Source organism: Lutra lutra, chromosome 2, assembly GCF_902655055.1.
Source record: "Lutra lutra chromosome 2, mLutLut1.2, whole genome shotgun sequence".
NCBI classification, from domain to species: Eukaryota; Metazoa; Chordata; class Mammalia; order Carnivora; family Mustelidae; genus Lutra; species Lutra lutra.
This window is the reverse complement of record NC_062279.1, coordinates 175,619,248-176,178,154: the sequence shown is the minus strand read 5'-3', so window position 1 is coordinate 176,178,154 and position 558,907 is coordinate 175,619,248. Positions and strand designations below refer to the sequence as shown.

General features: G+C 43.0%; 3 protein-coding genes and 1 long non-coding RNA gene across 18 annotated transcripts; 1 reads left to right on the top strand and 3 right to left on the bottom strand.

Moving 5' to 3' along the window:
* Window positions 1-52,952: 52,952 nt before the first annotated feature.
* UCHL1 (ubiquitin C-terminal hydrolase L1) lies at window positions 52,953-67,865 on the bottom strand. Its single transcript, XM_047719179.1, has 9 exons — window positions 67,731-67,865; window positions 67,601-67,612; window positions 66,998-67,126; window positions 63,364-63,514; window positions 60,886-60,971; window positions 60,754-60,801; window positions 59,805-59,871; window positions 58,888-58,946; window positions 52,953-53,399 (listed from the first exon to the last, which is right to left on the bottom strand). Exons 1-9 carry the CDS (start codon window positions 67,761-67,763, stop codon window positions 53,313-53,315), a joined length of 672 nt encoding a protein of 223 aa, XP_047575135.1. The 5' UTR covers window positions 67,764-67,865; the 3' UTR covers window positions 52,953-53,312.
* A 43,088-nt stretch (window positions 67,866-110,953) lies between these two features.
* On the top strand, window positions 110,954-481,804 carry APBB2 (amyloid beta precursor protein binding family B member 2). 13 transcript variants are annotated; one of them, XM_047719163.1, is made up of 20 exons: window positions 110,955-111,167; window positions 182,987-183,144; window positions 203,420-203,543; window positions 221,358-221,463; window positions 257,437-257,552; window positions 292,199-292,267; window positions 305,139-305,954; window positions 366,234-366,442; window positions 375,588-375,650; window positions 376,077-376,162; window positions 376,258-376,318; window positions 411,617-411,763; window positions 414,920-415,047; window positions 459,631-459,636; window positions 467,695-467,809; window positions 469,896-469,983; window positions 470,852-470,935; window positions 472,514-472,629; window positions 474,321-474,500; window positions 479,613-481,804. In XM_047719163.1, exons 6-20 carry the CDS (start codon window positions 292,249-292,251, stop codon window positions 479,778-479,780), a joined length of 2,286 nt encoding a protein of 761 aa, XP_047575119.1. In that variant the 5' UTR covers window positions 110,955-111,167; window positions 182,987-183,144; window positions 203,420-203,543; window positions 221,358-221,463; window positions 257,437-257,552; window positions 292,199-292,248; the 3' UTR covers window positions 479,781-481,804. The 13 variants fall into 13 exon arrangements, with proteins under 13 accessions (XP_047575125.1, XP_047575131.1, XP_047575119.1 ...); XM_047719169.1 differs by lacking the exon at window positions 203,420-203,543 and having other exon boundaries at window positions 110,954-111,167; window positions 366,237-366,442; XM_047719175.1 differs by lacking the exons at window positions 203,420-203,543; window positions 459,631-459,636 and adding an exon at window positions 463,839-463,937 and having other exon boundaries at window positions 110,954-111,167.
* LOC125093666 (uncharacterized) lies at window positions 171,329-208,312 on the bottom strand. The gene is made up of 4 exons (XR_007125311.1): window positions 208,259-208,312; window positions 203,120-203,223; window positions 195,600-195,817; window positions 171,329-171,469 (listed from the first exon to the last, which is right to left on the bottom strand). It is a non-coding gene; the product is annotated as an uncharacterized LOC125093666 (long non-coding RNA).
* Window positions 481,805-485,146: 3,342 nt separating the features above from the next.
* On the bottom strand, window positions 485,147-539,612 carry NSUN7 (NOP2/Sun RNA methyltransferase family member 7). 3 transcript variants are annotated; one of them, XM_047719176.1, is made up of 12 exons: window positions 539,471-539,612; window positions 538,786-539,189; window positions 531,534-531,592; window positions 530,791-530,921; window positions 519,970-520,122; window positions 519,442-519,625; window positions 517,877-518,087; window positions 512,688-512,831; window positions 508,826-508,927; window positions 503,389-503,506; window positions 488,462-488,585; window positions 485,147-487,304 (listed from the first exon to the last, which is right to left on the bottom strand). In XM_047719176.1, exons 2-12 carry the CDS (start codon window positions 539,096-539,098, stop codon window positions 486,675-486,677), a joined length of 2,169 nt encoding a protein of 722 aa, XP_047575132.1. In that variant the 5' UTR covers window positions 539,099-539,189; window positions 539,471-539,612; the 3' UTR covers window positions 485,147-486,674. The 3 variants fall into 3 exon arrangements, with proteins under 3 accessions (XP_047575132.1, XP_047575133.1, XP_047575134.1); XM_047719177.1 differs by lacking the exon at window positions 512,688-512,831; XM_047719178.1 differs by lacking the exons at window positions 508,826-508,927; window positions 512,688-512,831.
* Window positions 539,613-558,907: the final 19,295 nt, after the last annotated feature.

Genomic DNA, 558,907 nt, shown 5'->3' with positions numbered 1-558,907 from the left:
TGTAGTACCGGAAGTTGAGGCCTATCCCTGTGTGTATGAAGAATGCAACTGAGAAACCATACTTACATATACACATGCACACACACACACACGGACACACACACACATGCACACACACATGGACATATACACACTAATCCCACAGAGAGAGACTGGACCAGAAAATATTCCACCACCACAGAGGGACGCGATAAGGACCTTTCTTTGTCTTGACCTCAACTCTGGGTTGGGGGATATGGGTGAACCTCCCCGGAGAATGTGTAAACAAAAGCCTAATCCTCTTTATAGATAACATACATATGATCCAAGTCCCCTCAAGCTAAGAAAGTAACTTAAACAATTTCGTATAGGGCCTCTTGGGCACCTAAAAGAAACAAATATAAAATCCATTGGAAGAATGCCTTCCATCTAAGGCTCATGGGACTCTCACAAATAAACCCTAATGAGGATCAGCTTTCCATTTAAAAGTACAAAATGCATGCAGAAACCATGTAATGTAAGCAAAATTCAAAGGACATGACAAAGAACACCATTAGGTTTCCCAGAAATTCATTTAATAGGGCTATCAGTAAAGGTTATAAAGTAAATTTTTAAGTGATTAAAGACATAATATAATGAATCCAAACGGAAGAAAATAACAAGACACAGTAAAAAGGGCACACGGAGTTGCACAAGTATGAGAAGAACAACTAGAAAGTTGTAGTCATAAATTTAAAACATAAAGGATGGGTTAACGTATAGGTTAGACACAAGTGAAGAGAAAATTTGTGAATTGGAATATAGATCTTCAGAAATTATATGGAATGAAGCAAAGGAAAATAAGAAAAAGTGCTAAAGAATGGTTAAGAAAATACAAATTTCTTATAAAAGAATTACCAGGAATTCTAGAAGACGAGAATGGAGAAAATGAGGAAAGGTAATATTTCAAAAGCTAATGACTAGAATTTTTTTAGAATTAATGAAATGCTTGGGGCGCCTGGGTGGCTCAGTGGGTTAAAGCCTCTGCCTTCGGCTCAGGTCATGATCCCAGGGTCCTGGGATGGAGCCCCGCATCAGGCTCTCTGCTCCGCAGGGAGTCTGCTTCCTCCTCTCTCTCTGCCTGCCTCTCTGTCTACTTGTGATCTCTGTCAAATAAATGAATAAAATATTTTAAAAAAGAATTAATGAAATGCTTGAATCATTAGATTCAGAAAGCATAATGAGTCTAGAAAAAATATTACATATATTTAAAAGAGATATTATTTGATGACAGTGAGAAATACTGGGATAGCTGCTTCTTTATACCTCCGCCCTAGCACATATAATACAGTACTGTGCTTGGATGTATAGTTGGAATCAGTCCTTTCCTTTGAGACTAGCATTGCCATGGCTAAGCACCAAGTAAGTGCTGGATGGATGGATGGATGGATGGATGAGCGAATGAATAACAATGGCCAAATGTGACCTGGAAAAAATAGGTTGAGTCAATCTATTGTGAAAGTCAAATACTCTTCTAACATGTTTATTTTTAGTCTTTTAAATATTTCCACTTCATTTGTTTCACAAAATTTTAAGAAGATTTTGTAAGGAAATCAAATAAAAACACTTTTCAACTATTGATCTTCTGGGTAGTGAGAAACTCATTAAAATCTGAAAAGTCATGTCATTCTTCAAGTCTACAAACATTTATTTCTTTCAAAGTTTCCTTGCATTTTCTTTCTTCTGGGACTCCTATTTGTTGGAGTTGTTCCTCTCGCTGGCTCCCTAGATCTTATTTTTTTCTCTCAGATTTTCCATCTCTTTGTCTTTCTGCTTAATGTTCTGGCCAACTTCCTCAACCTTAGTTTCTGGTCTTTCTGTTGAATTTTTAATTTTAGTAACTCTAAGTTTATCACTAGGCGTTTGTTTGTGTTGAGTATGATATTTCTTAGCAAAATATTCTTTTTTGCGTGTGTGTACTTCTTTTATTTATCTTTATTTTTTATTAACATATAATGTATTATTAGTCCCAGGGGTACAGGTCTGTGAATCACCAGGTTTACACACTTCACAGCACTCACCATAGCACATACCCTCCCCAATGTCCATAACCCAACCACCCTCTCCCAACCCCCTGACCCCTGGCAACCTTCAGTTCGTTTTGTGAGATTGAGTCTCTTATGATTTGTCTTAGCAAAATATTCTTATTGTATGGCTTTATTAACTTCTTAAACCTGAGTATATTAGAAATTTTAATTGTTTTTTGAGGTGATGGAAATGTTTTATATCTTCATGAATGCTGGTGATACAGTTATATAAATAGGCAAAAATTTAATAATCTGTACATTTAAGATCTGTGCATTTTACTCTGTAAATTTTCTCTAAAAACACTGATTTTGCCGTTATGGGGGCAATGAGAACAAGGACAGATCTAGTTTTTACTGGGTCTGAAGCGTCTACAAATTACAAATACAAAATTAGGTTTGAAGATGAATATTTATTTAGAATGATAAAAGAAATAAAATAAATTGTAAATTTTAAGAGGCTACCAAATACTGTAACCATTACAAAATCCAGAAAAATAAAATTATTTTTGTTAATAGACTGCCTGACATATCTCCATAAGGCTTTTTTCCCCTACCTTTTTGGGGTTGTGTCCTCTTTGATTACCTCTTTTTTTTTTTTTTAAAGATTTTATTTATTTATTTGACAGAGAGAAATCACAAGTAAGCAGAGAGGCAGGCAGAGAGAGAGGAGGAAGCAGGCTCCCTGCTGAGCAGAAAGCCCGATGTGGGGCTCGAACCCAGGACCTGGGATCATGACCTGAGCCGAAGGCAGCGGCTTAACCCACTGAGCCACCCAGGCGCCCCTGATTACCTCTTTATATGATGTTTTGTATTATCATTTTCTGTGGAGAAAAGAGAGAGAGAGAGACTATACCATCTTGCATCCGGCAGGGTAAATTCGCATTTGGTTTGGTTTTTTTCACTGAAATTTTCCTTTATTAGACTTGATATATTCATGATAGGAATAAATAAAATAATAAAAATCACAAAATACATTACAGAAAAGATAGAAAGTACAAAAGTAATAGATTAATACTTTTAGTTTACATTACTATATTCTTTAAAATGGGGGGAGGGTGAAAACACATGAAAAATTGGTTCCAAAAAGTCAGCTCTGCAAAGTTCACAGTTTGATTTTCACTATGAATAATAAATAGCATGGAAGTAACTGGGGTTCTGTGTCTTCATTTACAACCAGCCTGCTATCATTGTTTATATAAAAGCTATTGTTTTACATGCAGAGTGTATTATCATGAGGAGACACACCTCGTAAAGTCTGAAGCAAATTAGAGTAATTCTGAAGCATTACGAACTTGCTCTTAAAATAGCATGTAGTGGACGCCTGGGTGGTTCAGTAAGTTAAACGTCTGCCTTTGGCTCAGGTCATGATCCCGGGGTCCTAGGACTGAGTCCTGCATCAGGCCTCTCCCCCCTGCTCATGCTTGCTCTCTCTCTCTCTTACTCTCTCAATTAAAGAAATAAAATCTTTAAAAAAGAAAATAACATGTAACTGCATCACTGTGTGTGTGGGGTTGACGCAGAAAGGGGAGTTCATCAAACACAGCTCTAATGGTGTATCTAATGCTTATTAAAGAACAAGTAACATGAGATGGACTGATTTAAACTAACATGTTACACATATTATGTTGTGAAAACTCAAGAGTAACAGTAACAGTGATTGTTTTGAACTTAGACCAGCAGGTGATTTTTGTGGGAGAAGAATGTTTTATCACTGACCATGTTAGGAGTTGGTGGCCTGTGGCAATCTTAAAATCTATTATTGATAGGTCAGAAAGTTTCTTTCAGCTGTACAGGTCATCGTGGACAACATGAGTCAAACTTTCAAGACTGTTATCAAATTTAGGAAAACCTCCATCAAGTTTTTTATATAAGCTATGAGATTCCAGGCTGAACTTTCAAGTTTCTTGTAAGTCAGTTACTCTAGTCATGAGCCATCTTAAATGATCTTTTTTTTAAAGAATTTATTTATTTATTTGACAAGAGAGAGAGGTCACAAGTAGGCAGAATAGCAGGCAGAGAGAGAGGGGGAAGCAGGATCCCTGCTGAGCAGAGAGCCCAATTCGGGGCTTGATCCCAGGACCCTGAGATCATGACCTGAGCTGAAGGCAGAGGCTTAACCCACTGAGCCACCCAGGCACCCGTTAAATGATCTTTGAATCAACAGTTCTCATTACCCATTTTGTCATCAATGGTCCTGGGGTAATTACATATTCAGTTTTACATTCCCTTTGTCAACAGTGTTTTGTGGTCATTCAGTTGGGAATTTAATCGTAGGAATTCTGATAAATTCCATATCCCACAATGCCCATAAGAAATATTCAGCATGTGTATAATTGTATACCCTTGCCTTAAGACTATTTCTCATAGGCTAGAGCTTCCAGTTGGTCTAGAACCCAAGGAGAGCCAGATCTCCCATTTATGACTTGACCTGTCTGGGGATGGAAAGCGTCTTCCACAGGCTAGATCCTGGCTCCGCTCAGTTTTATTTCTCCCCCACCCCCATCTCCCAAGTTCCAAGCACTAGGGGACACATACCATGTCTCCATCCAACGTCTGCACTGCACCTTGGTGTCATGGTACTGACACATCGTGGACCAACAGAGTGGGCAATAGGCTTATTACTCGAAGTTACTCTTACTGCAGGACAAATGGCAGTAACATACCCACAAACAAAACTCGCCCCACATACACATATCCCACTGATTCCATAATTAATGTATCCCTAACTCACCTTCCCCTTACTCACACCCCAAAAATACTTGTGGCCATTCGTCATCACTCAACAGGAGGAGAATTGTAATGGAGGGAAGTTTGAGTGGAAATGGATCACAGCCTTAACCATTGCAATTAAAATCTTTTACAAATGTTACAAAATTGTTTCAAAAACACAGGGCGATAAAAATGTTACAAAACTATAAGGCAATGTGAACAGCTTGGAGGCTCACCCTAAGGTCTTGGGAGAGGTCAACACAAGTGAGGGGACACGAAGCTTAAATGTCCTTAGCTTCCAGATTAATCTGCCTTTGGGCAAGAGACACACAACGAAATGAACCCTCTTCAGTCATTAATTCAGAAAAGCATCGCGGTCACCAAGGTCACTCACTCCTCACATGCTGAATGCCCCGAAGTTCAGACAAAATACGTATTAATGACAAATGTTATTCCTAAAAAACAAAACAAAACAAAAAAAAGCACATTGACATAAAAATTAAGTTTATTTGAATTTTGAATTCCTTATAGTAAAATAAGATTAAAGTGATTTCTGCATGTCATGGGCTCATTCAGTAAAGAGTACAGTTTTTGTGATGGAGACTGCTAAAGCTTATTAATGATTTTCGGATTTCAGCAGTTACTTACACTTTCTTTCTCGTATCTGAGACTCATAGACACTCTAACCTATTTAGGCATGTACCTGAGTATCATTTATTACCTGGTTATTACCTAAAGTTAAAGCACTTGGGGAGAGTGGCCAAAAGATGCCATCTTTTCTAAAACTATGCTGACGGGAAGCCTGTTTCTATTCAGTTCAAATGCCAGGCAGTATGGCTGCTTCCTCTGTTCCCATAGAAACCTTGGCCTTGCTGAAGTTCAAGTTAATTTCTTACTGCCATCTGCCTGTTGAGCTACAGGACTTTCTCCAGCTGATATCATGCAGAGGCCTGTTAGGAGAATGAAGTTTACTTAGAAACTCCCTGGTCTATTTCCACAGGAGGTCAAGATTGAAAACAGAGCCAGCCGAACCTCAATGCAGAATTAACTGAAGGATGAAAGGCGTTAAAAACTCCTGTGTGCAGTTTTTTACTGTTCTTTTTTTTTTTTCCTAAATGAACCTATGTTTTAATGCAAATTGACTAGACAGCATATTAGAAATAGTTCACATCGCATGGAACAAAGTTTGTGTAATGTTTTATCAGCCCTTTAAACTTTAAAGTTGCCGCATTTCTCCATGCTTCTTGAAAATGCTAATGATATCTCAAATCAAAGGTCACGGGCTGGTGACCGGTGAATCAGCTCTGGCCAGCAGGCATGATGTTTTGGCCTGCACAGTGTTTTAAAACAATGCTTGAATGAGTTAACAACTTCTAGAAATTCAGAAACTTCATGGGAAAGGAAAAAAAAAACCCTCTAGATTTCCAACTTCTCTTGAAAACTTGGAAGATGTGGCTGGCTCCAAATTCCTGCCTTGTCAAAGCCAGAGTTCCGGGACAGCTGTCCCTGGGAGAGGCGTGGCATTCCCATTTGCCACAATCCCTGTCACTCCTGATCCTTTCACATTTGCCTGCTTCATTCACGAGCCCTCGTTGGTTGGTCTCTCTGGCATTTGCCTTTACAATTTCTGCTTCAAATCCATGTAACGCTCACTTCCTAAAAAGTAGTACAGAAAACTCCAAAACTCAATTGTGTTCTGGCTCACAGAATACAATGTTTCTACCAGCCCAACGGAAAAGTAGCAGAATGGCCAGTCATATCCACTGATCATCAGAAATAAATCACTTCTTTTGATTCTCTAGTACTAATTCCCTAGCATAAATTACGGATTTAAGTAATGTGCAGTTCTGACCATCAGGTAGCAGCAACGTAGAAGACTGTAAACATGTCAGCCTTTCTGCTCTCCACCTAAGAGTAGTTATTAATAATAATCACCTGTATTTGTTGTTTGCTTACTAAGCGGCAGGCAGTGTGCTTTAAAGCAATTCCATGGGACGCCTGGGTGGCTCAGTTGGTTAAGCAGCTGCCTTCGGCTCAGGTCATGATCCCAGCGTCCTGGGATCGAGTCCCACATCGGGCTCCTTGCTCATCCGGGAGCCTGCTTCTCCCTCTGCCTCTGCCTGCCATTCTGTCTGCCTGTGCTCGCTCTCTCTCCATCTCTCTCTCTCTCTCTAACAGATAAAGAAATAAAATCTAAAAAAAATAAAAATAAAAAAAAATAAAGCAATTCCATATCAAGTCACTATAATGCTTCCCATTGTATAGATGAGAACACTGAGGTTAAGGAGGACCAATAACTTGCCATTCGTCATACAGCTAGTAAATAACAAGTTCCAGCTTAACTAAATTCTTTCTGATTCTAGAGGTTGTACTTTAAACCACTCCTGGTTATTTATCTCCATTTTAGTTAAGTGTAAACATCAAGAGCTTAAACTATTTATTTCCAAACCGGTTTTAGAATATGTTCAGAAAATGGGGTGCCTGGGTGGCTCTGTCCGTTAAGTGTCTGCCTTTGGCTCAGGTCATGATCTCAAGGTCCTGGGATTGGGCCCTGCATCCGGCTCCCTGCTCAGCGTGGAGTCTGCTTCTCCCTCTGCCTCTGCCACTCCCCCTGCTTGTGCTCTCTCTCTCTCTCTCTCTCTGTATCAAATAAATTAACTTTAAAAGATCTTTAAAGAATATGTTCATAAAGGAAAAAAAGAATTCTATGACACAGTCTTTTCATTCAAGGAATTTCAATGAGAAGGATAATTGTTTCAGCAGGTTTTATGGTCTACACTGCCCACGAACAAATAAATATACAATTACATAGAGCATGATAAGTGTTCATTTAGAGGGAGATTAGACGATGATTATATATAGAATTGAAGCAGGGTTTAACCAGAAGAAAAAGCAGGCGCAAAGACATTTGCAAGTGCAAGGCGGTCTGGTACTCTGAGAAAATTGAAAATAGTTGGCATAAGCACAGGATCCGAACAGGCATCTCATAAAAGGATCAGTACGATTGGCTAATAATAGTGTAAGATAATACTCTGAAATATTAGCAGTTGTTTTTAAAGGGTATCTACTTTCTCCCTCTGCCCTTCCTTTCCTGCACTGCCACAGCTCGCTGTTCCATACTGCCTGCTTTAGGGAAGTTATGGCAGATGGTAACTCAAATACCCTCACAGTCCCTCCCAAGTGCCGGCCTGTCACAGAGCAGCAGAGTGACGCCTGTGCCCAAAGGTGGCCTCAGAAATGGCAAGGTAAGCTCTCAGAATGGAGAGCCCCTCCTGGACATCTTGACATCTTGTTGTCCCTTATTCTTCAGGGACAGATAGAGGACCAAGAATCAAATGGATAGATGGCCATCTCATTCCAGTAGGTCCTAGGGCAGAGAAAAGGGACATTGCCAGTCACCCGGATCCGCCAAAACACACTCCAATATTCACACCCAATAACTTCACGCTTAGCCCCCCGGAATGTGGCTGCAATCCCCCGGAAAACTGTGTGGAATTGGGATCCTTCCAGTGGAATGAGGACTCGAAGACTAAGAAAAGAGGCAGAGTACAGAAAAATAGAGAAATAGTGACCTTAGCGCTCCTGAATTGAGGAATGAGTGTTATACCTTCTTTTAGAAATCATTAATAAGCAGAGGTACACAAATTATAACAAAATTCCATTTATTTTGCCTAGCAGATTGATAAACATGAACTAAGTTGGAAATTACCAGTTTGTAAGATTGTAGGGGAACAGGACTTCACAAATACCATTGGAGGGACATTAAGCCAATAAAAACAATCTTGAGGACATTCTGGAACCATGTACCAATTCTAAGGAAATCGCTGGACATGCAATTTAATATATATAAAAGAATGTTCATTTTAGTGTTCCTTAGAACAGTAATCACAGCAACATATCCCTCAATAAAGAGTACATTATTAAAATGGAACAACATAAAGCCATTAAAAATCATTGAGGTGGTTCTATGCTTACTAACATATTCAATGCTTATAATATATAATGAAAGGGGGGAAAAAGCAAGTTTCCAACTAGTGTGTATATCATAATCGAATTCTCGTAACCACATGCGTGCACAGAAATATTTTGTAAGGATATTCACCAGTGTGTGAACAGTGGCAATATTTGACTGACATGATTACGAAGAATTTGAATGTTGTCTCCATCTGACATCTCTGTATTTTCTTTATAAAAAGATTTATTTATTTATTTTTAGAGAGCGTGCTCATGCCTGTGTGTAAGGGGGATAGGGAGTGGGGGATAGGAGGGAGGAGACAGAAGGAAAAGGATCTCAAGCAGAGCTCCTGATGAGCACAGAGCCCCACCCGGTGCTGATCTCAGGACCCTGAGATCATGACCCTGAGAGTATGACCTGAACCGAAATCAAGAGTTGGGCACTTAACAAATCCAGCCACCCAGGCCCCCTCTCCTCCATCTGACTTCTCTGCATTTTCTAATTATTTTACAGTGGACATGGATTGTTTGTGTTATTGTTTTCTTAATCTTATTTTCTAAAGAGGAAGGTAGTTGAGGACAGCTGAAATATACCATGGCCACATTTGAATGATAAGAGTGAGAAATGGGTGGGCACTTGAGATTCAGACCATAAGCTCAAAGATCTCTGTTATGCCTTATACATCACAGAGGCATTTTGTTTTTCAACATTCCAGTAAACAATATAACTACAAAAATGACTGCACTATTTCTCTTAGCAGGCACCAAGAGCCTTGAGTATTAATATCTTAACATTTATTTAACACAAAGTCAATATCTTAACATTTTAAATCTCACATAAATGGCTTAAATATAATTTATTTCTCTTTGCCTATGTTGCCGAGGCAACCAAATATAGAGAGTCATGTCTTTCAGGTGATAATCACCTGCTCTCCATCTGACATACCACAATTATTATCTCGACTACTGGTTCTCCTACTTTAATTCAGATCCAGCCCAGTTGAGGGCCCCATGTACTCCCAATAACAAGGTAGTGATTTTTTTTTTAAAGATTTTATTTATTTAACAGAGACACAGCGAGAGAGGGAACACAGGCAGGGGGAGAGGGAGAAGGAGAAGCAGGCCTCCCACTGAGCAGGGGGCCTGATGTGGGGCTCCATCCCAGGACTCCAGGATCATGACCTGAGCTGAAGGCAGATGCTTAATGACTGAGCCACCAAGGCACCCCAAGGTAGTGATTTTTAAAGGAGAAACTGCCCTCCAGGTGATTCTAATACATTCCGCCCCCCAACACTCCCACCCCAATCTATACTATTCAGTTGTAACAAACCATGTAATATCTTGTCACATCCTTTTTCTTGGTTTAACATTTGAATAACAAATCACCACAAATGTAGGGTTTTAAAACAGCAGAAACTTTTTCTTTCACCATTCTGGAAGCGAAAATCAAGGTATCAGGAGGGCCACGCTCCCGTTGATGGTTTACGGGAGAATCCTTCCTTGTGGCTTCCTTACCAGGGCCTCCTGGATTTCCTTGCCTTGTGGTAGCAATAACCCCATCTCTGTCTCCATCTTCAAATGCCCTCCTTTTCTTTTTTTTTTTTTTAATTTTTTTTTTTTAAGATTTATTTATTTGACAGACAGAAATCACAAGGAGGCAGAGAGGCAGGCAGAGAGAGAGGAGGAAGCAGGCTCCCCGCGGAGCAGAGAGCCCGATGTGGGGCTCGATCCCAGAACCCTGTGATCATGACCTGAGCCGAAGGCAGACGCTTAACCCACTGAGCCACCCAGGCGCCCCCAAATGCCCTCCTTTTCTATGTCTTTCTCTCCTTTCTCTTCCATGGACATCTGTCATTGGATTTAGGACCTACCTTAATCCAGCAAGCTCTCACTCCAACTTAATTACATCGGCAAAGAATCCATTTCCAGATAAGATTACATTCAAAGTCCCTGCGGGGGGGAGGGAGGGTGAGGATTTGCACATACCTTTTTGGAGGACACAATTCAACCCACGAAAATGTTATATCTAATATACGATTTTCTTTTTAAATAAGCTAATTATAATCACAGCTAACGTTTATTGAGAATTTATTCAGCCAACATAGTAAGCATTTTATAAGCATTATCTCAATTAAGTTATGAAATGTCTTTCCTCGAACCTACCCTTCCACATCCCATCAAGTATTGACATATCCAGTTTCCATTCCTTTTGCTTTCTGGGAAGGAGAGTAGCATTTCAAAATTCCGGCCAGTGAATAGAGCAAAAGCTTTCACCTGTGAGGAAGAATTGCTTCTCCTAGGCAATTACAAGTATGACCTGTTTGGCCACTTTCTGAAGCTCTACAGCTAAACTTACATTTGCTTGTAATATCTATGTGATCTGCAAAACTCAACACCTGATTCCAGGCTCTTTTTAAGGAATATAATCTCTGTTTCCCAGCTTATATCAAATGCCTGTGTCAGGTTAGACCATCATAATGCAGACTAGTATTTTTCCAGCATTTTATTATGAAAAACTTCAAACATACAGCGGACTTGAAAGAATCGGAAAATTAACACCCCTTACTTATAGCACTACCTGAATTCTATGTAACATTTTACAATTCTTGCTTTATTCTATAATTATGCATCTATCCATGAATTCATCTTCTTTCTCCCCTCAAGTACTTCAGGGATGCATGTCATGAAACTAGAACAGGACACAGGCTCTTGGGTGGCTGGCGGGGCTCTAAAGAGAGGAAAGAGGGAGGAGATTAGCTGAACAAGCCCAAGTCCTTCTCCCATACTACCAATTAAACCATGGCACTCCTCTTGCCATGGGAAGGAGTAGGAATTGGCAAGAGAGGCCAAGAGTAGAACATGAAAGCTCTCTCTGCACAAGGAAATAGAGTGGGGAATGTTGGGGTACCTGGGTGGCTCAGTGGGTTAAAGCCTCTACCTTCAGCTCAGATCATGATCCCAGAATCCTGGGATGGAGCCCCACATCAGGCTTTCTGCTCGGCAGGGAGCCTGCTTCCCTTCTTCTCTCTCTGCCTGCCTCTCTGCCTACTTGTGGTCTCTGTCTGTCTGTCTGTCAAATAAATAAATAAATAAATATTTTTTTAAAAAGAGAGAGAGAGAGTGGGGAATGTATTCCTTTACAAAGAATACACTGAGTTACTTCATGGATAAGATTTTTAATGGCTCTATGTTGTTCCATTTACTTCTCAATACACTGAGATACTTCATGGCATCCAAATAATAAACACAAGTGTTTTCTGCCATTCCTAACACTACTACCATGACACAACTTGAAAGTGAGTAATTCTTGTGTCTTCCATTTCTCACAGTTCTCCTATGACTCTACCCATCTCTGTTTCTCTTTGCTTTTACTTGCCTGTTCTTCATTTTTCTCTGATACCCCAAAAGTTCATTGTCCATGCAAAGAGGAATATGGAATATGGTAGCCTATGGCGATGGACTCACATCCCAATAGCTCCCTGATCAAGAAGGAAAAAGAACTACTAACTTCCTACTCGAGGCTAAAATATTCCAAGGAAGGGGCGCCTGGGTGGCTCAGTGGGTTAAGCCGCTGCCTTCGGCTCAGGTCATGATCCCAGGTCCTGGGTTCGAGCCCCACATCGGGCTTTCTGCTCAGCAGGGAGCCTGCTTCCTCCTCTCTCTCTGCCTGCCTCTCTGCTTACTTGTGATTTCTCTCTGTCAAATAAATAAATAAAATCTTTTTAAAAAATAAATAAATAATAAAATAAAATAAAATATTCCAAGGAAGAACAAAAACTTGCCCAGCTTGGATCACATGTCTATCCTGCATCAATCTCAGAGGCCAAGAGACAGGGTCCAACTTGGGTCACGTGTCAACCCCTGTGTTCAAAGGGAGAGTCTATTAGAGAAAGAACTTTGGGTTTTGGGGCCTTGCTAGAAACACAAAGGAATTCCAACATTCTAGCTTATTTATATCCATTTTACCCCAATGCTGGCTCTGCCCAGAAGCTTTGTTAAAAGTTGAAACTCCAGTTGATGTTCTGGTGAGAAAATCTCGTTAGCAAACATTTTGTATATTGTCACATTGGGAAGTGGTGATTTTTTTTTTTTTAAGGATCTGTTTAGATTACATGAGTGATCAGTAAAAGATTTGCAGGCTTTCATATTAAGGAATGTTAATATTTTTTACCGAGATTGATCATGAAATTTTTGTTGCGTAAAATAGAAACTTTAAGATTGAAATGCCTAAGGATCTTGGTATGAAGGGGCGCGTAAACTGTTTAACCTTCTCTAGAATGTTTATTTAAACGTTCTGCCAATGTTGACATGACTCACCCAAGAATGTAACCCAGGTTATGTACAGTGAGATATTATTTATTTACAGATCTGCAGAACTTTGGTTGCTTCTATAACAAACTTTAAGAAAATAAACTGAATGTGTGAAGGCTTTAATCAAACAGTGTCAAGATGTAAAAGTAAAACCAAAATTCAGACAGTTCCAGTCTTTAACAATTTTGTGTTTTCCAGTTCAAATACTTGACCGATAGCCGAATAAGGAGCTATTAGAACAGACAATACCAGTCCGTTATCCCTTCTGTCAAAACCTCACACATTTCTCCAAAATACCAATAATCAATTCATTCTATCAAAATCACAATAAAACCAACCAAAAACCCATTTTATTTTGCAAAAACTACCATCGCCTTCTGTGACAGCATTAACAGATCTGAAATTCGAGGACCTCTTATCTTTCCCAGCACATGGGTTTTCAAATCTCAAATACTCGACTTTTTCAAAGTTCCAGGGCTATAAATTCTATAAGCAATTGGAACTTGGGTAAAAACATACTTTAAAATGTAATCAAAGAAGGAAATGAACAACCTCTTCCATCCCCATTACCCCCCACCCCAACTTAAGACCTCTTCACCCAATCAGTAGCCAGTTTAAGACTATTAGGTTTTTTCAGAGTTGTGGAGAAAATCCTGGCTTGATCCTAAACCAAATACCCTTCAGGCTGCCGAACTGAATTCTAGGGTCCTCCATGGCACTGATATGATCTTCTGTCAGACCCTTCCTATCCATGTTCTGCCCCTGCTTTGCAGACAGCCTCTCTGCCCTGGGAAATTCTGCCTATCAGTCCTAAAAGCCTGGGTGGGGTTTCCCTACAAATGAGCTAGCCTGCTTCTATGGATACTCTGGAAGAGAAGATAGTCAAATTGGACAGTTGAAACATAACAGGAAGGCAATTCCTCTAGGTTCCTGTACCAGGAAATAGCTCCTAGTGCCAAGACTATAACTCCAGTGCCAAGACCCCAATCATATGGAGTTTGACATTCTGTGTTTAATTCCACGTCCACTAATGGGATACTGCTTTGCAAAAAACCATGATGTCCAAAGTGCATCCTGTTCGGCATGGAGCCTTGAGAAAACACAGAATCCTCTGTCCCTGTTTGTATCATATGGTGGACAAAGACTTCCAGTCACAATTCTCTTTTCATTCTGGACAGATCAATCCTTAAAAAAAAAAAAAAAGGAAACTAAATGTTAGACATTAGGACATTGGAACCACTGAGCCAGAACAGAGGGCAATCTGTTCAACCCAATATTTTGTTTTCAAGAGTGGAGACGAATGAATGTTTTAAGGAATAGTATAATTGCCCTTCGTGATGTAAAGCCCCAAAGATATCGAACAAAGGACCCCCAATATCTCTAGTTTCCCTTAATTACAACTTGCAAGGCCTCAGAAGCCTAATGCAGTCCTAATGCTTCCCCCTTGAACCCAGGCAAATAGACTGACTCATGTTATAAAGTCATCACTCAGCATTCAAGGAGTTAACTCCTGAACTTCCCACTTCTCTTACTTCCTCCCCTTCAATCCCCTTTGGACATCTTTCAACACTTTTTTTTTTTGCTTGACCTCTCCAGTTTGATGAATCGATGACCACCTCCGGGTTCTAACCCAAGGTTCCTCCCATTTCTTGGTTTGGAAACTCCTCCTGTGTCCCTCTGGCTGGTTTTGATCACAAACATGATGTTAGGAGTCACCTTCTAAATTTATACAGCCCCCTCACCCAGACAAATCACACTGGGTATGGCCCAACCTTCCATACAGAGTCTTTGGGAGGTAATGTCTCCCCTAGGTTAACCACTGCTCCCCTTTATGAAGTAACACTTGCCCTTATTCACAACAAACTACTTAGTTCAAGCATCCAAGCTGGGGGTTTCCAACTTGCACATGGAATCAAGGAAAACATTTCAAAGACAAACCCATGCCTGCATCTCACCCCCAGATCCTGACTTAATAAGCACAGGGTGCAACTTTAAAGGTTCAAAAGTTGAGGGTTCCTAGATTTCGAGCATACATTTCAGCTCAAGCCAGCTTAGCCCTTCTCCGCATGTGTCTTTACCGGCTGCAAAGTTGAACTCTTTTTAGTATGACTTCTTACCACATCCTTCTATCCTCTTGATTCTTTAACTGCTGCTCTCAACTCACTAAAGTTGGAGATATTAATTTGGGCAGGTGAAAAGAATAATCGATTCCACCTGCGGATCACAGTCGCTAGAAGTCAAGCGGATGGAAACAATCATACTGTAAGCTTCTCAAAGGAAGGGACATGCCTTATCCATCTTTATATTTCCCCGGTATCGACCATGGTACTTTGATCAAAGTAGGCGCCTAATACATATTTAGGAGGGAAAGTAGGATAACCTGCCTCTAAGATCTGCTTCCAATTTTTAAAATATCTGTAATATATATGATGTGCATATGGTTGAAAAGTAGCTTGGTGGGGAATAACCAGTATTTTTTCAATTGGCTCACTTTTTTTCTTCTTTAGCAGCTTTATTGGGTTATAAATCACATACCATACAATCCACCCTTTTAAAGTGTACAATTCAATGGTTTTTAGTATATTCACAGAGTTGTGCAATCATTACCACAATCAATTTTAGAACATTCATCACCCTAAAAAGAAACCTCATACCCACTAGCCGTCACTCCCCATTTCTCCCCAAGCCCTTCCCCCCTGGACCTAGGTCACCACTCATTTACTTTATGTCTTTATAGATTTGCCTATTCTGGATTTCTTATAAATAGAATCACACAATATATGGTTTTATGTGTCAAGCTTCTTTCACTTCACGTAGAATGCTTTCAAGATTTATCCACATCGTAACACGTACCAGCAAGCCATTCGTTTTTATTGCCAAATAATATTCCATTGTACAGATATGAGTATGTTATTTATCCGTTCATCAGTTGATGGACATTGGGGTTGTTCTGACTTTGGGCTAGTATGAATAGGGCTGCTATGAACATTTGATTTTGCGTGGACATATGTATTTTCAGTTCTCGTGGGCATATGTACAGAAGTAGAATTGCTGGCTTGTGTGGTAACTCTCTGTTTAACCTTGGAAAACCTGCCAGCTTGGAAGCTCCAAGTTGGCTGCGACATTTCCCGTTGCCAAAATCTCCCCTTCCTTCCAGGACCCTCCATTCAAGCAGCTAAGCCTTTCTTCTCCCTCTGCCGCCAGGAGAGGATGTCAAGGGCTGAAAGAAGAAACAAAGGAGTGTTCCTGACTTTCATCCACCCTCAGGGGAACAGTGAAGCCTGGCAGGAGAGACAAACCGGATTAGAGAGAGGACTTCCCCTCAGTGCACTCCGCCTCATCCCAGGCTCAGTCCCTTCAGGGCTGGGCAGAAAACGGGCATCAGGAGGGAAAAGACAAGAACACAGTTACTGGGTCCCAGAAGGCGGTTTGTTGGGTGGGCGGCAGGCTTTCCTGAGTGAGTAGAATTCACAAAGCTCAGGGAGAAAATTGATGGTTCCTTTCTCGGGCATTATCCTGGACCCTAAACTGTGTGAGCGAGGTGGGAGTTTGGAGTGAGCAGTTAGAAAGCAATAATTCTGGCAATTAGTGTGATGCTTTATGTGAAAACATGCTTAGTTCATCCACACCCAAATTCAATTATTATTTTAGAAGAGATTTTTAGATCCTATAAACAATCTGTGGTCATTATAAAAAAATTTTTTTAAATACAAAAATATTCAGAAGAAAATAGAAATCACCCATCTGGACATAAATACTGTTTTCAAAAAATGTCTTGTTCAAATGGAAATTTAAGCATGTGTGATAATGTGATTTGTAATAAGAGATATGTATTTGGCTTTCATTCCTCTTTCTGGCCAGAGCTCCTAAACGTTTGGAATTTCCTAAGTGATGAAAGTAATAAAGGTGTCTTAACATTCATACCAACCCTTTTCAACCACCCCTGAGTGTACAGTAATGAGGTTACTTTTGGAAAGCACCTCAAGATGGCTGTCATGTGACTGGAGGCTTAGAACTGAGTTCAGGGGGATGGGAGAAGCTGGAGGTTGAATCAGTTGTCAAGGGCCAATGATTTAATTAATCATGTCTAGGTACTGACACCTCCATAAAACCCTAAAGGACAGGTTTTGGAGAGCTTCTGGATTGGTGAACATGTGGAGCCTCTGGGAAAGTGACGTGTTAGGAGAGAGCTTGGAAGCCCCGCCCCCATCCCTCAGATCTGCCTCGTGTGTCTCTTCCATCTAGCTATCTCTGAGTTATAATTTGGGAAGTAAAACATTTTTCTGTGTTCTGTGAGCCTCTCTAGCAAATTAATTTAATCAGAGGAGGGGCTTGTGGGAACCTCTGATTTAGAGCTGCTCAGTCGGAAGCCCAGGTGACAACTTGGACTTGCAGCTGGCATCTGAAGTAGACAGCAGTCTTGTGGGACTGAGCCTTTAATTGGTGGGATCTGATGCTTTCTCAGGGTAGATAGTGTCAGAATTGAGTTGAATTGTAGGACTCTGAGCAGGTGTCAGTGAATTGCTTGGCGGTGAGAACATCCACCACTGGCCCCCACGACCCCTGCTCCCTGGTCCATAATCAAAAAGAGAAAAGAAATGGGCCTAAAATGGAGTCACTTGTGCTAAGCCCCAGGTCAGCAAACCAAGGCTAAATACCCAACCTTAGAGTAGCTTCACCCTCGCTCGGGAATGTGATCTTCAGCAGGTCAATCTGGAATCACTGTGTGTGTGTGTGTGTGTGTGCGTGTGTGTGTGACATCTTCTTCATCCTTTCATTCATCAGTGGACACATAAGTTGTTTCCATGTCTTGGCTATTGTAAGTACCACCACAATGAACATGAGGGAGCAGATATCTTTTTAAGTTAGTGTTTTCATTTCCTTCAGATGAACACCTAGAAGTAGAATTTCTGGATCATATGATAGTTCTATTTTTAATATATTTTTGAAGATTTTATTTGTTTATTTGAGAGACAGAGAGCACAATAGGGGGAGCTGCAGAGGGAGAGGGAGAAGCAGGCTCCCCACTGAGCAGGGAGCCCGATGCCAGACTCGATCCCAGGACTCCAAGATCATGACCTGAGCAGAAGGCAGATGCTTTCTGACTGACCCACCCAGGCACCCCTCTATTTTTAACATTTTGAGGAACCTCTATACCGTTTCCACAGTGGCTGTACTGATTAATGTTCCTGCCAACAGTGCGCTAGTGTTCTTTTTTTCTTCACATCCTGGCCAACAAGTGAATATTTAAGTTCTGTTAGTGCTTAAGAGTTTTCTAATCTTTTTCACAGTATTGACCACTTGCTCATTATTCCATACCTATGGGTTTTCTTACAAATGTGTTTGTTCTTCTAAGAAATGGAAAGAAAAACTGCCTAATGCAGTCAGGTGATCTCTAACAGGTAATTAACAGTTATAACTTTGACCTTCAAATCCCCACAGACATATTCTTGCGTTGCCTTTTGCAAAGTACCTTATTTCAAATTCTTGGAAGAATACCTAGAGAATTACTCATCTCATCAACTAAGGCTTTCATCTCAGTGTAAGGCACTTTCACCTCAACCTTTTTTTTTTTTTTTTTTGGTTTTGTTTCTGAGACAACATCTCTAAGACTCTTGATTCATTGCCAAGTATATTTAAACTTTACTTATTCAGTGGTTCATGAGGTTTGAAAACTTATTAATTGTGTTTCCATCTGATTAAGAAGCCCAAAAGATAGAGAATATCATCAAAGACTATCCCCATAGAAGGAGAAATTTTTTGATTGATATTGATACTCACAAGAAATGGGGCAAGTGGTATACAGATTTTTAGAAACTTAATTTGAATAGATACTTTGAGAGAAAGAAAGTCACCCCAGATGATTTTGTAGGCATACTAATTGTTATAAGTGGGCTGGACTACTGTAAACTACTCAAAGTGTAGATTATTTCTTCTGCCTTCCTTCTTTCCAACTGGGTTACTCCACCCAACTTCCCAACCTCAAGGTAAATGTTGCACCCTCAGCAAACCCTCCTTAACACCCCGACAAGTAAGGTTCCTCATACACTCTCCCACAGAATTCCATATATGTCCATCCTAGCAATCACAATGATCACTAATATGCATTTTTTAAAGATTTTATTTATTTATTTGACAGAGGGAGAGAGATCACAAGTAGGCAGAGAGACAGGCAGAGAGAGGGGGGGAAGCAGGCTCCCCACTGAGCAGAGAGCCTGATGTGGGGCTCAATCCCAGGACCCTGAGATCATGCCCTGAGCTGAAGGCAGAGGGTCAACCCACTGAGCCACGCAGGCACCCACTAATACGCATGTGTTAATGATCTCCTCCAGTTAATCAGAATCTCTGTGACAATAATGATCATACTTGTCTTGCTTGCCACTATTCCAATCCCAATTAATCAATTCAATGAATGAGGGCAGACTTCATTTTATTGCACTTCACAGATACCACATTTTTTTAGGAACTGAAACTTTCTGGCAACCCCGTCTCGAGTCTACCAGTGCCATTTTTCCAACATTTGCTCACTTTGTGTCTCTGTGCCACATTTTGGTACCTCTTGCAATATTTCCATTTTTTTCAGTATTATTATTATTTGATCAGGGATTACAACTCACTGGAAGTTCACATGATGGTTAGCATTATTGAGTAATAACGTATTTTTTAATTAAGGTACGTATACTGGTTTTTTTAGGCATAATGCTAAAGCACACTTCATAGACTATAGTGTAAATATAACTTTTATATGCATTGGGGAACCAAAAATTTACTTGACTCACTTATTGTGATATTTGCTTTATTGCAGTGGTCTGGGACCAAACGCACAATATCTCTGAGGCATGCCTGTATTCCCAAATGTCTACCATGTGCCAGGCCCTGCCTTAAGTACTTGCGATGCCTGGTGAGCAAAAATAAGATTCCTGCCCCAAGCAAGAACTCAAAAAACAAATCATCAACCTACTAGAGTATATGGCATGTTAAAAGTCAAAAAATGCCATGGAAAAAGCAGAAAGGTAGAGCCAGGTTAGAAAGGGAAGCTGGAAGTGAAATAAATCAAGCAGAGAAAGTCAATTACCATATGGTTTCACTTCTTGTGGGACATAGGGAATAGCATGGAGGACATGAGAAGAAGGAAGGGAAAAATGAGGGGGAAATCGGAAGGGGAGAAGAACCATGAGTGACTATGGACTCCAGGAAACAAATTGAGGGTTTTAGAAGGGAGAGAGGGTGGGTAAGAGTGAGCCCAGTGATGGGCATTAAGGAGGGCACAGATTGCATGGAGCACTGGGTGTTATACGCTAACAAGGAATCATGGAACACCACATCAAAAACTAATGATGTACTGTATGGTGACCAACATAACATAATTTTTTTTAAAAAGAAGGAAAGAAAGAAAGGGAAGCTGGTTTCAGTGTTAAATAGGGTAGTCAGGTTCGGCTTCAGTGAAAAGGTAGGATTTGAACAAAGACTTGGAGGAGGTAAGGAAATTAGCCAAACAGATATTCAGGGAAGAGTGTTCTGGGCTAAGGCAACAACAGTTCTGGCAGATTCTCTGAGTCGGGAGAGGGCGTGGCTTGTTGGAAGAACCGCAGTTGGGTCAGTGTGGTTGGGGTAGGGTAAGCAAGAGAGCAGAATATTGGTCAGAAACGCTCAGTCAGTATTTGTCAAGGGAATGAATGCAAAAACAAATGCTTATTTTTACAATTCACTTTTTTTTTTAAAGATTTTATTTATTTACTTACTTGTCAGAGAGAGAGCGCACAAGCAGGAGGAGTGGCAGGCAGGCTCCCCTCTGAGCAAGGAGCCCGATGTGGGGTTGGATTCCAGGACACTGGGATCATTACCTGAGCCGAAAGCAGATGCTTAACCACAACTGAGCCACCCAGGCGCCCCTAAAATTTTAGGGGGGCGACTGCCTTCGGCTTGGGTCATGTTCCCACAATCATGGGATCAAGCCCCACATTGGGCTCTTTGCACAGCAGGGAGTCTGCTTCTCTCTCTACCTGCTACTCTGCCTGCTTTTGCTCGCTCTCTCTCTGTCAAATAAATAGATAAAATTCTTAAAAGAAAAAAAGAATTTTCCCAGGATTTGTATATTTTCCCATAAGTGAGAAGAGTCTATAGTTTTCCCAGTCCACATACTATAATCTCATCTATGTTAAGTGGCAACTTTAGAAGGCATTGCGTCCTTCTATTGCCAAAAAGGAAACATCTCCCATCTGTGTCAAGAGATGGCCATGTGTTCTCTTAAACGTAAGTCCCTGGCCCCCTCCTGGCATGGGTTCACACAGAGTCTGCAGCTAAGAAGAGAAAGTTGATTCTGCGTCTCGGGTCAGAAGCCAGCGGTGCTGACAGGCCACTCCACCTCAAGGCTGACGTGATGGGAACCAAAGTGCAACCGGGGAACAAGAGGGCGTTCAAAGAGGCCAAGAAGCATTATCTCACTCAGCACATTGGACAGATAGAGGTGGAAAGGAAAATGAGCTCTTTGTGAACAAATGATTTGCCTTCATTGAAACTCACTCTCCAGGAAGGTTCTGAAATCCTCATCCATTAATGGTATATAACATACCACTGCAGGATCGGCTGGGAGATGTTTGACCAACTCTCTCAGAGCTGGCTGGGAGGTTTCTCAAAGTAGGGAATCTGGGAGGCCACCTCAGAAGGTTTTGGACCAAAGGATCTAGGTGGACTTGGGAATTGGTATTTTTAATGGCTCCCAAAAGATTCCAATGAGTGGCTGAGTGAGAAAACCATGCTGTCGTGTTCTGATTAATGTGCTTGCATGTGACCAGGAAAAAAAATAGCTTTTGCTAATGATATGGGTCTCAACTGGTGGTATTTGAGGCATCAGAGATCAAAGGAAGAAGTCAGGTTGAGGTAATAGGACTGAGAAGCCTGCTAGAATTTCTGTAACAGCCGTCTTCATAGAACAGGTGTGCTGTGAGAGAGCAATGGGAGAATTTGTCCCTCTTCCCAAGTTTCTCCTCCTTCCTACCAGCAAGTTCTTCCAACAGAGTCACCAGTTTAAAAGCATCTGGAAATCTTCATGCATATTAATGAAATCGTAGCAAAAAAAAAAAAAAGAAAGAAAGAAAGAAAGAAAAAAGAAATTAATTCTGGGAATCTTAGAATTTCTACAAATATTCTAGGAAGGACTGGTGAAGAAGATGGGTCTGGAAGCCAGCCAGCAAGATGGCTCCCAATGCTGACCTCCGGGTATGCATGCCCTTGGGTAGTCTCCATTCACTACACTAGGATGGGTCTGTGTGTCCAACGTCATACAGCAGCAGTGATGGCATGTCATTTCCATAATTAGGTTGTAAAAAACACTGTGGTCTTCATCTTGGAATCTCTTCTCCCTCAGCTCTCTCACTCCATGAGAAGCTAGCTGTCATGTTGATAGGACACTCACCCAGACCATGAAAAGGGCCATGGAATGAGAACCTGGGGACCCAGCAGCAGCTAGCAAGAAACTAACACCAACCAACAAGGTGAGTGGGCTGGGAAGTGGATCCTTCAGCACATCAAGCTTTCAGACTTGCAACCTCATGAAAAACAGAGCCTAAATGACTCAGCTAATCCACTCCCAGATTCTTGACCCTCAGAAACTGTCGGCAATAATATTTGTTGTGTCAAGCTACTAACTTTGCAACCAGCACGGTCATAGGATAGTTTGCTTTTGAACTTGATATAAATGGACTTGCACAGGAGTCCGTTTGTATCTGGCTTTTTGAACTCACCATGTTGGTGAGATTCATCCGTATTGCTTTGTGTGTTGGAAGTATTTGTCAAATTATGTCACAGATTTGTAGGACTTAGTTACATCTTCTAGATACCAGTCCTTTGTCAGATACATAAACTATGAATATCTTCTCTTCCATTATGGGTTTTTTAATTTCTTAATGAGCTCTTTTAATGAAGAAAGTTCTTAGTTTTAGGTAGTCCAATTTATTATTTTCTTTGTTGTTTATGTTTTTTGTGTTTTGAGAAATAATTGCTTCCACTGAGGTCATGAAAATATTCTCCTTGTTTTCTTTTAGAAGTTTTATTTTCCTATAATACATAAGAAATTGATTTTTGTGTATTGTGTGAGATGGAGGTCATAATTCATTTCTTCCTATGTGGATATCCAATTGATTCAGTGCTACTTATTAAAAACCATTCCTTTCCTAGAACTTTCATGTTCCTTTGTCATAAATCTAGTTACTATATATGGTCTGTTTCTGGACTGTCCATTCTGTTCCAGTTTCTTTGCATCATCATTGTCTTAATTATGATAATTCTTGATATCGAGAATGTTCTTCTTCAAGACTGTCTTGGCTATCTTGGTCCTTTGCACTCTCATATAAACGAAAATCAATAATTTACCCACATACACAAAACCTACTGTGGTTTTAGGGGGGATGTCACCAAATCTATAGATAATTTTGAGGAAAACTGACAATATGAAGTCTATCAATTCATGAACATGGCATATTTCTGCATTTATTTTGGTCTTGTTTAATTTGTTTTAGTAATAGTTTATAGTTTTCAGTATTTTCTTACGTTTTGTTATTTTTTTTTACTTTTTGTTGTAAAATCATTTTATATTTACGAAAGAGTAATAAAGTTAGTACAGGGATCCCACATATCCATCACTCACTCTTGCCTGATGTTAACATCATGGTACACTTATCAAAATTGAGAAAATTAACATTGGGAAATATTTGTAATTTAAACTATGGACCGTATTCAGATTCCTAGCAGGTGTCCCTCTGATGTTCTTTCTCTACTCCAGGATCCAGTTCAGGCTACCGCACGGCTAGCCTGTTTTAGGAAGTGAGTTCCTGTCAGCATCTGTTTGTTGGGGTGGCTTTACTTCCGGTCACTCCCAGCTCCAGTGGCGTTTCTGCTCTTCCGTGGGGCTTCCGCACATTCAGGGAGTTTATCTAGTGAAGGGATGGTGGTCAGAGAAGAAGGGACAGCTGATGATATCCTATGATGGTGAAAAGGTGTCTGCACAAAACACTCCTCTTCCAGAAAACTGCATACCTCACTTTGTCACTCCATGGGGGTGTCTGTTCAAACATCCTTCCTCCAAGATGTCTTCCTCGACCATTCCATCTCAAATAGCACCTCATCACTCTCTAACACCCTTATCCTGCTTCATTATTTCTTCAGGGGACTTATTATCACTTGACATGATACCTATCATCTGTTTGAATGCTTGCTATCTGTCCTTTTTACTGGCTGTAAGTGCTCTCTGAGGACCAGGGACATTTTCTCTCTTGTTCACTGTTGTATTCTCAGCATTTGGAACGTGCTCAGCACCTGATAGGCACTCAGTAATTTTCTCCTAAATTACTGAGGGAATGACTATGCAGCTTTAATCTCACAGACGGCCTTCAAAGGGATTCGGGGTCAGGGAAGGGTGTGCAAAAGTTTCTGTCTTCCCCGGCAAAGCTATAGAAATCCTTGTATTCTCTTGCAGGAGAGTAGACAGAACATGGAGTATGGAGTCAGAACTTTTTCTTTCTTTCCTTTTTTTTTTTTTTTTAAGATTTTATTTATTTATTTGACAGGGAGAGAGATCACAAGTAGACAGAGAGGCAGGCAGAAAGAGAGGTGGAAGCAGGCTCCCCGCTGAGCAGAGAGCCCAATAAAAGGCTCGATCCCAGGACCCTGAGATATGACCTGAGCTGAAGGCAGAGGCTTAACCCACTGAGCCACCCAGGTGCCCCAGAGTCAGAACTCCTTCAATCCTGACTCTCACCTACAAGCTTTTAGGGGGTTTTTTGTTTGTTTGTTTTTCTGGGCAAATTTCTTACTCTGAACTTAAATATTCTCACCTATAAGATGAATACAGGAATTCCTACCCGGCAAGGTTCCTCTGAGAACTGAAGGCATTAACATATACAGATTGACAGTCACTTCTGTGAGCCCTCAGAAACTAGTCACGAGGCGGTCTGTGTGCCTGGCTGTGTTTTGGTAAAATTAGGGAGCCCTGAGGTTAAAGAGCTAAAACAAGTTCAGGGACATAGGAGCCAAGGATTTTATACTTGCAAAGGGCTCCAATCATTTGCCGGGATGCCTCAACTTTGTAGCTCCATGCCCTTAATAGAGATAAAAAGGAAAAGAGGGAAAGAAAAATATCCAAAGACCAGAGAGAATAGGAGAAAATGTGGAGCAGAAACAGGTGCTTTGGAGCTGAGTGGCCATGTGACAAAATGGATGCCAGACCAGGAGTCCTAGGGTGATTTGTGGCAGGATCCGGATGGGAATCCAGGTTTTCCTCCCCTACCAGCCAATCTTCCTTTGTTTTAGACACTGGTCTCCTTTTTATTTAAGTTCTTTCTAATTAAGCTGCAGCGCAGCTTGAATGTCCTTATAAACTCTTCATATCCACTGCCGATGTTTGACAAACAGAGAGGGCATGTCTGAGGGTAATCGACCGAGTGCTTCATTAAAGAAAAAATTCCTTGTGTTCTAGTTGGGTCTTTTCCGGTTGCAAGTGTCAGGACCCAAATCAAACCAGCTTAAGAGAAAACAAACCAAAGAAATTGTGTAGTGGCTCATGTTAACTGCAGAGTCCAAGAATAACAGGCACAGCTAGAGACAGAAGCTCCCATGATTAAATCAGGACCAGCTTGTCTACTTCTAAGTTCTGTTTCCTCTGTGTGGACTCCCTCCGGCTTCAAGTCTCCCCTCACCAACCAACAATGGCTGCCATAGCTCCTGGAGTGACGTACTTCCTGATTCACAACGACAGGAAAAAAAGCAGGAAACTCCTTCTCTGAGAGCTCAAGGAAGAGTCCCAGCTCCTATCTGATCGCCCCTAACTGGCCCAGCTTGAGGTATAGATCTGTGAACTCCAAGGTATTATGTTCTAATTGCTTTAAATCTCGGTTACATGCTCTCCCCTGAATCAGAAATGCAGCCCCACCTGAGGAACATGGGCTCAGGGTTGAGGAGAGGGCTAGGAGAGGCATCGGGCTCTATGCCAGAGGGTGAAAAAAATGCCCAAGAACAAACACACTAGATGTCTACTGTGCCAGGACTTCAAACCCATAGACCACGTTCTTTGTCCATAGGACCCTGCTTAATTTTTAAGATTAAGGCCCTTATTTTTTTAGTTAACTCTACCGTTCTGGCTTTACTTCTGTGAAGGCTGTATCTTTGACAGATAGATCTATCTATCCAGGCCCACAGAAAGAATTCTTTAAGCATTTTTAAATAAACCTGCCCAGTGGCACAGAAAAATCTTTGAGAAGAAGGGAGACTAAGCTATCGGGAAGAAGACGAAAAGTAGAGAACTGTGAAGTGAAAATAGATGGATGGGGCACCTGGGTGCCCTGGCTGGTGGGTTAAGCCTCTGCCTTCCGCTCAGGTCATGATCCCAGGGTCCTGGGAGCAAGCCCTGCCTTGGGTTTTCTGCTCAGCAGGGAGTCTGCTTCCCACCACCCCCCACCTTGCCTGCCTCTCTGCCTACTTGTGATCTCTGTCTGTCAAATAAAGAAATAAAATCCTTAAAAAAAAAAAGAAAGAAAAGAAAATAGATGGAAAGATGGTACTAGTCCGAAAGCACGGAGGAGCAAGGCCATCGGAAATTCCAGCACCTCTTCAATATTTACTCTCCTCCATTCTCAGGTTGGGGTCCCTCGAAGCAGAGCTGAGGAAGGCTCCCAGGGAGTGAAGGAAGCTGCACAGGGCAGAGCAGCTGAGCAAGAGGCCATCCTACCTGAAGGCTTGATCCCACGGGAAATCCCGGCCAGAAGCAAGGGGCCAGCCTCTTGCACACAGAGCCAGCCAGTCACTGGGGTGGGGGACATCAGAACGCTGTCACGACGATGTGAGAAAATGGGGTCTAGATAGACACTGATGAGCAACCACGAAGAGAGACCACAGGGAGAAAGAGTCCTGGTCAGGCCTCGGCTGACCCAGCACCTGACTGCGGCCCTGGGAATGGGCCCAGGTGAGAACAGTAGGGCCACCCAACTAATTCATAAAATTAGGAGAAATAATACCTTGTCATTGCTTTAAGTCATGAAGTGTGGGGTCATTTGTACACAGCAATGGATAACACTGATTTCTTGCTTTTATCCCCCAAAATTCATCCTCTAAGCTCCTTCCTAGTTCTCTCCAAAGCCTGAAACTGGGCCATAGCTCCTCCCTGCTTAAGAAAACCCTGATGAGGGGCACCTGGGTGGCTCAATGGGTTAAGCATCTGCCTTCAGCTCAGGTCATGATCCCGGGGTCCTGGGTTCAAGCCCCGAGCAGGGCTCCCCACTCAGCATGGAGTCTGCCTTCTCCCTCTGCCCTTCCCCTTGCTTATGCTTGCTCTCTCTGTCTCTTTCACACAAATAAATAAAAGTCTTAAAAGAAAAGAAAGCCCCGATGGACTTCTACTCATTACAGAATCAGTTCTCAACTCCTTCCCCGGGCATATGGCATCCTTCACAGTCCAGTATTCAACCACGAAACCGGAACTCTAGCCGCCATGAACTTCTCTTTCTCTGGACACACCATGCTGTCACATGCCATCCCCTGGTCACCACTCTTTACGTGGCCAACCCAGCTGCAGGGGCCAATTCTCCTTCCAGCATTCCTCAGCCCCATGAGGCAGAGTCCATCGCTCTGGTCTCTGGACGCCTCCTCACCTCCATGACGGCCCTCGTGGTACATAGCTTGTGCCAATCTCCTCTGACAGACAACAGATTCCTTGAGTACAAGGGGCCACACTGCGTTCATTGTCTGACACCCAGAACCCAGCTCGACGCCTGGCCTGTAACTCGGCCATCAAATGATGGCTGGCTGGGGTATTGCAAACCACATGCTTCTTGAGGCCAAGCCCTAAATCTTATCCATCCTGTTGTGCTTGTGTTGGAGGCTGGCCCCTGAGAGGTATTCAATGAATATGTAATTGACTTCGGTAATGGAAAATAGAAAGTTAAGAAATAAGGAAGCAGAAGGACAGAAAAGAACAAATTAGGAAGTTCTGTGAGAGAAGGCAACCAGGAGGCAAGAGTCTTCAGAAAGACAATGCCAGTCGGAACTCCTCAGGGTGCAAGAAAGCCTCGTTCTCCAAACCCTTTGATTTGACTCAGTTCTCACTGTATCCCTCAACCTCTTTTTTCACACCAAGTGCTGAGTTTTAATAGAGGAAGGTGGGGGCTCTGATGTGGTTTGAGGGCTGAAATGACTGGCTTTCGTCAAACACCTTCCCACAGAAGCCCTGGCACGGGCTCCCTGCTCAGAGATTGGGTTCGAGTGAGGCGGTGCCAAGATGGAGTCCAGGCCCGCAGGGCCTAGCCCTTCTCCATCATTTCCACACCCTGTCTTATCTGCAGAGATAAACTGGAGCCTCTTCAGACAGGCCTGGAGCACACACCTTCCTTTCTTGTTGGCCCTGGGGCAAAGAGCTGAGAGATTTTCCCAGGATTCTTACCCTTGGTTTTGTTCTTCAGAAAGCTCCAAAGAGCTTCCATTTTAAATCATTAAAATGAGAGGGCGGGATGGGGCACAGTTTGGCGTTCCAGCTGAGGTGAGTCACAGATGGTGCCATTAGTGAGTAAAAAGGAAGACTGGGTGAGCAGGTATCTGTAATAAATTCCTAGACCCGGGCTGCCTGGGTGGCTCAGTGGGTTAAGCCTCTGCCTTTAGGTCAGGTCATGATCTCAGGGTCCTGGGATTGAGTCCCGCATCAGGCTCTCTGCCAGGCAGGAAACCTGCTTCTTCCTCTCTCTCTCTCTCTACTTGTGATCTCTCTGTCAAATAAATAAAATCTTTAAAAAAAAAAAAAAAATTCCTAGACCCGTTGTTCTCAAACTTCAGCTATATCAGAATCACCTGGGGGTGATTCTTAAACAAGATGACTGTGCCCACCTCCAGAATTTCTGATTCATTTGCATTTCTTCTTTCTTTCTCTCTTTATTTGTTTTTAAGATTTTATTTATTTATTTGACAGACAGAGATCACAAGTAGGTGGAGAGACAGGCAGAGAGAGAGGAGGAAGCAGGCTCCCCGCTGAGCAGAGAGCCCAATGCGGGGCTCGATCCCAGAACCCCGGAATCATGACCTGAGCCGAAGGCAGAGGCTTTAACCCACTGAGCCACCCAGGTGCTCCAACTTTCTCTCTTTCTTTAAAGATTTATGTATTTGACAGACATCACAAGAAGGCAGAGAGGCAGGCAGAGAGAGGGGGCGAGGCAGGCTCCCTGCCAAGCGGGGAGCCCGATGCGGGGCTCGATCCCAGGACCCTGAGATCATGACCTGAGCCGAAGGCAGAGGCTTTAACCCACTGAGCCACCCAGGCACCCCTCTTTCTTTCTTTTTTTTTTTTTTAAGATTTTAATTATTTATTTGACCAAGAGAGGGAACACAAGCAGGGGGAGTGGGAGAGGGAAAAGCAGGCTTCCTACTGAGCAGGGAGAGGAATGTAGGGCTACCCAAGACCCTGGGATCATGACCTGAGCCTAAGGCAAAACGTTTATCACGTGGGCCACCCAGGCACCCCTGATTCATTTGCATTTTTTTTTTTTTAAGATTTCATTTGTTTATTTGACAGAGATCACAAGTGGCAGAGAGGCAGGCAGAGAGAGAGGAGGAAGCAGGCTCCCTGCTGAGCAGAGAGCCCAATGTGGGGCTCGATCCCAGGACCCTGGGATCATGACCTGAGCAGAAGGCAGAGGCTTTAACCCACTGAGCCACCAGGCACCCCTCATTTGCATTTCTAACAAGGTTCCCAGGTGACGCTGTGGCTGCTGTGGAAACACCACTTTAAGCACCATGCCCAAGACCATAAACTTCTTACACATTAGGGACTGGCTTTTTATCTCTGTATGCTCAAAGCCTCTATATAGTGGGCATTCAGTGTATGCTTTTTTAAAAAAATTGAATTGCATTAATGTTAATCATCACTGTTAGAAAAGTTATGCAAAAGGCATTCTATCATACCCACAATAACATGTTTTTGTATTAAGGAAAAAAAAACCACCTTTACGGAGCTTAGTTCTTCCATGTTTATGTCCTCCAGCAAATTCAAATGAAGATAGCAACTCAGATAACACTGTACCTAGCAACGAACAGAACCTAGAAATAGAAATCATTCAAATAAATTCTCCTAAAAAAAGCCTGGAGGTGACCATTTACTGCTCTTACTATTGTGTGTGTTTGGTTTCCAGTGACAGAAACACTTCTTGGAGCAGCTAGTCAGAAAGCAGAATTTTTGGTTTGCAGAACCCAGCAGGGGTGTTGCTGGGAATGATGGGAACCAAGGTCCAAAAGCCAGCCAGTATTCCACTTTATTTATTTATTTGAAAGATTTTTATTTATTTATTTGACAGACAGAGATCACTAGTAGGCAGAGAGGCAGGCAGAGAGAGGGGGAAGCAGGCTTCCCGCTGAGCAGAGAGCCAGATATGGGGCTCGATCCCAGGACCCTGAGATCAGGACCTGAGGTGAAGGCAGAGGCTTTAACCCACTGAGCCATCCAGGCGCCCCAGTGCTCTGCTTTAGATCTCTCTTCTCAACCTCTCCCTCCGTTTTGGCGCCATCATCCATCTCTGTACTCTGGCTGTTTCCATACTACAATAAATTCGAGGACAGACTCAGCCGGCGAGGATGAGGGGGTGAGGTCACATAAGAAAACGGCGTCTCTCCCACAGTGGACACATGGGTGAGGAGGGGCACGGTCTCACAGGAGTAGGGATTACAGATGTCAGCCGCTGATGCCTTGCACCCATGAAAACCTACCTGAGGAGGAGAATGCTACATCTCCCTTAGTAAATATCCTTCTTCATCTTCTGTACTAAACAATGTAACAATAGTGGGGCCAGCAGGCCACTGGAAAGAAGCCAAAGCCTCCAACCCAGAGGAAAGACCAGCCTGGAGTTTGGGGTGTACTTGAGAAATACTTCAAACTACCAATAGGTTGCTACAGTTTGGGTGCTTCTTTAACTGTCCCCTCAAATGATAGGGGTGTGAAACGCAAGGCCACCGTTCTCTATCAGACCCTCTTTATCACCAGCAAATGGTGTTCTCATGGTCATCATTACAGCTCTTCTAGATCTTTGCAAGAGAAGGTTTTTCTGTTCCATCTTCACATGGACCCAAAGTTAGGAACCAAATATTTCCTCTACCTTTGGCTAACTTAAACTTGAGTTGGCTTTTTTTTAGGACTTACTTGCAGAGTACAGATATGTACATATCAAAGTGCATGAATTATTATCTATGCAACTGTTTATATTCCTCTTCTAAATTTAGACTTAGCCATCATTGTGTTATTTCCAAAGAGACAGAGTCTATCTCGTTCATTAACTTTACCAACAATTATAACTCTTCATTCTGTGCCAGCCGCTGAAATAACAGCTGGAGATACACAATAAATAAAGACGGGCTCCTCTTCTCAAGAAGTTCTCCAACCAGCCAGGAGACAGACATGTAAATAAGTAATTTAGAATGAGTATACATTATACTTATAATTTGTCTCCTTCACGTCTGGAAGAAGCAATGGATTGTTGAACTCTACCTGACCATGACTGTCAAGATTCTCAACGCCAGAAGAGGCAAAGCTACATAAGCACCATCCTGATGGGTCATGGCTTTGGCTGGACTTCTCTCTGGATTTGTAATGCATCTGATCTAACAAACGACCATTCAAGGTGCTGTGAGACAATAGGCCATGCCTGTGCCTATTTCCCTCCATACTCTCAACCTAAGGAACGAGTAGAAGGATGGTGGCAAGACAGAAGATTTATGATGACTGAAGAAGACTATTTAAAATTCTTAACCTGGACAGGCAGAGTAAAATAGGTGATTTCCTCTTGTAGATACAAAGATTACTGAAATAGGGGGCGCCTGGCTGACTCAAGCAGTAAAGATGTGAGTCTTCATCTGAGGGTCGTGGGTTCAAGCTCCACATTGGACGTAGAGCTTACAAAAAAACAAAATGAAAAAAAAAAAAGATTACTGAGATAAAAGAATTTCAATTCATTCATTCTAATTGACAATCAGTGCCATGTTATTCTTGACAAGCCTAAAAAGATGCTAGAAAAGAATCATCTTCCTGTGGGTTTTCTGCCCAAGGTAGAACTATATCCTTGTCAGCAGTAATCACTGAACTACCTTCTTTTTTTTTTTAAGATTTTATTTATTTATTTGACAGAGATCGCAAGTAGGCAGAGAGGCAGGCAGAGAGAGAGGAGGGGAAGCAGGCTCTCTGCTGAGCAGAGAGCCCGATGTGGGGCTCAATCCCGGGACCCTGGGATCATGATCCGAGCCGAAGGCAGAGGCTTTAACCCACTGAGCCACCCAGGCGCCCCTGAACTACCTAACTTCTTAATTAGGGAGCAGGCGAGAGGATGGACACAGCCTGTAGAACCATTTCCCAAGATCCACCTTGGACACTCTGACAACCATGCCCCTTGGAGATGTCAAAGCTTGCCCAGGTTCTCTACTTCCCCCCACACGACACCAAGTTGCCATGGGGGATTCAATTTCTTTAGTTTGGGTACATCTTAATCCCTCTCCTTCTTCTTCTGTGACTGTCTTAGTGCCTTAAGCAGGCAGGTCCTGGTTCCTCACCTCATAATTCTCAGCATCTGGATACAGTGTTGTGTAGAACTGTGTGTGCTCAGTGACTTTGTGTGTAACCTTGGAGATGAGGACAGTTTGTTTTCATAACGAATGACTACAATATCCAGTAAGGGGTTAATATCCAAAACATTCAAGGTGCTCATGCAACTCAATAGCAACAAAACAGATAACCCAATTTTCAAATGGGCAAAAGAGACATCTAAATAGCAGTGAAAAAAAAAATTTTAAATGGGCAAAGGACATTTTTCCGAAGAAGACATACGTACAAATGACCAACAGGGTCATGGAGACGGGCTCACCATCACTAATCAAAAAAACGAAAATCAAAACCACAATGAGGTAGCATCTTACACCTATTAGGATGTCTCTTATTAGAAAAACAAGAGCTAACAAACGCTGGTGAGGTTATGGAGAGAAGGAAAACGTGTGTGCTATTGTGAGAAAGCAGTATGGAGGTTTCTCAAGAAATGAAACACAGAACACCCTATGATCCAGCAATTCCACTTCTGGCTATAGATCCAAAGGAAATAAAATCGGTATCTCGAAGAGTTATCTGTATTCCCTTGTTTATACCATTATTATTGTTGTTATTAGCATTATTAGTTTTATTAGCATTATTAGTTATGTTAACTGAAATAAGCCAGACAAAGACAAACCACATGGTATCCCTTATGCGTGGAATAAAATAAAAAAGTTGAACTCATAGAAACAGAGGCTGTTGTTTAAGGAAAATAGGGAAAGGTCAGAAAAAAATGGTACAAATTTTCAGTTGCAAGATGAATAAGGTCTAAGGATGTAATGTACAATATGGAGACTGTATGTGATAACACTACTGTACAACTGAGATTTGATAAGAAAGTAGAACTCAAATGTTTTCATACACTATAAATTAAAATGACCACCTGGGGTGATGGATGTGTTTAACCCAATGGGGAACTCCTTTCATAATGTGTATGTAAATCAAATCACTACACCGGACACTTTAAAATAGCTTACACTTTTATTTGTCAATTATACCTCAACAAAGCTGGTGGTGAGAATCGGGGAAGTAGAAAGCAAAAAAAGAAAGCCTACCATAGCATAATTCCTCAAACTCAGAGGTGGCGCCTTAAAATACAAATACAAAAATAACAACAACAATAAAACTGTGGATACGTCAGCCTTTCCCCAGAATCAGCATCTCTAGAAGAAGGGATTTTGACTCTTTTTTTTTTTTTTTAAGATTTTATTTATTTGAGAGAGAGAGCGAGCATGAAAGGGGTGAGAGGCAGAGGGAGAAGCCAGCTCCCTGATGAGCAGAGGGCCCGATGTGGGACTTGATCCCGGGACTCCAGGATCATGACCTGAGCCGAAGGCAGTTGCTTAACCAACTGAGCCACCCAGGTGCCCGATTTTGACTCTTTTTAAGCTTACAGTTTTTGTAGAAGAGCCAACATTGAGGACTGGACTAGATGGTGTTTCTCAGATTTGCTTCATCCAAAGAATGAGTTAGATAGCTTGTTAAACCCACCAAGTCTCCCTTCTCTTCTGCAGATCCTTAAGTAATGGGTCTGGGGTGGGGCCCCAGAATCTGAAAGTTGGAGAGAGTCCCCAGTGATTTTTAAGATTGAGCAAGCTTGGGAAGACTTGAACTAAGCCGGATTTCCCAAACTTCTCTTGTGATAAGAATCACCTCTAGCTGGAAAGCAAATTCCTTTGCCCTCATCCAGAACAACAGAATCAGAATGTCTGGCTCAGATATCTGGCAGTCTCTTGATTTAATAAAGACCTCCACTTGATTTTATTATCTGGGAAATGGTAATAAAGGCTCATTTATTCTCAACTTTGGCTTCTCATTAGAATCATCTGGGAACTCGTGTGTGTGTGTGTGTGTGTGTGTGTGTGTGTGTGTGTGTGTGTTACAATACTTAAATATAAAGTTTATACATAAGTGTCATATTAGTGACATTCAGTACCTTCACAGTGTTGTGCAATCATCACTACTATCTAGTTCCAGAATATTTCCATCATTTATCTGGGGATTTTTAAAATGTCCAGATGCCTAGTCTCTGCCCCAGCCAAATAAATGTGAATCCCTGGGGTGGGACCAATGCATCAGGACTCTTTAAAGCACCCCAGGTGATTCCCATTTGCAGTTAAGTTCAGAAGACTTGGAATGCTTACGCTCTAGAAAGCTTTTGTTAATGAATCCCACCAGGGTTTCTCATGCTGCTACTCTACTTTCCCTAAGTACACCAGCATTTTGCTCTTCACCATTCTCTTTTTGAGGTGCTGCTCAATTTGATTCTTATGCTCCATCAAGGACCCTTAAATTCTTATGTCCTTCTCGGAAATGATGAGCAAGTTTCCTATTGCTTTTGTGTGTCTTTTGTGAGCCAAGTCATAGTTATGCTCTCAAAAGTTCTCATTTAGTTGAATGAGTTTCCTTAGAGGAACCTCATAATGGTATTTTAGGAAGCAACGCATTGTGTTAACATGGGCCATTCTCTGACGGTGGGAATCAAGAAGACAGATAAATGACAAGATACTGCGACGTATTCTATCTCAGCCGGTTGAGAGTGGGAATACATAAAGAGAGGCATCCAAACCAGGGTCCACAAACTTTTCATGAAGGACTACAAAGTAAGTCTTTAATTTTGTGAAATACATGCAACTGTTACACTTAGCAACTCTGCCTTAGCCACTGTAATATCAGAGCAGCCATTGACAATCTGTATGCAAATGGACATGAAAATGTTCCAATAAAACTTTATCTATAAAAAAAATTTTCACTGCATTTGTCTTGAGAGCCAATGTAGGCCATCTCCTGATCTAAAATGTATTGGAAAGGAAGAAAGTTTCTCAGGAAAATCATATCAAAAGAGTCAAAACACTCTTGGAAATTTACCAGAAAAATGGAGGAGAAAGATTCCAGGCAGAGAGAGAATATCTTGCCAAATTTTCAATTCATTGTGGCTAGAGCCTGGGAGTCTTGTAAAGAAGTGGGAAGGGATGAACCTAGAAAAGGCAGAAGCCAGGTCATTAGGGCTATGTGTACATTGTATACAGAAGCAATAAATGAGGTTTCAACATTTATGAAAAGTCTCCCTGGCCAGTGAATGAGGATGGACTGGGTGGGCTAAGGTAAGGCAAGCCTATTAGTTAAAATGTTGTGTTGCCAGGAAAACTGGATATCCACATGCAAAAGAATAAAGTTGGACCTTTATTTAACACCAGATACAAAAATTAACTCAAAGTGGATCAAAGCCCTAAAAGCTCTTCTAAGAGCTAAAACTCTTAGAAGAAAACATAGGGCAGGGTTGCCCAGATGGCTCAGTTGGTTAAGCGTCTAACTCTTGATTTTGGCTCAGGTCATGATCTCAGCTTCATAGGATCAAGGCTCCATATTGAGTCTGCTTGAGATTCTCTCTCTCCCTTTGCCCCTCCTTGCTCGTGCACATTCTTTCTCTCAACTAAATAAATAAATAAAATCTTAAAAAGGAAGAAGAAGAAGAAGAAGAAGAAGAAGAAGAAGAAGAGGAGGAGGAGAAGGAAGAAGAAGAAGAAGAAGAAGAAGAAGAAGAAGAAGAAGAAGAAGAAGAAGAAAACAACACAGGGGAAAAGTTTCATGACATTGAATTGGCAATGATTTCTTGGATATGACACGAAAGTCACAGATAACAAAAGAAAAATAGATAAATTGGGCAACATCAAAAAATTTTAATTTTGTGTATAAAAAGACACAATCAACCAAACAATAAGGCAACTGATGCAAAGGAAGGAAGTATTTTCAAACCAAATATTTGAGGAAGGGTTAATATCCAGACTATATAAAAACCTCCTACAACTCAACAACAAAAACAAACAACCTAATTTTAAAAATAGGCAAAGGACTTGAATAGATATTTCTCCAAACAAATGACAAGTAAGTACATGAAAGATGTTCAACATCACTAGTCATTAGGAAAATGAGATCAAAACCACCCTGAGATATACCGCCTCACACTAACCAGCCAACCAAACAGAAAATAACAAGGTTGTTGAGAAGGGGGAGAAATTGAACCCTTGTATATTGCTGGTGGGAATATGAAATGGTGCAGCTACATGGAAAACAGTATGGCAGTTCCTTGAAAAAAAAAATAAAACCTAAAAATAAAATTACAATATGCTACAGAAATTCTGCTCCTGGGTCTATACCCAAAAGAATTTAGGGCAGGGTCTCAAAGAGATATTTGTACCACCATGTTCATAGCAGCATTATTTACAGTCAAACATGGAAGCAATTCAAGTATCCATCAATGAATGAGAAGATAAACATACATACAATGGAACAGTATTCAACCTTAAAAAGGAAGGGACTTCTGACAATGTGCTACAATACAGATAAACCTTGAGGACATTATGTTAAGTAAAATAAGTCAGTCACAAAAAGACAAATGCTGTGATGCCACTTATAGAACATACCTAGAATTCAAATCCATAGAGACAGAAAGTAGAGTGGTTTCAGGGACTGGGGGAAGAGCAAATGGAAAGATATTATTTAATGGGTACAGAGTTTCAGTTTTGCAAGATGAAGAGCTCTGAAGATGGGTGGTAGCGATGATTGTCCCACAATGTACATGTACTTAACACCACTGAGCTGTACACTTCAAAATGGTTCAGGTAGTAGATTTTATAGTACGTATATTTTACCACAATTAAATCTTTTTAAAAGGTTGTTGATGTAATCCACATAAGAAATGCTGAGTTTGAATGGAGATGGTGGCAGTGGAGATGGAGGGGAAGAGCCAGATTCTGAATACGTCTGGGAGGAGAGTAATAGAAGAGTGAGTATGGTGATGAGGGAGGGACTCCGGGTCTCAGTCATGGGAGGTAAGTGAGCTAGAAAGAACACATGGTTTTAGCCACACCTCACAGTAAGGTGACAAAATGGAGGCCCATAAAGACCCACCAAAAATCTTCCAACTTGTGGCCAGGAACTCTTTATTCTAAAATTGGCTGATTCCTTAGAAGCTGTGATGTGAGATCCTCCAAGAAAACTGATTAGGATTTTTGGTTTCCGTGAATTCTGAAATGACTAGAAGGTGGTAGAGTCCACAGAGTCGAATAAAAGAAAAATGATGGAATACCTCCCAGAAGGAAACTTATGAAAGGAAATTCTGAACTAAACAAATGTCTGTTGAGTCCTCCAATGTTTCCATCACTGTCTGAGGCACTGAGGTAAGTGGAGGAGAGATGGGCAAAGTCCCTGGCCTCAAGAAAATTTTAATTGGGCGGGGTGGGGGGGGGTTGGACAGGCAACTTCCAAGAGAGGATCAGCGAGCTAGAGGTAAGAGCCAAGTCAAAGAGGGCAACATGCCAGTGATGGCGACACCTCTGCCAAGGTGATAACTGAGTTGTTCCCAAACTAATGACATGGAGCCTGTCTTTCAAAGATAGGGAGAAAGAGTATTTCAGATAGAGGCAAGCTCCCCCACAAAGGGCACGAGGCAAGGGTGGTCTCAGTAGGTTTTAGGAACAGGAAAACAATTAAAAAGGCCAATGTGGCTGTACTCTTGGAGTTGGTATGTTTGAGACATGGATTAGCCATTTGTGTTAGAATTCATTCTCAGATGATGTCAGTGGGCCATTGCAAGCACTATATTAAAAAATGCATCACAAGAGTGCGGGGATGAGTAAGTGAAGCACAGATGATTTTTAGGGCAATGATGGGTATACGCCATTCTCCATTTGTCCAACCCCACAGAGTGTACAACACGGAGGGAATCCCAGTGTAAACTTTGGTCTCCGGGTGGTGACAACGTCACATGGTAGGTTTATGCAGTGCAACCAATGTTCCTCTCTGGTGGCGGGTGTTGGAGATGCATGAGTGGGAGCAGGGATACATGGGAAATCTCTGTACTTCCCCTCCCCTGCCCCTCAATTTTACCGTGGACCTAGAACTGCTCTAAAAAATAAAGCCAATTTTTTAAGAAGCAGTTTTTCTAAAAGCCCTGTAATAATAAGGGATTTAAGAGAGAGATTTTGTGAAGAAGAGAAAATCACAGCATCTAGGGAGACACTGTTGAAGGATGACAAGCAAGAAAGTGACTATGTTAAGTCAGGGGGAAGGTTACTTTTGGGGGAGGCAGGGAGTTGTGACAGAGATGGGGTGCACAGAGGACTCGGACACCTAGCGAAGTTCTGTTTCTTCGTCTGGGTGGTGGCTCCAAGGGTGTGTGCCTTATAATAATTCACTAAGTTGGGGTGTCTGGGTGGCTCAGTCATTAGGCGTCTGCCTTCCTTCAGGTCATGATCCCAGGGTTCTGGGATTGAGCCCCACATCGGGTTCCCTGCTCAGTGGGAGGCCTGCTTCTCCCTCTCCCACTCCCTCTGCTTGTTCCCTCTCTCGCTGTCTCTCTGTCAAATAAAAAAAAAAAAATTTTAAGTCATTCACTAAGTTGAATGACTGTCCCATATGGTCGTTCTGTATGTGCAGAACGTTTCTTCTATTATAAGAAACACAGTTCAAACAGTAAAGTATATTCATTCCAGTTTTTAAAAGTGCATTACAAGCACTCTTTCAGTCCTCATGACAGCCCTGCGAAGTAGATATTCTCTTCCTGCTTTAACAATGATTAGGAGAGGGTGCCTGGGTGGCTCAGTGGGTTAAAGCCTCTGCCTTTGGCTCAGGTTATGATCCTGGGATCCTGGGATCGAACCCCACATTGGGCTTTTGGCTCAGCAGGAAGCCTGCTTCCTCCTCTCTCTCTCTCTGCCTGCATCTCTGCCTACTTGTGATCTCTGTCTGTCAAATAAATAAATAAAATCTTAAAAAAAAAAAAAACAATGATTAGGAAGCATTTAAGTTGCTGGCCCAAGGAGATGTATACAGTTCATAAGAGAAGCAAGATTCTAATCCAGGTGTTCTGAACCCAAAGTTCTTACTGAGTTATGCTGCCTCTCACTGTGCATTCAGAATAGTAATAGAGCACATTTTACAAGGAGGTCTTGAAATATGCTCCTTGAAAACCCGTGGGGGACATCAGGGAATTCAACTTTAGGGACTCTGGAGCCTCAAGGAGGCCACTGTCACACATGGCAACTCAGCCAAAAAGCAGTTATAAGACACTCACTTATCCCTTACACTCCCTTCTCTGTAGACACTCAACAAGACGGCGGTGGAGAAGGAGACCCATCCTCTCCCCAGGCTGCCTTCCTAAGTGGACACCATTACACCAACACCAGGCTTTTACCCATCCAAAGGCCCTCCACAAACAGTCAGGTCGGCGGGCCCCAGAACGTCAGTCAAGACTGAGAGGACAAACGTTGGAATTCTAACTCTGTCCTTTCCTTCTACTGTCTCTTCCCCTAGGACAAGTCTCTGTGGAATACTTTCTCCTTTCCTAAAGCTGCTTCCTACTCCCTGAGCCACATCTCAAATCCCTTCCCCTGGCTGCCCCAATCAGGAAACCCAATCCTTCCACTCAGGAAAAAGAGAGTTTCGGGCTCTTGGTCTCTACGTGCATTTTGCAAACCCGAGCAACGCTTTGACTTCAATGGGATGTTCATTAGGAGCCTCCTCCGCCCAGTCAGCAAATAAATATTTCCTGAGCACCTACTACAGGCTGAGGACCCTGAGGGTCTTATGCTCAGGGTCCGCGCTGGGCTGGGCTTGGGGCTGGGGGTGCTTCCAGTCCCATGAGGGTGGACACAAATGTTCTATCCAGCCTTCCCACCGGAGAGGGGGAGAAATGGCTCTTCACAGGCTGAGAAGTGAGCACACCTCAGCGTGACACAGCTGTGAGACACCCTCGTCTAGGGGAAAGGGTGTTCCTCCCGGTAACATGGCTTTGGCCCTTCTACCCCCACTTAACATTAAAAAACAACAGCAACAACAACAAAAACCCCACATGACTCGACTGTCTACGAAGCTCCAGGGAAGACCAGCATAAATGCAGGCTACACCCCCTGTGTCATGGCAGGGAATCTGGCAGACAAATGGTGGAAGATCTTAGCCCTGCCTGTTCGAGAACAATATAGCCTCTGCTGTTACTGCTCAAAGATTTACCTCCTTCCTGCCGGGCAGAGCCTGGCTTGCATCACTAGAATCACCACCCGGCTGTAAATGCTTGCGGTCACGGTCACGGGCAATGGTGCGGGCTCCCATTAAATGACTCTGATTCCAAGTTCCCCAGATGGGGAGGGGCCGGGGCTGCCACCTCTGCCAGGATTCCGGAGGTTACATGGAAAGTCCTTGGAGCGCCTTCCGTGCTTGAACCCCACCCACAACCGTTCCCCTCTGCCTGAGAGAGAACATCCAAATTCCTGAGCTGGGGCTCCCAGACCCTTCTAATCTGGTTCCTGCCTGTATTCCGAGCACACCCCCTCCGCCCCCCAAAAGCCCTTACTCTCCTTATGTCAACCCCATCCTCAGTCGTCTGCAGGTTTCGAACCAGAAAGGCACGTTTTCCCTTGTGCCTTGGACTTCACTCTGCCTGGCAGGCCACCCCACTTTCCCGCTAACCATGTTCGCCTGATAATCTGCTTCTCCTCCAGGCTTAACTCAGCCCCCGGCCACCTGTGAAGCTCCAGCTGCCCCCTCAGTTCCCCAACCCCACAGAGTTAGAGATCTCACTTCTCCCCTCCCCCAAACCCCTGATCCTGCCAGAGACCAGATGAGCAACTGGGTCCTGTTATCTTTTGCTTGTCTCTCTCCACACACCCTTCCCTCCCTTGACCCCGCCATGTGTCTGTATGTCTGTTTCTGTCTCTCTCTCTCTCTCGGGGGACCTGATTATGCTCTCCTATTTCTTTCTTTTTTTTTTTTTTTAAAGATTTTATTTATTTATTTGACAGACAGAGATCACAGGTAGGCAGAGAGGCAGGCAGAGAGAGGAAGGGAAGCAGGCTCCCTGCCGAGCAGAGAACCCGATGTGGGGCTCGATCCCAGGACCCTGGGATCATGACCTGAGCCGAAGGCAGAGGCTTTAACCCGCTGAGCCACCCAGGCGCCCCTGCTCTCCTATTTCTGTGCCTCCAGAACCTGCACCATGTCCACACATGGTTTTGCCGGAGATGAGAAAGAGCTAGAAAGATCACATCCCCATCACAACTCCAGCTACATTACCAATCACATCTGATGGTTTGCATATTGGTGTGTGTGTATGTGTGTATATGTGTGTGTGTGTTTGGAAGAAGAGGAAACAGAGCAGATGTTGAGAGGGAAGGCGGGCAAGTCCAATACTGTGAAGTTACAGGTTCTGTCCATCATTCGGACCTGGTCATTATGAACCTCCTCTACCTGTTCTCTCTGCTCCTCGCTCATTTCCCTGCAGTCTATTTCCTGCCCAGCAGTTAGAGAGATCATTTTTTTAAAAAGATCGTATCATTTTCCTTGAAACTCTGTGATGGCTTGCCATCCATCGTCTCACACAGAATACATCCAAAGTCCTTATGGCGGCCACCAGGGTCCCCTCTGACTTGCTCCCTGCTTGTGGCCTTTTTTGCTCCTGCCCCACTGGCCTCCCGGCCCCAACTCTTCCCTCTGCAGGAAATCTGATTTCCCAGATGCATCCGTTTGATCTGATGTCATTTTCTCAGTGAGATCGATCCTGATTGCCCCATTCAACACTCCCACATGCCCTTGCCCCACCTCCTTGCCTTGGTCTGCTGTCTTTTTTCCCATAGCTTTCTTTACTTTCTGTCACACTAGACACCTTACTTGCATGTTTATTATTTATTGTCTCCTGCCCATTCCCCTACCTCGATCAAGAGCAGAGGGTTTTATCTGTTCTGTGGTTACACAGCTATTTGTGAATCCTGTCCCCTTATTATAATTATTCCCCTTATTGTTTCTTTAACTCAGTAGAAAAATCTTCACATAGATCTTTGATTACTTCTAAGAATTGGAGTTACCTGATCAGATGGAGTATAAGATTTTTTTATAGATATCACAAAATTGGGGTGTCTGGGTGGCTCAGTGGGTTAAAGACTCTGCCTTCGGCTCAGGTCATGATCTCAGGGTCCTGGGATCGAGCCCCTCATCGGGCTCTCTGCTCAGCAGGAAGCCTGCTTCCCCCCTGCCTGCCTCTCTGCCTACTTGTGATCTCTGTCTGTCAAATAAATAAATAAAATCTTAAAAAAAAAGATATCACAAAATTGATTGCCTATCACACTTTTTGAATAGCATGCACTTGTTGAGAAGGAATGTTACTCTGTTTGGGGGCCATTTATAAATTTATATTTATTGGGGCGCCTGGATGGCTCAGTGGGTTAAGCCGCTGCCTTCGGCTCAGGTCATGATCTCAGAGTCCTGGGATCGAGCCCCGCATTGGGCTCTCTGCTCAGCAGGGAGCCTGCTTCCTCCTCTCTCTGCCTGCCTCTCTGCCTGCTTGTGATCTCTCTGTCAAATAAATAAATAAAATCTTTAAAAAAAAATTTATATTTATTATGTGCCCCAGCAATTCCGCTCCTAAAAGTCTACCCGTGAGAAATGAAAACCCATCCACACAAGCACATGTGTAGGAATGGTCAAAGCAGCACTCTTCATAATGGCCCCCAGCTGGAAACAGCCTAGTTGTCCATCAGCTGAGGTATTTTCATACAGTAGGATGCTATTCAGGAATAAAAAACCACTATTGGGACATGCTACAATGTGAAAGAACTTATGGTAAGTGAAGAAGCAAAGTACAGAAGACTGTGTTTGTAACATTCCATTTATGTGAAATATCCAGGAAAGGCGAATTTATAGAGATAGAAGTCAAATCAGTGGTTACCTGAGGCTGAGAGTGGAGCAGGGATTAGCTGTAAACAGGAGAAATTGTTAGGGACGATGGAAATGTTCTAAAACTGGATTTCTGGAGATGGTTTTGCAACTCTATTTACGAAAATAATTAAATTGCATACTTACAATGGGTGAATTTCATGGTATGTAAATTTACTTTAATAAAGCTATTAAGGAAATGCAGAAGAAATGTAATCAGGAGGAAAGATTAGAAAGAAAATTAATATAAAATGCATGCTATGATTTTAGAAGTTTGAGAAATGGGGCACCTAGATGGCTCAGTTGGTTAAGTGGCTGCCTTTGGCTCAGGTCATGATCCCTGGGTCCTGGGATCAAGCCCTGCATTGGGCTCCCTGCTCAAAGGGGAACCTGCTTCTCCCTCTCCCTCTGGCCCTCCCCACCCTCCCGACTCATTCTCTTTCTCTCTCTCCTCAAATAAATAAAATAAAACTCTTTCTAAGTTAAAGAAATGTTGAGATAAAGCAAGAAAGATGGAAGGAAGGAAGGAAGGAAGGATGGAAGGAAGGAAGGAAATAATATATATATATTTGAGCACACCTTTTGTGATGGCTTGAGACTATCAGAAGACACCTCAATGGGGTTCATGAAATTCATGAAATGAGTCACCTTTGCACGAATGATAATGAATTATGGCCTCTATACTGCCACCATGTGTCTGTAAAGGAGGAACATGGGACCGTAGCATCCCGCAGAAGCAAGCAAAGGTAGAAAAAAACCAGGCTTGGTCCCTGGGCCAATTGTTATTCCTTATTTCAAAGATTTTTGTGGGTTTTAAAATGTTAAAATAATTATTATTATAAGGCCTTCAACTGTGGTTTCTATGTTTCCAAAAGGAATGGAAAGGGGAAACTTCTAGAGTGAAGTGGCTCTGTTGGTGGCATTTCTGAGCATGATGGGGTGGCGACATGGGGTGAGGGTGAGGGGTGCAGCTGCAGAAAAAAAAAAAAAAAAAGTCCCAGAAAGAAGAGAGAAGGAGGCAACAGGACATCCCAGGAGGCTGGAATGCTTTACTGCACACACAATGAGACTGTTCTGTACCACACATTTTAAGAACATTCTCTTTTAAATTATATTCAAGCAGATTGGATTTATGTGACTTTCTGCAGCAATGAGTAAAACGTGTAGATCAGATTTCAATCCATGATTAAGGTTACGCATCATTTTTCCTGTTTATATTTCCGCAACCTGGTGCCTCATGATGAAAACCATAAGCAGGGTTAAGAACATGTTTCTAAGGCAACGCTGGGCTGTGGGCTGGACCGGGGAACCGAGTGACCTTAAACATCCCCAGGGAGGATACAGAATAAGGTTCCCGAAATTTCCATGTATTCTTCACACCCCGTACTCAGAGATGGCGGGGAGGGCAAGGAGCTGAGAAGAATCAAGGTGATTGCTTCCCAGTGCAGCCACGGGGGGTCTGTGGTGGCACTGCGCATGGGTGGTTTTTTAGAGGACAAACACAGAAATCCGGTGACTCCGTGAGTGGGTTGTATTGCCTTATTAAATTATGTGTGAAACTTTTATTGCTGCATAACAATTTACCACAAACATAGAGACTTAAATTGAGTCCCATTTCATAGCACAGAGATCTGTGGGTCAGAAGCCAAGCATGGCGTACCTGAGCTGTCATCTTAACAAGGTATTGTCTTAATGCCGAAGTTAAGATGTGGGCTGTGCTTCTTCCTGGAGGCTCTGGGGAAGATTCTGCTCCCAAGTGTCTTCGGGCTGTTGTCCACACACAGCTCCTTACAGTTGTAGAACTCAGAAGTTCATTTCCTTGCTGACTGTCAGTTGGGGGTCACTCTGGACTCCTAAATGCTACCATAATTCTTTGCCAGGAAGCGCCAAATCCTTTTTAAAGACTAGGTCAGGCCAAACAGGAATAATCTCTCTATCTTAATGCCAGTTATTTGGAACCTTAATTACAGTTGCAAAATCCCTTCAAAGCCACATCTAGAGTAGTGTTTGATTGAATACCTGGGAGATGGGGCCGGGAATCTTGAAGGCCATCTTGGAATTCTGCCTGTGGTGAGTTACTTGGGAAAGACTCTCCACTCATCCTCAGGGGTGTTAGGGGTGTTAATTGTGGAACGATGCAGGGTAGTTTCCGCCAGCATTTAGTATCCAGGGCTGGGTTGCAAGAAGACAGCCTCCCAGAAGAAGGCAGTAGGCGGCATCTACCCAGTTTTGGGCGTCCCTCCAGGCATTCATGTTAAGGACAAATCTGTATCATATTTGCTCAGTTTTTTTTCTTTTCTCAGTTTTTGCATTGAAGTTTCCAGAAATGCACTTAGTGGGTAAATCAAGAGAAATAACATAGTTATTTTGCTGGGGACTTTACCAAGTTTGTCAGCCATTTTGGAAAAATCACATGACCAGTACCAAGGCGGCTCCTGGAATCAGAATTGTCAATGTGCAACGCCCCACTTTCTGTCTGCAGTGGCAGCTGTCCTTGTCCTGGAGACATTACGATAAATACAAGCCTCACCCTCCTTTCTGTCTTCGAATATAGTAGTAACACCTAAGTGCTTACCCTTAAACGCCTATTTTCTTTCCTTTTTCTTTATTACAGTCTAGTTGATGCACAATGTTACATGAGTTTCAGGTGCACACATAGTGATTCAACAAGTGTATGTGTTAAGCTGTGCTCACAACAATGGTAGTGACCATCGGTCACCATACAATGCTATTATAGTGTCATTGACTATATTCCCTATGTGGTAGCTTTTACCATATCTTCGTTCTTTAAGTGGTCTTTTTACAATGCCATGTGTGGATCAGTTATATTAGCTAAGAACTCTCAGAATAGTGAAGGGGGCGTTACAACATAGAGACTATAATAAGGGGCCATAGCGGAGCTTATGATACATAAACTCGTAGGGATTAGATTAAAGGGACTTTTGTGAGTTTTGGGTCTAATTCTTTTATTTTTTTTTTTTTTATGAAAAAACTAAAACCAAAAAGGGAAAAGGGAGTTGATTAATGTCACCTAACTAGCTAATGTCAATGTCAGGACCAGACCCCGTACTCGTAATGGAAGGGTCAAATGAGTCTATATGAAACTACTTGAAAATTAAAGTAACATTGTTTAACTAGAGGGCTAAGGAAAATGTTTTTCTAAAGATCTAACAGTTTAATATTATACAATCAGCTCCATTATTTTCTAATGTTAAGATGGATTTGGAGGCAAGGTTTTACTAGATGTAGAATCGATTGTAGAATTGGTCATATTGGGGTACCTGGGTGGCTCAGTGGGTTAAGTGTCTGGCTTTGGCTCAGGTCATGATCTTGGGGTCCTGGGATCAAGCCCCATGCTGGGCTCCCCACTCAGCAGGGGATCTACTTCTCCCTCTGGCCCTGCCCCACCCACACTCATGCTCATGTTCTCTCTCTCCTTCTCTCTCTCACTCTCAAATAAATCATCTTAAAAAAAAGGAATTAGTTATATCATATCGATTGTACTTCATATAATATCGAACTCAGCATTGGCAGACAAAGTATTTGTTTAATGAACTTGTTGTTTGAACTTACTACTGCTTATTTCTATTTCTATTTATGATAAAATAAATAGAACCTGGGTAAAATTATGAATAACCCCATGAGCAAATCAGAAGACTGGCTTTGGCCAATCTATACCAGGACTGCTTAGTCCTGTCCAAAACACTGGGCCGAAATGAAGGTCCAAGTATTATCACACTTCTCCATTTGCCCAGAAGAGCCACAGTCACCAATAACGATTCGTTTTTCCTTCCTGACTCAATTCTGTTCAAACTTACTTAGCTACAAAATTGCCATAAGCTTTGCTATGCTGCCACCTACTGGACATAGTAAGTATAGTTTTGAAGATTTTATTTATTTGAAACCATCAGAGCAGGAACACAAGCAGGGGGAGTGGGAGGGGGAGAATCCCGATGAGCAGGGAGCCCAGTACCCTGGACCTCAATCCCAGAACCCTGGAATCATGACCGGAGGCGAAGGCAGATGCTTAATGACTGAGCCACCCAGGCTCCCCAAATACAGTTTAGAGTACACTTTGTCTTCTATTACTCAATGTGCTTGGATGTGAAATAGAGAACTTATTTAGTCTTAATTTAGTCTTATTTAATTTATTCTAATTTGGTCTTATTTAGTCTTAATTATCAAACCCTGAATATCTAAAGGTTGTTTCTCCTAGCCACTAGAGAGACCTTAATGTCATCCAAAGCCAACAAACCTATGAATCTCCCTTTTCAAAACACCTCTTCTGTCCTAAGTATAAATCACTATTCCCTTCTTCAAAATCCCTACCCGACAAGAGGGTAAATACATTGCTGTGGTTCACATCCTGATGTAAAAGAGAACGTACCCCCCTCACTGCAAAAACTTTTGCCAAAGTTGTTCTGGAAATGGGCCTTATCCCAGAAAATGAGGCGTGGCTTAGCCGTAAGCAGGAAAGGGCCCGTGCTACCTTGGGGTGTAGCTTGGAGAAAAAAAAGAGAAGACTAGAAAGAAACTAGCTGGTGATAAAAATAAAAATATCATCCACTATATTCCAGGCACATCCCCAAGAATGGTACAAGTACTGTCATGGGATTCTCACATCACAGAGGAGGCAGAGGTTGAATCCACCTTGCGGGGGGAAGTCAGGCTTTGGAGGCCGTCGGCCAGCAATGGCCAGGATGCACAAAGCTCCGCGGTCTGGAGACAAAGCCAAAGCAGCCCCCTTGGTCAATGTCATTGATTTTAGTGGAAAAAAAAAAAAAAGTCACAGCCAAAAGGAGCCTGAGGAGATATGACAACTGTATGATCCGCAGTATCCTGGATGGGATTCTGGAACCTAAAAAGCGCATTAAGTGAAAATGAAACAAATATGAGTCAAGGACGGGCTTTAGTTAATAATTCATCAATATGGGTTCATTCACTGGGGCAAATGTATCATACTGAGGTTAAGATGTTTTTTAAGCCTGGTTTTTAGAGAATGATTAACACTATAGAAAACATCTGATTCCTAAGAATTTGGAGACACGTTAGTATAAAATCTGATTTTGAACGGTTTATGAATACTGATGGCAGAGAACAGTGGCCACTGTCACGGTCACCGTCTCTGACTGCGCTTGGCCGAGTCTCATTGCCCCCTCCATCCCTGGTGTTGGGGGAGCGGCGCATACGCAGCCTCAGCGCTGCGCCCTCTGTTCACCCACCGGTGTCCACGCCGCCCTTTGGCGCTGCACCTGCCCCCGCTGCGTCCTGCCAGCCCGACCCCACGGCACAGATGGGGCCGACCCCTACAGATGGAGCCCTGCGCCCATAAGATTCAGCAGTTCCCGGCCTGCTCCACCAAGCAGAGTGACCTGTCCCCGTGGGAGGGCTTGAGGGAGGCTCTGAAGCAGGGCAAGGACAACCATGGTCTGAGCTCCCTGTCCGGAAGAGACAGGTGCAGACTCGTGCAGATCCATGGGCCAGCCCCACACCCACCTTCACCCCCGCACCGACAGCTGGACCGTGACATCGGAATGTGCCCGTGGAGCTGGGATTGGGAGCGAGGGTGTTTTGCACCCCACACATGAACCAGAGACGCAAATGTGCGGTTCAAAGAGTTTGTTTTAGACCAAAAATAAAATAAAATAAAATATTTAAAAATTGTGAACGTAAGAAGAGAAAGGAAACCACCAAATGATTTAAATCGCTCAAATCCAGATTATTTTGCACTAGAAGAGATCATCTGTACTATTTTTGCTGAGATTTCTCTACTTCTCTCCTTTGTTCATGAAGATTCACACACACTCAACTCTGTATTAACATTTATGTTAATTAGTACAATTACTCAAGGCAAGATCTGCATGTACTGAGCTCTTTGTGGCCTATATCAGCTTGATCCTCTAAATCCTGCGGGAGAGGTCCTGTCGTTCCCATCCTACAGGACTGCACAGGACAGCCCCGATCATAGGCAGTTTATAGCGGCACACTCTGCAGGGCTGTGCCAAACCATGCCTTGTTCCTCAGCCAATGCCAAGGCAACATATCAAACAGGTGAACAACTTAATGCTATTGCACCAATGAGCTAAGATCACATCATTCAAGGGACAAAGAAGTAAATGCCAAAGTAGCATGTCAAGTCGTTATTGAACATGACGGGGTGTGAGGAAACTGAACATGGTCCAAGTAATTTGAGGTTTAGGAAAGCATAAAGATGATGATTCTAAGTTCTAAAATAGCCTTGTAATGGGGGTTCCTGTTTGGCTCAGTGCATTGAACATGTGAGTCTCGATCTCAGGGTGATGACTTCAAGCCCCACACTGGGCATAGAGCTTACTTAAAAACACAGAAATAAAATAAAATAGCCTTATAATAGAGCCGGCAGAAGACAAAAGACCAAGTTGAGGGCACCTGTGTGGCTCAGTGGGTTAAGCCGCTGCCTTTGGCTCAGGTCATGATCTCGGGGTCCTGGGATCGAGTCCCGCATCGGGCTCTCTGCTCGGCAGGGAGCCTGCTTCCCTCTCTCTCTCTCTCTGCCTGCATCTCCGTCTACTTGTGATCTCTGTCAAATAAATAAATAAAATCTTTTAAGAAAAAAGACCAAGTTGATGAGTTCCACCGACTTCAATGATAAATGAAAGAAACTGGAAAGTAAGCTGGAATTAACCAGAAGCACACTGCAGAGTTCCAAGTCCTGGGGGGGAAAATCACACTTTTTTATTATGAATAATATCGTAATTTTGGAAAGCTTGGAAAATGAGAAAATAAGTTAAAATCACTCATAATCTCAATACCTAGAGAGAGGGGCAGACCTATGTCTTTGAGAAATTGCAGATTTCACAAGGACACACAGCCAGGGTATTGGAAAGGGTCATGGAAGTGTGGGACCCTAATGCTTAAACTTCATTTGCTTAATCTTGGGTCCATCTATGCCCAGCGACCATCAGTGTGTGGGCTGTGTTTTGTTTTTTTTTTTTTAAGATTTTATTTATTTATTTGACAGAGAGAGATCACAAGTAGACGGAGAGGCAGGCAGAGAGAGAGAGAGAGGGAAGCAGGCTTCTTGCTGAGCAGAGAGCCCGATGTGGGACTCGATCCCAGGACCCTGAGATCATGACCTGAGCCGAAGGCAGCGGCTTAACCCACTGAGCCACCCAGGCGCCCCAGTGTGTGGGCTCTTAAAGCCAGTCTGCTCAGGTCTGATCTGGGCAACATCATTTCCTACCAAATAACCTTCAGCAAGCCTACTTAAGTTTTGCTGTGCTTTAGTTTTTTATTTGCAATATGGGGATAATACCAATCTCAGATGTGACAAAGTTTAATTTAGAATATAACTTAAAAAAATTTTTAATTAAAAAAATTTTTAAATATAGTAAAAAATTTAGCTATAATGGTCTTTTCTAAGCACATACATATACACATTTATAAAACTATCTCGTTCATTTCATGCGTAAATATTTTTCCATGTTTTGGGGTCTTTCAGACAGACCAAGTATTATACTTAATAAATGTGTAAAGACTCCTCAATTGGACATTTTGGGTGTTAGTTTAAAAAGGGAGATGCTGGGCGCCTGGGTGGCTCAGTAGTTAAGTGTCTGCCTTCGGCTCAGGTCATGATCCCAGGGTCCTGGGATCGAGCCCTACATCGGGCTTCCTGCTCTGCAGGAAGCCTGCTTCTCCCTCTCCCACTCTGCGTGCTTGTGTTCCCTCTCTAGCTGTGCCTCTCTCTGTCAAATAAATGGATGGAATCTTTTAAAAAATAATAAAAATAAAAATAAGAAGGGAGATGCTTAGGGGCACCTGGGTGGCTCAGTCCATTAAGCATCTGACTCTTGATTTCAGCTCAGGTCTTGATTTCAGGGTTGTGAGTTCAAGCGCTGCTTTTGGACTTCGTTCCAGGTATGGAGCCTACTTAAAAAAAAAAAAAAAAAAAAAAGCAGGGGAGATGCTTAACATCAGACGGCTTTGCCTGTTGGAAGCACTAGAGTCCTTTTCAAGGCCAAAGACTGATAACATTTTAAGGAAAAAGCCAACTGGAAGTAGATCTTTGACAAATCCAGGACATCCATTAAGAGGGCTTGTTGGGGAAACAGGTACATATGGCCTTCACATAGAATATAAAGTCAGTGGTACCCCTAGGAGTTGTACATGGCTGAGGCCTCAGAGAGAGCAGTGGGGAAGATGCTGATACCAGATGGAACCTTCTAGAGGCCCTTTCCTGACACCTTCACTCTTGTGTCTAGTTTAACATGAAACAGAATGAAGATGTGGAAGAGGGTAATTCCTTTGCCTAAAATTATTGAGAGGCAAAAGTGGAGGTCAAAGACAAGTGTGATGACCCTGAAGCCTGTTCATATGGACTCCCAACCTAGTCTAGCTACCTTCAGGTCGTGAGTCTTATAAACCGCTTCCCTCATGAATAGCAGTGAGGCCTTGGGCACGCCACCTAACCTCCATGCTGGCATAAAACTGAAATATCTCTGTATCTCCAGGGGTGCGCGATCACCCACAAATATTAGCTACTGCATAACCTTTCATGGTGTGGCATGCTAAGCCATGTTTTTTGGGAGCATTTTAATATATAAGTTCTCATACATGAAGTATAAAGGCTCAGAGCTATATTGAGTGGTAGAATTTGTATTTCTGAGGCCAAATACACACACGCACACATATATATTTTTTACCAGCTCCTATGAAGTAGGAAAGAGCCTGGCTTGGTTTCCTTTCCCCTAAGTCCTTCTTCAAAGTGTCATATAGAAGTCACACACCAAGTTAGAAGAGAAAACACATCCCTCTGGCTTCAACTCTGAGCCATTAGAATCATCTGAATCACTGGACATTTTGTTTCTTTACATTAAAAGAATGTCCATAGTAGTGATCATTTTCCTCCCAGGAACCAAAACATCCTTCACTTGGAAGCTGGATTCACAGCCTTAGTCTAATTATGAGAAGAACACTGGACACAGCCCAGCAGAGGGCCATCATGTACAACACTTGTCCCCCTCAAAACTGTCAAGTCCTCAAAAACAAAAATCTGAGAACTGATCACACCTAAGAGGAACCCAATGAGACATGACAACTAAATGTAAAACAGTGTCCTGGATGGGCTCCTGGAACAGAAAAAGGGCACTGGGTCAAGACTTGAGGGAAATCTGAAGAAGCTGTGAACTGGAGTTCACAGAAAGACAAAGATGGGTTCATTTTAACAAAACAAAACAAAAAACTAAAGTGAGATGTTATGTTAAGAGACAAAATGGAGGAGGAATAAATGGGAACTCTGTAAGAGCTTCTCAATCTTCTGCAAATCCAAAATTCATCTAAAATGAAGTCTAAAGTTTTTTTAGTCCACAGGTAGACATAGCAATATAAATGTATATATGGCTGCCTTAGTCGGTAGAGCATGTGACTCTTGATCCCCAGGTTGTGAGTTCAAGCCCCAGCCTGGGTGTGAAGATTACCGAAAATCTTTAAAATAAATGGGATGAATGACTGAATAGAAGAAGTCTGGAGACACTGAACCAATACTATTTTTATGGTAATTCTCCTACTTGTGCCCTAGGAGTTGGTTCCATGGAAGACAATCATATAGCCTTGGAAGGGAAGGTCAAAGAGAAAGTAGAAACCAGCTGAAGCTCATGTCTTACTCAGCAGAAAAGTTTTATTTCTTTTAAGGACAAACAATTAAACCACATCCAAGGCCTTAATTTACAGACGCAAACCAAAGTGGCCATTTAAAGCATTAGCTATTGAGGTACAATACATACATGGGGGCAGGGAATGCTTCGCCATCTGAGGCTTATACCAAACCTTGCTCGCTCGACAGCTGGGCTCTGCTAGAGTTCGGGTGTGGTGGGGGTGGGGGGAGGAGCTTATCTGCAGAACCAAAGGAGAACAGCTGTGTTCCACAAGTACGGAAGCATTTTGGACTGCGTTGGTGGGGGTAGGTTTCACACAGAAGGGGAAGAGCGGGGAAAAGGCTACGTCCCCCGCCCAGGGCATTAGGCCGCCTTGCAGAGTGCCACCGCAGAAAAGCGGACCTCCCCTTGCTCACGCTCCGTGAATTCTCTGCAGACCTTGGCGGCATCCTGAAAGGAGAAAGGTCATTCATATCCAAACAGCAGAGGCTCAAAAGGAAGTTTCATCAGAAAAGTGAAACGGTACGGCTCAGAGGTCACTCTGATCAACTTCAAACCCCCCATTAAACTTGTAAACCAGGACTGGCTTCAGACCAAATAATAACAATAATAATAACAAAAAATTAAAAAACTAAAAAATCAGGTGATGGGCAAGACAAGAACCCATGACACAGACTTGACTTTGGAAGCTCTGACTTTTTAATGACTTCCACCAAGAGCCCTGGGCCTCCTTCACCTCGTGCCTGGTTTTGACAACAAAACTACATACTCTAGGAGTGTACTTTTCCTCAAATTGCAACAAGGTGAAAAAAATAGATCCTCTCTCCCATAAGGCCTAAGAGTTCTCTTAGGCCTCAAGAAATTTCAAGTAAACACGAATTTCTTTCAAGTAAACATTTCATAGAACAGCTTTAAATACCTGGTGTTCCAGGTGTTAATGGGTCACTAATGGTGGAAAGACGTGTGTTACTAGTTCCAAGACCCAGATTACAAAGATTGGTAATAGAAAAAAAATGATCCCAAATTCTAGGGTTTAAATGCCTTGGCATAGTGAATATCAATGTTTCATTTGTAAAAAGTCCAGTGGAAAGACCGCTCTACAAACCATATGAAATTAAAGACCTTTAAGAGGACAGAACAGGGGCTCCTGGGTGGCTCAGTGGGTTAAAGCCTCTGCCTTCGGCTCAGGTCATGATCCCAGGGTCCTGGGATCAAGCCCCACATCAGGCTCTCTGCTCAGCAGGGAGCCTGCTTCCCTTCCTCTCTCTGCCTGCCTCTCTGCCTACCTGTGATCTCTGTCAAATAAATAAATAAAATCTTAAAAAAAAATGTTAAAAAAAAAAAAAAGAGGACAGAACAGTCATGACACATCAGTTCCAAGCTCTAAAAACCATCAAATCCATGAGTTTGGCCCTTAAAAGGCATCAGCCACACCCAGAATTTTGCTCCTACTTTAGAATCACCTGTAAAAACTAGAGGGAAATTCTAGATTGACATCTACATATCTCATTCTCGATCAGAATTTTTAATATATTGGCATTCCAGACCTTTCCTGTAGTACCCACAGGGATGACAGCCATTAAAGTTGTGTCTATAAAGCAGTGACGTGACCTCTGAATTCATGGGTTAAGTTTATGTAGTTTTTTTTTTTTTTAAGGTTTTATTAATTTATTTGACAGGAGCAGGGGAAAGAAGGAATACAAACGAGTGGGAAAGGGAGAAGCAGGTTTCCTGCTGAGCAGGGAGCCAGATGCTGGGCTCAATCCCAGGACCCTGGGATCACAAACTGAGCAGAAGCAGACGCTTAACGACTGAGCCACCCAGGTGCCCCAGTTTATGTAATTTCTTACCAGTTTAGCAATAATAAACCATAGAGTTCAGACAACCTAGAACAGCTTTAACCACATACAACCAGCCTTACTCAGGACAAGAATTTTCACTAAGATGCTGGTTTATATTCCATTTAATTTTAAATGAGATTCTAACTAATTTTTATTATTTTTTAAACTGTTTTACTTTCCCCACACCTCGTAAATTCTACTCAAGTAACAGTTTCAGCACCCTGTATATGGGGTACATTTTTATGGTATTAGCAATGTTTACTATAGTATTTTAGAGCTTTATTTGAAGGACCAGTATTTCCCCCAAATGGGTTATCTCCAGAAGTTCTGCCTCTTCCTCTCTCCCCTAAGTAAATTCTGCCTCCCAAACCCCCCTCAATCCTGCTTTTCCAGATCTGTTTCTCATTCCATATTCCTACTCCCAAATGCCCCTCATATACCCGAGAATTGGCTCTAACTGATCTCAGGTGTAACTGACAGCAGGCTAGAGAAAGTGACCCTCCCTCCTTCTGTGGCATAACTTGGTCCACACTAGTGGTCCACCTTGAGGTCACGAGGTTTAGACATTCCCAGACCAGGTCTATTACCCAAAAAGGCAGTACCGAACAGTGGCGCGAGGACTGCCCAGATTTGAACCACGGTTTTGCCATTTAAGCCACTGACCCTGAACATCACTTAACCCAGTACCTCAGTTTCCTCACCTGTAAAATGTGGATATAATCACTACCTCAGAGCCTCATCAAATGCATGCTCTAGAGGAGAGAAGTCACTGAGAACCGCCTCTAGCACCAGGGTCAAAATGCAGCCAGCTGCCTGTTGTTACGGATAGAGTTTAACAAGCTACACATTCACTCAGACACGGTCCACAGGCTGTGCCATGGCTCTGACAGCCGAACACGACACAAGCAGACCTCATTTTATCGCACTTCGTCTTCCCGCCCTTCTCAGAGGTTGAGTTTTTACAAACGTAAAGTCTGCAGCAGCCCTCCATCAAGCAAGTCTATCGGTGCCTTTTCTCAATGGCATTTTCTTGCTTTGGGTTTCCGTGTCACATTGTGGTGATTCTTGCTGTATTTTAAACTTTCTTATTTTATTTGTTATGATCTATAATTAGTGACATTTGATGTCACTGTCTTCGTTTGAGGGTGCTACAAATCACATCCGCACAAGACAGCAACCTTCATCAATACACGTGTGCATTCCCATGGCTCCGGACACCAGCTTTCCCCCCATGTCTCTCTCCCCTCAGGCCTCCCTGTTCTGAGACAATATTGAAATTATGCCGGTTAATAACCCTACGGTGGCCTCTAATGTGTTCATACGAAAGGAAAAGGCCCCCATCTCTCACTTTAAATCCAGAGCTAGGAAGGGTTATGCTCGGGAAGGAAGGCATGTTGAAAGTGGAGACAGGCCAAGAGCGAGGACTCGTGTGCCCAACAGTTAGCCAAGTTGTGAATGCAAAGGAAAAGTTCTTAAAGGAAATTAAAAGGGCTATTCCAGAGACCACATGAATGATAAGAAAGCAGAACAGCCTTACTGCTCATATGGAGAAAGTGTGAGTGGTCCAGATAGAAGATGAAACCAGCCACAACATTCCCCTCAGCCACAGCCTAATCCAGAGCGAGGCCCTAACTCTCAGTTCTGTGGAGGCTGAGAGAGGTGACGAAGCTGCAGAGAAGTCTGAGGCTGGCCGAGGTCGGTCCAAGTTTAAGGCAAGAAGCCATCTCCATAACATCAAAGAACGAGGGGGAAGCAGCAAGGGCAGATGGAGAAGCTACAGCACATTATCCACAAGATTAACCAAGGTCATTAACACAGGCGACTCCACTTGGCAACAGACTTCCCACATGAATGACCTACACTTCTACGGGAAGAGGATACCACTGAGGACTTTTTAAGCTAGAGCAGAGAAGTCAATGGCTGGGTTCAAAGCTTCTAAGGACAGGCTCCCCTGCTAGTGGCTAATGCAGCTGGGGATTTTAACGCAGCTGGGGATTTAATGCTCACTGACCATTCTGAAAACCCGAGAGCCCTTAGAAGTAGGCTACGTCTACTCTGCCTGGACTCGATCAGTGGAAAAACAAAGCCTGGATGGCAGCCTATCTGTTTACAACATGGTTTACTGAATATTTTGAGCCCACTCTTGAGACCTACAGTTCAGAAAAAAAGGATTTCTTTCAAAATATGATCAGTCATGGACAGTGCCCCCCGTCACCCCAGTTCTGATGGAGCTGGACAAGATTAGTGCTGTTTTCATGCCTACTAAGTAACATCCATTCCACAGCCCCAGGAATCAAGTCATTTCAACTTGCAAGTCTTATTATTTAAAAAATAAATTTCGTTAAGGCTATCGCTGCCATAGAGAGAGATTCCTCTAATGGAGCTGGGTAAATAAAAAACCTTCTGGAAACGATTCACCATTCTAGATGCCATTGAGAACATTCTGGATTCATGGAAAGAGATCAAATATTAACAGGAGTCTGGGAGAAGTGGATTCCACCCCTCGTGGAGGACTTTGCAGTGTTCAAGACTCAGAGAAAGAAGTGCCAGCAGATGTGGTGGAAAGAGCCAGAAGAGCAAGAGAACTGGAGTGAGAAGCAGAGCCAGAGGGCGGGACAGACTGCTGCAGCCTCAGGAGAAAATCTGAAAACATGCTTCTCATGGTGAACAAAGAAAGTGGTTTCTTGAGACGGGATCTACTGGCAAAGAAGCTGTGAAGACTGTTGAAATGACAACGGCAGAGGCTTTAGGGGCTAGAAGACGACATAAACTAAGTTGTTAGAGCAGCAGTGGGGGTCTCAGAGGATGGGCTCCAATTTTAAAAGCTGTTCTACTGCAAGTAAAATTCTCTATCAAAAGCACTGCCCACTACAGAAAGCACCGCCCACTACAGAGAAAACATTCATGAAAGGAAAACCAACAGAGGCAGCCAGCTTCACTGCTGTTTTATTTAAAGAACTTGCCACAGCCTCCCCTGCCTTGAGCAGCCGTCCACAGCAAGGCAGGAGGCAAGACCTCCACCAGCAAAAACTTCGCAACTCGGAAAGCTCAGATGATGGCAGGCGTTTTTTTCCGAAATGAGGTGTTTTTCATTAAAATATGTATGCTGTTCCTTTGGACAATACGCCAGTGTACACTTAACAGGCTACAGTATCATTTGAACAGAACATCTGTCTGCACCAGGAATGAAACAGCTCATTTATAACTCACTTCACTGCAACATTCGCTTTACTGCAATGGTCTGGACCTGAACCCACAATATCCCTGAGGTATGCCTGCCTTAGCAACAGAGCCCAGTACCACACAAAGCCTATTTTTAAAATACTTTCTACCTGGCTCTTTATGGAGAGTCTTCCAGCCCTGCATCTGTATACAGCAAGCACTCAAAAAGGATGAGTTCTGACTACAGATGAAGTACTTAAGACCTCAACAGCATTTTTTTAAAAATCACAATTAAACAACTTCCCTTCAGAACAGTAAATTGATTCAATTCCAGGAGACTTGTTTTTAGGGGGGGAGGGGCCTCAGGCAGTCTATCAGCCCTTGTCCAGAATTAAGAGGTTTCTGGAGTCACTGACAGTAAGGACAGGGATCCTGGATCTTATATCGGAGACAGGTTTTGAATCTGCTCCTCTCACCCCCTAACAGTGGCCCAAGGGAGAAGAAACTGAAGCTGACGGCCTAACCGGAACCCACAGTATACCACCTGCGAGACCGACCCGAATCCAGCAGCCTGAGAGGGATTAGGAGAGGCTTGGGTTTCTGTCCCTGAAGTCCTTAGCTGGGATGTGATCTGACAAGAGGACAATGGTCACCTTAATCCCACAAGGAAGTAAAGCCATCCATAGCTTTCTGGCTAATTCCAACCCTGGACTGAAGTCAGCACACGATGCAGATTAGTCACGGCTGCTCTGGGGGATCCTGTTTAAGACCATTTGCTAGAAAATATGGTAAACAGAATTACCAAAATACACTTTAAGACCTGAAGACTATTCACCCAGACGATGGGTGCCTACTGCCCAGAAAAAGTATTAGCCCCTGAGACAGTATGGCCAAAGAAAGGTGGGCCTCAGGGGAAGAGGGCTTCCAAAGATTACCTGCAGCAAGGAGTCCTCTGAACTGGTGCCGTGGTTTACCGGGAAAGGCATTCGTCCATCTGGAACAGAGAAGCCAGGCAGCTCAACTTTCTCTGCAGATGCTCTGACTGCTGTGCTTACCCGGCCTCAAGAGAAGTTTTCCATCTCCCACTGCCACTCCCACAGAGATGGGCTGGTCAGAAGCAGTCGCTGGAAAGGAGCTTCAAGTGTTCCTAGGGTCCACCCAGGGCAATTCTAATCCTCAAGCAACAGGACCATACAAGCCCAAAGTGGCCACCCTAACAGAAAGGCTTGGGCCACATCTCCTGGGAAGGAGCCCAGAGTAAAAGGCAGATGCAGCCTCTGAGGTGTCAGGAAGATGGAGCCAAGAAGGGATCCTTCAGACTTCACTGCCCCTCAATGACTGCTGACTGGCCCCAAGTATCCTTTGCTCTGGTCTGCTTATAGGTAATGCTCTTCCTCTGTTAATACAAAGGGGAGGACTTGTACCAGGAGGCCCATCTTTCCTGTTAGCAAATACCAGCTAAGAGAAAGCAGCCCCCAGCATGTCCAAATTCTTTTACATTGAGGCATTTATCTTTTTCCAAAAGTATTCCTTGTCAAGACACTGCTGGAGAGCGTGCACTGATTGTGTGTACTGGAAGGTGGGAAGAGGAAAGCTGAACACGGATGCCTTCAAATGGCACAGATCTCTTTACCGGTCTGTGACTAAAACCACTCCTTCCACAGGTCATTGCCTGATGGGTGGCAGAAGTGTGAGATAAAGGGTTAAGGGCCCCAATGAGAATACAGTGTGCTGCTTTTGTGGTCAAAGATACACTAAGTACCACAAAGTTACGCACCAAAACTGTAAGAATAATTTCATCAGAAGGAATGCCTAAAACTGTAGGGGGCTCCAAAATTGGAGTGAAACCTACCAAGTTCATAGAGATGGCCATCCACGTTGTTAAACAGAATAAAATGAAAATTCACTTTGTCGTCTACCTAAAGAGAGTCAAGAAATATTTTTGATGATGAGTTTTGATTGTACTATAAATTGTATTAAAAATTTCTGTCTTTAGCTTTACTGAGATAATGGACATAATATTGTATTAAGTTCAAAATGTATAATGTATTGATGTAATACACATATTTTGCAATATGATTTTAAGAGAACTTAATTTGTTAATAAATTCTGTCCCTCTTTAAGTATAATATGCTCAAACAGACTTATGTATTATTTTAAATTAGTATAGCTAACATGTACCTGTTTTTTTATATATTAGACAATGTTATAAGACTGTCATAAAACCCTAATCGATCAAGATAAATATAATAACTACCAGAAAGCTAGGACTTTTTACTGAGGAGGAAATTCAGGCTTAGGGAGGATTGAGTATCTCACCCAAGGTCAAGATTAGAAAGTGGCAGGGCCAACAGCAGTTATAAAGGCACTGATACAAACTTTAATCTAAATTAACAGCTGACTGTGGGATTGTGTTCAGATTCACGATATACTGAAGCCTTCTAGAGACCGTCAGTCCCTGCTGGTAATCTTACCTGCTCCAACAGTCTACGGGAGGAGTATGTGAAATGCTCAGTTGCCAGGAGGGGGGCTTCCTCTCTTAGAATCATTTGGATCTGAACAAAGTACTGTTTGAATTTACTCAAGACCATGTTTACTGCCAATCAGATTCCCAAAGAGCCATTTTAATGAACAGGTCTGGTCAAAGCATGATTCTGGTAGAATTTTCTGGGCTTTCTTGGGCTTAATTAGCCTTGGGTGGAGAGGTCTGCTGTGTTCAGGTGAGAGGTTCATTGTATGTGGTTCAGGGGCGACACAGATGGCACCCGGGTAGCCCGGCCCCGATCTGTAATTGCATTTACCCGACATTGGCCTTCCTGTGCCACAGCGTCATGGGCTGCCTGAATGGCCTGCAGACGAGAGGGAATAATTAGCACAAGATCCTCTGTAGTCCCTTAAAGCTGATGCTGATGCTCCACAAGTTCTCTTCCTACCTCGTTCTTTTCAAAGCATTTTGCTCGGTCTTCAGGGGACAGCTTCTCTGTTTCCGAAAGAAACTGTTTTAGGACGGACCCATCCTCTTTAAAAAAAAAAACAAAAACAAAAAAACCAAGAGTATTATTAGTATATTATTAGTATAGTATATTATTAGTATATTATTAGTATAGATAGTATATTATTAGTATATTATATATAATAAGTATATTATATATATTATATTATATATTATATATATATATTATATATAATATATATTATATTATATATAATATATATTATATATATACTTATTATATATAATATACTTATTATATTATATTATATTATATATAATAAGTATATATATAATATTATATATATTATATTATATATAATAAGTATATTATTAGTATAGATAGAATAGTGTAAATGGGTGCACACTTACAACACACTTAGGCTGTTACGCAGCCATGTTTGGCGACTTAAGTCTTTCCTGTGGCCACGGACGAGGTGGATGAGCTGTCCCTTTCTGCCTCAACCTCTTTCAAAGCAGTCCCTTCTCCCTGAATTCAAGCTGACGAACTCTGCTCTTCCAGGGCCAAGCTCTCTCCTGCCTCTCTCCCCTGCCATCCCGGCCCTTGTTCCCCTCCCGCCTCACGCTCCCCTTTCAAACCCCTCATTACCCTCGTTATGGTGCTGATGTACTTGGAACATGTATTTGTGAGATCTGTCTTAACATAAAGGCAGAAACTATCTTGTCTAACACTGGTTGTTTTTTGTTTTTGTTTATTTTAAAGATTTACAATCTCTATGCTTGACAGGGGACTCGAACTCACGAGCCAGAGATTAGGAGTTGGACGCTCTATGCACTGAGCCAGCCCAGCACGGCATTCTTCTAATTGCTGTTATCTACACGATCCCATGTGGCACAATGACATTCTAGTCTAATAATGGTTCTCAAACCAAGATTTTTTTTAGTTAGAAAATGCAGTCTCAGTAGTATGGTTATCCAGACAGACACTAACCCAAGGGTCGTAACAAATGTAAAGCGCCTACTAGTGGGGCCCAGGGACAAAGGACCGGCTAACAGTTTGGCCTAAGCATTTTGTCACTGCTCAATGCAGCTGAGTCTAGGAGACAACGTGGCTAGAGCAAGAACGATTTGTATTTCAAAGACCACATTCAAACTTTCAGCTCTAAACTCAAAAAATTAGTTAAGTAAAGACCACTTAAAATTTGGAAGGAATCCTCTTCACTTTATGGGGAAGGCTGGGACTCCAGTAACTTTTCTGTGGGACGATCATGACCACAGCTACGAGAGTTCCACAAGCTCTGCTGACCTTCCGAACACAGGACAGGACTCTAATGTGAGACTTACTGCAGAAGAAGTAAAGGCTCAAGCTCTACCTCCTTAATATGGCAAGTTAATATGAAAAACTGAAATATGAAATACTGTTTAATATGAAAAATTGAGTTCTAGAAAAATTGGATCTTTATGGCCAAAAAATTTTTTTTTTTTTTAAATTTGGGAAGTATACCGGCAGTAGTTTTGGCCACACTTACCTTGCTTTAAAAAAAAAAAAAAAAATTAAAAAAGTATCCGACCTGCTCCAAGTAACACCATGGACTATTCGCTGAAATTATTCCATTCTTAGCTACCGCCATCCACTGCCTAAGTCGGGAGTTGGCAAAATACCATGCCTATTTTTGTATTATTGGAACACAGCCACATCCACTGGTTTAGATCTTGCCTGGGGCTGCCTTTGAGCTACAAAGATGAGACCAAATGGCCCTCAAAGCCCTAGAAGATTTACTCTCACCTTTTAAGAAAGTTCACTGACCCTTGGCCACTAAGCACACATTATACCGTGTCTTCTCATATATTTTAGGGCGGCTCATTGTGCTTCTGACAATCCTTTCTTCCCTTTCCTCCAAAACATTCATGGGAAGTGAGCTAAAGACCCCAGACTGGACTAGGCTCCCGGCTGAATCCTTTCACGGTGGCAAGCTGCCACCACGTTTTCCTGCAGCAATTTTCACGGTATCCTTGTCCAGCTGCCCTATACTACTTCGGTTCTCCTGTTGCTTAAGAGACCCAGAACCATTAGAGACAGGTCCTGAGGGTTCATGTTTTATGGTTTAACCTCATCTCCACTTCTTTCGAATCATGGAGAATGGAACAGAAGCACTAAGAATCACCCCAACTTGCAGCATGCCAGTGGTAGAGCCTATGCAGAGAAGGAGCACAGAACTGCCCCTCGCTCCCTCTTCCCCTCCGGGTGGAAGAAGCTAGACCGTATTTCTTGGAAAAGGCGTTTCCTTCCCTCAGAAGAGAATCAATCATTAATCTGCCTACTGGTTCCATCCAGATTAGGAGGTTTCAGAAAAATGTAAGGCAGTGACTTTGCTCAACAGACCCCTGGGGGTTGGGGGGATGACAAGATATAGTTAACTAGAGATCAACAAGAAGACTGCCCTCAAAACCCACTCACCAAACTCCAGTTTGTCTTGGTTATTGGCCACGGCATGGATGAGCCCGATGGTCCCACAGGAGTTGCCAATGGTCTGCTTCATGAAGTATACCTTGGGACTGACCGCTTGTCCCTTCAGCTCTTCGATCTGTTTTTTCCTGAAGTTCTCATGCTGGGAATATAAAACATTTTTCTATCTCAAATGAAAATGCAAAGCACTAACAGACGGAGGCACAGCGAGTTCTACCACCTAAATGGAAACGCAAGTGGGATGTGTGACCAGGAGCCCTGGTTCTAGGTGTTGGCCAGCGCCCGGAGACTTGCCCGTCTGCCTCCCACACCCACGCCAGCCCGTAGGGTTCTGAGAGGTTCTGAGACTCCACCCTGATGCTGCAGTGCGGTCATGGCCTTGGAGGTCGCCCAAGGATTGGTCTAGACGCCACTGCAACCTTTTAGCTTGAAAATGCAGGTCTTCTGAAGTCAGAAAAACAGGCAGGTTCATTTTCTTGTTGTCCTTAAACACCACCAACTGTACTTCACACAGGACCCCAATCAAGCTTTGTCTCTATCCCAGCATTCTTTGAAGACCTACTTCTACTGCGTCCACGTACACTTCTTTTCAATAACAAATACAAAACAAGACTTAACTGCTGAAAGGAGCAATTTAAAGAAATTGTTCCCTCACTTTTTTTTGGGGGGGGAGGGGAGGAAAGACAACTGACCTAGGGTCCTGGGCTGTGGTTTCATAAAATCTTCTCATCCTACAAGAGGTAGACCTTACGCTTGTCCTTGTCAACAATACATTTTGAGAACAGATTAACAATGGGGGGGGGAGGGAGGGGGAGTCAGAAGAGATCAGTAAATTGAGACTAGGGAATAGTTTTCCTCAAAGAATCCATCTGCTCTTTGTACAGTAATTTAGTGGGCTTGTTTGGACCTTTCATTAATAAATTTTAGACCTTAGGGACGCCTGAGTGGCTCAGTTGGTTGGACGACTGCCTTCGGCTCAGGTCATGATCCTGGGAGTCCCGGGATCGAATCCCGCATCGGGCTCCCAGCTCCATGGGGAGTCTGCTTCTCTCTCTGACCTTCTCCTCGCTCATGCTCTCTCTCACTGTCTCTCTCTCAAATAAATAAAATCTTAAAAAAAAAAATAAAATAAATAAATAAATTTTAGACCTTAAAGGTAGGACTTCTCAATTAAAAGCATGGTGCCAGGGCACCTGGGTGGCTCAGTGGGTTAAGCCTCTGCCTTCAGCTGAGGTCATGATCCCAGTGTCCTGGGATCGAGCTCCACACTGGGCTCTCCGCTCGGTGGGGAGCCTGCTTCCCCCTCTCTCTGCCTGCCTCTCTGCTTACTCATGATCTGTCAAATAAATAAATAAAATCTTAAAAAAAAAAAAAAAAAGCCTGGTGCCAATGCCATAGAAACACTAATGTCTCATAACCAGTATAATTGGACAGAACATCAAAAGCATGCTTCCTTTTTTTTTTTTAAGATTTTAAGTAATCTCTACACCCAATGTGAGGCTCAGACTTACAACCCCTGAGATCAAGAGTTGCACACTCCACCCACTGAGCCAGCCAGGTGCCCCTGAAGTATATTTGTAATTCCAGTCGCTCTGCGTCTCAATACACATAACTGAAATTTAAGCCTTGTCTGTGACACCATCAGACGAAAAAGAAGATCTCCCGTTCCGCAAGGCAACTCATAGGAAATTCTATCAAAGATCTATCACATCTCTGAAATGAGTTACTACTCATGGGCTGTTAAGAATTTTCACTTTTCTGTTTTTGCTTTTTAACGGGATAGCACCATTCTCTATATGTTTGAGCTCTTACATAGAGATACTTTTGCAAATATTTCATTATCACTTAAAACTACTATTTTAGAACTGGTCCAGTTAGTTGGTAGCTGGGTGGCTCAGTCCGTTAGACACCTGCCTTCTGCTGGGATCCCAGGGTTCTGGGATCAAGTCCTGCGTTGGGCTCCTTGCTCAGCAGAGAGTCTGCTTCTCCCTCTGCCCCTCCCCCGCTTGTGCCCGGTCTGCCTCTCTCAAATAAAATCTTTAAAAAAAAGAACTGGTCCAGTTAGGATTTCATAACACTCTCAGACAAAATCAGATGCTTTCTAAATTAACATCAGCTTATTCAGAAGTCAACATACAAACCTCAACTTTTGAGTTTGCTTCAGTGTTTAGCCTAATTGGTGTTCTGTGTCACAGACTGGGTGCTCAATAAATCTGACTTCCCCAATTAGAGCTAAAGGACTAAGTATCCAGATGATTCAAACCAAAACAAGTGCAGCCTCATCCTGTAAAAAGCAGTGGGCCTTTGAAAGACAAACACGATGCACCACTGCCTCCCAGAGGCCCTGCCGGTGAGTGCCGCTCAAAAGCTCCGAGTCATCATGGAGCCTCTAAAGAGCTCCGAGCTCCGGGGAGATGGTGTTTGATTGGGTCAAAAGGGAAGCTAATTTGACTTGCAATTATTTGGCCACTCCAGTTTACCCAACTAAAGGCTTTGCAATAAAAAACAGGACAGGGAGATTATCCTAGTAGCTTTAATAAGGGTTTTTAAATTCACAATAGCCCATTTACCAGGAGGAATGCAACTTCCCATAGGGCTTAATAATTTATGCGGAGGATGCTTCTAGAACGCCCAGCCCTAGCATGGTGGTGCTTCAGTTAAAGCTTACAATGTTTGGAATGTAGCCCCAAAAGCTACTGCCCGGGGCGGGGGGGGGGGGGGGGGGGGGGGTTGTTAATGCAGATTTCACCACTCCCAAATCAGGGACAGCAACAGGAGATAGACAATCCCAGGCCAGTTAGTGGGATTTCATACATTGCAAGACAACAATCATCCCAGCTACCTTTTTATATCTGACGCTCAGTCTTTGAGGTACATACATCCATGCACACTTGTAGGAGGAAGACCATCTAAAGGGAAATGAAAAGGTGTTTCTAAAACTGCTTTAATGCCCACCTATTTCACTTAGCTACAGGGTCAGAGAGGAAAGACAGGAGGTGGAAGGAGATCCCCCCACACAAATGATTACGCTTGAAAAACAAACAAAAAAAACACACACACATCGAAGAGGCTAAAAACCGAGTGTGCATGTTGTAGGGAAGAAACCCAAGGCCACCAAAGACCTGAGTGGAGAGGGAGCAATAAAAAACCTATTGTTTCCCTGTGGCTTAGGCAAGTCCACTGGCCACCCCCCCCCCATTTTAATGCAAGGTGGGAGTCTGAAAACCAAACAAGAAACTGACAGTTCTCAGCCCTTAAAGGGAAACAACCAGCCAGCCATTCCTTGAAGTGGAAGGCTCTGAAAAGCGTAGGTTCCAGTGAACTTATGAAGATGAATTCTTTCTTTGTAACTGAGATGATGGAACAGAGATGCTGCTTCTTCTCTTTGAAATTCAAGGCAACGCTGGATGGACGAGCGAGGAGCCAGTAAATTCTCTAACCACCAATGAGTAGGTACCACGATATCTCCCCCCATATCCCGCAGAAAGGGGGCAGTTCTGCAGGTGTGGGCGCCCAGTCCCGGAGGGGAGGGAGCCGGGAGTCTACACGGTCTTCCACGCCTCACTCGGGTCTGGAAGCTGCGCGCACCATCCCGAGCCCGCGCAACCCGGGCCCCACGCCCTACCTGGGCCGTGAGGGGAAACAGCAGCAGCAGCGCGCAGGCTGGCGCTGGCACCGAGCCCAGAGCCTCCTCCTCCAGCCCCAGCACGTCCGCGAAGCGCCACTGGCCGGCGACCCCCAGCCGGGCCAGCACCTGCGGAGAGGAAAGAGCGCGGCCAGGGGCTCCGAGACCCGCGAGGGGCGGGCACCTGCCGGAGGGTGGGGCCGAGCCGGCGCCCTCGGTGCCCCCACCCCAGCCTGGGAGGAGTTGCGGCCTGCCCCATCCCCCAGCCTCGTTCCCCACCCACGCCCGCGCAGTGACACAGCACAAAGCGCGGCCCACACGTGGCTCCCGCGAAGCCCGGGCACGCGAGTCCGCGCGGCCCGCGCCACGCCCTCGGGAGCCGGGCCCTCCCTAGCATCTGGGCCCAGCCCCCTCCTCCCTCCGACCTCGGACGGTTCCGCAGAGTCACCCCCACCCCGCAACCCCTATGCTGGGGCAAACGGAGGGCATCTGGGAGCGCGCGGGACGCCGCTGGGTCCCTGCGAGACAGCCGGAGCTGATGCGCGCCTCCGCCTCGGCGCTCCCGGGGGGAAGGGGACAGAGACAGTGCGAGACGCCACTCACTTTGTTCAGCATCTGAAAGGCAAATGCACAGAAAAAAATACAAAAATAAAGCCGGTCATCGAGGCAGCTACCTGGCCAGGGCTGACCCTCAGCTCCGCGGTCCCCGAGCAGCGATGCACCTGACGCTCACCTCGGGGTTAATCTCCATCGGTTTGAGCTGCATCTTCGCGAGCCGGGGGATGACGCACGACCAGAGAAGAGGAAAAACAGCGAGCGGAGCCGCCCAGGCGGCCGCTATAAAGCTCCGGCCTGACGCACTGTAGGTGCCTGCGCAGGGGGAGCAGGGGCAAAACCAAGCGACGGGGAAACGGTCAGTCGCAGCCAAATGGGCACGAAACCCCCCCCATGCGCCGCGCCGAGTGGTACGGCCGGGCCCCCAAACCTTGCAGTCTCAGTTGCGGGTGAGATAATCTGGTGGTTGTGGAGATGGGTTTTGTGGGTGGGTGTTCCTTGAGCCTGTGGAGCAGTCCTTTAGATGGAGTCTAATTTCTTGCGAACTTTCTGGAAACCTACCGTTCTCACCATCCCAATTCCCGGAGGGCTCAGGGTTTCTGAAGCTTCGAGAAAAAGCCCCAATTCAACAGGTATATATTTAATATGAATGTAAATATCCGTCTCCCAAATCTTGCAGCAGTTTGCCTTTGACCTCAGACAATTCACCCTCCATGTTAGATCAGATCGGTACCGACGTGCGTTTTTAATTGACTGCCTAGAATAAAACAATGTGGAGGATAAACGGTATTGCATTAGTAATGCTGATGTAATGTGGCTCCCGGGGAAGAATTGGTTGGTCATGGGGAAGCTATAGAAACCTGGCGTGTGTGACCCTAATGTAAGACAGAGAGGAGGCAGGCGGTCGGAGACTTTAGGACGCAGATCCAGGGAAAAGAAAGGTATGATTTCGAGAGGAGAGGGTGTAAAAGAAAACGTATTTTTAAAAGAGTGGGAGGCTTTGAAAAATAAGATTCTGAGCTCACAATGGAATATTCACAGCGAAGGAGAAAGAGAATGGCAGCTGAAGGAAAGGCTGTTCTCTAATGAGCGCAGGTGGGGCTTGTTTTTCCTACAGCATGTGCAAAAGATGGAGAGAAAAAGCATATGCAGAAGAATGGATAAGAAGAGGGACAAAGATCTGAAAGAATAGTGTCAGGAGAGCTAAAACTCAGAATGAAATGGGGCTTGCAGAAATGCTAAGGAAGCAAGAAGGTTGTTTTAAAATGCTCATAACAAAACGATGATATGGAGGAAGAACAGACCTACTGTTTAGTGAAGTCCCGGTTAATAGATGGCAGGGATAAGAGAGGGAGTCTACTTTTTTTTTTTTTTTTTTTTTTTTTTTTTTAGTTATTACCTCTACAGTGTCTCAGTGGACAGATCTATTGCATGTTCTCTCACATAATGCTTAGAGGATCCAGTGAAAAAACTCTTCCTAGTCCAACTTTACAAATTAGAATTCTGGCTTAGAGAAGTCAATTTGTTTCTGATCACAAAGAAAAATGAAACAAAAGTAAAGCCTAGTAAGTTGGGCACTAAGAGTCCATTCTCTCTCCAAGTTAACATTCCATTCCACTTCTATCTTCTCCCATTTTTACCATCAGAAATATGACCTTCACCCAGAAAAATGAGAGAGAAACATTAGGAAGAAGAATCTAATGGGTGAATTTTATGATTTGTAAATGACGCCTCAACAAGTTTTTTTTTGTTATTGTTGTTGTTTTGTTTTGTTTTTTTTAAGAGGAGACTACTTGAAAGCCAAGACAGGTGAATAGTTCACGTGGCTATGCTGAATGAGTTCTTGCCTTTAGACAGAGATGAATTACATCTCAGTTAACTTTAGTTATTCAGCAAATGCTGATTAAGTATCTACTATGTGATGAGCACTGAGCTTAGAATTGGGGATATAAAGGTGAACACGGTAAATAAACTCAAAACTTCCAATATGGAGATTTTATACGAGTGATGTGAAAGCAATCAGAACTCAGGAGCCCCTCACCTCTTGTGGAGAATCAGGAAGGCTTCCCAAAGGAAGTGATGTTTAAGATAAGGGCTGATGGACTCAGACAATTTAGCATGTGACAGTTATTACCAAAGTAAATAGTAAAAATGGTCATGAAAACAGTAGAGAAATCTCTGTGAAAGGCACTTATTCAATCACACCATATATATATATAATATATATAATATATATAATATATATTAGTTTTTATTTACATATATATGAGAAATGTATTATACTTATTTATATATTATATATAAAATATATATTTGTTTATATATTATATTTATTTGTATAGAGATGTATATAGATATCAAGGGCCTACTCTGTGCCAGAAAGCATCAGAGTGATAAATACAACAAACAAGGAGATGCCAGAGAGAAGACAAAAACAAACCTTATCCTGATCTTTAATAAAAGGGGGGAGTGTATTGCTGAAACTGCAGGCCGGGAGATTTGATGTCAGTCTTCAGTAAAATTCTAGGGGTCTTAGGAGAAATAGAATGATTGCATTTAGAACAAGTTAGGCCAACCAGCACTTCTCTCCTTTTGGAGTCACTGACTAGAACAGGCAAAACATTCCCCATTGTATTCTTCATGCTGCCTGGGTTTGCAACAATTGATATCATAGTTGGAGGGGTTTTGTAACTTAGTTATTCTACCTGGGAAAAAAGTGCTGCTGAACGGAGTCATTTCTACCTGCAACCACCTGGCAACATTTTAACCCTTTTGCAGCAGAGACAAAGTGTGTGCATGCAAGTAAACATAAACAATCTAAAAGGCAGAATTATGAGATTTAGAAAAACGAGTTAAAAATAAACAATGACATTTAATAGAGATTTTGGTGATGATGGTACGCTCCTATGAATATACCAAAAAACTTTGAATGGGTGACTGTGTCTCAATGAAGACTCAGTAGAGATATGTGTGCAGCTCTGCATGCCAGTTATCATGGTACAATTGATCTTTATATTAATTTTTTCCTTTTTTTATTTACCAGAGTCTATGGTTACAAAAGTATGTAATAATATGGAAAAATATCAATTGAAAAGTCAGCATTTTAATTAAACTCAAAAATGAATGTACAAAGGTAGAAAAACTTTTCTTTTCGGTGACAGAAAAGCATTTAAAAAAATCAGTTAAACACATAGGGTAAACATGGAGTAGACCTGTTATAGATGGAGAAACAGAATCAGTGAATGAATAAGTCAGCTTTCATAAATAAAGATGCCATTTCTGGTTCACCAGCAGCAGGCTTTTTTTTTTTTTAATCATAAGTATTATTTTTCTGGCAATAATGAAGATTTGGGATGGACCCTTTAAAAACTACCTTCTAATAATTCTGATGACTAATAAAACAGAAACTCAAATATCCTTGGCAGGTCAGTTCTGCAGTGTTGTGGGAGTCAGTCCTGAAGGCTCAGCCCAAGTTTAGTCCTCCAGCACTTCCAGTGGTTTTGTAAGTACCAAATTCCCTGTATTAAATCCCTTTCTATTTAAAATACCTAGAGGGGCGCCTGGGTGGCTCAGTGGGTTAAAGCCGCTGCCTTCGGCTCAGGTCATGATCTCAGGGTCCTGGGATCGAGCCCCGCGTCGGGCTCTCTGCTCAGCAGGGAGCCTGCTTCCCTTCCTCTCTCTCTGCCTGCCTCTCTGCCTACTTGTGATCTCTGTCTGTCAAATAAATAAATAAAATCTTTAAAAAAAAAATAAAAAAAATAAAATACCTAGAGAAGTGTTGCCTGGGTGGCTCAGTCATTAAGCATCTGCCTTCAGCTCAGGTCATGATCCCTGGGTCCTGGGTCCTGGTCCATGTCGGGCTCCCTGCTCAGTGGGGAGTCTGCTTCTCCCTCTCCCTCTGACCCTGTTCCCTGCTTGTCCACTCTCTCTCTCTCTCTCAAATGAATAAATAAAAAATCTTCAAAAAATAAAATATCTAGAGTAGTTTGGGGCTCCTATATTAGCATACTTCTATATTTTAGGTGAATCAAAAATGTAATAGTTATTTGTTTTAATACCCATCAGAGAAGCTATGTGTTTTTGTATGTGTATATAATTAGAATATCAAGTTTGTGGTTTTATCCATGTGAAATCTATGGGCAAGTCTAACGTATAACATAAGCAAGTCGTATCATTGGTCTATAAGGATCTGGCAAAAATCACAGGAGTCATTCACAAATCTCAACAATAGAAAAACCTCTGCTCTAAGGACAAGAGTCTTGCTAGTTGAAGGGGTAGAGTACACCATGTGTTTATGAAGGCAGGATACTCAAACACGGAAGCAGTACTTCCCAAATATTTTGAGAATATTCTACATATTCTGCAGAAGTTACTCAAGGAGGGAGGTGAGAAAGGAAGGAAAACTAGCCTTGTTTGTTATACAGAGGACATTGTGTTGGTCATCCTCATCGACTCCTCATACCAATTCTCTGCTGTCCTTGTTGATTTTACAGAGAAGTAAACTGAGGCCTCAGAGAAGCTGTTACCTGCTAAAGTTCACACAGCTACTGAGTGTCTGAGTCTGGGTTTCAACCCAACTTCATTTGATTTCAAAATTTGCGCATGTTCAACTCTTCTGACTGATCCCATCTACGGACCACCCCTAGGACCTTGGCCATGACCGCCAAAAATAAGGATGAAGCTCAGGCATTGAGAAGAGCTGAAATGATTTCTGCAATGTCCAGGGCCAGAGCAGGTCACCTGATAAGGTCATTCCTATAAGCTTTGCTTACTTTCAGGTCTACGGATCTAGCTTGAATTTATAATTAGCATGACATTAATAATTGACAGAGTACTTCCTCAACATTTTTAAACTTACTTGACAGTTCCCCTGCCAATAATATGTCCCCAGAAGTAAGATTCTGACATCCAGAGATTTTTTTTTTTTAAGATTTTTTTTTTTTTTTTGACAGAGAGAAATCACAAGTAGGCAGAGAGGCAGGCAGAGAGAGAGGAGGAAGCAGGCTCTCTGCTGAGCGGAAAGCCCGATGTGGGGCTTGAACCCAGGACCTGGGATCATGACCTGAGCCGAAGGCAGCGGCTTAACCCACTGAGCCACCCAGGCGCCCCATCCAGAGATTTTTAAGTTAAGAATAACACCAAAAGGGGCGCCTGGGTGGCTCAGTGGGTTAAGCCTCTGCCTTCTGGTTCAGCTTATGATCTCAGGGTCCTGGGATCCAGCCCCACATCGGGCTCTCTGCTCAGCAGGGAGCCTGCTTCCCCCTCATTCTCCCCCTACGTGTGATCTCTCTGTCAAATAAATAAATAAAATCTTAAAAAAAAAAAAAAGAATAACACCAAAAAAGGTGATGTATAATGCAAAAAAACTACCCCACTTATTTTCCATGGCAAAGTCAATTTCCCTCCTGTTTTCCTAAAAACAGTTCATTCATTGGGTTATCACAAGTATATCGGAAGGAAGAAAGACAAATGTGAAGGAGGAGAGTTCATGTTCTCATTGACTTACACCTTCCAGGTATACATGCATTCACTCAACAAATTTTTTTGAGTATATACTATGTGCCGACACTACACTAGGGTTACCTGGGTTGGGAGCAGTTTTAGCAGGTAATAGACACAGGGCGTGAGCCATGTTTCCTAGCTATTTAAGATAAATCATCAATGTAAAGCTGCTTCTCAAGAGAGTAGGAGGGGGACCCAGTACACCAAATATATTGATCAATTATAAGGCATTTTCCTTTTAAAAATGTTTAAACATGAAAAACATGTGCATCTTAGAAGCAGGGACATGGTCTTGTATTAAGCTCTTCACATCCAATGTGTGGTCAGTTTGCACTCAGTCTCCTCGACAGTGAAGTGAAGATTTCATGAACTCTGAGATTTCTCTTAGCCCAGCATACTAAGGACCTTGAGCAGCAGAAAATAAAAGATACATAGAGCAAATTATATAAAAGTTTGGGTTAAGTCTCCCTTCATCTCTAGTTCTTTAGCTGTTAGACATTTTTAATGTCACTAGAATACAATAAATAAGATTGTTCAGTTAAAATCAGCTTCTGAAGTGTCCTTCAGACCCATTTGTTATCTATTTCCTCTTACCAGGAGATTATTATACGAAGAATATGATAAGCAGAAAAATTTAAGTCTATAAATATACCAGGAAGAGATGTTTTCTTGAGAACACTGCTGAGTCTTAACCTACCAAGCATTTTTTTCCCCCAGAATCCTTAGCATGAACCAATCAATATATAGATGCTTAGTGTCTTGGTCTTACTTGGACACTGAGCTTCCATGGCCTAAGCATATGAAGCAATAAAAAAGGAACATCTGAACAAGTCAAATTGGAAAAATAACCAAAAACCCTCAACCCCAAACCATAAGACACTCTTCATCATAGGAACCAAACTGAGGGTTGCCAGAGGGGAAAGGGGTGGGGCAACGGGGTAACTGGGTGATGGACATTGAGGAGAGCACATGATGTAATGAACACTGGGTGTTATATAAGACTGAAGGGGGGGGGCGCCTGCGTGGCTCAGTGGGTTAAAGCCTCTGCCTTCAGCTCAGGTCGTGGTCCCAGGGTTCTGGGATCCAGCCCCACATCGGGCTCTCTGCTCAGCGGGGAGCCTGCTTCATCCTCTCTCTGCCTGCCTCTCTGCCTACTTGTGATCTCTGTCTGTCAAATAAATAAATAAAATCTTTGAAAAAAAAAAGATACAGAACATTTAAAAAAAAAAAGACTGATGAATCACAGACCTGTACCTCTGAAACCAATAATACATTATATGTTAATTAATTTTTAAAAGTTTAAAAAAAAACCCTCAAGCCATAAATCCACCATCCTAAGAAATTTTTAAAGTTTCATTTCTCCACATATTCCTCCCAGTACTTAGTCATTTATGTAACCAACTCCACTGGGTTCCCAGCCGGAATTTATTCTCTTCCTCCTTCCTAACTAACTGGCTGCCCACTATTCTAACCCCAGCTCCACTCTGCTTTCTCAGACCCCAGCTCAAATCTATTTTCCTTTGCGGGAGATTGATAGGAGAGGAGGAGAAGGGAGGACTGTCCTTGAGGATCTTTGTTGCCTCTTGGCAGACCAGCAGTATTTCAAAAACTGTATTCTATGCAGTGTATCAGTAGACCTTCAGTGCAAGAGCGCCTCAGAGCACTAGGTCAGCCATAATGCCAGAAGCAGATATCCTGTTTGTTTCTTTTTCTCAGCTGTGAAACTTTCCCCAGAAGCCCCTACTCCTTGAAAACTGCTCTTATGAAAACTGACCAGAACTGAGCCTTAGGCCTACCTCAGTAAGGGGACTCTGATCGCCTAGAGAGTGGGAAGCACATTGTATGTCAAGAAGGAGAAAAGAAATCCACGTTGTGGGATGCCTGGGTGGCTCAGCTGGTTAGGCATCTGCCTTTGGCTCAGGTCATGATCCCAGGGTTCTGGGATCAAGTCCCACATCAGGCTCCCTGCTCAGTGAGGAGTCTGCTTCTCCCTCTCCCACTTCCCCTGCTTGTGTTCCTGCTCTCACTGTCTCTGTCAAATAAATAAAATCTTAAAAAAAAAAAAAGAGAAAAGAAATCCACATTGTATCTCAAAAAGGACAAATTGTGAGGCACCTGGGTGGCTCCGTTTGTTAAGTAGCTGATTTTGATTTCAGCTCAGGTCATGATCTCAGGGTCGTGGGATCCAGTCCTGCATCTGACTCCAGCTGGGTGTGGAGCCTGCTTAGGATTCTCGATTCAGCAAAACTATTTTTTCAAAACAAAGGTGAAAAAATTACATACAAACAGAAGCTGAGTTGACTACCTAGAGAACTGTATAAAAGGAACTTCTAAGGGATATAATTTTTAAAAAATGATCCAGTAGGGATGCCTGGGTGGCTCAGTCGGTTGGGTGGCTGCCTTTGGCTCAGGTCATGGTCCCAGGGTCCTGGGATCGAGTCCCGCATTGGGCTCCTTGCTTGGCAGGGACCTGCTTCTCTCTCCCCCTCTGCCTGCTGCTCTGCCTGCTTGTGCTCGATCTCTCTCTCCCTCTGTCAAATAAATAAAATCTTTAAAAAAAAAAAGATCCAGTAGATGGTCTGAGAAAAAATAGCTAAATAAATAGTTAAAATAATATTAAATTAATTAAAATAATATTAAAATAATATTCAGGGGAGGCATGTATGGAAACCCAAATAGATTTATGTATAATAATATCTAATGTATAGTATTACTGAAAAGAATAGCAGTAAAATACTCTTCTTCATAATAATATACATGATGGGAGAAAGTGAAACGAGAGTAAAAGCATTCCGATGTCCTTTTATTATCCTGACTGAAGTTAAAAATTGACTTTAGACTTTGTTGAGTGAAATATCGTGATAACATCCCAAGGGAAATCAATAAAGAAAAGAAAGATATATAAATCCAAATGACTAGAGAGAAATAGAATAAAGAAAAAAATACATAAATTCCCAAAAAGGCAAGATAAGAGAAAACCCAGAAAATCCAGGACAAATAGGATTAACAAGGTAAGATAGGAAAAAGTCCAAATAAATCATACTAAATATAAATGACTAAACTTAGATGTTTTATCAAATTAGATTTAAAAAATCTAGATAATGTGCTATTTTTTAAAAAGTGATTTTATTTCTTTACTAGAGAGAGAAGAGGGCATGGATTGGGCGGGGCGGGAAGGGTAGACGGGAAAAGCAGACTCCCCACTAAGCAGGGAACCTGACATGCGGCTCAATCCCAGGACCCTGGGACCTTGACCTGAGCTGAAGGCAGACACTTAACTGACTGAGCCATCCAGGCGCCCCTAGATACGTCCTATTTTTGAGAGACATGCCGAAAGTATAAGGATATGCCAAGATTGAAATTAAAAGAAGGGAAAAAGTTTCCCAGGAGAAACATTAAACAAAGAAACCTAGTACGACCATATTAACATCAACATTAGCAAACACATTGTTAAGCAAAGGCATTATTAAAGATGGAGGCCATTGTTATGATTACTTAATTCACCAGGATGATATAATGATATACTGAGCCATGGACACAGGTCTTCCGGGTACCCCTTCACAGACCCCCTCTAGGGAGCAGAGGGGGCAACTCTGAAGGCACTTCTACCCAGGCTGACCCAGAATTTTTCCCTTAGTAGCCCTTCCCCCTTGTCCTCACTGGGACCACAGAATCAATCAAACTGCTCAAGTCTCGTTCCGGGGCTCCCTCAATAGTGGGCTGACCCCCACATCTGCACTGATCTAGCAACTTTGATCAGGGTGCTGTCCCATGCAGGGAAAATGGAAGGGAGGAGTCTGCACTCTTTCCACTTTAGCCTCTTGCTTGTACCTTGGCATTAAGTGAAGAAGGGCTTAGTTCTTTCATTTTTGGCACATTGCTTTAATCAGTTCTTCCGAAACCTAGCAGCTTGCTCTCTTGCCCTCTCTCTCCCCAGTCTCAGCTGGCAGAGCTTCTGACATGTAAAAGAATAAATAAATTCTTTTTGAACCCTACAGCTAACAGTCTTAATCTAATGGATATATACAAAACTCTGTTCCCGACCATTTTAAAATGGGCATTGTTCTCAAGTGTTCATGGAGCTTTTAAAAACGTTGGTTAAATGCCTCGTCATAAAGCATGACTCAACAAATTTTTGTAGAATCAGTACTATGCAGATAATGTTTTCTAATGGCAATGCAATGAATTCAGATACCAGCAATAAAATGACAAAGGAGACCTATGAAACTAATTTTGGATATTAAAATATGCTTTTTGGTAAATCATTGCTCAAAGTAAGTAATTAATTGAAATCTGAAAATATTTAAAACTGAACAATATTAAAAGTGGAAATATAAAAATTTATGAGATGCAATGAGAGTGTTATTTGAGGGACATTCATAACATTAAATGCTTATATTAGAAAAGAAGAAATGTGGAAAATTGTGAGCTCAGGATCCAACTGAAGAAATTAGAAAAATAAACTTGAGGTGAGTAGAAAAAAGTAGATAATAATGAGCAGAAATAGATAATATAGTAAAACACAGTAGAGATGACTAAAAAATGTTTTTAAAAGATTAATAAAGGAGGGAAATAGAGATGATTAAAAAATTTTTAAAGAAGATTAATAAGGGAGGGAAACAAACAAAAAAAAACAAAGATTAATAAACTAGATGATCACCAGGCAGGATTTATTGGGAAAAAGATATTGTTACACAAATAATATAAATATAAGAATATAAAGTGAGAACATAGTCCCATACACATTACAGATTTAAAAGACAATAAGAGAATGTTATGAACAATTTTATGTCAATCAATTTGAAAACTCAGAGAAAAAATGCAAATACCTAGAAAAAATAGAAAGCCTGCTTTGTGTAATAAAGTAATTAAAACTCTTTCAAAGAAAAAACACTTGGCCTTATATGCTTTTGCCAGACATCCAAGAAACAGATCATTCCATTCCTGTATCCAATATTCCTGAGAAGGTGAAGAAGGGAATGTTGGCTGACATCAGGGAAAATGGCATTATGAGGGCTTTTAAAAATGTTCCCCTGTGTGAAAGCATTTCTCCACATCCTCTAACAACACTTGTTATTTTTCTTTGGTTGTAGCCATCCTTGTGAGTGTGAGATGGTATCTCATGGTCATTTTTTTTAATGCAAATTTTTTAAAGGTTTTATTTATTTATTTGACAGAAAGAGACACAACAGGAGAGGGAGCACAAGTAAGGGGAGTGGGAGGGGAAAAGCAGGCTTCCCCGCTGAACAGGGAGCCCAGTGCCAGGCTCAATCCCCGGACTCTGGGACCACGACCCGAGGTGGACGCTTAAGGACTGAGCCACCCAGGCGCCCCTCTCATGGTCACTTTGATGTGTCTTTCCGTGATGGCTAATAATGTTGAGCTTCTTTTCATCTGTTTATCGGCCATGTGTATATCTTCTTTGGAGAAATTTCTATTTACTCTAACCTTTTGAATCCACTCCAGTAATAGTTTTGCTCACAGCACTCCAACCAAATCTTCTTCGATGTAGTCACGTTTTACTTCAAGAATACCTTTTTGTCCTCTTCTTCCTGGGATGACAGGCAGCATTCTGTCCATAAATGCTTTCTCCTCTCAGCATCCAGGACAGACAACTCTTCTGGGATTTCCTCTCTCCTCACTGGCACTCCTTTTCTGTCACTCTTGTTATCTCTAGACATTAGATGGTCCCCATCACTCAGTGGTTGAATCAAGTTATGGTCTTAAATCCTTTCTTTATGCTGGGGACTCCCAAATTTATATCTCCAGCCAGACCTCCCCTCTGATCTCCTGTCCAGTGCCTGCTCCACAACTGAATTCCTCATCCTTTCTCCAGACCTGCCCTTCCACCCTCTTCCCCATCCAGACAAAGTACACGTCACTGAACTTCTAATTGCTCGGGCAAAAAATTTCAGCATCACCCTCTGGGTCCTCTCTTTCATACCCCAAATTCTGTCAGCAAATCCTGGCAGCTCTATCTTCAAAGCATATCCCAGATTTTTACCACTGAGAAAATTATAGGGCAGTCATTAAAAATAACATGCAGACATTTTATGATTAAAACTTAGAGTGAAAAGATAGCATGCAAATCCCATGTGCAATATGATTCCAGCAATGTAAAATATACTTCGAATAAAGACGTGAAAGTCACAGAACTAATATCTTAAAAAAGAGGTATTTTCATATTGTCCCATATTTTTCTTTGAAAATATTTATCCAGCTATAAAACTGGTGGGAAGATTTCAGTGTTTATGGTATCGACAGAGTATATCTATCAATATATCTGGGTGGTTCAGTCGGTTTAGGAACTGCTGTAAGCTCAGATCATGATCCCAGGGTCCTGGGATTGAGTCTCACATCAGGCTCCCTGCTCAGTGGGGAGTCTGCTTCTCTTTCTCTCTCTCTCTGCCCCTCCCCCTGCTTATGTTCTCTCTCTCTCTTTCTCAAAAAAAAATAAATACAATCTTTTAAAAAAATAAAAAGAACATTCACCCAAGGGGAATCAAAAGGCAGTTCCTAAAGAGGTAGATTTCTCTTTTCCAACAAGTTGAAAGAAACTGTGTTGAAGGAAGCTTTTTCAGAGCATACCACCTTGGATCTTTCTGTCCAATGCCACCATCAAAGTCAAGTTCATGGCTGGGACTTTGTGGTTTTATTGAAATCTATGGGTGCCTGGGTGGCTCAAACAATTAAGCATCACTTTCAGCTCAGGTCATGATCTCAGGGTGGTGGGATCAAGTCCCACATTGGCTTTCTTGCTCAGCAGAGAGTCTGCTTCTCCCCTTCCCTTACCCTTCCCCCTGCTTATTTTCTGTCTCATTCTCTCTCTCAAATAAATAAATAAATAAATAAAATATTTAAAAATGTATAATACTGACAGATGTTTGTAGAGTACAGTAGCATTTTAAATAGTTCTACAACATAAGTAGGAAAGTCATTTTTGGAGACCTACTTGTACCATATATTTTGCAAATTGTTTGGCAGTATACTGTCTCATTTAATTCCCTGACCCTTCCACTTAAAAAAAAAAAATTATTTAGTTTGAGAGAGAGGGGAGAAGGGCAGAGGGAGAGGCAGAGAGAGGATCCCAAGCACAGAGCCTAGTATGGGGCTCAATCCCACAAAACTGAGATCATGACCTGAGCCGAAGCCAAGAGTCAGATGCCCAACCGACTGAGCCACCGGGGTGCCCTCTGACCCTTTTAAAAACACAGCTTTATTATGGCATAATTGACATACAATAAGTGTTTAAAATGTCTAATATGTAATTTGATAAGTTTTGACATATGTATATATCTGTGAAATCATCACCAGATCAAGGTTGTGGGCATATCCACCACCTCACCAGTTTCCTCGCACACCTTTGTAGTTCTTTCCTCCTGCCTCTCCCCCATTCTTGACTCTCCCAGCAACCACTGACCTATTTTCTGTCACTATAGGTTAGTTTGCATTTTTTAGAGTTTTATGTAGATTTATAATATTATGTACCCTTGTCTGGCTTCTTCCAAACAATCTTTTTAGGTCTTATTCACATCTTATGGTTGAAGAAATCGATTCACAGAAGTTATGAAACTTTCCTAAAATCATGCGGTAATAAGAGATGGCCATGGGCTTCCCATCCATTTCTGCCTGTTGCCTCAATGTGCTGAAAGTTAAGCCCCACATCATTCAATTAATACCAGTAAGTGGCCAAGGTGGGACAAAAACCCACTATGCCACATGTGTCTCAGTTATTTATGTGGCTATTGGGATGAGCATCATGACAACTTTTAGATTTTTTTTTTTTAAGATTTTACTTATTTATTTGGTAGTGAGAACGAGCAGAAGTAGGCAGAGTGGCAGGCAGGGGGAGGGAGAAGCAGGATTCTTGCTGAGCAGGGAGCCTGATATAGGGCTCGATCCCAGGACCCTGGGATCATGGCCTGAGCCGAAGGCAGACACCCAACCACCTGAGCCACCCAGGTGTCTCGAGATTTCGTTTTTTAAAAAATATTATTTATTTATTTGTCAGAGAGAGAGAGAGAGAGCGAGAATCAGCAGGGGGAGCGGCCGGCAGTAGGAGAAGTAGGCTCCCCGCTGAGCAAGGAGCCTGATATGGGACTCGATCCCAGGAACCCATGATCCTGACCTGAATAGAAGGCAGGTGCTTAACTGTCTGAGCCACCCAGGCATCTCTAGATTTCAATTAGACCACAAAGTCCCAGCCATGAACTTGACTTTGATGGTGGCCTTGTTATATTGTGGTATATTCTGACAAAACTCCTTCAACACAGTTTCTTTCAACTTATCAGAAAAGAGAAATCTACCTCTTTAGGAACCACCTTTTGATTCCCCTTGGGTGGCTGGACCTCTTTATTTTTTTAAGATTTTATTTATTTATTTGAGAAAGAAAGAGAGAGACAGCAAGAGAGAGAGCACAAGATGGGGGAGAGGCAGAAGGAGAAACAGACCCCCCACTGAGCAGGGAGCGGGTTTCAGGGCCCAATCCTGAGACTCCTGGGACCCAGGATCATGACCTGAGCCAAAGGCCGACAATTAACCAACTGAGCCACCCAGGTGACTCTGATCGTCTTCTTCAGAAAAACACCTGTACTGTGGTTAAGGAGAAATGCTGGTAGGTAGAGCTCCTCTGTTCTTCCGTTCTCTGCTTCTTCTCCCCTCGGAGCTTCCTTCCTTCCTTCCTTTTCTTTCCCCCCTTCAGTTTTCTCTTTTAAAGACTCATTTGCAATTTATCCTCATTGTCGCTTTTGTTACTACTGCTTTACCATCCAGGCAACCTAGACTTCCAGAATAAGGCATGGGCATTGGAGCAAGAAGCTTGGCTTGAGATTTCCAAAACTGCCACATTGTTACAGATTGATTTCTGATTAATACACTTACTAGGCTTATCTGATGCCTTTCTATCTCAGAGATCATGTGTTTTACCTTGAGCACCTTTTCAGGATCTGCCAAGATTAATTAGTGCCTATGGAATTGTTTCCATATTGAAAAAACAAGTTTAAAAAGATAGAAACAGTTTATAAGCAGTAAACGATACCCTGAAAAAAGTACTAAAATTATTGAATGCTTGTCAGAAAGGCGGAGGAAAAAACCTTTATAGTCTTTTAAATCATCTATTTAAAAATGGTTTTAATTGTGTGCAACTATTGTATTTTATGTGCGTGAAGTTCAATGTCAGAAACCATATGTTTCGACAAAATTTCTGAAGTGAGTTCTCAGCTAGCAAACCTAGGAAAAATAATGTTCTCTGTCCACTGGGGCAAAATTTTTAAGAAAATACCAGGAACTGTGGCAGCAGCTCCCATATCACAGATGCAAGCTGAAATCCTCTGGGGACCGCATGTCAATATGAACATTATCTGATACATGAGACTGACTTATAAAACAGCACACTGGAAAGGAATCGAAATCATCTTTAGAGCCTGGCCATACAAGCCTCTTAACTTTGGACGTATGCCCAGCAACTCAGCGGAACAGGAAGACAGTACGAAACAATTCTTTAAACGATGCTATTGGTAAAGGAGGGACAAGTTAACATCCATTCCTTTCTCCTAAAACATTCCAGGTTGGGGACGCCTGGGTGGCTCAGTCGGTAAGCGTCTGCCTTTGGTTCAGATCATGATCCCAGAGTCCTGGGATCGAGTCCTACACTTGGCTCCCTGCTCCATGGAGAGTCTGCTTTACCCTCTCCCCACTCGTTCTCTCTCTCTCTCTCTCAAAACAGAGAAATAAAATCTTTTTAAAAAATTCCACTTATAGATTTGAGTTTCTCTTTATGAAACCCTGAAATAGCATTTAAGTCTATTTCTTTAGAGGCAGACCGACTGTATACATGAAACCTGGCAAATTTTGAATAAAGAAATAAACAAAACGTAACCTCTATGAAAAAATTCTTCATGACTTCTGTGCTTGTGAAACTTGATTGTTCTCACCTCTGATATTCTCAAACTTACCTTGTATTCATTTTTTTTAAAAGATTTTATTTATTTATTTGACAGAGATCACAAGTAGGCAGAGAGGCAGAGAGAGAGAGAGGAAGGGAAGCAGGCTCCCTGCTGAGCAGAGAGCCCGACGCAGGGCTCGATCCCAGGACCCTGGGATCACGACCTGAGCTGAAGGCAGAGGCTTTAACCCACTGAGCCACCCAGGCACCCCCTTTGTATTCGTTTTTACAGGCCAGACCTAAGAGGTTGTACATCGGGCAAAATGGATGTAGTTGATGAGAGAGAACTAAACATAGCATGGTAAAAAGGTCAAGGTTTCCCATTCAAAAAATCCAACTGAAAACATGAAATCAAGAGGACAAAAGCATAAAATGAACATTAGGATAAAAAGTGGGAAATGGAACATTCTAATTCGGGCCAGATTCCAACTCTTTTGACTTCAGCGGCATTTTATTCTGAGATACCTGGATCTCTCTATTTTTATATGCCCTACATTCTAGGAGCACAGAGAGTGGAGAAGACACAGAATGTGCCAAGATGAGGATACCCACATATTTTCCAACTACCTCGGCAGAGTTACCTCACCTCTCTGAACTTCTCCCATATGTAAATGAGGCTGCTCACAGGACGACATTGCGTTCATCTATTAAGTGCTTAGCAAATAGAAAGCCCTTAGACACGCTAGTTATTACCAGGGGAAGGACTAAAAACAAAATGGTTTCATGGAATTTGGAGTCCTTTTCTCATTAGTCTATGGGATGGAGCTTGTTTTTGTCTCTTGTTCAAAGTAACCATCACTAACTGCCACTGCACATCAAACTTGACTTAAATACCCCTTCCAGCAGAAGAATCTGGAACTCTGGGGGCCCTTAGTTGCCTGCCTCAGGAGAAATGTGCCTTTTGAGATGATACGTTTCACCTAAAAAGTGGTTTTTGTTCATTTTGTACTTTACTTCATAACAGAGGTGTGTTTGTTCTAATATGAAATATTTCCCTGGGGCTCCTGGGTGACACAGTGCGTTAAGTTTCCGACTCTTGGCTTCGGCTCTGGTCATAATCTCAAGGCTGTGAGATCGAGCCCCATGTCGGGTTCCATGGTCAGCGCTGAGTCTGCTTAAGATTCATTCCCCCTCCCTCTCCCTCCTCCTCTGCTTCTCTACCTTCCTGTGCTCTCACTCCCCACACCCTCTCAAATAACATAAAATAATAAAATAAGATATTTCCCCCATGTTTTCTAGCACACTTGTCATTCCAGGAGGATTTCTAAGTACTCCTGAAATGTGGTCGCATATTCCCACAGTATGAAAAACCCAGTTCAAGAAACAGACTGGTTTCCAGCCCTTAGGATCTGTTAAGTTTGGAAGAATCAGGGAAAGCAGATCCTTTGTCCCAAGCAGCTATTTGTCCTCTCTGAGGACCTGTAACTTGAGTGGTTTTCACTTTTCTGGAGCTGCCCCCTCTCTCACAGGCATTTCCTTGTTGCTGGTTGTCTCCTGTCTGGTTTTAAAGAAGCAGAACCAGAGAGAGGGATTCGTGCACTTTGATTTATTGATGGTAAAGCCTTACATCCAGGAAAACCCTTAAAGGGAGGGAAAGAAGCAAAATAAAGGAAGGGAAAGAGCCAAGTGAGGGTGTGGTCTTAGGTCAAGTCTGACCTTGGCCTGATCCACAGGGGGAAAGCTCTGGAGCATGAACCTCCCTGCAAAATCGTCCTTCCTTTGAAACAAGGAAGCAGCCTCTGTACCCAGAGTCCGTTGCTTGGCTGTGCTGTCTTGGTGGCCTGTTTGAACGCTCCGTCAGGCCAGCACCTTCCAGGTGGGGTGGCTGGAGACCCAATCAGTGGATCCCTAACTCTTGAGCTCAACCCACATCTGGTGCCATATCAAGGCTCCCCAAGGCCTTCAAGGTGCTAGCTACCTCGTGGTCATCTGGCCTGATCAACACAATATTGTCACTGCAAGGGATCTGTGTGATGCTCTGTAGGATGTCCAGAAAACGAAGGTCTCTTAACCCTATGTTAGGACGGAACGTGAGAACGGAAGCACAGCCCTGAGGCAGGACCATAATTGTATACTGTTGTCAATTCCATGGGAGAACAAAGTGTTTCTGTCCTTCCTTTTGGATTGGAATGGAAAAGGGGCAAAAGTGTCAAATCAGTGGCTGCATGCCATGTAACTGAGGCCATATTAATCGGTTCTAACAAGGACTGCACTCCTGACAGGCTGATACGGTAAGGCTACCCTTGTGGTCTGTTGTCACCTTCCAGGATCCATCTGGCCTCCCTTGAGAGCAACCCCTGGGGTCACTACCATGCTTCCCCACATGCTCTTGCAGGACCTTATTCCCGGGACTCGGTCAATGAGTCTGGGTCTGAAAATTGAATCACGTCTGGAACCAGGCAAGGAATGATAACTTCTCACTGGGGTACCCTCTCTTAGTCTCGTGGTCTTCCATCCTTGATTTCTTCTCCTCGTAAGTGGTATCCTCCTCCACTGTCCACCTATTTTGTCCCTGGGGACCTCATGTTCTGTCTCAATAAAACTCAGGTCCCCTCTAGATTGCCACCTGACCTTGTTGATTTTTTTAAAAAAGATTTTATTTATTTATTTGGCAGACAGAGATCACAAGTAGGCAGAGAGGCAGGCAGAGAGAGAGGAGGAAGCAGGCTCCCCAATGAGCAGAGAGCCCGATGTGGGGCTCGATCCCAGGACCCTGAGATCATGACCTGAGCTGAAGGCAGAGGCTTTAACCCACTGAGCCACCCATGCACCCCTGACCTTGTTGATTATTATAATTACAACCCCTGGCTATCTATGTAGGAGGAAAATTGCTGAACTAAATGGTAATTCTATGTTTAACTTTCCTAGAGTCTGCCAGACTGTTTTCCAAAGTGGCTGCATCATTTTACATTCCCACCAGCAGGGGATGAAGATTCCAATTTCTCCCCATCCTCGCCAGCACGGGTTTTTCTCCTTTTGATTCTAGCCATCCTAGTAGGTATCTGTGATTTGCATTTCCGTAAAGGCTAATGGCGTTACTCATCTTTCAAGTGTGATTTGGCCATTTGTAGATCTTCTGTGAAGATGTATCTCTTTGGATCTTTTGCCCATTTAAAATTTGAGTTGCTCGTCTTTTTATTATTGAGTTGTAAGTGTTCTTTGTATATTCTAGACAGAAATCTGTCATCAGATGTATGATTTCTCCCAGAATGGGAGAAAGTGTTTTTCCATGAGGTCATCTAGCAGGACCCTCATTTCAACATCTGCTTACTGAGTTCCTGATAGATGACTGATAACAGGAGCTTACAGATCAATTAAGACATGTTTTCCACCTGCAGGAAAGGTGGAGAAGCACAGAATTGAGACACCGGGATCAGTTCCTGCTTTTCTTCAGTCCTCTGGCCACTCCTCATCTCTCCAACCTTTCCAGCCACCCCAAAGCTCAATCTTGAACCCTTCCTTTTCTAACTACGTTCCTTCTCCTAACAATCTTATCCATCTGTAAACAGATGATCCCAAAATGTGTATCTCTATCTCAGGATCCCACCCTCCCCCACATGCCAGACTTGTCTATACATTTGCCCAGTTGATGTATTCCCTTGTATATCTAATAGACATCCCAAAGCTAAGGGATTAACTTCCGGTATTACTCTCAAAATTTATTCTACCCCTAGCCATCTGTGCCATTAAATGGCAATCCTGTTCTTCTTCATTCAAGTCAAGAACCTTATAGTCATCTTTGACTCCTCTTTTTCTCTCACATCCAACATTCTGCTTGATAGCAAATCCTAAAATCTCTATGCTCAAAATATATCCAGATTCTTTTTCTCCCCCCGCCCCTTTTTAAAAAAGATCCTACCTATTTATTAGAGAGACAGGGAGAACCCAAGCTGGGGGAGCAGGAGAGGGAGAAGCAGGCTCCTCACCGAACAGGGAGCCCAATGTGGGTCTCTATCCCAGGATCCCGGGACCATGACCCAAGCCAAAGACAGACACCCAACCAATTGAGTCACCCAGGTGCCCCAAAATATATCCAGATTCTAACAGCTTGTCACCACCTGACTCAGTGCTAACAGCTGGGGTTGAGTCAATCGCATCTCTCATCTGGATTATTGCATTGGCCTTTTAATTCATCATCCTACTTCTGCCCTTATCTGCCTCCTACAGTCTATTCTTAACATAGCAGCAAGAGTGGATTCACTTAAAATGTCAGATCATGTCACTCTGCTTATAACCCTCCCATGGTTTTCTATCTTAAGCAGAGGAAAAATTGAAACTCCTGTAGTATTCTGTGAGGCCATACACGACCTTGTCTCTCTCCCCTTACCTCTGTATCTCATCTCCTCCCAGTCTCTCCTTCACTAACTCCACTCAGTCATACTACTCCCTCATTCAGGTTCATGCCCAGGGCCTTTGCACTTGCTGTTTCCTCTGCCTGTGTAGTTACAGCCTCGGTGAGTTAGGAGCCAAGTATCTGCTGGTGGGCCGGGGCCACTCTTAGCTGCTCTTCTAAACATATTTAATTTTCAAATAAAGTCAAGAACAAAGACATGCTTCTTCTACTTAACATATGCAACTATTTCTCAAGCAGCTGATCATGCAAAATTCCACCTTGTCAATATTAGTTATGGATATATATTCATTTTCTAGCTGAGTTGAGCCCCCTCTTTGATATTTCATACTATAAATCCTAAAATTTAAGATTGACTGCTATTAACACATTATGTTAGATCGTGGGAAAATGGGACAGAGAAAAAGAAAATGTATGCACAAATATATTCCTATCAACGTGAGAAAGAAATGTTCATAACCACGATAGCCCTTGTTTTCACGACTGGTCATTTGATCATCATTCATATTTATGACTTCCTTCTTCTATTCCCATAGGCCTTCTTCGCTGTCAGCACGGATTAAGATGCACGAAGTCACTATAGCAAGAATGGAAGCCATGGAGGTGAGTCACTTGCTCACATGACTTACGTATGCCTTTAGGATCTGCCCAAGGCCAGTCTTGACCACTTCCATTTAAAGATGGAATGCCGCTGGACACATCTGGCTCTATGGCTAGCCAACACTCAGAGCATTATGGGCGCTTTAGTTTGAATAGTCTAATCTTTGCTAGAGCCCAACAACAAGGTAAAAGCTGTTTCTCCAAAAGGAGGATAGTTCTGTGCAGAGAGTGGCATAGCTTTGCTCAAAACTCTAACAGTCTGAACTGAGGAGCTGGCCAATGGCTCCATACAGCATCCCTACCAGTCACAGATACTTTGATCACCATGGGATATACTGGGCCAGACAGCCCAGATGGCCATGCAGCTTTCATGGTAGCCTGGACCCAGTGGAGAGTCACTTATTTCTCTGTATTCCAACCAAAATGGGGAATCCTTTGGGTTGTTGGATAAATGGGTCAAAGGAGCAGTCCTAAATGTGTATATTACCTCCCAAACACCCTAACAACCCAAGGTGTTCTACTTTTTCCTATTGATGAGGGGGCCATAGGCAGCAAGTTGTCCTTACCCTTTGAAGGGATATCTTGATGTGGCCCATGCATCTGGACTCCTAGGAATTTCATTGAAGTGGTAGGTTCCCAAAGTTTTGTGTTTTGTGTCCTACCATCTGGCCCTTTGTGTCTACCCAAGGTGTCTAGGGTGGTGGCTGTTTCTCTGCTTACCCACACATTCAGTCTATGTGAAGTCATACTCATACCCTTCCGGTGCAGATCGGTCGAGTCCAAACCTCCTCCTCCACTTTCTGCTCTCTCCCCGACAAAACCCTAAGTTCCAGAAACACTGAACTTCTTATCATTCTCTAAAGATGCAATGCCCTTGCAGGTCTCCGGATATTGGTTGTGCTCTCCATACTGGATGGCTCTTTCCTGTCTCCTCTAGTAAATTTCTGCTCTTCCTTAAGATAGAACTAAATATCTCCTCTGTGAAGCCTATTCCTCCTTCCTCTCCACCATGCTCCTATAAACCACTTCCCCCCCCCGCTTGATTTGTACTGATCGTGTCATATGAGAATTACTTGCTGCCAGGTAGAGGCTCCACAGCAGGGTCTGCCCGACTTCTCTTCCCATCCTCTGATCTCGGTGTGCTTCTGTACATTGGTTGGAGCTCTGTAAACATGCCCTGAATTAATTAAACTTCCTTCCTAGTTGACTGTCTTCAAAGTGGCTATGCTCAGTACAGGGCTGAGCTATCTTTACGAGTCATTTTTTTGAGTAATTAATACGCTAATTTTTCTCCTTCTCCAGTGCTAATTTTATAATTGCGTTTATTACATGATTTATAGGTGATACATGGGAATGAGACCCCCATATTCCTATTGCCATCAAAATTTGGAAATAAAAATTTACCTGAAAGTTAAATAAGAAAAAAAAAGCCATGTATAGTAGATATAATTCATCTTATGTAGGAGGAAGGCCAAGATATTGTCTGTAAATGTGGACTGAGGAATGGGTTTGTCCAAAAGTTCATTTTGGCCTCCAGAAGGTCAAATGAAGGAGACAGGATTGGAATTTGATTATGATCAAAATGATCCTAGTATCCTCAATAATGGGTGCAAGAAACCACAACCTAGCATTGACAAAGAAGCTCCAAGAGCCAGAGGCTGGGAGGATCTTTCCCAGCCCCGCCCAGGACCCCTCAGTGGGCGTCCTCGGGTGGAACCCTGCCACCATCACATGGGTGTGGCAGGCTGTCAGAAACTCAGATCATTCTGCTCAGGTCGTGATCTCAGGGTCATGAGATAGAGCCCTGAGTGTCGGGCTCAGTGGGGAATCTGCCTGAGATTCTCTCCCTTTCTCTCTGCCCTTCCCCCTGCTCTTGCATTCATGTGTGTGCTCTCTCTCTCAGATAAATAAATAAATCTTAAAAAATAAAAATAAAAATACCCATCTTGTCTCTCCTTTGGATGAGTGTTCTTCAAACATTTTTGGCTAGCATGGACCGTTAACAATGTACCCCCCTCATACATCTTTTTTTAAAGATTTTATTTATTTATTTGACAGAGAGAGAGAGATCACAAGTAGGCAGAGAAGCAGGCGGGAGTGGGGGTGTTAAGAAGGCTCCCTGCTGAGCAGAGCTGGGGCTCAATCCCAGGACCTTGATATCATGACCTGAGCCAAAGGCAGAGGCTTAACCCACTGAGCCACTCAGGCGCCCCCCCATACATTTTTTAATTGACATACAACATTTTTTATCATCAGCTTAAATCAGTGCAAAGAATATAATTTTTGGTGCATTAGACATATTGATAAAGTTTTACTCTTTTAAATGTATCCAGTGGAAATAAGTACTATCACTATTTGATACTATCATGTATTTTTTAAATACTTAAGCCAACTGTTCATTAACATTTTACATTGTTCCTTTTTGCTCTTTATCTCATACTTTAATTCCATTTCTCTCAGAAAATTTCATCCTAATATAATGTATTTTAATGCCTTAAAGTCTTTTATTTATCATCCTAAACAGAATTATCTGCAATGTAGAAATTCAATTTTATTTCTTGAGACCTAAGTCTTTAAATTTAAAAATACCTTCCAGTTTGAGTTACTGTTATTACTAGCATGTTATTCACCAAAATATCATAAATATGTTGTAAATCTTATGGAGAATTATTAAAGATCAAAAGCAAATTTTTTGGAAATGCATATTTTTGTTTTTTAAGATTTTATTTATTTATTTGACAGAGAGATAGATCACAAGTAGGCAGAGCAGCAGGCAGAGGGAGAGGGAGAAGCAGGCTCTCTGCGGAACAGGGAGGCCGATGTAGAGGTCGATCCCAGGACCCTGGGTCATGACCCTAGCCAAAGGCAGCCACTTAACCGACTGAGCCACCGGGGTGCCCCTAGAAGTGCATATCTTAAGATAAATAAGTCTGCATTTAAAAAATGAGTTTATGTATTTGTGGACGAATGAAGGCACTATTACTGCTAGAAGATATATAACGGTAATAATAATAATAACAGTTAACTTCCTTCTCCCACTGTTGAGACAGGCCTTAACATCAGTTCCATTTCTATTTCCCAGTATTACAACTTTAGCTCTGAGAAACTTTGTTTATATCAAAACAAAACAAAAAATGGGAATGGAAAGAATTTCATTATAGCAACATCACTATATTTTTTTTGCACTCCGTATATGACAAAAACACAAAAATTAGGTTCCGCCATCTATTAGCTGACAACTTTGTTCCTTCCACTCCAGTTTTGTTAATTGCAAAGAACTGGAATGAGAGGACTTGTAAGACCAGCCAGTCTCCAAAGTCTTCAGCTGCCTCAAGGCCTCAGGCAGTAGATTGAATTGTACTTTTCCTTGGTTTTACCCCAGAGGCAATGCACCAGTTAGAATCTGTTTGCCCAGATGTGCCTTCCCTCTGTAAAGAGGACGATGGAGCAAATGTGAAAGGGAAGATGGGGATGGAATTCCAGCCTGAGGCACACATGTTTGGGGCAGTCTTTTAGGGAAGAGTTGCCCCCTTACAGAAAGATGGTGAGGACCCCAGAGTCTGCTCATCGTAGAGCTCCTGCTTTGAGGTCCGGAACCTGGTTAAAAGAATTTACCCACTGTAGTTCTTTTCTTTCTTTTTTGTTTTTGAGTTGATTTCTTCTAATTTCTGTCCGTGTTTTCTCTGGTCTAAGAGAATTAAACAGATCTGTAGGGAAGTGCCACCAAATAGTGAGACGTTTAGTAGCTGGAGGGCATAGAGGCTGTTTTCTACATTTTAACAAGAGCAATGATTTCATATTAATTGTAGAGGACATCAGATTGGCTCACAGAGTGGGTATCTGTGGTTTCTGCCTACTCAGCATTCATTCCCCTTTTAATAACGACACATCATTTTGTTTACTGAAATGAAATGGAGGTAAATTAACTCTGAATCTAGGGAGGGTTGTTTTAGTGTGTCATCAACGTGTCACCACAGAAAAGGACAATAACATTTTGCAAGTTCTTTTCTGACTTTGTCTTTGATACCTTTGACCATCTTGAAACTTTTGAGATACTAGTTTATAGTACGAACATTTTTACTGTACAGTGTTTATCTAGACATAAAGCTGTTTGTTTGGAGTGGATGGGTGTGTTGGTTTCCTCGGGCTGAGGTAATAAAATACTGCAAACTGGTAGAAACGTCAGAAATTTATTCCCTCAAAGTTCCGGGGGCTGAAAATCCAAATTCAAGATGTCAGTAGAGTTGATTCCTTCTGAGGACTTCGTGGGAGACTCTGTTCTGTCTCTTTCCTAGCTTCTGCTGACAGACAGCAATTCTTGGAGTTTTTGTCTTGTAAATGCATCTGTTCCATCTTCGCCTCATCTGCCTGTGGCATGTCTCTGTGTTTTTACACAGCTGTCTTCCTTTTTTTTTTTTTTTAAGATTTTTAAAATTTATTTGTCAGAGAGAGAGAGAGAGAGCACAAGCAGGCAGAGTCAGAGAGAAACACAGGCTCCACACTGAGCCAGGAGCCCAACATGGGACTTGATCTCAGAACCCTAAGATCATGACCTAGCCGAAGGCAGCGGCTTAACCAACTGAGCCACCCAGGAGTCCCTACACAGCTGTCTTTTTAAGGATATCAACCATCATGGTTTAGGGCCTACCTATACCGTAGCTAATACAATAGGGAATACATATGCCAGCTAGGAGAATGGGGGCCATTGGGCAAAAATTATGTCCATTTTACCAAAAAGTTTCAAAAAGAAAATGTTTATCCTTCAAGTTTCATTTCAGGTGAAGTCATGTTTTATACTTATGTTTGGTTTTTAGGACAAGCAATTGAGAGGAAAGCAACTTTGTGAGGAAAGCAACACAGATTTCAAAATGATGATGATACACATTATCAGGTTTTAGTATGTTCCCAAATTAACAAATTCCCTGTAATAATTGATAGTTGTATTACATTCACTTCATATGTGTTTGCTTTTGAAAGAGTATCCTCGGACTCACCTTCTGCTTAAACCTACTTTTGTTTTGTTTTGTTTTGTTTTAATTATTATTATATATTCTTACTTTTCCTGTTTCTTTACTGCCTACTTCCTAGGCCACCTCTTTAACTTACATGTATATTATGCTATAAACATATGTGAAATGTGTGATATTCCTACCTGCTCTACTTTAAATTTCTGTAATGAGAAACCCAGGTAACACTGTATTAACTAACTGGAATTAAAATAAATTTTTTTTAAAAGATTTTATTTATTTATTTGACAGAGAGAGATCACAAGTAGGCTGAGAGGCAAGCAGAGAGAGAGAGGAGGAAGCAGGCTCTCCACTGAGCAGAGAGCCCAATGCGGGGCTCGATCCCAGGACCCCAGGATCATGACCCAAGCCGAAGGCAGAGGCTTAACCCACTGAGCCACCCAGGTGCCCCAAAATAAAATTTTTTTTTTAATTGTCTATAATGAACACTAAAAAGCCACGGACAAAATAATCGTTGCTCAGTATGAGGTGGTTCCTATTAAAGGTGATTTTTATGAACTTCTCAGCTTTGTATCTCATTGCCTATGCCTTTGACATCCACTTGGTTTTCTGTGCGTATTTGTTTTCTATTTTGTTGTTTTTTAAATGGTGAAAACAGGACCCAACGTGTTTGTTTTCTGATGATCCTAATCCAGCAGGAACTTCACCACTCTAACATATTTAATGTTTAGTGTTGGTTTTCTTTACTTTGAGCTCTGCCAACTTCTGCTGGTTTCTGTTTCAGGTCAACTGATACACTAGGGAAGAAACTTAAAAGCTAATAACCTCCCCTTTATGAATTTGGAAGGCTTCAGTTCTAAGGATGCTAAAGCCAGTTTATAAACTGTTAGCTTTTGGAAATACATTATGAGCTAGTTATAGGGTTCAACAAAATGTTTTCTGCACTAAGGTGTCGTCGAGGTCCCAGTTCTTAAAAAGAAAAATTTTAAGACCATGCATAATCATCCCAGAGTAGATGGGTTTCCACAGAATAGCAAACAACCAACCCCCCAATGTCAGTGGCTTAAAACAGCAGTGGTTTACTAGCTGCTCACACTACGTGTCCAAAGGTGGTCAAGAGGAAGACTTTGCTTGTGGCGGTCCCCCACGGGATCCAGACTGATATGACCTGGACATGAGCAAAGGGTGTACTGGCTCTTAAAGTTTCCACTTGGCAATGACACACATCATTTCTACTCATAATTCATTGGACAATGCAAGCCATATAGTCATGCTTGAATTAAAAGGGAATGAGAAATGCAATTCTACCACATTTCCAGGAAGAGGAGAACAGGAATATTTTTGGACAGGCCTAATCTCTACCATGCCCTGAATGACAGATAGGTATCTAAAAGCAGAAGCAATTCTGGTTATTGGAAATGTTCCAACAGTACCACAGAAAGGGACCTCAATGTTTGGTCAGACTTTGGAGATGTGTGGTAGCTTCTCAAATGTCTTTCTTCTGCTTCACTATATTCTGGCCAGATTTTCCATTATCTGATATCGTATATTCACTTTTTCTGTGAGAACTGTGTGCTGATTTCTATAGCCAGGCACTCTAAAACATCTTCTATTTCCATATTCTTTTAATATTACTTCTGAAAAATCACAGTAGCTAATGAGTTCTCTAATCTAGTTTCTACATCTACAATTTTTTTTTTCCAGAAAACTGCATAGAACTCCGTTGTGTACATTTAGGTAAATTGCTTAACCAACATCTCCAAGCTCAACTGTCCTGCGTATGAAGTAAAATAATAATCACTCTTACCTTTTAGGGTATTTTGAGTATTTAAAGAGGTGATGTTTGTAAACACTACCTAATATAGATATTAGCTAAATATTGCCCAATGCTTATTAGATGGCAACACTTTCTAAGTGATCTATATCATAAGACCCATTTAATTCTCCCAAAAACTCTATATGGTAACTAGCATTGTTACCCTCATTTTATAGATAAGGACACAGGAGCACATAGAGGTTTAATAACTTGCCCAGAGGCGCATAACCAATAAATGGTAGAACAGAAAGCCAACAACAGGCAGTCTGTGCCAAAGACCATGCTCTTAATTTCTGTGTTCAGTGGAGTGTGTGGAACATAGTAAATGCTCAAAATAGTTTGCTTATTTTTATTATGGATATTGTTATTATCACTTGTTTAAAATGAAGCTCTATAGTTTTCTCATGGAGAAAGTTAAACCCTCTTCTTTCATTAACAACGTGGTATTTTATAAAAATGCCTGAGTTCTGGGGCGCCTGGGTGGCTCAGTCAGTTAAGCAACTAACTCTTGATTTCGCCTCATGTCGTGATCTCAGGGTCGTGAGAGCAGCCCCATGTCAGGCTCGGTGCTCAGTGGGGAGTCTGCTTGAGATTCTCTCCCTCTGTCCCCACTAATGCTTGCTCGCTCCCTCTCTCTCACTCTCTCTCCAAATAAAGAAATAAAATATTTTTTAAAAAGTAAAAACCGCATCAATTCTTTTAACATTATTTACAAAGAAATGAAAAATAAACTCCAAGAGACACCGTGGCTTCTGTCTTGGTCTGTTCTGGTCTGCCTTATTTCCTCTCTCTCTCTCCTTTCCAGCTTTCTCTTGGATCACTTGCTGTACGGGAATGCAGCTGCCATATTGTCAAGATTCTCAGGTTATTCACTTGGGGAGAAACTGAGGTCTCTGACTAATAGTCAGTTAGAAACTGAGAACTACCAAAAATCATGTGAGCAAGTGTGGAAGCAGATCCTCCCCGCAGTCCAGCCCTCAGGGGATTGTGGTCCCAACTAACAGCTCGACTTATCACATGAAAGACCCTGGGTGACTCAGCTGCGATGTTCCCAGATGCCTGTCCCTCCCCCACCTCCCAGAAAAAGTTGGGATAATAAATGTGCTTTTCAGCTGCAAGGGGTAATTTGTTACATGGTAACACATAGCTCAAACAGGTATCAGCACCTTGAAGTAGGATGCTGCTATAACAAAAAACTAAAATGTGGAAAAGGCTTTTTTTTTTTTAAATAAACAAAGTTCTTGGCCATTCTATATAAATCTAAAAAGTAACCTGCCAATTTCTGTACACAAATATCCTAGGATTTTGGTCAAAATGCCACTGAATCTATAGAACAACATGGGGACCATTGCCACTTCACAGTATTGCTTCTTCCAATCCACAAACATGGGATAGTTCTTCATTTAATTAGGTTTTCTTTAACTTTGCTTAGCAGTATTTTGTATTTTTAGGTATATATATGTCTCACATGTCTTTCATTATTTTTATTTCTGATATTTTGATGCTGTCATGAATGTTTTAAAATTTTTCTAGTAACTGGAACTACAATTTTTTTGATGCTACCATAATCTTATAATACTTTTCAATTATTCATTTCTTGTAAATAGAAATTCAGTGAATTTTAAGGTTTGTTTTGGTTTGGTCTTTTAAAGCCTTATATCTTGTGGCTATTTAAAGTTTACTCTTTGGATCTAGCAACCTTATTTTATTTTATTCTCTTCTCTTCTATTCTGTTTTTTTAAAGATTGAATTTATTTGAGAGAGAGTGTGCACAAACTGGGGGAAAAGGCAGAGGGAGAGGGGGAAGCAGACTCCCTGACCAGCAGGGAGCCTGAGGAGGGGCTCTATTCCAGGACCCTGAGATGATGACCTAAGCTGAAGGCAGATGCTTAACTGACTGAGCCACCCAGGCGCCCCCTAGCAGTCTTATTTTAGATTGCACTGGATTGTGCATATACATACACACGGTCCTGTCATTTACAAATAAAGACAGTTTTATATCTTCTTTTCTAATCTGATTTCCTTTAATATGTCTGATAAACACATGCACACACATATACACACATAGACAATATACAACTTGTGTATATATAGTTGGAGCTAATTTGCTAAAATTTTGTTAAAAGATTTTATACATATATTCTCTGTACTTCTGTTTTCTTGTCTATGCTTATTTGGCTTGGTATCAAGTGATTCTGGCCTCCTAAAATAAGTTAGGGAGTTTTTCCTCCTTTTCTATTTTAATGAGTTTATGTAGAAGTTTTATTATTTCTTCCTTTAAAATTTTATAAAATTAAAAAAAAATTCATAAAATTTACCACTAGCTTGAAGTTTTCAATTTCTTTAAGGTATGTAGGGCTTTTCAAGTTTTCTTTTCCCTCTTGGGTATGTTTTGACAATTTTTGTCTTTTAAGAAATTTGTCCATTTTCCCAAGGACATCAAATTTCTTAGCATAAAGTTGCTAACAATATTTTTCTATTAATCTGATATTGTTAATTTATAAACTTTATTTTTCCTTGACCAGTCTAACTAGAGACTTGTCAATTTTACTGATTTGTTTCAAGGAAACAGCATTTACTTTCTTGACTTTCTCTATTTTTTTAAAAATTTTTATTTCATTAATACTCTTATTTCCTTTCTCTATTTACTTTGGATTTAAATTCCTTTTTTGTTTTTTTTTTTTAAGCATGAAAGTTTATTGATTTAAGTCTTTTCCTTTTAAAAAAACTTTTATTATTATTTTTAAATACAGGTTTTATTTATTTATTTGTAAGAAAGAGAGAGATAGCACAAGCAGGGGGCAGCGGCAGACAGAGGGAGAAGCAGGTTCCCCACCGAACAAGGAACCTGTTGTGGGACTTGATCCCAGAAATCTGGGGTCATGATCTCAGCCGAAGGCAGACACTCAACTGACTGAGCCATGCAGGCATCCCTTCCTTTTTTTTTTTTTTTTAAGTAAATATTGTAAATATTCCTTTAAACTCTTGGGGCATCCCACAAGTTTTGATATTTTGTATTTTCATTTTCATTTCATTCAAACTATTTCCTAATTTTCCCTGAGATTTCCCCTTTGGCCCATAGATTATTTAAGGGTGCATTGTTTAATTTTCAAATATTTGGGGATTTTTCCCATATTCTTCTTTTTTTTTTCTTTTAAGATTTATTTATTTATTTGAGAGAGAGAGAGAGAGAGAGAGAGCACAAGTGGGAGAGTCAGTGGAAGAGAGACTCTGAAGCAGACACTGTGCTGAGCACACAGTCTGTGATGCAGGGCCCAATCTCTGAACCCTGAGATCACCACCTGAGCTGAAACCAGGTGTCGGCTGCTTTAACCAACTGTACCACCCAGGCACCCTCAGATATCATTCTTTATCAACTTCTTGTTTAACTCTATTATGATCAGATTGTGTATTTTGCCCTTGTCGGCCAGAATGTCCTATAACTGTCAATCAGGTCGAATTGGTTGATAGAGTAGTCAGATCTATATCCATGCTGACTTTTTGTTCTATGATTACTGAGAGAGAAGTGTTGAAATCTCCACGTGTAATTGTGGATTTGTCGAAATCTCCATGTGTAATTGTGGATTTGTATATTTCTCTTTTCACTTCCATCAGTTTTTGCTTGTGTATTCTTGATCTCTAAGTTATAGGTGCATACACATTAAGATTGTTGTATATTACTGATGAATCAACCCGTTTCTCAATATGTGATATCTGTCTTTAATCCTGGTAATTTCTCTTGTTCTGAAGTCTATTTCACCTAATATGAATATAGCTAGTCCAGCTTTCTTTTGATGTTATGAACAAAATTGTGTCCCTGCTCCAAAATTCATATGTTAAAGCCCTAATCCCAGCACCCAAAATGTGACTATATTTGGAGATAGGGCCTTTAATGAGGTAACTTAGGTTAAATGAGGTTCCTATGATTTGGCTCTAATCTAATATCTGGTGTCCTTATAAGTAGAGGAAGAGACACCAGGGAGGGAGGTACTTTCCAGAGCACAGAGGAAAGGCCATATGAAGACACAGAGAGAAGGAAATAATCTGCAAGCTAGGAAGAGAAGCCTCAGAAGAAACCAACCCTGTTGAGACCTTGATCTTGGATTTCTAGTTTTCAGAACTGTGAAAAAATTAATTTCTGTTGTTCAAGCCATGTAGTCTGTGGTATTTTGTTATGGCAGCCCTAGTAAAATAACATTTGATTAGTGTTTTCATTATATATCTTTTTTCATTCTTTTATTTTATCTATATAATTATATTTAGACTAGCTTTCTTATAGATTGCACATCATTCGATCTTCTATTTTTAAAGCCAATCTGAGAATCTCTGTTTTTTAATTAGAGGGTATAGACCACTTACATTTAATGTAATTATTAATATGATTGGATTTAGGTCCACAATTTTATTATCTTACTGATTGTTTCCCCTGATTTTGTTCTTTTCTTTTCCCTTTCCCATAGTCATTTCAATTATTTAAATACTTCCAGTATTCTATTTAACTTTATGTATTTTTTAAGCTATTTTTCTTTTAGTGGTTACTGTAAGGATTATTATATGCCACTGGTCTGTGCACCAGTTAAAAGAAGGAAATTTGCTTATTTTTTCTTTGTCAATTTTCTTGCAAACTTGAGGAGATTAATTTAAATGAGGCACTGTCATCTTAACCTCATTAAAATTGAGGCTGATATTCCAAACCACACTGGATTTATATAATCACCATTCACTTGGACAAAGGCAATGTGCTTGACTGACTTCCATCATCTCACTGACTTTTTCCAAGATCAAATCCAGTAAAAGTAAAGTGAGAACAATAGAATTAAATCCAAGAGTTTGTCTCAGCTAAAGTAACAGCAGATTTTAGGATAATAAAAATTCAAATCTTCTTATTACTATCACTCTCAAACTTGAAAAGTTATATGGGCTTTTATGGGCCTCAAGTTTAGTAGATGTAGAGACTCTTTGTTAAAGTCTTAAATAAATGAAAAATATAATGCATTTATGTATGAGATTATTCAGTAGAACAAAAGTGTCAGTTCTCCTTAACTTAATTTATATTAAATGTGATACCAGGGGCGCCTGGGTGGCTCAGTGGGTTAAAGCCTCTGCCTTCGGCTCGGGTCATGATCCCAGGGTCCTGGGATCGAGCCCCACATCGGACTCTTTGCTCAGTGGGGAGTCTGCTTCCTCTTCTCTTTCTGCCTGCCTGTCTGCCTACTTGTGATCTCTCTGTCTGTCAAATAAATAAATAAATAAATAAAAATCTTTAAATGTGATACCAATAAAATTCTAAACATCTTTCATCAAAAATGATGTATCTATTATAAATTATAAGGAAAATTATTGTGAAAGAAGGGTTAAGGCTGTCTTGATAAAGCAGGAGAAAGAAGAAACAGCTCCTTGACCAGATATCAAAATATATTACAAAGGCATAGAAATTAAAGTAGTGCAGTATTAGCATAACATTAAAAATATTAATCAGTGAAAGGAAGTAGTGAGCCTGGGAACAGATCAATGAGAACTTGGTATGTCACAGAAGTGGCATTATGAATGAGAAGGATTGTTTGATACCTTATATTAGAATAGCAGCTTTCTACTTATAAAATTATATCTGTATCTCACAGCATAATAGAAAATGAATTAACGATTGTTATGCAAAAAACAGAATTAAGAAGGCGCCTGGGTGGATCAGCGGGTTAAGTGGCAGACTCTTGGTTCCCAGCTCAGGTCATGTTCTTAGGGTCTTGAGATCAACCTCTGTGTCTGGCTCTGTGCTCAGTGGGGAGTCTGCCTATCTCTCTCTCTTTCCCTTTGCCCCGACCCCTGCTTACAGATGTTCTCTCTCTCTCTCTCTCAAATAAAATAAATAAACTCTTAAAAAAATTAAGGACACAAAAGTTGAAACTTACCAGAATATAATAGGGAAGAATATCTTTATGACCTAGGAATAAATAATTCCTAATCAAGAATATTTTTTCCGGGGCACCTGGGTGGCTCCTTTGGTTAAACATCTGCCTTCTGCTCAGGTCATGATCCTGGGGTCCTGGGATCAAGCCCTGTGTAGGACTTTCTGCTCAAAGGGGAGTCTGCTTCTCTCTCTCCCTCTGCCCCTGCTTCCTGCTTGTGCTCTCAATCTTTCTCTTTCAAATAAATGAATAAAAATCTTTTAGAAGAAGAATATTTTTTCCATCCTTATTGCCATTCATCCATAGTTTATCAAAGAATGTAGAACTGCTTTAAAAATCAATATATTTAAGGAGAGGTATGCCTGGGTGGCTCAGTCAGTTAAGTGTCTGCTTTCTACTCAGGTCATAATCCCAGGGCCCTGGGATTGAGTCCCACATCGGGCTCCTTGCTCAGCAAGGAACCTGCTTCTCCCTCTGCCTGCTGCTCCCCCTGCTTGTGCTCTCTCTCTCTCTCTGACAAATAAATAAATAAAATTAAAGAATATACATATATATATATACATATACACACACATATATGTATATATGGAGAAATGGAGAAACAGATATACTTCCTGTTTCATGTAGTGTTTCCACTTCTTTTCCTAAGCCAAGTGATCTCTAAGAAAGTTCAAAGACATCAGGCAAAGTTTTTTCCTAGTACATTTCTAATTTAGTTCTTTTCTTATAATAAACAACAAGTATATACTGATATTGTCCCTTATCTCCTCAAAACTGTTATCTGATTCAGTAATACAAAATTTGACATAATTTCAATGGAACTATTTTTTCTTTTTCTCTTTCTTTCTTTCCTTCCTTCCTTTCTTCCTTCTTTCTTTTTTTAAGTGATAACTTTCTAGATAGGATATGAACCTAGAACAAAAAGGCAAAAACTGTCAGAATATATGCCCACTCCATTTTCCTGTTTTTTTTTTTTTTTTTTAAGACTTTATTTATTTATTTATTTGACTGAGAAAGACACAGCAAGAGAGGGAACACAAGCAGGGAGAGTGGGAGAGAGAGAGGCAGGCTTCCCGCTGAGCAGGGAGCCCCATGTGGGGCTGAAGCCCAGGACCCTGGGACCATGACCTGAGATAAAGGCAGATGCTCAATGACTGAGCCACCCAGGAGCCCCCATTTTCCTGTTTTTGAACTGCATCGTATTCCTTCATTTTTGGGGAATTTTATTTCAAGACAATTACTAGTGCACAATGAAAATATATTGTAATTTATCATGTTTACTGATGATGTAACTTTGTTAACTTTTATAATCTAAATAGCAGTAGAGTTATTACTTGCAAAGTCATTGGCTTGGAAACTATTTCCATAAGAAATTTCATTATTTCATTAAAATAAAGACAAAATTCATTCTCACAGAAAACTCATTTGTCTTCTAAGAATAGCATTTCAGAGATTTAAAGAAATTAGAGGTGGAAAAATCAATTAAAACTAATCTACCAGCTTGTCAGAAAGGATTGCTCTTTACAAAATATATTCTAGTTCTTTGTCCAGGTTAATTTTAAATGTCTCAAGGGATGGAGCACTTGCTATATTCCTTTGAAGTCTTTCCTTTATCTAATTGAACTTCCCAATAATCTTTTTTTCCCCTAATATCTAAACTCTATGTTGGGGATTAATTTGGTGCTATTACTTTTTATTACATTTTTCCCCCTATACTATTGCCCCTTCACTCCCAAATTCACTTTTTGTACTCTCAGATATTTATAAGGAGTTAGGGTTCATTTAACCTAATGACAGGTGTTTACTTATGCTAATAATCTCTTGAAGAGATCTTTAGGTCTTCTTTTACATTTTCCCTGTCCGCCTCTCTTTCTTTCCTCCCTCTTTCCTTCCCTCCATCCCCCTTCCCCTCCCTTCTTATTTTATTTTTGCAGATTTTGTAATGAAGTGCTTAAAAGTGAAAGATACTTGGCAGGAACAAATAGAGAAAGGAGATCATAAATTTTTTGTTTGATCAAGGAGAATCAATTCTTCTGCAAATTAGCAATATATTTCCTGTCCACCTCTAGGTATGAGTGAAGCATTTTTCTCTTGTAGATGATTTTTCGTTCTTTTATAACATCTCCTGTCTTACAGTATTCTTCATTTCAGATTTTCTCCTTTCTATTTCATTACGTTTATTTGAATTTAAAATTGAGTATTTCTCTAAGTTGCATGGTATTATTTATTTTGTACCCTTTGAACATAAAGGTGCTGGTTTTCCTCCATTTACAAGATTTAAATTCTTGCCTTTATCTATGCAGACGATTAATTGTGAGACACCATGCATACTGGCATGGTCTGAATTTCTATTGTCTGAAAATAAGCAAAACAAGGATTTTCTGGAGGGATGAGAGGATATCATATAGCCAGGGAAAGAGTTTGCCCTAAGCATAAGAACATAAATTCTTTGTAGGCAGAACCAGTTCAATAAAATGCCAGTGTCTGCAATAACAATTCTTGGTCGCCTGGGGGGAGGGCAAAGACAAAGAGTGTGATGAATTTTATTGTGTGCTTTTGTGCTCATAAATTAAATTTCTATGGTTTCCTGTATAGAGCCCATCTATCATCATCTTTCAAGAACAGTGGAATAAGGGGCGCCTGGGTGGCTCAGTGGGTTAAAGCCTCTGTCTTTGGCTCAGGTCATGATCCCAGGATCCTGGGATTGAGCCCCCGCATCAGGCTCTCTGCTCAGCGGGGAGCCTGCTTCCCCCTCTCTCTCTGCCTGCCTCTTTGCCTACTTGTGATCTCTGTCTGTCAAATAAATAAATAAAAATCTTTAAAAAAAAAAGAAAGTGGAATAAGAGCTTATAAAATTTAATAAATATATTTTCAATACTTAGGGAAATTTTACAGATTAATTTAATTAGCTTTCTCCTCTCTGCTCACATTCTGCCTCTGTACTTTAATAGCTGTGTGATCTTGGGAAAGTAACTTAGCTCCTCCATGCCTCAGTTATAAAATGGTGACACAGCCTATTGGAGTTAAAAAAAAAAAAGAGTTCTCGGGGCGCCTGGGTGGCTCAGTGGGTTAAAGCCTCTGCCTTCAGCTCAGGTCATGGTCTCAGGGTCCTGGGATCGAGCCCTGCATCGGGCTCTCTGCTCAGTGGAGAGCCTGCTTCCTCCTCTCTCTCTCTCTCTGCCTGCCTCTCTGCCTACATGTGATCTCTGTCTGTCAAATAAATAAATAAAATCTTTAAAAAAAATTTAAAAAAATTTAAAAAAGAGTTCTAAATTGAGAATAAATAGAGTTTAATATTGTAAAGTGCTTGGCACAGTGTCTTAATAAAAGCTAATTTCCCTTTTTTCTTTCATTCATTAAACAGGTTTTTATCGAGTGTCTTCTATGGGATAAAGCCAGATATAGGAGCTCACGGTATAACCACAAAGACTGACAAATATCTAACTGTACATATGATGTGATGCAAAACCATACAATGTTGTCTGGAACCAAGGAGTGAGCATTAACCTGTGTGCTCGATTAGGGAAAAGCTTGACCTTTGTAGAATGAGCACGATATTGAAAAGTGGACAAGGTGAAGGAAGCAGGAATGAGTGGATCATTGTGTGAAGCAAAGTATATTCCAGGCAAAGGGAATGACATAAGCAAAAGCTTGAAAGCACAGAGGTACCTCATGCTTGCAAATGAGTGATAAGTTGACCCATACTTTATCCCCATGAGATAGGGGAGTGAGGGCAGGGAGACACTTTTTCTATTTTTAGTGAATCCTCTACTGTATGAGTTTGGGTTGTGGGAAGGCCCCACCTCCCAACAGAGAATGTGAAGGGAAGCAAACTTTTCCTCTCTCTGCCTTCTGGCTGCTAAGGTATAGGTTGTCAGCGTGAATAGGGAGAAAGTGTTGCTACATTGCCAAAGTTCAGGAACAGTGGCCATAGTAAGAGGCCAGTGAGATGGTACCATCTTGCCAGCCTGCTCCATAGTTTGCTCTGTATTGTCTGCTGCCAGTCCTCCATAGAGCCTGACCTTTTGCGAAAACAGTTCTCCATCTTTGCGTTGATGCAGTGGGCAACCTGACAGTGCCTTCTCTCATTTTGTATCCTGGGGAAGTTAACTAGAATTCCTTCTGTTTGCAACTAAAATGGATCTCAAATAATAGAAGATTTAATCTTTTTGGTTTGTTACTAGTGTTTCCTAAACACCAAGTATTTCTGTAATAAATACCAAGTATTTCTGTGATAAAACTTTTTATATAATGTAAAATCAATGTAAATGTGAAATAAAAAATTTTTTTGAAAGTAAAAGATGTATTTAAAGTGTTAAAAAAAGGGGTCCTGGGGTGGCTCAGTTGGTTAAGTGTCTGCCTTTGGCTCAGGTCGTGATCTCAAGGATCTGGGATTCAGCCCCACATAGGGCTTCTGGCTCAGCAGTGAGTCTGCTTTTCCCTCTTCCTCCATGATCTCTCTTGCTTTTACTCTCTCTCAAACAAACAAATAAATAGATAAATAAAAATCTTTTAAAACAAATAAAAAAGTAAAATGTAAAAAAGGAGGCCCACATAGAGGCAAAATAATAAAATGGGTAGTAATAATAGTAATAATTTAAAGGTAATGTATATTGAATGCTTACCTATAAGCTGGGCATGTTGTTATGAATTTTGTGTGCATTATCTTATATACTTTCAACAACACTAAATTGTACATAATGTGATTATCAACATTTTCAGACAAGGAAATTGAGATTAGGAGAGGGTAAGTCACTTTCTCAAAACTACCAGTGGGACTGTGGTGTAGGCGGGATTTAAACCAGGGTAGCCTGAATATAGCATCTATACTCTTAAACCTATGACATCAAGATGAGCTGGTCACCACTTTTCCCTCAGAAAAGGTGACTAAGCTTTTTATAGAATTGATAATCTCTGAGCTGGACCTTGAAGAATAAGTGGAGTTTGGCTGGTAAAGGAGATGTAAAAAGGTCATTTCAGCTTGAGAAGGGTGTGTGCAAGGACAGAGACAGGAAAGGCCATTATGTGTTGTAGAAATGCCTCTTAGGGCAGTTGGTGGTGCAGAGGGTGTTGGGAGGGTGGGAAGGGGTGATATAGGGAGAGTAATGAGCTGAGGGAGGGGTGGCTTAAAAGGGTGGTTGGCAGTAGAGGAGCCAAATGTAGGTTTGAAATGGAATGGGGGGGTTGGTCTCATGAATCCTTGGATTTAATAGTTAAATTTTTATCCTTAAGCAACCAGAAGTCACCACTGGTTTTTAACTAGGGAAGTGAAATCATCAGCATCTCTTTTTGGAAAGATCACTCTGGCAGCAGCATGGAGGAAGGGCTTGGATGGAAGTGATGGGTGCCACCAAGGACAGTTGGCGGGATACTGAAATAGCCCATGAAACGCCAATGAGGACAGTGGGAGTGGGGGCAGAGAGGAGCACCCAGATTTGAGAAGCATCCCTGAGAGGGGAGCAACAGGCTTGATGACTAATTAAAAGCGGGCTGTTGAGGAGGAAGGAAGGAATGAAGATGACTGAGATTTCTAGTTTGAAAATCTGAGTAATCGGGGATGTCATTTACTGAAACTGGAGTGGAAGGAAGGAATCTATGTGAGGCCCACCAGAAACTTTGCATGTGTTATCTTCATTCAATTAAACAAACCCATGAGGAAAAGATTAAAATGCCCATTTTACAGATAAGAAGATCAAGGTTCACTGAAGTAAAATAATTTGTCCAAGGTTACGCAGATGGTAAATAAAAGAGTTGGGATGGGAAATAAAGTCTTGCTCTAAAGCCTGTATCTTTCAATGATGGTATTCTATACTGACAGTAATATTAATTTGGACTAACAGCACTGAAACTCATGGGAAGGCTAAAGCTAGAAACATGACCCTTTCAGAGGAGGGCTGATACAGAATGGAGAAAGATTAAAGCCTCATAGTATTGGGATGGACTAGAGCAACACTGTCCAATAAAATTTTCTGCAGAGATGGAAATGTTTTATACTTGCACCATCCAATATAGTAGCCATTAGCTTAGCTATAGAACATTTGAAATGTGGCTAATATGACCAAGGAACTGAAAATTTAATTATAATGTTAATTAGTTAATTTAAAACTAAGTAACTATAAGTGGCTAGTGAGCAACTACTGAATTGGATAGTTTAGGACTAGAGGAATCAACTGGAGATGGAAAGCCCATCAGAGGGCAGGCCTTGCTGGTACCCCCGAAAAGTCACTAGGTATTCGATCATCTGCTTCATATATGTGGGTAAGATTGGTCCTAAGTTTGGGGACTAAGATTCACCAATTACCAATGTGTGGAAAACACTAATTTTACCAAGTGTTATCTTTGGGAGGAGAGTAAGTATAGTACTCTACTTCCTTTCTTATATAAAACAAAAATCACAATCATTTTCTCTGTATTTACATTAGTTACTTTACATTCTCAAACTTTACTTTCACTACCTGTAATGTAAAGATAACAATAGTACATTACTCATGGGACGGTTGTGAAGTTTAATAACCGATGGCCAGAATCCGCACAAGCTAAGCACTCGGTGAAGTTTTGTTATTCTGTAACTAGTACCTTCTTGTGATGAGTTTGTACTTTGCTCCTCTGTATTTTGACATTTACTTGACTCTATGCATAAGTAAAAGTATTCTCTCAGATCTCTAAGTGTCAGAACATTCTGAAAAGAAATATACTTTAATCAAGATAAAAAGGTAGTTAGGGTTTTGAAAAGTTTTATTGTAGGTAGGAGTTTTGCAGTAACTTTTATATTTCACTTTGATTTCCATTTTTTAAAAAGTATTTTAAATCACGACAGTGGCAAATCATAGCCCTGATAGTTTGGTGTGATCATTAAAATTCCCTTGGTTTAACCTCAAACAGTTCATATACCACTGTCAAGCAAAAGTACTAGAGGCTCTAAATTTTTTTTTTAAAGATTTTATTTATTTATTTGACAGACAGAGATCACAAGTAGGCAGAGAGGCAGGCAGAGAGAGAGGAAGGGAAGCAGGCTCCCTGCTGAGCAGAGAGCCCGATGCGGGACTCGATCCCAGGACCCTGAGATCATGACCTGAGCCGAAGGCAGCGGCTTAACCCACTGAGCCACCCAGGCGCCCGAGACTCTAAATTTTGATTCAAAAGATTCCTTGATGTCTTGAAGCTCTGAAGAATTTCATACCATATTGGAAATATTTAAAGCCTAGTCTCTGGTTATCTCAGCAATGTCTGGCTAAGTTGTATAGTGTCAGGGAGATCAAGGACAATTTAAAGACTAAGGACTTCAGGCTACTGACAAGTAATAGGATCCCTTTTGTGGCCAATTTTGTACTTTGTAATCTTTAGATTGAAAAAACAGCATTGTATATAGTCTTGCACTTTGTATAGTGTTTGTGCAAAATACAAATACATTTTTTCATTAGGTTAGGGTGTTAAGAAATCTGTTTTCAAGTGCAGTTTTGCTGCTGTTTTGCTTAAGGAAGGAAAAGTCATTGACCTCTTTAGGCCACAGAGAGGTAAACATCTGTAAAACCCGTGTTGATCCAGGCTTCATTCTAGAATGATCTCCTAAGTATCCTTACAAATGAAATTCCTTGAATTTGTCTTTTCTTTTCCGTTTTAGCATGAAAGGACTTAGGTAATTTTTAACTTCCATTCTTTTATAAACATGCTCTTGAAATGTTCTTAGAATATCTCATTTCCTTAGAAAACAATTCATGGGTGAGTCAGCATGAAGGACAAAACCCACTCACAATAGATATCAAAATTGCATGAGGCGGTGAAAGGAGAAGTGATTTTCTTTGTAAACTAAAATGATGAGGTACAGAGGAACCAATTACTTATTTATAAAATGAGTATGCGGTGGAAGGCTTCATGTAGCAGAGACAACGCGCTGTTACATATTCAGCAAGACCGAGAGGGTAGCAGGGAGTCCTGTCCATTCTGCCTTAAAGCTGTTACTAGAAACGCTCCTTCAAGGGAGGAAGGAAGATGTGTGTCGGGCGGCGGACGAAGGGAAGGATCGCAGCAAAGCAGGTTAAAAGCCTTCCCCGCCTCCGCCGGTCTTCTCTGCAAATACATAATTAAGGGAATTTCCACGGAACCTTCGGTGGCCGTTTCCACGTCACTATTAGGGAAGCCAGAAATTTTGCTTTCGCAGGCGGTGACTTGCCGACTCCTGCGGGTCCTCCGGGGGACGCCGAACGTCGCCCTCCGTGCCGGGGAGAAGTCGGGCGGCGAGGTGGCTCGGAACCCGGGCGGGGGGCCGGTTGGCCAGGGGAGGGCGCAGAAGCGTTTCCTGGGTGAGCGCGGCGGCCGGGCCCGTTTCCGGAAGGCTGATTGCATCAGGTGTGGAGCTGGGCGCCTCCTCGGCCCAACCTGGCGGCCACTGCGCCTGCGCATGTCGCCCCGCCCCGCCCCGCCCCGCCGCCGAGGACTCCACCGCGGGTTTTCCTCCCGGTCTGGAGGAGACCGAACCGGGAGGGGCGGGCCGGGTGGGTCGCCCTGGGACCCCCGGGAGAGGGGCAGCAGGGTGGGACTCCTGGAGGGCCGCGGGGAGCTGCGGGGTCCGTGGGAATGGAGTGCCACGGAAAGAGGACCTACCAGGAAGGGTGGAGACTGGTCCCGCTACTGAAGGTCCGGGTGGTCTTGGGTTGGCTAATTTCTTCGCTTCTCTGAACCTGAAGGACATAGACCAGAACTAGAAGGCTTTCCAGTTCAGAGTCTGCATTTTCCCAGATTGGGTTAAAAGTATGGCCTCCGTCTGTCCAGGGTCTCAGACTCAATAGGCGGGTCTTGAGGTGTGGGGACTCAGCCCTAAGGGTGAGCACTTTCATGGATTTACAGGGATTTCTCAGTGGCAATATTGCTTTTCTGTTACAGTAAGGAGCAACGTGGCTGTTGGCCTTCAGGTGGGTCCGAGGAAAATTGTTCGTGGGAGAGGTTTTAGGGGAGCAAACGTCGGAAACCGGTCTTCCACAAGGTAGCTTCCCTCCACCACTCATTCCTTGCAACCCTACTGTGAGTCAGCATCAGGGTCCCATTATACACTCTTTTATCCACGTGTAGTAGATCTCCCTCCTAACACTTCCACGTTTTATATGACATTTGTGAGTGATTATTTGGTGGGTGTCTGTCCACCTCGTTGGACTGCAAGCTCTATGAAGGCAAGGGTCTGGGGTTTTTTATTTACCGGTATTCCTAGGCTTACTGTGAACCTTGAGGATCCTCAATAAATACATGGTATTTGAAGCAATAGAGTACTGCCCACCGCAACCACACAGAATCCTCACATGAATAAGGACCAGCTAGGTGGTGAGTCTGTTATTTGAGGAAGCAGTGTTTTCCGGAAGTTTGGGGAGGAGAATGAGCGAGAAGCCGTAACTTAAGTTACTATTAATTTACTTTTAGCTCAATCCCCTTGACACAGATCATACGTAAGGCTGTGTGTATATGAATGTATAATAATGGTTCTCAAAGTGTGGTCCTCAGAGTGGCGGCACGAGCATTACCTGGGAACTTACCAGATATACGGAGGCTTGGGCCCCACCGCACGCCCACTACTCATGCAGAGACTCTGGCGGTGGGACCCAGCATTTTATTCCTGTAAAGCCTCGGGGTGATCCTGACCTTTGACAACCACTGCACTGGAGAAGAACAACGCTAAGCGCGCTTTGGGGATGTCATTCACAGTGTCCAGGGCAGAGCACTGATTACTGCTTAGTGAGTGTCCATTCTTAGCAGAACTCTGCTTGTCTGCGTACAATTCCAGTTCTAGGTAATATTCCAGGTGAAAAGGAAATTGTGCTTTTCCCCGCCTGCAGGTATGTTTCTCCCTTGAGGTCATCTCGCTGTGACTTTCACATCAAGGAATGGGGTGTGTGTGTGGGCGGGCGGGGGGGCATATGCCTGGGGTTCCGGATAAGGAGGCAGAAGGAGTTCTCGCCTACAAGTTGCAGCTGGGTGGGTGTGGGCAGTTCTCATCTGGGTACATTTTCCCATTATAAAGGACTGCAGACACGTGGGAGAAAAGACAAGCCAGGGATGAGGTTACCCAACTGCCTTTTGGTGCAGACAGACGCCAGGCCACATGGAGGGGATACCGGGCAGCATCTCAACACCCAGGCCCCCTCAGCCTCCCTGCCATCTTCCCTAGGCGATAGGGGAACTGTGGGTCCCACAGGGCTCGCAGGCTCTGCCTGCAGGGGTCGCACTCGGAGCGCGTCCCGCCCCCTCCTCCTCGGCCCCCGCCCCCGGCCCCGCCTTTCTCGCGTTCGGCCCCCGCCTGGCCGGGCCCCTCCAGCCTCTCCTCGCGCAGCCACCGCCAAAGCCTGGAGAAGTGGAATCTCGCCGGCGCCGCTGCCTGCGCGGGACTCGCGGAGCGGCACTGGGCATGCTCAGTCGCCGGAGCCCGTCCTGGTCTCAAGTAGGAAGCTCGTGCGCTGCACCCGCAGCCGATCCGGGCGCTCCCGGGAAGGCGAGACAGAGCAGAGCCGCCGGGCGCCGGTGCCGGGGCGAGCGCGGCGCGCACCGCCGGTGAGCCTCGCTTTCTTCCTTGCTTTTGCCCTGGACCCCGGGGCGGCCCGGGAGTGCTGGCGAGAGACCGGGGCAGCGGCAGCGGCAGCGGCGTGCGACGAGTAGCTGCGCGCAGCCCCGGCGGCTGCTCCTCTCCTGCCGGCCCCTGGGGCTGCGCGGCCCCGGCCGCCCGCCCAGCCGCAGCCACAGCTGCAGCAGCTGCCACCGCATCTGCAGTGGGCGCCGGTTCCCGAGTCCGGTGCGCCCTGCGCTCGCGCCGCAGGGCCGGCCGGGTGGCACGGCGACTGCGGGCTCACTCCTTGACTTCCATCCCTCTTGCTTCCCGGCGCCCTCTTTCCCTCGGCAGCCCGGGTTTGGCAGGGCCTGGGGCAGGGGTGACGGGGTTGGAGGGGGTGCGCCCGGGTGGGGGCTGCGGAGGGGAAAAGTGAGGGAGGGCGCCGGCGGGGAAGAGCGCACACCCCCTTCCCTGGCACCGGCCTCGGCTGTGCGGTTGGGCTCTCCCTCCTGGGGCGGCAGCGCGCTCCTGCCGGGGAGTTTGAGACGATGTTGGCTTCTTGGGGGTTCAGATGCTAGCAGCCGGGAGATCAAAGGGGGAAAAGTTCATTTCCCCCTCGGAGGCAGAGAGCGTTTTAACTAGAAAATGGCTGTGCGAAGGGGACCGAATGGGGGAAGCCGGCCCTTGGTCCCGAAGGCTCCTCGGCTACCCGCCGGGCGGAATGGAGGGGGTGACGATGGAAATGACATTTGTGCGGTGAAAACAGTGCTGGTGGGAGGCAGGGATGCGGAGTCCCCAAGAAACAATGCGAGGTGGTCTAGAACGCGCTGAAGCTCTCTAGAACTGAGGGGGCAGGGGGCGAAGGGCCGAGGGAGTGTGGGACTTGAACTAAACGCAAATAAATGGGGGAAATCAGATTGAGAGTTGTAGCCGTTTTGTAGTCAAGTTCTGCGCAGCTGAGAGCCACGACTGTCACAAACCTTTTTGGATGGATGGAGTGGTTGGGAGAACCCAGATTGAGAAGAGAGTAAGACACAGTGTCGGCAGCTCCGGCGAGGCTGAGCTCTTTAGGAAGTCCTCAGTCACGGGCTTTCCATCGCGCCTGATGACTTAGGTGAAATACCTGAAGGATTATCATTAAATGATGCCAGCGGTGCTGTTTCAGTTCCAAGAAATGCGGAAACTTTGCGAGGTTGGCATTGGTTTGTCATTTGTTGTAATATTTAAGTGATTTAAACCAGCACACAGTGGCATCCTGATCTGTTGTTCAGTCTTTGGGTCTCTTAAGCTTCTGATTTTTTTTTTTTTCTTTCTTCCTAGTCATGGACTTGTATTTCAAATCTTGCCCTCAAATGGCCAGGATAATTAAGGATATCTGATAATTAAGGATATCTGATAATTAAGGATAGCTGGCCTTTCAGGAACATAATCTTTGAAGGGGGATTTCTTTATGAACTTAGGTGGCAGTTTAGTTGTGTTTTCTGTCTGTAGCTTGAAAACAGTGATTGTTGATCAGTTGTTTATCGTATCTTGCAGAATCAGGAATGCACTGATTTGAAGGGTTGGCATTGATGAAATGGCTGAGGAACCTCGTGGTTGGGGGAGATGCTGGGAGAACACAGGTGGCAATAGAGTACAATGGGCTAGTAGTCAGAACTCCAGGGGAGAAGTAGATTCAAGACTTCTGTTGCTGTCCTTTTGTCATCATCACTGTGTGCCCCCCCCACTCCCAAATGACTTGGGGTCTTCCTAATCTAGGAATGTTCCTAGATATTTGCTCAGAGCCTTAGAAAAAGGACTCCAGAGTTGAGATCCTTTTTTAGGGAAGGAGTTTCTTGAACTTTTATTCTCTTTTCCAAAGGATACTTCTAACTAGATAATTCACTCCCAAGTAGGCAGCACACTATTCAACACTTTCTGAAACTTGTATAAAGTGGTAGTGGAAAACTCAATGAACTGATGTGTAAAAGACTGGTGCTTTACATTTGACTGGAGTAATACGAATAAGAGACTACAAAATTATTTAAGAAAAGAGTACTAAGGGGCGCCTGGGTGGCTCAGTGGTTAAATCCTCTGCCTTTGGCTTAGGTGGTGATCTCAGGGTCCTGGGATCAAGCCCCGAATCGGGCTCTCTGCTTAGCAGGGAGCCTGCTTCCTCCTCTCTCTCTGCCTACTTGCAATCTCTATCAAATAAATAAAATCTTAAAAAAAAAAAAAAAGTACTAAGTATTGCAAGAATCCCTGTGTGCAATGATAACATATTTTAAAACTGTTACTCTTTTTATGTCACATTTCAGCTTTTTTTTTTTTTTAAGATTTTATTTATTTATTTGACAGAGAGAGATCACAAGCAGGCAGAGAGGCAGGCAGAGAGACAGGAGGAAGCAGGCTCCCTGCTGAGCAGAGAGCCCGATGCGGAACTCGATCCCAGGACTCCGAGATCATGACCTGAGCCGAAGGCAGCGGCTTAACCCACTGAGCCACCCAGGCGCCCCACATTTCAGCTTTTTCATGACTGTTTCTTTTCCTGCCACAAGGAAAACAAACATTGAATTCTTTTTTTTTTTTTTTTTTCCTGTTACAACAGAAATAAATACTGAAAGGCTTGCCATAATATTAGTACAGGGTTATGCTGATTACTCTGATTCCAGGATATCTAAATTTGTCTTTTAAGAAAAATGGAAGGGTCTCCTGGGTGGCTCAGTGGGTTAAAACCTCTGCCTTCAGCTCAGGTCATGATCCCAGGGTCCTGGGATTGAGCCCCACATCGGGCTCTCTGCTCAGCAGGGAGCCTGCTTCCTCTTCTCTCTCTCTCTGCCTGCTTCTCTGCCTACTTGTGATCTCTGTCAAATAAATAAAAAAATTTAAAAATCTTAAAAAAAAAAAAAAAAGAAAAACGGAATGTTGTTTCTCTATCTCCTTTTTAGTTACACCTTAAAAAAAAACTTTTTTAAGTAGCCTTCACACCCAATGTGGGGTTTGAACTTACAACCTTTGTGATCACGACCTGAGCTGAGCTCAAGAGTTGGCGCTTAACTGACTGAATCACCCACCCCAGTTAAACTTTTAAAATAGACAATACTCTGATGTCATAATGTTGTTCATGGCTGTAGGACTTTTAGGAAAGTATTGTATGAAGGTATTACTAGTTACGTGGGCAATACTTATTTTCCTTCCCCGGTTTAAGGAAACTAGTGTTTGTTTAATGTTTGGTCTCTGTGTCAATCCGATATTAAACTTCTTACATATATTATGTGTCAGCATCTTTCACATGAATGTCAGCTTCCCCAGAAAATCCCTCTGGGGTGGTGGACAGTCCTTTGATTGCGTAGCAATAGAACTTGAAAATTTTATCTGATAGAATATTTTCAGCAGGCTTCATTGTTACTAAATAAGCATTCTCTTGTGGAACATTTTTGATTTGTTATTTGGAATTAGATTTGATTGGAACAGCATGTTTTCAAAATGATTTGAATGTTTTAAAGAATCTTCTGTTTGGATTTAAAAACTGTTTTCGTGCTCATTTATTTTCAACAGTGTTGTGCTACCAACAAATACGCTTAAGTGTAAGGAAGATAAACCCAGATTACCCATTTTTTTTAAATTTTTTTAAAGATTTTATTTATTTATTTGACAGATAGAGATCACAAGTAGGCAGAGAGGCAGGCAGAGAGAGAGAGGAGGAAGCAGGCTCCCTGCTGAGCAGAGAGCCCGATGTGGGGCTCGATCCCAGGACCCCGGGACCATGACCTGAGCCGAAGGCAGAGGCTTTACCCACTGAGCCACCCAGGCGCCCCAGATTACCCATTTTATGTTGAATGTGTTATTAATGCATATTCTGCAGGCTGATGGCATTTCTCTCAGTTGAAATGGTTTTTCAGAGTCAGAGTGACAGATTCTCCATTATAAATAATCTGGTGGGATTTGGTGGAAAGACCACCAACCACTGACTCCCAAGACTTGCCTTCTGGGCCAGGTTCTCCTGCTACTTTAACCTACTATGTAATCTTGGGAAAGTCAGTGTACTTTTCTGGGCCTCAGTTTTTCCATCTGTACAATGAGAGAGTTGCAGTAGAATGGGCTTCTCTTGTCCCGTTCCAGGGGTCTGTGATGCAGCCATTGGAGGAGGGGGGCCCTTCATTCAGAATAGTAGAGGAAGCTGATTTGATTTTGTGTTTCACTGAGTCTGGCTTGTCCCGATTTGAGGAATGTCTTGGTTTCGTTTTTTGTTTTTGTTTTGTTTTGTTTTGTTTTGGCCAAATCTGTACTCCCTTTTAGTTTCTGTTAAAGAATGGTTGTCTGTGTAGGAGACAAGGTGAGGATTAGATCTGAATGAAGCACAGTGGATATTTGAAACTGTCATGTAGCATATTCTGAGGGGAGTGTCTGTGCTTGGGCAAGCAGATAATTTGAGAAAGAAGTCACCACAGAAGCCGCAGAGAAAGGTGTCTTGGGTGCTGGGCCCACTGCCGTGAAATTTGGCAAGCCTTTTCCATGTCCCCGCCCTCTCTCCTCAGCCCTTGATTAAAAATGAAGCCCTTGGTCTCTGGAATAAAATTCTCATCATCGTATCATGTTAGCGTCCTCCTGTGCTGCACAGGTGTCCAGGGTGAGCTCCCGCAGTAGCCGGAGTGGTGGCTGGTGGAACACACCCACTCATCTTCCAACAGATCGTGACCCCCCCCCCACCTTTGGCAAGTGACAGTGATGGGGCAGAGAGCAAAGGAAACCCATCCACTTGGGGTTTGGAGTGCACTTTGCTTTCACGATGCTCACAAAACTCGGCCATCATGAACCTTTAAGTGAGGCAGGTGAGCAGACGCCAGAGTCGTTACCCACATTTTAATAATTGATGATAAACAGGCAGTGAATCTAGCGCTGCTGATATTAACCAGGCTGCAGGGTTGCTGGGTGTCTGCTGGGGGGTGGGGGCAGTAACTCCCAACATGAGGGGAGAGCGAAAGAGAGGCAGGATACAGAAGGAAGAAGACAGTCAAGTCACCCCAAGTTGGCAATAAGTAAGAAGCCTGTATCAGTTTAAAAGTATTAGAGGCCTTAAAGTGTAGACTCGCTGGAGACACTTCCTTTCTGCATAATCTTATTTCCATAACGGTTGAGTCTTAACCTGGTCTTCTCAGTGTTGAGTAGATGCCAGGATAGGCATGACTTTTGTTGTCAGGAGGAGAGTCTCAGTGTGTAATTTATTGGTACGTAAAATGTACAGACTTACACGGACAAAGATGGAAAGAGACTGTGGAAAAGATAAGTGGTGCGGGACTGTGGATTAAGGTGTGTCCTCATTTCTTAATGATTTGTCAGTGCTTATAGATAAGGGGAACCATTCTTTCCTCTGCCCCCTGTGGAAATCTTGCAAAATTTTGTCTGCTAGGTTATAGCTGAGGTGTTTAAAGTGTAACTCTACTGGAAAGTATGCTTTAGGAATGTGGAGAGTGGGAGGACGAGTGGTTTTGTTTGTGTTTTTCTTTTAAAGTTGACTAAAAAGAATGCAGTTCTGTAGCTGAGCTAGGAGAAGTGTGTGCTTTGGAGGATGAGGTTGGAGAGAACTTGTAGACAGCTCTAGAGAGTGAAGGGAAATGCTGTATATTTTTTTCTTTTTAAAAAATTTACGTATTTTTAATTAATGTTGTTTTTGAAGAAGGGAGTCTTGATATAGGATGTAACCTTTCCCAAATTGCCACCCTATACATCAGATTTTAGTTTCCACACAATTTAAAAGTGCAAAGCACAGTATTAGGCCCATGGGCCATTGTCCGTTGGTGGTGTGTTTGCTGTTCTTATCAAAATAATAGTGATGGTGATGTAGTGAATATTTTGTAAGTGTGTCCTGAAGTAGATGTGTCCTTTTTCCTCTGAGACTATACCCTTCCGATCTGGGGGTAAAATTTCTTTTATGAATTGGTGGGAATATTTTTATTTGGCAGCTTAATGGTCCATGAAATTGATAAGTCTGGGAAGCCGGGCCTGAGATGTTGAGAGCCGTGCCCTTGGGATAGAGTGAGTGGTGGAGACCAGGCCAAACCGGAGATTACGGGTGGGCTGATGGGGCCTCTGGGCCTTCCAGGAATGTAGGGTCACTGGTATAGACTCAGGGTCTGAGGAGCTTAGGAGAAGCTAATTTTGAAAGCGCTCTGGGAACCGGCCGATATTTTTGAATTATAGCCCAAGAATGTCCGTGCAAGTGCCAAAATGAAAGATGAGGGTCGGAGAGAGCAGAAAGGACAGCTGATTGAAATGTGAATTTTAGCAGGCAAGGCCGCAGATTGATAGATCTTGGTGTTGGTTTCTTTGCACGCAGGCCTCTTTCTGCCAAGGCAGCATGCTTTAGCAATTTGGGGTTGGTGATTCTAGGAGATACTGATGGAGTCAAGGCCATAGAACCACAGCTTGGTTTGGACCCTTGCAGTATCATGTCTTCCAGAGGACGCCTTGATAAATCACTGGAGGAAACTTAAGAATAATTTGCTCATGCAATTGCAAACCCAAAGTATTTCTGTGTTCTAAATAGTAGGGTAAGAGAATAATATATTTTCAGGTAATATTTTAAAAATCTATGCTTAATGATATCTGGATATTGGGGATCATGATGATAATATATTATTAACGTAATTATGGGGCTCTTACTTTGTGCTAAGAGCTTTTATATTGCTATTGCCCTATTTAATTGTTACAGAACACTCTGATGCGGTTCCCATTTTAGAGACAAGGAAACTGAGGTCCCTTTCACTAAAGCCTTTACAGTAAACTGTGATGCTTGCTTGGTAACTGTACTCAGTATGGAGGTGCCCATGGGTTGCTGAAGGACCAACAGGAGGCAGAAATAACACTTAGTAATTAAGGGTCAACTGTGTGCCTCGTATACAAGAAACATTTCACTTCCTATCTCCTCTCTTATGAGTTAGGAACCTTCCTAAATTCACCATTTGGGGAAAAGGTGAAAATTTCACCCTTCATCCATTTTCAAAATGGATGTTAACGTAAATCCACACACTTAGTGATTGAATTACTTCCTTCATATTATGGCTCCAATGTGCATTTCTTTGCATGCGAACACACATCGAGTAGCAGAAAGTCCAAATATCATTTCTAAATATGTCTGGAACTAGGCGTTGCTGTGTAACCTCTCTGGACAGATTGCAGTCTAGAATGTTCCTGTTGTAAATAAAACACCCCGGGATCTCATTCGTTGTCATGTGCCAACCATGAGGCAATGCAAGGATGACAGAGGCTTCCGATGACTGGAAAAAGGTGAAGTGAGGGTTCCCAGGCTTCTTGGGCTGCCTGTGGCTGACTGGAGGCTTCTGACTGTCAGAGTGATGGGTCTGGAGAGACAGCCTCAGCACTCTGGCTGATGGTGCCTCTCCTTGGGAGCATCTGGCTGGCTCCTGGGTGCTGGTTCTGTTCTTTCCTTCTGATCTGCATTTGATTTCCCAAGTGGACTTCTGTCCTGGCCAGAGAGTCAGTGGCTCTGCTGATTTGCTCAAGGCAGTACTGTTTGTCAGTGGGAAGGAATAAAATAGAATTTCTTTAGCGTGAGTTCGATTTCTTGAGTTGGTTTTTTCCCAAGTGAACTTTCTGAAATTTCTGAACCTAACTGAAGCATGGTCTGGACTCACAGGAGTATAGACACTTTTTATTTATTTATTCATTTATTTGAGAAGAAGGGAGAGAGACAGAGCATGAGCACAATGTGGGGGGAGGCAGAGGGAGAAGCAGACTTCCCACTGAGCAGGGAGTCCACCATGGGGCTTGATCCCAGGACCCTGGGATCATGACCTGAGCCGAAGGTGGATTCTTAACTGACTGAGCCACTCAGGTGCCCCAGGGGTATAGATACTTTGAGAAGCAATGGTTCAACCTCAGATTCTTCTAATATCTCACCAGAATCTCTTCTCTTCTCCAATACCCAAGCTTTATTTATTTATGCATTTTGCAGATCGCGAATGAAGACAGATAGATGTTTTGGTGACAACAAGAAACCTTAGCTTCATTTGTTCCTGCCTTTGTCTAGCAAATGTTTGTTGAGCACATACTTTGCTCTGTGTGAAGTTCAGGCAGACAGAGAGGAATGTACCAGAGCACTGATGAAAAGTATGGCGGTAGATGCGTGTGAGGTCTGAGCGAGTGGAGAGAAGGAAGGCTGTCCTTGCTCCGTGGGAGTTGAGAGGCCTCACGAAACAGGAGACGTGGCAAGGGAGTCCTGTAAAACCCCACTACAATATACCCTTCAGCTGACTCCTTTTCCATTTTTCCTTCCCTCCATAGAGCTGCTATATAGCCTGTTTCTTCTATCCAACCCCAGGGATTTGCCACTCCTTCCAAAGGGGACCTAGAGATTTGGCCTTTCAGATCTCTCTAGCTGTGGTTTTCGAAGAGGAAGGGGGGGGGGCAGTTTTTCTCCCCAGGGACTTTCGTCAGTATTCGGAAACATTTCTGATTTCATGACTGTGGAAGGAGTCCCACTGGCATCTAGTGGGTAGAGGCCAAGAATGCTTGTAAATATCCTACAGTAAATGTAGGCACAAGACAGTCCTGTGGGGAAGGAGTAGGATTTGGTGGTTAAGAGCCAGACTCTCAGGGTTCCAATATTGCTCTGCAATTTAATAGCCACATGACTGGGGACAACAGAAGTACAGAATTACAGGTGGGGAACAGAATTGACAGTGCTTTAGTTTCCTTATCCATAAGTAGGGATACTATATATGAAATGGTTGTTAAGAGGATTTCATGTATTAATTTCTGAACATAATAATGAGTAATACTTGGCATAAAGTTAGATCTTAACTGTTACTATTTTTTTTTAAAGATTTTATTTATTTATGTGACAGACAGAGATCACAAGTAGGCAGAGAAGCAGGCAGAGGAAGAGAAGGGGGAGGAAGCAGGCTCCCCACCAAGCAGAGAGCCCAATGCGTGGCTCGATCCCAGGACCCTGAGATCATGACCTGAGCCGAAGGCAGAGGCTTAAACCACTGAGCCACCCAGGCGCCCACTACTATTTTTTATTTTAAGCAAAAACTTTAACTTTTGACTCCAGAGAGCGTGAGTTCAGAGAATCCAGGGGACCCGAGTTTGTGGCCGTGGCTCTCAGGAGGCTTTGGTGTAAGCACTGTCCACTGTTTTTGTTTCTCTAGTTCCTTTTCGTCCATGGGTTTTATTTTCCACTGTTTCCATCTCTTGATTCTAGGGCCTTCGATAGCTTTGTCTTTCATCCCTTTTTCCCAGGGACCCAAATTCATGCCCTTAATGAACCTTTCCCTGGAGGGCTGAGAAATATATTTATGATTTTCCTTAGCTCTGTCTATTTTGGGAATGGTGAGAAAACAGGAAGCAGGTCAGGGGAGAGCTGCCTTACTTCCTGATTGTCACAGCTCCCTTCTCTATAAAATTCCTTGCAAGATTGAGAGGCAGGTGGTACTGCCTGCTTAGTAACTGACTCTTCCCTCTACGCCCACCAGCTCCAGCCCCAAGTTAGGTGCCTACTCCTTCCAAAATACCCTGTAATTGGGTCACAACATCTACCTACTTGAAATCATTTCTAAAAACCAAAGCAGAGAGGCAGGCTGTGTCAGTGGGATTTAAAATGTCCTGGTCCTCTCCTCTCCTTCAAGGTTCTAGAGCTGTTCTGACAACAAAAAAGAGAGCAAACTTGTTATCTTAGTTAGGTGGCACTGTCTTTGTGGCCTAGAACTGGGTCTTCCTTTTCGCTTGCAGAAGTGCTCAAACCGTGTTCCTGGCCATCTTTCCCTGGGAAGGTGGGCTGGTGGCCTCCACTCAGCAGATCACATTTACTGTCCCATTTTCACAACAGAATTGACTCGTGAAGATTTTCCTTCTGTGTTTTGAATGGTATCAACAGACTAGAGAAAAATGAAGACATTCAGTCTGTCCTAAGCTCTCTGATTCCTTCCCCATGACACGGTCATCTCGTCCCTGAATGAGAGCGGTGGCCTCTCAGTGGCCTCCTGGCCTGGCCGGCTCCATTCATTCAGTCTGGCTTCCGAAGCACTGGGCGCCGTTCCAGCTGCTGCCTGTGGAAATGGACCAGGATGGAAACTGACCATGATGGCCCCGGTCTCTGCCTGCCTGAAGCTCTCTATCTGTCTGTAGGGAAGCACTGGCCGCTGAGATAAAAGGTGCCGTGTGCTACCAGGCAGGGAGGCGGGAAGTACTCAGCCCTCCTTGACCGGCATCTGCCTTGGCTGGGGGAGTGTGGGGGGCAGTGTCAGGCAAGGCGTCCAGGGAGAAGGGATGCTCAGTGTGTCCCACAGCGTGCCTGGCACCTCCATCTGTGCAGGGGGTAGGTAAGCTCCTTCTTGGAGCCCCGCTGTTGCTGATAGCCAGCCTCCTCACCTTCCCCCGACTATCACCTCTCATCAGGTTACCTTCTCTGTGGCTTCTCTGTTTATTCTCTGCACTGCCTCTGAGGTGATCTTTTGGAATCCTCTGCAGGCCCGGGCATGCCCATCCCAGCCTCCAGGGGCTCCTCGCTGCCCTCGAGATGAAGCGCCCGCCTCTTGGCTTCGCCCCGGTACCCTTCATGATCTATGTTGCTCTCTCCATCTCGTGCTCTGAGCTCAGCCATGCCGTTCTGACAACAGGCCTGGCTTTCTCTAGCCTTCGGGCTTTTATCCTCCGTACCCATTGCCTGCAGCCATCCTTACTATCTGTGTATTCGTCACTTGCTTGACTTTTTTCATCCTTCAGGAAGTAGCTTCATTGTCATGCTCCTCAGTGTGTGTCTGAATGACCTGAGGGCTTGCTACAACATGTGCATTGCTGGCCTCACCCCCAGAATTTCTGATTCGCAGGACTGTGTGGCACGATCAGAGTTGGCACGTCTAACAATGTCCTGTGGGATGCCGATGCTGCGGGTCTAAGGAGCACACTTGGAAGACCACGGGTACCTGGTTACCCAGAGCAGGGTGACTCTCTAGCCTCCAAGGGGAGCAGCTCACATCCCTCTTCCATCGTACCCCTGCTTTCACACTGCATTACAACCACTCACTTCTCGGGCTTCTCTTCTAGTCTGTAAGCCCCTTGAGGAATGACACTTTTACTTCTTCATCTTTATGCTCCCAGTGCTTAGAAATCCTGGATGTTCAATAAACGTTTATCAAAGAGTGAATATATGAATGAAAAATAACTATTGTTGGAGGCTTTAAAAATTTTTTTTTTAAAGATTTTATTTATTTATTTGACAGAGAGAAATCACAAGTAAGCAGAGAGGCAGGCAGAGAGAGAGGAGGAAGCAGGCTCCCTGCTGAGCAGAAAGCCCGACGCGGGGCTCGAACCCACGACCTGGGATCATGACCTGAGCCAAAGACAGCAGCTTAACCCACTGAGCCACCCAGGCGCCCCTAAAAATTTTTTTTTATTTGTTTGAGAGAGAGAGAAAGTGCACGAGTGGGAGGGAAGGGCAGAGGGAGAGGGAGAAGCAGACTCCCTGCTGGGCAGGGAGCCCAACGCACTTCGATCCCAGGACCTGGAGATCTTGACCTGAGCCCAAGGCAGATGCTTAACTGACTGAGCTACCCAGGCGCCCCCATCGGAGGCCTTAGTAAATGTGCACGAGAACGTTTTTTGCGGCTAATTTTTCTGATAATTTATCCCCAGTTGTGATGGTATAGGCTTATGACATGATGTTGGTGAGATCAGCATGAGTTTGATTAATGTAAGAGCCAGTTAGCTGTGTGGTTTTGTGTCCAAATTCTAGAAAGGCAGGGGAGGAGCTCATATTAAACCCATTACTGTTTCTGGAATGACTCAAAAATACATAGGTTTTTTAAATAGTGTCTTGCTATGAAAATATGTGTCCAAGAGAAATGCGGTTGTAATATAATTTAGCAGCGTAGCATAACCATGGCCTTTTTATTTGAAATAATAAATCTTATTGAACTGATAGGAAATGTAACCAGATGTTTAAGTCATCGTTTCTCCAAGTCAGAGGGAGGGATAGCTAGACCACTTGCATGTACTTACTCGGTCTGTTTATTGAGCATCTAGCACGTGCTGCTGGCCCTAGGGTATGGCAATGAGTCAAACACTTCAGCTTTCTGGGTGGGAGGTGCCACGAAGAAGTCAGAGATGTGCGATGTCCTGCAAAGCACCCACTGGGCTCCTTCAGATCATGTGAGTAGGTGATTCTAAAGCTGAGTCCCGAGTCGCAGGAAGTGACGGCTGTGTCCAGACCATGACATGGAGAGGAGCAATTTAAGGCCACAAGAATGGTACCAAGGACCTAACTTTAAAACACCTCTTGGAGGAGCCCTAATGCCCCTCTCGTTTTGAAGACGGGAGAGACGATGCCTTATCATTGCGCCTGCTTACCCAGATCTGGGCTCTAAGCTGGCCTCCCTAGCATCCGAAGCAGAACTTCCCAAAGGGGGTTCACTGAATCCCAAGTGACTGGAAATATGTTGGGAATAAAGGCTTCTTCTGACAAGTTCAGAAAACTGCACGTACTTTCTCTTTACATCAACATATCCAGGAAGTCCGACTGGAAAGAAACTTCATTTAATGCAGCATTTGCCTGGGGTGGGGTGGGGGAGGGAGTATAATTTTCACAGTCTCCCATGAGCTGGTGTTTCCATTTGCACACCCTGGATGACCAGATCTAAAGGTGCTGAAAAGAATGTTTCACGTGATGCAGACTTTTTTCTCCTCTTCATGTCCCATTCTTAACCTCCGGGGACTTTGGTTGTTGAAGAGAAGGCAGAGGCAGGATTTCTTGTATTGGTTTTCCACATGCCTTGTGCTCCGTTGTCAGTCCCGTTGATTTGGGTGCAAAGATAGGTGGCATTTAGAGCCTGAGAGACCATTGCTCATTTGCTGTCTTCAAGGAGGAGCTGGCTAGAGGGTCACACGGGATGCAAACTGTTTCTGCACAGGCCTTAAGCCTCAGTTCCTCTAACAGAGAATGGTTTCTGTTTGAAGTGTTCATATTCTGACTTTGTTCTATCTTCTTTTGGTGTATAAACATTGCTTTGGGTGTCAGCTGACCCTAAGTTAAGGAAGGGGAGAGGACTGACCTGTTTGGGGTTCCTAAGGGCGAGCCTTATGTAGGAATGATGAACTTGGGTCGGACACTATATACTGAGTTTTTGCTGATGTTGTGCAGTCTTAATCTCAACCTAAAAAATACTGGCATTTAGATTTCCTTTCAGTTGACCTGTGTTAAGTTTTGGCCCTTCCTGAAGTCAGAGCGGATGTTTTAGTGTCTGTTAATTTTGAAATTGTATTCTTTGTTAGTCTTTATGGGTCTAGTTTGACACAGCAAGCCAGGAAAGGTTCAAGGTAGGGCAAGCTCCCTGAGAGTTTCATTTAAGGGAGATCCCGGGATGAGTCTTCATAAAATAATTCAGAGTAAAAGCATTTGGGTCAGTTACCAGGGTTGGAAGGAGGCCCCATCATGCTACTGAATTTTTTTTTTTTTTGTGCTTGGGGCAATTTCTAGAAAGATGCATCAGGGCCTGACTGAGAATAGGGTTAAAAAAGCTGGATCTAAGAATTTGGAATGACTAGTCCTTTTGGGTCCTCCGTATTGGGGTTCTCTGTTTTCATGGGTTCCGTTCTCCCTACATGAAACAGGAAATTCAGTATGAGTGGTGGGTATGCTGAATACCATTACTGTGGATTGGCTCTGTTTCTGCAGTGATGTAGTATCCCAAAAGCCCCCATTCAAGTTGAATATATTCCAGTGATTTGAGCAGAAAACATGTGAGGAGTGGTGGAACGAAGGTAACACTCCCTGCTCTTATTCATGGAATCTAGCAATTGGGTCAGTGTCATTTTCTAAAAATGTCTTTTTTCTAGGACTTGAGGTTATTTCTACTAAAACAAATAAAGGAAGTCTGGCATCCCATCAACTTAGGTATAATTGTCTCCTGATCAAAGTCATCTCCTCCTGACTTGAGTTTTATTTCATCTGAAATCATTTTCCTCTACTGTTATTAGATCCTGCTGTTTTATATATTATATATATATATATTTTACAAGCCACAAGTAGAAACAAGAAACAAAAATAAGATGTGGAGTTTTATTAAATTTTATATGTTTCCCCCCTTAGTTCTGAGACCATGTGTATTGTAAGAAAAATCAATATAAAAAAAAACTGGGGAGGATGTTGATTTGTGGCATTATTATTTTTATTTCCTGGGAAGAAAACAGTTTCATTAGATGTCGTTATGCTGTTTTCCATTGAGAGAGATAACAGTGGGATGGATGGCCATGTTCAGACTCTATATACATTTTTCTTAACATGTACATGGTGTTTGTATTTGTGTCGTCTTTCTACCATGGTAGAGCTTGGTAGATCCAGGTTTTCATGAAAGCACATTTATTTTTCCTTGGTGTTGACCTTGGGAGTTAATTTTTGAAAAGCTTGAAGGTGTATCATTTTGACTGATGGTTAAGTTAAAGGATACTCAATACTATGTAATTATGCAGATTTCATTTACATAAAGCAAACGATGATGAGAGAATGAGTAAAAGGGAAAACCGGAGTGCCTCTGCTGTGGGATTGTGGATGATTTTGTTGGCTTTCTCATTCTTCTTCCTAACCGTCACTAGTGTTTTTATATTCTTTTAGCAAGTAGTAAAAGGGAAAGAAAAATTTCTCACACGTTCATTTTTATGTCCTCTAGAGGTTGTGTGTTTCAGGGTGTTTCTTCAAGGAGACTAACTGGGAACAAAAAAGAACTGGCATTATGCTTAGTAAAATCAGCCAATCACAAAGGGACAGGTGTCATATGAGCATGTTTATGGTACCCAGAATGGTGTAATTTGTAGAGATGGAAAGTAGAAAGGTGGTTTCCAGGGACTGGGGGGAAGGGGAAGAGGGGATTTATTTTATTTTATTATTTATTAATTTATTTTTTAAAGACTTTATTTTTATTTGAGAGAGAAAGACAGAGATAGAGGAGAGCATGAGCGGGGAAGGAACAGAGGGAGAGGGACCAACAGACTCCACACTGAGCACAGAGCACTACACGGGGCTGGATCCCACAACCCTGAGACCATGACCTGAGCTGAAACCAGGAGTCAGATGCCCAACCGACTGAGCCACCCAGGTGCCCAACGGACTGAGCCATCCAGGCACCTGGGAACGGGGATTTAGTGTTTCATGGATCCAGAGTATGATTTGGGGAAGATAGAAAAGTTAACATGGGGGGTGGTGAGGGCCGTACAACAGTGTGAATGTACTTAATGCCACCAAACTATCAAGCTAAACATGGTTAAAATGGCGAATTTTATGTGTATTTTACCACAGTAAAAGAAAAGAAAAAACGTTTAACCAAAAAGAAAAAAAAAAAAAAGAGAGAGAGAGAGAGAGCGAGAACTGCTATGAGAGAAAACCATGTCCTCTTATGAGACTGAAGCTGCTCTGGGTGTGCTCTAACCTTGGTGCCACCTGCCACAGGGGCTGAAGCTCTGAGGGGTGCTGAGGGCACAGACCCCAAGAGCTGGGGGGGGGTGAGTATAGGTGTCACTCAACCTGAACTTGATACCAAGCTCTTGCCTTTCCAAAAGGTTTCATTTATGAGAGATGAACACTGATGCCAGACAAGTTTGAAATTGTGAATTGGGTATGCTCTATGTAGGGCAAATTTTTGGCCATATTTGTTACTGACTTCTATTTTGGAAATGAAACAGTTTGGTAAAAATTAAGGTTCATTTGAATGTCCTCCAAAATGGTGGCACTTTCCCCATTGATTTTGTTGAGTGTTTCCTCAAATCCAAGTGCCTGCGTAGCCTAACTTTTCTTTTGCTGCATCCATGTTGTTCTAAAGAGAGCATAAACTTTAGGTCTGGACAGGACCAAGTTTCAGTTTGGGCCCTGCCCTGGTCAGGTGGTGTAGGTGGGTGCTCTACCTGGGCCACAGTTTCTCCATCTATAAAATGTCTAGAACGATACCTCCCTGGCTAAGAGGATTTACTGGGATAACATGTGAAAATACCTGCCACTCTCTTGATTACTGGTGGTTGAAACGGTCAGTAGGTTGACCAGATGTCCTAGATCAACCCCACACTTGTTATTGTTTTATAGAAGATGGTCCTTGATGATCAAATTGATAGACTTTTCAGAATTAAAATATTTATTTTTAATTTAAAAAAATTTACTTCTTAGAGAGTGTGTGCACAAGCAGGGCGGGGGGCAGAAGGAAAGGAATGAGCAGACCCTCTGCTGAGTGGGCCTTGATCCTAAGACCTTGAGATCATGAGGAAGTCAGACACTTGACCAACTGAGCCACCCAGGCACCCCTAAAATATTTGAAAGGATAGTTCTTTTAGAAAAGGCAAATGGAAAGATGATTATAATTAGTAGCAGGTTTTTAATGCTTTATATTCAACTACATATTCTTGGTTTTTATTGGTACCTCATGCCGTGTTTGTATTCTCCTCAGAGAATGTGAATGATAGTCCCTCCGTGTGTTTGAGACCTCTTACAGTTTGATAGTCTTGGAAAGCCCTTGGATTGGGCTTTGATACTGGCTCTGTCTCTGTCAGCACAGTGACCCTGAACAAGTTACCTCTTTTTCCTCACCTGTGGGAGGAGCCCATAGAAATTATGAGGGTTGATGTTCGTTGAGCACTTACTGGGAGACAGTGGTCACTGTGGTAGATGGGTTATGTGGAGGGCATCATTTGGTCCCACACCTCTAGGAGGAAGCTGCTGTAATTATTCTCCAGTGTAAGTGGGGAAGCTGAGGCACACCAATGTCCAAGGGCACACAGCTAGAGCAGGTGATAGGACTGAGCTGAATGTAGATTCTGAGGTGAGAACTTAGCACTGGGGAAGGCACTTGGTATATGTGAATGCTATGTGCACGTGCGTGCACACACTCACAGACACTGTGCACCCTTAAATTAGTATTTCCCTAAGATGCAAGAGCTACTAGATTATGAAATCTGGAATTCCCTAGGAGGGTAGAGAGGACCAGTTGGTGTGAGAAAGCCCATGTCAGAAGCACAAATTGTGTTTGGTTGTGATTGTAGCTGCTTTGCATTTATTTTTTCTTGTTGCCTTTTTAAAAATTTTTTATTTTTATTTGTCAGAGAGAGAGAGAGCGAGAGCGCACAAGCAGGCAGAGTGGCAGGCAGAGGGAGAGGGAGAAGCAGGCTCCCCGCTGAGCAAGGAGCCCTGGGATCATGATCTGAGACAAAGGCAGCAGCTGAACCGACTGAGCCACCCAGGAATCCCTCATTGCCTTTTTACACCAAGAAAATTTCTATATTCCCTGTAAGGTTGACATATACTTTTAAAGGATGTAATTGGGATTTTACTGTTTTTCTTTCGGGAAAAATCAGTTATTTCTCTAATCATTAAGCATCCTGTCCTGAGAATAATTACAGAGGATAAGCTCCAGCCACCAGGGGTAAGCAACTGGCGGTCTTGAAATGTTCTGTAAATATATTAGTCTGAAAATTGCATTTTAATGTGTTATACTAGTAAAATAGAATTTTACTTGCTGAATTATTCCATGTTAATAATGATCTTTTTCTAAGGATGGCTGTTAGTTTTTTTGTTTTAAATGGGTCGTTGATATCTTCCAAAATAAGTGAACTGTCCTTTGGGATAACCTGTTAGTACTTCCACTTCTGTTTGAGTCTGGAAAACTGATGGAATACAAGAAAGCAGATGGGATTTCAGGTCAAGACTTTGATTTTAGGAAATGTCATTTTCTCAACAGTGTGCTTTGACTAGCTTTGGCCCACAGTACATCCTGACTTAGATGCTATATGTTAATATGGAAATGAGTTATGGCAGCTTACATGGTCTTTATCATAATCTAGGTGATGCTAGCAAAAGGTATTCATTAGTTAACAATGACGCCTTCCAATAAAACCATTTCAAAAATAATTTCTGAGTAGTGGGTTGGTTGACAGTTATGCATGCCAGAGATTTTTTTATCATGTTTATTTCAAGAGCCGAATTCTGAACAGAAAAAATCAGGCTGCCAGTGTGTGGTGGACATATTTCTCATGATTAATAGAGGAGCAAAATACAGTTGATACAGAGTGAATGTGCAAGTTTGACACTAGGCTTTGGAAGAAGAGAGGCTATCAATGGGAGAAACTGGAAACTCCCATTTACTTGAAGAATTGTACACTTTGTTTACGTTTTCCTTGAAGGCTAATTTTGATTAATCAAAATGTGAAGGTTGCATGTAATCTTAAACTGTTAATTATAGACCCCAGGGAATCATTAGCTTTCAAAAGAAGTGGGCACGTCTGTTAGAGTATTAAAAAGAAAATAAATATCAAGTAGGTCACTGTTGTAGAGTATTGTTTAATTATTTTTCATTGGTCAAAACTCCAGGGTATTGCCTTAAATGGATAAAATGGAGGTATGTAATAAATTACTTGAGTGGTAGGGAAGCAGATTATGTAAGTACTTGAAGTTTTTCTCGCCTATTAACTGGCTTCCACTCTAGGGAAATACTTGCTTTTTCATGATAAAATTTCTCATGTACTTAAAGTGTGCTTACATTTTGGTTGTGCCCCCTTTACTTCGTATGGAAAGAAACCCCTGAATCTCAAACCTACCACAGCTCCTTGTTCAGAGGAGTGATTTGGGAACTAGCCAATCTTGCATCAGCGAAGAGGGTAACTGTTTAGAGAAACGGAGTCATTTCCATGAATCTTTGGAATCAGTCCTATACAGGCCATTACGGGTTGAATTGTGTCATTCTCCCCCCGGCCCCTGCCTTCGCTCCCACCCCAGGGTTTATTGAAGTCCTAACCCCTGGTACCTGTGAGTTTGACCTCACATGGAAAAGGGACTTTGAAGACCTCATCCTGTTAAGATGAGGTCATACAGGAGTATGTCAGGCCCATAATCCATTATGACTGGTGACCTTGAGAAGAGGGAAATTTGGACACAGACCAAAGGGAGAAAGCCCTGTGATGATGGAGGTACAGAGAGGTGGAAGGAAGGGGCCATGTGAAGGTGAGGGCAGCCTGGAGTGATGTTGCTACAGACCAAGGAATGCCCAGGGCCTCCAGCAGCTGGAAGACGCAGGGAAGGACCTTCTCCTTTGGAGGGAGCAGGGGCCAGCCAACACCATGATAGCGGAATTCTAGCCTCTAGAACTGTTGAGACAATTAATTCCTGTTGTTTTCAGCCTCCCAGTTTGTGGTTGTTCCATCCACAAGAAGCTGCAGGAGGATCAGACCTCCCGAGTTTGAATCCGGGCTTCACATTCTAATGCTCTGATTGATCTTAGGCAAGTTATTGATGCTTTCGGTGCCTCGGTTTCCTCATCTGTGCAACAGGACTAAAAAGAGTACCCTCCTCATGTAGTTGTTTTGAAGATAACACCTGTATGATGCTTTGAATAATGCTATTATATGTAAAGGATTTGTAAAGAATACAGCCATTTCAAAGCCATAAATGGTTTTGGACCATTCAGCAAATATCCGCTGACCTTCCTTTTTCACAGCAGGCCCCGAGCTAGACAGTGAGGCTGAACCAAACAGATGGGGTCTCCGCCCTCCCAGATCCTTCAGGTGATCCTTCCCTCTCTTAACGTGAAGAAGAAAGGAAAGCGGGTTCCATGTGGCATCTTTATGGGCAAGAACTGGGACCTCAGAGAGTCTAGCGCAGAACCTTCCTACTGGGCCGGCAGTGAACATGGGAGCCGTACTGCCTGGCGTCAAATTCCGGTGCTTGCTAGCACTCACCTTGGGCCGTGAATAGAATTTTTAACTTTCCCTGCTTCCACATCTGCAAAATGGGGACATACTGGAATCCTCCCTAATGGGGTTATGGTGAGGATTAAATGAGTTAAAATGCATAAAGTACCTAGACGAGAGGGCACCCGATAAATGTTATTATATTATAAAATGATCCCTGAGAGATCTTAAATTTGTAAATCAATTTTTGTGATAATAAGTGTGGCAATCAGACGTATTAAGTATGGATCAGACGTAGCTCCTTTCCACATAGACTCATGGTCAAGTTGTGGCGGGGGTGGGGGCGTCATTTTTTACATGGTAGTGAAATAGCATATGAACAAAAAATGATGGTAGAAAGTAGAAGGAGCATGACTAATTTTCCTTGGGGTACCAGGGAAGGTTTCTCAAAGATGAGTTTTGGAGGTTGAATAGGAGTTTGCCAGGCAGCAAAGGAAAGAAAGAACATTAGGGGAAATAAGAGTAGTAGATCCAAATGCATGGGGTCTTAACCATGACAGGTGCAGGAGACACCCAGGGGTCACTCACATGGTATGAGAGTGTAGATAGATCCTGGGACCAGGGTTCAGATTCTGCCATTTACTGCTGTGTAACCTTAAGCTACTTTCTTGACGTCTCTCTGCCTCTGTATTTTCATCTTTTAGTGATAACAGGCTCTGGGGCGAATAAATGAACATATTAATTTAAAGTGCCAAAGTAAGTGCTCAAAAGTATTGGCTTTAATTAACATTATTACCCTTGTATTTGCTATTGAAAGACAAGGGTTAGGAGGCTTACTTACTATTCTCGGTCTAGTTCATGGATTCCCGTGGGCCTGTGTAATGCTGCATAGACATTGAGTCCATAGACATTCCTGAAAACAACTTTTTTACCATTTGACATTAGGATTAGGAGGTGAAGAAAACACAATGTACTTTGTTTATAGAGGGAAAATGATTCAGGTAGGCTAGACATTGGCACAGAACCCCGTGCAGATTGCTGATTAGGCAAAATAAGAAAAATAAACCAGCGTGTTGAGCCAGCATCATTTTAAGTCTGGTGAACCACCTGTATCTAAGCGATTAATTTCAAGATGGCTTTGGTTTGTCTCCGGATTACTCGGTGACATCAGTCAATGTTCTGAACCACTGTACTTTGAAAAAAGCCACCACCGGAAGGAAAGCAGTCAGTCCCTGGTGCCGCCCAGAGAGGCGTGTGTGCAGAGGTGAAAGGCTGCATGTGGCCTTGGATTTCTTCGGCTGCCTTCTCAGATCGGTGATGGCCATTGTGTGATTTCAGCCATAGTCCCACCTGCTTTTATTTTTAGTTTTTGGAGTGGGGGAGTCATTTCTAATTGTGATTTTTCTTTGATTTTGAAAGTAAAGCGTGCTTGTTAGGACAAGGCTCAGACCAAAAGAAAATTAAAAGTAAACATCACTAGAAATTTTAACGTTTGGAGATTATTATTAACACTTAGGACGGAGACCTTCAAGACTCTTCTCTGAGTCTTGAAATGAAATGAAAATAAAAATGAGGCCTTTCTCAACCATAAGGGCAGTTAAGGCCAATGTTGGGCCAGGGGCAGGCTGATAAGTGAGGCTTTTGGAGAGTTGCTTAGTTAGAAATCGTTCTGGAAAATTCAGGACAGAAACCGCCTAGTAGTAGTAACGGAATTGTTTTACACTAAATTAGTTTAGGGTGTTGGCAGTAATAAGTGGCTGGGCAAAGTTTATTCATCCAACATGTATGTATTGGGCACCTGGTAGGTGCTTAGGATACAGCATGAACAGCAGACAAAACTGAGCTTCTGGGATGCCTGGGTGGCTCAGGCCTTACGTGTCTGCCTTCGGCTCAGGTCATGATCTCAGAGTCCTGGGATTGAGCCCCGCATCGGGCTTCCTGCTTAGCAAGAAGCCTGCTTCTCTCTCTCTCCCACTCCTCCTGCTTGTGTTCCCTCTCTCCCTATGTTTCTTTCTGTCAAATAAATAAAATCTTTTAAAAATCCCCAAAGACACCCCCCCCCCGCCAAAAAAAAGCCTCGGAGCTTTTGTGGGACTTCCACCATTGTCAGGATTGCAGACAGTAACTAAATAAAATAAATAATTGACGTTTTAAGGTGTAAGTGCTATGGAGACAAGCGAACCAGGCTAGGAGGCTAGAGAAAAGGGGGGCTTAGGAGGAGGGGATGTAATTTTTAAAGATTTTATTTATTTGTCAGAGAGAGAGGGAGAGCGAGCAAGCACAGGCAGACAGAATGGCAGGCAGAGGCAGAGGGAGAAGCAGGCTCCCCGCCAAGCAAGGAGCCCGACGTGGGACTCGATCCCAGGACGCTGGGATCATGACCTGAGCCGAAGGCAGCTGCTTAACCAACTGAGCCACCCAGGCGTCCCTGGGATGTAATTTTTATATGCTATCAGGGGGTGGTCAGGGAAGACTTTCCAGAGGAGAGACTTGAAGGAGGTGTGCTGTGCATTTTGGGGGAGGAGGCGTTCCAGGCAGCGGTGTTTGAGGAGTGGGAGGATAGCTGCAGGGCTGGACTCAGGTGAGTGTGGGGAGGAGTAGTTGGGCTCTGATAAAAAGATGGGGGTGAAGGCAGTCAAACTCCCTGCAGGGCTGGCTAGGCCATTGGTGTGAGACTGTTCTGAATGGAGATGGAGAAGGCTGGTCCCGGGGAGCAAGTTCTGGTAGGAGAGTGTCGTGGAGCGAATGTTTGTGTCCCCTGCAGATTGCTGTGCTGAATCCCTCCCCGCAATGTGCTGATTTTTAGGCAATGGGCCCTGTGGGAGGTCATTAGGGTAGAGGCCTCACAGTGGGGATTAGTGCCCTTTCAGGGGTCACGAGAGAGCACTGTCAGGCTCGATAGTGCTCTCTGTTCTCTTCTGCGTGAACATACAAGATGCTGGCAGTCTGCGACCTGGAAGATGGTGCTTACTAGGCACCCGATCTGCCAGCGTCTTGGTCTTAGACTTCCCAGCCTCCAGAACCGTGAGAAATTTGTGTTGTTTTTAAGCTGCCCACTCTGTGTTATTTTGTTATAACAGCTCAAGTGGACAAAGGCAGGACAGATTAGGAGTTCAGCTGCACATATATTTTAAGGTGTGTGATAGATGTCCAGTTGGACCTATAGACCTGGCAGGTGGACCTAGGAGTCCGGAGCTTAGGGGAGGGGTCGGAGGTGGAGCTGTAGGTGACCATCTCTTTGTTCTCTGTAATTGAGTCCGTTTCTTGAGGTACCTGCATGGTTCAGTCCGTTAAACCACTGACTCTTTTTTTTTTTTAAAGATTTTATTTATTTATTTGACAGACAGAGATCACAAGTAGGCAGAGAGGCAGACAGAGAGAGAGGAGGAAGCAGGCTCCCTGCCGAGCAGAGAGCCCGATGTGGGGCTCGATCCCAGGACCCCGGGACCATGACCTGAGCCGAAGGCAGAGGCTCTAACCCACTGAGCTACCCAGGCGCCCCAAACCACCGACTCTTGATTTCAGCTCAGGTCATGATCTTGGGGGTTGGAGTCTGCTTCAGAATTCTTTCTCTCCCTCTCCATCTGCACCTCCCTCCAGCCCCCACTTACTCTCTTGCCCTCTCTTAAATAAATAAATTTTATTAAAAAATAAAAATAATAAATTTTATTAAAAAATAAACAAGAGTCTTTCTTGGTTTCTGTCTCTCTCTCTTTTATTTTATTTTTTTGCCTTTCTTGGATTGTTTTGTTTCTTAAATTGCACATATGCCTACTACCCATATTAAAGGAACATGATCATTGTTCCTGATGTCTTAAAATTTGTCTTTACTTCCTTATTATTGCAGTAAGTTCTACTATTTTTTATTTGGGTTCTACTCTTTCTATTTTTATACACACATAAACGTCTTCCCGCTTGTGTGCCTGCATGTGTGTGTTCTCTGTCTCCCCCCCCAACCCCCCCAGGCTCTTTCGCTGAGCCCGAGCTGTGCTGGATTTTTCAGGCAGCTGCTCTAACAGCCTCCACAGCGGTCGTACCCAGCTGGGTCCTGGGAGAGCCAGAGAAGTAATGATGCACAAAACGGCAGCCTCCACAAGGAACCTGTTAAGCTTGCTGCTGAGAGTAGCCTTGGGGCGTCCCAGGGTTCCGTTTGAGAGCTCAGGAATGCCAGGGCAGGGATCAGGCTCTGGGGGAAGGTCTGAGGCTTTGGGTTCCTTCAGTCCTTGCTTGGAATCTTAGCTCTGTCGCTGACCGTGAGCATGGACAGGTCGTGTCTCCCTTTTCTTCATCCACAGACAGTAGACACCAATTCCCACCTTAAAAATGTCTTGAGGCTTGTGGGAGGTAACTTACATAAGCAAAGTGCCTCTGAGAGCTTATCATGTACTCGGGACCAGTGACTTACGTTCCTTCTCATCTTATTTTTTTCCTGTCTTGCTGTTAAACTGACTGGTGGATGAGAAAGGCTTGGAGGTATATTATTTAAGTAAGTACACTTCGGTTATCTAGAAAGGAATGTTGAGATAAAAGAACCTTAGTGCAAAAAGTAGCCAACCCCAGACCCGTGCTCTGTCGCTTTTTGTTTTTTAGTTTTCAAGTCCAATTCCTTAGCCTGTACGCCTTTGTTTCACTGTGAACAGGTTCGTTGTCAAGTTCACCACCAGAGGTTTGGTGGTCTTCCGGAAAAGAGTAGGTAACAATCTGTTCTCTCTAACTACTGCTGTTCCCTACCTGTGCCATTTTTCTGCCTCAGGAGAGAATAATGCTTCAGAAGATCTGTCCTAGCATCAGTTGGTGCGTCTCTGTTGGACAAACGTCATCTGGTTAGATGTCATCAGCTGTGGTTTGTGAAAACAGGTCCTTCCTCGCAGTGGTGAAATGAAGGGGCTGGAAAATAATCAAGAAAAACGACTTCAAATAGTTTTTCATTGCTAATAAATAATGAGTCCTGCAAATGTTTAGTGTTGGCCCAAAATTTGCTATGGTTCCTTGGTCACCGCACTGGGGAACGTGACTGGATCAGGACAGCCCAGCACATCAGAGGCATAATCAAATGGCGTTCCCACCCATGGCTCTCAGACTGGCCACCCCACTTGGTGAGTGACTTGCAGTAGGAAAAACCATCTTCTTTGACACTTGGGTTTTCTGGGGAGGGTCGGGGGGGGGAATAAAAATAAATGAAGGCATAGCATAAACTTTAAAGGGAATTTAATGGCTATTGACTATTGTCTTGGGGAATCCAGTAGGTTAGTAATCAAATAGGTCATTGTTGATTGTTCCTGCCCATGATTTGATCATGTTAAGCACACAGGCATTAATAAGGAGGAGAGAAAGCTGTGTATTGGCTAGTGTGGACGGAAAATATACCTGGTGCAGGTTTTCTGTCCTCTAGTCCTTGATTCCCATGAGGGGCATATTTCATGGTTTCAGCATTTTCTTTCTTGGGATGGCTAAGGCTGCCATCGGGGTGATGTTGGTGACCTCTAGGACATGACATTATTCCATTGGGTCCCTGCTGAGCTCCTCCCTAAGGAGAGTTGAATCGATCCAGTTGGATCTCAAAGTGTCATCTGTATGAGAAAAGGTGGGCCAGCTACACCTGTCTCCCAGTGGCCTGAGTCCCCCTTCCCCCAGCCTTTTGCTGCTCTTGGCCATCAGGAGACCACCAGCTTCTCACTGGTCTGTTTCCCCAAAGCTCCTTTATCACGAGTAGGGGATTAGCTTTCCTTGGCCTTTTTCTTCTCAGATCTTCATAGAAGAGAGTCTTACTTTTTTTGCTTCAACTGCTTTCTCTTACTTAGGAGGTAAAGTTTACTGAATGCCAGGAATCAAACTGTATTTTGTGGCCAGGTGTATGAGATTGGTATGAAGTGGTCTCTGATGCAGAACGTGTACAGCAAAACATGGGACACTGAAACGCATTCAGTAGCCAGACCTGATTATATGGAGAAGGACTTGTAGCCCCTTTTTTTCATGACTCATAGCGGTTCTTCTTTTCTCACTTCTGATGAGATCATCACAGACAGAACTTTAAGAAATAGCCTAGGTAGCGAATTCTTTTGATATGGTAAATTTTAGGAAGCAAATGTACTGCCGTGAAATCAGACTAAGCAGAATGCGAAGCTGAGGATCATTTTTATTTCTTCAGCGGTGGTAATACTACGGAATTAAGTCAACTATTTTTTTTTAAGATTTTATTTATTTATTTGACAGGCAGAGATCACAAGTACATAGAGAGGCAGGCGGGGCGGGGGAGCAGACTCCCTGCTCAGCAGAGAGCCTGGTATGGGGCTTGATCCCAGGACCCTAAGATCATGACCTGAGCCAAAGGCAGAGGCTTAACCCTCTGAGCCACCCAGGTGCCCCACAAGTCAACTTTTTAATGGAAAAAAACCCACAAAACCCAGCATATGTGGGATTTGAGTTTTTCCATATGTATGCTCCTGTGAAGCCATTACCCAGATCAAGATCCAGGATATCTCCATCTGTCCTCCAGCTCCCCTCCTGTCCTTTTCCAGGGGATACCTCTTTCACTGGGTGAGTTTCCCCTGTTTCGGTCTTCATGTAAATGGAGTCATACAATATGTGGTCTCTTCCGTGGTCTTTCTTTTGCTCAGCCATCTGTGTCGTTGTAACATGGGTTCATTCTTGGCCATTGTGTGTGGTATTCCGTTGTATGAATATGCGTCAGCTTATCCACATGACTGTTGGCCAACATGGGGTTTCCCAGTTTTCACCGATTGAGAATAATGGTGCCACAGACATTTCTGTATATGCCTTTTGGTGGACATTTACCATTTCTGTTAGGTATATTTGAAGGTGCGGGATTGCTGGGTTGTAAGGCAGACATACGTTGTTCAGCTTTAATGAAGTCTTTCAAAATCGTTGTTCAGGTTTATATCCCTGCCCGACATGTTATCCTACCACTGCCTTTTAACCCGGTTAAAATCCAGTTCTGTGTCTCCTACTGTAGTTAACAGGACCACCGTCCCTACAGATACCAAAGCTGGAAACTTCCTGCCTCTTTGAGATTCATCTCTTTTGCCTCATCCAAGTAGGCCACCAACAGAAATGGCCAGTCTTCCAAAATGTCCCTGGAATGTGCTTGATCTTTTTCAGTTCCCAAATGTTTTCTTTTTGCTTTTCTTTTTCTTCTTTTTTCACCTTGAAGACGGTAAAGCTGCTCATTGGTTGTTCTGTCTCTAGATTTACCTTTCTACAAGTCAATTTCCAAATGTCCCCGTAGAATATAAAGATACATAAGCAGAAACATTTATCATAATTCATAGGCTCTTTAATGTGAATTGAATGGGACTCTGATTTAAAACTGGCTAAAATGTAAAGTCCCAACTCCTTTGCATAAACATATATTGGAAAGAGCTAAAGACTGATGAATTTTCAACCTACTGGGTATGTCATTTGGGAAGCACACATACACAGAGAAAAGAAAGAAAAAGACTTTTGCCCTTTGCCTCTGCAGTAAGATTTGTCTATAAAAGAAGCTAAAATAGGCATGGATAAATTCATCTCACGGAAATGAGAGTACTGTCTGTTTAAGGATCTCTCCGGTTAGATGATTTAAATCTCGATGGCACTCTGCCCTGTACGAATGTGTATGTGTGTACTTAAATGGCATGTGTCTCTCATTTAATTCTTACAACCATATTAAATTGGTATTATTACAGTGTCCTCTTTTTGCAAGAGATGGAAGGGGATCTTTTTTTTTTTTTAAAGATTTTATTTATTTATTTGACAGAGAGAGATCACAAGTAGGCAGAGAGGCAGGCAGAGAGAGAGAGGGAAGCAGACTCCCTGCTGAGCAGAGAGCCCGATGAGGGGCTCGATCCCAGGACCCTGAGATCATGACCTGAGCTGAAGGCAGCGGCTTAACCCACTGAGCCACCCAGGCGCCCCGGAAGGGGATCTTTGAGGAGCCGAATGACTCGCCTAGGGGAAAATGGACGGTACTTGATGGTTTGGTCCATATAGTCAAGGTTTCCTGACTTTATAGCATATGGTCATAAATAAAAATTCGGCTTCATCTTTTCTGTGTGAGGCTTCTGTAGACAAGATAGGAACTTAAGACTCATGTGTTTTATATTAAATATTAGCCCATTGGCACCAATGTGTGTTATTATTTTTCTCAAATCAAAATATGCTTATTATCTTTTCTTATGTTATCAAAGTAGTAAAAGTTTAGTAGAAAACACAGTAGATAACAGAGTACAAAAGACATTTAAAAAACCATCTGACATTCCACCAGTTACATAGGTTTTCCTTTTTAAAAAAATTAATTATTTTTATTATTATAGTCCATTAGCCCACATATAGTACATCATAAGTTTTTGATGTAGTGTTGAACGATTCCTTTTTTAAAAATATATTTTTAAAAATATTTTATTTGTTCATTTGGCAGAGACACAGCGAGAGAGGGAACACAAGTAGGAGGAGTGGGAGAGGGAGAAGCAGGCTTTTTGCCAAGCAGGGAGCCTGACACAGGGCTCCGATCCCAGGTCCCTGGGACCATGACCCGAGCCAAAGGCAGGCTCTTAACGACTGAGCCACCCAGGTGCCCCAGTGTTGAGTGATTCTTTACTAATAACATGGAAAGCAAAGGACCCTTGTCCTCAATTATCTGAGAGCCTAGTTTGTGTCCTCGTGTCTTCATATCACCAGGAAACCAAATTCTCCCTGAAGCTCATCCCTGACCTGACCTTCTGTGTTGCGGTAATTTGGATGTTAATACTTGAAATGATCTTAAATGAAAAGGCATGATACAAAATAGCACTGTCACTGATGGTTCCCTTGCATGTGCAGAAGCCATGAATTTTAGTGATAAAATTAGGTTCTTTGTTTCTGTGCGCCTAAAATACTTGTTCATAGTTGTAGTAATTTCCGAAGGCACGTATAGTGTAGCGGTCCTGCCAGGCCAGGGTTCTGGTGCTGTCTTCTCCACTTCCTAGTTGTATGTCCTTAAGTAAGCTTCTCTATCACGTTGAGCCTCAGTGTTCTCATCTGGATAATTGGAATAATAGCCTCTGGTAGCGTTGCTCTGAAGACCCAGTGGGATCATGTCAGCACTAAGGCAGTTGTGGTTCTTTTAATAATAGGATGCTGGTTTTGGTCAGCACTAATTTGTTTCCAAGCAAAGCGGAGAGCTGAACTTCAGCAATGATAGGAATGTCTCATTAGGGTTGCACAGAATCTTCCTTCTTTTGTGTGGTACAGTAGTTGGCGTCATGGTAGGGGATGGTGCATGGCGCTTTGGAACCTTTCGGATCCTGCCTAGGGACAAACAGGGCACAGAGAACCGAAGGTCGCAGTTGCAGAGTGAGTGTGCGTACACAGCCCTGCAAAATTAGGGTGCATACCAGACGAGTGCATAACATACTAATTATTATCCTACCTTGGAGAAAGTCGGCTAGGATTGTAGCTTCAGGCACTTTGTAAGACCCAGCCTTTTAAGCTTGCAAAATAGTGATTACTATTTTTAGTTCAGTCTCCACCCTTTCAAGAAGTATAGGATACTCCTTGCTCCTCCTGGATGGTTTTATGTATTTTAATTAATGTTATCTTATTGCATTTGTGCCCCAAGGCTGCCTTCGTGAAAGATGTAATTTCAGAGGCTTGATGAAATTAGATAGGTCTGACTGGGAAGGTTCTGTTATTCATATTTATGGTTATAGAATATTTCAGGTCCATCTATGTGTGACATTCCTGCGCTGTAAACACACAGTGTTCCGAGTCCATCTGTCTTAGAGTGGTTCAGACCCGTCAAGCAATGGTAGTGCCAGTGTGGGCGTGGTTTTTGTTGGTTTTGGTGTTAAACATGGCTTTTCATTTTTCCCTTAAAATCTCATCATGCAATTATACGTAAAAAAGATGAAAGCGATTGTACAAACCCAACACAAACACCTCTCCCCTCCAGCTTTATTATTTTACAGGCAGACCTCGCATATTCCTGATTGAATTGGCATGAGGGTTTGTGACCAGGTAGAAATCAGCTTTATTTGGATCTGAATGAGTAGCCAACTCTAGAGCATGGAAAATATATTTTAAAACAATTTGCCAGAGCCGAATGCAATTAGTCTTGCAATAAAGTGGAAGACGAGTCTCTGAAAAAGCAATATTTTGAGTAAGGCTGGAAATAAGACACAGTCAATAAAGAGAAAAAGCTATAATAAACTACTTATTTTGGTAAAATGCAGGGGAGAGTCTTTTAGTGGGAGTTAATTACCATGTAAGATGTCACAAACTGTCACAACAGTAATTACACATTATACAATATCTTCCCACCTTAAAGAGTAGGGTCCTGAAACCCTCTTGGTGGTAGAACTTGAGGTTGCAAAATTTTGAATCCTGGGAGGAGGGGAAGAGTCAGGGGTATCAAGATAATAAGTGAATCTTAGGAACTTTGTACACATTTTTTTAAAAAAGATTTTATTTATTTATTTCACAGAGAGAGACACAGCGAGAGAGGGAATGCAGGCAGGTGGAGTGGGAGAGGGAGAAAGAAGTAGGCTTCCCGCTGAACAGGGAAGCCCAGTGCGGGGCTCTATCCCAGGACCCTGGGACCGTGACCTGAGCTGAAGGCAGATGCTTAACCGACGGAGCCACCCAGGCGCTCCATTATTTTAGGATTTGAGAACACATCGGAACAAAGTCCCTGCCCTCAGTAAGATTCTATTGTAGTTGGAGAAGGCAGGTAAGTGTATCAGGGTTGGTTGGGTTCTCTAGAAGCAGATGCTGAGATGCAGTTTGGGAAACAAGATGTTTTATTGGGGATCAGTACGGTGAACAAGAAGGGGCGAGAGCAGGATTGGGCCCAGGAAGAAGCTGCTCGATGCTGCACGTTTAACAAAGCCTCCACCAGTCCTCCAGAAAACCCCTGAGTGAGTGTTACCTGTCAGAGTGTCCCTTGCTGAGCGGTAAGCGCAGTCCTTCACTGGGCGTGTTACATCAGCTATGGCGTGTCCCTAGAGCGGCGTGCCCTAGGGCATATGAGGCCGCTCTCTATGGCTAAGGCCGCTTTGCCCATGAGTCTTGGCAGAGCCTCTCCCCATCTACCACCATAAGTGTTTTAAGTATCTGATGGTGACTTGTGGTGAAAAAAAGAAAGCTGGATGAGGAGGATAGAAAGGGAGGAGAAGGCCTCATGGGGGTATTTGAATGGAGATCTATAGGAATTGAGGGTGTTGGGGGCAGGGCTGTCCAGAGCCAAGGCCCTGCCGAGGAGTGTGCCTGGTAACGTCAGGAGAACAACAAGGATTCCAGTGTGCGAGCCAGGGTACACTTGGGGGAGGCCTTTTGGCTCCTACGATGGGTTCACTTTTTATTTTCTTTGAGGTGGTGTATAAATTTGTAGGACTGTCTTAACAGAGTGCCACCAACTTGGCTTAAATAGTAGAAATGTATTATTTCAGCGTTCTGGATGTTAGAAGTCCATGGTCAAGGTATTCGTAGGGTTGGTTCTTGTGCCTGTGAGAGAGAATCTGGTCTGCTCCTTCATCTAGCTTTTGGTGGTTTGCTAGCAATATTTGACATTCCTGGGCTTGTGGATCTCAGACTTCATCTTCACATGGTGTTTTCCCAAAGTGCATCTCCATATCCAAGTTCCCCTTTTTATGAGGACATTGGTCGTATTGGATCAGAGCCCACCCTAATCTAACGATTTCATCTTAACTAATTACATCTGCAATGACCCTCTTTCCAAATACAGTAACATTCTGAGGTACTGGGGGACTAGGACTTCAATATATGAATTCTTAGGGGACACAATTCAGTCCAAACTGGTGGAAAGCCATTAGAAGGTTTTGAACAGTTTAATAATATAAGCTGATTTATGTTCTAGAAAGGATCAGTCTATTTTGTGGAGACTTGAATAGAGGGAGGAAGCAGCCATTACAGTAATCTGGGCAGGAGATGGTGGCAGTGAGTGGTCAGATTCTAGTACAAGGTAGAACTGATTTCCTGTTGGATTTGATGTAGAGCAGAGGAAAGGAGCAGCTGTAAGAATAGAGGTACTGTTAACTGAGATGGCCAAGGATTTGGGTTGGATTTGATGTGGAGCAGAGGCAAGGAGCAGCTGGAAGAATAGAGGTACTGTTAACTGTTAACTGAGATGGCCAAGGATTTGGGAGGAGTTTGGGGGTACCATTATTCATTTGACTTAGTCCTTAAGTTTGTGATGCCTGTTAGACGTTCATATAGAGATCTTGAGTAGGCAGCTGGGCATATGAGAGATTCTGGTATCTGGAGTTCAGAGATGAGAAGGGACTGGCAAAGAAGATCTTTGCAAAGGAGAGTTAGTGAGACAGCAAGAGAACCCAAGATGAAGGAAGGGTTTCAGAAGGCATGAAATGAATGTGTTTCTTTCTTTCTTTTTTCTTTTAAAGATTTTATTTATTACTTGAGAGAGAGAGAGAGCACAAGCAGGAGGAGCCATAGGCAGGGGGAGAAGCGGGCTTCTTGGAAGCAGGCTCCCTGCTGAGCAAGGAGCCCGATGTGGGACTCTATTCCAGGACCCAGGGATCACGACCCGAGCTGAAGACAGACACTTAACCAACTGAGCCACCCAGGCATCCCAGTGAATGTGTTTCAAGATCGTGTAATTATCCAGTAGGATGAGTATTGGACCCACCATTGACATGGGCAGCATGGTGGTCATTGGTGACATTGATAAGAGTTTTGCTAGAAAGATAGGGATGAAAGCCTGGTTGGAGTCAACTCAATAAGAGTAAAGAGAAAGTGAGGGCTGTAAATACAGAGAGCTGTTGATTTTTTTTTTTTAAGCTTTTATTTATTTATTTGACAGAGATCACAAGTAGGCAGACAGGCAGGCAGAGAGAGAGGAGGAAGCAGGCTCCCTGCTGAGCAGAGAGCCCGATGCAGGGCTCGATCCCAGAACCCTGAGATCATGATCTGAGCCGAAGGCAGAGGCCTAACCCACGCCACCCAGGCCCCCCCAGACAGCTGTTGACTTTATGGCTAGTGATGACTAGCTTGCTGAGGACTCCTGTTCACTCCAGAGATGCAGAGTAACTAGGATCCTAGAGATAGACAAACCTTTGGGAAACCTCTCTGACTGGCTTGGAATGGAAGTCATTTTTCTTCCCCTACTCTCTCCCCTCTTCTTTTGCAGGGGTATTTAACTTTAACTCTGCCCACTAATGATAACTTCTTGCCCAAGTATGTCAAGTTAGCCCCTCTCCGACAAGTTTTATCTCCTTCCTCCCAACAGGGTGTATGGTAATAGTGAGTTCTTGAGGGGTGAGTAAGGCAGTGTTAGGATTATAGAGGATTAGTCGTGAAGTCCTAAGGGAAGAAATATTTGACCTAAAAGGAAGTGTATCTGGGCTTCACTTGCTTGAATAAAGAAAATGAAGGAATTATACATAATTAACTCTCAAGGTAATTTACATCCCAAAACAATTTTAGCCACATTCAATTTCCCCCTTCCCATATCTTAAAATCAAGAGTTATGAGCGAAGTGTAATTAAGAGACTTGAATTTCATCTCCTCGCATTTTCCTTCTGCCAGGGTGAGGGAGCAGAAGACCCAAAAGAGCTTCTTTTTACTCCACCCAAAGAGTGGAGTGAAACACAAGGGCTTCGAGTTATATCCTCTCCTTCCCACCCCCCCGCCCCGGGTGCTCAGAAACCATTTAGACAAGGTTGTCTGTGCCTGGAATTGAATGTGGGTGAAGGTGTGAGGTTCAACTTTCAAGGAGGCGTATACAATTTCAGAATCAAAGGATTTATTAAATTTAGTTTTTACAAGGCTGTATTAGGTCTGGAATTTTTTTTTTTTTTTAACATAAATGATAGAATGACATTTGATCCTAGATGCTCTTCCTGCTTTGAGGAGGGCACCTAGTTCAGAGTGCACCTGTTTTTTTGACTCACAGAATTCGTCTGATCCAATGTGATTATTTCTGTGAGAGGAAGGGGACTTTTTCTTTCAAGGGTGTATTGCCTTCCACCAAGTTCACGTAGGAAAAAAAAAGAAAAGGAAGTAGAATTAAACTGTACAACGAGAAGAGCTTTAGATTTAATAAAAGGGAAGCTTTTCCTAGTGAGGCTCCTTGAGGCCGATCCTGGCTTCCCTGTGGGATTTGTAAATCACTCCCTCCTAGATGATTCAGGTGTGGGAAAGGCGGAGTGATCAGGAGACCTTTAAGGGGGACCGGGGAGACCCATTTATGTTGCAAGAAAACATCTGGGCAAATTTAATGCTACTTTTAAAGACCATGAGCAAGGAAACGAACACAACCCCACCATCCTGTAGGTTTTCTTAGGCTTATGCAAGCATCACGGGACCACAAAGTTTGCAAGCCATGTGTCGTCACTTGCCAGCAGGGTGAGGTGGGAGACAGACGTGTTGCCTTATCCTGATGGAGGTTCTTCAGGGACCCAAACCTCTGCCCCTGGAGACAAATGACTTCTCAGATTTCCATCCCTTCCAAGTGTTGTTTTGTTCCTGCAGTTTCCTTCTTGTCTTATCTGAGGTTGGCCTCTTAAATTCAACATTGAAATTTAGATAGGAAAGAAAGGAGGATTAGTTGGGCATTGTTTCTATTAAATCTGGTAATGAGTTAGCATGTTACTGAATATTGTCTTGTATACTTCCCCTTCCCCCCACCCCCAGGTTGTAAAATATTGTCATTTCCAATATAAGGAAGAGTCCCAGGCTGCAGTTGTCATTCCTTCTGAATCTGTATGTAATCTAGCATTATTAACCCTTTGTAGCTCCTTTTCATGCCCGTATATGTCTGTTGGGGGGAGTTTTAAATAAAGCCAGCTGTGTTAAATATTCATAGAATCGATTTTCACTTGTTTAAAGCCTTTGGTGATTTATCTTCAGGGAGTATTAATACGGCAGTAATTCTGCATTACATTTCTTGCACCAGCATTTAATGGATACTATATTTCACAAGGATTATTGCAGGTTTATTGCCGTTGTATTTAGAGTTGTGGTTCTGTGCTAGTAATTCAGAGAAATAGGATCCTTGAATCTGTTGTTTCCATTTTAATTGTGTGTACTTTGGAGCTGACAAGCTTAAGAAGGGCTGTTAACTCTTTAACTGACCTGATGGATAGAGACCATTTCGGTGGAATAGACCCCAGGCTACTTTGCTTGAGGATGTCATTGTATTAGTCTGTTTTTTTTTTTTTTTTTTTTATGATAGTAGTAAACTTATATTTCGTTTTTCACTGATATGCTTTATATTATGTAATGGGTATTAGTGTTTGCTTTACTTCTCTATTAAGGTACCTGGGACATTTCAGCCAGTGTCAATGGTAGCAGTTGTATTGCTTCTTAAAGCAGCTACCTTTATGTTGTAATTTTCTTCTAGAAACTTTGGTAGTTTTTCAGAGCACTCGGACAACAGTGTTCTAATCGGGACTTGCGTGAGGCTGCATGGTTCTCTTCATATCCTAGCATCGTATGACACTTACAAGGTGCTTGTTGTACGATGGAAAACTTTTTTTTAGGGAATACATGGTGGTCGATGCCATAAAAATGGCGCAGTATGGCAGAGTGGTGCGCCCCGAAGGAAAGAGGCTTTGCCTCTCCATCAAAGTCTTTCATAAATATTAGCTTAATGGATGAAAAGCAGGAGAAGGGTAGGAGGCAGTTCTTGGTGGGTAGAAAGGGAGAGTGAAAACTGCAAAAGCTGGAAGTGTGAGGCAAGGCCAAGGCTTGAGGGTGTTGTATCGGATTTAACACAGGCAGTTGAGTGTTCTGGAAGGAGCTCCAGAGTAGGAGTTAACACACACTGGTTCTTTGACACTTACTAAGAATGAGACCTTGGGTGACTCTGAACTTCTGGGCCTTGGTTTTATCAGTCCTGCCTTCCCCGAAGCCTTAGTCTGAGTCTTAGGTGAGAAAATTCAGAGGAGACTGTTTTATCATTCATCTTAGTCATGTCATGTCATTCATGTTAGTCATTCACTGTGGTAGATCTGACATCTTACATTGCCTCTAAAAGTCCAGTTCAGGGTCAGGTGTATATTGTAGGTGTTGTAGGTGGTTTTGGAGCCTTATGGATGATGAGGTTCCTTTATCCCTCAAATATTTCCTGAGCGCCTGCAGCAGGCCATGGTCTGTGATGGGCAGTGGTGGGTAAAGCACAGGCCGTAATCCCTTCCCCCCCTGGGCTCTCGTTACCGACTGTTAAAGGTACTGTGGGGTGCCTGGGTGGCTCAGTGGGTTGAGCTTCTGCCTTCAGCTCAGGTCATGATCCTGGAGTCTTGGGATCGAGACCTTCATCGGGCTCTCTGCTCGGCAGGGAGCCTGCTTTCCCCTCTCTCTCTGTCTATCTCTCTGCCTGCTTGTGATCTCTCTCTCTGTCAAATAAATAAATAAAATCTTTCAAAAAAAAAGAAAAAAAGTACTGTGAAGTACAGCATGCTAGAAGCTCACTCTGGCCTGGGCTGGGCATAGAGCATCGTCTGGGCTTTGAGTTTATCCTGTACTGTGTGGTGTCTTTAAAAGTTCTTACGAGGGACGCCTGGGTGGCTCAGTTGGTTAAGCGGCTGCCTTCGGCTCAGGTCATGATCCCAGCGTCCTGGGATCAAGTCCCACATCGGGCTCCTTGCTGGGCGGGGAGCCTGCTTCTCCCTCTGCCTCTGCCTGTCTCTCTGTCTGCCTGTGCTCGCTCGCTCTCACTCCCTCTGTCCCTGACAAATAAATAAATAAAATCTTTAAAAAAAAAATTTAAAAAAAAAATAAAAAAAAAAATAAAAAATAAAAATAAAATAAAAAAAAAAAATAAAAAAATAAAAGTTCTTACGAGAGTCAATTATCATATGGCTTCACTTATTTGTGGAGCATGAAAAATAACACGGAGGACATGGGGAGATGGAGAGGAGAAGGGAGTTGAGGGAAATTGGGAGGGGAGACGAACCATGAGAGACTATGGACTCTGAAAAATACAATCTGAGGGTTTTGAAGGGGCGGGGGGAGGGGTGGGAAGTTGGGTGAGCCTGGTGGTGGGTATTATGGAGGGCACGTGTTGCATGGAGCACTGGGTGTGGTGCATAAACAATGAATTCTGGTACACTGAAAAGAAATTAAAAAATTTAAAAAAAAGAAAATATTGAAAAGAAATGTAAAATTAGAAGGGATTAACTATTATAAGTTGTAATAGTTAAAAGAGTGCAGGTCTGCCCTAGAATATGAAAATTCAAAATGTTGAAATAGAGCTGACAGGTCAGAAGATCTTTTGGTTTGTAAATAGTTAATAGCTGATAAGGAGGCAAAGCACATTGGTGGGAAACTTGAATTATGTTGGAAGACCTGATTTAAAACATGATTTAAAAAATGTTCACTTTGGGGGAGCCTGGGTGGCTCAGTGGGTTAAAGCTTCTGCCTTCGGCTCAGGTCATGGTCCCAGGGTCCTGGGATTGGGCCCCGCATCGGGCTCTCTGCTCAGTGGGGAGCCTGTTTCCCCTTCTCTCTCTCTGCTTGCCTCTCTGCCTACTTGTGATCTCTGTCTGTCAAATAAATAATTTAAATCTTTAATAAAGAAATAAATAGGTTTCCTTAAAAAAAAAAAAGTTCTTACAAGGAGTGACCTACACCCAACATTGCTTTCAGAAGTTCAATCTAGTGGCTACATGTAGAAAGACTGATAGACTGAGGAGGGATTGGGGTCTTAATTTAACAGTTAAATGAAGTTAAATGAAGCTACTGTCCTACGTATCCCATATCTGTCCTATGACATGTATATGTCATATATATTCTTAGAATTGTTTTAGTGTTTTAAGTGTTTAATGTTGGTATTTTTATGTGGGGTTTTCTGGGGACTTGATGTTTGTATGGTTTTCATTTGGTACATTAGTGAACTTCTATTTTTAGTTAGACCTGAAGTTGACATAAAATATTAGCAAACACTTTTATGGGTTCTTCTGTGGGTCAGAGGCACTGTGCTTAGTCTTGATGTATATTATCCCATTTACGCTCAACAACCAGGTATCCATGCGTATTATCCTCATTTTACAGGTGAGGAAACTGAAACTTGTCCAAGGCTCTACAGCTGGGTAGTGGGACTTGGACCCAGGCCATCTAGTTTCAAGTGTATGTTCTTAATCCCTTCATTATCATCTTTTCACTTAAAAAAGAATTAATTTAATGTTCTGTGAGAGAAGATAAAGATGCTAGTAAAGCAATCTTTAAATAACTGTTGTGAATCCCTTCCTCTCAATAATTTCCTTCCTGTTTTTTAAGGGATTTTTAAAAAAATTTTTACTTATTTATTTGACAGACAGAGATCACAAGTAGGCAGACAGGCAGGCAGAGAGGGGGGGGGGAGCAGTCTCCCTGCCGAGCAGAGCGCCCGATGTGGGGATCGATCTTCCTGAGATCATGACCTGGGCTGAAGGCAGAGGCTTAATCCACTGAGCCACCCGGGTGCCCCTCCTTCCTGTTTTTTAAAAATAAATTTTTGTTAATTATAAAATTAGGAAAAAAATCTATTAAAAGGCAAACATTTTTAAAAGTTTTTTTTTTGTGGTTTTATGTCTCTTTGTCATGAAGTATTATAAAAGTGTAATAGTCTTTTTTTTTCTTAGAAGATTTTATTTATTTGACAGAGAGAGAGACAGCGAGACAGGGAACACAAGCAGTAGGCATGGGAGAGGGAGAAGCAGGCTTCCTGCTGAGCAAGGAACCTGATGCAGGGCTCGATCCCAGGACTCTGGGATCATGACCTGAACTGAAGACAGATGTTTAATGACTGAGTCACCCAGGCGACCCCAAAGTGTAATAGCCTTTGATGTTGCTTTGTATACTACATATATCCCCATTTTTACTTTGTTCATAGCCAGGGTAACTATTAGCCAGGTCGCTGAGTGTCCAGATCTGCCAGTGATCTGATGTTTGCTTCCCATCTTACATTGCCTGGAAAAGCCCAGTTCAGTGTCAGGTGTGTATTTAGCAATAGGGCAGTAGAATCATAACATAGATAACACCCCTGGGGTGTACATAGCAGACTGAGTTCACAGAGAGGGACTCCAAAGTCAAGGTAAATCACTCCCACTGGGCCTTGAAGCTGATTATGGACAGAGCCAGACCAGAGAGCAGGACCCAGAACATCAGCCCAGTGTTCTCGCAATAATCCTTGCATGTGAAGGGTAACAGAATATGCCACCCTAGTATATGACTGCAGGAGCTCAGCATATGTCACCCCAAAGTATGCTGCTTTGGTATGTTGATTACTTCAAGCTGTAGGCAATTGAAAAACAGCAAATGCTAGGAGCAGCTTTCTCTAAACTCCCATTCTTTTTCTTTAGGCAGATGGGGACTTATTTGTCAGAGATACCCTCCCTGGAGTTTAAGCAACCAGGAGAGAGTGACTCTTAGCACAGGAAAGGAGACTGGAAGTGACACCACACTCAGACTTTGTTACAAAGTGACATACCTGCCATCTGTTCTTTTTCAGTACCCACTCTCCCTTTCCTAAAAATCATTTACTGTCCCCTGAGAGGTTCACATCCCCTCCCCCTTTCCCTAGTGTGATGGTAATTAAGCCTGAATTCTAAGCCACCTCTTTGAGTAACTCATTTTGCCCTGGGTATTTTCCATGTTAAATTAGGTTACAGGTTAATAAACTTTTGTTTGTTTTTCTTTTGTTAGTTTGTTTTTTATTACAGAGGTCTCAAACAAGAACTTAGAAGGCTAGAGGGAAAATTATTTTCCTCCCCTACATGTGTTTCTATGCTTTTTTTTTTTTTTTGGCATTTGTTTCTATTCTGTTTCATTTGTATACTATAATTGACAGTGAAATTTTGTATTAATTAAACTAAGTCCTAAACTAATGCTGTGAAGTCAGAGTAGGACACACTCTGGCTGTTAGTTCAGAATGAGTTCGTGTTCAGATAATTTCATTTTGAATAATAATATTCATTTGAATATTAATAAAATATTAAAATATTTAAAAATTGTCCTGGAATGTTATTTCTTGTGAACCTAGAATGCTTTATTAAACGAGATTTCCAATGTTAATTTCTCTCATCACACTATTCTACCTTTCATTTGTGTTGTTTTTCCTCATACTATATTAAAACTTTAATCCTGAGCTATGGGTCAATGTGGATAAGCTACAAAAATTCTGAATTCAGAATCAAACTAAACCTTTGGATTTAGTTTGGTTTATGGCTCAGAATCACTGATAATTTTTTGCAGTGATAGTGAGAGAAAATCTTTTGCAATATCTCCTAAAGGAGTTCTTATATATTGTTTTTGATTCTGCTTTGTTTCTTGACTTTTGGGCTCTGCCAGGGAAAAATGACTCTTTCTGCCTTGCATAATCCTGTTTGTCCTCTAAAAGCTCTGGTTTAATTTTGTTAATGCTGTTAACTGCTAAAAAATACATGCTTTGCAGGAATTGGGTGTGGATATAATCTTACTAAGTAAGACACATATGCTTTGCAGTTTCACAAATTGATTCATTTTATTTGGTTGGAATCTCTTTTTGTATTCCTTATGCATTTTTGTGATTGGTGTTATCACCCAGCAGGTATGTCTCAGTAATAGAGCCTGAGACTGGAATCTCTTGAATATTTTGTACAGAATTTTGTGTTTACAATATAAGCTCTCTTATCTGGGATTATGACCAGCAGCTAGTCAGTTAAAGTGGAGAAATGTGAAAAAATGTTAAATACCTATCTTAAACATCTTATTTTAAACTCAGACACATAAATGTACATCCATTTGCTGATTTCTGATGGAAACCTGATAGGCGGTTTCCATGTTTTTTTGCACATAGAACTCTACCCGTGATATATGGTCTATTTGGTTTTCTGTTTGGGTTGCTTTAAATCGTTACAAAAACTTTAAGATACTTGTGAACCTTCTGAGTGCAAAATCCCTCCAGATTTTTGCCTCCCAGTCCTTTGCCTCTCACCTAAATAATGGCCATTTTAGTATTTCACTTTTATTGAATTATTCCACATTATTCAGATGTCCAACTGCATTTTCATAGAAACAATCATTTTTCTGAACTCACACTTTATATGTTTACATAAAATTTACTATGATTTATATATAATTAAGTGATAAGAACTACTGGTATAAATAGGTTAAAAATGAACACATCTGATCCTAGGGAAGGATATAGCATGATTGATAGGTGTAGATCACTGCTTCTCAACTCATGTGTACTCAAGGTGTAGAACTTTAGTCTGCTTTAGAACTTTTTAGTCTGCTGTAGACCTGTACTTTTATTAATGAAAAAAATAAATATTTACGAAAGACATAGAAAATACAAGCCTTATTTTTTTAATGTTTTAGAAACAACAGAACTAAAATTGCCTGTCAGTAAATATAATCAGAACAACATAATGTAGGGAAAAATTATAAAATCTGTATGTTCTTCAGAAGTGTGCATATAGACAGTTCACATAGAGTCACTATTACTCTTGTTAATTTGTTATTCTAGACATAACTAAAGTTATGAGTGAATGGTTCTTCCCCATATTAAATACTTCTGTCTATACTTTGAAAAAATTCCATATATCTATATCTATATATATATCTCAATTTTTTATTAAGTTTAATTATAGTATAGTTAACATATTAGTTTCAGGTGTACAGTATAATGATTCAGTAATTCTATACATTTCTTAGTGTTCATCAAGATAATGCCCATCACCTTTTTCACCCATCCTCTCATTCACCTCCCCTCTGGAAACCATCAGTTTGTTCTCTATAGTTAAGAGTCGGCTTCTTGGTTTGTCTTACTTTCTCTTTTTTTTCTCTTTGCTTGTTTGTTTTGTTTCTTTAATTCCACATGTGAGTGGAATCATAGAGTATATGTCTTTCTCCAGCTGACTTATTTCACAGAGCATTTTATTCTCTGGCTTTCTCCATGTTGTTGCAAATAGCAAGCTTTCATTCTTTTTTTTAATGGATGAGTCATATTCCACTGTGTGTGTGTGTGTGTGTGTGTGTGTATGTATCACATCTTCTTTATCCATTCATCTATTGATGGACACTTGGTCTGCTTCTGTAATTTGGCTATTATAAATAATGCTGCTATAAACATAGGAATGCACGTATCCTTTCAAACTAGTTGAGGAGCTGTTTTCCACAGTGGCTGGACCAGTTGCATTCCTACTAACAGTGCAGGAGGGTTCTTTTTTCCCTCCACATTCTTGCCAAAACTTGTTCTTTCTTGTGTTTTTGATTTTAGCCATTCTGAGTGGTGTGAAGTGATATTATAGTTTTGATTTGCATTTTCCTGACGATGAACGATGTTGAACATCTTTTTTATGTCTGCTGGCCACCTGTGTATCTTTAGAGAAATGTCTGTTAATATCTAATGCCCATTTAAAAAAATTGGATTACTTATTTTTTTGGGTATTGAGTTGTATCCATTCTTTATATATTTTGGATACTCATCCCTTATCAGATATGTCATTTGCAAGTATCTTCTCCCATTCAGTAGGTTGCCTTTTAGTTTTGTTGATTGTTTCCCTCACTGTGCAGAAGCTTTTTATTTTGACGAAGTCCCAGTAGTGTGTTTTTGCTTTTATTTACCTTGCCTCAGGAGACATATCTAGGAAAATGTTGCTATGGCAGTATTTAAGGTTTTTTTTTTTTATGTCACAAGTACTTTTTGCTTATTAATCTATTTAGGTTAGGTTATCTCAGAGCTAATATGTAAATATATATCTAAGTTATTTACGGTTTTGTAATAACACTCATGGTGGAGGAACTTGTCTTACAAAGAGATGTTGATGAAAATGGAAAAAAGACATTTTAAAACAATTCAGCAAGCTCAAGATCTTCATTTTCTACTTTTCTTCAAAATGCAGTGTGTTGCTGCTGTGTCAAAATTCATCTTCAATCCCGCCTTGGTAGCCAATTCCAGCACTTTTTCCTTTAAACTTATGGTTAATTTGAATGATCTTTTGGCTGAAAGAAATGATTTCTGGATTTCTGGATTTTAATACTCATACTTGTTAAAAAAATTACAAAATTAAGGTTACAAGGTAACCTTAAACTATAATCTGTGGTTCTCCTGTGTTAATTAGTAGACAGTTGATACCAACTCACCTTGTAAGGTCAACAACATGGGAACCTGTCAATGAGACAGGTTACCTATTCATGTATTTGGATGTTCCAGTCATGCCTAATGGCTATGCCTATTTCTAACTGCTCATTCTCCATTTCCTGAGCGGCTGGTAACTAACAGCTTGTAGACTGGCATCCCTCTCTGGACCACCCTTTGAGAAGTCCTGTGGTCAAGTAGCGCCCCCAACTAGTCTTGTGCTCAAACATGAGTCATTTATTCTCTACAGAGGGAGTGCGGTGTGCTGGTTAATTTGGCAGCATGTTTAAGCAGATCAGTTGAGAGATCCTCTTTTGCATAAACACGTTTTTCCTCCCTAGGGAGAAGGTTCATTGCTTTCATGAGATTCAAAGTATCAGAGACATGTGACCATATTTGTATGTATTATGTTATCTGTTTATTCCATGATTGTGAGGGTAGGGATCATGCTTTCATCTGAAGGAGTTCAGGAGATGCTCCCCCAAACTATGCTGCTTTATTATATTGATTATAATGTAATTGATTCTATGATATTGATTTTTATTAATTATTTTAAACTGTAGACCCTTGAAGAAACAGCAAATGCAATGAGGTGCTTTGTCTGAACTCCTCTTATCTCCCTAAAAACAGATCCTCTGAAAGGAACCCTGTTGTCATAAATGCCCTCCCTGGGAATTTCATCAACCAGGAAAAATGGACTCTTATCAAACACCATACCCAGACAGACTTTATAACAAACTATCATATCTCCCATCTGTTCTTCCGAGGGCCCATTTGTCTTTCCTAAAAACCATTTACTCTCCCCTGAGAGGTTACATGCCCCCCTCCATTTCCTGTATTAAGATGGTTTATAAGCTCTCAAATCTCACTCCTTTTTTGGATATTCATTTTTCCCCCTGTGATGTCCCTCTGCATGTAATACTAAAAATTAATAAGTTTGTATATTTCTCCCCCTGTTCATCTGCCTATTGCTAGTTTATTTCATAGACTCAGCTCTCTGATCTAGGAGGTAGAAGGAAAGTCTTTCCTCCCCTACATGTTCAACTTTGAATTACTCATAGGGCTTTGCATGTAACTGCTAGGTATTGCTTTATATAACACGTATTTCTGGAATGTAGCCATTTTAGTGGTCTAGAGCCAACTTCTCTAAAGTGCTTTCTTCTAAGGAGACAACACACTCTTAAATTCTCATTTCTTCTCTGTTCCGTAGGAATCCGCCTAGTTAACCCTTAAGAAATCTCAGTATTTTGTTCCTGTTTCTTTTCCCTGAATATATTGCCTGGGCACAGTAGGCATTAGTTTCTGTTACAGTGAAACATAACCTGAAAAAAGAATTAATGTGGGGTTTTTTTAATCCTTCATTTTTACATTTTTTTTTTAAAGATTTTATTTATTTATTTGACAGAGAGAGATCACAAGTAGGCAGAGAGGCAGGCAGAGAGAGAGAGAGGGAAGCAGGCTCCCTGCTGAGCAGAGAGCCCGATGCGGGACTCGATCCCAGGACCCCGAGACCATGACCTGAGCCGAAGGCAGCGGCTTAACCCACTGAGCCACCCAGGCGCCCTCATTTTTACATTTTAAGTAAATTTTATTTTTTAAAGATTTTATTTATTTATTTGACAGAGAGAGATCACAAGTAGGCAGAGCAGCAGGCAGAGAGAGGGGGAAGGAGGCTGCCCGCTGAGCAGAGAGCCCGACAGGGGCTCGATCCCAGGACCCTGAGATCATGACCTGAGTCGAAGGCAGAGGTTTAACCCACTGAGCCACCCAGGCTCCCCAGTAAATTGCAATTTAAATGGCTTCAAATCCCCTTATGAACAAGGACTACATGGGATAGCTGTGATTTATCCTGCCTTTATTAGCTCATTGTTGAGATGGACGCATTTTTTTTGATTTTTGGAGCAAATGAAATTTTAGCCATAGCTGAAACTCATTTTCAAGAAAGTTACTACTAGAGTCTTTGGTATTTGAAAAGGGAGCAGTTGTCCTTGGGGTGGTAACAACCAGGATTTTGAAAGAGCAGGTGCCAGTGAAGGCTGTAGGGGGAAGTGAACATGTACTGATGAGTATAGATTTATCTCAGAGTTTAAAAAAAAAAGAAGTAGTGTGTTAATTTTAGAAACGTTTACTTTCTTGATGGTATACCTTGTAATTAGAAGTTTTCAGTATCCTGAAATGAGCTGATGTGGCAAAGTATCATTGAAAAAAATGACAACTTGGCATCTTTTGCTAAATTCCACTCCCCCAGTGAGGCAAAAGAAAAGCAGTGGTAATTTCAAGCATATTTAGAGTGATCTCATTTTGATTATGACGTTAGCGGCTAGCGCAGATTGAGTGCTTACGGTATCCATTCATTGGACATGTCTTATTTCATTTAATCCTCCATATAAGCTGAGGGCTTGAGTGGGATCATCCCTCCACTTTAGACCCCCAGTGTCTAAAGTGCAAAATACTGTGTCAGGCATTGGGATGTTTTGCAAACCAGCCTTCATGCCTGTGCTCTTGGATGTTTCCAATCTAATGGTGGAGACGAAGAGCTTTACAAATACAAAGAAATGGTGGTGGGTTCTAGGAAGAGAAATTATGGAGTGCTATGGGAATGTAAAACAGGGTGCTCATCTAGTCCCCAGGCAGGGAAGGTGTTCCTGAATAAGTGATATTTAAGCAGAAACCTGAACAAATATTGATGGGTGTACATTTGCTAAGCTGAAGTGTGTATGTGTTGTTTGGGGGGGCGAGGGAAGGTGGGAAGGCAGTCCAGACAAAGAGTACAGTTTGCACTAAGTCTTTGAAGTGATGATCAAGGCCCACCCAGGGACTGTAGTGTGTCAGGGAGAGAGGGACACTGGTGAGAGGCTGGACCAGTAGGCAGAGCCTCGAACACCAGGCCACCATGAGGATTTGAGTCTTTATTTTATATGCAGTAGCAAACTATTTAAGGGCTTTAGGTTGGGGAAAGACATGGATAGATACATGTTTTATAAGAATCATTCCGGGTCACTTGTGATCGCTGCTCCTCATGGAGCCTTATTACAAGGTTGCTCAACTCCTTCCGTTAAACCTTTGCAGAGCTGTGCATGAGTTTGGCTCTTGACCTTTGGCTATATTGTCCTCCATGATCCTGTTTGCTTTGCAAGGTTCAAAGTTTGCTGTTGACACCTTCCCCTGCTTTACAAGGTGACTGTACCTAGAGAACATTCCTTTTGATGGAGCTGCCTGTTATGTTTGCAAGAACCTGTGGAACACGAACAGTCTGGGTGTTACAGGCTTGCAGGACTGTTCTTGGGCAAGGCCTGTTGGGCAAATAGCTCTTTACCACCATAGTCCTGGGTCTGACTCTCAACTTTGATAATTGGAGAAATCAGTTCTCTTCTCTATGAACCCGTGATTGGGTGATTGGGCATGGGGGGGGGTGGGTGGGTCGGGTTCTTGCCAGGGTCTTGTAGCCCAAATCACAAGAGGTTCAGGTAATGTAAAATACATGATGGTTAATGTCAGAGTGAAGGCTGGAGCTGGAGCTAGACGTGAGTGCTGGAGGGAAACCTGCATGAGAGGCCAGACGAGAAGGTCAAGTAAAAGTTGGTTAGATCTCCGGGAGAGCCGGGTCAGTAGAGGGGGACTAGACACTAGTCTGCCGACATCAATAGACGTTGTACAGGATTCTTGCTGTTTGGGTTTCCTTTTTATCTGTCTATATTAAAATTTTTACTGGTTTTAACCTTTTATTTTGAAATAATTTCAGGTTTTCAATAAAGCAGCAAAAGGAGTGCAAAGAACTCCCTTACATTCTTCTCCCAGATTTTCTAAATGCTATTATGTTATGTAATCACTGTATAGTGACCAAAACCAGGAAGCAAATACTGATTTAATACTATTATCTGGAGACCTTGTTCAAATTCTGCCAGTGAACATCCCATTAATGTTCTTTTTCTGGTCTAGGATTCAATCCAGGATTACATGTTATGTTGAGGTGTCATAGTGCCTTAACCTGTTAACCTTCATGATAAAACTAACGGTTATTTTGTCAGCAAAAATGGGTTTATTTGGGAATACCAGAGACTTGCACTCAGGGACAAGGGAGCCCTGGCAAAACCAGAGGCAAACCCAGAGAACAAAGAAGAGAAATGCTTTTTTATAGAGGAAAGGAGGGGGTTGGGAAGGACTGTTAAAAACAGAAAGTCCATTGGAGTAAACTGGGAGCTGGATGTATGATGGCTTCTCATTGGCTGGGTTGTTGCCAGGGGAGAAGAATCTTTCTTCCTCCTGTTGGGATAGTAAAGTACTAGGTAAGGTGTATTGAATGGTAAGGTGTGTCTCCTCCTGATGGGTCCGCCATTGACAACCAATGTGGGGGCTGAAAGAGCTCCCCCCTGTTGGTCTCCCCCCAACTCCCTTTTATTTATTTATTTTTTATTATTTATTTTTAAAAGATTTATTTATTCGTTTTGGTGGGGTTGGGGAGAGTGAGCCAGTGGGGAGAGGATGAGAGGGAGAGAATCTTCAATACTCCCCACTGCCCATGGAGCCCTATGTGGGGCTCGATCCCACGACTCATGAGATCATGACTTGAGCTGAAACCAAGAGTCCTGTGCTTAACTGACTGAGCCGCCCAGGCTCCCCACCCAACTCCATTTTAAATGAAACTTCCTTTTATTAATTTTCACACTCACTAATATGAAACAGTCTTAACCTTTATTTGCCTTTTATAACTTTGTCACTGCTGAAGAGTATTCGCTGGTTATTTTGTAAAATGTCCCTTGATTATTTTGTAAAATGTCCCTGGGTTTGGGGAGGTGGTTTTCTCAGGGCTGAATAACAATTATGCATTTTTGTTCGGAGTATCATGGAAGTGGTGTTGTGTGCTTCTGGGCAGTCTTCTCTGTTTTTAATCATAAGGCGATTTACTTGTTCTTCCTTCCAAATGGATATGGTGCGTTTAACTAGGCTCAGGTTTCTTAAACTTGAGATGACGTTGACCTCTGAGACCATGTAGTGGGGCACCACAGCTTGAGAAACACTGGAGTTAAATGCTATCCTTTTAAGTGATCAGTGTGCTTTGTAAATGCAAGTGTAGGAATGAGATTACTTGGCTGTGAGAAGGTTGGCATCTGGAAGGCCTACGATATGCTTATATTATGGTGTATTAATTTAAAAATTCATCATAAAAATAGAAAAAGAAAATAGTTTCTGAATCTCAGACTCCTGGGAAAATGTCCCTGGACCTCACAGTTAGGGAAATTTGGCTATGGCTTTACCCTTCCTAACTGCTTCACACAGTACAGATTGTACCATCTTGTTAAGGGGTTTGGGCATTCCCTGGCCTTGAACTGGTATCTCGCCCACCCCCACCCCCCAACACACACACCACTACCTATTTATACACCTGTTATACATGGTCTTAAGCTCAGAGTAACTTTACCTTATTTCAGATTAACAAAACAGTCATAAAACTAACCCAACATTTTTCTTAAAGTTCATTCTTTATTCTTTCTTGAGTTCTCCAATTTATGGTTTTTCATCTTTCCTTTAAAAAAAAATCAAACTTACAGTACTATTTCCCGTTTCCCCCCCCTCCCTATTCATTTTTGGCTTTTCATCCTGGTAAAATACTATAAAAATAAATCAGCTAAATTTCAGCAGAAATACAGCGAAAGCCGGCAGTTGAAATGATTGCAGTTTGCAAAATGTTAGATAGAGGCACGCTAAAAGAAAGATTCCAGCATATCGCCGGCTGTGGCTTTGAAGTAACTCTTGTTTCTTTTCCACCTCTAAGTTGTCATTTTTCCAATTCTCCTTTTTGGAAGCTTCAGTATGCAAAGCTTTGACAACAGTTCAGGAAAATGAAATCACTACCCACTGTGTGTGACATTTGCTTGAAAATAATTCATGTGGCTCAAAATTGGCAGTCGGTGAAATGAGTCAAACAGTGACATGTTTGCGCGGGTTCATTGTTTGAAGGAAGGAAATCCATCAAGGTGGCTGTTTACTTGCAGGGATGAGAAGAGCCTTCATCTGATTATATATCTTTGAATGGATATTTTCTTCTTCGGTTTCATGTAGGGTTTTACGTAATGATTGGAATTCTCAATACCTTTGTCTGCCCTGTATCTTACTTCCATCTTTGTTCTTTTTCTCACTTTACTTTGGGCTGATAGTTAGTTTCCGGTATCAGGTAGAACGGTTTTGATTGTAAATGGTAGAAAATTCAACCCAAACAGGTTTAAGCAACAAAGGATCTCTATTGACTCACGTTACTGGAAAGTGGAGGTTAAACATCAGTTTTAGGTATGGTCTGATCAGGGCTGTGGTCCACTTCTCCTCAGACCACACAGTGCTTCTCAAGCTATTTGGAAAAAGGAACTTAAAGTTTCTAAACCAATATAGACCAATACTTTAATAAAACACAAATGAATTACTAGAAAAATAAAATCATAAAAGACATGTAAAAACCCTAGATTTTAATTATTAAATTCAAAATATATAAATTTATTCTTATTTCTGGAAGTGTTTCTAAACAGGCATATTCTCAGTTTCTGTCCTGACCTTCTTATAGACCATTTCAGGCTATGGAGAAGCTCTGATTTGGTACTGGCCTCTTCTGCCCGCTTTTTTTGTGGTTCGCCTCAGGGTGACAAAATGGCTGCCAGTAGCTTCCAGAATGATGTGTATCTTTGTTCACATCTAGGGAAAGAGTTTTCTCAACTGTTGCTCAGAAGTCTTGTGCCTCATACTATTTGAACCAACTCCAAACACTTTGCTGTGATCAGGGGAATGCCATAAAACAAAATATTGTTTATATTTTTTGTTTGTTCTTGAGTCACTAAACATTAGAAGGAATGTAGGAACATAGGGATGGAGGGGGGCGGTCTCATTTAACCAAATGTCTGCCCCTACATTCCTGGGGAGGTACTGCAATATTGGCTGTTTTATGTTAATAAAAACATCAGTAAACACCAATTGTATTGTGCTTTACATTTTTCATCTAATCTGTGGCAGAGAAAAAAATAGATATTTGGTCTTTGCCTTGGGTTCCTGGCATAGAGCTCCTAAAAACCCTCGGAATCTCCTGAGTGATGAATGTCTTTTGTATGTTTATGAGCTGACTTCCGGATAGAGGGTGACAGCTCTGTTAGATAGTTTCAGGCTGGGGGTCACCAGAATGACCCAGCCATGGTTAGGTGGTTGGGATATTCAGCCCCACCCTGGATTCCAGGACAGAGGTGAGGGCCTGGAGACTGAGTTCAGTCCCCGTTGGCCAATGATCTAATTAGTCTTGCTCCCTAAAAACCCCTAAACTCCTTTGTCTAGAGAGCTTCTGGGTTGGCAAATGCATCAAGGTGTTGGACAGGTGACGTGTCCGGAGATAGCATGGGAGCTCTGCCTGGCCCTGGGCAGCTCTTCCGTTTGGCTGGCCCTGAATTTTATACTTTATGATAAACCATGAGACATAAATAAAGTGTTTTCCGGACTTCTGTGAGCTCTTCTGGCAAACCTGAGGGGCGGAAGTTGCGGGAACCCCCATATGTGTAGTCAAGTCGGACAAGGAGGTAACCTGGGGACCTGGTGCTTGTGAGCTGGCATCTCAAATGAGTACGGTCTTATAGGACTGAGCTCTTAAACTGATGGAGTCTGATGCTCCCTCCGGGTTGTTCATGTCAAATGCAGATAGAAGGAAGAATATCCAGCTAGTGTTGGAGGATTGGAGGAGAGATGGTTCTCATGGCATTCCTGAGGGACGGGTACCAATATGACCCTAATGTACAAGTGAGAAAACAGATAAGCGACTTAGACATTGAACAGCTAATAGTCGCACAGTTAGAGTTCCTTGGATTTGAAATCTCAGACTGCCTTCCTCTGCATGGGTATGTTGCAAACTTATCAAACGATCAAATACAATATTAAACAATTGATATTTTTGTGAGGGAAGTGTTAGGTTCAAGGGAGACAGCTTATGGCTCGGATGGTGAAACTTTCTGCAGATGGAGCTAAAGGGAAAATACACCCACTTAAAATCCTTTGTAAAATAAGACTTAAGAATGAAAATGAAGTCTGTTAACCCTGGTATGTACTTAAACACCCAGATGTCAGCTAGTCCTCTAAAAAAAATTGTCATGTTTTTAGGGATCACTTAGGAATATTCCTAAGTGAAAAGAATCAACTTCTAAGTCATAGCTTCCTGCTGGTTCTAAAAACATCTAGGATTTATTCTTTGTAAGGCTTTGTAAGGCTAGTGTGATACAGGATTTGGAATCCAGAGGATAAAATAGTTGTTTCAGTTCTTTAGAGGTTAAATTTAAGGAGAGGTTGATATTGTTCCCAGGTTTTTGGTTTTTATTGTCTTTTTAAAGGGATTTATCATCAAAGAAAGTATCTATTAAGAACTTAATTGGGTTTGTGCTGTCTGGTACAAACAGAAACTATTGTATCCTCTTAATTAGATAAAAGGAAATTATGCGTCTTGAGATCTGTCAAACACAGGAGGCTTCCCTTGTGCCCTGTGTCACTGTGTTAGCAATTTGTAGCTCTAGACTACTGATTATAATTTGTGTGCAAGTCCAATATGGGTTGTGAATCAGAGATTGGATTTGCGACTTAAATGCTTGCTTACATTTTATCCCTAAATAAATATAAAACCCTTTAGGACTTATCTTTTCTTTACCATGAATTTTCTTCCTCCTGCAAGCCTTGTTGCTGAAACATTACAGAATGTTCTATATTTGATGTGGCTTTTAGTCCCTGGCTATGAAAGTATGTTACTTGACGTACTGGAGAAATAGTATTTTTTTTTTTTTTCAAGAAAATCCTTTCCTTTCTCTCAAAGCTGCAGATCAGCTTTTCGTATCTTCTGCTCTTTCTGCCTTCAGTCCCCCAGTGTTCAGTTGACAGACCATGCTACTTCCTTTTCTCTTAGGTCATCCCTATTAGCCCTGTTCAGGGCCCCGCTAACTGGATTATTGAAATCCAGACTGAATTCCCCACCTCTAATACATTCTCAGTGCTGTTGCTAGTGTTCTATAATCCAGGTGGAATGCTCCTCTGCTATTCAAATATGCTTGATGGTTCTCGGACCCCCACCATATATCCAGGATCTTTCATTACCAAACTCTTTTCCCATGAGATGTTTTCCCCGCCAGCATTGCTGTTGATTTAAAGTACATCAGAGACATTCCCACCTTGCTAATGTTGCCCGAGCTACCTCCATGTCCTGTTGCCCTTTGCTTCATATGGGCCCAAACCAGAATTTTTTAAAGTCTAGGTTAGGTCCCACCTCATCCTTGAAATTCTTCTAGAACCTTCTCAGATAGTTCTCAGCTGACGTTTATCACTCTCGTTGGATTGTGTGTCTTCCCCGAGATAAGGATCATGTCTTACTCTCCTTGGTATGCCATCAGCCTTGCCCTTATTGACATTCCAAAGGTAGGTGTTGGATTGAATCAACAATTAAATGGAATTTATTCTTTTAAAACAGAAGGAAGGAGGGAGGAAAAGAGAGGGACAGAGAGGGAACACACATGGGTGAGTCCAAGCATATTTTCCTTTATGTCAGGTACAGGACAGAGCACTGTGGGGAGATCAAAAGAAAACTCTGCAAAATCCAGACTGTGGGAGACCCTAGAGGGCAATTGGCCTGGTTTCTTCAGTGACTACATTGTTAGGAAACCGACAGAGATGGGTAGAGGACCTAGAGATTAAGAAATGCATCACTCAGTTGCTATGTGTAGAGTATATGGATTCTGATTTGAACAAACTGTAAAGGATACAGGATAACTCAGGAAATGTGAGCACTGATTGATTGGATAACTGATGTTAAGAAATTATGATTCATTTTGATAGGTGTGATAAAGCTAATGTGTTTATGCTTTAAAGTATCCTTATTTTTAAGAGGTCCGTACTGAAATATCTGCGGGTGAAAGGCTGTGAGGTCTGGGATTTACCTCCAAACAGCCTGGTGTTGAGTTTGGTGGTGGAGGGGATGGGACGGAGGTGGGTATGGAGATAAAACAAGACTGGCTGTGAGTTGGTAATTGTTGAAGCTGGTGGTTGGCTGTATGGGGATTCATTCATTCTTTCCACTTTTAAGTTAAAAAAAATGTTTTTAAATTGATGTGTAGTTGATATTTTAAGCTTTTTCTTTTTTTTTTTTTAAATTGAAGTATAGTTGACAATTTCTACTTTTTTATGTGTTTGAAAGTTTCTTTGATAAATGGTATAGAATTAAATAAGGGCTAAGACATGGGTCTTGGTTTCAAAGAATTGAAAGAACATGAAACCAGGGTCTGGGACGCTCAGATTCTAGCCCTGATCCTCCAGCGACCTGAATGACCTGGAGTTGCCCATTTAACATTTCTGGGTTCCACAGACTCTCCCAAGTAAATGAGTTTATTGGATGGGATCATCCTTGTCAGTGGCTACCTGGAATGCTACACTTTTGAAAGAGATTTGTGGATGTGCTCTCTGGGAGAAAGGTTCTAGAATGAAGGAGCAATGTCCATGAAGGGCTTGGTTTTACTCAAGCTGTGTGTTTGTCAGGTCCTGGTTCCAAACCAGTCACCTGCTTTCCCCTCAGGAAACTGGCAGCATTCTGTAATACAGGTTGTAATTCTGTAATACAGCATTCTGTAATACAGTTGAGAGGAATTCAGCCACAGAGCAAAGAGATGTTGTATAATTAGCTGGGTTTTCTTACTCCTGAGTTATTTCTGTGTGCCTAGTGATGAGGACCTCAGGCTCTGGAGGCCGGGTTCAAATCCCAGCTTAACTACAGGCTTTGTCACCTGGACTGGTTACTTCACCTGCCTGCCTTAGAGGGTTGTGATGAGGATTAAATCAGCCAGTACATACCTGGCACATAGTAATGGCTCAATAAATGGTAGATATCATTTTTACCAGGTCCTTTAATTTTGTTTGTATTTTGGATTTCCAGTTCTTACAGGCTTTTTGAAGCTCAAACGCATTTGTCATTTTCAGTTTCTTCCTTCCTCCCTCCCTCTCTTCAGGTTAGAAGCACATTGGAGAGCCCACCGTAGTCCGTGGCAGGCGAGAGGGATACCAAGGACATCTGGGAAGGGAGTTAGTGACCGGAATTTGCCTCTTGGAGATCACCTGGTCTACTCTTCACTTGCATGCTGATGTCATGGTTGCCGAGGGGTTTGCCTGAGGTAGCTTAGTCCAGGGTACTGGTGGGACCACATCTGGAATCCCATCTCCCGACCGCTGGTTCTTTCTGTGGCCATGTGCAGCTTCCCGAAGTCTCCTTTGGCCTCCTAATTGCTGACTGGGATGCAACGTGGAGAGAAAAATTCTCTGTGTGCTCTATCTGGTATTAAAAAAATTATTCCTTCTGTTGAGAAGGAATGGCTGGTAATTCTCTAGCATTTGCAGGGAGGGGAAATGGAAGGAAATGTGGTGTTCCTCATACTCTGACTAATCACTTAGGCAGCAGGGCTCCCGTCATTTCCTTTCTGTGGCTTGGTGACTTCAGCCCTTGTCCTTCCTGTCCAGGAAGGCAGCACCTGTGAGCCTTGTCTCCTGCCTGTCCTGCCTCCTCCCACCCCCCTTCCTTACAACCAGCTTGCCTTGGGCCCTGAATCTTAGTCTTATAGTTGTCTGAATCACTTTCCTGTTTCTCATCCTTAATGTTTCCCAGTAAAGAACATTGTTTCTCCTTAGGCCTATTGTTTTTCTCAGTGTTATTTCTTGATTGCCTTCATTTTCTGTGGATGCTTCTATTTATTTTCTATTCATTAAGCTGAAAATAGGTTTATAAACTTCTCTTGTTTACTCCAGGGATGAGATTCCAATTTATAGATTATCTGCTCCCTCTGCTTTTTCTGTAGCTTCGAGGCACTTGGTGGCTCATGCAAATTCCCTAATAAGGCGGAAAGTAATATCTTTATAAGACTTGACAGATTACATAGTGATCTTATAGACAAAAGAATGTACTAGACTCAAGAGTTGAAAAGGCTTGATTTTAGCCTGGGTTTTAATTTCCATTTACAAACCAACTTTTTGTATAATTTTTTTTTTAATCTTCTCCTACTTCAGTTTTCTCATCTGAAAAATGGGAATCTCTAGGGATTGTTGGAAGGTGATGTATTCTCAGCATTGGTTAAGTTCAGTAAGTTCTAGTTCATGTTATGTGGATATTGTGATCTTATTTGAGCTTCCTGGTAGCTTTTTTGAGGTATATGGGATGATGTCCCCCATTTTTATCTATTTCCTGTGATTCCTCTATTTCTTTCCTTTTGCCTATGAAGGAAAAAGAGATTTAAAGCAAACACCTTTCAGTTGTACCTACGTAGCTTTAAGACTTGGTGAATTTGAGATTTGCCTTAAAATCTTCTCCTGGAAGAAGAGGCCAGGGGTGAGTGGGGGACTCCTTCCTTGCATCTTTAAGTTCATCTTATTCCTGGTTCAGTATGACCTGATAAGAGTGGGGGTGGGGTGGGGTGTGTGTGTGTTGGGATGTACCTGAAGCTCCTTCTCCAGTGCCATTTCAATGTCCTTGATTTAGAACCGTGTCTGGGCTTCCAGAGTGCAGCTGATAGGCCGGCTGGCGGGGTGGTGTAGCGGTCCCACCCACCCGGGCTTGAATCTCGGCTCTGCTATAGAACCACCCCGCTCCTTGATTTCTTTCTTTGTACAGTGAGGGCCACAAGGTGATCTTGAGGAAGGGACCATACATTAAGGCCGGCCTTGCTATAGATGCTTAACCCACGGTCCCTTTTCTAGCTGAAAATATATTTCTGATCATGCAATGGGAAACTCTGGCTAAAGAAATTTCGAGCGGCAGCCAGTGGGTTCCAGGGACATTTTTGTAGGCAGTACCACCCTTGGAACCCCCCTAAAACCACTCCCCCACCCCTCTGCCAAGAAAGGCTGGGTTTGGAGAGTTGGAACTTGCTTTCAGCCAATGTTTCTCACCTCCAGGTGGGCATTCGAGTGACATTGCTTTGTCAGAATACACGTTCTGGGCTCCAAACCAGACCCACTGCCCAGACACACACCTTCTGGACGAGCTTTCCAGGTGCTCCAGTTGCCACCCTGGCTTAGAGCCACCGCTCTAGGCAAACCAGAATGACTTTCGAATGTATCTAAAATACAGTTCAATTTAGAGAACTTGAGTTGGGTGTAGCTTTCTGAAGAAATACAGCCATCCTTTTCTGAGAAGAGAGTGTACTCTTGGCCTTGGTAATGGAGGGGGCAGTGCTTTCATAGTAATGACAATAGCTAAGGTAGGTTCTTTACATGCGTTAAACCATTCCGTTCTTGCCGCAGCCCTGTGAGTTAGGCGCTGTCCTTATGCCCCTTTGGCCTGACTTGGCCAAAGTGACACAGCTAGGCTGGGACAGAGCCCGGTATTGAACCCAGGCAGCCTGGCTCTGGAGTCAGTGGCCTTGTCCCTCATGTTCTTCCTCTCCCTCAATTACAGATAGGACTGCCGTGGAAGAGGGCCTTGGAACATGCAGCTGTTACCCAAGGGCTGGTGAAGTTTGGTAAGAACCCATAGCCTCTTCACCGACTTGTTCCTTGGCATGTCCTGGCGGGGTCACGATTTCCGGAGGAATCCTGCATCAGAGCTGCTGTGGGCACGGTGGGCCCACCGACAGCCCCGCCTCTCCTGTCTACACCCTCCACCATCCCCCTTCTTAGTCAAGTGTTTGGGATCAGCTTGCTCTACGAGTGACAATCTGGGAGTCACTTCTTTGGCTTCTTTTATGGTAGCAAAAACATTAGAATAATTGCTTATTGAAGATCCCTTTGCAAGAGCCTGTGGACAATGACTTTCCTTTCCTCTGTCCTTGCGAGACAATAGAACCCAGTTCCCCAGGGTCTGGTGTTGGACGGTTGTTTGAGGAGCAGGTTCATGTGGGAGCATCTTCGCAGCCGGGAACAGGGTACAAATCGCCTGCAGAAGACTTGCTTTAGACTCACCTGCCTGGACAGAAAACCGTGGGGCCCTTGGGCAAAGGATGCCAGTGCGAAGTAACAGTCAGCCAGTCACTTGCTGTGTGCCGGGCACTGGGCTAGATCCCTTAGGACACCTTGTCCCCGATTCTCACTCCACCCAGAAGGTACAGGGTACGGTTCCCATTTTATGGAGGAGGAAATGAACTCCGAAAGTTAGATGATGAGTCTCAGGGTCACACAGCTAAGTGATGCAGTCAGGATTTGAACCCGTTTCTCGCAGGGTCCCAAGCCTGTGAACTTTCTGCCATGCTTTACCCCCACGTCTGTGAAAGAAGACCGTGCACTCAGCCTCACAGCAGACATTAATTTGTAAACAAAAGTTTTCTTTCTTGCTTTAACACCAGGATTTTCTTTTGACTGTAAGAAATAAGATAAACACGGCTAAATGTTGTCCCGAAGTGAAGGAAGTAAAAAGGACTGGATGAATGATTGAATGAATGAATGAATGAGTGAGTGAGTGAGTGAGTGAGCGAGCTGGGCTGGTGGTGGGTGTGTAGAGCTCGGGGGACCCTGCCCCCTGGATACTCAGGAGCTCGGATCATCTTCTTTTAAACAAGTCTGTTGGACTTCCCCCAGTTAAAAAATGATATAAAATCGGGGCGCCTGGGTGGCTCAGTGGGTTAAAGCCTCTGCCTTCGGCTCATGTCATGATCCCAGGGTCCTGGGATCGAGCCCCACGTCGGGCTGTCTGCTCAGCGGGGAGTCTGCTTCCTCCTCTCTCTCTGCCTGCCTCTCTGCCTGCTTGTGGTCTCTGTCTGTCAAATAAATAAATAAAATCTTTAAAAAAAATGATATAAAATCAGTTAAAAATGAATTGGGGAGGGTATGTGCTATGGTGAGCACTGTGAATTGTGTAAGACTGATGAATCACAGACCTGTACCCCTGAAACAAATAGTGTACTATATGTTAATTAAAAAAACAAAAAATTAAATTAAATTAAAAAATATATAATATCTGCACCTTGAAGTAGCAACTTGCATTTTTAGCCACATTTAAATCCTGACTTCTTTACTCTTGATTTCTTTCCCTTCAATTAATTGAAGGGAAAATTAACTGTTAATTAACTGTTAATTAGTTAACTGATAGTTAATTAACTGTTCCCCCCACCTTCTTTTTTCCCAACTATCCTTTCCAGCAGAAGGTTTTGCTTGCCAGGATTATTTGGTTATAAGTGGATAACACATGTAATTTTAGAAGTTCAGATTTCGAGGCGCCTGGGTGGCTCAGTGGGTTGAGCCTCTGCCTTGGGCTTAGGTCATGATCCCAGGGTCCTGGGATCAGGCCCCACATTGGGCTCTCTGCTCAGCAGGGAGCCTGCTTCCCCATCTCTCTCTGCCTGCTTCTCTGCCTGCTTGTGTTCTCTCTCTCTCTGTTCAATAAATAAATAAAATCTTTAAAAAAAAAGTTCAGATTTCTTTGGAAAAAATCTGAAAAGAATAAAGGCCTATCCATCCACTTATGAACTACAAATATTAGGATGAGCTTTCCAACAAATGTTGTTATTATAATACTTACCATTCCATTTTCCATTCAGACATTATAGATGCCCTGAGGAAACAGACACAGGGGGAAAATAAGATGTGATCCTATTAATTATGATTTCACTTCTGTGGTTAAAGAGATTTCCAGCTAGAGCCAGCATTGCTTCTTAATTAAACAAATGTTTCGCGAGGGCCTTGCAATCTGCCAAACGCCGTACTGGCCTTTGATTTCACCTGTTTGTTTGGTGAGAACACCATTTCTGCTCTGAGTTGGTTTTAAAAATTCTTTACAGCAGCTCTCAGCATAATTTATTAGGTCAGAGTTTAGGAATGTTATTCCATGAAAGCCACTTTTCCACGTGCTTGAAAGGTAACACCACGTCTCTGTGTGTGTGTGTGTGCACGTTTACAGTGTCTTTCCGGTTTTCTCTTACTCTACCACTCTCTCCTCCTTCGTTTCCTTGCCTTCCTTTCCTGATAAGGTAGCAATACCGAAATGAACTTAAATTGTATAGATCCGTGTTTCCCGTCAAGTGGCCTGCAGACCACCAGCATTATCATCACTTGTGCTTGTTAAAAATGTATAGTCTTGCAGTCGGTGAGCTACTGACTCTTGATTTTGGCTCAGGGTGTGATCTCAGTGTTGTGAAACAGCCTTGAGTAGGGCTCTGCGTTCAGTGTGGAGTCTGCTTAAGACTCTCTCTCTCTCCCCCCTCTCTCTGCCCCTCACCCCCAAATAAATAAATAAATTCTTCAAAGAAAATGTATATTCTAGCAACAACGTGGATGAACCTAGAAGGTGTTATGCTAAGTGGATTAAGTCAGAGAAAGATAAATACCATATGATTTCACTTGTATGTGGAATCTAAAAATCAAAACAAATGAATAAACAAACAAAAAGCAGAAGCAGACCCAAAAATACAAAGAACAAACAGAAGATTCCCAGAGGGGAGGGGGTGGTGGGAGAATGGGCAAAATGGTGAAGGGGGTGGGAAATATAGGCATCCAGTTATGGAATGAATAAGACAGGGATAAAAGGCACAGCATAGGGAATACAGTCAGTGTTGTTGTAAGAATGTTGTGTGGTGACAGGTGGTAGCCACATTCGTGGTGAGCGGAGCATGGAGTACAGAGCTGTCCAATCTCTGCATTGTACACGTGAAACTAAGGTAACATTGTGTGTTAACTATAATTCAATTAAAAAATGCATATTCTTGTGCTCCGACCTAGATCTGAATGTGAGAGCTACTGAATTAGAGTTACATGTAGTCACAGTGTTGTTTTTAAATTCTCACTAAAATGTTCTATTTCTCTCTTTGAATAATCAGGCAATCTCATTTTCTCCTAGAGTAAATGTGCTCTGATTAAAAAACAAAGATGAAAACAATGAAAAAAAAAAACAAAAAACACTTCCAAAAAGACTTCTGGAATGAGGTTTCAGAATTTGAGAAACTTTCTTTTACTGAAACTCAACTTGTTTCTTCATATACCGTGGATATCTTCAAGTTACTATTATTAGCAAACGACCCAATTCTTTGGATTGTTAAAAACAACAAAAGTTTAATGATGACCAAAGTCATAAAATTGAAGTCCTAGTTCAAGCTACTTGTGGTTTCAAATGAGTCAGAGGAGTTACAGAGTCGGACTGGGTGGACGAGACTGGGTCGAACCAGATTCTGGGCTGTGCCCATCAGAGCCTTTTCAAAATCCTGGGCCCCAGTGTTCTCTTTCTGGTAACAGATGGCCCGGGTATGCCGTGACTTCCCTTCTGGTTCTGATGGAGTCGGACCCTGTAGGAGGAGAAATAGAAGATGTCGACACATAGGCCAGTCTGTTGAAGAGAAAGTTTTATCTTGGTGGGAGGGACTTTTGAAAATGCAATACATGAAGGTTGAAGGAACTAGAGCCCATCAGCCCATACAGAATAAGAATACTGAATTTAAAAAGAAATGATTGGGAATTTCTTGTACTCATTCAGAACAACAATGCTGTACTCACGCAAATTCCCGGTCATTGAAACGTAATCAGGAAATGGACTTCCTTAAGGCAAGGACCGTCGTTTATTTGACACATTTCATTTGCTGTTGCCAGGTACATTTGTGCCATTTTATGGGTTTGAGTAGAAGCGGGTGATTGTAGGACCTGGGGAGAGCATATGTCTTAAATCCTAAAAACTGCCACTATTGGAGGAAAGAAACAAAGCCTCCTGCCTTAAAAGATTCATCTGTTTGAAGCTAATTCCAACAGCTGGAGAATTGGGGAGAAATTGGAGTTTAGTAAATGATGTCTTGATTGTGCTGTTGTATTCCATTTTTCTGAATTCATTTATGGAGAGAATGATGACTATCAAAGGTGTCAAGAATATAAAGACCAGCAGTCCTTAAATTTCAATAATTTATGGACCTCTTTATTTACAGGAAAAAATTTCTCACAAATCCCCAGTACTGACATAAATATTCTTATTGTGAAGTAGTTGATATATACTCGAACATAAAAGTAGGTATAAACTCCTTACGCTTCAGCTCTTATAACTATAAAACAATGACAAATTTATAGAGTAAATTTAAGCACAACTACAAAGCCAGTAAAATGCAAATTAACATTAATTTATCGTGACAGATAATTTTGTTTGGCTAAAATTAAACCTCCCCTTGAAAATATGACTATGGTTCTGATGCCAAAGTTCTAGTTCTTTTGGGATTTGTATGAAACTCAGTTCTCCTTCTGCTTCCCTGTGTTCGAAGCTTCCATCACATAAAGCACCATCTTTTGGCAGGAATGCATGATTTGGGTTTTAATTTAGTTTCATTTATTTTTTTACTTGTCGTTTGATGATTAAAATTATACTACTAGGTGCCATGCCAATCAGAAAGATAAATGCAAGCTCATTTTTGATCATGTGAGATTTGGAACTTGGTAACTATTTGTGCATGGGACAGTGGAGGCAAGAGAGGGGTCATTGGTACCTGCCATACTGGGTTTCAGATTTGGATGAGCGTGAATGGTGCCATTGAGCAAAATGTAGAACAAAGGACAAAAAGTAGGTTTGGGGGGAAGATCAGTAGTAGGGGACTTAGGTTTCCAGCAGTATAGTGGTTTTGGATACTCCAGCACACTTCCCCATTGTTATCTGGATTAAAATATTTTTTTAATATACTTATGGGCTCCCAGAAGTTAAGACATTTCCAAAATCTCCTACCTCAATTAGATCAACCACCAAAGGGAAAATTCAACCCAAGTTGAGAGCTTTGTGTATAAACAACCACAAAAGATAGGTGGCCACAGAGGCAAATGCTGTTATCACAACTATGGTTGGAGACGAAGCCTTTGGTGCGTGGCAAGGTGAAACAGCCTGCATTCCACCAGGACCTAGGAAAAAACCTAAGGTGACCCTGGTAGGTCGTGCAGATTGGCTTTTGGCAGAAGCAAATGCACTTCCTTTCTGGAGGAAGGCATCCCTTCTTTGGACCTTAGGGTTCTCCTCAGATCAACCGAACATGAGTTCAGAATAAAACATCTCTAGTTCTTCTAGAAAACAAACCACCAAGAGTGAGAGTCGTCAGAAATGAACAAAAATACCAATACATTTAGAACCCTGAGAACTTTAGATATTAAAATTATGATATAGAATATAAAATAACAATGTTTGAAATGTTTTAAGAAATAGAATAGTTAATCACAAATCATGAGATAAAAATTAACCAGGGATATTATGTAGCCATAAAAAGAAGGAAATGTTGTCATTTGTGACCTCTTGGATGGGCCATGAGGGCTTTATGTTAAGTGAAAGAAATCAGAGAAAGACAAATATTGTATGTTCTCCCTTATATGTGGAACTAAAAAAACCCAAATTCATAGAAACAGAGAACAGATTGGTGATTGCTAGAGGAGAGGGGTGGGGGAAATGGGGAAGGTGGTCAAGGTATAGACTTCTAGTTATAAATAAGTTCTGGGATATAATACATAGCATGGTGACTAGAGTTCACAATATTTTTTTTTTTTATATTTGAAAGTTGCTAAGAGAATAGATCTTAGAAGTTCTCATTGAGGAGTTACCTAGGTGGCTCAATCGGTTAAGTGTCTGCCTTCTGCCTTAGGTTTAGGTCATGATCCCAGAGTCCTGGAATCAAGCCCCACATCTGGCTCCCTGCTCAGCGGGGAGTCTGCTTCTTCCTCTGTCCCTCCCCTTCCCTTCCATGTGTGCCCCCCCCCAAAGAAATGAAATATTAAAAAAAATACTTATCAGAAGAAAAAAATTGGTAACTCTGTGTGGTGATTGACTTTAATGAAACTTACTTTAGTAATCATTTTGCAATATATATAAATATCAAATCATTATGTTGTACCTTAAACACCTTAAACTGATACAGTGTTATATGTCAATTATATCTCAATAAAATGGGGGGGTGGAGGGGGAAGAGTGTATACAAGAGCAGTATAAATCTAGGTGTTTTTGTTGTTGCTGAAAAGAAAATTGACCAGGCATATTTGGAAAAATATAAACAAAGAAAAACAACACTTAAGGAAAAAATTGTAACTGTTGAAATAATAATTTGGTAATTAGAAATAATTTGGTAATTTGAACATCTGGTTTATAACATCCAGAGAAGGTTTATGAAGGACATAAATGACCAGTGTTCCTTAAATTCAAGTAATTAATGGACAGATAAGGGAAGTGCAACATAACCTAATAAGGATAAATAAAAAGAAATCCATGTCTATGTATAGGAAAACTTCAATACACCAAAATAATAAAGATGATCTTAAGAATACCCAAAAAGAGGGGCGCCTGGGTGGCTCAGTGGGTTAAGCCGCTGCCTTCGACTCAGGTCATGATCTCAGGGTCCTGGGATCGAGTCCCACATCGGGCTCTCTGCTCAGCAAGAAGCCTGCTTCCCTCTCTCTCTCTCTCTTTGCCTGCCTCTCCGTCTACTTGTGATCTCTCTCTGTCAAATAAATAAATAAAATCTTAAAAAAAAAAAAAAAAAGAATACCCAAAAAGAAAAGGCTGATTGTTCATCAAGGGAATAATACACTGACTTCTCAACATAAAAGTAAATACTCCTGATTGTATATCAGCAAAACTGCCATTCAAGAAAGAGGCAATATAGACTTTCCAAAAACCTAAAACTTGCCACAGCAGACCTTTATTAAGAAACTTCTAAAAAGGGCGCCTGGGTGGCTCAGTGGGTTAAGCCGCTGCCTTCGGCTCAGGTCATGATCTCAGGGTCCTGGGATCGAGTCCCACATCGGGCTCTCTGCTCAGCAAGAAGCCTGCTTCCCTCTCTCTCTCTCTCTCTCTCTGCCTGCCTCTCCGTCTACTTGTGATCTCTCTCTGTCAAATAAATAAATAAAATCTAAAAAAAAAACAAAAAAAAAACTTCTAAAAGGATATACTTCAGGAAGAAGAAAGTGGTTCTAGGAGAAAGAGCTGAGATGCAAAAAGGAGTGATAAATTGATAAACATGTAGATTAAAATTAAATAAAATTAAAGCTTTTTGAAGTTTTTTTAATTTAAAAATGAAAAATGAAAATTGTCCTCAGTCATACTAGCCGCATTTCAATGCACATGTGGCTAGAGGCTACTATTGTATTGAGTAATAGTTCCATCATTGAAGAAAGTTCTGGTGAACAGCACTGTTGTAGAACAATGGAAGGGAAATACATTAAAATAATCTTTGCTGTTCATTTTAAGATGCCATTGTTTGTAAGAGCCACCATTATACTATGTGTAAAAAATTTTAAGGAAAACATTGCCCGACTTTTTTTTTTAAGAGTTTATTTTTAAGCAATCTCTAACACCCAGGGTGTGGCTTAAACTTAACCACCCTGAGATCAAGAGTTGCATGCTCCACGGCTGAGCTAGCCAGGCACCTACCCCTATTGCCAGAATTTTTCAAGATGCCCTTTTTAGAAGACACATCTCAATATTACCTGTGTGAACATGTGAAGAAATGTGCCTCTTAGGCTGGTGGCCATTTGGGGTTAGAATATTAATGGCCTGGGCGTCCAGGCATGGTGATCTATGTAGGTTGGGCATAGAGCGGTCAAGGGAAAGGTCTGGCCTGGAGACAAAGCATGGTGTGTACTTGGCCTACTGTATGTCTCAATGAATGTTTGATGAATGACTGGGGGATGTACTGCATGGGTATATGAATATACCCATGAATATAGAGTACCCTGTAGCTGGGCCTGACAATGTGGTTTAAGTCACCAAAAGATTTGTATGAGGTATGAGGAGAATCAGAATGAAGCCTTCGTGAACACCGTTGGTATTCTAGTGGTCATGCAGAAGGGAGCCTCAGGAGGAGACTGAAGAAGAGCCTTGAGAGAGGTGAAGAAGAACCGGGAAGACTTGGGGCCACCTGAGAATAAGGGTGAGGAGGTGAGATGTTGTTGTCGTGTTGATGAAGGAGCATCCGTTTCCTAAGATCAGAAGTGTACACTTTACTAATCTCCAGTTGGAAGGTCATTAAGATAACTCTGCAGACCCGACCAGATACCTCCCAATGCTCTAAACAGATCATACTTCGTACCTGATTTCCAGAACAGTATCTTAAATGCAGAATTTGACTGAATTTTGGGTTTTAAGCTCTGTGTGAAAAACTGTAATGCCTACGTTACGTTACAGATGTGGTAGCCATAGGCTGTCCTGAGACTACAGAGCGGTAAAGAGACTTGGCTTGCTGGTGTTCACCAGATGCTAAGAAAATATGGGGCCGACCTGAGTGAACAATCCCAGGCCTTTGATTTTAAAGCCAGGTAACATTAGTCAAGTTCCTTGAACTTCTTTATGCCTCAAATTTCCCTGTTTAAAAATAGGCATATAATAATAGTTCCCACTTCAGGATGAATGTGAGGATTCATGGAAAGCTCTTCGCAAGACAGTTACCCATTATTATGATAAAAGTATTTCAGGGATGCCTGGTAGTGCAGTAGGTTAAGCACCAGACTCTTGATTTCAGCTCAGGTCATGATCTCGGCATCCTGGGATCGAGCCCTGCATTGGTCTCTGTGCTCACCGTGGCATCTGCTTAAGATTCTCTTCTCCTTCTGCCCCTCCCACCACATGCACGTTCTCTTTCTCTCTCTCTGTACAATAAATAAAATCTTTAAAAAAAAAGTAATCCCATACTTTTTTCTATAAGGCAATAGAGTAAAACCAATGGTTCCCAATCATGGCTCTGCATCTACCATCATGTAGGGACAGATTTAAAAAAAAAAACAAAGATTTCCCAGACACTACCCCAGACCTGGTATGTATGTCAGGGTACTTGGGCTTTGGGGTTTGTTTTTTTGTAAGAACTCCAGGTTTCAGAAGCCTTCCCCTGAAGTTGTGTATCATTTTGGTCATTTTTATTTGGATATTTGCTTTTTTCTTTGCTAAACCTTATTTTGAACATTGGCTCTTGTTGTTTGTTGATTACGTGAGCTTTCAGGTTATAAATCCAGGTCCATGTGTGGATCTTGATGGCCTCCCTTCTTACCTGTCTTCCCTCTCTCATCGTCCCCTTCTGCTCTGTCCCTTACTGAATTTTTAGACAGTTGGGTTGACAGTGTCCTGGACAGCCTAGTTCTCAGGCCCTTTTTATTTATTTTTGTAATGAAACAGATTTTAAAAAGAAACTTTGCTAAGGCAGACATTTGGCATGTTAAATTTGAACTTCAGTTTCGTTTCTAAAATAAATAATTCCACTTCTTTTATTCTTTAAAAAAATGACTGCTCCAGGAAATGCTTCTAAAATAACTGATATTCCCCTTGTTAAAACCAGGGTTGTTACTGGATGGATTCCAGCGAGTGTTCTTTTTCCTGGGGTGGGGGGGTGTGCAGGAGGAGGACGGGGACAGTGTGGAGAGAGTGCATTACTCCAGGCCAACACACACAGGTTGTAGTCTCTCACACCAAATAGAGCAGTTCATATAATGGCAGTAGATTATTTGGTATATTGTAAAATGTGGTCTGGAAATTAAGAAGGAAAACGTTTACTGTATCTAGATCAGCTAGAATATTCCTTTTAACTTTGGTGTGGAGGTCTTTTGGTGGAAGGAATCAAGGGGTTGCTGCAGAAACAGCCTGGCTGCTTTCTCTATTTAGTTCGTAGATTTTACATTTCATACGAATGAGGAATGACTGAAATGTCAGCTTTATCAGGGTGGAAATTTTGGTCGGTGCTTTAATTCCCAGCACTTAGATAGTGCCTGGCACATAGCAAGTGCTCAAGAAAACTATATAAAGGAATGGGCTAACAACGATTAGACAGCCCAGGGCTCCTGGGCGACTCAGTGGGTTAAGCGGCTGCTTTCGGTTCAGGTCATGCTCCCAGGGTCCTGGGATCAAGCTCCGCATCTGGCTCTCTGCTCAACGGGGAGCCTGCTTCTCCCTCTCCTACTCCCCATGCTTGCACTCCCTCTCTCGCTGTGTCTCTCTCTGTCAAATAAATAAATAAAAAATCTTAAAAAAACAAAACCAATTAGACAACCCAGACTAAAAATGACATCTACCACTTTGTGCTGCGAAACTTCCTCAAGAACCATGTAAGGTGGGGCGCTGGTCGGGTGGCTCAGTCGGTTAAGCTCTGCCTTCGACTCGGGCCACGATCTCCGTGTCCTTAGGATCGAGCCCCCAGTTGGGCTCCAAGCTCGGCTCGGAGTCTGCTTGTCCTTCTCCCTCTACTTCTACCCCCTGCTTTCTTTCTCTCTCAAGTAAGTAAAATCTTCGTTTAAAATCCTTGCAGGAAGGGACTGGGTCTCCTGTCCATGGTTGGGTCCTCAGTGCCTTATCTGTCAGCATTGCAGTTTCTTAGTAAATATTTGTTGAATGAACATATAGTGTTAAATTTCTATAATGTTTTCTTATTTGGTTTTATCAGTTGGCAATCCCAGGGACTTGGCTGATAGTACCACCCCAGTTTCACAAATGAGGAAACAAAGGTTAAAGAGAATAAATTAGTTATTCCAAAAAGCCACAGGTCCCAAGTAGCAGAGCTAGGACTACAAGCTCTTTTTTTTTTTTTTTTTAAAGATTTTATTTATTTATTTGACAGAGAGTAGGCAGAGGCAGACAGAGGGAGAGGGGGAAGCAGGCTCCGCGCTGAGTAGAGAGCCCGATGTGGGGCTCGATCCCAGGACCCTGAGATCATGACCTGAGCCGAAGGCAGAGGCTTTAACCCACTGAGCCACCCTGGCGCCCCAAGCTCTTAAGCTGCTCATTTCTTCATCCCCTGTTCTTTCCAGAACAGCCTTTAAAACTTTAATAAGCATAACTTCTCGCTCTTTGCTCCCAGAGTAGAAACCCTATGTCCTTGAGAGCATGACAGGGGACCTTACCATATGAAACCTTTCCAAATTACCTAATGGCCTCCCCATGAGCGATGATCTTTGTTGGGTGCCTGTTGGATTATTCATAATAGATCCTTCTAAGTTGCCTGTGATGGGTGCCTGTGATACATTCTTTTTGGGGGAAAAAACAAAAAATTTTAATGCAATCTTCTTTTCTCCCAAACATTTTAAGGTGTAAATTTATTAATACTGTGAATCTACATTTTTAAAGTCAAATTTCCAGGGGAGCCTGGGTGGCTTAGTCACTTAAGCACCCAACTCTTGGTTTTGGCTTGGGTCGTGATCTCGGGGTCGTGGGATCGAGCCTCACATCGGGCTCTGAGTTCAGTGCGGGTTCTGCTTGTCTCTCTCCCTCTGTTCCTCTCTCTCTCTCTCTCTCTCTCTCTCAAATCAATCAGTCTTTAAAGTAAAATTTCCAAGGTGGTGAGAGGAATGTTCTCCAGTCTATTTTTGCCCAGTCCTGCGGGTCATTTTGAGATAGAAATTTCTGAAATGTTGAATTGGCTTGGCTGGTATTTCTGGACTCGAGCTCAAGAAGGAGAAACCTTCCCGGTGATATTAGAATAGAAAAAATACAATGCTGGCCAAACTCCGAAGAGTCTCAAATTGTGGCAAACGTCTGGATGCACATTTTGCCAGTGGCATTCTACTGAAGCTGAAGACAGAGCAACACGCAGCCGAGGTTCCAAGAAAGAATTTCAAAATCTATGAATCTGATCTAATTCTAATTTATGTTTCTTCTCTGTTGGGAAAGATCATTTGGTAGCTCCAGCAAGATTCTATCTGATTGGATTAGTGGGTGAGAGTTGGTCCTCCCAGACCACTGCATCTGAACGTAACCGTCATTACCTTACAAATAACTTTGGAGAGTTACTCAAACAATACCCCAAAGCTTTGATTTCACTGTGAAACGGCAACACGAATCTAATTCCCTTTGCCCGCTGTGGGCATTGACCTTGAATATTAGAACAGAGACATCGAGGGGAATAAATAAATTGCCAGTATTGTGTTTCCTCCAGGATCCAGCCATGGGAATGGACGGTAGGGACTCGAGGAGCAGTTTTGCGTGGATGAAAAACCAGAAAACCAAACCAAAACAAAAACCTGTATTTTCTTTTTTCTCCAGGTGCCTGGCTTCTCAAATGAGGCGAGACGAGCTGTCGTGTTTGTTCTGGCTCTTACAAAGCGAGATCCCATTCTCCCTCGACGGGGCTTTTTTTATTAGCAGCCTCACAGCCCATGCCTTTGTTGTCGGGCTGCACGGTAGTTCAGGCTATCGAGCAGGGCGCTCCGTGCAGGCTTTCCAGGGAGCGTTTGCCATCCGTCCTCTTCTCTCCCCTGGTTTTTCAGACTATCCACATCGTGTGCGACTCTTGGGTTTCTGATTGGGGCGGCGGGGATACCGCAGGTGGCTGTTAAGAAAGACGTAGGTAGGGGTGAGCAGCGTTTCAAATAACTTCAGAGAAAAGAGGGAAATCTTGCTCCCTCTCTGAGGTTTGTATCAGACAGAAGACAGGAAGTGTTAGGATTATGTTACATTATTTCTCAGCGACTCTTATTTACTTAATTTTTGAAACCACTCATGTCTCCCCACTATGATTTGGGTCATTTGGTTGAGAAGAGGCTGCGACCCAGTGCCATCTGTCACTTGTTTCCAGCAGGTGGGGTAAGCACCCATCGTTCTTACCTCTAGCAGGTGGGCTCAGGGCAAGGATTGCGTTATCTTGTTGAAAACCTTTTGTCCTGCTTTGAGCTGTGGGCATGTGCTGTTATCCACAGGGCAAGTAGTAGGACCAGCAAGCTTTCAGTGTGACCGGCAGTTTCTGGTCAGGACACCTGCTGCCTGAGCACAGTGCGACCATTGTTTCTCTAATTGAGCGTGCTCCGGGCACAGCCACCACATCTTTTTTAGCCTGCACTTGAGTCTTTGTTTTTTTTATTTTTTATTTTTTTCCCCTGCATGCATTTCATTTTTGGGGGAACAAATGTCTGTCTTGTTCTTCTGGTTTTGCTGGTGTGAATTTAACGTGTGCGTGTTTCCTACCAACTTGTATTTCGAAGCGTGCCTTCTGAGCCTCGTTGCCGTGGGAAGAGGACTGGGTCAGAGTGGAGGCAGGTGATCTGAGCTTTGATCCCTGATCCTCTCGTCCCTGCTGCGTGGCCTCAGGAAAGCCATTGAGACTCTTAGGGCATCCAGGGTCTTCATTTGTAATCTGAGGGAGTTTTGGGGTTCTAGGAATGATGGCTTGCCACGTCCTCTAGTGTTATGATTCCACCACTGTGTTTTGTGTTTTCTGGGATGCTGAGAGTGTCAAAAATGGAGTGGTCAAGTGTTCACGAGGGCTGGGCTCCTGTGAGACAGTAAGTAACACCAGGAGACGCTCTTTTTAATTAAGCAAAAATTAATAGGGTATGGCCAGTGATAGAGAGGTTTGGATGCAGTCAGTTAAAGGAGGAAAATAACTATGGTCTTCTTGTCTCTTTGTGGCAAGTTTGCAGTAAACAAACACGTTTCTTACTTCTAGGAAACTAGTGTTCTTTGGCCCTGGAAATGTTATTTGGACACTTGGGTTTTGAATTTCTTTCTTTTTTTTTTTTTTTTAAAGATTTTATTTATTTATTTGACAGACAGAGATCACAAGTAGGCAGAGAGGCAGGCAGAGAGAGAGAGGAAGGGAAGCAGGCTCCCTGCTGAGCAGAGAGCCCGATGCGGGGCTCGATCCCAGGACCCTGGGATCATGACCCGAGCCGAAGGCAGCGGCTTTAACCCACTGAGCCACCCAGGCGCCCCGGGTTTTGAATTTCTAAATTAGGAATTATTGAGCTCAGATAGATGAAGACTTCTTAATTTATTAGCTCTCATTGTTCAGATGAGAAGAAACCCACAGATCAGGCTAATATAAGATGGGCACCAGTTGCTGATTTGTGTCCCCATCATGTTTAATAAAAGTCTTATTGAAAAATATTCTGGTTCTGTAAGTGATACATAGGAGTTGTGGAAAATTTGGAAAACACCAAGAAGGACAGACAAATAAGCTTCTAATTCCATGACCCAGAAATAGTTCTTTCGTCGTACTTTTGTGTCTTTAATTATATACTTAGTTTGTAGAACAAAATTGGGATCATACCATACATATATAACTTTCCTGTGCTCCTTTCGAGATGATTTTTGGGCCCGAGCTTTCAAGAGAAGGTGGAGATTAATGTAATATTATGCTTGGCACTCTTGTGACAGGGTCTGTTTTGCCTTACAGAAATAGAATTGTAGTCCTAGTATCTGAAAATAACATTTGTCCTGTTCCCTCTTGAACAGGCTTTCAATAGTTATAGCATATATAGATGTTGTCATAATGAATAGTATAATGAACAAATGAGGACTTCTTAATTTATTTAATAGTTCACTGATTGCTTTTCTAAGGTTTCCTCACTTTGGTTTTCTGTACCAGAATTGCTAGCTGTAATATCAGTGAGCAGAAGTTATTTTAACACTGTTTTTCTAGACGCCTTCATTCCTCAAGCTGAAGCATGGTTGCTGGCGTGGGCTAGGCCACAGCTTTGGCACGAAGGAGGATGGTTAAGAAATTCCTTTTGCCCAAATATATGATGCATTTGATAATATTTATAATTTACTTCTTGAATATTGGTTTAATATGTCATTTTTCTCCATTGGGAAATGAAGGATGATTAGTTTCCCCTTTTGGATTATTAAGCCTATAAAATTTTCTGTTATACCATTTGCTTTGCATCGAAAATGCATTCTAAATCCCGAACCGTGTTGGAATTCTTTATGACCTTCCCTTATGTGTCTTTTGGTGGTGTCCTTTGAAGTCCTGAAATGTTTTTATATTTGATTGAGATTAAATCTGGGTTTCATTTTACTTTTTAAAACATATTGAGCAAGTTAATTTTCTGTTCGAGTTCCTAAGGGGAATGATTCTAGCCCTCTGTGTCCCAAGAATTCAGACTGAGCCTTGCCAGAACATTCCTGTGGTTTTCCACAGGGCAGATCACTGTGTTCATGAAATTTTAGTTGTAGCTTGTGTTTTCTGTGGTTAATTAAAACATCTGGCTTTTGCATTTTCCACAAACAGAGTCTAATCGTTTGGCCGAACCTTTTCAATAATGATTAAATGTCTCAGTCCTTTAGGATAGCCCAGACTTGTCCTTTGGACACCTTACACGCTGTTGTCTCTGTTCATTAATGACTTTAAACAGTTGGAAAACGTTTGGGGTTATCCTGCCAAACACAGACAAAGAGAGAGAAAGAGAGAGAGTTGGTGAAGATGAATCCGTCCAATGGCTCTGGCTTTTCCCCTGCAGGTCGGAGCTGCTGTGGGTGAGCTGCTGTGGTCCGTGGCCAAGCATGCTGCTGTGGCCGGATCTGGCCAGCCGTGGAACAGAAACATTTGCTGGATGGAAAATCCATAAAAGAAAGCTCCTGTGAAAGCCGGAGACAGACGCTAACTAAGTCAAATCAGGTTAGTATCAGAGAGGCTGGATGAAGTGGATCGGGTCAGCTAGGGAAAGGCTGTTTGGTTTATTCCAGAACGTGTTTCTGGAACAGCCCCAGATAGTCCTTTCCAGTTATTGGAGAGTCCTAGCATTGCAGACATGGCGGGTAGATCCTGACGTATCTCCGTGCGTGGTGAACCGTCGTCTTTCTTCTTCGTCCTCTGCCCCGTCCTCTTGCCCGTCTTCCTCTCCTCTTTCAGAGAAGAGCAAATCTTCAGCACTGCGTATGAAAGAGGCCCCAGCCAGAGGCGCCCCATAACAACCGCGGTGATCTTGGCTTGACTTTGGAGAGAAAGCCTCTTCTTGAGAAAGCATGGGCTCGCGCTGGTGCCTTCAGACTTGCCCTCCTTTGTGTCTTCACACTGGGAAGCGGGGAGTCACGGAGACCTGCCATTTCTAGTGGGGGTGCTTCCGGCCCTGGTTTGCTTGGCAAAATTTTTACTTACTCTTATCTCCCCTTAGACAAAAGCTAGCAACATGTTCATTTTTGTCAGTGCGTGCATTTGGCTTGAAGATACTCCCGTAGCACAGGAGAAAAGAAATGTCCTGAAAATAATAGGAATATAGAGTAATGCAGAATGTCCTGACGGTAGGCCAGCCGAATGAACTGATGCAGTAAGGTGGGGATAATTCCTTCTGAGAACATGTGCTGTCCCCCACAATAGAGGCACAGAACACAAGCTGTTGGGTATTCAGGGGGTAACTCAGCATTAGGCATCATGAACAGTCCATGAAACTCACCAGACGGGAGCGCGTCAGCAGTCTTGAGACCCCATCAAATAGTGACCGTCTATTGACTTCACCCGCCCACCATCCCTTTACCCCTTTCAGATTTTCCCTGGGCAGTTAGTCACCCTTCCTTTGTTGTCAGCCTGTATGGTCAGAGGAGGTGACCTCACTGGCTCTGTCAGGGGCATGTGACATAAGTGTGGCTAGTCAGGGTCACAAGGATGGGTTTATGGAGGACTCTGTATTATCACTGACCCTGTTGAAAAGACCATTTTCCTTTTCGTAGGTTTGTTAAGCTGGAGTGGCTAGTTTCCCCGCTTTGCCATCCTTTAAGGAAAGCCTTTCTGAGAATAAAGTTAACACAGAGAAGATTAGAGCAGGGAGATGCAGGAAGTGAGATGAAGGAGTGGGGAGACACACACACACACACACACCCACCCACCCCATGACCCCAGAGGCAACACACACACACCCATGACCCCAGACGCAGCACCACCTAAAGCCAGCAACCCTGGCTTCACTTTCCTGGCAGGTTAGGGAGTTCATTTGAAATAGATCCCCATCACTTAGATCTAAACAGGTCCTGTTGGGAAGGCCTCCTTCTAGGTGTGAGGTCTGAGGGGGGAGATGATTGGCGCTCCCTGTCTCCAGGGGCTCCCAGCGGAGGGGATGGGCCAGATCCGTACTCTGACACACAGTGTGAAAAATGTTTCACTAGCGGTGAGAGCTAAGTTCTCTGGGAGTAGAGGTACAATTATGAATTCTGCTGGGTTTTGGAGAGACTGGCAGAGCGCTGTTATTTAGCAAAGGGAGAAGTAGAATTTAGTCCTTGGGAACATTTAACGAAATACATTTAATTCAATTACTTGCTTTTTGAGTCTGTAAGAGAGAGAGGTTTTCTAGAGCTTGCAGTTAAAGTGAATAGCAGATAAGGAAGATAATTTCAGAGCTCCACTAGTAGTAGAATCCTGGTGTTTACTGTATACACAATTGTGTTGGGAGCAGCCAAATGAGAGGTTATCAGAAAGCTGTCCAGAGTTTATTTAAACAGAGTACACTAACGGCTGCTCTTCTCACTAAAATCTCAGTTGGCTTTCTGCTCAAGAAGAATTCCAAGCACATCGTGAATTTTAAAATTTATTTCTTCTTCTTAATGTTAGGCTTTATTATGTCATTTTTTAAAATAATTGACCGTGCTTTTTTACTTTTAATTTTTATTATTTATTTAATTAAAAATACATTTTATATTTATTATATATATATATATTTGTTATTTGTTTATTTGTTTGTTTTTGAGAGAGAGACAGAGAGGGAGATTGTGCACAGGGTTAAGGGGGTGGGCTGGGAGGAGTAAAATAGAGGGAGAGAGAGAGAATCTTAGGCAGACTCCACGCCCTGCGTGGAGTCCAGCATAGGCCTCTATCTTACGACCCTGAGATCATGACCTGAGCCGAAATCAAGAGTGGGATGCTTAACCAGCTGAGCTGCCTAGGTGCCCCTGTTTGCTTTTTCAAATTAACAGATTTTATTTTGGGAGAGGAGTTTTAGGTTACAGAAAAATTGAGCAGAGAGTATAGAATGTTCCCACATACCCCAACTACCACTCAAGAGTTTTCCCTATTAATATCTTGCATCAGTTTCATACACTTGTTACCGTGGATGAGCCAATATTGATACATGATTATTAATTAAAGTCCATGGTTTACACTAGGGTTCACTCTTTGTGTTGTACATTATGTGGGCTTTGACAAATAAATGATATGTATGTATCATCATAGAGTCACACAGGATGGTTTCAGTGTCCTAAAAATTCCACATTCTGACTGTCCTTCCATCTTCCCTTCTCTCTGAATTCCTGGCAACTATTGATCGTTTTCGTGTCTCCGTAGTTTTGCCTTTTCCAGAATGTCATGTTTGCAGTCACACATCATGTAGCCTTTTCAGATTGGCTTCTTTCACTTAGAGATAAGCTTTTAAGATTCCTCCATGTTTTTTTGTGGCTTGATAGCTCATTCCTCTTCAGTGCTGAATAATATTCAATTGTCTGGACGTGCCACAGTTCATTTATCCATTCACGGATTGAAGGATATCTTGGGTACTCCCCAAAGTTCGGCAGTTGTGAATAAAGCTGCTGTGAACATTCATGTGGCTTTTATGTGGACATAAATTTTTAGTTTCTTTGAGAAAATACCAAGGAGCATGATTTCTGGATTGTATGGTAGAAGTATGTTTAATTTTGTAAGAAACTGCCAAACTGTCTTCTAAAGTGACTGTACTATTTTGCATTCCCACCAGCAATGAATGAGACTTTGTTTCACCACATCTTTGCCAGCATTTAATGTTGTCAGTGTTTTAGATTTTAACCATTTTAATAGGTGTATGTGGCAATATTGCAGTTCCCTAATGATGTATGACATTGAGCCTCTTTACATGTGCTTGTTTGCCACCCATATATCTTCTTCGGTGAGGTACCTGTTCAGATCTTTGCCCATTTTTAAGTCAGATTGTTCATTTTCTTATTGTTGAGCTCTAAGTGTTCTTTGTATGTTTTGGATACCAGTCCTTTATCAGATAAGTCTTTTGTGGAAATATTCTCCCTGTTCTGTGGCTTATTTTTTTTTCACTCTCTCTCTCTCTCTCTTTTTTTTTTTTTTTTTAAAGATTTTTATTTATTTATTTGACAGACAGACCACAAGTAGGCAGAGAGGCAGGCAGAGAGAGAGGAGGAAGCAGGCTCCCCACTCAGTAGAGAGCCCGACATGGGGCTCGATCCCAGGACCCTGGGATCATGACTTGAGCTGAAGGCAGAGGCTTTAACCCAATGAGCCACCCAGGTGCCCCTTTTTTTCACTCTCTTGACAATGTCTTTCTCATAACTGACGTTTTTAATTTTAATGAAGTCCAGCTTATCAATTATTAGTTCTTTCATGGATTGTTGTGATTGTATCTAAAAGTCACTGCCATCCCAAGTTCATCCAGGTTTTCTCCTTATCTTCTAGAGTTTTATAATTTTATGTTTTACATTTAGCCCTATGGTCCCCAGGTATTTTGAATTAATTTTTTTTTTTTTAAGATTTTATTTATTTGTCAGAGAGAGAGGAGAGCGAGCGAGCACAGGCAGACAGAATGGCAGGCAGAGGCAGAGGGAGAAGCAGGCTCCCCGCCAAACAAGGAGCCCGACGCGGGACTCGATCCCGGGACGCTGGGATCATGACCTGAGCCGAAGGCAGCTGCTTAACCAACTGAGCCACCCAGGCATCCCTTGAATTAATTTTTTGAAAGCTTTTGAGGTCTTTGTCTAGATTCATAGTTTGTATGTGAAATTATAGTTATTCTAGCACCATTTGTTGAAAAGAACCCTTTCTTTATTGAAAGGCGTTGGCTCCTTTGTCAAAGATCAGTTGACTGTGGTTGCGTGGGCCTATTTCTGGGCTCTCTGTTCTGTTCCATTGATCTATTTGTTTATGCTTTGAACAGTACCATGCTGTCTTAATTATTACAGCTTACAGTAAATCTTCAATTCAGATAGTGTTAGTCCTCTGACTTTGTTCTTCTCCTTCTGTATCGTATTGGCTATTCTGGACTTGCTTCTCCTTGTAAACTTTAGATCAGTTTATCAATATCCACAAAGCAATTTGCCAAGATTTTGATTGAGATTGTGTTGACTCTCTAGGTCAGGTTGAGAAGAACTGATATCTTAATAGTATTGAGGCTTCCAATCCATTAATGTGGCATCATTCCCTTTATTTAGAACTTCTTGATTTCATTAATCAATTTTATGGTTTTTGTTATATAGATCTTGTATTTATATCTAAGTATTAGATATGTATCTAAGTATTTCATTTATTTTGATGCTGGAATAAACAGTATTATATTTCAAATACCGGTTGTTTATTGATGGTTATGTAGGAAAGCAAATGACTTTTTCATATTAACTTTGAATTCTGCAGACTTGCTCTGATTGCTTATTTGATCCAGGAGTATTTTTACTGATTCTTTGGGATTTTCTGCATAGACATTCGTGTCATCTGTGAACACAAAGACTGTTTTATTTCTTCCTTCTCAATCTATTCCTTTTCTTTTCTTTTTTAGGGATTTTATTTGTTTGACAGAGAGAGACACAACAAGAGAGGGAACAAAAGCAGTGGGAGAGGGAGAAGCAGGCTTCCTGCCGAGCAGGGAGCCCGATGTGGGCCTCGATCCCAGGACCCCAGGATTATGAACTGAGTGGATGGCAGATGCTTAACAACTGAGCCACCCAGGCATCCCTGTTCCTTTTTTTTTTTCTTGTCTTACCTCACTAGCTAGGACTTCTAGTGTGATGTTGAATGGGAGTGGTGAGAAGTATCTTGCTTTGTTCTTGATCTTCATGAGAAAATATCTAGTTTCTCACCATTTAAGTATAATATTAGCTATAAGTTTTTTGGCAGATGTTCTTTATCAAGTTGAAGAAGTTTCCCCTTCTAATCCTGGTTTGCTGAGAGTTTTTTTCGTGAATGGGTATTGGATTTTTATCAGATACTTTTTCTCTATCTATTAATAGGATCAGATGATTTTTTTTCTTTTTTAGCTTATTGATATGATGCGTTATATTAATTGATTTTTTTAAAACGATTTTATTTATTTATTTCTTTGACAGACTGAGATCACAAGTAGGCAGAGAGGCAGGCAGAGAGAGAGGAGGAAGCAGGCTCCCTACCTGAGCAGAGCCCAATTCAGGGCTCGATCCCAGGACCCTGGGATCATGACCTGAGCTGAAGGCAGAGGCTTTAACCCACTAAGCCACCCAGGCGCCCCTACTAATTGATTTTTGAATGTTGAACCAGCATTTTGATGGGGATTGTGTTGAAACTCTAGATCAATTTGAGGAGTATTGCCATTTTGCCAATATTAAGAGTTCTGATCCAGGGTGCCTGGGTGGCTCAGTGGGTTAAGCATCACCTCTTGATTCTGCCTCAGATTGTGATTTCAAGGTTGTGAGATTGAGGCCTTCATGTAGCCTGTTTAAGATTCTCTCTCCTCCCCTCCCCCCACTTCATGCCTGTGTGTGTGTCTGTGCGCGTGTGCACACGCACTCTCTCAAAAAAAACTGGAAAAAACAAAAGAGCTCTGATTCATTAACATGGAATATGTTTCCATTGATTTGGATCCTTTTCTTTTTAAAGATTTATTTATTTAGAGAAAGAGACAAGGGGTGGGGCCCAGGGAGAGGGAGCAAGATAATCCTAAACAGAGTCCCCACTGAGCAGGGAGCCTGATGTGGGGGCTTGATCCCATGACCCCAAGATCATGACCTGAGCTAAAACCAAGAGTCAGACACTCATCCTACTGAGGCATGTGGTGCCCCTAGATCTTTTAAAATTTCAACAGTGTTTTGTTGTTTTTAGGCAACAAATCTTGCACTTTGCTATTAAATTTATTCCTAAGTATTTTTTTCTTTTTGTTGCTTTCATAAATGGAATCATTTTTAAAATTTCATTTTCAGAGTGTTCATTGCCAGAATATAGAAATAGTTGATTTTTATAAATCGATCTTTTTTCCTTAAGCCTTGAACTTGTTTATCAGTACTGACAGTTTTTTATTGTGTTGCGACTTCCTTAGGATTTTCTATATACCAGATTATGTCATCTGGAAATAGACATAGTTTCATTTCTTGTTCAGTCTGGATGTTATTACCATTATATTTTACAGGGATTTGAAAACTTGGCTCTGATACGAGGAGTACAAAGTAACGAGCTTTGGAGTTACTAATGAAATCATCCTATTATGTAGCTTTTGAAAAGAACAAAAGATGATAATTATGAAACTTATCTCCTTATTATCAAGTTAGTTACACAGTCGGTGAGCTTCTTAGCCACCCCTGTATCTTCTTTAGGGAAATGCCTGTTCAAATTCTTCGCTTATTTTCATATTGAGTTATTTGTCTCTAAGTCCCTTATCAGATACATCATTTGCACATATTTTCTCCCAGTCTGTGGCTTCTCTTCTCATTTTCCTAGTACTGTCCTTGAAGCTCAAAAGAATATATTCAAATTCCAGTTAACATACAGTGTGATACTAGTTTCAGGCGTACCATAAAGTAATTCGGCGCTTGCGTACAACCCCCAGGGCTCATCACCTGCTTGACCCATCCCCCCACCCACCTCCCCTTTGATGACCATCAGTTTGTTCTCTGTAGTTAAGAGTCTGTTTCGTGGCTTGCCTCTCTCTCTCTTTTTTTCTTTTGCTCATTTGTTTCTTAAATTCCACACGAGTGAATCCATATGGTATTGGTCTTTCTCTGACTGACTTAACTTCAGTTAGCATTATACTCTCCAGCTCCGTCCATGTCATCGCAAATGGCACGATCTCAGTCTTTTTTTTAATGGCTGAGGAATATTCCATTGTCTCTACATATCACATCTTCCTTATCCATTCATCAGTTGATGGACATGGGCTATTTTCACAATTTGGCTACTGTAGATATTGCTGCAGTAAATATCAGGGTACATGTATTTCTTTTGAGTTAGTATTTTTGTGTTCTTTGGGTGAGTATCTGATAGTGCAATCGCAGGGTCGTAGGGTAGCTCTATTTTTAACTTTTTGAGGAACCTCCATTCTGTTTTCCAGAGTAGATGCATCAGTTTGCTTTCCTACCAAGTGTAAGAGGGTTCCTCTTTCTCCACGTCCTTGCCAACCCCTGTGGTTTCTTGTGTTGTTGATTTTAGCCATTCTGACCGGTGTAAGGTGATATCTTACTGTAGTTTTGACTTGTATTTGCCTGATGATCAGTGATGTTGAGTGTCTTTTATGTGTCTTTTGGCCATTTCCAGGTCTTCTGCCCACTTTTTAATTAGATTATTAATTTTTTGAATGTTGAGTTTTAAAAGTTTTTAATTGTAATGAAGTTCAGTTATTCAGTCCTTTCTTTTAAAGTTCACGATTTTGATGTTTCTAAGTATTCTCTACCTAACTAAAGGTAACTGAAACTTTTCCCCTTGTGTTTCTCTCTAGAACATTTGTCATCTTAGTCCTTATACTTAGGGCTTTGGTCCGTTTGGGGTTAAGTTTTGGGTATTGTGTGAGGTTCAAGTATATGTTCATTTTTTTTCCTCCCGCAGCTATCCAATTGTCTCAAAACTATTTGCTGAGAAGACTGTCTTTTACCTTTTGATACATTTTAGCACCTTTGTAGGAAATCATTTGACCATAAATGTAAGAATTTCTCTTAGAACACTCAGTTCTGTTTCGTTGATTATTTGTGCCTGTCCTTACGCTTGTTCCATATTATACTTTACTTAGGTTTGCAATGCAGGTTTTTTTTGTGAAAAAGTTTTGCCTAAGAAATGGGGTTAAGTTGCAATATGTCTCTCTTTATTTTTACTATCATATCTTTGCTTCTTTTCCTCTCCATTCCTATTTGAGTCACTCTCTTAGAAGTACTAGTCTTTGGTTATTTTTCTTTCGGATAAATGTGGAAATCTGAAATAGGAGAAGAGAATGGAAACCAATTTAGATGGATTTTCTAGAATACTGTATGCATTACTTTAAATTTAAAAATGCTCTGTTTTTCATAAAGATGGTAAGCATTCTAATGCCCATTATCCATTTGAATAAAACATTAAAATTTTCCATTAATTCTGTCTTGATCATTACCAATAACTATTGACTGAAGGATTTGCAAGTTTGGTATATTATCTCAAGAATTTCAAGAATTTTCATTAATGATTATATGAATTGTGTCTATTTTTACATAAAATGATACATTTCACAAAACATTTTATTAAATGGAAAATCTATGAAATAAAATGTTTTGGGTTTTGGTAACAGAGTACGATTTTATGTTAAATAGAAACTGAACATTTTTCATAGTTCAATTAAAATGCCACCTGCATTTTTAAAAATATTTACCCGTGCTCTTTTTGTCTTTGAGTTAGTATAGTTCTCAATAAGCAACTGTGCAGACATTAAAATAATTGGATTGGAAGTATGAAGACTGCAAATTTTTATTTCTTCCTTAATTACAACTCTGTAAAAATCGTGAAGAGGTGTGATTTAGAAGGAAAAAAAAATCAGTGCTTTCTTTGGTGACATTTGGATTCTAGTTGGCCATTTTGTTTTGTCATTAAGTTATAATTTTGTTTGGGGGATAACTTATTTTTAATTTGAAAAATCATAAAATTTTGGTCTCGGTGAAATTCAGAGACAGTTCTTTTCTCTCATGTACCGCTGGAAGCTGACTTCTGCTGCTCGGCTTTAATTGAGTATTAAAATCAAAATTAGATCTAGAATGTTTTCTTGCAGTTCCATTAGGAACAGTTCTGTGGTCAAGCCATGCTTCCCCGTTTCCGGAGGGCTCAGTTCAGGATGGCTTCTCTGCCTCTTGCTCTTTCTTGGCAAGCTTCTTATTTCCGCCTGGGTAGACTACCATGATGGGAGCAGACGTGCGTGTCACCTGCCCCTTTGCTTTCTTTGGCTGTCCTTTGGCTGATAATGTCACCGCATAAAAATGCATCCATAGAGCAACGTGGGATTATTCTTTTCATTGTTCATTTAAAAGAAAAAGCCAGGGGCAGTTGGGTGGCTCAGTTGGTTAAGCATCCGACTCTTGATTTTGGCTCAAGTCATGATCTCAGGGTTGTGGGATGGAGTCTCTGCCTCAGGCTCTGTGCTTAGCATGGAGTCTGCTTGTCCCTCTCCCTCTGCTTCTACACTTCCCCCTCACCCCCGCACCGCTCTCTTTCTCTCAAATAAATGAATAAATAAAATCTTTATAAAAACATAAAAGGGAAAACCATAGGTAAGCTTCCACTTAAACTCTAGGACTCAGGAGGTGGGCATCATGGCTCTTTTATCCTGCCATTCCTTTAAAACTTTTCTTTCTCTTTGATGCCTTTTCAAAGTCTTTGTGACCTATTTGCAGAATGATGAATGGACCCTGTGAGGCCAGTAGTATTTAAAATGTTCTAGGAAAATATGTTTTCGGTCTTGTTTTTCTTAGGGAGCTAAAACGAAATATGGCTGGGTGATAGTAACTTCTTAACTTTATGGAGAGCCTTGTGCTGGATGATGTTCGGGGTTCACAATGATTGAATCCCCGAAATTTGAGTCATGGTACAGTGACATCTGCGAAGGCTCTGGCCTTTTATTATCGTTTGGTTGCCGATGAAGCAAAATCAGATCAACTTCATCACATTCAGTGAGCCAGTAATGAAAAGAGTGTCCAGAGCTTGCTTTCGTTAGGAGAAACCACATGTTTTGTCAATGTGTAGTGGAAATGTTTATGACAAATATATTAATGGAGTTTGGCATCTCACATCTTTTTTGATTTTTTGCTCGTCTTTCTAGTTTTTATGTGAAATGATCTGAATTATCAAATTTCCTTGAAAAGCCTTCAAAGATACCATACTTGAGTGACCTATAATCAGTTGTTATTTACTTTAATGTAATTACTACTATAAGAACAAGCAGTGGTTTCTCAGTCCTATATTGACCTGTAACGAATAAAACATTTTATTTGATGACATGGTCTGAATAAGATCTATATTCATGACACGGTAACTGTTCATAACTTTGGATTGATTATTATCTGCTATTATCTGCCAGATTGATTATTATCTGCTCCAATAAGAATTGATCTTCCACTTCATTCATTAACAGAAATAGTCTGCTGGGTGTTTTTATATATAGACAGTATCCAAGCCAGTAATTTATTTGAAACATGAATATCAACATGAGTCTAGCTAGCATTAGGAAATTGCTCTGTGTAATTTGCTAGTGTATCCGTTTTAAGAATTGAAGAAAATGGTTTTTCCTGCAATCGTCATGCAGCTGAGGCCCTTTGAGGACAGATTTTAGAATCTTAGTAACTATTCTGTGTTTGGTTTCATAAGGGTGATTCTCTTGAAGATGTAAGTTTGCAGATGGTTTGTTAATGCCGTGGTTCACTTCTGGTGTCTGGTCAAAGAATGACAGTAACGAAGAAAGTAAAAGGATATTAATGATTTTTACAAAAGGCTCACCTCAGAAGTAAAAAGTGGAGCGTCGAACCATGACGCTGGGCCCTCAGTGTTTCTAAAATTGGATCCAAAATGACTGGTGCTCTTGAGCGGGCATGAATTTATGAGTAATAAGAAATGCTGAATAGTCTACTTAGGTCAGAACGATTCAGTTAAATTCCAGTGAAAGTGTCCTATGTGGAATGTCACTTTGGTAGTTGCTGGAGGGAATAAAATGAAATATCCTGGGGGAAAGACAGCCAGAATGGAAGCCCTTTTGGGAGAGCTAACTTTTTTTTTTTTTTTTTTTAGTGTGTCCAGTATGCTAAGTACTTAAGCACTTTCAGAGCTTTTGATGGGGTGGGGTGGAAGGCTTCATTTGAGCCTCACAGCAGTCCGATGGCGGAGAGGCATTCTTTATCTATCTTATAGATAAAGAAACTTAGGATCAATGAGATCAAATGGTTTTATTGAAGTCTCAAATCTCCTCATTTAAATTTGAATATGAATTTTTTTTCTTAGGCACCATTGTGTACATGTATAAATGAAAGCATTGCCTACAAAAAGTGATTGACCTATGGAAACTCTCTTTATAAATGTATCTTTCTTCATGTATCTTTCATTATTTTTATAATTAATGAGATAATAAAGGCCCAGAGAACCAGATGAGTAGAATGCTTTGGAATTTCCAAGGAGCAAGGGATGGATATGGATGCAGATTAATTTAGAGAAATATCATTTTGTTATTTTTGATAAATTAGGAGGTAGGAAGTTGTCCGTGGATGGGTGTTTTCAAGCCATTTTACCTGAGGAAAATATCTAATCAGACTCTCGGAGGCAGAAATAAAAATTCAGGGCATGTTTTGGGTTCTATTTCATTGATTTCTGCTCTGATCTTTATTATTTCTCTTCTCCTGATGGGTTTAGGCTTGCTTTGTTGTTCGTTCTCTAGCTCCTTTAGGTGTAGGGTTAGGTTGTGTATTTGAGACCTTCCTTGTTTCTTCAGGGCATGTTTTGGGAAATCCTAGGTTTTATAGCAAGGAATGTAGCCCACCAACATACTCTGAACTTGCTGTGAGTTATCCAGAGGGATCTGGTTGTGAGGGGGATCAGACACTCGCAGCCAGTTTCTTAAAGAAGGAGGTAATTAGGGAAAACTGTGGACGTTCCTAACTATCCTGCATCCCCACTCTGCATTCATTATTTGAGAACTTCCAGTTGCTTTGAGCTATCATGGGAGCTCCCTAGAGTTGGACAGTGGTGAGGGACCAACAAAAATGTTCAACTCTCTGATGGTTTAAGACTCCAGTCTCTCTGTTGCTTATGGTATTTTCAACTGCTAGTATTCATAGTTAAGTACTGCTATGGTCTAAATGACCCCCCACAATTCATATGTTGAAATCCTGACTTCCAAAGATGATGGTGTGAAGAGGTGTTGACTTTGGGATGTACACGTCATAAGGGTCGAGCCTTCGTGAATGGAATTAGTGCCTTACAAAAAAGGTTCCAGAGAAATCCCTCTCTGCCACATGAAGATGCAGTGAGAAGGCCAGCTGTGAACCAGGAAGAGGGCCCTAACTAAAAGGCAACTGTGCTGACACCGTATTCTGGGACTTCCCAGCCTCCAGAACTGTGAGAAAGAAATTTCTGTTACTTATAAGCCATCCAGTCTGTGGTATTTTGTTTTGGCAGCCCAAAGGGACTAAGACAAATACCTATGAGACATTAATCCCCACCCGTAGCCCCTTTCTTTTCCTGAGGTTGTGTCTTAGACAAAGAATGTAGAAAGAAGTAAAAGGTCAGGCACGTAAAACCTTTACAAAGCTGTGATCCCCAACCTTCATCTGTGCTATAAGATGTTTCCAGCTTGGTTCTTGTAATCTCTGTCGTCTGGAAGAGCTTGGCTTAGTCTGCAATGGGTTGGTTATCTGACCTGTGATACAGTTTGAGACAAAGCAGGTCAGTTTTGGTACCTGTAACCATGCAGAAAGGGGTCTACTGTTTGAGATTAAATTATCTTCTAAAATAGCTACCAGTGAAGAGCAATTTGGCAATATATTTCAAAATTTAAAATCACCAGCAATTTCATAAATAGGCTCACTTAAAACTATGCCAAGATATTTGTACAAGTTACAATATAACATGTTTATAGAATGGAGTCTGTGTGCTGATTTGAAATTATCTTGTATCTAAAATACAATATGTAATGTAATAATGGTATATACTTACACATACTTATATATACATGTGTTCGTGTATCTATTTACAATGAAAAAACATTTTGCAGAATCATATGAATACCATTCTCTTTTGTCTAAATCTTTTTAAAAAGATATATATGCTGGTATATATACTTTTTCTCTAAAAAGATATGAATGTTAATATGCTAGAAGATTTTTCCTTTTTCTTTTCCGTATTTGAGTTTTCTAATCAGGTTCATTTATTCTTCTTCTTTCCTTTTAAAAAAGAATCAGGAGCTAACCAGGTAGTATGGTCATGGACCATTTTCCTTCATTGTGTTTGAATGTAATTTATAAAACCCTACTAAGCGTTTTTAAAAACACAGCACAGTTTTCTCTAATACTTGTTTGTCAGACTTTCTTGTCCTCTTTGTATGCCGAGGAAGGGGATGATCTTTGTGGGGAAAGCGGTTAAGTATGTGCTAAGCCAGCAGACATTCCCTTGAAAGTTTATTAGTTAAAACATTGAACTGAGCAAGAGAAAGAAAGATATTTACCAAATGTGATTCGAAGGACAAAGAATCCCATCTTGCTGGAGTGTGTCTGAAAGTGTACCTTTATGCTCAGTTTGTTTGCTTTAAATATGGGCTTTGGACTGAACTGAACTGAACTGTGTTTGCTTTTCAGACCACAAGGCTAGAGGTGGTCATGAAAGTCTCTCAAATCTGATTGCTAATCAGGAAAGCTGTTTGCTAAGAAAGGCAGGCCTGGTTGGAGTAGAAGTAATGACTGATGCACAGATAAAGCCAGGGTGCCTTTTAAGTATCTTTGGACTTGTGTCTCGATTTGCTTTTCTCTTAATTAAAACCCCTAGACACAGGCCATAGGTCAAAGGAGATAAGTCCTTTAAACTCTCCCAATAATAATTACTCCTTAAGTTTTTTTTTTTTTAAGATTTTTATTTTTTTTATTTTTTTATTTGACAGAGAGAGATCACAAGTAGACGGAGAGGAAGGCAGAGAGAGAGAGAGAGAGAGGGAAGCAGGCTTCTTGCTGAGCAGAGAGCCCGATGTGGGACTCGATCCCAGGACCCTGAGATCATGACCTGAGCCGAAGGCAGCGGCTTAACCTACTGAGCCACCCAGGCGCCCCTAAGTTTTTTTTTTTTTTTAATGAAGATTTTTATTTATTTATTTGAGAGAAAGCAAGAGCACACCAGCAGGGAGGAGGAGCAGAGGAAGAGGGAGAAGCAGACTCTCTGCTGAGCAGAGAGCTCGATGTGGGGCCCATCCCAGGACCCTGAGACCATTACCTGAGCCGAAGGCAGAGGCTTAACCCATCGAGCCACCCAGGTGCCCCTTTTTTTTAAGGAATGTAGACAGTGGTGCTCTGGAGAATAGACCCATGGTAATACCACTTATCTATATGTATTTCAGTCTCTAATACCTGATGTTTCATTTTTAAAAAACTGGCAAAGCCTTGTATTTTTGCTAGATTCAGAAGAATTTTACTAACTTCTTCTTTTTCTTAAAATGGTTTGATGAGGGGCGCCTGGGTGGCTCAGTGGGTTGGGCCGTTGCCTTCGGCTCGGGTCATGATCCCAGGTCCTGGGTTCGAGCCCCACATCGGGCTCTCTGCTCAGCGGGAAGCCTGCTTCCTCCTCTCTCTCTCTCTGCCTGCCTCTCTGCCTACTTGTGATTTCTCTCTGTCAAATAAATAAATAAATAAAATCTTTAAAAAAAAAATGGTTTGATGAGTAGCTCATCAGGATCAGTAATATTTATTTTTGTCTTGTCTTCCTTTTTGTGTAGTTTGTGTACTGATATCTGTCCCTCTTATACTGAGTCATGTCAGGAAATATAATTCCCATGTTTTAAGGTACTTGAACCATAGTGTAGGAATTGTAATCTTTAGAGAAATTAAGGAGATAGTTTCCGAAATAGTGTGTTTATCTGTATGCAATTGATTATGTTTATAATATAGAAAAGTCTGAAACAGTACGAATGACACTGGATATCATGAGAGAAACTGATATTACCTTCAATAAATACTTAGTTCCCACAAGCACCTGATACTTTAAGAACTCATGGTAACTAGTGTCTAATATGGCGATTACAAACTCAGATACCTACCAGGACCTGACAGAAAAGTAAACAAGTGAACTGGAGTGTAAAGTGGGGGGGGGAGGGTGTAGTTACCACGTGGCTATTCAAGAATGAGGGTCCAATCTTGCCTGATGTTTCACTATTTCAAGAGAAGGCAGAAATGTGGATTTTTATGTGACTGCTTCAATTTTTAAGTATGTCGGCAATACATTTATGATAATTAAAAGCTATTCTTTCATTCTTTGCTATGATGTTTTTTTCAGTTAGTATTACAGCTGCTTTTTATATAGTAGGTGGCGTGGGGCTAAAAAGTGTGTGGCATGGCTCCTGTTTTCTAGGGACGCACTATCTAGCTGGGCCAGTATGATGGGGAACAGTTGGCACCGGTGGTCGATGCCTCAGGAACCCCAAGGCGGGTAGAAGTCTGTATGAGCTTGACTGTCTCAGGAAGACTTCTTAAAGGAGCTAGCATCTGCAGTGAACCTTGAAGGGCCTGCATCTTGAGATTAAGAACAGTGGAGAGCTGAGGTGGAGCTATGGGAGGGTGTGAGGTCTTGGGCAGGCATAGGCACACAAGGAGGAGGGCTTTGGAGCAGGTCTGTGTTCTGGAAAGAGACCCACGGGGCAAGTGATGCAGTGATGGGAGAGTGTTCTGAACTCCAGTCCTGCTGCAGTTTGTAGGAAAAAGAGAGAGAGAGGAGGGGGAGCATTGAAGACAGGGGGAGCCAATTCTAAACTTTCCCAGCCATCTAGGAATGAGGAGCGGGTCTGGGCTGGGCTTAGTTATTATCAATGAAAAGGAAGAAATGGAGACATGTTTTCCAGTCCATTGGAAAATCGTCTTGACTTGGCCTTCAGAACGTATCCATTGTTGCCATCTTGACCCAGGCCATCATTCTGTCTTGTCTGGATTATTCCAGGGACCTCCTAGCTGCTTTCCTTCATTCTTTCCTTTCTTGCCTCTCTGTACTCACAATTTTCATCTTATTTTACTTTTCCTTCCCTGTCCCTATGTTCATCTGTTTCGTTTCTTAAATTCCACATACAAGTGAAATATATGGTATTTGTCTTTATCTGACTGATGTATTTCGCTTGGTAAAATACCCTCTAGTTCCATCCATGTCATTGCAAATGGTAAGCTCTCATTCTTTTTGATGGCTGAGTAGTATTTTGTTGTCTGTATACACCACATCTTCTTTATCCATTCATCTGTCTGTGGACATCTGGACTCTTGACATATTTTGACTACTGTGGACATTGCTGCTATAAACATTGAGGTGCACGTGCCCCTTCAAATCACTATATTTGTATCTTTGGAGTAAATACCTAGTAGTACGATTGCTGGGTCATAGGGTAGCTCTATTTTTAACTTTTTGAGGAACCTCCACACTGTTTTCCAGAGTGGCTGCACCAGCTTGCATTCCCACCAACAGTGTAGGAGGGCTCCCCTTTCTCCACATCCTTGCCAACATGAATTTTGTTTATTTAATGATCTGTCTCCAGCACCTAGAATGCTTCCTGCTACATAATACTATCTCAGTAAACCTTTATGGATTTAAGGAGTAACATAGTCAAACTTGAACAATAAAAATAGGTTATAAGGTCATAAATTGTTAGAAGGCTTAAATTGAGGGCCCTTGGGTGGCTCAGTTGGTTGAGCCACTGCCTTTGGCTCAGGTCATGGTCCTGGACTTCCAGATCGAGTCCCGCATGGGGCTCCCAGCTCCTTGGGGAGTCTGCTTCTCCCTCTGACCTTCTCCTCTCTCATGTTCTCTCTCACTCATTCTCTCTCAAATAAATAAATAAAATCTTTAAAAAAAATTTTTCAAAAAAAAGTCTTGAGATTAAAATCATATAAATGATATTGTTTTGGTATTTCTTTTAAAAAGGGCTTTGGCGATCCTTTAGATATAGGACTTTACAGTATTACATGTAGCTAATGATATTCCTGACTATGCACCTGGTTTGAAAAGAAGTCTTGATCTCAGTGTTATTTTTTAAACCCGTTTTGATATCAGGAGCAGGCTGTACAGATGAGCACAGCAATAGGTAATCCTTCATGCAAAGATGAGAATGCCTATGTGAAAAGGCACATGTGAAATGAGTGAAAATGTGTATTTTTTTTTTTTTACACTTGCCTTTCATTATGATGAATGTCAAGTGAATGTCCTGATTTTTTCCATGTTTGGATCTTTGTTGCAGTACAAATTGCTTATTAAACGTGGACTGGCAGCTGGTGCTTAGAAATCTTTTGGATATGCCCCTACCCCTACTTTATGACTGGATTTGGTAGGTAATTAAGTATTTCATAAAGGGATTAAAAATTATGTGTTGCTCTTTTTGATCATCAAAATCAGAATGGTGTTGGGACATTGTTGAATGCAATATTTTTCATGAGGAAAGGTAGTTAATTTTGAAAAAAAGGTGAGAATTTCCTGTCTATTAAGTCTAGCCTCTGGCACTAGTAAGAACAAACAGAAATAGGGGCGCCTGGGTGGCTCAGTTGTGACACGTCTGCCTTCGGCTCAGGTCATGATCCCAGGATCCTGGGATGGAGCCCTGCATCAGGCTCTCTGCTCAGTGGGGAGCCTGCTTCGTCCTCTCCCTCTGCTTGTGTTCCCTCTCTCACTGTCTCTTTCTCTCTGGCAAATAAATAAATAAATAAAGTCTTTAACAAAACTGTTTTTAAAAAAAGAACAAACAAATAGAGCTTTGCCATGGCCGTTGTTCTGACAGAGTCAAGGGCTCGATTGTGTCCTCTCCTAAATCTTAGGTTCAATTCCTAACCCGCAGGACCTTAGGATGTGGCTCTGTATTTGAAGATAGGATCTTGAAAGAGGCAGTGAAGTTAAAATGAGGTCACTTAGATGGACCTTAGCCAGTTGGACTAATAGGACCAGGAAATTTGGATTCATCCAGACAGAGGAAAGACCATGTGAAGACACAGTGAGAAGGCAACATCTATAAGCCAAGGAGAGAGATAAAAACAACTTTGCCAAATGTTGGTATTGACAGCATCTCGGACTTCGAAGTCTCCATGTGTAAGCCACACAGCCTGTGGGCGTTGGTCACGGCAGCCTTAGCAAACAAACAGAAGCAGAAGCCAAGACTGTTCCAGGAGATCTCGTCTCTCACCCAGCGTCTGCATTCCCATCTTCCTGGACGTTTGGGAGAGGGTGATCTTGTGGCATTCCCAAAAGAATGTCTGTCTGAATGCTCGCCGGCTTGCCAGGCAATGACAGTGGTGATTCCTTGGCACAGTCATCATTGCTGGGGCCATTTTTGTTGGAAGCTGAGTGCCTTGTCAGCATTTTCATCTCCCTCAGAAACTGAGTGAAGAGTGAGATGAAGGAGAGGCGCTTCTCTTACCTCTTCCTGCGACGTGATGCATCAGCTTTCATTGAGGAGGCCAGGCCCCAGCTCAGTGGAATGTCCTTTGGAGATGGGATGGCTCTGTGGAGGGCCATCTCTGGTGGGAACTGGACCATGGACGTGAGATTACCGGGTCTCCAGACACGTCCGCTTCCTGGGGAGACTGTCCCTGGCAGCTTGGAATTTAACTGAAGCCCAGTTTCATCCCTGGTTTTCACAGTCAGTCTGAAGTCTGCTGTTACTTATAGAAGGAGCTAGAAAACAAATTCTTGAAGAAGCAGAGCCGAGAGGTCTTTCAAAGAACTTTAGAATTTTTCACTTCACGTTTTGGTAGATCTGTTTTCCAAAGGGGCAGGGCAAGCGGAGTCTGCAATTAATTAGGTGATAATGAGTTTTGTTTGGTTTTGTTCCACATCTCCTAGGCTTGGAGAAGATGAGGGGCATAAATGTGGAGAACTTTCCTTTTGAATTCTGTCTTTTTTTTTTTTTTTTTAAAGATTTTATTTTTATTTATTTGACAGAGAGATCACAAGCAGGCAGAGAGGCAGGCAGAGAGAGGAGGAAGCAGGCTCCCTGCTGAGCAGAGAGCCCGATGCGGGGCTCGATCCCAGGACTCTGAGATCATGACCTGAGCCGAAGGCCGCGGCTTAACCCACTGAGCCACCCAGGCGCCCCTTGAATTCTGTCTTGATCAGATTTCTGGGACACCTGATATCAGGATATTTAAAACATCCAGACACCTGAAGTGAAGTGTTCCTGTTCTCTCCTGTGTATCTAGGGTCAAAGAGACATGTTTGATGTTAAAATTACACCTCTTCCCTATGTTAGGTCGACTCTTGTAAGTGATAGTATGAAGAGTGCTTCTTCAAATTCCTTGTTTTCATATATTGCTATTATGTGAGAGAGATGAGATTGTTCTGATAATTGAGTGAAATTTAAAATTTCTGCTTCCAGTCATGACATAGCATGTTTTTACCTACTTTATCTCTTTAAAAATTTTTATTTTTAAAAATTTTTTCTCTTAAAAAAATTTCAATTGACTATATTTGTGTGTGTGTTTCCTTTTTTTCCTTTTAAGTTTTTATTTTAATTCCAGTGAGCTAACATACAGTGTTATTATTAGTTTAGATGTTGAAATCACGTGTTTTTGTCATGCCATCTTCTGGCCTGGCCTTTTCAGCAAATTTGTGGCTCATGGGGACAGATGACCCTAGATCCTAGCAGCACCTGCAACCCAAATAGTTCTCATTCCAGGGCCCATACAATGGGGTGTGTTTGAAAGTATTTGAAAGCAAAGTATAAGCAACACATTGTACACTTAATCATAAAACATTATGTGGACTCTAGATGCCTTGCCCCACAGCCTGGGAAACTACCCTCTTCTTTATATCCTAACGTTTTGTGACAGTTCCCCTTCTTGTAAAGGAAGAAGAAGCTGGATGAGATTTCTTCATGAGGATGGAAAACGAAGATACTTAGTTGAGGAAAAAAATGCTTACCACAGCTTGTGCTTCAAGATGACCCAAATCTGGGTAGGAAAACAGTCAAGTAGAAGAGGGTTTAGTAATGTTTACTCACCCAAAAAACTCGATCTGGCTTATTGTTCTTTAACAAATGTGATTATTCCATGCTTAATTAATTGTCGAATATCCAACAGATTCATGGAGCAGAATGTATTTTATCTGTAGAAAAAAGCCACCCTTAGGAATGATTTCAATCAGGGGTCAGCAAACCACAGCTCAGAGGCCAGATCTGCCCTCCTGCCTGTTTTTATGTGGCTCGTGAGCCTAGAATATTTTTCACATGTTTCAATGAAAAAAAAAAAGAAAAGAAGCATATTCTTTGAAACCTGAAAAGGATATAAAATTCATCTTTCAGTGCCATAAGTAAAGGATTATTAGACCACAGCTCTGCTGATTCATGTATGTATTGTATCTGGCTGCCACCATGCTGTGACAGCAGGGCTGAGGACATGTGACTGAGATTCTGTGGCCTGCAAAGTGTAAGTTATTTACTGTCTGCTCCTTTATTGAAAATCTGTGCTGCCCTGGTGTAAACAGTCATTTAAATTTATTCCTATTTTTTTGTTTGTTTACTGTGTATCTGGTGGGTTTCGATGTACAGTATGGAAACCTCAAACAGGATGGCAGGTTTTCCCATCAACTCACCTTTAATTTATACAGAATTCCTTCTGTGGCATCCCCGAAATATACAACCGGTATTCAGTGAGCGCTGACTGTATGTCACCCGCTGCTGGAGGCAGTCAGCATGAGCAGTAATCCTTACTGACAGGGCCTCTCTCTGGGACCAGGCATCCTCATGGGAGGAGATGGACCATAGACAAATAAATATGCAATCTATCAGGGTAATAAGCCCAGTGAAGAAGAATCAAGGGGGGAGAGAGAGAGAGAGAGAGAGAGAGAGAGAGAGAGAGAGCTGGAGGCAAGAGAAGGCTGCTTGAGCGGTGGTGATGAGCACAGCCCTCTTGGGCGGTGACAGGTGAGCAGGAATCCGTGACATGCAGCGACATGGAGACCCAGGAGGTGGCATTCTAGGTGCAGGCAACTGCAAGGGCAAAGGCGAGAACCGACTTGGCGCGTTCCAGAAACAGTAAGGCTGCCCTCCGGGCAGGAGCAGAGCGAACAAAGGAAAGAGTGATACCAAGACGCAGCAAAACAAATATGGGGGTGGAGTGAGGGGGAGGTCAGGAAGGGTGCTGTGGGGCGGAAGGAGGACTTAAAAATAGTCAGTTCCAAGAGAGATGGCAGGGTTTTGAGCAGAGACCTGACTTGATCCGACTTACGTTTTTAAAATGCTCACTTAAACAAGCGGGACCACAGTGAACGAAAAAGCTTCTGCGCAGCAAAGGAAGCAGTCCACAAAATGAAAAGGCAGCCTACTGAATGGGAGAAAATCTTTGCAAATCACGTCTCAGATAAAAATGTTCCTATCCAAAACATACAAAGAACTCCTATGACTCAATAGCTCCAAACCAAACAATCCAATTAAAAAATGGGCAGAGGAACCGCATAGATGTTTTCCCAAAGAGGACACACAGATGGCCAATAAGTACATGAAAAGACGCTCCACATCACTGGGAATCAGGGAAATGCAAAGCAAAAGCAAAATGAGATATCGCACCTGTTAGGATGACTTTTATCAAAAAGACTAGGGGTAATAAAGGCCAACAAGATAGTAAAGAGAACTTTGGAGCACTGTTGGTGGGAACGTAATTGGTGTAGCCATTATGGACAGCAGCATGGAGGTTCCTCAAAAAACTAAAAATAGAAATAAAAATACCATCCAGCCCCACCTCTGGATTCATATCTAAAGGACAGCAGGATCTTGAAGGGATCCAGCAGCCCAGACCCGGAAGCAGCCCAATGGCCCTCGATGGGTGGAAGGATAAAGAAGATGTGGTGTCAGTATCCATAATGGGGTATTAGTCAGCGGCGAGAAAGAAGGAAATCCTGTCATTTGCAACAACGTGGATGGCCCTTGAGGGCACTGAGACAGAGAAAGACATGGACTATAGAGTATCACTCATGTGGAATCTGTTTTTTTTTTTTGGTTTTTTTTTTTTAAGTCAAACTCAGAGCGGGGAAGGGGTTTGGGGTGGGCAGGGAGTGAGGAGGCGAGGGAGAAGTTGGTGAAAAGGTCCCACCTGTAGCCATAAGGTGTGTAAAGTCTGATGATCTGGGTAAAACACAGGGACTATAGTTGATAATACTGTACTGTATATTTGACATTCATGGAGAGAGTAGAACTGAAATGTTCTCACCAAAGAAAGGGGGAGGGGTTAAAAAAATAAATATGAGGTGACAGAATGGGGTGATTAACTAGATGGGGGAATTCCTTCACCGTGAATGCATACATCATATCAGCACGATGTACACTTTAAATATCTTACAGTTCTGTGTGTCAGTTATACCTCGATAAGGCTGACTAAAGGGATCACTTAAGTTCAAGGATATTTCCTCTACTGTGTAATTTATGGCTTATGATGCAATTTAGGGATTAAAACAAACAAACATGTCAGTATAGCAGCCAAAACGATTAGCTATAAAAGATCCCAAAATACTGTGGAGTGACTCTTCTTTGACATCATGGTGTAAGGCTGTTTTAAAAGTGGGATCAGAGCAGTAGTAGTGATGGACACTGTCTTCTTAGATGAGCATTCAGATGTTTTAGGTCTCCGTATCAGTCTGGGTCCCATCAGGAAACAGGTGGCACATTCAGATTGGGAACTTGGGCAGGGTCTAGGGGAAACACTAGGATAGTGTGGGGCTCTGGGGGTAGAAGCAGCCAAACTCCTTCCACTTGGGACCTGAGGGCTTAATGGAGGGAGCAATTATAGGAAAACTGAGAGCTCTGTGCAGGGGTTCACCCGACAGGACCTGTGACCTGACGGGACCCTGCGGGGAGAGAATCATTCTTCTTCCTTCTGCTCTCCTGTGGGTGCCCACCCACCCGTGGGAACCTCTCCACTGGGCAGAGCCAACCAGGAGCCAGGGAACAGGGGAGCCTATTACTAAGTGGGTCAGTGTCCTCAGCAAAGAACAGAGTGGAAAACAAAAGAAGGAGTGGAACGTTGGGTTTTAGGAGATACCCCAAGATACTTTTTATGAGTTCTGGTTCTCTCTTGCTTGCCCTTCCCCACCCTAACTCCACCCAGACACACCACAGAGGAGCACATGCAAATGTACACACACACACACACACACACACACACACACACACCCTAAATCCCCTCTGGTATTTTGTGATCACTTTTCTGGGAGGGCAGAGAAGCAATTTATTAACTGAAATCTGAGGACATTCTATTTCTGTGCTGTTTGGGTGTATAGCATATGCCTTAGGATGTACAGGGAAGGGTTTGGATAACTCTGTATGTCCCATCTTTCATTCCTGATTAAAAACAAAACAAAACAAAACTCAAAAGCACATGTGTTACTGATGGTAGAATTAAACATTTTATTTTATATATATATATTTTTTAATATTTTATTTATTTATTTGACAGAGATCACAAGTAGGCAGAGAGGCAGGCAGAGAGAGAGGGGGAAGCAGGCTCCCCACTGAGCAGAGAGCCCAATGCGGGGCCTGATCCCAAGACCCTGGGATCATGACCTGAGCCGAAGGCAGAGGCTTTAACCCACTGAGCCACCCAGGCGCCCCATTTTATATATTTTTTTAAAAGTCTCTTTATTATAGCTGGACACGGAAGGAAAAATACCGAGGCAGAAATTTAAAACCTTGGTGAGCTGTATTTCAATTTTGGTTATTCGGGTTAAAAACAACGCAAGCATTGAATTTTAGCTTCTTTAATCCAGATGGTTTTAGTTTCCCACCGTTGGACATAGTGAAACTTAGGAGACACAGAAGTACCATTCAGTAAACTGCTTCTTTTAGCAACTTCTGTGATGTCCGGGTGCTCTAGAAGCCTGGGTTTCCTTTGAGGCAGGAACAGTTAACTCTGAATCAATCACTCTCTGTGCAAGGTCAGGGGCTTTTTATTTCATACAGGGGGCAGGGAAGAATTCTTTTTTCATGATTTGACCTTTTATAAATATTTGACTTTTCATTTGATTTAGGTTCTGAGAGTCTTACGCTCTAATAAAAATGGTCAACGTGGGGCGCCTGGGTGGCTCAGTGGGTTAAGCCGCTGCCTTCGGCTCAGGTCATGATCTCGGGGTCCTGGGATCGAGTCCCGCATCGGGCTCTCTGCTCAGCGGGGAGCCTGCTTCCCTCTCTGTCTCTGTCTCTCTCTCTGCCTGCCTCTCTGTCTACTTGTGATCTCTCTGTGTCAAATAAATAAATAAAATCTTTAAAAAAAAAAAAAATGGTCAACGTGGCCAAGAAGTCTGTGGGGGAAAAAAATATGCACTAGCCAGTTTTAGGTGTTATTTTCTTGAGTGTAGTTCCTGTAAGAGGAATTCAAGCTATATGGATGGTAAAATGAATTTTTCTTCTCCCCCTTTTCTGGAATCTTGATGAAAACTGAGACCTGTGGCGCATTCCTGAATGTTCTTGGCCCCACGTTGGAGGCCTAGATGAGGACTCGTGGGGGAAACAAAACTCTATTTTCTGTTTATGGTTATCAGCCATGTTGTAAAACATCAATGTAATTTCTTGTGCTTTAAGGTCAAGGGAAAAAAAGTCATCTTGAACTTGCCCATTAGTTTTCAAGAACCAGAACAGCATATGTTTTTGTTTCATGGCTTTTGCCCACGGGTAAGCTGTGCGGTGGAGGATCACTCATGTGGTCATGGGCCACTGGATTTGGGGAGCCCCCACTGTGTGAGGCATTGTGTTAACACTCGGGAGGGAGAGGCATGAGGGAGGCAGTGCCCTCATCCTGAGTTGGTTTATATAATTCTGCTGGAAGGTTGGATGCATGAGTAGATAATGGCCTGCAGAGAAAGACAGACTGCCTACAGGATGCGGAGACTACTGTGGAAAATTACAAGGCAGGAGAGGTCCTGTCTTTCTGGCTGCAGAGAGTAAAAACACAGCTGGCACTGAGCCAGGCCTGGAAGGATCCCGAGTGGAACAGATCAGTGGTAGATTTGAAGGAGTTCTGACTTCAATTATAAGCTTCGATTTTCCTCATCTATAAAACGGTGCTGTCTTTCCCAGCCATAGCACAGTACTTTTACAAGGCTAAATTATAAAATGCACCACAAATAGTAAAATACTCTTAATGCTGTTACTTACCATTGTGCTTAGTAGTGTCAGACAGTGTCTGTTAAATATTTGCATGTCTGAGACGCTCTTCTGTAGTTTTCCAGGAGGGTGATCTCACAGAGAGTTACTGTTACTCATGGTGACTGATTAGGCTGGCTCTACTCAGGAAGGTCTTTTTGTGTGCGAATCCAGCAGATCTCATAAATGCAGTGGAGAGAGTCAGCTCTCAGAGTGGGGAGAGGTGCCTGGACGGAGAAAGGCAGACTTCCTGTCATTAGGAAAGAACCATGTGTGGGATGGTTAAGTGTGTTAATGTGCAGATAGATGCTTGAAGTCCTGGGTTTGAACTTGGGAATTAGGACTCTGTGATTTTTTTTTTTTTTTAAGAAAATAAGTATCAATGCTTTATCTTTATTTTTATTTTATTTTTTAAAATTTTTTATTTATTCATTTGACGGACAGAGATCACAAGCAGGCTGAGAGACAGGCAGAGAGAGAGAGAGGAGGAAGCAGGCTCCCAGCTGAGCAGAGAGCCCGATGCAGGGCTCGATCCCAGGACCCTGGGATCATGACCCAAGCTAAAGGCAGAGGCTCCAACCCACTGAGCCACCCAGGCGCCCCAGTATCAATGCTTTAAAAAAAAATTTTTTTTTAACTTCTTAGAGTCTTTCTGAGACTTGAAGAACTGAATTGGTTTAGAGAAGGAGGAGATGTGGTAAATCTCTTCCTGGGAATGAATAAAATGTTGTGGATTAAGCTGGAGAGCTTGGAGCCTGAAACGTGTTGGGGTCGTGTGAGGAGAGGCATATAAATGCATGAGATTCACGCCACACACTTAGTCAGACATTCTAGTTCCACGTCACTCCCCAGATAGACCCCTTGCATGCCTTCCCTTTGCCGAAGAGGGCTGGACCACTCTTTGGCAATTTATTTGCCAATCCAGAAAACCAACCATGGTCATCCTCTTTTTTCCATTTTTAAAATAGACCTTCTTACTATTATTATTTTTAAAGGTGTTATTTATTTATTTGACAGAGAGAGAGAGATCACAAGCAGGCAGAGAGGCAGGCAGAGGGAGAGGGGGAAGCAGGCTCCCTGCTGAGCAGAGAGCCTGATGGAGGGCTCGATCCCAAGACCATGAGATCATGACCTGAGCCGAAGGCAGAGGCTTAACCCACTGAGCCACCCAGGTGCCCCTGAAATAGACCTTGAATTTTAGAATATTTTTAGTTTTACAGAAAAATAAAGAAGATAGTACCCAGTTCAGTACCCTCTCACCCCATTTCTTCATTGTTAACATCTTATATTACTACGGGACATTTGTTACAATGAATCAGCAGGTAGCAACGAGATCAAAGTCTATAGTGTGTTCAGATTTTCCTAGTTTGTACCTGGATCAAAAACTGCCCCTTTTTGCTCCCTGCTGTGTCCCATCACTGTTGCAGATGGTGGTGGCTTTCCACTAGTTTTGTCTGTTGAGTGAATAAACAAATCAGATGCTCTTCCTGCTATTAAGCTGTTAGAGTGTGGCTGGGAAGGATCCAGTCACTGGGCAAATGACACACGCCATAGTGTTTGAGAGTTTGGAAGCAGAGAGGCATACGTCTGAATGAAGCCCGCCACTGCCCGTTACTACCCTTGTGACTTGTACAAGTCATGCAGCCTCTCAGACCCCCGTTTTGGCACCTGTGAGAAAAGGGTAGTAGCAATTCCTGTCTCGCTAGGGTAGGAATAAAGTGAGTAGATGAAAGAATGTATATGGGTGTGTGGAGAGCAGGGCTTCCCACATGGGGAGCTGTTGGTCAGTGTCAGCTTCAAGTTCGACCATGCGGGATAGACTGTGCCAAATGTGGTGAGGAGTCAGGAATCAGTGATGTGTAAAGGTGCAGGGCGTGGGGGTGGTGGTGGTGGTGGTTAGGAACCTTTTCCTGGGAAAGGCAGCATTTCAGATTGACGTAAAAGGATTAAATCTGCTCTGACCAGAGGCACAGTGACCTGCGAAAGAAAATGCCAGGTGGAGAGACTATAATACACAAAGGTACAGAGAGTGGGAAGGCTTGAGAAAATGTCTTCTCAAGAAAATTATTTACTGTAGATGGACCATAGCATAAGGTGGTAGGACAATAATTGGACAAGGGAGATAAAACTGTAAGGTCATAAATATTTTTGACTGATATATAAATCTATTAATTTTTATTTTTCATTTTTAAAATTTAAATTCAATTGATTAGCATATAATATATTATTGGTTTTAGAGGTAGAGGTCAGCAATTCATCAGCCTTATATAGTATCCAGTGCTCATTATGGACTGACATAAATTTAAACTTTTAAAAGTTTTCAAATATAGAAAAAATTAGAACGGACACCACAAAGAACATCCATGGAAACTCCATCTAATTTTATTAATAATAATAATAATAATAATTTTTAAAAGATTTTATTTATTTGAGAGAGACAGTGGGGGGAGACCCCAGACAGGTGGGGAGGAGAGGGAGAAGCAGGCGTCCTGGTGAGCGGGGAGCCCAACGTGGGGCTCAGTCCCAGGATCCTGAGCTGAAGGCAGATGCTTAACCCAGCTGAGCCACCGAGGCGTCCCTAACTTTAATAATTACTAACATTCTTCCCTATGTACTTCATCTGTATGAATTTTCATAGGTTATCTTCCATTGAACCATTTAAAAATAAGGTCTAGATATCATGACATTTTACCCTGGAATACTTCAGCATGCATCTCTAAGAAATAAGGAAGTTGCCTTACTGAATATCAATAAATAAATTTAAGTTTAAATAAATTCAGATTTCCCCTATCAAGATGATGACTCTGATGTCAGTTTTGGAATCTCAAGTGATTGCAGTTTTAAATCACTCTGCTTCTGCCTACTCGCCTTGGGTAGACCAGCACTGGACTCACAGAATTCAGTAGAGATACAGTGACACGCTATTTTAGGCTGAGCCCAGGGTCGAAACTTCCCCGGTGTGAAAAGGCCTCCTGAATGGTTCTGTGTAGACATGCAGAAGTGATTTTTGGTTCCACTGTCCCGATGAGCCTTTTGGACACTCCGTTCCCATCCCTATGGGTAATGTCACAGTGAATTTCACGGTATTTCTGGAAGGCACAAAGTCTGTCGGGGCCGTGGGTGGAATTGTGGTACTAATACCTGATGCTTGCGATGGGATAGTCCTCCCTGAAAGTTGGAAGAAATTGGAAAGCAGAGGAGGCAGAACCTTGTGGGTGCTGGGCGCTGGGTCTTCTCCTTCAGTTTTGGCCTCACCCGGAGTCACAGACACCTATGACTGGGCAAGTGTCTGAATTATTTTAAGTCTTGGGGTAGGTGTGTGAAATGTACCTCCCACCCCTGGCTGCACTTTTACGACTCACAGAATATACCCTGGCCAGCACTGAGACTCTTAGACAAGAGAAGGAGACGGGTATTGGGGAAAGTTTTCCTCCAAAGGGGCACCCTCTCATTGCCTTTTCCTAATGACACCACCTTGTTACACTGTGGAAGTGGGGCTCCTCTGGGGACCATTTCTTTCCACCTCACTGGCAGGTGCACAGTGAGTGCTACTTTAAATGATTCCTCTGAGCCTCGTAGTGGAACCCAGCCCGCCATGCCTCTTCTGGGGGAACCCTATTTCCACCTCTGTTTGGACTTTGATGCTGTTCCATTGACCCACTTGGAAAGATTGAGTATGTCGCGCCTGCTAGTTTTTCCTTCTGTCCTTAATTTGGCTTGCCTTTTATTGTCTTCCAGCTGAATGGATTCTTTCTCTTTCTTTTAAGGGGAAAGGGACCTGAGAAAAACAGTGCTCCCGGTGGTGACTGTTTTTTTAAGGATCATTGCTGTTTTATGTAAATCTAAGTGTTAAAATGAGGAGATAGGGAATTGCTAATTCACCAACCTGTTCTCTCCCCAGTCTAGCTAGACCTTTTAAGTATATTTGTGGCTTAAATAAAGATATAGCCATGCAGAGTGGAAATGTCCAAATGTACAGTTTTTAAGTGCAATCGTATATATGGGATTTAAAATTTTATTTCCATCAGCAAGAATCATGATAAAATTCTGGGAAATTATAGAAAAGTGGAAAGGAGAAACCCAGAGATAACTAGCGTTGACACTCTCTGAATTTATGTCTCACTATTTTAATCTATGTGTTACATCTTTCTAAATGGGCAGACTTTCACCGTAACTGTCTAGAACTTTTTGCTACTCAGATGTGTGGTCTGGAGACTTAGCGTCCTTGACATCTCTTGGGAGCTTGCTAATGCAGAATCTTGGGCTCTACCCCAGAATCATAATTTGTATTGAATGATTTGGAAGCTCTAGAACACTATACCCAGGGCAGCAAGTGAAGTGGATACGGCTCAGAGAGCTGAGACCTGCGCTCTCCGTTCTTCTCCATTTCCCCTGTCACGCTTCCTTAAAATAATTTGCCTCAGTATGTGCTGCTAAAGCTGAAAACGAGGTCCCGTTCTTTTCTTTTCTTTTTTCTTTTCTTTTCTTTTCTCTTCTTTTCTTTTCTTTTCTTTTCTTTTCTTTTTTCTTTCTTTTTTTTTTTTTCTTTTTCTTTCTTTCTAAGGCCTAGCAACCCTGTCAAGAAACTGCACTGTCTTACACATAAACATTTCATTCAGTGAACATTTGTGAAGGGCCTCCTGTGTTCTGGGATTGCACATGGCAGTCGCAGCCCCCGCGGGTAGGGCTTGTGTATCCTGCAGGAGAAGCATACGGAGGGCAAGGAGGAGTGAGTGGTTGCTTCCACAGGGGTAGACGCTGTCAAGAAAAATGGTCTCTGATCTGAGGCTTGAATCCATGAACATGAGTTATGAGTACTGCTAGGCTCTCATGAGAGCACAGAGTTGGATGAAATGGGTCCTTTCCTTTGAGGATCATCCGCTTGATTTATGGCGAGGGAATGAATGGTGTTGTAACTAACAATACAAAGCCCCTTGGTGTTAAGGTAAAACCAGAAGGCCAGGTCTGAATGTCAGCCTTACCACTGTGACCTTGGACTGATTGTCTCACCTGAACATCCGTCTCTTCTGTAATGTCGGGATAAAAGAATATTTCACAGACTCACAATGATTTTTCTTTTTTTTTAAGATTTTATTTATTTATTTGACAGACAGAGGTCACAAGTAGGCAGAGACACAGGCAGGGAGAGAGGAGGAAGCAGGCTCCCTGCTATGCAGAGAGCCTGATTTAGGGCTCGATTCCAGGACCCTGGGATCATGACCCGAGGCGAAGGCAGAGGCTTTAACCCACGGAGCCACCCAGGCACCCCTCACAATGATTTTTAAATGAGAGAGCGTAGCAAAGCGCTTGCCTACAGTGGGTGTGGAATTGATACTGTGTGAGAAAGATATTAAGAAAGTGCCAGGTGAGTACCATAGACAGAAATTGTGAGGAAGAACAGAGGACAGAGAGGCCATTTGCCTGGAACATGAGAGACTGTGGCCAACATTGCCTCGAGGGTGTGAATGAGTGAGAGTGGGTGTGGGGATGGGCCACAGGAACCCAAGTGAAAGACAAAGCTGCTGTTTTGAGACTGGATAGATGAAGAAAAGGGGTTACAGAAATGAGAGATCAAGTTTGGTGGGGAGAATTCTGTTTCAAACCCATTAAACTTGGGGCAGCTGCGGAGAGCTGTGATTCTGGAATGCACGTTTGTTTGCTTCCCTGGCTTGTTGCTCAGATACGCCCTGTTCTAGGCTTGTCCAGGGCTGGAGATGACCTGAAGTGCTCAGCCTTCCCTTTTCAGGGTCTGGTCAGTGCAGAGGGACTCTTTCTGGCTCAGTGGAAATGGCCGCACCCACACGGGTTTTCTCACCAGGATGGGAAGCAAGGCAGAATTTGGAAACCTTGACCTACCTCTTCTTCCCAATGAGTAGAGGAGAATGGATCTTCCCTGTTGCTCATGTTTACCCACTGTCATCCTCTTCCTTGGGTTTCTTTTTCATTTTCAATCTTTTTCCTCCCAACTAGTGATCATCAGTTAATTGCTACAGAAGAGAAATGAATTGGAAGGTAGGCTAACAGCTCTGACACCAGAGGACTAGATAGATACCTGTCTGTGTCTGTTTCCTTTCAACTCATTTATGATCTCTCTCATTATACAGAGAAGATGCAGCCCACAAGTAATCGTGGTTACTGGTTCTTACAGGTCACGGCTAGCCTGCCATATAAAATGCTAGCATTTTGCCAGATTTTCTCTATCTCTGTCTCTGTGTCTGTCTGGCTTTCTACACATCCACATACTTTAAATAATTTTTACTGAACCATTTGAGTTAGTTGTAGACATCATAGCCTTCTTGTTCTAAGTACTTTAACACATATCTACCAAGGACCAGAATACTCTTCCACATAACCAATTTTATCCTTATCACCACAAAATAGTATCTAATGCATAGATAATATTTGAATACTTCCTTAATTTTCCCCCGTTATTCCAATAACGTCTTTTATAACTATTCCTTTCCTTGTCTGAGAATCAACAATCATTCATTGAATTTTGTCTCTTTAGGTTCCTTTAATCTAGAGCAGTGTCCCCGTTTTTGTTGTTTTTTTTTTTTTAAGATTTTATTTATTTATTTATTTGGCAGACAGATCACAAGTAGGCAGAGAGACAGGCAGAGAGAGAGGAGGAAGCAGGCTCCCCGCTGAGCAGAGAGCCCGATGTGGGGCTCCATCCCAGGACCCTGGGATTGTGACCTGAGCGGAAGGCAGAGGCTTAACCCACTGAGCCACCCAGGCGCTGCGTTGTTTTTTTTAATCATTCATGGCATTAGTATCTTGGAAGATTTCAAGGCAGTTGTCTAGCGGAAAGTACCACAATCTGAATTTGTTTGATTGTTATTTATGATGAGATACAGATTAAGCATTTTGACAGACATATGACACAGTGATTGTGGAGACACATGACATTCAATTGTCCCATAATTGATTAATTGATATGCTATCGCTTGGGCAGAGTGATCTTCCAGAATTTTCCATTATAAAGACACCCTTTCCCCTAGGCAAGTGATAAGTCATCTGTGGGGTAATACTCTGAGACTGTGTGAGTATCCTGATCCACAAAACCCTTTCCCTAATGGGTTTGAGCATCCATTAATGATCCTTGACTGAATCAATTATTGCCCTGGTGGTTGCAAAGTGGGATTTTCTCTTCCTGCTATTCCTTAGGTGTTTTATTAGCTGGCATTCTTTGTAAAGAAGAGCTTCCTGCTATCCCCTATTTCATGAATGTCTGTGGATTTCTGGTTCCTTTTTTTTAAATCAGTATGTTCTAATTCATTCACATCATTCTTGTGTTTTTGTTTTGTTTTGTTTTGTTTTGCTTTTGTTCCAGCTGTCCCGTTTGGCCAATGGGAGCCCCTTTGAGGCGGCTCCCATGTCCCTTTGTCATGTCTGCATTAATATGTGAGCATTTCCTTAGTTTCTGGCATAGTAGGATATTCTCGGCAATTTTGTGCTGTCCTTGCTCCAGGCCTGGGCCCAATTGTTTCTGGAATGAATGAAGGTATTTAGAAGCCAAAAGCTAGGTGCTCAGGCTTTTCTTGGAAAATGCTCATGATCTAGAGGAAGTTAAACATCAACAGTCATTTGTTTAAGCTCTCCCATCCTCCAGTGTCTGCTAAAATATTCTCATGGAACCATTGGGGTGTTTAGAAGTTGGAAGGAAAGAACCAGTTGAAAGGAAGAGGCCATCGAAAGTTAAGTGAAGGTCTTCTGGCTTTGGACCGGAGGTGGCACAGTGAGGCGAAAGGGGAAGTGAGATGGTGCCAAAGACCGATTTAAATTCTGTTGGAATTCTGCCCAGGGAGTGGCTGGAGAGCCCCAGGAAATAATTCCTGCTTGTGTTCTAGGTAGACTCTGAAAATTGGTTGCCCCTTTTTCTCTATCCTGTAATGCTAAGAGAGTATATTCCCCCGAGCTATACATATGCTAATTCTTTTTTTTTAAAGATTTTATTTATTTATTTGACAGAGAGAGAGAGATCACAAGTAGGCAGAGAGGCAGACAGAGAGAGAGGAGGAAGCAGACTCCCCACTGAGCAGAGAGCCCGATGCGGGACTCGATCCCTGGACCCTGGGATCATGACCTGAGCCGAAGGCAGAGGCTTTAACCCACTGAGCCACCCAGGCACCCCCCCACATATGCTAATTCTTAGAGCAATTAAAAAATTATAGTTTCCATCCTGCGATTCCTAAGTGCTCTGTATTTTCAGGATCAGCATATGTTATACAGAGATGGATGTATATTTCAGCATGGCCTTTAACAATTAAAATTCATACTTTGTATTTTGAGTACTCGCAATTAAATATAATACCTGACTTGACAGGTGATCATAATATTTGGTTGCAGATTATTGGGGTGCACATGTGCAGCATTTTAGGTAGCAACTTGTGAGATTCAGAAGTCAAGAATTTCCATTATTTTCCCAAGTAATCAGCATGCATTTGATAAGATGATGAAGCTTCCGAGAGGTATCTTGAATCGACTGATTTTGGGGGGAGCTCAGTATGTCCTCTGTGCTCTCTTTTTATACCTAATAGCATAATCTAAATGTTCATGTTGCCTTTTCTAGTCTTCAAAGCAAAACTCGAAGCCAGTAGCTTTCGTTTCCATCCAATAGGGAACCTATTGAATATGCTTGAAAATGCGGAAGCAAATTTGAAACATAAGGGTTTTGTTTTTGTCTGGTTTCCATCAAAGTCAACATTGGTGGAAGTGGGAAAAAAACACAAATCAAAAATATAAAGACTACTATGTGTATACTTTGTGCAGCAGGAATATATATATATTTTTAAAGATTTTATTTATTTGAAAGAGATCACAAGTAGGCAGAGAGACAGGCAGAGACAAGAGAGAGAGGAGGAAGAAGGCTCCCCGCTGAGCAGAGAGCCCGATGCGGGGCTCGATCCCAGGACCCTGGGATTATATCTCCGAGCCGAAGACAGAGGCTTTAGCCCACTGAGCCACCCAGATGCCCCAGGAATATGGTTTTTATTCCAATGTGTATATGCTGAACGTTACAGATGCTTTGTGGTTTTATGATACCGAAGCGCACACACTCCCACAAACACTGACTTTTAATTCTCAGTCCATTCCTGAGAATGGAGAGTCATATAAAGGCAACTGTTCTCACTAGTTCCTGGGTGTGCGTTCTGCCAGGAAGGTTAAACTGAAAACGGAAAGGAACACGTTATTTAAATGTGTGGCGAACTGAGCATAGGTGAGTGAACCCAGGTGTGTTGTGGCCTCATTGTCCCAAATTGTCCTTTGACTCCTGAGTACCCTCACCATTCATTTCTTTTGTGACACGTCTATGTGTGTGATCAAACAAAGTGACCTCACAACGAAGGAGTCAACCATTTTTGGCCAACGGACAATTTTCAAAGTCAAGTTTTGTGGTTATTGGGAAGATTTTGATATAACTCAGATCTTTTGGAAGCCATCAAGATCAGCCTCTGTCTCTTCGTACTTTCTATTTAAAACTCACCAAGTGGAGTGTTTATTCCTATGCCCAAATCCATTGCCCCTTGATTTTCTTTAATCTTGATCTTGTTTGAAAGGCGCTTTATACAGAACACAATTTCTTCATTCAGAATGAAATTTCTTTCAGACATTAAGACAGCTTGTATACAATTATATAATTTTTAAAAAATCCTCTTTTATCTGGATTTTACTAAATCCATGACAGTTTTAGCCAGTAAAAGCAAATTGTATTTTGGCTGATGTAATGGATTTATATACTTTGAATGTCCCTTTTGGGACTGTATTTGCCTTGAGTTGTCAGATAGAAAATACTTGGAAGGGTTCAGTCATGACGCTGGATCTGTTAATGCTTGTGAAAGAAGCTTCTGGTGTCCTTGTTCTTGTGCTAGACTTTATTGGCTGGATTCATGCGTGAACTTAAAGTGGGAATAAAAAGAGGCTTTTCCCATCAAATTCTTTAGTTCTGTTTTTGTGTAGCATATTGTTATTTGTGTGTGTGTGTGTATTTAAAGATTTTGTTTATTTTATTTTTTCTGGGTGTGGTGCATAAACAATGAATTTTGGAACACTGAAGGAAAATAAAATGGAAAAAAAAGACTAAAAAAAAAGATTTTATTTATTTGCGAGAGAGACAGCACGAGCAGGGGGAGAGGCAGAAGGAGAGGGAGAGGGACAAGCAGACTCCCCGCTGGGCTGGATCCCAGGACCCGAGATCATGACCTGAGCCGAAGGCAGAGGCTTAATGACTGAGCCACCCAGACGTTCCTTAATCTATTGTTATTTGTAATTGTAAAAGTAGATGTGGTTATTGTGAGAAATCTGGGTACCACAAGAAAATGCAAAGAAACTAAAGAGTATTCTACTCTAATTTCATTTTCTCTAATTAGTAACTATACAAATGTTGACTCCCCCACCTTTTTTTCTAGCTATAGATACTTTTAAACAAAGTTGGGACTATACTGAACATATTGGTTTATAGTCTGCATTGCAAATGAACACTGCTTAGAAATATTTTCCCATTTTTAAAAAAAAGATTTTATTTATTTATTTGACAGAGAGAGAAATCACAACTAGGCAGAGAGGCAGGCAGGGGTGGGGGGAAAGCAGGCTCCCTGCTGAGCAGAGAGCCCAATGCGGGGCTCCATCCCAGGACCCTGAGACCATGACTCAAGCTGAAGGCAGAGGCTTAACCCACTGAGCCACCCAGGCGCCCACATTTTCCCATTTTATTAAATGATTTACGGATTTAGAAAAAAATGTTACCCATTGTTGGGCATTTATATTTTTAAAATTGTTTAAAATCATTATTACTTATCATAGGAAAACTTCTTTGTACATATACATCCATACTTTTTATGCGTATCTTGTACTTTTTAAATTCAAATTCAAAGTCTGATTTACAATCAAATACTGATTATACTATTTATTTCTTAACCACCTAATATGTGTAAAACTGTGTTACAATTTTTGTTCAGTTCCTACCTTACTTTTTTAATGTATCACTGATAAAGCTTTCTGAGCTTTATTTTTCCCATAAGTGCTGTGGGTTTTCCTGCATGATTTTGCGTAGTATGGTGGGTCTTTGATAAATTCAAAGTCTTTTGTAATTCACTGGTTTCAAGGAGTGAAAACTAATTCAGTTCAGTTTGTCATTTCCAGTAATTATAGTTAAGCCTTCTTGCCTGCCAGGATCTGTCTTTATACTGCTATCATCTTGATCTGTACAGAATGGGGTGGTGAAACCTTATTTATTGAACACCATTAGGGAACTTCTCATAAAGAAAGTTTCATGTCATTCGAACTGTCCCTTAAGTGTCTACCCTTGAGCATTATAAGCATGTGAAGGAGAATCTTTCTCAAATGTTGCTGTCCTCTTTGACATAATGAAAAGCAATTAAAATCACAATTTACACCCTTCTGGTTCAAATCACAGCATCTTTATAAACGATAGTTGTCATATAGTCAGTTCTGCTAAAATGTGAGACAGGTGTTTCTAAGATCTACCATGCTATGCAAAATCATGTAGGAAAAGCCACAGCACTTATGGGAAAAATAAAGCTCAGAAAGCTTTATCAGTGACACATTAAAAAAGTAAGGTAGGAGCTGAATAAAAATTGTAACACAGTTTTACAAAAGGAACTGAATAAAAATTGTAACACAGTTTTACACATATTAGGTGGTTAAGAAATAAATAGTACAATCAGTATGACACTTTACCTTGACAAAATCCTCATGTTTTCTTGCAGACTGAGGCCTTCCAAAAGTTGCAGGCTGTGAGTTATTTGCAATGGTGAAATTAGGGTTCCCTGAAATCAGAAGGGAAGTTGGGGCACCCTATGTGGATGGGTTAGCTCTTAGCACTGGTGGACACTGGGGTCGCCCGTAGATGTTGGAGGCGTGGGCTTTGAGCATCCCGCGTGTCTTAATGCAGCTGCGTTCTGTCTGGGTGCAATCTTCTGCTATTACCTTGGGTTTCCTGCAATGAAATCGTGCATCAGCAAATGTGAAATTCGAGTGACTCTCGGATTGTTCACTCATATAGCAATCTTGGAACAAACACAAACCTTAGAGCAGAACTGAGTGTACCGAGTGGTAAGACGGTGATGTCGAGGGGATGTTCTTCTGGTCTCCATCCCTAACAGATTGAATATGTGTAGAACACTTCCAAGAAGAATCTGGCGTGCAAGTGAGCATCGTGTAAAGGTTGGCAATCACAATGACAGTAATAATAATGAGTGATGCCTCTCGATGTTTGTGGGATTCTGTTTGTCAGTTATGACCATCTCCTCTAACAGTGCTTCTTGGCTCCCTCTGATTGACCTATTTCTCAAGCTCTTCTGGCATTTAAATGAGTTTATCAGGCTTAGAATTACATCTAGTGTAAGGCCCAGCATGGGAGAGCCTGGGGGTGGAGGGGGCGTGTCAACTTTCCTTTATGGTTTACCTTCAGCACCTGTTTTACCTACTCAAACTTTGTTATCTCATACCTATGTATTCATTTGTGAGATTGTTGGGAAGAAACTTTGGTTTCAAGTAAGGATATTATCATACAGAATTTTTGGATTTTCTCTTTGATTAGAGAAAACAGCTCACTTCTCATTCCCACCTGCAAAACTGAAGTGTGCTTAAATGAATCCATGAGAAGGGTGCTTACAAGTTGTGGGTGATTTTCTTTAGGTTGTTACTGGTTCATTTCTATTTACAACCATTTCTTTGCTTGTGAGATGAGCTCATCTTTGGAAGGTGGAGCAGGCAAGTGTGACTTTAGGAGACCTTCCTTCCCAAGTCGCAATATAATTAGAAGCCCAGATCCTCCCTCAGTTATTTTTTTATGGCTCCCCGAGAAGGACATTTTTACTGTGAATGGTTGCCAAGAAGCCTTTGCTGGATCCTCCTTTAGTGATTTTAATAAGACGATGGATCAAAATACCTTCTTGATTTAGCAGGCCTTGTTAGTATTGTTCTGAAAGAAAAGTAGCTAACATGGGGTCATCATTTAGATATTCCAATGAAATCTGTATCTTAATTATGCAGAGAGACCCTAAATAGCAAGGAGGGGGGGGTGTCTTGATTTTTAATTTCAGATCTGACTTTGGATTTTAACTTTTTGTCTCTGCACAATTTTTAGATATTTGTGCTGCTTGACCTCACTGAGTGATTGCTATTAATTAACAAGACTTTGTGGGAAAAGGGGATTTGCCTTCTGAGCTCTGTACCAAAGACCTGGGAAAAAAGTAAGTAATTTTCTAACTTGCTTTAAAAAAGAAAAAAATTCTTGTTATTTATACTTCTCTCAGAAAGTTAACAGTGTAGGGGTATGGCTTTTCTTTCATTCTTCCCTGGCTTTGTAAGTTTTATATGCTCTTACAGATTTGAAACATGGAGAGGAACTTGAGAGACCTTTTTTTTTTTTTTTTAAAGATTTTATTTATTTGACACAGAGAGGGAGAGATCACAAGTAGGCAGAGAGGCAGGCAGAGGGGGAGGGGGAAGCAGGTTCCCCGCTGAGCAGAGAGCCCAATGTGGGGCTCCATCCCAGGACCCTGAGACCATGACAGCTGAGCTGAAGGTAGAGGCTCAACCCACTGAGCCACCCAGGCACCCCTTGAGAGACCGTTAAAAAAAAAAAGCCTTCTAAGAGATTAGGATGACAGTCTGTATTGTGGCACATCTTTGGGTTTCATAAACTGAGTCTTCAAGATTGTGATAAACCTTTTATCAGGTGTGAAGTAAACAAATTAAATTATAAAGGTGAAGTATTATACTAGGGCTGCCAGGAAAGTGAATCCAGTTTTCTGAGCCTCAAGTGTTTTAGACTTTTAGATAGGTTCTTTGGTTCTGAAGTTTTAGAATAAGAATGAAATCCATTTGGCTCTTTTCTTGTCTGGAAAAGAAAACAAAATATGTAATCGTCTGTTCAATAAGTCTCTCATGTAGCTTGGTCTTGGAAGAATTGATGTTCCTTTCAGTTTTACTGTTTTATAGCTTTTTGTTGGTACTCTGAGGTATTCTAATTAAGACATTGTGTGAATGGTTTTGCTGTCTTTTTGAGAAACTTGCGTGGGTCTGTAAAGTTGTTTTATTCCCTGATCTTTTTGAAAAGGTAAAATGGGCCTTGAAGATAATAAAGTCAGTCCGCTTTGTTGTAGAATTTACGTGGAAGTATGAATGGCCCATAAGAATGTAAGCAGAACAAAACATACACACGTACACGTACACACACACAGAGAGATACACACACACTCTTTTTTCTGGCATGTTCTGGAAACAGTATCATTGAGCATAGGAACCGTGAGTCCTTAAAATTCCTAGGTAGTTTCCTAAACTTTGTATGCCTTGTGGCTTAGGCTTCATCTACATTTCTGACCATACAAATAAGTTAAAATGTGTCTAAAACAAAACAAGGCAGGAGAGAACTCTGCTATAGAAGTTCCATAGAAGTATAAATAGTAAGATCAGATTTCATTGTCATATTGTACACACTCTAAATTTGCTTTTAATCAAGTTATGTATTATTAGATAATAATTATAATAAGGTGAGGGTCATGAATTATGAAGCCTTTTTAGGTTAAAAAAGATGATCGTACTGAAAGAATATTACATGCACACATGCACATACACAGACTATATACACACCACGAATTTCTGAGGGCTGTCGATATAAATTCATTGAAGGCAAGGACTTCGAAAATTTTCCCTGAAGAGTTTTTTAATGTTACAGTGAAATATCTGCAGCTGTGAAATACTTCCGCCAGTGGCATTTTGAAAAATGATAGCGATTTATTTAGTTGAATTTTATATTCACATATTAACCTTAATGTAAAGGAAATCCTATGTGGTACAGTTATTATTCCTCCTTGGAAAGGTGTTTGAAAGAGTTGGAAGTCATCATTCTGTCCGCAGAAGTGGAATGAAAAGGGCGAAAGATTAATTCTGTGGGCTTCAGAATCTAGATATTTGATGTGTAGATTGGAAATATAACTTAGCCCCCCAGAAGGTAAGCTACTTAAACTGCCTTTCAAATAATGTGCCATCTCTTTAAAACTTAATACAGTCTCTGGTGAGGTATTTTCCTTCCATTGTACCAAAATACTCCCCTTTGTGCCACTGTTGTCCAAGTTGTATTTCCATTTTGTAGATGCAAGGTATCTGTAGGAATTCTGGTCACAATAATAAGCTAAAGACAGCTCTTGTGTTACCAGAGGGACCAGGGCAAAAAGATCCTGGCTTCCTAAAACTGATAGTATATTAAGTGAATATTTATACGCACAGAAAACCATGAGTAATTTACCTTTAGGTTAAAAAAAAAAAAACACAAAAAAGACAAGAGGAAGGTTATAACGCATAAGTACTGTCAGGTTTGATTCAGGGGCGAGAAAACGAAAATAAGGAGGCAGGCTAATAGGTTCAAGACAAGCTTTACTGGAAGCGTCCTCGGGCGAGGTTCCGCTGCTCGTGAGGAAGTGAGCTGGGGAAGTCGCACCCGGGTAGACACGAGCAGGTTTTTATGGGGTGAGGGTGGGGTGGCAGGACGTGACCTTATATGGTGTGGGGCTAGGTATGGTTCGGTTTCTGTTTCCTGCGGAAGTTCTGTTTTCCTCCCCGAGATGACGTGCCCTTGGGCGGTCCCTGGACCCGGGAACCGCTTGTGACAGAATGTCTCCCGGGGAGGTCCCGGGGTGAAGGTGGCAAGATGGAGGATTGGCTGCCATTTTGTTGTCCCCTGGGTCCCCTGACCCCACCGGTCCAACATTCCGATTCTTTTGTCGTTATAGGGCGATGACTCAAATCTGGCTACTTTCTGCTGAATAAGGGGCGTTGTAGGGGTTTTCGGAAGTGGGCAAGCAGGAGCAGGGGTGTAGGAGTTGATTAACTGTCACTCCAGACATTTCGTGGACCCTTTCCTGAATGACCCGGAGAATGCAAAGGGGCCACCATTAGTAGTATGCAGAGCATGGTAAATGGGCTTAGGATTGGGAGAAGCCAGGTAGTTAAGGGGGATTGCCACCATTGGGATGGGGCGGAGCTGCCAGGGGGATACCAGTTTTGAAGAGACTCCTAGACTTTGGCCAAGGTGTGGGTGTTGGTTTCAACTACACCTGTCTCATTGATGTAGTAACAGCATTCTTCATTGAGGAACATGCAGGTGCTGCCTTTTTCCGTGGTGAGGAGGTCCAGAGTACGCCGATTTTGTAGGGCCACCTAGGCTACTGAAGTGATCTGACTTCAGTAGGGATGCCAGGGATTCCGCTGAGGCCTCGATACCCATCTGGAGTCTTTCAGATAGGCCTCTGGTGGGATCTATGGAATGGATTAAGGCCCCCCTACCTAACCCTGTGGCCACCAGGGATGAGGCCAAGGAGACTCCGATAATGAGAGAGAGGAAGACTGCACGTTTTTGTTTTATCGAGGGATTGGCGAGAAGGGATACCTCTGTAGGTATCTGACTGTAGATTGTCAGCTGGGGGACTAGGAGATGAGGCCTAGTCCCATCGGAAGACAGGAATTCATAGGAGAATCTGGGTTGAGTTGAGAGTTTTGGAAAGGCTGCCATTACACCAAAAGAACGCGCTGGTAGAAGCATATTGGGGGTAGGGTTGGTGAGAGTGGTGTTGCAGAGGACTGGGTTGGGGGTTGAGTAGCACACAGGAAACTGTGGGTTTAGGGGGTCCTGAAGTAAGGGGATGTTCTGGAGGTTCGTCTGAGGTGGTATAGAGGCAGGTATTGATAGGGTGTAATTGAAGGGCAGGGGTAGAGGGACCACTACTAAGGGGGGTGGCGATTTAAAGCCACACACAGGAAGCAGCTGGAGAGGTTTGTTATACCAGTAATATCGGCTAAGTGAGTTCCCCAGCGAATTAAGGCAAGCCAGGAAAAAGGGTTTATTCATGTATGAGAGGGGTATTATAGGTGGTTTTGGAGGGCCTGTTCCTGGTATTGTATTATTTTAGATTGGTCTTGGAGACGTGTAGTTATACGAGTATAGTTTCGGAAAATTTTGAGGGTAGCTGTGGGATAGGAATTAGTAGCATATTGGTATAGTTTTGCTTCTACCCCCCTAGCCCATCTGTTATCCCAGGGATCAGGGATGTTTAGGTAATATGATCGGCGATTATCGGTAAGGCGCCATCTGTTACGGTAATAATCTTGTTTGGAGTTCTCCCATTCAGTTACTGTGTGGTGTGTAACACACCAGTGATAGGGGCACCCCCCACTAGTCTGAACCCATGTAGTGCGGCATGTGGGATGAACCTGATCATAAATAAAACAGATGGTTGGATCTGACCACCCCCGAGATAATGAGTTAAAGTTAGAAAATGGCATGGAAATTCTGGCCTGACAGCCTTGGGGTTGTCAATCCACCTGAGAAAGGAGTTGGGTAATTGTAGCACCTTGCTGGGACCAGGTTTCTTGTAAGTAAAAGTGCCATCGGAAGGGGTTAAGAGATTGAGGGGTTGTTAGGGGTAGGGTCAAGAGAAGGAGGAAGGCGTGATAGGCGTACTTTGGTGGGTTCCAGGGCACGTGCTGTCCAGACATCCTGGGAGGGAGTTCGCTTTAATCTGGAAGTATGTGAGGTGTTTTTTGAGAAGGCCGTTGGCCCGCTCAACCTTACCCAATGATTGGGGATGGTAGGGGATATGAAGTTTTCAGGTGACATTCAGACTCCCGGAGACCTGTTGGGTGATGCTGGAAGTGGAAGCCGGCCTGTTGCCTGACTGAAAGGTCTGTGGAAGGCCAAATTTGGGGATGATGTGTTTAATGAGTGTAGTGGCCACCACGTCTGCTGTGCTTTTTTTCGGAGCTGTAGGGAAGGCCTCAAATTCATCCTGTAAAGGTATTTACTAGGGTTAGTAGGTAATGAAAAGATTTGTAGTGTGGCATGTCGGGGAAATCAAGTTGCCAGTCCTCTCCAGGCTGGTGTCCTCGAAGTAGGAGGCGAGCCTGGGAGGAGTCTAGAGCCATAGTCCTGGCTACAGAGTCAGCCTTGTTGTTACCTCGGGATATAGGATTTTTAGATATCTGGTGTCTGTGGCAATGAACGATGGCCATCTTGGTTGGGAGGCTGAGAGCCTTAAGTAATTTTGAGATGAGGCATCCATTGACTGGGGTTCCCTTGGTTGTAAGGAATCCTCGCTCTTGCCATAGGACAGAATGATGTGAGCAGAAGCGGTAGGTGAGGGGGAGAGGGGTGTATGGTGGTCTGGAGCTTATGAAGGATGTCCTGGCTAAGGGGATTATCAGAAAGGAGTGTGAAAAGGGAAACCCATCCAGGCTGCACAAGAGGCGTGGGATGGCTCGTGGATTGGAGGAGGTACCGTCAATTCCCATTACCGCCACTGGAGAGGGGAAGCTAGTACCCGAGTAGGAAGGCAGAACAGAGTAGGAGGCCCCCGCGTCCAACAGGAAGGAGATGGACTTACCTACTACCTAGAGCATGACCCTGGGCTCAGCATGGGTGAGAGGGGTATCTGAATCTGGGCCCCATCAATTGTCGTCCAATCCAAGTAGTTGGAAAGCAGGACTTACCGGTTCAGGGTTTCCCCTGCGTGGAGGTGTTGGGCATCCTCTGAGGCCGGGGCAGTCAGATTTCCAGTGGCCCATCATTCGGCAATTGAGGGCATGGTCGGGTTGGTTCCTTTGGACTAGGGCATTGACGGGGCCCAGTGTCCCTCAGCTCAGCATTTGAAGCAGGCCCTCGGAGGGGTGCGATTAGTTCCCCCTTTTTGTTGGCTCCCAGAGCCAGCTGGCTGCAGGACTGCGACCAAGCCTTGGGTTTGAAGCTGGACCTTCTGTTGAAGCCTGGCTTGCCGTTGAAGTTCGGCTGCCTCCTCTCGGGTATTGAAGACTTTTTGAGGGCCCTCCTCAGCCTTTTAAAATTTTTTTGCAGATATCTGGTGCAGACTGAGAGATGAAATGAATGGTCAAGGCGGTGGCCCCCGCCGGAGAGGTAGGGTCAAGGCAAGGAGGGTATATTGAGTTAAGGCTTCAGTAAGTCTGTTAAGGGAAATCGTAGGGTTTTCGTCTGGGCCTTGAGTAATCTTAGTTTATTGTAATTAACTGCCGTGTTGGAAGCCGCCCCCATGCTCCCAATAAGGCATTGGATCATTCGGTCTCGGAGTCAGCGGCCACCTTGGCCGTTCCGATAGTCCCACCCTGGGTTTGCTGTAGGAACAGCCTTGCACCGACTGGCATGGTGGCATCGGTCAGACAAACCTGGTCTGCGTGTTCTGGGGCAGCGGCCTGGATACATTCCCTTTCCTCGGCTGTGAGGGTAGAGGTTTGGACAACATGTAGATCGTGCCAGGTTAGGTCATATGCTTGGGCTAAATATTGGAATTCTTTGATATAGTTTCCTGGGTTGGCAGAGTAAGAGCCTAATGGTTTTTCAATTTGGGGAAGGTCCTGGAGCGAGAAGGGTGCATGGATTCGAATGACCCCCATGGCCCCTGCGACCTCTCTTAGAGGGCGAACCAGATCAGGAGAGGGAGAGATCCTTCGGGATCCTGTACGAGTGGAGACAGGAGGGGAGGGGTTGGAGGGGTTGGTGGAAGGAGGTGACGGATGGGGGTCAGGAGTTGGTAACGGAGGAGCAGAGGGTGGAGAAGAGGCTGTAGGAGGCCCAGAGTGGGGGGGGCAGCGGCCCCCAAGCCGGTGGACAAGACAAACTCTCAGGGGTTTCTGAGAGAGGGGAAGGGGGAAAGGATTCAGGGGTTTTCGGAGCCATAGGAGCAGGTGGAAGGGAGGGGGGGAGGGGTGTACCTGCCAGGAGGACTTGAGAGGTGGAGCATTGGGAGCAGAGGGAGGGAGGAGGGCGCAGACTCTAGAAAGCCTGCATCTATGGAACCTTGGACCATTTATTTGCCTTTATGCCGGTAGAGATTGTTCCAGATCAGTTAAGATCAGGAAATTAAAGGTGCCCTCGGGAGGCCATTGACACTGATTATCCAGTCGGTATTTAGGCCATGTGTAATAATGGATGAGGCGTCCCCTCAGTAAGTCCTGGGAGATGCCCAGAGTGTTAAGGTCAGTTAGTAAACAGCCCAAGGGGATTTAGGATTGCGCAGTTCCCAGGATTCCTGCCGGGTGGTCTGAAGGTTGGAGGCAGGCGTCCCCGCTTTCAACCTTGGACTAGGGACTGACAGAGAAGGCTGCTGTGGAGATGGGACGTCGTCTCCCGATCCCCAGGCGCCACTTGGGAGTCACCTCTCGGTGGAGTTGCCCTGACGCAGCTGCGATTTCAGGCAGGACCACCTGGATCGCGGGCGCGGAATGGGGGGAACTTACCCACAGTGTCAAGGCGCTGGGCTTGGGAGAGGTCCTGGTGGCGAGAGGAGGGAGGCCTCCCTCTGGAGTGGGGTTGGAGTGGAGTGGAGTGGAGTGCTCCCGGGTTTCTGCCCCAAATGTCAGGTTTGATTCGGCGGCGAGAAGACGAAAGCAAGGAGCCAGGCAAATAGGTTCGAGACAAGCTTTACTGGAAGCGTCCTCGGGCGAGGTTCCCTACTCATGAGGAAGTGAGCTGGGGAAGTCGCACCCGGGTAGACACGAGCAGGTTTTTATGGGGTGAGGGTGGGGTGGCAGGACATGACCTTATATGGTGTGGGGTTAGGGATGGTTCGGTTTCTGTTTCCTGCGGAAGTTGTTTTCCTCGAGATGACATGTCCTTGGGCGGTCCCTGGATCGGGGAACCGCTTGTGGCGCACAGTCCTCGGGGGAGGTCCTGGGGTGAAGGTGGCAAGATGGAGGGTGGGCTGCCATTTTGTTGTCCCCTGGGTCCCCTGACCCCACCGGCCCAACAAGTACACTCTGTATAAATCCAGTCCTGAAGGAACCCGTTAGGGGGAAGGCAAATAAGGAAGGAAGAGGCACGGCAGGGGAGAAGGAAGGAGGTCCTTTCTGACAGTGACAAAAGCCATAGCGGAGTGTGTCTGAGTACTTTGAAAACTGGAAGGGGGACTTAAATGCATTAGTGATTTCTTTTGGGGCAACGCAAGCACAGTTGTAGGAAAAATCCAGAACCCGGAACAACCTCCACACTTCTTTTCAGCGTCTTGGCGTCCTCTAATTTTATTTTCGCTCTATTGCATTTGCATTTTATTTAATTATTTTATTTAATTATTTAAGGTAGATTTCTGGACGCTTGAATCTGTAATGTTTATATAGATGCACTTTTTGAGAAATTGGCCATGGATTATTTTAAAAGTAGTAAAAAATAGCTTCTATTTCACTCCTCTACTTAACATGTGCATACGTTTCTTTTTATGTCAGTACTGAAAGAGGATTCTATTCTTCAAACTGTTTGGTGTCCTGTCTTTTTCCACTTAACTATAAATAGTGAATCCCCATGCTAATAAATATTTATCTACAATCTCGTTTTTAGTGAAAGTAAAACAATTGGATCTTCACTCTTTGTTTCCTGTGAGGCCATCTTGGCTTTGCGTTACAAAGGAGAATCTGTACCTGAAATATAGAGTGTGGGTTTTCCATCTGCAAACAGAGAATAGACTAGGATTCCCCTTCTATTATTTCTATAGTGTTTACTGTAACCAGACATGCTCTGAATAGGAGACTTGTGGGACTAAATGGGTATTCAAAACTCTTAAGTGTCACTGTCTGACAGGTACGGTGTAGAAAGCACTGTGTCTTCTTTGGTCCCTTTGTTCCATTACGAGAGGGCAGGTGACACGTTGCTCCCGCTTTGCTCTCTTCATCAATATTTCTGTGCTGAAGGAAGGATTCTACCTACGTATTTCTCCCTCCCGAGAAATTCTCAGTTTCTCAGATGAGGGGATGGCTACAAAGGGAAGAACATTTCACAGACTCTGGACTAGAATTTATTGGAGTAAATTATAATCCAAATTAATTGGAGATGCAGAATGTTTCCTAGATCTTTGCATAATTTCTCAATTTTAAGTTCAGTTATTAAATCAACATTTGGCGTGCAACTACCAAGTGCCAGCTCCTGTGCCGGGAACTCCTTATTCAGAGAGGACTGAGCTATGCCTTTGCTTTCAAGGAACTTAATTTGAGTTTCAAATTCAGATTCAAATAACATTTATTCAGCCTATACCAGGTGACAAGCAGTCAGTGGGTGGGGGATACTCTTAGGCAAGATCTTGGATTATGAAAATTCAGTAATGATACTGACCGATTCCCTCCAAAATAAATTATAGATAGAATTTTCTAATCTTTCTTCCATTATATTTTCTTAAACTTTTGGTACCTGCGACTACTTGTTAAGTTAAATTAACAGGTCAGGGGAAAAAGAGGTTGGAAGCATTAGTTGATAAACATTGAGCAATAATTGTAAAAACATAGATATTTTATATATTTGAAAAACTGTGTACCTAGAATGTCATAGTTTCTCCTCCTGGAGTAGTTCTTAGTTTACATGATAAAATTAAATGTACTGAGATTTCATGCTTTCTGCCCTCAGAGTGGCTTTGGTGCCTGAGCAAGTGTGAAAGACATAGTGTGGAGCCATTTTGATTTTCCCAGTGATTTTTGGGGTACGGGTTATTGAAATTTAGGTAGCAAAGTAACTAGCCCACACTCACTCAGCTGGAAAATGTTTGAGTTAGGATTCTGTGACCCATCTAACTTCAAAGCCCATGCAGTATCCTCCTGACTCATTCAAGGTGGTGGGGAGTTTGGACTCCCAGGGGTTGCTGAGGAAGGAGCTGTCATTTCAGGGGAGGGATCAGGAAATGTCTTTATTGCATGGAAGAGCTGTCTCTGAGGTAAGTCTTGTGGGCAGAATTAAATATAGGGGGGAAGTGGAGGAATTATTGGAACTTGTAGTAGGAAAAGCATGTGCCATGGTACAGAGGAATGGAAGCTCATGGCATGTTCCAGAAGTTGCTAGAACTCTACTGTGGCTGGGGCGTGGGACATGGTGGGGAGCACAGTTGGCTCTGAGATTTGAAGAACCTCGGTGCCAGAGTGAGGAGGGCCATGTGTATGACATGCTTGAGGCTTGGGGTTTCTAAAAAATATATAGACATAAAATTTTAAGGTAGAAGAAAGTTCATAATTAGGTAGGAGTCTTACAAAAATATCACCTGGGTGGCAGTGTGGAATATAGATTGAAAAAGGGAAAACAAGACTGGGGCCCTAGGGCCGCCATGTGAGGTTGTGCAGATTGTTTACTGCACAAGGGAATGTGTGAACAGTGAGTGGTGGGGACCAATAACCATCTGCCACATTACTCACCAGACTCTGTGCTCTTGGGTCTGGGCCTGCCTAGGGAGAGTACCTTTTAAAATTTGCATAATAAAATGTTCTACTTACCTTTTAATTGCTTATAAAATAGTAGGAGAAATTAGACAAAGAAAATACCATGTGCCCTATGACCCAGGAATGTGGAGGTGGACATGGTGGTCTTTTTATTAACTATATGACATTGAGTATGTTCCCCATTCTCAAAATCTATTTCCTCATCTTTAAAAGAGAGTTGATAGAGGTTCCTGGTGGCCCAGGCAGCTAAGAGTCTGGCTCTTGATTTTGGCTCAGGTCATGATCTCGAGCCCCACGTCAGACTCCGTGCCGGGCATGGAGTCTGCTTGGGATTCTCTTTCTCTCTTCTCTCTCTCTCTCTCAATAAATAAATAAATAAATAAGATCTGATAAATAAATAAATAAATAGGATCTGGCAGGGTGTTGGAAAGACCGAGGGGCATTGGTTAAGAGAAGGAACTAGACATGGAATGGAGAACTAGAAGGTCTGGGACTGGATGCCCTGCCAGGAGGTAACCTCAGAGTATCCTAGGAGCTGTTGTAAGAGTTTTAAGGTTTTGTTTTCCTTAATTCTGTATCAGTTCTGAGAGGTAGATGTTATTGTCCCATTTTAAAGCTTTTGTAAGTGAGGCTCAGGGAAGTTAAATAACTTGTCGGATGTCACGCAGCTAGGGAGTGGTATGTGTAAGACTTGAACCTAGGTCTGTGTGACTCTTATGTTTATGCTCATAATGACCGTCCTATGCTTAGAAGTAATCTCTTCTGTATGTTCAACTCCCTTAATACCCTACTTGAATCTCTCTGATAACATTTTCTGATTTTGTCTTTTATTGTTTTTAACTTAAGTTGGGTCATAGTGATATACAAAGTGTTTTGTTTAATTGACCAGATAGGGAGATTCTAAGGACTGGGATCTAGTCTTATTCATTTTATTTTGTTTTGTTTTGTTTTCCATAACTCTTTGCTCAATAAAATATGCATTGATAAGATGAATAATCTCTTGGGAAGCCTGGGTGACTCGGTTGGGTGTCCAACTCTTGATCTCAGCTCAAGTCTTGATCTCAGGGTCCTCAGTTCAAGCCCTGTATAGGGCTCTGCACTGAGCTTCAAGCCTACTTAAAACAAAACAAAACAAAACAAAACAAAAAACTCTCAAGATTTTTCTGTCTCCTAAAATTCAATAATTTTTATTATATATGTAAAGCTTCAGTTGCAATTATAACTAAGTAGAACTTAAAAAGGAGTCCTTGGATTTTAATTTGATATCTAAATTGATTGCTAAAGTTTCAGGAAATTCCTAATTGCCATTTTTATCTGAAAAATAATTTGTGACTTGCTGTCAAAGGCTGAAGCCAAGGGGCACCTGGGTGGCTCAGTGGGTTAAAGCCTCTGCCTTCGGCTCAGGTCATGATCTCAGGGTCCTAGGATCGAGCCCCGCATCGGGCGCTCTGCTCAGTGGAGAGCCTGCTTCCTCCTCTCTCTCTCTCTCTGCCTGCCTCTCTGCCTACATGTGATCTCTGTCTGTCAAATAAATAAATAAAATCTTTAAAAAAAAAAAAAAAAAGACTGAAGCCAAGACTAAAATTGCACTTCTCGCGAGTCCTGTTTGGAAGCTTAAAGCTGTGCTCTCCGCTTCACAGCTGTGGCTACTCTAACACTCAAATGTCTTAAATGGTATTTATGAGCTCATAAAAAATGTTATGCTGCCATTCATGCAGGTAAGGACCTCCTTTTGCAAAAACACATGAAACCGTGGTGCTGATGGTCATTCTTATTTGGTCCCAGCTGGATGCAGACAACCAAAAGAAGGGCTTTCCTAGTTCAGGGCCGATGATTGGAGGCCCTGGGGTCACACTACCTAGGTTCGCATCCTGCTTTTCTGGTTTATGAACTCCATGGCCCTTGGCAAGAAAGCATCTATAAATGAAGATGGCTAAGTGATAGGTCCATGGGCCTGGTTCATGCGAATCTAGTGGGAAAAAATCTGCATTCAGATGAGAGCCGCTTTTGCTTAGATATTCTTTAAAGAAGGGCAAAATTGTGAGCTTATGGAATGGAACTGGACATTTCAGTATTATCGGCCATGTTTGCTCCAGGATGACCCTTTGCTGTAAGGACTCCGTCTGCTTTTTTGAATTCTAAGGAGGTGAGTTTAAGTGCTGCTTGTCCTGTATGCCTGAGGAGAGTAGGAAATGATGGCTTTTTTAAAAGAAGGAAAATGGTGCCTGGGTGGCTCAGTCGGTTGGGCATCTGCCTTCCGCTCAGGTCATGATCCCAGGGTCCTGGAATCGAGCCCCATGTCCTGGGAGCCTCCTTTTCCTTCTCCCTCTGCCTCCTGCTCCCCCTGCTCATGTTCTCTCTCTCTCTCTCTCTCTCTCTGTCAAATAAATAAATAAAATCTTAAAAACAAAACAAAACAAGACAGGAAAATGTTATTTGAGATCAGCATTGCCTCTGGGCTTTGAAAAGCTCTGGAGTTTCTCTCATCTTCCAGGAGAGTAGCATACGTGAGCTGGGAGAAAGGAAACCAAACCCCAGGGACGTTTCCTAGCTTGCCCCTGCCCATTAAAGGAAAAGAGAAAGTCAGGGTCTGTAAAGGGCTCTCTTGGCCTCCGTGGGCTGTGAGTTCAGGTGTGCTGGAAATCGAGCCCTGGGTAGCTTCTTATCTTCTTATTCCCAGTGGCCACTGCTTCGCCTGAGGGGAAGAGAAATGGCAGCATGGGTCTCAAACATTGCTGGCCGGGAATGCAGGCAGGCGCCGGTCTCTGTCCCAGAGTTTATGTTCTTTCATCCACGTGAAGCGGCACCAAGACTTGTGACATTATTCTCCTTTGAGGTTTTCTATTTGAGATAGCTGGAAGAGCAAGCAAGCTGGATAAAAATACCCTTCAGACCCCGTCTTGCCCTTGCGGTTTTCGCCTGCTTAGCTTTGCACTTTAAAGTGAAGTTAACTTGGCCTGTCCATTCTTGCCAGGGAGAAGCTTGGGTTATCAGTAAATGCCGGATTGAAAATCCCTTTCCGGGGTTACCTGCCCCCAACTCTAGGGCTCCTGCAAAAAAACAACAACAACAACAACAAACAAAAAAACCCAAAAAAAAAACAAAAAAAGCTTCAGCCTGCTGTAAGCTGGTAAGCCCTTAAGACTTGGATGTCTTGGTAGGGAAAATAAAATTGGATTGCACACCCTTCCCTTTTCCTGGTGAACTAATTGTTGTTTTCCTGCATTTTAAAAGCAGATGTTAAACTCCTCCTTTGATGTTCACCAGCAGACGGACTCTGGTTGTGTATGAGAGCTCTTGATGCATGTCTGTTGTTTGAATGAAGATCAGCTTTGGCAAATTAGATTTTGATGGTTACATTTTGATCTGGAGCCACGGAACGGAAGGGCAATTTATTCTTGCGTTCAGTACACATTTCTCAGGTTCCGGCTGGGCCCCCTGACGCAAATTGTTTTCCAGATTTCACAAATGCCACAGAAACCTTGCCAACTCGATGGTGCTCTCTCTCTGTTGAATAGATAAGAAAAATAAGGCCTATAGAATGATTAGGACTATTGTCTGCGTAAGAAAAATAAAGCCCAGGGAATGATTAGAAATCTCTCCCAGGGTCGTACTGCTGTTAAGTGGCTAGGAGTTTGACCTGGGGATTTGGGCAGAGCTCAAAGCTGTTACCCCAGAGACGCTGTTTCTTAAGAGGAGATCATCTGTGGAGCAAAAATGTTGAGCCGAAATCAGGAAAAATCTAGTTAACCACGAGCCCCTCCTCATTTGCTCAGGAGACATTTATCGAGTGCTTGTTTTGTGCTAGACACACTGCAGGTGCTGGAAATTCACTGGGAGGCAAGACAGAATCTGATTGTCACCAGCCTGATGGAGGAAATAGGGATGCAGTAGTGTTCGCTCCCCCTCAAAAGCAGTGTCTTGGCTGGGAGAGGTTTGGTGAGGTTTTTTAAGATGTAGAAATTTTGGCACCTAATAAAAATAGTTTATTATTCTTTTCTATCAGTTTGTATACTAAATTACCTACAAATAAACAGGGGGCGTCATGAGACTACTCTGCAATTGTACTCCTTGCTTGAGCTGCTTAAGATGTGCAGAAGTGGAGGTTGGAGAAATAGTTACTGAGTTTTCAACGAAGTGTTGCAAACAAAAATGGGAACGGTTACCTGGCAACGACTCTGTCTAATCCGGCTTTGGAGTCCCCATTTTAGGCAGGAGGTACTTAGTGCAGTACCTGGGATATAGGGAGTACCTGGTAACTCTGGTTGATGGGCTCAGTGATGGAAAGTAAAATAAGGAGGGGAGGGGATGGGAGTCTCACAGGAAGGGGGATAAGTTAAGGTGATATCAAGGGTGACAATAAAATAAACCAATAAGTAGGTCAAGAGAGCACATGACTTATGCTGGACTTAAGCCACATGTATAAACTGTTTGAAGAGTCAAGGTGGGAGGAGCTATGTTTAGGGCATCTGGAAACGCCATTGTGTTTAGATGCTTGAGAAAGTGCATCCCTCTCCTCTATGCCCCTTTCCCACCATGATGTAGATTTCAGTTTTTAAGACTTTAGGGTTTTGGGATGCCTGGGTGGCTCAGTCGGTTAAGTGGCTGCCTTCGGCTCAGGTCATGATCCCAGGGTCCTGGGATTGAGTCCCACATCGGGCTCTCTGCTCAGAGGGAAGCCTGCTTCTCCCTCTGCCTGCTGTTCCCCCTGCTTGTGCTCTCTCTGACAAATAAATCTAAAAAAAAAAAGACTTTAGGGTTTTGTTGTTGTTGTTGTTTAAGATTTTATTTATTTATTTGAGAGAGAGAGTGAGCACAAGTGCAAGGGCAAGAGCAGGGAGAGGGCCAGAAGGAGAGGGAAAAGCAGACTCCCCACTGAGCAGGGGGCCCAATGCAGGACTCAATCCCAGGACCCTGGGATCATCACCTGAGCCAAAGGCAGATGCTTGACTGACTGAACCACCCAGGAGCTCTAAGACTTTAAGTCTAGTATTTGGTTCTTTAATAAATTGGGTGACCATATGTGTCCATTTGCTGGGCAGCCCTGACTCTGCCTGTTTCCTGTTTACCATTTTCGAGAATGCCCCCTTTCCCTGTCAAGTGTCCTGGTGTGGATGAGTAGTTAAGTGGACACTGTACTAAGGGAATTTGGTGACATTCTCTGTCTTTAAACAGAAATCTTATAGCATCCAGACTACCTTGATGAATTCACCTAATGTGGATGTAGTACCAGTAAAATGACTGTTGGACTAGTGTCTGATCTCCAAATAGAAAGGAGATCCAGTGAGTGGTAACTGAAAAGAATCAGATGTTGAGCAAAAATAAGCTAATTTTGACAAAATGAACTTTAATTACAACTAATGGCTGGTGTAGCCATAAGAGAAAGGGCATTTAAAGGTTATCACGATGATGGGTAGTGTTTGGGGAATCTGGCATCATTGGAGAGAATCATGTCATCATCACTGGCTTTGATTTAGTGTCTCACTGTTTCCACGGCACTGCAATTTAATTCTGATGCATTTTCATTTGTTCTCTGAGTAGAAAGCAAAAGAAATAATTTCTGAGAACAGAGGTTTTTGTCGGACATTTAAAGAAATGTCTGGAGGGGAAATTGTTAAATTCAGATTTTTTTGCCCCTTAAATCTACTGTTAAATTGTGTCATTTGTTGAAAATGGTAGTAATATTTTAGTCCAATGAGACATTTACCTAGGGACTCCCAAAGCTTTAATAGAACATATGTTGGGGGGGTTTTCTCTTGATAAATAGGGCTACATTGGTTTTATAGTTCACGTACATGGCTTTGAAGAAACAGACTAACACCTTGTCACATGGATATATGTAAAAGTTTTAGGGGTTCAGGTAGCTCTGGACAGTGATTGCAAGATGAGAATTGGGTGGGGGATTGAAATCATACTGTGACCATTCTTTTCCATATTAATATTTTATGGGGCAGCGATGTATTTGCCTTCAAGGGCCATAGTTTTTTGTTCCCTGTAGTGTTATCTTTTTTTTTTTTTAAACATTATTATTTATTTATTTGACAGAGAAATCACAAATAGGCAGAAGTAGGCAGAGAGGCAGGCAAAGAGAGAGGGAGAAGCAGGCTCCCCGGGGAGCAGAGAACCCGATGTGGGGCTCGATCCCAGGATCCTGGGAACATGACCAGAGCCGAAGGCAGAGGCTCAACCCACTGAGCCACCCAGGCGCCCCCCTGTATTATTACCTTTTGTAGGGGGTAGATTCCCCAAGTAGAGGATTATTCCTCTGTGATTCTAAAACTCCGTTGTTTCCAAATAAAATTCAGACTCTGCCACTGACTATCTGTGGGTACGTTCTTTCTCTGAGCCTCAATTTTCTAGCCCTGTAAAATGGGAATAATGATATTTATTGCTTAAAATTTTTTAACAGGATGTTTATTCATTCCTGAATCTGAGATAAGCTTTAAGCATGTAACACAAAGGTAATTTTCTCCCAGGCTGAGGAAGCAATAGCAGATACTGAGGACGGGGAGACAGGTGTTAACTGTCGGAAGGGTGAGACTCAAACTAGTTAGCATCCAGCTTCTGGCCAATCAGAATGGATGCTGACTGTAGGCATTCTGGATGGTTGTCATAGTGCTCAGCCATTGAATGAGTATTAGCCTTTATTGTTGGTATTGAGAAATCTGTGTTTAACTGTGATGATTTGCAAGCAAACCCAATTGTGTCTTCTAGTTATAAATTAACACCCCCTTCTCTGAGCTCCTGTGATCAAGAAAGGATACCATCTTCACCGGATGGGTGAGCCTAGCATTCATGCCTGGATTCCTGTCTCAAAAGTTTCTGGTTTACATTGAGGACCTTGCTAATCATGGCTGCCAGCACCGTGGTAACTTTTGGAGACTCTGTTTTCCCATCTTCCACTCCATTCCTTGTCTACTCTAATTATCCATAGCAGATGAAAGTTGCATTTATGACACAAAACCTGGAGTGTCCCATAAAATTGGCAACCGGATAGAGCAGGCCTAGACGCAGCCTTCCCAGCTTCCTGCCAGGCCACCTTTCTTTGGAGACCACCACTTCTCACTCCCTGAAATGACTGTCAGCACATCTGAATGCATGTCTGGGTGTCTGAGAGAATGAGGCTCTGGAAGAGGGAGCGCTGCCATTTTCTTTCTCCCAAGTCTTTCTTGCTCATTCCCATTTCTCATCTCAGGCTCTGCCCCTGAATAATCGACATTGGGAAGTCTCCCTTGTACAGCGCAGACATAACCCCTTTCCCGAGGGATGGGATGGTAATAGCCAGCTATCCAGAACTCCAGCATCATTTAGAAGCTTCCATGTATCCTGGGAGGCTCCCTTCCCAGGGTAGGGATGAGTTGGTTTCCACATACTGATCTAGTTAAGAGCTGTCAAGAAATTGTTTTGTGCTTCCCTAATAGGTGTTAGAATGGCTCTTCTGAAAAGAGATAACAAGTATTGGTGAGGTTGTGGAGAAAAGGGGTCCTTTTGCATTGTCGGTGGGAATGTCAATTGCTGTAAATGTAGGGGTGCAGCCATTGTGGAGAACAGTATGGAGGTCCCTCCAAAAATTAAAAATGGAAATACCACATGATCAAGGAATTCCATTTGTGGGTCTATATTCGAGGGAAATGAAATCACTATCTAGAAGAGATATCTGCACCCCCATGTTCAGTTTATTATTTACAGTAGCCAAGACAGAGAAGCAACCCAGGTGCCTGTCAGATAGATAGATAGATAGAGAAACCATGGCATATATACCCGATGGGATATTATTAAGCCGTAAGAAAGAAGGAAAATCTGCCATTTACAGCAATGGCCCTTGAGGGCATTATGGGTGGCCCTTGAGGGCATTATGCTAAGTGAAGTAAGTCAGGCAGAGAAAGGCAAATACTATATGATGTTACTTCTATTTGGAATCTAACCCCTCCCCAAACTTACAGAAGCAGAGATCAGATATGATGATTGCCTGAGGTGAGGGTGGGGGAAATGGGGAAAGGTGGTCAAAGTTGGTACTTCCAGCTATGAGACAAGTAAGTTCCGGGGATGTAATGTACAGTTTGATGACTGTACCCAACAGTACTGTATTGTATGTCTGACAGTTGTTAAGATAATAGATCTTACAAGTTCCCATTGCAAGAAAAAAATGTGTAACTGTGTGGTGGATGGATGGATGGATGGATAACTAAACTTACTGTGGTGATCATTTTGGAATATCAAAGTGTGATATCAAAATGTAATATCAAAATTTGATACATTTTGGATGTATCAAATCATTACATTGTTCATCTTAGACTAATACCAAGTTATATGTCAATTATATCTCAATGAAATGATGGAGGGATTGTTTTGCATAGAAACCTTTCCTGCCAGCAGACTAAGGTGTACTTCCACTCAAACACAGGAGTTTCATTGGGGAAAATGGAGAAACACTGGAAACGCGCATTCCAGTCCTGGTTTTGGCACCTGCTAGTTATGTGACCTTGAGGTACATTGCCATCTCTTCCTGGGGTACTCCTTTTCTTATCCATACAATGATTTTCAGATGGTTTTTAAGGTCCTTGTCATCCAGAAATTCTCTGAATCTGTAATAACTCCTAAAAGTATGGAGTATGGTTTTTGAGTAGATTCAAACTGTCAGTGTCTGATGATGGTAGTTCCATTCTCACCACTGCTCTGGTTTGTAACTATAGCTGTTTCCTGGACGCCCAGGCATGTGTTTGCTGGAGAAGGCCATTCCTCCCATCATTTTGACATGATACTATCTGCTTGATGTGCTTTTTTTGTTTGTTTGTTTTTAAAAATTTATTTATTTGAGAGAGATTATTTGGGGGAGAGAGAAAGAGAGGGGGTACCTGTGGGGGAAGAGCAACAGGAGGGGAAGAGAGAGAGTCCTTTAAGCAGACTCCCTGCTGAGCATGAAGGCAGACTTGGAACTGGATTCCAGGACCCTGAGATCATGACCTGAGCCCAGGTCAAGAGCTAGCTGCTCAACCACCTGAGCTACCCAGGCGCCTCTCTTGGTGTGCTTTTAAGTGCAGTGAGTGACAGGCTTGTTTTCTGATAGGACAGACTTCCCAAGTCTCCCCCGTAATTGCCTCATTCAAACGGTCATGACTTTGGTCCATTGTCAGCCTGTATATTGGTGATGATGCCATTCTGTTTTATTTTTTTCATTTTAAAACATGTACTTCCCCCTCCCCCAAGTTTTTATTTTTTATTTTTTTAAAGTTTTTATTTATTTATTTGACAGAGAGCGAAATCACAAGTAGGCAGAGAGAGGCAGGCAGACAGAGGGGGGAAGCAGGCTCCCCGCTAAGTGGAGAGCCTGATGCGGGGCTCGATCTCAGGACTCTGAGATCATGACCTGAGCCGAAGGCAGAGGCTTAACCCACTGAGCCACCCAAGCGCCCCACCCCCAAGTTTTTATTTAAGTACCATTTAGTTAACATACAGTGTAATATTAGTTTCAGGTGTAGAATTTAGTGATTCATCACTTACCTACAACACCCAGTGCTAATCACAAGTGCCCTCCTTAATATCCACCACCTATATAAACCCACCCTCCTGACCCCCCTCCCTGTCCAGTAACCCAATGCCACTCTGTTTTAAATGTTGGATCCTCTCTGGGTCTAGACAGTAGATTTCAGTTTGCAGTCTTCAATATATTACTTCATAGTTTAATTATAAGTGTTTGTTGGTAACTTGGAGTGATTCACCCTTAAAGTTTATTAAAAGAGAGAAGATGTGCAGATTTTCTATTGCTGCAAAAATGTTGCTGAGGTTTTGATAAGGATTGCTTTGAATTTGTGTATCACTCTGGGTCGTATTGACATCTTGACAATTTCAGGTCTTCTAGTCCATGATCACAGGATGTCTTTCAATTTGACTGTTCTTTAATTTCTTTTAACTACATTTCGTAGTTCTCAATGGGTAGAGCTTTTGCCTTGGTTAAGTTTATTCCTAAGTATTTTTTTCTTTTTGACTCTATTTTAAATAGAAATGTTTTTTTGTTGTTGCTGTTTGTTGTTTGTTTTTTTATTTATTTGACAGACAGAGATCACAAGTAGGCAGAGAGGCAGGTAGAGAGAGAGAGAGGAGGAAGCAGGCTCCCTGCTGAGCAGAGAGCCCAATGTAGGGCCCGATCCCAGGACCCTGAGATCATAACCTGAGCCGAAGGCAGAGGCTTTAACCCACTGAGCCACCCAGGCACCCCCTCTAAATAGAATTGTTGTCTTAATTTCCATTTTGGTTGTTTATTGTTAGTGTATAGAAACACAAATGGTTTTTGCATGTTGATTTTATACCTTTGCTGAATTTGTTTATTAGTTTGAATTATTTCTTGTAGAATCTGTAGGGTCTTCTACAACTGTGATGGATTTTCAGGTCATCTGTGAATGGAGATATTTTTATTAATTCCTTTTCAATTTGGATGCTTTTTATTTCTTTTTCTTGCCTAATTGCTCTGGTTAGGACTGCCAGTACCCTGTTGAACAGAAGTGGCAAGAGCAGGCATCCTTGTGATCTTAAGGGAAAATCTTTCAGCCTTCTATGATTAAAATGATTTATTTTATTAGCATTGGATTTTAATTTTCCTCTGTTGTAGGCCTTCATATTTGTCTTTTTTTTTCTTCATATTTGTCATTTTTAATAGTTCCATAATCTGTCAAGTGGCTGGCTATGCTAGAACAGCACATTACCCAATATTTTGAAAATTCAGAATGTCATTTTCCCTATTATGAGTAATGCTTCAATGAATACCTCTTTTGCATATTTTTAAATATTAATTTCTATGATTTTCTTAATGAGACGTAACTTTTTGGAAGCCTCCTCAACCATTTTGTTGACAAGAATCAATCTTGGTATTCAGATAAATCACCAAATAACTCCTCCTGTAGCACTGTTCATTTATCATTATTCATCCTCAACAATACAGTGGATTGTTACGTGTTCAGTAGGTGCCAAGAGCAAAGCGTGAGAAGTTCAGTAGGTCTACCCCTCTAACCTCTAATATTTCAGAGTCCAGTAGGAGACTCAGACTAGTCAAAAGTAAATATTGCCAAGTAATCTTGGCAAGATATGGCAAAATCCCTTAACTGCATGAAATTGACTTTGATGGCATTGTTGACTGGTATCCTTTATGATAGAAGAGGTGTGGACATATCCATGTCACATAAGATTTTTAAAAAAATAATGTGTCTAATAGGCTTAATGATCTGGCAGAATATGGCCCCATATTATCCAGCCTCTTTTCCTTGAAGTCTAAATCTTTCTGGGAGGACTCTGATTCAGTGTATGTTCACAGCTCCATGTGCTGTGTTGCTCGAATATGCAAAGCCCCTGGTGGCTCACGTGTCTCACGTGTTTCCACACCTGCTGCACATTGCTGTGTTTGCAGTAAGTGTCGAAGGGTCAGTGGTTCATTTGACATGCTTTCAGTTACTTTTTTCCACCACTGGATCCTTGCCTTAGAACTTCATTAGTTATCAGTGTCCATTCTATGATATTGGTGAAATCAGTGCTATTTTAATTACATCTTGTTGTATTTGCTTATTAAAAAAAAATCCAGAGTAAGAAGATATTTGTGAGATTATATAATCCAATAGAGAATCTTTGTGTCAACGTATAATACTTGCTACTTACAATGGTTGGAACTAGAACCTACACAAATCAGAATAAAACCCTTCTGTGTGAATTTCTGGATGATCTCTTAAGCCATTGCAGAGGGAGGAAAAACAAAGAGATCTTTCTGTCTACCTAAGCGGTAGATCAGGCTTTGGATACAATGAATCTGTCTTGGAAATAGCCTTTTATGGTTCCACCATTTTGAGGTTCATTAGCTAGCTATGAATTTGCCTCCTTTACACTTGTGCATAAAATAACTGGCCCTTATTTTTAAATTTCTTAAAAAGGTAGTCTTGGAAACAGCTCTTGAGACTGATTTCTTGGGATTTTTTTTTTCTCCTCCCTTTTTCTCTTTTCATTTCTGAAATCTAAACAGCCGAATTGTGCCTCGTTCTCTACAGAGCCGTGGTGATTAGATTGCATATTTACTCTGATACACACATACTGCTGTGTGGAATCACTGTCCATTGTGATCCCCAGATGAAACAAGGCGGGGTGGCTGTGGATCTGGGACTGACAGAGATAAATTTATCTCAGCTTTTCAAAACACTGTGTGAGCACGGTATAATTCACTTGGACAACTGTGGAATGAAACTCTTGTTTTAGAGGCCATTAGATATTTCATGGAAACTGACTGCACAGAGGTATATGGTAAAGATGGTTTGGCACAAGATAGAGTTGGAGGTAGCATTTATCTCACCACTGAAATACAATTAATTTCTCCCAAGGCGATTTATAGCCTGACTTGTGTGACTGAAGGATGGATCCCTTGGCAAGTCTTTATGAAATAAGGCCCCAGGCAGGAAAATTATATGCACACGTCAGGCTTTGTGTTTATTTCATAAGCCTTCTTCTCAGGGTATGTATAACCTTGTTCTGTACGACTAACAAAAACCGTAGTTGTGCTGTATCTTGACTTCAACTGTCGCTCTACTTGGTCATGAAAGACTTCCTCAGTTTCCAGAAACAATAGCTACCACGGACTGAAGCTTGCTTTCTTTGCCATCCCTGTTTCTATTAATGTCATGACTGCATATGACTCTTTTATGAGGCCCTTTTGGTCACATCACCAGTTTGTTCTAAGCTATCTATCTTAACTTCTAGCTTCGTCTGCAAAATTTGTGTGGTTAGCCTGAGACATATGCAGATAAATTGCTTAGGGTTCAGCTCTCTGCGACTTGGAACTAAAAATGCTACTGTACGCTCAGCTGATGGATGTGGCTTTTCCCCAATATTGATGGTTCCACAGTTGAACATAAACCTTCGGGTGCTTTGGTTTGCGTTTTCATATTTACGTGCAGTTCTTGACCACTGCTTTTCAAACAGCCTCATCTCTCGGAGAACTCTGTTCTAAGCAGAAAGACACAGAAAATTGTTCTTCCTTCACCCATTGCTCTTCTGCCGACTCACAACAATAAGAATGGTGAGTGTGAGTCTTTCACCGGATGTAAATAGTGGCAAATCCCAGTGCACAAACGGATTACATTCTCATGGCTGGTTGTAAAGTTGGTTCATGGTTTTGAACTAGGAATGTGTTTTCTAAAGTGAGAAAACAATTCGAAGAATTGATGAGCCTGGTCACCTGGGTGGCTCAATTGGTTGGGCATCTGCCTGCGGCTCAGGTCATTATCTCAGGGTCCTGGAATCGAGTCCTGTGTTGGACTCCTTGCTCATTGGGAAGCTGCTTCTACCTCTGTCTGCCGTTCCCTCTGTTTGTGTTCTCTCTCTGACAAGTAAATAAATAAAATCTTAAAAAAAAAAAAAAAAGAATGGATGAGCCTGTTGAAACTTCTCTAACTCACAACATTCCAGCAGCATTGTTCTTTTTGTACCTTACAACCTAACCTTCCCCCATGTTTCCCCATGGAAAAATGTCCTTGGTTCTGCTTTCGTATCTTGTGGAGGGAGCATAAGCATTTCATTCTTACCTTCAGTAAACAACTATCTCTTCCTGGTTCTCCTAGGTCAGGAGATCAGGCAGGATTTCTTAGAAGTGATGGAGACTGGCTGAATGATTTCAGCGGAGAAGGAATTTATTGAGAGGATATTGGGTAATTTCTGGAACTGCCAGAAGTTGGGAAAAAAAGTCAGGAGCAAATAGAGACTATACATCCAGATTCATCGCCAAGGTCATATGATATGATTAGTTCTATGCAGGGTTGGATGGACCCTATCACTGGACACAAGACCATTCTGGTTCACACTGACCACAAAGAATGGGACCAGACGCTTGCTACCAATGCTGTTATCTCAGCCTTTGATACTTGGGGTACTGGATATTGTTGCGGTTTTACCTACCTACGGTGATTTCCTTCTGCTTCTGCCTCTTTGGGTCTCCAGCTCTAGATCCAGGGTTGGCCAAGGCTAAGTCGTGTATCCATGCCTTAGGTGCAAGGGAGTCTGGGAAGGTGAGTATCCAGCCATTTTTGCCTTTATGTTGAAAAGTATGGCTCTCATAAGTGCTCACATGATGAGGAAATGCCCAGATATAGGGAGGGGGTACAGATGCTGGATATTCTCCATCTTGAACCCCTCAATAAAGACAAATCTTCACTGTAAGAAGCCATAGTAGGAGCTCTGGAAGAAGGGGAGTGGTCAACACATCTGCAGCTGCAGTTAATGAACTAGGTGATGACGAAGATGGCTGATTCTTCCTTGTGCACTGGTGTCCTGGGACACTTTCATTATGTGCTAATTAAAGCTTAATGAGTTAGGCATATTTGACCTTTCTTGGTGCATTTCTTTTTCTTTTTTTTTTTTTTTTAAGATTTTATTTATTTATTTGACAGAGATCACATATAGGCAGAGAGGCAGGCAGAGAGAGAGAGGAGGAAGGAGGCTCCCTGCTGAGCAGAGAGCTGGATGCGGGGCTTGATCCCAGGACTCTGAGATCATGACCTGAGCTCAAGGCAGAGGCTTTTAACTCACTGAGCCACCCAGGCACCCCTCTCAGTGCATTTCTTGCTACTTAAAGATAAAATGCATTAAATTGTGAATTTTAACAATTTGATTAACTAGGAGAAATAGATTTAGATTTATCTGTTAACATATATAGAATGAAATTTCCCATTATCATTTTGGCTTATGTGGTTGGGTGGTTTACATATTTATTGATTAATTTCTACCATTTTAAAAATGTACTTTTTATTTGCAGTAATATGTATATAGCTTATAAATTCCTGCCTGCTTATTTTGAGTGTCATTTTCTACCTCTGAGAGGCAATTACTTTACATTCAACTAGCTCTTTTTCTTTTATTTACTTCCATATGGCTAATTAAAATGTTTATATTAGTATTTCTTAAATTTTTTCCCCCAATTTTACACATTAAACATTGAATTCCTATGAAGGAAGTTAAGGAGTTAGCTCTGTTTTATTTTCTCTCCCTGAAGTACCTGTCCTTGCACGCTCCAAGACAGCTGTATTTCAATTTGTTTTCACTGTAAATATTTTCACAGCTAAGTTATGCAGTGTACTATGATTTTATTTTCTTCCTTGTGCAGCATACTAAAATTTCTCTTTTTTTTATTTACTTATTCATCACCAAATTCTCTTTTTCTTTCAAGATTTTACTTATTTATTAGAGAGAGAGAGAGCGCGTGCGCGCGTGCATGAGTGGGGATAGGGGCAGGCAGGAGGGGAGGCAGGCTTCCCCACTGAGCAAGGAGCCTAATGTGGGGCTCAATCCCAGGACCCTGATATCATGACCTGAGCTGGAGTCAGATACTTAACTGACTGAGAGACCCAGGTGCCCCATCCCCAAATTCTCAAATAAGGTCAAACACAATGGCTCGTCTCTTGGATCTGGTGAGTGTGGGTGTGTGTGTGTTTGCATGTGTGACATTTTTTCAGAGCCTTCTGCTTGCCTGCTCCATTCTGAACTATTTACTCTTGAGGCCATATGCACAGCTGTTGACCTGGAATTTTCCTTCACTATCATGTTGGCAATTCTTGATTGACCTGGATAGGTGGCATCTCTCTTGGTTTTATCTCTCTTCTGAGGAGACACATCGCCCAGTTGCTTCTTGAGAAAGAGTGTGTATAATGTATTTTTTCTTTTTTTTGAGATCTGGCATGTGTGAAAATATCACTTAGTCTCTCCTCACATATGATTGATATAGAACTTAAAGTTGGAAATTATTTTCCCTGAGAGTTTTGGAGGCCTCGTTCCATTTTCTTCCACTTCCAATTTTATTATTGAATTGTTGGATACTTTTTTGATTCTGGTTACTTTATATGTGACTTTTTTGAGGGGCTGGGGGGAGTTTCTAGAGTCTTTTTTTTTTTTTTTTAAATCTTTGAATGTTCTGCAATTCCATGATAATGTTCCTTGCCCTATAACTTTTTTCATTCACTGTGAAGATTTTTGTGTATTGAGGGGGTGGAGGATAATTTTCTTCTCTTTGGTTTTTGTATTCTTTCTTTTCTGGAACTCTTATTTGTCAAATGCTGGAACTTTTGTATTTTTCCTTCAGTTTATTGTTAAAAAAACTTTCTGACCTCTGTTCTTACATCTTTTTCTTTTACTCTTGGGAAACATTTACGTTTATTATCTTTTAACTATTCTATGGATTTTTTATGCCTGTGATCATAATATTAATTTTTAAGAATTCCTTCTTGCTCTTGCAATATTTTCTGTTTTTATAGCATCCTATTCTTTTTTGCTTTATGGATATAATATCTTTTACCCCTTGCAGTTCATAATGTATAAATGAAGTTTTTTCTCCTGCTTCCAGCATTGACTCTGTTTCCTTTTAAAGTTGCTCTTGTCACATTAGGCTCTTCATCACGTGTCTGGTGATGGTTTGCTGTCCATGTGATGTATGTGGAGACCCTGAAAACTGATTGGAAACTCTGCGTGAGCAGGTTGACAAGCTCTCTCTCTTGTCAGGTGAAGGCCTTACTACGGTGTGACTCTTTCAGAAACTCCCTCTCTCCATACTTTTAGTAACTGTAGATCTCTTTTATTGGGCTGGTTAGTTTCTTCAGAAAATTCTTCCCATCGCCTATGTGGCCACTGCTCTAGGAGCCCAGCAAAAGAATGGGCTCTGAGTCTCTCCGTTCAGAGTGTACTCTTTCCACTCAGTCCTTTCTTTCCAGGTGATGCCTCCACCTGTGTCGCTGTTCCTCGTGTCCCCGGGGCCAGACCTTCTCAAGTGTAACCTTTGTAGGCCGCAAGCCTCAGGGGGAAGGAGAGACAGTTGACACATTTCATGGCTGAGGAAGGACCTGGAAGTTTACTCCTTTAAACATCTTGCAAGCAGTCCTCTGGTTTTCAGTGGCACCCCCACACTGCCCTCTCCTTCCAGCCTGGACTGTTGAGGTCACTGTGCTTGAATTTATACTTTCCTGACATTCTGTGCCCCACATTGGTTTGTTTGCTTCTGATAGTTCAGTCTGTAGGCATTTAAGTTTTGTCTGTCCCTGCATTGAAAATTTCCTTCTCATTGGCCAGATTTCTATTTTCCAAATATTTTTCCATTAATTTTCTCCTCTGCCATTCTCTTGTCCCTTTGTGAGTTTATCTCTGCACCTGGCCTAGTGTCATTTGTGGGTTTCGGAGGAAATGGAGGTAAGCATGTGATTGTAATCTACCACATACAACTGAAAATCCTTATTAAAGGACTTTTGAGATTTGGCCTTTCAATTTGGATTCAGGGTTGTCTGGTCCGTTAAAGAAACGTTTATTTGGTTACTCTAGGATGGATTCCATTTACTGTGCTTTCCAGTGTCATTCAAAAATTATTACTGACGTTGTCAAAATGAACTGGGTGTCACCATTTCCTGATTTGAGTACATAATAGGAAAAAGGGTTGATTATCTCTAAGGTATAGATTCCAAGTGTGACCTTAAACCCAGTCACAAGAAGAACATACTGTTTCCAACATTACAAAGAAATGACCTCCATCTCCTAGGATTTTTCATGGCTTTAATCCCCCTTGGGTCAGTCTTTCTTAGATTTCCTACTAGTTTGACTTGAGTTGTATCCAAGGTGGAAAAACTTTCTTTTCTGTGTGGACCCAGTTGCATTGTATGGGATACTGAGTTTCTATGAGTTATCTCTATAAATTCTATAGAACAACATTAGACCGTGACATCTTCTCCACTTCTAGGATAAAATCACTCAGAGTATCTCATGTAAAATGTGGAAAGGTCTATAACGTGCCAAAGCTTACATTATTGAACATGTAACTGCCCATAGCACGATCAGGACCGTATATGATTTCTCTTTCAACCTTTCCCTTAAATATTTTTTAGTACTCTGATTTTAACAGTAAGCTGATTTTTTTTTATAGTATTTAACATATTATTAAGGTATAGCAAGGATTACTATAAAATTATTATGGGCTATAATAATTATATGGGTTAACCATTATAAAGCAAAGAGAAAGCCAATTCCCATTTTAAAGGTTTTGTGTCGTGCAGGATTTGAATGACTATAGAGGAAATCTGATCAGATTCCTAATCTAGAATCTTTTTTTAGAAAAATAATGTTTACCTTCCCATGGTAGAATTAATATTTTTCTGTTTCAGACATCTCATGTTCTTTGTTGGTAAATCAAGATTGTGAGTATGTAGAGGTTCAGAGAGGAAATGTTTCTGTTGGAATGTTCTTGTTTTCATCATGATAGGTAAAGAGCGCCAGGCATCTGATTTGTGCTAAAGCTTACTAGAAGTGTCACTGCTTGTGAGTAACAAACAGGAAATGCTTCTGCCCTTAAAACCAAAAATAGATGCTCTTTCTCATTATCATAGCTCGAAAGATCATCTTTTTTTTTTTTTTTAAAGATTTGTTTATTTATTTGAGAGAGAGAGAGAGAGCGGGTGCACGAATACACGCACAAGAAGGGAGAGGGTCAGAGTGAGAAGCAGACTCCCTGCTGAGCAGGGAAGCCGGCTGTGGGACTCGATCCAGGGACTCCAGGATCATGACCTGAGCCACCCAGGCGCCAGGATCATCTTTTTTTTTTTTTTTTAAGATTTTATTTATTTATTTGACAGACAGAGATCACATGTAGGCAGAGAGGCAGGCAGAGAGAGAGAGAGAGAGAGAGAGGAGGAAGCAGGCTCCCCACTGAGCAGAGAGCCCGATGCGGGGCTCGATCCCAGGACCCTGAGATCATGACCTGAGCCGAAGGCAGAGGCTTTAACCCACTGAGCCACCCAGGTGCCCCAGGATCATCTTTTTTAATGAGATGGGCGCATCCCTTGTGGTTTGCACAGATTTAAGGATCAGGTTACTTCATGTGGAGCTTGGAGAACAAATAAGCTCTGATGGAAATTTTGCTGAAAGCTGAAACAAGAACTTTGTTCTATTTCTGTAGTTTTTTTCACCTCTTCCTTTTATTTTTCATTTATTATTTTCGATGACTCCTAAACGGATTCACCTGTCTTATTTTAAGATGTTGGTACATTTATGCATTTCTCACTGTATTGTAACTTCAAAAGATCTTCACCAGGGGAGGAAAAAAAAAATTATTTGCAAGGAGAATTGGAGGTGTTAGGATTTATGTATACTGTAGATAGTCTACGTTGCGTTAGACAACTTGGCAAAGTATTGTGTATTAATGTGTTGGCAGTTGGGAGGATGAAAATTGCTTCTTTGCTGATTTTAGAAAGTTCTGCCTGTGTTTTGGAAAGTGGGGCAAGGAAAACAAAGGAGAGGCAAGTAGAAGTAATTGAAGGGAAATAAGGTAATGTAAATGAAACTGCTTTGTAAACTTCTACATAACATGTTCCCATTGTTGCACACCTCAACTTAAAGTGCGAAAAAAGATCCACAAAGATTGAAAAAAGAAAAATGGGGAAAAGAGAAGAACTAACTTGGATAAGAAAAAGTTAAGGAAGAAACAAATTGAGGTCATAATGGGGAAGTTTTACTTTTTAGTTGTTTTTTTTTTTAATCTAAAAATTCAGTACTACTTGTGCTTCTTATTTAAGCCATTAAGTTAAAAACATTTTATAAAGCAAAGGGAAAGTTCTGTTGAAAATAATTTGGGGAAGGAATCTAATCATGTGAGTTGGCAAGATTTGGGTGAAAAGCACGAGGTGGATGGCTTTCTCAGCTCTAAGTAAAGATCCTTGTGTCATAGGGGCTTATGTGCGGTGTTCCTACTTAATTAAGGTTTAATTGACATTTGTTGATATCATCTGAGCCATACACTTGTTCTCATTCACGCCTTCACATGGTGTAGGTATCATTAACCCATTTTACAGATGAAGCATGGAAGTCTAATTGACTTACCCCCAACCACCCACTTCTCCAATGGCAAAGCATTCACTCATCCAAGTTTTGAGTTTATTCCCACATCTTCACATACTTCCCATCACAGCAATTGAACTCCATGCTGTTTCTGGACATTCGGCTTATTGGATTTCTCTAAAGGAAATCCTTGTTAAATAACAGTAGTCAGCTTACAGATTATCACCCCCAAGGCACGTTTTACGCCTGGCTGTATTTGTACCAGATGACTTCAAATGAGCCCTCCTATTTGAATTCTGGAAAAACCAAGGCTTAAACAAAAAAGACATCTCAGCTGCCCACATATGGGTTCAGAGTCTGTGCACTGTGCCCTTCAGACCTTATCTTGGACTTTGGCATCTTTAACTTTAGTTCTCTTATACTTTTATATTTTATTTGGTTTCCAAAACTATAGCGGACTTGGGAAAGGGAAAGGTTTGTACTCTGACCGCAGTGAGACTTGACTCTTGAGGCAAAGGCAAGGAGATAATCAAACTGTGAAAGGTAGAGAAAATATCTCCTTGAGTAGTCAGCGGCCTCTGAGTGGAAGAGCAAACAGCCCTCTGCACCTTGAAAGCTTATCTTGCCATTGGCCCTTATAGGCAGGTCTAGTCCCGTTCCCAGCCCTGTGCACTTAAAGCCTATCTTCCATCAGGTCCCTCCGCTCCATTGATTTCTCTTCTACTAGGATCCTGACTTGGCTTGGCTCTAGACCCAGATCTGTAACTTGGAGTTAATCTAAGCTCTTCAGAGTGTTTTTATACCCGTGCTTTCCTGCTGTTTGAACCTCAGCAATCTCGGAGTGTTCTGTTGCTTTGGTAGGAACTCCACCTCTGGTCACGGGGGTAGAAACTCAACTTCTGCCTACTTTCTGCCGGACCAGCTCCTTTACCTCAGTGGTCCCCCTTCCAACACAGCAAGATAACTGGTAGTCATATTGATGATCCCATGTCACTCAAGATTAACTATATTCCAAATGCTGTGAGAAGGCATTACATTTTAGAAAGAAAAAGAAAATTTAATCCAGTATGGTTGAAATTAAACCCGTTTTATTACTTAGATGGGGATTCCTTGAACTGTTAGAAAACCTTGATCACTCTTAGTATCTTCTTACTCCTTGAGGTTTCCAAAAAGCAGAAATTACATAGTATTAAGTTATAATGGCAGAGTGAGGCAAATAATTATAATTGAATGAGTTATAGATTAAATTATTTTTGAAGAGCATAACCAATTTTTTAGTAGCTTGTACAGCTTTCATATCAAAAAATGGTTCATAAAGCAAAGTCTTTCTTTCTTTTCTTTTTTTTTGGTGTTTTGTTTACAGATTTGTCTTTTAGGTCGAAAGCAGCAAATACCTACATAGAGATATTGAGATATCGTAAAATAGTTCAAAAGGGAGCTAGTAGAGTGAGAGGGTGTTGCTATGAAATGTTTATCTTGGAGAGAATTCTTGGCATTTTTGCCTCACATCAGCATAATAAGAATTTGTTGGAGAGGAGGGAAGCATTAGTGTATTTGTTGAGGATTAATGTCCTTATAGAGTGTGTTGGTGAATATGTTATGGAGGTTACCATAAATATAGTCATTAAAAAGTTGCACACTAAACATTTTGTGGACTGGCATAAATATCCCTTTCGTCTCCCTTGATGGCGTGCCTTCAAGGGACTGCAGCATTGTTCATCTTGGTATCTTAGTATTCTTAATCAAACATAGGAAAAAGTATGGTAGTCTTGAAGATTTCTTTCTCTCTTAGGGTATTGCTGATCAGATGGGCAGAAACAGATCTGATGTTTTCAGGACAGTTTTTATTTTTTAACTGTACAGAAAAGTGTCACCTAATACCTACTAAAAAAAACAAAAAGAACCCAACAAAACCAAAACAGAAAACGGCAACAACCCACTCGTCTTCACTTTGGGGAAATTTTATCATTAAAGTTATTTCCAGACAGTACCGCAGTGTGCTGCTGGGTAATGTGTAAAAATGTGTTCAGTAGGATCGGTGATACCTCGCAGCTTATGTGCCGGAAAAGAAGTTAAATGACGAATAATATAAATATATATTAGGATGAAAACAGAAACCCTTAACGAGTGAATTTTCTGAATTTCCGAGGAAGCCAGACCTGATTATCTCCTCACTCTCTGTGGCCCCGGTGGGTTGAAGCTGAGCAGGTTGCTGTGTAAATGAGCATCTGGGAGGAGAGGCGCCATGCTGTGAGGGTAATGACGTCCTGTCCTTCACAAAGAAGGAGAACAAAGAAGGCAGACAGATGTAAAGTGGGCAATTTCTATTCTGTTGTATGCCCAGAATGTTCGCACTCACCTATTTTCCCCTGTAGGAGGAATCCTGGTTTTCATAATTCCATTATTTTTGAATCCTCTTACTTAACACACAGTATATACTTATGAATTCATATTTTCCTTTGTGAGGCGGAAAGTAAATGCAGTTGAGTGTGATTTGCAGCTTGGCTTTGAGTCAGTTAGGTTTGGAAAGGAAGGAATAGATTATTTGTATTCTCGCCATTTAATTGGCCTCCTTACCTTGTGGTTGTGAGGACTCTTCCCTTTGGTATTGGTTTATTGATTGATTCTGTATTTATTGACTGCTTGCTGTGCCCCTGTGTGCTGCAGATACAAGGAGGGATGGCCCAGTGGGTAGGTGGTTCTCCCATGGCTTTGGAAACATCTCCCTCTTGGCCGCCATCAACGACGGTGACATGTCTATCTAGAGTTCTGAAATTCTGCCGTGTACCAAAGATGGCCCGGGAATGTTCATGGTAACAGGACAGACAGACTGTGGAGTAACCTCACAACTTTTGAGATCACCAAATCTGCCTGGAGAACAGAAAATCTCCTTTCCAAGGTGTTTTCCTTTGCAGTAGACTTTCTAATCATTCTTGCTGTTTTGTCCTTATTGGAATGCTTTCCAAGAACTAAGTCACTTCACCCACTTGAGGATTTGCCAGAACCCAAGGTGGAAGAGGGAGCAGGATCCCAAGGGGGATGAAAGTGCTGCTGTCTGAAGAGGCACGCTGCTGGGTCATCCCCAGGCGGGGGTTCCTGCTGGCTCCACTCCCCTCTCCTGGCCTTTACTTTCAGCTTTTGGACTCTTCCTTTTCATTCATTTGTCATGCTGCAAGGGGTCTTTGAGTTGAAACATCTTAAGAAGCCCTGTGAGATGGTGGGGAGTGGTTTCACTTAATAAAATAGAACTTACATAAACTTTTGGAATGGTTGGCACCACAAACCAAAGATCACTTTAAGAAGAGCGTTCTTCTGAATGTTTTACTTACAAGATGTTTTCTGATACTACAAAGTTCTGCTATGGGGGAGATCACTTCCCAAGCCCCCCTCACCCCTTGATAGGCACTGGTGTCTGTGTTTACTTACTTTAAAACAGAGTTGGTCTGTTTCAGTTTCGGAGGGAAGCAGATGTGAGAAACCAAGGTTTTCAAGATCTAGGTTGTCAAACCACCTACCGGTCAGCCCCTGCTCTGTGAAGAGCCTTGCCTGCTCTTTTATCTACAATATCTTTGTTGTTTGCGCTCGTGACCGCCCCGTCCCAATGCTCTTACCTACAGACTGGCTCTGGCTAGATTTGTCTCTATTCCGCTAATTCTGGTGTTCCTCTAATACCAGAGGGTTGTGGATTTCCCTTCTGGCTCCAGTTCAGCGCCTTCATCTGTCCTCCCGACCCTCTCCCCCACCCCCATAGGGATCTTACTCTGTCTTTCCCCCCCTCCCTCTGTACTCTCAGCCTTTCTCTCTCTACCGACTCCTTCAGCTCATGGATACAGACTTCCCTCAGCACCTAACCCTTTCCAGCAACCGTCCGTTCTCCCTCCTCTTCTCTTCTGCTCGCTCTCGTCTCAGCCGCCACCATGTCACTGAAACTACGCTCAGCCAGGGTGACTGTTGACTGCTTATGTGGCAAATCCAAAGGTATGTTTTTCATTTCTTGTCTTTATTCATCTCATTGTATCCCATGGTACCTCTCTGCCTGTCTTCTTTGGTCTTCTTCCTTTGCCCATTCTATCCTTGTTCCCATTCTCGAGGGGCCTGCTTCTCAGCCCTCATCCTGCTTGATCTACCCACTTTCCTTTGGGGCTGTCACCCACTAACCTAATTTCTGCTTTCTCTGCGTAACGATCACATAGATGCCTTTACATTTTGCTCAGGTTTCTTCTCCAAGCTTCACACTCAAGAATATGTGGGTGTCCCCACCCGAATGTTCTACACCTCAGTTGGTAATGCCCCAAACGGAACCCCTTGTCTTCCTTATGAAACTTGTTCATCCTTCTGTATTCTATGCTCAGTCCTCACTCCCACTGCCTATGTTTAGTTAATTACCAAGTTATTCTGCTCTTAGTGTCTGGATGTTTTCCAAGTAGTAATTCTCTCCTCCCCCTCTTCCCTGGTTTGCTAATGTCCACCCTTCTTATACCAAACAAGCAAACTGGCTTAGCTGGCCTCCTGGCCTCCACTCTGCCCTCTTTGAATCCATCGAAAAAGAGAAATGCATCTGAAACCCAGTTTGCCCCATTAGTGGCTGTCTGCCGCCAGAATAAAGTCAGAGTCCTTGAGCATGTGGACAGGGGAGGATCTGGCTCCAGGCTTCTTTCCTGGCCTTACCCTAGAGAGGTCAGCACCACTGACTTACACTGTGCAGTTTCTTACCTCTGCCTTTTCCATTGTCTTGTCTCCCATTCCCAGCCTGGCTAAGTCCCACCCCGTCTGAGGACACATTAGGCAATCCGTTTACTTGGAAGCTTTCCCTACCTTCTCCATTTCTGGGCTGGGTGCCCCACCCATGTCATTGCATCCATCCCACTGTCCTTGGGGATGGGTTATGTGTATTTCTTGGCCCCACTGGACTTCACTTTGCTTAACGATGAAGCCAGCATCTCATTCCTGTCTGTGGCTCCTGTGCCTGGCACAGGGCTTGGCGTCTAGGAGGTGTTCAGTGTATGTTTTTTATTTTTTATTTATTTAAAAAGATTTTTATTTATTTATTTGAGAGAGAGAGAGAATGAGAGAGAGTGAGCATGAGAGGGGGAAGGTCAGAGGGAAAAGCAGACCCCCCGCCAAGCAGAGAGCCCCGTGCGGACTCTATCGGAACTCCAGAATCATGACCTGAGCTGAAGGCAGTCTGTCAACCAACTGAGCCACCCAGGCGCCCCCAGTGTATGTTTCTTAAATGAGAAACTAATAATGACAGCAAATGGATGTGATGTCTGCAAAAATGATCAGAAGTAAGCTACGCGTAATTGTAGGGGGTACTTCTGGGGTGCTGATAATGTTCCAGTTTTGATCAGTTTAGGAAAATTCATTGAGCTCTTCCCTTAGGGTATGTATACTTCTCTATATTTATGTGATACTTTAATGGAAAGTTGTTTTATTTATTTATTTTTTAAAAGATTTTATTTATTTATTTGCCAGAGATCACAAGTAGGCAGAGAGGCAGGCAGAGAGAGAGAGGAGGAAGCAGGTTCCCTGCTGAGCAGAGAGCCAGACTCGGGGCTGGATCCCAGGACCCTGAGATCATGACCTGAGCTGAAGGCAGAGGCTTTAACCCACTGAGCCACCCAGGCACCACTTACTTATTTTTTAATAATCTGATGTCTTATCTACCCAATACAGAAATTTTCTTTTTCTTTTTTTTCTTTCAAGCTTTTACAGTTTTTACAGGCTATTAGTTCAGACGTCACAGCACAGAGCCAAGCTGGAGCTGCTCCTAGACTTTAGGGAGGAGTGAGATCAGCACCAACAAAAACGTGGGTGGGATTGCTGGGTTTTCTGAAGAGGGCCAGTGTGGGCCGACCCCCACGGATGGGCTTGCAGGGACCTGTGTTTCCCTCACACTTGCTACAGGGGCCACATGCTAATCATCAGCAAGCTCTGTGCCTGCCCACGGTGACACGGCGACTTCGCCTCGATGGGACTATGAATAATTCATAAATGTGGTTATCTGGAAATTTGTGGTCAGCATTAGCATTTTAATGAAAAAAAAAAAAAAACCGTAGTCATTATCCTAAATCTCTGCTTTGTTTCTACCTTTTTTTTTTTTTCCTTTTTTGGTCTCTCCCCCCCCCACCCCCCCACCCCCCCAGCAAACCATCTCCATCTTTCCTGAGTGCTTGGAAACCGCCAAGGGCCCTGCTAATGTCTTGACCGGTCACTATGGGCAGACGGTACCCGGAGGCTCCCTGTCACCCAGGCAGCTCATGTACGTATGGGATTGGATCTCCCTTTTTCCCCCCTTTTAACTTTCATTGTAGAATATTGCAGAACGCTCAACTGGTGAAGGTCTGTAAGATTGAAACGAGAGTGTTTAGAAATGAGGGAGGATGGATTGCTCTAGGGGACATGTTTAATATCGAATGATGAGAAATGTTCCTGAAGTTTGGGTTTTTCTAATCCAGTGGGTGGAGAAGGCCAGAAGCATATATGAGCGATCTCCGTTTTCTCTTTTGATGCATCTGTTCATAATCAGGTTTTTTTTTTTTTTAAGCTTTCCTCTTTTGCATCACAGTCTATAACACTTGGAACAATAGCGATGCCATAAAGGAAGATCATTTCCTACTGATTTTTACAATTCTTTTAAATAAAAGAATTCCTGGACTCAGAAGAGATGTCCTCCTAGATATGTCATTGTCGAATATGTGTTAGGGAAAGAGTCCCGTCCTCTTGTCAGCATTCTCCAAAGGAGGAAATACCTCATTCCCTCAGCGATGTCTTTCAGTGTCTCACAAAACTTAAGTTTTTCTTTTCTTTTTTTTTTTTTTTAAGATTTTATTTATTTGACAGAGATCACAAGTAGGCAGAGAGGGGGGAAGCAGGCTCCCTGCTGCGCAGAGAACCCGATGTGGGGCTCGATCCCAAGATCCTGAGACTATGACCTGAGCCGAAGTTAGTGGCTTAACCCACTGAGCCACCCAGGCACCCCAAAACTTAAATTTTTCTGATGATAGTCTTCTGGGAATGGCTACAGTATAGCCTACCCCCAACTGACTTAGGAGGATGACTTTAATCATCTCCTGTTTCTATAAAGGAGGGTTTGTCATCAACTTATCTTTTTGTTCATGTTAGTCTTTTAGCTTTGGGCCCTCTGCTGAGCTATTTATTCGCTTTTGTTGCTTCCTCTGGACCCTTGGAATTTTGGCTCCAGATCAGGGACTTGCTCGGGGCAATTCCCCAGTCCCTTTGCTCCCATATTCCTTTCATCATCATGTTTATTCACACTCACCTTTAAGTCTCATTTCCTTGTACATCTCCATTTTTACTTCATAGAAAAGTTAGAACTGGCCTCAAACCCTCCCCCGGACGATTGCTTCTAAAATAAACCCGGTGGTTAGAAGCAGCCGGGGAAGGGAGAGCTGACAAGAGAGCGGAGATTCAGAGCAACCTCCAGTGATACCGCCCGCACGGGTGGGATAAACAGCTTCTATCCGGATCCTTTAGCATCCTCCAGCGGCATGACTTTAGCCTAAAATTAGCAGTTTTCACAGTGAACAACAGAAAAAATTTACCCTTATAGACTGTAAAACAGAGGTCAGCAAACTGCTCCCCCGTGCCCTTCCCCTCCCCGGCCGGGCCAAATCCAGCCCACGCCCGTTTTTGTAGGAGCTAACAATGGTTTTCATATTTTTAAATGGTTATGTAAGTACCTACAGAATCTACTTTGCCTCTTGGCCCTCAGAGCCGAAAATACCTACGGTCTGTCCTGTTAAGAAACAATTTGCCTCTTCCGGCTGTGGAGAAGTTGGAAGCCACTTACTGTGATTGAAACATGGGATGTTGTTATTTTTTGACCAGTTTCGACCTGCAAAAATGCTAATCATGTGTGGTTCATTCTACTGCGTTTGGAAGAACATTCTTCTTTCCAAAGGGTTGACATGTGAAAGTTTGGGTTCTTAGGATGGAGGAAGGGCAGTGACTTGGAAAATTCACGTCTATGGACCTGGTCATCATTCACCGTCTTCGGGAGTGATTCATCGAACCTCTTTGTACTTTTCCAAGGGGGTCCTGAGCTTCAGAGTCCGGGCTTGAAAGGCGCCTTTCTTCTTCACTCAACTTCTTGTTAAGAGCTCTCGAGGAGTAAACTGTCCTGCTTTTACCCTTCTTGGGTGCCAGGAACACACTAGCCATTCCCAGAGGCCTCTGCTGTGCATGTTACTGGTGCATTTTTCCTGGTGGGAAGGAGGGGGTGCGGCTGCGTTCTGCAGTGGGCACACACGATGGTCCCTTGGCCTTCAGCGTGTTTGCAGAACACCTTGCTTGAAACATCCTTCCCAGGACATTAGAACGTGCTTCTCACCCTTTTGTGCTTTTCATCTCCTTTTTACAGTGTTGATCCCTTGCTGCAGTAAGTTCAGACCATCATTTATTTTATGGGGGTGTGTTTTCTGTTCTCCCCTTCCTCCCCCTTGTACCTCCCTCCTCCTCATTATTCGATAAGATTTGCTGGTTGAAACCTCCAGCCGACGTTCTGATGTTCTTTAGTGGCCGCTCGTAGCCGTAGGAAGCATTCACCTCATCTCCTGTCACCTGAGGCAAGGAAGTCAAGATGACCTGGGGCCTCTCGGCCAGGACTAGGTCTGAACAGGACCACACTGTTCCTGAAGAAGAGGAAACATTTCAGGGGGAAAAAAAATTCTCCAGAGTTTCTAATTTTGTCCTCAAGTGTGGTCAGAAGCATCGGTCGAGGGTTGTTGGTATACCGTGCCGCTCTCTGAACCATTTTTGAGGCTCATGGGGCAAATGGGAACCTTGAGCTTTTTTCTTTTTTCTATCTTGGGATCCTTATTTTCCCGTTCAGGGCAATTCTCTTTCAGGACAGGAGGCTGTTCCTTGGTGGAATATGGAATGACAGCCGCTGAACACCGAAGGAAGAAGTCAGTAGCTAGAGTGGATGACATTTTAGGCTGGCATTTGTGCTTGTGTTAAGACTGGTGTTTGGAAATTACCCCGGGAGGGGCGCCTGGGTGGCTCAGTGGGTTAAGCCGCTGCCTTCGGCTCAGGTCATGATCTCAGGGTCCTGGGATCGAGTCCCACATCGGGCTCTCTGCTCAGCAAGAAGCCTGCTTCCCTCCCTCTCTCTCTCTGCCTTCCTCTCCGTCTACTTGTGATCTCTCTCTGTCAAATAAATAAATAAAATCTTAAAAAAAAAAAAGGAAATTACCCCGGGAGTTGCTAAGAAGATTGCATCCTTGTTTGTTTGTGTTTGCACTGAACTGCTCTAACTCCAGCGGTCGGGGTCTGGACTGTGGCACTAGTCTCCTGACCTCTGCAGTCAGGAGTCTCTCGCCCTGAAAATTTGACTTGTGCGTTTAGTCAGATTCATCTGACGGAGGCATCGCTTCCATCCCTGCCGAGAATGTGTGGTGCGGTCCCCTCTAGTGCAGAAGGTCAGCTTGACATTTGAGTCTTCCGCATTGTCTTTTGCTCCCCCTTATTTTAGTACCCGTTACTCATGGTTAATAATAGTTGGTGGTGGTGGTATTACTTTTCGGTGGTTTTCTTTTTCTTTTCTTTTTTTTTTTAAGATTTTATTTATTTATTTGACAGACAGAAATTACAAGTAGGCAGAGAGGCAGGCAGAGAGAGAGAGGAAGGGAAGCAGGCTCCCTGACAAGCAGAGAACCCGATGTGGGGCTTGATCCCAGGACCCTGGGATCATAACCTGAGCCGAAGGCAGAGGCTTTAACCCACTGAGCCACCCAGGTGCCTCTTTCGGTGGTTTTCTTACACGAGCCTAAGTGGGCTGCTCCTGCCAGGACCCACTGTGGCCTTTGGGTCACTGTGTCATTGCTCCTGCCGATCCCTCTCTGCGATGCAGACCCGTCTTCTGAGCGCCTGCTAGAACTCTACTCTGCTCAAGGGCACAGCAGCATTGCCCTCTTTCGCAGGAAGCTGCCCCGGGTTCCCAGATAGAAGCAGGTACCACTGGAGCTCTCAGATCTCCCTCCTGCAGCTTGTGTCCCAAATTGCTCTCCGAATTTTGGAGTATGTGGATACTTTGGACTTTGACACTAAACTCTGTTTCACTTCCCTTTTCCTCTCCGCCTGTGAGGACAGGGCTTTATCTGTGGTAGATCCTCTAATATTTGTGGCGTTCCCTTGGGCTTGAGGTGGGATCTGGTCATTTCTTCAGGAGGCCCCTGGAAGGCATGTTCCAGAGCTCTTGGCAGAACTGGCTCAGGCCAGGGCCACATGGCTGTAATCAGGGCCTCGAGGGCAGCCCAGGTGCTGTGCCCTGTGCTGCTCCCCCACCCCTGGCCTTCCTTCACCTGCCTTTCCCTCTCTCAGAGGTGGGAGTTTCCTACTTTTCTGTACTTAAGAAATTGCCCTTCAAAAAGTTTAAGCAGGGGGTGCACCTGGGTGGCTCAGTGGGTTAAAGCCTTTGTCTTTGGCTCGGGTCGTGATTCCAGGGTCCTGGGATCGAGCCCCGCATCAGGCTCTCTGCTCAGCAGGGAGCTGCTTCCTCCTCTCTCTCTCTCTCTCTGCCTGCCTCTCTGCCTACCTGTGATCTCTGTCTGTCAGATAAATAAAATCTTAAAAAAAAAAAAAAGAAAAAAGTTTAAGCAGGGGCACCCAGGTGGCTCAGTTGGCTAAGACTCTTGATCTCAGCTCAGGTCTTAATCTCGGGGTCATGAGTTCAAGTCTCATGTTGGGCCTTCTTAAAGGCCCTTCTTTACTTTTTAAAAGTAAATAAAATATTAAAAGTTTAAATAGTAATAGGCACATAGGGTTGTTTCTTTTGGCCTCTTCCCTCCCTGCCCCCTGCCCCCTGCCCCCCGCTTGACTTCCTTGCTGTCACTAATGTCACACATTGGTTTTGTTTCAGGCACTATTACCTGCCACGCACTGTGTCCTAAAGTTACTAGAAGTATCTCAGTTTGAACTGGATCAAATTTTAAAGGTTCATTTTATTATCCCCATTTCACAGATAAGGAAAATGAGGCTCAAAACAGCAAAGTGACTTGTCAGAGCAGAGCTGCAATTTGAGCCTAGGTTTCTCTGCTCCCCAGCTCCCATCTATTTTCTTTCCTGCACTTGGGTTGTTGAGTGATCTGGTGACCGCTTATTCAGGTGGTGTCCCCTCACCTGTTCTCCCCACTGGAGCTTTTGGTGGTATGGGTCTTAAAGACTTAAAGGCTTCTGCCCACATCCAAGGATGCTGACTTCTGTCTCTAGCTCCTCTCTTATCCAATTCAATTCAGTAAAAAAATAAATAACATAGAGGCCCTAGGAAGGAGTACTTCATATACAAAGAGTAAGAGTAATAAATACAGTAAGGGTGATAACGCTTTTAAAATCATATGGATATGCATGCGTAATAAAATTTTTAAAATAAAGAAAAAAGAAAACCAGCTCTCACAGCCCTATATACCGCGAGATGGCCGCTTTATGTGTTTTGTGGAAGACCCTTCTGAATGTCAAGTATTCCCTCTCAGTGTATTTCTTTTCTGTTACTCACAGAAATGGGGTAACGTTGCACGTGGTGCTTACTAAATAGGGTATCATAAGTATCTTTCTAGACTAGTACATTTACTTTCCTGGCAACTCGAAAGTCGCCAGGCCCCGTGGTAGGCTTATCTGTGTGGTGCTCCAGAGGGAAGCAGTAAAAACATTGAATGTGGCGAGGCTCCTTCACCTGGATACGAAGAACTTCTGCCGTGGTCAAGCAGACCTGGTCAGGACTCCTTAAATTGATTTTCAGGGGCACCTGGGTGGCTCAGTCGGTTAAGCGCCCGCCTTAGGCTCAGGTCATGATCCCAGGGTCCCAGGATCACGCCCCACACTAGGCTCCCCGCTTAGCCAGGAGCCTGCTTCTCCTTCTCCGCCTGCCACTCCCTCTGCTTGTGTGCTCTGTCAGATAAATAAATCTTTTTAAAAAAATTGATTTTCAGTGATCATTCATGATTCTCCACTCCCAGTTTGAGAGGCAGTAGCCTGTAGATCACATAATACTAGAAAACATACTTGGACAGACTCCGTTTTGGGGGGGTGGGGAGGAGCAGGATTTCTCAGCTCAGCTGGGATGTGCAGAAACACTTGGAATTTGAGTTCCAACCAGGAGCCTGAGAGCAGTGCTCAAGGTCATTAACAGCCAAGTGGGTCTCTCTGCCCAGGACAGGCAGGATATGATGCAGGATCCCAAGAGAGGGGCTTTCTGCTCTGGTTTTAATTGGTTTTCCTGGTGTGGGAGGAAGTCCTGCAGGATTGTCCAGGCGCTGGTGATCACAGCTGAGGAGTCCTTTGGGAGTCTCACAGCTTTAGTAATAAGATTCTCTGAATGAGGAGTGCATGTTGGAGTTGGGGTAGATGAAAGGAACAAGATTTTTAAAATACTGCTGATGAGATTTTTCCTTGGTCCACATGGAAAATAAACAATCCATTTATTTTAGAAAATGGTAAACACTGAAAGGCACATACACACACAAAAAAACCCAACTTTAACATTTTGCATGCATTTAGTCATTGTATGTGTACGTGTGTGTGTCTGCCCCTTTATATGAAACATTATTGGGATCATACTGTATGTCTTATTTTATGACATGCTTTTTGTCACTTAATTCATCATGGAAACTTCTGATATTATTAAATCTTCTTCTAGGGTGTGATTTGTAACAATCTAACATATTGTTGCATTGCACGGATATATCGTGATTAACCATCACCCACTGTTGGGCGCCTGGGTGGCTCAGTCGGTTAAGCAGCTGCCTTCGGCTCAGGTCATGATCTCAGGGTCCTGGGATCGGGCCCCGTTCTCTGTTTTCTCTCAAATAAAATCTTTAAAAATCCCCCAAAAACCAAAAAACAGTCACCCGCTGTTGAGCACTCAGGGTGTTACCAGTCTTTTGATGTCCTCTGGATTAATCATCCCTCATTACTCTTTTTTCTATTCTTAAGAAATGTCCTGAAGTGAAACTGCTGAGGTGAAGTGTTGCTTGCAGTTTATACAGACATTGCTATGTGCGCCCAAACTGCCCTCTGGAGAAGTTTTATCTCTTTCCATTCCATCACCCTTGTACGAGGACTGCACATTTCTTCCTACTCTGGAAACAGAAGGAGACAAAAAAGCACTTTCTGGTACCATAGGTGTAATATGCTATCCTCATTGTTATAAATGGCATTTCCTTATGTTTTCCTAATATCGAGGCTTAACTTTTTTTTTTTTTAATCTGTTCAGTGGCCAAAAATCAGCTCCATGAAATATGTGGGATGCAAATGTGCAAAAACTCAGTTTGTTTTTGTGCAGATAATGTGGCTTGTTTTCATCCTATGTGGTTTGTCTTGGTTTTAAGCTTTTCAGATGGCAGTGGCCAGACAATTTTAAGTAAGATCTGAAACCGAGTCCCCGCGCCTAGAAGTCTGGGTTAAAGAGCAGGCAGCCTACGGTTGCTGCAGAGCTGTGATGGGGAGACAGGAGGCCTGAGCTCCGGTCCTGGCCCTCCCCACGAGGGCTAAAGGCGTGGACAAGTTATTAGAACCAGTTGCATCTCGCTTCTGATAGCTGCAAATTGAGGAATTGGACTGGGTGATAGTTAGGCAATCTCTAGATTAAAAATTCTATGGTATTTGTTTTCCAAAGAGAGAACTGCAAATGAGCCTTGGCTGTAAGGAGAACCAAGTCCGAGTCAGAGCAAATATATTCAAAGCCTAGAACTCGGAAAATCTATGGGTAGTGAAGTATTATTTAAGCTTGGATTTTAACTGCTGAAAATACCTACAGATGGGCCATGCCACAGCTTTTGAAGAAGAGTGATCACATCCAAATAAGTAAAGGTAATTTCACTTTATAATAGCAGTATTAGAAATAAAAGTGCTTTTACAGGATAATGTTTCGGTTTATCTAGTTAGCTTAAACCGTGTGCTAGCAACCACTTTCTCGAGTAATTGTATGAGTGCTTTGCATAGGAAAAATGTTGAGGAAGCGTTATGAATGTAATGAAGTACAGGGCCCAACACACAGTAAGCGCTCAATAATTGTATATTGAATGAATGAACAAATAACTTACTTGAAAACTTACTTAGCATTGATGGGGGTTGGGGAATTGCTTGCACATTACAAGTCTTTCCAAATCCTGTTTTTGAACACACTTGGCTCTCTAGCTTTGTTTGTGTTTGGGTAGCTTCTTTCTGCACACGTGTCCCCTATTGTTTGCACCCTCCTGACTCATCCTTCTTACCCATATCTCCTTTGTTTCCTCTTCTGCCGGCAGGGAAGCTGCTCTGAATGCCCTGGTATGTTTCAGGGTCAGTTTCCTTTATTTCCTGTCAAGGCTGAATTACATCTTCCTGGCCTTCCACTTAACCTCCTGTATTAATTTTCTTTTCCTGCTGTAACAAACTACTGCAAAAGTAGTGACTTAAAACAACTGATATATTGTATTACCATTTTGGAGACCCGGAGTCTGAAAGGGGACTTCCTGGGCCACACACTTGTCTGCCAGGCTGGTTCGGCATGGAGGCTCTGGGGGAGAATCACTATCTTGGACTTTCTCAGCTTCTGGAATTTCCTGTATTCCTTGGTCTTGGGCCCCTTTCTCCGTCTCCAGAGTGGAGCGCACCAGGCTCTGCTCACAGCACCTTCATTTCTTCTGTAGTAAAACCTGGTACTCCTTCCTCTTAGAAAGACCACTGTACTTACAGTTACGTGCCCAGAATATCCAGATCTCTCCCCGGTGAAGACTTTAGTCTTTCTCCCAATCTGCAGAGTCCATTCTGCCCACATAAGGTAATTTCCAAGGTTCTAGGGATCAGGATATGAGTATCTTTGGAGGGGAGGGGAGGGATCAACATTATTCATTTTATCACACCTTCCTTCTCTCTTCCCATCCCGGACTTTTCCCTTTCCTAGTTATTGTCAACTATTTGCTCTTAAATGAACTTTCTCACACACACACACACGTGTGTGTGTGTGTGTGTGAAGTTACTTCATCTGCTTCGAGAATTCTTAGTTTCCTCTCAAAAACAACTAATCTCTGAATTGCTATGCCAAGTACTTTAGCCAAAGGGTAAGACTCCTGTTAACCTGATAAGAGTAAGAGGCAAGGTTTAGTATGAAGGAGGATGTAACGAGATGCCAAATTCCAGGACACTGTACTGTTGACAAATCTCTTAATTCTGTTGGAGTAAAGCCTGCTTGTTAGCTACCCAGACTACCTTCCAATTCATGAATTCGCTCTTGGGCTGTTTCTAACCTTATTATTGAATTTTCCCATTGAGTTTTTCCCCCTAAATGAGGTAAAATTCACACTTTATAAAATTCACTCCTTTAAATTATAAAATTCAGTAGCGTTTTATATATTCACAAAGATACATAAGTCGCCACTGCCTGATTCCAGGACATTTTCACCACACATGTACATCCCTGTCTCGGAAACTGTGAATCTACATGTGTCTCTCGTGTAACATTTTCAAAGTTCATTCATGTTGTGGTGCTTATCGCTACTTTGTTCTTTTTGTTGTTGAATCATATTCCATTTTCCATTGTACAGATAAACTACATCTGGTTTTTCTGTTCATTCATGTATGGACATTTAAGTTGTTTTTACTTTTTGGTATCATATATAATGTTGCTATGAGCATTCATGTACAAGGTTTTTTTTTGTTTGTTTGTTTTTTTTTTTAAGATATTTATTTGAGAGTGAGAGAAAGAGAGAGCACAAAAGGGGGGAGGGTCAGAGGGAGAAGCAGACTCCCTACTGAGCAGGGAGCCCAATGCTGGAGTTGATCCTGGGACTCCAGGATCACGTCCTGAGCCAAAGGCAGTTGCTCAGCTGACTAAGTCACCCAGGTGCCTGATATAAATTTTTGAGTGGACAAATGTTTTCCTTCTTTTGGGATAACATATGGGAGCAGAATTGCTGGGTCATATGGTAACTCTATTTTAACTTTGTGAGGAACTGCCAAACCAAACTATTTTACAAAGTAGCTGGACCCTTTTACAGACCCACTAATAATGGTTGGGGGTTCCACTTTTTTGACACCCTTACCACACTTTTTATCTGTCTTTTTGATTCTAGCTGTCCTAGTGGGTGTGAGGTGGTATCTCAATCTGGGTTTGATTTGCCTTTTCCTAGTGATTTATGATGGCGAGCATCTTTGAAATCTTTGTTCATTTTTAACTTGGGTTATTTATTCTTCACCCTTAAACAATTTATAAAAATTTTCTCCTGTTCCGTGGGCTATATTATTACGTTCTTGATAGTGTCCTTTGAAGCATGAAAGTTTTGCATTTTGATGCAGTTCAGTTTATCTGTTTTTTTGTTTGTTTGTTTGTTTGTACTTTTGACGTCCTATCTAAGGAACCAACACCTAATCAATTTATAATTTCAGTGCTTGCCTTTAAGTGTTTGAGTCACGGAGTCGATATGTTCTGAAGCAGTGGTTTGCTTAGTTCTTTTGCGTCTGTGTATCTAGTTGTCCCAGCACTGTTTGTTGAAAGACTCTTCTTCCCCTTCCTAGAATACGTTTTTCAATTTCTGCAGAGAAGCCAGATGGGTTTTGATAGGGATTATGTTTAATTTTGGGAGGTATTGCCATCTTAATAGTATTGCCTTCCAAATCCATATACATGGATATCTTTTCATTTCCTTAGCTCTCCTTTAATTTCTTTCAGTGATGTGTTGTAGCTTTCAGTGTACAAGTCTTAACACTTCCTAAATTTTATTTTTAAGTATTTTTTTTATTTTTAAGTATTCTTTTTGATGTTATTATAAACAGTTGTTTCCTTAATTTCATTTTCAGATTATTCTTTGCTAGTATGTGGAAATAGAATTGATTTGTGTGCATGTAGGTATGTGTGCGTGTATGCTCTGTATATAATATACTGTGTGTGTGTGTGTGTGTGTGTGTGTGTGTGTGTTTTCTTTCCTTCCTGTACTCTTGGAATTTCTAGTAGATTTCTTTAAATTCACCTGCTGTCCTTTTTTGCTCTCCCGTTTTTGCTTTCTTCAATTGCTTAAATATAAAGCCTCTTTCAGATTGTCTACTATTTTTAGCTCTTGGACGTAGATTTTGCCATTTACATTGCCATCTCTCTCTTTTTTTCTTTCCTTGTTTCGTCCTAAACTTTGACACTGAGGGCATCATTAGTGGGGGTTGTTTGCCGTGGGAATCCAGTGTGAATAAGAATGTGGAAAGTCAGAGCATTTTTTCATTTCCTCAGTTAGTGCTCCGTGTGTATCATTGCTTCCAGACCAGTTTTCATATTATTTTCTGGGCCAGGAAATCTGATACTACATGGATGTTACTAATTTAGATACCATACCTCCATGTGAGAGTCATCTTGAGATTTTTGATTTTATATTGGTGAGACTTTTAAAATTTTGTTTATTCCCTCTCTCCCTCCCTCCCCTCTCCCTTTCTTCCCCTCCCCTTCCCTCCTCCTTTCCCTTCCCTCTCCTTCCTTCCTTCTGTCCTTCCTTCCTTCCTTCCTTCCTCATCCCTAAGCAAAAGCTTCCTTGCAAAGCCTAGGGGATGGAGAATGGATATTTTCTGGAATTGGTTTGACTGAGGGCAGCCCCTGGTGACAGACAGCAGAGACAGACAGCGCAGCTCCGGCCAGCCAGTTTCATGGGCCCTCTGGACTGTGTGTCCCTTTCTTCTCCATAGGTCATCAGAATCTTTGACATTAAGGCCCTACCGTGCTCTGATATCCTTCTATGTGTTCAAGCTTTAACTGTCTTTACTGACTTTGAATTCTGTCTTCAGTTTTAGCCCAGGGATTTCCTTCTCATGATTTTGACTTTTCTTCGTGTAAAAAAAAAAAAAAAAGCTGTTCTATCTTATTCAGGTGTTCTGTATGTTTGAAACAGGCAGCGTCCATCTTTGTCATCTTTGTCATCTTTTTTTTTTTTTTTAAAGATTTTATTTATTTATTTGACAGAGAGAAATCACAAGTAAGCAGAGAGGCAGGCAGAGAGAGAGGAGGAAGCAGGCTCCCTGCTGAGCAGAAAGCCCGATGTGGGGCTCGAATCCAGGACCTGGGATCATGACCTGAGCCGAAGGCAGTGGCTTAACCCACTGAGCCACCCAGGCGCCCCATCTTTGTCATCTTTGATCTTTGTCATCTTGACTCACCATATGGACTAGCACAGACCGATTACAGGATTTTAAGACCTTGGAATCACCAGGTTGCAATCTCTGATTTTCAGAGAACCTTAAGCGTAACTGAGTGTTAAGTAAATATAAATTCAGTGAACCAGTGTTCTGCAAAGACCCTTGTACCTGAATGACCCCGGCTTTGGAGTGTGGTGAAGTACAGTGTCATCCACAAGCACCAGACCCCTCGCAGAGCACCACTTCCTGGACATGTCTCGGCATCGGTGAGCTAGGTTCGAGATTTTACACACCATGTGAACCAAAGCTCTGAAATTGCTAATCGGAGGCCTATCGACTGTCTCTGTTTTTAGATCCTCATCAAATGGAGCTTGTTTTCATGTCTGGTAAATAGGGTTTGATCTTGATGGTGACAGTCATAAAGAAAGGTGATGTCTCTGTCTCTCTGGAGAGAGAAATGAAGGTTCAGCTATCCAAATTAAAATCCCTTCTCTGTAAATTTTTACTTTTTTTTTTTTTTTTTTTAAAAATTCCCTCTGTAGTCTGCTCCTTCTCCAGTGGAGAGTTGAAGTGTTACAGCAAAATGTATTTCATCATGGTCATGAAAAAATTTCCTCTTCACATGGATGCTCTGGGTCCAGCTTCTCCCTTCAAGAACCAAAGAAAAAGCAGGGGCGCCTGAGTGGCCCAGTGGGTTAAGCCTCTGCCTTCAGCTCAGGTCATGATCTCAGGGTCCTGGGATCGAGACCCACATTGGGCTCTCTGCTCAGCGGGAAGCCTGCTTCCCCCTCTCTCTCTCTGCCTACCTCTCTGCCTACTTGTGATCTCTCTCTCTCTGTCAAATAAATAAATAAAATCTTTAAAAGAAAAAGAAAAAGCAGAACCCAGAGTCCCTGAGTCAAGTCTTCAGTCACAGGAATGGACATCCGGGAATGAAGCCTGTTTGGTGTCTGCTTTTGCTGTGGAATGAGCCTCAAAGATGTGGCAGAACAGTCCTTGGAGGGAACAAAGTGTGGCTTCCCTTTTTATTTTCCATAGACCAGCTTTCTTGTACCCGGGGAACCTGTTTGCAAAGCGGCAGGTATCTGCAGACCTCATGTCTGGCTTTTTTGGGACGACAGCTCTAGGGGCTTCCAAACCACATTTTTCCTACGTCTCATAAGAAGGTTCAGGTGGTGGGATGGATTAGCCTTCTGTGTGTGTGGGTAGGTGTTGACTCGGAGAGAAATGAGAAAAGTGTGTTGTCCTCTGGGGAAGTGGCCACAGGACTTCCTGCCAAGGGAGTAATTGAGAAGAAATGTTCTAGCCAAATTTCAGGGGCCGGAGACCATCTTCTGGGAGCAGCCTCTGGAAAGGGAAAAAGAGAAATATGCAACTTTAGGGGGCAGTTTTGAAAACAAAGCAGACAAAGTTATTTTTCCAGGTTTCCTGGATACTTGTTCCTTTATGCAAACCTAATACTGTTCTTGGGGGACGTGACCTCTGATGACCTGAATGAGGGCCACAAAAATCCTTGCAAGATGGAACCCATAGACTTCTGAAAGGAATGACTTGGCATATTTCAGAATCACCAGGTAGGTCAGTTCACTGTTAACTTTCGTACCTTCTAAACTTTTCTTGAATGTGCACATGCACGTGTGTGTGTGTTTATGGAGAGAGGGATAGAAACAGAAAAAAGCAAGCATGCGTATTCTATAGAGAATGCTTCGTTGAACCATATCTAGACTTTTAAGTCATTTTCTTCCTTTCAGTTTTATGGAAAATACATAAGCCTGTGGAATTACATTTGTCTTTTCCTTAGAATTCTCTCTTAGGAGTATCCAGTCATGGGAAGTGTTGATCCCCATCTCCAAGGGTACAAAAAAATTCCCCAAATAGCCTAAGTTGCATATTGCTTACTTGGAACTCAATACCAATAAATCCAACATGACTTGGCTAAGTCGTGCATACCTGCTACCATTCTAGCCTTGCGACTGGGGCTCACCTAGGGGTAAAGAGGATTTCCTGGTGTTTTTGAATGTCAGGAGATAGAAACCTTTGGTTTTTGAAACCCATGTCTCTTCCACTGAGGGTCCAGTTTAATCAAGGCTTACAATACTTCCCCTTTCTCTGGTTGAGGGACAAGGTGGAGTTAAGACTGGAGGGATGATCAGAGCCAATCAGTAGACAGATTGATACCATATCTGCTGTACTTTTAATGTTGTGCTCGCTCCTCTAGAGGACCAAAAAGAGTTACATCTTGTCCTCAAAGAGCTGATGTTTTCATATGTAGACAGGACCAAAGGTGGCAACAATGATCAGAATCAAATCATGTTGGTGTAGCAGGTCAGAGGAGGGGAAGGCCAGTAAAGATCTGTGTCATCAGTGAAGTTCAAGGGCTTAAACCCAAATGTTGAGAGCTCCATCCTCCAGTAGGACAAGGGTCTGGGAGTAGATGGGATTCATTCAGATTGCAGAGCTAAAAGAGCCACTGTGGGGTTGCAGGTGCCGTGGGTAGTACTCGAGGCGCACCTGAGAGGGGATGTTGTGGAGGGACCTGTGGAAATGGGGCTGCATGGGAAGAATATATCTGAGCGAAAACAAAGAGCCTGTTCGTGCTGATAAGCTATTGACATTACTAACTACGGTGTTGTTAATAATGGAACTCTTTCAAGCCGGACGTTGTTCTGAGCCCTTAGCGTGTATTTTCCCAATCCTCCTGGCAGCTGTCTGTGACATGGGAGCTTCTGGTATCACTCTGTTACAGATGAGGACACTGAGGCACAGAGGAGACGAGGAACTTTTTTCAGGCTACCCTGTAAGCAGTGTAGTTGGGATTCGAGCCCAGGCTATCTGGCTAGAGGCTCTGTGCTCCAGACCACTTGGCCGCCTGCGTCAGCAGCCCTGAGAGGAGTAGGAAGGGGTTACAAGCAAGAGAAGCTGCTGGGAGAGAGAGGAGAGTCCCAGGTCAGGGATTGTGGGGGCACAGGTTCCGGAGGGTGCAGTGTCTATATGGTGGCTACTTCGAGGAGTTAGTGAATACAGGGTCCCAGAAGCAGATGGCAGAATGGTCTAGAGCCTTTCTTTGTGCTGGGCTGTGGGGACAGATCACCGGGCTAAGGTAGGTACGGGGCCTGCTTCCTGAAGCTTTGCTTCGTTTGAGTGATGGAGGGAGACAAGAAGAAAGCCACTGAGACAGAGGAGATAATCACAGATTGTGGGCCGGGCTGTGGAGGACTCAGCAAGATTATGGAGAGTTACTGGGCAGGGCCCCCATGACGTTGGTGGCACAGGGAGAATGTCCTTGAGGAAGTGCTGTGTTCTTTTTTTTTTTAAGATTTTATTTATTTATTTGACAGAGAGAGATCACAAGTAGACAGAGAGGCAGGCAGAGAGAGAGAGAGGGAAGCTGGCTCCCCGCCGAGCAGAGAGCCTGATGCGGGACCCGATCCCAGGACCCCGGGATCATGACCCGAGCCGAAGGCAGCGGCCCAACCCACTGAGCCACCCAGGCGCCCCGAGGAAGTGCTATTTGATCTGTGATCGGAAGCCTGGGAAAAGCTCAGCCCTGTAGAACTGAGGAAAGCTCATTCATTGCAGTCTGTGGTATTAGGGACAGTTCAAGGAATGGAAAGGACACCAGAATGTCCAGAGCATACCAGGCATGGTAAGGCTTGGTGAGAGATGGGGTTGGGGTTGGGGAAGGAGGCTGGGCTGCACAGACTTGGAGTCTTGGTAGGGGGTTTTGATAGTTTCTGAATAGCAGTGGGAAACCATTGAATGTTAAGTAGGGAGGGTGATCCCATGGGAGATCCAGGGTCCTGAAGAGATGCACCTGTTTGGTGCAGGGGAGGTGGATGAGGGAGGAGGGAGAACGTTGTGGGGAAAATACAGGCCGGATGCTTCGCCCCCATCTTTAACATGTGTATCACAGCCGACGCGGCCTGCCTTCCTAGCGAAAGCTGAGACTCACCTCAGGTAGAGCTTTGTAGAATCCATTCAGGTTGTGACGGGGATTCACAGCACCAAGACTTCGCACCACCTTTTCCCCACCTGATTGTCAATTTTTTTAAAAATATTTTATTTATTTATTTGACAGAGAGAGATCACAAGTAGGCAGAGAGGTAGGCAGAGAGAGAGAGAGGAGAAAGCAGGCTCCCTGCCAAGCAGAGAGCCCGATGCGGGACTCGATCCCAGGACCCTGAGATCATGACCTGAGCCGAAGGCAGAGGCTTATTAACCCACTGAGCCACCCAGGCGCCCCCTGATTGTCAATATTTATCTGTTCAGATGCAGAGAGAAAAGACCAGAGTGTACAAACCTGAAGATTAACCAGTTTTTGTTTCGTTTTGTAGGTATTGGAATTTGTAACACATTACTTTCTATGTAGTAGATGCTTTTGAGTTGGGGGAGCAAAAAACACTTTGGAAATACTTATTTATAAATAAGTATAAATACAAGATAAATACAAGTAATTATCTTGTCTACTTATTGGATGACTTTCTTATTCTCAAGACAGCGACTCAAAAGAGAGACAAATAATTGCCCACCCAGGGCCTCTGTCCTGCTCCATTTTTGCTAACAGACTCAGCATTTACTTCAGAGTGGCGTGGTGATCAGCCTCAGACAGTAGTTGTGATGCTCCCAGCCAACCTGTTGGTCCTGACCGCTGACTTCCCAGGATTCTTCGCAGCTAGTGCAGTCATATTGACCTGGTTCTGGTTGGTGGGGGGGACACACCTGAGACTAAGTCCACTGGGGTGTGGGGGTGGAGTTTCCAGGAAAGCATTTAAGGTCCTGATAAAACCTGACCCATGAGCCTGTCCGTGCCCTCACTTGCTTTCCTCCACATTCTGCCGTGAATACCGATACTCTCTGAACGCACAGCAGCCCTTATGTCACCATGAGGTTACAAGTGTGAAGGAAAAGCCGAGAGCATCACCAGGATACCTGCTCTGACATTGTTCCTGTTGCACTGACACCAGCAGCCTTGAACCTTCCAATGACTTCCTGTTTATTGACTCTCCTGTTAGTTAGGTTTTGTGATGCTTGCAGCTGAATGCAATGATAGCTGAAGCAAACATGAAGATACAGATGTTATGAGCTTTTCCCCGTATGCCGTGATTGCCTCCTAACTGTTCCTTGATATTCAGTATGACCTTTAGCTCATGTGAAAACCGGCTCTGAGAAGGACATTCTAACTTTTATTAAAAGTTGTTCACAGTTGAAAGCAATGAGTTGTGGACTTAGAAATGTAATTTTCAAAATAAATGAACTCGCCTGCACAAACCTGCTGTAGCAAGTACCGTGGAGCCATGCTTCATGGCTGGTATCTTCCTTATGGCCTTTTTTATGATCGTCTCAGTCCGTGTTCTGGGGAACTACATTGTATATATTTATGGCTTCGTAGGAAGCTATAGCAGTACTTGGGGTAATAGCACAAATAGTCTGATTTCTTAAAAATGTGAAGCTCCAACAGGCTTTATTGGATTTCAGGGTAATGGGATATTAAATTTTCTACTTCTTTTCAAACTTTTTACAGCTAAGTTCCACCCTGGGGATTTCAGGAAATCTGGGGGCTAGTTCTGTACTTTTATAGAAAATAATTTATCATGGGATTCTGCATTGCTGAAAATAGGGAGGGGGTGGAAATAATAACCCAAGTTAGGGTTTTCTTTTTCACTGTCTGGGACTTTGTGCAAATACTCAGTGCATCATTTTCCATGTGGAAGGTAGAAGTAGTGTTATGGGGGCACCTGGGTGGCTCAGTGGGTTGAGCATCCGACTCGGTTTCTGCTCAGGTCACGATCTTGGGGTTGTGGGATCGAGCCCTACATCAGGCTCCACACTCAGGAGTCTGCTTGAGATTCTCTCTCCCCCCTCTTCTTCCCCCACTCTCTCAAGTAATAAATAAATCTTAAAACACAAAACAAAACAGGTGGTGCTATCATGTGTATTATGAGATACTTTAAGGTATAAAATCAAAATTGTCTTCTAAGCTGTTAGGAAGAAAGGAATTATAAGTCCCAGTGCCATCAAAATAATAAAGAGAGATTGTAGACATCAGCTAGTAAAATGACTCTTTCTTTGTATCCTTGGAGCTTAGACCTAAAACAATTTCAGTCATCTGTGTATAAAATAAAAATATATATGGTTGACCTGTGCATCCTCTTCTTCGTTAATGAAAGATTATTATTCCAAAGGAACCAGGAAGCAATGTGTGTCCCCAAGCACCCTTCAGAAGAAGGCTGCAAAAGCCTTTTGTTCTGACTGCTGGAGTCGTAAGAGGATAAAGGTTAGTTCTTGGAGGTAGATCAGAAAGATGGCTATTGGGCAGGTAGGGGCAGGACCACAAAACCTGCTAGCTGTATTAACACCTTTAGTGTTGTCCACTGGAAGTCTTGATCATGGTGACTTGGGTAGGATCAGTGGGCTCATCTAGGAGAGATAGTAAGGGTTCAACAGGCCCTGATGGGACATCCCAGGCAGAGTGAGTAACCGAGGCGTATGAATGGAAAGCTTTCAGTAGGTTCAGTAAAGAGTGTGGAGCCCAAAAAAAAAAAAAAAAAAAAGTGTGGAGCCCAGTCTGGTGTGCCCTTGGGGGTCAGGTGGTACAGAAAGGGCTTATGTCCATAGAGACTAGAGGCAAGTTGGGCCTAGTTTGGACTTGCACATGGAGTATCTTGAGAGCACATTGATGGAATGGGGGTTTTTATTTGTTAGCCAGTGGGGAGCTCTTAAAAGATTCACTTTGATGATGATGACAGTTTAGACTTATATCGCACCAAATGTACCATATTCACCTAATCCCTGCAGCAAGCCTTTGGTGTGGGTACCCTCATTGTGCCCGTTTTACAGTTGACAAAACTGAGACACAGAGGTTAGGTGACTTACCCAGAGACACTCAAAGGAGATGATGGAGGTAGAATTCAAACCCAGGTACTCTGGCCCTAGGGTCCCACTTTTAATGGTCTGGGACATGGCATGGTGGCAAGAAAGGTGGTGAATTCTCTTGGAAGGACATATCTGTAGAAGTGTGCAGGAGGCTGGAGTGAGGGCAGATGGGTGATCAGGGGGAGGTAGGCTGCAGGCCTCCACGAGAATTTGTAGAACCGTGGCTTAGGCACTGCCGTTGGCAATGAAGGGAGGAGAATTCAGATGCCCGTAGCTCCTGAGCCATGGGTCGCTGGTGCCAGAACCCAGATGGACACAAGGGCTGGGGCAGGACAATGTCAGAGGTGGCTGGGATCTTGCTTGATGTCTGCCTCACTGAACCAGGGTGCCTGAGAAGGAGACTTTGTGGGAGGGTGAGGATTTCTTTTTCCATAGCCCAGTTTTCTCACTGTGACCAACTAGGGTAGCAGTTCTTAACCTAGAAAAACTGTCTTCAAGAAAGAGCCATCCATGCAAGTGTGTCGAAAATATTTCTGAGTTTATGGACCCTCGCAAGCTCATCTGTCAGCGTGATACTGGACCCATGGTAGGTCTAAACAGATTTTTAAGACAGTTCTGAGGCGGCGTGTCCTTTTCCCAGCTTGAGAATAGCAGGTGGGAGCACAGGCGAGGTGAGGGGTGTGGTTCTGGCTTCCGGGCCGCCATTGTTCCAGCTTCCCTGGCAGCCATGTGGCCTTCCGCTTTCCTGGCAGTCCCTGCGTTCTGGCTGAGAGAGCCGATGGTGGCCAGAGATAGAGGAGGACCTTGGTGTGTGTGTGTGAATGGGCATCCTGTGTGGAGAGGAACGCCCTGTTCCTCCCCCGGCCTCGGCCTGCGGGTCAGGGCTGAGCCCTTTTCTTCCCTCCTGCTGCCTTTCTGAGGAGAGCGTTTCTGGGCAGCCCGTATTCCCTGAGGCCTCTCACCGGAGGCCCTGGGCCAAAGGGCCGAGAAGGAAGGTTGTCCCAATAAGATCAGTCACTGACCCTCTTGTGGGAAAAAAAAGTCCTAAAGCAGATGAGAGAACACAGAGATTGTACTTCGGGATTATGTTCATTATCATCTGTGGCCTGGGACGGTTTTCTGTTTTTCTCCCTCCTTCCTCTGGCCCTCCTTCCTATTATCGTTGCTTTGCCCACCCGCCCTCCTTCCTTTTTTTCTTATCAGAGGAGTTGGGAATCATGCAGGGTCAGTAAAAGTGACTACACCTATTTTTATCTTTTTTCCCCCCTACTTTTATCATTGATGATGCTTTTCTATCTTGATTTCTCTGGGGAAGATAACACTGGCAATCTCGGAAACACTGGTTGCTTGTGGCATTTATACAGCCGTCCTCTTGGGGGTATGGCTACGTGAGGAAGATGGGGAACTAGCGGGCTTGGCTGTCCCCTCAAGCCCCTTAAAACACAGTGGAGAGAAAATATGCAGATGTGGATTCTGGTTCTGGTTCAAGTCACTAGCAGGACATCCAAGCACGAGTTCTCGAATTGCTCCTTTGTAAAAACAGGGATGGTAGGATTTGCCTCAGAAGGGTGTTAACTCACACATGAGACAGCATGTCCGGGAGACACCGAGCACTTGCTTCCCTTATCTCCCTGTTCTCACCTAATTGAAAGTTTCTGGATTGTACCTCAGGATGATCCCAGAAATCCTAGAGGAAGAAGGGGGAATCTAAGAATTATCTGGAACCACTCTAGCTATGTTTATTCCATTTCTGCCTCGGGACCACGTGAAATAAATAAATATTTTTATTTCATAGAGGAGAGAACTGAAGTTCAGAGAAACCGAAAACAGAATAGCTTCACCACCACCTGCCTGGTGTGTAGCTGTGGGCACTTACTCAGTACCTCGCTGCCTGTTAGTTCTGTGCCATGAGGACAGTAATAGTTCTGTAACTCACCGTGTGGTTATAAGGATTGGAATGGTTAATATGCATGAAGTCTTTCTTTCTTTCTTTCTTTTTTAATATGTATGAAGTCTTAAGACAATGTCTGGTAAGTAGTCAATGTGATGTAAATGTTAGAGACTATTATCATTGAGAAAATTGCCCAGTAACTCCAAGCCACTACATGGCCAAATCAGGATTGATTCATATGCATTATGTGTTGAAATGAGATTTCACTGTAATTTTTGAAGACTAGAGTGGATTTGGTTTTCATGAAGAAGGATTAGGGAAGTGGTATGAGAAGCATCAGGAAAAGTCCCAATGAGAGAAGAGAAAGGATTTCAAGAATGCAGGGAGAAGAGGAGAGATCCCGAGGTAATGAGGCAGGCCAGAAGGGAAGTTCAGTGTTGGCTTTTGTGATGTGACTGAAGAGAAGCTATTCCCTAATTGCTGGGTTGTGACACTCACCTCCTGGAACCAGTAGGTGAGGGACTGGTCATCTCTGCAAATGGGATCTTTGGAGGCTCTGTTTCGCCAGTCCCATCCCTCTTTCTGCTTTCTGGGAGAGGCAGTAGAGTAGAATACGAAAGTGAAGATTCTGGAATCATAGACGGGGTGTGGAGCTTGGGCCCTGCTGCTTATTAGCTGTCTGATGTTCTGTAAGTTTCTTAACTTAGTTGTAAAATGAGAATAATAGTGTCTGTCTCTTAGGGCTTGTCAAACCCTAGCGACGTTGTGCATACTATTTATGTTTATTTAGCTCAGAGGAAACCCTCAACAATAGTTACTTAATGCTTTCCAGAGCTAAATATTACCCCTGGCTTTTGGTTGAAAATTCAGGTGCGGTAGGCATTATGGCTGACGAGGTGACATTTGGGGGCAATGTCTTTTCTTGGCTGAATCCCAGTCAAGACCATAAAAGATTCCTGGCTCCTATCGTTGTCTCAATCAAAAATCTGGCGTGGAATTTTGAGTTGCTTTTGTGGTATACTTTTATCTGTTTCTCCTTTTTCTCAAAAAAGTGTTTTAGAGCTTAGAGAACAGACATGGACATAGTCTTCTTCTCTTAGGTTTGGAACACCTGGACCCTCCTTTTCCTTCCCTCCGACTTTTGATTCACATCAGTACTGCACAGTGGGACTTTTATATGTGGCAATGAAACAAAATTCCATTCTAAACTAACAATTTTGTACTTGCAGTCTTTGCTATAGAGCTTTTTCTCATTATCACATTTGTTGTTATTACCAAGATAGGATACGGGAATGAATAATGGCTTTCTCTAGGAAAATTAAAAGGTGACAAGTGAAATAGGTTTGTTAGACTCACTAATCAAGAAGTCCAATATCCTCTGTCCTGACTCCCTGTCCAGTGCTCTTTCAACAAGGCCATGTTACCCCACAGCCTTCCTTTCTGCCTCTGTTAAAAGGGTCTGACAGGATGTTCTTTACTATCTAGAAGGCTCTTGCCCTAGGGATGGCTTCCCTTTCTGGTATAGGCTTTGCCAAATGACCTGCATCAGCTTTGAGGGGAAACTTGAAATCCTTTCTCCAGAAACTCAGGCATTCTACTTCAAATGAAATCATTTTCCTTAGCCAATTTAACAAGATCCTTACTCTTTCGTTTCCCTTAATTATCTTGTTTTTTTTAAAAAAAAAGGGAACTGGAGAAGACCATCTGTTTTATGAGGCAGTTCATCTCGTATGTTTTCTCTAATAGATCTATGAAGGCCCAGTGAAGCAAATTAAGGCTTCCTCTCGTTCTTGTTTGGGATTGTTCTGTTTGGTGCGTTTGCGTCACTGCCGTCGGCATTTCCCGGTTGTATATTTGGGACGTCTTGGAGTGCAGATTTTATGAAAAGATGTTATCTTTGTTCCATGAATTGCAGGCCCTGTGAGCCATTTTCGATTTAGTGCCAAACTATCGCAACAAGGTTCTTTGCTTTTTTAATCCCTTCCTCTCACCGCGAGAAGTCCTATTAACATGTTTTCGGAGCTACAGAGTAAAATCTGTCAAATATAGCATGGGAGGCAGATGGGTGGTTGCTGTCTTCCTTTTCACAAACTCTAAAACCTAGTCTTCCTTAGGAAAACTCAGCCTTATCACCTATTACCCCAGAGGCTTCCTTTATGAAGAGAAAAGGCGTACATGGTGAGGGTGGGGGGACAGGGAGATGGGGCATGCTTCTTTCTTTCTTTCTTTCTTTCTTTCTTTCTTTCTTTCTTTCTTTCTTTCTTCTAGAAACATAGTATGTATGTAGATTGTTTCATGTACAAACTTTCTTCCACGTTGAAAATAACTCTTTGCTCTGAATATGAAAATACTTCGTACTCATATAAAAGAATTTACACGAATCAGCAGCATATAAAGCATTGGAAGACATTTTTCAAAATCCTGCCACCCAGAGATTACTGCTGTGAACATTTTAGTGAAGATTTCTATACATTCCTTTATGGGCTATTTCTTGAATGTCTGCCACACACCAGACACTGGGAATATACTGATGAATGAGATCGATGGGGTCCCGGCTCTCACAGAGCTTTCCAAATAAGGGAGAGAAAGGTAGCAAAGAGACTATGTAAATTACATGTAAATTTTCTAATTGAGATGCGTACTGTTCTTACATGTCTTCTATAATTTTGAAAATAATCTTTTACCCTCTTTTGAAATAGTAGATCATATTTTAACTTTTTTTTAACCATGTGTTTTGGGCATGTTTTCATTGTAAGGATATCGCTCTGTTCCATATTTTCTCTTTTCATAGTAAGCTTATGGGATATGATATAGTTAGTATTCTGTACTTTTATAAGATTTCATATAAGTACAGAACACTAGCAAGATTACATCCCATACAAACATAATATTTTTAAAAAAAGGAACAGAGTAATCTCTAGATAATAGAGATGAGTCTGGAACATCTCTAGATAATAGGTGTCAAAGATGAGGGCCATGTGAGAAGGACTTAGGAGCCACCCTGGATGCCCCCAGATGGGACAGTTTGAGATTAAAAAATAAGAGTTGCAAGTATGTTTAAATCCATGATGTCTGATGATACCAAAAAAAAAATTGGTTACTGCCTAGGGTTAATGGGACACTAGTTCGTTATCTTGAAAGTAGTCAGGAAAGAATCACATATTTATCCTGCCTTTCTTATATGAACTGACCACTAGGGAACCATGTAGTAGATGATGGGAGACATCGTCTAAGATTTTTCCGCTCAATAAATGGAAATGAAATGGGAGAATCAGGGTACTGTCACTTTGCAATCCCCATTGATTTAATGGAACCAGACTGTGAGTGACAATGGCTGCAAACATTAGAAACCAGTGAAAAACAGATATTATGTGCTTCCTGGTGAAATTATAAAAAAAAATAGATAAGAATTAACTATATTGACCAAGGTTGTACAGTGAGGTAATGAAATCATAAAGAAAATCAAGGAAGTAGATTACCATAAATTCAGGGTTCTGGCGGGGGGTGGGGGGTAGAAAAGTCTGTTTCTTGATCTGGGCAGTAGTTATCAGAGTGTTTTCTTTATAACAACTAGTAAGTTGCTTGTTTGTATAATTTTCTAAATCTGTGTTTTATGTTACCACAGATTTTTTTCTTAAATTAATGAAAGAGTGACACTCTACATGCCACCTTTTTTTTTTTTTTTAAAGATTTTATTTATTTATTTGTCAGAGAGAGAGAGAGTACACACAAGCAGGCAGAGTGGCAGGCAGAGGCAGTAAGAGAAGCAGGCTCCCTCTTGAGCAAGAAGCCCGATGTGGGACTCGATACCCAGGACCCTGGGATCATGACCTGAGCCGAAGGCAGGGGCTTAACCCACTGAGCCACCCAGGTTTCTCTCTACATGCTACCTTTATTTTAACTTTTCTTTTCTTTTTCTTTCTTCCTTTTTTTTTTTTTTTAAAGATTTTATTTATTTATTTGATAGGCAGAGATCACAAGTCGGCAGAGTGGCAGGCAGAGAGAGAGGGAGAAGCAGGCTCCCCACTGAGCAGAGAGCCCGATGAGGGGCTTGATCCCAGGACCCCAGGATCAGGACCTGAGCTGAAGGCAGATGCTTTAACTCACTGAGCCATCCAGGCGTCCCTATTTTAACTTTTCATTATAACTTTCAGACATACAGAAAAGTTGAACGTCCTGTGTATGTAACACTGTTTATAGTTCATTTTTTTGTTCAATAATATTTAGTAGAGATCTGCCTATGTGACTGTGGAACATTGTCACTTTTAAATAATGCATAATGTTCCATTGTAAAGATGGGATGCTTTATTTAATCAGTTTCCTACTGATGAGGATTCAACTTGTTTCTGATTTTGTTCCTATTAGAAATAACGCTGCCAGTATGTCCTTATGACACATTCCTAAGATTTGCCATCATGGTCTGTTCTAACATGCAGAGTGTCAGTGGTTTTATACTGTGAATGAACAATGGCAGAAATGAAGGATGCAGCCCATATTGGTCACAACATCCCTGTGTAACCTCAGGAGAGCATTAGTGTCCAAGGAACAACTAGATTTCCCACGGTGGTACCGTCACATGGCATCCTACCTCCCCTGCCTCGAGATTCAGGCTAAATCCCGGTGGTTCTCCTGTTACCTCATTTTGGTTATTGTGGCTATAGTTAGTGTATCGTTTACCTGTTGCCACAATTATGTTGCATAATAACTGTATTGTTATTTTGAATTGCATAATAACTGCACCAGAGTTCAGGAACTTCAGCAAGAGCCGTTCCTATCTACAGGACGGCCGAGGAGTGCTTGGGTGCTTACGGACTCTGCTGGGTTCTCTTATGAGCCCTGGGTCAGCTGCGGGTACAGTGTGTAGCCCTTTGCAGTAGTCTCCCACGTGTTTGATGGCCAGCTGGCTGAGGCCCGTCAAAGAGGGCCTTGGCCAAGAGGATTCAGCTACCCAAGTCTCCAGCATCCTTCCAAGAGGCCAGCCTGCATGTGTCTTTGTGTGTCCAGATCATAATCTTTTTCAGGGGCTGGAAATGGGCTACGCTTTTCCAGCTTCTGTGTCATCCCTTTGGCTAACCTCTAAATGACCAAAGCAAGCCCCACAGTGACATGTCAAAGGCAGTGAGAAGGGACGACAACTTTATGGAGCAGAGGGCGAAGACACAGAGAGGGGTTGATTGAAGCCATTAATGCAGCCCACCCTCCAAAGCCACCCGAGAGCATATTTTAAACTGACATTTCTTAGAAGCATTAAACATTGCCATTATTTCTAAACGGCAGGCATTGTGCCTTTGACGTATGAAAAATGGGGATCAAATACATTTGTGGGAGAATCATCAAGCTTTTGCTTCACTTAAAGAAATTCTGGTTAAGAGTTATAAAGGTAATTCGTAAATGGAAAAGTCTACCTTTATTCTGTCTTAAAAATATTTCTTTTCCAATTTTGGTATTTCCCCCTTGGGATACATTTCAGGAAATAGAATTTTCCCTGTCTGTGCATATTTGCCTTTGTTTGATAGTGTTCTTGGAATTGGTTTTAAAATCTGGCTCTGAGAACACTGAATCAAGTAAGATAAAGAGCTAGAATCACAAATCAACATCCTTAAGTGTTTTTGCATAATATATGGACATTAGAGATAGGATTAGTCCCTGCGCTTTTGTTGCTGGAACTTTCTTCTATTTTAAGTTATATAAGTGACAGTTTAGGCTTTTCCAGAACAGTGATTCTCAACAGCATACATGTAGCCACCCAGGTTTGTGGATGGTAAGAAATTATTACTAGTAATTATATCTCAAAAAACTTAAAAAAAATAGGTTTATTTCCTTAGAGTGGGATATTATATGCCACACCTCTACTTTCTTCTCTGTGGAAGAACAAAATGCTGAAATAAAATTTGCATATGCATATACTTATTAAATACTTTTCATTACCTATGCATCATAAAATTTTAAGCATTTCAGGTGTTTAATGGAAACTTTTCAAAGTAAGTTTGACTGTTGTGGAGTCATCTCATGTCACTGCTCCAAATGATAGATCTGAAAATACAGATTAAATTCTTTAGGGGAAAATAGTTAAAACCTTAAAGGATGAACAGATCAGTATGAATTGGAAGCTAGGTCTCATCCTGGAGTGCGATGTCTACTTTAAAAGTACTTATCCACTAATAACAACCCTGTAGATTTTCAAGAGGGTAAGGCGACAGCTTTTTGACAGCCCTTCCTGTGCATGGCAGGTTATAATAATGATTTCAGGAATGGCAGGAAGAAAGATCCCATTGTAATTTAGTTCTTTGTTCCATTCTTGGACTTCGTTTATTACTTGTGAACATTTTCGGGACGCAGAACGGGGCAGGAAAAAAAGAAGGAAGGTGTGCGCCACCAGAGTTTATCGAGTACTTCTGATGGGTATGTGGCGATCTCCAGGACACCTCACTTTCCTTCAGAAAGCTTACAACCTCGTTGAGAAAACAGGTCATAGGTGTTGGAGAAAATAGTATGTGCCAGGCAGTAAGCAAAGCAAGCCAGCCTGTTGTATCTCATTTGATCCTCCTAAGTGTCAGATGGATGGTAATCATGATTTGCAGTTGAATAAAATGTGTCTCAGACATTAAGTATTGGTTCAAGATCCTACAGGACCTCAGTGTCCTATGAATTAGGAAGTGGAGAGAGCACTCGGGGCTGATGTTACAACTTTTAAAGCAGGGGGCTTGGAAGCCTCTAGAACACCCCTTAGGGAGTGTGGAAGGGGGCCCACTACTGGCCTACTTGGGCTTTCTGAGTGGAGACCAGGGATGATAAATGTCTTGCAATACCCAGGACAACCCTATAAAACGACAAATGTCTTCTTCTGCGAAGCTTGTAAACACCCTACCAGATATTCATGTAGGCAAACAGCATGTTTGGAATCATCCGAGCCCACAAGCCCTAAACATAAAGTATTTTTTATGGCTTTAATATACACTATTTCTTTCAGAAGTGGAAAACTTCTCTAATTTTAAGATAACGTGTGTTTAACATTTTTGGGGAATTTTCTTAACGTTGTTCAGCATTTTGAAATTGCCGTTCTCGACAGCAGTGCAAATCACGATTTCTGGTTTGACAACACAACACATGCCTCAGTGACTTTGCATTTATGGTTGTTGCCTTCTCAGTGAATCTCCCCGTAGATGTAGGTGTCTGTGGACTGTTTGTTGTGACAAACAGTGTAGATCTGTCCGAAGATTTGCTTATTGAAATGTATCTCTCCTTTTATTTCTCCTTTTCTGAAATTTACATGTATAGATAAGTTGTTTATCTCTGAATTTCACTCAAAATAGTAAGGAGATGTTATAAAATACTTGTTATAGCAAGGGAGTGTTGTTTTTGATAGGATTACGCTGGGTTTGATTTTTCGGGAAAGTAACACAGCAGCATTTATCTGCTGTTATGAAACTAGGATACCTCTGGGAGGAGGTGTCAGGAGGAATTAGACCAAGGCAGAGCCAGGAGTTGTGGAACTGCGAGAAGGTTGTATAACTAAAGATGTAAAGAGGGAGTGGACAGAACAGAGAGTGAGGCAAACTGAGAAGAATTGGTTAGACTTTTGGGGGACTATTCAAGAAAGACAGGTAAAGTAAAATTCCTTGATTTTTAATTATTTCCCTTATCCCTCTTTGGCATCACTTAAAAGTGCACAGAAAGTTCTCATCACAGGAACAAAAATTGTGTGACTGTGTCTGTTGATAGATGTTAACTGGACTTATTGTGGTGATCATTTTGCAATAAGACATTTTGATTCATGACATTGTACAACTGAAACTAATAAAATTTTATGTGAATTATTACCTCAATGAAAAGCAGTAAAGTAAAAATAATTGAATCAGCTCTTTCTTCAAGGAATTTGCCCTCTGTTAGGAAAAAAGATAAAAATAAAAACTTAATGTCATGTGCTAAGTATAATAATAGCAATACGTTCAAAGTTTAGTGTGGGATAATGTGATTGAAATAATTAGGTAGAAGTGGCTGGGTGGCTCAGTCGGTTAAACCTTCAGCTCAGGTCTTGATCCCAGAGTCCTAGGATGGAGTCCCGCCTCGTTGGGCTCCCTGCTCAGCGGGGAGTCTGCTTCTCTCTCTCCCTCTGCCCCCCCAACACATGTGCTCACACGCTCTCTCTCTGTCTCTTTTTCTTGCGCGCTCTCTCTCTCCAATAAGTAAATAAAATCTTTTTTTTTTAAATTTTATTTATTTATTTGACAGAGATCACAAGTAGGCAGAGAGGCAGGCAGAGAGAGAGAGGGGGAAGCAGGCTCCCCGCTGAGCAGAGAGCACAATGTAGGGCTCAAACCCAGGACCCCGGGATCATGACCTGAGCCGAAGGCAGAGGCTTTAACCCACTGAGCCACCCAGGCGCCCCTAAATAAAATCTTTAAAAAAAAAGATAATTAGGTAATTCAAAGAAAATCTTATCAAGGGCACAGTACTTGAGCTATATCTAAATGGGTGAATGCATGTGAGTTTTCATCTATTTCTTGGAAAAAGAAGAATTACACACAACTGTAGCTTACTCGGGAATAGTTTCTCAACCTTACAGTCAAAAGATCAGGCAGTGAGAGCGGGAGAAGATTCCAGTTTCGGGCAGGGTTGCTGAAAGCCTGCTATGCCCTCCATTGCAGATGGTGACCAAGTAGGGCAGTGTCCTCTCTGCGTACAACTTTCTTGTCCCTCAGACCAGGGATGGTAGCTTGCTCCTGCCACTCCTGGAGTCTGCATTATCCCTTGTGGGTTTCCTATTGCCAACCTTTTTTTTTTTTTTGATAGTCCCTAATTAAACCCACTTTACTTTGATTGTGTCATCTGTTTCCAACTTGAAACCTTAGGGGTACAGTGTGTAATTGCATACTGAGAAAATGGCAAAACACACAATAACAATAAGAGGAAAGTGTCTTTATTCTAAATTACAAATATAATATCACAAATAAAAAGAATAATCAGTACACATCAGGCCTTATTATAGTGAGAGGTAGCATTCTTGGTCAGGGACATATCATATTGAGAGAAATAAAGCCATTGAGGTTTTGATGGTTAAAATAGAAAAAATTGAATTGCTAATATGTAAAATTTTGTATTTACATATTTATATCCAATGGGGAAAAAAAACACAAAGGTACTTATACTGAACCAGATACAAGTGGGAATTTAATTTATTTATGCTCTTATTCATTTGTTTAGGAGTGAACACGTGATTTCTGCTTGGAGATGCTCTTCTGTGGTCCTGCTTGACGTTTAATGAGCTTTAATGGCATTACCACAAGGCATAGAAGCATTAATTTTCATTAATGGGGCACAGGAAAATGCTGCTGGAAGGAAACTATTGTTACTAGATTATTTCATTGATACAGTTTTTATGCTTTGTTTTAAAATCAGCTGTTAGGTCATGATCTCAGGGTTCTGAGATCGAACCCTGTGTGGGCTCCGTGCTCAGTGCAGGGTCTGCTTGAGATTCTCTCCCTCCCCCGTATGCTCTCTCTGTCTCTCAAATAAATAAATAAATAAATAAATAATTAAATAAAATCTTTATTAAAAAAATAAAACAAAATCACAACTATAGTCTCAGGGCATCTGGTTGGCTCAGTTGGTTAGGCATCTGACTCTTGATTTCAGCTCAGGTTATGACCTCAGGGTCATGGGATCGAGCCCCAGTTGGGCTCTGCACTCAGTGGGGAGTTTGCTGGAGATGCTTTCTCCCCTCCCCCTGCTTTCCCCCCACTTACATTCTCTCTCTCTCTCAAAAATAAGTAAAATCTTAAAGAAAATAAAATCACAGCTGTATTCTTTTTTTTTTTTAAGATTTTATTCATTTATTTATCAGAGAGAAAGATCACAAGTAGGCAGAGATTCAGGAAGAGAGAGAGGGGGAAACAGGCTCCCTGCTGAGCAGAGATCCTGATGTGGGACTTGATCCCAGGACCCTGAGATCATGACCTGAGCCGAAGGCAGAGGCTTTAACCCACTGAGCCACCCAGGCGCCCCTAAAATCACAGCTCTATTCTTAATGTGGAGCTTGTAGTGGCCTGTGTGAGTCTCTGGTGTCTTTGAACTCAGTATGTGGTTTCATGGAAACATGTACTTGTTCTGATACTGACCGACGTTTTCCAGCTTTACAGCTGGGGGAGCGTCTCTGCCTATCTTTGCTTTTATGGGAAAGGTAGATAGTATTTTGATGAGGGTAAAGTTTCAGAGTCTGTCTGCATTCCCTTGATCAGCAGTTCTCCAACAGAAAAGTAATGAGCCACCGATGTTATCTGAAATTTTTTAGTAACCACATTATCAAAAAAAAAGTGAAATTAATTTAACAGTATGTTTTATCTAACTCCGTATATCCAAAAGAGCATCATTTCAACATGTAATCAATGTTTTAAAATTATTAATGAGAGATTTTACTTTTTTTCATGTAAAGTATTTAAAATCCATGTGAGTTACACTTCTAGCACTCAATGTGGATGCAGAATTTTCAATAGAAATACTGGATCTCTATTTAGATTTCATAAAATGTGTTATTGAAAAAGTAACTTCACCTACCCAAGAAGTTCCCTTCAACAGTCAAGTATCAGTTTATAAATTTAGATTTACTTTTTATATAAATTTAGGTTTCAATTAATTATAATGAAATAAAATGAGAAATTCTGTTCCTTAGTTGTACTAGTCACTCAGGTGTTCGTTAGCTCCAGTTGCTCCTCATGGCTGCCATATTGGACCACATGGCTACAGATTATTTTATTATTATTATTTTATTTTATTATTTTTTTAAGCTTTAGTGATTTATTTGAGAGAAAGTAAAGGAGCATGGGTGTGTGGCGGGGAGGGCCAGAGGGAGAGGGAGAGAGGGAATCTCTAGTAGATTCTCCACAGAGTGGAGAGCCCAACTTAGGGCTCGATATCACAACCTTGAGATCATGACCTGAGCCAAAATCAAGAGTCCCATGCTTACCTGACCGAGCCACCCAGGTGCCTCAGCCGCAGATTATTCTTAAACCATAGATTGCTTTTTTATTTCTCAGGTTACTTTTTTTTTTTTTAAAGCATCTTATTTATTTATTTGACAGAGAGAGAGAAAGCAAGTGAGAGAGAAAACACAAGCAGGAGGAGTAGGAGAGGAAAAAGCAGGCTTCCCATTGAGCAGAGAGCCCAGTGTGGGGGCTCGATCCCAGGACGCTGGGATCATGACCTGAGCCAAAAGCAGAGGCTAAATGCCTCGGCCACCCAGGCACCCTCCAGGTTACTTTTTATGTAGAAGTAGTCCATGCCTCAAAGTCCTTAGAAACTTTTTATCAGATTAGGTTTATTCATCAAGGGAGATAAATGCCTAGGGAAAAATAGCTCTGCATGTTTGTGCTTTATTCCTGGGGCCACCTTGCACAGAGTAGGTGTTTAATAAATGTTTACCTAGCTAAATCCTGTTTAGTCCTCAAATTGCAACTTAAATTGCACTTTCTCCAGGAAATAAGTGTCTCCTGACTCTCGCGTCTATCCCGTGTTGCTTCATTCCATTTTCTCAGAAAACTGAGTTCTTTTCCTCCAGGTCATAGACCCGTATAGACGGAGATGAATAATTTTGTGATTAATGTCCATCTTCCTGATAGCTTGTCTGTAAGTTCCATGAGAAGGGGGAATGTGTTTTGTTCACTAAAGTGTCCCCTGCTCCTAGCATCACACATGGTGTGTGTGGAATAAATATTGGTCAGATAATAATAGCACAGGGCCGTTTAGAATAGGAAGCAATTAGCCAGAATGTCAATTCATAACTTCATAGAACTTGGAGATTCTTTCATGCTGGGGAGAAGGAATTTTTTTTTTCTTAAGTTTAGATGCTCTGAGGGGCGCCTGGGTGGCTCAGTGGGTTAAGCCGCTGCCTTCGGCTCAGGTCATGATCCCAGGTCCTGGGTTCGAGCCCCACATCGGGCTTTCTGCTCAGCAGGGAGCCTGCTTCCTCCTGTCTCTCTGCCTGCCTCTCTGCCTACTTGTGATTTCTCTCTGTCAAATAAATAAATAAAATCTTTAAAAAAAAAAAAGATTAGATGCTCTGAAAAATTAGATTCTTAGGGTTTGTTCAAGTCTTTTTACTCCTATAAGTATGCCTCTTAGCTTTCTCTCGGTTTATTAATATTCATTGCCTCGAAATAGCTATTACATCACATCTAGCTCTGCTTATAACTTAAGGTATGCTGAAGACAAAAACTTAAAAAAAAAAACAACAACTGAATTTTAAAATACTTTTCAGGAGCTGAGAAGGGAATAGGAAAAAGACAAAAGTGAATAGAGGAAGCATCTTTTGCTGTTTCAGGGCAATTTCAAATAAACCCACCCTTTGAATTATAGCAGAGTAATGAGCCTTACCCACAATACGTGGAAATATAATTAAAAATGTATTGTGGGTCAGTAGACCAAGTTGTCGGGTCATTATCGGAATCATAAAGTTGGGAGTAATGCCCATTAAAGGTACTAGTTTGGAAAGGTTAGAAAAGAATTTAGTCTCCACAAATATAAAGCTAAGCAATTTAAATAATGATTTAGAAAACTGCCAACATTTGACTTTAAAAAAAAAAAACTTCTCCTATGACTATAATAAGCACATAGAATTGTACGCGTGAGGGTACCGCTTGATGAATAAATAAAATCTTTAAAAAAAATAAATTCTCTGTGTAGATGTATGCATTTGTGTGTGTGTATGCAGTCACGTGCATGCTTTTAAAAATTGTACTCAAATTTGATTTTGCCCTGCTGTCCATGTTACTCAACACTTAGTGATATGTCGTCAAGCCCTTTTCATATCAGCTCGTGTAGATCCACTATGTTTTTCCTAATAGTGCACAATACTCCATTGTATGGAGGTATCATAATTTAATGAACCAGCTGTCCACTGAAGAACAGTTAGTTACTGATCTTTTGCTTTTAGATCAAGAGTCCATGTAGGTTTATCTCTAAAATAAATTCTCAGAAATGGAATTGCTGGGATGCCTGGTGGCTCAGTCCATTAAGCATCTGTCTGCCTTTGGTTTAGGTCATGATCCCAGGACCGTGGGATCGAGTCCCGTATCAGGCTCCGTGCTCAGTGGGGAGCCTGCTTCTCCCTCTACCTGCCGCTCTCTCTGTATGTGTGTGCTCTCTGTCAAATAAATAAATAAGATCTTAAAAAAAAAAAAGGGAATTGCTGAGTAGTGGGGGGTCTATGCATTCTAAATTTGCTCAGATATTTCTAAATGGCTCTTGAAAAAGTTTTGCCAGCTTTTACTCCCATTAGCAAGTTTTGAAAATTCCTATTTCCAGTGTTGTTGCTTTCAGTTATGTGCTATTAAGCTTGTTAATCTCTGCAGTCTGATAGAGGAAAACAGCGAGTTGTTGTTATTTAAATTTGCGTTTTCTTTAGTTTTGACTAAGGTTAGTTATTTATATGTTTGTTGGACATTTGCGTTTCTCTTGGGACTTGTCCTGCCCTTTGCTCATTTTCCTACAGGCTTGTTCATATTTTTCTTAATAATTTCAAGGAAATTCTTCATAACTTCAAGGAGCTCTTTCTATATAAATGAAATTAGCCTCTTTGTGTCCTTGTAATGTTAATTTTTTTTCAGTTTGTTTTTTTGTCTTTACTGTGTTTGTAGTCATTTTGTATTCCCAAACAGAATGTTTGCTTTTTTATGTGGTGAAATGTACCAGTTTTTTCCTCACTGCCTTCTGAATTGTGCTTTTAATGAGAAAAAGCATTGGAAAGTTGAGACACATAGATAAATAACAAGACAAAGACAGACAGATAACTGCAGCCTGGCATGGGGAAAAAAAAATCTCAGGAAATGTTTGTGGGAAATGTGGTTAAGCAGAAATTCAAATTTCAGTCAAATGTGTTTTTACCAACTATAAATAAACAAAAATTTGGATATTATCTGCCAAAAATTGTTTCACGTTTTTGACAGCTTTTGGAAGAATTGTCAATGCTATGCTTTTTTTTTTTTTTTCTTGTATGCTTTGTTATTTGGGATTTTAATTTCTCCAATGATTCCTCTTTTCAGATTTCAAATTGTAACCTAGTTCCTGCACCACAGCTGGAGTCCCGTGACCCATGTCAGAAGTACTTCCAGGTCAGACCCACTTCCGCATATTTCAATGCAGAGAAGCAGTTGAATATTAAAACTTGAACAAATGGATATGATGGATGATTGTTCGGATGTTAAACATGGTTTGCTAAAATGACGTGTTTTTGCTTGTTCTTGTTCATTAATGTATTAGAAAAGGAGATTGTTAAAATAAGATCGAAAAATCCATTGGACTTACGTGTATTTGTGTAATAATTGCATGACTCTAGTAATAGCATAATGTAAAAATATTTTAGTTGATTATAACAGGAAACTAAAGCTATGTCAGATTTTGCCATCGGGTATTGCGTATGGTAGCCTGTAAATACTTACGTACGGACAATGAGGTGGTGTTGGTGGTGAGTCTCCATAAACAGCATCTTCGCCATTGTTGGGTTTGTCTAGAGTTGAACTCCTCAGGTCAGTATTCTCCCGGATCTAGTGCTGATTAAGTTTAGGCCTTAAGGAAACCACCTTAATTTTATTTTACATCCCTCTCTTTGTGTCAGGATGGATGCTAGACCATACACGATGTGGTGTGGGATTTACTTCTTTGCCTCACAGTAATATAACGAGGAAGAAGTAATTGCAGTAACATTTTGAATTAAACACAGGATAGGACTGCAAATCAAAGAGGAGTCTGGGGGAATCCATATTTTGTTAGCGTATAAACCACAAAGCAAATTCTGAGTTTTTACGTAAGTAGATTTAAGCCATGGACAAATAGGTATTAAAATCTCTTAGTTCTGTCTTTAAACTCCGGAAGTACGTCCAGGCTGTTTTCTCCTTTATGTAATACTTCATGTTCTGTTTCAACAGAAAACTAAATAAAACATAATAGAATAAACACTAAGCTCAGTAGAGATATATGAACCACAGGTAATACCTTTTTTATTCAAAACAGCCAATAACAATGTGACAAACCTAAACTCACACAGGAAAATTAGGAACTTAGAGCTGATTCTCAGAGGCCTCTCATCACCCTGTGATAATTTAGGGGCAGGCAATAGATTTTCTTCGCAAATACATATTTGAACAGGCCTATTAATTTTGGTAAATCAAGGCAAAGATGTGTGTCCTTTTAAAAAACGCAGTTTAAATTGTTGCGAATGATTCCTTTTAGGAACTCTTTAGCATTTAAAATTTTTTAATACATGGCAAGATCAGCTCTGTATAGAAACTGTAAGAACAAAGCTGGCAAGTATGTAAAATGTGTTTTCCTCTCCATGGAAGTGAACTGATCAAATAGCTTCTAGGAGTTTCTTGCTGTCACTTATATTGTATTATGCTAATGTATTCCTTCTTCCTAATGGTACTCAAGTTGCTTTTATTTGCTGGTAGGTATATGAGAGATAATGACACTGTTATCCAGCAGGGTTTTCCAATGACAGTTACTACTATCATATATTAGTCTAGGATGTGACACATTTAACAAGGAAAGCAGTATTCTTAATTCAGTAGAGTGTATATTCCAATCATTTTTTACTTGAAAATTCAGGTGACAGCTAGTGCAGCAGAGTGGGGACCAATAACTAAGGTCAGGTAGCCTCTGTCCCCCTTCTCGACTCCTGGGAGCTGTGACTAGAGGGAGCCTTTTAAAAAGCAAACATACCCCAGAACATATACCATTATCCGCCTGGAAGATGCCTCTTGAACCTTTCAGGTTCAACTCAGGAGTCCCTTCCAAGCAGGTCTCTCAGCCCGTGGCATAGTCTGGCAGTTACTCTGTTTCAAGGATTCTGTCATTCTTTTAGATTCCCTGTTGGAATTGATGTGAGGCCCACTTCTCAGTTACTCAAGACAACCTGTGTCATTACTTGATTGCTCACCCGCTTTTTCTCACTAAACCGGTATCTCAAGCTTGATCATTTGACTGTATTCATCAGACTTGTTCATAAAAGTCTAAAGCTGTCTTTAAAACATACATTAATCTTCCAAAGACATTAAGGCTCTTCCAAACAATGAAAATGGCTTAGAAATTGAGCACAGAAAACATCCTTGGAATAAGCATATACTGTCCCAAGCTTTGAAGGTCTTTATTCTTATTTGGATATACAAATTCCGACTTGGGTTTCCAAAACAGCTTATCTTCCCATTTGCCACAGGGGATTTGGGGATGCCAGGCTTCCTCACCTGGCATGCCTTTCTCATCCTGGCCCACCGGTGGACTCTAGCCTACCCTTCAAGACCCAGCTCAGCTGTGCTTTTTCAGGGTCCCTCTTTCCTCATCCCAAATGCCTTTTTCTCTTAAGATTCTGCCTACTTGAACCATGGCGAGTTTCTTTAATAACTGTTCCTTTCTTCTTCTTCTTCTTCTTTTTTTTTAAAGATTTTATTTATTTATTTGACAGAGAGAGAGAGACAGAGAGCAAGTGAGCACAAGCAGGGGGAGTCGCAGAGGGAGAGGGGGAAGCAGACTTCTGACTGAGCAAGGAGCCTCATGCGGGGCTCGATCCAGCACCCTGGGATCACGACCTGAGCCGAAGGCAGACGCTTTTCTGACTGAGCCACCCAGCTGCCCCTCTGACTGAGTATCTTGAAGAAAAGTATCTGGTACATCTCTGTCGTGTCTCCTCACCTCCCCTTGGGATGATTAAAAAGCCAGTCCTCAGGCACTTAAGTTCAGTGGGCATGGGGAAACCCTTAGGTGGGTGACACCTAGCTGTTGAAATCACCCTTGTCCCCTAAAGCCTGGAGAAGTTGCCCTGTGACTCAGCTGTGTGAAGCTGCTCCTTTGGCTTTAGAAACTAACCAAGGTTAGGGGCACCAGGGTGGCTCAGTTGGATGAGTGTCTAGTTCTTGGTTTCGGCTCAGGTCATGATCTCAGGGTCCTGGGATCAAGCCCCATGGCGAGCTCTGTGCTCAGTAGCGAGTGTGTTTGAGGATTCTTCCCTGTCTCTCCCTCTGCCTCTACACCCCACGCCACCCCTGTCACAAGCACACTCTCTCTTTATCTCTTTCTCTCTCTCCAAAATAAATAAATAAATCTTTAAAAAAAAAAAAAAGAAACTTCCAAGGTTCTAATGCTGTGATCTCTCCGCCTCAGTGACCCATAACCTTTGCCTCTTTTGTTCAGAGGGAAGTTCTTATCATTTTTGTCACATTGAGAGTTTACTTTCATGAGTAATTTCAGGAAACCAGCCTTCTTTTGCCTCTCCTTCCTAAAAGAAAAAAAAATCTGAGTTATTTCATTTCCTTCATACTTTGAGGTCTAGTTCAAAAGGCAACATTCCTCAGGGTAGAAGTTGGGCTGTTAACTCCTCAGTGGAAATAAAACTGTGTAGCAGAGAACTGAAAATGAAGAAACTGTCAAGTTTCACCAACGAGCAGGGCAAACCTGGAGTTTCCCTGGGCCATTTGTCAATTTCCGATTTTGTCAACGTGTCACTGGAGCACATGGAGAGCAGCAGGGTATAGAGAGAAGAGTTTTCTGTCATTCATGACAAAAATTTTCCTTTGACAGATGCCTAGAGGTCTCAGAAAAGAGAAACCGAGGGGGCAGGTTTAACTACGGGTTCCAGCGTGGGTTTCTATTAGGATGTCATCCGAATTACGGGATTCTGTCTCCGTGCTGGGATCTTTGCAACTCTGGGTGTCTGGAAAGCCTGGTTAGTCATGGACTTTAAGTAACCCTGGCTTACTTCATCTTGTTTAGGCCTCACAAAAAATACTCCAGTTATTAACAAAGACTTTTTTTTTTTCAATTGCTGGAAGGAGAAGACTCAGTTTAAAGTGGTTTAAGCCCACACAAAAAATCAGTTGACTTTAACAGCCAAGAAGCCTAGGGGTATCCTGTTTCAGGTGTGGCTTGTTTTAGGGATTCCAACAACATCATTAGAGTTTTTCTTCCTCCCTCTCTGTCTCATAGATCTACTTGCTCATTGGTCCTTGCTAATGTTAGTTGCCTCTTCATGGTGACCCTTCCAAGTTCTAGGATCTTCTAGTTCAAGAACAAGAGAAAAGAGAGCACCCCTTTTCTGATCGTTCCGCCAACAGTCTTAGGACTGGCTTTGTGTGGGTCACCTGCTTTTCCTTGAGCCGGTCACCACAGCCATGGGGATTTGCTATTCTGACTGGCTGGGCCTGGGCCCTGTCCTCCACAAAGCAAGGGGCAGTGTCATCTCTGCCTGAAACACATGGGCTGAACCCCGAGAACGTAAGCTGCACACGAGTAGGTGTTTTTCTTTTGTCAGTTTTGCCCACTGCTATAACCTCAGCAGTTAGAAGGCTTTTGCATGGCCATGCACCAGAGAATCTGTTGAATGGAGGAATGAAAGTGTAGAAAGGTTGATTCCCCAAGAAAAATTGTGGGGCTGTTACTGGTTAAAGAGGAAACGCATGCCGGGCTATAACAGATGTTTCCCTATGGGCATGCAGGAGAGCGATGGTTGTAGTAATACTAGCTCTTGTGACACTCTCAACTTATATCCATCTCTGCAATAGAAATCGATCTTCCTGCATTGATGTTGGGGCTTGATAACAGCATGACGAGCAGCTGTAGAGGTAATGGCCAAGTCTTGGGGGCCCATCTCACCACCAGAAATCCAAGAGCAGAACCCCCTCTGTACTAAAGACTCTCGGGGTCACCAGCATTTGGTTACCCATTCCTCATTCATTTCGCTTATTTTGTGTACTGTCATATTCTTGGCCTTGAGAAGAGCAGCTAGCACATAGCAGATGCTTGATGGTTATTTAGTTAATGAATGAGTGGATGGATTAATGAATCAAACATTTATTGAGTACTCTTCTATGCCAGGCTGTGTTGAAAGACCCTGGAAACTCTGGGAATATAAAAATGAAAGGGAAAGGCAAATCGAAATGACAACAAGATGTCACTTCATACCTCCTTGGATGGCTAGCATAAAAAAGACACAACAAGTGTTGGGGAGGATGTGGAGAAATTAGAACCTTCATCCATTGCTGGTGGGAATGTAAAATGGTGCCCCTGCCTTGTAAAACCACTTGCAGGTCCTCGAAAGGTCATATGTATTTAATTATATAACTTTATGTATAATATTATGTAACTATATAAATACATATAACTGTATGTATTTCATTATATAACCAAATATATATTATATACATATGATATATATTATTATATATTAATTATGTATATAATTAGCAATTCCGCTCCTGGGTTACACCCACGAGAATTGAAAACATACGTTCATACAAAGCCTTGTATGTGAATATTCATAGCAGCATGGTTTATAATAGCTAAAACATGGAAACATTCCAAATGTTCATGAACTGATGAACACTTAAATAAAATGTGATCTGTCGATACCATGGGATATGATTTGGCCACAAAAAGGAATGAAGTACTGATATATACGACAAGAAGGATGAACCCTGATGATCCACTAAGTGAGGAAAGCCAGTCACAAAAGATCACATGTCCTGTGGTGGTTGTATTTACGTGAAATGTCTAGAATGGGCACTCCGTAAGGACGGAAGGTAGGTTAGTGGTTGCCAGGAGCTTGGGCATGGGAGGAACAGAGGGTGACTGCTGATGAGCGGAGGGTTTCTTCTTGGGGTGATAATTGCACTCTGCCATTAGACCCTAGTAATGGATGGACAATTCTGAGAATATGCTAAACACCCCCAAACCGTACACTTTTAAAAGTGAGCTGTATGATATGTAAATTATATCTTGATAAAACTGTCCTAAAAAATGAATAGAACAGTCACTGCCCTCAAGGAACTTACAATTTAGAAGGGGAGATAGATGTCTCCGTGCCTGGAAGTGCTGATGGGAACAGCCTGCTACATACCTAGCCTGCTACATACCTAGCAGCATCGTTGTGTATAGGAGTCAGAGGAAGGCTAAAGGGATGGGGTTTTAAAGGATTCATAGGCGTTTTCAGGTGGGGTATATAGGGTTGGGGGGTAGGGGAGATGAGGGCAAAGGACATTCCTAGGCAGAGGAAACAAACTCCTTGTGCAAGGGGAAAGAGTTGAGAAGGGGCTTGGCATTGTCAGGTAGGTTGATTGTGGCCGCCTTGTAGAGAACAGGGTCGGGGTTGCGGGGTGGAGCAGGGTGCAATGATGGGGGATGTGACTAGAAGGGTCCACTGAGACCAGCGTAGGGGAATTTGAAGTGGTTGTAGAGTGAGCTTTTGAACAAATAGATGGTTTTAAGCAGGAGAGCTCCATGATCAGTTTGTTTTCAGAATGATACAGGGCAACACGCGATAGGCTAGGCCACAGAGCTGTTATGCTTGCGGATTTAGAAAGAAACTGATAAGTGACGCAGGCCTGAAAGCAGGCGGGGAGGAGGTAGAAGGGGGAAATGCGATTTGCTAGAGGAACACTTCAAAGAAAACTGAGAGTATTCAGTAGGATAAGAAACTGATGAAGGGCTATCCCTATGCTTCTGGTCCGGGAAATGTAGGGAGGCAATGCCATGAGTTCTCGCTTCGGGTCTAGCCCACGTGTCAGTGGATTTAACTCCATCCCCCTAATTTATAGGGAGTATTAGACCAAGTGGTCTTTGATCTCAAATCTATAGTAAGATCATGGGAGGCAAAGATAAGTGGAAGTGGCTTGAATGCCCCAACGTCTGGGCCTCCATATAGTACTAGTATTGGGGAAAGCAGGCTAAACTGTCTTCCATGGAGAAGAGTGAAAGCAAAAGTTGGGTGAGGGGGACTGGTCCTTGGGCAGAAGAGAAAGATAGTCGTCCTTTCATTTTTGTAGCGACAGAGAATTAGTTTTTCTCCAGAATTGTTAGTTTTTATATTATTGTTGTATTGCTCTTTCTCATCATATATGATTCTCTTCTGTTTATTGTTACTAATGATGCTGGTGGTAAATATGAGGAAGGAAGGGAACAGAGGAAGGCCTGGAATTGGGTGCTGGGGAGCACGGCAGTGACCGGAGCATTGTGCCGTGTGCACCAGAGCTGTTCATTGCAGAGCTTGGAAAACTTGGAGCTGGTAGGATGACAGCTGATGAGAAATCAGGTCTGATAGAGAAGTATACCAGTCTGTTCTGGGTCACAGCACGTGTACTTTTGACTCGAAATAGCCTTTTCTTCTTCAGGGAGTTATGGCAGAATTGAACAAGAATGTTCTTGAGCCAAGACCAAGGAGCAAAAGAAATCAGTCTGGATAGTATCTTGAAAGATTTTATTTTAAATCTTGCTCGGATGCTACATGGGATAAAAGCTTGAGAAAAGCTAGACTTTTAATATAAACATTTCTTGAGATGTTAACGAAACACTTTTTTTGTGTGTGTGTCCCATTGTAGTCAATGATTTATTCTACAGACATGCATGGAGTACCTACTGTATGCTGTGCTCCTGTTCTGGTCACTGGAGGTCAGAGTCTAATGGGAAACTCCAACAGGGCAAAAATAACACAATGGGGATGTTGCTGTCATAGAGATGAGTGTAGGAAGGTTTGGGAGTATAGAAGGAGCCCTGGAATCTGCCTGGAGGGACAAGAAGACAGTTCACAACTAGGTGATACTTACCTTGAATCTTAAGGGTAAAATAGAAACTTGCTAGATAGGAGGGAAGGATGCGGAGAAGGTGTGCAAAGACAAGGAAGGGGGACACGCATGATCAGAGCGTTCCAAGTGCTTCTGAAATCATTATCTGGTTCTAGTGGTTTTCGACCTTGGCCACACATTGCAATCACCCTGACGGGCCCTGGCCCCAGGCTGATTGAATCAGACTCTTTAGGGTGTCTTTAGGAGTGGGCCTTAGCCTTCTGTGCTTTTTTAAAAAAGCTCCCCAAGGGATGCATGCTGCTGGGGTTGAAAACCTATCCTTGTTCCTATGACACCTGTTTCTTGACCTTGTGGAGTCCTCAGATCCCTTGGCCTTTTCTTCCCAGCTCTCCGTCCCCTTCCTGGCTCCATTCCCTGTCCTCTCCAGGCCATACCCAGAATGCATTCCTTGTCTGTCCCCCCACCCGCCACCGTAATCCTGTCCGCCTCTGTGACTATGTGTTTCCCCCTCCCATTCAGTGGGTTGCCTTTTCATTGTGTGGATGGTTTCCTTTGTTGTGCAGATTTTTTGGGTAGATGCAGTCCTGCTTGTTTATTTTTGCTTTTGTTGCCTTTACTTTTGGTGTCAAATCCAAAAAACTATTGCCAAAACCCATGTCAGGGGGTTTACTGCCTGTGTTTTCTTCTAGAAACTTAACGGTTTCAAGTCTTATGTTCAAGTCTTTAATCCATTTTGAGTTAATGTTTGTGTGGGGGTTAAGGGCCGGGCCCACTTTCATTCTTTTGCGTGTGGCTGTCCCTTTTTCCCAGCACCCTTTAGTGAAGAGACTGTCCTTTCTCAGTTGTATACTCTTGGCTCCTTTGTCATAAGTTAATTGGACATACATGCATGAGTTTATTTCTGGGCTCTCTGGTCCGTTCCATTCATCTGTGTGTCTGTTCTTACGCCATCAAACTTCACATTTCTTTTAGAAGAAGTTTCCAACTCTATGTTTCTCCCATGTGACTATTTCTGGACTTTTGTTCCTCTCCTCCTGTTCCCCTAGCCTGCTTCCCTTGGGGCAAGACTTTCCTTTCACAGAGAAAATGAAGGCTGTCAGTTCTGCTTTTCCTAGACTTGGTGTCACTCTCTCCACCCTTCCTCCCTCTCCTCCCTTCCCTCCTGAAGAAGTGTCCCTTGTCTTGGACAAGGCTGGCTCTCTCGTATCTGCTGTGGTCCCTCATCTCATCACCTGGATTCTCCCTTCTTCGTCTGTCCCTCTTTCATGTTTCCGTTTATCCCTTCTCTGTCGCCCTCTGTGTTTCTGCTTTATAAGCAATAACACATCACAAAGACTCTTAATCTTTAAAAAAAGAAAAATGCCTTCCTATAACCCCAAATCATGGGCTGCTCTCAGCTGCCCTTTTGTTCTTTAGTGAAGTTCTTGAAGGTCACTCTGCCCACCTCTGCCCTTCTCCCGAAGCTGTGAGGGGCGGAAGCCGCCCATGTTCTTATCATCAGCCATTGCTGCTTCATGGAGGCCTGGTCTTCTTGCCCTGGTCAAGAGGTGAATGCCTAGACTCAGTATGATGGCAGTTGAGAGGGAAGGACTCCCCCCTCCGCCCCCCGCCCTGTTCCCCGTACTTAAGTCTCCCATACCCACCTTGTTCTTTCCCTACTGTCTTGATAGGACTATTGACCGTAGCTTTCCAGATGGTCTCCTTGCGTGTGTTTGGCTTCCCTTTGATAAATGTCAGAGTCAGACCCTAGTGCCAAATGGGAGACCATGAAGATGGGACTAGCCTGCCTGTTTGGTTAGGGAGGCACCCTCTGTCTACGTCATTCTCCTCTCTCCCTGATGACTTCTGGTGTTTTAATTGCCTCATTTCCATTGCTTCTTTAATACCTTTTCACCAGAGTCATCTTGGAGAACATGCTGGAGGAAAGTTGCCCTTTCCCTCTGCTACATAAAGGAAGACAGCACACACACACACACACACACACACATCCACACATCCTCTCCCTCTCCCTCGCTCTCTTTCTCTTTCTCCCTCACCTTCTCTCTCTGTTTCTTTCTCTTCAGCCTCCTTCATTCTTCATTCTGTTGAAGTACTTGATCTTCTCTGCCTCAGGGTCAAGTCCAGTCCCTTGGAGCATGTCTTGTAGGACTCTGCCTGACTCTTCTCCCCTTTACCGCATCTCCTTTTGCGTTTTGATTTGCGAAGACTCCTCAAATGTGGATCCGGCCTCTCTTACCTTCAGATCCTCTCCAGATTGAGGTGGGAAGACCACTCACTCCCTTCTACCTCCCCAGCTCCCATCCTGGTTGATTTTTATCACATTATTGTGTGTTTGTCTTTAGCAAGGCTGAAAGCACTTAGCAGGTGGGATCTTGTGTGTCTCGGTTTCCCTACTCCCACCACGGTGCCTGGGAAGAAGAAAGTGCTCAGTACATATGGTGGCCTGCGGTATGGCGAGCAGAGACAGAAGCGCGTGAGGAAAGAGGGAACCGTAAAATAATATGAATCCCTAACGGTATGCCAGGCCCTGGGTTAAATGCTGACAGCCATCTCTCTTAGTTCTCAACAAAACTCAGTGAGGTGAAGATACTGTTACTATCCTGATTTTACAGGAAAGAAATGGACAGTTTAACTAACTTTTCTGTTATAAATTTGGACTTTGGACTTTGGACTTATTCTTAAGCTTTTGGGCTCCAAAGAAAACAGCTCAATGGAAGATTTAAAGAGACATTGTAAGATTTTCTTTGCATTAAAAAAGAAACAAAAAACCACCTACATCTACACTGAGGAATTTTTTTTCCTATTATTAAACTCTTCTGGACCCAACGTCTTTATCCCATCCCGTTGGTCTGTTTGCTTTCTCTGTCGGTACAACAGGACTGTTTCTATCACTTGGAGCTAATCAGGTGGTAAATTTGGGGCTCCTGGTAGGCAGCCCTGTGCTCTGTCCCTTGGATTAAAGGGGTGCGGTTTGTTGACACATTATGGTTATTACTATACTAAATCCTCGGGCCTGCATTTCTCATTTTAATCCTCAGAACAATCCTGGCAACAAAAATGCCCCATTTTTCAGACAAGAACACTGAAGGTCAGGTGTCCTAGATCACTCAGCTAGTAACTAGCCTGTCTCCCTGGCCCTGAGTTCTTTGTTCTTACCCTCCTGGGCACTGCCTCCCACTTTCAGGGGCCTCCTCCTTTGAAGCCTTCATCTTTCTAAGAATTTGCTAACTTTTGCCTACTTCTTTTGACCCCAGATGACCGCTTAGCTGATAGTTAACTCCCAGAGACAACTGTATACTTCATAGCATTAACTTGGCTGCCTTAGTTCTAGATGTGAACCTTTGATTTTGCTCCCAGGTGATATCATCGTTTAATATCGAAAACACACTCAAACTGTGCTCAGGCTTTGATCTACAAAAGCAGCACAGACAGAGCTGTTTTGTACAGGATGGTCCTGTTGTTCTAATGTAACCTGCCCAAACCTCCCCTTTGTGATTTCTAGCTCACAGGAGAGTGACAAAGGGCATAGGGAGGACGGTGGGATCTAGAAGAACATGGCTAAAAGTTTTTTTAATCTGTCACACCCAGGATATAAAAGCTATTTAATCACCTAGAAATTTTGATGGTATTCTTTCTGAAAATGTTTATGGTTATGAGCAAAGTAAATAAAACTTTTTCTCTAATAACATTGCTAGAATATAGTACCTAACATCCTAAAATAGCCTGATAGAAGATTTTTTTTGCCAGGTCTTTAAAAAAGCCAAAGATTTCCTACTTTCTTATAGTAATATCATTCTGAATACCTAAGAGTTTTCTCTTGTGTGCCCATGTTACAGATACGTGTCTCGGGGAAAATTCTGTGGCTTCAAAGTGAGCCCTTTCCTATCAAGTGCTGCTCTTGATTGAGGGTGAATTCTAATCTGTAATACACAGAAGTGGTAGTAATAGTTAAAACAGTGTAATTTGTAAAATATGTAGTCATCAGAGCATTGTTTAAAAGGGAGCAACAAACTAGATTCTCTCTTCCTATAAAATGAACCCCAGGTGGTTAGTTACATTGCTGGGTAAGCAGGAATCCTGATAAATAAATGGAGTCTGAAGTTTAACCACTTGGTTTACAGCCCTTAACTGTCTCTGTGGGCCACACCGTCATTGCATTTATGAATGTGGGCCCTGCTTACAGCATTATGTTGCCTACCTTTCCAGAAGCACATGGACTCCCAGATGAGTGGGTGACTCTTTCCTAAAGTAGGCGATCCTGAGTATTTGATGATAGAAAGGAGTACCTCTAAGCTCCCAAATGGAGGAATATTCTTACCTTTCTCTTCTGGAGAGGTCCCTGTTTTGCCTGGGGAGTGGAAGAGGGAGTTGTCACAATACAATTTTAGGAATGTTGGGAGCTGTGCTTTGGTTCATTTGCCGGTGTAAACTCACTGAGGCCTCTGTGGAGGGCAGAGGATCAGATAAGAAAGGGGTCATTCTTCACAGACTGAGAAATGTGAAACCTTAGGAATTCTTGTTGATGAATTTTATTCCCTTCTAGTCTGAGAAACCTTTCTTTCTTCCTAGCAAGAGACATATGGAATAAATCACTGATGGTATGAGCAATATTTGAGATAAATGCAATTGTCAGGTGGTTTCCTTGGAGTCCTGCAAGGGCACATGGGGACTGCGAACAGCTGAGTCTGTATTGTAATTCAATGGAACATGTTCAGACTCCTTTGGGGGCTCTAACCTGGCAGTAGCCTAGGGCTCAAGGCTGCATTATTAGAAATAGTTTTGTATGCGTGTACGTTCTCCAGTAACTGAGCTATTTCTCCAGAATGTCTCTTTCGTACAAATACTAAGCCCAGGTCAGAAATATTCACAAAGATATTAGCAAACTCCAGTGGAGATTTGACTTTTCCAGGCATTCGGAACACAATTTCTAAACGTGGTTGAGAAAAATTACCTTGGCTGTATGGTGCATCAGTGAACAGTGACCTTTCAGGTTAACTAAGAAAGCTGGAGCCCCAGATGATTTTTGAGCAACTTTTTTGTTGCCCAAAGGAACTACAGAATAGAAATGTGGTGTGAATGTTTAGAAAGGGGGTGATTTTCAAGGCTGTGAACAATGACCAGAAGAAAATGCTTTTATATGACTACAAAAGGGAGAGTCTAAATAAACTTTGGACCCTTAGAAGACCTTTTAGCTTTTCTAAAAATTGGCTTTTGTGTACCCACATTAAGCCTTTTATTTGTTCCTATTTAATTTTTGAGTGAGCAGGGGAAACAAAGAGGAAAATGGGTCAATTCTATAAGAATGTATACAACGGAAGCATTAACTCTTTCAGTTTTTTGTATAAAAATGTTGGCTCACCGTAGGCTAAGCAGTTCACTCATGTCAGGCAGCTACTGACGAGTTTCTTTTTCTTTCCAGCTGACTCAGGTGTAGACACTGTGGCTGTGTTTATGGCCAGCAGCGGAGCCACGGACATCACGAATCGCAACAGCCCGGCCACACCACCAAATACCCTTCATCTCCGTTCCTCCCACAATGAACTGTTGAATGCCGAGATAAAACACACCGAAACCAAGAACAGCACGCCCCCCAAATGCAGGAAAAAATATGCACTAACTAATATCCAGGTGGCGATGGGCCTCTCCGATCCAGCCGCACAGCCCCTGCTGGGAAATGGCTCCGCCAACATCAAGCTGGTGAAAAATGGGGAGAACCAGCTCCGAAAGGCTGCAGAACAAGGACAGCAGGACCCCAACAAAAACGTCAGCCCCACTGCAGTCATCAACATAACTTCTGAGAAGTTAGAGGGCAAAGAGCCCCACCCGCGTGATTCCTCAGGCTGTGAAATTTTACCCTCGCAATCCAGGAGAACCAAGAGCTTCCTAAATTACTATGCAGACCTGGAAACGTCAACCAGAGACCTAGAGCAGAGCGTGGGCAATCAGCACGGGGCTGTGGAAGAGAAGTCGCAGCCGGGCGAGGGCCCGGCCTCCACCATCATTGGGAACGGCGAGGCACTGCCGCAGAAACCAAACAAGGCCCAGTTCAGCCCTGAAGATGGTCCGGCGGCCACAGTGTCCTCCAGCCCAGAGACCAAGAAGGATCATCCGAAAACGGGGGCCAAGACCGATTGTGCCCTACACCGGATCCAGAACCTGGCACCGAGTGATGAGGAGTCCAGCTGGACAACACTGTCCCAGGACAGCGCCTCCCCCAGTTCCCCGGATGAAACAGGTACCCACCCCCTGCCCCCCGCCCCGGGAAGGGGAGTAGACTCACAGTGGCACTTCCTTTTGGTGTGTTCTGTTATGGATGGGGTTAATCTCTAGTCCGACCAAAAAAAAAAAAAAAAAAAGTCCATTTGGGGACAGAGAACTCAAGCCTATTGGGGTAAAATTAGGCAGCTTGTGTGGAAAATACTGTTAGATTTCTCAGTCGTTTCTTTTTGGTTCCTACATCGGTTGCTTGTCCTGGTAAGCATTTTTGTGAAAGAAATGTTGCCGTGGTGTTAAGTATAGTAGAATGTCACCTGTTTGGAAATGACACCACCAGTGTTTAGGTGAACTACTTCAGTATACTATCTAGAAATCCTGGGTTTTGTGAAGCAAAGTAATAGAAGAGATACAGTTGCAGGGGACAGCATATATCTTGATTAAAAGAACCAACTATTTTAAAAGTTCTAGGAACGTATTTATGCTCACACTAATGAAAAGTTAGAAGTTTACAAAATTTAAATTTCTGCTCATTATAGATATTTCCCTTTGACCTTTATGGGGGAACATTTCATTAGCCTTGTTCAAGTGATTTTTGAAAGTAAGAAAGTGGAGTTTCTTCTCTAATATATTCAGAAGCTCAGGATTTTAACAAGTCTAATTGAGACCAGACTTTCTTGACCTTTGTCTGTATCGATAGCATCTTCGGGTTTGTCGGAGGAGTCACAGCTGGGACAGAAACGAACAGATTCTAACAGCCAGCTCCTTTCAATTGCCTCTTTTCACTGCTCCCCCAGTATACTGCTGATAGATTAAAACACGTAGTGCACTTTGTCGTATCTAAATTCAGCGTAAACAAGCACTCACCAAGGCTTATTTCTCTAACGTAACCCAGTAACCTGGCACCTACCCTCTAGGTTCCAAGGCTCTCTTCATGGGCTGTCAATGTAACAGATCATACCACCACGGAAGGAAAGAACATTTCTGCAACCTACAAGGCAGAGAAATGACAGGGACTCCAGATAAGGAAAAGAGAAGGAGAAAGTGAAGACATTGACTTGTTTGTTTGTTTTTTTTTAAGTGTTTTTGAAGTCCCCTTTAAAATTGCGGTTCTTCAGATGATGGATTTCATCATCAGCCCACCATAGCCGGATATGGTAGTAGGGAGGTTGAGATGAGTCCATTTCGTCTCCTGAATGTCTAGAGCTGCACGCTGCTGGGAGCATAATTATGTTTAGTAATATTCCTGAGTTCATAGCTATTACACTTTACGCACTGGGAAGTATCATCCTATCGCTGATGGATGCTGTCACCTGCCAGTGTTGGAATTCACATCAAGGACTTCTTGAGTATCTCCCAGCCAAACTTCTCTGCTGTTTTCAGCAGCACCACCAAGACCTCCTTGTCTCCTTCCTGTCCTGACAGCCTTCCCGTTGCTCTCCCAGGCATGGTGCTGGCCGTTGTAGGCAAATTTCAAATTTCACTGCGTGCTATTAAATGTACAGTAAAGTCTCCTCTGTTCCTCCCGCTAGCCCCTTTCCCCAGTGATGACCACTGTCGTCGTCTTCTTTTTTTTTTTAATTTCCTTTCAGAGAACATTTTAGGCCTATACCCACATTTATAATAAATTTTAAGATTTACCCACATTTTATGATGATGCTATTTTTTAAAGAGTCCCTATCTTTTAGAGCTATGTACTCATATATAATAATAGATATAATGTAATATAATATATACTAATATAAATAATATCATGTATGGGATTTTCTCCAAAATAACTGAGGTGGAGATGATAAAAAAAAGAAACCAAACTGCCCCAAAGCTGATAATTATTAAAGATGGGTCCATAGGGTTAATTATTCTGTTCTAATTTTGTATCTTTAAAATGCTCCACAATTAAAAGTTAAAACAAGAAAATATTACATCAGATGGTTTTACAACTGGTTGGCTTTTTCCTCTTAAGGATGTGTTTTGTAGAGCAGCGTGTATGAAGACATGCTGTTTCTCTACCTCAACAATAGCCATGCTAGTCCACACTTTTCGAGCCCTGTGGTTTATTTACTGATTCCCTCACTGCTGAGTGTTTGCATTATTTCTGTCCCAGGCCCTTTTCTTGTTGAGTGTGGGCGTCCGTAAGGGCCTGTGGAGAGCCCGGAATTCAGGCTGAACGTGTGCACTCTGCTCGGTCCACTCTGAGTCTCTCCAGGACTCCTTCCTGGGGTCTCCTCTGCTCACCACTCCTTCGCTCAGTGTCCTGGCCTCACTTTCCGTTGGTTTCTCTGGTGCTTGGCCCATGATCTGAACTGAGCTAGAGCTTTCTCGAAGCAAGGAGACAATATGTTCATTTTCCTCTCTTAAAGTCAGTTATAAAGGCCTTCACATTTTAAAGGAAGATTGACAATATGGTGCTATCCCTTCATGGGTGGCTAAGGATAGACATTTTGAATCAAATATGCCCAAAAGAATGTGTTAAATGTGACTCTAAAGCAGCGAGACTGAGTTTTTTAAAAACATGCTCAAGAACCAAACCTGTGCGATTTTTTTTTTATTTTTTTTTTTTAAAGATTTATTTATTTTAGAGAGAGTGAGAGAGAAAGCACGTGGGTGAGGGGAAAGGAAGATGGAAAAGGAGAATCCCAAGCAGACTCCTCGCCAAATGTGGAGCCGGACATGGGGCTCGATCCCACAACCTTGAGACCATGACCTGAGCTGAAATCAAGAGTCAGATGCTGGGGCACCTGGGTGGCTCAGTGGGTTAAGCCGCTGCCTTCGGCTCAGGTCGTGATCTCAGGGTCCTGGGATCGGGCCCCGCATGGGGCTCTCTGCTCAGTGGGGAGCCTGCTTCTTCCTCTCTCTCTCTCTGCCTGCCTCTCTGCCTACTTGTGATCTCTCTCTGTCAAATAAATAAATAAATAAAATCTTTAAAAAAAAAAAAAAAAAAGAAAGAGTCAGATGCTTAACCAGCTGAGCCGCCCGAGTATCCCCAAACTTCTGCTGCTGTTCACCATATGGTCACTTTGGGATCTCTGCACTTACTTCAGCATGCTCAAGGTCTCAAAATATTAGCATCAATAGTTCTGGGGAATTCTCTGGGAATTTCCTCATAGCCAATTGTGAACTCCTACTGAAACGAAACCACTTTACTTCATGATCACACTTCCAAGTTTCGGTATACCCACTCCATAAATTAGTGAGTAAAATAAAATCAACGAATTTCCTAAAATATAAAAAAAAAACAAAAAACAAAAAAGGGGCACCTGGGTGGCTCAGTGGGTTAAACCTCTGCTTTCAGCTCAGGTCATGATCCCAGGGTCCTGGGATCGAGCCCTGCATCTGGCTCTCTGCTCTGCGGGGAGCCTGCTTCCTCCTCTCTCTCTGCCTGCCTCTCTGCCTAGTTTCTCTCTGTCAAATACAAACAAACAAACAAACAAACAAAAAGCAAAAAAACAACAAAAAAAAACAAAATCAATGAATTTCCAGCATTTGTGTTTCTTTTGATTTTGTCTGTCCAGTGAAATCTACCGTTAATGTTTACATCACAAGCAGTTCAAATGAATTGTGTATGTTTCACTTAACAATGGTAAAGTCAGTGTTTATTATACATTTCATGTAATACACACATGTTTATATCTATAAAAAACACAAGCACTAACTGTTGAAAGAAAAGAAGAAATAAGGCAAATTTTTGTAAGATCCTGGTATGTATCGCCAGAACACATAATACATGCATACCAGTCTGTATTGCTGAGTGTGTATATTTGCTTATCTGCTTTGTCTTAAGTAAATACTCATCACACACAGTGGCATGTGTTTTATGACCAAATCATGGCTCAGTTATCTTTGGATTGCAGACTGTGCTTTGGGGAGCCGAGAAAAATAGAACAGACTCATTCTACCTTAGGGGCATCCTTTCCAAGTTAGACTGCTATCTATAAAATAAAATGCCCAGCCTAACCCAGAGATTGACTACTTTCTATTTCTCTTTCTTTCTGAATTGCCCCCTCCAGCATTTTGGTAACTCCCCCCAACCCCCGCCCCAATCAATCATCTGTACAATATGTTGCCCCTCTTTTCCTCCTGTGTCATCTGCCCTCTGAGAAAACAAGAGCCTGTTAGGAAAAAGAAAAACATCTGTGAAATCACTGAGTTCCATAGGAGTTTACCAAAGTTAAAAAAAGAAGAGGGGGGGGCTCCTGGGTGGCTCAGTGGGTTAATGCCTCTGCCTTCGGCTCAGGTCGTGGTCCCGGGGTCCTGGGATTGAGCCCCGCGTCGGGCTCTCTGCTCAGCGGGGAACCTGCTTCCTCCACTCTCTCTACCTGCCTCTCTGCCTACTTGTGATCTCTGTCAAATAATAAATAAAATCTTTAAAAAAAAGAAAAAAGCCTTGACTCCGATTCTAAAAGTAAGGGTCTCATCCCGTTTTGGTGCTTGAAGGTGAGAACTTGTGATCTGTTAGCATTTTGCTTGAAATATGGTTCCCTCCTTGGCCCCAGGTGAGCACGGTGACTCAGAGAAGTAGGAGTTGGTCAGATTGTGTGTCTTCTCTCCGGTAGTCTCCTGCTGGTTTATGCTGGTTGCGTGAAAACTTTTGAAAGATACAACATGTTGATGCTACCGGGCTACAGGTTTCAGTGCCTCATTGGTACCAACCGGTAATTCAGGTTTAACTGGGGGCTTCATAGAATCAAAGATACAGAGTGTGAAAGCGGGTGGATCTTGGGGACTAGCCACGCCAACATTAGGTTCAACATTAGATTCACAAAGGCAGGATATACAGAGAGAAAACAAAATCTAGGTGGTGTGGCTTTGGGCCCTAATGCTTCATGAACTTACCGTTGAGAGCGTGGGTTCTAGAGTCAACTTCCTGAGTTCGAATCTCAGCTCGGTTAGAGGCAGGCAGTTCACAGAGCCTCTCATGTGTAACATGGGCGTAATAATAGGGTCTGGCATAGGTCAGCTGTGAGGAGTAAGTGAGAGCATTTTCAGAGGGCTCTTAGAATGGTGGCTGGCATATAGCATGAGTTTAATAAGTATTAGTGCTTCTTATTATTAGTGATCACCATTATCGCTGCAGCAGTGGGATGGAAAAGCTTGCTTCTTCCTTAATGATGAGTTGCCTCTATTTTGGACTTTGATTTTAGTTAGGACCTTCTGCATCCTAAGAGCACACACTCATTCTGCGTGTGATGAGTATTTCAGTCGGTCTTTACCTTTGTATTTGTGTTGTCAATGCCTGAAATACAGCAGGTGAACTTAGTCAATAAATAATGATTGACTGAATAAAACTGGAGGCCATCTACAAACGGCGGCCCTGATGTATTCAGTCAATCCTTTGATGTTCCAGCACATTCAACATCTGATTTTGATGTTGGGTATGTATTTTATAACTTAATTGACACAATTGCCTCGTAATAGGTGAGGCTGAAAAAAATGGTTACTAGGAAAGGTACAGTAAAATTCTGTGGACCTATTGTGTGTCCATGGAATCTCGTTCGTGCTACTTTCTCCTACTCAGGTGGCCACAGTGGGACTTGAACCAGTGTATTCAAAAACAGCATCCAGTGTTTTCCTGCCACACCATTGCCTTGAGACATATATCTGTGACCTCCAGAGCCTATGTGAGAATTAATCTTCAACTCGGTGTGTGTGGTAGTTACCTTGAGAGTTTGGAAAATGGAAAACTTTTTGTGTGCTTATAAACAATTGATCTTTCTGTGCTTATAAACAATTGAGCTCCAGCTCAAATGGCATCTCCTCTGTGAAACCTTTCAAGACCCTTGGAGTTATTGGAAGTCCTCTCTCTGTATCCTAAAGAAATGTTTTCAGATTTCTTTTATCATGTTCACCTCAGCCTTACTTGAAACTTTCCATTGAGGTGTAGAGCTCCATGAAAGCAGGAACCAAGTCTTCATTATGTGTGGATACGAACCTCTTTGGAGGGTATGTAGTGCATAGTAAAAGGCCGTGTAAATGTTACCTCATTGCTAGTTGGGTGGCTGGAGCTGGATGAGAAACATGCATAGTCTCTGAGGGTTGCTTCGTCAAGTCACTCTCGACTTCTTTCTGTAGAAACAGAAAAAGTAAGCACGGGTTGTAAACCATAATTGTGAAGAGCACTAGATAAGACTATTTCTATTCCAGGCTCCTAGGAGCGATGGAGAATAGGGGCTGGTTGTTCAGTCCGCCACAAACATTCCTCGTATTTGAGTTTATAGGTCTGCAAGTCAGAAAGGCCAGTGCCAAGAAAAAGGACCGTTTGGATTACATTGGCCTTTACACTTCACCTTGGCGTTGCAAATTGATCCGTGTTGCTTGAGAGTTGACTCCTTTGATGTTATGTGTTGATTGGTTTCCAGTACCAAGGCCAGCAAAGTGGACCTCTTCAGCAAGATGGATAGTTGGTGAGGGAAAAAGCCAAGGCACAAACCTAATTATGCTGACATAATTGGCAGCTCTTCCTGTTTCTGGCTTTGGCTAACTAAAGAGTGCTAGAACGTTGCATAAGTTTATACTATTAACTCTTCCAAAAACTTCATTTAAATGTTCATTCTTTGTCAGTTGTTTTCTGGTAATTTCAACTACAAATGGTTTTTAAATTGCTTTTTAGAAGCTCTGATCCCTTAGAAAAATAATTCCAGTATATAAGAAAGGCCTCATTTTCAGCTGGTTTGCCCTGCTGAATTAATTTTAATCTCTTAAATACCCTTTGGTGATTCACTAGCCTTCCTGTCTTGTCTTCTCAGCTGAGTTCCATGATGTGACAGGAGGAATTCAGGAAGACAGATGTGAGATGTTTCTAGAATAGCTCGGACACACTGTGTTCTGGGGTAGAGGATATGATTTCCAAATTATATTTTCATACCTTGGGGGTAAGAGATGTAAAAATAATTCTTATCTCACTTCATGAACTTAGGGAAGAAAATGATTTTGCTCAATTAAGTGTTTTGGAAAGTTCTAGACAAAAAAAAAAAAAAAAAAAGTATTCCCTTAAATGTTCACAATGGTTTTTGGTTGCTCTATAAAGTATTATACTTTAGGGGTGCCTGGGTGGCTGGCTCAGTGGGTTAAAGCCTCTGCCTTCGGCTCAGGTCATGATCCCAGGGTTCTGGGATTGAGCCCCGCATCGGGCTCTCTGCTCAGTGGGGAGCCTGCTTCCTCCTCTTTCTCTCTCTGCCTGTCTCTCTGCCTGCTTGTGATCTCTCTCTGTCAAATAAATAAATAAAATCTTTAAAAAAAAAGTAAAGTATTATACTTTAGGAAACAAAAAGGTAAATACAATGAAATGAATGGTAGCAAAAGTCTAACAGTGTGGTAGTGAGCACAAGGTAACAGATCAATTCTCATGGACCCAAGAGGGACTCTGAGGGGCCAGAAGGCTGTGGGACAGAGGATGCTCAGAGGAGGGAACTTCAGTTGATAGGGATGTGGACAGTCAGGTACTTGGTTACTTGTGCTGGGGACTAAATAGGCATCAGATGGAGAGCCGAGGAAGCCATTGCCCCTAGAGGTGTCAAAAAGTAAAGAATCTCTTTTTTTCTTCTTTGCTTTTCAATTAATTACCAATGAAGTTTAATTTGTATTCCCCCTCCCCCACACTCTCTTCTCTGCTTTACTGGCATTTTGAAAAAAACTGGGGCACCTGGGTGGTGTGGTCAACTGATTGTTGGTTTCATTATCTGATTGTTGGTTTCAGCCCAGGTTGTGATCTCAGTCAGTGTCATGAGATATGAGCACCACATCAGGCTCCACGCTCAGCATGGAGTCTGTTTGAAATTTCCTCTCCCTCTCCCTCTGACCCTCCTGCTCATGCTCTCTCTCTATCAAATAAATAAATCTTAAAAAAAAAAGAAAAGAAAAGAAAAATTTTGTTTTCTAGTTTTGGTAAGTTTCTGGGAAAGAGTTGTGTGAGCAGAGTGGTGACTTAGAAAGAGAAGGGGTGGCTTCCTCTAGTTGTCTTGAGTGAGGTGATCCCCGAGGTGCCAGTAGATCCTCTCCTGCCCTCGACGGAGGGCATGTAGCTGCTGGGATTGTGACTCAGTTGGGCCCACAGAGACAAAAGGACGACTGGCGACTTGAAGAATTGTTGTCAAATTTCATCACGAACTATCTGCCCAAATTCATTATCCTCACAGAAAAATCTGAAATTAATAAATACATAGAGAGATATGTATACGCCTGCTCTGTGTGTCAGCGGACTCAGCCGTATTTCATGAAACTATTATGGCAGAGGTAACTCATGTAATGTTGGTCTTGCCTGTTACAGCCGCATGCAAGAGCAGCATGCTGGGGCCGTAGCCATTCCAGTGTCAGTCCCAGCCCTTCCACTAGAATTACCAAATATGATATGAACTGTTAAGCAAAATGTGCTTGAAATTTTCCAAAATGTCTTTAGATGACTTCTCAGTGTTCTCCATCTATTAATCTGGTGAGAGGAAGAGAAACATTAGCTTTTCAAAAGCTAGAACATGGGTGGTTCATAAATTTTGTGCCTTAGGTCTGATGCAGGTAAGTACTCAGTTAGCTTTCATAAATGTGAAGGTAGTCAACAGCTGTCCTTATAATTTATATATTGCATTTCCCTCTTAAAAACCTTAGATGCCAGGGGCACCTGGGTGGCTCAGTGGATTAAGCCTCTGCCTTCGGCTCAGGTCATGATCTCAGGGCCCTGGGATCGAGCCCCGCATCAGGCTCCCTGCCGAGCAGAGAGCCTGCTTCCCCCCACCCTCTCTGCCTGCTTGTGATCCCTCTCTGTCAAATAAATAAATAAAATCTTTAAAAAACAAACAAACAAAAAAACCTTAGATGCCAAACAGTGAAATAAAAACTTCATGTTCAAACACTTCATTGGAAAAATCGAATCTTTTGACTGGTAGAAAATCACACATGGTTGGGGCACCTGAGTGGCTCATTCGGTTAAGCATCTGATTCTTGATCTCAGCTCAAGTTTTCATCTCAGGGTCCTCGATTCAAGCCCCATGTTGGGCTCTACACTGGGCATGGAGCCTACTTTAAAAAAAAAAAAATCACACATGGTCAACGTTCCATGTGGAATGGTCAGAAAGAAAGAGAACAGGATAAGTTCAACTCCAAAATATTCCTCTTCGTACCTAAGAGGGGAGATGGTATTTACTGTGTGTGAACTTTCATTTTTTTTCTTTTTGTTTAGCTTTCCATAGATTTCCTCTTGAATATGATCGAATTTAATCCTCAAAAGGACTCTTGCTCAGTATCACAGGAACATGATTAGCTGATTATTTTTCTCCTTCAGTGTTATTTGAAGAAGTCTTCATATAAAACTGAATATACATAGTAAAAGGAGATATCCATCCTGTAAATGGCTTGTTTGGGAAACTGGTTTTGGTCTGTTGTTTTTTTGTTACCAGGACGCTTTTTTCTCATATAAATATTATATGTGAGGGTTATACAAGGTCTACAAGATGGCCGGCGCATGAAAACATATTTAATCTCTGTTAGTCATGAGAGTAGTGTTAATAGAACCACAGAACTTTTTCATGAAATGTTCTAGAAGAAATGTGCTCATGGCTCCATGTGCAGTTGTCAGAAAATGAGAGGATGGTGAGGACCCCAACTCCAAATCGTTGGGAAAGGGACTGATGGGAGGTGCAGCCGGGGAAGTTCGAGGACTGGGGCGGGCAAGACACCTGGTGCTGGACGCCTGCAGGTACACTGCTCGGTAACGGGCTGACTCTCCAGTTCCTGCTTCGCTTTTCTCTGTCTGCTCCAGCTGTGTGCCCTGTCGGGGGGAACCGCTAACCAGCATTTCCTTTCATCCCTTGCTCGTTGTGGACAAGGGAGACATTCCATGACTTCCTTTCTTTACCCAGAGCAAGCATCAGATTCTTTTGGGATTTCCAAGTGGCTTTCACCATTTTAGTTCATGTCTTGTCCCTCTGCATCCTGATGACCTTTCGTCTGTGTGCTATGGGACAAGAGCCCTGGGTCAGAGAACAGACTGTATGGATGATAGAACACCAGAGAAAAGCATTTTTAATTCAGGTCTATTATCTCTCTAATGGAGTTCAGGACTGTTGGATTGGTAAAATCTAGAGTAAAAATTAAATTATTTTAGTTGTAAATAAAAATTTATTTTTAAGATATTCTTGGTAAGGTTGATAGGTCACCCTCACTCCACTCACATGGTTTCAGTCTGATGAATGCCTGCTGAGTTCCTCAGTGTGCAAGGGACTGAACTAGTGCTCTGGGTGAATCCTAGATTGAGATGTAATCTTTCCCTCTGAGAACTCACACACTTCTTCCTCAAGATTGTTTAAATCTCTTTACCCATCTTGTGGCATTTGTCCCTTCCTGGGTATTAGCAGCGGTCATGCTGGCTTACACTCTCTTAACCTCTGAGCCCCAGATGTCTTATCTCTAAAGTGGAAGTAATAATATAGTAGGTCCTACCTTATAAGATTGTTACATGAAGTCCTCAGCCCAGGGCTGGGCCCACAGAAAGAATGTTTTGAAATGTTAGCTACTGTTATTATTACCGGCCTTACTATCTTTGCTGTGAGGTGGAAAAGTTTCTTCGGGATATAGGCTGTTTTGCTTTTGTTGTTTTGCTAATCCCCAGAAACAAGTTCATACAATGGGTAAGTATGTTTCAGTGAATGATTATTATACAAAGTAAATTTTTTTAAAGTTTTATTTGAATTCTAGTTAGTTCACATACAGTATAATATTAGTTCCCGGCGTATAATATAGATAATATAGTGATTCAACACTTCAGTACAACATCTGCGACTCATCACCAGTGCCCTCCTTATTAGCGGCTCAATGAATTAAAGGTACTAGATTCCTTCTAAGAAAGTCACAACAATTAAGGAGAGGCATAAATCCCCTGCTTCTCAAATGTGAACATACAGGAAAATCTCCTGGGAATCTTGTTGAAATGCAGATTCTGACTTAGTGGGGCTGGGGCCTGAGATTCTGCATTTCTTTTTAAGAAAAAAAAATTTTTTTTTTTTAAAGATTTTATTTATTTGACAGAGAGATCACAAGCAGGCAGAGAGGCAGGCAGAGAGAGGAGGAAGCAGGCTCCCTGCTGAGCAGAGAGCCCGATGCGGGGCTCGATCCCAGGACTCCGAGACCATGACCTGAGCCGAAGGCAGCGGCTTAACCCACTGAGCCACTCAGGCGCCCCTAAGAAAATTTTTTAATTGTGGAAATTCTACATTTGTTAGGGGTCTTTGCATTTGATACTGATGCGGACTTCGTGCTTGACCAAAGTTGGAGTGGGAACACTAGAACGTAGGCTACAGGAGGAAGGGGATACCAGATAGATATTTGCCAAGTATGTAGAACAAAATAAGGGTCATAAAGGTCCAGATAAGGCGTTGCTTGACTGGGAGAAAAGGACAGAATTGAAAAATAAATGGGGTTTAGAGAAGTAAAGAAGTGGTGGGCACACAGGAGAAAAAAAAAAAAAAGAAACTGGAAGAAAACAAAAGATTACTCTAAGGCATTGACCTCAAACTTTTTGGTCTTGGGGACCCCTTCAGGTCTTCAAGAATTATCGAGAGACCCAAAGATCTTTTTTTTATCAGTATTTATTGTAATAAAAATTAAAATTGGAGATTATTTTGTGAAGTTATCCATTTAAAAAAGAGTAAGAAACTCAGTAATGTTAACAAAATAGGACATGTTTTGTGAAACAAAAACGTGTTTTTCAAAGCCAACAACAGTTTAGTGAGAAGAGTGAAATTGTTTTATTTGTTTGAAAATCTCCTTCATGGCTTAATTGAAGGCAGCTGGATTCTTTTATCTGATTCTCCCTTTACTGTGTCTTCATAAATTGTTTTGGTTGAAGTAGATGAAGAGAATAGTGTCAGTCCCATAAAGACATGAAGGTGGAAAAGAGACAAATATTTTAATAGCTTTTTCAGGGAATTGTGAATATTCTTTTTTGATGTTACACCAGAACTAGGTAATTGAGAGTTTCTTAATGGTTAGTTACACCACAGGATCTGAAACCACAATAGTAAACTTTGTTGTATTAAAATCCATTGGCATGTCAGACATTTTGAATGGCTGCTTCACCCATACGTAATTGTGGACCACCATGGACTTGTATCTGGAAAATATTGGTTTGGTGAGTTGTGAAGTTCTTCCAAACGTGGACACGTTTCATTATGCAGTAGGGAAACATTGCCTTTGTTAATCTCACCACCTATCTCATCAGAAAAGTCAGTAACTATTGGGAAGCTCTCAGGTTCTCAGTGGCAGATACAAGTTTTCCCAAATTCTAATTTTTGCTTGAAAGCTTGCATTTTATCGTCGGCAACAAATTCTGTCAGTTGTTTTCCTTGAAGTGACAGGCTTGCCTCATTCATTTCTGGGAAAATGTCTGCCTCTACCTGAATTTAAATAGCCATGGTTTGTCTGTCAGCCAATCTTTTAAGAAGAAAGGATGCCCCCACGTGCCTTTTCCTTCAAACCATCTTGCCTCCGTCTACAGAAGGAGTACTTTATGCATGATTACATTAAAAAGGTGTACTCGAGGACTGAGGTTTAATGAAGTTAATTATTTTTACTGCTCCAACAAGGAATTCTTAGGTAAGATGGGCGTGTGTATATATAGTATTGGGGGGTACAGCGATTGCTAGTACATTTTGTGTCCTTGTCTTGCCCCGTGCAGAAAAAGCCAGCAGTTTTAGCCATTATTTTTTTGTGCCCTGTCAGTTAAGTGTCAACACAGTGGGAAAGGCTGTAAATTACATCTTAGAATTATGGTAGTCATTTCGACCTCAGAGACCCCCTGAAATGCTCTCTAGGAATTTTGCTGTCCATGTGAGGATCCGTGCTTCTAAGCACTGTGGTTGGAGAGAAGAGGCCATGAGGGATAACTGTGAGAAGAGTCAGGTAGGTCGATGGAGGCCAGATTGGAGTAATGCTAATGCTTCTGCGTGAACTTGATTTTGTGAGTGACAGACAGTTGACGGTTACAAGAGAAGAGAGTAAGTTGGAGTTTGAAGAAAATACATCTGACCTCGGTGACTAGAGCACATGGCAGGGGCAAAGGAGGTAGGCTCTTCTGAGTGTCTCACAGCCGTTGGTTGGAGATGATTACGGTCAGAGGAGACTGTGGCTTTAAAAATAGCACAGATGGGGTGCCTGGGTGGCTCAGTGGGTTAAAGCCTCTGCCTTCAGCTCAGGTCCTGATCCCAGGGTCTTGGGATCAAGCCCCGCATCGTGCTCTCTGCTAAGCAGGGAGCCTGCTCCACACCGCCCCGCCCCACCCCCACCCCCTCCCCCTGCCTGCCTCTCTGCCTACTTGTGATCTCTGTCAAATAAATAAATGAAATCTTAAAAAGAGAATAGTACAGATGTAGAGGAAAGCCATCTCTAGGATTTAGTGATTGATGGGATATGGCTGGTGAGGGAGAGGGTTGAATCAAAGATGTGAGAGTTTCAGTATGAAGACTAAGAACATGCTGGTCTTCAGAAATCACGAAGTTAGGAGGAGGAACTAGTTTTTGGAAGAGGAGGAGGAGGTTTTTTATTTTAGATGGGGGAGTTTGAGATAATGGGGAACAGCCCCGGGGGAACGGGGTGTTGTCCTAAAGATAGAATTGTGGCTTTGCTCCAACACCAAATTTGTCTGCTGTGTCTGGGACTGTTATGTGAATTTCTGGTGCATCGTGGTTTTAAGCATGCTTCACTTTCCACGGGTGATGGGATAAGGATGGAGTGGGACCCTCGGTGGCTTACCCACGTGGGGTAGTATTAGAGGATCACCGAAAAACACTCATGGCATAGTTATGGTGGTTTGAATCAGTCTGTTCTTTTTCTCCCATTTGAAATATTAAACTTGCATGGCATTTCTCGAATTCCTACTTATTTGCAGTAAAGTGAAAGGGCCACACTTAGAAAGAAGGGCATACTCTTCCACTCACAAGCTGATGTTGACATTGACTTTCACTTACCTCTGCCATGTGCAATGGCCGACAGACTTTACCTGGTGACATGCGTGACCTTAGCCTAGGGTGTCCCTGATAGAGTCCAAAGCAGGCTTTAAAAGCAGATCTGCTTCTTAGAGATAGACTCATTCATCAAGTTCATGAGACTAAAATACTACAGACGGTATATCAGTTTATTAACTTGTAATGAGAATGATCACGGTCCCAGGTAATGGATTTGTTGACACGAGCCAGTGGGTGTACACTCTCAGTGTTTATTCCCAGCCAGAACTCATTATCACATGGCCCGATTTGCCCTAAACTGCGTGACTAGGGATTCCCTCCTCTGGACAGTCACACAGGAAACCCAAGCACACACAGCAGGATGTTAGGGAACATGGTTCTACCAGAGGGGAGTCAGAAATCAAATGTTTATTTTATTTAATTTTTTTAAAGATTTTATGTATTTATTTGACACAGAGAGAGAGCACAGGCAGAGGGAGAGGGAGAGTCAGACTCTCCACTGAGCAGGAAGACCGATGCGGGGCTCCATCCCAGGACCCCGGGATCACGACCCGAGCTGAAGGCAGACACCAAACCGCCTGAGCCACCCAGGCACCCCAGAAGTCCAATATTTAAATGGCATCGGGCTGGATAGCCTGATGCATCCTGTATTTTTCCCCTTGGGATGATGCTATTGGGAACCTAGAAGCCTTGAAGGGCATTGGCCAAGATTCCCTCTTCTTTGGAATTTGAATCTGTGGTTTGCTTTTTCTAAGCTACCTAGTTTTCTGCTTGACACGCTCTTTCTTAAGATAAAGTAATATTTTCTATTGGATGAAACATAAGTCATTGCTATCACTCTGATCTGTTTTACCTATGCAAACACTTCTGACACTAAATGTCCGGGTTTACCACACCAAGCAATTCTCCAGTTCTCTGCGGACACCAGCTGGACATCAGTCCTGATCCTGACTATCCAGAGTTAGTGCATACCCCAGAGGTTAAGGTCCGTATGTTGTGAGACTGACCCCCTCCTCGACTACAGATGCCCGTCACAAGTAGTGGGTCACCAAGTTCCCCACAGTTCTGTCCAACTTGACTACCCATCAGGAGTTTTCAGTACCCTCTCCTCAGGATGATAATTTACTGTTGTGGTTCATAGAACTCGGGGGAACACTTTATACTCGCTGGCTTAATATAAATTCTATTATAAAGGATACAGATGGATGGATGAAGGCGAGGGATATAGGGCGAGATCCAAAAGAATCTTGAGTGTGGGAGTGTCTCCCCCATGGAGTTGACCCATGTGTGTGTTCACCCGCCCAGAAACGCTCCAAACTATTTCATTTAGGGTTTTTATGGAGGGTCCATCACGTGGACATGACTGAGGAAATCACTGGCTAATGGGGATTGAGTTTACAGCCTCTCTCGCTGAAGGACAAAACGGAGAGTTCCGACCCTCTGATTTCCCTCTCTGGCAACCAGCCGCATGCTGAAGCAGACTCTCGAGTCCCATCTAGACTCTTCTTTACTGTAAACTCAGCTCTAGGGGATGGGGGTTTGTTGTGAGTAACAGAAGATGCTCTCTGACCTACGTGACTCAGGAAAATACAGGCATTTTAGGACCTCTTCAAATATATATTTGAGACCAAATATATATTTTTTATTCTATCACAAAAGGGTAGTTACACCATGTTTGGGAGCTGTCTGACCTCCTCCTTGTCCCATTTCTGGGCTTGGAACCATCAGCTGACTCAGTCGTTGCTTGATAACTCCAAGAACAAGTCTTACCTCCTTCATTTTTAAAGAAAGTGCGGTGTTCTTGTTAAAGTCCATAATGATCTGGCCAGAGTTTAACAGGAATTATAGTCATGATGAAAAGCACGTGGAAAAATTCATTTTCTTTAAAAACCAAACAAAAGGAGTGCTTTGTTTTGGTTTTATTAGGGGCGAGAAGAGTTTTTCATGGTTCGAGGCTCCAGAAATTAAACCACTGGGTGTCTTTTCTCTGGTTTCTAACCCCAAAACAGGATCCGCGGCATGAACTTTGAGGCAGCAAAGATCAAATATTTGAAATCCCAGCTCTGGTGTTACTGAATGTTTATCTGTGGCCGAGTCACTGACTATCATACGTTTTCCCCTCTGTGAAATGGGGCTAATGATAGTAGCTGCCTCACTGGGCGGTCGGGAGGCTGAAATGAAGGAGGGAATGGGGAGCACTCAGTATCGGGCGGGGCACGCAGCGAGGGATCCCAGAGATTTGATTTTACAAACATTTCCCAAGGGGAAATTAACTCTCCTTCTAAAGGACAGGCACAGAAAGAGTAAAAGAGGGACTGCGATTGTGTAAACAAAATACTTTCAGATAAGCGGCAGAATAGACTAGAATGTGTAGATACCGAGCCAAGAGAACAGAGACCTTGCAGATGGAAGGCTGCCCTGTTTTCCATCCACCCCTATGGAGATCGGTTAGTAGGTCAGATCAGCCTTAACTGAAAGGACGGAGAAGAGGAAGGTAGGTCCCCCGGGCTACACAGTCCCCTGGGTGTGGACACCGTGAGGTCTGGGTCCTGCTCATGAGACTCTGACCTGCGGGCCTCATGACAGGCTGACCTGCAGAGTCCCTAGACTTCAGGCAGCCACCCCACACTGCAGCCAGCAAACTTTGCAGGTGGCCGATTCTTCTCTTCCCCACAACACACTTACAAGGCACCCCCGAATACCATCCAGGAATATATCTAAAATGCTGTTTAGGGGCACCTGGGTGGCTTAGTATTAAAGCCTCTGCCTTTGGCTCAGGTCATGATCTTAGGGTCCTGGGATTGAGCCCCACATTGGGTTCTCTGCTCAGCAGGGAGCCTGCTTCCCTCCCCTGTCTGCCTGCCTCTCTGCCTACTTGTGATCTCTCTCTTTCTGTCAAATAAATAAAATCTTTCATAAATAAATAAATAAATACATACATACATAAAATGCTGTTTAATGACATTAGAAAATGACTCTGTAGCTGTTAAAGTAAGCTAAACCAGTCTGCTGCAATATCTGTTTCCATTCTCAGCAAGTTCTCAGCTTTAACTCCAGAACATGTTAGCAAAGATGCTTTTCTCCTTAGTATTTTTAGCCTTAATGGACAATCTTCACTCAATATGAGTTTGGGGCGGGCGGGCAGAGCGAGAGAGAGCGAGAGACAGGATAAGATTGAGTGTCCTGATTGTAGAGGCTGTACATGGTAGGATTGGCAGCACTTTGTAGTTTCAGACCATTCTGAACATTCTCAGCGTCCTCAGCTAAAATAACCTTTGGTGTTCTGCAGATTTTAAAAGAAATCCAGAAAACCAAAGGATAAGATGAATTAGGGGCATTTTCAAATTAAAAATTGTGTCAAAATCCCCTCACTTCAAGCTCAGGACCAAGAAGCAGGTGGAAATTGCTCTAGTTAGAACTCCGTCTGTATTTGTGTGTATGTGTGTGGTGTTCTTTGCATATGCTTTCAAAATGTAAACAGTCACTTGGTATTTACCGTATTTCATCTGAAGTATGTTGTATGTTATATTCTCAGTTTGGAGGATAGGATAGGTTAACGGCAGTAGGGGTGAAAGTTTCAAAATGCATGGCAGTCTTCCGATGAACCTTTTATCAATACCAAGAAGCAAAATAAGAAATTTAACAACTGAAACCCAGTTGAAAATGACCAGAAGTCTGTGTACCCAAGCAGACTAAACCCTTCTGCTCTCCCCTCACTATTCCGGGTTCTCCCTGCTTCTCTTTTCCTTCACTTGCCTCCACAGAGCGCACAAACCCAATTTAAACCTTCAGGAGCTGAATCCCAGAGTCTTTGCTTTTCTTGGCAGAGACGGAAGAGAAGATGCCATATACAGTTTGGAGTAGCACGGTGAAACATAGTTTTAAAATGGTAGATGTAGTTTGGGATGAAATATATCAGTGTTTAATCTGTATTACTTTGCCCATATGGGTACACTTGGACCCACCACGAACTTCCTGCATGATGGTGAAGCGTTCCCCCCATGAGCTTGCCACAGTTCTGTCAAGAGCCTTCTGGAAGTCTGAAAGCTTTGGAATGGTAGGCTAATGAAATGCTAAGCCATTTGCAGAGTTCTTTTCTTTCTTTTGGATAAAAAGTGCTTATGGCACGAGTGCTTTCACGAGCAATGCTCAGCCTTCGAATCTCGCCTAGCTTTTGGCGCTTTTGTAGGAAAGAACCCTTTTTCTCAGGTTAGACACCTGCTACAGCTGGAACGTTCCCGTGATGTTGGGCAACAAATGAGGCATAGTCTGTCAGTTTTAGGTTAAGTATTATTTTATGAAACAGTTTTTACAGTTGGATAAATACATGTGTGTTTACTGGATCATGATGAGAAAATGTATTTCTTACACACATTGCATTCCAGTACACAGTGGGAAAAGAGTGGTGTTTGGAGGCAGGCATGCCTAGGTTTCGAATCCCAAATCTGGTTTAGTGCTCTGTGTCCTTGGGCAAGGTGCTAAGTAGCCCTAAGTCTCCGTTTCATCATTTATCAAACGGGCTCCTATCCCCTTCCTCATAAGATTTGGGAGGTGATTGAATGAGCTAATAATATATGGAAAGTATGTGTGCCAAGATATGTGCAAAGTGTGTGGATATGTATGTATGTCAAGTCTGTTCCTGGCTCGTGGCAGGAATCAATAACGAGTCTTTCTTTCCCTACTTTCATTTTATCTAGTTTCCTAAAAAAAAAAATCGAGTGATTCTTGATGGTGGTTCCTTTAATTTGGTGTTAACATTGATCTAAACGACTAGTTCAGAGCCAGGAGAATGGAACTTGCACCAAAGTAGATTTTTTTTTTTAATTTGGATTTCACAGGTTTTTTTTTCTTTTTTTTTTTTAATTAACATATAATGTATTATTTGTTTCAGGGTACAGGTCTGTGAATTGTCAGTCTTACACAATTCACAGCACTCACCATAGCACATACCCTCCCCCAGCCATCCTGTCCCTCCCTCCCTCCTTCCCTCTAGCAACCCTCGGTTTGTTTCCTGAGACCAAAGTAGATTTTGTGGATCCAGATCCGAGCGCCTCCTTGGCCAAATTAATGTGTTACTCCAGGCACATTGCCTGTGCATCACAGCGTCTCCTTCCTCTGCTTGTCCTCCCTTGTCCCAGTCCGTAAATGTTATTCTGTTACTCTGTTTCGAGATGACCCGCGTTTCAAGTCCACCTTCTGAGGCTGGCCTTAGGATCCACATTTCTTTCTAGCAAATGTAGTGTCGTGCGAACTCTTCCCGTTCATTCTGCTCTTCGAGTAAACATCCTGGCTTTATGTAGATTTATTTATAAATCATACACATTTGCAACATACTAGTATATTCTTTGCATAGATACAATGTGTAAAAGTAGAAATAAATGGATAAGGGGCGCCTGGGTGACGTGGGGGTCGGATGAGAGTCCCAACTCTTGGTTTTGGCTCAGGTTGTGACCTCAGGGTCGTGAGACTGAGTCCCGCATCAGGCTCTGTGCTCAGGGCAGAGTCTGCTTGAGTCTCTCCTTCTTGCTCCTCCCTTACTGCACTTGCTCTCGTGCTCTTGTGCTCGCTCTCTCTCTCTCTCTCTCTCTCTCTCAAATTAAAAAAGAAATAAATGGACAAAACAGCAATAAAAGTGTAAGTAGAAGGTACACTTTCTTCATATCCCACTGGACCATTTGAGCTACTCCCATTTTTTAAAAGAAATGTAAAATACACAACACACAAAAATACCACCTTGGCCATTTTTTTAAAATTTAAAATTTAATTAGTTCACATAGTATAGTATTGGATTCAGATGTAGAATTTAGTGATTCATCACTGACCCATGACCCAGTGCTCATCCCAACAAGTGCCCTCCTTAATGCCCATCACCCATTTAGCACACACACCCCCCACCTCCCCTCCGGCAACCCTCAGTTTGTTCTCATAGTTCAGAGTCTCTTATGGGGGCACCTGGGTGGTACAGTTGTTAAGCGTCTGCCTTCAACTTAGGTCATGGTCCCAGGGTTCTGAGATCAAGTCCCACATCGGGTTCCCTGCTCAGCAGGGGGCGTGCTTCTCCCTCTCCCACTGCCCCTGCTTGTGTTCCCTCTCTCGCTGTGTCTCTCTCTGTCAAATAAATAAAATATTAAACAACAAAACAAAACAGAGTCTCTTATGGTTTGCCTCCTTCTCTGTGTTTATCTTATTTTATTTTTCCCTCCCTTCCCCCGTGTTCATCTGTTTCTTAAATTCCACATATGAGTGAAATCATGATACTAATTTTTCTCTGACTGATTTCACTTGGCATAATACATAATACCTAGAGAGCTCCTTCCGTGTTGTTGCAAATAGCGAGATTTCATTCTTTTTGATGGCTGAGTGATATTCTAATATATATATAGGAATATATATTTTGTATATTTTATATACAGGAATATTATATATATGTATGTAGATATACTACGTTTTCTTTATCCATTTCATTAGTCGATGGAGATTAGGGCTTCGTCCGTAATTTGGCTGTTGTTGATAGTTTAGCCATTTTAAGGTGTACAATTCAGTTATATTAAGTACATTGAAATTGTTGTGTGACTGTTACTACCACCCATTCTTAAAATTCTTTTCATGTTGTAAAACTGAAACTCCTTAGGGATTAGACAGTAACTCCCCAATCTCCCTTCCCACCAGCCCCCATTAACCGCTTTTTTCCCTTTTGTCTCTGACAGACTACTCTAGCTACCTCCTGTCAGTGGAATCATACAGCATGTATCTCCTTACACCGGGCTCTTTTCACTTGGCATAATGTCCTCAAGGTTCATCCCTGTTGATGCACGTGTCAGAATTTCCTTCCTCTCTGTCTGAGTAATAAGCCATTGTGCGTGAGTGTGTGCCTCGTCTTGCTTGTCCATACATCTGTCGGTGGATGCTCGGCTTGCTTCCGTGTTACACTGCTCCCACTTTTAGGACTACTGGTGTAGCAGGTTGGGCCAAAGAACTGTGGTAGATAAGCACACGATGGGTCATAAGAAAAAAGGCAGCGTTGTCCTTGGCTAAGGGTCAAGCCTAGGGCTATACATTACAATCTCCTAGAGCACTTTAAAAAATGATCTACATTGAGGTATTCCCCCCCACACACACTGATCTGACTGGTCTGTGATAAGAATAAGTATTTATGGGAGCCTGGGTGGCTCAGTGGGTTAAAGCCTCTGCCTTCAGCTCAGGTCATGATCCCAGGGTCCTGGGATCAAGCCCCACATTGGGCTCTCTGCTCAGTGGGGAGCCTGCTTCCCCCTCTCTCTCTGCCTGTCTCCCTGCCTACTTGGGATCTCTGTCTGTCAAATAAATAAATAAAAGTCTTAAAAAAAACAAAAGAATAAGTATTTATTTAAAGCTTTGGTATCAGTGTTTTTTAAAGCTCTTCAGATGGTTCCTTTGTACAGCCAAGGTTGAGAGTCATTGATGACCCTTTTGGAAATTCACTCTTTCCCTTTGTAAACTGCCATTGACAATACTCGCTTTATGGGACTGATGATTGTCACCCTTTCTGAATCTCTACTGCATGTTAGGCTCTCTGCAAGCAAGCGGGAGTTAGTCTTTACCACCGTCCTGCAGAGTAGATACTATCATTTTCTTCTTTTCTTTTTTTAAAGAGATAAGTTTGCTGAGGTTCAGCAAGCTGTAAGACTCAAGTTACATAGCTTAGCAACCCAAAAGATCAGGATTCACACCCAAGGTCTGTCTCATTTCAGAGTCCATGTTCTTTTGTGTGGTCATTCTTTCTTTCTCTTTTTCCTTCTTTCCTCCCTCCTTCCATCTCCCTTCCTCCTTTCCTCTCCCTCCCTCCCTTCCTGTCTTCTTTCCCTGTCTCTTTCCCTATCCTTTCCTTCTCCTCCCCTCACCTCCGCCCTCCTTCCCCTCCTTTCTCTCTCTTTCTTTCTTTTCCTGAAAAGGTGAATAAGAGTCTGATGGGTGAAGACAAAACAACAAATGGGAAGGAATCTGTTTTCAGAGCATAAATAAGGTTGGACCTCTTCTTTGATGACATGGTTTTAGCATTTTTTTATGTGTTCTTTCCTTTCCTCTTTTCTTTCCCACTTGAACAGACAGTCCACTGAAGATCCCTTTGAGGCCAGGGTTTGATCTTCATGAATACCCAGTGATTGTTATCTCTGTTGCCATTGGATTTGAGAGTCTGGTGGCTCGATGTTTAATCAGTGAATGTGGCGTCCTGTGACACCACCCCCTGGAGCAAACACATTCCCCTTCTGTCGCAGCTCTTAGGACACAGTGATCTCTCTAAAACTCGGCTGAACAGAGACCAAAACGCAGTAGGAGGTTTTCTGACAGTTCTGTGCTTCTGTAAGTCACTATAAATTGTTTATGACAGTAATTAGAGAAAAAATAAGCAAACAAGCAAATTAAGAAACCAAGTAAATGTATAGCTATTTTGAAAAACCAACACATTTAGGAGAGCTTTGGGAAAAAAAAAATGTACTTTCTAGTCTACTCAAGGGAAATTAAAAAACTCTTGTGTTTTATTGATTTCCTCTAAGCTCATATGCACATTGTTTACGTAAAAGCTAAGTGATGAAAGAAAGGCAGTAATTTTTGGAAGCGTGGCCTTCAGACGCAGAGATTTTTGGTTTTGTTTCCAGGAAGTGAACCCTATCTGCAGAGAAGTGTTCATCTCTGAAAAACATTCTTCATGTCCATTCTGGCGTGCATCAGTGAATGATCGAGGGGGAAAGCATCCTGTCTGAGCTGGGCTTGGCTCTCCTTTGGCCTCAGGCCCTTGAAATGTACCAGGAGAGGCAAGGCATCATGGGATAGCTGCCTCCTTTGAGAGTCCAAGCAAGTAATAATGATCACCCAACTCAATATTACACATTAATAAACGAGGTAGAAGAATAGGCTGCATTTTTCAGCCCTCTCTATCTTCTCTACTCCACTGAAAAATCCGCTTGCTTCTCACCCACTCTGAACACTAAAAAGTCCAGAAAAGGACTTTGGCCAGCAGGAGAAATCTCCTTCATATATTTAGCATTCATTACAGGAATATTAATTGCATATGTACCCTCTCCTAGCCCCTGGCATTTTACAACAAAAGGGTGGATTGTTGATAAGAATTAAACTTGAATCACGTGCATGCGAGTACAGTGTGTTTCGAAATTAGGGCTTTGGGTGCAAGGGCAGTGGAAATAACGTATCTTGGGGCTGGTCCAATTGTGTAGCTGCTGGGATTGTGTGACTGGTATAATGTGGCTTTGAAATTCTTGTGTCCGAAGTGGCTTTGAGTCATCTTTGGGGCACAGTCCCTTAGTCATGGTGACTGTTTGTTTCTTGCCCACTGCCTGAACAATTGTTCACATTCATCATCTCATTTAGCTCATGAAATATTCCTGGCTGGAATTATTCATGCTCTTCAGCCTTGGAAACTCAGGTTTGGAGAGACTGATTTTGTCTGATGGATGCTAATGTCCGAATGTAAAATCTCATTTTACTTTAACAGAAGACCACAGGATCTTGGAACATGAAGGGACCTTAGATGTATTTACTCCAGTTCCCTTCTAATTCCCTTCCGTTACATCCTAAAGAGTTGGCCGTTCAGCACGGGTTTAGGATGACTGCACTAGGTTCTTGGGGAAAGGCTTGATGGCTCACAGAATCATTCTTTATCAAGAGTTCCAGAAACAGGGCAGTCACAAACATGGTGGTTCTTCTCTTTCTGTTTTGTGATCACCACCCAGAAACCTCATGGGAATTTTCACACCCTAGTCATAAATTATACACACGGAGACTCTGTTCAGTCCTTCATTTTGAGAAAAGATGACTATCTAATTTTAAAGACATTTCAAAGAATTAGTCATTGGATTGAAATGTCAAATCTTAAAAAAAAAAAGTCTTATGAAATATTAAATAGACCTTCTTATCCCTTAGGGGACAAATCATTACTTAAAGAGAACAAGGTACATGAAAATAGAGAACTGGTTCAGTATAATTTATAATCAAACCATCAAAGCTTCCTGCTGATTGTTTTGTAAGTTGAGATTAAGAAGTTTGCTGAGCCGAGGAAAAAAACAACTTTTTACAATTATATTGTCAAGTTCTGAAGATGTTTCGTGCCTGTCAGTTTCTAAATCAGTCCTTTAAACTTTGACAGCAAATCAAATATCTGAGTGATAAAAAGGATAAATGTATTATTCTTTTGTTATGTATGCTTGGTATCATGTTGTTTAACATTGAGCTTTTTCTTCCCAAGTGAGTATGTTGGCAAGCTATGGAAAAGCTGTTAGTTTTCACCTCATCTCTTAAGAGTGACAATTTCTTAACAGACATGGATTTAATTTTCTTCCTATCCTGTGCAAAAAATACAAAAGTTTTCTTGGTCATTTTGTCTGAAGTGATTTTTGGCACTGCTTTAAATTATCGATTATGGTTAAAAAGGGAGGGACTTTCTGATGAGAACAGCAACTTTCTTTAATAGCCTTTCACAAAATCAATTTCTTCCATTTTTGCTCTCCTCCTGCCAAGTGCTGGAGGTTAGCAGTCTTGGGGAGAATCTGTGTCTCCTAAATTTGTTTTTTAATTTTTCATTATTTGCCCTTTTCAACCCCTCCATGTTTAGCTAAACAACTTACAATAAATCCCTTCTGGATTTCTTTGGGACTTTATTTTCTTACTCACTTATTTTGTTAGGCTGGTGGGAAATGGGGGTGGGGGGTGGGGGTGGGTGTCATAAAAAGAGGAAATGACCAATTTTGAATTGATGGAGTCTTGGAAAGAGTCCTCTCCAGTTAAAGAGTTGTTGGCTTTCCTGTGGCCCAAGTGGTGAAATTTGGAAATTGAGATTTGTGGACCTTTGAAGATTTTCGAAGAGAACTAGAATCCATTACAAAACTTCTGTTTTCTCCTTCATGTGTCACTAATTTCTACTCTGGGACAACCTATTAAGTTATTCAAGTGGAAAAGTCTATACTCAAGAGAATATGAATCAGCAAATTAGTTCATCCCAGGCAAATGCTTCAGTGCGGGGCAAAGGAACTTTTCACTCTAATGAAATATAAACTGGGTCCAAAGACTTGGAATTCTTACCATCCGTGCCTTCCTCACACAGCTCGACTTCTACAGAGAAATGCTGCTCTGCTCAACTTCCCAGAAATTACTGATGTTCATCTCGTTCCCCAACTTCACCCTAACTCAAATTAATTAATTTCAGAGTATTATCTTTTTATCGTTTTAATACTTTGAGATGTAATGTGGTTAAACTGCAACTGAAGGAAAACATATTACTTTAATTTCAGCCTATCTGGTGAGAAATCTGCCTTTAATAGTGACTACACTTGCCATGGTTTTTCATCTTTTCCTGTATTGTGGTTTGTGGATGAGTCAATGTATTGAACATGAACTTCAGTGTAACCGAAGGGGATTTTATGAGGCAGTGAAATCAGTACTCACCTGAGAAGACCTGTCCTGGTTGTCATTACCTCACAGTTGACATCGTGCTTAGCTTAGGTGTGTATACTTGGTTCTACATTTTTTGGTGGCCTCTGAAAAGTTCTGCTTTCTCTTCTAGGATTAATCCTGCTGGCATGGACCTGAGTTAACTCAGTTAAACATAGTTTCCTTCCTAGGGGTTGTTTAATTAGTTCTTAAAATAATTAACTTAAGTAGGTAGTTTGCAATGTTATTAATTTATTAATTACATAAGTCGAGGCATATTCATTGAAGTCAAGGTGAGGCAGCGTAGGCAGATACACAATTCTAAATTCTCTCCCACTCTGATGCCCAGAGGTGAGAACTGTTACATATTTTATGAGTATCCTTTCAGACCTTGTTCTGTGGCACTGTCTCTCTTCTTGGGTTTATATATCTGGTTTTTTTTTTTTTTCTTAACTAAAAATGGAATTGCTGAACATGTATGCGGTTAACTTGCCCTTTTCACTTAGTATTACTTTAAATATGAGATACTGATACATTTTTGTATCAACAGGTATACTTTTATTACATGGTTTTAAATGGTTGTCCGTAACGTAGGTGTATATTACCATTATTTAAGTTCCATGGTTGGGCATTTAGATTGTTTTTTCTTTAACTCATTAATTGGACCTATGTTAGCTGATTTCCTAGCATGAGTCAGCAGTAAAATAGATCCAAAGCACTTAAGGTTCCTGCCTCATGGAGCTGGTAGATCCACAGAGGAAAGTTGATTCTCAGTGGTGAAAAGTGCTATGGGGACAAAGTTCTAGAAGTAGTGAGTGAAGAGCCAAGATAAGGGATAGCCTTGGGGTCCTGGAAGGGCCTCCCTGAGGAGATGTTTACAAGAAGGTGTGAAGATTAGAAAAGGGTTAGCTGTGTCAACACGTAGAGGTAGGGATGAGTGGGCAGAGCTGAACACGAACAAAGTCTCTGGGGTGCCAGTGTGGGGGTCGGGGGGATGAAAAGCTTAGATTGCTGAGAGATGGTTGGTGAGGTACTACCTAGGGAACAAGGGGTTGAGGGTACCAGGTGAAGCTGGAGAGGCAGGCAGGGACCAGATGATTAAGTACTTTGGTCTTAATTAGCAAAACGGTGAGCAGCCATGTGAGGGTGACATCAGCGGTGTGCTTTGAGAAAATAACTGTGACAGTGGTGTGAAGAATCAGGTAGCAGAAATTATTTTTTTTTTAAGATTTTATTTATTTATTTATTTGAGAGAGAGTGAGCACAGAGGGAGAGTGAGAGAAAGAAGCAGACTTCCCGCTCAGCAGAGAGCCGGAGGATGCGGGACTCGAACCCAGGATGCTGGGATCATGACCTGAGCCCAAGGCAGACGCCTAACTGACTGAGCCACCTAGCCACCCCCAGCTAGCAGGAATTCTTGACCTTTAATGTGGCGTTGACCTCTCCAGCTGTCTGCTGAAGCCTAGGGGATACCTTCTAAGAATACTGTTTTTGAATCTGTAAAATAAAGCACGTAGGATAACAAAGGAGACCAATTATATTGAAATATAGGTGCCAAAATATTAAACTCATGTATGTGATTGTAGTGGTATATGTGTTTCTTTATCAATATATCAAATAATAAGATTTAGTGGGGAGTCTGATAGCTCCTGTAATTTCAAAGGAGTGACTGAAGTGAACAATACATCTGACGACTGTCATGTGACATGAAAATACCTGATTTCTCTTGGCGGCAATGACCCGGTAGTGTTTGGAGTACTAGTACTCTCCTAATAGTAGTATGTTTGTTGCTAACATTCATGATTGAGTGAAATGGTAAATTTCACTTTGAGATTAATGAAAATAAGGGTGTACTCTTTCCCCCCACCTGAGTTCATGGGCCCCCTAAATTCTATCCACAAGACTCGGTGGGAGTCCGTGGACCCTGGGCTAAGAACCTCTGAGGGGAAGACGAGTAAAAGCCGGAAGCCGGTTAAGAGGCAGTTGTAGGTGAGAGATTGGTTAGCCAGAAGCAGGCAGCAGTAGAGATGGGAGAGGGAAGGAGCAGGAAGCCAGACCTTCAGTGAGTTTAAAGCATCCCAGTGGCATTGCCGGGTTGGCAGCTGATGCCGGGAACTCAGAGGAATGATCTGGACCCATCCAAGCGTGAGGGGCATGTTCCTAGAGCTTGTGGCTGCAACCCTGGGCATTGATGAGGGCGCCCAGAAGTTGAATCAAGTGAGCAGAGAAAGAGCCCAGGAATCAGCCTTCAACACCGACGGCCCAGGGGGAGGGCAGGAGACGGTTGAAGACATGGAGGAGTAAGGGAGTCGTAGCAGAGTAGCCGGGAGGGGTGGTTTCCTGGAAGCCATTTTAAGGTGAGTGTTCTCAATGATGTTGAAAGACATTCAGAGGTTAAATAAAATGAGAATTGAAAAACATATCTTGAATTTATTGTCAAGAGGTTATGAATGACTAGAAGAGAGTGATTTTGGAGAGGTGATGTAAGCGGAATGCAGTTTGATGTAGCGATAGGAGTGAGTCGGAGGGAAGAACTTGGAGAAAGCCAGTGTAGATGACTCTGGTCTGGAAGGATGCACACCATTCCAAAGAATGGGCTTATAAGTCACAGTTCCCTCTCATACCCATCACCTGCTTCACCTTGTCTCTCCCCCATGGAGAAAATCTTGATGGGGGAGGAGGGAAGATGTGGTTGTGGTTTGCTGGTTTTATTTTATATAAATGGGATAAGCTACATGGATTATTGTTTTATACACACATGAGACATGTTTTGGAGACAGTAGTACCTACTAATAGCTAACATTTCTAGGGCCATTACCCCATACCAGGCAGCGTTCTAAGCACTTATAAACCTCACATGAGCCCCATAAGACTACTGTTCCTACCTGCATTTTACAGAGGTTACAAAGTTTTCTTCCGGTCATTATAGCCAGACCCTTAAACAGGGGAACAGCCATCCAGGAACCACTGTCACAGCCTTATTTATAGCAGTAAACCTCGGAAGGGGCATCTGTCAAATATTACTACAGCTGAGATTAGGATACAGGAAGTCTGGTTCAAGACCTCCTTGTTCTGCTGCATAATAATATAGAACTCAGCAATATTGTCTTTATTTTACTGGTCCTCATGGCTGGGCCTTTAGGTTGTCTCTTCTTTTTCTCATAACGAACTAGTCTTCTGTGAACATTCATCTATAGCTCATGAATATGTCCCAGTCTCTTTCTAGAGTAATTACGGAGATAAAGAATTTTTGACAGATACCTCTGCCAAGAAAGTTTATGATTGTAATCAGAGCTGTGATGAACCGGCTTGTGAACGTCTGTTTCCTTGTGTGAGGGTCCCAGCAAGAATATTAAATATGGTACTCACCAAAAGTGTATAGTTTTTTTAAAAAAAAATCTAGTAAAATGTACTGTATTATTTCATATATCCCCATAATATGAATACTGCATTATGTCAACATCTTTCAAAAAAAACTATTCTTTGCCCCAAAAAATAAGTCAATAAAATAAGCAATACACAGAATTCCCAGCTTTCTCTGGGCAGATTTTCTCTGCCTCTTTGCTGCTTGTTAGCTGTCCTTCCACCTTGTAGGATGCCAGGGGCCTAGATGATGCTAGAACACAGTCACAGTGAACCAAATGACTGTTTCTGGGCTGGACTGTTTTTAGAGAAAGGTGCTATTGAGTGGCGATGGGAGGAAACTCTGCCTCTTTGACTCCCACCTGTGGCTCAGCCCTTAGCTTCCTTGGTGGGAGAATTCATGTAGCCATGACCGAATACTCTATTTCAAAATCCCCAAATCCAGCTTATTTTACCTAATCAGCCTTTGTCCTTCATTATCTCAGGAATGAATCCCTGAAACGAAGGAGGGCAGCTCTGAACTCATACAAAAATAGCCAATTCTAGGCTTATTTACATGAACTTTTTTTTTTTTTTTTTTTTTTTAAAGATTTTATTTATTTATTTGTCAGAGAGAGAGAGGGAGAGAGAGCAAGCACAGGCAGACAGAATGAATGGCAGGCAGAGGCAGAGGGAGAAGCAGGCTCCCCAGTGAGCAAGGAGCCCGATGCGGGACTCGATCCCAGGACGCTGGGATCATGACCTGAGCCGAAGGCAGCTGCTTAACCAACTGAGCCACCCAGGCGTCCCAACTTTTTTTTTTTCTTAAGATTTTATTTATTCGACAGAGAGAGATCACAAGCAGGCAGAGCAGCAGGCAGAGGCAGAGGGAGAAGCAGGCTCTCTGCTTAGCAAGGAACCCAATGTGGGACTCGATCTCAGGACCCTGGGATCATGACCTGAGCTGAAGGCAGATGCTTAACCAACTGAGCCACCCAGGCGTCCCTACATGAACTTTTATAAGGCAGCACGAATGCTGACGATTTGGAGATGAGCCAGCCTCCCAAGAGGTTGGCTCACTCTGGGTTTCATGCATGACTACCGTCCTAGCGCTACTGAGAAAGGCTTCCTGTGTCTGTGATTTCTGGAGACCGATGAACCATCAGTTTTTCAACCTTACCCAGCCACCCCTTGCACTGATAGTTGTGCACTGTTGCCTTTTTAGTCTCCCAGGGTCAAAATCAACTGGTGAACCTGTGGAGTAGTCCATCTCCAAGCATTTTTAACCAGATGATTGCTGACCCAGGACTTTCTTTGGACCATTTAGTTAACCAGTGAACGCACCGGCAGTGTTGCAAATAAGAATGTATTACTTTTTTTTTCTTCTCCCACAAAAGACTTCATGATTCAGGGGTCAAAAAATCATAGTAAACAAGACTCTGGATTTAAGGGCATAGACAAAAGAAATGTTTACCTACCTCCTAGAATGATAGGGAAGAGATTGTGTGAAATGTCTGCTAGTTCCCAGTAGTTTTACATTTTAATTATGGAAATGTGTGTTTCATTCTTTCAAGATGTGGCTAGGTAGGTAGATAACTGAAAGAATCATTTTAAACTGTCTTTGCTTTAGTTCTTAGGAGGGAGCAATAGTGTAATTAATGGCTAAGAGCACAGGCTATGGAACACAAGGTTGCCTGGGGTTGTTGCATCTCTAGCACCACCACTTACTAACTGTGTGACCTAAGGCAAGCCACTTAACCTCTCTTTTCCTTGTTTTCCTGGTCTGAGAATTAAATGAGTAATACACAAAAAGCGCCTAGGTACAGTGTCTGGCTCATGGTGAGTGCTCAAGAAATGTCACCCACTCTTATTATTTTTGCAACCCCAAATACTGGTAATGTGTCTCCCTTGTTGGCTTCCATCCTTCTCTTCCCCAGCCTGTATGGTGAGTCCAGCTAGAAAGGTGTGGCAGGGGTTGGTTCCAGGTCCCTAGGGAGGATAAAGCCCACATACTTGTTGGGGATCTGTCACCTGTTGGTTCCAAAAGGGGAACAGTTTGCTACTTTTATACCTGCTGCATTTGAATAAGTGGGGGACTTCTGGAACTTTGAGGTTTCATCGCTGAGGGAGAAGAGGAGGATAACCCTGATGACCAGTGTCCTCGTGGGGTCCAGGTGGGAAGGAAGTCTGTGCACATGGTTTTGCCCCATTCTTTGTTCACATGGCTTACTGAAGACCATTCTGGGGAAGAGGGAGTGTAGTTTTACTTTTTTCTCCATTGAATTGATCTCTTATGTATATTTAGATTTAATTGTTTAAAATTAAGATTCATGTAGGGGCACCTGGGTGGCTCAGTTGATTAGGCATCTCGGCTCAGGTCTTCATCTCAGGGTCGTGAGTTCAAGCCCCACATTGGGCTCCATGATTGGTATGGAGCTTACAAAAAAAAAATTAAAAATTAAAAAATAAGATCGATCTTTAAGGGATGAGCAGAAGTGACCAGTATGTATTATTTTTGTTGATTCTTTGTTACTTCATGACCACATTTGAATACTTGCAGGGAAAATATGATTTAATTAATTGAAAAATGAATATTTTCTTTTTTTAAAGATTTTATTTATTTATTTATTTATTTGAGATAGAGTGAGAGAGAAAGAGAGAGAACGAATGGGGGGTGAGAGGCAGAGGGAGAAGCAGACTCCCTGCTGAGCAGGGAGCCCAATGTGGAGAGACTCAATCCCATGACCTGGGATTGTGACCTGAGCCGAAGCCAGATGCTTAAACTGACTGAGCCACCCAGGCACCCCTAAATCAATATTTTCTAACCTTGAAAAAAAGGCAGGGAGGGTAGCTTAAAATCAGAAGCACCGTCAGCCTTGTCTGGAGAGAAGGATGGTCAGAATGCAGCCTCCAAATATAATTTATTAACTGGTTATCATGTAAGGGATTTTGTATTTTGTGAGAATTATTTATGTAAGTAGTTATATTAGTTTGCTAGGTTTGCCAGAACAAAGGACCACAGACTGGGTGGCTTCAAGAGTAGAAATTTATTTTCTCACAATTCTGGACATTGGAAGTCCAAGATCAAGGTGCCAGCAGGATTGGTTACTTCTGGGGCCTCTCTCCTTGGCTTGCACTTAGATCTTCCCCAGCGCATACATACCTCATGTCCTTCCTCATAAGGACACCAGTCCTGCTAGATCCGGGCCCACCTTGAAGCCCTCCCATAACCGTAGTTACTTCTGTAAAGACGATGTCTCCGAATACAGTCACGTGCCAAGGAACTGGGGGTCACTCTTTCAATATATGTGAAGGGACATGTTTTAATCTACAACAACAGGGGTTTGTTGGAAGTTGAGTGAAGCTGAGCGGTTATTTTAAGGCAGATTCTACTTTATGGCATGCTCCAGACAGGAGAAGCAGAGTTCCAAACAAGAATGGAAGTGTTGCAGTGGGAGAATTACCAGGGCCGCAGCTGGAGGCAAGGGGACAGCCGACGCACATCATCATGGTGGCCTCTTGGTCTGCAGGGAGCAGAGCCCGCTCCCGAAGCCAGATGGACACCCATCGTTTGCAGCCAGTGGGCGGGAGGAAGGGGGGGATGTTCAATGAGGGACGTTCCCTGTAAGCCAGCCCACTGATAACTTTGCATACCGTCAAATTTTGCACTAACCAGAAAATGCCAACTAGTCACAGACCTTGGTGAAATGTCATTTTTCCCCCTAAAATGTGTTTACATATTTCTGTCACTACAAAGTCATTTTATCTTCAGTGCATTATCTGTACTAATGAGGGAGCTTGTTAGTGTGGAAAGCACAAAGACTGATTTAGTTTCCAGCTTCCCGGTCTGGGTCAGTAGGTTTTACGTTCTGGATTCTAGTGCTCGCTCTCTTCCCTGCTTGCCCCGTCTCTGTATGCAAGTTGCCGAAGCTCATGTTCCTCACCTGTGAGAGGACGGCATCGGCCAAGTTGGATTCTTGGTTTGCAGACTCAGTGTGCGAAAGACTCAATGTGTTAACGAGTGCACATTCCCTGGGCACTTCCCTGTCAAGATTCCAATCTGGTAGGGCGTTTACATGAGACCCAGGAATCTCCGCTGTTAGTCAGCATCCCTAAGTGACATCCCTAAGTTCCCTCTGGGAATTCTCTCATCCCACTTTGGGGACCTGGCCCGAGAGCGCTGCTCGTCAGGAAAAGAGATTGGGAATGAACAGACTTGAGAACAAACCCGAGTTTGAGAAATGGCCAGTTTCAGATACCTCTTACTGCCTTTTTTGTCCTTGTCCCCAAAGCTACACAATTTTAAGTGTTATTTGGTGCTCCCATGCAGCTTTTAAGCTGTGAGACCATAAACATAGGTTGCACAAAATGGTTAAGGGATCTGAACCGATGCGTGTGGTCAGACGCTCTGGGATCACAGCTCAGCGTGCTTTCAGTACCCACTCTTTACTATGCAGCCACGTTTCTGTTTTTTAAAAGTTGGGAATTCTTAATTCTTAATTATATCAAATAACAGGATCCTCAAAGGTCTCCGGTCCCCAAATCAGAGGATTTTAGAGGAATACCTTAGCTCATTTTTAATGTTGAGCCAAATGTCTGCCACCTGGCGTCAGACGAGGAATTAGCATCTCGGCTAATTCTCAACACTGAGTGAATCTTATTGATTTTACTATGTGGTTGTTCAAGTAAATTACACATTTCACATAAAATAATAATAAGCGCCGTTCTGAAATCACTTCTGTCTTGCTTCTTATGGATTTGTATTTCACATTGTTGGGTTTTCCCCCAGTCTAAAAACCAATTTGGAATTAAAGTCTAATTTTAGTGAATTTTTTCTATACTGCTGACTCTGTAGCATCCAGTTTTACAGAGGAGAGAAGTAATAACTTTTCTGTGAAACAAAAATAGCCTTAAACATTATCAGTATTTTATGAGTATGTATAAAGCTTATTACTGCTGATAGTTTTTCTAGTAGTTTTGGCCAGAAGGAAGGATAAAAATTCATTTTTAGCAAACCTTTGAGTAGCTTACATTGATGGTTTGGATTAAATGAGAATGCAAGTGTTCATGAGGTTCCCTAGAATTAGAGTCAATCCCAGTCCGGGGTTGAGAAATAAGAGGTAAGTAAAGAATGTGTTTTGTAAAGATTGAGCTTTGGGGCACCTGGGTGGCTCAGTCAGTTAAGGGTCTGCCTTTGGCTCAGGTCATGATCCCAGGGTCCTGGGATCGAGCCCCATGTCGGGCTCCCTGCTCGGTGGGAAGCCTGCTTCTCCCTCTGCCACTCCTCCTGCTTGTGTTCCCTCTCTCACTGTGTCTCTCTGTCAAATAAATAAATAAAACCTTTAAAAAAAAAAAAAGACTGAGATTTAAGTGGAGGAAAGTTCTTTTCCTCCTTACTGCATTCACATCCCTTCCTTACCTGAAATCTGTTCATTTGCAATGTGCAGGAGACCTTACGGCATAAGGTCCTGCCTTCTAGACCCATAATAAGATGATAGGAGACAAAGTGTAGCATTTCAGGAGTAGCAAGGAGTCTTAAATATTGGAAGATGGATCTGTTTATTAACTGCGTGTAGCCTCAAGATGCCGGAGGTCTGCCATGATGTCCCGCCATTCCATCTATAGCCCCAATAATTCAACACATAGTTAGACAAGATTAGATGTGATTACTTACTGGTCAACATAGAAGAGTACCCTGGTGTAGGGGGCTGGGTAGGGTGGAACTAGGTCTGTGCGGAGAAGTTGAAGTAAGGGCAAAAGCCTTTTGAGGAGCCCAGCAGAGATGCCTCCTTGTCCCTGAACCATCCGCTTGGACTTCAGTTACTGAAGGGTCCGTGGGCCCTTGCTCAAAGCCTGCTTGACTCCACCGTAGACATGTTCCTAACACAGCTGCAGAGCAGATAAGGGATGAGGTTTAGAGAGTTAGAAGAGAGCTGGGTGCAAGGAGAAGCTGGGTCAGGAGAGAAAAGAAGCTGATAGAGCCGAGCCTTCCCATATCAGCAGGGGGACAGCTTAACACCGGCAGGGTAGGGGGCAGAGGACCCAGACCAAACGCAAGGGCCCAGAGAACATGCCAGGTAGCAGTGGTGGATGTAAGGAATTTACATGTGTCTCACTGACAGTTGATAGCCGTTGACATTTGGAGTAATGGTCTTAAGTCATCAGAAAGAAGTAAAATTATGCTTTGGACACTTTAATAAAAGAGATGGGAGCAGCAGGCATAGGGCCCTCAGCTTTGTCTAAAGGTGTTGGCCCTACTGGAATGTGAGTTCTTTGAAGGCAGGAACTGTATTTCTTTTTTTCTTTTCTTCTAAATATTTTATTTATTTATTTGACAGAGAGAGCGAGAGAGGGAACGCAAGCAGGGGGAGAGAGAGAGGGAGAAGCAGGCTCCCCGCTGAGCAGAGAACCTGATGCAGGGCTCCATTCCAGGGCCCTGGGATCATGACCTGAGCCAAAGGCAGACACTTAACAACTGAGCGACCCAGGCACTCCAGGGAACTGTGTTTCATTCCTATCTGCAACCCCGCGAATGTAGCTGTGTGTAGTCTAAAGCAGTGAGTTGTTCAGTAGATGTTCTCTTATGGTGTTAGTTTAAAGAGGATTATTCTCTAGACAAATCTCCATGGAGATATTGGAATTAGATATGCCCTAAACTAGACATGCAGGCAAACTGTACGTTCAGCATCCCTATGTACAATTCCGTAACAGAGAATTGGTTAGGCAGCTTCTGTCTTTTTAGTCTCTACTGATTTTTTTTTTTTAGATTTCTTATTTATTTATTTGACAGAGAGAGACAGTGAGAGAGGGAACACAATCAGGGGGAGTGGGAGAGGGAGAAGAGGGCTTCCCGCTGAGCAGGGAGCCAGATGTGGGGCTCGATCCCAGGACCGTGGGCTCATGACCTGAGCTGAAGGCAGATGCTTAATGACTGAGCCACCCAGGCACCCCTCTACTGATATATTTTTAACTATAACAAAGCCACAAATCCTTTTTTAAAACTAGCCTATGTACCATCCACTTAATGATTTACTGGTTCGTTGTGTGGGTCTGAGCAGCTTCTGTGTGCTTGACCTTGGGCCAGATCCCGTGGGTGCAAATTGGTACAGATTTCTCCCTGCCCTTCCATAATTCTGCAGATAGACGGTCTCTAAAGGTACTAACTATTGTTATGGGTTGAATTGTGTCCCCCAGAAAGATATGTTGAAGTCCCAGCTCCTGGGACTTGTGTGTGTGATCTTATGTGGGAATGGGATCCTCGCTGAAGTGATCGAGTAAAGGTGAGGTCAGACCAGAGCAGGCAGCCCTTCATCCTTATGACTGGTGACCTTGAGAAGAGGGAAAGCTGGACACAGACCAAAGGGAGAAAGCCCTGATGATGGAGGCACACAGAGGAGGAAGAAAGGGGCCATGTGAAGCGGGGGGCAGCCTGGAGTGATGTTGCTACAGACTAAGGAATGCCCAGGGCCTCTAGCAGCTTGAAGACGCAGGGAAGGACCCTCTCCTGGTGGCTTTGGAAGGAGCAGGGGCCTGCCAACACCGTGATTTTATATTGCTAGGCTCTAGTCCTGGGAGACAATAAATTTCTCATTTTATTAGAAGCCATCCAGTTTGTGGTACGCTGTTATGGCAGCCCAAGGAAAGGAGTACAGCTGTAGTCCATTTCTTTCTGAATCAGGGTTCTGGGAGGAAATAGGTGATCTCTCCAATGGGGTCACTGAGGAGAGTTTAAAGAAAGCTCTGTGTATAGAAGCTTGGGCCAGATTGAGAATCTTCAGTGGGTGGGGAAGCCTTCTGGGGTTGACGGCCACAAATTCCCATTGGCACATCCAACCCCGAAGGGCCTAGAAGAGGGAGGTTCCTGGAACTGAGGTGGAGCTAGATTTGCAGCTATGAGTACAGGAAAGGGGTGGGCCAGAGGGAGCGGGGGAATTCACAGCCTGACCTCTTTTTCCTCTAGTGCCCCTATCACCTGCTTAGCCTCTCATTGGTGAAACCTGCCAAGGGTTTTTTAGACTCTGGATTGGAAAGGGTGGAGAGTAGATTGAAAAGGGAAACTGGAGACTATCCCACACATTTGGGGCAGGGAGTTTATGTCACTCAAAGGTGTTTTCTTTCTGAGAAGGAAAGAATCTGATGTCTAAGACAGTATTGTTCATACCATTGGTTCTCAACAAATACTGAGATTGCCAACATAGGCCACCCAGAATTGCTTATTTTGGAGTCCAAGATTCAAGGCAGTGGAATTCTTTCAACAAATTCTTATTAAGCACTTACTATGGTGCCGGATACCAGATAGCCCCTAGGGATAAGCTCCAAGTAAAACAGACTATCCTTATTCCCACAGAACTTAACTCCTAGAACTCAGAGTTCTACTCCTAGAACTTAGTCTAGTTGGCACCAACTATGTGAACAAGGGTTAAAACTCCCACAGGACTCCACACTCTCATATTACTCAGTGTAATTTTAAGTTACAGACTAAACGCCACTCTTCCCCCATTGGACTGCAGGCTTCACGCAGCCAGTAAAGGGGCCTCTCATGTTTATCACCAGGTCCCAACACCTAGCCCAATGCCTGGCTCCTGGCAGATGTTCACTGAAAGAATAGATGAATGAAAGAATGAATAAATGACAGCGTGCCTTGATTTCTAGAAAGGAAGAGATTTCTTCTATTCTTTCAGGTTCTGTGATGGGGGACTGCAAATTAAACTGACCTAAGACAGATTATCAAGAGGAAGAAACCCAGATTTAATTATGTACTTAGGCATGAGAGTTCTTGAAGAAATGTGACTCAGGGAGGCTGTTAGAATTTAGGGCTTATATTCGATCTTAATAAGAGTTGGGAGGAGCAGAGGGCACTTCTAGGAGAGCACATGACTATTTAGAAGGTTGTGGGAGGAAGGTCACTATGAAAAAGCAGATGATTTTAAGAGGATAGGAGCTCTTAAGCTCCTAAGAGGATAGGAGATGTGATAGTTTGGTGACCTGTGTTTGGGCGTTGACTGCTCATTTCCCAGAATAGATTAGAGTTGCTCCCTGAAGGAGGTGATTTATGACAACTGGGTTCTTTTGAGAGGTTCTCCTTTTAGGCAGGTAAGGGATTTCAGGAACTCAGACAACTTCAGCTCAAGATAATTTCTGTACCACAGAATTATTCTACCACAGGCTTATTCTAGACCCTTTTGTTTTACTATTTAGGAGTTTCTGAAAATTAGAGGTTTAGAAATATTTAAAATTGGACAAAGTCACTACATGAGAAAACATTTGAAAGGATTATTTGAGTGAGTCCTTTACAAAGCAAGCATGTTAAAATAGTCTACGATCTATCTGCTTTGTAATTCTAAATTTAATTTTGGGGAGTTTTGTTCAGCTTTAGAGATTGAAACCAGGTGTTATCTTTTTGTTTGTTGTTGGTCATTGTTCCCCTAAACTGCGCGACCCCTAAGAAGATGCACTGAAGTTAAATGAAAGCCTGTATGGGAATATGCCTGGATTTGCTATGCGCTCTAGTCTTTTCACATCTAAGTCAATGATTTAAATCTAGACCAAGAATTTGGGGAAATGGTTTTATTAGTTTAATGTTAAAGCAAAACATCTGCCACTTGGTGTCCGGTTAAGAACCAAAATGTGTCAGAGGAAGCGGTTGGCTATGTGATAAACTTTCTTCCCTTGCTCTTAAAACGTTGGCCAGTATTAGATTAGGGGTATTAGGTTCTTTAGGCCTCCAAAATACCATTACGAAACAGAAACCAGCAACTCCTTTGATGACCATATAAGGAAAGTATTTCTAGGAAAAATGTCACAGAATCCATGAGCGGCTGTGTTGTCTAATAGCCTCAGGATGGGGAGATTTAAAGAGAATGAAAGCAGCTGACTTAACTGTTTTCCCCCAGAAAGTTCCTGCTATTTCTGCATAAAGATGTATGATGTGATCCTTAGAGAGTCTCACTCCAATTATTGCCTCTATCTGAACGAGTAAGTAGAGAATCTAGTTTTTATACTCGTTGGTGGTATAAAATGCTTTCTTAGCTTTAGAGAAATTGAGTAAAATCACTTGTAAAAAAAAAAAATTGGGGTTGGAAACCAAAGAAAGAAGGCAGATTCAAAAAGCCACTGGTCTGTTTCTCAAAACGTGGTGTATTTTAGATTTAAAATGTGGCCTTCCTCCCGGAATTTGAGTCTCAGAAGAAAGAATGGTGTTAATAGACCCTCATTACTAGATTTTGTGGGAGTTCCTCAGTCAATACAAATATATCGAGCAACAAGAAGACATTTCCTAGCCTTGACGTAGGAGTTATTCTTGCAAAACCCGGCTGGAGGGTTCCCCCATACGTATGAGGAAAATTGCTCTCCCTCTTGAGGTCACAGCCATAAATAAACAGCACAGTCAGAAGGGACTAAAGAGTTATGGAACCATAGGAAATTTTTAAATGACAGAGGGGCAAATATATTTGTCCTGTCCGTGAGAAAAAAAACTCTTCAGTGTTTGGCAGAAATGATCCTTCATTTGTGCCGGACTTAAGGTGACAGCTGACCTGGCACTAGGAGTGGTAAAGCCAACAGGGTCCCAGGAAAATCAAGATGCTTCATTCCGGCTCTAGCCTTACACATGACGTGGCGTTTAGCATCCCTGGCTCCTGGCCCGGTGGTGCTCTGTAGCCATCCTGAGAGCCCCAGACACTCCCAGACATTTCCAAATGCCCCTAGGGGTAGGAACTGTCCCTAGTGTAAACCACTTGAATCTAGCCTTTGGTCTTGAGGCACGCAGGTCCCACTGACAGGACCAGTCCTGAAACAAGGTGAATGGATGCGGGAGGTGATCTTCAGTCTCCAAACAAACAAATAAACAAAAACCCAAATGCAGTTAATTTAAATGCCTTTGGCACAAGAAAAAAAAAAAGTGGGGATGGGTGGCAGTTTCTAAACTTTTGGTGTTCATTCATTTGTGGCTCTTATTTACATAGAATTACGATTCTCAGAGAATTTTCAAATGCATCTGTATAGTAATCTGAGATGTTCACCATTTTAGTAATTCAGAAGGGCGGAAGAGGGAATGGACTGCCACTTCACCATCCCCACCCTTCCCATCTCCTTGGAAGCAAAGGATCAGTTCCTAATGAGAGTCCGTCCTTCAGAAGGGATGACACAGGAGAAAGATGGGCACCTTCTAACCTAAGAAGATTTAGGATGATGTCAGTAATTGTAAGGGCAGAATATGTTTTGAAAAACCCCTCACTAATTACGGGGCTGATGTGTTGAACTTCAGTACCTGTTGTCATGATATGCACAGAATAGAGATGCTAAAGCACAATTTTGTTGATTAAAAAAAGCTCAGCCTGCTTCTAATACTTAACGGGGATTTCAAGAGATTATATTGGGTAACCTTGGGTTGAAAGATGTTTTCTTATATTCCGAAACTGGCCAGTGTCCTTTATTTAACCCGACTGATCCTCATCCTCTCTCTTTAAACGTAAGCTTGTGCACAGAGATATGGCCGGAAGTCATGTTGTCATGACAACAGTTACACGCTGGGAGGAAGGAGCCTTTCAAATGGCCAGTGACTGGGTTTTTAATCACTGATTTATGTTGATAGCAACACTGAATCGGGATGGAGAATTTGTAATTATGTGTTATTTTGGCTTGATAGTTTCACTTCTATTACTGACATGTGATTTTTGAACATGTGTTATGATACACAGTTTTTACACTAATGCAATCCATTTCATCTGTTTTCTATCTTGTCAGTAATAATATTCTCAAAACACACAATGTCCCTGCTCAGAACTTTTGATAGTATTTTGTTGCCTGTGTAAGAAATTCGGAACTTAGGAGTATGGTGGTACTTAGTGGGCCTTGTGGAATGTGGCTTCCTCCCTCCCATTCATCTTCGTCTCTCAATGGCATCCATTATGGCTCCCAACACATACGCAGCAATCCTTGACCCTGGTTGTGAGGAGCTAAGGGAGACAGTTATACTAAGAGGGGAAAAAAAAAAATGCCCTAACTAATTTGTATCTAAAAGGAGGTAGTACAGGGAAGAACAGGTTAATTTTTAAAAATGGGCTATTAGGGAAAATTTCATGGAGGGAGCAACCTTTGAAGTTTTAGCTTGAGGGCAAGAGAGAAGGAGGAGTTTCCGGTCCAGGGAAACAGCGTAAGCGAGGCACAGGGATGCAGGACTGGGTGGTGTGAGTGTGCGGTTGGCCTGGACTAGAAGGGCCATAAGGGAGTGAGGGGGTAAAGGGGCAGGTGCCATTGAAGAGGGGGTTGGGTGCACAGCTGAGGGAAGTCTACTTACTTTGGGATGAGGGGCAGGGAGTGGCTGGATTGGTGTCTCTGGGAAATTACTAGCTGTGGTAGGATCAGAGGGAGCGCTGTAGTCCTAGTCACTGATCGTGAGCCCTTTTCAAATCCGGGTGAAGCTCTTGAGAGCTTAGCCGGAAGCAGCGCTGTGGAGGTAGAAAAGCAGGCCATGAACCTGAGCGCCTTGGACGGTTCTGGATCCAGTCCTGAAATGGGTAGTTTTGTTGACTGACTGACACGTACGTGGGAGCACGGATTCTGGGGTGGGGCCTGCCTGCTTTGACGCTCAGTTCTACCGTTACTTGTCGGGACCATGAGCCCGTTGCTTCTCCTCTCTCTGCATCATCTACGAACTGGAGTAAGAGAACCCGACCTTGTAGTGTTCTTGGAAGGAGGAAATGAACCGATTTGCAAAGTGTTTCCAAGAGCGGCCAGCCGGGGGTTAGCACCGCAGTGACATATTCACATGGTTGCTGCTGGGGGTGGAACGTGGAAACACTGCTGAGCCTTTGGTCCTTAACAAAAATTATCTTAGACAATCATAAGAGAGTGACTTAGCTGGCTGTGTTCCTCCCCAGACACCTCAGTCCGCCTCTCTAGAAGCACTCACTTCTGGTTTATTTGATGGATCGCGGTTGACCACCCATATTCGCGAGGCACTCTCCTCAGTGATGGTGGCAGAAAAATGGACATTTGAAGTCTCATCATAAAGAGTCTTCAATAGGTGGCAGCTGGTCCATACAAAAGGGTGTAGGAAAAATAGTCTACCTGTGACGAAGGACCGCATGTGACAGAATAAGCAAGAAAGGGGTAATTACAGTGAATACATAATCCCTAAATTGTTAGTGCCATTTTGATTTTGGAAGTACCTCTTGGTAGCGGATACGGATATCATACATTTGTGTATCTCTGTTGATAAATTATATCATATTTTTCCAATTATTTTATTTTAAATTACTTCACAATGAGCTACAGTAGAAATTTTCCTTTAGTCAGGTTTCAAGGACCAGACTTGAATTCCTGAAGAGCAACATTTATCCGAGGGAAGTTTTAAGGCACGAACAATGGAAGGTGGTAGGTGCTTCTGATGGTTGGCAATTCCAGATCTAGAATTGTAATATTTAATCCTGAACCATTCTTATATCCTACCAGGCAGGGAGCCACATTTATGTTTGTGGTTTTTGTTTTTCAGGACCCCCCAAATGGAGATTCCAAAGGAATTTTTACGAAAAGGATCCCTCTTGACCCCCTGACTCACTGGAAACCTCTAGACCAGTGTGTCCATTAGAAATACAGTGTGAGGCAGATATGTGATATTAAATATTCTAATAGCCACAATAGGTAAAAAGAAACAAGTGAAATTAATTTGAATTGTGGATTTTATTTAACCCAATGTATCTTAGGTACTCTCATTTCAACATAGAACCCATATAAAAATTATAATTAAATCTTTTCTAGGGACACCTAGGTGGCTTGGTCGGTAAGCATCTGCCTTCAGCTCAGGTCATAATCCCTGGGGTCCTGGGTTTGAGCCCCATATCAGGCTCCCTGCTCAGCAGAGAGCCTGCTTCTCCCTCTCCCTCTGCCCCTTTCCCCTACTTATGCCCTCCTTCTCTCTCTCTCTCTCTCTCCTTTCTCTCTCTCTCAAATAGATAAAATCTTTAAAAAAAATAAATTTTTTTTCTATTATTATACTAAGTTGTCCACACACAGTGTGTGTTTCTCACTGGTGGCACACCTCCCTTAAGACAAGCTGCACTGCACATGCTCAGTTGCCCATGGGGCCAGTGGCTGCCATATTGGACCAGCTTGGCTCTACAACTTTGGGCTTTTCAGAGCCCTACATCACTTCTGTGGCTACCAAAGCGATGTCTGTCTCTTTGGTAATTTTTCATTAGTATTTTTATCCTTTAGGAAGAACACGTAAATGTAAAAACATGAGTTTATTTTGGATCTCGGTAGCAGATAGTTGAACTAATCGTATGCCCTGCTTCACAGTGTACTTTCATCACTGGTGCATACAAAATGTCGCTCTTGTTTTATGTGCTCCCTTATTTACTCCCTCTTATTCCCTTACCTCCCTCCCCTTCTCCACCTGTAGGCAATCATCTAATGCATTTAATGGGTAACTCTTTGTTCAAAAATATATTTGTGACCTTGCTTTGTGTGTGTGTTTGTAATTTTTAAAGGGTATTTTTTTCATGCACTGTGTTTTAAAAGATCTATCCATAAGACTGTGTGTACAGCTAATGCCTAGTTTCTAACTGCCACATGGTGCCACATGGCCTGTGGTGTGACTCCCAACACATCTCCCCTCTACCCTCATAGAGAGATAAGCTCCTAGCTTGCCTCTATGTCCCCAACACTTCAGTTAGTCCCACAGGGAATATCCTCACACACATCTTCCGACGGAACTGTGTGAGAGAGAATGTGGGAATAAAACTTTTAGTATTGCTGGCTCATAGGATATATATTATTTACTTGTGAAAAAAAGTATTTTTTATTGATGGATATACTTTTATATAATTTTGTTCAGTGAAAAATATAGGATTACAGTTATTTGTTGAATCAGATCCTTTTGACCAGTAGAGTGAATCAAGTTATGGCTTATTATTATTATTTTTTTTAGGGGTAGCTAACCAAGTCAATTGTCACACATGTGTTTCTCAAACAGACCCAGTATCCGTGAAAGAGGCCAAGTCTTCCTAGGGTGACAGGTTTGAAATCGGGGCCAAGTCCAAGTATAATCTTTATTTGCAAGTCTTGCTCCATCAATAGAGTGTAATCTGTTTTTTTAAATGAATTAGTCATAGACACACAAAATGGAAGGAAAAAAGTTATTACCCCGAAAGAAAAACCCCATCGGAAATTTACACAGAAAATGTGCTTTTACTTTTTAAAAGTAATTTATACTGTTTGTTTCTCCAAAGGGAATTTAAAAAAAAAAAACAAAAACAAAAAACAAACCCAAAACACTGGCATTATCTTTCATTCACCTTTTCTGGGCTCCTGGCTCTGTGGTTAGGAATTTCCCACTATAATGTTGTCTAAAGGGGCGGGGGGGTTGGTGCTCTCAGTTCATTTATCCAAGCATGTCTGCAACAAAGGAAAGCTCACAGAGTTTGTTTCTACAAGGAAGGAAGCACAAACAGCTCTCCAGGCTGAAGATCTCCATAGAGTCCGACACTTACCCCAGTGACATCTGCCTGTTTTGCAACAAGGAAGACTTTGACACAGCGTTGGATTCGTCTGCTTGCAAGGAATGTTCTTCTCTACCCAGTTCTGAGATCTAAGCATCATCTGTGTGCTCTTAATAGCCTTTAGGTTCTGTCATTTTTTGCAGAGGGAAAGTAGTGGGGAAAGCTGAGGGGGAAGATGCATAGAACATACCAGAATTCGAGACCAGACAGACCTTTACAAATGGACTCTACCAACAGACCTAGGAATGGAGCTAACCCAGAACAAAAGATCAGAGTTTCCCAAGTGAGAGCTTAGAATATGAGACAAAAAAGAAAAAAAAATCCTATTTCTGTTCCATATAAATTTGGAATCCTTCCCAGACAACCTGCAGATGAGAACTTTTAATGCTTCAAGAACATTTTTCTGGGAGGAAAATAATTTTAACCTGTTGGCTGAACCTTGAGGCCTAGTGGGTTAACTGGTGCCTTTGTGAGTGAATAAAAGCTAGCTAACAGTTATTCTGTTCTTTTTTGGATGTCATGCAAAGTAGAAGCCAATTGAGACTCAGCAGACAGTATGCTTAGTGGTACATAGCCTCCCACCCTCCTTCTTTCCTTCCCCCTGCCCTCCGTCCCTCCCTCCCTCCCTTCTTTCCTTCCTCTCCTTTGTCCTCCTCTTTCCTGTAGTTGTCATTCATATAGATATTATCTAGGTAGCTTCTTTTTTTAAAAAGAAGGCTTTATTTATTCATTTGAGAGGGAGCACGAGTAGAGGGGGAGAGGGAGAAGCAGACTCCCTCCTGAGCAGGAAAGCCTGAAGCAGGGCTTGAGCCTGGGACCCCGAGATCATGACTTTAGCACAAGGCAGATGTGCTTAACTGACTGAGCCACCCAGGCATCCCAGGTAGCTTCTTAGTTTCACAGAATGAGCTATGCAAAAAGGGAGCCACTCCCAACTACATTCAGTTACTTCTAGGAAACTTACATTGCACACCTACTGTGTGAGAGACATACTCATGGTACCTTGGTTGATTAAAATCAGAAGAGGAACAGGACTGACCTTTGCCTTAAGTCACTTTGATCTGCTTAATCTGTCACTGACAGCATCTCTAGGACACTGTTTCTGAAATTTCTTGCTTTTGAGAGCCCACAATTTAAATACCAAATAGTTCTTTATCCTAATCTTTACGATGGGAAGTGCTTCTAAACTTTGAGCCCTTCTTGATTGTTTGAGATTTTTGAGAATAATCATTCCATTTACTTGTCCTTTCCTGGGATTTTGGCTCAATTACCTAATATTGTCTTATGCTAGGTTCTATTTTGAGACGCATAAACAAATAACACTTTCTGCACGTGCATCCTTGGCAGATGGGATCACACAAATAGCCCTGCCTCTTTTCAGTATCCTCAGCATCTCTGAAAATCCCAGAGCTCTGTACGTCACCACTCTTTCATTGCCGGAAAGGAAGAAAGAAGCTGTCACACAGGTGTGGAGCCACTGATTGCTTTTGTCATTTTGTTTTCCACTGGAGAATCTTTGCTTTTCTCTCCTGACCTAGATTTGGAGGGATTGGGGGAGGAACACGGTATAGATCAAAGAATTCAAGCCTTGAATCGAACAAATGGCTTCATGTTGCTTGTGGTTGATTGCATCCTGGTAGATATTTCTTGAGGTTTGTAAAAAACTAGCCCAACACAATTTGTGCTTTTTGCTTTTTTGGGGGGGGATTTATTTATTAATTTGAGAGAGAGAGAGCAAGCATCAACAGGGAGAGGGGCAGAAGGAGAAGGAGAATCCTCAAGCAGATTCCCCACTGAGTGCAGAGCCTGACGCAGGGCTCAATCCCAGGACCCTGAGATCATGACCTCAGCCAAAATCAAGAGTCAGACGCTTAACCTACTGAGCCACCCAGGCACCCCAGCATTTGGTGTCTTTGACAAGAGTCAGAGATGAGATTAAGATGCTTGGCTTGGTGGGTGATAGAAAATGAATGAGTGATAACAGATGAAGTTACGTTTCAACAATACACTGTTTTAGAAAGAATTTGGGAGCTTAGGAGTTAGGAACCTCGGTTTCTTAACCCTATAATTAAGATGCTTGTAGGTTTGGGTTTGAATATGAGATTCCAAAGCTAACCCATTAGAAGCTGTTTCTTTCCTAGGTGCTAATTCAGTTTCCCCGCCATCATATAAACGAGTCAGGATCAATTTCACTTGCTAGTAATGCAAGACTCTAAAATAACAGTGGCTTATTACAATAGAAATTGATTTTCCTTTCATGTAGAAGCCTGGCAGTAGCAATTCACCGACCCCAGGAACCCAAATTCCTTGGCTGTACTCCTGCACCATCCCAAGGGTGTAGCCTGCTTCCCCGTGGTTCAAGGCAGCGTATCTCTTCCAGACAGCGAGAAGACACGTGCCTGCCAGCCATTCTATAAGGAAGGTTATTGAAAACCGCCATATAGTTCTTGTACTTCCTCCCCAGTGATTAGAATGTTATCTCTCTGGTCACAGGGAGCTGCAGGGGAGGCTGGGAAATGTATTCTGCATTCTGAGCGGCCAGGTGTCCAGTCATAAGTTTCTATTGCTTGGGAAGGAGACACTGGATATTGATGAAGAACTTTCAGTGTCTCCCGCAGGTGTCTCATTTATGAGAACCCCCTCCCCAACACCATGCTTCTCATAGGCAAAAAGAATCGTACAGAATGGTTTGCCCAGTTAACTTTATTATTTTTAAAAAATGGTTTACATTTAATAACCTGTACAATGTAATTACAATTTAGAACAAAAATTACAAAATAAGACCACTGAGATGCAATGTAAAACCTTTATTATCAGTTTATTGCCTTTTTACTTCCAGTGCTGTTTCCAGCTTGCTAAGATTTGATGCTTAGGAAAAAGTTTCTTTTTGATAAACTACATTTATTAGATAACTAAAACTTTGTAAATTTTAGGGGCAAGAAATTAAATTTCTTCTCAACTCCATGGCTCTATCTTATGTTATTTTATTGGTTGAAATGTATTTATATCCTTTATACACAAAGCTGCTTTAAATTCTTTTTTGGTTTAGGTGGAAAATAAATATCTCAAGGAGTAATAAAAAATAACTTTTACCCTGATCCTTTTAATTGTATTTTTAAAGGTAATCTTAGGAAAACATTTTTCTCTGAATTCTTCTACCCCATCCATAGTCTAGAAATCCTATTTTCTATCAAATATTAAAGATTGTCCAGTAACCACTGTGGCAGATGGAGCAGATTAGTTCAGCTGTGCTAATATATTTTTTCTATGCGGGATAGAGGGAGGGAGAGAGAGAGAATCTTAAGCAGGCTTCATGCCTAGTACCCGACATGGGACTCGAACTTGTGACTCTGAGATCATGACATGAAGTGACATCAAGAGTTGGACACTTAACTGAACAAACCACCTAGGCACCGCTATGCTGTTATTTTTAAGGGTACTTAACCTTTAAACATGCACTTAACAGATAGGATGGTTCCCAAACAGAATTACACAGAGATTTCTCCACAGTCAATGAAGTTTCCCACCATCATCAAGTTAGTTCACATGGCTGAAATTTCTTTCTTCACCTGTAACATAGCAATAAGATCTCTTCTACCTGTGTTGTAGAATTCGGTGGTATCGAATGAGTGTAGAAAAGTTACAGCACTTCAAAAGTCCTATAATGCTCTAGAAATAAATTTTTTGTTCATGTATCAGAAACAAAATATATACATTTAATTTATGGGAATACTGTTCTGTGTCTCCCACAGATAGACTGATTTTGGAAAAACTAGCATGCATTCACCATACTCTTTTAATGTGCTGATAAAAGATCACATTGTAGTTTGTTGGAGAATACTCTATTTCCTAGCTTCTCAGTAATCATCTTTTGTTCTAATAAGTAACACAGATGAGAAGTCAAGTCCTAGTATACCATCATTTAGAGTAATAATGACCTTGAAGTTGGTAAGGCGACCCCTGGAATCATTTCCACATTGTCCTCTTTGCTACTGTGTATCTGCCTGAGGAGGTTCTTTGAAGACCCTGATGGAATAATGGGAGAAAAATTGGCTCTATTTAATACAGTTTCAAAGTTGTCTACCTTGAAAGAGTATGGTGCCAGTAGTAATTCTGTCCGTCTAATTGTTTGGAAGCCAAAGAAAGATTCATGCCTGCTGTGGCATTTTGTCTTCCTTTCTCCAAATGCTCACTGTGAAATAATAATCAAATAAGGAAGGAAGTTATGAGGTTGGGTTGACCGAGGCTATGGCAGCTGGACACATTCTCTGGATAATGTTGTACAGTTACCCTTTGCTTAATTTCCATATAATCATAGATCTTTCTAGAACACTGTGTTTAGGGGCTCCTGGGTGGCTCAGTGGGTTAAAGCCTCTGCTTTCGGCTCAGGTCATGATTCCAGGGTCCTGGGATTGAGCCCCGCGTCGGGCTCTCTGCTCAGCAGGGAACCTGCTTCCCTTCCTCTCTCTCTGCCTGCCTCTCTGCCTGCTTGTGATCTCTGTCTGTCAAATAAATAAATAAAATCTTTAAAAAAAAAAAAAAAAGAACACTGTGTTTAGAATTAGGCACTGAATACCCAAACATCAAAGCAAAGGGCATCAGGTCTGATTTGTTGATATGGCCAAACGTACTAATCCCATCTGGTATTGAGTAAGATATATCCCTGCTATTTAGTCGGTGAGTGGTACACTCAGACAACTGGAGAGAGGACCAATAGTCCTCTATTAGTAATTTTATAGAAATATGTTGTAATCTTTACTTTTTAAAATTATTAAAAAATTGGGGCACCTGGCTGGCCTAGTTGGAAGAGCACATGACTCTTGATGTCAGGGTCGTGGGTTTGAGCCCCATGTTGGGTCTAGAGATTACTTTAAAAAAAAAAAAGCTTTTAAAAATTAAAAAATTAATAAAATTATTTTTAAAAATGCTGATTTCAAGAGCATGCCTCTTGCATCCATTCTCCGTTCATTATTATGAGTAGACTTTTGGATTTTGGAAATTTGTTGTTTCAATACACATTTTTCCCAGCTCTTCTTAGAAAAGTAAAATTGAGGTTACTGAAATGGTCTATAGCTTTCTTGAAGTAAAATACGAGCCTCCACTCAAGTCTTAAGTTTTTATTTCTAAGGTCTTTTTTTGGTGGGCCCATTAAGCCTGTGGTTTCTCAGAGTTGTTTGTAAATTGTGCTACTTTGTACTTTGCACACACATTAAGAGGAAATCGTGTTCTTAGGTTATATTCCATATCACCTTAAGATTTTAATATCTGATTCCATAACTGGTAGGGAAGTACATGTTTTATTGTACGTTTGGGTATTTAGAATGAGACCTGATGATGATATTTATTTATTTATTTTTTATTTTTTAAAGACTTTATTTATTTATTTGACAGAGAGAGACACAGCGAGAGAGGGAACACAGGCAGGGGGAGTGGCAGGGGGAGAAGCAGGCTTCCTGCTGAGCAGGGAGCCTGATGCGAGGCTCAATCCCAGGACCCTGGAATCATGACCTAAGCCGAAGGCAGACGCTTAACGACTGAGCTAAGCTACCCAAGTGTGCCCCCCCCTTTTTTGATGATGCTATTTAAAATAATCTTTAGCCAAGTCATACGATTAACCTTTGTTATATGTAGGTTTGTACAGATGAGTGGATATTTACAAATACCAGTTTTTCTTCAAGAAAACTTGCAGCCACTTGCATCTTACGCCTTTTGGTCTTTAAATTTGTCTTAAAATTTCTTTTTTCAAGATTTTCTTTATTTGAGAGAGAGAGAGAGTGAGTGCAAGCTCGAGCAGAGGGAGCGGCAGAGGGAGAGGAAGAAGCCGGCTCTCCACTGAACAGGGGCCCTGATGTGGGGCTCCATCCCAAGACCCAGGGCTCATGATGTGAACTGAAGGCAGACGCTTAACAACTGAGCCATCCAGGCGCCCCTTAAGTTTGTCTTTGCACAGTCCCTGACTCATGTATTGTGTTTGGGTTTTGGGGTAATGGTCTGTGAACAGAGAAGCAGAATTTCCTTTATCTTCCCCTCACCGTTCCTATATACATCCTTTCCTGAGAACGTGAAGTGGAGTAGAAGCAGTCCTCAAAGAAGGCCGTCCTCACTAATAAGACACACTTCACAAGCTCTTTAGGTCCGATTTTATTTCTGCTTCTTTAATGGTTCCCTACATGATGTAAAACAGCCACGTTCTAATTAAAGCGGTGCCACGTGCTCAAACCAGCGTGTTCTCAATACGCTGCTTCTGAATTGACGTGTGGATGGCAGGTACAATCATCTAGTTGTCTTGATCTATTGGCCGCTGTAAACTCGGGAGATCTTAGTTCATTTTTAAATGAACTGTCGTTAATGCCCCAAAGCCATGTTTGAATGAAGTCATGAAGAGCTATGAACCAGCATTCACTGAGTGATTACTATGTGCCCAACTTTGTGCTAGGTGCTTTGTTCCCCATCAGCCCTGTGGGGTAGGAGCTGGCCTCGGCTCTTTTGTACGGGGAGCAGACAGGCCCTTAGTAATGAAGCCCTTTGTCACAAGTCACACAGGGAGCCAGCGTGGGAGCCCAGGGTCACGGCTGCTGGCTGACTCCAGAATGCCTCTCTGTGATAGGAACCTGGCCCTGAACCAATTTTAGTTGACTAAACTTAGCAAAGACCCTGTCTCCGTGGAGTTTAAATGAAGAAATTTCATGTTGATCTTATATCAAAATACCTGATAAAAATATACAAAGCGTGTGATGTTACAAGGCCCAAATTTAAGGACTATTTGAATAGTGAGTTCTTGGAATATTTACTCAAGAATCTTTCACAGAAAAATCCTCAGCTATGAATAGCTTCCTATTTCAAGGACACGCCCAAAGTTTAATATTAATATTTTAAAGGAAAAATAAGAGAAAAAGTACGAGGAAGTGAATGCTTCTAAAATTGTTAAGAATTTTTTTTTTAAAGATTTTATTTATTTATTTATTTGACAGACAGAGATCATAAGCAGGCAGAGAGGCAGGCAGAGAGAGAGGAGGAAGCAGGCTCCCTGCTGAGCAGAGAGCCCCATGCGGGGCTCGATCCCAGGACCCTGAGATCATGACCTGAGCCGAAGGCAGCGGCTTAACCCACTGAGCCACCCAGGCGCCCCAAGAATTTTATTGTAATTGTTAAAAGAATGCCACATGGAAAAGTGCAAACTGAGTACCATGTATAGTTTTCATTCCAGGGTCCCAAATATGCCTTGCAAATAAGTGTCAAGAAGTAGAAGAAGCCCTGAAATTTGGGGGCGAGCTTTCTCTCCCCTGCCTACCTCCTAGTCTGGCAGACGGGTGGGTCAGACTTCTGAGAGCTCACGGATTTGGGACACGAGGGGTTCGTTCCCTTGTTCCCACAGTCATTGTTTTCCAGGTACTTTGGCTGAGGACAGTTTTACACCATATTCCAAGACAGCCTCCGTATGCTACTGGGAACCCCCAGCACATCTGTAATAAATGATCTAGTCTTAGGGTCCTGGCTCTGTGCTGTTGTCTCCGGAATTTGTGGATGCAGCTGGAGGGAATCAAGAGTCTTGCTTATTCAATCCTGACAAGGAAGTTCTGGGTCCAGAAAAAAATAGAGGGACTCAGGAGTTGAGAGAGAAAGAAGAGAGCCAAAGGAAGCTGACCACCAGGTCATCCAAAAGAGTTTTAAAGTCAAGGTCAAATACAGGTAGACCCATTTTTCCAAAGTTTGTGCTATGCCACGTTGCTTTTTCAAAAACACCTATATTAGTACCTATTGGCGCTAAGCAAAAGAAGGAGGATTTTCACTTTTATTTAAAAAGGGAAGTGTTCAGTCTTTGTTTTGCACTGAGCTGTTACGGGGACAACGTGCAGCCCCAGCAGCGAGGGCGGCCCCACTAAGCTCCTTCCGGGGACCTACGCTCAGCATCTCAGCATCAGCTGGCCATAGCTTTGAACTGTGTCTGTGCTTTGTCTCGATTTATTTTGTGCCTCTGTTAGCAAGATGTGTCCTGACGTATCAGCAAAGCCTAAGAGAGGTGGTTTTTTGGGGTGTATGAACCCTCAAAAATGTTTCCATATAAATTAATGGTAGGGGCGCCTGGGTGGCTCAGTCGGTTAAGCAGCTACCTTCGGCTTGGGTCGTGACTTCAGGGTCCTGGGATCGAGTCCCGTATGGGATTCCCTGCTCAGCGGGGAGTATGCTTCTCCCTCTCCCTCTCTCTGACCCCCACTTGTGTACTCTCTCTCTCTCAAATAAATGAATAAAAATCTTAAAAAAAAATTAATGGTAATTGTTTCTTAGCTTTATGCCATTTTGGCTGATGAAAGGTTTCATCTACTTTGAGATAGTGAGGGAAACCTGTTGTTTGTATTAAAGCATGTGGCTCCTTCAGGAATAATATTATTCAGGAGATGAGCTAGGAGCAACGACTTTGGAACAGTTTTTTCTTTTCCAAGAATGGCAGCAATGTGCAGTATACTCTTTTGATTTGATTTGAGTATTAGTTTTTTTAAGAGAGAGGTTGAGCAGGATCACAGGGAGAATCTTAAGACTCAGCACTGGGCTTAGAGTCTGACATGGGGCTTGATCTCACAATCCTGAGATCGTGACCTGAGCCGAAACCAAAAGTCAGACGCTTAACTTACTGAGCCAACCAGGTGCCCCCTTTTGGTTTTAAAAACACAGATACACAAGACCTTCAAGAGTTCCTTTGCATGGGGGGTGGTAAATCCCTAGCTCTGGCAGCCTCGAATCTTCTCCTAGACCATTCAGCCCTTGCTCGAGTGACTTTTGGGTTGTAATGACGTGACAGTTTCATTCCCGTTGCCTGGAATGCTGTTCTCTCATCTCTTCACAGGCCCGGCCCCTTGTAGTGTAGGGATGCATCGCTCCTCAGAGACCTTCCCAGACCACCTTGTTCAGAGAGCCCACCCCCTCCCCAGACACATTGATTTGTGACCATATGCCCAGCTTCTAGAATAGTACTTGGCATTTATAGGAGACCCTCCATCTGAAAAGTGAGTGAATATGTGGATGAGTGAATGACCAAATAGATAGACATTCACACTTTTTATTTTGTGGAGCCAGTAGTTTGATGGAGTCTGATGGGAAAGAATCACTATCTTTTGGTTCTTAAGCCAGTGGTTCTTAAAAACATGGTCCCCAGACCAGCAGCATGGACTCAACGTCACCTGGGAATTGTCGGAAATGCAGATTTTTAGGCCCTACCCCAGGCCCGTTGAGCCAGAAACTCTGGGGTGGTACCCAGTGATGGCTTCTAGGAGGTTCTCCAAGTGACTCTGATGCTTGAGAACCACTGCCCCAGGTCACTGGTGCAGGAATGGATCCATCTGATGCCCCCTGTATCCCCTGCCCTAAAACAATGCCTGGCACAGAGTAGACAGGACATACTTGCTGGATGAATTACCCTGTCTCCTCTTTCCTCACCCCATGCCTTCCTTGCACACTGAAAGTGCTGGGTACACAAATGTGGAGGGAAGGGAGTGAGTGCCATTCTGAGGACCCCAGGGATGCCTTTTGTGTTCTGCACTGCAGACATTTGCCACATTTAGAATCTCAGCTCATCCATTCCTCCTTCCTGTGGCCTCTGGAGCAGCAGAGGAAATTTCCAGCTGCTGCTAGATGCTAATTTGTTCTCATCTGACCCTTGGGTTCCTGCAAGTTAGCACAGGGGAGAGGATAATTGGAGGTGGGCTTACCTCTCATGCAGCTCCACTGGGGAGGAGGAAGGGGATTGGGAAGTGGGTTCCTGTGAAGAAGTCGAAGACGAGGCCAGGTGCAGCCAGGCCCACAGCTCTGGCACCTGAGGTTGCTGGAAGGGGCGGGTCTTTGCGGCTCACAGATGGGTTCCTTGTTCCTACGCCAAGTATTGGCCCAGGAGGCTCTTAGCACAAGAGGGACTTTCTGGGGCTCTCAGCCTTGCTATTTTTATACTCTGACTTCCAAGCCCTGCTTCCAGAATGACACCACAAAGAACAGAGGGCCACAGAGCCACTTTGAAAGAGCACCCATGGCTTTTAGCCCCTTCTGCTGAACCATCTGGTCAGCCTGGGACAGTGCCTTCGGTCAGATGCAGTGATGACAGATCGGAGCCCCTGGTAGGTGCAAGATCCTGTAGGGAGGGAAGGCGGGACAGCTAGGTGGGATCCTAGTGTCCACAGTGTGCCTGAGGTTGGAATTTGATCCCCGGGCTCCTGATGGGGTTGGGCTGCCGGTCTGCGGTTGCCCAGATGACGGAAAGCAGAATGCCTCCAGAAAGGAGGATCCTATGGAAAGCCGACACTGGCAGTGGCCTTCTGTGGACTGACCTAGACACAGGGGTGGTTCAGGGCTCAGAGCCAGTCCCCTGTGCTCTTGCTTTAGTATCTGATGTTGGTCAGGTCCTCAGGCTGGTCTCAGAGCCCCAGACTTCCAGCCATTGTGGTCTTTGGTTTTCACCACGATTTATTCACGTTCTCAATTCCCCCAAGCCGTCAGGTGTCTAAAGAAGTAACATCCATGTGAACATGGGGACATAGTCTCTCCCCTTGGCTTTAAACCAAACCGCTGTCCTCCGGGAGCCTTAGAAAGGAGACGACATCACTGTGTTCTTCAGAGGGTAGCTGTGGGCCCTCCACGAGCTCCTACGGTAAAGAAGGAATAAAGGATCCAGGTGCTTTGGCCTGCAGTCAGTGTCAGGACCCTTGTTACCTTTTTCGTTAATGGCAGTATTGTTACCCTCTCTTAGAACCTTCTGGCAATGCTGATAGCCCTTGGGCCTGGATTCTTGTCCTGGCTTGCTAATATTCCCTCCCTGGCCTTCTAGCTGGCATTGGTGTGAGCATTAAATGTGGCAGTGTTGGTGAAGGTGTGCTTTACTTTATGGGTAGGGGACTTTTTTTTTGTAACAAAGGCCCTAGACCCACAGTGGGAGAAAATATTCGGGAATCAGACAAAAACAAGACAACTTTATTCCTCTGGGGTTGGTTTGTATTTGAGAGAAACCTAGGAAAAGTTGAGCACATCTGCTTTATATATTTTATTTTATTCATTTATTTGGGTGAGAGACAGAGAGGAAGCACAAGTGGGGAGAGAGGAGCAGAAGGAGAGAAGCGGACTCCCTGCTAAGCAGGGAGCCAGATTTGGGGCTCCGTTCCAGAATCCCGAAATCATGACCTTAGCCGAAGGCAGAAGCTTTGACTGAGCCATGCAGGTGTCCCACAAATCTGCTTTAAAGTAGATGACAGGGGACATGAGTCTTTACTTTTTAAATTATGAAATATTTGTTTTTTTCCTTACACATTAATTGAGAGACAGACAGACATTTGAAGAAATGAAGGTGTTGGCAGGGCCACAGCCAGCAAGGGGAGAAGCTCAGAAAGGTAGGGTGGGTAGAATCTAGAACCTGGTCTTACCTGACCTCCTCGGGTCCTTAGAGCCCAGTCCTCCTAAGGGAGTCTGGTGGACCTTCTTCTCCACAGAAAGAGTCACCTTCAGATTATCTTCTTTTATCTTTATTCTTTGAACCATGATAATCACATAACCCCATAAATTCCATCGTGAGCATTTTCCTTTGGACATAGAAAATACTTTTTATGGCGGGTTTAGTGAACTTAATATATTACATTGTTGGTTTCAGAGACCTATGATGATATCTAATAATAATAGCAGTAATAGGGGCGCCTGGGTGGCTCATTCCTTAGGTGTCTGCCTTCGGCTCAGGTCATGATCCCAGGGTCCTGGGATTGAGTCCCACATTGGGCTCCCTTCTGGGTGGGAAGCCTTCTTCTCCCTCTCCCATTCCCACTGCTCGTGTTCTCTCTCTCTCTCTGTCAAATAAGTAAATAATCTTTAAAGAAAAATAATAGCAATAACAGTGAACATTTTTAAAAAATACTTATTTGAGAGAGAAAGAGCTAGTGGGGGAGAAGGCCAGAGAGAGAGAGGAAGAGAGAATCTCAGGCAGACTCCTCACTGATCACAGAGCCCAGTATGGGGCTCGATCCCACGACCCCGAGATCATGACCTGAGCCGAAACCAAGAGTTGGACACTTAAATACCTGAGCCTCCCAGGCACCCCTAATGATGAACATTTATGCAGTAAATATGCCTATTCTACGTCAACCTTTCTTCTGAGTGTTTTACACAATACCCAGTGATGTGGTAGATACCGTTTTGACCCCCATTTTTCAGATAAGCTCTGAAGCCCAGAGAAATTGAGTAACTTGGTGGAGATCTTTCAGACAACCAGTGGCGGAGCTGAAATACCAAGGCCCCATACTGAGTTCACACTCGGCTGCCGTGCCGACGGCACAACACTATATTCAGAGTCTTTGCTGAGTCCCCTTATGTCTAGTTTTACCGGAGTATTTAAAAATACTCTCCAGGCTTTCTAGAGAGCTCTCCATTTTAACTCTCCTATAGTCTTTCCTTAAGTAACCCTCTTCTGCACCAGCAGAATCAGTCTGCGTTCTAGTCCTGAGGTTGGGTGACTGGGGTGAAATCCCGTGATTTGCGTCCAGTGCTGACTGGATCTTGTTCCACGGTGGCTCAACCAAAAAGAAGAGTTCTCTAGGCTGGAGGTCTTTTAGGATATTCCCACTGAAAACTAAGAATACCGTGACTTCAGAACTCCAGGCAGACCTGTCAGGAAGCAGGTCATGACCGACAACGCAATTTGAGGAAACTTCTGAGAATCAGAAGGGCAATGAGACCATCAGACATCATTTCCTTTCTGCAACCTCAGCTCCTTGGCCATCAGCAAAGCTTCACTAAGTAGTTTTCTGAGAATCAAAAGGGGTTGGAACTTTCTCCTTTTACCACCTGGTGTTTATAGATTTTTCCTCTATCGATTGAGTCTGCAGGCCCTTCTTCATGCCGTATGCACTGTGGTACTCGTATGAGGACAGCTGTTTTAAGCGGCTTTGCAATATTTTGAATTATCTTTTGACAGAAGTGGCTTCTTAGGATTTAGCTTTCTCGGCCCCACCATACTTTTGCTTTAGCTATGGTTTCAAACTTTATTTTAAACAATAACAATAATAATAAACCTCATCCCTGTTCTCAAGGAAAATTGTACATACAAGACCAGTATTGGAAACAAACAGAAATCGTGCTGTTGTGGTCAGAAGGGTCTGGAAGGGCCTGGAATCCTGCCTGCCTGCACCACAGTCTTACTCCCAATTTGGTAACAGTCGAAAACCACGGACCTGTTGAGTAAGGTCCAACATACTTATTTAAATCTATACGTAATTTTATGTAGGAAAACAAAGGAAATAGGGGGGTATTTAGGTTAAACAGAATGAACTGTAATGAGACTGAAGGCATATTCGTACTATTCCCTGTGGAACCTATCAATTAAAAAAATAAATAAAATAAATAAAATAAAACCAGAGTCTCAACTCAAAGTCTCTTGGCCACCAGCCCAGGACTCTTTCCAGTTTTTCATATTACGTGTCCTTTTATCCATAAGAAATTCACATACACCATCAAGGAGAAGTAGGCATTGCTATTCCTGGGGGTTGTGAAATTGCTCTATTTTGTGGAACTGCACAGAACTGATTTCTTCAGAATTCTGCTTTTGCTAAGATCCAGGTCCCATCATTCAAAGATTTCATTCATTCATTCATTCATTCCTCCTTCCTTGTTTATTCTTCTGTCCATCCACCATCCATCCATCATCCATCCATCATCCATCCATCATCCATCCATCCCATCTACCACCCATCCAACTCATTGAACACTTGCCATGCTAGGTATTGGGAATATGATGATGTACAGATGGATACAATGTCTCTTTGCCCTCACAGGGCTTATATCCCTTAAAACCCAATGTGGGGTGATGCAGAAGGGGTTCTGTAAATGTTTCTGAAACTGTTAATAATATTGTAGATGTGCCGACCTCACTTTCTCCATCATAATCATGTCACTGTTAATCAGTTTTTAGCAATGGAATAAATCCCCTTTTAATTTTTATTCCATTCTGTCCTTGGTCTGACATGATTTCGTATTCTGGTACATGCTCATATCCCAGCTGTAGAGACAACTGATAAATGTATAAAACTCAGGCCCTTGGATCTCAAAAACCATAGAAATGATACGTAGCATCCTCTTTATGTCTGTTCAAGTCCCACAGCTTGGCTCCATAAGCCACTAGAATGGGACAAGGAAATACCCTTGGTAGGATTTTCCCCCTCTTAATCCGGACACCTGTGTTATTTTATTTTTCCTGCCCCCGTTGAGATGCGGAAAGCCAAAACAACCCCCTAAAAAGGAGACAGAACAAAGTTGTGTATACATGTTTGTTTCAAGTGGTTTCTGAAAATTTGGGGTAAGTTGAAATTATTTAATTATGCTTAATTTCCTGTCGGGGGAGGGGAAATTTCCATCATAATTTGAGACGAGTGGCAGATTGGCCTCCGGCAGATTTCAATGAGAAACGTGAAAGCTGGGATGCCAGACAAGCACATGAATACACATCTGTGCCCTTAGTCTTAATCAGCCTCTTTGTTTGGTTCCTTCTCACCTCCTTGTGCTGCCCACGTGATGCAGGGAGCTTTGCACAGAGCGAGGCCCACATGCTTCTCTCTTGAATTACTGAGACGAGTCCCTGGCTCTTGCCAACAGCCCCACCGGAAAAGGGCCTGATCATAGAAAAAAGTGATCCCCAGATTGAAACACAGGTTTCTTAAGTTTTACTCCCTAGGTGCATAGGTTATTACAGCTGCCTGTGATTTCCCCACCGTGCCTCTGTCTCCGTGGGTTTTCTCCACTACTTCTTTTTTTTTTTTTTTTTTTTTAAAGATTGTTTATTTATATGCCAGACAGAGATCACAAGTACGCAGAGAGGCAGGCAGAGAGAGAGCGGGGGAAGCAGGCTCCCCGTTTTGCAGAGAGCCCGATATGGGGCTAGATCCCAGGACCCTGAGATTATGACCTGAGCCAAAGGCAGTAGCTTAAACCACTGAGCCACCCAGGTGCCCCTCCTCTTCTACTTCTTTGCCTCTCCTCTTTTCTCTTCAACTCATCTCATATTCAACTCAAAAAGGCCAAAATGAGATTCTGAAAAGCACATAAGTATTCAGTAAACTGATAAAATATTGAAACAGGCCAGGGATTGCTGAAATTGCCCAGCACCTGTATTTTATTCCCACACACCCCCCCAACTAAGCCTCCACAGTGTTTAAAACATTATTTTTTTGAATTTGAACACCTTGGAATTTGCACCTGCTTTCCAGTTTGCCACAATCCCCACCCTTCTCTATTGTCGTCCACACCTACCCTCCTTCCTGTATTTATGTTACTAGTCTGGAATTCCAAGGCTTTTCCGGTCTGCCTTCTTTAGGAATCTTCTGGGTGCAATTTAGAATTCTAGAGCATTACAAAAGACATTGCTGCTTTGTAGATGTTTACAGTCAAATGGGAGGAGTTGTGAAAGCCAAGGGAAGATATAAATACAGTACTCGTTTACAGAAAGCGGTTTAAAAAAAAAAAATGAAAGTTATGCTCATTGCTGAGAATGGTGTAAGATACCAACCAGTAAGTCTTACTGATTTATAAAGGAGTCAGTGGATTTTGTGTGTCACCTTGCAAATTTTGCTTGGGTAGTTGATTTTGGCTAATGGAGCTTTAGCTGGTTCATAGGGTTCTTTTTTTTTTTTTTTTAAGAATTTATTTATTTGACACACAGGGAGAGAAATCACAAGTAGGCAGAGAGGGAGGCAAAGGGAGAGGGGGAAGCAGGCTCCCTGCTGAGCAGAGAGCCCGATGCGAGGTTCAATCCGAGGACCCTGAGATCATTACTTGAACTGTAGGCAGAAGTTTAACCCACTGAGCTACCCAGGCACCCCACAGGGTTCTTGAAGCTGGAAGATGATGTGGTCATGGTTCTTTATGTCTGTATTCTCAAGGGTCAGTCTTCATTTCCAGTTCCCTTATTTCTTTCCATATGGTCCCCTTTACTATACTTCGGGTCCGCAGGATGGCTTCAGTTCTCGTTAGTGCTATGGGCATACCTGCCTATGGAACTCTCCAGACTACTACTGCCAAAAATGGAACACTGTCATTGTTTCCTCTTTTAAGAAAACCCTCTTGTTTTCCATTTCCCAGCAGATATATGGAGTGATCACTCCTTTCAGACTGATCCAGATTTGCCGCCCGGCTGGAAGAGAATCAACGACATTGCTGGGACCTACTATTGGCACATACCAACAGGGACGACTCAGTGGGAACGCCCCATCTCCATCCCAGCCGATCGTCATGGTTCTAGGAAAGGGTCACTTAGTTCTGTAACGTCATCTCCCACCCCAGAGCACGAGGTAAAATGGAGTATCTTTTTAACAGCTTAGTAGGGTGGCTGTGACTTGTGTGATTTCTCTTTAGACTTGTTGCTTCTGCCGCAGCAGGCCATCGAGGTAAGTTTTTTGATTATCATACATCCTGCACTTGAGACCCCAAAATGCTTCCTCTTAGCGTAAATAGCAGTAATGACCATCGCTCAGGGATGTCTTCATTTTTTTCGTGGCTTTTGGGCTCTGGAAAACAGCACTGTAGGTCGAGAAAGTAAGGGAGGCTGATTAATGAGAATAGTTAAGATTCCCTGGGGCTCACTGAACCGACACTTTGCTCTGCAGGTGCCTTTGCTGGATGCCGCTCCGTAAAATATTTACACACGGAAGAACATCCCTTGGCCAGACGTGTTATAATTACTGCATATCTTATTAGCCTTGGGTCCATTTGACTACATGGAAGCGATGTCTATAAGAATAACCCTGGAGAGCCCTTCCATGCATAATTTCTAATTTTTTTTTTTAAGGATCTGTTTATTTAGCAGAAGTGACATGATTTTAGACATAAATAACAACATAAATTTCTGCTGTCCCCAAGGAGGAAACGTGATATTTAAACAAAGAATTGAGGCATGAAAAAAATAATTGCACTGTGGTATTTCCTAATACATTCTTGTGGTGAACCTTGGTGAATCCTGGTGACAAAATATTCAAGAGCGTGGCCTTTGGAAAAGGTTACAGTTAAGCAATGGCTTTTTCCAGAAAAACAGTTGGAACCCTAACACACAGCCTGTCTGACCTCAGCCTTTCGTTCTTTCAACAACCCATGTTCTTTGACCTTGAGGCCTTGGAGGGGATCCGAACCAGTCCGTCCCCGGCAGAGCTCCTCCGTGTCCTCCCGACCATTCTCACGCTTCCTGGCTTTGGAAGTAGACGGTATCTTGCTTCTCACATCTGGGCTTACAGACTTGCTCTCCTCTGGGAGGTAGTAAGACCCACATTCCAAGTGCGTTCCTGCTAGTACAGGCTTCAGCACCTCCCTTCCCCAGTCTGGGCCTCAGATTCTCCGTCTTTCGAGTGACAGGTTGGGGTGAGCGATTCCCTCCGTGCAAGACAAGGGCCTCAGTTGGTTGGCCCTTGAGCGAGATCATCAGGCACGTGCTTCCGCACTACTGAACCACGTGGGACTTTGTTGCTTATCACTGGGGGGCCCTGGTAACTTTTTATTGAAGTCTCATGTTGCTCTTTGCTGAGCAAATTCCATTCAGTTATTCACCTTGTGTTAGGTGTGCTGGGGATAAAGATGAACCTCAAGGCGCTTGCATGACATGCAGTCCTCCTCCCATCCCAGCCTAATTGTGTCCTGGCATTTCTCCCCAGACCACCGAGTGCCTCCCAGAAGCCAAGCCAGCCAGGATACAACCTCTGCTCTCACTAAGGAGCAGACACCCTCTCTCTTTCTCACCTGTACATCTTTTCTCTTGGCATCTTTGTCAGATTTTCTTTCTCCGTTCCAGGGCTTTGTTCCCCTCTTATGACCTTTATCCATCTTCACCTGGGTGCCCTATGGCCATACGAGGACAGGAAAGGGCCAGCTGATCCCAGTATCCATACATTACAGACAGAGAAACTGAGGTACAGACAGGTTGGTGACCAGTGATACCACTGGGTCCAGAACTCAGAGATTCCAAATGCTCCTGGATCCTAGGCCAGAGTTGTTCTCCCTCAGCTTCGCTGGCTTTGAGATTCTGGCCCACTGTGCTTTCTCAGTGTCCCAGAAGTAAGATCAGGCTCTCTTTGAGATGTCACTTTTGTCCCAGGAACTTTTGTCCTCTGCAGGTAGAAGAAATGAAGTTCTTCTTAAAGCCTGTCTCCTGAGGCATGGGTGTGGTCAAGTCCAAGGAGGGCAGCCTCAGGTTTATGGGAATCTGGATTTTTCTTTCTTTGATAAATATGGCAGGTTTTTGCTGCCATGTTTTCTGCAGAAAATTTTGGGAAGTGTGCATCACAGGTGGGCAGCTGGCCCTGGGGAAGGATGGTCAGATGGCACAGTCCACCGCTAATCCCTGAGCTTCCTTCTGATCCCACACAGGCCTATTCTTTCCCCTTCTCTACACCCGCTTCCCATTCCCATCCTGGCAGCCTCTCAGGGCCCCTTCCCAGGCTCAGACTGTGTCCCGTGGCCCCCACTTCCTGCTTCCTCTCTTAGAGTTCAGTGTTCCCTTAAAGTGTCCACAGCACTCAGCGTCCCTGTTGTGGCTTTCAGTGTATTTTCACAAATGCCCTCTCACTTGTTCCCTTCAAGACAGAGAGGACAGCTGATATGTTCCTTATTTAAGGAAAGAGTTAACTAAAGCTCTGAGTGCTGTAACCGTGCAGCTGGGGTAGGAGGGGGCGTGGGTCTCATTCTTGGCCTTGGATGCTGTGCTCTGTCCTGGTTCTATGTGAGTTTCTACCTTGCTGCCCGTCTCATGCCTCTCTTCTGCTCTTGACCATGCCATCGTGTTGACCTTCTCCCTCCAAGGAACTTTGTTAAAGCATGTGTCGTTTTCAGCTTCAGAGAGAGAACGCATGCACCGCTCCTATCCAGTAGACCAACGGAATATTCTTCCCATCAGCTTTTTGATTTTTCACTTCATACACATTTTCCCCCTGTATGTAAGGCCATTACGTCCAAGAACTGTGCACATTTATAAGGCAGTATGTTAAAATCCTAGAAGCAAAGGTGTGAGCAGGTAGAAGAGGAGGGAGAGCAGGGGAAAGACCCAGCCTGCTGTATACCCAGGACATGTAGACGCTGACGTGCATATTAAGCCAAAGGCACCAAGGGTAATGAAGTGTTGATGGTGCCAAGCTCATGCCTCATCTCACAACTCCCAGTAGAACCCTGTGCTTCTGGTACTGCCCTTGTCATTTGCTTTGTGTATTTGACCACACCAAGACTGAGAGGCGAAGCTTGCCCCAGGTCATACACCTACTGGTGGTGGAATGAAGCTTCAGTGACGGTCTACTGACCCGGCCCCCGCCCCAGGCTTCACAGTTCTTTTGGGGGGCCTGGGGGCGGGGAGGGACTTGGTGAGAGTCACAGCTTTTCATCTCAACCCTAGGGCCAGCAGTGTCCTATGCAGAGCCTTCTAGAAAACGACTTCTCTTGATAACGTTGTCTCAGGTGCTAATGATAGTAGAAGAGAAATGATTTCTCTGACACTGTTTCTTTGATCCCTGAATGGAATCTATTTCATACTAATTTGGAACCGTGAGAGAAAGCAATGTTAAGGACTAGAAGAAACTTGTAATATGTCAGGTTAGAAATCCATATTTTATTTAGCTTCCCCCACCCCCCAAGCTCTTTTATTGGGTGGGGGGGGACTCAAGTAAGTGCCAAATCTGTTGATTCTGCTTCACAAAAGTTTAGTACTGAAAGCTTCCTTACAGTTTAAAATTTTTACATTTCACATTCCAGAGTTCACTGGGGAAGTGCTAATAATGGGTAATGTCTCCTCTGTGTATGCCAGCAGTATTTTCTAAAGGTTATAAACAGGCCAGGAAGCATTTGCTATTGAAATTGGGCCCACAGTGATCTCCCCGACCCCCTGCGCCCCCAGTCGATCAACTTGTTCCAAATTACTTGGATGTCGAATTTTAGAAGAAAGGAGCCATAGAAAGTATTTTTATGAATCACTGTTGGCCTATAGGCAAGTCTTGCCTTATAGTGTTTCCAACTGAAGGGATTCCTGGTTCCTAAAGAAGAGAAGTATGGAGGAGAAAGTGTGTCTGAAGTGAGCGGAGGTGGGATTGTTTCTCAGAACTGGGTTCTTGATCCTCATTCACTCCATTCTCGCTGCGACACTCCTGGGCTCTGTCAGGGCCCTGAGCCGCTAACTCCCTAGGAGGGAAAATTCCGTATATTATGTTAGAACCTGTGGAATTTCATGTACATTTAGAAATAAGATGAAAACATAAAGGAGCTATTCTGTCATGTTTTTACTAAATTCTTGACTCAATCATGACTGCAGATAACCTTCTAGAAGGGCCTAGTGAATGCTATGGCAGCTATTCTCAGCCTGTGAGCCAAGGACGGTGGCCAAGGTGACCTCTGAGGCTCGTAGAATATTTTGATCCCTCGGTCCCTCCCCGAGGCCACTGAGCTGGACTTTCTAGACGTGGGACCTGGAAATCTGCTTTTATCATAAACTTTCCAGGTGATTCTACATAGAGCAAGTACAAGAACTGGTCCTCTAATGAATCTGATCTCCTCGTCTTTGTTTATATGTCACTGCCCCTTCCGACTCATCCCAGCTTCTCCTGGGAATTACTGCTCCCATCCCTCCGCTTAGAAAGCCCTTTATTTGATGGTGTCTTTTTTTTTAAATTTTTTATTTTTTTTATTAACATATAATGTATTATTAGCCCTAGGGGTACAGGTCTGTGAACATGATGTCTTTTTATAGTATTATTACTTGCAGCATGTCAGTCTCCCTCCTTGGGGTGGGGGTGAGGACCTGTCCCCCCTCATCTTGTGTCCCCTGCACCTGGCACCGTGTCCAGTACCTGGTGAAGCCGAATGAAGGAATAAGCCAGGTTCGTGGCTGGGCGAGTTCTTAGTTGACTTGTGGTAGCAGCAAAGCCAGCACTGGAGCCCCAGGTCCTCTCCTGACCATCCTTTGGCTCACAAAGATGAATTTTTTTTTTAAGACTTTTAAAATTTTTATTTATTTGACAGACAGAGATCACAAGTAGGCAGAGAAGCAGGCAGAGAGAGAAGAGGAAGCAGGCTCCCTGCTGAGCAGAGAGCCCAATATGGGGCTCGATCCCAGGACCTTGAGATCATGACCTGAGCCGAAGGCAGAGGCTTTAACCCACTGAGCCACCCAGGCGGCCCACAAAGATGAATTTAATTGCACACGTATTTGTCAATCTGTTTACTAGTTTGATTTTTTTTTTTTTTTAACTTCTCTGGGTTATGTTTGCTTGACACACCACAGCTCTGTTCTTCTGATAGTGTTGCATCCAACAAAACACAGAAAGCATTTTAAGAAGTCTGAAAAGGGGGGCGCCTGGGTGGCTCAGTGGGTTAAAGCCTCTGCCTTCGGCTCAGGTCCTGATCCCAGGGTCCTGGGATCAAGCCCCGCATCGGGCTCTCTACTCAGTGGGGAGCCTGCTTCCTCCTCTCTCTCTCTCTCTGCCTGCCTCTCCGCCTACTTGTGATCTCTCTCTCTGTGTCAAATAAAAATCTTAAAAAAAAAAAAAAAAAGAAGTCTGAAAAGGTGCACACATCTATGGTCAATGCTCATTCACATAGCCTGGCCTGTATCTTAACGTTCCAACGTTCCAGGCTCTGCCATTTATCATCAAGGCCACACGTACTGAGGCTTAGATCTCAAGAAGACAATCAAGAAGCATGATTCATAACACTTTATAGTCTGTAGATACCTGTTTTTTATTCTTACCAATGGCTGCCTTTTTTTTCCCCTCCCTGGAAAGAGAGAGCAGATAGGGGAATGGCCATGTCTTAGACTCCAGGTAGGCGGTCCCAATGCTAAGGGCTCATGCTGTCGATCTGTTTGTCCACACTCTGATGGTGAGGTCTCCATAGCGCTGTTTCCTAGACAAAGAACTGAGGTCACAGAGCAGATGAGAGCAGAGGCAGGATTTGAATCCGATCTTTGCAGCAGAACTTCTGAAGCTCACGCACGTGGAGGTGATGATCACAGCTTCCATCAGAGTCACTAGGGAATGTTCTTTTGCTTTCCTCTCTGCCTGGTTCACAGCAGGTTCACCCTCCACGCTTGCTTCCCAGGTTACATTCTGATACTGCTTCTTAGAACCTTTCTCATCCCCTTGGACCACATCCTCAAGACTATGGTGGTGACGTTGTCCACTCCAGTGTTCTCTTTCTTCCAGTAGAATGACAATGCATCGTTTTCCTATGATTGAAGAATTGCTTTCTGAGATCCCAGGAGAGAAATAAGGATGAAGAAAAGTCAAGGTTATACAATTGGATTCCCTTAGTGGGTCCACCGTCACACAGATTCACTGTGAGGTCATGAAAGGCACCATGCTGAAAGGTCATGAAGGGTCATGATAGGCACCATGCTCCAGGAGCTAGGTCAGTCCCCAGGGACACCACCGCCTCTGAGTTGCTAAGGCTTCAAGGCTTTCCTAGAACTCAGTGTGATCATTTTGGTCAGGAGGAGGGGTGCTTTACCCGGTCAAGGTCCAGAAAAGCACCAGGAGACTATGTCCCCACCTCTAACTCTGGCTCAAGAACATTCCATGGTGCAAAGATTTAGCTGCGTTGCCTCAGAGATTATCAGTTGGAAACTTACTGCTCATGGTACACAGTCTCTGTTCTTCCTTGACCAGCTTTGTCCCTGTCCGACATCCTTGTCCTTCCAGAGGCACAGTGCCCACCCGCCTTTCCCTCTGTCACTGTCTTTCTCTTTTTCTCATCTCTTCATTCATCTCTCACTCCCGCCATGCAGACTTTCTGTAGAACCAAACAGTGTCTTTGGGGTGTCTTTAAAAAAAAGATTAGCTAAAATGTTGTATTCTCTCTTCTTTAAAAAAAATTAGATGTATAGAATGTGTGGTTCTTAAAACTCAAGATTGTTTTTGTCTTTTGTTGCCCTTAATTTAAAAAAAGAAAAGAAAAATTATGGTCACTTCTATAGGGGAGAAAATTTCGAAAAATGAGTGCTTGTAGATATAGGAGGAGAAAGGGTCTTTTGTCCTAATCATAACATAGGTTCTGTTAGTCCTTACTTGAGTTTTGTACTAAGGAGTTTCTTTAAGAGCCCCCATGTTATTTTAGCTTTTGAAAAATTGGCGTATACAACCTTTATTTTATTTAAATCTGTAAGAGGTGATTGTTGGAAGTTTGCCAGCTGACTCATGTCTCCGTAGCATAAGAGCTGGATTCATAGAATTTTAGAATTATAATCAACTTTTACATTACAGGGACCCAACATCCAAAGAGTAAATACATTTAAAAAAAATTTTTAAACCATACATGCATACAGAGAACTATTTTAATTAAATGCTGAAGGCTTTTCTGAATACTTGTTTTGAAAAATACTCTTTCTGTCCCCACACACTGTCTGTTGAGGATAATTTGATTTCAGATTCCTCTTGTCAAACATGCACTCTTCTTTTTTTTTTTTTTAATTTCTCTTCAAGAACATAAATTACCTGGAGTCTTACTAATTCACCACCTGGTAACCTTTTTCAACATTCAGCTTCAATGAAAAAATAAATACTGCTAACATGTAAACCGTGATGATGATTTGGGATCAAATAGGCTTATTGTCCTATAAAAAGAAAGAAAGAAAGAAAGAAAGAAATTCTAGCTTAAAATTCTTGCGATTTCAGGTCCTTATCATGAGACCCCCTACAAGGAGGATTCTAAATCTTTCTTGGGGGGTGCCTGGGTGGCTCAGTGGGTTAAGCCGCTGCCTTTGGCTCAGGTCATGATCCCAGGTCCTGGGTTCGAGCCCCACATCGGGCTTTCTGCTCAGCAGGGAGCCTGCTTCCTCCTCTCTCTCTGCCTGCCTCTCTGCCTACTTGTGATTTCTCTCTGTCAAATAAATAAAATCTTTAAAAAAAAAAAAAATAAAAAAATAAATCTTTCTTGGTCACCCGTCCCTCTGGAAACAGAAGACTGGGAGATCTTCTCCCCAGGAAAACGCACATGTGCAAAACCCCATCCCGATTTCAGGGGGCTCACAGGTCTCCTGGGCTTATAAGTTAAGACCCTCCTGTGTGATGAATTTTCTCCTCAGTGAAAACTGAACACCACTTTGGGGGATGGAGTAGGGATAGAGGTGACGGGCTAGGCAGCTTTCCTACTCCTTTTGCTCAATAAAAGAGATTATTTCTTAAAAAGTAGATACAGTGGTGTAAGTTCCACTTTATTTCAAAAAACTGCAGTTCAGGTGTTTAGTCGAAAAAAGAAAGTGATAGTGACGCCCGCTGGGCGGTGGTAACAGTGACACGGGGCTCCGCGTTCCTCGCGTCCCGCCCAGTTAAACGATCACATCTTTCAACACTTGGCACATTTAAACTTCGCTGCCCTATTCTGAGTGGGTTTCAAAATTACAGTAATGTCATGAGCAGGAATCATGGATCACTATTGCCGTCTCATTCTCAAAGCGCTTTAGCTGAAAAGCGACTTGAGCAAGGTCTCCGTTGGTGATTTATTAGCCAAGAAAAGAGGTGATTGGCCTGACACATCAGTGGAATGCATTCATAACGATGTCCCTGGGTTTTGTTCGCTTCATTTATTTCCCCAAAGGTTACATGAAAAATATTTGGATATTCACTCACTGTGGTAGAAAGGGAAAACAAAAAAAAAACCAAAACAAAAAAAAAAAACACCCCAACCACATTGCCTGTTGTCTGAGGGCAATAGAGAGGTTGTTGAGATGCAAAGATCTATTCCGAGCTGTCTCCCAACAAGGCAAGGCTCCGCACTTTGTTCTGGGATTCTATTGACAGAATCATTCGTGATCAAGCACCAATTTGTGCAGAAGCTTGCGTGTAACAAGGAAGCAGAGCTTCTTACTAATTGGAAGAATTTACATTCGACTGTGGCGAGCTGTTTGGGGTCAGTTAAATCTCAGCAGATGCTGACGTCAGGCTGTGCTCCTTACCGGCTCTCCTGCCCTGTCCTTGGCCTTTTTTCTTTTATGTGAAAATAATGTGAGCCCCCGGTTTTTATGCCCTTGACCGGGGACATTCCCCAGTGTTCAGATCCTCCCAGGGACAGTTACCATCCCCGATTCCACCCCCATCTCCAGAAGATGGTTCTGTTGGGTTACCAGGAGAGGAAAAGGTTCCCGCGGTATTAGGTCCACGAAGCATTTAATCCCAGAAAGCATACTGTGGGCTTAAGGCCACGTTTAGAAGATCTAACACTGACCACTAGCAATGGTCAGTCATTTCCGTGGTAAGTAACGTGAGCGCCATCACTCTCCTCCCCGCCCTAGGCCTCAGGTGATAATCTAGATCTAGAGTGAGCTAACCAGTTGCTGATAGAGTGAATTTGTTCCCTAACCTGTCCTGTGGATATCAATGCTAACAACAGTGTCTTGTGTTTTTTTTTTCCTTTTTTTTCTTTACTTTTTTTTCTTTTAAATCAATGTGCTTTTTCCTATGTGAATAATTACATGTCTAGAAACAGCCATGGAGTGATTTTGCTGTTCTGAATGGGGGAAAGATTAATAGTGACATTTGGAAGGCAAGTATATTGTCAGATTCTAGATCATTCGATATTTTGTCCTTTCTGCATGGCTGTGGCTGTATCTTTTTCTTCCTCATGAATATCATCCCTTCTGCAGGGACGCAGTGATGGGGCTTGCTAGGAGGGACGCCCAGCTCACACACATGTTGCCTTTATTTATTTATTTATTTATTTATTTATTTATTTTTATGTGTCCCGTTGCGAATGACTTCAAGCTGACTGCCCCAGGTTCCCTGTCTTGTAAGAACCTGGGGCTTGCACCGAGCCAGCATCCAGCAGCCCTTGCATGCCCTTTATCTGCCTAAGCTCACACCTACTCTCTGCCTCTTGCCCAGAGAACTTTTCTCCCCTTTGATATTTGATGCCCCCGTCGGGAGCCCTTCCCCCTTTTCTCCATTAACAGGGGATCTGTTTTCCCCCTAGGATTTGCACGCGGCCACAGTTAACCCGGACCCCAGTTTAAAAGAGTTTGAAGGAGCAACACTCCGCTATGCATCTTTGAAACTCAGGTAGGGCGTGCAAAGGACCCCGCCATCGTGGCTGGCTGCGTGCGGCTGGAGTTTCCGGTAGAATTCTCAGTCCGGCTTTCTGTTCTTCTTTCCAGACATGCCCCCCATGCTGAGGAGGATGATTCTTGCAGCATCAATAGCGACCCAGAAGCCAAGGTTTGTAAGAAACGTGTTTTTAGTGGCCAGGTTATGTTCTTGCATTGAAGTAATGACTTTGGAAATGGTTCGGTTTTCATAAACTGTCAACCCAGAGCCACGGATGAAGCAATGAGTCCTCGATCCTCTCTCATTCCTAAGCTCCCCAACACTTGAAATACATCCCTAGGGCAAGTGAGGTTTGGGAGGATTTCCATGATCATCAAGACTGTGCCCGTATCACACTACGCCAGTGATAAGTGATCACTTTGCACCATGTAATAAGTTAGAAATTATTGTTCAAGAGAGTGGGCTTCGGAAGCCTTGCAGAGCCCTGGGAGGGGCGGTCGCAGGTGGTTCAAGGTTCCTCAGGCCCACCTGTTCCAGAACAGCCTCACATTCGCACCCTCTCTCTCCTAAACCCAGGCCTGATTTACGATGGAAAATGAGAGTGCACTTTTCCTTCTGGACTCCTGGCGGGGGGCCAGCAAGGCCAGCACGGGTGTGTGGCCAGTGTCCTTGCACAGGGTCCCGGGCCTGGGCTTTCATGCGGTGTGGTCGCCATCTTGAAATTCTAAATTCTCTCATCTTTGGATTCCTGTTTTTGTTAAGTGACGTCCAATGGGGCGATGCACCAGGGACTTGGAGCCTTGGTTTGGGAACAGTCCTGCCACCTTCCTACCTCCCTGAGAGGTCCTTGACTGCTTGTTCCCCTTCTCCTCAGCCCCTCAGGCCCTGCCACACAGCCTCATCGCTGCCTCCACCCAGCAATCGCTACCTCCTTCCACCCCAGTAAGGGCCTCACTGGGAGCACGGGGTGAGTTGGCTCTGGGCACAAGTGCTCCCATGACATCTTGAAAAGGGCAAAGTGGTGGCCTACCCAGCCCAGGCTGATAGCACAGCAGTGTGTTCCCCATGGGGAGGGGGGCAGTTCGGTGGGGGTGAGGCCCTGCCCGGGACCCCCAGTCCGGGTACTTGGTGTGTTCTGGCACAGAAGTTGGGGTATACTGGAGGGTCACCTATCTGCTGTGTCTCGGGGTAGGGGAGATGGGTCCATGGGGAAAAGGGGGATATCTGACTCAGTTTCCCCATTCCTGGCCAGGGTGCAGATGCATCAGTCCAGCAACTCGCGGCATGGAGAACCCAGAAGGTGTTGGTTTGTGGGGTGAGCACTTGTGAGGGTCTGCACTTACCCTGCAGGTGTCCCATGCCCAAGAGAGCATGACTTTAAATACCAAGGAAAACCCACCATAATGAGTGAAGAGAGAGAAAGCGGGAAAGGCAGCAGTTTCGTTTCAGCCCTTTTTCTGGCATTTTCCCCCCTGCCTTTGAACAGGGGCTCTGCATTTTCGTTCTGCGTATTACATTTCCATTTGCAAATTATGTAGCCGGTCCTCAATATTTTTTCTCATTCCTAAAGCAGATCTGTGTCTGTGAATAAAACAGCCAGTAAGCTCCCTTAGTAGTAGTTCAGTGGGGAAACACTGTGCAGTTTCAAAACCTTGACTCCTTGGTTGGAAACAGCCATGCCGCCATCGGGGCTGTGAGAATCCGGGCTCGCAGTGGAACCCCAGCCGCTCCTAGTCTGCTCGCTCAGCTACAGGCTCAGCACAGCCTCATACGATGAAGGCCACCCCTGAGCCAGGGGCGTTCTGAGCAGGTCCTTGGGCTGCCGCTAACATACTGGCCTTTAAAGGCAAGTTTTAAGGCAGGTAGCAGATGCAGTAGAATAGGAAGGCGGGCTGGGAATCACTTGGTTTGTGCCCAGGTGTTTTACAAGGGTTATCAGCAGAGGCTGGAGGCGGAGGGGAGAAGGGTGGGGAGTGAGGGGGGTCTTGACACTGACAAGTGGGCGGGGAGGGCCAGGCAGGAGGGGAGGTGGAATTGGTACCAGGAACAGGAGACGTGGTTGAAATATGACCCAAGTTGTATGTCCTCTTTTTACCTCCCAGTGGTCCTGTTCACAGAATTCTCTTTCTGCCCCTTGCTAGTGCCCACGTGTCTGTTCCAACACTTATTATGAATTTGTTCGTGTTGGTAAGGAGGTTCAGTGTTGCCATAAGTTACTGGAGCTGGACCGAGTTCTAAATAAAAAAGTACATGTATTATATTATTTATCTTATATCCTACCCTGTTTTAGGTAAGATCTTTGAAAACTTATAAGAACAAATGCGTTGGTTTTTTTTTTTTTTTAAAGGCACAGAAAATGTAAAGGAGTGATCAGTGCATCTGTCTCTACTGGGACAATAGGCAAAAGTCAGAAAAGATCAGATTAGTGGGGCACCTGGGTGGCTCAGCGGGTTACGTGGCTGCCTTCAGCTCAGGTCATGATCCCAGGGTCCCGGGATCAAGTCCCACATCACGCTTCTTGCTCAGAGGGGGAGCCCGTCGCTTCCCCTGCTTGTGCATGCTCTGTCTCTTTCTCTGACAAACAGTTGAAATCTTTCAGAAAATGTAAAAAAAAAAAGAAAAGAAAAGAAAAGAAAGAAAGAAAAAGAAAAGATTGGACTAGGGAGAAGCCTCTGCCCAGTTACGGAAATTGATCTGCAGATTCGTTTTTGTGCCTGTGGGTGATTATTTACACTGAGGATTCTTAGGGCGACGAGCACAAATCCCTAGGACAACTCAGAATCCTTAAAAGATGTTGGCAAACTACACATGCTTCTCACCAACCCTGCCCACCCTGGATTCTGAAGGTCCCCATGCTGTCCTTATCATCGTTAAAGACGCCAGCACAGTGGGAAGGCAGAGGGTCTTGGGACCCTACGTTATATGAATCCCACAGTCTGTGAGGCAGAAGCCTCCTGGTCCTGATGGCATGTAACCGTTTTCCTAGCGCTCCTTTATAAAGTCACCGTAATAATGAATATTTATTGTTAACCCTTTGCCAGGCATTGGCCTTAAAACTATTTCTGCTGGCTCTCATCCTTACAAAAATTCAGTGGCCTATCATTATCTCGGTGTTGTAGATGAGGAAACCGAGTCATAGAAGGTTAAACAGCTAGTCAGTAAATAGCACCAGGATCTGAATCCAGGCCATGTAGCTACAGAGGCTATGCTCACTAGACTTGGAGGAAAGAAATTCCTTACACATTGCCAATTTGAAAGTTGCTAAGAGAATAGATCTTTTTAAAAATTCTTTATCACAAGAAGAAAAAAAATTTGTGACTGTGTATGGTGATGGATGTTAACTAGACTTACTCTGGTGATCATTTTGCAATATGCAAATATTGAATCATGGTGTCATACACTTGAAACTAATATAATGTTACATGTCAATTATACCTCAATTAAAAGAAAAAGGAAAATTCTCACTTGGAGCTTTACTTAGAGGCAACCACCAAATGATGTGTCTTTAATAATATTGAATTATACAGAGATAAATGGAAATTTGGGTTTCGCCGGTCGATTTTTCATAGCATTACTCATTGAAAGCAAAGGACACACAGCCAAGCCAAACTCCTTTCAAGCGAATTGATGGAAAGTTACGACAGCGTGTCCTCGCTTGCTGGTCTCACTTGAGGCTGTGATGAACTAGACTCCAAAAGTGGAAGGGATGGGCTTCAGGGCTTTTTAACCCCTCCCTTAGTTGTACAGTTTCAACAGGGCTTATGGTCAAGGTTGGGCCTAGAAGGAGGAAGCCAAGGGGGCTGGCGTGGAGATAACACAGCATTGCTGGTGATCGGCAGATCTACACGCTTCATTCGCCATGGACACAGCAGGATTGATGTTCCCTTGAGGAGTCTGGGCCTCTATGATGGATGCAAGGTCACACTTGGAAATGGGCACGGGAAGCCTTACGGGGAAGGCCAAGCTGTTCTCTCCGAACTACAACTAATTTAAAATCTGGTGGCCCTAAACGAAATTATTCTCTACCAATTTTGAAAAAGTGAATGAGTTTGGTGCTGACTTCACTGAAGTCACTTTGGAGGAGTCCCCCCACAACACAGACATACACTCTGTTCTTTGCCACCTGTCCCCTTCATGCCTGTTTAAGGTTACCTAGGGCACCTGAGAAGGGAGAAGTGGCAAAGACCTAGATTTTCTAGATGTTGAAGTTCTTTTGTAGAAGTCGTTATTGCTTTAGATAACCCTGCGCATGCGTTCAACCAGCCAAAAACTAGAAAACGGAGTGCCCCCCCCAGATAAGCAGAAAGAATCCTTTCTTTAGGGAAAAAAAATAATTTCATGTGCCACGGAATTAAAAATATAGTCCCTAAGGACGGATTACTAAAAAGTTATTCTAGAAAACGTCTTTCTTCCTAAGTGAAATTTACATGCTAAAAAAAAATCAAAATCATTTTCAGGCTATCAGGATGTGGATGTTGCAAACCCTCTCCAGCCACTGTGAGTCTGGGCACCTTGACAAGCAAGTTGTTCAGTGGAACCTCTGAATAACAATGGCAACATAAAATGACCACACCACCGCCCACACACATACGCACACAAGCACCGCCCAACCTCATCTCAAAGAGCAAAGTATTTTTAAAACTCTGGAAATGTTTTTTGAGCCTACCTAATTTTTTGTCCAATAATTATTATTTTAGTTGATGGTAATGGGTCTGCGTTTGTATATAATTCTGAGGTCTTCATTTTTTTTTTTAATTTTAAAATGATTCTAGATTTACATAAGAGGCACAGAGTTCGACTTCCCAGGTACCTCCTTCACCCAGCTTTCCCTAATAACATCTTCATTATCATAGTACCATAATGAAAATTAATAAATAACTATTGATACCATATTATTAACTATAGACCTCATTCAGTTTTGCTTTTTTTTTTTTCTCACTAGTGCCATTTTTTTGTTTTGTTTTGTTTTGTTTTTTGGGGGGGTTGCTGGACCCAATCCAGGATACTACATGTCATGAGCTCTTAAAAAATTATTTCAGGGGCACGCCTGGGTGGCTCAGTAGGCTGAGTGTCTCTGACCCTTGATTTCGGCTCAGGTCATGATAATCAGGGTCATGGGATCAAGCCCCCACTCCCGGACTCCATGCTCAGCCGGGGTCTGTTCGTCCCTCCCCTTCTGTTCTTCCCCCCATTTACACTCGTGTGCACACTTGCTCTCTCTCTCTCTCTCTCTCAAATAACTAACTAAATAAAATCTTTAAAAAACATTTCATATCTTCCTTTCTGCAGTTCTCAGATTTACCATTCTTAACTCCGCTGATATAATATCACATTTAATGAATAGCGCCATAACCCGTCTCGGCACCCAGCTGCTGTAGGAGCAACTTCTAGTACTACAGAACAGAGCTACAACTTCATAAGACTAGGTGATGTTTTCCTTCAGAATTACTGCTTTGGTATAGGTCACTGAAACAGGTGCTCTGGGGTCAGAGGCTGTCAGCTTATGGCAATATTGCTTTACAGGAAGGATCCCGCCACGTATAATTCCCCCAGTAATGTCCTAGAATACACCTCTTTGTTCACCACCCACTTTATTCTAGGCTTTGTCATTTTAATGTATTCAGCCTAGTTTCCTGGCACCTGATCTGTGTCCTCCTCTAAATGTCTTCTGAAATTATCAAGACGAGATGTTGCTTTATGAAACTCTCTGTCTTTTCATTCTTCGCTGTTTTCTGTGGAACAAAGTTTTATTCTGTAAAAGTTTTATTTATCTTTTTTAAAGAATTTATTTATTTATTTGACAGAGAGAGGGGGGAACACAAGCAGGGTGAGTGGGAGAGGGAGAAGCATGCTTCCTGCTGAGCAGGAAGCCCAATGCGGGGCTTGATCCCAGGACCCTGGGATCATGACCTGAGCGGAAGCCACATGCTTAATGACTGAGACACCCAGGTGCCCACTCTGAAAGTTTTAGATGAAATATATATTTAGGAATAATTTTAAAAATACAGAACAGTTGCAGAGGTAGTACAGAGCGCTCCCAGATCTCCCTCACCCCACTTCCCCTAGTGTCCTGTCTTACACAACCGTAGTGAATTTGTCCAAACTGAGAAGTTAATAGGAGCACAAAACAATTAACTAAACACTTCGTTCTGATGTTACTAGTTTGTCTTCAAATGTCCTTTTTCTGTTCCACATCTAGTTCAGGGTACCACATTGTTTCATTTCTGTGCATTTTAAATTCCAAATTTTATTCATTATTGTAATCTCAAATATTTTTCCTCTAATCATTTCTTTGTCTCTTTTGTGTTACTCTTCCATGTGAAAATGGTTTTTTTTTAAGATTTTATTTATTTATTTGAGAGAGAGAGTGAGCACAAGCAGGGGGAGGGCAGAGGGCGAAGCAGATGAGCAGGGAGCCCCATGTGGTACTCCATCCCGGGACTCCAGGACAATGACCTGAGCCACCCAGGCACCCTTTAAAATTTCTGTGTACACGAACGTTTGTGCTTCATTTGTCAAGAAGGCGGCCCCTTGTTCTGTTTGAGCCGTCAGGTAGCTTGCATTTCTAAATTCCCATTAATTTCCTGTGTGACCTTCGCTCGTCCTACTATACCTTAAAATCCAAAATTAACCCCATAAAACTGTCCTTTCCTAATGGTATGTAGCACATTGCCAACCAAACTCTTGATGATAGTGATCAACACTAAAATGAAATGTTTTAGATAAATTGTAGAAAACTTAATGCTTTGAAAAATGGGTGCTAGTTTCTTAAGAGTTCTTTCTCATCCTTTGTGTTGCTCTGCCTGGACTTCTGTAAAGGAGGGGTGCTGCCACCTTGTGGACAATACCAAAAATTACATCTTAAAGAAATGGGCAGAGACCACCTTTCAGTCGGAATCATTGAATTGCTTTTGGCTGGAACTGACTGGCCCTGGAGATGATCCAAAGGGCCTCCTCTACAGGCGAAAAAAAGTCAATCTCAGAAAAGTTGAGTAAATAACTTCTCTAGGGTCACACAATAAGCTCGTGGTAGAGATGGCACTCAAAGGTGGGGGTCTCCTGGGCCTTGGATCACCCCAAATGATAACAGATCATTTCCAGGATATTTAGAACTGCCTCTAGAACCTTCTGCCCTGAAATCCAGCATAAAGGACCTGGGTAAGAAAGACGATTTTATTCCAGGCACTTAATTCACCCCCTTTCAGCTTTCTCCTCTGGGAAATGAATGTGGGATCCTCTCAGAAGTCACCCTGGTTCAGAGAAATTTTAAGATGAAACGAAGCGGTCCTGACCTCTGGCATCTGCAGACAGGCTAGTGCCATCTGATCGATCTTTAGAGCTGGAGAAGGCAAGAAAGCGGAACTGGCCCCTGAGTACTCTCCAGGGCTGGAGACAGGCTGCTGGGCCCCCTTCTCCAAACACATGCTCGGCCTCTGCTAGGTGCACGGGCACTCTCAGGCTGTTTCCCTGCTGTTTATTTCCCGAGATTATAGATAAGAAACCAATGTTTCAAACAGGTCACAGAATTTATCACACAGCTAGTAACTGGCGGAAGGAGGACTCGAACTCAGATGCTTTTGAGCTGAAAGCCCAAGAAAGTGTCAGGCCCACCCACTGCCTATTACTGGTTCCCTAAGCTATAAGGGTAACCTTGAGTCTGCCTGGGAGTTCTGGGCGGAGGGATCAGAGATGCCAGAGATGAATTTGGGGGAGGGCACTGCAAGGTCGTAGCTTGAGGATGGACCCCCACCCCCTTTCTTTTCACCGCCCTCCAGACTCATGTGGTCCACACTTTGCACTGCTTTCAAACTTCCCTGCCCATGTTAGCAGCTTCAGATGTCGGTGTTGCGAGGCGAGGGACTGTGTTCCTGTTAGGCGCGCAGATGCTGCAGTGTCTGGCGTACCGACAGCACTTCGAGGGGGTAACACTAAAAAGTTTGAAACCTGACCCAAGCATCCTTTCCACGAATCCTCAGCAGGGACGTGGACTTGGCCTTGATGCACGGCTCTTGCCTGCTCTGTTAGGGCCCATTTGCAAGCAGTTGTCAGCTGCTGGGGGATTTTTTTTTTAACCAGGTGCCGATTTTCTGTAAGCCCTGCTTGTCTGCTTTCTCTGGAATTACAACCTGCCCCAAAACGGGGGGAGACGGGGGGGGATGGAGATGGTGTAGATCCGTCCGATCGTGGGTTTGGTGGAAGAGCTTTCTGAACCGGGTGATGAATGAACATGAAATTCCAATATTCCTCTGTGAGCTCTATTTATCTGTGCCCTCCCTTGCTTCCTAGTAGCATAGATTTTCATGAAGTAATTATATTAGCAGCTCCTGACTAGATTAGCATGAATAGATAAATAGGAAGAGCTAGGGAGTATCTACCCATTCGGATTTATTTCTGGTCTGTGTAGCAAATTCATGACCATTACTTAGCGTTAGTGTGGGATGCTGGGTTTGTGTGTAGTTCTCCTAATTGACTTTTATTCATGTGGCACAGGTTTTTCTTCCAGAAATCCTGATCTGTATGAAAAGGTTGGATTGGATTTCTGCTGTCGATGCCTTCATTGCATCAAACACGTTCACTGAGAACACAAGGCTAAAGGAGCAGCTTATGAGACGTGATTAAGAACATCTGGGATTTTGGACCCAGACTGAGTGGCTCTAAAACCGGACTCTCTGTTGACTAGCTGGGCGACCTTGGGCAAGATGCTCTGCTGCCTCTCTGTACCTCGGTTTCCTCTTCTGTAGAGTGAGGATGATACTAGTGGCCACCTCGCACCAAGTGGGGTAAACATTGGGTTGATATAAGATATGTGTCAAGTACCTAGAACCATCCCTGGCACTCAAGAAGCATTCTTTATGCATTAGCCATTTTTCGCTATTCCTACGCAAAGAGGGATAGATATGTTGCCTGTTTCGAGAGGTGGACAACAAACAGGCCAATTCAATGCATTGTTCTCAGTGCTAAGTCCTACCCTGGCTGACTAAGTCCTACCCCAGGTGGCTCACATGGTTTTCAGAAGGAGAGGGTATTTAGGCTGACACTAAGCCTGAGGGTACTTGCGTTGCCACGGGACTGAGTGATTCTTCCCCATTCAGTAAATGTAAATGCAGAAGATTTGAAAATAATTTTATATGTCAATTTGTGTTCATTTTCAGCAAATGCTTTTAGGAACAGATCTATTTCTATGAAGTTCATCATTAGGGCAAGCGAGTGGCCCAGTCAGTTAAGCCGCGTCAGACTCTTGATTTTGGCTTGGGTCATGGTCTCAGGATTGTGAGATCGAGCCCCTTGTTGGGCTCCGCACCAGGAGCCTCTCAGGCTCCTCCTGGGAGCTTAAAACCACCATTTATTTTGCTCATGCTTTTGTGGATTCTGGGCAAGTTTCAGCAGTGCAGTTCCTTTCTGATCCACATGGAGGCAGCTGGGGCTGTAGGGTCCACTTCCAAGATGGCCTCTTACTCACATGCCTGGTAGCTCGGTGCTCCCAGGCTTCTCTCTCCCTTCACCTGGCATCTCATCTTTCAGGGCCTCTCCCCATGGCTGGGTCTCTCACAGGTGTGGTCTCTGGTAGGCGGGTGTACTTCTCATGTGGAGTCTGGCTTCTAAGAAGCAATCAGCTAAAGTCACCAGGGGTCACAAGGCTATTCCTTGAACTGACCCCACACCGTACCATATTCTGTTGATCAGGGCAGTCCCGGCCCAGATCAAAGGTGGAGATGTGGATCCTGCCTCTTGAGGGAGAGTGGCAAGGTCACATTGCAAGAGTACACGGATAGGAGGCTTTGTTGCCGCCATCTTGGCACAGATGAGCTGTGGTAAATGTCATTCCCACATTTCAGTCGTTCAACAAAAATGTCTTTAGTGAAGGGCATTATCAACACAGTTGAATCAAGAAACCAAGGCGCAGAGCCAATGATGAACATATCAAGTCTTGGCAGAATGAGATTCTTCCTCTCGTGTGTGGCTTTTAGGTTGACATTCACAAAGAGAAAATACAGACTATTTCATTCAAGCCTGATGGGGGGCGGGAGGAGCAGAGAGAGGCAATGGGGTCTGCTCAAGAGTGTGTGGCTCGTCGGGTAAGAGCAGAACTCAAAGCCGGTCTTCCTGACCCTCACATAGCCCGTTCCGTGGAGCAGAGCTGACACTCATTCTCGGACGTTGAGCCATTGGCCTTGGATGTTCATTTTGTCTCCTAGCCCAGAGGACAGCTTTTGTGTTTCTAAAACTGTTTTCCTCCCTTAATTTGCCAACACAGCCGAACACAATGCTGTGTTTCTGGCAGAACCTCAGCTGCCTTTCCCTTACTAACTTCTGGTCACCACACTTGCCCGAATGAGCAGTCGGGGAATTGGCAGCCACGGGAGCCCCCAAGTTTTGAAGGGGCTGTGGAAACGAGACACGTTATTATCCGTCGTTGGCCGCTGTGCCTCGTGTTGGCGGGTGCCCGGGAAGGCTAATTAAGGAAGACCTTGGTCTCTGCACACCGTGCACTGGGAATTCATACCAGCCCCAGTCTTGAGGCAGTAACGCAAACATTTCTCACTTACTGTCAGTTCAGAAAATTTATAGAGACGTGCTGGCTCCTCCTCCAGGACGGTCAGAATTATTCAGATGTGAGTCAGGTTAGCTGAGCCATATGGCACCCTCACTCCCGGGACTCACCAGGTATCAGAGTGTGAGTTCTTCCTCCATTCCTGGCTCTGCTGCTTATCAGGAAAGCTTAGAGTCAGGCTTCCTTATTTTCAGTCTCTGGGGCTGAGAGAAACAGCTCTCAACAGTTGTCTGTCGTGGGTTCATCATCCCTTTGTTTGGCGTATATTTACTCAACAGCTGTTACGTAGCAGCTGGGATGAGGTCCGTCAGACTGGGGAGGGGAGCAAAAGAAAACAACACAGCAGAGAAAATGGTGGTCTCATTGAAGAACGATGGTGACAATGTTGCTGGAAGGGACAGCTGTGGGATTTCAGTCGCTTCATGTTGAAGGCAACGTTTGAAATCAGCTCACTAAGCAATAACACACGAATAATTTTAATTGACGATGTAAGCGTCTGTCAGTAGATGAACGAATAAAGAATATGTGGTATAGATACATGTGCGTGTGCGCAAACACAAACTGGAGTATTCAGTCATGAGAAAGAAGGAAATCCTGCCATTTGCAACAATGTGGATGGACCTTGAGGGCATCATGCTCGGTGAGATAAGTGACACAGAGAAAGACAGATACTGTATGCTCTCACTTATATGTGGAGTCTAAAAAAAGCCAAGCTCGGAGAAACAGAGTGGGTACAAGGAAGGCATTCAGGGGTGGGGGAGATGGGGAGATGTTAGTCAAAGGGTACAAACTTCCAGCTATAAGATAGAAGTTCTGGGGAGCTGATCTACAAAATGGTGATCATAGTCAGCAATAAGGTATCATAAACTTGAGAGTTGCTAAGAGAGTGGATCTTAATTGGTCACACATACACACACACAAAATCAGGTGACACGATCCAGGTGTTAATTAATGTTATGATAGTATTCATATTACAATATATAAATGTATCAAGCTAACACATTGTATACCTTAAACTTACACAATGTTATATGTCAATTATGTCTTCAAAAATAGTTAGCGTAAAAGATAATTTCAAATGACCTTGAGACCCTCAGACCAAAAACAACATCATTAATTCTATGGTTAGCTCTTGAACCGACCTATTCTTAACCCAGATCTCTAGTCAGATGGCGCTTTAGTTCACCTCCCCTTGGCACACAGCAGAGTGTGTGTCCCTTTGGATTCTGTTATGGTCTCTCGTTCTCTTAGCAGATTTGCTGCTTAGAAAGGGGCAGACAGGTTCCTACCTGGGTCCCACTTTTCTACTCCAGCCACATTACAGTGGTTGGCTTAAGCAGCAGTGACTCCCATCTCTAGCAAGGCTGGGAAGTTGGCCCATGTAAATGACACATGGAACCTAGAGCCAAGAACATATGATTTCTCAAAAAGCCCTTCCCCTGATAGCCATGATTTATTTTATCATATTTTATTTTATTTTATTTTAGAGCTGTGAGTTCAGATTATGTCTGTAGCAACCTAGAGCTTATTTATAGACGGGGCTCAGTTTTGTTTCCTCGACACTAACACTGTAGACCAGCGTTACTCCATAAGTAACATAAAATGCTAAATGAAGTTCATCTCTCTTCTTAAGCTGTTCTCATACGTCTGTACCATATTTTAGTTGAGATCTAGAAGCAACAACATGAATGGCATGCAGCGTAGACTGCCATCATTTGGGAATGGTTGGGGGGCTGCACATGACTCTGATTCCATCCTCGGGCTGAGCGCCCTACTGGGTGTGTGACCTGCTGTGGGTCATCCGATTCTCCGCACAACCCTTCCAGGAAGGCGATACCATTACTCTGTTTTATAGGTGAGGAAATTGAGATTTACAGAATCTAAGTCACTTTCCTAAAGTCACAGATCTATTTTGTAGACAAACTAAGACTGGAACCTGAGATAGACTCCCAGGTCCACGCTCTTTCTCATAGTTGGACAATCATGATGACCGCTGAGGTCCGTTGAGCGTTTCGTATTTGTGAGGCACAGACACACCGAGATGGTTTGGGGCCGTACTGGGCACACTCAGTTTTCTGTCTTTGAGGCTCCTGTAGCCCCTCTGTAAATGGCAATGACAGACACCCATATGGCACTCCTGCCGTTTCGTTCTCTCACAAGCCCTGTGAGGTGTGTTCGTTTGTTTCTGCTATTTCTGGTTGAAGCCAAGGGATAGACTCTTAGAGGACCGGCCCACGGTTCCACAGCTGGTGGAGGGCAGAGCTGCGATTTGCACCCAGGCGGCCCGGCTTCCAAGCTCCAAGATTTTCATCTGCAGACTGTTGGGCTGGTCACACTGCTGGGCCTTCCCTCATCCCCGCGAGCACGTCTGGCTGGTTTCTCTGGTTTCCTGTGTGACTGTTGTGGGAATTCTCTACCACAAGCTCAGGTTTACCTGACGATGTGCGCTCTTTCGAAGACTGGGAGGAAATACAAAATGTATTTTTTGGCGCGTGTCTTGTTTTTGGTTTCCGTGGTGGCGATCCCAGGCACTGGGAAATGACAAAAGAGGAAATCCAGCCACGGTCTCCATCCCTCCCTGCAGCGCCATGCTCCAGGTGGAAAGATGATCAAGTAGGAGATGAAATACCTGCGTTCTAGCTCCAGTTCTGTGGGTGATGAGCTGTGTGACTTTGAATAAGTCTCTTAACCTCTCTGGACTTGGCTTGTCTAATCGGTAGGATGGGGTAATGCTAATGCCTGTGTGGGGTACCTCACCATGTTATTGTGAGGACCAAAGAAGCTGTTACAGAAATGACCAAAGAGATGTCCTAGAAGATGTTAGAGGAACGCCTGGATGGCTCAGTCGGTGAAGGGTCTGATTTGTGATTTCGGCTTAGGTCAGGATCTCAGGGTCATGAGATCGAGCCCTGGGTCAGGCTCTGAGCTCAGCAGGGAGTTTGCTTGAGGACTCTCTCGCTCTCCTCCTCCTCCCTCTGCCCACCACCCCACCCCCGTGCCCACACATGTGCTCGCTCTAAAATAAATCTTAAAAAAAAAAAAAAAAAAAAAAAAAAAAGGAAGAAGGAATGCCTTGATAACCTGCAGCTCTAGCTAAACGTGATGTCTCATTTTGGTCTTCTAATAGTTTCTTCGCCAAATTGTGCTGTAGGGGGTTTCCCACAGTCCCGTGTCAGCCGTGGTGAGTTACGGGTTTCTGCTGCGGTGTGGACGATGTCATCTGGAGGCCAGTCCCAGGCGCGCTCACTGGGAAGCACCTGCCCTCTCTCTCTCTCTCTCTCTCTCAACCCTGAGCTTGGCCATCATTGTAGCAACTGGAGCTTTACAATGTGTCCTAGCTTCACACAAGCAGCAGAAGTTTGTTTTCCAGGCCTTAGGGAAAAAAATTAAAGTGGGAAATGTCTGGGAACCCAATGGTTGTGAACGGAAACACAGATAGTCCCGGCTTCTGTATGTGAGGAGTTTCAGTCTAATTTCCAGAAAGGAGACAGAGACAATATGTATAGAGAATTTCCTCTGTGTCGGTGGGATTGTCGCTTGCGTCGTCTGAGAGACAAAAGCCTTGAAACAATTCTCTGATGGGCTGCGTTCCGGGTGTGTCTGTGTGTGCGTCTTCTGAATTTTTCACTTTACATGGAACAAATCGCTCTTCCCTTTTCCTTTAGGTTAGAGTACAGTTATGGTAAGCATTCATCAGTCCAGAATTCCTTACTGGTTCAGCCAGAATGGGAATGAAGGCTGCTTGAGTCTGGTCATTCAAGCCTTCCTTTCCTGGTGCCCTGGTTTAAGCCCAGACTGGGTTTAGCAACTCTGGAGCCCTGGTGAAAAGATAGGAGCTTCAGCCAGAGAGATTTTATGCTAGCTTTTAAAAAAAGCAAACAAACTTATTGCAGAGTTGCATGTAAATATTAATTGACCTCAGATTTGACCCCCTCTTGCAGGGAACTGTGGGTGGTTTGCTTGCTCCTTGGCTTGCCTGCTGCTCCCTGCCCCCCACACCCCCTCCTCCTCCCCTTTCAGGGGTCAGGGACTTACAAGCATCACCCAAGAACAAAGGACTACAGCATTACCTGGCCTGTTGCCTCGAGCAGCATTAAAGTATTCTTTCCTTCGCAGAGATAAATAATGTAGCACCTATAAAACACTTTTCCCCCAATTTTTTTTTTTTTAGCTTATTATAAAGTTAACACAGAGGAGGGGAATTGACACAGGAAGCTGAGAGATTTCCCAGTGGCCCCCCGGCATATTTGGGCCTTCCATTAGAAGTAAAACGCCTTCCCGTTCCTCCCGAGTTTGCTGAGGATCTCTCTCGGTGAAGGACAGAGGCTGGGCTCCTCCTGCCCAGAGGAGTGTGTGGTTGTGCGGGTGCTGGGTCCCCGAATGTTAGCAGGGGTGATGACATGCTGGTTGAAGCTAGTCTCTGTCCCACTAGAGGAAACTGTGTCGAATCAAGATAATGCAGTCTGGGCAGCCCTGGAGCATATCCCATAGCGAACACGGGAAGATATTCTGCAGACGTGAAAAGAAATATTTTGTGTCCTGTTATACCCAGGTGTGAACTGCCGTTCTCTCCTTCCAGATGTGAAGGCTCTTCCTGAAGCATTTTTAACAGTGGTGTGGTCAAGGCGCCAATGCTTGTCATGGAAGAGTCACTCAGCATTACTGTCTTTAAAACTTTGCCCCAGAGATAAGACCCCATAGCCCTTTGGGTAGATCTTGCTGTCTTTTTCTTGAGAAGTTCAGTGTTACTGCTGTCCAAATTCTCCTTGCAATCCCAGAGCGCCTACGTCTTGCTCCATACATTGTGTGGAAGGACCGCATTGGGTTGGCATTTCCCCCACACTCAGATACATCAAAATACCCTTTTCGTTCTTCTCTGAGAAAATTGATCTGGGCTCCCTCCACTGTTCTTTATAATTCACAGGGCTCATGTGGTCTTGATTAGTTTTGCTGATTTTTCTCTGGATACACTGCTTTTTCTTAGAAGAAAAAATTAATCAACAGATATTAAATGTCGATGATGTGCTTGGCACGGATCTAGGCCTTGTAGGATAGAAAAAAAAATACTCAGTCATTCTCTGACCTCAAGTGCTCTTGGGGGAACCTGCAGGGGACAGAGGAAGGGGTACTGTGTTGAGATTCAAGAAACCTTCCCCCTCCTATACACACAAACCCCCCTCATCCATATCCACCACTCACAGGCTGAGCGACCTGGGGCAAGTAACTTTCTTTTGATGGGCCTCATCAATCAAGCAGAGGACAAGAAAAGCTTTTTGATTTCAGCTCTGAAAACAAGGCTCAGAGGATAATTGGGGAGCTGGAATTAATTCAAAGAATAGAGCATTACAAGACGAGCTACTGACTGTCTACCTTAGTAGTTTAGGAAAAGAAGAGTTTAGGAATAAGGCTTCTCCTTGAACTTGAGCCAGCTGTCTCAGGCCCAGATCACTAGCCCCACCCCAATTCTATTCTGGGCATAGGAGCCCAGTTGTCCCCCAGCTGGCTTGGTCCCTGTCTGGGAGCCCTGACCGGGGGAGGGAGCCTGCAGAAGTAAGAATTCGTTCTCCCTCCTTCCCTCTGGCCCTTCGCACCACATTCTCTGCACCCTATTCTCCAGAATTAGCTCACTAACTGCTTACTCCTGTGTGCCTCATTGCCATCCCAAGGCTTTGTGACAGGACCCGATCTCTAAGTCACATCGCCTCTTGGACTTTGGGGAAGCTAGTGCTTTGCAACACTCTCCAGGTCCCTCCCCTCCTTGGTGATTTTGTGTGATCCACCAAAATTGGTCCTAGTCATGCTTGCTCTTACAACAGTTTTCAGTTCCTAGAGCTGCTGAGCATTCCTTTTTTTTTTTTTTAAGATTTTTATTTATTTATTTATTTGACAAAGATCACAAGTAGGCAGAGAGGCAGGCAGAGAGGCAGAGAGAGAGGGGGAAGCAGGCTTCCCACTGAGCAGAGGGCCGGATGCGGAGCTCGATCCCAGGACCCTGAGATCATGACCTGAGCTGAAGGCAGAGGCTTAACCCACTGAGCCACCCAGGCGTCCCAACTGCTGAGCATTCTTAAGGCTCCTTCTACCTGTCTTTCCTTGTGTCCACGCACACGAAAGCTAAAACATGATTATGTTTGTGAGACACACACACGTATGTCGCCTATCTGGAACAGAGACTCAGCCTTGTAAGCTGACAGGGACCAGAGATGTTTCATTCAAAATAGAAGCCCATCTTCTTGCGTTCGGAAACCCTATATCACCCTCGCACAGGGTGAGGGCTGCCCCTCTCCATGTGAAGAACAGTGTGGGGAGTTACTGCCTTGGGAACTTGACATGTATTTCTTAAACAGGCTAGCTAATGGCAGCGCCTGCTCATAAGAAGAAGCCACAAGGGGTGTCTTTGGTCAGATAAAGTCTGAGATACGTCTATTCCTCAGATACCTTGTCATCTCCAGGACTACCTTTTTGGCCTGTTGCCGAAAATGCCCTCCTTTTTCTTTTTTTTAGAAGATTTTATTTATTTATTTGACAGAGAGAAAGATCACAAGTAGGCAGAGAGGCAGGCAGAGAGAGAGGGAGAAGCAGGCTCCCTGCTGAGCAGAGACGCCCCCCCCAATGCAGGGCTCGACCCCAGGACCCTGAGATCATGACCTGAGCCAAAGGCAGAGGCTTCACTCACTGAGTCACCCAGGTGCCCCTGCCCTCCTTTTTAATATCTCATCCGTACTCTGAAAATGCACTATATCTAATTTAAAGCAAATTCTTTGAAATGACTACTTACAATTCTTCTTCTCAAATTACCATAAATGTCTGGGAAGAGCCTGTCTTCACGTTCACTCCATCTTTGCATTTACAAGTAAGTGCCAGTTGGTCAAGGCCTGTTTCTGCGAGTGGTGGTTCCTGAGGAAAGCCCTGGAAGACAGCCTTCCGTGCCCGCCCCGCTCCCTGCAAGGCAGATTCTCTTTCTTGTTAGCCGGTGGTGCTCTTGGGACTTGGGTTTACTCGTTTGTGAAATGAGGTGGTTGGGTTCCAGGTCCCCAGAGCCCTTATGTTCTGGGTCTCTGCGCCGTGGTTAAGTGCTTTTCCTGTATGAGTTCTTACAGATGTCGGGGAGTCAGCTTTGAGAAGTAAAACATCGTAAATGGTCTCTTTAGGGTTGGTAATAGCAGTGCTTATAATTAAGGTCTTTGTAGGTCTTTGTACTTTATGAGCTCACTGAGTTCTATCTCAGGCGCTTTGTAGAAAGTGCAGGTTTTTCGTTTCTTAGTGAGTAATTCAATAAAACCTTTCTTATAAACCAACAGCAAAAAGGCACTCGGTCCTCATGGTGATGATAATTATAGCTCACTTTTACCAGGTTTCAGGTACTGCCCAAAGCCTGCTTTATATACTTGAACTTACTGAATTAACTCTTATAGCAGCCAGGTCCTATCTTTGGGGGGGGGTCGGGGGGATACCACAGACCGACTCCCTGCCTTCGTGTGATTTACCTTCCAGTGTGAGGAGAGGGATAAAGAGCAAAATACAGAAGCATGATATACGTGCATTAGGGGGAAATACTTGCTGTAGAGAAAAATAAAGTAGGGAAGATAGTGCTAGATCATGCTGGGGGCGGGGGGTCGTGGTGGTGTTCACAGTCCTGCATAGCGAGGGAAGTCCTCCTGAGAATGGGACACCGAATCAGATGCGAGGGAGGACACCAGGTAGATGGAGGGGGGGGGAGGCCAAGGTGAACACGTGCCTGGATAGGAGGGATTGACCTGGAGGCCAGTGTCACTGGAGCCAAGTGAACAACCCATGGGGACAGCAGTGGGGTAAGATGTTTGAGAGGTATCTCCCAGCTGGAAATGTCGTGAGAGATCTTTTAGCCCAAACCCTTCTCCCTCCTTGGCTTCTCTTCTCCTCTCTTGTTCAATGAGGAAAGTGAAGCCTACAAAATCAGGGGACATCCTCAAGGTCACAGCTGCTAACAGCACCAGGACAAGAACCCATGGTTTTTCATGGCTGTTAATCCTGCCTACACCCTTCTACCACAAGTTCCAGAAAGCATATGAGGAATTAAGATCCTTTCACTAGCCCAGGCCCCTCCATCCTTGCTCTGGGATGAAGGGCAGACACTGTTGATACTTGAATGATGAACCATTATTTGCAGCGGTTCTCCTAAAATCCTGTAAAAGCACCACTAACACTAAATTAGGAAATATGGAAGCCTTGCTCCTAGGAGAAATATAGAGCTAGGTTCCTGGGAGTCTCTGGTCACAACACTTTCATCAACCTTTCAGTACACAACCTTGTTTTAAAGACACCTTATTTAATGTATATTGTTGATTCATTAACCCTGAATTTACACCAACAGCACTGTAATTTGTGCCTGAATAGAGCTTATCTAGCACACTGGTTTTCTCCAGAAAGCACTTCACAGCCTTCTTGCGCTTGGGAATCTTGGATAGCCCTTTAGCACTTTGCTTCAGGGCCATATGAACCAGTGAAATCATTGAGAGAAAGCACAAAAATGCAAAAAAAATGAGACACTACCTAATCACATAAAGAACACTTGTTGACAGTACAAGAGCTAAAACCAGAAAGTAGAGGTTGCCTTATTCAGCCTCAACTGGGAATGGGCACATCAAGGGACCCCAATATTTTGCCACTCTTACACATCTGTGAGAGACCACAGAAGTGCGATGAGAATTGCTTTGGGTGTTACAGATAAAATTCAGTGAGTAGGTGAATTTGCGATTATGGAATCTGCAAATAGTGAAGATGGACTGTATTTGCACTTGAGCCATTCCAGGGAAGGACTTTATCCAAGACCACGGGGCATCATTCTTTGTGGAGTCGTCCACTGGGCATGTTTTAGAGTAGAGGGTCAAATCACTTCGGTATGACGTCAGATACTGCCTGTCAAGCATGCTTTCGGCTATTTTTAAGACTGATACTCTGTTTATTCAAGGATTGCATTTTCCATATTGCAAGTAGACTTGTTATTAGTCCAGACTGTATATGTAACTTCCCCATGTCCCCAGTGTCCCAGCTCTGACTACTCCCTGTTTCCCCTGGTCCCCAGCCTCCAGCCTGGAGGGAGAAGCCTGTCTCCTGACTTCAGTCTCTCACTGCTCCTTTCCTTGGATCATCATCTCCTCTGAAGCTCACATGGCCAGCCTGCTTTCCTTAGCAAAATAAAGTGGCCTACTTTATGTGCAGAACTTGGATATTCATTATGGTTTTACTCTGTGCTTACTCTGCAAATAACATTTCTCGACTTTACAGCAGCAGAAATATAATCTATAGTGTAAATCAGCCATGTGGATCGTAGAACTTGCCTCCGAGTCTTTTCCAAGACTCCTGTAGGGGAAAATTAAAATACCATTCACACTTGCAGGGAGTAAGAGTGTTTTCCCAGGAGTGCAGACATCTGCTGCTTTTCAGCAGTAATAGAAGCGGGATCCTGCCCGCCTAGCTCCTTTGTCTGGGCTTGCATGGGCTCTTCCTCAGGCAGTGTGGGCTGGGAAGCTCATATTTACTGCCACAGACTCGGCTTCTGTTGGCACTCGAACGTCTCCAGCAAAAGTTCCCTTCTGTCCAACATGGTCCGTGTCCCACCAGGAGAAGTTTTCTTTGGTTACCATCAGATCATGATTCTTGGAGATGCCTTGTGGGGACTCTGAGTTGTCCTGGGCCTTGGGCTGCGGCAGGCTGGAGCCATCCAGTGGTCCTGGATTCCTGATCAGATCTGGTCTGCTCTTGCTGTTACCTCAGTCTATCTCCAGCATGAGTGTCTGCGTTTCTAGAACAGCTAAGGCAGAAGAAAGACTAGACTCGGGATCCCTCGGCTCCTCAGCTCTGTCACGCTGCTGAACTTTGCTGAGCCGGTCTCCTCGCCTGTAAAATCAGGAGAATCGCCCACCTCGATTGGATTCTAGCAGGTGCTTATTACCTGTGTGACCTTGCGCAGTTCAGCGACACATTCCAAACCTGAGTCTCTCACCTGGAAAACAATAAAGGTGGCTTCTGCCTTGCAGGGCTGTGAGTCCCTGGCGTGGTTGTTCGCACTGTAGAACGGGCAGCATTTAGAACGTGACCTGTGGATGTCCGTGCTCGCCTTCATGCTTCTGCACAAGTCCAGACTCTCACATTTGTGTGTCACATAGCACAGAGCAAGCCCTTGATAAATGGTCACGGAAGGAAGACGATGTTGACTGTATGTCAAGATGTCTGGTGTGATCGACCTGCAGGTTGATGTTTAAATATGCACATGCGTGTAATTTGTTCCTTGACATTCTGGAAACACGAGGCTCCATCTCTTGTTTGAATCCACCTGTGCTCAACTTCTTCATTGATAAAAATAGGCCTCATAATGCCAGCCTGGTTCCTGGGCCAGAAGGGACTCATACAATGAACCGCGTGTGCTCTAAGTCACAACCCTGGGGGGCCCGTATGGGGCACCAGCGATGACTCTCTGAGGATTGCAGCCATTGGGAGGGGGAAGTGGGCTCCTGGCTGGCATCTTTGCATGTGAGCCTGCAGCGGGCTGGGGGTTAAGCTCCAGACTGGGTTTCCTCCAGAGAATGAATCCTCTTGTTTGCCAAACAGAGAATACGGTTAGACTTCCCTTTCTTTCTGCAAATTAATAAATTGGCATTCTGGTTTTTATTCTTAAACGCATATAAGTGGTTTCTAACATGGTTTGGATTCACCCTACCCTGTGGATTAACAGGAATTCCACCCCTCTCCCGCCCCAAGGTTGTCCCTGAGCCTGACAACCCTGGGCCTTCCCACACCTGGGCAGTGTTCTGACCTGCGGGGATGAGCACAGGTGGCAGACAGCTGATGGCACTTGTCTTTCCTTTGCCTCCTCAGAAACTCCTAGCATCCAGTGATCTGTTACCAGGAGGTGGGGGCTAGGGAAGGTGGCAGGGAGGGAGGGTGGAGGGAAAGGAGGAAAGAAGGATGGGTAAGGGCGCCCTCCGGTGGACAGTCTCTGCAAGGGCACCAAGACTGCCTCGGGGCTAGCAAGTACTGTGAGTGCTTGGAAGTACTCATTCATTCCCTGTTGGGGGCGGTGGTATTTACTTCTCAGTGTACGTCTGGATCTGAATTCTCTGGGGCCTCTTCAGAAGGGGAGCTGGTCTCCCTGACCTCTGGTATCAGCGCGCTCTAGCTGTGGAGTAGTTAGGATGAGGGCGTTGTGTGTTGGGTGAGGGGTTGTGGGTTCTCTCCGGGGTCCCCCAGGTATAGATCAGGGTATGACTGCCACCCTCCCCACCCCCACCAGGAAAGCTAGCCTTGCTGTTGTGCCTGGGAGGCAGCCTGGCAAGCTGGGCTTGAGGCCGGCGCCGCTGTGTGCTAGCCGGTTACCTTCAGCTTGTATCCGCCTCTGTGTTAGTGGACTCCGGCTGCCAGACCAAGTAGTACAGGCTGTGTGGTTGAAACAGCAGGAATTTTCTCCGATCTGGAGGCTGGAAGTCCAAGATCAGGGTGCTGGCGGGATTGGTTTCTCCCATAGCCTCCTTCCTTGGCTTGCAGATGGCATCTCCCTGTTGTGTCCTCGCTTGGTCTCTTCTCTCGCTGTACACATTCCTGGTGTGTCTCTCTCTTCTCTAAGGACATAGTCCTTTTCAATTCAGGGGCACTCTGATGACCTCCTTTAGCCTTAATTACTTCCTTAGAGGCCCCACCTGCAAATACAACCACACTGGGGATTGCGGCTTCAACATTCAGAAGGGGGCACAATTCAGTCTAACAACCACCCTCTGCCTCAGTTTCCTCATCTGTAAAATGGCATAATAATAACAGCTTTCTCATGTGTTGTCATACAAATGAAGTTGCTTACATATGTAAGGACGGTATCTGGCATCTGTCCCTGCTGCACAGAGATCCTAAAACCCTCAGGATTTCCTACGTGGTTAGAGCACTAGAAGCATCTTTCATTCTAAAGTTTAGTCTTTGATCCTGGTTCCTGAAACCCATTGGACTTTCTTGGGTGACAGCAGGTGTCTTTTGTTCTGATGAGGCAACTCTTGTTGGGCTCCTGGGTGGGAAGCTGGTCTCAGAAGGACTAAGCCATGATGAAAAGCTTAGAATTTTCAGCCCTACCCCACCCCTCATTCTCCAAAGAGGGGAGAGGGCTAGACATGGAATGAATGGTAGATTGTGTCTATGTGATGAAGTCTCCCTAAAAATCCCCCAAATACGGGGTTCATGCAGCTTCGGAGATGGTGAATGCGTGCAGGGCTGGGGAGTGGCATGGTTGCTCAGTGCCGTCCCCATGCTTCGTGCTCTGCACCTGTCCCATCTCGCTGTTTCTAAGCTATATCCTTTTACAATGAATGGGTTTTCTGGTGAGGAAACTGGTTTCCTGAGTTCCGTGAGCTGCTCTAGCAAGTTAAACCCATAGAGGAGGTTGTGGGAAGCCCCAGTTTACAGCCAGCGAGTCAGAAGCTCGGGGGACAACCCCAGGTTTGCCGTTGGCATCTGAGGTGGGGGGAGGGGCAGTCTCATGGGACCGAGCCCTTTACCTGTGGGATCTGATGCTGTCTCCAGGTACACAGGGTCAGAACTGAGTTAAATTATGGGACACCCAGTGGTATTATAGAGAATTGCTTGGTGTGAGGAAAAAAAAAAAAACAAACCCACATATTGGGTGACCAAAAATTTCTCCTGAAGGAGAAACACAGGAGAAATGAGCTTATCTACTCCGCATGTCGTGTCCAGACACACACACTCCTGATGAACACATGTGAGTGACACGGCTATCTCCTGTCTCCATCTCAGCCTTCCCCCACCTCCCGCCTCCTCCTCACGCCACAGACACAAGTGGTAGGGTTAAGTATGGCTACTGTGGTACCCCAGGTCACACCTTTCAGAATGTTTTCTGAAGTCCTGAACTGGCCAGATTTCCTTTAGGGAGTCTGTTTTCTGCTTCCAAACATGGAGGTCGGTGGGGAGAATCTGCCTCTTTCACTTGGTCCTGAGAATTCTACCGAATTAAATGGGAAAACTAATAAATGCACCTCTACCATAGGAGCTCAGTAAATGGAAACTCCCTCCCTCTTCATTTGACTTCTGGAATCCCCTCACCTAAGTATGAGTGAGAATATTGCTTTTAAGATAATAAGTGCTTAGAAATATGTTTACAACATAATGACGTTAGGATTTCCTTGCCTCACAGAAATATGTATCTTGTGTCTTAAATGAAAAGCAAAACACATTGAGGTCATGATTTCAGTGCTGCACCAGCATTTGTCAAAATCCAGGGCAGTGGCACTGTCCCGCTCTCCAGCACAGCCTCAGACCATGTCCCCACCCACCCGGCCACATGAGGGGATAGGAAGGAGCCCAGGCTCCCGTTCCACACAGCTGGACTATCTCATCCTTACCAAAGAGATCGCTCAGTGAGGAGTGGGGAGTGCTTGTTTCCTCGGAGTGACCTCGGGGCAGCAAGGACTCCCTAGCGACAGTTAAATATTTAAAGGACATGTGGAATCATATCTCTGTCCACTCCCGCGTGACCGCCCTTGCACCTTCTTTCCAGTACATCAGTGGTCCAAACCCCGGTTTCTGTAAATCTCCAAATGATGGCATTTCTCAGCATTGTCTGGTGGCAAGTCACCAAGCCCTTCCTACAGAACAGCTGAGGAAGAGTCCCCCGCCTTGGGAATGGCACAGAGCGGGAGAAAGAGAGACACAACTGCTGGGGAAGCATCCTTTTGTATTCATTGAAGGATTGTCAAATCACATTGTCAAAGCCTGAAATCTTGGGAACCCGTGCGGCTCCACGTCGTGCGTTGAGGGGGAGTTGGAAACTCTGCCCCTTGCTTTGTAACACACCTTTCCTCTAATTGTGTTAAGTAACTTGGCTTTGGTTCCCTATCATGGCGTGCACTCTGAGGCCTTTCCCAAATGCAGAGACTGTGCATGCTATTCCCACACCCTGACCTTGCGTGTTTCCAGAACATTTACTAGGGACAGAGCCTCTTATTTGCCGGTGGCAGAGGTGACCCGACCAGCCAGGAGCGAGCCCACAAACGAGCACGAAGATGGATATCGTAGACAATAGTTCAATTACAGTCCCATCGGAGGATGGATGCCTGGTACATCGTAAGCACTGCGTGCGTGCCATCTGTTATTATGGGTGGCAGCTAGTACTAGGACTGTCCTCTTTGTAGATGGCCCTGTCAAATGTTAACAAAGGATATGCTTTTCCAGCAGGATTGTCTTATTGTGAAAGGTGGGAAAAATTAAGTAAATAGTCCTAGTGGGCTTAGGGGGTCCCCAAGGACCAGGCGTCTTGTTTTGTGCCCCCTTGCTCATCACGCTGTCCGCAGCTGGGGGAAGCCGCAGGCACAGCCGCGGCGCTCACTGGGGTCAGTGTAGAAATGCTCTCTGGTCCTCCCTGGCCGCCGGGGTCACGCTGAATAATGAATCAGGCTAATTCCTCACTTCTGCCCGACGGAGAAGTGGGTCAGCCTCCACTCTGGAGTCCCCGGGCACCTCTCAAGCAGAGCGTCCCCGGATGCTGGACTTGGAAAGCATTTCAGCATTGCAGAGAGAAGCAAGAGCGCATAAAAGCCTCATTATATTGAAAACAGTGTCCAGGATGACGATGATTTACATTCCTCCATGTAATGACCACAAACACCAACTCCCTCAGGACTTCCCTATTATGGAGGCAGTGTCCAAGGAAGGTGTGTTGAATCTTGAAAAGCCTGTGCTTTTTTTCTTTTCTTTTTTTTTTTTTAAGACTTTATTCATTTATCTGACAGAGAGAGAGATTACAAGTAGGCAGAGAGGCAGGCAGAGAGAGATGGGGAAGCAGGCTCCCTGCTGAGCAGAGAGCCCGATGCAGGGCTCAATCCCAAGACCCTGATATCATGACCTGAGCCGAAGGCAGAGGCTTAACCCACTGAGCCACCCAGGCACCCCTCTTCTTTTTTTTTTAAGACTTTTCTTATTTTAGAGCGAGAGAGCGTGTATGCGTGGGGGAGGGGGAGGGGGTGGTGGGAGGAGAAGCTCAAGGAGACTCTGCACTGAGCACAGAGTCCGACACGGGGCTCAGTCTCACAACCCTGAGATCATGACCCAAGTCGAAATCAGGAGTTGGATGCTCAACGGACTGAGCCCCCCAGGCACCTCAGCCCTGTGCTTTCTCAGATCAGACTCTGCGAAAGTCATCTGAAGTCACAGCCCTTTGCTTCCTCACTGCTTTATTTTTCAGCAAGACCTGGATGTTCAGAAGACTGGCCCCAGGGCAGAAATCAGGCTCGTGCTGTCTCCATGGCGTGCAGTGCCTGGGAAATGAAAGGGTGGAGGGCTGTTCTCAACTCTTAGAGAAACATCCCAGAACACAGGACATCAAACATAGTGTGCCCTAAATGGCTATGTTATCCTGGCCACCAGGATGGGAAAAAAGAATACTCTCACTGTTCATATGTGAGCTATATGATTATTTAAAAAGTTCTTCTTGGGGCACCCAGGTGGCCCAGTCAGTTAAGTGTCTGCCTTCAACTCAGGTCCTGATCTTGGAGTTCCAGGATCGAGTCCCACATCGGTCTCCCTGCCCAGGGGGGAGCCTGCTTCTCCCTCTCCCCCTGCTTGTGCTCGCTGTCTCTTGAATCAATAAATAAAATCTTAAAAATTAAAAAAAAAATGGTTCTTCATAGTCACGTATAGTAAGAACACGTGTCTCTTCCACCGGCTCCCGCCGCTCAGATGGAGGAGGGCCCCGCAGAACAGCTCTGCGGTACACAGGCAGCGGCCTGGGTCACCACATGTTCGGCTCCCGGGGAGAGTGCCGGTCTCACGCCCTCAGGAAGTCTAGGTGCCCTTCCCAGAGGGTGCCCGCTCCCTGGGGCTTGGCTTGACTTCCCGGTCTCCACTCTGAGGCCTCTGCTTATCGTTCTTCCTCTGCCAAGCATCTCCCCCGGGGAGGGGACATCTTTCTCTTTTAATCCCCCCTGCACGTCAGTCCACTCTTTGTAACAGGCTTTTGCTGGAACCCTGAGGATAATCGAGGGGCTCCCAGCGCATCAAACACAGGGCATCGGGCTTCCGTCCTCTCTACAGGCCACCCACCCAGAGACTGCTTCCTTCCCTAGAGGGACAGCCCTTTCTCCCTACCCCCACTTCCCTTCATGCCCATTTCTTCTGCTCTCCCCTAAATGCCTGCTCGTTTCTTCTGTAGAGCCATTGAACCATTCTCCGCCTCCTCCACTTCTCAATAAAGAGCTCTGCTACCACCCGGTAAGCTCTTCCTGTCCCCATGCTTGCGTCTTCATGGGTGTCTTGATGCTCTGGTTTCTAACTCCCTTGGAATTCTTGTTAAGTATTTCATATTCTCAGAGCCTTTGGAAAGTTAGTGAAAGCTTTGGACTCTTTTTTCCATAATATGGAAACACAAATAATTGGGGGCATATTTTCAGGTGATTTAGATGCCCATCCCCCCACCCAGAGCCGTGGACTCCTGGTCAACCCCACTGAGGTCGGCTGAGGAGATGGAGTGTGTCCTCCTGAAGAGGATGGAGCCTCCCTCGCCCCTCCCCGGGCCCTGTTGTCTCTCCCCACCCCCAGCCACTGAGGTGCATCCTTAGTCCTGCTTGTATCATGAGTTGGAAAACAAAACAGGATTGACTGGCTGGCTGTTGGTGGCATTCCTCAATCCCAACCCATTTGACAAGGACCTTTGGTCCTTGAGGAAGTAGTGTTCACCTTTTCTCGGACCAGACCTTGTAAAGTACTTAGCACAGGCCATCCCGTTTCATCATGCAGTTACCCCCAGGAGGTCCGTACCATTGTCCTTACTGCAGCAGACATGGAAATTGAGGCTCATCAAGGAGATTACATAACTTGGCTCAGATCATCCAACTTGGGATTCATCCCTTGAAAACCTGGGGCCTGAAAACCTGAAAACCACTATGCTCATGCCCTTCCCCTCCATACCCTGCACCTAACTCATCTTGTTCATATACTTGAGCTGTGTGACCTTTGGTGTCATAGCCAAATGAATTCATCCTTCCAGTTTTTAATTTTTTTTTAAGATTTATTCATGTTTTTTCTTAAATATGCTCATTTTTTTTTTTTTAGGATTTTATTTATTTATTTGACAGAGATCACAAGTAGGCAGAGAGGCAGGCAGAGAGAGAGGAGGAAGCAGGCTCGCCACAGAGCAGAGAGCCCAATGCGGGGCTCGATCCCAGGAGCCTGGGATCATGACCTGAGCCGAAAGCAAGAGGCTTTAACCCACTGAGCCACCCAGTGCCCCTTTATTCATGTTTTTGAGTGAGAGTGGGGAGAAAGGGCAGTGGGAAAGGGAGAGACTCACCCGCAGATCCCCTGCTGAGCACAGAGCCTGACGTGGGGCTCGATCCCACAACCCCGAGACCGTGACCTGAGCAAAAATCAAAAGTTGGACACTTCCCCCATTGGAGCCACCCAGAGGCCCCCTTCTGGTTTTTAAACTACTTATGCAGAGCAGCGCCTTTGGTCTCGTAGGTTCCTTGATGTGTCTCTAGTGCCTGGCTTATTGGAGATGTCAGTAAGTGTTAATTGAATGAGTCCATCCATTCTACAAAGCTCCACTCAATACCATATCCCTCAAGTAGCTGTCCAGGGGCGCCTGGGTGGCTGCATTGGTTACTCATCTGCCTTCAGCTCAGGTCATGATCTCAAGGCCCTGGGATCGAGTCCCATGTCAGGCCCTGTGAGGAGTCTGCTTCTCCCTCTCTCCTTCTTCCTCGTCCTCTGCCCCTCCCGTGACTCATGTGTGCATACGCTCTCTCTCGAATCAATAAAATGTTTTTTTTTTTTTTAAACAGCTATCCAAAATGCCCTCTCTCTGAGTTAGAAAAAAAGCTGCCCTTCCATGAGCAACAGCACACGTGTGTGTCTCTGTGGCCCCTGATTTCTCGTCACCATGTTATGGATTCGCACTTGGTGTCTGCTCCTTTATAGGCTTTCAAGAGTAGAGCTGTGTCTGACTCATTTCTCTCTGTTTCCAGGAACTAATAGGCACTCAATAAATGTTTATTGACTTGAATACACAGTTGTTATTGTGCTGCAGGGTAATTAGGCTTCAATGGTTAAGTCAGTCCCATAAATGAGCGTTAATTAGGATTACGTGTGTAATGCTAAACGCAATTGTAGCTTTCCTCTATGAACTTTTTTAGTTTTTTAATATCTATGATTTAGTGTTGCTGTGTATTCGAATATCAGTTCCCTCTTTGTCTTTGCTCCTTGGTTGTCACAGAGCAGTGACCTTGACCCAGGCATTGAAGGTGCCGCCGTGTGGACATGGGCTCATGGAAACACCATGTTCCCTGGGGCTGGGCACTGAGGCTCGCTCACCTGGAGGGAGCAAGGCTGGCCCCTCCAGTTCCTTTGTCTTTCCCTCCCCATCCCTTGCCCGAATGTTCTCCTCTTGCTTGTCCTCATTAAAGCCCCAGGGAAGGAAATGCAGACCACCTCTGGGAGAACAAAGAATGAAATGAGAGGGTCTCCTGATCCAGAGGGAGAAGAAAGCAAGCATTTGCTGCGGGCCTCCCGTGTGCCGGTCACTTGCACTTTGGCTCTTCTGAAAACTCTGGGAGCCTCTCTCACCACCATTCTGCACCTGAGAACACTTAGAAGCACTGGTGGGGCTGTAGGAATTCAAATCCAGGACTGTTTGGCCTGTAGAAATCAAGGCATTGTGCTGCGTTCTGTCCCTCCACACGTGTGTTTGCAAGAGGTTTTCCCCAGGGGTAGGTCTCTTAATATAGGACTTGAGAGAATGAAGTGGAAATACAACGTGTGTTTCCAACCAGGATGTGACAACTTGATTCCAGTGCGGAGAATGAGAACAGATGGGAGAGAAGGACGCCTCAGGCCAGGAGCTGCGTCCCTTCTAATTCAGCCACCATGCTCGTTCCCCTAATGCCAGCGATGGTTAATGGGAGCAGCAGCGAACTCTCCAAGTTAACCCTCACAACATGTGACAGGTGATTGGGAGACGGGGATTTTTAGTATCAGATGAAGAAACTGAGGCACAGAGATTTTAACCTACTTGCTCAAGATCTTGATACTAAGTGGCAGTCTTGGGATTTCCACCCACATTTTGCTTTTAGGACCAGTCTTAGAGACAGCATGACTTTGGGTGAAGAAGGGGGGTCTTAGAGACCGGAAGTGACCTCCCCAAAGTCTTGACTTGTTCATCTGATGACATTGTTCATTCCCTGAACCAGTACTCATTTGTTGCGTTTTCGGTAAAGAGCCATTGAAAAATGAACACTGGGGCGCCTGCCTGGACTGGCTTGGTCGGTAGAGCATGTGACTCGTGATCTCAGGGTTGTGAGTTCGAGCCCCACATTGAATGTAGAGATTAAGAACAAAATCTTGAAAAGAAAAATGAACATCAATCAAAGTGTAAATGTTGGAGGCTTTTTAAAATTTTTTGAAAAAGAGTGTCTTAATCGGGCTCTCTGCTCCGCAGGGAGCCTGCTTCCTCTTCTCTCTCTCTGCCTGCCTCTCTGCCTACTTGTGATCTCTGTCTGTCAAATAAATAAATAAAATCTTAAAAAAAAAAGAGTGTCTTAAAAGTAAGGTTGATTAAGTATCTGATTTTTTTAAAAAAATTATTTATTTATTTGACAGAGATCTCAAGTAGGCAGAGAGGCAAGCAGAGAGAGGGAAGCACGCTCCCCGTTGAGCAGAGAGCCCGATTCTGATTTTTTTGATTGAATATTTTAGGCTCTTCCTGTACTCTGAAACAGATGTTTATTCCCAGGGCTGACTGCGCAGGGGCATCTTGAATCTCCACGTTCAAGGAAAAGCGGCGGTGGTTGTAAACCTTCCTCGCCACACGGGGGCAGCACCAAACAGCGCAGGTCGCTCTCTGGGGCTTGGTTCTTTGGGAGGGCGAACTCGCTCCCTGGCGGAGCTGGGTTATCCCCCTTACACCTGTTTCCTCTTACTAAAGCTACAGGGACCGGTGGCAAGACTTTATAGATCAGAAACCAAATTATAACAGCGGCAAAACTGCACAAGGAAAATTACTGAAATTCCTTGTATTAATATAGTTAGGGCTCTTGTTTTCTTTTTATCAGCCTGACAACAATATATTTCATGGACCATTTGCATTTCTTAGCCAAGGAGAATACCCTAGAATTTTAGTGAGCTTGTTGAAATTGAAGTCCATGTATTCTTTTTTTTTTTTTTTTTAAGATTTTATTTTATTTATTTGACAGACAGAGATCACAAGTAGGCAGAGAGAGAGAGAGAGAGGAGGAAGCAGGCTCCCTGCGGAGCAGAGAGCCCGACTCGGGGCCCGATCCCAGGACCCTGGGATCATGACCTGACCTGAAGGCAGAGGCTTTAACCCACTGAGCCACCCAGGTGCCCCTGAAGTCCATGTATTCTTGAACTCAGGGGACACAAAGCAGCCAATATTCTCTTTTACCTTCCTTGTTGTTAATCAATTCTTTGGAGTATTTACAGGGTGTAGGATTTTGTAGCAGGCGGTTTAAGAGAGTGGGAAAATGTGTTCCTGGCTTCTAGCTTTAAGGGCATATGATGACCGCACAGTGTTTTATCGTTCACCTCTGCTGGGATCACCAGATGTTCAACTGATAACAACTTCGGTTGATCTCGAATCCTGTTTCTACTTGGGCACATCACAGTGGCCCATCCGAACCTCCATTTTCCACACCAGAGTCTGGATTCACTGGAATTTGACCAGAGCGACCACAGTAATTTATTATCCAAACTGAGACCCTTTCGAGAGTAAAAGGAGCCACTCAGTAATTTTGCTAGATCAACAAACACAAACCAGAATGTCCTGGGGACCACTGGAACATGTGGTCACAAGGACTACACGTCATATCCTTTCATTTCCTCCCTATGATGACTCGAGCTAAGGTTCACTGTAGCACTCTGTTCATTTGCTTTTCCCATTCAACGAATGTTCGCCGAATGTTCTTTCCGTTTTTATAAATGAAAAAAAGATTGGGATTTTATAAATCAGTTGGCAAGATCACAGACCAGTAAATCAGAGCTAAGATTTTAATTCAAGCTGTCCCTGCTCTGCGCCATATACACTCAAAATTGTACCGATGTTTCTGATCTGACCAATCTTCAGCCCCATCTGACCCTGCCCTTCCAGTAAACTCTCAGGCATATATGTGGTTAAGAACCCAGAACCCTGGGTTCTCTACTTACTAGCCTTGTGCTTCTTTCTCTTTCCTCACCTGTAAAATGAGTACAGTTAACTTAGTATTGGCCTCAAAGGATTGAAATAAGGAGTAAGTGAATTAATACCTTTGACATTTGAACAATGTCTTCTTCGTTGTACTTTGCTTATTTTCTGCTGTTAAAGTAGGCTGGGATGATATACATGTTCTCCAAACTGGGAGAGTTTCCATTTCTTTCTTGATGCTGGAGGAGAGCACTAGAGGTGTGTGATATTGTGACTTATAAGAATATGTATTTGGGGGGGAAAAAAAAGAATATGTATTTGGTTGTTTCTCATGTGTTTGCTCTTGGGTTCCTGGCTCACAGCTCCCAAAACCCTTGGAATTTCCCAAGTGCTAAGAGTGAGTAAGGGTCTTTTGTTATGCGAATGATGGGATGTTTGGAGAGCAGCTAAGGCTGGGGGCTGGCCATGCATGGAGGCCACCAGGTGTTAGACCTTTGAACTTCCTGTTCCAGCTCCGAACCCCTGGGGAGGCATGGGAAGGTTGGAGATGGAGTTCCATCACCAATGACCAGTGATTTGATTGGTCATGCCCTTGTAATGAAGCCTCCATCCAAACCCCAAAAGATAGTGAACACAAGCAGATGGGGGAGAATAGCATTGCCCGGAGACGGTGTGGAAGCTAGTAAGGAAAATGTTTCTGAGTTGGGTGAGCTGCTCTAGCAAATTAATGGAACCCGGGGAGCAAGTTGTTGGAACCTCCAGTTTATAACCTAGCCTTGTGACTGGCATCTGAAGTTGGGGTGGAGGGCAAGGGGGGGTGGGGGTGGGGACAGGCCTGTAGGACTAGCCCCTTAGCCTGTGGGATCTGATGCTGTCAGCGGGTAGTGTCAGAATTGAGTTGAACTGTAGGACTCCGGTTGGAGGACTGCCTGTTGGTGTGCGGACAAACTTCCACGCACTTTTTTGGCAAAGGTGGGAAAGCCATATTCTCTCATGGTTCTCCTCCCTCTCTGATTTTTCCCCCTTCAGATTTTCCTTCCTTCCCCTGTGGTCCCCAGGCTATTGCCTGTGTTCTGCATATGAGCAAAACCATGTAATTGTCTTTCGCTGCTTACTTCACTTAGCAAAAACCACAGTGAGATTCCACCTCACACCAGTTAGAATGGCAAAAATTAACAAAACAGCAAACAACAAATGTTGGTGAGGATGCGGAGAAAGAGGAGCCCTCCTCCACTGTTGGTGGGAACGCAAGCTGGTGCAGCCACTCTGGAAGACAGCGGAGGCTCCTCAAGATGTTAAAAATAGGGCTACCCTATGACCCAGCAATCGCACTACTGGTATTTACCCCACAGATAGAGATTTAGTTAAAAGAAGGGACACATGCACCCCAGTGTTCATAGCAGCAATGGCCACAATAGCCAAACTGTGGAAGGAGCCAAACTGTGGAAGGAGCCGAGATGCCCTTCAACAAACGAATGGATAAAGAAGATGTGGTTCATATATACCATGGAATATTACTCAGCCATCAGAAAGGATGAATACCCACCATTTTTAGTGTCTTTGTAGAAGACATTGCATCCACCGTCAGCTCAGGGCTGCTGTTCTGTTCTGGGTGGCCTGCGTTCCCTCTAGCACAGGAGGATCTGTGTGCTCTTTCCTTAAACAGATTGTCTTTGGTGTTTTAGTGGGGCTTTTTCCCCTTGAAAGTGTGGTTAGCAACTGAGGCAAGAGGGGGCCAGTCAGGGCATGGCTGTCAAACAAGGAAGGTGGAACGGAACCGAATGTGGTCACTTGGGGACAGTGTGTAGCATTTCTTCCTTTTGTTCGCGGCGAGCCGTTCCCAGCCTTGGTTCTGGAGTCCAGCCAAGCAAGCATGCAGAGCCAAACTCACGCAAGCAAGCATTTGATAGTGTTCAAAGGGGAAGTACACTCTGGGTGGGAGAGCAGGCGGGCCCAGAAGTGGCTACGGTGTGGGGGGGCAGGGTCATCTTGGTTTATAGACTTCCCTGAGTTGCAAGGTCAGAGCGACGACCTTCTTGGACCGGGATGGCCTCCTGTCAGCTAAGGAACTCCTCCCACCCGTGGGGAAGGGGCGGTTTCAGTCATGTCCGGTCCTTGTTGGAACTGCCCCGGCAGCCATGCCCCGCACGGGGTGTTGGGGGTGGGTCAGCACTTCAGTGTAAATGTAGTATAATGAAGCTAGAGGTTACCAGAGGACAGCAGCTACAGGAAAGAACGATGCCCGTTCCCGGGGTTTTGCCCCACTGTTTGCATTCGGAGGTGGTTGGCCATTTCTGCCTTTTTTTTTTTTTTTAAGATTTTATTTATCTATTTGACAGACAGAAATCATAAGTAGGCAGAGAGGCAGGCAGAGAGAGAGGAGGAAGCAGGCTCCCCGCTGAGCAGAGAGCCTGATGCGGGGCTCGATCCCAGGACCCTGAGATCATGACCTGAGCCGAAGGCAGAGGCTTAACCCACTGAGACTCCCAGGTGCCCCCCATTTCTGCCTTTTTCAATAGTCAGGCAGTCCTGTTTAGTGCTCCTCTCTGGCCAGCTGCCTCCTCTGTCCATCTGCTGATGACATTCACGCTGGAAACTTCATAAAGTACCCTGAGAGCCAGCTTGCTGTCTCCTGCAGACATGTGGCCCCTCACCAGCCCCCCAGCGCTGGGGAGGTACGCAGCCTCTTCAGCTGGGGTGCACTTGAGGAGGGACCCCCATTCTGGCCACCTGGCATCCCTGGCAACTGACAGCAAACAGGTCTGTCACCGAACGAGCCCTCGCATGTCCCATGAGTTTCCTTTTTCTTATACATCTTTGAATTTTCTCATTGCAACGTGCACACAATACTTTTTTATGTTTTGAAACAACCGGTGAACTTTAGAAAGGAAGATAAGGAGCATAATCTCAAAATATCTTGAAAGGATAAAAGAATAAAAGGAACTTGCGCTGTAGGGTTTCTCGCGAGCTGGTGCATTGTGTGGTCTTTCAGGATTTGGTGCTTAATTACAGATGCTATGGGACCTGAGACCAATTATCATGAAGGCACATTTTTTCCCCATCTTCCCTCATTTCTGGGTACTAAAGAATACATTTCACTTTGGTACTAGAATCAAGTGCCAAACATGTATTTAATTCTCCATCTCTCCCACTGTCTTTTTTCTGGGTTGTTTAACAAGTAGTAGATCTCATGGGTGTTGCATTTCTTACTGTTTAAAAAAACAAAACAAAAAAACCCCTGACTTTTCATATATAAAGGAGCTTAAAAATCCTCATACTCATTAGCCCTATAATTCTACTTCTAGTAATCCCCTCCAAGAAAATAATCTAAACACACATACGTATACAGAAAAGTAGGCAAGAAGATATTTATCACTACATTTTTTTAAGATGTTATTTATTTATTCAACAGAGAGAGAGCACAGGCAGGGGGAACGGCTGAGGGAGAGGGAGAAGCTGGCTCTGTGCCGAGCAGGGTGCCCAATGTGGGGCTCGATCGCAGGACCTGAGCCAAAGGTAGATGCGTAACCCATTGAACCACCCAGGTGCCCCGTCACTACATTTTTTTTTAACAGTAAAAGGTAGTCCCAATTTAATTTTCTAGCAACAGAGGACTCGTTTACTGAATTCGATGACCGGACGTTATGTAGTGATGGGAGCCGCACTGGGCAAACCCCGCAGGGGGTTTCGGTAAGTTGGCGGCGACCAGCTGTGGTCAGTGCCTACCTTCACGCCCCCATGCTCTGTCTTGCAGTGTTTCGCGGTGCGCTCCCTGGGATGGGTGGAAATGGCAGAGGAGGACCTCGCTCCCGGCAAAAGTAGCATCGCCGTCAACAACTGCATCAGGCAGCTTTCTTACTGCAAAAACGACATCCGGGACACAGTCGGCATCTGGGGAGAGGTGAGTGACACGTGGGAAGAATTGACGGCGGGCTTGCTCACATTCCACCATGCTTTGTGAACTCTCGGAGCTCTGCGTGGTGTGATACTGAGGGATACTTGCCAGGCGCGTTTCGCCAGGAAGACAGGTAGGGTGGGCATGGTGTACCAACCCTTCCATTTATCTGTTTGCTCTGCCAGATCCCAGTAAGGACTGCGCCCTGGGGGAAAACATTTATCCGTGTCTACATGACAGGGGCTGACCGGGTATCCCCAAGTCCGAGGGATGTATGGATGGGTACTCGGGCTCAGAAACCCCGAAACTTGCACACAAAACTGGATACACCATTATATAAGAAGGAAGGGAGCTGTTTGCTGGAAGTATGTTCTCAAAGGGGAATGTGGCCGTTGTCCATACACACAGAAATGCGACCGTCCTTCACACTCTAAAAGTTGACCTGTGATCCTTCTATAACACGTTCAGCTTTACGTATAATCGGATAATCAATATGATACCTGAGTTTTTAGAGTTGATAACTGTATGTTCTTTCTCACTTTGAACAAAGTAATTCCGCTTTGAAATGTTAGTTGACATCATTGCAGAAAGGAAAGTAATAAGTAAAAATGCCAAGTTTGTATAAAAATCATGGCAAAGAGGAAAAGCCTGCCATGCCCTGAGACCTATAGAACGGGTATATCGAGAGCGTCTCGATATAGCACATGCTCTGTAAGCCCCCTGCTCTCAAACCTTGCCCAGTCATAGGGGCTCCTTGACAGCTCTTTGATGGGGCTCTTTGGAGCCCCAAGCAGCACTGTTGTAATGGGAAGGAGATTCCCAAGGCTTCCCATGGAAGAGTCTAGGTACCTTAGAATGGGCCTGAGCTGCATCACCATTCAGACTTTTAGATCTCAAGCATGGGGAGAAAGAAGGAAGAATTTGTTTGGTATTTGCCTTTACTGTGATTTCATTGCATGACTTCCCACCTCCCACCCAAATTCCCAGATAGTCTTTCCCACCAGATTATCTACCTGCCTTCTCTCTCCTTCAATCAAAATGCTCTTCCATGAAAAGAACAAATCTCAGCTAGGATTTAGAAGAAAGGTTGGCATAATTCATACTAACATGTGAATGGCTGATATATAACACCAAGTGCTTGCCACCAGGTACTTAGAAGAGCTTAGTAAGATTCTAAAGGAATCTCCAAGTGACAGGATATGTACAGGAGAGAGAACTTTCTGTGGGGATATAGGGCAGAGGGTCAGCCATGCCTAAAAATCTGTTCTGTCTTCCCACCTGGTTAGCCCTGCTAAGCCATTCCTTTTTTTCTCATTTCTTCCTTCTTCTGAACAAAAAATTCTTCAGGCTGTGCTTCTGGCTTATAGTGTATAAAGTAGAGCTCAACACTGAGGGTGACGAGCTCTGCCTTTTTGCCATGCCCCACCACATATAGCACAGCTCCTCAAACGTCCGTTGAGTGGCTGACGGAAAATGAAGTCACGACTATCAGATGAGGGTCTCCTCTGTAGACGACAGCTGCATGAGTGTTGCTATCTTGGTTACAAAAACCAACTAGTAAGACTTTGCAGTGGTCAGCCAGGAACTGCTCTGTGTTGATGAGAAAAGTGACAGGATGTACCTAGGAAGAGGTGTGTGTGCTGAATGATACACCATATTTTCATTAAGGGATGCTCTACACTCAACCAGCCCACGTTAGACTACCCACCGGATGTCATCTCCCCAACAACGCAGAGAGGGTCAGTCAAGTTAACCCATGAGGACAGTCTCTGTGACCTTTGGTGGGAACTGGAGGGGGTTTCTAAGCAGAGTTAGCCCCAAGGAAACACATCACCCCCTCAGTGAGGGGACCAGGCCTCCTTGTGGGGACATCCCATAAGGCGTGAAAACAAAGGATTTCAGGGTCTGTTAGTGTCTGCAAGGTGTTTGCCATGGAGCAACTGCACGGAGATGGGGTGGCGGTGACCAGGAGGGACTTGTCCTGGAGGCTGGCCACTCGCTAGCGGGGCTGGAGGAAGATCCCTTAGGCTGCAGTCAGTGCCTCTTTCCTGGGGGAGGGTGGCGGGGGGGGGAAGGCACCAGACATCTATCACTTCTCCCAAGCAGCCATCAGTTACCCCAAGGCGTGGAGTCCCACCTTGGCACCGGTGGGACCTGCCCCCTCCCCCACTTCCAGCTCTCCAGGGCTCCATGATCGGGCATCTCCTGAAGACTGTCACATGGTTGGCCTCAACTAAGGCTGGAGGAGAGGACACGGTGTCCTTTAGTGAACAGCAGATGTTTAATAATTTCTCAAACTATGCCCGAGGAATTACAAGGAGAATAAAGTTGAATAGTCTAGCATCCTTGCCCCCAAAGAGCCAGCCTATGTTGGGGACAGGAGCAATGCAAGCATTGAGAAGACTCGGCCTCTCCCGCGTGGGTATTATAGTAGTGCCTTTGCCACAAAAGGCCTCCCAGCTTCCGGATCAGACCTGGAGTAAGTAGCCTGACCTTGAAGACTCAGCTTCCTTCTCTGCTAATCAGAGATCATAATGCACCAGGCTCTCTGGGCAAGTTGGAAAGATCACGAACCAGTGTGCCCCAAGCCCATGGCTTAATATCTGGGATAAGATCAAGTTCTAGAAACGTTAGCTATTGTAGTCCCAAGCAAGTCACAAATGCACCTGTGATTGGCCAGCCAAATCCCATAGAAGCGAAGAGCTCTAAATGCCGAGGAGGAACAGGATGGTTGTGGATGTGGGAAGGCCGTCAAAGGCATGGCTGGTAGGATCTGACCAGAGAGGAAGGGACAGAGAGACGGGTTAGGAGAGTGACAGGCTTGGTGTTAGTGGAAGACCAGGTTCTCCAGGGAACCTCCTATTAGCCTTTTTTCTCAGAGTCAAGATTCAGAATTGTAAATAATTAAAAACAAGAGTCGGCTAGAAGGCGGGCTTGGGATGCATTTCAGAGGACGTGGGGAGGGAGAGAGGAATTGGGTATGTGCGAGGCATACGAAAGATCAATGCTATTTTAGTCAGGAGGGGATGTCGCTCTCTTAGGAAAACAAATCACAGACTCAGACCGTGGCTTCCTGGGATCATTGCAATGACATCCCTAGATAGCCGTGTCACCAAGCATAGCTTCCTGAGGAAGAGAGCATGTTTTCTCCTTGAATTCCAGGGGAAAGACATGTACCTGATCCTGGAGAACGACACGCTCAGCCTGGTGGACCCCATGGACCGCTCCGTGCTCCACTCTCAGCCCATCGCCAGCATCCGCGTGTGGGGCGTGGGCCGGGACAACGGCCGGTGAGTACCCAGGGGACCTGATGTCACCCATCACCTGTCACCTCAGCACCGAGGCGTGGTCTCGCTGCTGTTGCCCGTCACTGAACATCAAAGGGGACAGTAGACTGTCCTTAGGAATGTAAAAAATGACAGCACATCTCTCTCCTTGCCTCCTAAGCCCTCTCTTTCTGGTTTTCTGAACCTCAGACCCGTCGTCCACTCTGGATCCTGTCTTCGAGTTCTCCTCCTGTTCCTGCTCCTCTTCTGAGTTAGTTGCCAACTCACGCAGACTCTCTGGAGCCCTACCCCTCTTTTTGCCTCTTCCCTGCAGTCTGGGTTCATCTTAGTCATTTCAGAGGCCCTCCTGGTTGTGCTTCCTTCCCAGAGGGCTTGCTTGAAGGGAGAGGTTGTGCCGCAAGCTTTAGATCCTTAAGTCACGGTGAGCAGGAACTTGCCGGGGGTGGGGTTGGCCGAACTTGGTTACCATCTGAAATGCCCGGTCACGTCAAAATTCCATTCAGTGTGTGTTTTTCTAAAATTCTACTGACTATCTGTTCTTTACAGCGAGTGCGTCTTAGATGTGTGGTGAATTGTCTGTTCTCCAGGATGACTGGAAATAAGGAAGTTCAGATGTGCATATATTCTAAATGATGAAGTGGCGGTTATTGCAGATGTCACACTCAGATACTGTCGTTGCGTAATTGGGCTACACCGAGTGCTTTTAGCTCTTAAATTACAATTCATTTTTGGCAATGCTCAAAGGACCTGAGGATCTCCTGGCACTTAGGGATTCAGGTATAGGATCGTTAGTTATTGGTTTATTGAAAATGGACAGAAGCAGGTGAAAATCCTAGATGACAGAAAGATGACCCTGCTGGACTTGGGGTTCCATTCCTGCACATTCTGGTTGATTGGGCCTTCTGTCCTCTTTTAGGGGCTCTGCCTTGGCTTATCCCACCCAGCCTTTGGCTACAGGGGGCTGGGCATTTGTGGGTTTAGTACTCTTTGGATGCAGTCCAACTCCTAAGCCAGAAAGAAAAATGGTTACGCACTCCTCAGTCTCAGAACAAGTATTTTTGCTATAACCAGACTCACAGAACAGTGAACAGAAAGAGAAGTCACTGATTGCATAAACCTTCCTAGAAGCACGATTGTGTCTTCGAGCTTTTGTTCACAGAGTGAAGTGTGACAGCTGGGCCAGGTGCACGGGGGTGGGGGGGGCGGGTATGAGTGGATAATTTATGTGTACACACCTGTCATTCACACGATTGGCAGAACTGTAACACTGCAGGTGATGAGTTGACATGAATTGATGAATTTTGCAAGGAAAATACCCAATGATGATGTTTGCTCATTAAAAACATTTAGTGTTAATGGAAGGGTGTAGGATGCTCAATCCTTCCCTGGTGCGTATCCCCCAGGGTTATTTTTAAGACAGGAGCCATGGTGAGGATCAGAATGCACATGTACAAATCAAGTGCAGTTGTGTTTTCTTAAGGTTAGGCTGGGAGCAGATTTCACTGCTCACGTTTTCAGCCTACCCAGTTTTTTTTTTTTTTATAAAGATTTTTTATTTATTTATTTGACAGATAGAGATCACAAGTAGGCAGAGGCAGAGAGAGAGAGAGGAGGAAGCAGGCTCCCTGCCGAGCAGAGAGCCCGATGTGGGGCTCGATCCCAGGACCCTGGGATCATGACCCGAGCCGAAGGCAGAGGCCTTAACCCACTGAGCCACCCAGGCGCCCCCAGCCTACCCAGTTTTTTAACGTGAGGCCAAATGCTGCAAGTTCGGAGAAGAAAAGAGTCAGACTCCAGCTGACAAATTATTCAAGGTCGGAGCCTCAGTTTCTCTCATCTGTGACATGGGGATCATAAGAGGGACCACAAAGCATGTGTGTATATGCGCCTTTGTGTGCATATTGTAACTGGCACAGTGATGGAGACGTAGCCAACGCCAAAGGAACGTTCGCTCCTGATTCTCGAAGGGAACATACACCAGCAGGTACCGCTGATTACGCAGCTTCCTTTCAAAGACATGGTGAATACGGGAGGTGTCAGATCTTGGAGAGGTTTCAGGGACTGTTCGCCATTTGATACAGGAGATGAGGGGCTGTTCGTCTTGAGTTCAGTGATCCTACAAGGCAAGAAGAGCACCCACCGCACTCCGCACTGTGAAAGCAGTGTAAATTTGGTTACATTGCCTTGCTTATGTTTTTGAAATGTGGGCTGGGTTAAACCACTTCTTATCTTATTCAGTGTTAACAGATGAGTGTGATTTAGGAATTCCCCCAGGGTTCCACACTGTTGGGACCTCAAGTTCCTACAGTGGGTTTGGGGGCCCTTGAGTTGCTTTTGGAAGCAGTAAATTAAAAAAAAAAAAAGTGTGTTTGCCAGTGAAAGGATCTATTTTTCCCCATTGATCCCCTGAGTTTTCCTTCCCTTAAAGAAGGGGTCTTTGTGTGCCTGCCTTTTTTTTTTTTTTTAACTTTCTTTTGCTTTTGATTTTCTTTTTTAACAGCAATTTACAAGAGCAAATTCAATTTGTAATGCTGCAAAGGAAAGAGCTTTTCACTTTGCATGAATAAAACATAAAAGTGTTTCATTTTGCTTGCAAAAATGAGCCCATTTTGCATTCCTTTGTAACTTTCCTTACTGAGAAAATGGAATCTCTTAGGGGATTTCTTTTTTTCTCCCCCCCACTTCCACCCCTGAATTCCAAAAAGATATGTTTAATGAAATGTGAGAAGACGGTGTGACATGCCCAGCCCAAGACTTGTTGTGGGTGCCCAGCAAAGTTAATTTATAACTCAGGAGGCCCCGTCCTTGGAACTCCGGCTGTGTGTTCTCCTCTGGTGAATATGGAGAGAACCACATTCGTGATAATGCTAGTCACAGTCCCTTTCATTACCATGTACCCTACCCTTTGCTGGGTGCTTTGCAAGCAGACGCACCTGAGATTCCATTTTCTTTCTTTCCCTCTAACCCTGTAATAATCCGCTTGTCAGTTAGTGGTGTCAGGTGCACGCAGAAAATCAAACCAGGGCAGTGTATTAGTTTGCCGGGGCTCTTAGGGGATTTCTTTTTTTTTTTTTTTTTTAGATTTTATTTATTTATTTGACAGAAAGAGATCACAAGTAGACGGAGAGGCAGGCAGATAGAGAGAGAGAGAGAGGGAAGCAGGCTCACCGCTGAGCAGAGAGCCCGATGCGGGACTCGATCCCAGGACCCTGAGATCATGACCTGAGCCGAAGGCAGTGGCTCAACCCACTGAGCCACCCAGGCACCCTGAATATAGGGGACTTTTAACAGGGACTCCCCTCTCCTCTTGTGGTGGGTATGGGCCCGTCTGCTGGGAGGGATCTGTGTGGGCACAGGGACCTGTGTGTTGCCAACATGCAGTAGTATCTACCCATTCCATCTGCTCCCCGTGAGGAAGCAAAGCGGGTGGGTGGTATACTCAGGATTTCAGACTCCATAGGTGGCATTTTCCCAAGTGGCTTCCATAGCAGTGTTCTGTGGGGCACTGATGAAGTAAGACGTTCATATGCTTTCCTCAAGAGGGAAAAAAAAAAAAATTCTGGGGTCAGTTGGAAAACTGGGTTAAACAGAGTGCAACAGGCTCTTTCCTCTGGATCCTCTGAGAGGTTTTCATGTGCCGATGTTCCCTGGGGCCCTGTGCTTCATGCAAATGCAGTCACAGGAGCACATTCTGGAAACCACTGCTCTGGTCAGTAAACGCCTTCATTTAAATGAGTGGCAACGCTAGATTACTGTCTTTAAGAAAAATTGAAATTACTTTTAGTAAGTAACTATTAACAAATGGATACCTATGGGGCCTGCTAGAATGAGGATAAAATCCCTTCATAATTAATAGCAGCTACCACCATCGGGCACAAGTGCTTTTTAAAAAGTACTTTCTGGGGCGCCTGGGTGGCTCAGTCATTAAGCGTCTGCCTTTGGCTCAGATCATGATCTCAGGGTCCTGGGATCGAGCCCCACATCAGGCTCCCTGCTCAGCGGGAAGCCTGCTTCTTCCTCTCGTGCTCCCCCTACTTGTATTCCCTCTCTCGCTCTCTCTCTGTCAAACAAATAAATAAAATCTTAAATAAACAACAAACAAATAAGTAGTACTTTCTCAAGTGCCTGGATGGCTCAGTTGGTTAAGTGACTGCCTTCGGCTCAGGTCATAATCTCAGGGTCCTGGGATTGAGCCCTGCGTCGGGCTCCTTGCTTGGCAGAGTGCCAAGCTTCTCCCCCGCTTGTGCCCTCTCTCTTGATCTCTGTCAAATAAATAAATTAAATCTCTTTAAAAAAATGATAAAAAATAAAATAAAAAGTACTTTCTCAGGCTAAATGTTATTATTGTATTATAGTTATCACAAAATCACTCTTTGTAGAGAATGTTCTATACATCTCTTTTCTACTTTTGATGAAAATTTCTAATAAAAACGGTATGATAGATTATTCATAAATTTACAAACCAGCCTACCTTTGACATAATTGTTTTATCTGGTCAAGATCTTGGAGGGACCTTTATCTGAAGAATATAGTGAGTCTCAAGTATGCTGAATTTTTCCCCTAGTCTCGTCTCTTAGGATAGTCCCGCCTGGACTTGGTCACCAAGACCCTGGTTTAAGCTGTTTCAGAGGACTACTGTTACACATAGTTCTTGCTCTTATTTTCCTGCTGTTGTTACCTTTTGATTTCTTTCTAAAACACTGCTTAGGGGTACCTTGAACTCTAGAGTTCAAGGGAGACCCTTGAACGCTATGGCCTGGTCCCTGTCCTTAGAGATCTGGCTTCTTAATTGAGGAGATATGACCACAATTGTGAAGGGAAAACAAACTATGGGCCTGAGACCCCTTTTGGTATGGCTTGGAGCTAGGGATGTATTTTATAGAAAAAGAATAGAGACCCAGCCATAAGGGACCCAGAAGGCCGTCCTCCTCTCTAGAGAAAGAGCAGCGGAGTGGTAATACACGCAGAGCAGAATTGGGATCTTCATGGCTGCCGTAGGAGGTCATTGTAAGAAGTCCTTGCTGACTGGCTCTCCCTACCTAGCTGTACCCCTGTTCTGCCGGCATTCCTCGGGGTACCCGTGAGCATTGCCCAGGCCCGATACTGTTCCTAGACCTAAACCTCTGTGTATCAGATAAGCTATGGGCGGATTGCTGCACCAGGGTTTCTCAAGTCCATGGTCTGAAACACTAGAGACGCGGTCTTCTGTAGCAGTCTGCAACGAGTGGTCCCGTCTTCTGGTGCAGCGCTGTGCCATGCGGCCTCAGGTTCCTTCTAGGTTGTCCTGCACCACCCTTCCAGGGTTGTCCCTCTTGGACCAGGCCAGAGGATTTGTTTCTAAGTTGAAAGGCGACCTGGGACTTGCACACCTCACCTGGGTTCACGTTCCGTTCACATCCCATTGGCCACACACAGCTGCAAGGGACTCTGGGAAACAGAGCTGGGCCAGCGCTGGCCAAGCGAAAACCGACGATGACTCCTGAAACAGAAGAAGTGACAGCAGCAGCATTGGGATGGGGTCTGAAGACGAATCACCTCGGCCTTCCAAGCCCACCACCTGCTGCTTCCCGGGCCAGCTGTTCCGCTGCTGTCCCTCTGCTCCCACGCCACCCAGGGAGGCCTCAACACTGCAGCACACATCTGTGATTGTCTAGTTCGCTGCCTGTTCAGCTCTGACTAGGAGGAGGCTGCCAGGCTGGAGGAGGAAGAAGAGCCGTTCTCCTTACCTCGTGCCCCATTTCTGCGAGCAGCGCCCTAGGAAAGCTGCTCCCTCCTGTTGCATCAGCACTGACTCCACCTGGCAGTGTTTCCAGCGTTCACGGACGTGCAGATCACGCTTCATCGTGCCCCCTTTTCAGAGCCACCAGCACAACTGGCTGGAGCCCCTCATTAAAGGTACGGGTCCCTCCTTCAATCCTGGAGAAGCCTGCCTAGCCCGGCGGTGCCACTGGCCTGGGCCCAGACATCCTGCTCCGCGGGGCCCCTCCGGGTTCCAGACTGCCGTAGCTTCAGCCTCAGGGCTTCGTTCTGCCAACCCTACAGGCCGCCACCCCCCCTCATTGCAATGTTGGCTGCATCATCACCGCTTCCCTGTTTCTGTCTTTCCTTACTGCCTTGTTAGTTACCTGCTTCCAATTCTCGATACAATGTTCTCCTTGTTCCACTCTCTGGGTGCTTTCTGTCTACACCCTCCCTTGTCGACCCTTAAACTGAATTAGCGCCTGCTACAGGAGGCAGCCCCATGTCTGCCGCAGGGAGAAGGTTCGAGAGAGCCTCTGTGAGCCCGTGGGTGAGTGTGGGAGCTGTTGCCTCTGTTTGGCTCCCTCACCCTGTGGGCAACATCAGCACTGGGGCCAAGGAAGCTTCCTTCCTCAATTGGTAGCAGTTGTCAGTGATAAAGGGTCATTCAGTTCTAGGTGACAGGGATTTAGAAAGAGTGGGCCTCTTGGTTTCTTGAGCTAATCGGAAAGTTCTCTCTCTTTTCCCTTTGCCGTTCTTTCTTTCCCTGGGAGTCATTGGAGGGTCTCCCTAGGGAGGATGGAGAACTTCCCAATGACATCCAGTCAGAGGGTTCTCTGAGCCAGAGTGTAATGAAAGATGACGGAATTCCAAGATCTGCTGATGGAAGTTTAATCTAGGGTATGTGCTATCTTGCCTCAGGGAGAAAAGTGTTCAGGGAGAGCAATAATTCTCTCCCGATGCCATAGTATTATCTTGACCTCTAGAGTTAATTTCTTTTTAATACAGCCCCGTGATAAGCAGAGACATCGGGATTTACTTGACCATTCTGCTGACTTACACTGAAGTTATATTTTATCTCTTTAGAAGTGGCTTCCTTTCCTTCTATTCATCACTCAGGGATGCTTGCTAATACTTTCATCTTAGAATAACCTTTAAGAAGAGACATTGTAGGGGCGCCTGGGTGGCTTAGTGGGTTAAAGCCTCTGCCTTCGGCTCAGGTCATGATCCCAGGGTCCTGGGATCGAGCTCCGCATCGGGCTGTCTGCTTGACAGGGAGCCTGCTTCTTCCTTTCTCTCTCCCTGCCTCTCTGCCTACTTGTGATCTCTGTCAAATAAATAAATAAAATCTTAAAAAAAAAAAAAAAAAAAGAAGAGACATTGTAAGTGACTATCCAAGAAAAGAGTCCCTCAAGGAATGTGTAAGGGCATTTTCAAGCAGATCTGTCATGGTGGCCCTGCCCCTGTTGGTGACTATGAAGACAACGGTTTCTTCTCAGGAACACATCATCCATTTCGCTGACTGGTTTGGTGTCTAATCCAGCATTCCTCATATGCATGTTTCGACACTATCCAGTGAGGTGGGGGCTTGAGGTGGTCATGTGAAGAGAGAGTGGAAAATTCTGGCGATGATCCCTGAACAACTTTCATCTCACACTTTCCCCAAGTCCCAAGCTGGATGAGGAATGAGCCTTTCTGGATGCAGCATGAGGGTGATCGACCGTGCCTGGCCCCACTGATTCTCTGTGTCGGTCCTCCAAGCTCCGTGATCTTCTTGGACTACTTAGAACATTCTAAGAACAGAAGGAAGAGTTGTTTTAGTGCAGAAACAGCCTGTCGACCCACATAAAGATGAATTCGTGTCTCGTAGAGCAGAGTTGTTGGAACTATCATGACCCAGAGCCTAGCTTGGTTTCTAGAATGTTGTATATGCTCCAGCATGATGAGGTGGTTGGTAAATGTGGAAAAGACTAGCGTTACTGCAGATGAACGGGCAGGCACTGCTTTCATATGCGTCATCACACTGAACAGAACCCTCTGATGCAAATGTACCCATCAGATTTTTGGCTCCGGGGTCAATCCAGTGACTGAGAATGTACCCTAGTGCCCGTGATCTGTTACTACTCACGGAACACTTCTGATGCCAGATGTGTGGGTTTTCACACCCAGCCATTCTCCAGTTCTCCACAGATACCAGTTCTGGGTGTCCTACAGTTGAATTCAGCTCTGACACCAAGCGACCTCGGGGGGGTGGGGGAAGGCAGGCATAACATGAGTGTACAAAACTTTTCACTCTGGAGGTTAGAAAGGTTTTCAGAGTTCTTGTGGTGGGAACCAAGGACTGAGACCAGGTATCATAACAAAAGATGCTCCTGTCATTCCGGAAATTACTTGGGTCTTATGAGTTTTGTGCCAGAAACCAGGACAAAGACAAAATATCTCTTCCTTCATCTGTTACAGTATCACAGTAGCACAGTCAGTGGCCGAGAAGATTTAGGAAACATTAGGTGGGACTCAAGCGTTCTCACCTCCTACAGTAATGTCAAGGTTTTGCAAGCTAGATTCAGTCAAGAGGACGAGTATTAGGGTGGGAATCCCGCCATTTGCAATTTAACCATGGGTCTTCCCTTGCACTGGTGTTGGGGGAGTCTTAGTGTCCCCAGTTCTCCACCTGGAGTGGGGGTCATTGTCAGGAGGCAGGGATATAGAGGTGCTCTCAAGGAAGCATCTTGCATTGTTCCCAGTGGTACTGTTTTTATTGAGATAGTAATATTTCCTTAAAATATCACCTGGGCCAACTGTAACTGATTATAAAAAATTAAGAGAGGGGCACTTGGGTGGCTCAGTTGGTTGAGCGTCCAACTGTTGCTTTTGGCTCACGTCATGATCTCAGGGTCGTGAGATTGAGCCCCACATCAGGCCACATGCTCAGCACAGAGCCTGCTTGAGATTCTCTTCTCCCTCTCCCCCTCCCTTCCATCAAATAAATCTTTTCTTAAAAAATTAGGAGAAATTTAAGTACATGGGAAGTTAGCATCATTTTGTCTTTAAATATCTAAAATTTGTCCCATGGTGGTTTCCTAGGAGTCTGGACTGATGAGCTGAAGCCCCCTGAAAGGCTAACATTGATGTTTAGGCAGCCCCCACCCGTGGCTTTCTAGTCTTCTGGCTCTCTTAAGCCAGAGCTGGTGTTGAAATACCATAGCTTTGAAGTAAATCCTGGGAATGAATTATGTTTAGTGGAGTGATTTCTTAATGGAGAAAAGTAAGAATGGATTGAAAATTACCCTGTAGGAAATCATGGGTTCGGAGACATCCTGCTGCTGTCACATCACTTCAGCTAGAAATTCTTTCCCTCTAAGCTATTCCCCAAAGAGTATCCCAGGGAAGTGCTCTTTAGAAAAGAGAACACAAGAAAGGGAATCCAAAACAGGAATTAACATTTAAACTCAGGAGGGGCGCCTGGGTAGCTGTGGGTTAAACATCTGCCTTTGGTTCAGGTCATGATCCCGGGGTCTTGGGATCAAGCCCTGCATCGGGCTCCCTGCTCAGCTCCCTCTCCCTTTGCTGCTCCCCTTGCTTGTGCTTTCTCTCCCACTTTCTGTCAAATAAATAAATAAATAAAATCTTTAAAAAGTTGGGGGGGGGGGTTAAACTCAGGGCCCTTGAGCAAGGACCCAGCTTCTGAGGGTAGAATGTCCTGGAAACAGACTCAGGCTGGCATGGACTCGGCGGCCAGAGAGTGGAAGTACTAAATCAGACTTCAGGCCACGTATAAATAAGTGAGCCAGATAGTTTGTTCAGAACAGAAAGGCTCAATCTCTCTGAACGTGGGAACAGTCGTTTTGACTATAAATAAAAGAACGTGGTGTGGGTGACAGACTGGGTGGAGTGTCGCTCATGTATCTGGAGGAACTGGCGGTGGGAGAGGGAGTAAGAAAAACAAAGCCTAGAAAATGCTGTCATTCGGTCCGATGTTTTACACCAAAAAGATGTCAGAGGGGAAGAGGTGTTTGAAAGTCCTTGGCGGGGGATGCACCCATAATTATAGGCTCTAAGGAAACTGGGGTTGGGGGGAGAGCCGAGTAGGGGGCTTGCCAGCATGGAGAACAGACCGGTTGAGGGCTGGGGAGGATGGCCGCCAACTGGGCACGGGCTGCCTCTCTCTCCAAAGGAGATCTCTTCTCTAGGCCTTGTCACTCCACCGTGTCGCCCCGCCCGTCCCTTTAGGTGAATGGCCCCAGCTGCAAAGGCTCATTGTTTCTGCACAGAGCACCCTGGCCTGTTGGAGCTCATTCTTCAGCAGAGCTCAAGGGCCCTTGCTCGGTACCCTGAGCTGCCCTGCCCAGGCTGGAGCGGGTCGTGATACAGTTGAGAGTCCCTCTGTTTATTGGAAAATCATTCAGGGCTCTTGCCTCCTGATCCCTTAATCCTTTCTTGCCACCCACTTAAAGGAGAACTCCCAAGTGCGGATTTGTTGGAAACAAAGCCAGAAAAATCTAAGTCTCCATCTTAAACTTGGTAGAACCCAACATTTCTCTGTGGGAGCTGAGACCAGGTCTGTCCCAGGACGTGAAGTAACTAGGGAACGACCGTGGGGGGGGAAGTTGTGTAGGAATTTTACCTAGAGCACCAGCAGAGGTATGGATACCATTTTGTAAAAAGAGTTACTCCCTCTTTGATGACCAGATCTCTCAAATAGATATTTAGTTCAGATCAAAAGTATCCCGTCCCCTTGGCTCTGGCCCCTCAGCCTTCCCCCCTCCGCCACTGTCTTGCTTTGGATGTAACTGGAATGGGGATCAGGGTAAGAATAGGAAGGCTCAAGTCATTCCTAAATCTATAAACAGTTGTCCGAACTCAAAAGTTGAGCAGTCCATTTCAACTCCCTTTGAAAGAAGCTTCTCTCCTAACTGTGTACATACCACAAAGTCATAGGTAGTGTGCTAGGACCCTACTTAGCTAACCTAGGACGGGGTCACCCTTGCTCTTACTTAGTTCAGAGCAGCTGCTGCGGATCTGTTAAAAACAGACTTAACCAGATCTGTTAAACTCAACATGGCCAGAACCGAGAGTGTCATCCACACACCGAGCCCCATTTTCAAAGTTATTCAGACTCCTCTGTTTTCTGGGTTCACCCATTCATTCCCTTGTTTCCATGTGTATGCATGCGTGCCTTGGTTCACTCAGCTCCTGCTGAGTCCACTCTGGTCATGATGCTGCCATCGGCTGTGTGAGTCAACGACTTGGGGTCCTCTTACCTTCCCCACCTGCAGGGAGAGGTCACACCCTAATGATTCTATCTCCTTAGTATGTAGATCCAAGCCTAATTTGCAGGAAGTTCAAATCAGGCTCTTGCCTGTGCGGTAGGTAGTACTTGAAGCTGGAACAATTCAGATACCCAGCAGGAGGTGAATAGGTAACAGATTATGGTGTATCCATACAACAGACATCCCCTCAGCAATAAAAAAGAATCAATTCCAGGAAGGGAAAGCAAAAAGTAAAAGCGAACTATTGTGACCTCATCAAAGTAGAAAGCTTTTGCCCAGCAAAGGAAATAGTAAAGTGAACTAACTAAAAGACAGCTGACAGAATGGGAGAAGATATTTGCAAAGTCTTATCAGATACAGGGCTAATGTCTAAAATCTAAAAATAAAGAACTTCTCAAACTCAACACCCAAAAAACAAAACAAAACAAAACAAAAAAATCCAGTTAAGAAATGGGCAGAAGATGTGAACAGACATTTCTCCAAAGAAGACATACAGACAGCCAACAGAGACATGTGAAAAAAATGTTCAATGTCACTCGGCATCAGGAAAATACAAACCAAAGCCACAGTGAGATACCAGCCATTTGAGATTATTTTTGTAGGCCCACGAGGTCCGTAAATCATTTCCTTGGCGTGCACACGCGCGCGCGCGCGCACACACACACACACACACACAGGAACTATTGATATGCATAACTATATGGCTGAATCTCAGGAGAATTGTGGGGAGTCCAAAAGAAGCCAGACCCTCCCACCCCCCATAAAAGAGTATATACCATATGATATCATTTATATAAAATTCTAAAAAATGTAAGGTCAGCTTACCCACAGCGACAGACAGCAGGTGGATAGTCACCCGGAGAGGGACAGAAGGCAAGGGATTATGAAGAGGCAAGAGGAATCGTTGGGAGTCATCGATCTGTTCACTACCTTGATCATAGTGATGTTTCACTAGTGTATCCTTATGTCAGAGCCTATTAAATTACATATTTTAAATACGTGCAGTTTATTGTATGGCACTTATACCTCAATAAGTCTATTTTAAATATAATTATAAAAATATACATTGAGTATCCTGTCAAAGATTCATTTAACTCAGGGGGCACCTGGGTGGCTCAGTGGGTTAAGCCCCTGCCTTCAGCTCAGGTCATGATCCCAGGGTCCTGGGATCGAGTCCCACATCGGGCTCTCTGTGCCACAGGGAGCCTGCTTCCTCCTCTCTCTCTCTCTCTCTGCTTGCCTCTCTGTCCACTTGTGATCTCTCTCTGTCAAAAAAAAAAAAAAAGATTTATTTAACTCAGGATTGAGCAAACCAGTAGGACACCAAAGCTGGCTCAAAGGAATGTGGGAAATGCTGGGAATCTTCAAAACTGCTCATTAAACCACCAGGAAGCAGAGATGCTTTTAAGAGTCACAAAGAACCTCAAGCAGGGTGAATTAAATACACTCACTCACTTCATTCTCCCTAGGCACATCTTAGTCAAACAGTGGCCAGAGGACATGAGATAAGGTTAAATAGATGGCCAAGTTAGATACAAAATTGATTCATGTCCTATTGGCAATAAAATCATCACCTTTGGGATCATCTGGATTTTTTTTTTGGCATAAAGTTACAGAAATTAATTGCAGTTTATTAATCTATAAATTAACAGCTAACCTTATAGAGAGTCTGAACCCTAGTTACTAGCAAAAAGGAAGTCAGACAAAGATAACATTTCCCTGGAGCTGGGCTGACCAAGATGGTAGCTACAAGTCACGGGTGGTTCTCGAACCCTTGAAACAACACTAGTCTGAATGGAGATGCGCTGTCAAGTGGAAAACGTACACCAGGATTTTGCAAAAAAGAATGGACAATATCTCGCAGCAACATTTTATGTTGATTACATGTTGCAGGATAATTCTTTGGACATATGAAATCAACTAAAATATATTATTAAAATTAATTTCACTTCTTTTTCCTTTTCTTAAAAAATGTGGCTTCAGCTAAAATTACATGTATGGCCCACCTGACACCCCTCGTGGACAGCACAGCCCTAGAGAAAGAAGCAACCCCGAGGCGAGCCCATGAAATGTTGCCCCACTGTGATGCTGAAAAGGCACACAGCCTTCCTTTTCCTTTATTTCTAAGTTTGGGCTAATTTTTCTTACCACTTCTTAAAACTGTCACTCTACCCCCATCCCTGACCCCCATCTTTCTCTCCGTGTGGCCTGGCACTCCCCTCCAAAGAACCTGCCGGCTGCACCCTGAGTCATCTTCCCGGCAAGTGGAAACATGTTGTTCCCATCCACTTACACGATGGAATCCGGACTCCATGGGGGCACCTGAGGTCTCACCCCCACCCGCTGCTCCAGCTTCCTCGCTCCCCCCAGCCTCTCCTCCAGCATGGGGAGCAAGAGCACATACCCATCCTCAGTCCTGGGGCTCCCCTGCCCTGGGCTGTCCCAGGCTGCTTGTTCACTTTCTAAAGCCTTTTCATGAAACCTTTATGCTTCCTTCTGTTGAACCAAGCCATTCCCTCCTCTGGGACCCAACAGCCGTTGGAGCCTTATGCCCCCGCACTCTGAAGAAAGCTTTATTTAATTTGCCAATCGTGTGTGCATTTACCCACAGGAAAATAAATTTTGCAAGGACAGTTATTAGATTTTAAAAAATGATTGCGTGAACCCTCACATTTTTTACAGGCATTGGTTTTTCTCGATCACAGGCTTTCAAAGTATTTGTTGTAACCCATAAGAAATGTAGCTTATGGCATGACCTCATTCCCCCTGTCTCCTTTATTCATTCACATTTAACTAACAGAAATTTCACATAATACTTATCTTGTGTGTTCTGTTCTTTGATTTTTTTTTTCTTTGCTACCCTATTTATTTAACGTGGGGGGCGGGGGGCGCTCCTCTGTCTCCCTGTCTCAGCCTCTCCATCCCTGCCTCAGCCTTACGTCCCTCTTGGCTCACCCTCCCATCTGTCCCTTTCAAGTCTCAGGTTCCCAGAACCTCTGTCTCCATCTCTCACTCTCTCCCACCTCCCCACCTTTGCCTCCTCCATTTCTCCAGAACCCTCTACCCCAGCCCAAACAGACTCCAAGACTCTGGGGCACAGAGCTGCTCCTTCTCCTGGAGGAGGAGGAGGTGAGAGGGGGTAACCCCTCACCTGGCCTCGGCCTGGCTAACCCCCTCCCCACCACCTCTATTTAACTTTTCAAATGTTATCTGTCGCTGTTAGCTAATCCCAGTTTGAAAAACACTGATCTTGGTCAACTTTTCCAAAAAGTATTTGAACTGAACAACACTCTACCAGTCTAGTAACTGTCATTTAACTTTTTTTTTTAAAGATTTTATTTATTTATTTATTTGACAGACAGAGATCACAAGTAGACAGAGAGGAAGGCAGAGAGAGAGGAGAAAGCAGGCTCCCTGGTGGGCAGAGAGCCTGATGTGGGGCTTGATCCCAGGACCCTAGGATCATGACCTGAGCCAAAGGCAGAGGCTTTAATCCGCTGAGCCACCCAGGCGCCCCTGTCATTTAATTTTTTTTAAATTCCATGGACAAATCATTTTGGGAAATAGTATTTGCAATGTCCTACTCTCACAGAGAGGCCCAGATACACAGCTTAGCTACTGAAGGCTCTGGTCTATCTGGAACTTAACCCTTTGTGAGCATAAAATGCATTATTGGCTTCATACCCATGAACTTGAAGAGGATCAGCATTTCTGGAGCCTGCGACATTAGAAGTACCCTGATCTAGGGATTCTGAATGATAACTGTCTATCAATTATAACAAAGCTGTATTCTAACACTTTGCTTAGCACGCCACCCCCCAGGACATCACTGAAAAGTGTTATATTCTTATGAGCGTAGGTTTCTTTGCAGTCAGTCAATATTGTCTGTCTTAAAGAATTTGGTTAATGGGGAAAATTGCATAGTTTGTCGTATCTGCTCTTTTGCCAGAGTTGCAAGTTAAATTAAATCCTTAACTGCAGTAATAATATTAGATGGAACCGTACGACTGCTGTTTTTTTGTGGATCAGAAATGGTTGAATGCGGTTCAAGTTAATATTTAACCTAATTGATTTATAGAACTCCTTCTTCCTTTTATTTGGTTTTAAATTTCACTTTTCTAATTTAAGAGCCTGATAGAATGCTTGCCTTTTATTATAAACCACTTAATTTTTTCCTGAAGCACATGGGATATAAATTTTAATAATTACAGAGTCCAATTGAAGTGCTCCATTAACCAGTAGGGTGTTTAAAATACAGATTTTTTCCCCCCTCAGCTTCCCCATTTTTCAGTAATTGGCAAATGCTATGCATTTGGAGATGCAAAGGAGAATTTTGAGGGTTTTCCCCCCTATGTAAAATCTCAGAACAGCTAAAAGAACAGCAAAGTTAAAATATATATCTCTACAGTCACTTAAAATTTATTAGCCAATCCAAATGACATTTGTGGCTTTTGACATGAATTAGAGAAGAATGGTGTCACAGAAACCACCTCAGCCCTAAAGGTACTCGCTTGCCAGACTTCGTTTTCCTACCACCAAGGATCTCATTACAAAGATAAGCGGTGATTACTAAAAGAGTTACATCTAATGGATGATGTGGAATTTCTTAATATATTTTCCCCGCTAATTTGGTAGCCTAGAGTAATGGTGCCCCTTTTCTTGCCAAAAGGAAATGTCTTGGTTTATCTCTATGTGGCTTCTAGCTAAAGACTTGTTTTTTCTTTTTTATTGACATAAGAGAAACTGTAGAGGATATTTATTAAGGAAGATAAAACCTAATTGTATTCATTAAATTCACTAAGTCAAGGATTGCAAATAAAAAGGAGGGAAAAATTTTTTTTTTTAAATACAAGGTTTTAGTATGTCTATGCTGTAGAAAGTAGAGTGATTCTTTTATTTAAAAGAAAGTAAGATGGTATATATCTTAAGTCTTTAAATCTTGGGTCAGTTTTAATCGTAATGTTGTTAATCATCCTCTTAGACCTTGGAACAAGGCTATTAGAACAGCTTATGCCAAAGAAGTATGTTAATCAGGACAGGAGGAGAATAGAAATGGCTGTCCTCATCCAGAAGGAGCACCATCTTTTTTTTTTTTTTTAATATGTACAATTATAATTTAACCATAATTGTGCCTGCATATTTTTAAGTGGTCTGTGTTGGCTTTCTTCATGCCCAAGGCTACAGCATCCTTATTCCTATCTTGAGGTATCAAGCTATGGAATTTCCTTTCTTCCTCCTTCCCGTTTTGCACGGTCCCATCTACCTCTCTGGGGATTTATTAGATGCTCATTTATTATCCCCACTGTGTGTCAGTCATTGTGTTTGGCGCCAGGGATGTAGCCATGAACAAGAACTTCACGGTTGCCATCCTCATCAGGTGTGTTAAGTAGAACCGTAAGTCATTACGTGAATCCTTGAGCCCCATGAATCCCTTTGTAGTATACCTGTCCTCTTAGCCTAGGCTGGGTCCCACCTCTTCTGTTAGCCTCTCTGTCACCTTTCCTTACCAGTCCGCACTGGCTAGGTTATGCTGCACTAACAACCAAAGGGTTCAGTGGCTTCAAACAACTCTCATTCTGCTCAGTGTCGGAGGGATACTGAGCCCGAGGGATATTGTCTGGAGGCACTGCTTCTGGTAGTCCACGCCTCAGGCTGCGTCCCAGGCCGATGATACAGTCACTATTAGACTTGAGCGTTGCCAGCCATGGTCGCAAAAAGAGAAGATGCACTGACTCTTGAAACTTCTGCCTGGAAACAGCGCTTAACCTTTTGCTCGCATTTCATTGGCCAAAGCAAGTCACGTGACTTCACGGGTGGTCGGGAAGTACACTCCCGCCCTCTGAAGGGCACCGGATATTCACACCTGCAGCGCTCTGTGATCTCTTTTCTTTCCGGAGTCATGTAGATGTTATTGGCACCTAATCTCTTCAACCTTGGATTGTTACTTCACAGTGTAGATGCGGGAAGATTACAAGTCCTTGACAGCAAGCATTGTGTCTTCCCCTTCCCTGTAGGTGACTCAGTGCGATGCTGCCCTTACATTAGGTGCTTAAGGATGCTTTTGATTATACAAAGAAGAGAATGAAGGGGGAATAATCAGAACTCGTCCCATGTTTTAATATAATGCTTTATAGTTTATTGTGGGTCTGAGCACGGGCCCTCCTCCGATCTTTCCAGAGACTAAAGAACATACCATGATGCTTTTTATAGATGAGGAAAGGGAGATCTAGAATTCTCACATGAGTTGCTCAGTGTTGCACCCCCCAAGAAGTGACAGAGCTGTGTCTGAAACCATGAACTCTAAATCCTGGACCAGTGCTCTTTGCTACTCCTTTTAGCTGTTTACTTGAACACTCCAGTCTTTTCTTGTGCGGGGATCACACAGGGAAGGGAGAAGAGAGCTGCAGAGAATGAGTAGGGATATACATCCCGGCATTCGGACACCAGCCAGGCTGAGGAGCACGCAGCAACAACTCAGCTTGACTTTAGCAGGTCACTGTGTCCGTTCCCTGCAATTGTCATAGCCTATTGCCAAAAGCTTGCCGACTTACAGAAATGAATCCTCTCGGCATCTGGAGGCCAAATGTTCAACATTCATCTCAGTGGGCAAAATGCAGGTGTTGGCAAGACCCTGCTCCCTCCGGAGGCCCTAGAAAGACTCCGTCCCCTTGCCTCTCCCAGCGTCTGCTTGCTCTGGCATTCTTTGCCTCGGGCCATCCATCTAGTCCCTGCGTCCTCTTCGCATAGCCTTCTCTTCTGTGTGTGCGATCTCTCTGCCCCGCCCTTGTGGGGATATTTGTGGCTGGATTTAGAGCCCACGCAGGCAATCCAGGATAATGCCTCCATCTCCAAATCTTCATCTCTGCAAAGATTCTTCTTCCTTGTAAGGTAATAGCTACAGGTTTCAGGGATGAGGACCTGATACTTTGGGGACCATTTTTCAACCTATCGCAGTCAGGATGGTGGGAACCCGCTCCCCTCTGTGGCCCCAGCTGTTTTCTCCCCTCCTGTACTCCTACATCCTCCTCCTTCAGCTCTTCCCTCCTCCACGTGGTCCAGATTATATGATGTCCTATCTATCTGATAATCTTGGAAGGACCTTTGGAGTTCAACACACCCCAGCAGATTCCTGAATCTGCCTCTTGGTTGTGTGTCTCTGGGTAAGTAACTCACGTGAAGCCTTGGTGTCCTCCTGTGTAGAGATGGGGGCTTAGGGTCTCCATGCAGCGTCATGAGAGGGCCTGCCCTGGGCCCCGGCCGAGAAGCCCCTCCCCCGCTCCATGCCACCCTTCACCCCAACTCCACCTCCTCTGCACCTGCAATGTGGGCCTTGGGGGGCTGGGGGCAGACAGTGCGTCCCACTGAGATTCCTAGAGCACCTCCCCACATTTATTTTTCACAGTGAAGTAAAAAAAAACCCACCATGTTTATTAAATAATTAATCATCCCTTCCTAGAAGGGTTATTTCATTTCATGGGTGAGCAGTTTATTGCCAGATAGCTATGTCTTCCTCCAGAATGATGTATAACATGATTTGGTGGCTACGTTTTAAGACACTAGAATGTTTTTTCTCTCTGCCATTTAAACTTGAAGGTAGTGTAGTATGTATCCATTTGTACTTCGTTCATTTTGAGAGATGCGTGTGCATCGTGGAGTGACCGCCTGTTTTTCCATTTCTAGAGTAGTCTGTAGAACCTGATAGGCCGATGCATATAAATCCCAGTAAGTTTTAGTATTTACTATTTCAGTAAGAACTACCACAATTAACCTTTACAGCATGAAGCTTATATCCTTGGCAAGAAAACTAATACCATGATATAAACCAAAAAATGTCAAAGCCATTTTTGTTTCTCAGAAGCCTTTATGGTTTCATATAAGTTCATCATCTGCCTTCAGAATCTAAAAGTCTGGCCTGCTTTATTGAGAAAGTAGTGCCTTCAGACATTTGCCTTATTTTTAGGAAATGTTTGTCCTAATGGCAGGATAGTAAGTAGGGCTTACTTGCCATCTTTGACCTAATGACGTTAGGGACCTGAACTCCTGGAGTGAGAAGAGCCAGGATACCAATACCAGCTGGCTGAGGAGGCTGCCATCTGTTGGTCACACCTGCCATAGACTTGGAGCAGGAGGGCGGAGACATGATGCCACGTAACTGTGGGGATCAGTAATTTTTGGAATGTATTTCATCTAGGCCTTACCCAGTCAGATCGTCCCAAGTCCTCCTATAACAATAACTTTTTTTTAAAGATTTATTATTTATTTATTTATCTATCTATGTATTTATTTGAGAGAGTGAGAGCACATGAAACAGGTGGAGGGGGCAGAGGAAGAAGCAGACTCCCCACTGAGCAGGCAGCCTGATGAGGAGCTCTCGATCCCAGGACCCTGGGATCATGACCTGAGCCGAAGGCAGACGCTTAAACCGAGTGAGCCTCCCAGGCACCCCTCTCTCATATAACAATAACTTTTAGGCAGAATCAGAGCTATAAGTACAGAAAACAAACTGATGGTTGCTAGAGGAAGGGGGGGGATTGAAGGAGAGTAGGAGATGCGGGCTTTCAATACAACACAATACAATATAGTACAGTCAATGGTATTGTAATGGCACTGTATGGGGGACAGACGGCAGCTACACTTGTGATGAGCAGAGCGCATAATGTATTAGCTTGAACTTGTTGAATCACTATGGTGTACACCTGAAACTAATGTTACATTGTGTGTCAATTGTACTCAAATTTTAAAAATTAGAGGGTCACCCGGGTGGTTCAGTAGGTTAAGCAGACGGACTGTTGATTTGGGCTCAGGTCATGATCTCAGGGTCGTGAGATCGAGCCCCAGGTGCTGGGTCAGATTCTGCATTGAGCATGGAATCTGCTTAAGTTTCTCTCTCCCCGCTCCCCCCACCCCCATCTTTCCCTCTCTCTCCACCCCCTTCTCTCTCTCAAAAAAAAAGAAAAAAAAAACAAAACAGTAACTTTTATACAGGCAAAGTAAAAATGGGGGGGGGGTGTCAGATATGGATTACTCTCAATACTACCATCATATTCCAAAATTTAGTAGTTTATTGATAAATACGTATTGAAGGAGAAAAGGGAGAACTTGTTTTTAGGATGTGATTGTGAGTCAGGGGGTGCTGAGTCTCCACGGCTCCCGGCACAGAGCAGTCTACAGTGTTCAGAACCACCAAGAACACCCAGTACATTTGATTGTGGACAAACAGCACCGCTGCAGTGTTGGAACATTAAGTGTGGAAAGCACTGACTGTCTAACAACAGACACTTAGCACTTGCAACAATGTGGCCTTTTGTTTTTGTTTGCCACTCTGGAAGAAATCAGAGGGATTTTCAAGATTTGAATCCCAGCCCTGCCACTGACTATATCTGTGTTCTTGGACAAGCTACATCACCCTCCCTGTAACGCAGGCTCCTCATTGCTACCTTCTGGGAGTGAATGGGTCACTCTTGCCAAGAGTTGAGCACAGTATCTGGCACATATAGAATGAGTGCCCTAGTCCCAGTGAGGGCTGTACCTGGGTTGGCCATGGGGGCGCTGAGAGGAAGGAAGAGCCAGCCCAGTTTACTCAGCCCTCTCTGGGTCTCCCTCAGGCTCTGGCCACCTCTGCACCCACCATGTAGTGGCTCTTCTGGGTAGCCTTGACCCCTGGGCCCCTTCAGCTTGAGCGAGGGGGTTGCTTCCTGTGGTTGCTCCTCTCAGAGTGCTTGTCTCCCATTGCTTTCCAGCTCTTCCATTAGTCATGGTCACCAATTCTATTAAATTCTCCATTTTCAAGTATTTGGAGGAGTTTTTGTTTTCCTGGTTGTGCCCTGATGAGAACCAGGTACGCCTTCACCGTCATTACTATTATTGTGGTTGTTGTGGCTCCTTTCGCTGTCTCATATACTAAGAGGAAACTGGGCAGGAAAACTGAGACTTGGGAGGCAAAGTGAATTAAACCGAATAGAAACAGTTCGATTGATCTTAAGCAAAGGACAATTTAGTGTGTCTTTTGGAACCCAGATGTCTGTGGTAATGTCGGGATGTGCTTCTGTTTTTCACTCCCTTCTTGGCTTCATTCTTTTCTCTGCTTCATATGGTAAGAAAAAAAACCAACAAAACAAAAACAACAACAAAAAATCATTTCTTTTCTAGGCCAGTCTGAGAGTCTAGACTCTCAATTCCAAATTCTGAGGGAAGAGATGCTCCCTCAGACCAGGAGCCCACCGTAGTCTAAATCAACCAACCAGGTTCATTTCATGCGAGATGTCAGCCAGGAACCTGCCATTCGCCTGGATTTGCCTGGTGTGGTATTTACCAGAAAGGGGGGCCAGGACGCATCAGCTAACAAGTGTCCCCATAGAGCTCATTGTAGGATTTCAGACAGCTTAATCATCAGGGGCATAGCAATGTTCATATTTGGGTGCCTACCATTTGCCAAATAAGGTGCTAAATGCATTATATCTGGTTTTGGCTTGTTTATTTTAATCCTTACAACAGTTTAGAGGTGGGTTTTATATTCCTTTAGAGATGAGGAGAGGCCAAAGGGAAAGTTATGCATTTGTATAATACAAGCTGCACAGGCCAACCAAAATGCTAAGGGTCTTTGCTTCTGGTAGGAATTAAAATAGATCAACTTAGCTAATGCTGATCAGAAGTTTGATAGTGGCTACATACGCCTCTTGATTGACAGGAAAGCAGTGTGGGCACAAATTAAAGTAGTTTGATATTTCTGTGAGAAATGCATTTTAAAATAAGAGGTCCCTGGTGGCTAACACTAGTAAAATGGCCCTTTGAAGGTTAAAAGGACCGAATTGGTCCAGCCCCCAACCTTTGAAAATAAGGAATTTACTTGGAGTGCTAATTTAGGTTCTTGTGAGAAGTTCCTTCAACTTGTGAGATGATTCAGAGTTTGGAATTACTGATTCGTCTGACTATATCATGAGTGTTGAAATAGACACTTTTCCACTCCATAATAAGTCATGAATTCACTTAATTTGTCATCAGGGCACTCAGGAATCATCAAAGTAGACTTTGAGCTGTGAACATTGGCTTGTCTCCTTCTGGTGGCTCCTGGTGACTATGGTTGTGGTTGTTGGGGCTCCTGTCACTATCTCATATACTTAAGAGGAAACTCAACAGGAAACGGAGACTTGGGAGGCAAAGTGAATTTCTCCCATGTCGTATTTTCCTAACGTTCTAAAAATGGGATTGTTGACTGTTCACATTAGCCATTGGATTCTTGTGCTCCTAACGAGAAATGAAAGAACTTGCTTAAATGATGTAGTTTCCCCTCTTTCACTCAGTATTTTTTTTCTGCATGAGTGGAGAGAGTGGAATTCACAATCTAGAGGATCAGTGGTGCCCAAACTTGAGCCACGTCACAGTCAGCGGTAGGTCTTCAGAAAGCACCACCGCTGAGACCCAGTCCTCAGCGTTTCTGATCCAGAATGGGTGGGGTGGGCCTGAGAACCTGCATTTCTAACGAATTTCCAAGTGTGGCTCATTTTATCTACGGCCCACACTTTGAAAACCATCGCTCTAGGCTGAGATTAGGTGTGAATGATTTCCATCTCATGCCTTTAAGAGGAAGTGATGAGGACGGCAGATTTAAATAATCAGTCTGTCTAGTCAGAGGGCAATACTTCTTACTAGGAGCTCTAGTTAAATACATGAGTTCCCTTTCATCAAGGGGGAAGGATAATGCACAGAGGAGGGTTTACTCTTAGGATCATGAAGTTTAACATTTGAGGCCCTTTTCAAAGCCCTGAGAGGAAGTTTAGCAATGAGTTCACATGGTTTTTGTAAGATTTGCAAAAGGAAAGTATTTCTGTATTTTTTTTTCTTAAACAGAACCCTAGAAATTATCTGAGCTTTACCTTCCATGGAGCCTGAATCAACTGTCTGATAATATAATTAATTCATATATATGAAAAGACTATAGTTTGTAAGAAAGAGAAGTTTTTGCAGGTTAAGCAACCTATAAATGCCAGAAATGAGGATAAAAGAGGACACCATCTCAGAGGACATGAGCCTCACATGTGAACTTTGTCTGGCCCTGAATTTAATTGAATGAGCTCAGCGGGGCATTTAGACAGATGAAAATCCAAGTTGATCTTAGCTGCCTCACTAGATGATTAGCTTGTTGTACATACTCTGTGCTTTGTTTTCTATTTATTGGTTTTATTTTATTCATTTGTGACAAGAGGAGAAGATTTTGGAAGATGAATTGGACTCAAGTTCTGGGTTCACTTCTTACAAATAAATTCACTCATTCTCTCTGAGCCTGTTCTGTTTTGTCTGTGAAAACAAAATGGTAGTAATTCACCAACTTAAGACAGCTCAGAGGATAATAAAATGATGGCTATGAACAGACATTTGTTCCCATCTGAATATGGAACTGTTCATATACAAAGATACAAAGTAATGCACAAATGATAGTAATTAGTAATTATATCAGTCTACACAAACAGGACACGAACAGTTCATATTAATTGCATGACCAAAGGGCCATTCTGCTAGATCAAGGATCTGGAAAAATTTTCTCGTAAAAGGCCAGACTGTAAATATTTCAGGTTTTGTGGGTTATTCTGTCTGTGTCTTTACTACTCATCTGTGCCACTGTTAGGCCAAAGCAGCCCCTAGGCAAGATCTAAATGATTGGCTGTGGTCGTGTTCCAAAAAGGTTTTATTTATGAAAACAAGCAAGGCTAAGCTAGATAATGAAACAAAATGCCTCCAAAATGCCATTGTCCTTCACTATTAGGAACTCCTGCTGAGCGTGAAGATAAAACATAACACTAGCAGTTATGAATGATGTTTTTATTTAAACTCAACACCAAAGGATCAGAATGCTGGCAAATCTTATCTGCTCTACTTTCCATAGTTCCCTGACATCGCTGACCTCTCTCTGGGGGACAAGGGCGTGTAAGTGGAACAGGGAAGGCAAAGTTCGGACAAGGAGGGATTCAAGGTTAAGTACAATTAAGGGTCAGAACATGCTTCCTGGGGCGCCTGGGTGGCTCAGTGGGTTAAAGCCTCTGCCTTCGGCTCAGGTCATGATCTCAGGGTCCTGGGATCGAGCCCCGCATCGGGCTCTCTGCTCAGCGGGGAGCCTGCTTCCTCCCCTCTCTCTGCCTGCCTCTCTGCCTACTTGTGACCTCTGTCTGTCAAATAAATAAAATCTTTAAAAAAAAAAAAAAAAAGAACATGCTTCCTAGCATTGGAAGGGGTGATAACAGGGTAGACCCCTGTTTAAACTCTCCCCTGGGATTTTACCTCAACAGCAAGCCCCTAGGAGCAGAGTTTTGTGACTACCAAGAAATTAAGTGGTTCTCTTTTATAATCTCTTAGTTATTTTTGTAAAGATCACTGGTGTGCTGGGGTCTGAACATTGGAGAACTGAAGTAAATCTTCGGATTTTTAGGAAACCCATCCAAAGACAGTTCCTGTTTATCTTAAAAGGGAAGCTAAGGGGGTTCTGAGTGGCTCAGTTGGTTAAGCATCTGCCTTCAGCTCAGGTTGTGATCCCAGGGTCCTGGGATCGAGCCCCGCATTAGACTCCCTACTCAGTGGGGAGTCTGCTTGTCCCTCTGCCACTCCCCCTGCTTGTGCGCTCTCTCTCTCTCTCTCAAATAAATAAATAAAATTTTTTGAAAAAGCGAAGGTAATCATGAGCCATGAATAACATTTCTATAAGCATTCACATGTAGGTTTTTGTGTGAACGTAAGTTTCCACTTCTTTTGGGTAAATACCTAGGAGTGGGACTGCTGAGTTGTGTGGGAATGGTATGTTTCACTTCATAAGCCCCTGCCCAAGCACTCTTCAAAGTAACTACCATTTTGCTTTCCCAGCGCACTTGGCACTTGGTGTGGCCAAGTTTTTTGTGGGGTTTTGTTTGCTGTTATTTTAGCATTTTAAAATGTGTGCCATGGTAAACTCGTTGCACTTGGAATCTGAATCTCCCTAATGAATAACGATATTGAGCATCTTTTATGTGCTTATGAAAACCATCTATCTTCTTTGGTGACCTATCTTTTGAAATTTTTGCCTGTTTAAAAGATTGGGTTGTTTTTCTTATTATTGTATTTATCCATAATTGCCCCAAGCTGGCAACAACACAAATATCCATCACTAGTCGATGGGTAAACACACTGTGGTACATCCCTGCCACGAAATTCTCAGCAATGAAAAGGATGGAACCCCTGATACACAGAACGTTTGTGCTAAGTGAGAGAAGCAAGATCCTAAAGCTAAAAATGGTGTGATTCTATGTAGGACATTTGCAGAGAAGCAAAACGATAGGCACAGACACCAGGGAAAGTACAGTTGATTTCAGGAACATTTTTTTTTGCTTCACTCTGCCGGTCCCTGCCCTCTGATCTCGGCCTCTACTCTCCCAACCATGGGTTTAATATTGGTTTAAGCTTGAGTTTCTAATGCCAAAACACAAACATGATTTTTCGCTAATTTTAATCGTGAAAATCTCCAGACAGGAGGCATGTTACGTGGCCCTCCATTTTCATTCCCCCGTGGACATGGAGATAGCCTGGCTCTCTTCATCCATTCTCACTTTCAGGCTTCCCGCACCTCCCTGCAATTCTGCCTCCCAGGGAGTTCTACAGGGAGATGGTTGAGTAGACGCATTTTAAGAACTGAGGGCTGAACTGGGATTCTGAATCAGAGAGGGTAACGATGTGTGCTCCACCACCCAGCAGTTAGGAACAGAAAAAGTAGTGGGTGAGGTGAGGGGGGAAGAGGGGCAAGTCAATTTCTTCATAGTACAGTGAATGCTAGGGAAGTGCCCGCTGTCCTGGTTCTAGTGGGACGTGGTGTCTGCTGAATATGCATGCAGGAAATGAACTCTGCTTCTTGACTAGGACTTGGAATGTCTTCCACTTGGCAAAAAATGTTTGTTGTACACATCTATTATAAAAAGCCCTTGCATTTCAATGGGGCAGAATATGAAGTCTTCAGGCCATCGGACAGGAGAATTTTTTTTTCTTTTCAAAATTTTCATTACAGCATACTGTTGTCAAACCTGGTGGGTTTATTTATTTTATTTAAAGATTTTATTTATTTATTTGAGAGAGAATGAGAGAGAGAGAAAGCACAGAGGGAGAGGGAGAGGGAGAAGCAGACTTCCTGCCTCAATCCCAGGACCCTGAAATCATGACCTGAGCTGTGCAGGAACCAAAACCTGGAGAGGATTTAGGATAAAGGTCCCATCCTTATGTGAGTGCAAGTAAAGCTTCTGCTGTATCTGGTGTTTTGTGGGGGCAGTGGAGGTTCTTTTAAAAAGTCATGTTAGTGTCGCCTGAGTGGCTCGGTGGGTTAAAGCCTCTGCCTTCAGCTGGGGTCATGATCCCAGGGTCCTGGTATGGAGCCCTGCATCAGGCTCTCTGCTCATCAGGGAACCTCTTCCTCCTCCCCCTCTGCCTGCCGCTCTGCCTACTTGTGATCTCTATCAAATAAATAAATAAATGAATCTTAAAAAAAAAATCATGTTAGGTCTTGTTCTTAAGAGTAACCATCCAGGGTACCCAGTCCTTTAAGATAAGTCGGAAAATATTACTCTCGGTGCTCAACTCCATGGTTTTTGTCGTTCAAGTTTGTTGTAGGTCTGAGTTTGCATTTTTCGCTATTTATTGGTCCTTGTGGCCGTTGTTGGGCTAACTGACATCCGGGTTCTTGCCTGTCAAAGTGGAGTCTTGGGATAGAGTTTGCGCATTACCTGGGAGCTTTTTAGAAATGCAGGTCCCACCCCAAAGCTACTGAATCAGAACTGGCATTTGAGCATATCCCCGGAAGTTGCATTTGCGCACTGAAGTTGGAAAGTCCCTGATCTAGGTCAAGGGCCTACCGAAACATCCCGCCTGCTCTATTGATAACCTTGTCGGGATCATGTGTGACACCCAGAAGCGCATCTTTGGTGAATTCTCCTGAGGTGCAGGTCAATGTGAGTGTGGGGGCGTGCCACCTGACTACAGTGAAATTAATCTGGTCGGTGCTCCCTGCTGAGCTGGGCACCGAAGATACCAAAACCAAATAAAGCATGCTTGAGTCCCTGGGCACACAGAAGAAGGCACAACATTGCATTGTCCGTTGTCTCTATCTGTGTCATTTGACTGCCCTCATCCACCCAGGTCCAGTCCCTTCTCTGGAAACATTTCTCAATGTATAGTCCACTGGCCATCTGCCTCTGAATCCTTCCGGTGCATATATGGAAAGAGTGGGGTGGGGTGGGTGAGAGGTCGCCCCAGACCCACCAAATCATACTTCTGGAGTGAGTCCTGAGATCTTCATTTAAATGATTATTATGCACATTATAATTTGAGAAACCCCTGACCTGGGTGCTGCCTGGACAGCCTTAGTGGTTATACAGGTGGTACAACGAACTGTGTAAATACAACTTCCTATATTTAAAGACACATTTGGAGGAGCGTCTGGGTGGCTCAGTGGGTTAAAGCCTCTGCCTTCGGCTCAGGTCATGATCCTGGGGTCCTGGGATCGAGTCCCTCATCGGGATCTCCCTTCCTCTCTCTCTGCCTGCTTGTGATCTCTGCCTGTCAAATAAATAAACAAAATCTTAAAAAAGAAAGAAAGAAAGAAACATTTGGAGTTTTTCTCATCCTAAATTCAATCAGAGTTTCCAGTGGCCTCAAAGTGTAAAGCTGCTTTTATCTCTGGGTGAGACAAAGTGAAGATCTTTGTGGAAGGATTGTTGAATTCATATTTATATATTTTCTGGTGACATGTTTTTTAGGAGCAAATGAAAATGCTTTGTTCTGTAATGAGTTAACAGTGTGAACATTGTTAGGACAATCCTGTGACTTTCTTGTTTAATGTTCATACTCATCTAATCAAACAAATTGAAATTGGATTACGGCTGTTGCACATCATAGCAGTTATTATCCAGTTTAAATGCAGGTCTGAAGGAAATAAAATTGATTTTTCTATGCTACTTGGGGACATCATAGGTTATTAGTGTGCTGGTTGAATTTTCAATTAGGTTTGTATGGAGGAGAGAAAGATTAGTGGTTGTGTTTTTTATTTTATTTTCTTAATGTATTATGTAAATAAACTGTAATATTTCATTCTAATTAGGGAGTCAGATGACTTTTAAAAATTTGGCGATCTGCTTCCACACTTTATTTAAAGCATGTCAGGTTTTAAAAGTAGATAATAATTTTGAGGAACATTTTTATTTTTAAAAAGAAAATAATCGAGTTGTACACCATTATAATAGTTACTACAGAAACAGCTACCTTATTTTCAGCGAATCAACTGTAATATGTACCAGATTTTCATAGGTGGCTGAACCTGTCTACTTTTTTTTTTTTTAAGATTTTATTTATTTATTTTGAGAGAAAGCAAAAATGTGAGTGGGGGCTGGGGGGGCTGAGGGAGAGGGAAAAGCAGATTCCCCTGCAGAGCAGGAGGCCTGACTCAGGGATGCAGGGACACGGGGCTCCATCCCAGGACCTGGGATCCTGACCTGAGCTGAAGGCAGATGCTTAACCAACTGAGCCACCCCGACACCCTTGAACCTGTCTTTCTATAAACAAAACCTTTTTTTTAAATTGCCTTCATTCTGTAAATGCCTTTGTGTACTCGCTCTGCGTAAGGACCACCCCCCACACTAGGGATTTCAGTTTTTCTGACATGGGTCGTTAACAAAAACATTTCGATGCCACTGACTACTTGGGAAAGCAGAGCGATAGGCCAGAGAACACAATGGCAAGAAAGAATGACGATACCTGGCAAGCAGGAAAAGGCTTCCTGGAAGAGGTGACTTTTGATCTGGGCCTTGGCTCAGAAGTAGGAGTTGATAAAATGAAAATATATTCTTTAAGTTGTAAAGCATTGCATGTTCATTATGTACTCATTTAAAAAAAATAGAAAAATTTGCTCATTTATTACATTTGAAAAAATGTAGAAAAATATTCATTTATTACATTTGATCTTTATTTGACATATCAAGCACTAATTGTGTGTCAGGAAATGTGGGTGATGCTGAAAATACAATGGACAGCGGTCCACAGGAGCAGTCTTCCATCCAGTAATTCACTGGAAAGACAGAACCCACTCCAAGCTATTGCACGCACAGTTACGGTTTATCACAGCGAAAAGATACAGATGAAAGTCAGACAAGAGAAGAGACACCCGGGGCAGATTTCCAGGAAATTTCAGATCTGGAGCTTCCGTTATCCTCTCCTGTGGAGTCATGGACAGCATAACTTTTCCAGGATGGATGTGCAATGATACACACAGAGTATTGCCAGCCAGAGAGGTTCATCTGAGCCTGGGTGTCCAGAATCTTTACTGGGACTCCATCACGTAGGCACTCGCGTGGTTGACCTCAGTCTCCAGCCCCTCCAGGGGTAGAATTGATGCCAAATATCCCAAAGTCCTTACCCTAAATCACATCGTTAGACTATCTAGCATGACCCAAGACCTGCCAGCAAACAAAAACATTAGTGTTAGGCATGACCTTCCACGGTTTTCGAGATCACCTCCAGAAGCCAAGGGGAAAAGGCCAGACCTCTCTTTGGCCAAGTTTGAATTCTTTACTATACAGGCACAAAACCAAGTATATAAAATTCAACATAAAACAAAAGAGAAGAGGACGATAGAGAAACAATGCAGGATAGCGGGGAATGGAGGGGGTGAGGGTGTGGAAGTGCCAGGCAGGAAGATTCTTCTTGAGGGAGTGGACTGAGATACAAAGGACGAATGGGATTAGCCAGGTGAGCAGGGCAGTGTAGAGCATTTCAGAAGAAAGAAACAGATGGTGCTAATGCTGAAGTGGGAAGTAGCTGGGCATGTTCCAGAAGGTAAGGCTGGAAGGAAGAAGGTATGGGATTGCCATGTTGGCTAGAGAGAGAATAAGGACCAGATCCCAGGTGGCCTCAGAGACCCTGGAAATGGTTATGGACTGTATCTCCAGTTAACAGAAAGCCACTGTAGGGTTTTAAAGGCTGAGCGTGGATGCTCAGGTTGGTGATTTGGGACTCAGGTGTGACCGACGTGAGAACAGCCAGTCGGGAATGAGAGTGGGGCCAGGGAGGCTGTTGGGAGACTGAGAGAAGGTGGTGGCGGGACCTAGGGTGGAGGCAGGGGAGTGTCGAGGGGTTGCTGACTTGGAGAGAACAGTGGCAGGTAAGACTTGGCAGGACTTGTTGAGCCTGATGTCAGGCTCAGCTGTCCCACAGTGTTGTCACCTTCCAGCATCTGGCAGCTCTGATTTGTCATTTCCACCCTGCTGTAGGCAAGGAACCAAACTCACTAGAATTAGGTGTAAGGAAGGAACAGCAGCCTCTGAAGGGCTGACGGGTGGGATTCTGTGAAATCAGTTCACGTGACGCGTCTTCCGACTGCTGGACCCCAAGCCCCAAACTCACCCCCATCCCCAGTTCAGGCTGTGTGCCAAAAGGTGGTGGTTGCCTAAGCAGTTAACTATAAGCAACTTTTCTAAACAGCTGAGGTATTACTGGACTTAGATTCAGTTATACCATAAGTGAAAACATATCCCCCCTTGAAAAACAACTGATGGCCAGAAAAACCCCATACAGAGTTGTCAGCACAGAGCCCGGCCTTTAGGAAGAGCTTAGTAAATGTTGAACAAACAAGTAGATGTTTAATCTGCTTTTAAGACATGAACATTAAGAGTTTCCTGTACACCTGTGGTGTGTTTTACTAAACTCAGACAAGGGTGCGCCTGGGTGGCTCAGTCAGTTAAGGGTCTGCCTTCAGCTCAGGTCATAATCCCGGGGTCCTGGGATTGAGCCCCACATTGGGCTCCCTGCTCAGTGGGGAGTCCACTTCTCCCTCTGCTCTTCCCCCCTCAATGCTCGAACTCTCTCTTTTTCATGCTGTCTCCCTTTCTCAAATAAAGATATACAATCTTAAAAAAAAAAAATAAACTGAGACAAGACCTCCTAGTTGCATATTCCTTTGATTTTCTCTGTACATTTTGTCAGTTCTGTGCATGGTACTTTGAAGTTAGCAGAAAACACGGCCGATGTCCCCTGCCTGCTTCACTTGTTGAATTGTCCAATCAGACATCTTGCTCAGAAACAATTAGTAGAGGAAGTACTTTCCTTACACACAGAATAAAGACAGTAGGAGACCTTGAATTTTCCTTTCAAATTCTGTTTTAGTCAATGACTGGCCGGCACTTATTTAAAATGCTGTCACTTAGCCAACTGGACACTTTCCTGCTTCTATGTATGGGGGTTTCTCAACTAGAGATGACAGTGTTGGGACGCTGGTGTCATCTTGGCTCCAAGTCAGCATTAAACAAAAGGTGCCTTGAGAGAGGCCAGGATTGGAAAGGTGTGTAGGGGTGAACTACTAGCTGTTAAGTGTTTCTTGTAAATTGGCAGGAAATCCGAGAAAAATAGCTTTCAGCTCTGTTCAAAACTTGCTGCCTGATTTATCAGACTGCCGTTGGCTCCTGCTTTGTCTTGACACCGCAAAGGCGTTCTGGCTGTGGTTTGCAGTGCCCCTCCCCTCCCACCCTTGCCACCTGCTCTGGCCCCCGCACCCCCCCCCCCCGCCCCCCGCCAGCACGGATCAAGCTGGGTCTGTGAGGAACCAGAATCCCAAGCCCAGGGCGTCAGTTTTCTAAAGCGGTTCAGCGGGATTAGAATGAACTTTCCAAGCGCCGAGAGTCCCAAATGGGAGCTGTTCGCCCTAGAATTGGGGGTTTGGGGGGATGAAGGGATTCTACCCCGCTCTTCGCTCGTCACGGGCCAGGTCTCCCGCCGCTGGGAGCACCGGGCGGGTGCACCTGAGGGGCACACCTGGCGGGGGGCGGGGCGGGCGGGGCGGCTCCTCCCCAGCAGCCAATGGGCGGCGGCGGCAGCGGCGGGGGCGGGGGCGGGCGGAGAAAGCCCGCGGGCAGGCACCGACGCCGGGAGGCGCGGACACCACTTGCTTCAACTTGAGACGGAAGGGCCGCGTGGCTGCTGGTGCGGTCGAGCGGCCGAGGAGGGCCGGCTGGCGTGGTCACCGCTGTCTTCGTCCCAGCGCCGGGGCGGAGGCCAAGGTGAGAGATGTGGGGAGGGGCGGCGGGCCTTTGTCTGCAGGTGCGTGCGGAGGGGACGAGCGGGGTCCGAGCCCGAGCTGGCTCTCGGGGACGGCGAGGCGGGCCCGGGAGACCCGCGGGACAAAGGCTGCGCTTTGCCTTTTCCCGAGTCGGCGCTTAGCGAAGTGCGGGGTCGTGGGCGGCTGCTAAGGCTGAGGAGGGGTCTTTCTGCCTCGCGGGAGAGAATGGTGGAGATGGGAGGGATTGGAGGGATGGGGTGGGATGCGGGAGTCTTTTGATCCGAGTTGACCAGCGCGGCAGGAAGCTGTTCCGGGTGGGCTGTTCGCGGGCTGTGCGCTGGGCATTTCTCTCGCGGCCAGGGTTATGATTGAGTAAATGAGTGCATTCATCTCATGTGCCCCCTGGTGAATCCACATTTGCCTTCTTGTCTATTAGGAGTGAAAAACAATTGCAGGATCTTGGTAATCCGATTTTTGGATTAAAAGCAGTGTTCTTTGGTGTAGAGAGCGCATTTACAAATAATTGTAGCCATATGATTTAGAATATCTGTGTGACTTACATGTGAGAAAATGTTTCAGATTCCCCAAAATGTGGAAAGTCAGCCAACCCCTCACCTCCTTGCTCTTGGCAAAAGGAGTTTTCTGAAAAAGAGAAACGTGAGGGAAATACTGTATACAATATTCGATTGGATTCTCAGGGAATGTGTGCCTTCTCTCTCCATTATCTGTTTCCCTGTACCAGTATCGTAACCAGATACGTCTATTGATTCCCTAATTAATGTGTGGCTGTGAATCTTCATTACTGCCTTGGGTAGGAGAACACGGAGGAGCAGGCAATCCCATTAGTCTTTTTCTTTCTTTTTATAACTGCAGCCGCAGCCTGGCTTTGACTTGAATCCTGAATGGTGGGTTGTGCCTGCTTTCCTCCTGTTCTCGTTTTGGTTTCCTAAGACCATGGATGGGGGAGTGTCTCCTGCCACAAAAGCAGTTTGCAAGTTTTCTCCCTAAAGTTCAGATCTTTGCCACTGCCTTTCAGTTGGTGCCGCTTTTGTGAATGAATCATTTGGTGCCCTGAAGCCTTTCCCAGGGACTTAGAATAATGTATTGTGAGGAAAATAGCCTTAAATCCCTATTTTGTCCATCATTTTGTAAAAGTTATGGTGGCTGTGTTGTCCAGAATGAAATGTGAGTAAAAAGCTGAATGGGGGAAAGACTTTCCACTAAGCCTCAGCCATTATCGTCAAAGAAGGTGCCAGTGGTTCTTGGCTCAGCAGGGAGTGAGGCCCAGAGTGAGGGCACGGGCTCTATGCTAGGTGGGTCGGGAACCTCACCTTTCTGACACTTGGTGCATGAATGAGCTCCTCTATCATTGCAGCAAGTCCTAGCTTTTGAGCAATGGGGATAATTTATTTAATAAGTGTTTATTGAACACCTGCTATGTGCAGGGCATTGGCACTGGTGATTAAAGTGGAAAATGCAGCAAGTACCCACTTGCTTTCTTGGCGCTCACATAATGCTGTCCGAGGATCCATTTCAGATCCTTTGAACTTGAGCACACCTGAGAAATAGTACAAATAGCAGTGAGGTGAGGCAAGAGGGTGTTGCTGCTCCCACTGCCTTGGAGGTCCGCTGAGCCCAAGGCTGTAGGTGCGCACAGGTTGGGCCAAGGTCACCTCCTCTCTAAGGGTGGAGGTAGCCTTCAGACCATTGGGTCAGGCTTTTTGCACCTGCTTCCCTGGGTCATGGGTACCTCTCAGAGGGGTCAGGGCCTGCAAGGAGGACCAAAAGCTGAGTTTTAAAAGTGTTTGAACAGGGGCACTGTTTATTTGGATGTGGTCATTCCAGTCTGTTTCAAAAACTATCCGTCACGCCGTCTCCTGGTCTCACCTCAACAGCTTTCCTCTTGAACGACCCCCCAGGGAAATGGATTCCATTCTGGACCACTGACTGAGCAAAGCTTTCCATCTGTCCACAGTCCCCAAGTGTGAAGAGGTGATGCCTAGATTTAAAGACCTGGAACACAGTTAAAAAACCCCAATTTACTCTTTCTGTACTTTTCGTGGGGTGGTGGATTTTTGTGGCAGGGGGTGGGTTTGGTTTGCTTTTTTTTTTTTTTTTTTTTTTTTTTTTTTTTAAGAGTGTATTGATAATATATAACTTCTTACTCTTCTGGGTTTCCAGACTTTTCCACAAATCCCTAGGGTTACATGAAAACATACTAAATAGTGGTAACTTATTCTTTTCTAAATGCCTATTTTAAACACAGACAATAACATTTTTGAGAAATCTAAGACCTTTGGGTTCTTCTGGCCCTAATAGAGTATCTGGCGTAGGATGCTCTCCATAAATGATTGAATTTGTTGACTGGGCAGCTGAATTAATATAGATGAAAATGCTTTATTTTCTGTTGTGCTCAATATTTATTATCTATAGATTATCTTGCTATTCAGCACATACGGAACATCTGCATGCCGGGTGTCTTGTGAGGGACGTGCTGGAATGAGACAGACTAGGTGCAAAGAGGCAGGACAGAAGCCAGAAGAACAATTTCGGGAGCACAATGATATAGAGTATAAGTGTCACGAATATGGTCAGTGGCGTGGAGAATGTAGTGCAGTAGTTCCGTGGGGAAAGGGGCCACCAAGAGGCAGTCCATCCTAGGAGATCACATCTGAGCCGAACCAGAAGACCGAGAAGTCAGGCACGTAGGGAGCAAGTAGGAAGCTCTGAGCAGAGGGCACGTGGCACGTTCAGGGATCATGGTTGGAGCCAGGAGCAAAGGAGCCAGTGGTGTGTACTGGCCAGTGGTGTGGCCCCAGTGGAGAGCCAGGCGGGGACAAGATTCTGTGGGGCTTTTCAGCTGTGGTGGAAGGCTTGGGTTTTCTTTTTAATGTAATGAGAAGCCTTTGAAGGGTGGTAACCAGGAGAATGCCGTGATCTAATTTATTTCATAAAAAAAGATCTCAGTGAATGTTGTGAGGGGAATGGATGTCAGGAGCAGAAGTGGAAGCCGAGGGACCCGCTAGCAAGTCCCAGGCCAGGAAAGATCAAAGCTGTGGCAGAGGGGGTGAAGGAAGTGGACTGTGGAGATTGAACAAGCAAAACTGACTATGGTAGTTGTAGGAAGCAGAGTTGTGTTCTCGGACTGCCCTGAATGTTTAGATTCATTGTTTATTTCTGTTTGAAATACAGATAAAAAGAAATAATGCCTGTTTAAGGACAAAGTTTTAAGCAAAAGAGTAACTCAGTTTCAAATTATGTTGTAGCAAGACCTCGACTTAATTTCGTTTGATTCTCCACTGAGGATGGGCAGAGCTGTCCCGTGAAGTGCTGTGCATATGGCCGTCTTTCCAGGCCATTTTCACCCTTCATTGCCCTGACTAGCCTTCTAAGCTGGTAACAGACCTTTGAGCATTTTCTCTGCTCTGTCATAAAAATAAAGGATCAACATAAGAAAGAAGATGGGTTTCAGCTTTAATCCACATAGAATTACTCTACCTTTGCTCCTGCTTTAAAAGAAACCATTGATAATTGCATGGGACGTTGTTTATTTCACATACAACAGTCTTGAGTCTCGACAACTGATATATTGTCACAAACACAATTTGTTCTGTATGTATCTGAAAGCAGAAAGAATAAAATTCCTTGGTAACCTTGTGGGAACATCACTGAGCACTCTGTGAGCTAAAAAGGCCATTTCCTTGTACCTGTAAAGTGTAGAAATGAAGTCTCTGGTTTCTGATGGGATTTTTTTGTACCCTCCCACCTTCAGATTTATGAACTTGAAAGCTGACAGTGTCTTCACCAGTTAACTTTGGTTTTGAAACGAACTTTGGTTTGGTTTTGCCCAAAAAAATACCGTTGCAGAAGATACTCCTTTCCTAGTCAGAATTTTAGGCTCAAGGAGGGACGGAAGTGATGGGGCTCCCAGCCCTTGTGACCTGGTTGCCTGGACTAGTTACCCTGGAATGTGGAACCTTGTCTGCGGATGAATAAATTATGACAGTTGAAATAATTATGACCTAGGAAAAGCTGCTGCAGAGAGCACAGTTGACAATCGGGCCTGATTTGGCCTGATTCTGTCATGTCGTGTCATGCATCTGTTTGCCAGGTTACATGAAAATGCTGTTTGCTAGAAGTCTAGCGTGATCTCAGCCCCCAACCACCCTCCCCCCACCCCCAGGAATAACATTCCTAGCCTACATGCGACCTTCTGGAAATAAAACGGTTGAGGCAGAGTTCCGTATTGACTCATGTCAGCCACGCGTGAAAGATTGCAGTTGAGCAAAAGGTGTTTTTGGTTCTGAAGAAGCTACAAATGAGAAGCACTCTTATTCCCGCATCTGGATGGAGCCGTTTCTGGCTGGCTCCCGAGTCTGTCACCCGTCAGGGATTATTCCAGCAGCTCGGGCTGCCGTTCAGGCTCGGTTGGACGCTCCGCTCTTACCGTCTTGCAGGTCGTCAGTCCTTCACACGGAGCCCCCTGTTTTCATCTTGCACTGGGCGCCACCTGTTACTTAGTTGCGATGAGTCTCTGTCTGCATTGTGTGCTGCACCCCTGAATCGGGGTGTCATCTAAGCAGGGTTTGGGGACTTTTTCTGGAAAAGGCCTGATATTAAATATCATCTTTGTCGTAGCTACTGTTCTCCAAGTCCTGTTCTTCAAGCACAAGAGAGGCCGTAGACAATAGGAACCCAGTGGGTGTAGCCGTGTTCCAGTGACACTTTCCTTTTTTTTTTTTTAAGATTTTGTTTATTTGACAGAGAGAGACATAGGGAACACAAGCAGGGGGAGTGGGGGGAGAGAAGCAGGCTCCCCACTGAGCAAGGAGCCTGATGTGGCACTCAGTTCCAGGACCCTGGGATCATGACCTGAGCTGAAGGCAGACGCTTAATGACTGAGCCACTCAGGCGCCCCCAGTGACACTTTATAAAAACAGATGGGGGTGCCTGGGTGGCTCATGGTTTAAGCCTCTACCTTTGGCTCAGGTCATGATCTCAGGGTCCTGGGATCGAGCCCCGCTTTGGGCTCTCTGCTCAGCAGGGAGCCTGCTTACCCCCCTCTCTCTGCCTGCCTCTTTGTCTACTTGTGATCTCTCTCCCTGTCAAATAAATAAATAAAATCTTAAAAAACAAACAAAACACACGGGGACGGATGGTCTTTGATCCCGGGGCCATGGTTTTTCACCCTGGTTTAAAGGACCCAAGTGGAACCCACAGCGACAACTGAAAGAGGGACCTTGTCCTTTGAAAGGAAGAAGGTTCAGTCGCTTTTGGCCAGCCATGTGGTATTCTGAAAACCAATCTCCAAACTGGATTCCTGGAGGCGATCAGGCTGTTTGGGGTACTTCCGTGACAAACCATTATTCAGACATCCCAAGCCCACTCTTAAGCTTCTTCAAGGTGGCATCTTTATTCCATTTGTCAAATATGAACACATATGGACAATAAGAGGAAAGCAAATTCAAACAGTGTGAAAACACAATGCTATCGTCATGGGACTGTGTTTCTTGTTTCTTCAAGATTTCTTATATTCGTTGGAAAAGAAAAAAAAAAGAGGCTGGAACAAAGAGACTAGCTGCATAGAGAAAGTTACCTTCCTGAACAGGAAGGATGGGTATTCTTTCAAGTGGCATCATGCAGTAAGTTCTGCTGAGACAGCCCAGCCCTCCAGCGCGCTCCATGACGCTTCCTGGTTCAGCTGTCCGTACTTGCGCTGCCTCGCTGTATATGGAAATGTGTGGTCCGGGGCCTTTTCCCTAAATGATAAGCAAAGGTTTATTTCTTCTCAAGTGCAAATATAAAGAAAATTACTGGGGGATTTGACAAGTCCTGATAGACATCATTGTGCAATGGAAATTTATATATTGATTCCAGGAGCAGAGGAGCTGTTTTTCACTTAGACAAATGTTCTGAAGAAGGAATCTAGTTACAGGCTCTGGAAACATTATTGTTTCTGCTGGAGATGATCAAAGTATAGATTTGCTTCACTTCAGATAGAGTCATAAGAGATTGATCATCTTTTCAGAACTCTCCTCCTGCCCATTCACATGAAATATCTTTTATTAACATAGTTTCAGATGACATGAAAACGGAATGTGAGCTAAAGTCATTTTTAAAGTGCTGTCTGGGGCAAACAGCAGCGGGAGAAAACGAAATCCAGCCAACTCCCTATTACTCCCAGGTTCATTGCCTTAGAGTCTTAACAACGTGACCAGGAGTGGGGTGGGGAGGGGGGAGTCCTTTGTTCATTCTATTTATTCTTTCATTCATTCAAAAATATGTATGGACTACGTGGCCCTATGCACCAGGCAGTGGTAAGCAAATACTTAGGGTAGTGAACCAACACAGCAGGGAAAGTTCCAGCTCCCACAGATTTCCCCTTTTCTTGTGGGGTAGAAGGAAGGACAATTTAAAAAGCAGAGTAGCTTTAGGTGGCTGCAGGGGTTGGCAATACCTGGGTGGCCGGGAGGGGTTTTCTGGAGGTGATGACAGTAAGGAGGAATCTTCCCTCGGAGACCTGGGGGCAGACAGGATCCAGGCAGTGGGAAGAGGGAGCACCAGAGTTCCAAGGTAGAAACAGGCATGTGTGTTTTGAGAATAGAAGGACGGGCATGAGGCTGGAGCCCCGCAGGCTGTGGGTGCGGCAGAAAGTGAGGTCCAAGAGAGACACACGGGGAGTTTGGGAGGGCATCATGAGCAGGGCGGCAACAGGGTAATTGGCTGCTGTGTAAAGGATGAAACCCTCAGCCTTTGCCTGGGAAAGTTGTTTCCACCGAACAGAGCACTTTTTGTTACCAGCTCCCACAGTGGTGGAACCAGAAATCCAATAGGCTAGAGACAGGAGTGGAGAGCTGAGCCCGCCTCTCTTCACCGAGGGATGCGTCCTAGGAGAGGCGGGCTCAGTCTGGTACTGGGTGCCCTAGAGCCACACAAGGAGAAGAGACCGGGCAAGCTGGGTCCGTCGAGATCAACCACTTTCTCTTGGTGGGGGTGTTGAGCAAGTTAAATTCCTTGCCATCTTGGATTCCTTGTTTGTAAAATGAGTCGTGATGCTCCCCGCTGGGTTATTGGGTGGCTCGACCATAATGTGTGCCAAGAACGGAGCCTGGGTGGGGAGCAGATTCAGTGAAACGGGCGCCGTCGTGCTGATTTTCTTATTAGTCAGTCATGCTGGTGTTGATATCTGTCTTTGTTGAGGTATTACTGAGTTTACAGAGTATCAGGAGTACTTGTATCCAGATGGAAGTTTCCAAAATTCAGGTGATCGAGTGTCTTGGCTCTTAGTGCTGGCTGTACTGGCACTCCTTTCTGCACAAAGAAACGGAGATTGGCTGTATGATGATTGCCCTAAGTCCTCTAGAACATTTAGAAACAGATTGAAGGGGCGGGGCACCTGGGTGGCTCAGTGGGTTAAGCCGCTGCCTTCGGCTCAGGTCATGATCTCAGGGTCCTGGGATCGAGTCCCGCATCGGGCTCTCTGCTCGGCAGGGAGCCTGCTTCCCCGCCCCCCTCTCTCTCTCTTCTGCCTGCCTCTCTGTCTACTTGTGATCTCTCTCTGTCAAATAAATAAATAAAATCTTAAAAAAAAAAAAAGAAAGAAACAGATTGAAGAATGTGCCTTCCCTGAGAGAGGCCCTCCACATGGCTGGGGGCGTGGAATGGAAGAGATTTCACCCCCAGGCTCACCATGGTTTTCAGTGGGAGTCTTGTCTATGTCTTGCTGGTGCTGTGTGTCCCAGTAGTACTTCCTGCATGGAAGCCACTTTTCCAGTGGAGACCCTTCTTCTTCCCTCTTCTGTGTCACAGTCAGAGAGGAGCCTTCGGGGTCTCAAGTAGTTTTTTTGCTTTTCCGTACCTGCTTTCAGGAAGGAAGCCAACCCGTGGTTTCACAATTCAGGTATAATTTACATAATTTTGTCTTTTGATTACGCCCTAAATTTTATAACTTGAAAATGTAACGTGGCATGAGTTTTGTCTCACTTAAGACCTAAATATAACTTGTATGTGTATTCTCTTTTCATGGATACTCAAAGAGGCTCGGTTGTTTTGTTGTTATTTTACTGTAATACAGCCCAGATGAAAGCAGACACTTGTTAATTTTTCTTACTCTCTTCAAACATGGACTTTAAAAGAAAACAACTCATTTCCTGGTTGCTCTCAGATATCCCTTTTTCCCTCATTAGTAAGCTGACTGGTAACTATTGTGTCTTCTCTCCAGCTGCATGAGAAAGTCCTTTGTTTAGAAGAGTGTGCCTTGAATTTCAATAACCTCACACCACTTCACACTCACTCCTGTTGGAACTCTTGACTCCCTGTGTCCGCAAGTTAACAGGCTTGCGTGGTACTGGGGGGGCAGGAGCAAGGAGGTGGGAAGAGAACTAGCTTGCAGAATAAGCCACACTATCAAAGACAGCTGCTTCTGTCACCCTTTGATCCTGGGAAGGACAGAACCTTCTCCTGAGCTGAATTCTCTGAAACTCCATACACCAGATGGTAAATTTGCATAAATCCAGAATTCAGTTCAGTTCAGAGATCTTTTACCTGCAGGGTATGGATTTGAATGGGGTCTGTGAATGAGTTCCAGGCATTACTGAACCTTCTCCCCATCCTGCTGAGGTTGTACATAAAATTGCGAGTTCATGCACATTTCTTTCTGGGGTATTTTCATCAGATTCCAAAAGGTTCCATGATCTGAAACAGGTTAGGGAACTTCCTCACAGCAGACCTCCTTGTTGTTCACAATTTGCTGATGCCCCGCTGAGCACACACGTCGAGCCTACGCTACGCACCATCACACCGTGAACCTTATGGATCAACGGGTGTAATCCCCGCGGCCCTCTTAGGGGGTCAGTGCTGCTATCATTCCCACTTTACAGATGAGTAAACTGAAGAGCAGAGAGGCTAAAGACCTTGACCAAGGGCAAACAACTAAGACATGTCAGGGGTAAGAGGCAAAAAACCTTGAAGCGAGGGGGAAAGTAGACCACGAGGTTTAGGAATGGGTATGAGAGTCTTCGTGACATAAAGTTTTATAGTTTTTGCTTCATGGTCGTGTGGAGAACACAGGTCTGTGCTGGTGCTCCAAAGGCTCAGCAGACCCCCCAGTGATGAAAGACAGGCATCAAAGAGGAGCGTGAAACAGAGCCCTGCGGAAACGGAGCGAGAAGCCCACTGGCAAGTCCTTGCTCTACGTGCTTCGTTTGTGAAAAGTAGAAGGTTGTGCGCCGCATACGAAGTAGGTGGCCGTGCCGGGGAAGAGGGACGCGTCCTCCTCCAGAAAGCAGGAACAGACGTCGTCGTTCTGGCATGCAGTTTATTTTGAGGAATTTCCTATTCGTTTGGATACCCAGTTACACACACAAGTAGCTCTGTTATTTCAGGCTTATTTTAATGAAAACACTGCCAGTGACTCCCACGTTCATTTTCCCAAGAAATAGCCTCTGAGAGCATACTGATGAGGCAGCCTTGGACGTGTGGCTGCTGTGGAATTCATCCTGGAGTTTCGTTCTTCCCCCTGCGTGTACGGTGAGAGGGCAGCAAGCTTGCTCCTGGCGCCACGCTTAGCCTCACTTGCTCGTGGAAGGGCGCGCCTCCCGCAGAAGCCCGGCTCCGGGCTGAGGTTTTCTTCCTGGCAAATTTACAAGGTGTCAAATCAGCGAAGCACCTGCCGCTTAGACTCTTCTGCATTTTCTGATCACTCTAAGTCCCTATTTATGGCTGGCTTTCACTTCCACACGGAAGTCAAGCAGCGTCTGTTAACCCCAAAAGAACGAACCATGTTCAGAGTTGTTCTGCCATCAGGGAAAACACTGTGGCTCCGTATTGCGGCTCTTTCCTTAAGTGGATCACTAGTAATGGATCTGATTTACAATCTCTAAGGCTTCAATAATAATTGTACTCAAAAGAAGCAGACTGTTCTCTCAGGTCTCTAGATTGAAGATAAATTATCAAGCAAAGTTTTTACCATAGGCAGAGGCTTTTTGTTAAGAATAAAAATTTAAAAACATCTGGTATATGTGGAAAGCTAGCTAACGAAATGCTACCTGCTCTTTTTTTTTATTGTAAGAGTCAAAGCGTTTCAACAAATCCCCTTGTGTTAAAAATCTGAGCACTAGGCGATTCCTAAACCATCTAATCTGAAATGAGCAACCAAGACTTGAGAGGTTAAGAGACTTATCTCATGGTCATTCAGCGTGGGATTAGGATCCGCATTTTTGGATCCCTTGATGATGACTTGAAATTACATTCATAGACTGACTGATAGAAGGACATGAGCAGGAGGTGACTTCCTCTCATCCTGTGGTCAACAGCGGCCAGCACATCTGAGGAGAGGGCCACAGCATTTCCCCCGGTGACGTCCCGTCCCACGGAGACATTTCTCCTGCAGTGCCCCCAGCGTGACACAGCTGAGCCCTGAAGCTCTCCGCTGACTTAGTGACAACCACTAGAACGAGGCAGTTTATCGCACCATGTTACATGCCAGTACTCTTTTACACACACCATCTCATTTAACTTAATTCTCATGATTACCCTGAGCCAGGTGTCCTTATCCCTTTTTCGCTGATGAGGAAGCTGGTTTGAAGGGTCACACCACATAACACAGTGTGCCTGGCACATAGAGGGGCCTGGGATGACAAGAGAGTGAGGAACGCACCCAAGGGAACATGGCTGCCAACGGGCTTGGGACATAGTTCTGTCTTCATCCTCAGCCTAAAGGACCTCTTTTGGGAATTGTCGTCTGCCTTCTCCCCCTACGATAGTCCACCGTCCAAGGAGAGGGATGGAGGTCCCCCTCTACATCTGAAGCCCCAGGTCCTTGGCCAAACCCTTTGCCCCCGTCTTGAACACCCGTGCATTGTAACTGACTGTAACTGACTGGGTCATTTGGGAGACAGACCGTGAGGTGAGTCTGCCAGACTGTGAGGAGTATGGGGTACCCGCCATGGCTACGTTGTAAGAAGACTAGGAGTAGAGAGTCGTGCAGACCTGCAGTCAAACCCTGACCTCACCGTGTACAGCTGCATGACCTTCATGGTCTTCAACCTCCCTGAACTTGGTTTCTCCTTTATCAGTGAGGACAGTAAAACCGAACCTCGTCAGCTTGCTGCTTGGGCAACATGGAGCCAGAGCTCAGGAATGGGTGGCTGTCGGGTGTGTCACTGTGGTAGTCGTTATGGTTGCGTGCTGTCCCCTGTGCTGGGGTGCGCTTATCACAGTGCGCCCCTGAAATGGCGAGGTCGGTGTTTACGTATCTGTAGTACAGAAAGCGCACGTGCTTATTGTATAGTATTCAAACAAATGTACTAAATAAAATCCTCTGGAAACCCCCCCCCCCCCCGCCCCGATAACGTCTGCCAGTTTGGATGTTCTGTTGTTCCAGAGGTTTTACTTTGCTGATATCAAAATACCCAAAGTTTTGTTTGTGGTGAGTCGCTGTATCTGCAGTTTGGGTTGTTTGCTTGTTCGGTTCCTCTCCCCTTAATAACAGGCTGTGGTCATCGTTCTGGATCAGGCCATCCAGCTCTGCCTTCCTGCTGTAGGACTCGGGTTCCCTAGGGGACCCGCTTGCTGTCTCAACCCATGATTAGCTCCCCTCCCCGTGGAGCCCGGCTGGTGCTCCAGGACCCCAGCTGCAGGGTGCCAGCAGGAGCGGGTTTCTGTGAAGGTTGGGTTTCTTCGTTCCCTTCTCACTATCCTGTGCTCCCGGCCTCTGCAGGCCACTTGCTGTCCATTCACTTGCATGTGTGTGACCAGCCCGGGCCCTCAGTGGTCCTCAAGCCCTTTCACATGGGCTGTGATGGGACCAGAGGGGATGGGGAGCACTCCGGGTCAAGAGGTTGAGTGACTTCATCAGGGTCACCCTGGCGTCTCAGGGCAGCACTGGTAGAGAAACTCGAAGCCTTTGGCCCTCAAACCCCATATGGCTCTGCACCCCTCTCCCTCTCTGCTCCTCTCTTCCCTGGCACATCTGACCCTCACCCTACCAGCCTTCGTACATCCCACCCCTACCCTTGACCTTCTGCCTCTGCTCCTCCCTGCTCTGTTGCTTTCTCATGATGCATTTGAGGGAAAGCAGAAGATGTGAATGTTGGGGCTCAATTAATAGAATGTCAGAAATTAGTAAAAACAGGTAAGACTGTTTCCAGTCATTTTTTCTGTACAGTTTTTATTGGGAGCAGGTGGAGCTGGGAAACACAGACACGGGCCTTGCCAGTGTTTACTGCAAACAGTTTCCTGTATTTGCCTGTGATATTTTAAGCTTGATTACCTCCCCCGGTTGATATGTTGCCTCTAAACTCAGCTGGCATCTCTTGGCTTCATCGTAACGTGGCTCAAAATACACACTTCTGTGTGGCAGAGCTCAGCTAAAATAAGCACTGAAAGGCTACTCATCGCAGCAAAGTTGGGGAGTAAGATGGGATGTCAGTGCTCGGAGTTGCCGTTAACAGGACTGTTTGATTTCCTGGATGCCGAGTGAATGCTAACGTATTGTTTCTGCTCTGTTCCCTCATGCCTGCCTGGATTCAGAGAGAGGTAACCAACCGATTTTTATTCCTCCCTCCTCGTTGGTGTCTTAAATGTCTGGCAAAGCTCACTTGCTTTCTTCATGCCTTATTACCACCGCCACAGCCGTCATTGTCTTTGAGAGGCAGAACTTTGTTCTGTTTAACCTTTTATCATCACCATTCTTATGTGTCCTCACTTAAAACAGAGTGTGGAATTGCATCTGGGTCCCTGCCCCCGTGTTGCTTTTGACCCTGTTTGGGGACAGTGATGGGCAGGATGATCAGATGTAGTGGGACCATGGCCACTCACTCACGGCTGGAAGCATTGAGTCCAGATGCTGGGGAGGAAACGTGACTAGAAATACTAACGTTGCATCCCATGTTGTGTAAGGCTTTTCCCACTTCTTCAAGAGTTCGTATTAGGACTGATTAAGTTATGTATTCTCTGTGTAGGCTAACAGCCGGAAGGACTGACTCCGTTTCAGTCTCAATTATTAGCTAAAAGATGCAGAATTCTCCTTTCTGTCTAGATGAACATAGCTGTGGAAGGGCTATGACTCTGAAGCGAAAGGAAGGCAGTTGTACCTCAGATGTGTGTGTTTCTGGCGCTCCGACCGTCAGCCTGTCCATTTGGTTGATGGGGATTTAGGCTCTACTCTTCCACAGCTTTATAACTTAAGCTCCATTTTTGATGGAAGAGGAAAATTTTGAAGCTCTTCTTTTTGAAAGAATGGTAGTGGTTACTGCTTGGCAAAGTGAAGAGAGAGAGGCAGTCTCCTGTTTGTGTTGGGGTCCATTTCGGGTGAACTGCTCTATTGGGGTCGAGCCATCTCTGCTGGTGGTAGCCGTTTTCCCTCCTCAGGATGAGCTGATCTCCCAGCTCAGTGCTGAGGAGAGGGAAGGGAGACGGTGTTGACTGGGTAGGTAACACTTCCAGGATCAGTCTTCTCGAAGGTATGGTTAGGAGAATTTGCAAACTTGACTGACTTTTTCATTACCTTCGAGGAGGCTTTAGCCTCTGGAGGTGTTGGAAGCATCCAGAAGAGGAGGAATGTGAGCTCCCTCATCTAAATAATGAGAGGTCCTGTCTGAGCCAACGTTGAGAATATTTTCAGATGTTTGCCAATTCCTCCCTTTCTGTATTTATTCCGGTCTCCTCCCTGGGGAGAGGTCACTCTAAATATTAAATTAACAGCAAGACTCTGTTCTTGAGAGGGCTGCGGATTCTGGTCTGCCAAGGCCACCTGGATTATTTGCAGGCAAAATTTAAATCTGTTTACACAGCTTAGATGTCTCACGGAAGTGCCTGGCACGGGATTCCCTGTGGAGAATGTGTGTTTACCCAGGCGATGAGTTCCTGGGACGTCCTCTGAAGGGGCACTTAGCATCTGCTTCAGCTTGCAGAGGAGAAAGTGAGTTGAGTTGACAAAGTTCGAGAGCATGAGCTTTGTGAAATTAGTGCCTGCTGATGTGCCGCTGGTGTAAAATGGAGAAAACAAAAGCAAAACAGAACAAAAAATGGCACGTGTGTGTGTCATGTTCTGGATTGACCATGTAGGAAGATAATTTTCTCATCTCCTTTCTTCCTTTTCCCTCCTCCCACCCCAAAAATGAGATCTTCAGAGTATAATCAGAAGGTCCGAGCAGTTAGGCAAAGAAGAGCAAACAGTCTTGAAAATAGGATTCCTTCTCCCTTCAGACCTTGTGCAGATGAAACAGTGGAGATATAGCCCTTTGTCAGAAAGGGCTGGAAGCACAATGTTTGCATCAGATCTGTCTGTGGCTGTTTGTCCTTACTTGCATGTGGGTCCTGTCCTCTGCAGTAAGACAACTCCGGGGGCTGACACCTTCGGACGGAAAGAGAAGCCAGGAGGAAAGGGTCTCTAGGTACATTTCAGCGAGTCTTAATATAATTCATATGAGGGCAAATATTTACTAAAACATCTCTCATGGATAAGGAGACAGAATTTCAAAGGGGGCTTTTTCTTTGACTTCTTCCTCATTTATAATGACAATTGCCATTAATCGAATGCCTGTCACGTGGCAGCCTTCACAGTTTCCCAGCATCAAACAGCATGGATTTGACGTGAGCAAACACGGATGATGTGGAAGACATTGTCTTTTTGTGGCGCCTGGGTAAGGAGCGCTAGCAGAGGAGATGTGGTGAGAGTCTGGATGGAAGGGAATCCCCTAGAAAGGAGGGGACGGAGCTCCTCCCAGGCCTGTGCTGTCCTGCAGCTGACAGCGTCCGCTCCTTCTGGGCTGCTTCAGAAGGCAGAGCTCGATTCCACGAGCCAAAGTTGCAGGGAGGCGAGCTTCAGGTCCTCATTCAGAAAGAATATATATATATATTTCGGCTCGCCAGTATTCCTGCGTTGGAACAGGCTGATTCGTTAAGTAAATAAGATTTCATGTCACTGAAATATTCTAGGTACCACCTCTCTGGGCTCCTGTAGACAGGGCTTTGAAAAGTTTGCCTGGCTTACCCCACTAGGAGTCCTGTAGGTGCCACATAAGCTCCTTACCAGGAGAGAGAAACAAAAGTAGATTCCATTTATGTAAGGGGGTTACAGGGGAGAGATCTAGGGAAAGGGTGAATAGTTCTGTCTTGGCTCTTTTTTAATAGAATCCATTTGAATAAAGAATCGTTTCTCCATTCATTTCCTCAAAATGAATTAAGCCCCTGCAGGGAGGTTAAAATGCTGTTCAGCTGAGAACAATGAAAGCATTCTTTTGTCCTTTCTCCTTGCCATTAAGAAATTTGAGGCTGTCATGTAAGATGTCTTAGCACTGACATTTTTCCCTGACAGAACTGGAGGCTGGTCCTCTGGGGGAGTAATTACCAGGGAGAACAGCAAAAGGATAGGAACAGACAGAGTGGGAAACCCAAGGGCTCAGTAAATGAATGGTGAAAGGTAGTTGATTCCTGGTGCACATTTCTGTGAAAGTTTAAGGAAAGGGCACAGATCGGTGCAGCTAGAAACCTGCCACATCCTGGTTTTTAAAGGAAACACGGTGATTCGCATGACTGTGAGAAATAGTGGGGCACAGCTCCATGTGGGGGTTCCAGAGAGGACTGGACCAGAGCCTCTTCTAGCACGTGGTTCCTCATCCGGCGTTGTAAAGGGAGCAAGCCAGAGCAAGGGACAAACGTGGTTCTTGCTGCTGAGTGCTAGACAGAATGTCTCAGACAGACATCTAGAAGAATTTGTTGGAAAAAATAGGAGCTGTGTTCTGACTGGACCTCAGAGATCACTGGGGCCCACTTTGTGGATTTAAAGGAGCACACTGAAGCCCGGGAGGATGCTGTCCATTGGGATGCCTGGTCAGCCAGAGTGGGTGCATAGAAGCCCATGTGAGCCCATCCCTGCTGAGCTGTGAGAGGCAGGCAGCTGCAGCCCCAGGGCTCCTGGCGGCACCGAGGAAAGAAGTAGCGGTCCAGAGAGCCAGGATGGGCTCTGCAGGCGAAGGTTCCTAAAATGCCCCAGCAGCAGGTTGATCCTCTCCCTCATACAGTTTCATAGCCACCGTGGGCCTCGCCTGGCTGAGGACACCCCATGGCGTCTGGTGTTTTCCTCCCAAATTTACATGTGTGGCCCTAAGCTGGTCGCACTCTTTTAGGTTTGCAGTCTGTCGGGAACACCATATTTGTGGAGGTTTCTCGTCCCCCTCAGAATACATGAAGATCTCTAGAAAAGGTCAGATTGCGCTTACGTGTGAGCCTGAGGTCTTTCACGATCCTGACACTGATTGGAAAAAGTCTCTCTGAAAGGCCGCATTGGGCAACGTCTTGATCGTTGTTGAAACTGGATGATGGGACATGGGGACTGTCCTCTCTACTTCTGTGTGTGTTTGAAAGGTCCCAGAATGAGAAGTTTAAGGGGGGAAGAATGGCAGATGAACTGTGTTCTTTTAACTCTGTCCTTCTCATCTCCTAAAGCTCGGACCCAGGCTCGCTCATCCACGGAAGAGGCCCAGGAGGCCCGGTCACCACAGACCTCTCTCCCCTCCTGTGGCTCAGACCAAACGGCCAGCCTCCATACCCCTCGGGACTTCTCCTGAAACCCTCTTTTTCTGATGCCTTTGGCACCAGCCTGTCCCCAATGCTCTTTCTCTACCCTTTCATTGGGCCCTCTGCCCCAGCGAGGCCTTTAGATGCCTTTCTTTTCCAGTCTAGGCCTCATTTTGTCTTTTCTCATTCTCTGCACTCGTCTGCTGCCCTGACTTCAGCTGCTCCTCAGGCCCATGTCTCCAGCCCAGACCACAGGCCCAAGCCCCCGTACTGAGTGTCCACGTGCTTGGTGGGCCCTGCCACCTGGTCGCCCTCAGGTACCTCTGACTTACTGTCCTACCTGTTGCTCGTGAGCTTCCCCCCCCCCCGCCCGACCCCACTACAAGAGTGCTTAGTTGGCCCAGCAGGGACCCGAGAGTTATTCTGGGTTCTACCCCTCATCTGCCACAGCCATCCTTCCAGGGCCTCCTTTCCCTCTGTCTCCTCTACCCTGTTCTCACAGATGCTGACTTAGCCTGCTTCGTGCTCATCCTCTCACCTGGACACAGAGCAGCAGCCCCCGGTGGGCGTCTCCCTTGAACCACATTATCCCACCCAAAGAAACCTTTTAAAACACATATTGTATGGGGTCACATGCCATATGACAAGGCTCGGAGGGCCAGGCTGCTGACAGGACGCAGGTCCACCCTCCCCATGGTCCCGCCTTGCCCCCCCATCACAGCGCCTAGGAGTCTGCAAGGGACCAGTATTTCTTCCAGCCACTCTGTGGACTGACTGACCTCCGTGCCTTTACTCATGCTCCGTGGAACCATCCATGCCCTTCTCACCCTGGTCAGGTCCTTATGATACTTAAGATGCTCCTCAAATCCCACTGGACGCCTGCATCCTTAGCGGACTTCCAGGCTGAGCTTGTCTGTGTTTGCCAGGCACGTAGTAGTGGCTCAGAAGGCATTTGTGAAAGGGAAGGGAAAGGAAGGGAGTATTTTTTTAAAACATAAGTTTTAAATCATATTCTAATTTAGTGAGAATGTAAAGCCCACTGGCAACTCTCTTAGTCCTTTAACAAATGATGACAAACAGTGGCTCAAAGCAAACACAGATTTATTCCCCCACAGTTCCGGAGATCAGAAATCTAACATGAGCATTCCAGGTGTAATCACAGCATCAGCGGGGCTAACGGCTCCCTGAGAAAAATCCATTTCCTGGCCTTTTTCCGCTTTTACAGGCTGCCTGCTTTCCTTGGCTGGTGGCCCCAGCTCCCGTTTTGTCCCTGAGACGCCAAGTCCTTCTTCCCTTGCACTTGTGTTGGGCCCAACCGGAGAATTCAAGGGAACAGCCCCCATCTCAAGTCCTTTCCTGTAACCCCCTTTTGCCATGCGAGGTAACCCAATCAGAGATTCTGGGAATTAGGCTGTGAACATCTCAGAAGGGTCCTTATTCTGTCGGCTAGAGCAGGTTTTTTAAGAAATGAGGGGCCGTTAAGTGACGTTTGGGTTTCATTCTGAAGAAGGATTAAATCAGATCAGCCATTCATTTCACTGCACACAAAGGAAGTTGTTCAACTTGCCTCTGCCCCAGGTCTGAGAAAGGACTCACTGCCTCTTCAGATCTGCGGCTGTAGGGCCTGCCAGTGCTGAGCATGGCTCCGGCAGCTCCCAATGGAAGCCGATAGGAGAGATGGGCCAATCTCTTCACCTCCACAGGGAGGCGAGAACTCCTGCTTTTTCCTGGGAAGCCCATGAAAGCCCCCGAGGGCTAGTCGCAGGACTCACGCTGTCAGGAGCTGACAGATTCCTACCTCCCTGATCTATGAGCCTGGTACCCACACAGGGACGGGAAAAGACAAAGCTGTAAAAAAGAGCTGTCAGAATCCTCCAGACAAAGCCTGCGGCCCCTGAGCTGCTCCTTTGGGAAGATGTGGGTTCCAGATGGTTGCCTCAGGCATTCATCACTTTCCCTGGAGCCAGAAGAAAATGAAGATTAATAATAATAATAATTTTTTTTTTAAAATTACTCCTCGGGGGCGGCATATGGAAGAAGAGAGGGCACAGAGCCGCAGTTTGCTAGGATGACCCGTGGCTTCTAGATCAGGGCTGGTTCCATCCCCTGGATGGTAACCTTGCAGTCCTGTGCTTGCGGGCCGGCCGGCGGTCCCGAGGAGCAGGCTGGGTCTCGGAAGCCTACCTCACTGAATGTCAGAGCTGGACAGGAACCTTGGAAATCCTGGTTCTCACCTCTCTCACTTGAAGATGAGGTTAGACTCCATTGCCCCAGGTTGTGTAGCTCAGTGGACTCAGGAATGAGACTAGAACTGGGGTTGCCCCAATCCCAAATCATTGCTCTCTGGCTGTTCCTGACTCTCTCTCAGAGAGAACAAGACGCGTTGAGATCCGTGCACTAAGTATGAAAAGGAGGATGCGACAAGCTCTTACTTATCCTTTTGCTACAGAATTTAAATGCTGTAAGTGTTTAGACACAAGCAAGGTCCTGGGGCCCAGAGGGCCAATCAGGCTTGTGAGCTGGATGGATCGACCAGAGTGGATGGAGCAGTGACCCCTAGACAGTACAGGGAGGCCAGGGTCACCAAGCAAGAGAAGATTCCGTGAGTGGAGACCTGCCTTTTCTGGAACAGAGGGGAGAGCTGTGTGGTTGGACGAAGGGTGCTGGAAGAATAGGTGGGACAGATTCTGGAACTCTAGAAATCCGGAAAGGATTTGGGCTTCGTCTGGGTGATCATGGACCCAAAGAGATTCGGCCTCAGAGACATGGCAGCGGAGCAGCGAATTTTGAAGGAAGACAGTTCTGTGTGGTGAGACACTGCATATGTTCTTTTAAGATCCATCCATGAAAGAGAGGAACCCAGAGAGTTGGGGGCCAGAAACAGGGCTCCCCCTGAGCGTAGTCTCTAGAAGGGAGGGCTTCTCTTACTGCTTTTTTAGATAATATGTTGTCTTGATGGTGGTTGAGACTAGACTGGGAAGGCCTCAGGGACACACTGTAGAGCAAGACCGTGCTCGCTCCTGAGTCTGGGCCAGCTCCTTGCCCAGACGCAACCCCCTCAGTCCCTGGTCCTGAAGCTGTTCACACCTCTGACCGAGGGCCAGCTTACCCGCGGGAAATTGGGATGCAGCCCCTATTCCTAAAGGAGGAAGGAGCACGGTTAGTACCTATATGGCCAGGCCTGGACTGGGGATGGGGGGTACCTCAGGCACGGCTCATCTGCACAGAGCTTCAGGGCGCTGTGGGGAATGCAAGCCCATGAACACACATGGACATGTCCGCTCGTAAGGGCCGTGTGTGTATGGGTCGCCATGGCAGCGCTGCAGACGCTGCCCGCCCGGCCCTGAGTCCCACACAGTGACAGAGGCACAGAGAGCGTGAGCACGCACTGGGGAGAACACCTGAGAGGAGGTAGTGCTGGCAAGAGAGGACAGGTTCGGGACATTTTCAGGATGTCGAACAGGCCACGCATGGGGAGTTGGGGGAGACAGGAAGGCCTCTGGGTTCTAGCCTGGAGGACACCACACTGTGATTGAAGATGAGGAGGGAGAAGGCTGGGGGAGCGTGTATTGAAGCAGGTGTGGACAGGCCGAGGCTCAGTGCCTTGACCTGCAGCCGGGCTCGGAGACCCCCACCGCGCGTGACACAGGGCAGGCTTACCTCCAGCGGAGATCCCTGTGCCTTCCCAAAGCAGCCAGGGACAGAGCCTCTCGTCTGCCCCCACTGCACCAGCACATTCGTCGTTATTCTCTTCTGTAACCATAGTATTTGTTGTCACTGTAGATAGAAGGCTCGTAAGAAATTCAGCTTTCATTCAGGGTCATAAGAGATTGCAGGAGCTCAGGACCCTGACTTTGGGAAACACTGTTGTTCTTTTACTTAGCAGTGAATTCTTAAGTCCATGGAATTGTTCTGTTTTAGGTGACTGTTGAAGTTTGAGTTTTGTTTTTACCCATTGCTACCTCCTCTGCTCCCCGCTGACCTGCTGGCTGCTCGCTCAGCTAACGCTCGTTACCAGACCATGCACTCTCAGAGGTTCCTTTTCTAACGTGCTGATAAATGTTGTTTGCACAGAGATTTTGCTTACGTAGCAAGAGACAAAGATACAAGAATTTTGAAATGTCATGTATTTCGATGTGACACACCAGCAAAAGCCATCGCCACGAGTCTCCACGAAATCTGTTCCAAGGTAAGGTGGGTCTGGACACGGTGGTGCATCCCTCTGTCTTTTCTCACCGCCTGAGCAAGGACGGGGGTGTGGTCAGGTTTTCCCGCTGGTGACATCCGCTGCTTTAGCCAGAGCCTCAGAGTGAGGACAGGCCGCTGGGCCTCGCTGGACCAGCCCCTCTACCCCTGCTTCCCTCCAGCAGAGCAGTCCTGATAGAAATATCCTCCCCCTCTGCCTGGGACTTCTGTTGACCCCCATCAACAGGGTCTTGCACCTCTCAGGAGACTGTTCTATTATAGAGCAGCTCTGGCTGTTAGAGGTTCTTGATTACGTGAACCTGAAATCAGCCTATCTGGAAACCCCACGTGGTTACTTGAGATATGTGATCTAGAGCAACAGAGAGGGATTCCTCCATTCTGTCCCTCCGGCTGGGTAGCCCTTTTCTGTCTGAAGACGTGTGAAGCTGGCGACCGCATCTGTACGTTTGGGGGTGCTAGACAGGTATCTGTCTGGTCTTCCTGCTCCAGTCTTCCTCCTTCCTCCAGAATCCCCACCCCCATCTCTTTTGGGTCCCAAGGTTACCAGGCTCCTACCCCTTCTTCTTCTGCATACTCTAGCTGATTCCCCCTAAAGGAACACAGTGGTCCAAGGGTGAGCCAGTAGAGAAGAGAGCGCGGGCCACTCTGTCCCTTGACCTCCAGGGAGTATAGTACGGGGATGACAGATGTTTTTAGCTACCATATCACCTGCCGTCTTGTGTTCAGATCACGGTTGGCCAGCTCCCCAGAGCGCTGTCCCCGGTGTCCTGTAGCCAGGCCTTCCCACCCCGCAGATGGAATCTAAACACGGGACTTGGCCATCACCTTTCTGGTTGGAGGCAGCTGTCAAGCCCGGCCTCATTGCCATGCTGCCTCGGCTAGCCGTGCCCAGGCTGCGGCCTGGGGTCTGAGCAGCAGAGGCAAAGCAGGTGCCAGCCATGTGTCCTCAGGGAGGGGCAGGAGCAGGGACGGGGACGCATCCCCTGCTCTGGGCCCAGCCATCACCCTCTGCCCTAGCCCCACGTCCACCTGTCTGGGCACGGCCTGCAGCTTCGCAGCGCTCCATCCTTGTCCTTGCCTTCATTTAGTCACGCGGAACACCTTTAAGTTCTAAGAACACAGCAGGGACTAAAACAGAAAGAAACAAAATCGTTGTCTTTGTGGAGCTTGTGTTCCCATGTCAACCCCCAGAACATGGCCTAGCACAGAGGACGAGCTCCGTGAAATGTCCTGCTGTTACTGGCCGCAGCCGCCTGGCCCACCCCCAGGCATGCGGGAGAGGGCTGGCAGGGAGCACGGGGGGAGGGGGAGTGACTTCCGTCCCACCCGGAACGCAAAGTGGGGCCTGGGAATGAAGATGTGAGTGACTCCTGGGGTCCCTGAAGGGCGGGGTTCTATCAGTCCCCAAACCAACAGCGCTGTGTGAACAGGAGTGAGAAGTGACGCTCGTGCCCCTTGCAGCAGACCGCCAATTCAGTAGGCCGCTGATAGATTGAGAAGACCAGTCCCCCTAGCAGTGCGTATGTCCAAGCGCTGACACTGAATCCTCAGAACGGCCGTAACATCACTGGGGATGTAAATACTAGGATTCCTGTGTGCAAGAGGAAACGAGGCACAAGAGGTCAGGTGACTTGCCCAAGGTCATACAGCTAGTAAGTAGTGAAGGTGGGATTTGAACCCACAAACACTTTCCCCAAAGCACTCATAAGAATGCTCAGAGGTCAGCCTTCAGAAACAATGGGAGAAGTCCGTTACTGGGTCCCATTGGCCACTGTGGGCCAGCAGAGGCTATCTGGGTTGTTTCACTAGAGGCAGGAGCCTGGTGAATGGAGGAGTCATTTCCGAGCCATCAGGAGACTGCCGCTTGGAGGGATAGTCCTTCACCCGTTACTCCCGGGGAAAATGAGCACCTTCTGAGAGCAGCTCAGTGATACAGGGGTGGGAAGTCAGCCGTGGACCAAAGCCTGTTTGACTTGGAGGTCAAGTCAGCTCAGCCCCTTGACTGTCAGGAACAGCTGAAGACACGGGGTCTGTAGCCACGGACCACGGGCGTCCTTTCTCTTCTTCAGATTATGGCCGAACGGAAGAATGCCAAAGCCCTGGCCTGCAGTTCCTTACAGGAAAGAGCCAATGTGAACCTCGATGTGCCCTTGCAAGGTAGGTCAGTGGCAGCCGCTCTCCTCAGGCTGGCACTATCCGTCCCAGCCAGAGCCGAGACCCTTGCCTGGCTCCTGAGAAACCACGTTCCAGCCCAGACGCTGGCCGAGCAAGCGCCAGGGGTCTTCCTGGGCGTGGAGTTAATTTTGTGTCGTCGGGATGAGGTGCAAAAGGCCAGGATGAGTTCTGTTATCGGACAGGATGAAAGAGTATTATCTTTCGTGGTTTCTAATTCAGATACAGCCAGGGTAAAGCCAGCTAGTTTAAAAATAGGTGGGTTGATGTGAAAAAAAAGTTTTTCTTAAGTATAAAGATGAATTTTTTTTTAAGATTTTATTTATTTATTTGACAGAAATCACAATTAGGCAGAGAGGCAGGCAGAGAGACTTATTGTGGTGATTATTTTTGCAGTAGAAACAAAAATTAAGTCACCACTTACACACCTGAAACTGACATAATGCTCCATGTCAGTTACAGCTCAGTAAAATAGAAATGTAGCTATTTGGGGAGATTCTGTTTAGTTACTTTTGCTGTCTCCATGCCCTGTGTGATTCAGTCTTCTCCTGGCAGCAAGCGCCTCAGAGACAGGCCATCGGAAGCCATTCCTTAGCATATGTGAGGCAGATAGCGGCAGCTTTCACTGCTTCCATGCCCAGACATGAGAGTGGAGTGGGATTTTGGTTGGCAGAGGCCTGGTGTCTGCTGGGATAGGAGCTCTCCTCCCAGGGTGGGAGCTGCGCCTTCCTCTGGAAATGCGACGCAGTGGCACGGGTGCTGCTCTGGGCATCGTAGACCGGACGTAGAACGGTGGCTGTGTTTGTATGTGTCCTGGAACCACTGAAAGATCTCTTGCTTTTGTTTCCTGTAGTAGATTTCCCAACACCAAAGACTGAGCTGGTGCAGAAGTTCCACGTGCAGTACTTGGGCATGTTACCCGTAGACAAGCCGGTCGGTACGTGTGGCACTGCATCCTTTCACTGCGCGTGTGTTTGGGAGCCCGTGGGAGGAGACCCCTGCCCTGTCACCAGCCACAGCCCACAAACAGTCCTGATCAAAAGAGCCCCAGGGGACATGCTCGGTCACATGGTCCCCAGAATAGAGGGATGGGAACAAGGCAGACACATCACTGTCATTCACGTAGTGGCCCGGAGACATGTGATCCAGGGCTCCAGAGTGTACTGCCCTTCTCAGAGGGAGCATCCGTCTCCAGAGCCAGGGAACCTGCTCTAGTCCTTTGTTGACTGCAGGGAGAAAGGGCTGAGGGAGCTCTCCTCTTTCCCCTTTCCAGGCGTGACCCCAAAGCAACACACCCCGCAGTCAGCTCCCATCCCCAGGGCAGAACTTAGCCTCTCAGCCACACCGAGCTGACAGCAGGCTGGGAGACAGAGCCTTTCCCTGGGTAGAAAAGGCTGAGGAGAGGTCAGAACCCTTATGCCCTGCTTGGGAAAATAGTGCAGCCGCTTTGGAAAAAAGTCTGGCAGCTCCTCCGAAGGTCAAAACACAGAGTCACCTCCGGACCCAGCAGTTCTGCCCCCAGGTGTGTACCCAAACGAAATGGAAACATCTGTCCCCACAAACATTCACAGCCCCATTATTCACCATAGTCAGAAAGTGGAAACAAAAATCCGCCAACCAACGAATGGATTAGTAAAATGTGATACTATCAAAAAAATAAAAAATAAAACTGATGCCGCCAGATCACGTACTTGTATTTGGTGGTAAAGAGGCATCACAGACTGACATGGGCGGCAGCGTGGACCGGCCCGGAGGATGGGAGCCACGTACTGTGGGACTCTCTGTGTACAATACATCCAGAAGAGACAACCCTCTGGAGAGAGAAATAAAATCAGTCATTGCCTAGGGCCAGGGGGTTGGGAAGAACCAGATGGAGACCACCAGAGTGTACAGGGCTTCTCTCTGGGGTGACGAAAATGTTCTAAAAGTGGTTGTGGTGGTGGTTGCCCCGCTCTGTGCCTACACTACAAACTTTTGCATGGTTCACTTGAGATGGGTAAATTGTGACTGCACCTCAGCCGGGTCACGGTTCCCCCCACCCACGGCCACGGAAACTGGCTGGGCCGGCACGCGGTCCCGGGACCTCCTTGCAATGCCTCGTCTAAGTTCCTCGTTTAAGTGGCAAAGTAAGGTGGGGTGAGAGTGGGGTCTTCTGGCAGGTGCTGACTTCTGTTCCTTCCCCAGGGCCCCTTGCTTAGGAAAAGACAGTGTTTGCTTATATACTATCTACATACTCGGGGCTAGGGACTCTTTGGAAAGTCGTACCGTGGTCCAGTGAGACAGGACACCACCCACTCCATCTCTCCAGGGGTTCTCATGACCGTTCTTTTGTTGAAGAAGCTGGCATTTTGTTTTTTCTTTCAAGCAATGAAATGCTCAAACGAATGTCTTTTGGGACTACAAATAAATAAATAAATAAAACAGCAACTGATCAGTTTGGCTGGGTGGTTTGGGCCCACACTGGATGGTGATAAGTGGTTTTAGGACCTTGTTCAACGATCTGTTCCATCCACAGGAATGGATACCCTGAACAATGCCATAGAAAATCTTATGACCTCATCCAACAAGGAGGATTGGCCATCGGTGAACATGAATGTGGCTGATGCTACCGTGACTGTCATCAGTGAAAAGGTGAGCAGGACCGGACATGCGATTGGTCTGTGTGCGTTATGGTGAAACTTTGGATACGGTAACCTTCCTTGAAACGTGGACACTCAGCCAAGGCTTCACCTCTCGGGGGTGGGGTTTGGGGGAGGAGGGTGGTTATGGTGAGTTGTGATTAAAGTTGCCTGCATTTAAAACAAAAAAACAAAACCTTTTTTTTCTGTCCTTCGTGCCTGGATCTCTGCATCACTTTGCTTTTCTTTGAACTAAGGAGCTTCTGTTCTGGTGCTCCCAATTCTTTCTTCCTCCTGTGCCCCAGAGAATGAACTTATTTGCTAGAGGGACCTGTATGAGGCCGGCAGTCACTCCTTCGGGTTTGGTTTTCTGACAACTCTCCAGGCTTTGGTGTGGTCTGGGCTGTTTGTCTAGAGTTGGGCCACAGGTGCTGCTTCAGTCATGGAAGGTGCTGGGGTGGGTTCTGTCTGTAGGAGCAGGGGCCAATGGTCATTGAGAGAGGTCGGCATTCGCCTCAGACCAAATTATCCCAGTTGTATGGCTGAGGAAACTGAGGCACAGGAGAGCGAATAAACGCCTGTGGCCACAACAGCGAGAAGCGGCAAGCTCAGGATTCGGTCCAGCGGTCAGCTGCAGACTGTCGGCCGCTTTTCAGTTCTGCCTCCATGAGGCACCTGTCACGGAGAGACCCCGAGGCATCGCCTGCTCTTGATTCTGTCTGCTGGGAGCTCACCTTCGAGCCCAGTCCACCATCTCAGAAGGAGTCAGGAGTCAGGTGCTCACTGACCCTGCCTGCCTCTCCGGCCTGCCAGGCTGGATGGTCTTCAGTCTTTAAACTTGTCAGCCCCTTGGCTCCCTCAGCATCTGCAGGCGCGGCCCCTCTGTGCCCTGCCCCTTCGCCCAGCCGGCCGGTACCAGATCTCAGCCTAAACATCCTTTCTCCCTAGAAAACATGGCACCTCAGGCTCCTTTCAGTGGCCTGGGAAAGGATTCCTTAGCACCTGAGTGAATAGTTAGTAAGTCAAGATGTTAATGATCCAAAAGTCAACATTCTGGATGTGTTTACTAATTCAGAAATTGCATATGGTCGCTGCAGAGGGTGTGGTGTTCCCAAGAATGAATTCCGAGCATTTCCTTACCCTGCATCATATGGACACCATATGGACACCAGTTTGTGGGGGAAAAGTGATCTGGCAGCTTTTCTACACGGTTTCAGATAGAAATATGATTCAGTGTACTAGTTAGCACGGCAAGGAGAACCGGATAAAGAGATCCTGTGGCTCCTTTTCTCTTGGTGCTCTGAGGTTTCCAGCAGGTTCTGGCCAGATGGGCTTTGAGCCTCCGGGTGCTCTGTGTGAGCAAAGCCTAAGAAGTTTACGTGACCCCACTCCTACCCACTGTGAATGTGCGGGCTTGGGGTGTGGTAGCCAGACAAGAGAACACACATACCTGGGTGAAGTTCAGAGTGAGCCTAGATGTCAGTGAGACCCCCCCCCAGCTCGCAGGGATGGCCTCTCCAGACCCGTTGAGAAGCTGGCCTTTCTAGGAAAGTACGTCCTTTCTAAATCCAGGCGAGCTCTCTGTTCTTAAACACCAGCGTCTCTGCGGCCGCTCTGGGCTTGAGTCTGTGGCTCAAGCCACGAACCGGTCCCGGACTCTGCCGGCCTCCCAGAGAGCGGGCTGCTGAGCAGCGTGTCTTGCAGAGTGAAGAGGACGTCCTGGTGGAGTGCCGCGTGCGATTCCTGTCCTTCATGGGCGTCGGAAAGGACGTGCATACGTTTGCCTTCATCATGGACACCGGGAACCAGCGCTTCGAGTGCCACGTGTTCTGGTGCGAGCCAAACGCAGGAAACGTGTCAGAGGCGGTGCAGGCCGCCTGCATGGTGAGTGGTCCCCGAGGGGGGCTGCCGCGCCTCCACACCCCTGCCTCCGGGGCAGAGCTCCTCAACTACAGGAAGGTCTGGCTCCTCTCTCAAGGGACACTCTGCCGGGTCCTGCTGTCAGCCCTGCAGATGCTGTCCCTCCTCACGAGCTGTTTGGCGTCTCAGCAGCCGAGGGCACCCACAGCAAGCCGGGCTGCATGGAGCCACATTCTTTTTTTTTTTTTTAATATTTTATTTGTTTATTTGAGAGAGAGGCAGTGAGAGAGAGCATGAACGAGGAGAAGGTCAGAGGGAGAAGCAGACTCCCCATGGAGCTGGGAGCCCGATGCGGGACTCGATCCCGGGACCCCGGGATCATGACCTGAGCCGAAGGCAGTCGTCCAACCAACTGAGCCACCCAGGCGTCCCTGGAGCCACATTCTGTAGGGACTCCGGAACCCCTGGGAGTGGGGCTCTTCAAATCTACAGATTGAGGATTCTTTTTTTTTTTTTTTTTAAAGATTTTATTTATTTATTTATTTGAGAGAGAGAGAGAGAGAGAGCACAAGCTAAGGGCAGAGGGAGAGGGAGAAGCAGACTCCCAGCTGGAGCAGGGAGCCCGATGCGGGGCTCGAGTCCAGGACACAGGGATCATGACCTGAGTGATGGCAGATGATTAACTGACCGACCCCCCCAGGTGCCCCAGATTGAGCATCTTAATTCTCGATCCCTGATTAATTTCAGGGTATGGCCAGGAAATGTGGGGCATGTAGGAGTTGGTGCTGTTGAGAACCAACTTAGTACTTAAAAAATCCGGTGGGTTGAATGATTTTTATTTCAGATCGTTGGTTTTAGCACGTTGGTCTTAAATACTTAATTTGTATCCGTGAACTCAGTCCTTACAATGACTGTTTGTAGGGGATTTGTTAGTTCCATTTTATGTATAAGACCGAGGCTCAGAGGAAAGAACGGGCCTTAGGACACGGAGGTGGTCATCGACGAGGCCTGCATTCAACCCCGAGTGTTTCAGGTGACAGAATCATACTCTTGGTACCGCGTGTAGGATTTCAAATAAACAAAAATACCTCATCCTTCATTCTGCAAATATCCTTTGAGCACCAGTGATGCTTCAGTGCCTGAAGAAGTTCTAGAAAAATTGAGGAAACAGTATGAATGTAGGCATCAAGACCTGGTGTGGGTGGTCATCCCTAGCAGCAGCAGGCTGGGGAGCTGGACCCGAGTACAGGAGGCGAGGTCCTCATCGTGAAGGGCCTGGGGAGTGAGGCCAAGGCGTTTCTCTCCAGCAGACATTGTTAAGTAGGACTGATGAGTTGATACTGGGTTTTAAAAGCATACTCCCCCCAAAAAAGGAAACCAAAGGAGGGGACGGGTTTGAAAGGGCAGGGCTGGTGTGGGGAGCTCAGGCAGGAAGCCATTGTACGGGTCCACATGAGAGTTTCCGAGGTTCTAAACCAGGAGCGTGGCAGCGGAGGGAACAAGAGCAGATGAGTTGGGATGTCATAGAGAATCGCCCAGCCAGGGATGAGCAATACTGAATTTAAAGCACCTGTTCTTCATTTAATTGAATCCACCGTTTAGGGGCTGGACTGTAGGAAGTTCGAGTAGGACCAGGATGGAAGGGGGAGACCCATAAACCAAAATCCAAACTTCTGTTGTGTATCAAATATGCTATAAGTAAAAGTGTAAGACCACACTGGACCGAGAAGTGGCTGGGAGGAAAAAGAGGCAGAGACCCCGAAAGCTGACCATGGCCTGACAGGGAAGCAGTAGCTCAAAGCACAACAGTAAGGGGGTTTGTTTCTCGTTTTATGGATGGGGGTGGGCGGATTTGCACATTTTTTTAGACTGAGGGAAATTAGCTAGCCAAGCTGGATTGGAATGGCGGTCGGTGGGGGGGGGCGCGGGTTCCTCTCCTGAGGGTCTGCTCCCTCTCCCAAATAAATAAAATCCTTAAAAAAAAAAAAGAAATGGGGGTCATATATACAGTTGGGGCAAAGTCTTATGGTAGATTAAGAGCCTAGGGCTAGGGTTTAGCCTCCTCATTGGGTCATGGTGACTCGAGACTAGACAGATGGTAAGAGTCCAAGAGGAACATGTGGCGTTGAGGGAGGTTGCGAGAGTTCTCTGTCGTGTGTGTGTCGTGAACACACAGTTGCTGGTGAAGAATGAGAGCAGAGGATGAGGTGGGCTCTAGGTGGCCAAGGCGAGGCACAAGGAAAGGGAGCCCACTGACTTTCCCCTTAAAGGACACCTATGAATGGAGAGCGGGGGAGGGAGGAAGAGGGGGAGGAGCTGGTGCCCTGGGCTCACCAGCCGGAGTCCTCTGACCGCAGACCTCTGTCAAGTGCTGTGGAGCTGGGAGGCTAAGAACTCGGACCCGCCTGCAGTGACGGCAGGGTGTGGGTGGTGGGGGTGGCAAGGGCAGAGCAGGCAGAGGGGTCCAGAGGAACCCCCGGAGCTAGCATGGGAGACGGAGACGGAAGGAAGACAGTAGGAAATGGAAGCATCCAGTCAAGCAAAGATGGCGGGTGGCTGTTTAGGTGTTTCCTGAAACTGAACAAGGATCGTAACAGATGGTTTTAGTCATAAAATGAATGGCTTTCCGTCTTAATTGTACATTTTAAATGCTGGTGACAAATAATTCGCTTTATCACTAGTTACAGTTTGTTTTCGGATTCCCAGAGTCATTTTCTTTCCGAGAAACCATTTTTGCGCATTTGCTTACGATTTTAGTTGTAATAGGGAGACCAGCTGAAGCGGCCCAGCCGGTCCAGTTTAAGGTGCACTGAGAACATCACACCCTTCCCTACACCCTTTCCTACACACCCAGCATTTGTGACTCAGTGGCTTTCTTCCAGAGTCAGATCTGCAGGAATCTCTGTGAACTGTCGCTCATGAGTAACTCACACGCTCTAAAATGCCTTTGGTGGGGCACCTGGGTGGCTCAGTGGGTTAAGCCGCTGTCTTCGGCTCAGGTCATGATCCCAGTATCCTGGGATCAAGTCCCACATTGGGCTCCTTGCTCAGCAGGGAGCCTGCTTCTCTCTCTGCCTCTCCCTGCCACTTCGCCTACTTGTGCACTCTCTCTCTCTGACAAATAAAATCTTTTTTTTTTTTTTTAAAGATTTTATTTATTTATTTGACAGATAGAGATCACAGGTAGGCAGAGAGGCAGGCAGAGAGAGAGAGGGGAGGAAGCAGGCTCCCTGCCGCGCAGAGAGCCCGATGCGGGGCTCGATCCCAGGACCCTGGGATCATGACCCGAGCCGATGGCAGAGGCCCCAACCCACTGAGCCACCCAGGCGCCCCTGACAAATAAAATCTTAAAAATAAAATAAAATAAAATAAAATAAAATGCCTTTGATGCTGACACACGCTCTGGGCTCTCCTTAATCATTAGGCATCTTTTGCAGCTGTGTGGCATAGGCCCCATTGAAGATATTTTGGTGAAATCCAGGAGGAGCACGGGAGCCTTCATGAAATTCATCATGTGAGGTGTCGGCTCATGCTGGACACACCTCCCAGTAGAGATTCCTAGTCCATGATGACCTAGGCCGTCATCCCTGTGACGGCCCCCCTGCCCGTGTGCAGATCTGTGCTTGGCAGGTGTGTGTTTGGGTTGTGATGCAGACTAGCAAGCTAGCTCACACGGAGGCAGCGGGAGCAATCCTTTCTTGGATGACTGGGTCGAAAGGGGCCGAGTCCTTCCCAAAGATAGTCTATGTCTGCTTCCCCTGGGGAAGCCTCAGCCTGTTTCACACTACAGTAAAGAACCTATTGATATGTAAGTAGAGTCTTTTTTAAAAATCAGCTATGGGGGCACCTGGGTGGCTCAGTGGGTTAAAGCCTCTGCCTTCGGCTCAGGTCATGGTCCCAGTGTCCTGGGATCGAGCCCCACATCGGGCTCTGTGCTCTGCAGGGAGCCTGCTTCCCCCTCTCTCTCTGTCTGCCTCTCTGCCTACTTGTGATCTCTGTCTGTCAAATAAATAAATAAAATCTTTAAAAAAAAAATCAGCCATGGAATTAATTATTTTAAAGTGCTAGGATTAGGAAAAACCGTATTTGGTAAATTTTAATCTTCTTACCTAATTTTGAAGAATTACTTATCTTTCCATTAATATAAAAGCGGGTGGGTTGTGTTATATTTCTGAAGGAGAGAAACTGTCTGTGGTGCCAGTAGTGCTAATGGACATTTTAAAATCCATGAGGATTTAGGAGCTTATGGCTGGCTCGGTTGGTGGAGCGTGCAACTCTTGAACTTGGGGTCGTGAGTTTGAGCCCCGCATTGGGTATAGAGATTACTTAAAATTTTAAAATCCATTAGAATTTAGACTTGCAGATAAAATGTCTCCTGAAATCTTTACACATCATTCTTATTAAAGCAGAAAACGGGAAGGGGAACAAACATTTATGAAGACCTTCAGCGTGGCTAGGCCTGTTTTCAGCACTCTGCAAGAATTCCTTAACCGTAACACCCTCTGTAAGGGTCCCAGTTTTGTGCCATCTCACATGGAAGGAGCTAAGGCTGAGAGACGGAATACCTTGCTGGGGTCATACAAGTGACATGAGTGACAGAGCCTAGATTCAGACTGTCCCTTCCTACCGTGCTGGCTCCCGTCAGCCATGAGCACTCACCTCACCGTACGGAGTTGTACCTGTCTCTGACAAAACTCGAACATTGTCTCTCCCCATCATTTTCCTTTTCTTTAGCTCTTTGACTGTTATATAAACTACAGCCAATCCAGAAAGAGAACAAGTCGAGGGTAGAGGTGGATGGCAAAAGCCACAGCACATTTGTTGAGCCAAATGATCTGTTTTTACAAGTAGGCTCCAGGCCCAGCATGGAGCCCGATGCGGGGCTTGATCTCACAGCCCTAGATCAAGACCTGAGCTGAGGTCGAGAGTCGGGTGATTAACTGACTGAGCCACCCCCATGCCCCAAGCCTAATGATCTTTTAAGAACATTTCAAATACCCACAGTAAGAAATGAACTCTTGGGTTTATGTTTAGGGGCTAGGTCATTACATTTTGGAAGCAAGTGTATTGGTGAATTAAAAGAGAAGGGATGACACATCATTAACAACCGTAAAACGAACTTTTGTTTTATTTCAGCTACGGTATCAGAAGTGCTTGGTAGCCAGGCCGCCTTCCCAGAAAGTTCGACCACCTCCTCCGCCAGCAGACTCAGTGACCAGAAGAGTCACAACCAATGTAAAACGGGGGGTCTTATCCCTCATTGACACTTTGAAACAGAAACGCCCTGTCACAGAGACACCATAGCTGCATATGTTAAAGGATTCTGGAATATGTACCTGAAAGGTTGAAGAGCTACACTAAAGAAGATGAACCGATACCTGGCCTTCCAGTCAGTTGCCGATGCTTTGTCTTCAGAGAATTTACCCTTAACCAAACAGTGTTAGACAAGCATGTTCTTTCGTCTTGCCACCATCATGTGATATGAAAAGAAGCATGACTAATTTTTTTTGCTATCAGTCAGATACATCGCGAGCAGTGGAAGGTCTTTTTCTTACTGTAAATACCGTGAACTTTACTTCACAGACACAGAGAAGAATGTGGCCACACACCCCCCTGGTGAGCTAATTCTGGGTCCTTGGAGCGAACGACGCCCGAGTTAGTTCATGGTCTTCTTGACTGGATCTGTCACGAGCAGTGTTTAAGTCCTACAGCACTTTGCCCTGTTTCGGACATTGGAGTAGCCGCTGCGTACCAGATACCATTGAATTGCTGTAAAAATAGGATGATGAGTTTTTGTTCTGGTCTTTCACAAAATTGAACCTTTTGGTTGACAACATCGGCTGTTGGCATCAGTACAGAAACTAACTGGCAGCTTTCCTTGACGAGCTCTTTGACACACGGACACCATTTCATGTCTACAGCTGTTTGCGGGATATTGGGGGAAAAGCAAAACTTCAGAATTGAAAAACAAACCAAATTGGGGAGATTAAAATCGAACAAAAAGTAGCCTTTCTTTCTAGATGGTTTTTAGACCGATTATTTAAAAAAAAAAAAGGTGAAAGAAAATCATAATGCATTTCTGGTGGGACATATTTCAAACTTCTGCCTTATATTGTACAATGCAGCTAGAGAATTATAGTTCACTACAGCCATTCTCTACATAAACAACAGTAAAACGAAATATTCCTCATACGCCTTTCACCCTTAGTTTGATAATTAGCCAATATGCAATTTGGAGTTGAGGAAATGTCATTTATATTTGGGATCTCCACCACCACGTTATTATGTTTGGTTATCCTAGCGAGACGGTCTGCTAGGACTCTGTATCCTGCTCAGTCTTACCCTCATGCTTTTTGCCCAGAAAGCCGTCTGTCCATCATGTATTGTCCATGGCAACAAAGTACATTAAATTGAACCTTTCTGAATTTCTGTATTTAATATTAGAATTTGTTGAACTTTACTAGATCTATTTTTAAATTTATATTTTTTTCAAGAGTTAGAAATTTCATATCAGAGCTAAAAATACATAGCAACAATGGACTGCTTGAGTTTCCCCAAAATAGCATTTTCCGGCTTCTCTTTTCTCACCTATAAAGATGCATAGATTTAGACTCTTGTTGACATTGTTGTCTTAAAAGGAAGTTGCTAAGGAGACCAATCTAAAAATTAGTCTTATTTACTTTTTAATGTCAAAATTAACGTTTTTAAATATCCAGTTATAAAAAGTAACACTTTGTTTATCCACCGTGATGTATTTGTTAAAACGGTTTCCACAGTCTTATCCCATTTGAGCCTTAGGAGGTAGAGAAAGGTACTAAACACATTTGAGAAATAAAAATGTATATATAAAGTACGAAGAGGCTCAGTCACGTAGCCTAAGATCCCTCAGAAGTTTGTGCGAGAGCAGGGACGAGAACCCGCGCTTCCCCGCTCTGTTGTAAGTCATGCTGCTCCTGCATCAGTGAGGAGAGTTCTCTCCACAACTACTCTGGGCTTATCCAGTCCCTGTCAGGAAACCTTAGAATTCCCTGTAGAAGGAAGGGAGTACATCCAAGTTCCTCATACAGCGGTCTTAATCATAAAACCGTCATCCTCTCAGTCCGGGCCTCTCTCCCTTCAGTGTGCCTCAATCATGTTGTAGAGAACAGGATCCTACACGCCATACAGCCTGTTCAACTTCCGAGATTTTCCTGAGGTGGTGTTACTTGTGGTAGAGATAGTCCTAACCAGCGGTACTTAGCCACCGGAGAACATGATGGCGTCGGAGGCCTCCTGCCTCTGTTCCCTCAGAATTCTGGAACTGCTCGCTAGCGCTGTAGTGTTATGACTACAAAAAGATGCCACCCTAGAAATGAATCCCACTTCTCACCAGCCTAATGCTATCGTATCTGAAGTAACCAGTGCCATCATAAGAAATTATTGCCATAAGAAAGTCTTTACTGTGCCCTTTGAAAAGCTGTTCAAAATTGAGTCACGATGATCTTTCATCTCGACCTCCACAGTGAAAGGTTTTAGTGCGATAAAAGTTCTGAATAAGTCACCCACTTTTATATTGGAAATCTCTACCAGAGCCCTCTGTTCATTTTTTAAGGCATACCTTTGTTTGTCTTCAGGGTCAAGAATACTGAGCTAGCTTTAAGTAGCAATCTGCTTGATATATGCAATCATAGGGTGCGTCAAGATGAACGATAGCCTTTACATAACTGAAAACTTTCCTGCAGATACTCATTTCTGAAAATAGCTTTGCGTCCTAAATGCAGTTAATTTTGTGAAATTCATTACGTTAACCAGAGCGTTCAGACACTTTCTGCCATGGCCAAAAAGTACGTGTGACGGTGTGCGTGTGTTTCTCCGTGAGAGGGTGCGGTGTCCCCCCCACCCCCGACGCTGTGGTGACACGGGAGTTATCTATGCATCTTCTGTCGACCTGCGACGCGGTAAACCGGCGGCCGTGTCCGCTAGGCCCCGTCCGTCCTACCATTGTTTTAACTAACCTGTTAAATACGGCTTGAAATATTTTTATTTTATTTATTCTATTTTTACTGAAATATACTGCATTATTGTGTTAATGTATTCTCTTTACCGGATACTCTCTCCCAGCGTATCCAGGCCTGAGTAATCTCAGTGAACTCTACATCGCCTCAGAGGTGGTTTTGTAATGATTTGTAGTCACATTTTTATTGGAATATGTAGAAGAAATGGCAAAAATGCTTAAAGGTCCTTTTATTTTTTAAAAGCAGCTAGATAGACGCAGACTTGCCACCTCATCTCTGTGCTCCTTGGCGGCATCAAGGGGAACAGCCGACACGCCTGTGGCAAAAACTTTACTTTGCAAATCGAAAAGCACCGCTTGGTGCTTTGTTTTTATATCCTTCACAGCCCATGTGATCTCACCTGGAAGACACATGTCCACAAGCCCTTTGTTTCCACCCGGATAAAAGATCACCCCTAGCTACTTAGGATCCTTGTTTTCTGTTTGTGTCTGTCTGATTGCATGAAGGGACAATAGACCCATTTCCATTCAAGTCAGTTCTTCGTGATAAACTGTTGGCACAGCTACTTTTTAAAAAATCCACTCTGATTTTATGACGGAGATTGGCAAGACAATTCTACACAAGGTCACTTACTAGAAAACCCGAAATCTTTCCTCTTTTTCTTGTAGGACACTCTCGTTTCCTTAAGCATCGCAACACAAATTCAAGATTTCACAAACAACATGAAAAACCTATCCCCAACCGATTCTAGCACAATCTGACTCGTAAAACCATTAGCTCTCTAGTTTGCCAGGCTTCCTTAACCTAATACACAGCTGCCATGTGTGTTACACAGCCAGGAAAATGCAGTTTAATTTACTTCAGCTTCCGAGAGAAGATTGCGCTCGCGGTTTATCCGTGACAGCACTCCCTGCCATCCAAAGCGGCTTGTTTATCCCGAAAGAACATTTGCTTTTGCTTTCTGCCCCGTTTGCTGTCGACCACTTTTACACATTTTAATGTACTATGTTGTGAGAATAAACTTAGCTGCACAAAATGTCTGGCTCGTTTCTCTGACCTCTCAGTCCTGTAGCCCCAGGAGTGGAAATGCAAGTGTAGTGTCTCCACGCTAGTCGTTTTCTCTTCAGATGATTCTTACCTCAAATTACAAATCATTTTGGTAATGATTCTGCTCTGAAGATTGTTACTGCAGCTTGTCACCTGGTATGAACTAGAAAGCAGCTTTAAATTTTGGAGAATTTATCACACTGCCCTTATCTGGTGATCAGGAAGGACAGCTGGTGTCCTTAGTCACCAACTCAAGACTTGTGCAAGCAGTCCTCATATGAAGGTAGTCCGGCTTTCGTTCCTTTTAAGAACCTGACGTCAAAGAATGAAAAACAGGGCCATCTGGGTGGCTCAGTCGTTAAGTCGATAATACATTCAAGATGGCTGCCTTTGGCTCAGCTCATGATTCTGGGGTTCTGGGATCCAGCCCTGCACTGGGCTCCCTTTCTCCCTCTCCTGTTCCCCCTGGTTGTGCACGCACTTGCTCGCTCTAATGAAAAAAAAATTTTTTTTTTTAAAGAGGACGAAGAATAAAGTTGTACAGGCACGAAATCCAAAATCAAGGTGACCAGAAAAGCCAGTTAGATCTGGGCTAGTTTAACTGTCAGACATAACGAAGATAAGTGGAATTTAGAGTGTGTACCCATTTTGGGGGTTCATCTTGCATCACTGCCCCCACCCACTGCCTCATCCCAGTTTCTTACTCCATCAAAGGCAGTTACTCTGAAGGAACAAAATTTCATTTCGGTTTCGGGTATTAGTGGTAAGTAATTTCAGATCAAATTTGCTATTGGAAATCTACCAGTAAGTTCATTATTTTAGATTTTCGCAGCACCTTAAGAAGTTCAAGAATGGGAAATACGAGTGTAATCAATATTCTTCTTGCATGTTTGTCCAAAGTCTTTTTCCTTTGTTTACAAAAGTACTTGATTGATCACGTCCTTCTTAGAAGACCCTCGAAGAAGAACACTACAGGCTTAATGAATCTTTCAAAATCTCCATATATTTCTAAAGAGAAGTACGGTGACAAGATGCGTGCTATGAGATACCGAAAATAAGGGGCTTAAGTTGTGATAACGATGTGAATCACAAGCTTATCAGAAAAATATCCTGAACTATTCCTCCACAGTGAGAGTTTTTATAACATCTCAGAAAAGTAAATATCTCAGACCTGCTAATTTTGGACAATGGGATGCTTTTCAGCCTGGGGCAGAAGAAGAGGGCAGGAGGGATAAGCGATTCCAGGAATAAAATACCAGCAATAAAATACCAGCCGTTGACCCAACTAAGTTCAATTCAGCTGTGCTCGTCTATCGAGTGTCTCGAGGCCTGGAGCGCTCAGAGCCAGACAGCAGGGAGTACGCTGAAAAACCTTATTTTTGAAACAAAGAGCTCTATCGGTTTTTTGGTTTTTTGTTTTTTTTTTAAAGATTTTATTTATTTATTTGACAGAGATCACAAGTAGATGGAGAGGCAGGCAGAGAGAGGGAGGGAGAGAGAGGGAAGCAGGTTCCCTCCTGAGCAGAGAGCCCGACGCGGGACTCGATCCCAGGGACCTGAGATCATGACCTGAGCCGAAGGCAGCGGCTTAACCCACTGAGCCACCTAAGCTCCCCTCTATCGTTTTTAATTTTTGAAATCAGTAAATTAAGCTGGGCATTTAAAACATTTGCACTTTTTGAGAGTCATAATTAGCTAGAGAATTCTTTGGGGATTTAAAATAGAAGTTCAAGGATATAAAAGCTTGTTTCCTTTCTTCACTGACACATTCTGATAAATGTGAATTTCCAGCAAAGATAAAGTTCTATTCCTACTAAAATGAAATTCACCATTTTGTTTATCCTCACTTCAAGTGAGAAAGACTCGAATATTAGATCCAAAATATGCCTAAAAATTCATCTTGAAGAGGACAATGTTCTCGTGAAATCATGCCACCTGAATTGAAAATTTAGGAATTTACATAACACTGTTCAACACAACTGGATTCTGAAAATAGAACTTTATATTCAAACTTAATGTGTTTATGAACATTTTTAAACAATATTTTCATACTTGTAACTTATTTGATTCAATGTCAAACAATTTCTGTTTCCATGATGAAAAAAGAATCAATAGACCCAGAAATGATAATCATACCAATTCTTGGTAGGCAATTGATAATACATTCAAGGTGAGTTGACTTTTAATATAGTTAACATAGCGCTACAATGTATTTTAATTGCGCATCAGAAATGATTTACCAAAGTGTGATTACCATGTACCATTCGGAATGACTTGTAGATTTTACCGTTTCACCTGATCTTGGAACAGAATCAGACATTTTTATGGATTTCTTCAGTAACCAGTGTCACTTGTATTCAGCAGGTTTGCCTCTTCCTCAGAATTACTACTACTTAGATGGCAGCCTGTGTACAGTCCCTTTTTTACAACCGTATCTGGTGCGGTCAGCAGGGATAGTGGGCAATGTTCCATCTGCTCGGGATCCTGGCAGCTCCCCCGACGAGAAACTTCTCGCTCTGGTAATAACGAGCAAGGAGCTGAACTACCCACACCAGGAACTTCAGAACCTCCCGCTCTTCGCACTCCGACTCAGTCTCAGTCACATCACAAAAACTCGTGCCATCCTGTGTTTAAGAATATTTTGATACTTCAGGAAAAAAATCGACCTCCATAGTAATTGAAAATGTCAAACCACAACTGAACAGATACCGAAAAGCAAGCTAAAGTCAGTGCGAGGGGCCGGCGTCTTTTCCCTCTCTGCGCTTTCTTCACAAGCCGCCTCGAGTCTGTTATAAGGCCGTGTTTCCCTTCAGGAAAAAATTGTTGCCACTTCCTCTTAAAATGGTGTCCCGAGTCCCAACTAAAAGTTAGCAAGAGGGAGACAAGTTCTAACAGCTGGTCCTGGGTCTGCAGCTGGACGTTCTAGAACAGATCAGCACTGAGCTGTTGAAATACAGGACTTCGGCTTTTTGTTGAATCGCCTACATTATTGTTTCTCACTTGTCTTCATTCTCTTGAAGGTACTATCACATGTAGAAGACACTAAGTGACCCAAAGGGTGAGTATCTTGTGTAGGGTTATCTAACCTTCAGAGAAATATCAGACTTCCAAAAAAAAAAATCAACTGCTCTTGACCCCTGAAAAAAAATCCAGACAGTCAAAGCCATGGTCGAGGATGCCTGAGTAGGGAGGAAGGTGAGTTTTCCTTAGGCTTTTCCCCTCTTCTGGTTATTGCTGGTGAGGGAAAGTAACCAGTCTTGGGTGCAACCCAATGATAGTAAAAATGTTGAGTTGGTATCTGAGATTTGATCCCCTGGGGACTTGAAAATGGCAACATTACTGGAGGCAAAACAATCTCTATAGGTTTCAGTGCAATCACTCTGCCTTCTGGGCGAGGTCTTAGGAAGTTTGTCTGCCTTTCGTGTGGTCTGGGGTGAGCTGTGTTCTTCATAAACATAGGCACTAAGGGGTTGGTGGCAGGCTTGCTGGGTTTTCTGACCTGCAAGGAGGAGCCCCCTGAAGTTGCATTTTTCTGTGGAAGAGATGTTTTTGTTGTTAGTATCTCTGACCGATTAGCATTTACATTAGTTTCTCGATTCAGGAACTCCGTGATTTTCATTTGGATGCTGTTATTGTCATTGGTGGGAGCTTTCGGCAGTGATATTTTTGATTTTTTCTTCTTCTTCTCCCGTTTTGAAGATTTACCCAACTCAATTCCATCCAGCAGACCCTTTGCTGCAGCGCGGGCCAAAACGTCTTTCACAGACACTGTTTCCGATGGGTCCCGCTGCAATTAAAAGAAGCAGTTACTAAATGGCGGAGCTAACTGTTGCTGTGTACACCACAAATGTTTCAGTTTCAGGAAAAATAATCGAGTACCTTTATTACTATAAAAGAAATGGTCTTTAGGCCTTAGTCCTGAATACATCCCATTAACCTCAGCAAATGACTTTTCTGGTAAAGTTCCCCATTTGTAAATCTGATAGAAAAAAGGAAATTCTAGAACTTATTTCTTCCATGTGAGCTAAGAGGAACTAGATGTTGGCAAAGTGCCTAGAAAGTGGGGGTGGAGAGCAGGCAAGGGAGGAAAGCTCAGGAGGAATAGAAAGATAAAAATAGGTATTTGGGGGTGGGAGGTTGGGGGAACCAGGTGGTAGGTATTGGAGAGGACACGGATTGCATGGAGCACTGGGTGTGGTACAAAAAACAATGAATATTGTTATGCTGAAAATAAATTAAAAAAAAAAAGATTAAAAAAAATAGGGATTTGGGGGTGCCTGGCTGTCTAAGTCAGAAGAGTATGCAACTCTTGCTCTCAGGGTCATGGGTTCGAGCTCCATGTTAGGTGTGGAGTTTACTAAATAAATAAATAAATACACTTTAAAAAAAAAAATAGGGATTTGTGCCACATAGTAGTAACTCTTTCTCCTGTCTTTTAGCTATTTAATTTTTTTATTATTTTCATTAGCCAGCATATAGCACATCATTAGTTTTTGATGTCGTGTTCAACAATTTATTAGTTGCTTATAACACCCAGTGCTCATCACAACACGTGCCCTCCTTAATGCCCATCACCCACTTACCCCATCACCCCACCACCTTTCCCTCTGTTCCCCTCATTTGTTTCCCGAAGTCCAGAGTCTCTCATGGTTTGTCTCCCTCTCTGATTTCTTCCCATTCAGTTTTCCCTCCCTTCCCCTGTGGTCCTCTGTGCTATTCCTCATGTTCCACATTCGAGTGAAGCCATATGATAAATGTCTTTCTCTGCTTGTCGTATTTCACTCAGCACAATCTCCTCACAGTCCCATCCATGTCGATGCAAATGGTGGGTATTCATAAGCCTCACCATTACAAAATGTTCACAAAGTACCTAGGTTCTTCTTTATAAGGTTTGTTGTTTCTTAATTCCAACATATGACATGGACTGGAGTTCTTCCCCCTTACCTCCCTTGTTAGAACAGAAAGAAAACAACCGTTGGTAATTCCAGATGGTTCCATTCTGAAAAATTTATCAGTAGACAGTTGTATTTCCTTTAAGGAGCACAGTGGAAGGACAGGAGGACTAAGCCTGCAATAGATGTGAACAAACAGGAAATGGTTAGAATGGCTCATCTGCCAATTGAGAGACTGTAAATAGCAACAGTTTTCTTCTATTATGTTTTCTAATCATAATCTAATCATGTAAACAAAAGTTCCAAATAAGAATAAAATGCCAAAGCAGAACAATATTATAAATTACAAGCTCTAATATTTCATGTTAGTTCATTATTTTGTTTCCCAAGGCTTCAGTCTTTGAACAGCTATGCCAAGAATATCAACCTTCCCGCAAATCAAAAACTTCTTTCCAGGTTGCTAATATGGTAACAAAAAGACTTCCATTATCAAAACAGGTAAACATGGATAGTAATGACAAAGGTATAATAGAAAAAAATCCTTTACTTTCACATGTTGTCAAAATACAAGGAATATGACTGTCTTCTTTTGATTACTTTTGGCACAATTACAATATAAAAATGGCCTATCATTTTAACTATATTATTCTTCCCAACCACTTTTTGAGTATAATGGATTACATAGTACTCAAGAAAATGGATAATGAAGAAAAGATTTTGTGCCAGAAACACAATTTCTAATCACTATTATGTGTAAAATAACATTTTGGTTTTTGTATTTTTATATTTACTATTTACTATTTAATTTCATTCAATAGTAAATGGTTCACTCATAAATAATAATTCTTATATTCCCATGCTTTTATAATTAAAATATAACTAATAAAAGCAATGAACATTTTTCCATATAAATTAAGGTATCAGGAACTCTTGTTAATAATTTTTGTGTATTTTGGGGCGCCTGGGTGGCTCAGTGGGTTAAGCTGCTGCCTTCGGCTCAGGTCATGATCCCAGGTCCTGGGTTCAAGCCCCGAATCGGGCTTTCTGCTCAGCGGGGAGCCTGCTTCCTCCTCTCTCTCTGCCTGCCTCTCTGCCTGCTTGTGATTTCTCTCTGTCAAATAAATAAATAAAATCTTAAAAAATAATAATAATAAAAAAAATAATTTTTGTGTATTTTGAAATTTAGCACCGTTTTTTTTTTCCCCCAAGTCTTTATTTAAATTCCAGTTAGTTAACAGTGTAATATTAGTTTTGGGTATAGAATTTAGTGATTTAAAACCATTTTAAATGTATATTTATTCATTCACTATTTGCCTACTATGTGCAAATATGTGCACATAAAATATTAATTCTCTTAAATAGTTCACAGTGTAGTTGGAGAAACTAATCAGTTTATGATAATATAAAGAAGACCCAATAAGAATGCTGAGCCAAATTATGTAGGAATATAGAATAAGGTACAATTAACTCTGGCCATGGGATAGCAGATATGAAGACTGTGCAGAAGTAGCATTGGTGCTGTGTCTTGAAGAATGAGTAAGTTTCCAACAACATAAACTTTCTAGGCAGAAAGAAGAACATGAACAAAAGCACAAGTATGTCATAAAAAGGTGTGTTCACACCCTCCGATCCAGCAATTGCACTACTAGATATTTACCCAAAGAATACAAAAGTACAAATTCGAAGGGATACATGCACCCTGATGTTTATAACAGTGTTATCAGCAACAGCCAGACTATGGAGAGAGCCCAAACGTCCATTGACATGAATGGGAAAAGAAAATGGTTTATGTACGTGATGGAATATTACTCAGCCATCAAAAAGAATGAAGTCTTGCCATATGCAAGGACATGGATGGAGCTAGAGGGTATTATACTAAGTGAAATAAGTCAGAGAAAGACAAATACTGTACGATCTCACTCGTATGTGAAATTTAAGAAAGAAAATAGATGAACATATGGGAAGGGAGAAAAAAGGAGAGAAAAAATAAGAGACTCAACAATAGAGAACAAACTGAGGGTTGATGGAGGGAGGTGGTGGGGGATGGGCTAGATGCACTCATCTAGCCCATGGGTATTAAGGAGGGCACTTGTTATGATTGGCCCTGAATGTTGTATGTAAGTGATGAATTGCTGAATTCTACTCCAGAAACCAGTATTGCACTGTATGTAATTTAATATAATTTAATTTAAATTAATTTAAATTTATTTCAAATTACATTTTAAATTAAATTTAAAAAATAATTTTAAAAAATGTGTTCAGGGTACAGCAAGTATTTCTATGTGGCTGGGACATAAGCTGAATAAGGGGATGTAGAGGTCACTTAGGATACAGGCAGACACACATGACCTCAAATGACATGCCAAAGAGTGACGCAAATGGTGCTTCTTAATAAATGTTTATGTTGAACTAAACGGAAATATAATAGCCATGTAGGTTCTAAAGGCAAGAGAGCCAGTCATTCCTCTCACTGACCTTATAACCTATAAGTTCCATTTCTGAGGCCTATTCATATATGTGCTCTGCACAAATAGAAATCATCAAAAAAAATTTATTCACATAAGATAAAGAATACTCTCTGAAAATAATGATTACTTACCAATTTAGAACATATTTAGTTCCATAATATAAATATGAAGGTTGAGATTTTGTCAGTCTTAATTTTTTTTTTTGAAAGATTTTATTTATTTATTTGACAGAGAGAGATCACAAGTAGACGGAGAGGCAGGCAGAGAGAGAGAGAGAGAGAGGGAAGCAGGTACCCTGCTGAGCAGAGAGCCCGACATGGGACTCGATCCCAGGACCCCGAGATCATGACCTGAGCCGAAGGCAGCGGCTTAACCCACTGAGCCACCCAGGCGCCCCGTCAGTCTTAATTTATAATATATTTCTAGCACCTACAAGAGTGACTGGTATATAATAAATATCCAGTAAGTATTTGATATATGTGATATATCTTAGCTATATATACTGTCTTTCCTAATGGTAATAATAATCCTAATTAAGATTGGTCAAGTTACCTTATAGAAATTGTCCCCACATAACAAAATTATTTCTAAACCCTAGCTTATAGGCCATTTCTTCAAATAATAAATTAATACCCAGTCTCACACATACCTAACTTAGATGATCACATTTGGAATCTGTGGAGTTGATATTTAAATGAGATTTGGGATTTAGAGTTGATCCTGGAATGGGTGAGGACTTGAGGATATTGGGGGGAGTTGGATTTATTTCATGCATGAGACAGACATCAATTTTAGGGAGCCACAGTGGACTGTTAGGGGTTAAATAGTGTTCCTCCAAAATTTTATGCTGACCCAAAACCCAGAATGTGACCTTATTTGGGAAATGGGGTCTTTGCAGATATCATTAGTTAAGATGAGGTGATACTGGAGTGGAGTAGACCCTAAATTCAATATTGGTGTTCCTATAAGTATGGCAGATACAGAGATACACAGGGGAAGAGGGCCATGTGAAGATGGAGACAAAGAGTGACACAGCTACAAGCCAAGGACACCAAAGATGGCTAACAACACCAGAAGCTGGGAGAGAGGCATAAAGCAGATTCTCCCTCAGAGGCTCCAGAAGCCAACCAACCTGCCAACACCTTGACATTTGGACTTTTGGTCTCCAAAACTGTGAGAAAATAAATTTCTCTTGTTACAAGTCACCAGGTTTGGGATAATTTATCGTGCAGCCCAGGAAAATAAGACACCCGGGAAAGGGAATTTTGCAGATGTAATTAAGGTCTCAAATTAGTTAACCTTAAGCTATGCCTATTATCGGGGTGGACCTGACCTAATCACATGAACCCTTTTTAAACCCAGACCTACACAAGTTTTTGGAAGATGGCGGCAGAGTAGGAGGATCCTAGGCTCACCATGTCCTATGCATACAACTTAATAACTATCAAGTCATCCTAAATACCCCAGAACTTGATCTGAAGACTGGCAGAAAAACTCCACAACTCAAGGTAGAGAAAAGGCCACACTGAAGAATGTAGGAAGTGTGGAGACTCAGCTTGGAAGAGAAATAGGTTGTGCAACTGCAGTGGGGAGAGATCCGGGGTCTCCAGCGAGAGATACACTACCACAGAGAACACACAGGAAAGATGAATCCCCATAGGAATGCACTTGAAAAGTGAGAGGGGAGTTTTGTGAGTTCTTCTAACCAGCAGGGCTTAAACCCTGGAGTTTTAAAGGTCAGCATGCTTGGATCGGGGAGAGCTTGGAGGACATTGGGACTGCTTTTGGAGGGAAGGTAGGCAAACAGCCCGCAGACATACGGTGTGGAAACAGCGATCTGCAGAGTGCCTGGAACACAGAGTGGGGAGGTTCTTTGCTCAAAGGAATTGGCTGCCATCATTTCCCTCCCCTGCCCCTCAGCATAAGCACAGGGCTGACACTCACAACCTAACTTGATTAGAACAAACCCTGCTCCCTCCCCCAGTGGAAGAACTGTCCTTTCCAGTCACCCTTGCCTCAGGCTCAGTGTGGGCTTTCCCAGAAGACTGGCCCATATCCCTGCCAACACCATATCTCCTGACCCAGGAGTTTTGGTGAGGCCTCGGTTCTGGTAACAGTGGAGACCTGTCTTATTTCATAAGCAGACCAGAGCACACTTAGTTAAAATGCAACACATTCAGTCCAGAGCCCAAACACTGCCCACAACAAACAAAGAGAGCCTCTGCAGTTGACTGGGCTGAAGGACCAAGTGGCCAGGCCACGACAGCAGAGCACACACTAGAGACACTCCAAGAAGTGCCAGGCCCTGGAGAACCGGGAACACTATACTGCAGGGCACTACAGGGCTTTCTTTCTTCATAAAGCCATTACCCTCAAGGACAGGAGACATAGCTGACCTTCCTAACACAGAGACAGACAAAATGAGAAGACAGAGGAATTTGTTCCAAATGAAAGAACAGGACAAGGTCACAGCTGGACATCTAAGTGAAACAGATGTAAGTAACACTTCTGATTGAGAATTTAAAGCACTAATCATGCTTGAGAGGAGGGCTGGGGCCCCCAGCACAGGCCAGGCATTCGTCAGCCACAGGCCTTCGATCTCTCTGAGTCAGTGGTCGCCCTGTGGTCCTGCTGGCTCCATGTCATTCTGCAACTTCTTTGGTTGGTGAGGCTTTCCAGAACCACTTAGAGCCACTTGTCTATGTGAGCATCAAGTATGACTGTGAGCTTTTCTTCAGCTGCTGAAAGTATGAACATGTGGCCACTTTCACTGAGACCAGGCATGCAGATCGTGTGGCCGAGTGTCAGGAGCACAATACACCTGAAGCCCTAAAAGTGTCCTGTGGTAGGTGTGGCCTTGGGCTGGGACACGAGTTCCTGAATGATGGTGCCAAGTCAGGGAAGCCCTGTTTCTGAATATTTAGCCATTTGCTGAAGTTCAACTGGAACTGGAAATGCAAACGAGCTTCTGCCTCTCAGGAGCCATAGGCAGCAGTGCATACCCGTTCCGGCTGGACTCTGCCCTGTGGCCACACTCCAACCATCCCACTGTGGAACTGGAGGCCCAGACACTTAGATGGGAGAGAGCTAGCTGAAGAATTAGGAATTTGTGGCTCTACAAAGTTCTTCTTGGGAAAAACACTGGTTTGCTATAATGGCCCATACCCTGCTGCCAGGATGGACCTGGAGAGCCCAACTGTGGGCTTACCTCAGCCTCTTGCTCATATGGGAGTCTCGCTAAGGTGGGCTGTTAAGCCTAGAATGTCTTGGAATGATGTTGCATCCCCACCTTCTCTTCTCCTCAGCCCACTGTTCCCTCCTTGCCCATCTGAACTCACCCCATGGGACCAGGTTCTGAGACAGGCTCTCACCCTCACAAAGCTTGGTCCATCTTCCCCAGGCTATGCTGGGAGACAGAATGCAAAGGGAGACAGCTCTCACCAACTGCTCCAGCATAAATCATTACATGAGTCACTCTGGTTAAACCCTTCCAAGCAGCCAGAATGGTGATGATCGTTGATCCACTGGAGGAGTGGGCTAAGGGTACAGACCTCTGGTCTCTCAGTTATGAGAGGAGAAATCCCGAACCCTGTTTCACAATCTGTACTGGTACATCTTGCCTCACTCAGGCTTAGGAAAGTGGTTGTTGCTCCATTATCCTGACTGCCCAAGGCCAGGACTTACAGCCCACAGTTCATACCTTCCCAGGAAGCAGTGACTGCACTATCTTGCACATGCTTTGAAGCTGTTGCTGTCTGGGAAGGTAGTGATGCTGAAGCTCCCTCCCATCTTAACTCTTCTGCAGAGTAATCAGGAGATCCATAAACAAATGGAACCCCCAAAATAAGATAATAATAAAATAAAGCAATGATCACAAAGATACTAGACTTGAGAAAAGAGGGGAAGATATCAGTGAGACCATTAACACAGAGATAAAGAATAACATAGCAGAGATAAAGGTCTTAATAAACGAAATGAGACACATGCTTGATGGAATGGACAGCAGGCTGGAAGAAGCACAGGAACAAATCAATGACCTAGAAAATCAAGCTGAACAAAAGAGAGAAAAAAAGAATTATGCAAAACAAGAATAGACTTAGGGAACTCAGTGACTCCATCAAATGTAATAGCATTCCTTTTTTTTTTTTTTTTAAGATTTTATTTATTTACTTAACAGAGAGAGACACAGCAATAAAGGGAACACCAAGCAAGGGGAGTGGGAGTGGGAGAAGCAGGCTTCCTTCTGAGCAGGGAGTCTGATGCAGTGCTCGATTCCAGGACCCTGGGATCATGACTTGAGCCAAAGGCAGACACTTAATGACTGAGCCACCCAGGCGCCCCCTTGTGACAGCATTCTTATTATAGGGGTCCCAGAAGAGGAAGACAGAGATAAGGGGGCAGAAAATTGAAGAGGCAATAGCTAAAAACTTCACTCATCTGGGGAAGGAAAAAGATATCCAGATCCAGGAGGCACAGAGAACCCCCAACAAAATCAACAAAAGCAGATCCACACCAAGACATATTGATTTTTTAATTTTAAGTAGGCTCCACACCCAACATTGGGTTCAAGCTCACAACCCTAAAATCAAGAGTCTCATGTGTGAGCCAGCCAGGTACCCCACCAAGACATATTATAATTAAAATGGCAAAATATAGTGATAAGGAAAAAATATTAAAAGCAACAAGACAAAAGAAGACAGTTACATACAATGGAAACCCCAAAAGACTATCAGTGGATTTTTTTCATTAGAAACTTTCCAAGCCAGAAAAAAAGTGGCATGATATATTCAAAGTGCTAAGTGGAAAAAACCTGCAGGCAAGAATACTCTATCCAGCAAGGCTATCATTTGGAATAGGAGAGATAATGAATTTCCCAGACAGACAAAAACTAAAGGAGTTCATGACCACTATGCCAGCCCTGCAAGAAATAAAGAGCACTCTTTGAGCAGAAAGGAAAGACCAAAATGACAGTATGAAGGTAGGAAACACAAGAGCAGCCAAAATGAATACTTATGTAAAAAAAAAAAAAATCAGTCAAGGAACTCAGAAAATAGAAGGATGTAAAGTATGACCCCATATAGCTAGAACATGGTGAAGAGAAAAGTAAAGAATGAGTTCAAGCTTAGATAACCATCAACTTAATAGAGACTGCCATATGTAGATGTTATGTACAAACCTGATGGTAACCACAAATAAACGGGCAAAGAATAAAGAGGAAGAAATCCAAATATATCACTAAAGAAAACCAGCAATCCATGAAAGAGAGAACAACAAGAAAAGATCAGAGAAAATCTTCAGAAACAACCACAAAACAAGCAATACAATGGCAATAAATACATATCTATCAATAATTACTTTGAATGTAAATGTACTAAATGCACCAATCAGAAGACGTAGGGTGACAGAATGGATAAAAAAACAAAACCCATCTGGATGCTGCCAATTAGAGAGTCATTTCAGACCTAAACACATCTGCAGACTGAGAGTGAGGAGATAGAGAAACATTTGTCATGTAAATGGTGTCAAAGAAAGGTAGAGTAGCAATACTTAGCTCAGACGAAATAGACTTTAAAACAAAGACTGTAACAACAAAGGAGGACACTATATAATTATCAAGGGGACAATCCAATAAGAGGTAACATTTATAAATGTTTATGCACCTAACATGGGAGCACCCAAATGCATAAAACAGTTAATAACAAACTTAAAGGAACCAATTCATAATAATGCAATAATAGTAGTGACTTTAAAACCCCCACTCACATCAATGGAGAGATCATCTAAACAGAAAGTCAACAAGGAAATAATGGCTTTGAATGACACAATGGACCAGATGGACTAACAGAAATACTCCAAACAGTCCACTCTAAAACAGCAGAATACACATTCCTTTCAAGTGCACATGGAACGTTCTCCAGGCCACAGAACAGGCCTCAACAAATTCAAAAAGAATGAAGTAATACTGTACATCTTTTCTCAACACAGTGCTATGAAACTTCTTAGAAGTCAACCACAAGAAAAAATCTGGAAAGACCACAAATACATGGAGGTTAAATAACATGCTACTAAACAATAGATGGTTCATCTAAGAAATAAAAGAAAAAATTAAAAAAAAAACATGAAAAGAAATAAAAATGAAAACATAATTGTTCAAAACCTTCAGGACCCAGCAAAAGCAGTTCTAAGAGGGAAGTTAATAGTAACACAGGCCTGCCTCAAGAATCAGAAGAATCTTGGGGCGCCTGGGTGGCTCAGTGGTTAAGCCTCAGCCTATGGCTCAGGTCATGATCTCAGGGTCCTGGGATGGAGCCCCTCATCAGGCTCTCTGCTCAGCAGGGAGCGTGCTTCCCCCCCTCTCTCTGTCTGCCTCTCTGCCTACTTGTGCTCTCTCTCTCTCTCTCTGTCAAATAAATAAAATCTTTTATAAGAGAAACACTTTATGGAAAACTTTATGCCAACAAATTGGACAACGTGGGAGAAATGGATAAATTCCTAGAAACATATAATCTACCAAAATGGAAACAGGAAGAAATAGAAAATTTGAACAGACCAATTGCCAGCAAAGAAATTGAATCAGTAATCAAAAAGCTCCCATCAAACGAAAGTCCAGGACCAAGTAGCGTCCCACAGGAATTCTACCCAACATCTAAGAAGAGTTAATACCTATTCTTCTTAACCTATTTCAAAAAATACAAGAGGAAGGAAAACTTCCAAACTCATTCTACGAGGCCAGTGTTACCCTGATGCCAAAACCAGATAAAGATGTCACAGAAAGAGAGACCTAGAGGCCAGTATCGCTGAGGAATATAGATGCAAAAATTCTCAACAAAATACCAGCAAATCAAATCCAATAATATATCTTAAAAATTATTGATGACGATCAAGTGGGATTTATGCCTGGGTTGTAAGAGTGGTTCAGTGTTCCCAGATCAACCAGTGTGATACGTCACATCAAGATGAGAAAGGATAAGAACTGTATGATCATTTCAATAGATGCAGAAAAAGCATTTGAGGGGTCCCTGGGTCATTCAGCTGGTTAAGCATCTGACTCTTGGTCTCAGTTCAGGTCTTGATCTCAGGGTTATAAGTTCAAGCCTCACACTGAAAAAGAAAAGAAAAGAAAAAGCATTTGCCAAATACAACATCCATTCATGATAAAAACCCTCAACAAGGCAGGTTTAGAGGGAACACACCTCAACATAATAAAGGCCATAAAAACTGAGAATCTTTTCCCCTTAAGTCAGAAATAAGACAAGGATGTGCACTCTCACCACTTCTATTCAACATAGCACTAGAAGTCCTAGCCACAGCAATCAGACAACAATGACAACATAAAAGGCATCCAAATCAGCAAGGAGGAAGTAAAACCTTCACTATTTACAGATGACATACTACTATGTATAGAAAACCGACAAGACTACCAAAAAACTTCTAGAACTGATACATGAATTCGGTCCAGTCACAGGATACAAAATCAGTATACGGAAACCTGTTACATTTCTATACACCAGCAATGAAGCAGCAAAAAGAGAAACCAAGGAATTGATCCCATTTACAATTGCACCAAAAATGGTGATGCCTCAGAATGAACCCGACCAAAGAGGTGAAAGAACTATACTCTGAAAACTACAGGAACCTGACTGATAAAAGGAAGTGAAGATGATACAAAGAAATGGAAAGATATACTCTGCTCATGGATTGGGAGAACAAATATTGTTAAAATATCTAGACTACCCAAAGCATTCTACACGTTTAATGCAATTCCTATCAAAATACCAACAGCATTTTTCACAGAACTAGAACAATCCCAAAATTTGTAGGGACCCACAAAAGACCCCAAACAGGTACGGCAATCTCGAAAAGGAAAAAGAAAAAAAAAAAAAAAAAAGCTAAGCTGGAGGCACCACAATTCCAGACTTCAAGCTCTGTTACAAAGCTGTAGTTATCAAAACAGTATGGTACTGGCACGAAAACAGACACATAGGTCAATAGAACAGAATAGTAAATCCAGAAATAAACCCACAATTTTATGGACAATTTCTCTTTGGCAAAGCAGGAAACAATAGCCGATGGGAAGAAGACAGTCTCTTCAACAAATGGTGTTGGGAAAACTGGACAGCAACATGCAAAAGAATGAAACCGGACCACTTTCTTATGCCAGACACAAAAATAAATTCAAAATGGATTAAAGACCTAACTGTGAGACCTTGAAACCATAAAAATCCTAGAAGAGAGTACAGGCATTAATTTCTCTGACATCAGGTGGAGCAAGTTTTTTCTAGATAGATCTCCTAAGTCAAGGAAAACAAAAGCAAAAACAAACTATTGGGACTACATCAAAATAAAAGCCTCTGCACAGCAAAGGAGACAATCAACAAAACTAAAGGGCAGCCTGAGGAACAGGGTAAGATATATGCCAATGACATATTCAGTAAAGGGTTAGCATCCAAGGTTACACAAAGAACTTATAAAACTCAACACCCTGAATCCAAATAATCCAATTTAAAAATGAGCAGAAAACATGAACAGACACTTCTCCAAAGAAAGCAGCCAGATGGCCAGACACATGAAAAGCTCCTCACCATCACTCATCATCAGGGAGATGCAATTTGAAACTATAATGAGATATCACCTCACAGAGGTCAGAATGGCTAAAAATCAACAACCCGGGAAACAAGGATTGGCGAGGCTGCGGAGAAAAAAGAACGCTTGTGCACTGTCGGAGGCAGTGGGTGCAGCCCGTGGAAAACAGTATGGAAGGTCCTCAAAAAGCTACAAATAGGACTTTCCTAGGATCCAGCAATTGCACTACTGGGTATTTACCCAAATAATACAAAAACACTAATTCCAAGAGGTACATACACTCCTCTTTTTATAGCAGCACTATTAACAATAGCCAAGGTATGGAAACAATCCAAGTGTCCCTTGCTTGAGGAATAGATAAAGAAGCTGTGGTGTACACACACACACACACACACACACACACACACAGAGGAATATTATTTGGCCTTTAAAAAGACTGAAATCTTGCTGTTTGCAATGACATGGATAGAGCTAGCGAGTATAATGCCAAGTGAAGTAAGTCACTGAGAGACAATTACCATATGAATCTTATAGGTGGAATTTAAGAAACAAGACAAACAAGCAAAGGGGAAAAGAGAGAGAGAGGCAAGCCAAGAAACAGACTCTTAACTATAGAGAACAAACTGGTGGTTACTAGAGGGGAGGTGGTGGGGGGTGGGGGAAACAGGTGAAGGGGGTTAAGAGTACCCTTATCATGAGGAGCACTGAGTAATGGGTAGAGTCATTGAATCACTCTATTGCACACTGGAAACTAATATAGCACCATATGTTTATGATACTGGAATTAAAAGTTTTTAAATATTTAAAACATGAACAATCTAGAAAATATTTGTAATTCTTATGAAAACAGCTAATATCCCTAATATACAATGAGACATAGAAAAAGAAGAAAATGATGAATAACGCAGTTGAAAAAGTAGTAAAGAACACAGGCAGACAGCTTACAGATCAATAGCAATAACCATAACAACGAACATTCACTGAACAGTTGGGTGTCACGTGATGTTCATGTGTTAATACATTCAATCCCCACCAAGACCCACCGAGGTAGGGAATATGGAAACCCATGTTACAGCCACTTCTCCTTCCACTCCTTTCACAGTCCCTTTCTCCCACAACAAAAGTCGGCACCTACCTCATCTGAGTGCACCGTCCTGGGCTGTAAAAATCTCTAGATGCTAAACAAAACGACAACTTGAGACTGTGGCTCTCTTTGCCCATGGCAAAACAGAGTTTAGGTAAGAAGTTCTTTAAGGGTTGCAAACTCTTAACAAAGCTGTTCTTGAACTAACTTCTTCCTTTCTTTTCCCCCCAACTTTCTCACTGCCTTCCTGCCTTCCCTCTCCTTCCTCTCCTTCCTTATTTCTATCTATCTTTGAATTATAATTTGAAGCAAATCACAGAAGCATATTAACATGTTTGTTTGAATTAAGGAATAAAGTCAGATTTCTCCTGACAAGGTCAGTCTGGTTTTAACAATGAGAACTACTTTTGTAAAACAGGTAACAAATTCAACATTTTTCCATAAATTAAATAAGATAAACATGCAGATCCAAAGATTTAACAGAAATATGTTTAAATCACATGCAATATAATATTCCAGAAATATTCTGTAATTATTTAAACTTATGAAGAAAAATATTAGATTTCAACTTTAAAATATAGAAAAAGATCACAGTTATTTAAAAAAAGGTAGGGAATGGGGTGCCCCGGCAGCTCAGTCCATTTAAGCATCTGTCTTCAGCTCAGGTCACAGTCTCAGGGTCCTGGAATCGAGCCCCGCATTGGTCTTCCTGCTCATGGGGAGTCTGCTTCCCCCTCTCCCTCTGTCTCTGCCCCTGACTAATGCTCTCTCTCTCTCTCTCAAATAAATACTTTTTTTTAAATGGTAGGAAGTATTCGAACAAAAATGTTTGAAGACTACAGCGCTGGAAACTGCAACATTACACTGGCCAGTCAGTAACTGGGACAGTACCCAAACTATACGTGGAGAAATGGAAATTTAGTTTACAACCAGATCTCATCTTCTTCCCCTTCAGACTTGGTAAAGATTTGAAAGTCTGATAAAACCCAGCATGGGTGAAGCTTTGGGGAAATAGGTTGAAATAAGAGTGTATATTTTGGTAAGTAATTTGATAAGACCGATTACAACTTAAAACGTGTACAACCTTTGGTTTCTGAAAACCTGAAAGACTACATATTAAACTGTTAACAATGGTTATATCCAAGGGGGTGAAATTTGGAAAAATTCATTTTTTTAAAGTTAGTATTTCTGTAATGTTTGAAGTTTTTACAGTATAGAACAAGGAAGAAAAAGCAGCGTAAACCTAAGCAGCGTAAACTTTACCATGATGGCTAAAGTCCAAAACTGAGCTGTTTTTGGAATAACAGAAGGAAATTTAAACACCAGATTGGTGAATAGATTGAATGGCATATAATATTGCTTTCAAATGTAAATTCTACTATTTGGGGAATTAAGAAATGATTCTTAGAAGCCAGACACTGGGCTTCCCTAATCAATTCATAAGTTCTTTCAGCAGCATCCTTAGCAAGTAGTTAAACCTCTTGTATAAATATACTCTCCAATTTTAGACCAAATCCCACATTATTCTGTCTTCATGTCTTTTAATATTACTTGTGTCTTTTATACCATATTATGGATTAATCATTTACCATGGCTTACCTGAAATAAAATCTAATGAAAAAAAAAATGTTTCTCCATTTTTGCCACATTACAATCTTAGGAAACATCCCTGACAAGACAAGTCAAATCATTCACGTTGATGAATTTGTTTATATACCCGCAATAATTCTCTTTGCCACTAGATGGTGATTTTGCTAATGCTGTGCTGAGAAGCTCTTAGAACAGGAGATTGGCCATTAGCCACCAACAGGAGCTACTCAATTAGGAAGTCAAGTCAAGTAAGAAGAAGGGAAATACAAGTGTAATGAACATATCCACTTGTGAATGGCAAAGGAAAAAATATCAAGTCAAAACGAGGGAGCAAACCATATGCATATTAAGGAACTTCTGTAAGAATTATGGGAAAATTCATGGGGCGCCTGGGTGGCTCAGTGGGTTAAAGCCTCTTCCTTTGGCTCAGGTCATGATCCCAGGGTCCTGGGATCGAGCCCCGCATCGGGCTCTCTGCTCAGTGGGGAGCCTGCTTCCTCCTCTCTCTCTCTGCCTGCCTCTCTGCCTACTTGTGATCACTGTCAAATAAATAAATAAAATCTTAAAAAAAAAAAAGAATTATGGGAAAATTCAGAACATGAGAAGTAAGTAAAAAATAGAAGAGATGTTTTAAAATACCTACTGTACAGTCTTGAAGAACTAATTGGGGCCATGTATTTTTAGATCCACTCCTTATTTTGATATCCACAGTTCAGATGGAATATTCTCGCTCTGCCCTCTATCCATATTTTACTGCAGCATTGTACCCAAGAAGCTACTTGAATTATTTAGGCTATTTTTACCTCAGTCCTTTTGAGGGACAAAGGCTACAAGGGGCTAAGAAATGTGTTTTCAGATAATAAACATCCAATTAAATAATTTTCTCTCTCCTTCCTAAGGTTATTTTATATACTTATTCTTCTTATACTTTACTGAGGCATAAATGTATATAAAACTCAGGATATAAAATTTAGATCTAATTTATCCAAAAACCAACCGCCTCAAAGCCAAAATGCTTTTAGCTTGACTAACGATAACAACAGAAAGAACTGTTAGGACTACAAGGGAATACTCATGCCCAGCCATTTGCAACGGTTCTACAGAATCTACGTTATAGTCGTAAGAAGTTGGGTTATTTGGTTATGTTAAAGTGTAACAAAAAGGACGTGGAATGTCTTTATATAACTTAGAAAATCACAACCATTTACTCTCAGCAATATCTGATTGAGTTCCAAGTGACCTTTCTTTTCTTACCTGTAAGGCTGTACTTTAATCCCAAGGTCTTGAAATTCTAGTGCTTTCTTCACGACAGCTTCGTTTTCTTCTGGGTAGACTGAACATGTGCAGTAAACGACTGCTTGAGCCTTAGTAACTATAAAGGAGGTGTAATTAATGATAATAATGACCCCATTAACAATTCTAAACAGATTTATGTTTCCAAACATCTACTTGATACTAATACCACATGGCTGTAATGGGAATGATTTCCATAAACGCTTGCATGACTCCCTTTTAAAGCACAGATTAGTAATGTAAGACTGTGGCCAAGAAGTAAAGGAAGTCTAATTGGATTGTGTGGAAATTGAAAATTCTTTTTTTTTTCAAATTTTAATTTAAATTCTAGTTAGTTAACATACAGTGTGATATTAGTTTTCTGTGTATAAATTAGTAATTCATCACTTACATCCAATACCCAGTGCTCATCACAAGTGCCCTCCTTAATCCCCATCACCCATTTAATCCATCCCCCCACTTACCTCCCCCTCTAGAAACCCTCAGTTTGTTCTCTATAGTTAAGCATCCACTTTCTAGTTTGCCTCTTTTTTTCTCTCCTATGTTCATCCGTTCTGTGTCTTAAATCCTATGTATAAGTGAAATCATACGGAATTTGTCTTTCTTTGAATGACTTCACTTAGCATAACACTCTCTAGCTTCATCCACATTGTTGCAAACGGCAAGATTTCATTCCTTTTTGTGGCTGAGTAATATTCCATTGTATATACATACCCCATCTTCTTTATCCATTCATCAGTCAATGGACATTTGGGCTCTTTCCATAATTTGGCTATTGTTGATAATGCTGCTATGAACACTATGAACACTGGTGTGCATGTGTCTCTTCATATCAGTATTTTTCTATCCTTTGGGTAAATACCTAGTAGTACAATTGCTGGATCATAGGGTAGTTCTATTTTTGACTTTTCAAGGAACCTTTGTACTGTCTTCCAGAATGGCTGCACCAGTTTGCATTCCCACCAACAGTTAAGAGGGTTCCCCTTTCTCAGCATCCTTGCCAATATCTGTTGTTTTTGTGTTGTTAATTTTAGCTATTCTGACAGGTGTGAGGTGATATCTCATTGTACTTTTGATTTGCATTTCCCTGCTGATGACTGATGTTGAGAATCTTTTCATATGTCTGTTGGCCATCTGGATGTCTTCTTTGGAAAAATGTCTATTCATGTCTTCTGCCATTTCTTAACTGGATTATTTGGTTTGGGGTGTTGAGTTTGACAAGTTCTTTACAGATTTTGGATACTAACCCTTTATTGGATATTTGTAAATATCTTCTCCCATTCCAAAGGTTGCCTTTTAGTTTTATTGATTTGTTACTTCACTGGGCAGAAGCTTTTTATCTTGATGGAGTCCCAAAAGTTTATTTTTGCTTTTGTTCCCCTTGACTCAAGGGCCCTATCTAGTAAGAAGTTGCTATGTCTAATGTAAAAGAGGTTACTGCCTGTGTTCTCATCTAGGATTTTGATTGTTTCTTATCTCATATGTAGGTCTTTCACCCATTTTGAATTTATTTTTGTGTATGGCATGAGAAAGTGGTCCAGTTTCATTCTTTTGCATGTTGCTGTCCAGTTTTCCCAGCACCATTTGTTGAAGAGAGACTGTCTTTTTCCCATTGGATATTCTTTCCCGCTTTGTTGAAGATTAGTTCTGGGTCCATTTCGGGGTTTTCCATGCTGTTCCATGGATCTATGTGTCTGTTTTTGTGCCAGTACCATACTGTCTTGATCATTACAGCTTTGTAGTATAACTTGAAGTCCAGAATTTTGATGCCTCAGCTTTGCTTTGCTTTTTTAAGATTGCTTTGGTTTTTTGGGGTCTTTTGTGGTTCTGTACAATTTTAGGATTATTTATTCTAATTCTATGAAAAATGATGGTGGTATCTTGATAGGAATTGCATTAAATGTGCAGATTGCTTTGCATAGTATAACATTTAAACAATATTTGTTCTCCTGATCTATGAACATGGAATATTTTCCCTCTTCTTTGTATCATTTTCAATTTCATTCTCCAGTGTTTTACACAGTTTTCAGAGAACAGGCCTTTCACCTCTTTGGTTGGTTTATTCCTATGTGTCTTATGGTTTTTGGTACAGTTGTATATGATATAAATTCCTTGATTTCTCTTTTTGCTGCTTCATTATTGGTGTACAGAAATGCAACACATCTCTGTCCATTGATTTTGTATCCTGTGACTTTACTGAATTTGTGTTATTGGTTCTAGTAATTTTTTAGTGGAGTCTTTGTGTTATCCAAATAGAGTATCATGTGACCTGCAAATAGTGAAAGTTTGACGTTTTTCTTGCCAGTTTGGGTGCCTTTTATTTTTTTGTTTATCCAATTGCTAGGCTAGGATTTTCAGTACTATGTTAAGTAACAGCAGTGAGAGTGGGCATCCCTGTCTTGTTACTGACCATAGAGGAAAAGTTCTCATTTTTTTCCCCATTAAGGATGATATTAGCTGTGGGTTTTTCATATATGGCTTTTTTTTTTTAAGATTCAATTTATTTATTTGTCAGAGAGAGAGAGAGCACAAGCAGACAGTGTGGCAGGCAGAGAGAGAGGGAGAAGCAGACTCCCTGCTGAGCAGGGAGCCCAATGCGGGACTCGATATATATGGCTTTTATTATGTTGAGGTTATGTTCCCTCTATCCCTACTCTGTTGAGGTTTTTTAATCATGAATGCATGTTGTATTTTGTCAAATCCTTTTTTTTGCATCTATTGAGAGGATCATGTGGTTCTTATTGTTTCTTTTATTAACGTGGTGTATCATGTTGATTGATTTACTGATGTTGAACCACACTTGCAACCCAGTAATAAATCTCACTTGATCGTGAATAATTCTTCTAATGTATTGTTGGATTTGGCTTGCTAATATTTTATTGAGAATTTTTGCATCCATGTTCATCAGGAATATTGGCCTGTGGGGCCTTTGTCTGGTTTTGGAATCAAGGTAATACAGCCTTGTAGAATGAGTTTGAAAGTCTTCTTTCCATTTCTATTTTTTGTAATAGTTGGAGAAGAATAGGTATTAACTCTTTAATGTTTGGAAGAACTTCCTGGGAAGCCATCCGGCCCTGGGCTTTTGTTTGCTGGGAGAGTTTTTGTTTTGTTTTGTTTGTTTTAAGACTTTTTTATTTATTTGAGAGAGAGAGAGAGAGAGAGAGAGAGAGAGTGTGTGTGTGTGTGTGTGTGTGTAGGGAGGCAGAGGGAGAAGGAGAGAATTTTTAAGCAGACTTTCCACTGAGCACAGAGCCTGATGAGGGCTCAGTCCCAGGACCCTGAGATCATGACCTGAGTCAAAATCAAGAGTCAGATGCTTAACCAACTCAGCCACCTAGGCACCCCTGTTGGGAGGTTTTTGATTACTGATTTCATTTTTTTTGCTGGTTATCAGTCTGTTCAAGTTTTCTATTTCTTCCTGTTTCAGTTTTGGTAGTTCATATGTTTCTAGGAATTTATCCATTTCTTCTGGGTTGTCCAATATGTTGGTATAATGTTTTTCATAATATTCTCTTAAAATTGTATTTCTGTGGTGTTGGTTTTTATTTCTCCTCTCTCCTTTGTGATTTTATTTATTTGGGTCCTTTCTTCTTTCTTTTTGATAAGTCTGAGTAGGGGTTTATCAATTTTATTGTTTTCAAAGAATAGGCTGCTGGTTTCATCGATCTATCTGGAAACTGGAAGCTCCAGCAATGTGACCAAGCCAGTTACAGACAAGCAATACTTGACAGTACCATGAGCTTGATCCTCCTGGCATTCTCCCACAAGCCATATCACAGACCTAGTTTAAAGGACTCTAGAAACAGACTTAGGTATGGATTCCAATTCTTTACTTAACTGCTGTATGAACCGGGCAAATTTAGTTAAACTCTCAGATTCTTCTTCTGTAAAATGAGATACTACTACTACTGGCACTCACTCATTTATTCACACATTATCAAACACCTACTCCATGTTAAGCACTAGTCTAGGCACCCAAGATACACAGACAAAAATCGCTGTCCCTGGGGAGCTCCTTTTCCATGCTTTATTGACATGATAAGACACAAATAGTTAAATCAGATAGTATCTTTAGGAGGTGATAAGTGCTGTAGAGAAAAAGTAGGGATGGAGGATAGTTTCAGGAGATGATACTGTAATTTTAAATAAAGTAATTAGAGAAAGCATAAAAAATTATTTACCAACCTTCTAATCTTCCAACCAACTTATTTCATAGATATTCATATATATGTATTCAGGTTCAAATTAATGTTTATTAGTAGCATCAACTAAAAAGGCAGACCTGCTCTGGGCTTTCCATGTGTCTTATTTCTACCTCATCTATGTTCTACCTTCATGTACTGAATTATCCAAACCTGTATATTTATCTTTGAGTCTTTGGAGATCGGAATTATTCACACTCATATCCCTATTATCCAGCCTAACCCAGAGTTCACACTTGATAAACATGCCCTGAATTAATAATAGTTTATGTCATTTCTCAGAGACTTCTCAATTTCCCATATCCATATCCATTTGAGGGCAATGCTCCTCCAAACCTAAATGGTACTTAAATCTAAATGGAATGATTGAAACAACAAAATAAATACCTAAAGAGCTTAGTTACTCAGAATTCAAATCAAGAAATCTGGGCTTTGTTTGTAATTGCATTTCTCTATTCTCTGTTTAGTACTAAGAGATGTAAGAGTTTGATTAAAATTTGGATGGTAGAATAGTTATTATGGGCAGGCACAATGACAACAGAAAAATCACATCAAGTAAGAAGCCAGAGGAAACAAAATGGTTCCATAATGGATGTATGTAATTATTTTACTGCAGCATGAAGAAACTGTTTATTATGCTTGCTAACCTATGCTACAAATGATAGCACAGAACCTATTTTTATTTATTTTTTATTTATTTTTTTTAAGATTTTATTTATTTATTTGTCAGAGAGAATGAGCACAGGCAGAGGCAGAGGGAGAAGCAGGCTCCCTGCTGAGCAAGGAGCCCGATGTGGGACTCGATCCCAGGATGCTGGGATCATGACCTGAGCCGAAGGCAGCTGCTTAACCAACTGAGCCACCCAGGCGTCCCCAGAACCTATTTTTTAAAAGGCAGTCTCTGTCTCTCTGTCTCTGTCTGCCTCTCTCTCTGTCTGCCTCTGTCTGCCTCTCTCTCTGTCTCTGCCTGCCTCTCTGCCTACTTGTGATCTCTGTCAAATAAATAAAGTCTTAAAAAAAAATAAATAAAAGGCAGACCGAACTGGGTAAAAATAAATATTCTGGTATTAGAAGGCACTAATTTTGGAAAATTCACTATGATTCACAACTCATTGTCCAACTGTAATAGATAAATGAAGTATTAATGTTTTTAAGATTTACAACATATTTTAAGATTGCACTGATGATGAACTTACATTTCATTGCATGTGTGAGCTGTTCGTATTGCTGTTGAGCAAGAATGTGAAGTTTATCTTCTGATGTGCCTCCTTGAGAGAAATCTTTAAGTAAACCTGTATCTAAAAGCAAATAAATCCTTTAAAATACATCGCTATTGGGTGTTGTTCATATATTGCTATAATCACATAGTTTAATTTTTAAATCATTTTTCCTATTAGAGTTTTCATGGAAAATATTTATTAAAACTACATAAATAGTATTATAAACATGCTGAGTTAAAATTAAAAAGCTAAATAAAGGTAATTTTGCTTAGTTTTAATATTGTTTTTCTTCTCCAAGTTCTTATGAGATAGTCATCCTACTAGCCAACTAAGTCATTTAGGTATAGAAGAGAGAATGCTGTAATTCTGGAAACTAACAGAGGAAAAGAAAAGAGATTTATTTCCAAGGCAGAAAGGTGATGAGCTATAGTTAGATTTGAGTAGGAAAAAACACAAAAGGATACAGTTAACAACATTAACTTAGCAAAGAAATTTTGGAAGAAAAAAAGAGAAGTGAATATATGTCTTCATAGATTAAGAAAGAAGTAAAGAAACTCTTAAAGAAAACTTTAGGAAATTTTTTAAACTGAGTTCCTTGATATTAACTAAGATATATTGAATACTGTTTTATATACATTATTTTATTTATCAACCCCCCTTTTTAAAAATACTTTTTACTTATTTATTTGAAAGAGAGTGAGAGCGAGAGGGCATGAGCACGAACTAGGGTGGTGGGGGGAGAGGGCCAGAGGGAGAGGGAGAAGCAAATTCCCTTCATGGACTGAGTCACTCAGGGGCCCCTACCACCCCCTTTATTACCCCTTTAAACATGAAGAAAACTGTTCAAACATATATTAAACCACTTATCTAAGGTCACATAACTACTAGGTGTAGAACCATGATTCTGGCTCAGAAATCTGACCAGAGAGTCCAAACCTCTAACTTCTGTTTATTCTGCCTCTCAGTAACTCCCTGGAGTGAGAATCAATTATTTATGCCATAATTGGCTGTTCTCCTTTCCAGCACTATCACTAAAGGTTAATTAAACTCCATTTCTTCCCAATTTAGCTTTACACTTCACATTTTTCTATCTCTATTCACCACTTCTTAGAGGACCATTTACACATTATTGTACTATAAAACCATATCAATTTACCTCTTTCACCCCATTTTAATGTAATTCCAAGTTGTTAGCAAAGAGCAATTTCATATACTCCTCAATGGTTCAAATATTTTTCAATGTTAAAATGTCTTTCAAACTAATACACAATTTCTCCCTTGTACCTCATATCTAAGTCTTTTGGGTTCATCCTCACTAGTTTTATTACTAATATTTCTACCTTGGGCACTAGGTCAACAGCTCTTTATTACCTCCTCAGAGGAAACCCTCCTTTTCCCCCAGGTTTGTGGAAGGCAGCTTCTTGGCTTATCCTGTTGTCTCTTGATCAAAGTTTTCAGAACGTTTCTAAAACTTAGGAAACTTTTTACTTTCTGCTTTTCCATCATTGGTGGTCCCTTTGGGCTTTCCCAGCCCACCCTCCCTGCTCCAACCAGCCTTTAGTTTCTTTTTACCTATGGTTAGTCCCCACGTCCCCCCGTCCCCCCCCCCCCCCCCCCCCCCCCGCATCCTCACTTCAAGACGGCCCAGTGTAAGGCCAGAGTCTCTCAGTTGGAAGCTCTAGATCTCTTGACTGCGAGGTTTATTATAGGTACAGCTGTTTCTTCCCCTCCTTCCCCAGTGTCCACTAATTCTTATTTATTTCCCAGTTAATGTAGGGAGAGTCTCAGGTCACCATTCTCCCATCTGAGTTGGTTATTCTTCTGTTTTACTGTCGCTGGGAAGAAAGTTTCCATAACATGTCAAAATTCCATGTGCAACAGTGTAAGCCCAGTTACACATGGTGCAGTATCGCGGAATGCGCTAACTCACCTGAATTTAACCCCAGCTTCTCTGTTGACTAGCTACGTGACCTTAGGCAACTTGTGAGATTTCTCTGAGTCTTGTTCCCCTGCCCCCCCGCCCCGCACCTACAAAATAGAGATAATCAAAGAACACTATCCTCAAAAAGTGGTTGTAGATATTAAGTGATAGCGCATGCGTACCACCTAGAATATTGACTGGCACATAGTTGTGTGCAATAAATATTAGTTTCTGTCCTTGCAGTTTTCTCATTTTTGATTCTGTCCTTGGAGAAACAGAAAATAGGTGCTCACTCTACGCTGAATGTTGGTGAAAAGTCTTCGTTATCTAACATTCCAGGTAATCTTATCTAACCAGGGCTTTCAAGGTGAACGGATTAGAGTAAGGATCCATTTCAGTTAATGCACAGCAAATATACTCGGATTAAAAAAGTGGCTCCCAGTGTCAGCCTCGGAGTCAGAGCTGTTGTGTTGGGATCTGGGCTCTGCCACTAGTTGAACGGCTCCGGGGAGCTTCTTCAACCTGTGAGCCTCAGAGTCCGGACTGGTAAAATATAGAAAACCAGAGTTCATTATCTGTGGTTTTCCTTTCCGCAGTTTCAGTTACTGAAGGCCAGCCTCGGTCCCGGAAGCAGAAGATCCTTTTTCTCCGAATCTGCAGAAGGTCAATAGTAACCCAACGCTACGTCACGGTGCTTACGTCACTCAGCTCGCTTCGTCTCGTCACACGGACATTTTGGCATCTCTCATCATCCCAAGAAGGGTGAGTACAGTACAAGAAGATATTTTGAAAGAGAAACCACATTTCTGTGACTTTTATTTCAGAATATTGTTATACTTGCTCCATTTTATAATTATTCATCTCTTACTGTGCCCGATTTATAAATTGAACTTTATCATTGGTGCAAAGGTATAGGGAAAAACACAGTACATATAGGGTTCCGTACTGCACTTGGTTTTAGGGATCCACTGGGGGTCTTGGAATGAATTTTCATAGATAATGGGGGACTACTGTAACTGATTCACAGAGTTCTTGTGAGGACTTGATAAAATAGTCAAAACAAAATGCTTGGTTCACTGTCTTGTATATGCTCAATAAATGGCAGTGTTAAATAATATTTTATGATTTATTAAATAAGCAAATAAAATATTCCTAGAATTAATATTTAATCTGAGGTATTCATATCATAAAATATACATACTTGGGGTTAAAGAAGTCTTGAGTTTGAAATAATGTGATAATGATTTAATTAGGACCATTTTAGAACAGTCTGTAGGGTCTGGCTGATCTACATTTGAATTCTAGCTCTGTTACTAACTTGAACCTGTGTGACCTTATACAAATGAATTAAGCTTTATGAGTCTCAGTTTTTTCATCTAAAATGCTGATAAATTTTAATGCCTATATCTTGAGTTCTGGTATATACCAGAATAGCATAGTGGCCAACATCTGTTCTGATGGCCTACATCATTCCAATTATTAGAAATTTTTAATACTCCCCTTGTGCATATCACAAAGGATTACTATAAGGATTAACTGAGACAATTAATGTAAAGTACTGTATTTTTTTAAATATTTTATTTATTTATTTAGTTGAGAGAGTGAGTGCAAGCAGGGGGAGGAGCAGAGGGAAAGAGCGAGGGAAAGAAGCAGACTACGCCCCTAGTGCAGAGCCCAACGTGGGGCTCCATCCCAGGACCCTGAGATGATGACCTGAGCCGAAATAAAAAATCAGCCACTTAACCGACTGATCTACTTAGGTGACCTGTAAAGTACTTTATACATTGTAAGTGCTCTATACATGATAGCTACTCATTAATCAGATATATTTAATGTGTCCTTTTAATGATTTTAAATAACTTTATTTTTGAAATTATCAAGTTTCAATAATTTATAAATTAAAAATTTTTAAAGTACCTTCATGTTCATTTAGTATAAATTCCACTGGATTACTAACACCCAGTCCTGAACAACGAGGTAGCAGCAGAATCACTTTAACTTTCTGTAATCTATGATCCTTTGATTCAATGTTAAGAAATGTCTCATGAAGTATTTCAATATCTTGGAGGAAAAAAACAAAAATTAATGTAAAAACATTAATTAAAAATCTTAATACAGTATCTAACTAGATTGATTTATTATTGTTCATTTTTAAATCCTCAACATCACAAAAAAATCATCTTAACATAGAAAAGAGAGCTATTGTTCTCTGATAACTTCCTAAAGTTAAAACATGAATTCTCTTTCTCCTTCACTTGAGGGAACAATTTTGAGATTTAAATACTTCTACATAAAATGTTGTTTCATTTTTCATCGTGAACTCCAGGCTCTTTCAAAATAGTGTGATGTAGTGGAGGGAAATGGGATTTGGGGGCAGAAATACCCAAATGTGACTCCCAACTCCACTGTTTACTAGCTTTGTGACTTAATCTCTCTGAATCTCCATTTCCTTATATTCATAAAACGGGATAATAATGCCTGCTTCATCTAGGTGTGGTGAAGACTGAGATAAAGCAATTTAGTATGGGCCTGGTACATGGTAATTGCTCAGTATTGGTTATTTCCCTTTGCCATTTGTAATCTCCATTTATGTTATCTTCCCCAGTGAAAAATGAGTGTCAGTAGCATTTATGAGGGAGTCTAAAGTCCCTTAAGGACTTGGTAATTTAGTTTAAGAAAGTCTGCCCTCCCTCAGAGTATAGTGGTCTGTGCCCCTATCTTCAGGCCACCCCTCCACTTCTGCAATGGCTCCCACTCCCCTCACCTGCTGAGGAGTCCCCCTGAAACTGCTCACCCACCCCCTTTCTCGTCTGATCACCGTGTTTGTCTTCCTATTCTGTTTTGAAATTGTTGTTGTTTTTCTAATCAGTGGACCTTTTCCTTTTCTCCCGTTTTTAACTTTCTGTCAGAAAAATTCAAACATTTATAAAAACAGACAAAAAACTGTAATAAAGTCTCAAGTACGCACCATGGAGATGTAACAGTGAACCATTCCTGCCCACTTCTGCCTCATCTAGATCTGTACCCACTTCCACCCACCCACATGATTTGAATCTATAAATATTTCACCATCTATCTCTAAAAGATAAGAACTCCTTTAAAAATACAACCACACAAATTAAAAAATAATAATTCCTTATTATCATTGAATAATAAAAGCATCCAATTATGTGTTAAATTTCCCAATAGTCTCACACATGTCAAAAATTTTTTACAGTTTGTTTGAATCTGGATTTTAATAAGATGCACACATCACAATTAACTGCTAGGCCTTATTTTAAATTTCTTTTTGATAGGTTCCCTTTCCGTTTTTTCTTACAATTTATTTCCTAATGAAACATGGTTATTTGTACTACGAAGAGTTTTCCACAGTCTGGATTTCGCTAATTGCTTCCCCAGAGTGTACTTTTAACATGTTCCTGTCTTCTGTGCTTCCTATGACTTAGTAGCTGGATCTCTAGAAGCTTAATTGGATTCAGTTTTTTCTTTCTTTCTTTCTTCCCTTTTTTGGGGGGGAGGATAGAAAGGGGACAAAACTACTTCACAAGTCACATCATATTCATCCATTAAGTTGTCTTTTCAGCACTAGCAAAGGGGTTGCAAAATAGTCACATTTCAGGTTTGTCATCCTTTTTTCACTTATTAGTTGGAAGACTTCTAAAAGGAGAAACTTCCTTTCCTCTACTGCGTGGTTACCTAATGGCTCCTATTCTCTCTTGTTAACTAGGTAAAAATTCAGGTGGGCGATTGGAAGTAAAATGCTGGGTCACAGTATGTACCTATTCAAGTTTTAGTGATTAATGCTAGTTTTCTAGAGTGTTTGTACAAGTTTACAATCCCACCAGCTGTATTTGAGTATTACCAATGCTCTTTACCTTGCCAGTACCTGGTACTGACAGTCTTTCTTTTAAAAAGTAGGCTCCATGCCCAGTGTAGAGCCCAACACAGGGCTTTAACTCACTACCCTGAGGTCAAGACCTGAGCTGAGATCAAGAGTCAGATGCTTAACCAACTGAGCCATCCAAGCACCCTCCCAATCTTTTAAATTTTAATCATTCTGTGGACATGTGGTGATTTTAATTGCATTTCCCTCATTAGTAATTGGATTGACTACTTTTACCTAAGTTTTTTTGGCATCTGGACATCCTGTTTTGTGAAATGACTGGTCACGTCTCTTGCACATTTTCCAATTGGGCTGTCTTTTTATTGTTAATTTGTAAGAACTCTTTATACCCTGTGGATGAAACTTCACCAGTTTATATACTCCCTCTCTACAGTTCGCATTTGCACTCTCTTCATGTACAGAAGTTAAAAGTTTACTATAGTCCGGCTTATCAATCTTTTCCTTTATGGTTAGTGCTTTGTGAGATTCTAGATTTGTATTGATGGTGTGTAAAGTATGGATGGGTTTCACTTTTTCTAGCATCATTTACTGAAAAAAAAATCTCAGTACTCTGCAGTGTCATGTGGATTGAACTGAACCCATACAGATCAACTTAGAAAGTTCATCTCAATGACATTGAGTCTTTCAGTTCATAAACATGATCTTTTTTTTTTTTTTACTTAGGTCTTCTGTCTTTCAGTAATGGTCCATAGTTCTATGAGGAGGTCTTACACGCCTTTTATGAGAAGTACTCCTAAATGGGTATGGTTTTGGATACTATTGTAAAAGGTATCTGCCTCATTTTCAAACTTTTGATATTGGTATGCAGAAATTGGTTTGTATATCACCTTGCAACAATCATCTGTGAAATCTATAGTTTAGTTATATTTGAGATTATATTATTAATACATACTTCTTTCATACTGTTTCATTTTCCTGATGAACATGTTATATTTCTAGTAATGTTTCTTGACTTAAATCTACTTTGTCAGTAGCTCTTTTGTTAGCATATATAATGTATATCTTTTTCTGTGCTTCCAATTTTTTTTATATCCTTTTATGTAAGGGTCTCTCTTATAAACAGCATATAGTTGATCTTTAAAATCTAATATTGGCATTCTTTGTCTTTTATTTCAAGTATTAGTCATGAATATGTAATGTGTTTACATATATATTTTTTAAAGCTTAATCTACCTACTTGCTTTCTATTTGTCTTACCTTTTCTATGGTAATATGGTATTCCAACTCCATATTCTGTTTTCCACCCCCTCCTAGATATTAGTTAAACGTTCTTTTATTATTTGTTTATTCACTGCCCCAGTTATAACACATGCCACTACTTAATAGTTTACTACATTTACCATTTCTTGGACAAAACAAAGATGATAAAAAGCATTAATTCCATTTCCTTCTCTCTAAGTTATGTACCATTGTTGTAATTTAATTGTTTATAACATATATTTTAACCCCACCTTAGTTTATAATCCCACAAAACATTAGATTATAATTTAGTTTACTTACCTTTTCCATTGTTTTTCATTTATTTCAGCATCTACAACTTTCTGTATGAGAAAATATTCCTTCTACTCAAAAAATATTCCTTAGTATATCCTCCATTGTGTCTGCTGTTGACAAACTCAGATTTCATTTCTCTAAGAATACCTTTTTTCAAAGGAAATTTCTGCTGAGTTTAGAAATCTCCTTGGTAGTTTCTTTCTACACTATGCAGATATTAATAGTTTTTTGGTTTCAGTTATTTCTGTTGAAAAGTTAGTTTTTAGTTTTGTTGCTGTTCCATTAAAGGTAATCTATATTACCACCCAGGCTGCTTTGTCTTTGGTTTTCAGCAGTTATGCCATAATATACCTAATATTTTTCTATATATTTATTCTTACTGGAGTTCATAGAGCTTCTTGAATCTATGGTGCTTAGTTTATTTCACCTATTTTTGAAAAATTCCCAGCCTTAATTTCAAATATTGTTTCTTCTCAATTATTTTTCTCTTCTTTTTCTGTGTTCTTAATCACAGCATGTGGAAGAGCACTGGATCATTGAGTCTCATGTTTGTTTTATGATCTTTTCCATATTGCTAATCCTTTTGTCTCCCTTTGCTTCAGTCTGGATATTTTCTTGTGGCTTATCAGTTCACTTACTCTTTCTTTAGCTCTGTCTAACCCACTGTTAAATTTTTTACTTCTTAATTTCACATGTTGTATTTTTTAGTTCTAGAATTTTCTTTTGACTTAAAAGAATTATAGTTTCCAGTTCTCTACAGAAATTCTACAACTTGACATTTAGTTTCTTCAGCATACTAATCATAGTTATTTTAAAGTCCACATCTGATATCTCCAATATCTGGACCATCCGTGGGTGTGCTCCTATTGTAGCATTTTTCTCTTTATATCAGTCTTATTTTTTCTTCTTGTTCGCCTTTTGTTGTTATTGTTGTTGTTTTTAAATTGAGTGCCAGACATTGTATTTGAAAAATTTTAGGAGATAATATGAGATTTAAGATGATGTTATTTTCTTCCAGAGAATTTACTTTTTCTTCTGATAGGCAGCTAAATCTGGGCACTAATAATCCCAGATCACCTTAATCCAATTGGGAATGAGATGACTGGAATTTGGCTTCAGTTTGTTAGACAACCGATCACTATCCAGCATACTTCTCTCTCCAAGTGAAACCCTAGGTATTTACCTGTCTACCTCTCCAGGTCAAGTTCTGAATTCTACTTTTTGTCTCCCTATGAACCTGTCAAAAGTTCTGATTTTTTTTTTCAGCCTCAACGAATCTCTAATAAAATGTTATCTTTAGTCACAGCATGAGCCAATGAAGAAGATTTTGAAAATAAGAAGCCTAAGGGACGTAGCCTCTAGTCCTAGATATTAACACTGTCAAGCACTCCTTTAGATGTGTTCTTTTTTATTAAAGGATGGTAATTTCTACTACCTTCTTTAACTAATTATTATTTGAATTTCAAATTACACAGTAGCTAATGCCAAGCAATATACCAAGTGCCAATATATTTATTAATTTAAACTACAGTCGTATAACCAATGTTAAATAATGAGAAGTGCCTGGTGTAATATGAACTAGGGAATATCTGAAGAGCATAGTATATACAGAGTTTTTGTAATACAAAAAATAACAAATTCAAACATTTTTGACATTTCAAAATTTTGCAGAAACTTAATCACCAAACAAATAAATATTTATACATACTTTTACATCCCATTTTTGTAAAAAGGTTCTTCAGGTCAGGATCCTTAGCTTGTGATTTTACTCCACACACAAATATTTTTGAGGTATTATTATTTGTTAAGACTGACATATGGGCAACTGTGTACCATGAACCTGTATTAACCATTAAGATATCATCATCCATATTTAATAAAGCCCTTACAGAATGGACAGCGAGACTTCGAGATTTGTCCTACAAGATAATAACATGATTAGAATTTCAAATGGTTTGACTAGAAGCATGAACTGACTTTTTTTTGCTTAAATTAAAAAAAAAGGTACTGGGTAGAACTCCTGAGATACCTAATCCATTTGGATTTAAAACATCTTAATATATGTCAGAAGACAAAATTAACAAAAATAACTGATGGAAACAAAGACCTTAACTTTGCTTAACCTGAATTATGAATGTTATCATTTTACTTTCATATAGTGTTAAGACACTGTCAAAAATCCCCCAAGTGTGATTAATACGTTAGTGATGTCCTACTATAGCATCCACTCTTACCCCTTCATGAAAAACTCAATCATCAGTTACTGCCATTATTTCTTCCCATTACACTGTCATTTAAATCACTGCTAACTCATAGATATTAAAAGTTAGATGGTTGACAAGCTTATAAAAGGGGTCTAGACAAATGGGTTTCTACAGTTGATCTCAGGGCTCAATACGGTATGACTATAAGATAAGGCCAAGAGATTCTACCCAAGAATATGAGTGCTGTGAAGGAATAAACCTTAGAGGACCAAGGTAAATCTGAGGCAAGAATTGGAATCTAAGGACATAAAAATTAATAAAACCTAATTTTTTGGACCATTTATTTTTCATTCTACTGAAACCCCATTATACCTCACATTCTCTTCCTGTATTGTCAGTCATTATACACCTCTTAAAAGTCAATGCTGTAAGACCATATTAAGGAGGTAATGGGAATGTATTACATGTTGCATTTTCAAATTCAGGATGGTACTAGCATCTTTCCCAGAAACGGAAGGTAGAAAAGGTACCATTGCACTTTTTTTTTTTCAATGCTCCATTGGAAGAGAAAAATACAGCCTTTCAGCTTCCAGCAGTACAAGTATCCCTATCTATAGAGTCTACGAAGGAGAACATGTTCTTTATAACTGCGCATGGGACAAAGATGCTGAAGTACATAGGAACACTGTAAGGGTATTAATTTTATTCAATAAGATAGCCAAGACTTAGGTTTATAAATCTTCTTGATAATCTATAAAAATATAATCAGTTTGTTGAGTTTTATTTTTTTTTTTATTTTTTCAGTGTTCCAAGTTTCATTGTTTATGCACCACACCCAGTGCTCCATGCAATATGTGCCCTCCACAATACCCACCACCAGGCTCACCTGACCTTCCACGACCCCAAAACCCTCAGTTTGTTTCTCAGTGTTCACAATCTCTCATGGTTTGTCCCCCCTCTGATTTCCCCCAACTCACTTCTCTCCTTCTCCCAATGTTAGGTTTTATTTTTAAGTGGATTCTTTGAGTAAGTAGGATTATTGAGAACCACAGTGAAAGTAAATGTTTACCTGAAATATAAGTTTATAATCTTTGAAAAGATCTGTATTTAGAAGATCATTTTTGAGATGAGATGGAAAAATTAAGACATCATAGCAATGTTGGTCCACAGCAAAGACTTTCTCATCAATATGCAATACAGAGTTGACTTTGTTATAGCCTTTTTTCTTCAAACTATAATAAATGTCTTCAGGACTGTAAATATGCAATATTAAGTTGTAATTAAAAATATATTAAAAATGCATTTAACACTAGCACTTTTTCCTAAAATAAATGTAAATATCACTGCATATATTGCATTTAATGGAACTTATAATTTCAGCCAACAATAAGTTAAAAGATAATTAAAGACAGAAAAGTTAACATTTTATGTAATTACCTTTGGTAATTTGGTGATAAGATTGTGAACTAACTACAGTTCCCCATCACTCCCCTAGATGTGCCCTACCCACCCATTAAAAAGATAATATTTCTTATCACATTATTTTGAAAGGCTAGCAAACTGAAATGTGAATAAACAATTTGATTAAAACTCTTACCTGATTTTACAAGTATTTATCCAAGCATAAAGTGGCAAAGTAGAGGCCCTTAGTTCCTGGTTCCTAACAGTTTCTGGAAGAATGTGGTATATTGAAAGAGCATCATGTTTGATTCGGCATCTTGCCAAAGCTGCAGCCAATTTCGTCTTAAAACTAGAGACAGAAAATCCATTCTTGGTGACTACTGCATTGAAAACAAGACTACCAATTTTCCACTAGAAAAATTCACAAATTAGATTTAGAATTCTAACAAACTTCTATAATTCTGCTTCAAATCTTCATAGTATAAATTATTTGAAAATAGAAATCCAATAATGCAGCTTCTTTTCAGTTTTTGCTGCTCCTGTGTAGATACATGTTTCTCCAGATATTTATATCAGTTGCCGACTGAAAGAAATTTTATGTAGTGAAAGAGGTGTGGAATTTAGTTAGACAAATTTGAAGTTAAATTCAGTTTCTGTCAGTTTACTAGCTGTGTGACCTCGAGTATATTAATGAATCTCTTTTCTCAGCCTGTTTTCTCATCTATAGCATGTGGTCGACTTAACTTGCTATTAATGCGGTGATTACCAACCATGTGTGCATAATACTTAGCACAATTCCTGGCACATGGCAGATACTCATTATAGGCTAGTTATTATCATAGTTGCCAATAGTCTAGTCTTGGTAAGATTAAGGAACTTTCATGAATCAATATCAAGTCCTTACCAGTTCTGATTATCCCATAACGGAAGAGAAAAACAAGAAAAGGTTATTAACATTACCATGAGGATCCAGGATTTCTCTAGATCTCATAGAAAATGGCTAATACATGAGGATATAGGACCCATAATCAAAATTTTCACAGTAGGAATCTAAGTGAATAATAAAACTTAAGGATAACCTTGAATGAGAAATGGGGAAAGGATAGGAGAGGAAGAGTCAAGTGCAGCCAGAGTGGTGTACGTGGCTACAGAAAGCTTAGTAAGATCAAGATTCTTATTTGCTCAGGGGCGCCTGGGTGGCTCAGTCAGTTAAGCATCCAATTCTTCATTTTGATTCAGGTCATGATCTCAGGGTCAAGAGTTTGAGCCCCACATCTGACTCCACACTGAGAGCGGAGTCTGCTTGAGATTCTCTCTCTAACTCGCCCTTTGCCCCTCCGCTCCCCACTCGCATGTGTGCACACTTGTTTGTTCTCTCTCTCTCTCTCTCAAAAAAAAAAATTATTTACTCAGTAGAATGAGAACTTTTCACCAACAATGTGTTTGTGTATGAATATGTAGCCTGTATGAGGAAGGGAGAGCTAGAGGAAGGAAGGGATTGGGGGGCGGGTAGAGAGAGAGGGAGAGAGACGGAAACAGAGAGGGAGAACATAGATGGGGCATTTGGGGGAGGAGAGGGAAGGGTTATCAAACATTAGGACTTCTAGGCCTATAATAAAATTAGATTTGTGTAGTGCTATCTCCTAATGTCAGAGAACTACAGCAAGGGACACTAAAAACAACTACATAATACATTAATGTGCATCAAAAATAAATTAATAGAAAGAGGTGAGTTACTGTTCTATATCATACATGTGAGATGTTTCTGAGTGCATACCACTTTTGATTAAATAGTCATTCCAAATACCTATACGGTATTTACCATAAGGACTATCAACTGAGTTATTCAATCATTACACATAAAAATTAGAGCTATGAAGCTTAGAAAAATGTATGTGTTGTATATATGGGGAGAAGAAGTACACAGAGAAATAATTTTCCAAATTTCCAGAGAGCGAACATTTCATACTGTGAATTGTAATATTTTTCAATCACACAAAAGTAATTTAAAGTATATATACAGTCATAAAGATTTTTGTATAAATATACAATATCAGATTGAGGATAAAGACCAAATCCAAATGCTATTAGGATAATCAGGCACACATTTCTTCTGTAAATGGATTACCCCATGGCTATACTAGTAACTTCTTCCATAGCTGTAAGATGGACCGCGATGATGAAAATGGAAGCAAAAATGGCCTTTCCTCAGGATCATTGATCCAGAAGTCCACCGCCCGCTATAATTTGAGCACTACCACAGAGAGCTGCTCAATGCCCTGTTTGCCAGCACCTGCTGTATACACAGCCAGTGTATCTATACAGATACCCTGTACACTTAACATGTACAGGTCGCCCTGGCGATCTGTATATGTTAAATTGTAGTTCTGGAATTCCTAAGCTTAAATCTAAAATGAACCCATTACCTACAGGAAATAATCGAAACTCCTTACCATGATACACTTAGGTATTAATAATTTAACCTGAACCAGCTCCTCGGTTCTCAATTTCCACCACTCCCATCCATGAATCTATGCCTGGCCACACACGGAACCACTTTTGCCCCTCCTGATATCATGCCATATTCCCGCCTCCTTCTGCCTCCTCTCCCCCTGCCTCTCCAGCCAGTATGGCTTGGACTCTGCAATCAGATTATATGGGTTCAAATTCTGCTTCCACCAGTTACTAGCTATATGACATTAGACAGGTTATTGAGCTTTTCTAAACTCTAGGAATTAGGAACTAATATCTAACTCACAGAACTGTTGCAAACATACTTTTGAAAATGTATTTCAAAGTCAGGCTATTCAAGAAGTGATAATAAATTTTTTAAAAGAGTGATAATAACTATTATACCTATTTTTAAAAAAATATTGTTAACTACAAACTGTGATCAGATCTGGGCTATAGAGATTAAAAGGGAGCTTCCACCTGTAAGTAACTTATAATTTGGTGGTGTATTAGGTATATAAACAAACGGTCTTAGCCCATGATGAATGCTGTAAGATACACAGATAAAGAAGAAAGTAAATGTATCAGAAAAAGAACAAGAATCAGCCCAAAGGAACTTTGAATAGGAGGAGAAACTTAAACTATTAAAAGAGAAGCCAAGAATTTTCCAGACCACAAGAGAAGACACAGACAGCATGAGTTTTCCAGACCCCACGGGAAAAAAGACACACAGACAGAGGACAGAGGACACTGAAGATACGGAGATGTTAAACAGCAAAGCATATTTAGAGTTTGGGGTGGTGAGAGATCCAGGTCTCACGTCACAAAAAATTTTATATACCATGCATAGGAAGTGGGAATTTTTTCTGCAGGAAATGGAAGGCCACCTAAGCATAGAGAAATACCAATCTATTCATGAACAGATATTTGCATTCTTATTGTGTTCTAGGCACTGTTTTAGGTGATAGGAACAAAGGGATACACAAGGAAGATATTGTTTCTGATATCACAAACTGTAGAGTCTGGTAAAAGGAGACAAAGCAATTTTGGGTTTTTTTGTGGTCATTAATCTCTTTACAAAGCAATTATTTTTAAATGACTTAAGTATTCGTGACAAGGGAAGGCAGGATACTATGGTGGCACAAGGGAGGGGTACTGCTATTGCAGTCGAGGAAAGTTTCTCAGGAGTTACATTTAGGCTAAGCCATAAGGGTAGAAGGAGGAGTGAGCCAGGAGTCAGGGAGGGGTGTGAGAGAGCTATCCAGTGTTCCAAGTAGAAGAAGCATCATATATGAAATTATCTACCAATTCTGAAATAGGTGCCTGAGATGATAAGAGCCATGCAGAGCTTATGATGATTCATAAGCTGTGGGGAACAAAAATGGAAACTTGGGGCATGCCAACTTTATGGGAGGGGAGCTTTGATAAAGTCCCCAGGCTTTGGATGGGGTCACCAAAAGACAACGCTAGGAATGAAGTAAAAAGAAATAGCTAGCAGGATTCCTGGGTGACTCAGCGGGTTAAGCGTCTGCCTTTGGCTCAGGTCATGATCTCAGGGTCCTGGGATCAAGCCCCACATTGGGCTCCCTGTTCAGTGGGGAGTCTGTTTCTCTCACTCCCTCTGCCACTCCGCCCGGCATGTTCTCTCTTTGACAAATAAATAAATAAAAATCTTAAAAAAAAAAAAAGACTAATCGGCCTTCAGGAGGACTGAAGCACAGCTTCCAATTATTTCAACCCCAGATTAGACTAAGTCTCCCTGGTGTGTTAGTGCCCAGGTCTAGCTGTGGGCTTCCGATAGCAAAGAAAATGCTGCCTCTAAGCAATAATAATGATATCCTGGGCCTCAAATGAAGGAAACTAATATATAATATAAAATTACACCTAATATATAGTGTGTCCCAGGAAACTTTACATCTATAAATAATGGCAAAAAGAATTATTCCCAATGTTTCCGTTAATTATTTTATGTAATTAGAAGTTTACTAGATTTCTAAATACATAAAGGAGTTACAGTTCTTTTACAGAAAAAAAGGAATAAAATCTTCATATTTATTCCTACAGAGCATTGGGAAAACGTAATTGAGAGAAAAAGTGGTTAGAAGGTAAACAGAAATATGTTTTAATGTAATTGGGTAATACATAAATACAAAAGAAAATATACAAATCACTTGCTTATGATAGAAGTTTTATTTTCTTTTTTCCATAAGGAACCATGAAGGTTATTTTGGATAAGTCAGTGATGGTTGATGATGTAGTGGAGAAATGCAATTTGCTAAGAATAAAATAACAAAGAGAAACCTATATATATATTTTAAAGATTTTATTTATTTATTTGTCAGAGAGAGAGAGGGAGAGAGAGCAAGCACAGACAGACAGAATGGCAGGCAGAGGCAGAGGGAGAAGCAGGCTCTCTGATGAGCAAGGAGCCCGATGTGGGACTCGATCCCAGGACGCTGGGATCATGACCTGAGCCGAAGGCAGCTGCTTAACCAACTGAGCCACCCAGGCGTCCTGAGAAACCTATATTTTAAGAATATCATGGCTCTGGGGCGCCTGGGTGGCTCAGTCGGTTAAGCGTTTGCCTTCATTTCAGGTCATGATCCTGAGGTCCTGGTATCAAGCCCCGCATCGGACCCCCTGCTCAGTGGGGAGTCTGTTTCTGCCTCTGCCCCTCCCCTCCCGTCATGCTCTCTCTCTCTCTCTCTCTCTCAAGTAAATAAATAAATAAAATCTTTGAAAAAAAGAAAAAGAAAAAATATCATGGCTCTGTCACAACCACTCATGTGAAAAAAGGCATATTTCCTAAAATTTTTGTGTTGCTCTCCTTAAGTTGGGGAATGTTATTCTGACGAGCAGCGGATCATGGCAGTTAACATGTACCTAGCTAATGGGAAGTTCTTGCTCTTGGTCAACATATTTAGCATACCAATGTTCCATCTACAGTAGAAACCTCGGTTTTGCATTCTAAGCACAGCTTCCCTTCTGGGAATAGAAATCCCTCTCTCCTGAGAAACGTTCCTCTCCTCCCTCCATTCCTATGACTTTCTTGGAAGGGATCCCTGACTGACTCAGTCTCCTTGGCCACCGCTGATTGGTAGCGAATGGGCACTTGACTCAAGGCAGGGTCAAACAATTTTTGGGTGTAGGAAGAGAGAATCAAGCCAGTCTTTCTAGTGTTGGTGCTGTAAGATGTAAAGCTCCTGAGTTGTCAGCAGCCAAGTTTCCCATTCTGGGAACAAAGGAAGAAAAGAATGAAGCCAAAGCACAGAGAGAAGCAGAGACTAGAGTCAGGGAATCTTGAGGATATTTAAGTCATAGGACTTAGTAGATGCATAGCCACATCACTGCCCTTCCTGCCATCTTGATGTTCAATCTTCCATGAAATATCTTAAATAAATTCTTTCTTTTGCCTACTCTTGTTTGAGTTGGGGTATGGTCAGTTGCCAGAATAGAATCCTAATACACCATTTTCCTTCAGTTTATTTTCTTATTTTTTAATTGATGTATAATTGACATACAATATCCTATTAGTTTCAGGTATATATCATAGTGAGTCAATATTTTTAGACATTATGAAATGATCCCCAAGTTAATTCTAGTTCATCTGTCACTGAAGTTATCAGAATATTACTGACTGTATTCCCTATATTGTATATTGCATACCCATGACTTATTTATTCTATAACTGGAAGTTTGTACATCTTAACCACCTTCCCCCATTTTGCTCACCCCAGCCCTCAGTGCTCTGGTAACCCACAGTTTGTTTCTTGGATCTATGAAACTATTTCTGTTTCGTTTGTTCATTTGTTTTTTAGATCCCACATACAAGTCAAATCATATGCTATTTGTCTTTCTCTGACTTATTTCACTTAGCATAACACACTCTAGGTCCATTCATGTAGTTGCAAATGGCAAGATTTCATTCCTTTTTTATGGTTGAGTTTTATGTATACATCCCATCTTCATCCATTTATCTATTCCTTCCGTATCTTGGCTATTGTAAATAATGCTGCCATGGGCACAGGGGTGCATATATCTCTTCAAATTGGTGTTTTCATTTTCATTGGATAAATATCCAGCAGTGACATTGCTGGATCCTATAATAGTTCTACTTTTACTCTTTGAGGACCCTCCGTACTGTCTTCCACAGTGGCTGCACTAATTTATATTCCCACCAACAGCGAATAGGGATTTGCTTTTCTCTACTTCTCCACATCTTGTCAACACTTGTTATTTTTCATCTTTTTGATAATAGCCAATCCGACAGGTGTCTGGTATCTCATGATGATTTTGAATTACATTTCCCTGGTAAGTATTGATGTTGAGCATCTTTTCACGTGCTGCTGGCCATCTAGATGCCTTCTTTGGAAAAATGTCTGTTCAAGTCCTTTCCCCCCTTTTTAATTGGTTGTGTTTTTTAATATTAAGTTGTGTGAGTTTTTTATATAGTTTGGACATTAACCCTTTGTTGGATGGATGATATGCAAATATCTTCTCCCATTCAGTAGGTTGCCGTTTTGTTTTGTTGGATTTCTTTGTCTGTGCAAAACCTATTTTATTTATTATTTTATTTTATTTATTTTAGCTTTTGTTAATTTATTTTAGCTTTTGTTGCCCTTGCCTGAGAAGACTGGTGCAAACGAATAATGCTGATGCCAAGGACTCACAGGCTGGGTTTTTTTCTAGGAGATTTATGGTTTCCAGTCTTAATATTCAAGTCTTTAATCCATTTCAAATTTATTTTTGTATCTTGTATATATGTGGTTCTCTTTAAGCATAAATTGAATATTTTCTTTTTCTAAGATTTTATTTATTTATTTGAGAGAGAGAGAGAAGGAGGGCACACATGTGAGTCAAGGGAGGGGCAGAGGGAGAGGGAGAGAATCCCAAAGAGACTCCATGCCGAGCACAGAGCCCAACAGGGGGCTCCATCCCACTATGCCAAGATCACAACCCCAGCAGAACCCATGAGTCAGACACTCAACCAACTGAGATACCCAGGCACCCCTAACTAGAATATTTTCTCAATGCCAAAGGATAATCTTCAGTCAATTACTTGAATTTCTCATACAAATATAAAATCAGACATCAGACTGTTTCAGAATGTTTCAGAACATTTGCTAATTAAGCAAAATAGTCTAAGAGTTTCCAAAGAAGAGGTGGAAAGATTATGAGATATTAAAACCCATGAATAAGTATTTAGGGACCATTTTGACAAATGAGAAACTGGAATATTATAGGGAATGAGAGAATTGGGGAAGACTAGAAAAGAGACATATCTGAACAAATGTAATACATCCCTGTTTCAGTAAAGTACCTGCTTGGTTTTAACATTTTAAAAAATTATTCAATATAAATGACCTTATCACTTTAATAGAATAAAAAAGAAAAGAAATTATCATTCAGCCTTCCAAAATTCTGATCTCTGTTTTCTTAGTGAGACTACCATTTTCCTCTTGGGCTGCTCCCCTTCCTATACTGCAGTTGGAAAGTACCTCTAGGCATAAAGCCAGGATTATTCTAACGCTCATCTCATTTGTTTTCATTCTCTCAGGGATCAAGTTTCTGTGCTGTGTCTTGTCTAATGCCCAAATCTTTGCCTCATATATTTTGTCCAGTTTTCTAGATGATACAGCAAGACATAAGTTCAAGACACTCTCTTATGACCAAATAATTACATTTTTAAAATACTGTTCTACCTGTCATATAGAAGAGATTGTGGGAAAGTATGAGTTATAGGCAGGGAAATCAACAAGGAAGCTGGTGTAGCAAGATGGTGGCTTGACTCTGGAAGGTAGTAGTGGAAATGGGAAGTAGACAGATGAAGCATGTTTTCCAGGTGGAGTTACCACACGAGGTATAGTATGGGCAAAGGAAAGGGGAGACAAGAAATATCAAGGTTGATGTCCAGGTTGACGTTGGTGCCATAATTTAATGTGGAAGGCTTCAGGAGGAATAGTTTTGGGTGGTGTGGATGGAGGGACTACTAACTCTTTCCCGTCCTGCTCCATCTCTAGTCTTTCGCTGCTCATCTCCAATTCTGCCTCACAAAAGTCCAACACATTATTTGGTACGAACTGATGTTTGGACTAGTGTGAGGGCATGGAGAGTGAGGGAGGACATGGCTATGGTATCTTTTTATTGAACCCATGCACATAGTATTAAAAACATAATTGATTTATACAAGGGATGAGTTCTTAAGGACCCTGCATATGTTCAAAATGGTAATAGGTATCATCCTAGATTGGATCACTAAAGCCATGAACAAATAAAAGGAAAAGACACAAGTTGGTACATAGCGTATAAAACACAAGGATCTCTGGGAAAGACAATAACAACAAAGATCAAACAGAATTTTCATAAGAAGGAAATCATTCTTACTGGGTTTCTTGCTAAATAATTACTTCTACCACCTCTTAAAACTGGTTTTCATCCTCTCAGTAGAAACATACTAAGGTATACTTCAAGTGTGCAATGACTCTGCTTCCCTGGAGACAACAGCACCCAGCCCCAGACCCGAGATCTACAGAGGTTGATCGAGAGATTCCTACTCTATTAGCCATGAGGGACTGGCCCAAAGGAATGCACCCAGACCGTACGGAGCCAAATTCCTGGGAAACCTAGAATTTGGAATTGGAGTATGGAGATGATTAAAACAAGTTAGTCTATATGAAGAAACTTAAACACAACTGTAACACATAAGCTCAGGAACTGGGATTCAGGAATCCTCGGACAGTAGTATCTTCTGGCTCCTTTGGCCTCCTGAGCCATGGCCCTTGCTTGTCCTATTCACTGCCTTGCTAGCGTTCAGCTAAAAATCTGCTGATGATGAAAGCATAGTCTGGTCTTTCTTATTTGGTTAGAGGCCCGTGGCTTTCCTGGCTGACTCAGGCGAACCTCCATTCTCCTTAGGCTCATGGAGACTAGCTGGGACTTCGACCAGTGTCTCTTGAGTCCTGACTAAGTCAAAAAGAAACTGAGGGAAGCTCAGCAAAGCTGAAACTCCAAGCCTGTCCCACAGCATATCGCCCCACCAATTCTCTCTGATGTATCTGGATGCCTGCCCCGGGAGGCAGGTTGCCCAGGAGTGGGATGGGCAGTCAGGTGGTTTCCCGGAAACCCACACAGGAAACAGGGTGAGTCTTACCCATCTAACACAGAGGGGAGATACCTCTGATTGTTTTTGCTCTTCTCCATCTTATAATTTCTTACGGCTACAGCTAACAGGAGATGTGACTATGTCTTAACTTCAATCTTCCAGAGGACTTCAGCAAGACCTCACTGTCCTAAGTGGAAGGAGCAATAGCTTAGAAATGGTTAACACTGGGACTCCGGGGTCAGCCTTCCTGACTTTGAATTCTGGCCACTCCCTTCTTGGATCTATGGCCTTTGGTAGGTTCCCGTGACCTGTGTGTGCCTCAGTTTTTCCATGTATTAAAATACAGCTTGCTAACAGTATTCTCTTCAGAGGGTTTTATTAAAGGGCTCCTGACAAGTGATTGATGCATATTAAGTGTTCAGTAACTGTCAGTTATTATTATCACTCCATTACCTTAGTCCTCTGGCCTCATAATCTAAATGAAATTGCTTGAATTTCCCATAACAACATAAAAACAAATGCCATACTGGTAACTGTTTCAGATTATTCACTAGGGAAAACTCTTCCTACAAGACTGTTTTTTGTTTTTGTTGCTATATTCTGCTTTCCATTAAGGTTCAACAACAGGATAACAAAAGCCCTAAAAGTAACATTTAACATTTATTGACCATTTATTATGTGTGTGGTTCTAAGCTAAGCATTTCATATCCATTAGTTTTTTTTTTTTTAAAGATTTTATTTTTATTTATTTGACAGAGAGATCACAAGCAGGCAGAGAGGCAGGCAGAGAGAGGAGGAAGCAGGCTCCCTGCCGAGCAGAGAGCCAGATGCGGGGCTCGATCCCAGGACCCTGAGATCATGACCTGAGCCGAAGGCAGCGGCTTAACCCACTGAGCCACCCAGGCGCCCCTCATATCCATTAGTTTAATTAATTTTCCCAACCACCTTTTTAGGTAGGTACTATTATTTTCTCCATAGTAGGTTTTTGCCAAGATTTAAGCTAAAAAGAAAACAAACTTAAAACTTAACAGTTTGTTCTTAACTACATAGAAGTTGCGTTTTTTTTCTGTTTGTTTGTTTGTTTGTTTGTTTGTTTTAAATTTGGCAAAGTAGTGGGTTCTTCTGTTGGAGAGCTATAAACAGAGCTAGGTCAATAAATAATAGCTGTTTCAAATGACGTTTAACTTTTGTATGTGCTAAAACATTATTAGGAATTTTTCATGTTTTTTTTAAATACTTACAAGCTGGATCTTACAATTCAAGCTTTCAAAACAACTTGATTTTAAACAGAATATTTAACCTGTTCAAGATTGTTTGTAAAGGAACTTGAGAAACATGAACTTTTATTTTTTTCCTCTATAAATGTTTGACACTTATCTATACATTATATGGTATACAATTTTACCAGTGAAAATACTAATAATTATTTCATATAAAATATCCTTTGCACTTTATAACAATTACCTGTTAAGAAGGTTCTCTACTTCTTGAACTTCTGCTATGGGCTCTTCATTATCAGAGAAAAGACGAGCTTGAAATTTTCTATCTTGGAAATCATACAGCATCACAATAATAAGACTGCTCAAATGATCTGGCTACCAAGGGGAAAGACACATAAAGGAAAGTGTACAATTTTCCATTCCACTATTTTTTCACAAGAGAGCAGAAATATGACAATTTTTATATAGTCTGGTTGTACTGGGAGATAGAGAAGGACTTCCAAATGGAAAAAAAAATCCAGTAAAAAAAAATAAACCTTTTTATTTTTATTTTTTTTATTTTTATTTTTTTATTTTTTTAAAAAATAAACCTTTTTAAAAGACAATTTTTGCTATGTTCATCACGAAGAAAGGACTAGGATCAGAATTAGAGGTAGGAAAGAGTTCAGGATGTGTTTTTTTTTTTTAAGATTTTATTTATTTATTTGACAGGGAGAGATCACAAACAGGCAGAGAAGCAGGCAGAGAGAGAGAGAGAGAGGAGGAAGCAGGCTCCCTGCAGAGCAGAGAGCCTGATGCGGGGCTTGATCCCAGGACCCTGAGATCATGACCCGAGTTGAAGGCAGAGGCTTTAACCCACTGAGCCACCCAGGCGCCCCTCAGGATGTGTTTTGAAGCAAACTAGTTTTGATTTAAATCTAAAGGCTTTTTAGTACTTTCTAAATAACAATCATGAGACAGCTAATTATATAAAGCTTGTCTACTTACTATTGTGGTACTTGGGAAGATATAGCTGTCTATTAACATAGTTTCCAAAATATCTTGAACTGTAAGACAAGGAAAATGTCTGTTACTGAAAATATCAAAACTGAAAATGAAAACTTTAGAATCAAAATACACTTTAGACAATACAACCCCTTTATCTTCCTGTCTAAAATTCACCTCAACTCTTGACAAAGACTTAGATTACAATTACATGATGAATACTTGGCATCTTTATGAATCCTGGACTCTTAGGACCCAGGCTCCAAATGAAATCCTAGTTAAAGGAACATTATCAGAATAGCTAAAGTAATAATAAAGGAATTCCAGCCTTTAATTTATGTCCTTTGAAAAACATTAAAAGGATACAATTTAAATGTCTTATCATTTTTAATGTATCACTGGATTCGATTTGCTAATATCTTATTTAGGAGTTTTGTCCTATATTTATGCTCATGAGGCATATTGGTCTGTCATTTTCCTTTTTCGTAATATTCTTGTCAATGTTGGAATCAGGGTTATGCTGGCTTTGTAAAGTGGGAAGCGTTCCCTCTTCCTATAGTCTTTTGAAGAGTTTGTGTTAGATCAATATTACTTCTTACTGAAATATTTGGTAGGACTCACTAGTGAAGACATTAATAACATTTCATCTTAAGTCCCAAATGACAAGGAGTTAGCCATGGCACGATCTGAGAGGAGAGAGCACTGCGTGCAGAGAGAGAATTGCAAAGGTACTAGGTGGAAACAAGTGGATACGTTGAAAAAACTCCACACAATGCAGTTACAACTCCTTAAACTATACACACATCATGTGACAAATGCTTTAGTCAGTTGAGCAGAAACCTAGGCTAGCTAGCTTCAATTCATTCAACCTACTATATGCACAGCACACCCTGCATTTGTTTTTATTTGGGAGGTGGGAAAACTAAAAAGAAGTCACTGATGGGAGCACAGACTCCAGTTTCCAGAGGAAATCCTTTGGAAATCATGATCCATATTTGAACCACCAATTATGGCTGCATTATACAAGGCAATAATATCCTCATTTCACTTACTAGGAAAATAAGCTTTAGTTTTATAAACTAAATACTTGCAAAGCAATTCCTAGCTACTTCATAGGTTTTCAGCATGGGTCCCAATTTTTATCACAGAAAATATAGTCATCATAGGAATGAAGGCATCCTAAGGAAGCAGATCCACCCAGGTCACAGAATTTTGAACAATGGAGATGCTTAACTCCTAAGAAATAGGAGAGGCAGAATGAGAGAATGATGATTTTGTCAACACTGTGTTTTTCCTTTGGGGGCTCTTGTCAAAACTGATAGCATCTCTGGGCTGCCTTTGATACTGTGGGGAACACATTACCTTTGCGTATCTACATTTTACATAACATGCACACATAGTGATATCAACATTAATAGTAACTGTATACTTTAGATAGTGCTTTCTATGTGCTACACCTTGTTCTAAGTGCGGTCTATATATTCATTGAACTCTCATAACAACCCTGTGAACTAGCTATCATTATGATCCCAATTTTATAGATTAGGAAATGAGGAAAAGAATGGTTAAGTAAGATGTTTGTAGTCACACAGCAAGTGGCAAATCGGGGATTCAAACCCAGACAGTCTGGCATCAAAGTACACGTTCTTTACCACAACAATATTATGCTGCCTTTCTTCGTCTTCCTCTTAATAACAAACCGGAGTGGCCAAATAAAACACTTTCTGCCAATAACTAATTTGAGTTATCAGGATTTACTTGGAGATTGTAAACCTTGCCTACCCTACCTAGTTGGGCACAATAACTTGAATATTATTCCCTGTTCCCCACTAATTAACAGCTGTTCTCTTTAGTCTGTTGAAGAGAACTCGTAATCGCCATTGCTCAGGTTTTCAACATGGAGGTCTCTTCTGTCTGCCTGTGTGTCTCCAGGACGTGCAGGAGAGAGGTCTACACTTCAGCTGAGTCATGGATTAGATGAGAAGTCTCTAAGTCAGTAGTAAAGTTTCTGCAAGCCACCTGGCTGGGGGTCTAAAGCCATGTCCCCAGACACCTTTTTTTCCCCTCTCTCTGTTGGTTCCCAAATCAAGTATAAAGGAGGAGGGCTATTTATTGTACCCCTAAAATTCACATTGACCACCCTTCATCCCTCCCATTCTGGAAGAAAGGTGAAAGAAACTCCTTCTTTTGACTCTCCTCTAGGTTCTCCCTCTTTATTTTTATTATGTTTTCATAGAGTTTCCTTCATGTGAGGGATCTCTAGAATCTTCACTTCAAGAATATCAAATGTAATTCTACAATACAGATAGATGCAGTCTGTGTGTATGTGGAAGGAGGGAAACAAAATTGTTTAAGTCTTTTTTGGCAAAACAGGGAAAGGAAGCTGGCATCACCAAATATAAAATCATTATACAATTAAAATAAAATAACATGGGACCATGAAAAACTAGGATTAGGGATAGGGTTGCTATTCTACCACCCCTTCCAACCAGAAGAAATACTTCCTCTTTTTAACCATCTTCCTGCAAGTTCCTTACCAGATCATTTAATCTCTTCTTGAGCTTCCCTCAATTTTTCATCTGCAAAATGAGAATCTTGCAACCCAAAGGACTGGTATATCAAATGACATAAACTTTTTTGAATTACAAAGAGCTATGCAAATATATTATTATTGTCATTCAAGAAAACTTACATGAAACCAGAGCTTATGGGGTTATTGTTCTAGACAATTTTCCTAATGAATCACTATGCAGTCAAGATTTAACCCAGCAGGTAGCTGGGTGAGCCTGGGTGGCTCAGTCCTCAAGCCTCTGACTCATTTTTTTTTTTTTAAGATTTTATTTATGGGCACCTGGGTGGCTCAGTGGGTTAAGCCGCTGCCTTCGGCTCAGGTCATGATCTCAGGGTCCTGGGATCGAGGCCCGCATCGGGCTCTCTGCTCAGCAGGGAGCCTGCTTCCCTCTCTCTCTCTCTCTGCCTGCCTCTCTGTCTACTTGTGATCTCTCTCTGTCAAATAAATAAAATAAAATCTTAAAAAAAAAGATTTTATTTATTTATTTGTCAGAGAACATGCACAAGCAGGGGGAGTAGCAGGCAAAGGGAGAAGCAGGCTCCCCGTGCAGGAAGACTGATGTGGGACTACATCCCAGTACTCTGGGATCATGACCTGAGTCAATGGCAGATGCTTAACCAACTGATCCACTCAGGCGTCCCAAGCCTCGGACTCTTGATTTCACTTCAGGTCCTCATCTCAGGGTTGTGGGATCAAGCCTTAGCCCTGCATCAGGCTCCGCACTCACTAGGGAATGTACTTCTCGCCCTCTGCTCCTCCCCCACTTGCACATGTGCACACAGCCTTGCTATCTCTCTCTCAAATGAATAAATAAAATAAAATCTTTAAAAAAATAAAAAGAATTAATTCAGCAGGCCTGGGTGGCCAAACCCTGAACATTTCAAGGAAAGAACTGTCCCTGCAACCTCCTGGGAGATCACCTCTATAAGCCTTTGGAATAGCTTGCCTGACCAAAGTGTCCTAGTTTACCTGGGCATTGGGAACACGATATCAGCGTGACCTCTGGAAGAGCTCGAGACTGAGTAAGGTCAGCCACAAGAGCACTCCTGTCTACACGACTGACCCAGTAAACACCCTGGACAGCGAGGCTTGGGTGAGCTTCCCCGTATACTGCCTTCCACACACTACAGTGCTTCATTCGTGCTGTCATACATTGTTCTTAAGGGAATTAAGCATTGCCCATGGACTGGAAAAGGACAATAGGAATCTTGTGCCAGGTCTCTCCTGGACCGTGTTCTATGCACCTTTTTCTGGTGTTGATTTTAAATAACCTTCACCGTAATAAACTACAACCATGAGCTTTGCTGAGTTCTGTGAGTCCTTCCAGTGAATCGCTGACCCCGAGGGTGGTCTTGGGCTCCCCATCTACGGTTACTAATTCCCAAAGCCATAACCAAACCATACATTGAGCATTTCTTAGGTTTTTCACTGACAGGTTTAGAAGATTGTGAAATGAGCTGGTCAATGCCATAGTCAGTTCCTGGGACTGAAAGTTCACTAACTACTGTATATACCCAGACAGGCTGGAGAAAGAATTAAGCCAGCGATAAGGTCAACAATTTCAGGGAAATCTTTTTCTTCGAGTGTTCTTTTTTCTTTAATTGTGGTTCATTAGTTTATTTCTTAAGAAATCGTTTTCCAGATTTTCTTCTTTTTTAGTTATTAGAATTCCTTGAAACATCCAGAGATTCTTTAAAAAAAGCAAATTAGCTGCTAGTACTCTATTCTTTGATAGAAATAAAACTTAAAAGGAATAGGCTATTCTTTATTCCCTTCTTTAGCAGAAAATTGACTTTGGGGCTATTTAGTAAAGCAGGAGTAGAGTTTGTCTTCATCTTAAAAAAGCATACTGAACTCTTTCAACCTTTAAAAGCTAATCAGGTAAATACACTCTCTGGTTTGAAAGAGCTTATACACAAAGGACATCAACAAAAGAGCAAACAATAAAACTGAAAAACAACACAACCAAAGGAATATACTTAACACTTATGTAATTAAGGACTTTTCTCGTCATTTATTTCCTTCTCCTTGTACTGCCACACGGAAAAAAAAAAGGTAATATGATCTAATTACCTATTCACCAAATTCACCAATAAAAGGGACCATTACCCAAGCTCTCTTTAGTTTGTACATTAACCTTTTCAGCATTATTGCTCCTAAAAACCAGAGAGAAGAAAATCCAGAATTTTCTTTTCTGAACTGTGAGTCCCTGAACCTACACTGTGCAAGCCAAAAATGAGTTTATAAAATATCACGTGAAAATATTGGTAGAACACTGATAATACAGAAGATAAAAGTGAAATGCACAGAGCATCCCATATTTTAAAGCAAATGCCAAGCTCTTAATTATCTTGGAAATCTAATGCATTTAGAAATTCTGGTTCTATTCTATTTGAATATTCAGAAATTATTAAGATAATAATTTTAGCAAGATAGTATTATTATAAGAATATAATATTTGTACCAAGTAAACAATCAAAGACCTTTAGTATTTGAACCTACATTAGAATTAGAATTTTAAAAATGAACATCAAGCAAAAGCAGGTTTGTAAAGGCCTATGACAATACTTTATCTGAATGGGATTCTCTGGGTCACTAAAAAATATCAAATAGTCACAAGTCCCTTTCATAAAACAGAAATAAAGACCAAGAAAAAGAAAAAGATAATGTAGTACATATATCACTACAGCATGACCATCTAGTTAATGTGTTGATTTTACATAGAATAATTTCAGGGTTTTAGTACTGATTTCTAAAGGTAGGATTCAATATTCTATTAGGAAAACTGTCTATAGTAGAATTTTGGCATTAACATTAAATACCAACTAATTAACATAGATGCCCAGTCTGCCTTTCACTGTTGCAAGGAAAGAATGTAAAAATGTTCATTGGGCTCATTATTTAAAGTGCAACAGCTTGGTCTTTAAAACTACATTTTTTTCTTTTCTTTTTTTTTTTTTTTTTTTAATCTGACAGAGAGAGATCACAAGCAGGCAGAGAGGCAGGCAAAGAGAGGAGGAAGCAGGCTCCCTGCTGAGCAGAGAGCCCGATGCGGGGCTCGATCTGAGGATCCTAAGATCATGACCTGAGCCGAAGGCAGCGGCTTAACCAACCCACTGAGCCACCCAGGCGCCCCTACATTTTTTTCTTAAAGCATGGAAACAATGGATGGAACAGCCTGAAAGATTACACTGGAAAAGAAAAAATGGTTAAGACAGATTTAAAAAGGAAAAAAAAACCCAAAAACCCCAAAACCTCAAGCAGGAGAATACAAAAGAAAACTAAAGAGAAATTGCCTCTTAACATCAAATTTCTATTTTGACAAATTCCTGGCTTCAGAGTTGAGCTGCATCATGTCTGCAAACTACCAAAATGTATATATATATATTTTTTTTTTTCCCCCACATCTAAGTAACTAATAGGACATTTTATTTCAACTCAACAATTGTTAACTGCCTATGTGCAAGGAGGTAGAAGGCCCAGGAAGTACTAATACTAAGGAAATACATGAAAATTCATGTTGCCCTTTCAAGTTGTCTTGTTAGGAAGGGCACGTGCTTATCATTTCAGGCAGGCTGCTAATATCATACTCTTAAATATTTCTGGAACTTCTTTTTTGGAACTACATTCAGTCAGTTTACAAACTAATATAAACGTTAATATCATATAGTACAGTATTCTGTAATATAAACTATGAAGTTCATAGCTAGTACAAAAACGAACACCTCCAGACCCTTTGCTTGCTCTCACAGTAACATTATCTGGTTCTGTCCTAGAGTCAGCTGCATAGTCAGAAGCTGATGAAGTTAACCACAACCAGGGGACGCCTGGGTGGCTCAGTGGGTTAAGCCTCTGCCTTTGGCTCAGATCATGATCTCAGAGTCCTGGGATCTAGCCTCCAGCCCCCCCACCCCGGGGCTCTCTGCTCAGTAGGGAGCCTGCTTCCCCTTTCTCTCTGCCTATTTGTGATCTCTGTCAAATAAATAAATAAAATCTTTAAGAAAAATAAAAGTTAACCACGACAGAGGGAGTCTGAAACATTGCATCTCAAACCCTGGAGGCAGATTAGAAAGGGGCATTCTACAGAAGTTTGGAGGAATAAATATACCAGCTCCCAAAATTAAGGCTACTGGTTATGAATGGGATCTCCTTAATTGGGGCTGATTTAATTTTGATACTCATTTTGAATATATCGCACCCTTTCTTCTTACTCCATCTCTGTTCCTCTCCCCCACCCTCTTACTGGTTTTTATATTTGTGAATGTTCATACACTAATAATATACAAGAGGTCAACACAGAAAATGCAAAGAGATAACCCAAGGAGAGGGAACCCTGTACTTGGATACTTCGGTGGATTCTTAACTCTTCGCGTTAGTGGAACTGTTTCCTTGATCAGTTTCATGACTGTGCATCCCATCTATCAAAGCCCAGGCACGGTGCTAGGCCCCGGCAGATCTGCAGTGAAGAAACAATTCTGGCTTATTTACTGGAACTCTCCTCATTCCTTCACATCTGCAACTGACCCAAGATAGGCTTATGGGTAACAACCAAACCTGGTGCGTGGAAGGGGGCGCGGGCGGGGGCAGGTGCGGGCGGGGGTGGGTGGTGGTGTGTGGTTTGCACTCCACAAATTCTCTCATTGTTTTCTTTCGGTGCTGATCTTTAAGGCTGTTACTACTCACACTTCAGGGCACTGAAAGCCAGCTCATAGGACGACCGCTGAAAGGCTTCATCCTCTGACTCGGGCAAGGACCGCAAGGGTTCATTCCCGTACTTTATTAAGACTTGCTCCGGGGACTTTTCGAATCGAATTCCCTGAAAAATGTTTGCGGCCATAACGTAAACGGAGTCGGGATAGCCCGTTTTCTCGGGTAAGCCAGGAGAGCTTTTTTCGCTGGGCGAGGAGTCCGCCGACAGCGCCAGGGAAGCGAGGTGGGAGATCCCCTCCGAAGTTTTGTCGCTTGAGAACTCCAGTTCGCTGGTGGCGTGGAGCATGTTTGCGCCTGGACCGTGGCCGGTAACTCCAGGCTGAACTACAGCTCAGAGGCTCCAGGAAGTGGTCTTCCTCGTACGTCGAGCATCGTCTCTGTGAAAAGAACAGGCTACCTCGGTCAATCTCTCTTGACGCAGGACCCCCTTGGTGACCCACTGGGTCGCGGCGTTGAAGACTAAGAGGCGGCCTCTGCCGGCGGATGCGAGCGTCGCACACTAGGGGCCGGCAGCACCCCGCCAAACCTCCGCAGTTTCCGAAAGGGGGGGCGGCTGGGAGGCAGGTGGGGACTCGTCTCCCAAGCGACCTTTCCCGAGGCCCGTTTGGGGGTAGCGCTCCCCACGAGCCGCGGCCGTGGCTCCACGGGCGCCCCTTACCCTAGAGGGCGGATGTTTCCCGGGACTTCGGGGACGGCGACGCGGCAGCCGCTGTCCTGGGGGCCCCGGAGGCTGGCGTCTGAACAGTGCCCTCGGGAGCCCGGGGACTGCGGGGCGGCGGCGGCGACAGTCTGGGTCAAAGGCAGCCTCTCCCACCGGCCGGGTTTACGGCAGGGCGGTCGCGACCTCCGGCGCTCGCTTCGCTCTGGTTCCCGAAAGCAGGGCGGGCCTCCCGGCCTCTCCGGGTCACGCACGGTGGCCCTCGGCGGACGCGGCGGCGGAGCGGGGTGGAGCGCGGCGCCGGTGGACCCGCGGCTCAGGCCCCGCAAGGGTCGGCCTCTCGCGCTCGGCGGGCCGGCTGGGACCCGGGTCTCCATGGCAACCGCGAGCGTGCAGGACGCCGCCCGAGGGCTGTTCCCGCGGTATTTGGCGCCCGCCGCCTCTCCCCCCACAGGTGGGCCACTCGGTCCCTAGGGTCGTCGACCTCCCCGGAACCGCTAGTGGCCGCCTCTCTCCTCACTCGCCCTGGGCGGTCCCCTGGAAAGCGAGAATTTTGTGTAGCAGATAGCACCCGCCTAGGCGCGCGTAGCCGGGCGCAGGAAATGTTACAGCGGATGGATGTAGAGAGCTATTGGGGGCGGGGGGATAGGGGGGCGGAAAGCGGGGGGAGGGGAGAAGAGCCTACTTTATTTCCTTACTCTTTAGAACAGTGGATGTCACATTAGACGGACTTCCAGGACAAGTTGGGTAAAGGTCTTTGCCAATTTAAGACCAAGTCCCTCCTTTCCAGGAATTGCCTGCAAAGAAAGACTTGGCTGAAATGAACCCACAAACGATCAAATTCCCCTCCCTCCATCCCCCAATTATAGCGTGCAGCTGCGGACAAATATAAACCTCCCCAAAGGGTTTTACTATGGCTACCTAAATTTTTGAGTCCACCTGGTGAACTCCTCCTACTCAATCTCTGAAGCTCAGTGCAAACCTTGCCTCTATAAATCCTTCCTGATGCTTGTATTAGGATATAAATGTTGCCACTGTGAAATAACCATTGGCTTCAACAGAGCAAGTTTATTTCTCACATAAAGTCCTGTTGGCACAGGGGCTCTCCTCCACAAAGTCATCAGGGACCCACACTCCTATTTTATGCTGCATATAAGGGCTTTGACCTTGTCAACTTAGTCCAGAGGGGCTTACCAGCAGGTCCATTGCCAGCCAGGGGTTGGGGGAATTAAGAGGAAAGGGGCATTCTTTTCAAGGACATAACCTAAAATGTACCCACATCACTTGGCCAGAACTTAGTCAGTGGCATACCTAGCAGAAAAGAGGGTTGGCATATGTGTCCCACTCGAAATCGAGGGAACTATTGCTATGGAAGAAGGGGAGAGAATGGATATTGGGGAACAATTACCAGTCTCAGCTACAAACCTCTATCTCCCACCGCTTTATCCACTAATCCACTCACTTCCATTTTCCCTGGAATGTCAAGCGTTGCCTCTTCTATGCTCCCATAACATTTTCTACATGCACGAATGCATTCCATCCATAAATTTAATAAAGAAATATTAAATTCTTACCATGTATCTGGCACCAGGCTCAGCCCTAGAAGTAAACATGAATGTACAGAAATGATCAGGCAACTTACCCTCAAGAAATTAATGCGTAGATACATGTGTACTTCGGTACCATTCAATTTTTATCATAAATATTTGTGAACATACTGTATTCCCCCTTTTTCTGCCATCTTGCTATCATGTAGCCCATAAAACACACCCTCTATAAAAGTTTTATTATCTCTTTTTATTTTTATTATATGTAATATCATTTTACTCCCAGATATTAGTAAAATATCACTGTCTTCCACACACACACATGCACAGAAGATTACAAATACGAGGATCTCTTAGGGATCATGATACATTTTATTATTCATCACACAGTACACAGCACAATCTGCTGAAAATGTGGGGCAATAGCTAGCTATAAACTTTAAAATACTATTGTCTTTCGAAATATAATTTGAGGAGCTTTTTATTTTTCTGTGATGGGTCAATGTAAGTGACAATTCACTGTTTTGAAAATGAGATTTAATGGGAGCCTCTGTCCCCAAAGTAAAGCTTAAGCAAACAGTTGTGGGCAAATGAATTCATGGTTACTATTTACTCTAGTCATGTGTCTAATCCTCCTTACCTCTCACTTCTGGTTAATGGTCTCATTGTGGACTTAAATCTCAGGGAAGACAGTACAAAAGTCGCCATAGAGATAGGTGTGTGGAAGCAGGTTCCCCGCTGAGCGGAGAGCCCAATGTGGGGCTCAATCCCAGGATCAAAAGGGCCTTGGATAAAGCAGGTTTCTCATTATGTTCTTGTTACTCAATACTAATTCAGTATATCACATCAAATCATCTCCCATACCTTTGATGGTACTGGCTCTGCATTTAGGAAAACACTGTTAAGAGATTTGAATTCAAAAGTTAGAGAAAAAAAGCTTCCTCTGAAACAAGAGGGAGAAAATATAAGAAATTCAAAACTGGCAAGAAAGACATTAGAAGTATCTTGTGTTATAGCTTTTCAGCCTTTTGGCTAAGACCAAGTGTAGAAGGATCTTGTGTTACAGATGAACTTAGTCCATGTACATGGCACAGTGGTAGTGGGAACTTTGAAACTAGATAGAATCAGAAGACCTGTTTTTTAGTCCTAATGTCATGAATTATTTGCATAACCCCAGGCAAGTCTCTTTGTTTTTTATATTTGTTTCTTGATATGTTGAAGTCTGTGATTTATTTACTAAGAAAAAAGTGAGTGGAGAAAAGACTGAGAAAGATTGGCAGTCAATAGGGGAAAGATATTTAAATATCTATTTTAATATTTATTTACCGATGTCTACTTAAAATTTCTATTCAAAAGTTTATTTATTTAGCATTTTATTCATAAAAATGAATAGAAGGCATAAATGGAAGAATAAAAGGACCAAGACATAAGACATATAGGAAAAAAAAATAGAAACATGGTAAATATAAATCCTGCCTCATCTGCAATTGCATTAAATATAAATGGATTAAATACTCAACTAAAAAGCAGAGGTTAGAATGGATTTAAAAGTCCAACTATAGTAGAATGGATTTAAAAATCCAACTACATGCTGGCTGCAAGAGACATACTTTAGATTCAAAGATACAAATAGGTTGAAAGTGAAAGGATGGGAAACTATAGCCATGCAAAAAACTAGAAACAAAAGACAACTTGAGTGGCTATACTGTTATCAGACAAAATAGACTTCAAGACAACAATTGTTCTAGAAATCTTTGAACATCTTGGAAAATAAGTCTTAGACTTGAACACATCAAGATATTTTAGCATTGGCAAAGGGGTAGTAAAATTGTGGCAGGTCTAAAAATTCTGTTGAATGTATGATTTCATTGAGAGTTCTGGATGTGGGTTTTGGATCAAAACAAAACACATGCCTCAATGTTAGAATATCATACAAATTAGATTGCATCAAAGAGGTAAAGCTACGTTTTTTATGGAGATCCCTGACTTAATGCTCAGAATACTTAATCTAATAGGCATGGATTTCATTTGTGAAATGTCAGAGTCACCTTACACTGAAATTATACATATTGCTTTAGAATTTAAATGCTTAAGCAAATAAAAAAAAATGCTTGAGCAAACGTAAAAGAAATACATTAAAAACTAAATTATTATTTCCTTTTCATGTTCTAAAGTTAAGGATCATGAAGTCATATGAAATGGTGAGAAAGGTTATTTTATGCTCTGATATAACTAAACAAAAAGTTCCCACTCCCCCACAAAACTAACCTAATCACTCCAGACCAATCAGACACTCAAAACAACAAAAACTCTGAGACAATAAGGACTCCTCACTAGGTTTGAGTATATGTATTCTAAACTAGATTCAGGGAGCCATCTGCTGGTAAATTGATGAATTGTTTCTGGTTTTTTTTTTTTTTTTTTTTTTTTTTTTTTTTTAAATGGATGTACAGTTAGGGTTGCTGGATAATATACAGGATGTTTAATTAAATGTCTAGTTAAACAAATTTTTTAAAAAAGATTTATTTGTTTGTTTTAGAGAGAGAGAGAGAGAGAGTGATGGTGTTAGCTGGGGGAAGGGCAGAGGGAGAGGGAGAGAAAGACTCTCCAGCACACTCCCCACTGAGCACAGAGCCTGACATGGGGCTTGATCTCAGACCCTGAGATCATGATCTGATCTGAAATCAAGAGTCAGATGTTTAACCAACTGAGCCATCCAGGTGCCCCTCCAACAAATAATTTTTAGCATAAGTATGTCAGTACAATACTTGCTCCACATGCCAATGCTATTTTTTTTTTAAAGATTTTATTTATTTAGGGACGCCTGGGTGGCTCAGTTGGTTAAGCAGCTGCCTTCGGCTCAGGTCATGATCCCAGCGTCCTGGGATCGAGTCCCACATCGGGCTCCTTGCTCATCGGGGAGCCTGCTTCTCCCTCTACCTCTGCCTGCCATTCTGTCTGCCTGTGCTTGCTCTCTCTCCCTCTCTCTCTCTGACAAATAAATAAATAAAATCTTTAAAAAAAAGATTTTATTTATTTATTTGACAGACAGAGATCACAAGTAGGCAGAGAAGAAGGTAGAAAGAGAGCCACTGAGCCACCCAGGTGCCCCTGCCAATGCTATTTTGTCCTAAAATTTCAATTACACTCTTTCAAGTGACTTAGAAAATGTTTTCTTGAAATTCAGATAGAATAATTATTTAGCAATATACTCATTGCTATAATCACAGGTTCTAGCATGAACTGTTTCTCTTCCCTCTTCTTTTTTCTTTTCTTTTTTAAGATTTTATTTATTTACTTGTCGGAGAGAGAGAGAGCACAAGCAGGCAGAGTGGCAGGCAGAGGCAGAGGGAGAAGCAGGCTCCCTGCCGAGCAAGGAGCCCGATGCAGGACTTGAGCGGAAGGCAAATGCTTAACCAACTGAGCCACTCAGGCGTCCCTCTCTTCCCTTCCTCCATCTGTGTCCTTATCATTTTTTCCAGAGTGGACCTCAACATGAGGCTTGAACTCACAACGCTGAGATCAAGAACTGAGCTGAAACCAAGAGTCAGATGCTTAACTGACTGAGCCACCCGGGTGTCTCTCCTTCTCATTTTTAACTGAGTTCTTCTTCCTAGTTTCTTTCCTGATGCTACGTTCTCATATTTAAGGAATCTGAGTTACAACTAATGAATGAAAAGCCAGATAATTCATTTTATTTTGGGTAGTACCTTTGTTGCAGATACTACTTATCTTTAGAAAAATTAAAGGGGTCTATCTGTATATTTTATTTTTGACCCTTAAAATTTTTAACTTATGTTTTGAACTGGTGATTTATTTACATGGTTTTACATTTGATACAAATTGCAGAAGAATATTCAGTGAAAATTTTCCCACACGAATCCTCCAATAACCTGAAAGTTTCTTCATGAACAGGCAACCAATCTACTCTATGTGATCTTCAGGCATCCTAAGGACATTATTCTCAAGTGAAAGCATACAATGGGGTCATCTCTCAAGGAAAAAAAAGTACCACAAATGACAATGAAAACCATTTCTTTCCTCATTAGTTGTGGTTTTTAATTGAATGGCTTCATTTTATTTCACCTAGGGGGCAAATAATAGCAAAATGTATTCTCTTAAATCTTGGTTACATCTGAATCATTGACTGTAGTTGTAAAATCCAATTAATGAAAAACCTGCATTATAAAATATCACAAGATGGAGATGTTGCTCTATGAAAGTGACAGTTAAAGAGCATGAGAAAAAAAAATCTTTTGTCTCTTTTTAAACACCTTTAATTTTCTTCTTTATCTTGCTCCCTGTCTTCTGTCATTCAAAGTAGTGAGGAACATTCAAAGAGCCTGTGTTCAAATCCCTGATTTGTCTCTTTCTCTCTGTAACTCTGAATTAAATTAACTTCTAGAAGCCTTAAGATCATCTATAAATTTGGCCTTGTGCTCTTGTTGTGAAGATTACATTAAATAACATATTCGAATTGGCAAAGCCCTCCAGCAAAAGCCACCAAGAGCACATCAACAGTTGAACGAGTTGGATTTATCACTCATTGCAGTGAGGGAGAATGCACACCGTGGGGAGAAGGGACTCTCATTAGGAGGGTGTTAGGAAGGACGTATTATAGGATTGTGGCTGTGGTTGGGTGATTTGTGGTAGGCCCAAGGGAGCAGTGTTCACTCTGGACTGAGTGCTGTCAGAATGCAAGGACCATCCATGGTTGGGTATCTCACCATCTCTGTACAGTGGTTTCCCATTTTCCACATTTTCTCTTTCTGCAGTTTCATTACCTTTGGTCAGCCAAGGTTCAGAAGCAGCTGATGCTCCTGGTACATTGTCAGAAGGTTAAGAGTAGCCTACTGCTACGTCCATGGTGCCTGTGCCACTCGCCTCGCTTCTTCTAATCACATAGGCATTTTATTATCTCACATCATCACAAGAGAGGTGAGTACAATTCAGTAAGATATTTTGAAAGAGAGACCACATTCAAATAACTTTTATTACAGTACATTTTTAAAGTTGTTCTGTTTTATTATTGTTGTTGTTAATCTTTTACTGTGCCTAATTTATAAATTAAACTTTATCATAGGTTATGTTTGTATAGGGAAAAACATGTTGAAAACAGAGCCCTTTAGATCTAACTTTTTTTTTTTTTTTAAGAATTTACTTATTCATGGGCGCCTGGGTGGCTCAGTGGTTTAAGCCGCTGCCTTTGGCTCAGGTCATGATCTCAGGGTCCTGGGATCGAGTCCCACATCGGGCTCTCTGCTCAGCAGAGAGCCTGCTTCCCTCCGTCTCTCTGCCTGCCTCTCTGTCTACTTGTGATCTCTCTCTGTCAAATAAATAAATAAAATCTTAAAAAAAAAAAAAAGAATTTACTTATTCATTTGAGAGAAGGAGCGCAAGCAGGGGGAGTGGAAGAGGGAGAGGGAGAAGCAGGTTCCCTGCTGAGCAGGTAGTCTGATGCCATGCAGGGTTCAATTCCAGGACCCTCAAATCATGACCTGAGCTGAAGGCAGTCACTTCACCATCTGAGCCACCCAGGTGCCCCTCAGATCTAACTTTAAAGTTCATTTTTCCGGGACCAAAAGAGAATCTGACCTAGGAGTAATTTCCCCCCATTACGGAGGCAAGTCTTAGTTTTCTAAAGATTTTTTTTTTTTTTTTAATTTGACAGAGAGAGAAAGCACAGTGAGGCAGAGAGGCAGGCAGAGAGAGAGGAGGAGGAAGCAGGCTCCCTGCTGAGCAGAGAGCCCGATATGGGGCTCGATCCCAGGACCCTGAGACCAAGACCTGATTTGAACGCAGAGGCTAACCCACTGAGCCACCCAGGCACCCCCTTAATAATCTAAAGAGTATGTGTGAATTCTCAAGTTTTCCACCCTGGCTGTTAGGAGCAGGGACTATCTCTGGCCTTCCGTGAGCTCCAAGAAGTGTTTACTTTTTCCTATAATCTTTTCAGGTGGTTCTTTCCCTGGCCTTGTGTAACTTCCTCACACGAGTTCACTGAGAGCACTCAGCTGAATATTAAAGGGGCCCATCTGCACATCTCCAGATTTGTCTCTCTGATCCTCTGCTCTGCTGTGTACATGCTGTTGACCTTGGCTCCCTTGGTCTTGCAATTCCGTCTCCTCAACCCAGAGAGATGGCCGGGCTCCGCTTGTGCTCCCAGTTCCTGGAGTCCTGGAAATGTGGTGTAGGCAGTAAACTGAAGGCAGCTCGAGTTTTGTCTCACTTGCTTTCCATCTCAGAGATCACTGTCCTTGTTCACCTAGGATCAGTATCTTGAATGCTCCCGTTTCCTACATTTTGTGCAGTTTTTTTTTAGTTGTTTCAGGTGGGAGAGTAAATCAGATCCTTGCTATTCCATATTGACTAGAAGCAGAAGCTGTCTTTAAAAAAAAAAGCATCATATATTAAATCATTAGGTTAGAATTACGTTAGAGTGTCTCAAACAACAACAAACAAACAAATAAACACTAGGATAGTAATTGTCTTTGTTCAGGCTACTGTAACAAATTATCATAGACTGGGTGGCTTAGAAATTTCTTTCTCACTGTCTGGGGGTTGGAAGTCCCAGATCAGGGTGCCCAGCATGGTCAGGCTCCTCTGAAAGCCCTCATCTGGGTTGCAGACTGCTTGCTAATTTCTTGTGTAACAGGGAGCTAGCTCTCCGTCCTCTTCTCACACAAGCCCTGATTCCATTCATGAGGACTCCTCCCTCATGACCCAGTCCTCTCCTGAAGGTCTCTCCTCCAAATACCATCACACTTTAGGGATTAGACCTCAACATATAATTTTTGGGGAGAGACAAACATTCATTCCATAATAACACCAAAAGCAGATTTTATTACTCCATATAAAGAATGCCTTTCTATAGCCAGTTATAAAAAAATGGAATAGTTTTCCCCTGAAAAGAAGTCTGTTCCCTGTCATGCAGTTATAGACAGAGGTGATAAGCATTGTCTGAATAGTGTAGAAAATATGCAGGTATGATCAACAGCTACAGCCTACAGGCAAATCCCACCACCTGTTTTTTTAAATAAAGTTTTATTGGCACACAGCCATACCCATTTTTTAATACATATTGTGTATGTGTATCATCCTTTCCTGCTAAAATGGCATAAGGGAGCTGTCATGGTAAAGACTATGCCCTTCAAAGCCTAAAATTTCTTATCTTTCTCAGAAAAAATTTGCCAACCTTGGATTAAAGCATTAGATACAGCTAATGTGACAAAATGGTGTCTTTGATCCCTTTTCAACAAGTCCGTGAAGGCAGAGAACAAGTTTACTGCCTAATGCAGAATTTGCATCTTCCTCCATTACATATCTACATAATATTTACTTGAACATACTATTCTCCTCCCCATCTCACTTCCTTTGGTACAGTTGATCCTCCCCAAATATCCCTATGTTTGTCCTTCAGCTTTACGTCCCTCCACCATTTACATATTCCTTGTAATGTGGTATCATTCATTCCCTTTCCCCTACTAGTTCTTCTACTTCTGCTTCTTTTTTTTTTCCTCCTTACCTTCTCTTTTATCCTTTTCCCTTCCTCTTCCTTTCCTTCTTCTTTGTCCCCCTCCTCTTTCCCTTCTTCCTCTTCTCTTTTATTTGGTAATTATTAATCGAACACCATACCAGACAGTATTCTAGACACTGGGGCTATAGTGCTAACAAGATAATCTGCCAGGGGCACCTGGGTGGCTCAGGCATTAAGCATTTGTGTTTGGCTTAGGTCATGATCCACGGGTCCTGAGATCGAGCCCCACATCAGGCTCCCTGCTCAGCGGGAAGCCTGCTTCTCCCTCTGCCAGTCCTCCTGCTTGTGTCCCCTCTCTCACTGTGTCTCTCTCTGTCAAATAAATAAATAAAAATCTTAAAAAAAAAAAAAAGATAATCTCTGCTACAAAGCTTTCATTGGTACCCCAATCTGAAAAGCACACCCATAGTATGTTTTCAAGTCAAAAATAAATGACTGTCACCAAAAAGTATTTCAGAGAATCCAAGGAAAGACATGCTCACCAACTTTCATGATACCAGAAAACAGAAAACATGGAATGATCATTCCCTAGCCAGGTGGGCTTGCTTCCGCAACCCTTGTCAACCTGCTCTCAATCTTAAGCGCAAAAACCTTCTGATAACAAAACATTTTATTTATTTTTTTTTAAAAGATTTTATTTATTTATTTGACAGAGAGAGATCACAAGTAGGCAGAGAGGCAGGCAGAGAGAGAGAGGGGGAAGCAGGCTTCCCGCTGAGCAGAGAGCCCAATGTGGGGCTCGATCCCCGGACCCTGAGATCATGACCTGAGCTGAAGGCAGAGGCTTTAACCCACTGAGCCACCCAGGCGCCCCAACAAAATATCTTAAATTTCAACCAGAATGAGAGTGGGAAAAAAATTGGGCACCACTGTCCCCAAAGAACAATCTCAAGGTCACATGTGATTTTGTATATGACCCAGGTCGAAATGTTCTCACCTGCAGTTGCTGAAAGAGGCTTTCTTTGGAGCATGAAAGGTACACTTACCGAAAGGGCATTGATAACATGAAATAAATGATATTTCAGGACCCACCAATGCCCCACAGCCGATCTTCCACATTTTTTAAAAACTAAAAATAATTTATATTTCAATCTCTGTGCGAAATCTCCCCAACTCTAGTTTTTAATTAAAAAAAAAAAACAAAAAACTCTCCTTTAGGAGAATGTACTTTTTTTTTAAATCATTGTCAATTTTTTTTCCAACAGCTTGCATTTAATAGAGAATTAATATAAAGTATGATTCTGGAAAACGAGCCATGCTAATTATAGAGAATCCGTAACTGTGACACATTTAACCCCAGTAATTTAACAGTGACTTCATCTCAAAAGTGAGTTTCGTGCTTTGGACTTCAAACTCCGGCTGACAGAAAAGTTCTCAGATGGAATGGCTGCAAAGCCCTCACGTTGTTTCAGACACAGAGACCTACTGTTTGCCAAACGTGCTTGATCTTTGCCTCTTTGTTCTGTTCTTGGATCCTGCTGCCGTTGGTTCCATTTCTCTGGGTATGCAGTTTACACTGTTGGTAAAATTCTTTCAAATTGAAATGTCTGTTCAAATTGAAAGGTATTCCGGAGGTCGGATGAATAGTACCTTGACATTCCAATATCAACTGCTGAGTAAGGAAATGGTTCTAAGCTTGCTCATTATTTCTTTCTACTTCATTTGAACAGAACATCTTAAATTTAGCTATTTTTCTGAAAACATAAGATAACTGTGTAAGGTTATCGAAAGTTCTCTTACCTGTTGGAAATGGAATTTCCGCTGATAAAGATTAAACAAATGCTATGAAAAAGTTATTGAATTTAATGTAATATACAAAGGAGTTTTGTTATTATATTTGCACTTCTTACTTTCAAGACAGGAACATTTCTGATTAATTTTTTTGTTACGATTAAGTGTGTTTGCTGTGAATTCTTATTTAATAAGCCTGATTACTTGAAAACTGTCATTTCCCACTACTGAAATCTATAATCTTTTGTGCAACTTTTTTTTTAAGAATTTATTTATTTATTTGACAGAGAGAGATCACAAGTAGGCAGAGAGGCAGGCAGAGAGAGAGGAGGAAGCAGGCTCCTTGCCGAGCAGAGAGCCCGATGCGGGACTTGATCCCAGGACCCTGAGATCATGACCTGAGCCGAAGGCAGAGACTTAACCCACTGAGCCACCCAGGCACTCTTGTGCGACTTCTGTATAAACTTCTATAGCGTATATGATTATGCATGGAAAATTTAAAATGTTAGGGCATGCGTTATATACAAAAATTAACCCCAAAACCTAAATGTAAGAGCTAAAGCAATGAAACACTTAGGAGAAAACACATGACTAAGTATTGGTGGCTTTGTATTAGTTAATGATTTCATAGGTATGACACCCAAAGCACAAGCAGCAGAAGAAAAAATAGATAAATTGGATTTCATCAAAAGTTTAAATATACAACATCTAGAGTAAAAACTTAAAAAAAGGCAATACAAACATTAGTCATGTAAAGGACACCGATTATCAAGACAATGAAAAGATAACCCACAGAACGGGCTAAAAATATTAACAATTATATATCTGATAAGGGACCTGTCTCCAGTTATAAAGAACTCTTACAACTCAAAAATAAAGAATAACAAATAACCCAATTAAAAAAATAGGCAAAGGAGCTGAAGACATTTCTCCCAAGAAAATATACAAACGGCCAATGAACACATGAAAAGATGCTCAGCGTTAGTAGTCATTCGGGAAATGCAAATCAAAGTCATAATGAAAAACCATTTCACACTGCTACGGTGATCAGAATTTTAAAAATATACAAAAACATGGGATGCCTGGGTGGCTCAGTTGGTTAAGCGGCTGCCTTCGGCTCAGGTCATGATCCCGGTGTCCTGGGATCGAGTCCCACATTGGGCTCCTTGCTCGGCAGGGAGCCTGCTTCTCCCTCTGCCTCTGCCTGCCTCTTGGCCTACTTGTGATTTCTCTCTCTCTCTGACAAATAAATAAAATCTTAAAAACAAACAAACAAACAAAAAAAACCCCAAAAACAAACAGAAAATAATGTGTTAGTGAGGACACAGAGGAATTAGAATCCTTTGACACTGCTGGTGTGAATGCAAGACAGTGTAGTTGCTTTGGAAAACAGATTAGTAGTTCCTCAAATATGTTAACATAAAATTACCGCTTTACTCAGCAATTCCTTTCCTACCCAAGAGAACCGGAAAAAAGGTGTTCAAAGGAAAACTTGTATATGAATGTCCGTGGTAGCACTATACACAATAGCCCAAAGGTAGACATAACCCAAATATCCATCAGCTGATGGTTAGATGAACAAAATGTGGTTTATCTGTACGATGGCCTATCTGCTCGCAACTGATCAGAATAAAGAACTGATACGTAATACAACATAATGGACTTTGAAAACATCACACCAAGTGAAAGAAATCAAATTTAAAAGGTGACCTACTGTATAATTCCATTTATACAAAATGTCTGAAATAGGCAAATCTGTAGAGACAAAAAGTAGATTACTGGTTGCTGGAGTAGGGGGAGGGTCTGGAGGAATGACCGCTAATGCACATGGGATTTCTTTTTGGGGTGATGAAAATGTTCTGGAATAAGGTAGTGGTGATAGATGGACAGCTTTGGGTACATACTAAAAACCATTGAGTTGTATACTTCTAAAAAGTTGAATTTAAGCATTCTAATTATATCTCCATCAAAAAGTTGTCTGAAAAAAAACTGGTAGAATATGATTGAGATCAAACCCATATAGACCATGCAATCAAATTAACTTGTCTGGTTTATAGACATCACAATGACAGCCAAGTAATTATTATTTTTTCTTAAGATTTATTTGTTTATTTGAGAGAGCATGCTTGCCCTTGTGTGGGTTGGGGGAGGGACAGTGGGGGAGAATCTCAAGCAGATTCTCCGCTAAGCATGGACTCGGAGCTGAAAGTGAGGCTGCATCCCAGGACCCATGAGATCATGACCTGAGCTGAAATCACAAGTCGGACGCTTAACCCGCTGAGCCACCCAGGCACCCCAGCACAGTAATTCCTTATAATTCTGTTATGTATATATTTACCTGGCTTAAAATTTTAAGTATAAAATTATAATTCGTTTACTACACTCACATTAACCTGGGAGAAAAATGAAGTTGCAATTTATGAAAATCAGAAAGAAAGAGGCTGTTGGTGGTTCCAACAAAATTCATCAACTTGAAAATAATTTTCATAACATACTAACAAATATTTTTGAGCCTTTGCCATTTGTAAGAGAATGTGATGTGCATTTTGATAGATTATCTACTATAAGGCCAGCACTGCGCTAGGCTCCATGGGGCTTATATGAAAATTGAATGACAGTCCTTGCTTGAAATCTGTTTAAGGAAACAGGACTAACATAGCTGAAACAGTAAAGGAGCAAGTGCATCATATATTTTAGGAATGAATGGAGCGTACAGACTCCTAGAATAACAATGCTGATTGTTCCTTAGGAGTCTTTTATTTTAAACTTCTCTTTTTGCAGGTCCTGACTTTAGGGAGTAAGTACCTTAGAGTTCCAAAAGGGAGAAAACATATCAATTCATTCAGTAGATATTTAGTGAGGGCTTACTATGTGCCAGGCATCTAAATATCAATGGATATTTGATATCCAAATGGAAATCATTACAAAAATGAAAGTAAGACACAGTTTGGCTATGTGCCTCTAGCATTATGTATGCGAAGGAAATAAGAGGGGTAAGTTTAATAGCTGGTCTTTTTCACTATTGAACCTCCTCAGTTCAGTCCTATCCTATGATAGCATATGAACACTCTGAATGGAGAAGTAATGAAATTGGTGGTTAGGAAGCACCGGTGTTTCTCAAGGGGCTTATGTTGAAACATACATACAGGGGCACCTGGGTGGCTCAGTCATTAAGTGTCTGCCTTTGACTCATCAGATCATGGTCTCAGGGTCCTAGGATCAAGCCCCATAGCCTGCTTCTCTCTCTCCTGCTCCCCCTGCTTGTGTTCCCTCTCTCCCTGTGTCTCTCTCTCTCTGTCAAATAAATAAATAAATAAATAAATAAATAAATGGAATCTTAAAACAAATAAACATTTATATTTTTCTATTATCAAAGAGATATTCAAATTGGATGCTGTAAAAATTTAAATCAGAACTTTTTGCTATTTTTCAGGACAGACAGCATGAGATTAAATTACCATTTAACTTTACAATTAATTTTTTCCCCAGAGGAACATAATAGATTCTGGTCAGAGACTGACCAAGGTCCTCATCTTCAATTACTGGCTGTCTGACCTTGGATGAGTCATTTTAATCTTTCAGTTTTAGTTTCCTTACCTGTAAAAGGGTGGTAGCAATATTTCCTATTTTGTTGGGTTGCCCTGAGTTTAAATAAAGTAATGTAAATAAATTTTAGCTTTGTCCCTGGTACATCAGAGTCTTCGATTAATGTTAAGTATGATCCTTGGGGAACAGGTGAATGAATCAGCCTTTCTCTCCACTTATAATTCACAAGCAGCCAAGGGGTTCTTGGAGATGGTAGATGTATTTTTCCCTTAAAATGATACCTATCATTATTTTTTATGTCTCTAATTTTTTCACCGTTATTTTTCATTAACTATTTCGGAAAACAAAAATTAAAGATCTAAAAAAGTGTTAATTGAAAGATAGGATTTGAATGAGAGCAATACAACATTGTATGTAAGACAAGTTTGAAAATGTTAACTTGCTGGGACCCAAATTCCTTGAGATCAGAGTGGAGGAAACTCCTGTTCTGAGAGCAGAGAGGACACTAAGCAGAAGGCAGGGGTCCGAGGAACCTGCCAGGGCAGAATGGGAGTTTCTTCAAAGCATAATGAGAAGGTTTGCTTTTAGTAACAGAAACCAACACTCATGAAATCGAAAATTCTGTGAATTGGCCAAAATAAGAGATAAGAAACTGAGCGACACAAAATTTGATAGGAAGTCAAGGGATATATAGGCAGTTTATTAAACACTGTAGGTCATCTTGTGGGCTTTGTTCTTTAGCAAGTAGATATCCTTTCAAAGTTAAGGAAAACAAGGCGCAAGAGGGTTTAATAATTTGCCACAAATCACTAACTTAATGTTCTTATTGTAGAAGTCAGTAGTAGATCCGGGCTGAATATTCCTCGCCATCAGCTTGCTGAGGGGGGTGAATTCCATAGAGACGAAAAGTAGATAAGCAATTGCCAGGGACTGTGGGTGCTAATGGATATGGGGTTTCTTGATTAAAATCAATGGGGATACGATGGTGAAGACCATAGAGATGCTTCCTGTCCTCAGGGAGATTAGTATCTATGAAGGAGATGAGCCGCAAAACAATCATTGTGTTAAGTGCAGTGGTGAATGCAATGGTTGCAGAAGTGAAGGAAACTGGGTCCGTGGCACTTATGCAGGAAGTAACTTGTAAGAATGAGTAAGAGTCAGAGGAAGAAAGACAGGAAGCAGCAGGAGGTAAATTATGGTATTCCTGACAAAGTAAATAGTATATTCAAAGAAATGAAACAGCACATGGCATATATAGGACCTGAAAAGAATTTAGATCAATGGGAACAAGGTGGGAAGAAAGGAGAGACTTGGAAATGGGGATCAGACCACCCAGGGGCTCATAGATCACATTAGAGTTTGGTCTCTGTCCCAGAAATGATGGAGAACCATCAAAAGTTTTTAAGGAGGCAAGTGACAGGATCTGATTCGTTTTTGAGAGATCACTGCAGAATGGGGAATGATTAGGATGAGGCAAGTCTGGAGACAGGAGACTAGTTAGGAGGGATAATCTTGGTAGAGAGATAATGGGACTGAACCAGGCTGGTAACTCTGTGGACGATGAGAGGTAGAGAGTTGGAAGAGATAATTTGGAAATTGAATCAGCAGGACTTTGTGATTAATGGGAATGAGATATTAGAGGGATTCAAGGATTATTCCAAGGTTTCTGGCATGGACAACTTGAACTCATTTACTGAGCTGAGAGCACAGAAGGGGAGGAGATTGGGAGATTTTAAGTTGGACGTGTCTCTGAAGATCTCCGAATGAACATGCCTGGTGGGTGGTACGTATTTAAATGTCAGGAGAAGGACTAGCCTAGAGCCGTGCACCAGAGAGTCACTGTCAACCTAGAGATGGGAATTGAAGCCACAGCAGGATGAGGTCCTGGGAAAGCAGAATGAGAAGCGAAGGATCTCAGGTTAAACTCATGAGGAGCACCCACAAGTAAGAAAAGGACAGAAGGGAGGAGCCTGCATAGGAGACCAAAGCCAAGAGGAAGGAGAAGAATCAGAGAACCATTGTGTCCCAGAAGCCAAGGAGAGGAAGAAGTGTCAGATGTGTCAAATGCTGAAGACAAATCAATAGAACAAGGACTGAGAATTCTCTGTCGAATACACTGACAAGGAACTTTGAGATTTCAGTGGAAACCGAGGTTCCAGTAAGTAGATGAGTGATCTGAAGATAAGACGGTGGGAACAATTCTTTGAAGAAATGAGTCTGTGACATAGCTGCACAGAAATGTGGAATCAAATGGAGTTTTCTTAAAAGAAAGCAAAAGGGTGGGAGAGAGGTAATTAAATGACAAAAAGACAAAAAATTAGCCAATAAAGAGGGGGAGGTTGAAGATGTAAGAGAGATGGATTTTAATATATGGAAAAAGATACTTCTAGAAGACGGGAGGGAGTCTTTCACTTTAGGTGGGAGAACGAGAGAGACCTCTCTTGCTTTGAAACAGAGGGTGAAGGAGGAGAAGGTGTTCTGGACCTATTGAAGTTTCTGGGTTTCCTGTCGTGTATGCTGAAGTCATCTCCCACCAGCTCACGGGAGCCAATGTTTAAATGTTCAAAAATTTTGAGAACTGGCTAATATACATTATAAGCTTGAATCCAGCCACAGTGGGAATATTTATACCATGGAAACTGACAAGCATTACAAATCAGAACTTCCTCCCACCCCAGGTACACCACTGGCCAGGGTAGTGAAGGAGTGTCTAGCTCAAGAGCACTGTCTTGTCTATTGGATAGAAAGGAGGGTTGTATGCTGGTGTCAGAGGTTGGAGGAACGTGAAGAGAGGTTGGATTCTGTGAAGCCTGGCACAGAGAACCACCCAGAAAAATACGGAATGACTACCAGACTGTATTAGGGGACCAATGGAGGTTGGAGACTATTGGTACAGTGGAATCAGTGTGGGCAGTCATAGGGTCCCTTCACCTCAGGTCATGATCCCCGGGTCCTGGGATCGAGCCCCACATCGGTGTCAGGCTCTCCACTTAGCGGGGAGCCTGCTTCTCCCTCTGCCTGCCACTCCCTCTGCTTGTGCTCTCTCTGTCAAATAAATAAAATCTTAAAAAAAAATTTTTTTTTAATGTATGCAGTTTTATGATTTCCCACAAGCGCCATAGCCTGGGCATCTCAGTGGAGAAGTAGATAGGTAGTTTGATCCTCGGCCATCCCCTTTACCTGGCAATTGTGATAGAAGGAGTAAATGGAACGAGGATAACAAAGCTGTTTGCAGGAAATTGGCTGCAATCATAGGCCATGGATCCTAAGCTACGAAGGGAAAGAGATGAAGATAGAAGAAGGTGAGAGGTAAGGACAAGGTGAAGGTGACATGTGTTCCTGGGGTCGTATTCTCTGCGTATCCTTACTATCCTGGTCTTAGGTTAGGCCCTCCTGCTTGGCGATGCCACTTTTGGCATACGGCATCTAGATCCAAGCCCCTCAGTGTTAGGCGATGCTCCAGCTTGGTCTGACCATCAAAGACTCTATTGTTATCCTTATTTTAGACATCATACGTTAAAGATTCAATGCCCAACGTTGCCAGAAGAGTTTAACATCATTATTCACCACACAGCATAAATAAGGTCAAGCAGTGAATGACAGCGTTTTTTAAAAAAATATTTTAATGGCAATGATCTAATATTTGAAAATATTTGCTCAATGTTAGCTAATTGCTCAGCCATCATCAATGAGTATCATTGATACCCAGTAATGTTTACAGTTAACTGTAGATCATTAATAGCGAATATAATTGCCATTAGAATATCATTTTTCTGGGTGCCTGGGTGGTACAGTCAATCAAGCATTGGATATTTGGTTTCAGCTCAGGTCATGATCTCAGGGTCATGGATCAAGCCATGTGTTGGTTTCCACGCTCAGTGTAAGAGTCTGCTTGAGACTTTTTCCCTCGCCTTCCCTCTCCCTCTGCCCCTCCCCACCACTTCCTCTTTCTCTCCCCCTCTCTAAAATAAATAAATCTCTAAAAAAAGAAAGAATACCATTTTGCAAATTATTTCAAGAACTTAGAAGTACTAAGAAACATGGCGGGGGGAACCTTAGACAGTTAAAGTAAAACCTCAAAATGGCCTTCAAATACACTTACTTCCTGGAGAATTTTACCCCTGGGAGGAAAACTCCCCTGATTGTACAGAATTTGTTTAGGGCTCTCATCAGAAGCAGCCCTAGAGATGGGATTGTTACTGATGGCAGAACAACAAGAAAGAACAGATCTACTATTACAAGACTCTAGGGCATGGGAATTATTACATTAATTTCAAAGAACCATCAGTTTTGATACCTGATACCTGTTTATATCTTCCAAAACATTCTTAATGGTATAGTGTCAGAAATCCACACAGTCAGTGGACTACCTTCCCTAGGTCACCTTTCCATCAGATCCAATAAATTGAGTGTAGAGCCATTGTCTAATCTCTTTTTTTGGTTTGTGTTTTGTTTTTAAACATTTTAAAACATTTTTAAACTCTTAATTTCTTACTACATGTAGGTTGCGAGAAATTTCTTTCTGAATGCAAAATGGCATTTCAGTAAGATAACCGAATTGATGATACTCTCGTAATTACAATTCATCATGATCAGCGCCAGATTTAACAAACACAATTCATTTTCACACACTAACCTGAGATTAGCCAGGAGTCATGGCTTCGATATAGCTAGATTCCTTGGCTCTATGGGTATAAACCTTGCCCGTGTAACTTACATTCTTTCTCATGAGGTAAGAGATGTGAATGGCATGCAGAGTTCATACTGCGGAAGACACTTTCACTTCCTTCTTCATCAAAGTAATGACCTCATTGCATTTCCCACTTGAATAGCTGATCCATCAAAAACATAGCAAATAAAGCTATCTATTTTTGCTCCTTCACACTGGATTTTTTTTTCTTACTATTTTTTTTTTCTAGCCTTGAGGTATTTGGATATGCAATAAGAGGGAGAGGAATCAGAGAAAGCCAGTAGTATGCAGGTGTGTGTGTTTGTTTGTGTGTTTGTATGTTTGTGCGCATGCACACACGTGTGTCACTTCATTTTGTGCAGTAGGGGAGTTATAGGAACAATTTC

Bases quoted from the DNA above. Each gene is read 5' to 3' on its own strand.
- UCHL1 (XM_047719179.1), bottom strand. From the start codon at position 67,763: ATGCAGCTCAAACCGATGGAGATTAACCCCGAG. The intron at 63,515-66,997 runs GTAGGGCGTGGG...TTATATTCCCAG, and splicing joins TGTTTCCCCTCACGGCCCAG to CATGAGAACTTCAGGAAAAA. The intron at 60,802-60,885 runs GTAGGAAGAGAA...TCTCGTCTGCAG, and splicing joins AATGCTTTGAAAAGAACGAG to GCCATTCAGGCAGCCCATGA.
- APBB2 (XM_047719175.1), top strand. The intron at 305,955-366,233 runs GTACCCACCCCC...TCCATTTCCCAG, and splicing joins CAGTTCCCCGGATGAAACAG to CAGATATATGGAGTGATCAC. The intron at 375,651-376,076 runs GCAAGTATATTG...TTTTCCCCCTAG, and splicing joins TTAATAGTGACATTTGGAAG to GATTTGCACGCGGCCACAGT.
- NSUN7 (XM_047719176.1), bottom strand. From the start codon at position 539,098: ATGCTCCACGCCACCAGCGAACTGGAGTTCTCAAGCGACAAAACTTCG. The intron at 519,626-519,969 runs GTAAGAGTTTTA...GCATATTTACAG, and splicing joins ATAAATACTTGTAAAATCAG to TCCTGAAGACATTTATTATA. The intron at 508,928-512,687 runs GTACTTTAAAAA...ATTTGCTTTTAG, and splicing joins TATACTAAATGAACATGAAG to ATACAGGTTTACTTAAAGAT.